Source organism: Homo sapiens, chromosome 1, assembly GCF_000001405.40.
Source record: "Homo sapiens chromosome 1, GRCh38.p14 Primary Assembly".
Taxonomy (NCBI): Eukaryota; Metazoa; Chordata; class Mammalia; order Primates; family Hominidae; genus Homo; species Homo sapiens.
The window spans coordinates 156,694,720-157,216,946 of record NC_000001.11 but is presented as its reverse complement, the minus strand read 5'-3'; the positions used below and the strand labels follow the sequence as shown (position 1 = coordinate 157,216,946).

At 48.5% G+C, this 522,227-nt stretch overlaps 14 protein-coding genes, 2 long non-coding RNA genes, 1 other non-coding gene and 4 pseudogenes across 124 annotated transcripts, besides 72 other annotated features; 13 read left to right on the top strand and 8 right to left on the bottom strand.

The window, feature by feature from the left end:
* Positions 22,931-23,163: a silencer, noted in NCBI's record as "fragment chr1:157163574-157163806 (GRCh37/hg19 assembly coordinates)". NCBI's record gives its function as "represses an EF-1alpha promoter that drives an FKBP-Casp9 reporter gene in an ReSE screen in K562 erythroleukemia cells {active_cell/tissue: K562}" and the evidence as "EXISTENCE:reporter gene assay evidence [ECO:0000049][PMID:32094911]".
* LOC107985211 (uncharacterized) lies at positions 25,768-43,456 on the bottom strand. Of its 3 annotated transcripts, none has more exons than XR_007066653.1 (4): positions 43,204-43,456; positions 33,695-34,087; positions 31,534-31,827; positions 25,768-29,986 (listed from the first exon to the last, which is right to left on the bottom strand). It is a non-coding gene; the product is annotated as an uncharacterized LOC107985211 (long non-coding RNA). The 3 variants fall into 3 exon arrangements; XR_001738252.2 differs by lacking the exon at positions 43,204-43,456 and adding an exon at positions 38,704-38,818; XR_001738250.2 differs by lacking the exon at positions 43,204-43,456 and adding an exon at positions 38,704-38,818 and having other exon boundaries at positions 25,768-31,827.
* Positions 34,955-35,114: an enhancer, noted in NCBI's record as "active region_1887". NCBI's record gives its function as "activates an Ori minimal core promoter by ATAC-STARR-seq in GM12878 lymphoblastoid cells {active_cell/tissue: GM12878}" and the evidence as "EXISTENCE:reporter gene assay evidence [ECO:0000049][PMID:35858748]".
* Positions 43,665-44,166: an enhancer, noted in NCBI's record as "H3K4me1 hESC enhancer chr1:157142571-157143072 (GRCh37/hg19 assembly coordinates)". NCBI's record gives its function as "activates a minimal SCP1, AML or CMV promoter by ChIP-STARR-seq in primed H9 embryonic stem cells {active_cell/tissue: H9 hESC(primed)}" and the evidence as "EXISTENCE:reporter gene assay evidence [ECO:0000049][PMID:30033119]".
* Positions 54,335-54,629: a silencer, noted in NCBI's record as "tiled region #527; K562 Repressive non-DNase unmatched - State 21:Repr". NCBI's record gives its function as "represses a minimal TATA promoter and a strong SV40 promoter by Sharpr-MPRA in K562 cells {active_cell/tissue: K562}" and the evidence as "EXISTENCE:reporter gene assay evidence [ECO:0000049][PMID:27701403]".
* Positions 58,982-59,493: an enhancer, noted in NCBI's record as "H3K4me1 hESC enhancer chr1:157127246-157127757 (GRCh37/hg19 assembly coordinates)". NCBI's record gives its function as "activates a minimal SCP1, AML or CMV promoter by ChIP-STARR-seq in primed H9 embryonic stem cells {active_cell/tissue: H9 hESC(primed)}" and the evidence as "EXISTENCE:reporter gene assay evidence [ECO:0000049][PMID:30033119]".
* Positions 62,496-62,790: a silencer, noted in NCBI's record as "tiled region #11922; K562 Repressive DNase matched - State 3:PromF". NCBI's record gives its function as "represses a minimal TATA promoter and a strong SV40 promoter by Sharpr-MPRA in K562 cells {active_cell/tissue: K562}" and the evidence as "EXISTENCE:reporter gene assay evidence [ECO:0000049][PMID:27701403]".
* Positions 77,488-78,093: an enhancer, noted in NCBI's record as "NANOG-H3K27ac-H3K4me1 hESC enhancer chr1:157108646-157109251 (GRCh37/hg19 assembly coordinates)". NCBI's record gives its function as "activates a minimal SCP1, AML or CMV promoter by ChIP-STARR-seq in naive H9 embryonic stem cells {active_cell/tissue: H9 hESC(naive)}" and the evidence as "EXISTENCE:reporter gene assay evidence [ECO:0000049][PMID:30033119]".
* Positions 77,488-78,394: a biological region, named in NCBI's record as "NANOG-H3K27ac-H3K4me1 hESC enhancer GRCh37_chr1:157108646-157109251".
* Positions 78,025-78,394: a silencer, noted in NCBI's record as "silent region_1445". NCBI's record gives its function as "represses an Ori minimal core promoter by ATAC-STARR-seq in GM12878 lymphoblastoid cells {active_cell/tissue: GM12878}" and the evidence as "EXISTENCE:reporter gene assay evidence [ECO:0000049][PMID:35858748]".
* Positions 78,445-78,780: a silencer, noted in NCBI's record as "fragment chr1:157107959-157108294 (GRCh37/hg19 assembly coordinates)". NCBI's record gives its function as "represses an EF-1alpha promoter that drives an FKBP-Casp9 reporter gene in an ReSE screen in phorbol 12-myristate 13-acetate-treated (for megakaryocytic differentiation) K562 erythroleukemia cells {active_cell/tissue: K562(+PMA)}" and the evidence as "EXISTENCE:reporter gene assay evidence [ECO:0000049][PMID:32094911]".
* Positions 78,445-78,814: a biological region, named in NCBI's record as "ReSE screen-validated silencer GRCh37_chr1:157107959-157108294".
* Positions 78,552-95,756, top strand: ETV3 (ETS variant transcription factor 3). Of its 3 annotated transcripts, none has more exons than XM_006711210.3 (5): positions 78,552-78,631; positions 80,585-80,640; positions 81,239-81,476; positions 82,720-82,835; positions 90,968-95,756. In XM_006711210.3, exons 2-5 carry the CDS (start codon positions 80,595-80,597, stop codon positions 92,104-92,106), a joined length of 1,539 nt encoding a protein of 512 aa, XP_006711273.1. In that variant the 5' UTR covers positions 78,552-78,631; positions 80,585-80,594; the 3' UTR covers positions 92,107-95,756. The 3 variants fall into 3 exon arrangements, with proteins under 3 accessions (XP_006711273.1, NP_001138784.1, NP_005231.1); NM_001145312.3 differs by having other exon boundaries at positions 80,582-80,640; NM_005240.3 differs by lacking the exon at positions 90,968-95,756 and having other exon boundaries at positions 80,582-80,640; positions 82,720-83,802.
* Positions 78,625-78,814: a silencer, noted in NCBI's record as "silent region_1444". NCBI's record gives its function as "represses an Ori minimal core promoter by ATAC-STARR-seq in GM12878 lymphoblastoid cells {active_cell/tissue: GM12878}" and the evidence as "EXISTENCE:reporter gene assay evidence [ECO:0000049][PMID:35858748]".
* Positions 88,276-88,585, bottom strand: CYCSP52 (CYCS pseudogene 52; annotated as a pseudogene). The gene has a single exon (NR_001560.1). The product of NR_001560.1 is annotated as a CYCS pseudogene 52 (transcript).
* Positions 102,558-103,183: an enhancer, noted in NCBI's record as "H3K27ac-H3K4me1 hESC enhancer chr1:157083556-157084181 (GRCh37/hg19 assembly coordinates)". NCBI's record gives its function as "activates a minimal SCP1, AML or CMV promoter by ChIP-STARR-seq in naive H9 embryonic stem cells {active_cell/tissue: H9 hESC(naive)}" and the evidence as "EXISTENCE:reporter gene assay evidence [ECO:0000049][PMID:30033119]".
* Positions 103,184-103,808: an enhancer, noted in NCBI's record as "H3K27ac-H3K4me1 hESC enhancer chr1:157082931-157083555 (GRCh37/hg19 assembly coordinates)". NCBI's record gives its function as "activates a minimal SCP1, AML or CMV promoter by ChIP-STARR-seq in naive H9 embryonic stem cells {active_cell/tissue: H9 hESC(naive)}" and the evidence as "EXISTENCE:reporter gene assay evidence [ECO:0000049][PMID:30033119]".
* Positions 110,263-110,482: an enhancer, noted in NCBI's record as "active region_1886". NCBI's record gives its function as "activates an Ori minimal core promoter by ATAC-STARR-seq in GM12878 lymphoblastoid cells {active_cell/tissue: GM12878}" and the evidence as "EXISTENCE:reporter gene assay evidence [ECO:0000049][PMID:35858748]".
* Positions 110,677-111,638: an enhancer, noted in NCBI's record as "H3K4me1 hESC enhancer chr1:157075101-157076062 (GRCh37/hg19 assembly coordinates)". NCBI's record gives its function as "activates a minimal SCP1, AML or CMV promoter by ChIP-STARR-seq in primed H9 embryonic stem cells {active_cell/tissue: H9 hESC(primed)}" and the evidence as "EXISTENCE:reporter gene assay evidence [ECO:0000049][PMID:30033119]".
* Positions 117,139-124,904, top strand: ETV3L (ETS variant transcription factor 3 like). The gene is made up of 5 exons (NM_001004341.2): positions 117,139-117,481; positions 117,569-117,806; positions 118,052-118,241; positions 118,959-119,079; positions 123,820-124,904. Exons 1-5 carry the CDS (start codon positions 117,424-117,426, stop codon positions 124,296-124,298), a joined length of 1,086 nt encoding a protein of 361 aa, NP_001004341.1. The 5' UTR covers positions 117,139-117,423; the 3' UTR covers positions 124,299-124,904.
* Positions 126,927-127,448: an enhancer, noted in NCBI's record as "H3K27ac-H3K4me1 hESC enhancer chr1:157059291-157059812 (GRCh37/hg19 assembly coordinates)". NCBI's record gives its function as "activates a minimal SCP1, AML or CMV promoter by ChIP-STARR-seq in naive H9 embryonic stem cells {active_cell/tissue: H9 hESC(naive)}" and the evidence as "EXISTENCE:reporter gene assay evidence [ECO:0000049][PMID:30033119]".
* Positions 141,798-142,428: an enhancer, noted in NCBI's record as "H3K4me1 hESC enhancer chr1:157044311-157044941 (GRCh37/hg19 assembly coordinates)". NCBI's record gives its function as "activates a minimal SCP1, AML or CMV promoter by ChIP-STARR-seq in primed H9 embryonic stem cells {active_cell/tissue: H9 hESC(primed)}" and the evidence as "EXISTENCE:reporter gene assay evidence [ECO:0000049][PMID:30033119]".
* KRT8P45 (keratin 8 pseudogene 45) lies at positions 142,049-143,766 on the bottom strand (annotated as a pseudogene).
* Positions 149,719-149,919: a silencer, noted in NCBI's record as "peak427 fragment used in MPRA reporter construct". NCBI's record gives its function as "represses an SCP1 promoter by STARR-seq MPRAs in K562 erythroleukemia cells {active_cell/tissue: K562}" and the evidence as "EXISTENCE:reporter gene assay evidence [ECO:0000049][PMID:32103011]".
* On the top strand, positions 156,143-158,237 carry SMU1P1 (SMU1 pseudogene 1; annotated as a pseudogene).
* A 7,026-nt stretch (positions 158,238-165,263) lies between these two features.
* Positions 165,264-166,847, top strand: LOC102724222 (uncharacterized). The gene is made up of 3 exons (XR_426851.4): positions 165,264-165,306; positions 165,666-165,797; positions 166,689-166,847. It is a non-coding gene; the product is annotated as an uncharacterized LOC102724222 (long non-coding RNA).
* Positions 166,848-170,043: 3,196 nt separating this feature from the next.
* Positions 170,044-282,107, top strand: ARHGEF11 (Rho guanine nucleotide exchange factor 11). Of its 26 annotated transcripts, none has more exons than XM_006711660.5 (43): positions 171,205-172,648; positions 229,205-229,237; positions 230,434-230,448; positions 230,774-230,865; positions 232,510-232,608; positions 236,461-236,510; positions 237,661-237,718; positions 238,565-238,743; positions 239,893-239,964; positions 245,131-245,250; positions 246,904-246,949; positions 247,589-247,665; positions 248,823-248,960; positions 253,353-253,427; positions 253,643-253,744; positions 255,172-255,270; positions 256,487-256,529; positions 257,805-257,901; positions 258,083-258,205; positions 259,132-259,155; positions 260,383-260,527; positions 261,148-261,244; positions 262,026-262,055; positions 265,248-265,374; positions 268,449-268,628; positions 268,719-268,766; positions 268,991-269,178; positions 269,497-269,643; positions 269,932-270,011; positions 270,160-270,285; positions 270,785-270,902; positions 271,750-271,928; positions 272,514-272,589; positions 272,845-273,012; positions 274,167-274,257; positions 274,958-275,083; positions 275,514-275,575; positions 276,522-276,740; positions 277,037-277,399; positions 278,434-278,529; positions 279,451-279,698; positions 279,942-280,131; positions 280,889-282,107. In XM_006711660.5, exons 1-43 carry the CDS (start codon positions 172,617-172,619, stop codon positions 280,945-280,947), a joined length of 4,737 nt encoding a protein of 1,578 aa, XP_006711723.1. In that variant the 5' UTR covers positions 171,205-172,616; the 3' UTR covers positions 280,948-282,107. The 26 variants fall into 26 exon arrangements, with proteins under 26 accessions (NP_001364347.1, XP_047291257.1, XP_047291250.1 ...); XM_006711659.4 differs by having other exon boundaries at positions 261,145-261,244; XM_017002920.3 differs by lacking the exon at positions 229,205-229,237 and having other exon boundaries at positions 261,145-261,244.
* Positions 170,995-171,294: a silencer, noted in NCBI's record as "silent region_1443". NCBI's record gives its function as "represses an Ori minimal core promoter by ATAC-STARR-seq in GM12878 lymphoblastoid cells {active_cell/tissue: GM12878}" and the evidence as "EXISTENCE:reporter gene assay evidence [ECO:0000049][PMID:35858748]".
* Positions 224,566-225,066: an enhancer, noted in NCBI's record as "H3K4me1 hESC enhancer chr1:156961673-156962173 (GRCh37/hg19 assembly coordinates)". NCBI's record gives its function as "activates a minimal SCP1, AML or CMV promoter by ChIP-STARR-seq in primed H9 embryonic stem cells {active_cell/tissue: H9 hESC(primed)}" and the evidence as "EXISTENCE:reporter gene assay evidence [ECO:0000049][PMID:30033119]".
* RN7SL612P (RNA, 7SL, cytoplasmic 612, pseudogene) lies at positions 230,898-231,192 on the top strand (annotated as a pseudogene).
* Positions 235,197-235,389: a silencer, noted in NCBI's record as "fragment chr1:156951350-156951542 (GRCh37/hg19 assembly coordinates)". NCBI's record gives its function as "represses an EF-1alpha promoter that drives an FKBP-Casp9 reporter gene in an ReSE screen in phorbol 12-myristate 13-acetate-treated (for megakaryocytic differentiation) K562 erythroleukemia cells {active_cell/tissue: K562(+PMA)}" and the evidence as "EXISTENCE:reporter gene assay evidence [ECO:0000049][PMID:32094911]".
* Positions 257,377-257,446: a silencer, noted in NCBI's record as "silent region_1442". NCBI's record gives its function as "represses an Ori minimal core promoter by ATAC-STARR-seq in GM12878 lymphoblastoid cells {active_cell/tissue: GM12878}" and the evidence as "EXISTENCE:reporter gene assay evidence [ECO:0000049][PMID:35858748]".
* On the bottom strand, positions 275,874-296,315 carry LRRC71 (leucine rich repeat containing 71). 17 transcript variants are annotated; one of them, XM_047447397.1, is made up of 16 exons: positions 295,984-296,315; positions 295,258-295,523; positions 292,849-292,998; positions 292,395-292,523; positions 292,229-292,304; positions 291,932-292,009; positions 289,677-289,745; positions 289,292-289,451; positions 289,131-289,214; positions 288,943-289,032; positions 287,518-287,667; positions 287,218-287,311; positions 286,330-286,418; positions 284,920-285,034; positions 284,402-284,523; positions 283,853-284,094 (listed from the first exon to the last, which is right to left on the bottom strand). In XM_047447397.1, the coding sequence occupies exons 2-16, from the start codon at positions 295,334-295,336 to the stop codon at positions 283,978-283,980; spliced, it is 1,602 nt and encodes a 533-aa protein (XP_047303353.1). In that variant the 5' UTR covers positions 295,337-295,523; positions 295,984-296,315; the 3' UTR covers positions 283,853-283,977. The 17 variants fall into 17 exon arrangements, 16 of the variants coding, with proteins under 16 accessions (XP_016855948.1, XP_047303353.1, XP_006711248.1 ...); XM_006711185.4 differs by having other exon boundaries at positions 295,258-295,345; XM_005244926.4 differs by lacking the exon at positions 295,258-295,523.
* Positions 280,703-280,816, top strand: MIR765 (microRNA 765). Its single transcript, NR_030527.1, has one exon. It is a non-coding gene; the product is annotated as a microRNA 765 (primary transcript).
* Positions 288,967-289,026: a silencer, noted in NCBI's record as "silent region_1441". NCBI's record gives its function as "represses an Ori minimal core promoter by ATAC-STARR-seq in GM12878 lymphoblastoid cells {active_cell/tissue: GM12878}" and the evidence as "EXISTENCE:reporter gene assay evidence [ECO:0000049][PMID:35858748]".
* A 4,202-nt stretch (positions 296,316-300,517) lies between the features above and the next one.
* On the bottom strand, positions 300,518-323,229 carry PEAR1 (platelet endothelial aggregation receptor 1). Of its 15 annotated transcripts, XM_047419737.1 has the most exons (25): positions 323,110-323,229; positions 314,662-314,759; positions 312,920-313,090; positions 312,095-312,199; positions 311,949-312,003; positions 311,523-311,623; positions 310,579-310,671; positions 310,067-310,310; positions 309,217-309,337; positions 308,896-309,032; positions 308,607-308,819; positions 308,118-308,292; positions 307,911-308,031; positions 307,033-307,196; positions 306,839-306,941; positions 306,567-306,713; positions 306,204-306,329; positions 304,572-304,700; positions 304,325-304,453; positions 303,965-304,177; positions 303,665-303,753; positions 303,424-303,556; positions 303,187-303,255; positions 302,847-303,095; positions 300,518-302,300 (listed from the first exon to the last, which is right to left on the bottom strand). In XM_047419737.1, the coding sequence occupies exons 5-25, from the start codon at positions 311,960-311,962 to the stop codon at positions 302,149-302,151; spliced, it is 2,922 nt and encodes a 973-aa protein (XP_047275693.1). In that variant the 5' UTR covers positions 311,963-312,003; positions 312,095-312,199; positions 312,920-313,090; positions 314,662-314,759; positions 323,110-323,229; the 3' UTR covers positions 300,518-302,148. The 15 variants fall into 15 exon arrangements, with proteins under 15 accessions (XP_047275693.1, NP_001340612.1, XP_005245198.1 ...); NM_001353683.2 differs by having other exon boundaries at positions 311,949-312,199; XM_005245141.4 differs by lacking the exon at positions 311,949-312,003.
* Positions 319,779-320,978: an enhancer, noted in NCBI's record as "CDK7 strongly-dependent group 2 enhancer chr1:156865761-156866960 (GRCh37/hg19 assembly coordinates)". NCBI's record gives its function as "activates an origin of replication core promoter dependent on BRD2, BRD4, P300/CBP, MED14 and CDK7 cofactors, with strong dependence on CDK7, by STARR-seq in HCT116 cells {active_cell/tissue: HCT116}" and the evidence as "EXISTENCE:reporter gene assay evidence [ECO:0000049][PMID:35650434]".
* Positions 323,422-323,926: an enhancer, noted in NCBI's record as "H3K4me1 hESC enhancer chr1:156862813-156863317 (GRCh37/hg19 assembly coordinates)". NCBI's record gives its function as "activates a minimal SCP1, AML or CMV promoter by ChIP-STARR-seq in naive H9 embryonic stem cells {active_cell/tissue: H9 hESC(naive)}" and the evidence as "EXISTENCE:reporter gene assay evidence [ECO:0000049][PMID:30033119]".
* Positions 335,097-401,197, bottom strand: NTRK1 (neurotrophic receptor tyrosine kinase 1). Of its 3 annotated transcripts, none has more exons than NM_001007792.1 (17): positions 401,109-401,197; positions 374,754-374,866; positions 352,519-352,593; positions 352,148-352,219; positions 349,969-350,037; positions 348,698-348,843; positions 348,300-348,442; positions 345,192-345,324; positions 342,988-343,314; positions 342,321-342,376; positions 341,939-342,041; positions 341,281-341,427; positions 340,737-340,867; positions 340,375-340,547; positions 337,585-337,825; positions 336,790-336,948; positions 335,097-335,490 (listed from the first exon to the last, which is right to left on the bottom strand). In NM_001007792.1, the coding sequence occupies exons 1-17, from the start codon at positions 401,115-401,117 to the stop codon at positions 335,305-335,307; spliced, it is 2,283 nt and encodes a 760-aa protein (NP_001007793.1). In that variant the 5' UTR covers positions 401,118-401,197; the 3' UTR covers positions 335,097-335,304. The 3 variants fall into 3 exon arrangements, with proteins under 3 accessions (NP_001007793.1, NP_002520.2, NP_001012331.1); NM_002529.4 differs by lacking the exons at positions 374,754-374,866; positions 401,109-401,197 and adding exons at positions 342,547-342,564; positions 355,801-356,082; NM_001012331.2 differs by lacking the exons at positions 374,754-374,866; positions 401,109-401,197 and adding an exon at positions 355,801-356,082.
* Positions 341,005-341,902: an enhancer, noted in NCBI's record as "H3K4me1 hESC enhancer chr1:156844837-156845734 (GRCh37/hg19 assembly coordinates)". NCBI's record gives its function as "activates a minimal SCP1, AML or CMV promoter by ChIP-STARR-seq in primed H9 embryonic stem cells {active_cell/tissue: H9 hESC(primed)}" and the evidence as "EXISTENCE:reporter gene assay evidence [ECO:0000049][PMID:30033119]".
* Positions 349,501-350,158: an enhancer, noted in NCBI's record as "H3K4me1 hESC enhancer chr1:156836581-156837238 (GRCh37/hg19 assembly coordinates)". NCBI's record gives its function as "activates a minimal SCP1, AML or CMV promoter by ChIP-STARR-seq in naive H9 embryonic stem cells {active_cell/tissue: H9 hESC(naive)}" and the evidence as "EXISTENCE:reporter gene assay evidence [ECO:0000049][PMID:30033119]".
* Positions 355,241-355,784: an enhancer, noted in NCBI's record as "H3K4me1 hESC enhancer chr1:156830955-156831498 (GRCh37/hg19 assembly coordinates)". NCBI's record gives its function as "activates a minimal SCP1, AML or CMV promoter by ChIP-STARR-seq in naive H9 embryonic stem cells {active_cell/tissue: H9 hESC(naive)}" and the evidence as "EXISTENCE:reporter gene assay evidence [ECO:0000049][PMID:30033119]".
* Positions 355,967-356,016: a silencer, noted in NCBI's record as "silent region_1440". NCBI's record gives its function as "represses an Ori minimal core promoter by ATAC-STARR-seq in GM12878 lymphoblastoid cells {active_cell/tissue: GM12878}" and the evidence as "EXISTENCE:reporter gene assay evidence [ECO:0000049][PMID:35858748]".
* Positions 356,037-356,106: a silencer, noted in NCBI's record as "silent region_1439". NCBI's record gives its function as "represses an Ori minimal core promoter by ATAC-STARR-seq in GM12878 lymphoblastoid cells {active_cell/tissue: GM12878}" and the evidence as "EXISTENCE:reporter gene assay evidence [ECO:0000049][PMID:35858748]".
* Positions 356,397-356,466: an enhancer, noted in NCBI's record as "active region_1885". NCBI's record gives its function as "activates an Ori minimal core promoter by ATAC-STARR-seq in GM12878 lymphoblastoid cells {active_cell/tissue: GM12878}" and the evidence as "EXISTENCE:reporter gene assay evidence [ECO:0000049][PMID:35858748]".
* On the top strand, positions 357,830-376,884 carry INSRR (insulin receptor related receptor). The gene is made up of 22 exons (NM_014215.3): positions 357,830-358,410; positions 362,644-363,195; positions 364,756-365,059; positions 365,159-365,301; positions 365,513-365,657; positions 367,487-367,701; positions 367,900-368,026; positions 370,190-370,428; positions 370,828-370,995; positions 371,133-371,328; positions 371,534-371,575; positions 371,651-371,871; positions 372,104-372,240; positions 372,323-372,485; positions 372,667-372,772; positions 373,468-373,520; positions 373,714-373,943; positions 374,439-374,549; positions 374,676-374,835; positions 375,153-375,282; positions 375,419-375,553; positions 375,843-376,884. The coding sequence occupies exons 1-22, from the start codon at positions 358,326-358,328 to the stop codon at positions 376,072-376,074; spliced, it is 3,894 nt and encodes a 1,297-aa protein (NP_055030.1). The 5' UTR covers positions 357,830-358,325; the 3' UTR covers positions 376,075-376,884.
* Positions 368,716-369,010: a silencer, noted in NCBI's record as "tiled region #5756; K562 Repressive DNase matched - State 18:Pol2". NCBI's record gives its function as "represses a minimal TATA promoter and a strong SV40 promoter by Sharpr-MPRA in K562 cells {active_cell/tissue: K562}" and the evidence as "EXISTENCE:reporter gene assay evidence [ECO:0000049][PMID:27701403]".
* Positions 371,855-372,490: an enhancer, noted in NCBI's record as "H3K27ac-H3K4me1 hESC enhancer chr1:156814249-156814884 (GRCh37/hg19 assembly coordinates)". NCBI's record gives its function as "activates a minimal SCP1, AML or CMV promoter by ChIP-STARR-seq in naive H9 embryonic stem cells {active_cell/tissue: H9 hESC(naive)}" and the evidence as "EXISTENCE:reporter gene assay evidence [ECO:0000049][PMID:30033119]".
* Positions 374,245-374,924: an enhancer, noted in NCBI's record as "H3K4me1 hESC enhancer chr1:156811815-156812494 (GRCh37/hg19 assembly coordinates)". NCBI's record gives its function as "activates a minimal SCP1, AML or CMV promoter by ChIP-STARR-seq in primed H9 embryonic stem cells {active_cell/tissue: H9 hESC(primed)}" and the evidence as "EXISTENCE:reporter gene assay evidence [ECO:0000049][PMID:30033119]".
* Positions 374,925-375,606: an enhancer, noted in NCBI's record as "H3K4me1 hESC enhancer chr1:156811133-156811814 (GRCh37/hg19 assembly coordinates)". NCBI's record gives its function as "activates a minimal SCP1, AML or CMV promoter by ChIP-STARR-seq in primed H9 embryonic stem cells {active_cell/tissue: H9 hESC(primed)}" and the evidence as "EXISTENCE:reporter gene assay evidence [ECO:0000049][PMID:30033119]".
* Positions 377,679-378,179: an enhancer, noted in NCBI's record as "H3K4me1 hESC enhancer chr1:156808560-156809060 (GRCh37/hg19 assembly coordinates)". NCBI's record gives its function as "activates a minimal SCP1, AML or CMV promoter by ChIP-STARR-seq in naive H9 embryonic stem cells {active_cell/tissue: H9 hESC(naive)}" and the evidence as "EXISTENCE:reporter gene assay evidence [ECO:0000049][PMID:30033119]".
* Positions 380,363-380,452: an enhancer, noted in NCBI's record as "active region_1884". NCBI's record gives its function as "activates an Ori minimal core promoter by ATAC-STARR-seq in GM12878 lymphoblastoid cells {active_cell/tissue: GM12878}" and the evidence as "EXISTENCE:reporter gene assay evidence [ECO:0000049][PMID:35858748]".
* Positions 380,673-380,832: an enhancer, noted in NCBI's record as "active region_1883". NCBI's record gives its function as "activates an Ori minimal core promoter by ATAC-STARR-seq in GM12878 lymphoblastoid cells {active_cell/tissue: GM12878}" and the evidence as "EXISTENCE:reporter gene assay evidence [ECO:0000049][PMID:35858748]".
* Positions 380,873-380,942: an enhancer, noted in NCBI's record as "active region_1882". NCBI's record gives its function as "activates an Ori minimal core promoter by ATAC-STARR-seq in GM12878 lymphoblastoid cells {active_cell/tissue: GM12878}" and the evidence as "EXISTENCE:reporter gene assay evidence [ECO:0000049][PMID:35858748]".
* On the top strand, positions 400,099-410,704 carry SH2D2A (SH2 domain containing 2A). 12 transcript variants are annotated; one of them, XM_047433655.1, is made up of 9 exons: positions 400,099-400,272; positions 400,884-400,941; positions 401,738-401,910; positions 402,653-402,742; positions 402,931-403,099; positions 407,140-407,286; positions 407,457-407,744; positions 409,602-409,772; positions 410,374-410,704. In XM_047433655.1, exons 1-8 carry the CDS (start codon positions 400,262-400,264, stop codon positions 409,767-409,769), a joined length of 1,104 nt encoding a protein of 367 aa, XP_047289611.1. In that variant the 5' UTR covers positions 400,099-400,261; the 3' UTR covers positions 409,770-409,772; positions 410,374-410,704. The 12 variants fall into 12 exon arrangements, with proteins under 12 accessions (XP_047289611.1, XP_016858255.1, NP_001154914.1 ...); XM_017002766.2 differs by having other exon boundaries at positions 402,623-402,742; NM_001161442.2 differs by having other exon boundaries at positions 401,726-401,910.
* Positions 402,635-402,734: a silencer, noted in NCBI's record as "silent region_1438". NCBI's record gives its function as "represses an Ori minimal core promoter by ATAC-STARR-seq in GM12878 lymphoblastoid cells {active_cell/tissue: GM12878}" and the evidence as "EXISTENCE:reporter gene assay evidence [ECO:0000049][PMID:35858748]".
* Positions 403,017-403,563: an enhancer, noted in NCBI's record as "H3K27ac-H3K4me1 hESC enhancer chr1:156783176-156783722 (GRCh37/hg19 assembly coordinates)". NCBI's record gives its function as "activates a minimal SCP1, AML or CMV promoter by ChIP-STARR-seq in primed H9 embryonic stem cells {active_cell/tissue: H9 hESC(primed)}" and the evidence as "EXISTENCE:reporter gene assay evidence [ECO:0000049][PMID:30033119]".
* Positions 407,451-407,952: an enhancer, noted in NCBI's record as "H3K4me1 hESC enhancer chr1:156778787-156779288 (GRCh37/hg19 assembly coordinates)". NCBI's record gives its function as "activates a minimal SCP1, AML or CMV promoter by ChIP-STARR-seq in primed H9 embryonic stem cells {active_cell/tissue: H9 hESC(primed)}" and the evidence as "EXISTENCE:reporter gene assay evidence [ECO:0000049][PMID:30033119]".
* Positions 411,971-412,472: an enhancer, noted in NCBI's record as "H3K4me1 hESC enhancer chr1:156774267-156774768 (GRCh37/hg19 assembly coordinates)". NCBI's record gives its function as "activates a minimal SCP1, AML or CMV promoter by ChIP-STARR-seq in naive H9 embryonic stem cells {active_cell/tissue: H9 hESC(naive)}" and the evidence as "EXISTENCE:reporter gene assay evidence [ECO:0000049][PMID:30033119]".
* On the bottom strand, positions 416,132-449,412 carry PRCC (proline rich mitotic checkpoint control factor). Its single transcript, NM_005973.5, has 7 exons — positions 448,708-449,412; positions 434,618-434,665; positions 429,773-430,339; positions 425,155-425,250; positions 422,139-422,282; positions 419,606-419,671; positions 416,132-416,573 (listed from the first exon to the last, which is right to left on the bottom strand). Exons 1-7 carry the CDS (start codon positions 449,173-449,175, stop codon positions 416,487-416,489), a joined length of 1,476 nt encoding a protein of 491 aa, NP_005964.3. The 5' UTR covers positions 449,176-449,412; the 3' UTR covers positions 416,132-416,486.
* Positions 422,096-422,390: an enhancer, noted in NCBI's record as "tiled region #3718; HepG2 Activating DNase matched - State 14:Gen5', and K562 Activating non-DNase unmatched - State 15:Elon". NCBI's record gives its function as "activates a minimal TATA promoter and a strong SV40 promoter by Sharpr-MPRA in HepG2 and K562 cells {active_cell/tissue: HepG2 | K562}" and the evidence as "EXISTENCE:reporter gene assay evidence [ECO:0000049][PMID:27701403]".
* Positions 449,046-449,645: an enhancer, noted in NCBI's record as "active region_1881". NCBI's record gives its function as "activates an Ori minimal core promoter by ATAC-STARR-seq in GM12878 lymphoblastoid cells {active_cell/tissue: GM12878}" and the evidence as "EXISTENCE:reporter gene assay evidence [ECO:0000049][PMID:35858748]".
* Positions 449,046-450,025: a biological region, named in NCBI's record as "OCT4-NANOG-H3K27ac hESC enhancer GRCh37_chr1:156736727-156737352".
* Positions 449,387-450,012: an enhancer, noted in NCBI's record as "OCT4-NANOG-H3K27ac hESC enhancer chr1:156736727-156737352 (GRCh37/hg19 assembly coordinates)". NCBI's record gives its function as "activates a minimal SCP1, AML or CMV promoter by ChIP-STARR-seq in primed H9 embryonic stem cells {active_cell/tissue: H9 hESC(primed)}" and the evidence as "EXISTENCE:reporter gene assay evidence [ECO:0000049][PMID:30033119]".
* HDGF (heparin binding growth factor) lies at positions 449,581-474,840 on the top strand. 13 transcript variants are annotated; one of them, XM_047418832.1, is made up of 8 exons: positions 449,581-449,608; positions 457,728-457,964; positions 461,283-461,410; positions 471,574-471,650; positions 471,801-471,939; positions 472,599-472,784; positions 473,069-473,295; positions 473,492-474,840. In XM_047418832.1, the coding sequence occupies exons 4-8, from the start codon at positions 471,583-471,585 to the stop codon at positions 473,496-473,498; spliced, it is 627 nt and encodes a 208-aa protein (XP_047274788.1). In that variant the 5' UTR covers positions 449,581-449,608; positions 457,728-457,964; positions 461,283-461,410; positions 471,574-471,582; the 3' UTR covers positions 473,499-474,840.
* Positions 449,746-449,935: an enhancer, noted in NCBI's record as "active region_1880". NCBI's record gives its function as "activates an Ori minimal core promoter by ATAC-STARR-seq in GM12878 lymphoblastoid cells {active_cell/tissue: GM12878}" and the evidence as "EXISTENCE:reporter gene assay evidence [ECO:0000049][PMID:35858748]".
* Positions 449,976-450,025: an enhancer, noted in NCBI's record as "active region_1879". NCBI's record gives its function as "activates an Ori minimal core promoter by ATAC-STARR-seq in GM12878 lymphoblastoid cells {active_cell/tissue: GM12878}" and the evidence as "EXISTENCE:reporter gene assay evidence [ECO:0000049][PMID:35858748]".
* Positions 450,013-450,639: an enhancer, noted in NCBI's record as "H3K27ac hESC enhancer chr1:156736100-156736726 (GRCh37/hg19 assembly coordinates)". NCBI's record gives its function as "activates a minimal SCP1, AML or CMV promoter by ChIP-STARR-seq in primed H9 embryonic stem cells {active_cell/tissue: H9 hESC(primed)}" and the evidence as "EXISTENCE:reporter gene assay evidence [ECO:0000049][PMID:30033119]".
* Positions 456,016-456,548: an enhancer, noted in NCBI's record as "H3K27ac-H3K4me1 hESC enhancer chr1:156730191-156730723 (GRCh37/hg19 assembly coordinates)". NCBI's record gives its function as "activates a minimal SCP1, AML or CMV promoter by ChIP-STARR-seq in naive H9 embryonic stem cells {active_cell/tissue: H9 hESC(naive)}" and the evidence as "EXISTENCE:reporter gene assay evidence [ECO:0000049][PMID:30033119]".
* Positions 456,096-456,390: a silencer, noted in NCBI's record as "tiled region #4951; K562 Repressive DNase matched - State 8:EnhW". NCBI's record gives its function as "represses a minimal TATA promoter and a strong SV40 promoter by Sharpr-MPRA in K562 cells {active_cell/tissue: K562}" and the evidence as "EXISTENCE:reporter gene assay evidence [ECO:0000049][PMID:27701403]".
* Positions 456,549-457,082: an enhancer, noted in NCBI's record as "H3K27ac-H3K4me1 hESC enhancer chr1:156729657-156730190 (GRCh37/hg19 assembly coordinates)". NCBI's record gives its function as "activates a minimal SCP1, AML or CMV promoter by ChIP-STARR-seq in naive H9 embryonic stem cells {active_cell/tissue: H9 hESC(naive)}" and the evidence as "EXISTENCE:reporter gene assay evidence [ECO:0000049][PMID:30033119]".
* Positions 464,798-465,237: a silencer, noted in NCBI's record as "silent region_1437". NCBI's record gives its function as "represses an Ori minimal core promoter by ATAC-STARR-seq in GM12878 lymphoblastoid cells {active_cell/tissue: GM12878}" and the evidence as "EXISTENCE:reporter gene assay evidence [ECO:0000049][PMID:35858748]".
* Positions 464,798-465,671: a biological region, named in NCBI's record as "H3K27ac hESC enhancer GRCh37_chr1:156721068-156721842".
* Positions 464,897-465,671: an enhancer, noted in NCBI's record as "H3K27ac hESC enhancer chr1:156721068-156721842 (GRCh37/hg19 assembly coordinates)". NCBI's record gives its function as "activates a minimal SCP1, AML or CMV promoter by ChIP-STARR-seq in naive H9 embryonic stem cells {active_cell/tissue: H9 hESC(naive)}" and the evidence as "EXISTENCE:reporter gene assay evidence [ECO:0000049][PMID:30033119]".
* Positions 465,348-465,417: a silencer, noted in NCBI's record as "silent region_1436". NCBI's record gives its function as "represses an Ori minimal core promoter by ATAC-STARR-seq in GM12878 lymphoblastoid cells {active_cell/tissue: GM12878}" and the evidence as "EXISTENCE:reporter gene assay evidence [ECO:0000049][PMID:35858748]".
* Positions 465,598-465,657: a silencer, noted in NCBI's record as "silent region_1435". NCBI's record gives its function as "represses an Ori minimal core promoter by ATAC-STARR-seq in GM12878 lymphoblastoid cells {active_cell/tissue: GM12878}" and the evidence as "EXISTENCE:reporter gene assay evidence [ECO:0000049][PMID:35858748]".
* Positions 467,596-468,292: an enhancer, noted in NCBI's record as "H3K27ac-H3K4me1 hESC enhancer chr1:156718447-156719143 (GRCh37/hg19 assembly coordinates)". NCBI's record gives its function as "activates a minimal SCP1, AML or CMV promoter by ChIP-STARR-seq in naive H9 embryonic stem cells {active_cell/tissue: H9 hESC(naive)}" and the evidence as "EXISTENCE:reporter gene assay evidence [ECO:0000049][PMID:30033119]".
* Positions 468,293-468,990: an enhancer, noted in NCBI's record as "H3K27ac-H3K4me1 hESC enhancer chr1:156717749-156718446 (GRCh37/hg19 assembly coordinates)". NCBI's record gives its function as "activates a minimal SCP1, AML or CMV promoter by ChIP-STARR-seq in naive H9 embryonic stem cells {active_cell/tissue: H9 hESC(naive)}" and the evidence as "EXISTENCE:reporter gene assay evidence [ECO:0000049][PMID:30033119]".
* Positions 468,991-469,688: an enhancer, noted in NCBI's record as "NANOG-H3K27ac-H3K4me1 hESC enhancer chr1:156717051-156717748 (GRCh37/hg19 assembly coordinates)". NCBI's record gives its function as "activates a minimal SCP1, AML or CMV promoter by ChIP-STARR-seq in naive and primed H9 embryonic stem cells {active_cell/tissue: H9 hESC(naive and primed)}" and the evidence as "EXISTENCE:reporter gene assay evidence [ECO:0000049][PMID:30033119]".
* Positions 469,954-470,023: an enhancer, noted in NCBI's record as "active region_1878". NCBI's record gives its function as "activates an Ori minimal core promoter by ATAC-STARR-seq in GM12878 lymphoblastoid cells {active_cell/tissue: GM12878}" and the evidence as "EXISTENCE:reporter gene assay evidence [ECO:0000049][PMID:35858748]".
* Positions 470,044-470,243: an enhancer, noted in NCBI's record as "active region_1877". NCBI's record gives its function as "activates an Ori minimal core promoter by ATAC-STARR-seq in GM12878 lymphoblastoid cells {active_cell/tissue: GM12878}" and the evidence as "EXISTENCE:reporter gene assay evidence [ECO:0000049][PMID:35858748]".
* MRPL24 (mitochondrial ribosomal protein L24) lies at positions 474,231-479,644 on the top strand. Of its 4 annotated transcripts, none has more exons than XM_011509982.3 (6): positions 474,231-475,767; positions 478,183-478,425; positions 478,509-478,604; positions 478,813-478,916; positions 479,171-479,301; positions 479,413-479,644. In XM_011509982.3, the coding sequence occupies exons 2-6, from the start codon at positions 478,243-478,245 to the stop codon at positions 479,547-479,549; spliced, it is 651 nt and encodes a 216-aa protein (XP_011508284.1). In that variant the 5' UTR covers positions 474,231-475,767; positions 478,183-478,242; the 3' UTR covers positions 479,550-479,644. The 4 variants fall into 4 exon arrangements, with proteins under 4 accessions (XP_011508284.1, NP_078816.2, NP_663781.1 ...); NM_024540.4 differs by lacking the exon at positions 474,231-475,767 and adding an exon at positions 475,859-475,894; NM_145729.3 differs by lacking the exon at positions 474,231-475,767 and adding an exon at positions 475,859-475,935.
* Positions 474,751-475,728: an enhancer, noted in NCBI's record as "NANOG-H3K27ac hESC enhancer chr1:156711011-156711988 (GRCh37/hg19 assembly coordinates)". NCBI's record gives its function as "activates a minimal SCP1, AML or CMV promoter by ChIP-STARR-seq in naive H9 embryonic stem cells {active_cell/tissue: H9 hESC(naive)}" and the evidence as "EXISTENCE:reporter gene assay evidence [ECO:0000049][PMID:30033119]".
* Positions 474,751-476,224: a biological region, named in NCBI's record as "NANOG-H3K27ac hESC enhancer GRCh37_chr1:156711011-156711988".
* Positions 475,485-476,224: an enhancer, noted in NCBI's record as "active region_1876". NCBI's record gives its function as "activates an Ori minimal core promoter by ATAC-STARR-seq in GM12878 lymphoblastoid cells {active_cell/tissue: GM12878}" and the evidence as "EXISTENCE:reporter gene assay evidence [ECO:0000049][PMID:35858748]".
* Positions 479,645-479,986: 342 nt separating the features above from the next.
* Positions 479,987-488,478, bottom strand: METTL25B (methyltransferase like 25B). 14 transcript variants are annotated; one of them, XM_005245234.6, is made up of 8 exons: positions 487,732-488,478; positions 484,832-484,956; positions 484,474-484,666; positions 483,900-483,962; positions 483,427-483,570; positions 482,454-482,938; positions 481,038-481,222; positions 479,987-480,328 (listed from the first exon to the last, which is right to left on the bottom strand). In XM_005245234.6, the coding sequence occupies exons 1-8, from the start codon at positions 487,840-487,842 to the stop codon at positions 480,303-480,305; spliced, it is 1,332 nt and encodes a 443-aa protein (XP_005245291.1). In that variant the 5' UTR covers positions 487,843-488,478; the 3' UTR covers positions 479,987-480,302. The 14 variants fall into 14 exon arrangements, with proteins under 14 accessions (XP_005245291.1, NP_057081.3, XP_024303189.1 ...); NM_015997.4 differs by having other exon boundaries at positions 479,987-480,315; XM_024447421.2 differs by having other exon boundaries at positions 482,895-482,938.
* ISG20L2 (interferon stimulated exonuclease gene 20 like 2) lies at positions 488,181-495,056 on the top strand. 6 transcript variants are annotated; one of them, NM_001370151.1, is made up of 4 exons: positions 488,181-488,532; positions 489,139-490,041; positions 492,599-492,799; positions 493,485-495,056. In NM_001370151.1, exons 2-4 carry the CDS (start codon positions 489,295-489,297, stop codon positions 493,596-493,598), a joined length of 1,062 nt encoding a protein of 353 aa, NP_001357080.1. In that variant the 5' UTR covers positions 488,181-488,532; positions 489,139-489,294; the 3' UTR covers positions 493,599-495,056.
* Positions 488,266-488,485: a silencer, noted in NCBI's record as "silent region_1434". NCBI's record gives its function as "represses an Ori minimal core promoter by ATAC-STARR-seq in GM12878 lymphoblastoid cells {active_cell/tissue: GM12878}" and the evidence as "EXISTENCE:reporter gene assay evidence [ECO:0000049][PMID:35858748]".
* Positions 503,339-503,854: an enhancer, noted in NCBI's record as "H3K4me1 hESC enhancer chr1:156682885-156683400 (GRCh37/hg19 assembly coordinates)". NCBI's record gives its function as "activates a minimal SCP1, AML or CMV promoter by ChIP-STARR-seq in naive H9 embryonic stem cells {active_cell/tissue: H9 hESC(naive)}" and the evidence as "EXISTENCE:reporter gene assay evidence [ECO:0000049][PMID:30033119]".
* Positions 508,188-508,864: an enhancer, noted in NCBI's record as "NANOG-H3K27ac-H3K4me1 hESC enhancer chr1:156677875-156678551 (GRCh37/hg19 assembly coordinates)". NCBI's record gives its function as "activates a minimal SCP1, AML or CMV promoter by ChIP-STARR-seq in naive H9 embryonic stem cells {active_cell/tissue: H9 hESC(naive)}" and the evidence as "EXISTENCE:reporter gene assay evidence [ECO:0000049][PMID:30033119]".
* Positions 509,543-510,219: an enhancer, noted in NCBI's record as "H3K27ac-H3K4me1 hESC enhancer chr1:156676520-156677196 (GRCh37/hg19 assembly coordinates)". NCBI's record gives its function as "activates a minimal SCP1, AML or CMV promoter by ChIP-STARR-seq in naive and primed H9 embryonic stem cells {active_cell/tissue: H9 hESC(naive and primed)}" and the evidence as "EXISTENCE:reporter gene assay evidence [ECO:0000049][PMID:30033119]".
* On the top strand, positions 511,163-517,341 carry CRABP2 (cellular retinoic acid binding protein 2). Of its 2 annotated transcripts, NM_001199723.2 has the most exons (5): positions 511,163-511,238; positions 511,401-511,570; positions 515,895-516,073; positions 516,289-516,405; positions 516,871-517,341. In NM_001199723.2, exons 2-5 carry the CDS (start codon positions 511,501-511,503, stop codon positions 516,919-516,921), a joined length of 417 nt encoding a protein of 138 aa, NP_001186652.1. In that variant the 5' UTR covers positions 511,163-511,238; positions 511,401-511,500; the 3' UTR covers positions 516,922-517,341. The 2 variants fall into 2 exon arrangements, with proteins under 2 accessions (NP_001186652.1, NP_001869.1); NM_001878.4 differs by lacking the exon at positions 511,163-511,238 and having other exon boundaries at positions 511,364-511,570.
* Positions 511,809-512,310: an enhancer, noted in NCBI's record as "H3K4me1 hESC enhancer chr1:156674429-156674930 (GRCh37/hg19 assembly coordinates)". NCBI's record gives its function as "activates a minimal SCP1, AML or CMV promoter by ChIP-STARR-seq in naive H9 embryonic stem cells {active_cell/tissue: H9 hESC(naive)}" and the evidence as "EXISTENCE:reporter gene assay evidence [ECO:0000049][PMID:30033119]".
* Positions 517,342-522,227: the final 4,886 nt, after the last annotated feature.

The following is a 522,227-nucleotide window of genomic DNA, read 5'->3' as shown; positions in this document are numbered from 1 at the left end:
TGTATCAAGTTTATTGCTGTTGTACATATGGTCTTGTTCCCACATACATAAAGTCTACCATTTTAATCATTTTTCACTTCATCCACTTGAATTTCTGATTAAATAACCATATTATCCATAAATAATTACAATTTTTGCTCTTTCTTTCTGATTTTCATTCCTCATTTCTTTCTCTTATGTAATTACATTGGTTAATAACCCCAAAACCATGCTAAATAATAATGATGATAAAATATACCTTTGTTTTGTTCCTACCTTTAATACAAATACTTCCACTGTCTCCCTACTGAGCATGATGTTGGTTTGGGGTTAAGGCATATATATTTTACCATGTTAAGAAAGTATGGAGGGAACAGCTAAGATGTCTGAATAGAAACAGCTGGGCTCTGTGGCTTCCATGGAGAAGGATGAAAATAACGAGTGAATTCTGCATTTTCAGTTGAGGTATCAAAGTTCTCTCATTGGGACTGACTAGGTGTTTGGTGTGACCCATGGAGAGCAAGGAAAACAGGGTGGAGTGAGGGCCATCCAGGAGCTGATGGGGCAAAGGGAGCTCCCTTTCCCAGACAAGGGAGGCAATGAGGGATTGTGCTATTCTTTCCTGAAAACCAAGCTTTTCCCACGGATCCCTTTAACTCACAGATCAGGAGGTCCCCTCGTGAGCCCATGGCACCAGGGCCTTGGGTCCCAAGCACAGAGCTGTGTAGACTCATGGCAGCTACTCAGGTGGGTGGCCACATGAGCAGGCACTGAGACACAGATGTATACTCTGGCTCTGGAAACTCCAGTGAAGTAGGAGATCCATCCACTGCTGTGGGAAGGGGTCTAAAGCCAGGGAGCCAAGCGACCTCACTCCCATGAAACCCCACAAGCTAAAACCCACTGGCTTGAAATTACTGCAGCAGGCTGGAGACCACCTAAAAAGACCAGGTTCCCAGTGGGAGGGATGGCTCCCATCACTAAGGCTCCAGTCAGCCATTTTCCCCTGCCACCGGTGCAAGTGAGACTGGGTGGTTTGAACTGGGAGCAATTCCCCACGGTGCAGCACAGCAACTGGGTCAGCTCCTGGCCAGACTACTTCTTTAGGAAGGACCCTAATCCACTTCTCCTCACTGGGCAGGGCTTCCGTGTGGGAGTTTCTGCATCCCCAGCCAGGGGTTTATGAACACAACTGTGATATCCCTGAGAGGAGCCCCTAGAAGGAATGGCTGTGGTATAACGGATCAGTGGTCTTAGTCTTTTCTGCCTGCTGGCTCTGGAGAGTCAGGGCAGCCTGGATGAGGGGGATTCCTCCCAGTGCAGCACACCCACTCCACCAAGGGGCAGTCAGACTGCTTATTTAAGTGAGTCTCTGATCCTACTCCTACTGACTGGGTGAGACCTCCCAACAGGATTCTCCAGACACCTCACACAGGAGCACTCCAGCCGGCATCAGTTCTGTGCCCCTCTGTAACACAGAGGAAGGAGCAGGCAGCCATCTTTGTTAGTCTGCAGGCTCTTCTGGTGATACCTCCATAGGTGGGAGGGACCCAGGTGAATAGCGTCTGAACTAGACCCCCAGCAAACTGCAGCAGCCCTACAGAAGAGGGGCCTGACTGCTAAAAGAAAAATAAACAGAAAGCAACAGCAATAACAACATCAACAAAAAAGACCCCACAAAAACCCCTTCCAAAGGTTAGCAGCCTCAAAGATCAAAGGTAGATAAACCCATGAAGATGAGAAAAGAATCAATGCAATAATACTGAAATTTTAAAAAGCCAGAGTGTCTCTTCTCCTCCAAATGATCACAACACATCTCCAGCAAGGGCACAGAACAGGGCTGAGGATGAGATGGATGAATTGACAGAAGTAGGTTTTAGAAGATGGATAGTAATGAACTTCTGAGCTAAAGAAGTATGTTCTAATTCATTGCAAAGAAACTAAGAACCATGATAAAACACTACAGGAGCTGTTAACCAGAATAACCAGTTTAGAGAGGAACATAAATGGCCTGATAGAGCTGAAAAACACAACACAAGAAATTCACCATGCAAACACAAGTATCAATAGCCAAATACACCATGCAGAAGAAAGGATATCAGAGCTTGAAGATTGTCTTACTGAAATAAGGCAGGCAGACAAAATTAGAGAAAAAAGAATGAAAAGGAATGAACAGAATCTCTGAGAACTATGGGATTATGTTAAAAAATCAAACCTACATCTGATAGGGATACTTGACAGAGAAGTAGAGAATGGAACCAAGTTGGAAAACACATTTTAGGATATCATCCAGGAGAACTGTCCCAACCTAGCAAGACAGGCCAACATTCAAATTCAGAAAATTCAGAGAACCCCAGTAAGATACTCCACAAGAAGATCAACTCCAAGAAACATAATCATCAGATTCTCCAAGGTCGAAATGAAGGAAAAAATGTTAAGGGCAGCCAGAGAGAAAGGCCAGGCCACTTATAAAAGGAAGCCCATCAGACTAACAGCAAACCTCTCAGTGGAAACTCTACAAGCCAGAAGAGATTGGGGACCAATATTCAATATTCTTTAAAAAAAAAAAAAAGAATTTTCAACCTAGAATTTCATATCAAGCTAAACTAAGTTTCATAAGTGAAGGAGAAATAAAATCTTTTTCAGACAAGCAAATGCTGAGAGAATTCATCACCACTAGACCTGCCTTGCAAGAGCTCCTGAAGGAAGCACTAAATTTGGAAAGGAAAAACCATTACCAGCCACTACAAAAACACACTGAAGTACACAGACCAGTGACACTATGAAGCAACCACATAAACTAGCCTGCAAAATAACCAGCTAGCATCATGATGACAGGATCAAATTCACACATAACATTATCAACTTTAAATGTAAATGGGCTAAATGCCCCAATTAAAAGACCACAAATGGCAATCAGGATAAAGAGTAACGATCCATCAGTGTGCTGTATTCAAGAGACTAATTCCACATGCAAAGACACACATAGACTCAAAATGAAAGGGTGGAGGAAAATTTACCAAGCAAATGAAAAACGAAAAAAAGCAGGGGTTGCAATCCTAGTTTCTGAAAAAAATGGACATTAAACCAAGAAAGATCAAAAAAAGACAAAGAAGAGCATTACATAATGGTAAAGGGGTTAATTCAACAAGAAGAGCTAACTATCCTAAATATATATTCACCCAATAAAGGAGCACCCAGATTCATAAAACAAGTTCTTAGAGACCTACAAAGAGACTTAGACTCCCACACAATAATAGTAAGAGATTTTAACACCCCACTGTCAATATTAGACAGATCATCAAGACAGAAAATTAGCAAAGATATTCAGGAATTGAACTCAGCTCTGGATCAAGTAGACCTGATAGATATCTACAGAACTCTCCACCCCAAAACAACAAAATATGCATTCTTCTCAGTGCCACATGGCACTTACTCTAAAACTGATCACATAATTGGACGTAAATCACTAATCAGCTAATGCAAAGGAAATGAAATCATAACAGACAGTCTCTCGGACCACAGCACAATCAAATTAGAACTCAAATTTAAGAAACTCACTCAAAACCACACAACTACATGGAAATTGAGCAACCTGCTCCTGGATGACTCCTGTATAAATAATGAAATTAAGGCAGGGATCAAGAAGTTCTTTGAAACCAATGAGAACAAAGAGACAATGTATCAGAATCTCTGGGATGCAGCTAAAGCAGAGTTAAGAGGGAAATTTATAGCACTAAATGCCCACATCAAAAAGCTAGGAAGAGCTCAAGTTGACACGTTAACATCACAACTAAAAGAACTAGATAACTAAAAGCAAACAAACCCCAAAGCTAGCAGGAGATTAGAAACAACCAAGCTTAGAACAGAACTGAAGGAGATAGAGACACAAAAAACCCTTCAAAAAAATCAATGAATCCAGGAGCTGTTTTTTTGAAAAAATTAATAAAATAGATATACAGCTAGCTAGATGAATAAAAAAGAGAGAAGAATCAAATAGACACAATAAAAAATGATAAAGAGAATATCACCACTGACCCCGCAGAAATACAATCAACCATCAGAGAATACTATAAACATCTGTATGTAAATAAACCAGAAAACCTAGAAGAAATGGATAAATTCCTGAATGCATACACCCTCCCAAGACTAAAATAGAAAGAAGTTGAATCCCTGAGTAGACGAATAACAATTTCTGAAATTGAGGCAGTAATAAATAGCCTACCAACCAAAAAAAAACCCGGGACCAGATGGATTTATAGCTGAATTCTACCAGAAATACAAAGAGAAGCTGATACCCTTTCTTCTGAAACTATTCCAAACAATTGAAAAGGAGGGCCTCCTCCCTAACTCATTCTATGAGGCCAGCATCATCCTGATACCAAAATCTGGCAGAGATACAACAAAAAAGAAAACTTCAGGCCAATATCCCTGATGAACATGGGTGCAAAAATTCTCAATAAAATACTGGCAAACCGAATCCAGCAGCAAGTCAAAAAGCTTATTTACCACGATCAAGTTGGCTTCATCCCTGGGATGCAAGGCTGGTTCAGCATATGCAAATCAATAAATATTATTCATCACATAAACATATCTAAAGACAAGAACCACAAGACTATCTCAATAGATGCAGAAAAGGCTGTTGATACAATTCAACATCACTTTATGTTAAAAACTCTCAATAAACTAGGTATTAAAGGAACATACATCAAAATAATAAGAGCCATTTATGACAAACCCACAACCAATATCATACTAAATGGGCAAAACCTGGAAGCCTTCCCTTTTTAAAAGGGAATGCACAAGACAAGGATGCTCTCTCTCACCACTCCTATTCAACATAGTATTGGATGTTCTGGCCAGGGCAATCAGGCAAGAGAAAGAAATAAAGTGTATTCAAATAGGAAGAGAGAAAGTCAAATTGTCTTTGTTTGCAGGTGACATGATCCTATATCTAGAAAACCCCATTGTCTCAACCCAAAAGCTTCTTAAGCTGATAAGCAACTTCAGCAAAGTCTCAGGATACAAATCAATGTCCAAAAGTCACAAGCATTCCTATACACCAACAACAGGTAAGCAGAGAGCCAAATCATAAGTGAACTCCCATTAACAATTGGTACAAAAAGAATAAAATACCTAGGAATACAGCTAACAAGGGAGGTGAACGACCTCCTCAAGGAGAACTACAAACCACTGCTCAAGGAAATCGAGGCTGACACAAACAAATGGAAAAACATTCCATGCTCATAGATAGGAAGAATCAATATCATGAAAATGGCCATACTGCCCAAAGTAATTTATCAATTAAATGCTATTCCCATTAAACTATCATTGACATTCTTTACAGAACTAGAAGAAACAATTTTAAAATTTACATGGAGCCAAAAAAGGCTCATATAACCAAGACAATTCTAAGCAAAAAGAACAAAACTGGAGGCATCACACTACCAGACTTCAAACTATACTACAAGGCTGCAATAACCAAAACAGCATGGTACTGGTACAAAAACCGACACGTAGACAAATGCAACAGAATAGAGAACTGATAAATAAGACCACATATCTACAACCATCTAATCTTTGACAAATCTGACAAAAACAAGCAATGGGGAAAGGATTCCCTATTTAATAAATGGTGCTGGGAGAACTGGCTACGTTCTGCAGAAAATTGAAACCTGTTGGGGAATGGTGTAGGGGGAGGAAGAACATTAGCAAAAATAGCTAATGCATGCTGGGCTTAATACCTAGGTGATGGATGGGTTGATAGATACAGCAAACCACCATGGCACACATTTACCTATGACACTAACCTGCATGTCCACACGTACCCTGGAACTTAAAAAAGAAAGTATGTAACTATTCTAATTTTATCAAAAGTCTTATCAAAAACAAAATGTCATATGTTATCCTCTCCCTTTCTGCATTTGCAAATGTATCATATTTTTTTCTTTTTGTGTATTAATAATACATTAATTTCCTATTATTGAACATTTCCTACATTATTGGGATACACCTCAGTTGATGTATTATTCCTTTAATGTGCTATTGTTGGATAATATTTTTATTTGTGAATTTTGCATCATTACTTGTAAATGGCATTCTCCTGTAGTTTTTATGCTTTACTTTGTCAGTTGGGTATTTGTGTTTTGTTTGTTAAGGATTTATTTATTAAGGATTTATTTTTTCCTTACTTCTTGTAATAATTCAATAAAAATTTACTATAGTAAAAATCGTTCTTTTAAAGAGTTTTTATTACTGTGTTGATTTTAATTATTTTTATTAAAATGTTACTTAAAGATCTACAAACATAACACTGTATAAATGTCTTGTGCCTATAGGTTTTATATTATAAACCAAAAAAATGTATGTAATATAAATAAAAACAAAACAATAAAACAAGGAAGCAATGATTATTTAAACTAATATTCAAACCTACAAATGTAAGGTAATGTGATGAGTGTTTTTGTTCTGCTAAAACTAAGTAATTGATTTGAGATTAAGATGAAAAATGGGCTTCACATCAGGTTCTATAACTTTTTAAAAAAAACCTTTAATACAAAGAATGGTAATTCACATACATCTATTGTACAACACTTGATTAATTTAAAGCCTTTGTTTACCAGTTCAAGACAGTTAACCTTATTCTTAACCAAAAGGCTGCCAGGTAACAACTAATAGATCTGTAAAATTGTTTTTTTTTAACCTGAAAAAAATTAACCTTTCAGCATTATTGAAATCTCCAATCAATGCATATTATCTACTTATTAGTAGAATCATAGAACAAAAAAGTTATTCCCTAGGTGTTTGCTACCATAGTGAGTATTTACTGAGTTACTGCTATCAACTATTGCAAGTGGTTACCACAAAAATAGAATCCCATACCTCTGCTTGAAAGTCAGATATGTTCCTCACAGCTATGGAGCAGGGACTTTTGGATTTGACATGCCTTTTTCAGAGGTGCTGTAGGACAGAAGTGGGCCAATTTGCCAGGCACCAAGTCAGAAAATGATCAAGTCATCAAAATTATCAAAGCTATCCATTTACCCAAAAATCCTGTCTTTTAACTATGAATAAAGCTTAAAGAAATTCTTATTGTACAGAATAGTTTAAACAGCTTTTAAAGATTTCTGTGTCATTCCAGTTGACAGGTTTCCATTGTTTCTTCCTAAGAGCACCTTAAGCACTTTGATTTTTCTCTACCCAGCTCCCTGCTAAGAGAAAGAAAGACAAGTCAGTTCATAAGAAGCTAGAGTTGCTGATTCCTGAAAGCGGGGGACTGAGGGGCAGAGGGAGGAGGAGACCAACAGGGAGGAGGTGGGGTGAATGACAGCCAGAGAAGAAGTCTGAAGCCAGAACATTTTCTTCCCAAAGGTCTTATAACGTATCTGATTCAAATCATTCTAAACTTTATCAATTATTGATAGAAATAAATATTTTATAAATTTAGCAAATTGGTCATTCAGTGATTTGCTCATTCATGAAATGGATTCTCTGGTAAACTGTCTTTCAGCAAATTGGTTTTAGATGAATTGACCTTTGGGCAAATTGATGTGAGCCTTACAGCTTAATGGATGAGAAATTTGGCTTTGAGGCCAAGCTGTCTGTGTTACAATCCTAACTCCACTTTCTGGCTGTGCAGACTCTTGAACAGGCACTTAGCCTCCTAGTGCCTCAGTGTCTTTATCTATGAAAATGGAAGTAACTAGAATGCCTTCCAGCATAGTGTTGTTGAACAAGACAATGAGTTAATACACTGACAGTACTTAGACTGGTGCTGGCATTTGCAAGCACTCAAAGCAGCCCTGAGTAAACTTTTTCTTACAAACTTTTGTAAGAAATAGGTGGGCCGGACTAGTGTCACATGCCCACCTCATCCCTGATACCAGGTATCTCTTCTTGACACCTGAACCAGTAAGGGTTCTATCAGTAAGAAGGAGAATGCCACTGGGGGAAGAAATTGATGGTATTGATTACTATATTTTCTCCTCTCCATATTTTTATCTCTTTTTTGGGGACACTAGTTACCCATATATTTGATCTCCCTCATCAGTCCATAGTGTTAAAAGCAACAGAAAATGGACTAAGATACCCTTCTTCCTCTTATCAGGATGTTGCTCTTAACATAATACCTGAAACTAGGTAATTTGTAGAGAAGAGAAATTTATCTTCTTACAGTTATGGAGGCTTGGAAGTCCAAGGTCAAGGGGGCACACTGGGTGAGAGCTTTCTTGCTGGTGGGGATCTTGTGTCGTGCCCTGAGGTGGCACAGGCTATCACATGCCGAATCTTGGGGCAGCAGCATCACTTGGCGAAGGATTTGCTATGAGGGTAAAGACAAGAAGGACATCCAGCTATGAAGCTGGGAGGGTGCTGGGGCTTTAGATACCCTAGGAAGGAAGGGGAGCCTTAGTCTAAGGGGCCTGAGTGTGAGCTACTAGTGTACTTACTCAGGTCTCTCTTCCTCATATAAAGCCATCAGTTCCACTCCCATGATCATCCATTAATCCATTAACCCATCATAAAAGAAAACTTTAGACAAATTACATTTAACAGAATTTAACTGAGCAAAGAACCATTGACAATTAGATAGTCCCCAGAACCAGAATAGGTTCAGAGCTGCTCGGGGGCTGCCAGATGATCGGATAATATTTATGGACCAAAAAAGGAAAGTGATAGACAGGGAGGTACAGAAACAGCTGGATTGTTTAAGCCGTAACCTATCATGTTCAAAAAAGCAGCTTAATGCCTACTTGTATGAACACAGTTTGAGGAGTTGACCGTCTGTGATTGGCCAAAACTCTGTGATTGGTACAAGAGTAGGTTATAGTTTGTTTACACAGCCAGCTAGGTTACATTTCACCATGTGTGGAGAAACCTTTCAGCCGAACCTATAATATGTAAGGAGAAAGCTTTAGGCTAAACTTACTTTAATACCCCTTAATCCACTGATCCATGAAAGAACTAATCCATTCATGAGGGCAGAGTTCTTATGACCCAATCACCTATTAAGGGTTCCACCTTTTAATACTGCCACATTGGGGATTAAGTTTCAACACATGAAATTTGTGGGACAGTTAAAACCAAAGCAGAGGGTGGAGAGAAAATCTGGCCCCACGCTGCCCTCAGACTTCTGCCTCTGAATGTGGCTGTGTGAGAATGTGGTGCTTTGAACTGTGAGAACCATCTCAGAGCAGAGGTTAATGGAAGCCAGAGGCTGACCAGGGCCCTGGATCCCTGAGTGCTGATCCAAACCCAGCCATAGCTCAAGTGATTTGGCCTCAGCCTCCAGAGTAGCTGAGACTACAGGCGCACACCACCATGCCCAGCTAATTTTTATTTAATTTAATTTATTTATTTATTTATTTATTTATTTAGTAGAGACAAGGTCTCACTATGTTGCCCAGACTGGCCTCAAATTCCTAATCTTAAGTAATTCTCCTGCCATGGCCTCCTAAAGTGCTGGAATTGCAGGTATGAGCCACTGCACCCGGCCTGTTTTCTTACTTGTAATATCTTTTCTATATGTGTGGTTATGTCCCAATTCTCATTCCTAATGTCGTTTGCTTATGATTTTGATTTTTTAGTCAGATGTATCAATATTTTTTCTTTTCATTAGTCTTTTTTAAGAAATCAACTTTTCATTTTGCTGATTGAATACTTCTTTTTTATTATTATCTATGTGTATATGTGAGGAATATGTTTGACTCTTTTTTCCCCACAAGAAGTCGAGAGAGAGCATCTGCTGGCGTTGGCTGAGCTGCTCAGCCCTGTGGTCAGGGACGCAAGCTCTCTCCATCTTGCTGCTCTACCGTCCTGGGCACACCTACGCTTATCCTCATGCTTGTGGCCTCGGAGTCCCAAGATGGCCATTCCCCTTACTTCATTGGTCAGAACTCCAACTTCAAGAAAGACTGAGAAACTGAGGATTTAACCTTCCAGACTCCACCATAGATAAATACAAGGACAGAGCGAGGACTGGACATGAGTGTGGAGAGAGCTACCTAGCAGATGGGTCACCTGGTTATTAATGTCTGTTTTTACTTGTATTACAGCCTCCTCTATAGTTTACTTAGGTCTATCCAACATAGTAAAATAATTCACCATAGTAGTAGTGGATTTGGTCATTTATCATTGTATTTCCAGTAGCTTTTTTGTTTGTTTGTCTCTGTTTTGTTTTGCTTTGTGACATTTATATTAAATACATTTCCAAACCATGTTGTTAGGTACATATTAAGCTCAACTATTTCTTTTTGGCCCACTTAATGTTTTTTTAATCCCAAATTTTGTTTAGTCTGTAGTGACTAGTGCCACACTTACAATCTTTGCTGACATTTTTCTAGTCTATCATTTTCTATCTCTTTCTTTTGAATCATTCTTTGTCATCAGATAATGCATATGGCACACACTGGGTTTATCTAATCTGCAAGTCTTGGCCTTTTAGTAGGGAAATATAATGCATTCAAATGTATTTCCATTTCTTTTTTTTAATTATTATTAATTATACTTTAAGTTTTAGGGTACATGTGCACAATGTGCAGGTTTGTTACATATGTACACATGTGCCATGTTGGTGTGCTGCACCCATTAACTCATCATTTAGCATTAAGTATATCTCCTAATGCTATCCCTCCCCCCTCCCCCCACCCCACAACAGTCCCCAATGTGTTATGTTCCCCTTCCTGTGTCCATGTGTTCTCATTGTTCAATTCCCACCTATGAGTGAGAACATGCGGTGTTTGGTTTCTTTTCCTTTCGATAGTTTGCTGAGAATGATGGTTTCCAGCTTCATCCATGTCCCTACAAAGGACATGAACTCATCATTTTTTATGGCTGCATAGTATTCCATGGTGTATATATGTCACATTTTCTTAATCCAGTCTATCATTGTTGGACATTTGGGTTGGTTCCAAGTCTTTGCTATTGTGAATAGTGCCGCAATAAACATACATGTGCATGTGTCTTTATAGCAGCACAATTTATAATCCTTTGGGTAATGTAGTTCAATGTTTCACGTGTGGACCTACTCCTGGCATCTTATTTAATGTTTTCTATTTAATATACTTAATTTTTTCTTGCCTTTTGTTATATTAATAGAGTTTTCTTCTATCTAAACTTCTCCAGCAGTTTAGAAGTTATACAATCTTATACTTTTATCCTACTAGTTAACTAAACTTAAATTTTTACTTTAGCATTTAAAGATAATCAGTTTTTTTCTTTCTCTGAACAAAACAAGAACTTTGACATGTTTTCAGACTGTGTTTTCAACCCATCCATATTGTGGTCACTGCATATATAGATATAGCTATAGGTAGATATATAGATATAGATAATCATATATATTAATTATCTGTATTGAACCATGAGTTTCACTTATTTCTTTGATCATTGCTATATCTCGTTTCTTCCTTGTTCTTGAATTCATTAAAATTTTTTTCCCTGAACATCTTTGAGTTTCCTTTAGACAGGTGATTAACTTTGTAATTATTAGTATGTTTTAAAGTGTCTTTGTTTTACCCTTTTAGTCTAACGCTTGCTAGGAGGGGTATGCATTCTAGGTTCAAATCTCCCACAGAGGTCGTGGAAAATCTCTGAGCAGGGAAATTTGAATAGCCAAGGAGGCATGGGAGGTGTGATGAGGGGCCAGGGCAGCCTGGGGAAAGTCCAGGAAGTGATGCTCACCTTGCTCCTTAGAGTAGATGAGTGGTGAGGTGCTCCGGGTTCCCTCTCTGAGTGGGAAGGGCCTCAACCATCTGCCCCTGGGCTAAGAGTCAGAACCCCTGGGCCAGGAGGATTGGTTCCTTCCCCAGGCCTATGTTCAGAGAATGGGCAGCCTCACATTGCTGCTTCACATAGGTGAGAGTGGGTGAGATACTCAGGTGAGCCTCCAATCCTGAAGCTCCATTTCTCTTTTTCCTTTCTTGCCCCAGAACCCATACCTAATCCTCAAATTCTGATTAATTCATCATCCAATACATCAGGTTGATACAATATCAGCCTGGAGTGTGGGACTCCAGGGGCCACAGAGAACCTAACTGTGACCTGGCTGAGCAAGGTCCTCCCAAGGAAGCTGGAGCAGAGAGGGACACTGGTGCCAGCCCCCAACTCCAGGAAGCTAAACATGAGCCTTCCTCTGACCCAGCTGAATGGTCACCTCACCTGTATAGTGAGCAACCCTGCAGACCAGAATGCAAACTTTGAACTAGAAAGCATCTGTCCTTAGAGAGGTGTGATCTCCCAGGAAGAGTGATGGAAATGGGATGGCAGAGAATGGGGTAGAGGCAAGACTGGGAAGACTCAGGAAAGTAATGGAACTGAGGAGCACTAAGGCTATTCATGTGGTGCAATCAGAAGGTCCCCACCTCAGTGAACAACCATATCCTTGTTACAGTCTTCAAACCTGCAAGTCCAGAAGTTGGGCCAATATTTGGAGATGGCCACATTGTCCGAGACATAAATGTGGGACTGGCACTTGGACACCCTGTTTCCAGCATCAAGGAGCCTGGGAGGCTGGATTGCTCATCAAAATCCAAGAAGGGGAGGAGGACTTGAGGAGTGAGGCCTGATAAACCCTCAGGACACCCCCCAGCCCTGGAGTGCTTGTCTCCCCAGACACAGATTCCCTCCCTGGATGGGCTGGACATGCATGGCCCATGCAGGCTGATGGATGTCTATTGTTTTTTTCTGCATGCCAGACATCCCCTTTCTGCAGATGATTACCACCTCTGAGTACATAATCCACGGTCAGCTTCCTATGAGAAGGATGAACACCTGTGGTCACTACTGCCATTTATCATGCTTCCCTGTGAGCCTAAGGGCTCACCCATAGAAGAGACTATACAGGGTGGGTTAGGGAGAGGGAGCTTTTACAAAGGAGCTGCATCCTCAGGCCCTGGTTTCATAAAATATCAACCTTCTTCCCTTCCCAGGACTACACAGCAGGAACACCTGGTTTGAAAAAGGAGTTATAGTCACCAATCTGCACATGAATGTTCCACAGTGCTCTCCTGAGCTCCTCCTGCTCACTTGGGGGCTGTCTTCTGAACAGTCTCTACTTCATCATTTCTTTAGTCACTCCCCCACTCAGCACTCAACCCACATATTTGCACTGAGTGCCTACCATGTGCTGGGGATGGCAGCAGGGGAGTGAAAAATAAAACAAGCCCCTGCCCTCAAGGAACTTACAGTACAGAAGAGCCTGACTGGCTCCTTTGCATAATTCTTAGAAGCTGACCAAGCCCACAACTCAACCCCACCAGAATTGTAGAATGACATGGAGAAGAGAAGCTGCCATGCACAGAGCCCCATGCTGGCTCCAGCAGTCCACACTGTGTATGAAAAGATCTGGACAAGCCCAGAGCTCCGGGGTATGCCTAGACCGTGAAGACACTGGGGCAATGAGGGGACTTGGTAAGATCTTCCCCATGCCACCCTTTACCCTAGGGTCCTCAGATATCCTTCCTTAATGTGGAGCTGAGACCAGAGCCCCAGGTCTTCCCGTCTCATCCCACGAAGACAACAAGGCAGCATGACCTGCTCCCACAGCTTCCCCCACAGGTATAAATAGTGACTCATTCAGACATCAAAGTATGAAAGGTGAACCCTTCAGTGATCAGCCAGACTTCTGACCTCTGACCTGTGACCCACTTAATCCCTGTTAGGGAACACCCATGGTCAGGCAGAACCTATATCCGGATGGTCAAGGAATAGAGATAATTTCCCAGGGTCCTGGAGGTCCTGAGAAAAATAAGCCTTGGATGGAGGACTTTTAGGAAGTCGCAGCCCAGCCCAACACACTACCGAAGAATAGAGAGGTATGGCCCTTGACTATGGGAAAGCATGAGGTCTGCAGATACAAGATTAAGGGTCAGCTGCAGTGTGGAGGTGAGTGGTGGAAAGGGAAGGAAACCTTTCTTGAGCTCCACAACCTACCAGGCTTAATTCTAAGCACATGCATGTGTCTCTCATCCTTCCTCAAGCTCCTTAAAAATAATATAGTACATGTATGTTGTTTTAGTTTTTAAATAACAACATGAAGGTGAGACTGGTTGGCAGCTAATGAGCAGACCAGAGAGGCCCGGAATCTCAGAGAGAGATGGAAGAGGTGGCTTGGAAAGATAGTGCCAGACTCTGGACCAACCACATCGGAATCTCTGGGGTGGTGCCCAGGGAACAGTTTTCCTTTAAGGACCCAGGGGAGCCCAGTGTGCTCAATGCACAGCTAAGTTTGAGAATCACTGACTTAGAATACACAAATAGGGGTGCAGCAGGGATTGGAGCTGTCCGCCCAGAGGAACCCGCAGGGATTCTGAGCTCAGAGAGGCCAGGTGGGATGCAGGGTTGGGTGAGAAGTGGGGCTGAGACAGGGAGCTTTGTGGGAGGTCCATGTATGATGTAGTAAACCCCCACCCACCACCAGCTCCAGACACCGACCTTCCAGAAGTCAGGCATTTCCTCCTCAGACACAAACAACGGAGAGCTCTTTAAACACAAAAAGGAAAAAATCCCTGAATATACAGTGGAGAGAACTCGGGCAGCTGGTGTGGGTAATGGAGACTCAGGAAAGCCCCCCTCATTGTTTAAATTTTTTTTCTTTTTAATTACTATGAGTACACAATAAGTGTATATATTTATGAGATACATGTGATATTTTGATACAGGCATACAATGTGTAATAATTACATTCGTGTAATTGGGGCATCCATCTCTTCTACACTGTTGGTGGAAATGTCAATTAGTACAGCCACTATGGAGAACAGTATGCAGATTCCTCAGAAAAATGAAAAGCAGAACTACCATATGATCCAACAATCCCACTTCTGGGTACATACCCAGATGATATGAAATCAGTATGTTGAGAGATATCTGCAATTCCCATGTTTGCGGCAGCGCTATTCACAATAGCCAGGATTTAGAATCAACACTTCATTCTGACATTTAGAGGATCCCCAGCATAATCGCCAGCTCCCTGCCCTGCCCCCTAAAGTGGAGCCTGACAGAACAACCTGGCTCTATTTAGATATAAGAGGATGACGAAAGATCACCAGACAGGTGAGAAAAACTGGCAGAGTCAGGAACAATTCCACTTCCAGAGCTGAGTAGAAGGGGTGTGGGGGTAATGAGATTGAGCTAAGTGCCTCCTGGAATAGCAGGAAGGCATTGGATGATATTCCAGATTGAAAACTCCAGAAACAGCCTTAAAAGTATTACCTAGAAACAGAGCAGTAATCATAGAAAAACTGAAGGCAGAAATAATAACAGAAGCAGTTGCCTCTGGGGAGAGAAACTGGGACCAGCAGGAGACTGAGAATTTTCAGTATGTTTTTAAAAACCACATACATGTATGACTTTGTGTGTGTGTGTGTGTGTGTGTGTGTATGTATACATACATATATATATGATTACATATGTACATATTTAAAAAGAAGAAATCAGACTGTAAGGCAGCACTTGTCAAATTTGAATGTGTATACAATTCACTTGGCAATTTTCTAAAAACTGCAATTCTGATTTAGTCATTCGGAGGGGGGCTAAGATTCTGCATTTACTATAAGGTCCTGGATGACGCCAATGCAGTTGGTGTGAGGACCACACTCTGAGTAGCAAGGCTGTAAATGTTGCTAAATGCCAGGCTGAGACATCTAGAATACATTCTGTGGATAACTGGAAATCGCTTACTTTGTTTGAACAGGGGTGAGGCAGGATCAGAGGATGCTTTAGGTGGCTTGTTCAGTGCAGCCTGGCTTTTTGGGAGATGCTTGAGCCATAGGATCAGACAGGAGACACTGTAACAATCCAGGCAAGAGATGAGGGACTAAGTGAGGGCAGCAATGGAGGTAGAGGTGAGGGGATAGAGAATGAGATGTTGCTGCAGCAGGATCACCCGGCAGAGGATTGGTTATGAGGGTAAAGGCAAGAAGGACATTCAGCTATCAAGATGAGAGGGTGCTCAGCCTTTAACAATTCTAGGGAGAAAGGGCATGGTTAGTCTAAGGGGCCTGGGTGTGAGGTGCCTTTGAGACCACCAATGGTTGGAAACGCAGCGCAAGAGTTCAAAAGGGTGGAAATAAGTGGGGAAGTGACCCAAAGGCAGGAAATATTCATCATTAACAAACAAACACTGAAGAACGTCCCCTGCTGGGAGCACACCCAGGGCCTGCGTCTGTCATGGGCTTCAGCTGTGGGGTTACACTGAGTCTATTTGGGCCACCTCTTTCCTCCCCTACCCCATGCTCTCTGTCTCCATTCTCCAGACCTAACACGACATTTCCAAGCCCGTGGCCTGAGGTTGACCAGAAGAGCCAGAACAATTCTGGCCCCTCAAGAGAAGGGCTCCAGAACGTTGGAACAGACCCCATTCTCAAGGAGGTGGTGACCTTCCTCTGTGGCCAGGGCTCAGAGCTGCACCTTACATACACCAACCACCACAAGGGATCAGGATGAGGCCGAGCAGCAGAGGAGACGGGAACACTCCATCGGGTAACCTTCATCTCAACTCAACAATACTGACTGAGCAGAGGTAAAATACTCCACATATGCACAGTCTCAGGAGACTCACAGAGGACCCATGGATGGATCACACTTCATTGAACTTTTTAGGTCTTTTGCTTGTAGGGTTTTTTTAAAAATTGTAATATGATCTGCTAGTATGTCTTATTTATTTCATATAATATCAAAAGACAAAGCCTCACTGTTTTGTATGAGACAATTGGAGACCGTCTCTATTTTGCGAAGGTGGGTAGCCTGAGACTATTCTGATGGGGAGGGGATCTCAAAGGTGGGTGATGGAAGGTCGTCCTGTACTCAGGTCACTGAACTGGGCCCCTGTGCCCATGGCAATGAGACAGGAGCTTTCCCTGAACTAAGTTCCACGGGGTGAGGCTGGGAGGAGTCTGACCCATGGACACATTGGGGCACATCACCTGTGAGGGGCAAACTAAGTTCCACGGGGTGAGGCTGGGAGGAGTCTGACCCATGGACACATTGGGGCACATCACCTGTGAGGGGCACATGGGCATCATTATGATCACCTTCTCATTTTACAGATGAGGAAACTGAGGTTCCAAAGAGATGAACTGGTAAACCCAAGGTGTAGAAAGTGAGTAACTGGCAGAGCCAGGCCAGGGACCAGGTCCCTGGCCTCCCAAACCAATGGTCTTTCCAAATTCAAGTCCCCTCTCAGTGAAGTGAGTCTCCCACACTAGGACAGCTTCAGACCTTGAGGAGCCACACCAAGGGAGAGGGAGGCCAGGCCTGTCCCAGGCAGCATCTCACCTCCCTCACACCACCCCCAGGCAGAGGAACCAAGGCCTGTGGCTGCATCTCTGGAGCCTCTGGGCCCCAAGGCGGCTCTGGACCCACTGCAGTCACCTCCCTCTGCACTCTGTGAGTCACAAACAGGCCTGCACTGCCTCGTGTCCAGCCCAGCCCTGCACACATGCTGGTCTGAGAAGCCTCAGCTGTTCTCGCAGCCTGAGAAATAAGGCTCAGGCCTGTGCTAAGGCCCAGCTCCCAGCCAGGGCTCCTGCCTGGCCTCAGTGTGTCAGTGACATTCACACCAAACCACAGCAGACAGGCGCCTTTCCACAGGCCTTCCTTTATTATGACAGTTCCCTCTGGGTTCTTGGTTCCCAGCATCTCTCTTCTGTCCTGCAGGGAAGGATAGACCACATCATCCAACACAACCTCCAAATCACCAGGCACAGGCCACAGCTGCTCCACCCCGCAAGGAAACCTGTGGTCTCTGCGATCTCACCTGCGGCCCCCTGAATGTGCCGATAGACTTTTGAGGGCCCTCTCAATAGGGCACAGAGGAGAGGGAGAGCCCAGCAGGAGCCATTCATTAGGAAAACAACTCCCCATTTATGGGGATCAGCCCCATCCCTTACAGACCTCAGAAGGACACCAGTCAGCCTCCAGCCTGCCCACCTGCACCCATTCCCTGAGTAAGACCCTTCCCTGCCATCCCCTGTCAAATTGCTGCCCCTTCCACATGCAGCTCAGGTAGCCCTGGGGAGCCAGCCCTGACCTGTCCCAGGTGAATTAGGTGCTCTGGGTTCTCCCAGCACTCTTAGCAAGTCGTCAATCATCTGTGATGTAACCAGGTACTCTGGTTCTGCCCACCCCCTGCTGATGCAAGACCAGGCCCCATGAAGAGGTGAGGCGGGGAGGCCCTCACTCTCAGTATATTAGTCAGCTCAGCTCTGGCTGCCATGGCAAAGAACACACACCGGGAAGCTTAAACAACATAAATTTATTTTCTCACACTTCTGGAAGCTAGAAGAACAAGGTTAAGGTGCTGGCAGTGTGGGTTCCTCTGAGGCCTCTCTCTTTGGCTAGCATACAGCTGTCTTCCCCCTGCATCTTAACCTAGTCTTCATGTGTACCTGCCTAATCTCCCAATCTCCTGTTCTTATAAGGACACCAGGTGTATTGGATTAGAACCCACCCATTTGACTTCAGTTTACCTTCCTCATGTCTTTAAAGGCCCCATCTCAAATACAGTCACATTCAGAGGTACTGGGGGTTAGAATTTCCATCCCCAGTTGAATTCTGCAGGGACACAGTTCAGCCCGAAACCCTGAGACTCATGCTGGCGCAGAGCAGGCATCTGAGAGTGGGGGTCGTGCTGCCCCACCCCAGTCCCAACCCTGCCTGTAAACATCCTGGGGGCATCAGGAATATGCAGGCACAAGACAAGCAGCTTCCAGCTAAGCTACAGGTGACAGCCCCACTGCTTGCCAAGAAACACATATTTACTGAGCACACCTGAGCCTGGCACTGGAAGAGACTTTCCTTCCTGCCCAGTCACCATCTGCTGCTGTCACTGAGCCCCTAGGTGGCTTCACAGACAGCACAATCTTAGCCATCTTGCTTTCCAGGGGAAGCACGTCAGATGCAGGTTGAACTTCTCAAATGCAGTTATTTGCCCTCGGCAACAAAAAATGAAAGAGAGGGAAAAAATATCCATTTAAATGTGCAGCAATTCTACTCAGATCCCAAAGTAAGTATGATATGGGAGCCGCAAATCCATGGGCGCCCCTGGTCCATCTCTCTGGGCTCACCTGCCTCTCAGGTGTGTGCCTCCTGCTACCTGGTGGGCAGTGGTCAGCAGGTAGCAGTTTAACCACTGGCTCTGCAGGAGGAAAAAGCCCTGGTTTCTAGTGTTTCCAATTTCCATGGTGTAAATATTCCCACTCTGTCTAATTTCAAACTACCAACATCATGACTGTGAACATAGGGTTGGGAGGAGATGCACAAAACCAGCTCACAAGTCAGCTTGCAGCCCCTCAACACCAGCCAACCATTTCATCGGGAAGAAAACACAGCCTCTTCCCAAGCAGAAGGAGAAACTTGCTGAGGGATGGAATGTTGGTCTCCAGTAGAGCAGCACTCTAGGGGATCCACACAGCAGATTGTAACTGTAATTGATTTCCACCTCAGAACCCAATTCTTCCCATCAATCACCAAAGCTAAGGCTTGGTTACTCCTCACCCAGCCTCCTCCTTCACTGCTAGGCTGTCCCAGCCTAAAACTCACGTGGGGTCCCCACTGTCCACTTCCCCACAAGACTGTGTAGTCTGAGGGCACAGAAAGGCTTTTCCTTTGGGAGCCCAGCATGCTTGGAGACAGGACTTGGAATCCAACTGGACGTTGATTCCATTCCTGCTTCTACCGCTAAGCTCTATCATCCAGCAGATCCTCAATGGCCTCATCTGGAAAATGAGATAATACCTCCTCTGCAGGGTTGCTGGGAGGACTAAATAGATAGAAGAAAGCCCCACACACAGCACAACACACAACAGGGCAACTCCGACTCCCTCCCCTCCCCTCCCCTATTCTTCCCCGGAGAAACAGGGCTGAGCCATAGTCGGGCAATGTCGCCACTTAGTGGCTGTGCTCAGAATTGCCCAAAAGACCAACAGTTTCCGGATTTGAGAAAAACCGGGAAAGCACTTAGGGAAGAGGTGTTGGGTTTCTGGTGAGAATCAAGTCCATGTTTTCTGAGAGGCCACTCACTATTATAAAGAAAGATTGGACACTGGCCTCTGAAATCCCACGTTTAGGTCCCAGCTTTGCCTAATATTAGCTGTTTAACCCTAACCAAGTTACGTAACTTCTCTAAATCTCAGTTTCCTCATATGTAAAATGGGAAAAATAACATCTACCTTATTAGATAAACACTCAGTGTTTTTTGCCTTTTATTGCTCTTGACCCCTCCTCCAGCCCCCTCTCCCTATCTTGATAAATATCACTGTCACAGGATCTTTGGGGTTTTGCTTTTTCTGTGGGGTGTTGCTTTTTCTGGCTGGAAACCTCTGTGGTCAGTGGCGCCTTTGTCTGAGGCCTTGTCTTGCATCCAGGAAGAATGAGGTATGCAGACAAGTGGAGGGTGAGCAATAGGAAGAGGAGCTTTATTAAGTGTTAGAACAGCACAGACCTCAGAGACCAGCAGTGGGTAGCTCTTCTCTGTAGGCAGGTCATCCGGACAAGTGCTCACCTCTCAGCAGAGGGTAGCTCCTGGTCTGCAGTTGGTCCTCCCAATCTACAGCTCTCAGCAAAGAGGAGGCTCTGCAAAGAGTAGCTGGTCATCTAGTTGTCTCTCCATCCTCGCCTCTCCATCCTCTCCTCTACTCTGGCTGAGCCCTGAGCTATTATGGGGCTCAGAGGGAAGGAAGTGCATGCCAGTTGGCCCATGGAGAGCCATGGGAAGCCCAGACAAGGCACCACTAGTCCCCACTCTGGTCAGTGGGACTGGAAACCCAGCTGCCAGCCTTCAGGCCTTCCCTGTCCTGAAAGTGGGGCCTCACCCACACCTGCCTCTTCCTGCCTAGGAGCCTGTCTACCTCCTGCAGCCACCCATGGCACCTAGGCCACTGGTGCCAAGGAGGCCTCAGGCCAATGCCTAGCTGCCCATCTCAGCCTCCCTCCCCTGCTCCTTGGCACCCAAAGTCTGGGGGTATGAAGGCAGCAGGGGGTCAGGGCATCAGCACTGCCCTAGCATACACCCTGTGGAGCTGCAACAACCCCCAAGCTCACCCTAACCCGGCTCCAAGATCAGAGCGGTGCCAGGAAGTGGGAGAGGACAGGCTAGAGAGGAGAGCACCATGATGCCCAGGCCCACAGCCACAACCTGGGCTGCTGCAGCTGGCCTGGGGAGCTCCCACCCTGCAGATTCCGGAGGGGCAGGGCTCCCACCTGTCCCTGGCTCTGCAGAGTGCAGCAACCCCCTACCCCCACCCCAGTGCCCCTTCTCTGCCTTTCCCCACAGCTGAGGCAGTCTAGGTGCAGGTGGCACAGTGGCCCAGACCAACCCCGCACAAATGAATCCCACGCTGGCCAGTCCCGCGAGTCCCGGCTGCGCCTTTGGCCAGGTGTTCCTGGGCTCCCAGGTCACCGCAGGGAGCCAGATCGAGGCAGCAGCCGAGGCTCCCGGCCTGGGAGCTGGTCCTGCCCCGGCTTGCGAAAGTGGGGATGGCACAGTCAGCTGCCTTGGGGACATGGGGCACAGGCGACCCACTGCCGTCACCGCTGCTCCCGCAGCCGCTCCTGCTGCGCTGTGCAGCCTGGGGCGGGGCTCAGGCCTTCGCCAGGCCTGGGCTGACATGCAGGGCAGGGGTGACATCGCCGCAAGTTCCCACTGCGGCCCCAGCGCTCAGGGTGACCTGGGGCTCCCCTTCGTCCAGCTTGAGACCCTGCCAGGGGGGTGCTTTCGGGAGCGGACTGCGGGCCCGGGAACCGGCGGCCGGGAGCACCTAGCTCGGCGGTCACCCAGACGCAGGGTGGATCCTGGAGACGCAACCTCAGGTGCCCTGACGAGCTGAATCTCCAGCTCAGGAGGCGCAGGAACCTGGCGCCGTCAGCAGGGTGGGCGAGGCTGGCCAGGTCCGGGAAGTGGGCACCCTTCCCGCTTTCAGCCCCGGGCCCCTTTAGTGCGGCCACCGCCGGGCGATTGGTGCCTGCCGGTACTCTGTGCACAAGTGCGGCACAGCCCTGGGCCCAGCTCCGCCTCGGGGTCCCTCCGTGCCCAACTGTGCAGTTCCCCCGCCGGCGGGTGGCTTGACCCCGCCCGGCCCAGCCGCAGCAGCTCCCAGGGGCGGGCTCCAGGGCGGCAGGCCCCGGGGACCCTTCGCCTGGGCGTCCGCACCCGAGGACCCACGGCCCGCGCCCGCACCCCACCGCAGCGGGGGCCCTGGCAGAGGCCGCTTCGGACCGCCCGCCGCTGCCATCATCCCCTTACTGGTTCCTGACGCCCTCAGTAGTTACGCCTGGGACGGGACCACATCTTCTCAATCCTATTTTCAGAAGCACTGACAAATTCCCCTAAAATCACCCTGAGAGATATTCTCGAAATCCTCAGTACTTCGAGTCTAAAAACAGAAAACATTTTATTATATTCATTATTGCATATATACACAATATAATACATTGTATATTATATAACATATATAATACTCTTATTATGTTATATAACAGTATATATATACTGTTATTATACAATATATTTAACAGTATGTAACACATAATGTTATATAATGTTAAAATAAAAGACACCCCTGTCTGGGGACAGGCACCTAACCAGCAACCCAGACACCCCATTCCCATTAACAAAGTCTCTTCCCAACCACAAGGGCTCTTGGTGGACACAGACTCCGAGATGGTCAGGGTGAGGGACTGTTTCTCCCACATTCAGGAACATCCCGAGGCTCCGTGACCCCGGCTAGAAACATCTCCCTTGTGGGCAGATGCCTGTGACCCTGCCCCGAGGACACGGGCGCCCACCAACCTCGCTTCCGCGCTGACCAGCACCTTCCAAGTATCAAGCCCTCCCTAGATGAGCCTTAGTCAGCTGGTCTGAGAGAGCCGGGTCTTTAGAACTGCACAGAATTGGGTCTGAATCTCATTTTCCACTATATTACCTGAGTAACCCTGGACAGATTGCTGAACTTGCCTGAGCCTGTGAGCTTATCACAATGGGGCACAAGCACTCACTTCAGGGAGTGTCTGCGTTGAGTAAGTGAGGCCCTGTGCGTGCCCAGTGAGGTCCCCGGCAGATGTTCAGCCAATGCTCCTATTTCATTCTGAACCCGGCATCTAGGAGATCCTTGCTTTATGAAGGTGCTGACTTTACCACCAGACCAGGGTCCAGGGCGCCCCCTCGTGGCTCTGCATTTCCAATTTTTCTTTCGAAATAAAACTGTCCTTGGGGAAAGGAGAGTCCTGAGGAGAGATACCCACGAATTCCTCAGCCAACTCACTTCTACGTTTTAAAATATGAGCCACTGAAACCCATTTACAATAAAGAAAAATGTAAATATAGTTTTAACACTCTTGCCCCCCACCGCACAAACACAGTGATTCTTCACCTACCAGAAAGAAATACCATTAAACATGTGCAAATGGATAAGCAGAGTAAATTATACACTTGAGGACCAAATCTCTCACAAAACAAGAAAGGCAATTAATTCACACATGCAGTAGAATAAACCATGGGGTAACTGAATGTTTGCCCCAGGGTCGCAGTCTCTGGGATGGAGTTCAAGTGCACAGCATGATGCCAAGTACCTCACCAATCAAAATAGCCATCAGAGATAAGACCAGGTTAATAATGAGGCAGAGGCCCCTCCCTCCTGGCTGGGATTTCTTTAGAGAGTGCAGCCCTGTTCTTGCCAGGACCCTCACTTGAGGGGGCCAGCTCCATTGAGGAGTAGATGCTTTCTCTTCCACTGGCCTTCAGAGTTGGTGGGACCCCGCAAATGATGTTGGCTACTATTGCCAAACTCCTCAAAACCTCCCTATACAGGAGATGGAAGAACCTCTCCCATACAGAGGTAGCTGTCCCCTGGGCTGAACACTTCCATCTATGGAGACCCTGACCTGGAGGGAGAGCTGGCCTCTGCCTATCCCACCCATGTAAACACTCTGCTCTCTGTCCACCTCTTCTTTCCCCTGGACCTTCTGCCCAGGGAATGTGCAGAGGAAAAGAGGGCAGTCCACTGTCCCCATTCTCTGTAGGGTGGGCAGATCCAGGAGGACCTGTTTATCAGAATCTAAGCAATAGAGCAGCATCCTCACCCCAATTATCTACTGCTAATTGCTCTGCCTATATTTGGGTGTTCCTGTATTTGGGCTTAAATTAGTTTTGACCCATCTCCTAAAGCAATCACCACCAAAAGCCAAAATCTACTCTTCTAACATAATATGTGTAGGTGTCCAATAGACCTTGTGGCCTCAGATCTGCTATAGCTGTTTCCTGGGCAGGTGCTCCCTGGCATATTTCAGGCAAATGACATTTATTAAACACTTACTATGTGCCAGGGGCTGAGGCTACACACTTGATATGCATCTCATGAATCCTCAAACAACTCTATCAGGTAGGCATGATCAGTATATCCACTTTACAGATGAGAAAGTGAGGCTTAGAGAAGCAAAGTGACTTATCCAAGCTTCCAGGCAGACGAATAACAGAAAGGATTCAAATCCAAATCAATCTGGCCCCAAAGCACTTGTTCTTGTCCTACACTTGCAGTACAATCTGGATTGTTTTTATCAACAGACCTTTACAATAACGTCTGTGCTAGGACAACTATTACTGAGCTTGTCTGGTAGCAAACAACAAACTCTTCCTATGTTTTCCTTGCCGAATACTTCAACTTGCTCATATTTTGGGGGCCCAGATGACATTTCCTTTAGCAGACTTATTTTAACTACCTTCATTCCCTTCTAAAGATGTTTGTGATGAATTTCTGACCTATCTGTGACCTTGAAGTCTGTTCATATCCAACAAAGGAGGCAAATGATAAGATTTTATGGACTTAGGTGGAATCTTGCCTGTAGATGGGAAATCACTCTCTGCGTTCCTAATGCTTGAAAACAAGGACCCTCTTGCCCAGATCTTGGTTTCTAAAGCAATTCCGCAGTAAACCAAACTAGAGCTCCTGGGAGAAATGGCTGCTTCTAGAACTGAAGCAGGAAATATACAAGATGGGCCTGGAGCATCTTGGAGAGTCCAAGTAAGAAAGTCCTCAAAAAAAAAGGCACACAGTGATGAGGCTGTGTCAAAAGAACACGGCACCAAATGGCCAAACTGGAACAATCTGAGCTACAAAATAAATATAGTGGCTTTGGATTATAGCCCGAAGCATAAAATACATATCAATGACTTTATACTGATACAAATAAATGATTGATTGAATAAAGAAAGAAATAAAGAAATTAAAAAAGGGGAATGATTGATTGAATAAATAAATGGGAAACAAGTAAATGGAGAAAAAATCTTCTGTGCAGAAAATTCCAAGTAATGTGTGAAGACATTCCACTCTCAAGGAGGTAAAGTTTAACTCCCTACTCTTTAAGTCTGGGCTGCACACGGTGACTTCTTTTCAAAGAGAACAGTGTGGAAGAGGGGAAAAACGAGTCACTTTACAATGGATGAAACTCAGCAAGCTTTACCTTTGTCAAGATAGTTGAGGTCAGCATCAATAGTAATGTCACGATGACAGCATGCACCCTCAAATGATGCGATGAAAATGGCACTTTACCTCTGTCATCCTCCTCCCCAAAACCTAAATTCCAAGTCTCATCATGAGAGAAACATCAGGCAAATCCCAATTGAGGAACATTCTTCAAAACACCTGACCAGTACCCCTCACGAATGTCAGCGAAAACAAGGAAAGTCTGAGTAGCTGTCACAGCCCAGAGGAGCCTAAAGAGGTATGTAGGGTGGGATCTGGGAACAGAAAAGGACATCGCGTAAAAACTAAGGACGTCTGAAGAAAGTATGGACTTGAGTTCATAAGAATGTATCCATATCGGTTTATTAATTGTAACAGATGTTAATAGCATAAGATGTTGATAAAAGGTGAAACTAGGTGTGGAGTCTGTGGGACTCTCGGTACTATCTGCCCAATGTTTCTGTAAATGAAAAACTTTTATAAAATATAAAGGTTATCTTATTTAAAGTGCTGCCACTCCTGAGCCCATGTTCTTTCTTGTTACCACAGCTCCTGTCAGATACTCAGGCATGTCCAGACATCATTTCCACAGAGGCCGGCCAGGTCTGTGTGTGAGGCTTCTCCCCTCTCTTACCCAGGAATGTTAGGTCCCAAACAAAAACCCTGTTCCCACTGCTGACTCTACGAAAGCAGAACTGAAAACTGATTGGGCTCTGTTCGGAGTCCCCGTTCATGGGGGCTGACTCCACATCCATTCCTGAGATAGTCACTGAGCACGGCCTGTGTTCCAAGCACAGCGCTACGTACTGGGGACTCAGATGAGTGCAGCGTGCGTGCTCCTGTCCATGCCATGTGCAGTCGAGTGGAGGAGAGGCATTAAACAAGGAAATGCCAAAATTTCTATCTATCATGAGAAATACAGAGAGGGGAAAGTGCAGATACTGGCAGAGGAGGAGGCATAAGGATCAGGGACGCCTTCTCTGAGGAAGGAGAATGATGCTGAATCCACAGAATTCGCTGGCCATTGGGAGGTCCCCATGCGTTCCCCCAGCTGACTCCAGCGGGCTGCTCTCGGGCATCACCCTGCTGGACCCTCAGCAAGCTCGGGCACAATGCATCACTCCATTCCTCAAGAAAAACTCTCTTTACTTGGCTCCCTGGATGCCAGACTCACCTGACTTTCCTCCTGTGTCACTGATTGCTCCTTCTCAGTCTTGTCTTCACACCCTCTAACCATTCCAGCACCCGGTCCCTGCTCTCATGACTCCCCTGCCTACGCTCACCTTCCCCCCGAGCCCACACTCATATGCCCAAATGCCTGCACAGTTCCCCTGGAGGCCTTGGTGCATCTCAAAGTCTCACTCCAACCTGCTCCTTCCCCAGCACTCCCCACCACGGTAAACAGCACCATCATCCCCCCAGCACTCAGGCCACAATCCTTGGGGTCGCCCTGGACTCCTTGTCCTCTCATACTCCACATCCAACCCGACAGCAAATCCTGTTGACTCTCCAAAATGTGTCATGAATTAGCCCACCTCTCACCACTTCCACTCTAGGCCAAGCTACCAGTGTCTCATCCTGGATTCCTGCTGGGCCTCCTCAGCTGCCTCCCTGGCTCCAGCCTGGATGCCAAGCAGTGGGTTCAACACACGCCAAAAGTGTGGGCCTTTAAATCAATGTCACACTATCCTCCTCTGCTGCTCACAATCCTCTGTCAACACCCCCGTCCCACTGACAATAAAATCCATGTCCTTGGCCGGGCACAGAGGAGGCTCACGCCTGTAATCCCAGCACTTTGGGAGGTGGAGACAGGCAGATCACGAGATCAGGAGTTCGAGACCAGCCTGGCCAACATGGTGAAACCCCGTCTCAACTAAAAATACAAAAATTAGCCAGGCGCAGTGGCGCGCACCTGTAGTCCCAGGTACTAGGGAGGCTGAGGCAGGAGAATTGCTTGAACCCAGGAGGCAGAGGTTGCAGTGAACTAAGATTGTGCCACTGCACCCCACCCTGGGTGACAGGGGGAGGCTCCATCTGGAAAAAAAAAAAAAATCCATGCCCTTACCTTGGCTTTCCAGGACCAACAAGATATGACCCCAGGCCTCTCTCCCACCTCAGCTCTCCCGGTTCCCAGACCCCACCACAGTCAGGCCCAGGCCACTCTCCCACCTCAGCTATCTCAGTTCCCTAACCCTAACACAGGAAGGCCCAGGCCACTCTCCCACCTCAGTTCAAGGTCCCCTTCATCACTGACTCCAGCCACGGGGGCCTTGTGACTGCTTCTGCAGCACTTCAGCCCAGCCTTAGCTGAAGGCATCTGCACATGCCCTTTCCTCTGCCTGGAAGGCTCTTCCTGCTCACTGAAATCGTTCTTACACTCGACTCAGGCCTAAAATGCTCCCTCTCCAAAGAGGCTTTCCCTGAGCATCCACAGAAAAGAGCTGCCCTCCTGCTTCCCTCCGCTTGCTTCATCTCCACCCACTGGCCACCACCTGACCTTCTCTCTCTACTTGGGCATTTGTTCATTTCCAGTGTCCTCCTGAAATGCAAGCTCTATGAGAGCTGGGTATTTGTCTCGTTCACTTCTGTATCCCTAGCAGCAAGAACAATAGTAAGCTCCCAATAGCAGGCTTCAGTTTGGGGATTGCCTAGCAGTTGAAAGCATGGATGCTGGAGCCGGACTACCTGGCTTCTAATCCCAACTGTGCCACCTCCTAGATTCAGAACGCTGCACAAATTACCAAGAGATGTTTCAATTTCCTCATCTGTAAAATGGAGATAATTATAATATATGATAGAGATGGTGACATGTTAAATTAGTAATTGGATGTAAGGCACCTTAGAATGGTGTCTGGCCTACAATAAAAATGCTAAATAATTTTAGCTGTTTGTAGAATTGTAGACTATAAATACTATTGATTTAAACCAAAAATGTCACATATCTATATTAGTTGGATGGAGGATAAAGGAGGGAAGACATGTGAGAGAGGAAAATCCTCACTTATCATAATGAAAAGTCAATAGTTAGTGCCTAAAATTGAACTGAAGATAATAACATCAGCACATTATTGAGAAACTTGGACGTAAAGGCTATAGTTGAAAGTGACTCTCATTGAAGAGCCAGTCTAGATGTGGAGAAGGAAGGGCAAGGGATTGCTGTTTTGCACCATTTTTCCTTTTTAAAAATGTACAACTACTGCACAATACAAATAAAATAAGGAAAGAAAAGCTGCTTCATAGGTACAATTAAAAAAACTATATACCTTTTGTGGCAAGTATGTGGTCTTATTGCACCCTAATTCCAAAGTGGAGGTACAGGGAAAGGTTTTCCAGAAAGGGCTATCATGGGGGAAAGGTACAGGGTGGGTGTAGGCTCCTGGGCATGGGCTGAGGAAGGAAATTTCCCGAGCCCTGAGCTGCAGCCTGAGGACTTGCCTGCTGCTGAAGATTGAATCTGGAAGGTAAGGATAAAGCAGTCAAGGCCCCAAGAAGGAACCAGGGCACCTGGGGCTCCAGACATTGGTGGGAATAAAAACAACGACAACAGCAACAGCTTGATGGAGAATGGGAACACAACTGCCCAAACTTCACAAATGTACTTGGGGCTCCGCCATGCCTAAAGCTGAGTGTCAGACATCAACCAATGCTCTCTGACAAGTCAGGCACTGATTTAACTGATTTGCTTTTCCTCCTGAAACTTTGTTGCTTTCCTATAGGAAATCCCGCCCTTGCCCTCATCCTGAGAGATGGCCTTTTCTGGAGCTGCTTTCCCTCCCAGATGTGTATAAAGAATGAATCGCTTTGTTTTACATGAATTTGTTCTCATTTGTTCATGGCAACTGGAAAGGTATATGGTGTCTGCATGGGGTGGAATAGAGTTTGGTCTTTACCCCATGTCACAGTCAGCAGAAAAGATGAGGTGCATCCACAGAGATGGGGATTAATTAGCTAAATGGAATTAAGCTACAAAATTGTCTTAATTGTTTCCTTTGACTTCACAGTGACTGAGCATTGTAAAAGATTCAAATAACATAAAATATTACATTATATATATAAACTAAAAAGAAGCAAACCTTGAGGAATTCCTCACCTCTGAGTGAGCCACTGTTGGTAATCTGTCATGTAGTATAGATTTTATTCTGTGCTTATCTTTCTATCTACCTATCTATACACTTTTACAAAAATTAAATCATACCATGCATTGCTGTTCAGTTTTTTCCAGTAACAAATATCTTGGACATGTTAACTCGATGCTATATCTAGGGTTATTCATATAGCTAAACAATGACATTCTTTCAGGAGAAAGAGAACCCAGATTCTAGTGGGGGAGGGGAGATATCTGGGCCTCGATGGAGAAATGCAACCTGCCTATTCCTGTCTCCTCCCGCTCCTCCTCCTCCTTCTGCTCCTCTTCCTCTTCTTCCTCTTCATCTTTCTTCTTCTTCTTCTTCCCACATTTCTTCCAGAGGTATAGCCCAGCTCCCAGGATCAACAGCACAAATGCAATGACTCCAAGAATATCTCGCGAAGGAGAGCCGTGTCCAGTCTACATGAACCTGTTCTCCCAGACAGAGAGTGAAAAAGGCTAAGGCAGGAAATAACTTGACATAACCATTGCCAAGAGGAGACAGAGGGAGAAAGCAGGTGGAGCAGTGGGAAGGAGCCTGGTGCAGAAGCTGCAGAGGGAGGAGCATGACAAGTCCATTCATTCAACTGGTTAAGAGCTGTTGCTTGGTGCCAGGAATGCTGAGATGCACAAGACGATGTCCACAGCAGCCCAGCACACAGGAGGGAAGACAGAAAATACCAACTGCCAGACAGAGGGATCGCAGCTGCAATAGAGGTTTACACCTTGTACAAGGTCATCAGGGAGGGCCTCCCAGAGGAGGTGCTGGCTAAACTGAGGCTTGAAGCGGGAGTAAGAGTTTCTCAGATATTCAGGGTGGGGCATTCCAGGAAGAAGGAGCACCACACTTAGGAAATTACTGTGTCAAAACACCAGCCCTGGGAGTTGCCAGCACCCCATTGCAGCAGGAGAGGAACAGGGCAGGGAGGAACCATGGCAAGGAGAGTCAGAGGGGGCAGGAGTCTGTGCCCAGAGGGCCTTGTTGTCACGCTAAGTACTGAACACTCCAGGATGGAGGACAGGGGAGGAGGTAACGGGTGGTTTAAAGGGATGCTGACACATCAGAGCTCTCCGGCAGCTCCTGGAGGAAAGGTTAGAGAAGATGTGACTGCACCAGGGTACCAAGTCATTCATTCATCCAATGAACACTGATTGTGAGCAAACTTTGCCAGAAGCTGTACTTGGCACAGGGATTCAAAGGAGAACATGATGGTGGCCTCTGCCTGAGGGCATTGCCATCTACAGAGCAAAGACATAACCCCACCACTACTACTCTGTGTGGGGTGCCATGGACGCTCCCTAAAGGATTGCTGCCTAAGTTCAGGACTGGATACATAACTGAAAAGGCCCTATGCAGAATGAAAATAGGAAGCCCTTGTTCAAACTTATTAACAGAACTTTAAACCAAACATGGGGCCTTTACATGGTCTTCACCCCATGAAGCAGAAGTGAAGGACACAGGACTTGGGATGGCTGATACAGAAAATCCAGCATGTGCAGAAGCCCAGAAGCTTGCAATGGCAGGATACATTCAGAGAACTATAGCAAGCAGTTTGGTGTGAAGAGAGCAGATGAGGCTAGCAACGTGGACAGAGGTGCATCTAAGCTCTGAATCATACGGAGAGTGGCTGGAATCAGGTTCCCACAGATGACACAGACAATGGCACAAGCTGTCCTGCTTTTCTCAAAGCCCACTCTGGATGCCCAGTGGAGGATGGATGGAGTGGGAGAGCTCCCGGAAGGCTGCTGCCTTTACCAATAAGGACATGGTGGGGTTGTGGGGAGGAGGGCATCGGTGGGAGAGATGGTTAAGGGCAGAAGCAAGGTGGATGTGACTCCCACACTGCTGTGTGTGGTGAGCAGGTGGAAGGTGGTGCTAATGCACATGGTGGAGAATAGAGCCCAGAACCATTAAACCCCAGTACTGCCTGAGCTCAGGAAGCCCCTCCTATCTTGCAGGCTACACTCACCACTCACCTTGACACAGGCTTCCCCAAGGTAAGGTTACATCTTTCTGATCTACCTAGTTGCTGACCACACAGGTGAGATTGCTGTTCCGCTGGCTCAGGGGCAGGTCCACAGCCAGGATCCAGGGGTTAGGGGCTGGTCCTCGTGTTTCTCTGTGCTCCAGCTCTCTGAGGAGGTCCTTGCTCTCCCAAGTCACATTCAGGTCCTCTGTGGCTCCTGGAGCCCTACAATCCAGGGTGATGTTACACAAGCCTGGTATGATAGACAGTGACTTGGCCAGGATCTCAGGATGAGGCACAGGCTCTGGGGAAGAAAGAGACAGAAGAAAGACACCTCACATTTGTGGAGAACATTGCACATCACACTTTCTTATCATTTTCTCATTAAAGCCATGGCATGCTCCCTATAGGAAAAGTGGGTGTGGGTGTATTCTACAGATAAAACACAATTTGCTCAAGGCCAAATACTGAGCAAATGACAAGGGAAGCCACTGAGTTCAGCTCCATGTTGGTTTCCTAGATTGAATAGGTCTTAAAACTGTCCCAAAGAAAATAGAAGCTGGACTCAACCCTCCCAGAGCCTTTTTTTTTTTTTAAATTAGGGTCTTTCCAGGAAAGAAAAAGTCTGGGATATAAGGGCTTATTCTGGCCCAGGTTCCTTCACCTGCATCCCCAGCTGAGGCCAAGCTGGGGACCGCACAACCCTTGAGGGACAGGACATCAGGTCAGCTCTGGGAGGCCAGAGAAAGGCCCATGCTCCCAAAAGTGGACGTGTCTATGGAGGATGCAGTGGTCACGAATAGAAACAATGACTCTGAATGTGGTTAGAAAGTGCCACTGGATCTGGGAGCCGTGGCTCACGCCCGTAATCCCAGCACTTTGGGAGGCCATGGCAGGCGGATTGCTTGAGCTTAGGAGTTTGAAACCAGCCTGGACAACATGGTGAAACCCCGTCTCTAGAAAAAATACAAAAATGAGCCAGGTGTGGTGGCGGTCTCCTGGAATCCCAGCTACTTGTGGGGGCAGAGGTGGTATGATCGCTTGAGCCAGAAAGTTGAAGCTGCAGTGAGCTGTATTTATGCCACTGTGCTCCAGCCTTCCAGCCTGGGTGACAAAGTAAGGCCCTGTCTCAAAACCAACAACAACAACAACAAAAGAACATGCTACTGAACCTGTGGTGCAGACAGAAGAGAGGAATATGATTCACAGGCCAGCCTGAGAAATCACATGGGACCTAAAGCTGCAAAAGCCACTCTCTCCATGGCAGGATATTCCCCCATGCAGAGAGGAACTTTAGGGAAAGAAAGAGTTGGCTAAACTAGTTTCCTAAGAAGTGTCGCAGTGTAAACTTTCTCCTACGCCTACGGAGGCTTTGAGAGCCAGATTTGTGGTGGCTCATGTGACTGAGGCTGGCCCTGGGCTGGGGCTGAGTGAGAGGGGAGGACTTCATTCACAGGGATTCCCAACTGTGGTAGGCAGAACAGTGGCCTCCAAAATGTTTAGGACCAATCCTGGTAACCTGGGAATAAGTTAGCTGCAAGGCAAGGGGAATTAAGTTCCCAGATGGAATTAAGGTTGCTAATCAGCTGACCTTAAAATAGGGAGATGATTCTGAATTCCCAAACACTAACATCAGTGTTCTATTAGGAAATACAGGAAGATGGCCATGAGCCATGGGACGCCAGCAGCCACTAGCAGGTGAAAAACGCAAGAAAATGGCTTCTCCCCGGAGCCCTGAGAAAGAACACAGCCCTGCCACCACCTTCATTTTAGCTCATGGATACTTGTGTCACATCTCTAGCCTACAGCACAGTGAGATAATAAGTTTGTGTTGCCTTCAGCCAATAATTTTTGGTAGTTTGTTACATTAGCGATAAAAAACTACTATACAAATTAATGTTAATCGTATATAGGATGATTAATGTTATTGGAAAAATTGCTATTTTCCTGAATTTCCATTTCCTGTCCCAAAACACTGAAGAGATTTTCTTCCTGCTGTGAATCTCAGCTCTGCTCTGTATCTCTGGGGACCTCATGTGCCTTATTTTAGTGGAGAAAATGGAGTCTGAAGACTGGTGTCTGAATGGAACCCTGCATGGGGCCTATGTGACACTCTAGGGACAAAAAAAGCAGGTAAGCCAGAGGATGGGGGAGGGAGGGGTGTCACTCACCATAGACAGTGAGGTAGAAAACCTGGCCAGATAATTGTCCCCCAGTTAAATGGATCATGGCCATGTACTGCCCACTGTCTTCAGGGGCCAGGTTCTCAATCCTCAGAGACAACACGCTAGGCACATGGACCCTCTGCTTGAACTTTTCCTCAAGGCCGACCCAGGTTGGAGAGTCGGCCCCCCTGTGGACTCACAGCACCTGTGTATGATTTGACAGAGTACCCAAAGTCCATACAACCTCCTCCAGCTCGGCGTCTACATCTACTCTGAGCTTCTCAATCACATTCAACAACACAGAACCTCCTCGGATCCCCTTCAGACAAATGTGAGCTCCAGAATCCTTCACTGCAGGGCCATGTGCTCCAGAAGTGTTGGCTGTTGTGCTGCAGACACCTAGGGCATGGAAACAGGAAACATGAGTATTTCCTCAGCAAGAACAAATGAGAGAACCACAGAACTTTCTATTTTAGTAAAATTTATCCAATATACTCCCTTGATTTTAGGAATAAAGCTAGTACAACAAGTCTGAAGCAATTCTGAGAGCAAGTCCTGGTTCTTGTGGAGTGTAATGTCTAAGTATTTTGTACAATTTTGGTATAAAAATGGACACTAAACATCAGTGTTCTGGCCAGATGTGGTGGCTCAGGCCTGTAATCCCCGCACTTTAAGAGGCTGAGGCAGGTGGATCGCCTGAGGTCAGGAGTTCAAGACCAGGCTGGCCAACATGGTAAAACCGAAACCCTGTCTTTACTAAAAATACAAAAATTAGCCAGGCATGGTGGTGTGCGCCTGTGATCCCAGCTACTCAGCAGGCTGAGGCAGGAGAATCGCTTGAACCCAGGAGGCAGAGGTTGCAGTGAGCCAAGATCATGCCACTGTACTCCAGCATGGGCAACAAGCAAGACTCCATCTCAAAAATAATAATAATAATAATAAAGTGTTCTATTTAATCTGAAGCTCAAAGAAACAGCCATTTTTTCCACCTGGATAAATGTGGGCATTCATTAGACTTGCTGGGAGATAACACTCCAGTCTCCTGTATGGCACTTTCCTAACAGATTTTCAGGAATAATTCTGGCCAAAACAGTGTTTGTCTTACTTCTTGCAGCATTGCCTGGAACCAGTGAAATAGAAATTAGTGTTTTCTGCTGAGCAGACAGAAACTGAAAAGGTCTGGCTGAGGATTGTATTAGTGGCTTCTAAATGCCACAGCTGCAGCAGGCCTTCCTGAGTGAGGGCTGACCCCGAAGACCCCTCTCAGGAGCAGAGGCAGAGAAAGCAGAGGGTCACGTGGAGGGGACTGAGAGAGGAGGAGTCCCTTCCTCCCTTGAGGGCTGAGGAAGTGGCCACAGGGACACCCAGGGCCTTCTCTCTGAAGAAGCCTGAAATAGGCTCACTGGCTGTCAGTGCCCGTCAGGCCACAGGATAGGACAGGACAGGATGGGGAGACAGAGCAGAGACCTTGATAGAGCCACAGGAGTCACCAAATCCCAGAACCTCACTGCTGAGAGGGGACTCAAGGATGATCTGTCCAAGCTCCTGCTTTTATTACAGAGTAGGCACTCTCTATGGGGTAGACCTGTCCTGAGTCACACAGGGCAGAGCCACACCTGGAGCCCAATTTCCTCCCCCAGCCCAGGGCCTCCCCTGCAGGACGCTGCCCATGAGCTCTTCCATCCTCACCTGCCCTCCCCGGAGCTCAGCTGCACTGTCGTCTGAGCCCACCAGGCCCTGAGCAGCTGCCGGGGTCTCCACCCCAACTGCCCTCTCCTGAAAAGGGGAAGCAGCTACTTTCAGTGGCTGAGCAGAGCAGGGACTTCTGGCTAGCAGAGGGTTAAACAGGCAGCCTGGACAGACCCCACTTCCTGGACGAGGGAACTGGGAACCAGAAAGAGAGGAGGCTCAGCCCTCAGGCTGCCAGGGAGGATCTGCCCCAGAAGGTGGATGATGAGCATAGCAGGGAGGAAGATGAAGATTCAGAGAGGGAAGGAAGGCAGCAGGAGCTCTCTGATCTACAGAGATGCTAATCCTGAAGAAGAAAAAACAAGCCAGGGAGCAGGTGGTCATTTACAAGGTGGAGTTAAACATTCATTTAAACTGTATAAAATTTTAAATCCTGTCATCAGCATAAAAGATTGTTCATTTTTATCCAGGCATGGTAGTGCACACCTGTAGTCCTAGCTACTTGGGGGGCTGAGGCTGGAGGATCACTTGAGCCCAGGAGGTCGAGGCTGCAGTGAGCCAAGATCACACCATTGCACTCCAGCCTGGGAGACAAAGTAAGACCCTGTCTCAAAAAAGAAAAAAAAAAAAATATATATATATATATATATAGTCCATTTGTCTGACATAGCTCCCATCACCACACTCACAAACCAACAATTCATGTTTGATGCCCAAACTGCGCTTCTTGGTACCATCTCCATTGTCTCATGTCTCTGTCTGGAGCCCCTAATGCAAAGACCCTTTCTCCTCCAACTCCCTGCTGGCAGACACTGGGTGGGCATTCAGTAAATCTTGTTATTGTTATGGTCAGGGGCTCCCCAGAAGTCAAGGACCACCCTCACCTGCAACTGCCTCTGTCTCTGGGAAATTATATGTGAGCTGAGCCACCCTCAGGCTCCCTCCTTCCCTTCCACACTTCCCCATCCAAACACATGTTCAGGAAGGGTGTTAGAGTTTAAGAATGATGAGGACAAATTCCTCATTTCCACTACATCATCACTGCTTCATCCCCATCTTCCTCCCTGGGTCAAGGGTGAACTGGAACAAGGACTATCCAGAAACCAAAGGAAAAATGCATCCAATTATGGAGCTTCGGGATTCTTGCAAGGACGCAGAGCAATTTCACAATGATGTTCCTTCTGCGGACAGCCTCTGACCAAATTCCACAGCAAGAGGTCTTGTCTCATTCAGTACCACACCACTGGGACAACCAATTTCATTCTTTCCCAGTAATTTCCTGAGAGAATCACTTTCTTTGTCTGGACACGGATCTCCTACCCCTAAAATGAGAAATTCTAAGTCCTTTCCTTCTTTCTCTCCCTCCCTTCCTTCCTTCCATTCTTTCTTTATTTTTCTTTGTATCTTCAGAAATCTTCCAACCCCCATGCCTACAAGGAAAACTCTATACAACTGAACATATTTCCAGGTAAATAACATTGTAGAAGTGGAGAACGCCTACATTTTGCTGACTACAGAAGGTTACCTATGTAAAGAGGACGTAGCCCTATTTCTAAGCCCATTGTTTTTTCAAGACATCCTGTTTTACAAATGCTCTCTAATCTGCTCAATTTCATATAATTCCCTGCAAGTTCAAGTATTGGCTGGAATATTAAAACAAAAAAAATTATAACCATAAAACTTCCACAAAAATTCATCTTTACTATGTCTTATTTTGTCATTAATTTTGACCTAATTTCATTGTATATACAAACATATAATCTTAAATAGAGTCATGAATGTGATATACAGCCTAGACTAGGACAGTCTTTCTTTCAGTTTCCTTTTTTGCTTAATTCCCTGTGTTCTCTGCTTTTTCTCCCTCCATTTTTCCTGCCCAAATTCATGCTCTGTTGTAGCCCATGTTAGCAATCTACTGATTCCTTCCACATTGCCAATATAGTCTTAAAAACATGTGACTGTAAAGATGTAAACCCTTAAATTTTGGAAGCTGCTTTTCCTTTTATAAAGTAAGGATTTCATTGTGTTTCATTTCCTGAACTTGCTGCTAGGATTCCATACCTCATACTTCAAAAAAATTTAAAACTCCTTCCAGGAAACTGAACTATTTCTTTTTGTAAGCCTCCATAATATTCCATGGTACAGATACTCCTCAGTTTGGTCAATCATTCATGAATTGATGGGCACCTCCTCTTTTTTCCAGGGTTTTTCCCTACAACAGTGCTGTGATAAACATGGTTTCACCTGCGGCCTCCAGGACCTGAGCAGCATTTCAGGGTGGAGGGAAAGGCAACTCTCAGGGACAATAAAGGGATCCTCCTGTGGTATTCATTTTAGGCAAAGATAAATGCTGGTTAATATTTTAAATGAAAACTATTTGGCCAGGCGCAGTGGCTCACATCTGTAATCTCAGTACTTTGGGAGGCTGAGGCAGGCGGATCACGAGGTCAGGAGATCGAGACCATCCTGGCCAACATGGTGAAACCCCGTCTCTACTGTAGCTGGGTGTGGTGGCGGGCACCTGTAGTCCCAGTTACTCAGGAGGCTAAGGCAGGAGAATCTCTTGAACCCAGGAGGCAGAGGTTACAGTGAGCCAAGATCACACCACTGCACTCTAGCCTGGTGAGAGAGCGAGACTCCATCTCAAAAAAAAAAAAAAAAAAAAAAAAAAAAAGAAAAGAAAACTATTGCAAATTACACAAACAATTTTAAGATAAACCTGAGACCTCCAAGTGTCCTCTCCTTTGTGATGACCTGTGAGCCCCAAGCCCAGGCAGGGGAGTTCATATTCACTCTCCTTTTTCAACGGAGAAGCCCAGGACAGAGGAGCTTCTTCCAGTTCAGACAGCAGGGTTCTAGTTCTGCCCCTCCTCCACAGGACAGCTGCAAAGACCGTCAGAGCACCTCTGAGTTCCTGGCTGGGAATGTATTGTTCCCACCCTCTCTTCCCCAGGAGACAGGTAGTTTGTCTGTCTTCATCCCTCTTTCCAGGCAGGTAGTTTGTCTGTCTCCATCCCTCTTTCCAGGCAGTATCAGGCCACCCTCCTACTGCAGCAGAAGCGGCCCCACCTCCCTGGTAAAGGTTCCCTCAATACCACCAAGACTGCCCTAGTTCAGGGTTCCCAGCCTCCTCACCACCAAAAGGACTTTTTGTTATTTCTATCCTGGGGCTCCAACCAAATATGCTGCATTTGTAAATCATAACAGAGTGGTTTTCTCTTTTTGTGGCCCAAAGACAGCGGAACCTGAACAGCCCACCCAGTGGTCAGACCCAGCTAGCCCAGCCCCACCCAACTGCCCTCCCTTCCCAGGAACCCTGCACTCACTGAGGAGGAGATTGATGAATCCCAGGAGCCCTGAGTCCCAGCAGAGGGACTGGCCCCAGAGCAGGGCCCCATGGCAGGCTGCCTGCTGCTTGTTCAGCTGCAGAAGAAACATAGGAAGAAACGAAGGCAAGAGGGAAGGACAAGTTTGAGCACAGGAGCCCTTCCCCACTTTAAGGGTGGGGCTAGCAAGTTACTACTGGGGAGACAGCCACCAGTCTAGAGAAAGCCATTCAGCTCTTTCATCCCCTCCCAGTCCCTACAGTACCACACACACTCAATAAGTAATTGCAGAAGAAATGAAAGTACAACCTCACTCTGTGATGTTCCTGGCAGTTTGTTAGACTGTCCCGTCCCTGCGGGCACAGCCAGCTTGGTGTTCCCTCCCACACCCTCCCCTGATGCTTCCCTGGGTTCACAGCTCTGCCCCAGGTGGCCCTGGTGACCAGTGTCAGCCTATGGTCAGGCACAGAAGTCACCCTCTTACAGCAAGGCTGGGCTATGCCACTCCTGAGTTCAGTGGCTTTCCTTTGTCACTGCCTTATTTAGTAAATTAAATTTCTTCTTTTTTATTTTTTTGAGACAGGGTCTCACTTTGTCACCCAGACTGGAGTGCAGCGGTGCAACCTTGTCTCACTGCAGCCTCAACCTCCTGGGCCCATCGATCCTCCCGCCTCAGCCCCGCCAAGTAACTGAGGCACCACCACTCCCAGCTAATTTCTGTAGAGATGGGGTTTTGCCATGTGGCCCAGGCTGGTCTTGAACTCCTGAGCTCAAGCAATCCACCTTTCTTGGCCTTCCAAAGTGCTGGAATCACAGGCATGAGCCACCGTGCCCAGCCAGATTTCTGTTTAGATTTTCCAAAAACTTCAACTGTCAGTTGCCTAAGTAAGAAGCTATGGGCAAAAGAACAAAGTTCTCGTGGATAGTGTAAACTCCCCACATCCCCATTGCAAATCCTGGCATTTACCTTTTGCTGGTGGCCATATGGTTTCTCAGTTCCCACTAGTGCTAGTCACCTTTCTATACACTCAGGGTAAGGACAGACCCCCACAGAAGCTGACAGTCTACAGAAAGCCATTCAGCCATGGCTGGATTGAACCATGACTTCCCCTGTAAGTTCCTCCCAGCCCTGCTCCTGCAGGACAGAGAGCTGCATACTCCCTCTGCCACAGCCTCAGCTGCCTTAAACTCTCCACCTCCTGCTGAGCCTCTTCTCTCCAGACCTAGATACACCACAACATCTGTGAGTTCCCCCTTCCGTTACCCTGGGGGAGCAGTATCATTTTCCTAACCCCAAGGCACCGCCTCCTTTTCCCCACCTGGTCTTCCCCGATGGCTGCACAGGCAGAACACCCCGAAGGCTGGAGCTGCAGGCCTGACCCCATGACCACCTCAAGGTAGGTTTCTGGGTATTAAATCCATTTAATGGATGTGAAACCCAAACCTCAGAGGGCTTATGAACCTGTGAAAGGTCACACAGCTAATCAAGGCACAGGGTCTGGACTCCTGACCACAAGCTCAGGACTCATCGCTGACATCACAGCCACTCTCCCATCCCACTGTGTGTCCCCAAGCACGTCACCTTGAGTGCACTCTGTGCTCTCACCCAGAACTGCTCCACAGATTCCCAGGAGAGAAGATATTCAAGACTGGTTTGATTCTCACTCCCCTACCTGGTAATGGGGAAGTTACTGCAAAAGGCAGTCCACAAGTTCTAGAGTTAGAATATCCTTCCTATGTGGAATCAAAATCTGGGCAGCTCATCTGCGCTCACCCTCAGGATCTCAGCGTGACGGGAACCAAGCCTGGCCGGGCTGCTCCCTCAGAGAACTAATTAGAGGAAGGGTCACTGAGTCACCCAGCCCAGAGGGCATCACAGGCAGGAGGGTGGTCCTGTGTCAGGACTCAGGCTGTGGAAGGAGGCAGACATGAAAGTGACAGCAAAGAGGGGAAGCCTGTCTATGGCCAATGAGATCTGATGCCTCCCTGAGATAGACCCAGAGCTGCAGTGAAGTCAATGACCAAGCACCTTCTTGGATCCACTGGGTTTTTTCTTGGAAACCAGGGCAGAACAGAGCCAAGACAGCAGGTGTGGGTGCAGGTGTGAAGGGTTAGACTGGGACGGAAAGAAAGTGGGGGACTATGAGACAGTAAAGTTGGACATTTTCAGAAGCATAGGGAGGCTTCATTGTGTCAAGCCCTGGCCAGGGATCAAACCAAGCTCAGGCAGATCTCTGAGGGCAAGCTGGCACATTCCCTTTATAAACAGGCTCATCCAACACCCATTATGCCCCTGACCTAGGATGCCTTCCTGTACTGCAGGAGATGAAAAGCTCAAAACTACATTTTTCAGACACATTTCAGCTGAGGTCCCACAGGTCATTTCACATACACAGAACTTTTACTGAGACTGAGTTACATGGGGGTGGAGGCAAGGTGCAGGCCATGTTTTGGGCAAGGAAGGCTGGCAGCAATGGCATGGTCACAACCAGCAGCTCCTGACCTCACTCTGTTGCCCAGGCTGGAGTGCAATGATGCAATCTCAGCTCACTGTAACCTCTGCCACCCGGGTTCAAGCAATTCTCCTGCCTCAGTCTCCCAAGTAGCTGGGATTACAGGTGCCCACCAGCAGGCCCAGCTAATTTTTGTATTTTTAGTAGAGACGGGGTTTCACCATGTTAGTCAGGCTAGTCTTGAACTCCTGACTTCAGGTGACCCATCTGCCTCAGCATCCCAAGGTGCTGGGATAATGGGCATGAGCCATCACGCCTAGCCCTGACCTTGCAGTTTTCTTTCTGTCCACGGCACAGGCGGCAGCTCTCTCCACAGCCCAATTCTGCATTGTGGCTCTGGACACCATTTCTGGAATCTCTGGCATGAGTTTGTTTCTTTCATTCTACCAAAAAATCATGGAACTAAAATGTATGTTTTCATAATACATTTTCTCCTAAAGAAAAAAGCTAAAGAGGATGCTGTCGTCTGCCACTAAAAGATGTAATGGAAAACGGAATATGAAATTCTCTATCTGACCTGTGTTGGTATGAAGGCCATAAGGAACTAATATATCTTATGTAATTTATTTACTATAACAAAAAAGAGAAAATGTCAAAAGCCTCACCATTCTTTGTGAGACAATTGGAAACTACCTTCACCTCATGAAGCTGAGCAGCCAGAGAAAAATATTCTGGGGGTCAGGAGCCCCCAAAGGCAGCTGATGAGAGGTCCTATGCTCAGGTCACTGAACTGGGCCCCTGTGTCCGTGGCAATGAGACAGGTGCCTGCCCTGAACTAAGTTCCATGGGGTAAGAATGGGGAGAGTCTGACCCATGGTCACATTGGGGCATGTCACCTGTGAGGGGCACATGGGTATCATTATGATCACTTTCTCATTTTACAGATGAGGAAACTGAGGTTGCAAAGAGATGAGCTGGTAAACCCAAGGTGTGGAAAGTGAGTAACTGGCCAGAGCCAGGCCTCGGACCAGGTCCCTGGCCTCCCAAACCAATGGTCTTTCCAAATTCAAGTCCCCTCTCAGTGAAGTGAGTCTGCCACACTAGGATGACTTCAGACCTTGAGGAGCCACACCAAGGGAGAGGGAGGCCAGGCCTGTCCCAGGCGGCATCTCACCTCCCTCATACCACCCCCAGGAAGAGGAACCAAGGCCTGTGGCTCCATATCCAGAGCCTCTGGGCCCCAAGGCAGCCCTGGACCAACCACAGCCACCTCCGTCTACACTCTGCCAGTCACAAACAGGCCTGCACTGCCTCACGCCCAGCACAGCCCTGCACACATGCTGGCCTGAAAAGCCTCGGTGGTCTCACTGGGGACCCTCATACTCTAAGGTGGAGGTGGCCAGCCCTGCCCTCCTCCCTCGGGGCTCATGGTCTCATTTCACAAGGTGTTTTCATCCTAGTCTTCGCCACCTCAATCATGCCAACTACGTTACCTTTTGAACCTGGGAAAGGCCCCACTGATGGAGAGACAGCTTGGGCCTATGGTAGGGCCAGCTCCCGCCCAACGTCAGTGTGTTGGTGACATTCGCACTCCAACCACAGCAGACAGGTGCCTTTCTGCAGGACTTCCTTTATCTCAAGAGTTCCTTCTCAGTTCTTGGTTTCCAGAATCTCTCTTTCATCCAGCAGAGGAGGAGGACAGGCCACATCACCCAGTCCAACCTCCAAACCCACCAGGGACTCAGGTCACAGCTGCTCCACCCCCCAGGGAAGCCTGTGGTCTCTGCAGATCCCAACTGCAACCCCAGAACGTGCCCACAGACCTTTGAGCCCCCTCTCGATGGGGCACAGAGGAAAGGGAGAGCCCAGCAGGAGCTGTTCACTGGGAAAACAACTCCTCATTTACAGGGGTTAGCCCCATTCCTTATGGACCACAGAAGGATGCCCCGTCAGCCTCCAGTCTGCCCACCTGCACCCAGTGCCTGAGTAAGAGCCTTCCCTGCCATCCCCTATCAAACGTCTGCTGCCCCTTCCACATGCAGCTCACCTGGCCCTGGGGAGCCGTCCCCGACCTGCCCCAGGTGAATTAGGTGCTCTGGGCTCTCCCAGCACTCTTAGCTGTTGTCCATGAAGACCCTGAGGGTGTCATGTATGCTCTGGAACAAGACAAGCAGCTTCCATCTAGGCTACAGGCGGCAGCCTGCTCTGATTGTCATGCAGCACATATTTACTGAGCACACCTGAGCCTGGCACTGGAGGAGACTTCCCTTCCTGTCCAGTCACCACCTGCTGCTGTCACTGAGCCCCTAGGTGGTTTCAAAGAGAGCACAGCCTCACTCAGCACCTCCCCTTCTGACAGACATCTCAGCCCACAAGGGGCCCACGTTCTGTGGTAAAATGAAGGAGAGCTCCTCTCCCTTAAATGTTCTCAGGCAGCCCTGAGCAGTCAGGTGTGTGCTATTGTTCCATAGCTGACACAGCAGCCCACCCTGGCTGTGTGGTGCCCACCTCCTTAGGAGCCTGCAGGGCTCCAGCTCAGGGCTGGGCCCCAAGACACACTCCAGCATCAGCCATCTTGCTTGCCAGAGGAGGCGCATCAAATGCAGGTTGAACTTCTCAAATGCAGTTATTTGCCCTCAGCAAAAAAATATGAGAGGCGGGAAAATATCCATTTAAATGTGCAGCAATTCTACTCAGATCCCAAAGTAAGTATGACATGGGAGCCGCAAATCCATGGTGCCCCTGGTCCATCTCTCTGCTCTCGCCTGCCTCTCAGATGTGCACCTTCTGCTGCCTGGTGGGCAGCAGTGAGCAGGTAGCAGTTTAACCACTGGCTCCACAGGAGGAAAAAGCCCTGGTTTCTAGTAATTGCTAATTTCCATGGTGTAAATATTCCCACTCTGTCTAATTACAACCACCAACATCATGACTATGAACACAGATTTGGGAGGAGATGCACAAAACCAGCTCACAAGCCGGCTCCAGCTGGCTCCAGCACACACTGTCTGTGAGTGGATCTAATAATTAAATATGCAGGACACATTTTTCATATAGCATGGCCCCTCAACACCAGCCAACCATTTCATCGGGAAGAAAACACAGCCTCTTCCCAAGCAGAAGGAGAAACTTGCTGAGGGATGGAATGTTGGTCTCCAGTAGAGCAGCACTCTAGGGGATCCACACAGCAGATTGTAACTGTAATTGATTTCCACCTCAGAACCCAATTCTTCCCATCAATCACCAAAGCTAAGGCTTGGTTACTCCTCACCCAGCCTCCTCCTTCACTGCTGGGCTGTCCCAGCCTAAAACTCACGTGGGGTCCCCACTGTCCACTTCCCCACAAGACTGTGTAGTCTGAGGGCACAGAAAGGCTTTTCCTTTGGGAGCCCAGCATGCTTGGAGACAGGACTTGGAATCCAACTGGACGTTGATTCCATTCCTGCTTCTACCGCTAAGCTCTGTCATCCAGCAGATCCTCAATGGCCTCATCTGGAAAATGAGATAATACCTCCTCTGCAGGGTTGCTGGGAGGACTAAATAGATAGAAGAAAGCCCCACACACAGCACAACACACAACAGGGCAACTCCGACTCCCTCCCCTCCCCTCCCCTATTCTTCCCCGGAGAAACAGGGCTGAGCCATAGTCGGGCAATGTCGCCACTTAGTGGCTGTGCTCAGAATTGCCCAAAAGACCAACAGTTCCTGGATTTGAGGAAAACAGGGAAAGCACTTAGGGAAGAGGTGTTGAGTTTCTGAGAAGCCATTTGGCATTATGGAAAGTGACTGGGTACCGGCATCTGGAAAACCAGGTTCAGGTCCCAGCCTTGCCAAATATTAGCTGTTTGATCCTAATCAAATTATGTAACTTCTCTAAGCATCAGTTTCATCATGTGTAAAATGGGGACGATAATTTTAACCTCAGATTAATGCTCGGAAAGCGTTTGTTGCCCTTATCTTGCTCCTGATGCTCTTCCAGCCCTCTCTCCCCATCCTGATAAACATCACCTTCCTGGTTCCTGACCCCCCATTAGCTCCCCAGGGCCACAGCTTCTCATCCCTGTTTTCAGGAGCACTAATTCCCCCAAGACACTACCTCTCAGAGAGAGATTTTCAAAGTCCACCGTCTTATCCTCATTGCTTCAGGCTCAAAAACTTTACATTCTTACAAATTTAATAATTCCTAGTGACACATTCATGGTGACAAAATTAAGTCGAGATTATATACAAAGCAGAATGCCAAGTCTCTCATTTACAATAAAAGTCACCCATCTCTGGGAACAGGTACCAAGCCAGAGAATCAGGACACCCTCTTCCCATTAACAAAGTCTCTTCCCAACCACAAGGGCTGTTGCTGGACACAGACTCCGAGATGGTCACGGTGAGAGACTGTTTGTCCCACATTCAGGAACATCCCGAGACTCCCTAACCCCGGCTTCAAACACCTCCCTGGTTGGCAGATGCCTGTGACCCTCGTCCCGAGGACACGCGCCCACCAGCCTCGCTTCCGCGCTGACCAGCACCTTCCAGGTATCAAGCCCTCCCCACATGGGCCGAAGCCTTAGTCAGCTGGCCTGGGAAAGCCCAGGCTTTAGAACTGCACAGAATTGGGTCTGAATCTCATTTCCCACTTATTACCTTAGTGACCCTGGACAGATTGCTGAACTTGCCTGAGCCTGTGAGCTCATCACAATGGGGCACAAGCACCCACTTCAGGGAGTGTCTGCGTTGAGTAAGTGAGGCCCTGTGCGTGCCCAGTGAGGTGCCCGGCAGATGTTCAGCCAATGATCCTATTTCATTCCAAACCCCGCATCTAGGAGATCCTTCCTCCTTTGTGAAGGTGCTGGATTTACCACCAGGCCAGAGTCCAGGGCGCCCCCTCGTGGCTCTGCGTTTACCAAATTTTATTTCAGAATAAAATTATTGGCCGGCTCGTTGGCTCACACCTGTAATTCCAGCACTTTAGGAGGCAGAGGCGGGAGGACTGCTTGAGGCCAGGAGTTCAAGACCAGCCTGGGCAACAGAGCAAGACCCTGTCCTTCCTAAAATTTTTAAATTAAAAAAAAAAACCTCTCCTTGAGGATAGGAGACACCTGAGGAGAGATACCCCCACTAATTCCTCAGCCATCTCACTTTTGTATTTTAAAATAGGAGCCACTAAAATCCATTTACAATGAAAGAAAAATGTAAATGTATATCTATAAGGCATTTTTCCCTCCGTAAACACAGTAGATTCTTCACTCATCAGAATGAAATGTCATTAAACCTAAGCAAATGGATAAGCAGAGTAAATTATACATTTCTATCTAAAAGACTGGAACAAACAGGTCCATTTATCAGAATCTAAGCAATAAAGCAGCATCCCCACCCCAATCTAGGAAAAATATCTACTGCTAATTGCTCTGCCTGGGTGTTCCTGTATTTGGGCTTAAATTAGTTTTGAGCCATCTCCTAAAGCAGTCTCTACAAAAAGCCAAAATCTGTTCTTCTAACATAATATGTGCAGGTGTCCAACAGGCCTTATGGGCCTCAGACATCTGCTTAGGTGTTTCCTGGCCTAGGGGCCCCCGGCCATATATCAGACAGTTGACATTTATTAAGCACTTACTATGTGCCAGGGGCTGAGGCTACACACTTGATATGCATCTCATGAATCCTCAAACAACTCTATTATTTCTTTTCTTCTTTTTTCTTTTACAAACCCTTGTGTCAAGGGCTGAGTTTCAATAGATCACAGCAAGGGAGCTGCTCTGCTATGTACAAAACCCCAAACATTATGATCATTATGTCTACTTCACAGGTGAGAAAGTGAGGCTTAGAGAAGCAGTGATTTGTCCAACATCCTAGACAGATAAATAACAGTAAGGATTCAAACCTAGGTCACTCTGGCCCCAAAGCGCTTGTTCTTGTCCTACACTCCCAATACAATCTTGATTGCTTTTCTCAACGCACCTTTACAATAACATCTGCACTAGGACAACTATTACTGAGCTTGTCCAGTAGCAAACAACAGACTCTATGTTTTCTTTGCTGAATTCATTAACTTTTTCATATTTTGGGAGGACCAAATAACATTTCCTTCAGTGGCTTTTACTTCAGCCACTCTCATTCCCTTCTAAAGATGTTTGTGATGAATTTCTGACCCATCTGTGCCCTTAAAGTCTGCTCATGTCCAACAAAGCAGGCAAATGATAAGACCTTATGGACTTAGGTGGCATCTGTGTCTGTAGATGGAAAATCCCCCTCTCCACTCCTACTGCTCGAAACCAAGCACACTTTGTGTCTAGATCTTGGTTTCTAAAGCCAATCCCTGCAAAAAGAACTAGACCTTTTTGGAGAAATGGCTGATTGTTGATTCTGGGACTGAAACAAAATATACAATGTGAGCTCAGAGCGTCCTGTAGTGCCAGAACCAGAACGTAAGGAAGTGCTGAACAACAACAAAAAGACACGACAGGAGCCTGCTACAGAGCAGCCAATGGCCACAATGGGAAACTATTTGAGCCACAAAATAAAGTAGTATTGATTAATAACCCAAAATATAAAATAAATATCAATGAGTTCCTATGATATCAATGCATAATTGAATGAATCAATAATTGGACGAGAAGAAAGAATCTCCTGTGGAGAATAATTCCAAACCTTATGAAGATACTCCACCCTTAAGAAGGCGACACCTAACTCTCACTCCTGCAGTGTGGGCTCCATGGAATGACTTTTTCCAAGGCATACAATATGTAAAGGAAGGGGAAAGGGTAAATTGACAGTGGATGAACCTGCCAAACACGATCTTTGACAGGTGATCAACATCAACATAAGATTAAGTCCTGTTGATAGTATGTACTGTGATAAAACGTGATGAAAATGGTGTTTCTTCTGTGGTCTTCCTCCCAAAAACCAAGACCCAAAATCCAAGTCTCATCATGAGAGAAACATCAGGCAAATCCCAATTGAGGAACATTCTTCAAAACACACGACCAGTACCCCTCACGAAAGTCAGCGAAAACAAGGAAAGTCTGAGTAGCTGTCACAGCCCAGAGGAGCCTACAGAGATGTGTAGGGTGGGATCTGGGAACAGAAAAGGACATCGCGTAAAAACTAAGGATGTCTGAAGAAAGTATGGACTTGAGTTCATAAGAATGTATCCATATCGGTTCATTAATTGTAACAGATGTTAATAGCATAAGATGTTGATAAAAGGTGAAACTAGGTGTGGAGTCTGTGGGACTCTCGGTACTATCTGCCTAATTTTTCTGTAATGTAAAACTTTTATAAAATATAAAGTTTATTTTATTTAAAGTGCTGCCACTCCTAGGCCCATGTTCCTTCTTATTACCACAGTTCGTGACAGATACTCAGGCATGTCCAGACATCATTTCCACAGAGGCCGGCCAGGTCTGTGTGTGAGGCTTCTCCCCTCTCTTACCCAGGAGCTCTCGTTCCAAATAAAACCCTGTTCCCACTGCTGACTTACAAAAGCAGAACTGAAAATTGATCGGGCTCTGTTTGGAGTCTCGGTTCACAGGGGCTGACTCCACATCCATTCCTCAGATACTCACTGAGCACAGCCTCTGTGCCAGGCACAGCCAGGGGACCAGGATGAGCGCGGCGTGAGTGCTCCTGCCTACACCATGTGCAGTCAAGTGTGGGAGAGGTGTTAAACAGGGAAACGGGCAAGGGCCAAGGAAGTTCTCTGGGCCGTCTTTCCTAAGGGCCCTAATTCCATCCATGAGGCTCTGCCCTCATGACCTAATCACCTCCCAAAGTTGCCTCCAAAAGCCATCTCATCAGGGATTAGGTTTCAACCTATGAAAGAAGGGAGGATACAAACACTCGGTCTACAGCAATTAGCAAACTTTCAGTTCTCTTATATATTAAATGGCCATTTGTATTTCTTGAGTCTTCAGTCTTTCCCCATTGTTCTAGGGCGCTGTTAATCTTTTCCTTATTCATTTGTAAGAGCTTTGGTATATTAGAAATTAGCTGTCTGCCCTATGTGTTCAGAACACTCTTTTCTTTGTTTATTCCTTCCTCATCCCCCCATCAGGGGCTTTGAATGGCTCTAGCAAGCCGACTTTGAGTTTAGGGTGGGCCAGGTGATGACGATGTGTGGGAAGGACATGCATCAGGTGGCACAGTGCCTCGTCTTAAGCATCTGCTTCTCCCCAGGGACTAGCAGGACCCTGTCACTTTTGTGGTGCTCAGCTGTATGGGGAACTGTATAGGGAAGCCACATTTTGCAGGAAGACAGCAAGAAGTGGTCAGGGAATCTGTTCAGTGAGTCGGGGGGCTGTTGGCCCACAAGACAGGCACATGTCACAGCTTCAAGAGGAGGAGGCTCCTATGAAGTATCTTGCCCTGGAATGTGCAGCATTGTCTGCACAGCTGCTGGGAGCCTCCAATTACTGTGCCACTGAGGCCAGCTTCAGGCCTTTCCCAATTGAAGGTCCCCCTGAACACTTAACGACCAGACGGCAGCAGCAGGCCTACCTGCTGGGCAGCCCACAGGGTGGGATGGTCTGTTCAGATAGAAGCCAGTGCTCTTTATAAAGAACTGAGGCTTGTCCCAAAGGCAAGAATGGCTGCACTGAGATGCTAATAGGCAAAGGGGAGGCCATGGGTCCCATCTAACCCAGAAACAAAATAAACTGTGGCAAGCAAGTGCTTCTGGGACCCCAGTCCATGGAAGTCATGATGGGAGACATACCACAGCACAGCAAAGAGGTGGAAAGAGCCCTGTTTGGCTGCTTTGTTTTGTTTGGCCTTAAAAAAGGACAAGACCTCTCACACCAGCTCCCTTAGAAGCCCCCAAGCTGCAGCCAAGCTCCTGCAGTACCAGGCCTGCCCACACACTTTGAAGATTCCTGGGGTTTCAGTTCCAACTGTGGCTCTCACCTTTTTATTTTCTGGAGGGCAATTCTTCCAGAATATGTTTTAGGGAATTTGAAGAGTTATTGCCAAGCGGGGTTTCAATGATGCTAATCAATTTCCTGGTCGTCTGCTCCATGCCACTGTCTGCTGGCATCATGCCAGAGGAAAGAACCTCAGCTCTAATGACTCGAAAAATATTGCCACTAGCCTGCAGGAATCGGTGGTTAAAGCGGAATCTGGGCAACATCAGAGGCCTCTGTGTAGCAGACCTGGAGTCCCCTAATGCTAAATCCACACCAGTTAGCAGGTGTATCTCATGAGGTTGGATGTGTTCCATGGCCTTGTCTGGTCAAGGTAATCACACCTTCCAGGAGATTTCTTTCAAATGTAATTTCTCAGAGTGATAGAGATGATGCTGACCGGTATCCCCACCTATACGCATTTGTCATAGTCTAACACCCCAGAAGAACAACATGAGACGCTTTGAAATGAAAGCAGTTTATGAAGTCCATCTTGAAGGGCCACTTAAAAGGTATCTGACACTTTTTCTGTGAATAAAACCATTTCTGGTGGGAAAAAGCCCTGGTCCCCTTCATATCTGTGGTACCTGGGGTCGACTGCAGCTTCTCTGGATCCAGGCAGGCAAATATTTTTACAATCAAAATCTCTATGTATATATTGAAGGCTGCTGCTTATAGGAAAGAGTATGGTAGGGGATGCAGGGTGTGTGGGAGGAACAGAGGTAGAGGATGAGGATGGGGGGATGGAGAGGCCTCAAGGAAGTTGTCTTCTCTCCACACAGGTCTCTCTTGATTTGCTCTAAACCTCACCCAGGCTGAACACACCTGAGAACGGTGAGCAGGTCCACCCCACAGGCACGCTCCTGCTAGCAATGCCCACCTGAGCCAGGCTGAGGCCAAAGGGCATGAAACCCAGTGTCCACCCACAGTGTCTGCTCTGGATCCAGTTACTTTGTCTTTCATTTTGTGGAAGCATTTTGCAACTTTAGGTTATAAATCTTTCATTAATCTTAACAGACCTTTGTAGGTGGTAATGGAATAGAACTTTTTTTAAAAATTTAAAGAATAAAAAAAATTTAATGGACTTGCTAGCACAGTTTTAGATTTACAGAAAAATTGTGAAGTTTCTCAATTAATATATTATTATGGTACATTCATCAGAATTAATGAACCAATATTGATACATTACTCTTAACTAAAGCCCATACTTTACCCAGATGTCCTTAGTTTTAATCTAATGTCCTGTTTCTGTTCTAGGATCCCGTTCAGGATGCCATATTACATTTAGTCTCTTGAGGCTCCCTTAGCGGTGACAGTTTCTCAGACTTTCCTGGTTTTTGAGTTTTTGATCACCTTGACAGTTTTGAGGAGTACTGGTCAGGTCTTTCGGAAAATGTCCCTCAGTTGGGATTTGTCCGATGTTTCTCTCATGATTGGACTATGGTATGGGTTTTTTAAAGACAACAGAGATGTAGTGCCATTTTATCACATAATGTCAAGGGTACACACTAGATTTGATAAAACGCAGCCATTTCTATTAATTGTAGAAAAAAAAAAGAGAGAGAGAGAGAGGTTATCCTTGAGGAGAGGGGCCATGGGAAACAAGAGGGAAGGGAAACTTTTATTGCAGCAAGTGAACATGTGTCTGATTTTTTTTTTTTTTTTTTTAGACAGGGTCTCGCTCTGCCGCCCAAGCTGGAGTGTAGTAGCTCAGTCTCGCTCACTGCAGCCTCGACTTCTCAGGTTCAAGAGATCCTCCCACCTCAGCCCCTTAAGTAGCTGGGACCACAGGTGTGCACCGCTATGCCTGGCTAATTTTTTTGTATTTTTGTAGAAACAGGGTTTCACCATGTTGCCCAGGCTGGTCTCAAACTCCTGAGTTCAAGCAATCCACCTGCCTCGGCCTCCCAAATTACTAGGATTACAGGCGTGAGCCAACATGCCTGGACCATGTCTGAATTTTATAATCATATGTGTATTACATGATTTTTGTCATCAGGAGTTATCAGCCAGAGATACTTGGCACAATTTGTTTTCTTTGTGTCATTAATTTTTTGAGATTTAAACTAATAAATGTTAGATTATTTTTTAAATGGCTATTCTTTGTTGAGGCTTGTTCGGGTCCATCCTGTTACTAACCTCCTTGGGCTTGGAAGAGATCTGAGGAACAGAGAGATTAGCTGACTTACCCAAGGTCATACAGCCAGCTAGGGGAAGCCAAGATTCTAACCCCAGCAGGCAGCCGCCAGGCAAAAAGTCCGTCCAGGTTCAAAAGTGCCGCACCTCCGCCACTTCAGGCTGAGAGGCAGGGACGGCCATGCCCACTTTACAGAAAAGAACACCAGCTCCGAGGGGTGCGGAAGTGAGGGTGGAAACGGTGCCGGAGACAAAACTAAGGGAGCCGGCTTTGCTGTTGGCTTGGGCATCCTTTCTCAGTCCTTCAAAGCAGGCCCCGCATCCAGGGACTGAAAATCCTCCCCAGGGCTGGACGTTTTCCTCCCAGACCCAGGAAAACACCTGTCTTGCATCCTCCCTCCCCTAGGCAATCGGCCCCCACTTCCCAGAGTCGGTCTCGGGGCTGAGGGTGAGCAAGGTTGCCCCCTTCTCCTCTTTGAGGCTGTTTTACCTCAACAACTCAAATCTAAGGCACAGACCCCCTCAAGGGTACCCCACTCCCCGCACCAGTGCTAATCCACCCAATCCCAGCCCAAAATAATTCTCACCCAGCCGAATCTCAGACGTGAACCTCGGGAGCACCACCCTAATCCTGAGCCTAGACCCCTCCTACATCGGGATCCCACCGTGATTCTCACCTGAACCCATTCCGCCCTGGAAATTGGCTCCTGATCACTGAATTCGGGGTCACATGTTTACACGGGGACGGCTGCCTCAGCCTTCCACCTGCCACCCGCTCCCAGTTTATCTGGCCCTAACCGCTCCTATCTGCCCTGTGGTCACTCTAAAGAGAAAGGGAAAGACTCCACCACCCCTCAGCACTGCTGCAACCCCTGCCCAAACCTCCCTCAAAGCCACCTCCAATCCTGCTCCTGGCAGCACCTGCGCACTAGTGCCACCTCGTGGCTGAAGACCAAACTGCCGCTAGGAATTTCCTGCAAGGAGGCCTTCTGCCATCAGGTCAGCAAAGGACCAACGTGTGATGAGCGCCTACTCTGTGCCAGCACCGCTCGGATGCAAAGACCGAGATGCAGAGTCATTGCCCTTGAAAAGACCCCGGGGGCTAGTGGGAACGTGGAAGCAGAAATGTCAGTGCCAGGTGTGAGTGCTACAGTACAGAGGCCCTTAAGAAGCATTTTCTTTTGTCAGGGAGTGACAGCAGCCCATGTGAAAACCGAAATAATAAAGCAGGAAGGCATCTTGGAGGAGGAGAGCAGGATCACCTGCAGGGGGCAGGTGCAGCCCACAGGTCACCAGGAGGGGAAGGGGCTGCAGGAATGGGAAGGAATGTAGCTCAGGGGCCCTGAGGTCCAGGTTTCTGCCCCAGTGGAGGCTAAGGCACAGGTAAACTGGAGGGGCCGATCCCACGGGTGTGGGTGAACACTCCTGAGTCTGCACCTGAGTGTCCTGAGGGCTGCTAGAGGCTGGCCAAAGCAACAGCCTTGGAATTATTCTAAAAAGAAAAAGAGCAGGCCGGAAGCGGTGGCTCATGCCTGTAATCCCAACACTTTGGGAGGCTGAGGTGGGTGTATTACCTGAGGTCAGGAGTTTGAGACCAGCCTGGCCAACATGGTGAAACCCCGTCTCTACTAAAAATAGAAAAATTAGCAGGGCATGGTGGCACATGCCTGTAATCCCAGCTACTCCAGAGGCTGAGGCAAGAGAATTGCTTGAGCCCGGGATCAGAGGTTGAAATGAGCCGAGATCGCACCACTGCACTTTAGCCTGGCCAAGAGAGTGAGACTCTGTCTCAAGAAATCAAAAAAAAGAAAAAGAGCAGAATGAGCTTCTCATACATTAAAAATTTCCCAGTAGCATAACAGTCTGGCAGGGGAAGGCCAAAAGGGAACTGGGTGAGCCCATGGCCTGAGGTTGTCCCCAGATCCACCTTCACAATGATGGGGGTCTCAGCACAGGAGATGGAAGTAAACAGGATTGAGGAGGGGAGAACTGACTCCCACCACCACCCCCTTCCATTTTGCATGATTCAGTGTCCAGAGGGTTGCTGTGGGTCTGGGAGGGCTGCTGGGCCCCATGGCAGGCACTAGGAGGCTGATGTTTGGCAGCAGGAGCCGATGGCAAGGGTGAGAGCAGAATGCAGTAGCAGCAGGTTTCTGGTAGAGCATCCATTCTGAAACCCAAAAATAAAACTCTAAGCCCCCAACCAACTGATGGATTCCCGTCTCAGCCAAGGGCATTCCGAAGTAAACCTGAAAATCTAGTTCAGGCCATGATGGGAAGAGGTGGGGTTAGACATGCTTCATTATACCCTCCTCCCTTTGGAATTCAGGCACAGCTGACCAGCATTAACATTCAAACAGAGATCTTAAGACTAACAAAACAGATTCTGCGTAGCATAAGACACCAAATTCCAACCTGACTCTAGTATAGCATCATGTGACAGATAGCAGGCCTTGAAAGAAACTGAAATATTTTACCCCAAAATATATTTCTTTGACATATTTTGAAATGGCCCTGTAATGCTGTCTCTTGTGGGGAAAATTCCCATTCTGTAGAGAGTCCTCTGCCCTCTCGACGTCTTTTCCCTGATCCAGGAGCAAATTAACTAAGAGTCTGGCGCCTTTTTAGGTTTGATAAGAGCTCTGATGCGTACTCCATGGAGGCTTCATCTGCATGATAAAACCTTGGTCTCCACAATCCCTTGTCTTAATCCAGACATTCCTTTCTATTGATTCTAGGTCTTTAAATAATAACTCTTTCAACCAATTGCCAATCAGAAAATCTTTGACTCTACCTATGACCTGGAAGCCCCCGCTTCAAGTTGTCCCATCTTTCTGGACAGAACCAGTATACATCTTACACATATTGATCAATGTCTTATGTCTTCCTAAAACATGTAAAACAAAGTTGTAGCCCAACCACCTTGGGCACTGGTCTCAGGATCTCCTGGGGCTGTGTCACAGGCCACAGTCCTCATACATGACTCAGAACAAATCTCTTCCAATATTTTGCACAGTTTGATTCTTTTCATTGACAACTCAGAGCAAGATGAAGCCAGGAAAGAGGGGCATGGAGAAGAGAGGTGCACCCCGACGCAGGGAGGCACAGCCATAGCCAAGCATACTGGGATTAAGGCCAGCCAGGATCCAGGGATGGGGAGAGAAGCCCAGTGTCACAGGTCAGATCTGCAGGACGAAAATACAAAAGAGCACAGAACTAACACCCCCACTCTCACCACGACTTTGGACACCATCGGGCTAGGGGCAGGGACTGTAGCCTCCATAGGAAACGAAGTCCCTGAGGCCAAGGACAATCATTTCAACTTTGTGTCTTAGGTTCCTACTGGCCCTTCAGGTAGCAGGTGCCAAGTAAACATTTGCAGGGGGTGATACGACACAGCACGCAAAGGCTTTAAGGGTGGAAGCCTGTAGAATTGAGACAATTCTCCTCTGGAAACCAAGCTCACCAGAGGGTGACACAGCCCCTCAAACAGGGAGAATTCTTCCCACAGGGCATCGCTGCAGACAAGGGGCTGAGTATACTTTTCTCTCAGAAAGAATTCCAGGTTCCAGTATGTCTTCAGAGGCTTCTGCCTGCTTGGAACTCTGCTCCCGGCCTTCTGACCACCCAGGTCCCAGAGGTCCCGACCTCTGTTGGGCTCTCACAGAGAAGGTTCCTCCCGCCACTCCAACCTAAGCTTGTCAGCACCTTCCCTGGCACCTGCCCCAACACATGGAGACCAAGAACCTGGTGCAGGCTCAGGACTGGGGACAGGGACTGCAGGCCGTGTGTCCTGATGTTTCCCTCAAACCCGAGTGCACAGACTAATCCACAGATGTAGCAAACATGTTTGCCCATCTCCAGCACTCCTAGGGAGCCAGGAGCAGAACTGGGCACAAATGGCTCTGGAGCTCAATCTGGGGTTCATGGACACACTCAACTGGTATTAGGGCTTCTTCCATCTCCTGGGAGAGTCTGCACCCACAGACAATTTTCCATGAGATAATCAGCTCTATTTCCCAGGCCCAAACACTTACAAATGCCCCCAGGTCCCTTGTGCTGGGCAGCTGGTTCTCCCAGACGTCTACCTTATTAGTTGCTGACACTGAACCCGAACTCTTGGAGTCAGTGACCTGTCTGTCCCTTTGCCGGGTAGTTGCCATCCTAAACATGACTGGATTTCTCCAATGGACAAATAGTCAGTGATATGTATAGATAATTCACAAAATTGAAATACAGCTAGTTAAACTTTTGAGAAAATGTTCTAGCTTACCAGTAGTCATAGAAATACAATTTACATTTGATGCAACATTGTCAATAATGTGTGTCAAGAACTGTAAGAATATGCATATGATGTGCCTCAGTTACCCTCACTGCAAATAAATCCTAAGGAAGAAAACAAAAATACTGGAAATGCAAGGCTCAAAAGTTATCCATCGCTTTTTTTTTTTTTTTTTTTTTTTTTTTGAGACAGTCTCGCTCTGTCCCCCAGGCTGGAGTGCAGTGGCGCGATCTCGGCTCACTGCAAGCTCCACATCCTGGGTTCACGCCATTCTCCTGCCTCAGCCTCCCAACTAGCTGGGACTACAGGCCCCCGCCACCACGCCCGGCTAATTTTGTGTATTTTTAATAGAGACGGGGTTTCACCATGTTAGCCAGGATGGTATCGATCTCCTGACCTCATGATCCACCCGCCTCGGCCTCCCAAAGTGCTGGGATTACAGGCATGAGCCACCGAGCCCGGCCCATTGTATTTTTAAAAGACCTTTTTAAATGTGAAAAATAACACACAGAAAAGGCTTAACACACTTACAGGGTACTCTCACCGTTGGCCCTGTAAGAAAGGTGAGCAACCTGGGAACAGGGTCCCTCCTCTGGAACCCAGCCCACTGTCTGTGCGTCCAGCAAATCCCCAAGGCCCAGCCAAGCCTTTCCATGGCATGATGACAGGAGCAGGGTCACAATCCTCTTCTCTTCTTACCAACCTCTCTTGGTAAGTCTCCCCAGTAAAGCCTGTTCCTTAGTCCATATGAATTTTCAGGAATTCTTCCTGAACCTGAGACACAACAGGGGTGTTCACAAAAAGACCCATCTTGCAAAATGGCACAAGACACAGAAAATGAGCATCGGAGACAAAAGGTGATTTTTTTTAAAAGGCAGAGCATGAAAGAGAGAGGGGATTAATGCACCAAGGCTGTTTCTCAGGCCCCCAGTCTTGCCCATCATTGCCCCTGCCCAAGCCAGGCAGCTTCCATGCCTCTCATCCCTACATCTCCCATCCCTGGACAGCTCACCTGGGCTCATCTTCTTTCCAAAATTTAAAAAAAAAAAAAAAAAGGCCTGAGTATTCATCTTCCTGTGAAGTACATATTAAACAGTTTCCATTTGTTTGTACAGACAGACGGACTGAAATTTGAAGCAGCCATTGTCTCTGCTACAAAGGGCCTCTGCAGAATGAGGGGTGGGAGGCACAGGAGCAGGCACAGCCTGGGTTGGCTTTTTCTTGTCCCTGAAAGCAAATCATGAGGAGCCCTCGCAGGAGTGGCTGAGCTGTGTACACAGGGGAGGGGATGAAACACTGACTGGAGCCCTGTCCTCAGCAGCCTGGGAAGAGAGGATTGGGATACCAGGTTGGGGGCAAGAAGTGGTGGAAGCAGGAAGGGAAGCCAGTCAGTACTGGGTACGGGAGCGGGAGGAGCCTGCTCCAGGGATGGAGATGGGCCCTTCTCCATAGGGGAGAGGAAAGAATGAAACATGTAGTAAGTGCCCACCACTTACTGGGCACTGTGTTAGGGGCTTATACACATGATCACTAATAATCCCTGTGACTCGGCGATTCAACCCCTAACTTCACTAGCAGAATGCACCTGCATCCCAGGACTTGTGGAAAAGGCTCCCATAACGTTGAGTGAAAGAAACTGGAGACAAAAGAACACAAACACTTGATTTCACATATGTGTGAATCCCAAACACATGCAAAGCCAAATCATCGTGTTCATGATGTGTGCCAAAGGGGTCAAACTCTAAACAAAAACAAGCAGAAGTTCTCTCAGGGCGTAGGCAGGGAGGCCTTGTGATTGGCAAGAGACACAGAGTGCCTCGAGGGGCCGGTGGTATCCATCTTGTGAGGTAGTGGTGCTTATGTTGGGCATTTGCTTTGTGAGAATTCATTAAGCTTTACACTTGTTTTATTATGTACTTTTCTGTCTGTTATTTTTCACATTTAAAAAGGCCTTTTAAAAGTGCCTTGTGTTTCCAATATTTTTGTTTTCTTCCTTAGGATTTATTCACAGTGAGGGTAACTGAGGCACATCATATGCATATTCTTACAGTTCTTGATACACATTATTGACAGTGTTGCATCAAATGTAATTTGTATTTCCATGACTACTGGTAAGTTAGAACATTTTCTCAAAAGTTTAACTAGCTGTATTTCAACTTTGTGAATTATCTATACATATCATTGACTATTTGTCCATTGGAGAAATCCAGTCATGTGTACGACGGCAACTGCTCAGCACTTTTGAAAGGACAGAAGGATCCACAGAGAGGAAGATACTAAAGACACTCAGAGGTCAGTGCTAACAGAGGTATCAGCAAGGCCCCCTTCTGGAGTGTGAGAGGCAATGAGCTGGTGTCCCTTCCCTCTCTGCAGCCACAGAACTGCGTGGGTCCTGCATCCACTGAAGCCGCTCAAGGAGTGGGCCCTGGGGAAGCAGAGTGAGCAGACCTCACACATGCCTGGAAGGAGCAGCTCCAGGAGGCAGCAAACCAAGGTGGAAAAAGAGCAACTGGGACCCAGCAGGGGGATGGGAAAAGCACACCGAGGGGTGTAGACAGTACCCGCAGGCAGGGTTGGGAAAGGGGCACTCCATCTGGGCCAGGAAGGAGTTTTGGAGATGGGGATGTGGGAGTTGCAGGGGGCCGCTGAAAGAACCATGAACAAATAGGAACTGTGTGGGATGGGGAAAACATCGGGCATGTTTGAGACTAGTCTGGAGACACTGGAAGAAACCACGACGGTTTTGAATGCCATGCTCGGGAGTTAAGCCTCATCTTGTAAGTCAGCATTTCCCAAAGTATCTGATGAGTCAGAATACTAATTTAGCAGGAGCTCAGCTTAAAAAGAAAAAGAAAAGAAAGGAAGGAATTTGGAAATGCAGAACCCTATGGACATACATATTGCAAAACACCATATTAAAGAATTTAAGCTGATTTTCCTACTGGACTAGAGACTATGAATATTTCAGAAGGGATCTGGTCTGTATCACTTTCCAAATTTATCTGACCTTTCCTCTCTCCTCCTTTCTCAAGAAGTATCTCTCAGAATTGATGGTCCATGGATCAGGCTGAGAATGTCTCGGTAAACTGGGTGCCAGTCTGTTGATACAGCAAAGGACGGAAGCCAGCTATATTCTGCTCTCCTCTACACGCCCTCACCTTCTTCTCACTTGCCCTACCTCAGCAGCAATGTGGTCACTTCCAATCAAACCCTATTTTTGTCACAGTAGCACAATCATACCTACATGCTAACTATGAGCTATTAGGGTGGGCCTGTCTGTCTCCAGCCCAGATCCTCTTCAGTGATATACTCATTCCCTCCACATATAATTAATGAGCTCCTACTATGTGTCAGCCACTGTCCCAGGTGCCTAAAGTATATCTATAAAGGAAGCCTACAAAACTCCCTGCCCTGATCATCCTATTAGAAGGAGAAAAGAACTTCACTGTAATCATAATAAATAAGGAAGGTGGGCATGGTGGCTCACACCTGTAATCCCAGCACTTCAGGAGGCAGAGGCAGGAGGATTGCTTGAGCCCAGGTGTTTGAGACCAGCCTGGGCAACATAGCAAGACCTCATATCTAAACAAATTAACAAATAAGGAAATGATGCAGTATGTTAGAATGTGACAAGGGCTCTGGAAAAGGTACATGGTGGTGAGGTTCTGGACCTGGAGCCAGGGGTGGCTTCAATTTTACATCAAATGGTCAGAACAGGCTGCATGAAGATGGAGAGTAGGGAAAAAACTGGAAGGAAGTAAACGAGGGCCAAGCAGGCATCTGAGGACTAGCTTCCCAGGCAGAGAAATCAGCCTATGTAAAGGCTCTCCGGTAGGACATGCTGGTGTGTTCCAGGAACAGGAGGCCAGTGTGGCTGAAGCAGATGTGAGCACAGGCAAGGCGGAAGGAAATTCCCATACCAGAGAGGTAATTTAAACCATCAGCTCCTTCCTGACCTAGAACCTCCAGATGCCAGAGCCAGAAGGGCCTTGGAGATGGCATGATAACCTACCACTCGCTGGACAGATAAGAAAATGAGATGGACAGGGTGGAGGAACTTCCCCCAAGGGGCACCAGAATAGAAAAGGACTCCTGGACAGTCCTTCTTAAATCCAGCTCTTGCTAAAGCGGATATTGCCTGGACTCTGTGCAGGGCTGTGCTCCTTCTTCCTCTGGACTCTACTAATACCACCCCCAAGTGGTAAGGGGAAAGACAGCCCCCGTGACCCCAACAGCCAGCCTCGGCGACCCAGCTTGCGGTGGCTGTCGCTACAATACTTTCCACCAGGGGGCGCTGGCCCCTTGCACAGCTTCTCCCTCCCCAGAAACTCCCGGTCCTCGGCTCTGGAGTGCTTGCGGCCCCCACCGGACTCGGACCCTGACTCCAGCCCAGTCAGTGTTTCCCACCCGTGCTTACCCCCTTTTGCCTCAGTTTCTCTCTCTTCCCTCTGCCCTGAGTATGGGGCGGGAGAGCCCAGCCCCCAAGAAGAGCCCTGAAAAAGAGACCCCAGCCTGGGTCTGAGGACAGAGGAAGGACAGGGGACGGGAAAGGTGGCCCGGGGGCAGGGTGGGCGGGGTGTGGAATGTGCAGAGTCACCAGTGTTGTCTGCCCGTCCTCCCTGGAGGCTGGCTCTTGCTGGTTCCCTGTTGTGTTGGCTGCTGAGGGGTCCCCAGGGGCCCATTTGGAGCCTGTGAAGAGGACAACCAGGGGTAAGGGCAGAGGAGAGACAGCGCGGAGATAGAGGAGCTCGTGTTGACTGTGAAGCCTTTGCTGGGCCAGAGCCCCTGGAAAAGGAGGCAGTTCCTCCACCACCCCATTCATAGAATTTATCACTTTCCCCCAGCAACGGCCCCAGGGAAGGGGAAACTGAGGCACCAGTGAAGACCAGCCTCCAGCCCCCCGCCTTTCCAGCCCCTGTATGTCTCGAAATGAGACCACGGGTGCATTGTGCCCCAAACCCACTCTTCTCTGGAGCCACAGCTGGGGTTCCCCAGAGGGCTGGAGAGGGTGGTGCTGCTGCAGGCCCCTTATCAGCCCTGAGGATGCAGACACTGTGAAGCCAGCCACGCCCACCTGCACACATGCCCAGCTCAGGAGAGGGAGACAGTCCCAAGAGCCCCCGCCCCACCATTCAACATGGTTCAGGGACAGGAAAAGCCAGGCCTGGGGGAAGTGGGCAGGGGCCTTGGCACGGCAGCTCCTTCACCACACTGCCCTCCAGCTCTCACCCTCCCCCGCCCCTCGTTTCCCTGCCCCTGACCTGCTCTCCAGGCCCAGAGACCTAAACCCCGAATCCTGATAAGTAGAGGTCAGTGGGAGTCCCCAGCTGACCAGGGAAACCAGCTCCGCCCCTGAACTTTGGTCTTGTCAGGAGCTGGACAGAGGCCAAGAGTAAGGTTTCCCCTCTCCAAGTCAGACTTCCTTCTGGCTGTAGGCTGGGGAAATCCCAGAAGCTGAGCTGCCCTGCCCCAAGGACAGGGCTGCCCAGGCCAGGGCAGGAGTGCTGCTGTGCCCTCCTGCAGGCAGAGGTGGGTAGGGGTGGAGGGCAGGCCTGAGGGGCGTCAAGGGAAGAGCTGGGGCTGTGGCCACCAAAGAGGAGGAGCTGGGAGGTGAGGGAGGGGGCTGGGGGATACCAGGGGATGAGACTGAGGAGCCAGAAACCCAAGAGAGCATTCACCCCCTCCATTCTTCCTGAGTATCAGGGTTTTATCCCTATCAGTCAGCTCAGGGGAGAGGGTGAGGGCTGGGGGCAAAGCAGAGGGAGAGGGGTGGTGGGAGACAGGGAAGACTGCTGATTTGTCTGTCAGGAACAGAGTGGGCCCTGCCAGCCCAGAAGGAAGGGACCCTGATGGGGCCGAGGTGAAGGAGGAGACAGGTGGCCAGGCCCACTGTCCCCACACACAGCTGGGAGGTGGCAGTGCTCTCCTCCCACAGCCTGAGGGCGTGGGAAGGAGGGAAATGGATGAACAAGGGACTGGGAGTGTGAGGTGTCCACATGGCACGGAGATAAGAAGGCAGCTGAGCTATGGAGCCATCCTGGGCATTAGAATGGTTATTCTTGTCCTCGTTTCCCTAGAGATCTCATCACAGGCCCCTCGCAGCAGCTGTGACTACTCCTCTTCCAGCACTCCTGCTGATGGATTAGGGGACCATGCCCAGAATCCCAGCCAAGGGCAGGAAGCCCCATCTTCCCTGCAGTGAGCAAACCCCACCCTCATTCTCATCCCTTCCTGTGCTGCTAATGCTCCCTTCCTGGCCAAAGCCAAGCCTCCTTCTCTTCCTCCTCCAAGAAGTTCCCCGAGACTGACCCTCTCCACAACTCACTCCAGGGCTCCTCATCCTCACCACCATAACCAAATACTCTTTGTGTTCTGGGCGTTGATAGGTTGCTGTGTAAGTGTTCTAAGCACTATGGTTTCCTGGGTGTGGCTCAGGTCTCTCCCATTAGGAGCAACTCCAGGGCAGGGACCTGAATGTCAGGTCACAAGCCAGCACACAGGCCAGGGTGGGGAACTGCCAGCTGGATGTTTACAGTACAGAATCCTGATTACATGGCCCTCATCTCTCCATCAAAACCTGTCTGGATCTGAACTTTGCATGACCCCTCCCCCCACTTTCTTCTCAAACCCAGGCCATCTGCTTCTCCCAGCTTCCCATTCTCTGCCAACAGTTCTACCATCTTCCTGTCACCCAGACTTGAAACCTTGCAGACATCTTTGACTCTTTCCTCTGACACATCAGATACAGGGTCATATCAAGCCCTGCCTTTGCCGGGGCTCTGACCCCAATCACCTCATTTCATTTCAAGTCAACAAACATTTCCAAGCCCCTTCCAGGGGCTGGCTGATGTCAGGTGCTGGTACACAAAAGATGAGTAAGACACCAGCCTTGCCCCGGAGGGACTCATCTGAGCGTAAGTCAGGCCATAATAAGCGCTATTCTAGAAACACAGAGGGCTCTGGCAACCAGAGGGATGGATTTCAATTTGAAGGCTGAGGAAGGAAGGCTGGATTGTTTCTGTTTCTCCTTTGTGGAAGGAATGGAGCTGTGGCTCTATGGGGACTGGCTGGGTGGCCTTGGACAAGTTCCTCAACCTCTGAGCCTTTGTTTCCTCAACAACAATATGGGAATGATAAAAAACTTTTTAAAAAATCCTTGCTGCATTTGGGGGGGATTGGCTGTCATAATATCTAACATTTATTAGCTTTCATTATGTACCAATGCCTGTCCTAAGTGTTTTGTATGTATAGTGTCATTTAATCCTTTCAACAACCCCCACAGTGGAGGTGACATTATCATCCTTATTTTCAGATGAAGAAACTGAGGTTCAGAGAGGTCAAATACATTGCCCAAGCTAGCTCACCTAGTAAGGATTGGAGCCAGGATTTAATGCAAGATAGTTGTTTTATAATCTGATCCTACTCACCGGTGGAATTTTATCTGCAAAATAACTGTAAATAGCTAACTTTTCTTAGCATACTTTGTGCCTGGCTCTATGTTGATTGCTTTACTTGCATTTAATCCTTAGAACAACCCTGAATGGCAAATACTATTATATTGTGAGGAAATTGAGGATCAGAAAGGTTAAGTAACGTGAAAGTTTGGGCAGCTAGTTCTCTGCAGAGCCAGACTTAAACCTGAGTCTGACTCCAGAGTTCTTTCTTTTGCCCAGCATCCACCCTCAGCTCAGCCCATCTAGTCACCTCCCAGACCCATGCAATCACCCTGTGTTCTGCCTTCTTGCTTTGTTAACACTCCCACCCACTCTACACACCACCTCTGAACTGTCCCATCCCCCTTTCCAATTCCTACCCACTGCTCAAGACCCAGCTGAAATACCACCTTCTCACAAAGCGCTGCCTGCATGCTGTTCAAGCCAGCCCTAGCTTCTCTTCCTTCAGACAGCACTCAGCAAGTGACATATATTTTGGTGCTTGGTCATATTTAATTGACAGTGTAATTAAATATTATTTGGCTTTGTCTTCTAATTATTTAATGTTTAGAAATCTCGTGTCCCCAATCAGAGTGCAAAAATTCTTTGAGGGCAAGAACCTTGACTTTCCCTTTACTTATTTTGCCTCCTCCTCTCAACATTTAGAGTGCTAGCACTCAGTCACCTTAGATAAATTAGAGACTTAAAGGGCATTGCAGAGCCAGGAATTCCCAGATTATTAATCATGCTCATATCTTATTATATGGAGGCATATCTATACAATATATTACCCCGAATGCAGCATAAATGTGAGCTGAAGGCAGCTCCCTGCTGGGCTTCTGGGACTGAGGGTCCTTTGAAGACAGATCAGCCAAAGGGCTGCTGTGCCCACCCCTCCCCACTGGCAGTACCCATTCCTTGGCCTTCCTTCCTTCCTATCCTCCGTATAGGAGAGTGCTGAGAGATTTACTAGAAGGAAGGAGAGGGGAGCCAGTAGTGGGGCTGGGGCATAAGGGGCTGCTGACAGCACTGAGCCAAGTGTGTCTGACCCTCCCGCGTCTCCAGTGACCTACACAATCAGGCCCAGCCTCATGTGCTAGCAACCCATACAGTCATACAAGGTCCTGCACTCAGACCTGTGCTTACTGTCTTCATCTTGAAATTCTTAATAATTTTTGAAAAAAGGACCCCAGACTTTTATTTTGCACTAGGCCCCACACATTACGTAACTGGCCCTGCATACATCCACAAAGCCAAAGCCCACATAGATTACAGTGAAAACACAGCCTAATGTTGAACAGCCTGGGCTCCTTCCTGGCTCTGCCACTTATGATTGATGAGGGATTCGTGGGGCAAGTTACCAAATCTCTCAACCTGCTCCCAGCTCTGCCTCAGTCTCACCGAGTCTTCATCTATAAAGTGCAGGCCCCCTTTTAGTGCTTCCAGGAGGGCCAAAAGAGAAATGTAGGGAAAGAGCTTCATGCAGTGGCTAGCACTCCACAGATGGTGGCTACTATGAGTGCTACAGTGATCACTGCTGAGACAGGAGATACAGATGGGAGTTAGGAATGTAAATGGAACTGGGAAGAGCTAGAGGCTTAGTCTTGAGACCAAAGGACTCTTACTGGAGGTCCAGAGATCCACAGAAAGAAACAGGCCCAAAGAGTGCAGGCCTCCCTTCATTATTAATCACTCTTTCCCTCCCTCTAATTTCCTAATCATACCTCTCCTGCCTCCTCAGCGAGGGCCTGTGTTCTATCTCAGGCAATTTTCTTATCATGTCTTGAACATGAACATTGCTTGTCTCTGCTTCTGAAACTTTGCACAAAGCATTTCCTCCTAGAATATCCTTCCTTACTCTTCCTTCCCAGCTCATGCCTATCACCTCCTCTGCGAGACCACCTTTGGCTAGTACCTTCTCTACCCCATCTCTCCTTGATTCTGGAGCAGCATTATACTGCAGTTGCTCGGATCCTGCTTAGAGGGAGCAGATGCCATATCTCCATCTAGAAGGTAAATGCCTGAGGCCAGACAACTGAACCCTTTGAAATTCTGCCCGCCACATCAGTACGCCTCTCTCCGAAGCATGAGCTGTGTCCAAGCCCGCCTCTCCATGTTTAGTTTCCATCTTCATCAAAGATAATGGAACACGCCTGCCCTTTCTCACCTTCTCAAAATGACAGAAGGTTACCACTCTGAGAAGAAGGTTGAACTTCTGAGAATTGGAGTTCCAGAGAACTGCAAGATAATCACTATTTATAAGCACTTCTGTCTTTGGCAACATGGGTGAAGGAAACACCACAATGCAATAGAAAAATCCCTCAGAAAAAGAGCCAGGAGAGCCGGCATCTGAATTCCAGCTCCTGAGCAAGGAACTTCTCCAAATTCAGTTTTTCTGAGTTTGGTTCTGAGTTTTGAGGATAGTGCCTACCCACCCCAGGCTGTGTGTATGGCTGGCCCCTCCAAGATACCTGGGGCAGAGATTTTATTTTTTTTCCACTTATGATTGAAGGAAAATGGAACTCTGGTTCTAAGCAAAACTGTCAATTTCTGGAAACTGTTCTGCAGTCCTCTTTCCAATTCTTTTATCCCACATCCCTTCTACCCTCTTCCATTATTCAGTGGGAGGAGGCCCCCCAAATGTTTTCCTAAATTTTTTCATTTAAACCTGAAATAATTTGAATGGTAGAGTCCATTCTTACAGGAGTGAGGTAAGTTTTAGTCAATTGCCTTTCCCAGGTCAATTGAACATTGGGCCTTTCATTAGTAACAATGATGTGATTGATTGTACTCCTCATTCCAATAGTTATCTCTGAAAATATTTTGATGGAGATCATGGGGAGCCCTTTTTATCCCCGAAGTTCCCTTGTACCCACTCAAAAAACTGTAAATAAACCTTACTTTGTCATTTTGTTCTGTTATCTATAGCTACATAATAAACTACCCCAAAATTTAGCTGCCTAAAACAGGAATCAGTTTATTGTAAATTATGATTTTGTAGGTCAGGAATTTGAACAAGGCTCAGTGGGTGATTCTTCTGCTCCATGAGGTATTGACTGGACTAACACAGTGGCATTCAGCTGGTGGCTCAGCTGGGCTGCACAGCCCAAGATGGCTTTGCTTATATGTCTTCCACCTTGCCTAAAGTGGCGAGAGGCTGGACTCAGCTGGGTACTTTCCCCTTTCCATGTAGTCTCAGGGTCTGTGTATGTGCTTTCTCTAGTAGGGAAATCAAACTTCTTAGCAGCTAAAGAGAATTAAAAGAGAGCAAGGTGGGAGCTGTAAATCCTCTTAAAGTCTAGGCTCAGAACTCATACAATGTCACTTCTGCTGTATTCTACTGGCCAAAGCAGTCAGAGGCCAGCCAAAATTCAGGAGAAGGGGATATAGATCCCACCTCTTAAGGGAGGCATGTCAAAGAATTTATGCTATCTTTAACCTACCACACAAGGTAACTTGATGGGGACTCAGAAGGAAAGATGTATGAGAGAGAAAGGAGGATACCTGGGGTAATGAAGACTAGAGTTTCTTGATGTAATGGTTGAAATTTCAGACTTGGCTGAGGTCACTAAAGAAGGTAGTGAACACCTCAGTCTCCCAAGGTATCTCTCCTTTCCACATCCCAGACCTAACTTGGCCTGGTCAGAACCCAGAAATTACCCTCAATGGATAATCCAAAATCTAGCCTGTTGTCTAGAACCCACTCTACCCAAACACCTAACCCTCTTCTGAGATCCTCTTCTCTCCATCTCCAAACAACTTCCATCTTCTCCTTTTGTCTGAAGGAATCCAGATCCTTCCCCCGTAAGCCTTACTATCTCCCATGACTGGTGTCTCTAACCAATATGGTCACCTTCCATTTAAGGGGCACTTACTTTGTACCAGGGTCTGTGCTAAGTGCTTTATATGCGTTATTACATTGACTCCTTGCCAGAAAGTATTACTTTTATTTTACAGAAGAGGAAACTAGTACCCAGAGAGATATGCAACACATCAAAGCTCAAGTGGTCCAATTCAAAAGTCCAAGCTTTAAGCACGATGCTATACATCTTCTCATGTAATTATCTACTATGATTTAAATGAACTACTCATGTTCTTATGCCTGGGCCTTATATCCTAGGCTCCCACAAACAGTGTTGGGGGGCTGAAAGCCCCTCAAAATGCTGTCAAGGACTTCTTTAGATTGCAGGGGAAGGGAGGAGGAAACTCAGGGACCCTAAATCCTTAAAAGAGGGAACGCAAGAAATCTCTGTTGAAAACTTATGGTCAAGATTTTTGTCTTAATTTATGGCATGGTGTGTGGGTGGTGGTGAGGATAGATCTGTCCATGATATCATAGAAAGCTGGTTACAGAGAGATAAAAGAGATAATTCAACAGGAAGGATTAAAACTGAATAGTTCATTTGGCAGTATAAAAGCACCATAGTTACACCCGCTTAACTGTAAGTTAAGCTCTGACAACCTCAATTCTGTGGAATGCAGCACCAAATCCGGAAGTGAAAAAGGCCTTTAAGCACCAAAAATAACTGACACGAATTGAACCAAAGCCAGGTCCTTAGGCCTCCACACGGAGCCTTACTGGGTTACACTGGAAAAAATATTTAAGAAGTTTGACCTCTGGCTTCCCAGCCCACGGCCCTTGAAGAGCAAGGTGAGGTGTGAGTGAAAGGCCTTCTAGAGAAGGAAGCATTTTGAGAACAAAGAGACAGCAAACAACCTCAAAGATTTGCTTTAGGAGCAAAGGACAATAGGACTCAAAAGTAGACAAGCATTGCGTTATATGCCACTTCATCTTAGAAAAAGTATTCTAACATCTCATTGTATGGTGCCTGGTGCTCTAGCAAGCCCTTTCCCACACAGTAAAACAGGCAGCCAAGGAAGAAACAAATACTCAGAGAGGCTTAGTGACTTTTTCATGACCGTACAGATTAGCGAGTGGCAAAGCTGGGAATAAACCCAGACTGCATGATGTCTAACCCAAGCTCCTTTCCTCTACACCATGATTTTGCCCTTTCCTCTACACCATCATGCCTCCCTTTTTCATAACGATGACCATGAGTCATCAAGAAAAGGTTAGTTTACGTCTAGTAAACTCTGTGGAAGAAAACAAGGAAGTGGATAGTACATTATTGTAAAGTATTCATTAAAAATTATAAAAATAGTGTGGCATTCAGGATAAAGTTCAGCTTTCTGTTCTCAGCTACATTATAAATTATTGTCCTTTACCTTTTACACCTAATTGCCATACAGCACAATAATATTGATATGCAACATCTTCAAAAAATGCCTTGTGAATTTTCTAATATCAGTCACTCCCCTCTCTATTCTACTGCCTTGATTCTGTTCCCTCCTCTCTCTCCTGAATGCTCATAGAAGTTCTGGTTAGAATCCTGCCTCCAATTTTGACCCCTTAAATTTATCTTCCATTCACATAATTCTGACCAAGCCGATAGGGAAAAAGTCACAGCTTCTTAGCAGCAACTGAGGCCTCACTCCACTATCCAGCTCCTGCCAACCTTTGCAGCCTCATTTCTTGACACTTTTGGCTCCACACTTGAACTCCTACAGCACCCAAAGGCTTGTAACTAAGTTTCTGTCACATATCTGGTGTTCTCTGCTCTTGTTATTTTCCCCTCCACCTGAAATGCCCTTTGTGCAGTTCTTTATTTGATTAATTGCTGAACATCTTTAAAGACCCAAGCTTAATTGTCATCTAGACACCTCTTCTTGGTGTCCCTGCAATACCACAATGTCTCTATCCTTGCTTGTATCAATTGGGACGCTTGTGGTTGTGAGTAACAGAACTCCCACACCTAAAGTAACTAAAACAATAGGGACTTATTGTCTCTTCACAAGAAGTCTGAAAGTAGATGAGTCCAGGGTTGGCTTAGTGATATCTGGGTTCTAAGTCAGCACCTCTGCAATTCTCTCAGCCCTTCTGCAGGATGGCTGCAGCCACTCCAAACTTGACAACATTTAAAACCAGGAAAGGTATATTTGCTTGCTAAAGCTGCCATAACAAAGTACCATAGAGTGGGTAACTTAAGTAATAGCAATTTTATTTCCTCACAGTACTGGAAGCTAGAAGTCCAAGATCAAAGTGTTGGCAGGATTGGCTCCTTTGGACGCCTCTCTCCTTGGCTTATAGATGGCCTCTTCTCACTGTGTCCTGACATGGTCTTCCCTCTGTTGAATGTCCATATTCTAATGTCCTCTTCCTATAAGAATACCAGTCATACTGGATTAGGGTCCACCCTAATGGCCTTATTTTAACCTCTTTACCTCTTTAAAATACCTTATTTCCAAATACAGTCACATTCTGAGGTCCTGGGAGTTAGGACTTGAACATATGAATTCTAAGAGAATATGATTCAGCCCATAACAGAAGGAGATTCAGGGATAGGAGTTCCTCTCCGTTTTCAGGTGAAAAATCTTTGCTAAAATCCTTCCAGTAGACTGACCAGGATTTGGTAACCTGCCCTTTTCCTGGTTACAAGGAAAGATAGGAAAGCATTCTCACTTTTATAACGGGAAGAGGGCTCTGGAAGCCAGAAAGGGTTGGGAGTGACTACTGGGTAGGTTACCAAACTGTTGCACTCTGCTCCCACATTGAGTCATAGTTGTCTGCTTATGGGTCTACCTCTCCCATTAGCTCTTTGAAGCGGAGACCAGTGTTTCAATCATCTGTGTACCCCCAGCAAAGCACTGTGCCTGGTTCATAGTAGGTGTTCAACCAGTATCTGTTAAAGGAATGCACAGATAGAATTTAATGAACTAGATGAACCTGTTTGTGTTATATTTGATTACACTAAACTCGGTCCATATGTTTACTCTGTTCATATGTTTGGCTTGCATAACATATGAACACCTTTAATATTTAACTTTATTTAAAGCTATGGTTCACACCTTAAATGATTGCAGGGAGTATTGCTAATAGAACTGTTATTACAATAAGAAGAGACCAAATTCTGTAAGCTTTGTCTCCCCAAAATCTGGCATGATGAATGGCACACAGTAGCTGCTGTATGAATTTTTCTGGAATGAATAAATAATGGATGAATTAATAATTAAAATGTTTTTTAAATGCTTTGAAAAATATAATTATACAAATCTAAGCAGTTATTGCATTTTCTAGAAAAACATCATTCAGAACTGGGCAGCCCTTCTGTTCTGTTGGTACTAGCAAAGGTGGTATGTCAGCGAGTATTTATATCACCAAGCCATTTCTATTCTAACAAAGAATAATTTTGGCTGGACACAGCGGCTCACACCTATAATCCCAACACTTTAGGATGCCGAGGAGGGGGGACTGTTTGAGCCCAGAAGTTTAAGACTAGCCTGAACAACATAGTGAGATCTCATTTCTACAAAAAAAAAAAAAGAAATATATATATATATATCTCCAGGTGTAGTTGTAGTGGTGCATGCCTGTAGTCCCAACTACTCAGAAGGCTGAGGTCGGAAGATGGCTTAAGCCCAGAATGTCGAGGCTGCAGTGAGCTGAGATCATGCTACTGAACTCCAGCCTGGGCAACAGAGTGGGACCTTGTCTCAAAAAAAAAAAAGAATGATCTTAGTGAACTTGGCCAATAGGCCCATATTGCTCTGTTAACACTGACAGCAATTTCAACTGAGAAATAAAGATACATGAGTAACTATAAGATTGAACTGTCTGAAAAGGTATTTGATTTCAGTTCTGTGGAATTGCAGGAAGCAAATCACAAATCCACACAAAGCACTGCTGGATTCTAGTATGAGTCACATTTGCTCCATGAAACCCCACATATCTGACCTTCCATGTTCTACAGAATAGGGAAGAACCAAGCACCTAACTAATGAGTGTCACTGGTTGTGAGGGCAAGTAAATGAGTTGGTTGTTCCCCAAATTCTGGCTACCCTCCTAATGTTAGAGATTCTCATGATTTGCATTGAATTCCCACTTTTCTCTTCGCATCAAGTTGAGAGGACTCAGGCAGATAATGTGAGAATTACATGGAGTAAATGAGAAGCAGGGGAGGCAAAAAAATCAGAGTTACCACAAGTAACTGGGTTCCCAGCAGCAGTGTATTTTGGCACCGTAAGACAAACTGTGTAACTGAGAGTTGAGTCTTCTCTGGCCTTATTTCAGACCCAAGGGTCCCATGCCTCCCACACACAGTTCAAGTAATGAGGCTCAATTAAAACACTCAGGTTCAATGTGTGTTTCAGGGCTTCAGGGGCAGTCTCAGGGCAAAATATTTTCCACATGGAACTTAAGAGAAACTAGTGCCGTTCTGGACCAGACTGGCATGCAGGGGCAGGAGAAGACTTGGTCTGCAACCAACATCTGCATAATGAGAAGCTGGACAAGATGGCACTTGTGTGTGTTTGTGCTTCTGCAGGGCCTGTTCTCTGTGCCCCAGGTGCTTTCCTAAGTGCCAGGGGAAGGAGGTGCATGCTAGGGTGTTTTCCTCACAAGTTTTGAGTTTTTCTTCTTTCCTTAAAGTATTGGCAGCCCAAATTTTTGCTATGAAATCAAGACCTGTTGCTATCATGATGGTGAGTTTTTAAAACTTGTGCCAATGAACCCGGTCCTCACACATTATTGCAAGCACATTAGCCAAGCCCATTACAATAATCTATTGTTGAGAGAAATATATCCTGGCAATACATGTATCTAGGAGTTCCGCCTTCTGAATTGATGCCAAAATATGATAGATTCCCAGTTCCTTATGATTTCCAACTACTGTACATGAACTCCCACTCCCCTCTCCCCACTGCCAACATAATGACTAGCTTACTTTGATGTTCTCTGCTTTCCACAGTGGCTTTAACTCTCTGCCAGAGTTTCATGCACTAAGCACTCTGCTATTTGGAATCTCATTACCTGCAACACTAGTGACTGGCATCCCACAGATCAAAGGCACAATAATTCATGAGACACTGCACCATCCTGCAGTGACTTCTGAAACATTCTGAAAATATTTGATTGCGTTTGGGATAATTTAACACTGGTGTTTTAATGTATTCCACAGAAGTTGTTTTCATGCTTGCTCCAAGTAGTCTGTCAAATTATACAATAATACATGCTAATAAATTAAGATGATATAGACAGGCTGGAATGAATAACAGAGAAAACTTACAAAATAAAATTGACAGGAATTAATGTAATTGATGTAAAGTCTTGCATTTAGGTTTAAAATCTACTTAGCAGAAGAGACCTGGGTTAACAGTCCTCATAAGAAAGCCATGAGGAGTTTGACTATCAACTCAGCAGTGTACTATGATCTCTGAAACAGTCAATCCTATCCAAGGCCATCTTAAAAAAAAAAAAAAAAGCCCAGATTAAGGAGGGAAGAGTTTCACTCTCTACTTTGCTAGTCAGACCAGGTCTGTGGAGGATTGTGTTTGGCTATGGAAGCCACATTAGAAGAGGAAAGGAACTAAGGATGAGGATGTTTCTTCTGGCAACTCTGGCATAATACCTGTCTTCAAACAGTTGATGGGTTGTCACTTGGAAGAAACATTAAATTTAATTACATTAAATTTAATCACAGCACCACATCAGGAGTCATGTGTAGAGTCCACGGAACACATTTCAGCTCCATATAAGAAAGAACTTTCTACAGATTAGGGTGATCTAAGCATTGAACTTGGCTGAAATCCAAGAGAGGCAAAAGAAGACTTCTGGGCCATGCTAATTTTGATTATTTGCCTGACTGGTAGGTACTGAACTGTTTTATTATTTTCCTTCAACTGATCCATATACATTTTTATATACTCTTTGTAGATATATTTTATGATGAAAAACATTGACTAGTTTGCTGGGCAAAGTCATGACATCATCATTAGGCTTCAAGGAAAGGCTGGTGGCAACTGCATAAGAGGATGAGATAGATGACTTCTGACATTCGCTCCACCTCTAAGATTCTACAAGTCCATAAATACATGAGTAATTATTAAAGCAAAGTTATTCTAAGATATTCTTAAAGTAACAGTCTTAATTAACTTGATTTGAAGCCTCACTCCATTACTTGCATTTGTTAGACTATGATCCCTATGTCTCTAGTACAGTGATTATCATTTTTATTCGTCACTATATAATGATAGGCACAGCCTCTGCCCTCTTAGGATGACAAATGATATGGACAGTCATAAAGAAAACACAATGAGAGCCGGATATGAATAGTGAATAAATACAAAAGAAAGCAAAAAGGTTTATGTGGTAAACAGGTCAAGGTTGCTGGTATTATAAGTGTGGGGAACAAATGCCAGGCCTTGGAAAACACACCCTAGATAGGTTAAGACCAGAAGAAGCTAGCTCTCTGCTCCAACTAACTTAGCAGGGTTCCTGGAATAAGCAAGCCTTCAGAAATATATAGATTCTGGCAGTCACATTTGGTCAGGGGAATCTTTCTCCTGGGCTGCCAGTGGGAAGGCAGGGGTGGGGGTGGCGGGGTCAGCAAAATAGCTTAAATGGTCATTTCCTCATGTTAATCCTGTCTCCCATTCTGTTCCTTCGTGATCTCTCACTACCCTCTCCTTTGCACTGATTTGAGAGAGGGGAACCAACACCTGAAAAAGGGAAATGAGAGGAAGGGGTATTTGTGGACTGTGATGGACGTGGAATTGGGGAGAGTCCTTGAGTCCCCAAGTCACTGCTAAGTAAACAGTCAGACTCTCTGCTCCTTCTGGTTGAGCTGTAACTTTGGGCAAAGTTACTTCTGCTTTGGACTCATTTAACCTTTAGTCTGGGGATCCCCAATCATGTTACTGACATTAATTCCTCTATCCTCACAACAACCTTGAGTTGATGGGAAAAATAAACCAAAACACAAGATCTTATGAGCTACTGGAGTCCACTGTGGTAAAATGCAAATAATAAAGTTTTCTTTCTTATAAGAATTTATCTTCACTTTACTGAAGGGGAAACTGAGTCACAAAGGGTGAGAATAAATCAATTTCATATTTGCCATTCACTCTTTTATTTCATCAATAATGTTTTAATGTTATACTATTTTTCCTTCTGGAAATCCTTATTATGGTCATTCTCTGGATGGGGAAACTGAAGCACAGAGTAATTACAATGTATCGCCTCAAGCTAGGCCTCATAAAATAGTGCCTAGATAAGAAACTCTTCCAGAACCTAAATTCTAAAAAAGAATTTTGTCCTGAGAATTAGATTCCTACCCAAATCTAAAACATTAAATCCCCACTCAAAGCTTGCGAAATGAGGTGAAAATTGCTGTAAAGTTTGAATTGTTGGTATTAAAGAACAGTGCGAGGTCTGGGATGGCAGCAAGCGTAATCAACATCCTTGAGCTTTGTAAAGGGTTTCAGAGTTTACAAGTGCTCCACAGCTGCTATTCATTTATGTCCTTATCAGGGACATCAATAGCGTCCCCTTTTAGAGATGAGAAGGCTGGACCTCAGAGGTCAGTGGCTTGTCAGAGAACAGAGTTAGCAAAGGACAGAACTAGGACTGAAACTCAGGTCTTCTGAATCCAAGTTTAGTGAAAACAAACTGGGGGAAAGAGGTCACCAGCCTTTTACTGGGAGACTTAGTGGAGACTGAGGGAGGAGACAGAAGCTCATCAGCATCAGCCCATCAGCATACATGATAGCAGAGAAGGAAATTATCATCATGAGACATCTCAAATGATGACAGGGAACTGCTCTGGGCAGTGTGAGGACCTACTGACTGTGGCTGTAACCCCTGAGGGCCTGCAATCTAAGACAAACCCACTAGGAAGAACAAATACTTCTGTGACATACAGATGGTAGAATAAGACAGTCATCTACTACAAGAGTAGAGAGGAAAGCATTCACATCATATACATGTCCAGGTTAGTTTAGGGTGTGGAGCATATAAATGAAAATGGGGTCAATAAAGAAGCACAAGCCAGGGAAGAAATGCACACGCTCACACACAACAATCCAGAAAGGGTTTTTCCGAAGAAAAATACTTTTAGAAATTATTTCCTTTCTCTTTTTTTAATTTAAGAAGCAGTGAAATGGCTGTGCTGTGGTGACAGTGGAATTGAGAGCATTAGATTTAGAACAGAAACTTATTCTAGACATATGGAACAATTGTAAAGATGGGCGGGAAGGGGGTAGGAAGGTAATGTCAGTGGACAAAGACAGCTTTGAGCAAGTGGAAATTCAAGAGAGATTACAACCTGTCTTGACTTTTATGCTAAGTGTCTTAAGTGTTTCCACCCCCACGCTTTTCAGAAAGCTCATGCTCTCCCTATTTCAGGAACATGAAAAATCTCCACGTTTTGAAAACCTGTTTGCAGCAGATGGAGAAGGCAGCAGTGCCATGGTGAAGGAAATGGTGGATAGGGGCATTGGGTATGCTGCGCCATTAGTCCCTGGCCATCCTAATGTCCCCAGATCCTACCACCACAAGAGAGGATCCCAGCCACAACTCATTTATTCAGACCCACTAATTATTAGGTAATCTCCAGTTGCCTTCATCAAACCCAAATTCACCTCTAGAGTTTCAGGCCAGTGATTAGACTCTTAATGTAAAAACTTAATGTTGAGTTCTGCTGGAATATAAACATTTCTCAATATATCAATTTAGACTCCAGCCAGGTAGAGAGACTTGTTTATCTCTGTTGATTGTGTTTACTCAAGACATCCTTTGTGACGTTAATTAGAGAAGCAGCAGCAGAGAACCCTAGGAGTCTGGCTTGAGTAAAAATATGCAGAAAGAGTCCCTATACTCTGACTCCTGGCCCTTTGTAGAGCACAGGCTCCTTGGAGTCAACCATGCTGGCTCTAACCATGACCATTTGAGCTATGAGCCAAAGATGAGCAATTTCAGACTTTCAGAAGAAACTACTCATTCCCGATCACCCTGGTTTCTGAGTTGTAACAATTACTAAGATTTGCATGGGTGGTATGAGAAATTGAGGATTCTCATAAGAATGATTCTTATGATTATTATCTTTGCCAACATTTTTCATCTGCCATATTTAAAATATACCATTCTCTGTTCTAACCACTCTACATGTATTAACACATCTAATAACAATCACATCAGTAGATACTGTAGGTATTATGTTCACATAGATGAGGAACTGACACAGAGAAGTTAAGTCACTTAACTAAGGTCACAAAGCTAGTAGATGAAGGCACAAGGACTTAATTTCCGTTTAGCCGAACCCCAATATTTTAAAGGAATGTTCTAGCAAACATCTGATATCTACATGTAAGTTGCCGTTCTAGGTACCATGCACAAGATGCAAAGAATATATAGACAGTTCCTACAAAGAGCTAGTGGACTAGTTGCAGGTATCGGTAACCCTCTCTATGGTGTTTAAGTTCTGCTCCTTATTTTGTTCACCTACAGAGTAGGAAGTTCTAACTAGAAAAGACACAACAATGTTATCTTTTTTAAAAAACAGGTAAGGTAATTTTAGGCCAGAGGGAGCCAATTTACTAATTAATTTATCAAGAGCTACACAGTGACTAGTAGCACATTCAAAACTGGAAGCAATTTTTGTAACAACTAATATCTCCAAGTCCCATGTGGCAGAGACGGTGCAAAGGTCTTACTAGAGCAGAGGTACAAAGTTTTGATCCATTTGATCAAAATTGATCTTCAATTCTCCTTCAATCCCATCTCTCTTCTTCACCTCCCCCACGCTCGTATTTATTCTAAATTCTTTAACCTTTACTGATCCTCACTACTCCCTTTCTTCTGCCTCTGGAGTGAAACTATGCCTGGACACCACTCAGATTTACAGGGGTGGGACTGCAGATAAAGCTGAACTGCTTGAGATTCTTTATCCTTAATGAGCCTCTAAAGGAAGAAAAAATCATGCTTTGGACAGACAAATTGCCCGAGCAGGAACAAAAGGTAAAACCAAAAGGGGACACGCGTTTTAATGACTTAGGGAGAGGACTTGCAAGCTGCTTAGACTGGGACGAATTAAGACTAAATGCAGTGGGGTGGGAACTAGCGGGGAAGCGGTCATGCCCCCCAGTCTTCCCAGGGAGGAAATGCCAAAGCGACGTGCTTCAGAGAAAGCTTTGCGGTTTCTTTCATACGTATATGAAAGGGCCCTTTCTTAAAGGGTAGGGAAATTGCGTCTGAAGTCTGCGGGTCCCGTCTTCCCATTGTGAGGGATCCCCACTCTGGGAGGTCGCAGGGCCCATTTCTGGAGAAAGACGGGCCGCCTCTCTGTTGTGTGGGAGAGACTGTTTCCCGGCGCCTGGGCCTTCCTGTGGGGTCTGCGAGGTCCCCTCCCCCGGGAGGTGGGACCCCGGGGCAGCGCCTCGCCCCGCAAAGTCCGTTCTGCCTCACGGCGCAGGACTGGCGGGGGAAGCGTATAGCAGCTCAGCACCCCCTCGCGCCGCGTCACCCCTCGGCGTCTGGAGGACCCTGGCCCAGCAGCGGACCGGGCCGGCCGCCCGCCACGAGCGTGCGTAACGTGCCCCCGCAGCGTGACGCACGGGCCGTGCCGGGGCGGATGCGCGGGATGCGGGCCGGGAGGAGCGCGCAGGGGGAGGAGTGCGGGCGGAAGTCGGCGTCTGCTGAAAGGAGAAAGGAAAGGGAGACGCTGCTGGGTGCGGCGAGGTGAGGCTGGGAACCGGCGGGAGGGCGCCTCCTCCTCCCCCGCCCTCTCTGCTGAGGATGGAAGTGACGAAAGCAGCCGAGGAGGTCACTTCCTGCTGGGGTGGATGAGGAGGAGCCGGAGACGCCGCGGAGGAGACCGGACCGAAGACGGACCGTGCCGGGAAGAGGTGAGTCCCGGCCTCGCCTCGGCCGCCGGGGTGTCTGGGTTGGATCCGGGACCCTGGCGGGGACGGCGTCCCTGGAATCGGGGCCGGCCGCCAGGCCGCGTACCCACCCAGCTGGGCCTCACCCAGTGCGGGGGGCGGGGGAGGGTGGGATCCCGTGTCTGTCTGAGGGGCGACAGGGACCCAGGGCAGCGTTCATGCGGTGGCCCCGCGCAGCCCTGAGGCCACGGTTAAGGGAAGCCCGGCCCGGGAGGTGAATGGCAAGGAGGTTCTGGGGGCTGTGGAAGCCAGGACCCGGAGCTGCTGCGGGAAACCCGCAGCGCCAGACTGTGCATGCCTCACTCTTCGGGGAGTGGTCGCGATCAGAGGAAGGGCAGGGGTCCTGTGGTTTGCAGAGTTGAGACGAGTGGCCCTACTTGGATGGAAGTGTCCTTGCAGTGAATATGCGAAAGGCGTGCAGAGGCGCCCCAGGGCTCCTGGGAAAGGGACTTTTATGGGGAAAATTGGAGAGCTGGAGTGTCAAGAGAGGGTTTCCTTGTCAGGTTATCGTTGCAACGGGATTTGGACCCCAGGGTCGTGATGGTTGGAGGGAGTTCTGTGGCAGGGTAAAAGGCCTCGCGATCTGACAGCGCATCCTAGGAGTTAAGAGTCCAGGGCAGCTTCCTGGAGCAGTGGGGAAATTCGTGTTTTTCCTCCCTCATTGTCACTAAGGTGGAAGAGGAAGCTCCTGCCTCAGCCCCGGTGCCTCGTTATTATGTATCTCGTGTGTGTGTGAGAGTGTGTGTGTGTGTGTGTGTGTGTGTGTGTGTTTTTCCTTGTCTGCTCCTTCCTTTGGGGTGTTTATCTTGTCCTCGGCCGCTAGTAGTTTTGTAGACTGACACTTGCTGGTCTCCTTAATGTGTTTGGTGAGAAAAAATATTCAAAAGATCTAGAGAAATCCTAGGTTAGGTGAAATTTCCAAGATAAGGAATTTGTCCCTACGCGGGGGCCACTTAGGCATTCTCTCCAGATGCCTGCTAATGTGGATGCTGAGGGCCTGTCATCCACCCTGGGGAACAGCGAGGGTAGATCTGCCCTCCCTCCATGTCCCTCTGGCAGTTTCACCCCTCCCTCCTTTTTGCTAAGTGATTAACACAAAGCTCCTTGCTGGGAGGAACAGGAAATTTATTGAGGAACTGTAAATCTGGATGGAATGAATTCAAATCGCAGCAAGACTCCTTCCACTCACTGGCCAGAAGGGCTTCAGAAATGCCTGCTTTTCACCCCTTCCTGTTAAATGGAGAAAATGTATAATTTTTCTCAAAAAATTTTTGAGAGTTTGTGTGTGTTTTTTGAATAGAGTAAATGTACATATGGTGTGTTTACTTCCTGTATCCCAGGGTATTTTTCAAGGGGGAGGGAGCAGTTTGTGGCTGGGAAGAATCTTCCTTCTATCTCACATAATTCAGTAAAATAAATCAAAATCAGATGTTCATTCTTGAGTGGGAATCAGATGGATTTGGGATTTTTTCATCCTTTAAACTGGTACATCTTGGTGAACTCAGGCTTGTGTATCTTGGCATGTGGGCTTGTCTAGTAATAGAAGACAAACTGTTTGACTTGTTTTGGCTGCGTTTTTGGACCCATTTCACTGTACCTTCCTTTTTTATTTTTATTTTTTTACATTTGAAGGGTTGGTCAGGAGGAGGAAAACAAATATTAAAGACAGTGTTTACACTTTGTGGTTTAAAGTCAGGTGAGAGATAATTATGGCTTTTGAAGCTGATGACCTGAGGCCCATCATTTGATAACTTGGGGAGTAGCAGTTTGGAGGTGACATGTTTGAAAGAAAGAGAGTTGCATACGGAAAGAAGAACAGGGGAAAGGAAGTTTGGGGAGAGACTGCCAGAAAACTTTTGAGAGGATACTAAATAAATAGCATCTTAAAGTAATTGTGTGGCTTGTGTCTCTCAGCAGGCGGGTGAAAATGAAAGCCGGCTGTAGCATCGTGGAAAAGCCAGAAGGAGGTGGAGGTGAGCAGAAGTTAATCATCTCTGATGTACCTGGAAGCTTCCCTCAGTGGTTCCTGTCCTCTCCACTTGAGCTCTGTTCACAAATGTCAGACCATGACTGACACTCTCTTGGCTAGGTGGATACTGGCAGGACAGTTGTAGGCTTGTTTCCTATGGATGTATATTTAACATGTCTGGTCACCACACCCATATCCTAAGCTTTAGAGTCTCTTTGCTGTCAGAGACACAGTTCCAACCTTAGGGAAAAGGAGTTTTCAGCTGTATTTTCCTGAAACATTAGTTTATCTTTCCTGTTTGTTCCCTTTAGCACTTTTATGTCCTCACAGAAAGTAGGTGTATTTAGTAATGTATGAAAAGGTCAGCTTAGGACATCTGGTTGCTGCTGCCCAACTCTTATCAGATTTAATGATTGCCACAAGGATAGGTGACTTCTCTGTGCTTTCCTCTCCCCATTGTGGTTAGGCCCAGCTGACTGAGAGTACTTACAGCATGTTTGCAAAGCACTCTAGATTCTGAGCAGTGGAATGTGCAGTTGGGGTTGCTGGTATGTATGTACCTACCTCTTAACTAGCTTAATCTTGACCTTCTCACATGAAAGGGTATCAGTTTCCTGACTGGGCCTACAAAACAGAGTCATCCCCAGGCTCCCGGCAGATCCAGCTGTGGCACTTCATCCTGGAGCTGCTGCAGAAGGAAGAGTTCCGCCATGTCATCGCCTGGCAGCAGGGAGAGTACGGGGAATTTGTCATCAAGGATCCAGATGAGGTGGCCCGCCTCTGGGGCCGCAGGAAATGCAAACCACAGATGAATTATGACAAGCTGAGCCGGGCCCTCAGGTAAGGAAAAGGATTCCCAAATCTGTGTTAACAGATTGGAAGGAGACTAAGCTGTTTGGTGAATGCTAGATAAAAAGGGTATCAGGTAATAAAAGACTACACTATCTTAGTGAATAATGTGTCACTTTAAAGTGGGAGTAGAAGAGCTGTTGAATGTGAGTAGCATAGGCACAGGAGGAGAAAAGGCATATCTTTGGTTATACGTAGGAGGGGATTCCAATGTGGCTGGCACTGGATCCTGACAGACAGCTGATTCTGCTCTGTAGTGGGCGAGAGTATATGGTGAAACATGGATTGGAGTTCATTTATAATCCAAAGGATTAGTTTAGACTTCTCTATTAGAATCTGTTAGAATTTCTTTCTTTGGGCTTCCCTGAAAGAAACTTAGAAAAGGATGAAGCAAGTCACGGGAGGAAGATTCAGTGATACTGACCTATCTATTCCGGAACTGTGTCTGTGAGCTCAGGTTGTCCATAGCCTGCTGCAATATGTCTAAAGATTGATCACTATAAGTTTTCTCAGGTTCTTTTTTCCCCTTGTCGGTCTTACATTTCATAGTCCTTTAGCCCTCAAGGGGCTAGAAGGCAGTTTATGACCTCTGCTACTGCATAGATGTAAGACTAAAGGTTCCAGATAATTGAAGTTCTCCTGACCTGAAATGTAAACTCTGTACAGTGGCTTTGCTGTATTCTTTCACATCCCTTTGAGTCTTTGAAGGTGAGGCGGGCCACACTAGCTGCTGTTTTCCAGATCAGGGCATGCCATTGTTTGACCTGCCACCATAAAACAGTTGTACATTCCTTTGTCTGTCTTTTGAGCTTAGGCCTCCAGACTAACCACATCAGGTCTCCCTAGTGATTTGTCTGCCCCCACCTGGGCAAGACCAAAAAGAAAAACTAAGCAGTTAGTGACATGCAGTGCAACCGGACGGAAATGGACTGTAGAATCGAAATTGTAGAGAGATGGAGAAGAAAATGTTTGGGGCTAGGATAAGTGTTCAGAATCTTAAAGTGAAGTTGTCTTTGTAAACCTCTAGGCAAAAACGAGCTGAGTTGAAAATTGAGTAAGAAAATTAAGCTGTTAGGTCTCCTAGATCTACCTGGAGGGCCAGGCTGCGAAAGATTGGTAGTGATTTTTGTAAGTAATACTCAGAGCAAGAATTGTTGGTCTCAGTGGCTACCTAAGTGTATTGAAAGCTGTCAGTAGCTACAAGACGAATGGACATGTATTCCTGTTTTTACAGATACTATTACAACAAGAGGATCCTTCATAAAACAAAAGGGAAAAGATTTACCTATAAATTTAACTTCAACAAGCTGGTGATGCCCAACTACCCATTCATCAACATTCGGTCAAGTGGTAAGATACAAACTCTTTTGGTAGGGAATTAATTTTGAATTGAAAAGAATTTTTAAAAATCCAAATCTAAGACATGGCATGTTTAGGAAGATTTTAGAAACACTAAAATAATGTGATCCTTTGGATTGCCTCAATGTTCTTACTCAAGTCATCTCACTTATAAGGAGAGTTATAGGCTATTCAGTATCAAGATAGATTTCTTTGGTTTATTTGGTTGGTTCCCTTTTCTGCATATTGTTTGTAATCTCCTAGATACTATTACGCTATCTTGTTTGGGAATGATGTTTCATAGGTTTGTGATGATCTTTACGTTCAGGACTCAGTTTTAACACCCAGCCCAGTGGTTCTTTCATAGATGGGAACCTGTTTCTACAAACACTTCCGATTTTCTGTGAAACTACCAAGCTCTCCCTTATCAAGTGAATATCATCAAAACCACAGCATCCTTGATCAGAGAAGGGGGAGGTTCACATGTTTGCAGTGAAAAGCAGTGTCTTTGATCTGCAACAGCAAATCCTCAGAGAAAAAGATTCTGGGGTTACTTGACCTTCTCTCCTGTTAAGTGCAGTAGGGCTTCCCCTCTTGACTTTCCTGGTTATAGCTTTCCATCACAGCTCCCCACATTCTCTCTTGATGTTGAAAGCAGTCTCTCAAAAGACTTTGTTGTTGTGTGGTTTTTTGTTTGTGATTTTTTTCCTTATGCAAATCATACTCCTGCCCAAGAAAATACAGTAGTTCCCCTTATCTGAGCAGTATATGTTCTAAGACCCCTAGTAGATTCGCAAACCACAGATAGTACCAAACTCCATTCATATATATGATGTTTTTTCTTCCCTTAACCCCACTCATATGTATCTGTGATAACGTTTAATTTATAAATTAGGCACAGTAAGAGATTAATGACAATAATAAAATAGAAAAATTATAACAATATGCTGTAATAAACTTAATGTGGTCTTTCTCAAAATATCTTTGTGTACTGTACAGACCTATTTTCAGACCTTTGTGGGTAACTAAAACAGTGGAAAGCAAAACCTCAGATAAGAAAGGACTACTGTAGATTGTATTTAACTGTTTTCTGACCAGTCCATCAGTAAGTACTCTGTCATTGTGGCCTTGTATGCTAAGGCAAAGAATGCTGATCATGCAGTAATACAACTTCTCAGAAAAGCTGGAAGAAACCTGAAAAATTAGTGGGGGTGTGGTTGAGAGAACATAATGTTGAGATCCATTGCAGATATGTAATTACTACACAACAAGTTAGGGCAGTTTTAGCTTGACTCTGCTATCATTACAGTTTCATCTCAACTTCTGTAACCACTCCCTCCTGTCCCTGGGGCATGCATTTAAAAAAAAAAAAAAAAGTGGTATTGGAATGCATCTCTCTAATTACAACCTGTTTTCTTTCCTTGTGCCTGAGGGAGAGGCGTTAGGAAATCAGACCTGTACTCGCCACTCAAATCTTGCTTCCTCTGTTTCTCACTCTTGCCCCTTCCTTGTATGCCTAGAGGAATTGGGAATCTAGATGTATATACCAACAATTTTAAAGAATTTGTTGGTTTTCATACCCCTTCACCCCACTCCCAAAAAAATGTTTCATTCGTCTTGTTCTTCTGTCTTTGACCCATTTTTATCTATTGAAAATCCAGAACTTCAGCCACTTGGACAACCTAGAATGGGGCATTCATAAGCCCTGGGAAGTAATGTGGTTTTCCAGGGCAAGGAAACCTGGATCCTCACTCTGTGAAGAATCTGATCTAGAAACCTAACAATAGTGGCCCAGCACACCTGTTCTGCCCGAAGGCGATTGAACCAACATTGATCTTTAACCCAAGCTCAAGATCCTAATCAAAAAGCCACAAGGGGCCGGGCCAGGTGGCTCATGCCTATAATCCCAACACTTTGGGAGGCCAAGGCCGGCAGATCACTTGAGGTCAGGAGTTCAAGACCAGCCTGGCCAACATGGGGAAACCCCCATGTCTACTAAAAGTACAGGTGGCAGTCACCTGTAGTCCTAGCTACTCAGGAGGCCAAGGCAGGAGAATCACTTGAACCTGGGAGGCAGAGGTCGCAGTGAGCTGAGATCATGCCACTACACTCCAGCCTGGGCGACAGCGAGACTCAGTCTCAATAAAGCACAAGGAAAGCAAAACTGTGTACATTTCTTTTAGTACATCTATCTCTACTACCTGGTTGCTCACATCCTAGGTATAGACAACTGCAAAGAACTGGTGTCATTAGTTTTTAAAGAACTTTTGACCAGAGAGGCCAAATGTTGTTTAAGGTAACTTTATGATAACAAAGGAATGTAACATTTATTGAACATCTGCTTTATGGAGGTACTTTTGCTTAGTAGTTTTGTGAATTACGTTATTCAACTTTTCAGCCCAGTGAAGTGAATGTCTTGATATCCACATTTTACAAATGATAAAATTAGGAAAACGACAGCAAAGTTAAAGACTGATCAGGGTAGGTTGAATAGTTATCTATTGAACAGTTTCTAGGGAAACAATTCCTGAGAGATCGAGCTGTTGAAGTCTAGCCCTTATTTAATAGATCATACATTCCTCCTCTAGGTTGTGATTCATTTGTTCAACAGATAATGGGAGTTCTTTACCTCACGGAACTTACAGTTTAGCAGGAGAGATAAGATATGCCGGGTTTAATACAATGTGAAATGTGATAAGTACTCTAAATAGAGCTGTGTGGATTTAGATCCTGGAGGCCATTGAGATCATGTCCACAAGGTGGGTTGAGACAGTTGGGGTATTCTGGTCTGTGTATTTTATCATGAAAAGCATCCTGTATAACACATTATTAAAATATTTTCTTATATTTGCATAAGAAACATTGGAAAGATACAGAAGATACTGTCAGGATGGGGCAGGACAGACCAGTTCAGGGATGGACTTGATACCGCTCAGTCTATGCCTCTCTACTCCCACCAACCCCAGTTTTTTAATTTTTATTTGGGAAAACTCGAAACCTACAGGAATACTGGAAGAAGGACAGTAAACACCCATATATCCTTTATCTAGATTCACTAATGGTTAATATTGTAGCCACATTTGCTTTATCTCTTTCTATTTATATATACTTTTTAAATCTTTTGAGATTAAGTTGCAGACATCATGACATTTCGTCCCTGTGTACTTCAGCTTGTATTTCCCAGGAACAAGGACATTCTCCTCCATAACCACAATAACATTACCACACCCAGGATGTTTAACATTGATATAATTCTGTTATCTAATACATAGTCCGTATTCGAATGACAGTTGTCTTTTTAGGGTTTAAATTTTGTACCATGATTAATAAAAAAATTATTTAACAATGACATGCAATTTGCTATGCTTGGTACTATTCTAAGGGCTTTACAAATATTAACTGTTAATCGTCATAACAATAGGCCCTGTGCTGACCTATTTTACAGGTAAGGAAACTGAGGCACAGAGAGGCAAGCTGTCCAGAGGCACATAACTAGTAAGTGGTAGGACCAAGATTGGAACCTAGGCAAGGACCTTATGAATTCCATTTTGCCAGAGGGGGTCAAAGATTCCAGTGTGCTACTTGTACTAGGCTACAAGGTGGAAGCTGCCAGAACTGAGATTCAGACCCAGTTTTTTCAACCCCAGTACTTGAATTTCATGGTGACTTCATGGAGGTGGACTTCTAAAGCAATGGTATTCAAACTTTCTTTTTTAGCAGCAAACTTTTTTTCTAAGCAAAATCTTAGGTTTGATATCTCAACATATAAAAGTAGGGCTACTTCAGTTAATCAGAGATAAGGGTTCCAGAATGCTAGAAGCAATGCTTCCCAGTATTGCTTCTAGTCTCACCTCCCATTACTCCACCTAAATACATCAGGAAAATACTGCTTATTATGTCTCCTTTACAGTATACCTTAACGTATGTAAAGACTGAGATATCCTCCAGTTTATTTTTCTTTTTTAATAAAAAACTAGATTTTGGGCCGGCACAGTGGCTCACGCCTGTAATCCCAGCACTTTGGGAGGCGGAGGTGGGCGGATCACGAGGTCAGGTGTTCAAGACCAGCCTGACCAATATGGTGAAACCCTGTCTCTACTAAAAATACAAAAATCAGCCAGTCATGGTGGTGCGCACCTGTAGTCCCAGCTACTTGAGAGGCTGAGGCAGAAGAATTGCTTGAACCTGGGAGGCGGAGGTTGCAGTGAGCTGAGATGGTGCCACTGCACTCCAGCCTGGGCGACAGCAAGATTCTGTCTCCAAAAAAAAAACAAAACAAAACTAGATTTAACCAAGCATTTCTAAGTTGCTTAGGAGACAAGACCTTTCCCTGCACATTATACTTCCTTCTTCTGAATACATAGAAGTGGCTTTTTGCTTTTGAGTAGATGTACTCTTAATTGAAAGTCAAGATCCAAAAGAATCAAAAAGGGTAGAATTGTAGCCACTGTAATAAGCTAGTAGAAGAATACATTTGGCCTGGGACCCTCTTGGCTCTACTCAAATCATTTGCAAGGTCATCCATCTGTTCTTCCTAATTTTAAAATTAAATCAGTGGCTTTATTTTTTTTCCAGTCTGTGATTTTGTTTTTAATTATCTTAAGTCTTATAATCATGCATAATTTTTAAATTTGTTTATATTTCCTCTACTTAATTCCTTTTAAATTGGCAAAAGCACCATTTCCAATCACAAATACACAGCAGTTCTACAGTGTTATGTTTCTGAATGGCTGTTTAGAGGCAATCCCAAATTATAACTTAGTCTGAATTAGATGGTAAAGAATTCAAGAGTGAAGTTTAACTTGCTACTATTTTTAAAGCATCTGATCCTATAGATCACCTATAAAATGTGAGAAGTGTTAAATCTTTATTTGATATTACACATAAACCCACTAAAATGCCTTTCAATAAGTAAAAGAAATCACTTTAGATACAGATTTCTAATTAAATTGGCTATTATTGTTAAAACCAAAAATATAAAGTAGACATTGCTGCCTTATCTTCAGCCCTTGCCTTTAAGAGGCAAATGAACATAAAACACTGGTGAATCTTGCTTGGTTCTAAGACAGTGAAGGACTTTCCCCAGTATTTAAATATATTCACATAACTAGTTATGTAAATCTAAATATAAAACCATTCTCCATTAAGTTTTAAGATGGCATTCATCATCTTTGTGAAAAGTTGAACATTACTAATGAAGTCCAGTCATATATTTAGAAGGGGTAAACAGTGATAGATAGCATTTACTAAATCGGAATTACCGTTAAAATTCCAAAAGCCAAACATATTCATCTAATCTCAAGTCAGTCTTAATTAAATCAGGACTGCCCAACAAAAATCTGTCAGTCATTCATGATCTGGATTCTGGTTTATGAGATCTGTTAAATTATGGTACACATAAAAAAGTCATGAGGCATTTCTGTTTTGCAATAAATAAGGCAGTGTCCAATTATTATCCATTAGTAGCTTTTTTGAGATAATCTATCAAGTCTGCCCTTTTCTGCCTTAATGTCGGCAAAGATCATTTTTGTTCCAAGGATGTACTTCTTGGGATTCTCCAAATACTCCATCGGTATCCTCTCCCCAGGTAATGCCTTTGTTCTTATTGGCATCTGTGTAAGAGAATCCAGTGGCCTGACCTGTCTTCCACCCAAAGAGACATGGAGATTAGGCCCAGTCTCGTGCTTGCCTCCCTTTTCCACAGTGTGGCACTGGGCACACTTCTGAACACAAATCTTCTTGCCTTTCTCAATATCACCCGTATTTAATTCTCTCTTTCATCACTGGCAATATGAAGGTTCCTGCTCGGAAGCCAGACGTCCTGCTCTCTAAATCAGTGGCTTAAAAAAAAAAAAGTCCTGCAGAACAGTTTTCTGTGGAACATTAGTTTGGGAAATGAGGCTCTGGCATAGTGTTACTCAGTCCCATGCACCCAGAAAGCTACAGTCTTACGAATACCAGCAGACTCCAGAGTCTGCTAGACCAAGAGGAGAAGGCACCAGCTGATTGGGAGCAATTCATAACCATCCCATATCTGTGTACCTTTTTTGTTTCCACTCCTAGATCACTATACTTAAAATTTTGTTTTTTTCTATTTTTTTCTTCTCCTTTGTTCTTTCTTCACCTTTGCCTGAGAACCCTGCTGACATTATTATAGAAACTGCTGACACCTCCGAGGAACCCACAGGTCCCTGAGACTTCAGATGGCATACCTTTTTCATGTCTTATCAGGAGGATCACTGGGGAAGTTGAGAACTGTGAGCCACTAAAGTTGATGGGCTGGGCGCAGTGGCTCACACCTGTAATCCCAGCACTTTGGGAGGCTGAAGCAAGTTTATCGTTTGAGGCCAGGAGTTCGAGATCAGCCTGGCCAACATGGTGAAACCCAGTCTCTACTAAAAATAACAAAAATTAGCCGGGCATGGTAGCACACACCTGTAATCCCAGCTACTCCAGAAGCTGAGGCACAAGAATCACTTGAACCCAGGAGGTGGAGGTTGCATTGAGCCAAGATGGTGCCACTGCACTCCAGCCTGGGCAACAGAGTGAAACCCTGTCTCAAAAAAAAAAAAAAAAAAAAAGTTGACATAAGTAGCACAGTGTATGTTATCACTTAGAGCTTTACATTTTAGTAAGCAAACTTGGAAGAAGGAATAGTAGGTCCTGGATTTTCTCCCAGCCTCCTTAATGTTTGAAAGCAGGTTGGAGATGGAGATCATTCAGTAGAATTTGTTAGAGGAATATAGATTTGGAGAGATTGAAAAATATTTGAATCTCTGTGAAGCAGTGATTGTATATCAGGAATGATAAAACACTTGGTAATAAGAACTTAACAAATGTGTAGCCTTTTTAAAAATTAAACTGTTTTTACTAAAACATGGTCAGTGTATGTGAGGTATAGGGTCTTTGAGTTTTATCTTTGAGTTTTTAATGCATTACTTTCCATGCATGTCATTTCCAGTTTTGTTGATTTGTTTTTTGGTTTGGTTTGTTTGCTTTTTATATGCGGCGAAGCGGTGCATCCAGGAATGGGGCCTTGGCCCAAGCAGAGCTTCTCTGGAGGTGCAGTCAGCCAGGGCAGCTATGCCCCTCCCCACAGTCAGCCAGGGCAGCTCTGCCCCTCCCCACAGTCAGCCAGGGCAGCTCTGTCCCTCCCCACAGTCAGCCAGGGCAGCTCTGTCCCTCCCCACAGTCAGCCAGGGCAGCTCTGCCCCTCCCCACAGTCAGCCAGGGCAGCTCTGTCCCTCCCCACAGTCAGCCAGGGCAGCTCTTCCCCTCCCTACAGTCAGCCAGGGCAGCTCTGTCCCTCCCTACAGTCAGCCAGGGCAGCTCTGTCCCTCCGCACAGTCAGCCAGGGCAGCTCTGCCCCTCCGCACAGTCAGCCAGGGCAGCTCTGCCCCTCCGCACAGTCAGCCAGAGCAGCTCTGCCCCTCCCTACAGTCAGCCAGGGCAGCTCTGTCCCTCCCCATATCCCATCTCGAAATATATCTGTATTCCAACAAGGAAAAATGGGATAGCATGTGGGTAGTCTAGGCAGTGAGTAAACATCAGATGTCCTCTTGTAGCAACTATCTATATGTTGTTATTATTTTCTATCTTAAATGTTCTCGAATGTTTATATTTCAGTAAACCTCTACCTCGTCACACACACACACGAATATATATATATGGCCAAAATTATGGAAATAAGACTATTTGCAGAGCTAAAAATTGAAACAGGTAATATATACACAATATTTAGAGTTGCAGAGGAGAAGGCTCTTGTACCCATTCATTCATTCCACTTAATATTTATTGTGTACAGGAAGTACACAACCGTTAAGCCCTGAACTGTGAGGTGTACAGTTGTGAACAATAGGAAGTCCCTGCCATGTGGAATTTAGGTTGTAGAATATGGATAAGCAATTACAATGTTTTTGACAGTAAGGAGTACTGTGAAGACAGTGAAGAGCCTAGAGAAGGATGACAAGTTGAGTAGAAGCAGCTGAGCAGTAGTTACTAGGAAGTTGGAGAACTGTGGGATTCAGTCCAGTTGGAATGATTGTTTCCTGTTACTACTAAATATTTTGCACTTAGTTAGCATAAGTGATGATAATGAATGAGCAGTCCTCTGATGCAGGCTTTTGTATTTTCCACCATCACAGGTGTGGTTCCTCAGAGTGCACCACCAGTGCCAACAGCCTCTTCCCGGTTCCATTTCCCACCTCTGGACACCCATTCTCCAACCAATGATGTGCAGCCGGGACGGTTCTCTGCTAGCTCCCTAACTGCTTCTGGCCAGGAGTCCAGTAATGGTACTGATAGAAAGACTGAGCTTTCAGAGCTGGAGGATGGCTCAGCTGCTGACTGGCGCCGGGGTGTGGATCCCGTGTCCTCCAGGAATGCCATTGGTGGAGGAGGGATTGGCCATCAGAAACGCAAGCCTGACATAATGCTTCCTCTGTTTGCTAGGCCAGGGATGTACCCTGACCCCCACAGTCCCTTCGCTGTCTCTCCAATCCCTGGCCGCGGAGGTGTCCTTAATGTCCCCATTTCACCAGCCCTCTCCCTGACTCCCACCATCTTCTCCTATAGCCCATCACCAGGCCTGAGCCCTTTCACCAGCAGCAGCTGCTTCTCCTTCAACCCTGAGGAAATGAAACACTACCTTCATTCTCAAGCTTGTTCTGTGTTCAACTACCATCTGAGTCCTCGGACTTTTCCCCGTTACCCAGGGCTCATGGTTCCACCACTGCAGTGCCAAATGCATCCTGAGGAGTCAACTCAGTTCTCCATCAAGCTGCAGCCCCCACCAGTTGGGCGGAAGAACCGGGAGAGGGTTGAGAGCAGCGAGGAGTCAGCACCAGTCACCACGCCCACCATGGCTTCTATTCCCCCAAGAATCAAGGTGGAACCTGCCTCTGAAAAGGATCCTGAGAGCCTCAGGCAGTCGGCACGAGAGAAGGAGGAGCACACTCAAGAAGAGGGCACTGTGCCAAGCAGGACCATTGAAGAGGAAAAAGGCACCATCTTTGCCCGTCCTGCTGCACCACCCATCTGGCCCTCTGTGCCCATTAGCACCCCAAGTGGAGAACCTCTGGAGGTGACTGAAGACAGTGAGGATAGGCCTGGCAAAGAGCCCAGTGCACCTGAGAAGAAAGAAGATGCACTGATGCCCCCCAAGCTTCGGTTGAAGCGGCGCTGGAATGATGACCCTGAAGCCCGAGAGCTGAGCAAGAGTGGCAAGTTTCTCTGGAATGGGTCAGGACCCCAGGGCTTGGCAACAGCAGCTGCTGATGCTTAGAACTGGAAGTGGATTAGGAGCTGTTTATACTATAATCAAATACATACATGTATTTATGTAGCAAGATTTCAGGGTGGGGGGGAGGGAGTTAAACTGGTTTGATCATTCTAGGGGCATAGACTTGTATTTTTATGTTTTGGGGATGGGATGGGGTTATCTTCTGTTGTAAATTAGGTGGGATATGAACACACTTATTTTCCTGGTGAGTAGGACACAGGGAGGGTATTGAACTCAAAGGAGAAGGAGCCTCTATTTCCTGTTGAGGCTTATACTTTCTGACAAGGAAACTCCCAAAGGGCCAAGATACTTTTTGGTCCCATGATAGTCAGGTTCCAGACTTCTTTCTTTTCTATTGTATTTGTATGTGGAAAGCCATTAATGAATTTATTTTACTCCAAGAGATACACATAAAAGGGAAAAGGGCATGGTTGGGAGGTTGAGCAGTAAGAGACCATTAATACTAAGTATTTTGCCTGAAATGCTTCTTTATAATTATTTCAGGGAAGGAATAAGATAATCTCAGACTTACTGGGGTGGGGCTTGGGGAATGTTTGGATGTTGCTCTTTTTCTTCTTCCTTCTTTTTTTTTTTTTTTTTTTTTTGGTTGGTGTTGTTTGGCATTTTTTTCTTTTCCTTTTTAAAGAAAATGTTTTCAGGAAACATGAACAAACATACTGCCAATTATAGTGGGGCTGGGAAGGCACAGGAGCTGGCGACCTCTCAGCTGCATAGTTGGGACGGCAAACCCTGCTGTGAGCTTCTCAGACTTTTCACCTACTTCACCTATTAAGAAGCCATGAGGAGTTGTAAACTCTTGTTCAGGGAAGAAAAGAGGGCAGGAGGAAGTAACCCAATGCCTTTAAATACAAAACAGATGAAAAACAAAATACTCATTTTTCCTTTTCTATTGTGGGTTTGGGGAGCCAAACCAAGTGTGACTGTGAGCACGTTCACTGAGAGGCATGACAACATTATTGAAGAGGTCTTTCCATTATGTCTGGTTCTCTTATTTTCTTAAGTCAAGCCTTAACTATGAACATACTTTAAGATGATACGGGTCTGTCACCATAAACCTGTAAAAGGGCATCGACAGCTTTTCAGATAATCCAGGAATGTTGAGACATGGCTAAGTTTCTAGCTGATACTTAGTCATTCCCTCTTGATATTGTTGGGATGGGTAGCCAAAAGGCAGGCTTGTGGGAGTTAAGAGCCAATGATACCTGGAAACATGGGAGGTAGCTGGGGGTACAAGTGGATGTTGAGACTGAAGGAAGAGGTGGAAAGAAGACACAGAAGGCACCCAGATGCCAAAAGGCCTGGCATGAATGAGAGTTGGCATCTGTCCTGTTGTGGTGTTCCCATTCTTGCCATACCCATTTGCCCAGATTGTTCTGATTCTCATGTTCAATTGACTATCCCACATGAGACTACAGTTTATAGGCAGTGAGGAATTGTTTCTTCCTGGGAAATGTCCTTCCAGCAACTTCAGAGGAATGGGAAAGTGTTAATCTTACGTGAAGCAAAGGAGCCTGGACTAGGGGCAGAGAGAAAGAAGCAGCAGCCCACCTTCTTTGTGTTTGCACATGTGCCTATGTCGTGTACATTGGTACCTGACTGTGGCTCAGATCTGCGTCGCAGCAGCGAGAGAAGAAATCACTCCATATCCGATGAGAGGAAGGGTGGCACAGAGATGGTGTCTACAATTAGAGACATTTCTGACTCCACCTTAGCCTAAGCAAACTTTATATACTGAGTAACATTTGAAGGTTGTCTTTTAATGGTGGGGGGTGTTTTTTCCTTTTTAAACTACAGTGCTTGCACAAGAGAGGGAGGGACTCAGAAAAGGTTAGGGCAGGTGAGGGAGACAGTAGATGGCCTGGGATGACTTGAGTCCATCATACTATTGCTTGGCAGGTGTCCTCCCCCATGTTTGATTCAAATTCCATGAGTGACCTACCTTTCCCCAGGAATGGGACTGAGAGGGTAGTCTCCAGCAACTCAGTCTGCACAGGGCTCCCCGTTCAGGCTGCCTTTGGTGGTTGTGCTTTTGTAAGTTTCTTTCTCTGCACTTCGACTTACCTCTGAATCAGAAAGCAAGCCCAGCAGGTGAATGAGGGATGTCTGCTTGGCATTGCCCAATCTAACCAGGGAGGCTGGCTGGCCACCCACTGTCCGCTAGAGGGGAGAGCTAGCAGGTGTTGGTATGAACTCAGGAATAGAAACACGAGGCCTTTTTAAATACGAGGGAGAAGAATCCATGATGCATACCTGTAACCCCCTAGAACCCAAGTGCCAGAATTCCTAGATGCTGCTTCTGTTTGAACAAAATGTCACTGCTTTTACACTTGAAAAAAACACACTCGAAAAATGTTCAACTCCATGAAAAATATTTTTTGGCTTTAAGAAATTGTTTGGTGTTTAACTGTTTCCTTTGATTGCCATTCCACCAGTAAATTGTTGGTTGATTTGCACTGCACTCTGGGGTTGGGGTTGGGAGGGGAGGGTCCTTATACAGAGCCGAACCTGGGGTTGCTCAGGAAGTGGGCCAGGGAATGTGGAAGTCGTTGACATTGCCTGGGCCAAAAGAGTGGGAGATAGTTTTTCTCCCCTCAGCCCACTCCTGGTAGCACCTGTCGCCAGCCTGGTACAAAGCCAGGCCTTTTTCTTCTGTGAGCATCTCATCACTGTCCAGCAGCAGGTGGAAAAAGGGGGACAACAACCAGACCTATTTTTTCTCCCCCATTTTTTCCAAATTTTGCTGTGCCAAATGTTTAAAATTTTATAAATATGAATCTATTGAAATTTCCTTAATCAAGAGCTTCTTCGTGTAAAGTTTGCTTTTTTAGCTATAGAAAAAGAAAACAGTAAATATCTCTTAATGGCATCCAGCCTTGCTGAGCTCACCTTTTTTCCTGAAGAATGGGTAGGAGTGAAATATTTAATGTAAACATTTCACCAAGTCCCTTTACCCTAATTTTGAAGCTGCATTAAACCCAACTCACTAACACAGGGAATGATTGCACCCTAGTCCTCTGTGGGCCAAGAAACTTTCAGAAGCATTAAAAAAATAGTTGAAGTATATCACTTCTCACCAAGTGGGTAGAGTCAGTTGGCTGTTTGTCCCTTGTTTTTTATTTATTCCATAATTATGTTTGTGCTTTTTGTTTTGTAAACAGTAATGGAACGTACATTTTTATTTTGTTTAGAAGACAACTTTGATTCAATCTTTCAAGAACTGTTCCATTCTTGGTTTCTTCTTAGGGGGATAAAAAGTTACCAGTTAATTTGTTTTGAGATATTTAAGCATTCTTTGAGTTATAGAATTGTGATGCAGGGATTTGTGAATGAGACATTTACATGTGAAAGGTGACTTCACTAGTTACCTGCTTGAGCAGAGTAAAGTGTGTATATGTACATAAAATGTAAGTAATCTTAACTCCATTGTGCAGTGCCTTTTAGATGTTCCGCTTTCTATAAAGTCTTCAAATTTTTGCATATATATTATATATATATGATGTAATGTTATAGAAATATATGTATAATATACATATTTTTTCCAGGGGTATCTGATAGCTCTGTATTTTGTTATGGAAGTTGAAAGAAAAAAGTATTTTACCTCAGAAATTAAATAAAAAAATACTTTTAAGTAATGTTTGCTGAGAGTTGGTTTTGTTGTTCATCATACACTGTGCTGGGGTGGTCATGCCAGAGAATTTGCCAAGTCCGTCCTCGCTCCCCCACCCTCATGCATTGTTATTCCTATTGTACAGGTACCAACATAGTAAGGAAATAGGTCTCTTAACAGTTCTGGAGATTTTCCATTTTCTTGAGTGAATGGCTGCTACCAGTTAAAACTAACTGAAGCCAGAGACGCAAGTTAGGTGGAAATTTCTATCTCAAGATTATTGTGAAGATTCTTTAAGAGTACATGTCAAAGCCAGACACAAAAGACCACACATTGCGTGATTCCTTTTACATGAAGTGTCCAGAATAGGCAAATCTGTAGCGACTGAACACAGATTAGTGGTTACCAGGGAAAAGTGGGGAGTAACCATTAGCAGGTCAGATTACCTTTTTAGGGTGATGAAAATGTTCAGGACTTAGTAGTGGTAGTTGGACAACTATTTGAATATAACAAAAACTACTGAATGACAACCACTCTGAAAGGGTGAATTTTATGGCATGTAAATTATATCTCAGTAAAGGTGGTTTCACTGGGTGTTTTGGTGTTTTAAGTACAAAACACTTTTTTAAGGGCAAACCAGTACTAAGGAAACAGTATTTCCCAGTAGATGACAAGAATCCAGAGGGGTAGGAGGGGATAATGGTGGAGTACTGAATATCATAACACACTTTCAGAAAAATGGAGCCAGACAGTAATCTCATTTCACCCGTGGGAGATAGGCAAAGTGACTTTCTGGAGGTCCCAATATGCCAGGTGTTCAATTTGGCCTCTATTAAAGGGCGCTGTGAGTAGGGAATTGAGTGGTGAGGGACGTCGCTGAAGAGGCCGACTGGGATGGATTATGAAGGGTTGCATTTTATTCTAGCAATGGCCATCCCTGGTATTTCACAAAATAGCGGGCTGAGCCAGGGAGGACCATCGAAGGACACCGCCCTGAGAAACTGTGACTACCTTGTCAGTATCTCTGCTCAAAAAGACAACTCATTTAGGTAAGAAAAAGGAAAAGTAACGGGCTGACTGGTCGACGTCCTGAAGTAACCAAGTCAAGAAAATGGGTATGGGCTTGGATGAGACCCTCCAGCTGGGAGAGCCTCCTGCTTCTCTCCCCTCCTCATTGCTGAAAGCAAAAGGAGGCCCGTTTTAGGAATGAACTTGCACATAGTTTTGAGACCAGAATCCCAGACATCTGGTTCTGCCAGCCTAAGTTGGCCACTCAGTGCTTAGAATTGGATGGTGATTATTTGAATTCTGAGCAAAGAAGGAAAAGAGTGACAGCATGTGGAAAAGAAGTAAGGAAAGAGATGAGGCCTGGAGGATGAGGACAAAGGGGAAAGGTAAGCCTCAGAGCCCTTCATGGTGAGTTAGGGAATAACCAACTCACCATGATTTTCCTGTTACAGTCTTTAGCAGCTCGGCAGGCCCTTCATAACCTGGCCCCTGATTTCCCTTCCAGCCTCATCCTTCACCACACACCCATGCAGACACACTCTCTCCCACACTACACAAAGCCTAAGCTGTGCCCAGAACAGCCAGTGCGAATATAGCAGTTGTCCTGTGCCAGGACCCACTTGTATCAACTCATGTAAGCCTCATGACAACCCTTTGAGGTAGGAGCTGTGTTTATTGCCATTTTATTGTGGGAACACTGAGTATCAGAGGAGCTAACTGGCTTGCCCAGAATTCTTGCCCCAGTTCCTGTGCTCTAACCACTCTGCTGCAAGGCCTCTCTGCCATGCTGACAAACTGCCCATCGGCTCTGTCCCTTCTGCCTGGAACACCCTTCTTTCCCCCACTTCACCAGTTACATCTTACCATGCGGCATTCAACTCAGATGCCATCACCTCCACGGCCTTTCCTGGAAGGTCAGGGGGCACTCCTGCGTGTCCTGTCACAGCCCTCACCACACTGTGTTGTCATTGCCTGCTTGTCTGGCTTTTCACAGAACAGTCAAGAAGCCCCAGGCCAGCGCAGCGTTCAATTCAACGGCCTTTCTCCAGTGCCTAGCACACTGCTTGGAGCCCGAGGATGCTTGATAAATGTTTAACAAGTGAATAACAAGAGACATACGAAGGAGGTGTGACTGTTGGAATAGAAGATGCAGGTTTGGAATAAGGATGGGCAAAGGGATGAGGGGAGAGTGACATGGGTATAGTGTCAAGCTCCCAGCCCCAGTATAGGGGCCACCTGCCCAAGGAGCTGTGCCTTGAGGCCCCTGTTCGATCACAGCCTTCTTCCACCCTCCTGGCCCCTGGGTCTACCATGGCTCCCCGCCTCTCCTCTATCTTCAGTCTCTCTCCTCCCGTCTATCTGCAACTGTACTCCCTCCCACCTTCCTTCAACCCTGCCTCCCCTCAGGATACACACAGGATATATTTGTGGGGTATTGATCTACTCAAGCAGAATGTGCAAGAGAAAAATGAACTGAAATTATAGGGAACCCTCCACTAAGGGTGCTCCCCTGGCCTCCCAGTTTCCAAGACACCTATAATCCTGAAGAGCCCCACCTGGGCTTTCCCTTCCTGCCCCCTCCCTAGGATTCAGGCAGACTCATTAATTCCAACTTCACTCACCCACCTCTTGTTCCCACCCTCAAAAAAAAGAAAAAGAAAGAGGATGAGCAGGAGGACAGCAGGAAACCCCAAGGAGGCCTGCTGTTTCCCACGTGTCCCTGTGCCTCTCCTCTCCCGGGATGGCTGTGCTGCCTCCCTGGAGAACAGAGAGGCTCTAGAACTGGCTCGAATCCCATAGTCCCACCCCTGCCACTTACTGCCTGTGAGGCCTCAGGTGGGCTATAGAACCTCTCCGTGCCTCAGTTTCCCTATGTTTTAGGGCTGTTTCAAGGATTAAATGATGCACATAAAGCATTTAGTGAAGTGACCACAATGTTTAAGTGAGGTCCCATCCCATCATCATGGTTATTTTACCCTCCTGCGGCTTTGTGCCTTCACATTGGCTTTTTTTGGTACCACCATCCCTGTCTGACAGATGAGACAAGTGAGGCCCGGAGCAGGTGGCTTATCCTAATGATTCAAACCGAGGTCTCCTGACTCCAGATCACATACTTTCCCCATTGCCTTGTATCTCTGAGGCGAGGGTGAAGACAGTTCTAAGCAGCGTCTAAGAATCAGACATGCAGAATAGGAAGAGGAGGGGGAAGGCCCAACCTTAAGTGTTTCTCCAGGTGTCAGGCCACGTGTCCCAGCCTGGAGTGTTGAGACCCTGGCAAGAACACAGCAGGAGGGGGAACAAGCACCTGTGAGCAGGCCCAGGGGAGGGGCCCTTCAGCTCTGGCCAAACAGGCTCCAGGGGGACTGAAAAAGGAAGGAGAAAGCCTTCCCAGAATGCAGGTCAGCCCACCTGACTCCCCCATGACTGACAGTGGAGGCTGGGCCCGGGTTGATACAGAGGTGGGGAGGAATTGGGGATGAGGGGGTCCCCCTCACTGTCTCCAGACCCCTGGCTCTAGTATCTGGGATCTGGTCTAGAGACAATGGGGAGTGGGCCATAAGCCCTGCAGAGGCAGCCAAAACAGGAAGTGAAAGTCTGGGACCCAGCAGCAGCAGGCCTTTCTAGCTTGTCTCAGTTCTATCAGGTTGTCGACTCCATCCCACCTTCAGCCCAAAGCCTGGTCTAGGAGACAGTCCAAGCCTTACAACCTGGGTCCCAAAGAGCTAAGGGCCAGTGAGGGGGGAAGCCACTGGCCTCTCACCTGGAGTCCTGCAGGGTATCACCAGGGAGAGGAGGATGGAAGGACCCCTCTCTCCAGGGGGCAGAGGTCAGCACCAGATTCTGGCTGCAGGGGAGGGACCCTCTGTTACAGAGAGTCATTAAGCCTGCCTTCTGTTTTTTCCCAGGTTCCCTCAAAGAGCAGCACAAACAGATGATGGCAGGGAGGGCGGTCAATCTAGTGAGTGTTCTGGAATTTAAGTGTCTTCTTTGCATCACTTTTGCCCCCTCCGTAACTAACTGGAAGGAAGTGAAGGGGAAACTGAGGTATGTAGGCATCAATCTATCTTCAGAATAAAACAGGTATTGGAAAGTTTGTTTTTATTCTCCCACTTGTAGCCCAGCTGGAAAAAGTCTTCATCTGCACATGTTGAAAAATGTTGCCTCTCTGCTAACCAACTCCTCCTACCCTCATGAACATCTATATGTTCTTGTCACTTAACTTGTGTTAACTAACTTGATCCACAAAATCACCTTCTGTGGAGAGTACTATTATTATGCCCATTTTCCAGATGAGGAAAACAAAGGTCAATGAGGTTAAGTGAATTGCCCAAGATCAACACAGGTAGTGAGCAACCCAGCCAGGACTCACCCAGTGTCTCTGACTCCAAAGTTCATGTCTTTTCTCAAATACCTCTCTGCCTCTCAGTGGTGATACAGACAGCTGGAAGTGGGGGTTGGGGAATGAGCTGCTTTAAAGAGGCCCTTGATTTATCTAAGGAACTTTGTGGAATCATTGCCGGTTTGAGCTCCCCTGGAACAACCTCAACGCCCAGAGACAGAGACCCATACATATGTTCAGGCAGTCATTCATTACATGAAACAAACATTTGCTGAAGGGCTGCTGGATGCCAGGCTGTGGCTGGGAGACATAGGAGGTCCCTGCTCCCTGGGGCCAAGCAAGCCAATATAATGAACTGAAATACAAGGCAGACTGCGGCCAGGTGACGATAGTCGTTCATTCATTCATCCAACGTTTCCGAGTGCCTGCTGGATGCCAGGCCCAGTTCTGTACTCATAAAGTCAAATCAACACACTCCTGACCAGCCAGGAGCTTCCAGTCTAGCAGCGACAGAGGACAGGAGTAAATCGGGGCTGTGATTCTACTCCAGCAGTGACAGAGGACAGGAGTAAATCGGGGGCTATGATCCTATTTCGTGCTCTTTCCACATGACAAAGCCTTGCTTTTCATCTCCGAGCAAGCTGTCACTTTTCTGGTTGCCAAAGAATTTTTGGTACTCACTTCGGCCAGCAGGAACTCAGGTGTTCCCACAATATTGGGGAAGTTGTCCTTCTACCCCAGTCCCCTTCTGAAAAAGCCGCAGCCCCAAGATCCCCTTCTAAACACCAGCAGTCCCCAGATGGACAAGTGCCCTTCACTGTGGGGACTGTCGCCTTTGCATCAGCAGGAACCAGGGGCCTCCTCCCAGCTCCCCGCCCCCACAGCCCAGCTCAGCCCATGCCTAGAATGTCATCAATGCTTCATAAATGGTGTGATAGGTTGTATTACCAATAACAGGGTGAAATAAGAGGTGCATCTGTCTCTCCAGTCAGGTCTGGCTGATAGGGGAAGACTTGGTCCCTGCAAACCTAGTTCTTTTCCTGGTGTAGGGAGTGAGATCACCTCCCAACACCTTTGCCCAGGACACAGTTGTGGGCAGCTGGCTCTCCAGCTGGCTTGAGCTGCAGGCCCAGTGTGTGTGTTGGGGGATGGAGTGGCAGGGGTCATCAATTCAGTGGGGCTGTTGAGAGAGTAGGATCAGTTTGGGAAGGAAGAAGAGGGACGTGAGTGAGGGGAGTTGAGGCGGCAGTTGAGTAGGGGTGGCAGTCTGAGCACAGGTTGGGGGCTGGGAGGAGCAGGGGGGACCTTGGGGGATGGGAGTGCAGAGGCTGAGGTGGAAGGCAGATCTAGAGATGAATTCCCAAAGGAGGGGGATGGAGCAAGTGGAGGAGGGACAGCAGCCGGGGTGGGCAGGGGAGCAGGGCTGAGAGCAGGGAGCACCCACCCCCCAGCCTCCTGCCCATGGTATTGATCTGCTAGATTACTCAATTTCACCCGTATTGATCAGGTAATTGCTTTATCTCGGTTCTCATTTGAGCTCTGCATTCTCCTGGCTTCCCCTTCTCTCTCTCTTGTTTTTTCCTATCAATGTGACACAGGGCTCCTTAACTCAGAATATATATAAAGTTTGGTTAGCCTGCCCTGGGTTGGTGTTGGGGGAAGGGGAAAAGGGTGGGAGGGAGGGAGAGACCTGCCTCCCCTCTGAGCCCCTGAGTTATTCTCTTCCAAGAAATCCTTCCTGGCTCCAGACAGTGGAAATGTCTGCCCATCCCAGCTTCTCAGAGGTCCGGAAAAGAACAAGGGAAATAGAATCCAGGGGTGACCCCAAACCCGAGAGGCCTAGAGCCTCTTCTCACCGTGCCCCAATCCTGCGCCCCAGCTCCCATGCCTGGCTGTTGGCCAGCCCTCACGAAGCGTGAAGAGCATCCATCCCTCTTGCTGCTCTTTCGGGGCCCCTGGAACTAAGCACCATGCCTGTTGGGTTCTGCCTGTCTGCAGCCCTGGGCATGTGTCCTTCCCACCCAGCTCCCTCACTCTCCCATCCCTTACCATTCTCCAAGAGCCCCCAACCCCTAGTGCTCAGGCCACACACCTGGCCTCCACCTGGAGGAAGGAGGACTAGGGAAGGGGACTCAGCCCCTCCTCCAGGCACCCCCCCAATCCAAAGAAGGAGATGCAGTTCCTCCAGGAAGCTCGTCATCTGAGAAGCAATAGCTCCTGTCTCCCTGAAGCCCCCAGACTGAGGGAAGAGACAAGACCCCATCTGAGGACCAGCCAAGAGCACTACACAAAAGATAAAAGGGGAGGGCTCCAAGGGAGAGTCAACAGTGTGGGATCCTGGACAAGATTCAGTTCTCTCACCGTCTTCCAGAACGCAGCCCTGGACCAGCTCACAGACCAGCGGCACAGAGAGGCAGAGAGTGAGTGCATACTGAAATTGTCATTCTCAAAGGATACCACACTGAGACCAGGGCAGCCAGTGCCCCAGCCCAGGTGAAGCTCTTGAAGGCCAAGGGGACAGGCCCACGTGGAGCCACGTTCCTCCTTCTAGCACACACTCTGGGTCTCTGGCACCCTCCAATTCCCTGTCCAAATGACGGGAGCCCCATCCAGGAGTGCTCGAGCCTCTGCCCTAGGCACATCCTCCTGAGCGGGAGCAGTGTTGTTTCCACTCCCGCACAGACGCCTGCAAATGTCAGGAGCAGGCCAGGCCGCACAGATTTTTAGTACTGGAGCTCTGTCTTCAAAACTTCTACTGAGAACTCAGTTTATAAAACAGATGTTTAAAACCTTGTGTGACCTCCAAAGTTTAAATCTTCATGGCTATGACAACCCCTCAAACTCCTCAAAGGCTCCAAAGGGCAGTGGCAGGGCAATTTGAAAGACGCTGCCTTGAGACAAAACAGCAAGGGACAGCAGAGGCTGGAGGCCCCTCCGCTGGAGCCAGCTTGTGTCTGACTTTCCAGAGGCTTCTGCAGGAATGAGAGTTGCAGGTGCTCACCTGTGAGGCCCAGTGCAGGAGACCCCAGGGAAGACAGGAGCAGGAAGGATTAGAGGGATGTGGCTGAGAGAAGGCACAGCCAGAGAACTAAAAGGGCCCCTTTGTCATTCACTCCCGGAGAAGAGGATGACTAAAGCACTCAGGAGCAGGGGCAAAGCTATGAGTTTAGTCAAGACACATTTCCTGAGGGGCCATTATGTGCCAGGCACTGAGATGGGATTGGGAATTCCATGGTAAACATGACGGAGAAGGCTCCAACCCTCCTGTTGGAGTTCAGAGACTCTGGGAGACCATAAACAAGCTCTCCCTCCCCAAAGCCTCTTGACCTCCAGGCCCATCACCCAGGGCCATCCAGGGCCCAGTCTGTCGTCTTTGAGGAAGGTGGCCCACCAAGCAGAGAGAGGGAAGGACACAAAGCCAGACACCCTCACACTGTGCACTGAGGGAGTCCCATCTCTGAGCCGTGCTCTCATCCCCATCCAGTGAGGAGACAGAGAGAGCAGCGTGGGGTGTGCAAGAGGGTGGGAGCCCCACAGGTGCTCTGTCTGGGTGCACCCCACCAGCCACAGGCAGGCAGGCATAAGCCGTGAGCAGCCACACGCAGGCAAGCACCCTGTCTGCTGCTGTGCCCTGCAGAGCCCAGCACGACTTCCCTCTGGAGTTTTGCAGGGCGGGGGACAGCCCATCTCTTTTCCTTCCTGTGTTAGTTTCCAGAGTTCCCCTCTGTGCCCTGGGGAAGTTCCCCCTTTGATCTAACTATCATTCCTCCTGCTGCTCTCACAGCCTTTTTTTTCCTCGTTCCTCCTCCATTCAAATATCTCAACCTTTCCATCTACTCCTTCGACTCTCCTCACCCTACTAGTCTGCCATCCTTCCTTCCCTGATACCCGCACTGCCATTCACTTTGGCCTTCTCACGTCTATGCCTGGAAGGAGGGGGAACAATTGCCCTGTTTTTCTGGGACTGTTCCAGTTTTAGCACTGAAAGTACTGCATCTGGGAAACTGTCAGTCCCAGGCAAAGCAGGACAGCGGAGCACCCCACCTGGAAGGTAGGACATTGTCTGAGGTCCAGCTCAAGGGGCCAGGTTGGGGCAGGGTTTTGGTGCCAGTACTGAGAGGCCAGCAGCATTTTCCCACAAGTACAGGGGACAAAGACAGTCACAACCCCCACCACACACACAGAGAGAGACACCCCCACACAGTCTCTGAAACAAAGCACAGCCCACGCACCCAGAGCAGACACCCCCAGAAACATGGGCTCACACACTCAGATTCACACACAGCAAGCCCAGGTTCACATACCCACCTTCTCAGAGATAGGTGTGCATGGACACAGGCACACACAGCCCACCAACACACACTGGAAACACAAAAACTGACACAAACACCTACGCACAAAAATACGTGGTTACAGAGACAGCCAGCCACAGAACACACAAATCCTGAGACACACAGACGCACACCTGCTAACAGAGACAGAAAGACACGCATTCAGACTCCCACACGGAGGCACACATGGAGAGACGTCTTTCTATAGACCCAGGAGTACAAAGAAGCCTTCACCTGCACCCACAGGGTGAGCTGATCAACAAATTCCAGAGCTTTTCCCTGTTCTGCCTTGGAAATAGCCCCAGGGTTTGGGAGGTGGCCCTAGCTCCTCCTTACCCCTAGAAAGAAGGAAGAACTGGGCCTGGGACTCACAGGGCCAGGTAGCAAGAACCCCCACCCTGCCCGGTGCCAGGGCTGGGGACCGTTCTGAGCACAGCCTCTCTGGAGTTCGGGTCGGGGGTGGGAAGCTCTCACTCCCTCTCGCGGGGTTGGGCTTTGGGGGGTGGAGAAGTGTGAGTGAAATGGGTTTATTACTGGGAGTCTGTTGCCTCGATTGGTATCGATCCCCACATGTCACCTTCCATTGCCGCTAATGGGACATGAAGAGTCTCCACCGACACCGCAGCCACCGGCTCCGCACACTCACACACCGCCTCCTCCCCTGCCCTCCCCCAGCCCTTGCATCCCTCCGGATGCAGCATTCCAGGGCTGCCTCAGCCAGGCCTCCTCCTGCCCTCTCTGGTCCCTCTCCTCTTCCCTCAGCCTCATCACTTCTTCTAATCTTCCCCCTTTCCTTCTTCTTTGTCTCCTTAAATCAGATTTCTTCCTCCTTCCCAGTGCTTACCTGGCACCTCCTTTCCTGTCCCCTTTCTGGCCACCTGGGGCCTTGTCCCTCCCTGCAGGAGCGCCCCTGTTCCCTCCCCTCCCTCTGAGTTCAGTCTCAGTCACCACTTTGGCCCCTGCCTTTGGCCTCTGCCCCTCTAATGGGGGTGCATTGGGCCCCATCAGCATGGCAGAGAATGAGCCCTCTTTCTCCAACAGCCGGCAAGGAGTGCTTATGAGTGGGTATTCTTCTTCCGACACGATTGGACTGGCCAGACAGACCTTCCTGGAATCAGCCAGGCCCCCTGAACTTTACTCCACTGGCTGCCATGACCCCAGGCCAGATCCCTGGCTGAAGGGCAAGGAGCCAGTGGAGGAGAAGGGATGAGCCTGTTTTCCTGGCTTCTTCCTATTCCTCAGGAAGGCAATGGCACCATCTTGTCATCTCCACCCCTCCACCCTGTGCAGCTCCTTGAGAAACACTCCCCAAGGTCTGATCCCATCCCTGTGTCCTCTGGTGCTGCCCATTTTAATGTCAGATGGTTACAAAGGCTCAGCGAGGCCTGAGAGAACCCACTCGGGGTGGTGAGGTCTTGATACAAAGTCAATAGACTCTGAATTTAGTCACTTGTGCTGGTTGTTACTCAAGTATGAAAAAAGCGTCACTAACTAGAACAGGAAAAGTCTACTTGAAGCTCAAATAGCATATCCTTTGGCTTCCTCCTATGAGAGGACCCTTCCCGCCTGAGTTCGTGCCATTAATCTCTAGGGGCTGGGAGGAGAGCTGAGGAGAGGAGCTGTTCCCATTCCCTCCCTGGCCTCCCTCAGCCCAAGTGGATGCTGACAGACACCCAGAGCCAGCTCTAAGCACCAAAGCAAGAAGGGCTGCCTCCTGCCAGGTTCCTGTCCCCAGACAGAGACAGCTCCACCCCCATCCATTTGGCCTAACCCCACTATTGTTCACCCTGTCAGGGAGTTTAGGGAGCTGGACAGTTAATGGAAATGAAGATGGGGGCTCATGCCTGTAATTCCAGCACTTTGGGAGGCCAAGGCAGGCAGATCACTTCAGCTCAGGAGTTTGAGACCAGCCTGGGCAGCATGGTAAAACCCATCTCTACCAAAAATACAAAAATTAGCTGGGCATGGTGGTGTATGCCTGTAGTCCCAGCTACTTGGGACGCTGAGATAGGAGGATCACTTAAGCCCAGGAGGCGAACGTAGCAGTGAGCTGAGATTGCACCACTGCACTCCAGCCTGGGTAACAGAGTGAGACCCCACCTCAAAAAAATAAAATAAAATGTGTCGAGGCTGCCTATTGTGAGTCCAGGCAATTGGGCTGGCTAGAGCGTGGGGTGCTGATTGAAGCATGAGGTACTTTTTGGTTTATTCACTTCCCAGTCATGACAGAGCAGCCCCCATATCCAGGCACTGTGCTACACACTAGGATGCACGCAGAAAGCTTCATAATCTAGAACGGTCTTTGTTGGGTCAGGAGATCCTCCACCCACGGCCATTTGCCATTTCCTCCACCCACTGCTAGGGAGCTAAGCCATCTGCTTATATTTAGAGGATGAAGCAGAGGAGGCTTAGCTTGCCATTCTAGCAGCCAAGGTCTGAGCCAAGCGCCTAGCGTCCATGCCCAGCCTAGTCTACAAAGGCCAACCACTGAAGTGTGAGTTGGACAGAAAGTAGGGAGCAGGCAGGAAGAACTGTCTTTATCCAGCTCTAGAAGATGAGAGGAAGCAGGTAGGGACAGTGGAAGGAGCAGCAGAAGAGTGAAAACCCCACTCAGAAGCAGCTCCTGAGGCCGGGGGTGGTGGCGCACACCTGTAATCTTAGCTACTTGGAGGGCTGAAGGCAGGGGGATCACTTGAGGCCAGAAGTTTGAGACCCCATCTCTACAAAAAAAAAAAAAAAAGGACTTGAAGATAGCCTTATGAGAGACTTTGCTGGGAGCTGGGATGGTCGCAGGAAGTGGGACCCCCACAATAGTTTGGAGCCTCCTTGTCTGGAGGTCTCTCAGATATTACCCCCTAGAAAAGCCTATAGAGGCAAGAGGAGGTCCAAATGATCCCGGGAGTCCAGTGCCTGGGTCTAGGCTCCTGTTCCCCCACTTCAGTTCTGCTCTGACCCCCTCTTTGGCAGGGCCTTCCTGAAGAGGAGGGGCAGAGCCATTCTTCCTAATGGAGTCCTCCTTGGCCTTGGCATCTTCTGCAGCTAACTCAAATGATCCTGAAACTCTTCAGTGAAGAAGAGAGGATGGGGTGGAGGTGAGCAAGGGGCAGGATAAGCTTTCCAGATGAGGAAGTACCAATGACACCTACGAGAAATGCCCAGGTTACCGCATCTTGGCTCTAACTTCAGTCTTTCTTGCCACAGATCTCTGTCCTTTATGGAGATCAAGTCTGTCTCGTCCTTGCTAATATCACCCCCACCCACCCATCCAACTCCATGGAACAGTGTTCTGTGCCATTCCTCCCTGTAGCCCCTTTCCTCTTTGCCCTAGTGGGCCTGGAGCCCAGTCCTTCCTGGCTCTCCCTGACCAGGACCCTCTCTCCATGGCCCCCAGCTCCTGTCTCCTCCGTCAGTCAGCCTCTCTCTCACCTTTCCATCATGTTAGCTTCGGTTGATTTAGCCAGAAAACAACCCCCAGAATTTAATTCCATGGCCCTCCAGTCCCATCTCGATCAGCTCAGGGTTGGGAGGGTCTGTGTAACGAGGAGAGTGGAGGGTAGGGGGAAACTTGGTATCTCAGAGTCAGGGGAAAAAAAAAGAAAATCATATTGATTCCCCCAATGACATCCATCAATCTTCTCCCCGATGGTGAGTGGGGAGATTGGAGACAGGGCCGACAGGCTCCAGGGTCACTTGATCCCCAGGACTTTAACGACAGAGGCCCTGGTCTTCAGTATCGTCCCTCCTCCAGCTTCCCTGGAAAAGCCTTTCCTGAGGTCAGTTACCCACGTCCTCCATCCCCTCCCAGAACATTCTGGATTCCTACCCCTTCTCTTGTTTGTAATATTTCCTTAGCAGGCTCTCTGATGACCCCGTCATCACTTTCTCCTGCCTGGTTTATCCCTTAGTTGGAAGTTCTTCCTGCTGTCTAACTTCAAGTCACATTAATTTTTTTAAAAAAGGAAAAAATCATTTTCTACAACTCTAAGAGGAAACAGACATAATCGCTGCTTTAAAATCCTTAGGGAAAAGAGATTAGGTAAATGATTAGTATCATTTTACTGGAGACTACGAAGAAAAGTTACAAATTGCAAAGATCCAGCACTACCATGGTGAGCAGAGCATGGTCTGGGGCTCAGAGGAGAAAACAAGGAGTGAGATGGTGTTAAGAATCAGAGATTGGGAAGGGTGTTTCTTCTGCAGATCTGGACTCCATCTCCACAGAAGTCTGCATAAAAGAAGGGCTGACAAAGTAGGAAGGGTGGACAGCAGAAGGCCTTCCCAATAGGTCAGCGTCCCTTTTCCTGGCGTTAAAGAAGGGGTAGCCCTCTCCCTAGTCTCCCGGTGGGTCAGATGTTTTAGGTCTGATCTTCCCCAGAGGCAGGCTCTGGATGCAAAGGACCCAGTGAGAGATACTCCCTCCCACCTCACCCCCAAAGAGGTGGGGGTGCAAGGGAAGGGGCTCAAGGCCGTGGTGTTGCTAGCCCCCGAAGGGTTAATGCTATTGTCTGAAAACCACATCGGCTCCCCTGGGAGCTTGGAGATCCCGCTCTCATTTTAAGTAACCCTAACGCGTGTGATGAGCGAGGAGGGGGTCGTTGCTGGGCGAGGAGAGCGCCAGAGGGAGCCAGTCGGAGGAGCACGGGGACCTGGCTGCTGATCCAAGGTAAGGGACTCCGATGGCAGGTCTGCAGCTGGGGCCAGCCGGCAGGGACGAGCCCTTCTCTGTCCACCACCTCAATGGTGGAGCCGATCGTGGGGCAATTAGGAAGGGGAGACATAAAGAGAGCTAGGCACCGGGTGGAGAGGGGAACCCAAGGGTCACACTGAAGCTGCGTGGGAGGTGGCAGGGCTCTTCCATCTAGGTATGGGACAGCCACAGAGCCAGGTGTTGGGCACTTAGGCCAGAGAGAACCCTGGCACCTGCAGAAGGACATCATAATGACAGCAGGTCCAGCCTACCAATAGGCTCTCCTCCCCCAAGATGGGGCACAGCTGGGGTCAGCTATTGGCAGATACAACTCTTGGGATGAATGGATCAAGTTGGATCCTGGGGCTGACCGAATGCTGGCCTCAGCTATCTCCCTGCCCCAGGGTTCTGTGTCTCAGGGAGCTCTCTGCTGTCATCCCTGTGGCTGAGGTTGAAGATCAGTGGGTGAGGATTGACAATCAGCTGGTGGCTACTACTGGGCAGAGGGAGGCAGGTGAGGGTGTGGACCTCATAGCATGAGGACGGGAAGGAGCAGGGGTGGGCAGAGGGCCACCAGGATTGTGCTCCCACCTGATCCGGGCTGGGGTGTTCTGAATTGAAACCTCTGATGGGATGAGAGGATTCTGCCCCACTCCTACCTCCCTCCCTTCCTCAGACTCTTGGGATCCTTTTCAAGGAACTAGAAGAAGCCTAAAGTCTGAGAACGTGAAGTCTCCTGCTTATCACGAGAGCCCCTGTGATGGTGAGGGCAGATCCAGGCTTGTGAGGCTGGAGAGACACAGAGATGATGCTCCCGTGGCAGAGAGAAGTCCTGCTCGTCTCACCAACTCCTTCCCAGTGGAGACAAGAGGAGAAGGGCTGGGGAGAGTGGTGCTGCTGTCTCGCCACCTCCGAGCCCCTTTCTGGTCCTGCCCAAGGGCAGTGGGGCTCCAGTGGGCACAGGGACCAGGGTGCATGGATGCAGCCTTCAATGAGGCTTTGGGCTTAGTGGAAGTTGAAGGTTCTTGTTAAGATTGGGGTTGGGGTTGAGGCTGGAAGTGGACATGAGGGTTGAGGGTTGGGGATTGAGTCAGAAGGTATCAGAGGCCCCCAGCTGGGGAGAATGGCCTCAGATGCCTGCTTCTCACGCTGCTGTCCTGGTCCCAGTTACTCAGCCCCATGCTGGCCCTGCCAGCTCATCCAGCTCAGCTGTTTGCTAGGAGCTTTCACTTCCTCTGCCTCTGACCTGCTCCTCTGCCACGTCATCGCCTGCTGGAGGGGATTTCTTGTCTCTGTGTTGGGGGGACAAAGGGAAGGATCAGGGGGTGTCCAGGCAGGGGGCTCCCCCAGGCACAGCTGATGGGAATGAGGTTGCCACTAGGGGAAGGTCGAGGGGCGCAGGGGGGATCTGAGGAGGAAGTAGGGGAGTGGGGTGGTGGTGCTATAAGGGCAGGGCAGGGAAGCTGGGAGGCCTGTGGTCAGTTTCCTTCTCCAAAGCATGGATGAGAGATGGGGGGCAAGAGAGGAAAGACAGACAAGGAAACAGAAAGCAACAACAGGAGACAGTGACAGAGACAGCAAAACAGAGAGCACCAGGCTGGGAAAGAAGTGTTGAGACAGGCAACACTCCAGAGGAGGGAAATGGGCATTCCAAGGGGCAGGATAGGTAGGGCAACAAAGAGAGGCCATAGGATCGGCAGACACAGGAAGTAAAGGCAGAAATGGAGAGACCAAGAGAAACTGGCAGAGGAGAGGACAGGGGAGAAGAGAGACAGGAGTGGAAAAATACATGGCAAAATCAATAATGGTGGGGAAGAAAGGCCAAGAGAAGGTTGCTGGGTGGGAAGTGGAAAGAAGGAAAAAGAATTAAAGTGGGAGGGAAGAGGAGAGAACAGTGAAGGAGCAAATGAGGTGAAGAAAGATAAACCGGTCAAACAGAGAGAAGTGGAGACCGGCCGGGGCCTGACAGGCAGAGGGATGGGTGCGGAGCTGGAAGCTGGTCTCCAGACACCCTCGTCCCTTCCCGAGCCCCTGGGTCCCTGAAGGTGTGTCAGGGGATGACCTTCCCCCGACCTTCAGCTGCCCATCGTGACAGGTCTGAGGGGCAGGGGATGGGAGTGTCTGGGTTTGGATTTCTGCTCCACGGAGTTACACAAAACTTTTAAATCCCACGGCCCCCAGGGACCCAAGAGACAAGAGTTGGAGGCATCTGCAAGGGACAGGGGGACTAAGAGGAGGGGCTGGGCAGAGATCTGAGGCTGTATGAGGGGACTGGGCAGTGACAGCAGTCGAGAGGGAGCCTGGAGGGGCGTTGAGGACTGAGGAAAGAGAAGGAGAAGCAGGACTGCTGCTGGACCCCACTCGGGGAGGCTCTCCCAGCTGTGGAGATAGAAGGAAGAGCTGAGGCTGCAGGAGGGAGACAGGGTTCGTCTGGCTGATTCCCAGCACCCAGCATCAAAAAGGGGTCCTCTCTATTGCCTGGGCAGGGAGAGAAAAGATGCCCTTGGGGTCACTGCCAGCATATCCCTTGGTCAGGGGAGAAGGAAAGAGAAGTTAAGGGGACATGAAGGAAGGGTATCTAGCCCTCTCCTTCCCCCAAATTCTCCAAGGAAAAAGGCGACTGGCTTTGACCCTCCCAGGCCCCCAGCCCCTCTTGCTCTCCTACCTAAGCAGCTTTAACTAATAGCATTAAAGCAGGTCTCAGGACTAACCACTCTCCACTTGGGGCTGAGATCAAGAGGAGAGACCAGAAGCTTCTAATCAGATTGGGGATTTGGTGTAGGGGTGGGGGATGCAGTTTGTTCAGGGCTGACGAGCACAAAATACCCCCTGGAGGTCACCAACGCAATGTCTCCAAGGGGTTTCTCCCTGCACTGTCGCTCCTCTAAGCTGGTTTCTCCACTCTGATCTTTCCATCCCCTGGGCCATATTCTGGACCTCACCTGTGTCCACAGCTTTTGATTTCTGCATCACTCTTTCTCTTTCTGATACTCTCTGATTCACTCTCTTTCTTGCTGACTCACATGGCCCATCTCTTCCCGCTGCCTTTGTATTTACACACAGTCCCATTTTCCCACTGAATCAATCAAGCAGTCACTGAAAACACTTGGTTTGTCCAATCAATCTGATTATGCAGTCAATCCACTTCAGCCCCTTAAAAGGCCCCAACAACAAAGGGACTTTTGATGCAACTTTCCACTTTGTATACATGCGGCATTGGTCTTGAACACTCTGACTTTTTTTTTTTTTTTTTTTAAGATTCTGTAGGTTCTTGTCTTTCTCATCCTTTCTGTATTGCTCTCTGCCCATTTGGCTGGCTGTCCTCTGGCTTTCTGGGGACTCTGTGGATAATTTTTCCAGCAAAGAGCCCACATGGAGGGTTTAGACTAGAAGTGCTTCCTTCAGGGCCCAGGGCCTCCCATCAGCCTCACCTCTCTGCTCTGAAGTTTCATCCTCAACTTTTCTGCCCTGATTGACTGATTACAGCTTGGAGCCTGAAGTCAGACAGACCTGTTCCCATCCAGCTCCACCACTTGGCCAGGATATTATGCAAGTCTCTTAATCTTGAGCCTCAATTTCCTTAGCATACAAAACAGATAATGCCCATCTCGAAGGGTTATTGTGAAGAGTCAATGAAGTAACATAGGAAAACATGTTAAACCCCATACTGGGAGCATGATAGGGGCTCAATTCATATTAACTAAAATCTTCAAAAGGTGACCTGTGCTTTGGACATTTCCTTTGGCTCCAAGCCCTAGCTTAAGGCTTACTCTCTACTGTTATCTTCAGCATCTGTATTGCTTTTATTAAGTAATGACCTAAAACATACATGTGTTGTAATGAACATTTACACTGGCCAAGGGGGTTAATCATATTATTAGTAATCAGAATGATGGTGTGATGACAATACTAATTGCTGGCTGCTACAACCCTTCAAGAAACACAAAGTGCTTAAGAGAAGCCACTTTGATCATTTGAGATTGGGTTATGATCCTTTTTGATTTATGGTTTTCAATACTCATTCTCCTCTAAGATCTTGCCATAGGGGGTCTTGGGGAATCAGTGGCTGTGCAGAACCCATGGTTAGAGCTTCCCCAAGCTTTGTGTGTCTAGCCCACAGCACAAGAGGGGAGGAGTGGGAGCCTGGAAGATAGGGGCGGGGTGGGGACGGAATGGGACTACCTCCCCCAGCCTTGGGAGCATCACCACCAGAGCATGGATTAAAGTGAAGCGCATGGAGTTAAGGTTAAGTGCCAAGAACAGCTCTTGGACATGAAGGCAGAACTGAGACCTGGTGTTTTCTGAGTGTTCCCCAGTCAGCTCCGAGGCTCATGTAGAAAAGGAAGGATGGAGGGAAGGCGTTTGGCAGGACTTGTCAGCAGCAAGGATTTCCACACCCAGAGCTGGCAAGCTCCTCAGAGACTTAAGGATCCACCAGGGACTCTCACAGACACGGGAGAGGCTGGGGAGGAGACTGCTGGCATCAGGAAGCTTGGAGACTTGACCTTGCCTACTCATGCCACTTTGGTTTTGTATTTTGAGGCTTTTTTTCTTTTGGGGGAGTCGGGGAGGGGGTGTTGGGAGCCTACCTAGATGGCCGAACACTATAAATCTTGACTCAAGGTCTTGCTTTCCCCTCTTTTATTTAAGAGCTGTATGGCCTTAGGGAAGTTATGCAACCCCTCTGCTACCTCCTGTGAGGTTTCAGTATATGTCTATTTCAATCGCTTAAAGTAGTGCAGAGCACACTGAGTGTCTGGTCAGTGGTGGGGTTTATTATTCTCTTCTTGCCAGATCCTAAATCTACCCTAAGGTTTCATTCACATCCTTCAGACCAGAAAACACCATCAGACTCAGCAGGTGCCAGGGGGAGCCATAGGAAATTCTATCAGCTTCCTCCAGAGAACAGTCGTACCTTGGAATCTCTCAAAACTCACCTCTGCACCCTGCCCCATTTCCCAGCCCATTTTCCTAAGGTGAAGCAGAAGAGATCCTAATCAGATTGAGGTTTGACTGAGGAGGAATTTCCAAGTAGACAGGGAAGGAAAGGAGGTTGGAAGAGGAGTGGGGGCATCTGCTTCAGGGGAGGAAAGGGGAGAAGACTCCAGAATGTCAGCTGCCAGTTTAGAGACAGAGGGATGAGTAGGATAACCTATTCATGCAGATTCCAGGTGAGCTTGGATCTACTCACTGCCCTATTCACCTTAATTTCCAGAGACACTCTCAGTTCAGGCCACAATGTGTGCCTCCAAGCTCCCACCCCTAACTGCCTGTCTGTCAGTTTACATCCCTGGCACTGAGCATTCCCTGGGAAACGGAGAGCGAGAGACCAGATGATTTGGTGCCAGGAGTGGGAGGTGCCAGGATTCTTACAACCTGAAGTGTCTAGGGTTCCCTGACTTTCTGATATCCACAGCCTCTTTTTGCTGCATCCCATGGGTTCTATGGGTTCTCACTGCTCAAAGTATGGTCTGCAGACCAGCAGCAGCAGCATCACCTAGGAGCTTGTTAGAAGTGCAGAGTCAGCTGGGCGCGGTGGCTCACGCCTGTAATCCCAGCACTTTGGGAGGCCGAGGCAGGTGGATCACGAGGTCAGGAGATCGAGACCATCCTGGCTAACACAGTGAAACCCCATCTCTACTAAAAATACAAAAAATTAGCCGGGTGTGGTGGCGGGTGCCTGTAGTCCCAGCTACTCGGGATGCTGAGGCAGGAGAATGGCGTGAACCCGGGAGGCGGAGCTTGCAGTGAGCTGAGATTGCACCACTGCACTCCCGCCTGGGCAAAAGAGCAAGACTCTGTCTCAAAAAAAAAAAAAAAAAAAAAAAAGAAGTGCAGAGTCTTGGTTGGGCACGGTGGCTCACGCCTGTAATCCCAGTATTTTGGGAGGCCAAGGCGGGTGGATCACTTAAGGTCAGGAGTTTGAGACCAGCCTGGCCAACATAATGAAACCCCATTCCTACTAAAAATACAAAAATTAGCCAGTCGTGGTGATGGGTGCCTGTAGTCCTAGCTACTTGGGAGGCTGAGGTGGGAGAATTGCCTGTACCTGGAGGTTGCAGTGAGCTGAGATCATGCCACTGCACTGCAGCCTGGGTGACAGAGTGAGACTCTGTCTCAAAAAATAAATAAATAAATAAATAAATAATAGAAGTACAGAGTCTTAGGTCCCCCAAATCCCACTGAATCAGAATCCGTATTTTAAAGAGACCTTCAGATCATTCCTATTCGCATTAGAGTCTGAAAATCACCAACATAGATTTTTTTTTTTTTTAAGTCTTAAGGCAACTCAGTATATGAGAAAGTGCTATGGATTAGGAGTCAGGGGGCAGGGCAGCTAACTCACCACCTGTCTTTGGTCAAGTCATTTTCCCTGTCTGAGCCTCCTCTGGAAAGTGAGGAAGCAACTCCAGACAAATCCTCACATGCCCTCCAGACAAATCCTCACACGCCCTCCAGACCTCACAGCCTAATAAGTTCTCACTGAGACTACTGCACACTAACTCCACCAGAGATGGAGAGCCAGGCCCGGGTCACGTAACCCTGTTCACAGGCAGTCCTAAGCGCCCAGGAACCTCCCAATGCCCTGGCCCACCAGGAGCAGTTCCCATGTGCTGCATCCCCAAGGCAGCCTCTCCCAGTCCCTTTGCATATTGTTTCATCTTCCATTAGTTATAGTGGAAACCAGCCTTTTGCACCATCCAGAAGGCTTTCTGTTCCATCCAGAAGGCTTTAGAGCTTAGATATTTTGTTCTCTTTTCCTATATCAGGCAAGTCTATCTCACTAGGGCTCATTCCATAAACTCCCCACCCTTCTCAGCGGAGAACCACAAGATTCCCGGTTCCTGTCCATGGTTCACCAATTCAACAAATATCTATAAAGCACCTTTGAGTACGATGTCCTGTGCTACGATGGGATCTGGGGAGCCAGCAGAGGAGAACAAGACAGCTAGGGTTGCTGATCTCGGAGCTGACACTCTGAGCGGGATACAGATGTTCAACAAAGAAGACACTATCTATAAGTCCATTACCATTCATTCATTCGATCAGCAATCATTTATTGAACACCTATTTTGCGCCAGGCCCTTGGGACTGGCAAAAAAAAGCCCATAAAAATTCCTGCTCGTCTGGGCACGGTGGCTCACACCTGTAATCCTAGCACTTTGGGAGGCGGAGGCAGGCGGATCACCTGAGGTCAGGAGTTTGAGACCAACCTAGCCAACAGGGCGAAACCCTGTCTCTACTAAAAATACAAAAATACGCTGGGCATGGTGGTGGGCACATGTAATCCCATCTACTCAGGAGGCTGAGGCAGAAGAATCGCTTGAACCTGGGAGGCAGAGGTTGCAGTGGGCCGAGATCTCACCACTATACTCCAGCCTGGGTGACAGAGCGAGACTCCATCTCAAAAAAACAAACAAACAAACAAAAAAACCAAATTCCTGCTCTTCTCAAATGTCAAATTGTTTGAAATACAGTAAAGGCGGCCAGGTGCAGTGGCTCACACTTGTAATCCCAGCACTTTGGGAGGCCGAGGTGGGCGGATCACGAGGTCAGGAGTTCGAGACCAGCCTGGCCAACATGGTGAAACCCCATCTCTACTAAAAATAAAAAATAAAAAAAATTAGCTGGGCGTGATGGCATGCACCTGTAATCCCAGCTACTCGGGAGGCTGAGGCAGGAGAATTGCTTGAATCTAGGAGGCGGAGGTTGCAGTGAGCCGAGATCACCCCATTGCACTCCAGCCTGGGCGACAGGGTGAGACTCTGTCTCAAAAAAAATAAAAAAAGAAAGAAAGAAAGAAAAAAAAGAAATACTGTAAAGGCACAGGTATGTGTATATGCCACCTCCTTCCCACTCAAGATTTAGAATGAGCCCATGATTAATTACATTTCCTTTTGTCTTCTCTTGGGAAAAACTCCAATCCTGTTAAGCCCTAAGAAGAGATCTCATTCTCTGTCTAAATCCCCCAGCAGGGGCAGGATATAGGACCCTTTGCACTTCTCTCCATCTATATAAGTAGCTCAGCCGGAAGCCCTGAGTCCGAGTCAGCCCTGGGCAGCGGGGAGGTCCCCAGAGGGGGCTGGGCCCTGTCTGGGTATGGGGAAGCTTGCTGCCTCTGGTTCCCTTTTCTCCCCTTCACTGGCAACCTCTTGTCCCTTCCCTTTTCTCTCTTTCTTTCCTGACCCTCTCCCTTCCTTCCTTCTTTCCCTCCATTTTTCCTTCCTCTTTCACTGTCCTCCCCTCTGCCTCCTTCCTTCCCTTCCTCTTAAGTGGTGACCATTTCCCCAAGGCCCAGACACAGCCCATCTCGCCGGAGTGGACCATGCACTGCAGCTGCTTGGCTGAGGGCATCCCAGCCAACCCCGGCAACTGGATCTCAGGTGAGCCTCTTGGCCGGGCCTACCCCCTGCTCCAACGGTGGCCTAGGGCAGGGCCTCCAGAGCCCTCACTCTCCCCTCTCCACCCAGGGTTGGCCTTCCCTGATTGGGCCTACAAAGCCGAGTCGTCCCCAGGCTCCCGGCAGATCCAGCTGTGGCACTTCATCCTGGAGCTGCTGCAGAAGGAAGAGTTCCGCCATGTCATCGCCTGGCAGCAGGGAGAGTACGGGGAATTTGTCATCAAGGATCCAGATGAGGTGGCCCGCCTCTGGGGCCGCAGGAAATGCAAACCACAGATGAATTATGACAAGCTGAGCCGGGCCCTCAGGTGAGAGGAGGCGGCTGACATGGCCAAAGAGGGGGGATTTCAAGGAAAAGGGCCGTGGTTTCTGGTACCCCTGCTGACTCCCACCCCTCCAAGGCTTGGGAAGTGTCCTGGCCTGTGGTGAGCAGCCTAGTGGTTCTCGGGGAACAGCTTAGGGTCAGCCCGGCTAGGGAGGAGAATGTGACTGGGTCCCTGACTCTATTCTCTGACTGCTGGGCCAACTCTATTCTCAACTTCGAATTCTCCAGATATTACTACAATAAGAGGATCCTGCATAAGACCAAAGGCAAAAGGTTCACATACAAGTTCAACTTCAGCAAGCTCATCGTAGTCAACTATCCTTTGTGGGAAGTGCGGGCGCCGCCATCCCCCCACTTGCTGCTGGGGGCCCCTGCCCTGTGTCGGCCAGCGCTGGTGCCCGTGGGTGTGCAGAGTGAGGTAAGAGCGGAGGTGGCCCCTGTCTCAGGGCTCCACCAGGTCCTACCCCTCTGCCCAGGAGGCTCCCCACCCTCCTCTTTGCCTCTGGGGCCCATCAGCCTCCAGTTTTCTTCTCCTCCTGCATCCTAGACCCTGAGTGCCCCAGAGGCAGGGGTATTAACAATCCAGGTGGTACAGGACCCACCTGTGAGAAAGGGTGGCTCCTTCTGTCCTAGTCGCCACTCCTTTAGGGGTGGATCAGAGGGAAGGGCCCAGGGCATCTGAGACTGTAGGCAGCCGTGGCAGTGGGCTTTTAACAATGGGTATGAGAGGCCAGGCGTGGTGGCTCACACCTGTAATCCCAGCACTTTGGGAGGACGAGGTGGACGGATCATTTGAGGTCAGGAGTTCGAGACCAGCCTGGACAACGTGGCAAAACCCCATCTCCAATAAAAATATAAAAGTAGCTGGGCATGGTGGCACATGTCTGTAATCCCAGCTACTAGGGAGGCTGAGGCAGGAGAATCGCTTGAACCCAGGAGGCAGAGGTTGCAGTGAGCCAGGATGGCGCCACTGCACTCCAGCCTGGGTGACAGAGCAAGACTCCAACTCAAAAAAAAAAAAATCGGTATGAGAGTATTTCATTGTTTTAGCAACTGGCTAACAGTACCAGATTGTACTGGAGGATACATGCCAAGGAGAGCCCATCACACCTCGCACCTACTTCTCACCCCTCAGCTCCTGCACAGCATGCTATTTGCCCATCAGGCCATGGTGGAGCAGCTGACAGGACAGCAGACCCCCCGAGGGCCACCAGAGACCTCTGGGGATAAGAAGGGGAGCAGCAGCAGCGTCTACCGTGAGTGCTCAAGGCTGGGAGGGCCCAGGGGGATCTTAGCCAGAGGAGGGAGGGCCCTCCTGGCTGAGTACATGGCTGAGGGGGCATGAGACAAGGGATACTATGTAACTCATTCATTCATTCGACCAACATTTATTGAACACCAGCTATTTACTAAGTGCGGGGGTTCAGAGATGAAAGGCTCAAGAGGCTCAGAACCTAGTGGGGAGCAGAGATGGGATTACTGCCAGCGACTGCTGCTGGCATTCAGGTAAGCACTAGGTGCTGTGCATTCAGGCCCAGAGAAGGAACTGGGGCTTCCCAGAGGACACAACACTGGGGCAGGTGAAGGAGGTGGGAAAAGATGCCTAAGCAGAGGGAATAGCATTTATTTATTCTTTTTTTTTTTTTTTTTTTTGAGACGGAGTCTCAGTGTTGCCCAGGCTGGAACACAGTGGCAGGATCTCAGCTCACTGCAGCCTCTGCCTCCCAGGTTCAAGTGATTCTCATGCCTCAGCCTCCTGAGTAGCTGGGACTACAGACATGCACCACCACGCCCAGCTAATTTTTGTATTTTTAGTAAAGACGGGGTTTCACCATGTTGGCCAGGCTGGTCTCAAACTCCTGACCTCAGGTGATCCACCCGCCTCAGCCTCCCAAACTGCTGGGATTACAGGTGTGAGACACCACACCCAGTCAGAAATAGCATTTATAAAGCAAAAAGCTGTGAACAAGTGTAGCAAATCTGGAGAACAGCTGGTAGTTTGCTGTTGGAGAGCAAGTCTTGCGATGCGGTGGGAACAAGCAGGACGGATGAGAGACAGGGCTGGCAAGGCAAACAGGTGTCAGGCCACAGAGGCCGCACAAGCCATGCTAAGGGAGCAGGACTTTCTCCTGTGGGCAGGAGGGACTGGGAGGGAGATCCATGGTCAGACTTTCATTTTATTTTACTTTCTTTTATTATTTTTTGAGATGGCGTTTTGCTCTTGCTGCCCAGGCTGGAGTGCAATGGCACAATCTCGGCTCACTGCAACCTCCGTCTCCTGGGTTCAAGCGATTCTCATGCCTCAGCCTCCCAAGTAACTGGGATTACAGGCATGCGCCACCACCTTGGCTAATTTTGTATTTTTAGTAGAGACCAGGTTTCTCCATGTTGGTCAGGCTGGTCTTGAACTCCTGACCTCAGGTGATCCGCCTGCCTCGGCCTTCCAAAGTGCTGGGATTACAGGCGTGAGCCACCGCGCCCTGCCAGACTTTCATTTTATAAAGATGACTGTGTGTGTGTAGAGTTTGGGTTGGAGGAAGCATAAGACTGGAGTTGGGAGGCTTTTGAAGATAATCTAGGCAGGAGATGATGGGGCGGTAACCAAGACAACGGCCATGGGATGAAGAAGGAGGCTCAGCTGGAGAGAGATTGGGAAGATAGGGTTCATTCACTCATTCACTCACTCATTCATTTCTTCTTTCAACAGATGCTTAATGACCTCCTGTTTAATTTGCCAGGCACTGTCCTAGGGGCTAGGAAGCCAATGTGAGCAACACTGCCTTTATGGGACTTATAGGCAAGGGGGGTGCAGATATTCAACTAATGATCGATAAGTGATTATAACTGTGCTAACTGCTGCAGAGGAGAAGTGCAGGGTGCCGAGGGCATCAGGGAAGACTTCCTTGACAAAGTGACACTTGAGATGACACCCAAAGTATACGTGAGTGTCAGCTTAGCTCAGAGGGAGTAGGGAGAGCATGGCGAGCGAGAGAATAGTGTGTGCAATGGCCCTGGAACAGAGGGCGAGCGAGAGAATAGTGCATGCAATGGCCCTGGAACAGAGAGACTGGGAGAAGGCCAGTGCAGAAACACATGGCCAATGAGTGGGAGAAGAGGTGGAAATGGAGGCAGACATCAGCTCTTACAGAGGCTGTGAGCTGGGAACTGACAGTATCAGATTTTCTGTGAAAAAGATCACAGAGACACTTGGCCAAACCAAGGCTCTTGTGCAGAGGTCAAAGAATTGCCCCTCTACTCCAGCCAATTTCATGGAAGAAGGATCCATGGCCTTCACCCCACCCCTGAGCTGCTGGGGGCCCAAGCTCTGCACCCCTGGGAGTGCAGCTGAGGCCATGGGTGTGGGGTGCTCCAGGGCCTGCTGGGACTCGCTGGGCCTGGTCTGGCAGCCTGGAGCTAAATAGCACCTGAACAGTCCTCCCTGTTTCTCCACCCCCACCCACCCCGTCCCAGCTCTGGGAATGCCTTGGGCAGAGAGCTTCTCTCTTTAGGAAACTATAAGGGAAAGAAAAAAGTGTTCCCTCTCCAGGTGGATAGTGGTAGAAAAAAAAAAAGAAAGAAAGAAAGAAAGAAAAAAGTGTTCCCTCCCAAGCCCCACTTGGAGTGGGCTATTTTGCACCTCCCTCCCCTCTGCAGGCAAACACACATGCCCTGCCTATGCTTTGGCCCTAAGGGATGCTAAGCAGGTATAGGTCACCAGAAGATTGGAAGCAGCCACATGCCCCACTTCTAGATTGAGATTCCAGAAGCCTGTGCCAGCCCCTCACCTCCACCCCTCACTCAGAGCATTTGGTGCCAAGAAAGGAAGCTGCTTCCGGGAGTGCCAGGTCTATTGAGCCGGAGGCAGGGAGCTGCAGGGCCAGTGCTGGGAAAGGTTGGGAACCTGTTGGAGAATGAGAGGAGGACTCTTAGAAATAAAAATATCTCTTCCACATGCCCTCAGGAGCCCCGAGGGACACAGCCTTCCCGTGCAACAGCAGTCTCCACCTCATCTAAGGACCCAAGGAAAAGGACAATGACCCAGAGAGAGGGTGTTCTGATAGGGGCCTCCACACTTGTTCTTTAGAGGATCACTGTCACTGTTTTCTCCCTACATAGATCTGACTTCAGAAATATTCTTCTTATCAAATACACTGGACATATTAAGTAATAACTAATTTGTTTTTCCAGGTTTTTTTTTTTTTTTTTTTTTGAGACAGAGTTTCACTTTTGTTGCCCAGGCTGGAGTGCAATGGTGTGATCTTGGCTCACTGCAACCTCCGCCTCCCGGGTTCAAGCAGTTCTCCTGTCTCAGCCTCTCAAGTAGCTGGGATTACAGGTGCGTGCCACCACGCCCGGCTAATTTTTGTATTTTTAGTAGAGACGGGGTTTCATCACATTGGTCAGGCTGGTCTCGAACTCCTGATCTTAGGTGATCCGCTCGCCTCGGCCTCCCAAAGTGCTGGGATTACAAGCGTGAGCCACCACACCTGGCCTGTTTTTCCAGTTTTTATTCACTACAGCCCAACCAATGTGACTAAGTTGGGTTGATGCTTGTTCTTTTAGTTAAATGATGTGGTCTTGCTAAGAAAAATGTGGAATTGCAGTTAGGCTTTTCGAAATACAGAAAGTGATGTGAAGTTCTATATAGTCATCTCCAAGGCCCCCAGCTGGGAGGCCCTATTGTAGGGCCCTGGCAGGGTTGGAGAGGGAAAGAGGCAGGATTAGAAGGAGCAGGAAGAAGGAAGCCTTTTTGGAGGTGGAAAGTTATGGACCAGAGTGAGACAGAGAAGAAGGAGGCTGGGGCTCCCCATACCTGCCCTGGGCCTCCCGTCATGCACTCTGCAGGGCCTCTTCTTACCCATGACACAGCTTAATCCAAGCTAGGAGAGGGGATTTTATGGATGAAGAAACAGAGGACTGCAAATTTAAATGACAAGGCCAAGGCCACACAACCAGTTCTTTGCCCGGCTAGACTGGAGGCCCTTGCTGCAGGGGCAGGGAGTGAAGAATGGATCCATTGAGATATAGCAGAGAATATCCTTCCCTTATTCACTGGACACATTTTTCTTGAGCACTGATTATGTCCAGACTGGGTAGATTCGAGGGAAAATAAAACAACTACAGCCCCTGCCCCCAAAGAGTTGGGCTCACAGACATTAAATAAAAAGCACACAAATGACTACATGACCCTAACTCAGCCGAGTGCCCTTGGAGGAGAGGTTCATGGAGGGATGAGAGCAGGCAGCAGGCACTCTCGCCTAGGCTAGGAGTCTCAGAAGTCTTCTCCAAAGAGTGATATTTATGATGAGGCCTAAAGAAAAGCAGAAAAGGAGCTGTGCGCGGTGGCTCATGCTTGTAATCCCAGCACTTTGGGACGCCAAGGCAGGTGGATCACCTGAGGTCAGGAGTTCGAGACCAGCCTGACCAATATGGTGAAACCCTGTCTCTACAAAAAAATACAAAAATTAGCCGGATGTGGTGGCATGCACATGTAGTCTCAGCTACTCGAGAGGCTGAGACAGGAAAATTGCTTAAACCCGGGAGGCGGAGATTGCAGTGAGCCAAGATCACGCCACTGCACTCCAGCCTGGGCTACAGAGCAAGACTCTGTTTAAAAAAAAAAAGAAAAGAAAAAAAAGAAAAAAGAAAAGAAAAGCATAAAAGGAAGGGCAAGCCTGGCAACATGGCGAGACTCAATCTATACAAAAAACACAAAAATTAGCCAGGCATGGTGGCACACGCACCTGTAGTCCCAGCTACTCAGCAAGCTGAGGTGGGAGGATCGTTTGAACCCAGGTGGGGTTCAAGCCTACACTGCAGCCTGGGTGACAGAGAGAGACTCTCTCTCAAAAAAATAAGACAGAAAGAAAAGGAAGGGCAGTGGGGCGAGGAAGAGACTTCCAAGCAAGAAACAAGAAGGGCTGGGAAATGGGAGGAGCAAGGAGCATCTGCGAGAGGTTGGGCTCCCTTGACCCTTTCTCTCTTTCTTTCTCTAGGACTTGGCTCTGCCCCAGGCCCCTGCCGGCTGGGCCTTTGCTGCCATTTGGGGAGCGTCCAAGGCGAGCTGCCTGGTGTTGCCTCCTTCACTCCTCCCCTCCCGCCCCCTCTGCCCTCCAACTGGACCTGTCTCTCGGGGCCCTTCTTGCCTCCTCTCCCGTCAGAGCAGCAGCTCCCAGGGGCTTTTAAGCCAGACATCCTGCTCCCAGGACCTAGGAGCCTCCCAGGGGCCTGGCATTTTCCAGGGCTTCCTCTCTTGGCAGGGCTGGGACAGGGTGCGGGTGAGAGGCTTTGGCTCTTGTCCCTCAGGCCCGAGGGGCTGGAAGTAAAGCCTGCTCCCATGATGGAGGCAAAGGGAGGCCTGGATCCCAGGGAGGTCTTCTGCCCAGAGACCCGCAGACTCAAAACTGGGGAGGAAAGCCTTACTTCCCCCAATCTGGAGAACCTCAAAGCAGTGTGGCCCTTGGATCCTCCTTAACTAGAGAGGAAGGTGGGAAGTTGGGGAGGAGTCCTCCAAAGTCCATCTCTCCTCTTGCCCACCGCCTCTGGGTTAGCCCCTTCCCCTGGCTGGACATGGGCTGAAATTGCAGGATTTGAAGGGGTGGAGTTGGACCCAAGGTGGGGAGCATTGCAGGGAAGGTGTGAATGTGGAAATGGGAAAAACCAAGACAGGGTGCCCCTCCTCTTTCACCATATTGCTAAGCAGACTAAGGGGACATTCCTAATCTCAACTTTTCTTCAGGGAGACGAGAATAAAGTTTCTATAATTTCCATCCTGCCCACATAAGGGGGAAAATTAAGGGTCTAGCCTGGGGAGAGGACAGGGGTGGTTGTGTTCCCTGAGTCTTGTCTGGGGCCCATCTCCCCATTCCAGGCTAAGGTCTCCAGTCCCTTTCTCACCCCTCCATGCAACTTCTCTCCCATCCCTCTGATTTCTGAGACCCTGGAAACCCCTGTCCCATGCAGGCACTTCCTCCTCTCTCCATTTCCCCAGGACCCAGGCAAGTGGGGTGGGGAGACACTGGCCTTCTCTGCTCTGTAATACTCCACTGTGACCATGAATAAAATGCCCTTGCAAACTGTCCTCTGGCTGACCACCCCCCCCTGCAGTGGACCCCCATCCTCCCACTGTGCTCCTCCTGCGTTCTGGACTGGTGTGATGGGAAAAGGCCCGAACAGGAGTTTGGAGGAGGACCTGAGGCCTGGAGTGGAGCTACACATCCCACCAGCCAGTCTCTTCCCTCCTGCCAGCATCTCCTCTCAGACAGAAAGGCTGGAAGGAAGCCAGGGCATGAGGAGCTTCCTGGGCACAGTGGGAAACCCGCCTCAAGGGAGGAACTTCAGACTACAGCAGGGGTCCTTAAAGAACGGCCCTCAGATCCCTGTGGACCACCTTGGAGCAGAAGGGTTGGGTGAGGAGGAGGAGGAGGATGCTGTCAGGGGCCCCTTTTCCTCTACACCCCAGGCCCTAAGAATGCCAAGCAGAGCAGCAGTGAGGCATCAGGTGCCTGGAAAGTAGGGGACATGTGACAGAGAGGGTCTTTTGCCCAAACAAGGACATGCCAACAGAGAGGGGTGCCCCAGGAGCCATGACTGTTGATCCCATCACCCTACTGTCTCTAGGCTGCCAATTACAAGCCTAGGATTTGTCCCCACTCCCTTTCTATGACATGGAGCATGGACTCGTGTGGCACAGAGGGCCCCTTTACTCAATGTTTGTCCCTGTTCCTCAGCCCCAGGAGTTGGTGCATCCTTCTCAAGGACGCCCTGAGCACGTGCTTCTGCAGCCTCTCAGCCCTTCTTAGTGGCATATGCATGGCCACAGGGCCACACATGGAACTGGGAAAGGAGAGACCCAGAGTGGGGCAGGATGGGCCCTCGCTCCTCAGGAAGGTGGTGATGGACACAGCACACAGGTCCTGGGTTTCCAAGCTGGATCTAGGCCAGGAGAAAGGATCTATGAGAGTTCTTCATCTCAGTCTCCCTCCTTCATGTCAGATGCCAAGAAAGTGGGGACCACAGAGTTTCTCTCCTGAGAGTTCCCAGCGCTACAATGAAAACTGCTTCTCACTTGCCCCCAAAGCCACAGGCCCATCCCTGGCCCTGCAGGAAGGACGAGCTCCCAGGGGCTTTCCCATCACCCTGCCCAGTTTTGGGAGACAAAGAGCTAGTGTTGTCTGCTCCAGCATAAGGAACTGGATGGTTTTGTCATGGGGTTTGGGCCCTGTTCAGAGAGACCAGCTCCTGGGACAGAATTGTTCTCCTTCATGGGGATCTTCACATGCCCCTCTGCCAGACCCCACTGCCTCTTCAGTGCTTTGTGGTATCTGTGACCCTCACGTCTCAGGCAATGGGAAATGCCTCGAGGTCACTCTTCTAAAATTTCTCTTTGGAGTAGGTGAAACTGGGAGACTAAAAGCTCAGCCCCGGAGGACTTACATTTCCAGATGGTGCACTCTGCGTCTAGGCAATAGATTCGAGTGGAGCAGACTTTTTCAACCTTGGCACTGTTGATATTTTCGGCTGCATAATTCTTTGTTGTGGGCGGCTGTCCTGTGCATTCCTGGGCGTTTAGCAGCATCTGGGGCCCCTACTCAGTAGATTCCAGGAGCACCCTCCCCCACCCGGTTAGGACAACCAGACTGTCTCCAGACATTGGTAAATGTCTCCTGGGGAGAGGGGAGAAACTGCTCCCAGTGGAGAACCACTTAAGTAGAGAAAGGCTTCAGCAAATCCAGATGTTCTGGCAAAGATGGGAACCAGGTTCCTCGGACTCAGAAGACTGTTGGTCTCCACAAGGCAAGAGTGCCCTCTGGTGGCCAGAGTCAGTACCGGCGGTCGAGAGGAGCTCAGAGCCCCGGCCTAGGCTGGGTGCAGAGCCCACAGCCGACTCTGAGGTGAAGGGGTGATGCCCACCTTGGAATCCTCTGAGAGGAGGAAGAGAGTTGCAGAATAAAAGCATTTTGTGAGAACCTTCCCATTTCAAACCCCCTTAGCAAATCATGGACTATCCACCAAAGGCGTATAGGTCTAACGTAGCAACACACTCTGCAGCCTGTTTGTTTCTGGTGCAACCAGGTGACAGCACATCCTCTGGCCATCTGTGACTGTGACTGTCAGCCTCATCTGGGGATAGAATGCTGTGGATGCTCAGTCTTCTTCCAGGACAGTGGACACCGGGCCGAGACACAGCAGAGTCAGCTCACCTGCCAGCCCTGCTCCTGGGCACTCGGCTCCACCGTACCAAAGGCACGTGCAGATACACACCTGGGCCTCGGGAGTTTCAGGGAGTCAGGCTCCCGGGCTGCACTGTTAGGAATCAGAAGGGACCTTTGAGAGCATCAAGTTCAAGTCCCGTAACTTCACAGGCCCAGAGAGAAGAAGGTACTTGTTCAAAACCAAACAAGAGAAGAATCAAATGTAGAACATACATTTCCTAATTATCACTTAATGTTCTTTCCATTTCACCATGACCACTCAATTACAGAATTGAAAATCCCTTAGAAATGAGTATATATGTGAAGAGAAAAGTTTTAAAATTTATTCCTGAGTGATTATTTATTTATTCGTTTGTTTATTTTGAGACACGATCTCACTTTGTCTCGCAAGTTGGACTGCAGTGGCATGATCTCGGCTCACTGCAACCTCCATCTCCTGCGTTCAAGTGATTCTACCACCTCAACCTCCCAAGTAGCTAGGATTACAGGCGTGGGCCACCATGCCAGGCTAATTTTTGTATTTTTACAAATACAAAATTTGTCTCAAACTCCTGACCTCAGGGGATCTGCCCACCTTGGCCTCCCAAAGTGCTGAGATTACAGGCGTGAGCCACCGTGCCCGGCCCGCCTTGGAGATTTAAAAACAAAAACAAAAGCAAAGTATTTGCTGTCCTGAGTTGTTGGTGAGAGTGAGGACAATCCCCGTCCTCCCCCTTTCATTCCCTAATGAAGACCCTGACCCAGGGGGAAGAAAAAAATTCAAGCACCATATAAATATTTTATACATAAGATTTCAGTGCTCCACATCTTGTCCCACGGGAAAGTCTTCAGGGGCCATAACATGCATGGAGCTGTCATCTGCTATAACAACGCCTTCTTCTGGAATACCTCGTGAATGACCTGCCTGAGGCAATCCTGATTGTGCCCAAATAGACATGGATAATACTATACATGCTGCTCCATAACACAATATTTCATGGATGTCTTCCCAATTAAATATATAAAAATAAACAGTCATGCATTGCTTAATGACAGGGATACATTCTGAAAAAATGCATTGTTAGGCAATCTTTGAACAAACATCATAGGGTATATTTACCCAAACCTAGATGGTACAGGCTTCCACACACCTAGGCTGCACATGGCCTATTGCTCCTAGGCTACAAACCTTACAGCATGTTACTAAATACCATAGGCAGTTGTAATACAATGATAAGTACTTGTGTATCTAAACACAGAAAAGATACAGTAAAAATACAGCACAAGAGGTAGAAAATGGTACACCTGTAGAGCACATTTTGCCATGAATGGAGCTTGGAGGACTGGCAGTTGCTCTGGATAGGTCGGTGAGTGAGTGTTGAATGAATATGAAGCCTGAAGATATTACTGTACACTGTATAAACACTATACACTTAGGCTACACTCAATTGATTTAAAAGATTTTTTTCTGCAATAATAAACTAACCTTAGCTTACTGTAACCTTTTTACTTTTTATTTTATTTTATTTATTTTATTCATCTATTATTTTTATTTTTATTTTTTTTTTTTGGAGACAGAGTCTTGCTCTGTGGCCCAGACTGGAGTGTAGTGGCACGATCTCGGCTCACTGCAACCTCCGCCTCCCCGGTTCAAGCCATTCCCGTGCCTCCCAAGTAGCTGGGATTACAGGAGCATGCCACCATGCCTGGCTAATTTTTTGTATTTTTAGTAGAGACAGTGTTTTGCCATGTTGACCAGGCTGTTCTTAAACTCCTGACCTCAGGTGATCTGCCTACCTTGGCCTCCCAAACTTTTTTACTTTAAAAGCTTTAATTTTTTTTTTAACCTTTAGACTCTTTTGTGGTAACACTTAGTTTAAGACACAAATACACTGCACAGATGTACCAAAATATTTTTTCTTTATATCCTTATATGTAAGGATATTATCTCTATTCTATAAGCTTTTTTGTATTTAACAACATTTTTAAATTTATTACTTTTTAAACTTTTTTGTTAAAAGCTAAGACACAAGCGCACACATTAAGACACAAGCACATGGGCTGGGCGCAGTGGCTCACACCTATAATCCCAGCACTTTGGGAGGCCAAGGCAGGCGGATCACAAGGTCAGGAGATCGAGACTATCCTGGCTAACATGGTGAAACCCATCTCTCCTAAAAAATACAAAAAAATTAGCCAGGCGTGGTGGTGAGAGCCTGTAGTCCCAGCTACTCGGGAGGCTGAGGCAGGAGAATGGCATGAACCTGGGAGGCGGAGCTTGCAGTGAGCGGAGATAGTGCCACCGCACTCCAGCCTGGGCGACAGAGAGAGACTCCATCTCAAAAAAAAAAAAAAAAAAAGACACAAGCATGTGGCCTGAGTGGTAGCTCATGCCTATAATCCCAGCACCTTGGGAGGCCAAGGTGGGAGGATCACTTGAGCCCACGACTTCCAAACCAGCATGGGCAACACAGGGAGACCTCTTCTCTATAAAAAATTTAAAAAAAAAATTAGCTGGGCCTGGTGGCATATGCCTGTGGTCCCAGCTACTCAGAAGGCTGAGGTTGGAGAATAGCTTGGGCCTGGGAGTCAAGGCTTCAGTAAGTTGTGATCGCTACTACACTCTAGCCTGTGTGACAGAGTGAGACTCTGTCTCAAAAACCAAACCAACCAAACAAACAAAGACACAGACACACACAAGTGCAGGCCTACACACAGGGTCAGGATCGTCAGTGTCACTGTCTCCCACCTCCACATCTTGTCCCACGGGAAAGTCTTCAGGGGCAATAACATGCAAGGGGCTGTTCATCTGCTATGAGAACAACACCTTCTGGAAAACCTCCGGAAGGACTTGCCTGAGGCTGTTTTACAGTTAATTTTTTTGAATAAGTGGAACGAGAACACTGAAATAATGATTTAAACGTGTAGTACAGTAAATACATAAGCCAATAACATAGCCATTTATTATCATTATCAAGTATTAGGTACTGCACACAATTGTATGTGCTATACTTTTATATGACTGGCAGTGCCATAGGTTTGTTTACACCAGCATCACCACAAACACATGAAAAATGTGGTGCACTATAACATTACAACAGCTACAATGTCATTAGGTGATAGGAATTTTTCAGCTCCATTATAATCTTATGGGACCACGCTGTTATGCGGCACATGACTGTATATACAGTTCAACAAACATTGATTAAATGCCTACTGTGTGCCAAACACTGCACTGCCAGGTGCTGAGAAGCAGAGTACCTGCCTTAAGACACTTTCATCTGTGCTGTGTCACACAGGTAGCCTGACAGAAGTCAGTACGTTGCACAGAAAGCAATCGAGCTTGCAGGTGGATGGGGGTGGGGAGGAGTAGGGGAGCAGCCAGGAGGGGCAGCTCTGCAGGAGTTGTTTAGAAATCAACCTTTTTTTTTTTTTTTTTACTGAGATGGAATCTCACTCTGTCACCCAGGCTGGAGTGGCGCAATCTTGGCTCACTGCAACCTCCGCCTCCCAGGTTCAAGCGATTCCCATGCCTCAGCCTCTCAGGTAGCTGGGATTACAGGAGCCCACCACTACGCCTGGCTAATTTTTTTTTCTTTGTATTTTTAGTAGAGATGGGGTTTCACCATGTTGGCCAGGCTGGTCTCAAACTCCTAACCTCAAGTGATCTGCCCACCTCCCGCCTCCCAAAGTGCTGGGATTACAGATGTGAGCCACCACGTCTGGCCCTGAAATCAACGTACTTTAAAATGCCTAAAAATAAATCTTAAGAAGCCATCTGTAATTCCCCAATGGAGAAAGCCAGGTGATATGTGCTTATAAAGTTATCATAACACATATACAATTCTGTGGTCACTTTTTTCCATCTAATTATTTAATAAACACTTCACCAGTTATTTGCAGCTAATGTTGATCATCTTAACCATAGCAAATATCCTGTCATGTTGATTCACATATATTTAGCCACTACCCTTTTGGTGATCTTTTAGGTTGTTTCTTGTTATTTGCTTTACAGATAAAAATGGCTTTGAAACTTTTGTCTGTGGTTATAATCTTTTTTTTTCTTTCCTTATATTAATTCCTTAAGATAAATTCTCAGGAGTGAAATTACTGGGTCAAAAATTATGACATTTTCCCAGCTACTCTGGAGGCTGAAGTGGGAGGATCGCTTGAGCCTGGGAATTGAAGCTGCAATAAGCCATGACTGCACCACTGCGCTCCAGCCTGAGTGACAGAACGTGACCCCATCACAAAAAAAAAAAAAAAATTACGACATTGTAATGGCTTTGGATACATATTGCCCAACTATCCTCCAAAAGATTACCACAGTTTTAAGAAATCACATTTAGGCCGGGCACAGTGACTCATGCCTATAATAGCAACACTTTGGGAGGCCAAGGTGGGAGGATCACTTGAGCCCAGTAGTTCAAGACTAGCCTGGGTAACATAGTAATACCCCATTTCTACAAAAAAATAAAATAAAATAAAATAAAATAAAAAATTAGCCAGGGGTGGTGGTGTATGTCTGTACTCCCAGATCCTGCAGTGAGCCATGATCATGCCACTGCACTCCAGCCTGGGTGACAGAGCAAGACCTTGTTTCAAAAAATAAAAGTTACATTTATACACCATTTGCTATAAGCCATGCTGTCCTAAGTGCTTTGCATACATTAGCTCAATCAATACTCATAACAGCTTTGCACTATTTTAATCCCTTTTTTTTTTTTTTAGTTTTTTTTTTGGTAGGAATGGGATCTCAGTATGTTGCCCAGGCTGGTCTCAAATTCCTGGCCTCAAGAGACCCTCCTGCCCCAGCCTCCCAAAGTGTTGGGATTACAGATAAGAGCCACCACACTCGGCCTTTAATCTCATTTTACAGATGAGGACATTAAGGTCTAAACAGGTAAAATAACTTGCTCAAGGCCACATTCCTGGCAAGCAGCAGAGCCAGGGTTCAGACCTAAGCAGTCTGGCTCCACAGTCTGTGCTCAAGTGCCGGCCTCTGATGCCAACAGCAAAAGACAAGTCCTCTTGGAACCTCAGCAGCTGTGGCCTTTCTCTACCCTCTGGCCACTTTTACCAATAAGAGTACGGTTATGTCATCACTGTCCTCTTTGGTATGTCTTCAAATAGCTGGTGAGGGCAACCGAACGTTTTTCTGCTCATTTGCTACTTATAATTTGGCCTCTCCTGTTTTAAAATTAGGAACAAGGACCACCTCACTAACACAATATTGAAAAGATATTTTGGCCGGGCGCGGTGGCTCACGCCTGTAATCCCAGCACTTTGGGAGGCCGAGGCGGGTGGATCACGAGGTCAGGAGATTGAGACCATCCTGGCTAACACGGTGAAACCCCACCTCTACTAAAAATACAAAAAATTAGCCGGGCGTGGTGGCAGGCGCCTGTAGTCCCAGCTACTTGGGAGGCTGAGGCAGGAGAATGGCGTGAACCCGGGAGGCAGAGCTTGCAGTGAGCCGAGATTGCGCCACTGCACTCCAGCCTGGGTGACAGAGAAAGACTCCGTCTCAAAAAAAAAAAAAGAAAAAGAAAAGATATTTTAAATTAATATGACTGCCAGGTGAGGATGGAGGGAGGAAATAGGGATGGGTGAAGAAAGAGGAAGCAAAAAGGGGACAGAGTTCTTCAGAAGATTTTGAGGAAAAGGGGAAAGAAAATATTCCAATCACCAGGCTAGCCATCAATTACTTCATTTAGCATTGAAAAAATAAATGACTTTTATAGAACTCCCCTCTGGCTACTTGGGCTGAAAGCTGTAATTTCATTTGAAATTGTAATGCTGTAGCTAATTACTGACTGTTCGTAATTATTTCATTGTTTTATCCCAAACATTTCGGAGGCTCAGACCAGGCAGGGCAACCACAGGGGAAAACTGAGTGACCACCACCATAAATACCTGGAGGGTTCAGCCAGAAGAAAGCAAGCAACAGGTGAGACTGGGTCTTTGGGCATCCTAATGCCATGAGACCCACGCAGCTCAGATACCATGGACCACTGCCAGGACTTAGCAATGGAGCCAGGGATATCGTCCAGTCCATCCATTTATTTTTTAGTTGCAGGTTCAAAGGCCCCTGAGGAGAGTTGTTCCAGGTCATCAGGAAAAGTAAAACCTATGTATGAACCCCTGAGTGTCAATCACACTCACTTTTCCTACCATCAACTTGCTGTGAACTGATGGAGAAAATCTCCCAACTGCAAGACTTGTTGCTACCATAAACCCCTCCCTCTCCAACCTCATCTGGCCCTCACAAGCCTTTTGCTAGTCCTGGGTCAGCTCTCAGCATCTGTTCTAAATCTTCCCCCACCCACATCCCACTCCCTTCATCTCCAAAGTCTACTGCAATTCCTTGGCCAGGCGCAGTGCCTCACACCTCTAATCCCAGCAGTTTGGAAGCCTGAGGCAGGTGGATCACCGGAGGTCAGGAATTCAAGACCACACTGAACAACATGGTGAAACCCCGTCTCTACTAAAAAATACAAAAATTAGCTGGGCATGGGGGCAGATGCCTGCAATCCCAGCTACTTGGGAGGCTGAGGCAGGAGAATGGCTTGCAACCTGGGAGGTGGAGGTTGCAGTGAGCCAAGATAGCGCCATTGCACTCCAGCGTAGGCGACAGAGCAAAACTCCGTCTCAAAAAAACAAACAAAACAAAACAAATAAAAAAACAAAGTCTACTGTACTTCCTACTAGGGCTTCCTTTCCTTCCGCCAGTCCTTACTTCTAGTCTCAAGAATGGGTTGTTCCTGACCCAGTGATGTAACCCCTCCACCTGTACCAAACAAGGAAAGTCAAGCAGGTGTTAGCTCTTGTGCCAACTCCAGTTAATTGACTGGGACGCAACTAGGAAGCACATGGTCAAGAAGGATTCCAAGGTTGTGCTGGGGGCTTAGGAAGGAGAGTGGTGCCGTGTTTTTTTCCATGACTTTCATAGTACTAAATCCAGTGACCACATTTTTGTCCTTATCTTATTTTGTCCTCTGGTTGTGACATCATGGACAGCCCTTTGTTCCATTAGCTGCCAATATCCATCCCTTCCCAATTCTCTCTTTCCTAAGACTGTTGCTTTTCAAACTCATTTCTGGGCATTCCTCTGTATCCTCGACTTTGGGGTTCTCCAGAACACTGGTCCACAGCTCTGTGTATTTTACACATCCTTCCTAGAGAGTTTCCATCTGGGCTTCTCTCTGTGCCTTAACCACCACCTAAATGCTGACTGCTCCTAGATCTGTATGACTAGCCCTGACCTCTGGCTCAAGCTTCAAGGTCATGGGTCCAAATGCCCACTGAGCATTGCTGCCTGGATGTCCCATAGGCATCTCAAACTTAGCATGTCCAAAATGGAACTCTTTGTCTCAACACCTGGTGCTGCCTTCCGCTCTCCTTTTCTTTCTGTTCCTTGCTTTAGTTAATGACACCACAATACATCCAATTATACCAAAGCAGGAACCAGGGTGTCAGCCCATGCTGTCTTTTCCCCCACCGCCTATACCCAGTAGGTTGCCAGATCCGATCAGTTTCACCTTCTAAACATTTCCGAAATCTGCTTTCTCCTGGACAACTCTACACTGACTTAGTTTAGGCCCTACAGATAGTCTAATCTTGTCCCTTTCCAATCCATACTCCATATTGATCATTTAACTTAAAACTCTTCAATGGCTCCCCTGAAAGGAAAAAAAAAAATCTCTCTATCCCCCTAGTGATGATAATTTATATGTACTATAATGTCATTTAAAAAGATATAGACATAAAACTAGGTATAAATATATATTTATGGCACATAAAACTATAAAAGCAATGGCAATTTACCAATTAAATAGAAACAAAACTATAAAGCCAATACATTTTAAAATAAAAACATTAATGTATTGTGACAGATGATGTTTGCTGAAACTAATTGCTGCACAAAATGCGATCGTGGAATGGAGAGTTCCAGCTCAGGGTCTCTGGAGTTTGGCACGCTGTGCAATGACTCACTTCTCCCACCACTTTTCTCTATTGGAACTTCTGCTCACCCTTTGTTCATTCAGCCTGCTGGGAGGACATTTGGCCTCCTCCAGGCTCAAACGCATCATTTACATATTAAGTCCTCCTCTGTTCTTTTCTAATTAGCTGAGACAATTAAAGCAGCACTACTTGGTGCCAGCTCATCACAAACACAAAGACGAATGCAGACACTGAAATCATTTGGCAATACAGGTTATAAAGTGCCACCCAGATGATCCAAACCATGATTATCTCATTTGTTTTTTATATTATCATTAAAAGTAAGACACAAAAGTTAACATTTTCCTAGAAAGTCCATGGACTTCAGATGAGACCTAAAGAGCCAGGCCCAAGCTCCCTACAACATGGAATCCAGGAGCTCATCACTGGACCCCACGCACTCACAGACACACTTCTGCAGCCACTTCCCAACACCCGCTTGGCACCCTGGTGGTACCAAATCGCTTGTGTTTCTGTGCTTTGGATGTCTGCTCATCCCTCCGACTGACAGGCCATGCCTGCCGTCTTCTTAGGCTAACTCCTCCTAATCCTTTAGGAGTTTGCTCAGAAGCTCATCTTTTTTTTTTTTTTTTAGACGGAGTCTTGCTCTGTCGCCCAGGCTGGAGTGCAGTGGCGCGATCTCGGCTCACTGCAAGCTCCGCCTCCCGGGTTCACACCATCCTCCTGCCTCAGCTTCCTGAGTAGCTGGGACTACAGGCACCCGCCAACACGCCCAGCTAATTTTTTTGTTTTTGTACTTTTTTTTAGTACAGACGGGGTTTCACCATGTTAGCCAGGATGGTCTCGATCTCCTGACCTCATGATCCGCCCACCTCTGCCTCCCAAAGTGCTGGGATTACAGCGTGAGCCACCACACCCGGCCTAAATATTTCCCGGCCCAGAAGCTCATCTTGACACCACAGGCAGGGTCAACTGCCTTTCCTCTGTGCCTAGCTTTATCATAGCACTGACTGCATCGTGTGCAAATTACCCTGGAATGTAAGCTGCCCCAGGGCAGGGACGAGGCCCTATCAAGCTCTAGATAGGGCCTAGATAGGGTCTGGCATATGGCAACACGCAACAAGGGCTGCTGAACTAAAATCCAGGCTCCATGCTGTACTGGAGAGAAACTCTGACGGTGGCTGGGCTGTAGAACTTGCTTTGATGACCGTCTGTGATCTTAGACATGTCATTTCATCACCTCGAGCCCCAGCTGCCCCAACTATGAAACAGAGATGATACAGATATACTGGTACAGGTGCAAAATCACAAGGAAATTTGATGCAGCATGATTTCAAAAGAAAAATATCGGAAGCGCCTAAATGTCCACCTTTGGTGTGCTGATTAAACAAATAATGGTACATCCATACAACGGAACACTATGCACTGTCAAAAAGAAAGCAGAAGCTTATTATGTACTGATGTGGAATTACCTCTCAAGTTTGTCTTAAAAGAAAAAAGTGGGAGCAGAAGAGTATATGTGGGATTTTACTATTTGTTTAAGAAGGGGGAAAATACATATATAGATTTGTGTTGACTTGATTAGGTACTAAAATGCTTGAAAAGGACCGGGCACGGTGGCTCACGGCTGTAATATCAGCACTTTGGGAGGCCAAGGTGGGTGGATCACTTGAGGTCAGAAGTTCGAGACCAGCCCGGCCAACATAGTGAAACCCCATCTCTACTAAAAATAAAAAAATTAAAAAATTAGCCAGGTGTGGTGGTGCACGCCTGTACTCTCAGCTACTTGGGAAGCTGAGGCAGGAGAATCACTTGAACCCAGGAGGCAGAGGCTGCAGTGAACTGAGATCATGCCACTGTACTCCAGCCTAGGTGACAGAGCAAGACTCCACCTCAAAAATACATACATACATAAATAAATACATAAATAAATAAAATGTTTGAAAAGATAAACAAGAACAATAGAGGTTACCTATTGGGGAGAAGAAAATGGATGATAGAGGACAGAAGAGAAGTAGATTTTTCACTGCATATATTTTATACTTACGATTTTAAAACTACAATACCATATTACTTACATAAAATTTAAAAATTTTAAAGTAAATATTTCCTGCCCACCATTATTACCTCACAAGATCAAGTAGGAAGATCAAGTAAACATTGTAGGCAGGGCATGGGGGCTCACGCCTGTAATCTCAGCACTTTAGGAGGCCAAGATGGGCAGATCACTTGAGGTCAGGAGTTCAAGACCAACCTGGCCAACATGTTGAAACCCCATCTCTACTAAAAATACAAAAATTAGCCAGGCATGGTGGCGTGTACCTGTAATCCCAGCTATTCGAGAGGCTGAGGTGGGAGAAATGCTTCAACCCGGGAGGCAGAGGTTGCAGTGAGCCGAGATCACGCCATTGCACTCCAGCCTGGGCAACAAAGCAACACTGTCTGAAAAAAAAAAAAAAAAGTAAATATTGTAAAAGCATGTACTGTTGTTGGAAGGTGTAAGCAAGAATGACATTTTGTGGTGAAGCTACTGTGTTATACCTGTACTAATAATTATAATGACAAAGATACCTTCCCTTCTCCATCCGCATCTTTCTCCAACACACACCCTCCAGGGGAGCATCAAGCTTCACTATCATTTTACAGAATAAAGGAGACTGAAAGAAGGGAAGTGACAGCTATGTTGACACATGATCTCACACCTGCTTCTAACACAGAGAGTCCCACACATGAACCTTCCCCTAAAGGGCCTTATAATAGCACCCTCTTCAACAAGATCCTGCCTACTTCCTATCCTCCCTTTCCATGCCCCATGCCTACCTTCTCAGGGACCCCCACACAACCAGGGGCTCTGCCACAGATTCTCAAACATCTCCCTTCAATTCCACACATCATTTTCTCATTAGTCTAGTATGCACACTGGGTCTGCTGACCTTTCCTCATCCACCTTGGCATCCTCACAGAAACCTCAAGGCTGCAAAATCCAAATAGCAGCCCAATGGCAGGCTCCACACAGAGATAGCGGGTGCTGACTCTGAGAACTCGAAACAAACCCTGTCATCAGGATGATGGCCTTCTTACTTCTCATCTCTCTTCCTCTTTGTCAAATGTTTCAAAGAAACCAGAACTGGAGGGGACGAATGCTAAGGTTTGCTTCTGGAGAGCAGCCAGGTAATGTGTGCTAACACCCCAGGGATATCTGTAGAAAGGGTCTTCTATATTAAGGAATTCTGCATTCAGTCCTACTCAGTTCAAGGCATGGCTGAAAAGACCCTAATGAAATGATTAAACATATGGACTTTAATGTCACGTATTTATTTATTTATTTTTATTTTTATTTATTTATTTTTTGAGTTGGAGTCTCGCTTTGTCGCCCAGGCTGGAGTGCAATGGCGCAATCTCGGCTCACTGCAACCTCCGCCTCCTGCAAGCAATTCTCCTGCCTTAACCTCCCAAGTAGCTGGGATTACAAGCGCCCACCACCACACCTGGCTAACTTTTGTATTTTTAGTAGAGACAGGGTTTCACCATGTTGGGTAGGCTGGTCTCGAACTCCTGACCTCAGATGATCCACCTGCCTCAGCCTCCCAAAGTGCTGGAATTACAGGCGTGAACCACCGCACCCAGCCAATGTCATGCATTTATTAATTCAACAAGTATTTATGGGGTGTCTACTCAATCCTAGTCACTCTACTAGATAATGGCATGCTGGACCCTGATCTCCCAAAACAGAAATTTTTAAATCCTGATTTAAGGCATTTACCAATTACCATGGTGTAAATACTCCCACCACAGTCAATATCAGTGAATGTAGAACTGGGAAGAGATGTATACAATCGGCCCTTGTGATCCAGTACAAGCTGGCTTTGGCAAACCACTGGACAATGAACAAAATACACATAGACTCTATATTCATGAAATTAAGTATAATAACTAACATTTACTGAGTGTCTACTATATGTCAGATAATATTGTAAGAACTTTATAGATATAAACCATGTAATTATCACAAAACCCCTGGAAGGTATTGTTATCTAACAACAAAAAAACTAAACACATAATCTCAAATTGTGATAAGTGATATGAAGCAAACAAAAAGAGTTGGGGGAGAACACAAAATTGAAATGTTTGCTGATTTTCATGGTGTAAATACTCCCACCATGACCAATTTCAAGCTACCAATGTGACTTCAATTGGTTTGCCAAATTCCACAAAATTTACCATATTGCTCTCATTAGCCAATATGAGCCAGTACAAGCCAGCTCCAACATACTGCTTGGATAGAAGAAGGAGGAGGAAGGGAGAGTGAATTTGGAATGATCACAGGTCTCTCTGGGAGATGGAATTTAAGCAGAGACATGAAAGATGACAAGGAGATAATCTTGTGCAGAACCAGGGAACACCCAGAAAGAGAGGCATGAAATGAGGTTAGAGAGAAAGGCTAGGGCCAGATCATGCAGTGTCCCTTTGACTGTGGGCAGAAGATTGAAATTTATTCCAAATGCATAGAGAGACCTGGGTTTAAATTTCAGTTCCACCGCTTACTATGTGTGTGATTATGGGAAAGTTCTTTAACTTCTTCAAGACTGTTTTCCTCATGGGTGAAATAGGTTTAATACCTGAAATCTATTCTCACTGTGTTATCATAACTAATACATGAGATGTGTATATAATGCCTGCCCAATACTGCAGCTATTATTATTACTAACCCACAATACATAATGCCCATTCGTGTGAGAAAGAGAGAACTAGGGGTAAATGTCTGAGAGCCTGGGAAAATTTGATCCATATGAGGTTGCTCTAGGGTCTCAAACTCAAAGGCCTACAGGGTCAGGCATATCATACCCAATGGAACATGAAAGAGACTAAGGCAAACAGAGAACATGCTATGTTCCAAAGGGAGCAGTTATTACAAAATCCAACAGGTTGTAGTCATCTGTAACATGAACCCCATGTTGACCAGTCTTCCAATTATTGGGATTTTTATATGAAATCTCCCCATTTGCAAATGTTGACCCTAATTCCAATTTAAAACACTGTTTAGACCAAACCAAACAAGCCTACAGACCACTCATTTGTGACCCCTGCTTTATACCTTTCAATGGGCTCTTTCTCTAACCCAAGAGGAATTGGACTAGCCAAGGAATGCCTTTGGCTGGCTCAGACGGGGGACACACAAGTGAAGTTAGGCTGTAAGAGTGACCTTCAGGATGAAAAGGGCAACTCAACTTCGAAGGCAGTGGCCAAGCAAAAGAAATGATTCCGTATATCCTACAACTCCTAGATGCTCATAAGCTCGGAAATCACTTTCTGATAATACATTAGTTTCAATCCACCATCTTGTTTTTTTATGTTTCTTTTTTCTTCTTTTGAATTTTTAACAAATTGTTTCATTTCTTTTTTTGTCCTCTACTAATTTAGAAATTATATACACAGTTTCTGTCTTATAATGGGTTGACCTCAAAATTACGACTTGCATTCTTAACTTGCCCAATGTTGTTGTCTAATGTTAAGTACCTTTACTGCTCCCTCCCAGACAGTATAAGAATCCTAAATATTTTCAGGTTTTAATTTTATTTTTATTTTTATTTTTTATAGAGATGGGGATCTCGCTTTTTTGCCCAGGCTGGTCTTGAACTCCTGGGCTCAAGTGATCTTCCCACCTCAGCCTCCCAAAGTGCTGGGATTACAGGTGTGAGCCACCCTGCCTGGTTGGGAACCCTAAATATTTTAATTACACATCCCCTGGTCTCCACTGCCAAACCTCACTTTTGTGGTTTTTCCATTTTTGTCTGGCTGGAAAGATGACTCTTAGGGCCACCTTGGAAGCAGTGTGCTGAAAATGGAGAGTATTTGCCTGCCCTGGTACCTGAATAAATAAGCAGGGAAGGGCTGCGTGCATGCTATGTGTTTACCCACTCTGCACTGTTAGGTGATTAAGGAATACATTTATGGTGGTTAAGGCACTGATATTTGGGGATTTGCTTGTTACAACACATAACATTATCCTATTTAATATAGATATTTTCAGACGGGCACGGTGGCTCACGCCTGTAATCCCAACACTTTGGGAGGCAGAGGTGGGCGGATCACAAGGTCAGGAGATCAAGACCAGCCTGGCCAATATGGTGAAACTCCATCTCTACTAAAAATACAAAACTTAGCTGGGCATGGTGGTGGGCACCTGTAGTCCCAGCTACTCAGGAGGCTGAGGCAGGAGAATCACTTGAACTCGGGAGGCGGAGGTTGCAGTGACCCGAGATGAAGCCACTGCACTCCAGCCTGGGCAACAGGGCGAGACTCCGTCTCAAGAAAAAAAAAAAAAAAAGAAAGTAATTTGTCCTTTTTCTCTAATCGTTTTTTAAAAAAATTTCTGTGGTTCTTTCAATATGTGTCTTTACAGATAAGGAAGAATTCTTTATTTGTAACATAACCACAATATTGTTATCATACAAAATATTAACTGTAATTCCTTAAATCACCAAATATCCCATGTACGAAATTCTAATTGTCTCACAAATGTCATTTGCTTTTTAAAAACAACGTGTTTGTTTAAACCAGTATTTATAAGGTGCACACATTATGATCAGATTATATCTTTTTAATCCTTTTATCTATAGGTTCACCCTCCATATTGCTCACTCTCCCTCTCTCTTTCTGTGTGTGTGTGATTTTTACACACATATGTATATGTATATACATACACACATGTATATAAAAATATAAATATAATTTTTTTCTGGCAGTTCATTTGTTAAAGAAAGCTGATTGTCTTACAGAGACCCCATAGTCTGCATTTTGATGATTACAGTTTAATGGTATCCTTTTAGTAAGATAACTTCATAGATAGTGTTGTGTAGAGTGTATAGTAGTCTCTCTATGCTAATTTATGGTCAATCCATTAGTTCACTGGAAGTTATATAATATTGATATCCCAATTACATCATATATTGATTTATTAGATAGAATACACCTATAAGGATAAATTCCCCTTCATCTTTTTTTTTTTTTTTTTTTTGACAGAGCTAGCTGAGGTTTTATTTTAGACCAAAAAAAAAAAAAAAAGCAATTGAATTGTTTTGTAGCTGGAGGCATGGGCAAGGGGGGTCCCCAGGTAGTAAACTCCCCCACAGGTGGGCTGAGGGCCAGGGCTGAGCCTCAGGTGGGTCTCCTGTTCCCAGTGCTACCCTGCATAGTGGCCTCCCTCCCAGGCTCTGGGGCAGCGCAGAAGGGGCAGGCTGGGAGGGGCTGCCTCAGCTGTTCACTTGGGCAGGAGTCGGAGGACTCGGACACCAGCTTCCTATCACGTGTCTCGATCTTCTTCACAACCACGGCCCTCGAGGAGCTGGTGCGGCTGAAGGAGCTGGAGCCCGCGCCAGAGCCAAAGCTGGAGCCCAGGCCATAGCTGAGGCTGGGGCTTGTGAGGCCCCCATAGGCCGAGCTCAGACCACCTGCATAGCCGCTGGTGGTCTTCGTGTGAATACTCATGTTCTGCATCCCAGACTCCAGCCGGCTCTCCTCGCCCTCCAGTAGCTTCCTGTAGGTGGCGATCTCGACGTCTAGGACCAGCTTGACGTTCATCAGCTGCTGGTACTCACGCAGCTGCCGCAACATGTCCTGCTTGGCCCGCTGCAGGGCGGCCTCCAGCTCGGACAACTTGGCGTTGGCATACTTAATAGTCAGCTCTCCGCGCTGCTGTGCATCTGCAATGGCGGCCTCCAGGGAAGCCCTCTGGCCTTTGGGGCCCTCAATCTCAGCCTGGAGCCGGCTGATGTTCCGGTTTATCTAGGAGATCTCAGTCTTTGTGCGCCACAGGTCATCCCCGTGCTTCCCAGCCAGGCTCTTGCAGCTCCTCATTCTTGATCTGGTACATGCTCTCAGCCTCAGCCTGGCTGCGGCTGGCGGTCCTCGTACTGTGCCTTGACCTCAGCAATGACGCTGTCCATGTCCAGGGAGTGGCTGTTGTCCATGGACAGCACCACAGATGTGTCTGAGATCTGGGACTGCAGCTCCCGGATCTCCTCTTCATACAGCTGCCTGAGGAAGCTGATCTCTTCAGTAAGCCCTTCCAGGCGAGACTCCAGCTCTACCTTGTTCATGTAAGCTTCATCCACATCCTTCTTGGTGAGCACAAATTCATTCTCCATCTCTGTACGCTTATTGATCTCATCCTCATACTTGTTCTTGAAGTCCTCCACCAGCCCCTGCATGTTGCCAAGCTCCGCCTCCAGCTTCAGCTTCTCCTGGCCCAGAATCTCCAGCTGCTGCCTAAGGTTGTTGATGTAGCTCTCGAACTTGTCCATGTTGCTCCGAGCCGTCTTCTGCTGCTGCAGGAGGCTCCACTTGGTCTCCGGCATCTTGTTCTGCTGCTCCAGGAACCGTACCTTGTCTATGAAGGAGGCAAACTTGTTGTTGAGGGTCTTGATCGGCTCCTTCTCCTGGGTGCACACGGCCTGGATGTTGGGGTCCACCTCCAGGACAAGGGGGCTCAGCAGGTTCTGGTTGACCATGACTGCGGTGATGCCTCCCATGCCGCTGGCCCCACCATAACCGCCACCCAGGCCACCCCGAAAGCTGCTGCTGCCCACTTGGGAGAAGCTCAAGGAGCTGATGCAGGCACTGGGCCCACTCGAGTAGGAGTGGCTGCTGAAGGCCCGGGGACCAGAGGTGGACAACTTGTAGGACTTCTGGGTCACCCTGATGGACATGGTGAAGGCAGGAGTGGAGGCAGGCGGGCCAAACCAGGCGGATATCCTAGAAGGAGCGGAGAAGCTGCTTCTTGGTCCCCTTCATCTTTTATTAGTTACCCAGTAGTGCAGTTTATATAGGAAAGACAGAATACATATATGATTATTTCCTGTATTTACCAGTTTTCAAAAAAAAAAAAATTAAACTGGTTCCCTAGCATCCTCCAAGTAACCAATTTACTTTGCTTTATTGCCGTTGTTTTTGTCATTAGGAATTCATAGATTTGAACATATTTGTTGTTTTGATCTACACCTAAGGGTGTAGCCCTTTGAGATTCTGGTTTAAAATGGACGTGTCTTATCAGAGCCTCACCTTTGGCAGGTCTTGGGTTTTTATTTTTGTCACCTTAGCCCCACGTCATCACCAAAAATACAGCTTAGTTTGGAAGATTGGAAATGGCTCTCAGGGCAAATACAACTTTGAGTGAAGGGCATGTCTCACTAGATTTTCATCTTCTCCTAGATGTTGGCCTATTAATTCCTATCTTAATTGCTTTTTATGTTTTCTAAATATTTAATTCAGTTTTATGACTATTCTCAGTAGGAAGATTGTTCTGAATTCTTTAGTCTCCATTACTATAAGAATTTACTTCCTTATGTGGTATATATACACCATGGAGTACTACTCAGCCATAAAAAGAACAAAATAATGTCTTTTACAGTAACTTGTATGGAGCTGAAGGCCACTATTCAAAATGAAGTTACTCAGAAATGGAAAATCAAATACTGCATGTTCTCACTTACAAATGGGAGCTAAGCTATGGGTACACAAGGGCATTCAGAGTGGTATCATGGACACTGGAGACTCAGAAGTGGGGGACAAGCAAAGGGTACAATGGGTACAATGTATAATACTCAGCTGACAGGTGCACTGAAATCTCAAACTTCATCACTATACAATTCACCCATGTAACCAAAACTTCTTATACCCCAAAAGCTATTGAAATAAAAAAAAAAAAGACTTTAAAGAATTCACTGTCTTGAAGATGCCTTTCCTGACCCAATCCTAACTCCTCAAAATCATCTGTGAGACTCTCGATAATCTAACCTCAGTAGACCTCCTCTTCCACTGCCTTCCCATTAAACTATATGTTTGAATTCTACAAATATTTTTCTTCCCTACCACTCTTTTTATCCCAGACTTCCTAGCCTTTGCACAGGCAGATTCCTCTGCCAAGAATGCCTTAAATTCCCCAAAATAATGATTAAGCCCTAACTATTTTTTAAAGACTCAACCTAATTATCACTTTTCCCATGCTCCCCAAATATTATATTCATTCCTCCATTTTATCAATATAAAAGGTTATGTCACAAAAGCCATGGCAGGGTTTAAGGGCTGTGATCAATGGTGTCAAGTGTCTCAAAAGAGTCCAGTGGTCACCAAAATATATCCACTGGACCTGACAGAATGGCAGCCACTGGAGACTGCTGCCCGGGCAGTTCAGAAATACAGTGGGGAAGAAATCCAGACTGAAACATGCTGAAGAAAAATGAGCAGTGGAGGTAAAAATGTAGATTATTCTTTCAAGGAGCTTGGTTGTGAAGAGGCGCCAGAGGTTAGGTAGGTTTCATGTTTTGTAAATGGAAAAGATGCATAAATATGTCAGAGGAAAAAGACAGTAGAAAGGGAGAAGATAAAGATACAGGAGACAAAATGACAATTTATAGCACAAGTTCTCACTGAGACTTGAGGACAAAAGTAAGGTGGAGAGGTTTACAGAGAACCTTAGGGGTGGGGGTGAGCTTTAAATATGAGTTATAACTTCATCTTTTTTATTTTCATAAAACAAATAAGAAGACTTGTGGAGGGGAACACTTGAAGCAAGGGGTGAAAGTTTATAGTAGTTGCTATGGGGGAAAGGGGAGGAGTTGATACCTCTCAGAAACACACAGGATCACAGGGAATCAAGCAGAGGGAAGAGATCATGAATTTGTACTGGTATAAAATTCCGTGGTTGGGTAACTGACTGTCCAGCAGTCCTCGCCAACACAGATACAGGGTCGGAAAAGGAGGACAGATGTACTGCTCTGGGGTTGAAGTTTATAAAGGAACAATGGGTTTGGGGGTATTAATAAGAGAAGTGATGGATCATAGGTATAGACCGATAGACTGGAGAAATTGGAGGAGTGAAGGGAATGTTGATTTTAGTGAGAGAGAACAGATGCAGAGAGAGATAAGTGTTGATAGGGAAGGAAGTCATAGCCAGGGATATTGGGCTTGAAGAATCAGTTGATAACAAACTCCATGATACGGCATAAGAGTAAGTGGATGACATAGAGTAAAAGTAAAAGAAATTGAACACTAGACAAAGGACAAAAAAGCTTGAACATTGAACAGCCATTAACACTGATCCTGAAAGCCATCCAAGATGATGGCAGGATCCACAAGATATAGGAGAACTGAGTCAGGTGCCAGAATTTTAGATGTGACCAAATCCCTATATGTCAATTTTCTATATAACAAATAGGAGCAGAGGGTCATGTTGCTAGACTAAAAGAGTCTCAAAGAGGATGGAAGAATTATGGTCATGGCTTTGGGCTTCCATTTTCTTTTCTGGAAAAAAAGGCGAGATTAAATTAGGTCATCTCTGAGCAATCTTAGAGCTCTAAAATCTACGAGCTCCCATCTAGACGATGACAGCCTGGAGGGTGCTCCCCATTTTCTAGCAGGGCACTCCCTACATCTGCTGCTCACACTCTGTTGGGGTTCCCATGTGTCAATGCTCAGCTTTTCAGTCACTCCTCAGCCATGTCCCTGTGTTTCCTGGGCTCATGGGCTGGCCTTCACCCTCTAAACCCCATGGACCCTGATTTATGTGCTCCTTGTCGTCTGTGCTAGCCTGGCCTACCTAGCTTGGTGTATCTACTTAGCAACAGGAAGCTCTCTTTATTCACTGTCCATCTTTTTACCCAAGCCTCAATATCCACCATTTACTCAGCTCTGCTCAGATACCTAGTTCTTGGCAGACCTCTTTCTGTTTCCTACCACTGACACCATGATGTAGGCCTATAGTTAACATGAATTAGGAAAGCCTTGGGCTGCCAAGGATCTCTTCCTCTCCTGTCCATAAAAGCCAAGACTGACTCAGATTGATTAGAGCTTCCCCTTCATCCAATGTCGTTTTTACATGAGTCCACTCCATTTAATTTTTCTTCCTCAATCTTCATTATTCCACCACACATACTCATTTTAGGACTTCCAATTTCAACCTCACCCTTCACCCTATCCAGCAGCACAGCTTCTCGCCTCCCACTTCTATCCCTAATGCTAACCCACTTCTCAAAAAGGCAGTCTCTCCCACTGTTGGAATCATTGTGATCTTGGTTGAGAATCTCTAATCTCTCCAGTCTGACTGCTGTGTGTTCTCCAGCTGCGAGGATTAGTGAGGCATCAGAATAGGTTGGCACACATGCTGGGCTATCCCTGCAGCTGTTGTGCTTTTTCAAAAACCACCAAGCAGGGAGCCCAGCCTGCCAGCAAAGAGCTACAGGCTATAGTGGCTTCTTGCAACTTTCCTCTGAAAACACAGTGGGAAAGGTCACTATGGGTGCAAGTCCTTGGACAGGACTCCATAAAAGCCTCCTGTGAAACTCATCCAAGTACATGAAAAAGTGGTAGTCAGAATATCTGGGCCCTTATCCATCCCACTTTACGTATTGCTGCTGGAATGAAGTAGTCTTTACCTTTTCCCATCTCCACCAGATAATCCTACTGGCTCCCTGCTGTCCTCTCTTAAAATTAAAATAATTTAGGGCCAGGCGCGGTGGCTCACGCCTGTAATCCCAGCACTTTGGGAGGCCGAGGCAGGTGGATCACGAGGTCAGGAGTTTGAGACCAGCCTGGCCAACATAGTGAAAACCCGTCTCTACTAAAACTACAAAAATTAGCCAGGCATGGTGGCGCCCTCCTGTAGTCCCAGCTACTCAGGAGGCTGATGCAGGAGAATCACTTGAACCTGGGAGGCAGAGGTTGCAGTGAGCCAAGATTGTGCCACTATGCTCCAGCCTAGGCAACAGAGCGAGACTCCATCACAAAAAAAATAAATAAATAAAAATAAAAAATAAAATAATTTAAAAATTGGATGTTTTTATTATTGGACTAATACAGGTTATTGCAGAAAACCTGGAGGAAAACAAATGGAGAAGTGTAAAGAAGACTATATAAATCTCTTGTCATTCCATCACCCAGAAATAATATTGTTATTATGTTGGCATGTTGCCTAACAATCTTTTTTTTTTTTTTTTTTTCCGAGACGGAGTCTTGCTTGGTTGCCCAGGCTGGAGTGCAGTGGTGCGATCTCGGTTCACTGCAAGCTCTGCCTCCCAGGTTCACGCCATTCTCCTGCCTCAGCCTCCCAAGTAGCTGGGACTACAGGCGTGAGCCACTGTGCCCGGCCACAGTCTTATGTGTATGTGTGGGGGGTGTGTGTGGGGGTGTAAGAATATGTTTGTGTTCCTGGTTTTGTTTTACAAAATTGGCATACCTGATAATATTCCAGAATACAGTTAGGCTGTAATTCAATTATTTTATATTATCAAAAATTTTTCCAATTTTGTATTAGTATAAGTAATGATGCTGCAATAAACATCCTTGAGGAATTATTGAAGCAAAAGATACATCCACTGTAAGGCTCTTTATTCATGCTGCCAAATTGTCCCCCAAAGAGTAAAAATCAGTTTCTACTTTATTCAATGAGAGTTTCTATTTCATGGAACACTTCTTGCCCACATTAGATAGTTTTACTTTTCTAATGCTTTGAAAATTTGGTACTGATTGGTAAATGACATCTTATTTGAATATGTACCCCTTATGAAAGAGGTTGCTCATTTTTTGTTTGTTTGTTTACTGGGTTGGTTTGTTTTTTTAGAGACAGAGTTTCTGTGCCAGTCTGGAGTGCAGTGGTATGATCATGGCTATGGAGTAGCTGGACTACAGGTGTGTGCCATCACACCTGGGTAATTTTTTCATTTCTTTTGTAGAGATGGGGACTCATTATGTTCTCAGGCTGGTCTTGAACCCCTGGGCTCAAGCATTCCTCCAGCCTTGGCCTCTCAAAGTGCTGGGATTACAAGTGTGAGCCACCACTCCCGGCCCTGTTGTACATTTTTTCCCATGCTGATTGGTCCATTCAATCTCAACAAAAATTAGCCCAGTCTCCAAACTTTATTCCACTGTGCTCATCCTCCTTTACCAACCTCATTTCTCATGACCTCCCACCAATCTGTATCCAACAATAGCCAAGCTTGTCTCATTACACAATGCTTGCACTCTTCATTTATGCAAATAGCCAACTTTAATAATCACCTGCTATGTGTCAGGCATTGTACAAGCACTTTACAAGTATTAACTCATTTAGTCTTTACACCAGCTCTATAGGCAAGGTATTATTGTTATTATTAACTACTTTTAAAATGTGGATACAGGCACAGATAAATTAGTTAACGTTTCCAAGATCACACGGCTTGAATCTTGAACCCTGGAGGATCTAAGAATCAAATCCAGACAGAGGGCTCAAGAGCTGATCATTAGACTAAAAAGCCTCCCTCCTAAAAGGGTAACATGAACAGCCTTCCTTTAAAAATTTCACCAATGCGAAAATTTTTCAGATTTTAAGTATAGGAGTAGGGTTAAAGTTTGAAAATAAAGGGCAAGCAGAATTTTTCTTTTTAGCCCAGATAGAGTAGTAGGAACTGGATTCGGTTGTTTCAGTTGAAAACAACTGAAACAACTAAAAAAAATAGACAAAATATATGAAACAATTGTTCTCAAGACATTGGATACCAGGAAATGAAGGACAGCGACTCCTGAGAAGTGGAAAACAAATGCAGGGAGCCCTACATTGCTCCAGCTTACTTCCTGGACAAAGTTTCCAGGCCAAGGCACAGGAAGGGGGAACTCAAGTGGAGTCCTGTGGTATTCCCCGAGTTGAGGAGTCAAAATTAAGAGTCCAGGAGGGCAAGGTGGCTGGAGTTCACAGGCCAGAGTATCAAAAAGGAAACTGCTGCATAGAGAGGACTCCAGAGATCTGCACAGGGCCGGTTTCTTTTGAGTACTCAGCTGAATTTAGATCAATGAATGTACGTGAGGAAATTTCCTCAGAGTGAGGAAAAAACTTCCTGAAAGGATTAGAAAGAATAATGCTTGGCCAGGCACAGTGGCTCACACCTGCAATCCCTGTACTTTGGGAGGCCGAGGCAGGTGGATCACTTGAGGTTAGGAGTTCAAGACCAGTCTGGCCAACATAGTGAAAACTCGTCTCTACTAAAAATATAAAAATTAGCCCAGCTTGGTGGTGCATGTTTGTAATCCCAGCTACTCAGGAAGCTGAGGCATGAGAATTCCTTGAACCTGGGAGGTGGAGGTTGTAGTGAGCTGAGATCGTGCCATTGCACTTCAGCCTGGGCGATAAAGCAAGACTCCAACTCAAAAAAAAAAGAAAAAAAAGAAAAAGAAAGAATAACCCTTGACACTCACACAGGGCCAGCAATAGTGTCTGTTCCCACCAGCCAGAGTGAAAGATCTCTTAATTCACAAGGTAAGGCAGAGTACACAGAAAGGTCTAGCCTCAATAATGAGGGGGAAAAAATCAACCTTAGAATAAATGTAGTCCTGGTTTTACCTCACAAAGTTTAAAAGAACAATCTGAAGGGTTCAGACTGTTTCTAAGAAACTTTACTGCATTCTACAGCAAAATTCAAGAATATATATAAGAAATCAAAAATATCTAGCACCCAACAAAGTACAACTCACAATGCCTATTATCCAGTAAAAAATTGCCAGGCATGAACAAGACAGGGATGCCCTCTCTCACCATTCCTATTCAACATAGTGTTGGAAGTTCTGGCCAGGGCAATCAGGCAAGAGAAAGAAATAAAGGGTATTCAATTAGGAAAGGAAGAAGTCAAATTGTCCCTGTTTGCAGATGACATGACTGTGTATTTAGAAAACCCCATCATCTCAGCCCAAAATCTCCTTAAGCTGATAAGCAACTTCAGCAAAGTCTCAGGATACAAAATCAATGTGCAAAAATCACAAGCATTCTTATACACCATTAACAGACAAACAGACAGGCAAATCATGAGTGAACTCCCATTCACAATTGCTACAAAGAGAATAAAATACATAGGAATCCAACTTACAAGGGATATAAAGGACCTCTTCAAGGAGAATTACAAACCACTGCTCAAGGAAATAAAAGAGGACACAAACAAATGGAATAACATTCCATGCTCATGGATAGGAAGAATCAGTATCATAAAAATGGCCATACTGTCCAAAGTAATTTATAGATTCAATGCCATCCCCATTAAGCTACAAATAACTTTCTTCACAGAATTGGAAAAAAAACTACTTTAACGTTCATATGGAACAAAAAAAGAGCCTGCATTGCCAAGACAATCCTAAGCAAAAAGAACAAAGCTGGAGGCATCACACTACCTGACTTCAAACTATACTACAAGGCTACAGTAACCAAAACATCATGGTAGTGGTAGCAAAACAGATATATAGACCAATGGAAAAGCAAGAGGTCTCAGAAATAACACCACACATCTAACCATCCGATCTTTGACAAACCTGACAAAAACAAGAAATGGGGAAAGGATTTCCTATTTAATAAATGGTGCTGGGAAAACTGGCTAGCCATATGTAGAAAGCTGAAACTGGATACCTTCCTTACACTTTATACAAAAATTAATTCAAGATGGATTAAAGACTTAAATGTTAGACCTAAAACCATAAAAACCCTAGACGAAAACCTAGGCAATACCATTCAGGACATAGGCACGGGCAAGGACTTCATGACTAAAACACCAAAAGCAATGGCAACAAAAGCCAAAATAGACAAATGGGATCTTATTAAACTAAAGAGCTTCTGCACAGCAAAAGAAACTACTATCAGAGTGAACAGGCAACCTACAGAATGGGAGAAAATTTTTGCAATCTACCCATCTGACAAAGGGCTAATATCCAGAATCTACAAAGAACTCAAACAAATTTACAAGAAAAAAAACAACCCCATCAAAAAGTGAGCAAAGGATATGAACAGACACTTCTCAAAAGAAGACATCTATGCAGCCAACAGACACATGAAAAAATGCTTATCATCACTGGTCATCAGAGAAATGCAAATCAAAACCACAATGAGATACCATCTCACGCCAGCTAGAATGGCAATCATTAAAAAGTCAGGAAATAACTTTGTCGGAGAGGATGTGGAGAAATAGGAACACTTTTACACTGTTGGTGGGAGTGTAAATTAGTTCAACCACTGTGGAAGACAGTGTGGCAATTCTTCAAGGATCTAGAACTAGAATTACCATTTGACCCCACAATCCCATTACTGGGGATTATATACCCAAAGGATTATAAATCATGCTACTATAAAGACACATGCACGCATATGTTTATTGTGGCACTATTCACAATAGCAAAGACTTGGAACCAACCCAATGCCCATCAATGATAGACTGGATAAATAAAATGTGGCACATATACACCATGGAAAACTATGCGGCCATAAAAAAGGATGAGTTCACGTCCTTTGCAGGGACATGGATGAAGCTGGAAACCATCATTCTCAGCAAACTATCACAAGGACAGAAAACCAAACACCGCATGTTCTCACTCATAGGTGGGAATTGAACGATGAGATCACTTGGACACAGGGCAGGGAACATCACACACCAGGGCCTGTCGGGGGTTGGGGGGCTGGGGGAGGGATAGCATTAGGAGAAATGCCTAATGTAAATGATGAATTATGGATGCAGCAAACTAACATGGCACATGTATGCCTACGGATCAAACCTGCACATTGTGCACATGTACCCTAGAACTTAAAGTATAAAAAAGAAATCCAAAATTAAATAACATAATCCATCACATCAGCTGGCTAATGAAGAAAAATTACATGATCATATTAATAGATGCAGAAAAAGCATTTGACAAAATCCAACATCTATTAAGGATAAAACTCTCAGTTAGCTAGGAATAGAGAGAAATTTCCTCAATTTGAGAAAGAATATCCATGAAAAAAAAATGCCAGGCATGCAAAGGAAATTATTGCCTACAATAGGAAAAATATCAGTCAACTGAAACTGATCCAGAAATGATACATGAGATAGAATTAGTACCCACAAAGAATTATTTTAACTGTATTACACACATTCAAGAAGCTAAAGGAAAGACTGAGCATATTAAGCATAGACATACAAAAAAATGTAAAAAGAACCTAATTGAAGTTCTTGTTATGAAAACTCTAATGTTTTAAATGAAAAATACACTGGATATGATTAATAGCAAATTAGACATAGCAGAAGAAAAGATTAATGGATTTATAGAATAGCAATAGTAACTATCCAAAATGAAGCATAAAGAGAAAAAAAGACTGAAAAAAAAAAGAGATTCAGTGAGCTGTGAGACACTTCAAGTGTCCTATTACACAGAAATTAGTTTCCAAAGGAGAGGAATGAGATGAGGGAAACAGACAAAAATATCTGAAGAAATAACAAAAATTTACCAAATTTCATGAAAACTATAACCCACAGATCCAAGAAGCTCAATGAACCCGCAAGTAAAGAAACTACATTAAGAACATCATAATCCAATTGTTTAAAACAATAGATAAAAAGAAGATTTTGAAGGAAGCCAGAGGAAAAAATACACATTACATACAGAAGAATAAAGATAGGGTATAAAGATGATTTCTCATTATTTAAAAAAAAAATGCATGTTAGAAGATGGCGGAGCAACATCTTTTAACTATTAGAAGAAAATAAACTGTCAACTTAGAAACCTTTAACTCTACATGTCCTTCAAAAATAAAGACAGGACCAGCCTGACCAACATGGTGAAACCCTGTCTCCACTAAAAAAAACACACAAAAAAATTAGCCGGGCATGTTGGTGTGCACCTGTAGTCCCAGCTACACAGCAGGCTGAGGCAGGAGAATCCTGAACCCAGGAGGCAGAGGCTGCAGTGAGCCGCGATTGCACCACTGCACTCCAGCCTGGGTGGCAGGCCAAGACTCCGTCTCAATAATACATAAATAAATAAATACATAAATAAAAAAGACAGGCCAGGCACGATGGCTCATGCCTGTAATCCCAGCATCTTGGGAGGCTGAAGTGGGAGGATCAATTGAGCCCAGGAGTTCAAGACCAGCCTAGGCAATATGGCAAGGCTCCATCTCTACAAGAAATAAAGACAATTAGCCAGGCATGGTGCATGCCTCTTGTCTCAGCTGCTCAGGAAGCTGAGGTGGGAGGATTGTTTGAGCTTAGGAGGTCGAGGCTACAGTGAGCCGTGATTGTACCGCTGCAGTCAGCCTGGGTAATAGAGTAAGACCCTGTCTAGAAAATAAATAAATAAAATAAAACATTTTCAGGCATACGAAAGTTGAAAGAATTTATCATCAGCAGACACTACACAATAAGAGATGTTAAAGGAAGTATTTCAGGCAGAAGGAATGATACCAGATGAAAATCTGGATTTATACAAAAAAATGAAGAGCACCAGAAATAGTCAGTATGTGGGTAAATACAAAGATTTCTATATTAATTATTTAAATCTCTTTAAAAGGCAATTGACTGTTTAAAACAAAAAGAATAACAATGTAATGTAGAATTTGCAACAAATGTAGAAGTAAAATATATGTTAACAATAGCACAAAAGCTGGGAGGAGAGAAATAGAAGGGTATTGTTACGGGTTATTATATTATATGCAAAGTAGAATAATACCACTTGATAGTAGTAAAGAAAAATTAATGCGTACTATAATAGCACAACAAAAAGTTATAGCTAATAAGTCAATAAGAGAGATTAAAATAAATCATTAAAAATATAACCATATATCTTAAGAAACTAGAAAAAAAAGAGCAAACTAAGCCCAATGTTAGCAGAAGGTAAGAAATAATAAGAGTAGAGTGAACATAAATAAAAAAGAAAATAACAGAAAATGGAGAGAGTCAATGAAACCAAAACTTGGTTCTTTGAAAAGATCAACAAATTAACAAACCTTTAGCTAGGTTGACAGAAAAAAAGAAGACTCAAAATACTAAAATCAGAAATAAAAGTTAGGACATTACTACCAATTTTACGGAAGTAAAAAGGATTATAAAAGAATACTATGAACAATTGTATGTCAACCAACTGGAGAGCCATGCTGAAATGAACAGACTTCTAGAAACACACAAATTACCCTAACTCGAAAAGAAATAGAAAATCTAAATAGACCTGTAAGTCATATGGATATCAAACCAGTCATAAAAAACCTCCTGCTATGGACTAACTTATGTCCCACCAAATTCATATGTTGAAGCTCTAACCTCAGTATGATGATATTTGGACATGGGGACCTTTGGGAGGTTCAGATGAGGTCATGAGGATCAGGCCCTCATGATGGGATTAGTGTCCCTATTGGAAGAGATTTGAGAGCTTTCTCTAGTTTTTTTCTCCACCAGGTAAGAATACAGTGAGAAGGCGGCTATCTGCAATCCAGGAAGAAAGTCCTCACCAGAACCCAACAGTGCTGGTACCCTGATCTTGGACTTCCCAACCTCCAGAACTGTGAAAAACAAATGTCTGTTGTTTCTGTCACCCTGTCTGTAGTATTTTGTTATGGCAGCCCAAGCAGACTAATACACTTTCCAACAAAGAAAAGCCCCAGGACCAGATAACTTCACTAATAAATTCTACCAAATATTTAAGGAGGAATTAGTATAAATTTTTCTCTAACTCTTCCCCAAAATTGAAGAGGCAGGAATACTTCCTAACTCATTCAATGAGGCCAGCATTACCCTGATACCAAAGCCAGATAGGGAAACCACAAGAAAATTACAGACCAATATCCCTTATACAGACGCAAAAATTCTCAACAAAATACTAGCAAACTGAATTCAGCAGCATATTAAAAGGATTATACACCATGACCAAGTGGGATTTATTCTCAGAATGCAAGGATGGTTCAACATACAAAGATCAATCAATGTAAAATACCTCACTAATAGAATTAATTTTAAAAACCATGATCATCTCAATTGATGCAGAAAAAGCATTTGACAAAATCTCACATCCTTTCATGATAAAAACACTCAATAAACCAAAAATAGAAGGAAACTTTCTCAGCATGATCAAGACCATATATGAAAGATCCATACTCACTGGTGAAAGACTGGAAGCTTTCCCCTAAGGTCAGGAATGAGACAGATTCTTCCACTTTCATCACTTCTATTCAAAATAGTCCTGTAAGTTCTAACCTGAGCAATTACGCAAAAAAAAAAAAAAAAAAAAAAAGCCATCCAAATTGGAAAGGAAGGAGTAAAATTATTTCTATTAGCAGATGATATGGCATTATATGTAGAAAACCTTAAAGAATACATACACAGAAATAGTTAGAATGAATAAACAAATTCAGGGGAGAACTGGGGCCTGCTCCCAGAGAGATACAGCTACGTTGATCAAAACTGAATCTTCGGATGTGATCCACCTTATCATGCAGTACTTGAAGGAGAACGGTTTACATCGGGCATTAGCCACCTTGCAGGAGGAGACTACTGTGTCTCTGAATGCTGTGGACAGCATTGAGAGTTTTGTGGCTGACATTAACAGTGGCCATTGGGATACTGTGTTGCAGGCTATACAGTCTCTGAAATTGCCAGACAAAACCCTCATTGACCTCTATGAACAGATTGTTCTGGAATTGATAGAGCTCCGTGAATTGGGTGCTGCCAAGTCACTATTGAGACAGACTGATCCCATGATCATGTTAAAACAAACATAGCCAGAGCAATATATTCATCTGGAGAACCTTTTGGCCAGGTCTTACTTTGATCCTCGTGAGGCATACCCAGATGGAAGTAGCAAAGAAAAGAGAAGAGCAGCAATTGCCCAGGCCTTAGCTGGTGAAGTCAGCGTGGTGCCTCCATCTCGTCTCATGGCACTGCTGGGACAGGCACTGAAGTGGCAGCAGCATCAGGGATTGCTTCCTCCTGGTATGACCATAGATTTGTTTTGAGGCAAAGCAGCTGTCAAAGATGTGGAAGAAGAAAAGTTTCCTACACAACTGAGCAGGCATATTAAGTTTGGTCAGAAATCACAAGTGGAGTGTGCTCGATTTTCTCCAGATGGTCACTATTTGGTCACTGGGTCTGTTGATGGACTCACTGAAGTATGGAACTTTACTACTGGAAAAATCAGAAAGGATCTTAAGTACCAGGCCCAGGATAACTTTATGATGATGGATGATGCTGTCCTCTGCATGTGTTTCAGCAGAGATACAGAAATGTTAGCAACTGGGGCCCAAGATGGAAAAATCAAGGTATGGAAGATTCAGAGTAGACAATATTTAAGGAGATATGAGAGGGCACACAGTAAGGGTGTCACGTGTCTAAGCTTTTCTAAGGATAGCAGTCAGATCCTTAGTGCTTCTTTTGACCAGACAATTAGAATTCATGGTTTAAAATCTGGGAAAACCCTGAAGGAATTTTGTAGCCATTCCTCCTTTGTTAACAAAGCAACATTTACACAAGATGGACATTATATTATTAGTGCATCCTCTGATGGCACTGTAAAGATCTGGAATATGAAGACCACAGAATGTTCAGATACCTTTAAATCCCTGGGCAGCACTGCAGGGACAGATATTACCGTCAACAGTGTGATTCTACTTCCTAAAAATCCTGAGCACTTTGTGGTGTGCAACAGATCAAACACAGTGGTCATCATGAACATGCAGGGGCAGATTGTCAGAAACTTCAGTTCTGGTAAAAGAGAAGGTGGGGACTTTTCTGTGCCCTCTCTCCCCGTGGTGAATGGATCTACTGTGTAGGGGAGGACTTTGTGCTCTACTGTTTCAGTACAGCCACTGGCAAACTGGAAAGAACTTTGACAGTGCACGAGAAGGATGTGATTGGTATTGCACATCACCCTCATCAGAACCTGATTGCTACCTACAGTGAAGATGGACTCCTAAAGCTCTGGAAACCATAATTCAACTTTTCTTTTTAAATCAGCTTGAAAGCACGTACTTAAATGAAGGCATATTCATGTAATGTGCTTTTTTTTTTTTTGCCAGCTTTTCTAAGCAAATAGATTGTCTGAATTAGTCACAAGGATAATTTTGTGAAAATTCATGTTTAAGTAGCAAGTACCCTTCCTTTTCTTATATATTTTTAAGGTATTAGTTTATCTTCTTCTAACTGGGGCAGTCACTTAATGTTTTCATTAATCTTCTACCTGGAGAGTGAAATACTGATATTTCTAGAAAAAAATTTTACTCCTTTGATTATTTGAAATGCTGATTAAAATGTCCCTCCCATAGTAAAATTTATAAATAAGGAAATATATCATATTCAGTAGCTGTGTTCTGTTCCATCTTTTTTTTTTTTTTCTTTTTTTGAGATGGAGTTTTGCTTATTGCCCAGGCTGGAGTGTAGTGGCACAATCCTCGTTCACTGCAACCTCCGCCTCCCGGGTTCAAGCGATTCTCCTGCCTCAGCCTCCCGAGTAGCTGGGACTACAGGTGTGCAACACCACACCTGGCTAATTTTTTTGTATTTTTAGTAGAGATGGGGTTTCACCATGTTGGCCAGGCTGGTCTCAAACTCCTGACATCAAATGATCCACCCGCCTTGGCCTCCCAAAGTGCTGGGATCACAGGCGTAAGCCACCGTGCCCGGCCCATCTTTTTTTTTCTCTCTTTTTTTTTAAGATGTTAATAAACTTTATACCTTTCTGGGAAAAAAAATTCAGCAAAGTTGCAGGACATAAACACACAAAAGTCAGTTGTATTTATACACACTAGTAGTGAAGAATTTCAAAATAAAATTAAGAAAACTATTCTATTTTTCAGAGAATCAAAAAGAATAAAATACTTAGGAGTGAATTTAATCTAGGAGGTAAAAGACTTATACACTAAAAACTACAAAACATTGCTGAGGGAAATTAAGGATGACCTAGACAAATGGAAAGACATCCCATGTCTATGGGTTAGAAGACAATATTGTTAAGGTGCCAATACTACCCAAAGCAATCTACAGAATCAATGCAGTCCCTATCAAAATCTCAAGGGAGTTTGTTTGTTTCAGGGTTTTTGGTGGAAATAGAAAAACTTATCATAAAATTATTTGGAATTTCAAGGGATCCCAAATAGCCAAAACAATCTCAAAAAAGAACAAAGATGACTCAAACTCCTCAATTTCAAAACTTACTACAAAGCAACAGTAGTACTGGCATATAGACATATAGACCAATAGAATAGAATAGAGACCCAAGAAATAAACCCTCATATATATGTTCAATTGATGTTTGACAAGCATATCAAGACCATTCAATGAGGAAAGGCAATCTTTTAAACAAATAGGACTGGGAAAAATAGATATTCACATGCAAAAGAAAGAAGTTGGACTAAATCTCACAACTTTTCATGATAAAACCCTTACCTTACACCATATATAAAAATTAGATAAAATGAATCAAAAAACTAAGTTTAAGAGGCAAAACTATAAAACTTGTAGGAGAAAACAGACAGGAATATCTTCATGACTTTGGATTTGGCAATGGTTTCTTAGATATGATAATAAAAGCACAGGCAATGAAAGAAAACATAGATAAATTGGGCTTAATCAAAATTAGACACCTCAATGCATCAAATGACACTCACAAGTGAAAAGCCAACACACAGAATGGGAGGCAACATTTGAAAATCATATATCTGACGGAATTATATCCAGAATAAATAAAGAACAACTCATCAACAACAAAACAATCCAATTCAAAAATGGGCAAAGTTTCTCCAGAGAAGATATACAAATGGCCAGTGAGCACATGAAAAGATATTCAACATCATTTGTCATAAGGGAAATGCAAATCAAAACCACAATGAGATACCACTTCACACTCAAAACAAGGGAAAACAAGTGTCCTTGGCAAGGATGTGGAAAAATTTGCACCCTTGTGTGTGGATAGTGGGACTGTACAATGGTACAGCCACTGTGGAAAGCAGTTTGGTAGTGTCTCAAAAAGTTAAACATAACTGGGCACGGTGGCCCCCACTTGTAATCCCAGCACATTGGGAAGCTGAGGTGAGAAGGTCACTTGAGCCTAGGAATTCGAGACCAGCCTGGGCAACATAGTGAGACCCCATCTCTAAAAAAAAATTTAAAAATTAGCCGAACATGGTGGCACACACCTGTAGTCCCAGCTACTTGGGAGACTGATGTGGGAGGATTGCTTGAGCCCAGGTCAAGGCTGCAGTAGGCTACGTAATGTCACTGCACTCCAGCCTGGGTGACAAAGTGAGACCCTGTCTCAAAAAAAAAAAAAAAAAGTTAAACATAGAACTACCATACAATCCACCATATAATCCAGCAATTCTCCTCCTAGGTATGCATCCAAGAAAACTGAAAACAGAGACAACCATGTACTTGCACAAAAGCCAAAATGTGGAAACAACTCAAGTGCCCATCAACAGATGAATGGATAAACAAAATGTGGAATAATTAATATACACATGGTGAAATATTATTCAGTTATACAAAGTAATGAAATTCTGATATGTGCTACAACATGGATAAAACTTGAAAATATTATGCTAAGTGAAATAAACCAGATACAAAAGGACAAATATTATATGATTCCATCTCTATATGAGATGTTTAGAATTGGCAAATTCATAGCAACAGAAAGTAGATTAGAGGTACCAGGGGCTACAAGAAAGGGGAAATGGGGAATTATTGCTTAATGGGTACAGACTTTCTGTTTGGGAAAATGAAAAAAGTTCTGGAAAAAGATAGCATAATGATTACACAATATTGTGAATATGCTTAATGCCACTGAATTGCACATTTAAAAACGGTTAAAATTATAAATCTGTTTTATATATAGATATATATGTTATATATATAAATATATGTTTTATATATATAACATATATAACATATATTTTACCACAGTAAAATACACTCAATCCAAAAGAAGGAAGAAAAAATGGAAGAAAGAACAGATGGACAAAGAGAAATATAATAGCAAAATGGTAGATTGAAACCCAAACCAAAACAATAATCACACTGACTGTAAATATACTAAACAACTCAATTAGAAGGCAGAGATTGTCAGACTGGGGGCGTGGAGAAAGCAAGACATGACTATGTGCTGCCTACTAAAAACCCACTGTATTAGTCCATTTTCACACTGCTATAAAGAACTACCTGAGACTAGGTAATTTATAAAGAAAAGTTTAATTGAGTCGCGGTTTCTCAGGCTTAACAAAAAGCATGACTAGGAGGCCTTAGGAAACTTACAGTCATAGCAGAAGGCAAAGGGGAAGCAAGCATGTCTTACCATGGTGGAGCAGGAGAGAGAGAGACAGCGAGGGAGGAACTGCCACACACTTTTAAACCATCAGATCTCATGAGAACTCACTCACTATCATGAGAACAGCAAGGGGGAAATCAGCTCCCAAGATTCAGTCACCTCTCACCAGGCCCCTCGCCCAACATGTGGGGATTACAATTCAAGATGAGATTTGGGTTTGGGTGGGAACACAGAGCCAAACCATATCGTCCACTTTATGAATAGTTCCCTTGCATCAGAAGAGAAAAAAGAAATAAATAAACCCACTTTAAATGTAAAGACACATATTAGTTACAAGTAAGAGTGGAAAAAGATATACTATGCTAACTCTAATTTTAAGAAAGTTGGAGTGGGGCCAGGTGTGGTGGCTCATGCCTGTAATCCCAGCACTTTGGGAGGCTGAGGTAGGCAGATCACTTGAGGTCAGGAGTTTGAGACCAGCCTAGGCAACATGGTGAAACCCCATCTCTACTAAAAAATACAAATATTAGCCAGGTGTGGTGGTGCATGCCTGTAATCCCAGTTAGTTGGGAGGCTGAGGCAGAAGAATCGCTTGAACCTAGGAGGCAGCGGTTGCAGGGAGCCAAGATCACACCACTGCATTCCAGCCTGGGCAACAGAGGGAGACTCCATCTCAAAAAAATTAATGGCCAGGAGTGGTTGCTCATATCTGTAATCCCAGCACTTTGGGAGGCAAGGCAGGCGGATCACCTGAGGTCAGGAGTTTGAGACCAGTCTGGCCAACATGGTGAAACCCCGTCTCTACTAAAAATACAAAAATTAGCCAAGTGTGGTGACACAGGCCTGTAATCCCAGCTACTCGGGAGGCTGAGGCAGGAGAATTGCTTGAACCCGGGAGGCAGAGGTTGCAGTGGGCCGGTATCACGCCACTGTACTCCAGCCTGGGCGACAGAGCAAGACTCCACCCCAAAAATAAATAAATAAATAAACAAATAAATAAATAAAGTTGGAGTGACTTTATTAATATCAGAGAGTACATTTCAGAGCAAAGAATATTATCAGGGTTAAGGAGAGTCATTTCATAATGATATAGGAGTCAATTCATGAAGAAGATGTAATAATCCTAACCATGTAGGCACCTATTAACATAGCTCAAAAATACATGCAACAAAAATGGATAGAACTGAAAGAATAGACAAATCCATAATTATAGTTAAATAGCTCATTCTCTCTCTCTCTCTCTCTCTCTCTGTGTTTCTCTCTCTGTCTCTCTCTCTCTCTCTCTCTCTCTCTCACCCTCTAATTCATCAAACAAATAGAGAGAAAATCAGTAAGGCCATAAAGGCTTGAACACCACTACTAACCAAACTGTCCTAACATTTATTAGAGCACTCCACCCAACAGTACAAGAATGCATGGAATATTTACCAAGATAGACCAGATTCACTGCCATAAAACAAGTCTCAATAAATTTAAAAGGATTCAAGTCATACAAAGTATGTTCTCTAACCACAATATAATTAACTTAGCAATTAATAACAGAAAAATACCTGGAAAAGTCCCCAAATATTTAAAAACTAAGTAATTCACTTCTAAATAATCCATGGGGTCTTTTTTTTATCTTTCTTTCTTTTTTCTTTTCTTAAAATAGAGACAGAGTCTTGTTATGTTGGCCAGGTCGTTCTTGAACTCCTAGCCTCAAGCAATCCTCCTGCCTTGGCCTCCCAAAGTGCTAGGATTACAGATGTAAGCCACTGCACCTGGCCCATGAGTTTAAACTGAATGAAAATGAACACAGAACATAGCAAAATTTGTGGGATGTAGGTAAGACAGTACTTACAGAGATATTTTTAATGTAAAAGTGTCTATATTAGAAAAAAAACTCAAATCAATAACCTCAGCTTTAACCTTAAGAAACTAGGGGGAAAAAAGCAAAATGAAATCCAAAGTAAGCAGAAGAAGGGAAAAAATAAATGCCAGTGCAGAAATTAATGAAACAGAAAAAATTAGGGAAAAAATCAATGAAACCAAAAGGTACTTGAGAAGATCAATACAATTTATAAAACTGTAGTCAGACTAGGGAAAAAATTACAAATATCAGGAATAAAGGAAGAGATCAGATTTTATACATATTAACAACATAGTAAAGGAATATTATAAACAGCTGTATACTGAGATATTCAACAACTTAGATGAAATGGACAAATTCTTTGCAAGACTGAATCTATCAAAGCTCTCTCAAGACAAAATAGATAACACAAACAGACTTATTTCGTATATCTATTATATTCTTATATCTATTAAGAAGATTGAAATTTTAGTTAAAACTTTCCTATGTAAAGGAAACTCCAGATCCAAATGGTTTCACTGGGGTATTCTACGAAACATATAAAGAAGGAATAATGCCAATTCCACACAAAGCCTTCTAGAACATGGAAGAAGAGATAATTCTTCCCAACTCATTCTATGAGGCCAGCATTATTCTGAAACTAGACAAAAACATTATAAGAAAAGAAAAGCAGCTGGGCATGGTGGCTCACACCTGTAATCCCAACACTTTGGGAGGCCGAGGTTGGTGGATCACCTGAGGTCAGGAGTTCGAGACCAGACTAGCCAACATGGTGAAACCCCATCTCTACTAAAAATACAAAAATTAGCCAGGCATGGTTGCACGCACCTGTAATCTCAGCTACTTGGGAGGCTGGGGCAGGAGAATTGCTTGAACCCAGGAGGCGGAGGTTGCAGTGAACTGAGATCACACCCCTGCACTCCAGCCTGGGCAACAAAAGCAAGACTCCATCTCAAAAAAAAAAAGAAAAGAAAAGAAAAGCTACAGACCAGTATCTATCATGAGTATCATGAGCACATATGCAAAATCTTTAACAAATTTTTAGCAAATCAAATCCGACAATGTATAATAAGATTAATACATCATGACCAGGTAGAATTTATCCCAAAAATTCAAGCCTGGTTCAACACTGAAAATTCACCATATCAACAGGCTAAAGAAGAAAAACCACATAATCATGTCAACTAACGCAGAACAAAGAATTTGATAAAATACATCTATTCTTTTTTTAGAAAAAACAAATGTTATTGTGTATATTTGAGGTTTATAACATGATGTTATGGGATACATATTGAGAGTAAAATGATTACTATAGTGAAGGAAGTTACCATATTAATCATCTCACGTATTTTCTTTGTATGACAAGAGTAGCTAAAATCTACTTATTTAACAAAATTTCCTAATATAATACAATTTCAACTATAGTCCTCATGTTGTACATTAAAACACAACTATTCTTTGAAAGCTCCCAGCACACTAGGAACAGGAGAGAACTTCCACAACCTGATAGAAAGAATCTAAGAAAAACCTACAGATAATATCATATTTAATTGTGAAAAAACAATTGCTTTCCCCCTAAGATGAGAAACAAGGCAGGGATGTCTTATCTTAGTAGTTCTATTAACATTGCATTAGATGTTCTAGCTAGTGCAATAAGACAAGAAAAAGAAAAAGAAATAAAGGGAGTGCAGATTAGAAAGAAAGGAATAAAACTGTTATTATTCTCAGATAACATAACCATCTACTCAGAAAATTTGATGGAATTTACAAAATACCCACTAGAACTAATAAATAGGTTTACAAGATTGCAAGATACAGATCAATATACAAAAATAACTGTGTTTCTATGTACCAGTAGTAAGTAATCAGAAATTGAAATGTGAAAGATGCCATTCAGCAATAAATAAAAGCAACAACACAGATGAATCTGAAAATAATTATGCTGAGTACAAGTCATTAAAAAAGATACATACTATATGATTTCATTTATATAAAATTCTAGAAGATGGAAGCTAATCTATAGAAACAAAAAGTATATCCGTGATTGCCTGGGGACCAGAATAGGGAAGGGTGTCCAGTGGGAAGGGTTGGGAAGAAATAATCAGAAAGAAGCAACAGTAAACTCTTCAGCATAATGTTCACTATCTTGATTGTGCTGACAGTTTCATGTGTGTGTGTGTCAAAACTCACCAAATTATACGTTTTAAATATGTGTAATTTATTGCATGTCAATAAATTTCTTTTAACTTTTAAAAGGATATTTTTCAGTTTTGTTTGTTCGTTTTGTTTTTGAGACAGGGTCTCACTGTGTCACTCAGGTGGGAGTGCAGTGCCATGATCATAGCCCACTGCTGCCTTGATCTCCTGAGCTTAAGCGATCCTCCCGGCCTCAGCCTCCAGAGTAGCTGGAACTACAGGTATGCACCATCACACTCAGCTAATCTTTTTGATTTTTAGTGGAGATGAGGTCTTTCTATGTAGCCCAGGCTGGTCTCAAACTCCGGAACTCAAGCAATCCTCCTGTCTTGACCTCACAATATTTTTCAGTTTTAAAAGCAGGATTTGGGCGGTTTTTTATTATCTTCCCCTTGGCATCTCACCTTTTTTGTTTCTCACATTTGATCCTGGGAACTTTGTCTTATTTGGAAGAAACACACACACACAACACATCCAACTTCCCAAAATATTAGCCTTCAGTCTAAAATTGGTTCTCTTTCACACATTTTTTTCTTTACAATTTATCTTGGCACCTTCTCTGTTATTCAATTTGTCTCAGCTACTTGGAGTATGATGGGAGAGCCTGGTTTCTAAGGTAACCACAGACAGGAAGGTAGCAAGCTGGGGACGCTGAAGGGCACACCTGGAAGGTGACCCTGCAAACAATGCAGACCTCTCACTGTGAGTAAAGGTGAGAAGCTCCTTCTCCAATAAATTCCCTGAGATCCTCAAGAGAGATGAGGGCCAAATCTCTGGGGGAAAAAACTCAAGGGACATTGAGAGGGAAGGCAAAGAACTAAGAGAAAAATTGCTGGTCCACTGCCCCATGGGAAAAAGAAGTCTCTGGGGGGTTGAGGAGATAAACCAATGGACTCTGCTTCTAGCTCCACCCTCCCCAGTTTCTCCTCAAAAAGCTCTGCACCTCTCCCATCTTTCTGAGAAGGTTCTGCCAAATTCATTGTTCTTTGGTTTTATCACTTTCCCCCCGGGGCCTGGCATGGTGCCTGTGACAAGGAGACAGCACAGGTAATAAAAGGAAAGCCAACCACAGACCCTGGAGCCAGACTGCCTGGGTTCCAGCTCTCTGACTCTGGGCAAGTTATTCTCCCTCTCTGGGCCTCTGTTTCCCCATCTGAAAATAAGGTTGATATTATAATAGTACCTACTTCAAAAGGTTGCTGAGAAAATCGAGTAGTTAATTCTTGTAGTTTGCTTGGAACAGTATTTACATAGCAAGCACTATATATGTTTTGGGTATGATTATTACCTGATATTAAAATTTTATTGGGAATTCAACAGGTTAAATGAACATAATATTCTGAGTGACAATGAAATGACATCTGTAACAGAGATTTTAGGACTGGTTGTTCTGGCTACCCAGAAGTATTCTAGAGAAATCAAAATCAGCTAATGAAAAAACCACAGAATTTTCTCACCCTTAGGAGTAAGCAGTATCTTAATTAAGCCTCTCACATCATCTTCCCAACTGATAAAGGTTTAAGAGGAGTGAAAGATCGTCAATGAAACAATGGCACTATGTCTCCAGTGGTGATTTTAATTTGCCAGGTCTGTCCCTTAACAGCACCCTAGAAGGAGAATGACAGTAACCTGGAGTTCATCTCTTTAAAAGAAACACCAGTCAGGGATGGAGATGTCTGCTCATGGATGAGAAGTTGCTTCTCTAGAATTCACATCGTGAACCATTCAAGGTTTTTCATCACTGCTCTCCGTCAGCTATTCAATCAAGCATTGAGTTTCTAGAATCTCTCCCAGAAATAAAAGCTGACCATACCCACCTACCCACCTTTTTCTTTGCTTCTCACTACTTAAAGATAATCAGGTATGAATTCTAGCCTCAATCTATCAATTAATGGGATTTCATGCAGATCACCTAAAACTTCTCTGTGCCATAGTTTCCTTAACCTTAATGTAAAGACATAACAACTAGTGCCCTACCTATTCCCCAGGATGTTGGGCAGAGAAAAGGATTCATCTATTGATAGAGTTCTGTGGGAAAAAAGTTCAAAGGACTATGTTCATTTAAGGCAGAGGTGTCTAATCTTTTGGCTTCCCTGGGCCACACTGGAAGAAGAATTGTCTTGGGCCACAAGTAAAATACACTAACACTAACGATAGCTAATGAGCTTTTAAAAAATCTCATAATGTTTTAAGAAAGTTTATGAATTTGTGTTGGGCTGCATTCCAAGTTGTCCTCGGCCACATGTGGCCTGCAGGCCCCAGGTTGGACAAGGTTGTTTTAAGGTAACGCTCCCTAAGATTTATCCTGATTTTCCTGCCCAGCACTCTATAGCTTACAGAGCCCAGGCTTGTTCATATTAAATCCTTACAAACTGCAGATGGCAGTTCACAAAGTTATCTAGTTCTCCGGACTCCTAGTCTAGTCTAGCTCTTTCCATTGATCACCAGCTGCCTCCAGATTCCTACAACCCAGTCTGTCTAGGACACAATCTAATCTATTTTGTTTTTTAACCTGAGACTTGCAGTTTACTTAAATGGCCAACTAACTTCAGGGAACTCTATCTTACTAAAGCCACCCTCATAATCTTCAAAGTGGAGTGTTCAAGGAGATGCTTGAGGAAAATACTTAAGAATGCACTCATGGCCGAGGCGGGTGGATCACGAGGTCAGGAGATCGAGACCATCATGGCTAACACAGTGAAACCCCATCTCTACTAAAAATACAAAAAATTAGCCGGGCGTGGTGGCGGGCGCCTGTAGTCCCAGCTACTCGGGAGGCTGAGGCAAGAGAATGGTGTGAACCTGGGAGGCGGAGCTTGCAGTGAGCCAAGATTGTGCCACTGCACTCCAGTCTCGGCGACAGAGCGAGACTCCGTCTCAAAAAAAAAAAAAAAAAAAAAAAAAGAATGCACTCATAATAGTATTTAATTATAGCAAAAATAATTAGGTTTTACTAACACTAATGACATGGCATTCTCACTCAGTCACTATGTCAGAAGTCATCTGTCACACACAGTATATGAGGAGGTTCCAAGAACCAGAGGTAACATCACCATTGACGTTCATTTTCTTCATGATGTACGCCACCCACCAGACAAAAACAAGCCTGTTAACTGCTACAAACTTTACAATTCTTTGTAATGACAGAGAATGACCATGAAAATCTTTGCTGTGCAGATTAACAATCTCCTGGGGAAAGCCTAAAATGAAATACTGAACATGGAGGAGATGCACAGTTTTATTTCAGTGTTCTATGATGAGAAATGGCTGTCAAGAGTATGCTACCTAGCACTTACTTGCAAAAACAAAAACAAACAACAAAAACACCGCTTAATCTGTCCCTTCAAGCTGTCCCTTCAAGGTTAAGATGACAGTCTATCTACGAGCGAGGAAGTCACTGCTTTTCTAAAGAAACACATACTTTAGGAAAAAGTATTTTGAAGACGGATGACTGGAAATGGTTCCAATATTGTGATTTTTTTAATTACCAAAAACAATGGTTTCACCTATCAAAACCTTTGCACACTGAAAAATTAGGAAACAGAATTTGAAAACCTATTTTTTAAAGTTAAATGAAATTTCTTAATGGCTGGAACCCATTTGTTAAGAATATAAAAATGTAACACCTTCCAATCATTCAAGAAGGATTGACTTAAGATATAAATTTACTAGTTGAATTTCAATTAGAAGTCTTTGCATTGTTGATGAATGGGATTGGAAAATAAGTATCATGATTTAATAAATGCAATCAAGGGCATACTTCTTCTGTTTGAATCTACCTATCTTTGGCAAGCATCTTTTCCAGTTATGACAGCAATTAACTTTCACCAAAAAGCATGATTTAAAAAATGTTCATTTTTAAATTTCAACCTTTTAATATTTCTACACTAGGCAATGTTGTATAAGATATGTAATAAAATATATGTAAATACTTGCTTTAAAAATATTACATATATTAAGAACACATTATCATTATTATTATCATTTTGAGATGGAGTTTCACTCGTCACCCAGGCTGGTGTGCAGTGGCGCAATCTTGGCTGATTGCAACCTCTGCCTCCCGGGTTCAAGCGATTCTCCTGCCTCAACCTCCGGAGTAGCTAGGATTACAGGCGCTCCCCACCATACCCAGCTAATTTTTTGTATTTTTAGTAGAGACGGGGTTTCACCATGTTGGCCAGGCTGGTCTCGAACTTCTGACTTGAGGTGATCCACTCGCCTCGGTCTCCCAAAGTGCTGGGATTACAGGCGTGAGCCACCGCACCTGGCCAAGAAAACATTATTTTAAAATGTGTGGCAACCAGTGGTCTGTCACCACAGAGCAGTGTCCACATTTGAGAGCATCATTTTTGCGGGTAGTATGGGAAAGAAAGACACAATTAAGTCAGCAACAATCTAGACTGTGCTTCAAATGCTGGGCAGATCACCTGTTTTGGGGAGTTCTGGCCTAGGGGTTGGTGGAGACAGGGTGAAGGAAGCAGGTTCTTTTATTTGCCAACCTATACCTGATATACATTAAAGGGAAAGTTCCTGGTTCATAGTAGGTCTTCAACTGATGCTTATTCGTTTCTTTTTCCTCTTGCAATTTGCATATCTACCACTTCTAACACTGGTGAGGTCACTCCAGAGCTCACGAATGTGTATAGATAATTTACATATACATATCCACCCCCTCCCAGAACAATCCAGGTAGTGTGAAAGGAGAGAACTTATGCAAACACCCCACTGCCTGCAGAGTATTTTACAATGGCATTTACCTAGGCAAGAAGGCAAAGTCCACTCCCCAATCCTAGTGAGAGTTTTTTTATTTTAATAATTTTTTAAAAAAAATTTTATTATTATTAGTTTTTTGAGACGGAGTCTCGCTCTGTTGCCCAGACTGGAGTGCAGTGGCGCAATCTCGGCTCACTGCAAGCTCCGCCTCCCGGGTTCAAGCGATTCTCGTGCCCTAGCCTACCGAGTAGCTGGGATTACAGGCACGCGCCACCACGTACGGCTAGTTTTGTATTTTTAGTAGAGGGGGGGGGTTTCACCATGTTGGCCCAGGATGGTCTCGAACTCCTGACCTCAGGCCCCGCCTCGGCCTTAATGATTTTTAATCATAACGCTCGGCACCTTCTGACAAATGTCACGTTACTTGTAAAGATTTAGAAACTGTGATTCTATGAGAGGGGGTTATGAAAATAGAATTGCTCTGGAAAGGCTCTTCCATAGAGTTCAAAGACACTTCACACAGCCTGCTATTAAGATGCCCAACCCAACCCGAGAGGAAACAGCGAAGGGTCTTCCCCCTAAGTCGGTGGTATTAGAAGTGGGAAGGACCACAGAAACGGGAGGAAACAGTTAAAAGAACTGACACCACGAAGGAGGCCGCAACAAATGTTTGAAAAATAAGATCAGAAGAGAGGTGGAGAGAGGGTGAGCCGCAGCTGCGGGCGCCGGGGTAATGCCGGTGGACGCAAAGAGGTAAACCTGCACCCGTGGGCAGGGGCACGGGGCGCGGGCACGGTGGCTGGGCGGGCAGGGGGTAGGAAACAAAGGTCGGCTCCCGAGCAGAAGTCAATAAAAGGGGGAAAAGCAGCCGAGGAAAAGCGGCGAAAAGGCGGCAGGGGTGGCGGTGGCGGTGGCGGCGGCGGGGACGGCGCGCGGTGCCTGGCGGGGTCAGGGCCGGGGTCGCCCGCGGGCCGGGCCGGGGATCCGGCTGAGATGGGAACCCGCTAGGCCGCGCCGAGGGGCAGGGCCGGCGACTGAGGGGCCGCAGAGGGGACCGGCCGAGGAGCGACGGCAAAGGGTTGTGGGGGGCAGGGCGCGCAGGGAGGCCGGGACAGGGGCGGGCCGGTCGGCGGGAGTCGCGGCCGCGGGAACCGAGGCAGGGAAAGGCGGTCAGCTTCCCGCCCCCGCCCCCGGCCGCCGCGGCGTGAGGGGAAAGGCCGGCGGGCGGCGGGCAGCGCAGCGAGGAGGAGGAGCCTGCGGCCCCGCCCCGCGGGAGCGAGGGAAGGAGAAAGGCTCGCAGGGAAGGAGGGAGGGAAGGGGGGCGGCCGGCCGGGCCTGCGCCCGAGCGAGCGGCGAACCGAGGGGGAAGGGGCCCGGAAGGAGGCGAGCGCGGCCGCGACGCCGGCAGTCGGACGCCCGCTCGTGCCGGCCTGCCGCAGCCGCCGCAGCCTTCCCTGTGCGCCGAGCCTGGCGTCCCGAGCGGCCGCGAAGGCCGGAACACGGCGGTCGGGCGCGGGGCGAGCGGCGCCGGGAGCCCGAGGCCCGGCCGGGCGTCCTGCGCGAGGCACTGCGGGCTCCTGCCTGCGAGATTAGGCGAGGGGCGGAAAGGGAGGCAAGGAGAGGCCGAGAGGAGACAGGCGATCGGATTTTCCAGGAGTCTGGTGTGGAAGAAAAACCCACCTCGAACTCAAATCCACAATAATAATCCGAACGAATAATAAGGGAGCCGTCTTTCTGGCCGGGCGAGAGAGAGGGAGAGAGAAGGGGGAACGGGAGGAAGCGAAATCTCCGTTTCATGGAGGCTGAGGCAAGAGAAAATTTCGGAGCCTGGATGTGGAGGAGCCCAACAGCAGAACTAACTCAGGAAATTGTCTTTCAGAAAAAGGCCGAACGTAGGCTGGGTCTGAGAATCAGGCTGGGGTAGGTGGAGGAACCTGCAAGTTTAAAGGAAAAAGAAAAGGAGAGAATATTTTCAGAGATTATCTCTGGTTTGTTATCATTACTACCATCTTAAAGGTAAAAAGCATTGCATTTCAGGTGTTCTTTGATTTTTATTTTATTTTTTTTTTTGGTGCAATTGGCTCATTTAAGAATTTCAAAACATTTAATGTAAAAGCTTTTTTTTTTTTAAGGAAGTCCATAAATTTTGGTTCCCAGGGTTGCACTGGACTTGGAAGGAGTGCTGTTGTGTACATACTATTGTATGGTTTTATTTATTATTTTACTGTACAAATCAGCCGAAAGAATTTTTCCAAGTGCCATTTCGGATTTATTAATCCTTTTTTTTTTCCTTTCCTCAAAGATATTTGCTGTTGTCATATTAAGCATTGGAGACTAGAAAATTACTTTCCCCCTTTGAGCTAGAGGGTCTCTTGCCAACAGAAGGACAGCTGAGAAAGCTGGATTTAAAGGATGGTTTTATCTGTACTTTGCAGTTAACAGTGATATTTTGAAGGCACATTTTTCTGTGATTCATTTTTTTTTGGCCATAGTGCTAACCTTGAAGAGATTCGTGGCTGGGTTTTTGGTTTCTGAGAAGGTCGTAGTTTTTCCTCTTTTCCTTTTTTTTTCTTTTTTCTTTTCTTTTCTTTTTTTTTAAAGCGGGGGAGGGGAAGAGGGGCTGAGAAAGGAAATCATGTTCACTGGTAGAAGTAGAGTGGAGCATCAGTTACCAGGGTCCTGAGAGCTGGAGGAGAAAGGATTCTATCTTCAAGTTGGGAGGCCCTCCTCTCACCTTGCTCAAAAATTGCAAGCGATTCAATCCTGATCAAGACACCAAAGCTACAGGATTCTGGAACCGTGGAGACACCGAGAAACCATGAGTGTAAGGTTACCCCAGAGTATAGACAGGTAGGTTTGCTAATAATTTGATTTTTCAACATTGACTAAAGGAAAGACTGGGAGGGGTGGTGTTGCATTTTAATAAATGGTTGAAAATAGGGGTCTGGGTGGGCTATGGGAATTGGTGGGCTAGGAGCATTAGTCTCTGGGGACTGTCAGCCTATGTGGTTATGTGCAAAAACATAGCTCTTGATTCAGCGTCTTTTGAATATAAGCAATAAACAGTGAAGCCAGGAGAGGGAAAGGAGGAGGATGTGCTTCCAGTGGCTTTTGACTTTTGCCAGGGTAGAGGCTGAATTTGAGTCCACCCAACTTGCTAGTCTCAGGTGGGGGCAAGCCAGTCTTGTGAGCTCCTAGGGTTGCACTAGGGGGACTGGCTTTAGGTGTTGGAGCTGCTGGGAGAAGGGCCCTGGCAGAGGCGTGGGCCTCCACCAGGCTGGTTGGTATGGAATGGTGGGGCTTGGTGACGGGGTGGATCCCATTTCTAGAAATGAAGAGGATGTTCTTGGCCTGAATGATGGGACAGAAACATCCTTTGCACCCATGCAAGTCTGGATTTTTACCAGTAGCTGACATGGTCCCAAAATGCATAGATCACATTAGAATTTCCTCTCCTCCAAGCTTAGAGTTTGAATTGAGACCTGCCAACCGGCTGATGCTCTAGGTTTAATCTTCCAAGCTGTTCTTAATAAGCTTGACTCTGCAAAATGGGCCTTCCCTCTGCCTGGAGCCAGAAGAAATTGTTTTGGGCTCGTAGGCCTGCTGGGCAGCAGCACTGGCCCTCAGAGTCTGAACACATGACACCCCTTGCCCCAAGAGTCTGCCCAGCCACCTCTATCACTGGTAATGTTACTGTGTGGTTGCAATTCTTACCTCCAAATGATTGGTACAACTTTGTAAGGTGTCTGCCTTTTCCTTCCCTCCCCTACCCCTCCTCAACGCTTCTCCCCATGAGAACCTTGCTGTGGGGGGTGTGTTTTGTGGGCACTGCACACATCCTAACTGGATAGATGGGTGGTTGAAGGACTGAACAAGCAAATGAAAGGACTGGGCCTGGAAAAAAATATTATTGGAGAGATAGGGAAGAATATTTGCAAGGGAGCAATTGTTCCCTCCATGCCCAGTCCACCTTCGGTTATCCATGCTAATAATAATTTCCTTTTGGTTGTGGAATGTGGCCTAAAATGCATATAATCTCTCTCTCTCAAGCACTAATCTCTGTATTGCCTCAGAGTCCCATTTAGATTAGTTCAGCAGTCCCTAGATGGGAACTGACTTGGCAGTGGAGAAGAGGAGGCAGACAGCCACAAAGGATGTACGGCCAGTTCAGACCTCCTTCCTCCTTTCTGTTGGCCTCTCTGCAGTTTGACCCTTGGAAAGGGAGAACTGAGGTGTGTCAAGGTGAGGAATTGGAATGGTTTACATGGCTGCCCTTCTTCCCTTTTCATCCTCTTGGAGTTTGAGAATTAGTGCACTTGCCTTTTTAAGATTTGGATGGTGAACTCTTTCTGGTAAATGCAAGGATTTGAGAAGATGGGAACCCAAGTTTTGGGGGCGTGCAAGAAGGAGGAGGCGGTGAGCCTTCCTGGGTTGATGTGAGACACTCCTGGGGGTTTGGATATCCTCATAGATAAAAATCTCAGGATTTGCCCAGCACATTACAGTTTCCTAAGTGCTTTCGTAGAACATATCTCATTTGAATCTCACAGTGGTTCTGTGTGAGGTAGACAGAAGCATCAGAGGTTATTATTCATGTTTCACAGAAGGGGAAACTGAGGCTCAGAGAGGCTACCTGGCTTGCCCAGTGCCATCTTGCCTGGCTAGTGGCAGAATCTGGACTCAAAGACTCAAACACAGGTCTTCTGAGTCTGAATCTGTAGCTCTTTCATTGCCCCATCATGTCTAACTAGGCTTCTGTACTGGTCCTGTAGAATGTGTGGGGCACCGTTTTCTCCTTTCTCTTTGGTAGTAGGGTAAAGTGCCCGTCAGCAGTCAAGGTCTTCCCTTCTACTTTTCTGTCTTGGGGCTCCTACCTTGGGGGTTCAGTCTTGGGGCTCATACCTGTAAGTCCTATAGTTAAAGCACTATTTTCTCTTGTAAGATAGTGCAGCTTTGCAGGGTAAGGGTATTCCTCACCTCCACCCTGCCTGATTCTCTTCCCCATTAAGAGTGGTAGGACTCAGATCCCCTTCAGACATCCCCAGCTAGCTGCACTGAATCTTACTCCCTTAACTGTAGGCTTATTCAATTGTAACTTTGGGCAACATCAGCCTCAAGACTCTATGGATTTTAAATAATTTACAGATTTAAATCACACTGAAAGGAATAATACGCTGCGGATTATGGAGTCTAGTATTCTTTCAGTTTATCAGTTTGCTGTGTAGAGAGCCTAGTGTAAGGTGCTATAGGAGAGTTTTAGAAAATTAAGGTGTACAGTACTTGCTCACAGAGAGAGCATGCAACTGGGGGACTGGGAAACACGTAAGACTCTTGAAGACCACATAAAGCAACACCAGACTGTAAGCCCCTCACAAGCAGGGACAGTTTGGTTTGCCTGTATGAAATCCTGTGTGCCTAGCTTAGTGTCTTGCATGAGGTGAGTACTCAAGAAATGTTTGACAAATGAATGTTAGAGTGAATGAACAGATCAGCAAGTACAAATTATTTCATTGCGGGTTGTTTCAACATTCACGTGTTAATTTCAAATGTAGTCAAATAAGGTCAATTAGAGAAGGTTTCCTAGGTAATGTGTATTTTCTAGAAAATAAATGACATAATAAAGGACTATGTATTTGGAAAGAGATTGTAGCTGAGAGTAAGAAAATTTTGGAATATTTACTTGGCAGTCTTTCATCTCCTGTAGCACCCTGTTCAAGAGTGACTCCTGGGTCCATAGAAAGCATAAAGTATTTGCAACTATTCTTTATCTTTCAGTGTTAATCAGTTGTTACTGAAAGATGGGCTAAAGTGTAGCTGTTCATGTCCCTTTCAGTTTTTGTCCATGGGCAACTTACTGCCCATTAATATATATTCCTTTCAAGAGTTTCTAAAAATGTGTTTGCTATTGCAAACAGAGATAATGATACTAAATTATTTTTACAGGAGTGGTCATGAGTTTTGCTAAGCCATCTATATCTGTTAGCCTGGTTCCCCCATGGCAAATGTTTTTGAGATGGACAGGAGGGTTAGGGGTTTGCATCCATGAAACATCTTTCCTCTGCCCAAAGTTAGTTCATGTGAGGATCAAACCAAAGTACTTTAAGCCAAGAGTTTGTGGTTTGAGTCCTGGCTTTCCCCTTAACTATGTGACCTTGGGGAAGTCACATGCCTCCTCTGGCTTCCTCATGTAAAGCAGTAGTAGTTCATTTCTATAAAGTACAATCCAGTTCTCAAACATTTTTATATGGTGTGTCATTTGAGGATTATAATGTTTGTTTCATCTCTCTCACAAGCCTATTGAAAGGAGCAAATCAAACGAGATAATGTATTTCAAATTGTTTTCTAAACTGTAAACTCTATATAAATTATAGATGGTAAATTCACAGATTTGATTTAGCTTCGTGCACAACTTTCTGAGCTAAGTATCCCAAAACAAAACAAGGTGACTGAAATCTTTATATCATTTTGAAGAATTTAAGCAGAGTGAACTGGCTTTATTGTTGTAGAAGTGCATGGGGTCAGGAGGAAGGAGTATTTTTCCAATAGATAGGGTACTAGAAGAATGTGAGAAGAGAAGGGTTACTGAATCTCCTTCCCAGGAACTCTGATGAATGAGAGAGACTTCATCTACCTTGGCTCACCTTAAATGTCTGTTAGTGATGGGGATAGAAAGGATTTGTTCTGTGATCTCCAGCCATTCCTTGTCTTAAAAGCGTATGACTTTCCTAATTCAAAATAAATCTAGACCCAGCAACTGTTCTCTGTCAGGGGTCTCTTCGCACCTTGGCTTCTGGTCTTTATTGACTCCTGGGACCAAGAAGTCCCCAGACATTTAGCTGAGTTTCTACCTAGATTAGAAGGTTGGCCTCCCAGAATGGAGACAGGGATCCAGAGCTACGTATGATAAGTCCCGGAAATGCTGAGTCTTTTCCAAAATGTACCCTTGTTCCCATCTAGGGGTGTGAGATGAGAGACACAATGGATTTGCAGCTGAAACATTTGGCAATTAATCACCATTATGAGAAGGAGCAGACTAAGCTTAACTTCAGATACTCAAAAACATTTCTGAAAGAGTGCCCTTTTATTAATGTATTTGTTTAGCTTTTTTAATAGACAAGAAATAAGAAAAATTAAATGACAATACGAGTTCATCAAAAATAAAAAGATTTTGTGAACAGCACATAGCTAATCTCCTAGTTAGTATAAAGGTAAAGGAGTTCTGGAAGCTCACAGCCTCTGTGGAATGGAGTTTAGAAACTCTAGTTTGTATAGTGTTTCTTGCTGCTTTAATGTTCTGATAATCTGATGTTTGTGAAAAGGCTTTGTTAACTGTTGAGTTCTATAAACGTAAGAGGAGTTATTTTAATCTATATTGACTGAATCTGTTTCACCTCTTCATAGTAGCATTGCCTTTAAAAATTCATTTTTATTGGTTTATTATTTTTTAAGCTTAACTCAAAGATATATCACGTGGCTTGGAAACTCTTTTTGCTGTGGATTGTGGTGTTCCTTCTTTTGTCAATCACTATATTGATAAAAGACCCAAGCATACACCTGCTAGTGGCATGCAAGATCACTCCTTTGCCCCATGGGGTAAACCGTACTGAAGAAGTTGCTGATCCTGGTCTCAAAAAGAAAAAAGTATAACTTCATAAAAAGTCATGTTAGATCTTTTGTGAAAGGAGGTTTGGAGTTCTGAGGAAAGAACACAACATCTGAGTTAGTAGACGTGGATGATGGAGCCAGCTTTGTTAGCAGCTGGGTGAATGACCTTGCAAAGGTGCTTACCTGCCCTCGACCTCAGTTTGCTTATTTGGAAAAATGAGGGAATTAGGCTAGCCAGCCTCTAAGATTTGATTCCTTTTAGCTATTACGTTCTTTCAGCCTCTGAAACCAGAATGCTTTGTGTCCTTTCAGTGGGCCAAATGGTTTTTCAGAAATCATTGTCTGGCTTTCCTGAAAATCAGTGAAAATGAAAGCTTGAAAAGAACAGAGAACAAAGCTGCCTGATCAAATGGGAGAGAAGATGGAAGTACAGGGACATGGAAACATGGGGAGGAACTGAGAAATCCATGGCCCCTAATAGAATTGGAATAGGATTTGGAAGGTGGTTTTGTTTTTTGTTTTTTGGGACAGGGTCTCACTCTGTCGCCCAGGCTGGAGTGCAGTGGCATGATCATGGCTCACTGCAGCCTTGACCTCCCCAGGCTCAGGTGGTCCTCCCACTTCAGCCTCCTGAGTAGCTGGCATTACAGGCATGTGCCACCACACCTGGCTAATTTTTGTAGATATGAGGTTCACCATGTTGCCCAGAGTGGTCTCAAACTCCTGAACTCAAGCAATCTGCCCACCTCGGCCTCCCAAAGTCCCAGGATTATGGGTGCAAGCCACCACGCCAGGCCTGGAAGGTGTTCTTAAGGTCTGGAAGAATACCCCAATTTATTGTACTAAAACAATTGGACAGATTTCAGGAAAAAATCACAAAAATCTGGCAGGACTTCAAGGGATCCTCTTGCCCTTTACTCTGGACTCCAAATAGGGTGTCTCTTAACCTAGTAAAGACAGGTTGAAGGCCTCTCCCATTTTCAGTGATCTCTGGAGGATGGTTCCATTAGTTCAACAATTAGAAATCCCTTTGGATACGAAACTTCCTCTGCCACAATTTAAAACCATTTTATTGTCTTTCTATTGTGATTTCAGCGTAGGCCTTAAAGTCACTAGTATCCCTCTATTACCATTGTTGACTTCCTTAAGATTTTCCTCCTCATTTTAAAGAATAGCAAACTAAGACATGAATATGTGAGAAAGGGGCTTTGAAAAGTTAGAGTGAAGTAATTTCAGAGTCTTGCTTTCCAGACCCTGCTCCTTTCCAGTATTTGGGAGCAGCCACTACAAAGTGGTGTGATGGGATCTGTAGTCATCAGTCACAGCCTGGCCTCAAATCATGTAGGGAACCAATCTAGCAGCCCTCCTGGTGATGACCTGTGATCTGTGGCGCTTGACGGTTGGTTGGACTTGAAATATTTATCAGATGGCTCAGTGCAGTTCTCAGTGTTCTGAGAGATAGTACAGGAGAACATAGAGCTTACATTCTTTTTTTTTTTTTTTTTTTTTTTTTTGAGACAGTCTTGCTCTGTCACCCAGGCTGGAGTGCAGTGGCGTGATCTCGGCTCACTGCAACCTCCACCTCCTGGGTTCAAGCGATTCTCTGCCTCAGCCTCCCAAGTAGTTGGGATTACAGACACCTGCCACCACACCCGGTATACTTTTTGTATTTTTAGTAGAGACGGGGGTTTCACCATGTTGGCCAGACTGGTCTCGAACTCCTGACCTCAAGTAAACCGCCCACTTCAGCCTCCCAAAGTGCTGGGATTACAGGCATGAGCCACCGTGCATGGCCTCAAGCCTAAATGCTTGTTGGGAAATGTTATTAACAAAGCAACACAAAATAAAAAGATGGTACATAATTGCTGAATCGTTATGTACACCAAAAGGTACATTTAGAGAAGAGTGCAAGGTTGGTGCTAATAAGAATAGTCAAAGGCAGAGTAGTTAGGAATTATTCAGGTCGAAGAAAGAGAAGAGGCCATTTCAGACTAGAGGAGCAACACGAGCAAGGTTCTGTCTGGGGTGGCACCAACATGGTGTGGTCTCCAAGTGTTAAGATTATTGTAGAGCAGAGAGAAATTAGATTGATAAGATGGGTAGGGTAGGGAGAATGAAGGGATTCAGACTTTATGTGGTAGTAGAAAGGGAGCCGGGGAAGGTTTATGTATTATATGGTGATAAACATAGTGTTTAAAGAGAGAATTCTGATATTAATATATAGAGCAGAAGAGAGCTTGGGGTTAGGAAGCCTAGGAGTTTTTGTAGCAATCTTAGGAAAAGATAACGAGCTTCTGAATCAGAACGGTTATGGTGGGGACAAAGAGGAGTGGCAGGATTCCCAAGACGTTTTGGTAGCAGAATTAACCAGTATTTTAAGACTGAATCAAATTTATTTATTTATTTATTTATTTTGAGACAGAGTTTTGCTCTTGTTACGCAGGCTACAGTGCCATGGCACGATCTTGGCTCACTGCAACCCCTGCCTCCCAGGTTCAAGCAATTCTCATGCCTCAGCCTCCTGAGTAGCTGGGATTACAGGTGCCTGATCCCATGCCTGGCTAAGTTTTTATATTTTTTAGTAGAGACGGGGTTTCACCATGTTGGCCTGGCTAGTCTCAAACTCCTGATCTCAGGTGATCCGCCCGCCTCCACCTCCCACAGTGCTGGGATTACAGGTGTAAGCCACCGTGCACTGCCCTGAATCAAATTTTATTCCCAAATTTATGAGACTGGTGGACTAGGAGAAGGGTAGTGCTATTGATAGACTAGGATCTTCAGTAGAAGTCATTTTGTCTGCCATTGATACCTAGCAATTTACTGAATACAGTGGATACTTAACCTTCCTTAGACCCTTAGGTTAGGCCATTTCTACCAAATAGTTTTAGAGCTCTTCAATACAGCTTTTTAAGAGAAGCAGGAGGCTGGGCGTGGTGGCTCACGCCTGTAATCCCAGCACTTTGGGAGGCCGAGGTGGGTGGATTACCTGAGGTGAGGCGTTTGAGACCAGCCTGGCCAACATGGTGAAACCCCGTCTCTACTAAAGATACAAAAATTAGCCTGATGTGTTGGTGCACGCCTGTAGTCCCAGCTACTTGGGAGGCTGAAGCAGGAGAATCACTTGAACCCGGGAGACAGAGGTTGCAGGGAGCTGAGATCGCACCCCTGCACTCCAGCCTGGGTGACAGAGCAAGACTCTGCCTCAAAAAAACAAACAAAAAACAAACAAAAAAAAGTGAGTAGTCAGTTCTGGGAGATCCCTTAGGAAGTTGGGTCATGGTTTGAGGAGATTAGCATGTATTTGATGGATCCTGATTAATCAGCCATATATATATATGTATATATATTCATATATGTATTCATATATGTATTCATATATATATTCATATATGTATTCATATATTCATATATATATTTTCATATATATATTCATATATATTCATATATGTATTTTCATATATATATTCATATAGATTCATATATATATTCCTATATAGATTCATATATATATTCCTATATATAGATTCATATATATATTCCTATATATAGATTCATATATATATATTCCTATATATAGATTCATATATATATATTCCTATATATAGATTCATATATATATATTCCTATATATAGATTCATATATATATATTCCTATATATATTCCTATATATATTCCTATATATATTCCTAAATATATACATATATATATTCCATATATATATTCCTATATATATATTCCTGTATATATATTCCTATATATATATATTCCTGTATATATATATATTCCCACATAGCCACCCAAACTCTGGGGCTGGAGGGCCATCTATGTGGAAATCATTCTAGTTGACTAATGTAGAGAATATAGGACTTTAAGTGAGCCCCAGCTGAGTGACTAACTAGCTATGTGATCAGGATAATTTGTACCAGCCTGACCAACATGGAGAAACCCCGTCTCTACTAAAAATACAAAATTAGCCGCACGTGGTGGTGCATTCCTGTAATCCCAGCTACTCGGGAGGCTGAGGCAGGAGAATGGCTTGAACCCAGGAGGCAGAGGTTGCGGTGAGCCGAGATTGCGCCATTGCTCTCCAGCCTGGGCAACAAGAGCGAAACTCCATCTCAAAAAAGAAAAAAAAAAAAAAGCATTTTGTGAATTCCATGGTGCCAAACATACGGTGAGTGTTGTTAGGGCATTTGGTTTGGCAGGGACCCCAGATTGTCCTAAACTCTCCTCAGCTGCCACTAGAATACCCATGCTTGAATTACCCTCAGTCCTGTGCTGATTCTCAACTAAGGACAGACAGGCATGGCTGTGGGACCATAGTGAACAAACACAGGACAGTAGTTAAAAATGAGGGGCCTAAGCGCTCATCCCAAAGCAGATCCTTTGCTAGAAACCCACAATGTCTTTCCTTCCTAGCCCAAGCTCCCCAGCTTGGGATTCATGACTTCTTTCTTCAGTTTAGCCCACATCTCAATAATCGTAGGTCTCATTACTGTACCCTGTCGCCCTGCTTCGGGTAGACCAGCCTCATTCCTGGGCCCACATCCCTCTTTGCACACCTTTATATCAGTGTTCTCTGTCTTCTCCCAACTCCATTACTCTTATTTCCTTCAAGGAAGTCTTTGCTGGTTAATATCACCAAACCCTACACCTTTATATTATTCAGCATTCCTTTTGCACATACATACAGCAATTCAACTTTATCTTATTTGCTTGTATAAAATAATTTGTGTAAAAGTTCTAGCAGAATATCTAGCACGTGGTAGACTGTTATGTTGGTTCTTTTATATGGTTCTTGTGTTTTATCCTGTTCCTAAGGGTTCAAGAGCAGTGTCTCCTCATTGTTCTGGGTTGTCTTCTTTGGCCCAGCTTAGTTCTCTTTAGACACGGTATACTCCCTATGTGCTCTTTCCTGACTCGAACACAGCTCATTCTTGACACTGCTGATTCATTCCATGCCTAACCAAGGGATTTTAAGAAAGCAAGCTCTAAACACTCCTGCCAGGAACTAAGACCAAAATTCCTCTCGTTCTCATTGGGTGCTAGGTCTTTGGTACTTGGTATTTCTTGCAGGGACAGAGCAGCCTTGTTGGGGTTGCCTGCCTTCAGCCTCTCAGAGTTCTGGGGATTTCCCCATGGCGGCTTGATTTCCGGGCTGCCTTTCCCTGCAGGAGTCTGATGGGCACAAGGCCTACCCTGCCATTGTCCCGCCTGCCCCAGGCTGGCCCCATTCATTTCCCAGAGCAGGGCCTTCAGAAACTTCCCCCCAAGAGACTGCTGCTGCAGAGAAAGGCCACTGTTGTTCTGGGGGGAGGTGGCTGGAGAGAGTGTAGTAAATAGCTATGTGAATGGGACCTTGTGTGCAGCTAGAACCACAGACCCTCTTCCCTTCAGAGCCCCAGGGAGAGGGGAAAAATACCACTAGGATTTCAGTGTCTTCACAGGAACAGGGTTTCAGGTTTGGGAAACATTCATGCCATCCCTCAAATAAGAAGCTTGGTCTGTTTAACAAATCTTCACTTATCGTAGTGCTAGGCATCAAGGATTCAACCAGAATATGCTGCATACCTTGCCCTTAAGGAGCTTATGGTTTTGTGGAGGGAGACAGAAGTAAGTATGATAGCACCCAAACTTACTCCTGTGATAACAGTTGAAGCACTGGGAGAGACACCTAAAGAAGGTTTCCTGGTGGAGGAAAGGACCTTTACATTGAGGCCAAAAAATAAAAGCTAGGCTGGAGTAAGGGAAAGTCTAGGCAGAGGGAACAGCAGGTACAGAAGCCTCAAGCAAGAAAGAGCATGGTGGTGTGAGAATTGCAAGTGGCTGTGATCTGTAGTGAGACCATAGAACCATTAATTAAATGAAACTGGAGAAAAGGAAAATGAGTAGGAGCCAAGGCCTGAGGACCGTGTAATGCTCTTAGAGGTTTTGGACTTGATCCTGAGGGCAGTGGAAGATCATTGTGAGATTTTAAATAGAGGGTGACATGATCAGATATGCTTTCACAAAAGCAAGATCACCATGGCTACAGTGCAGACATGGGATTAAACAAGTGAAAGGGTGGAGAGAGGGAAGATGGGTTAGGAGACCTTTGTAGTAACCTTGACAAGAGATGAATGTGGTCTCTGCTACGGAAGTGACTTCAGAGAGGGAGAAAAATGAGAGATCAGAGGTTACGAAGTTGATTATATGGGGGTATGCGGAGGCATGAAGGAGAGTGTGGGGCAAGGATGATACCCTTACCCTTCTCTTGGGCTACTGCATAGTACTATTCAATAAAAAAAAAGGAACTCTGGAGGAAGAACATAAGATGGTTGAGGGAGAGAGGAGGAGAGGAGTCAGCATCCCTTTGGACATGTTGTGTTTGAAGTGCCTGTGGGAGATCCAAGGAAAGATGTTCAGCAGACAACTGGAGCTTGGGCTGGAGGTCAGGAGGGGATAGAGAATCACATTAGCAGGTCATCAACACCTAGACGGAGCAGCAGAAGCATAAGACTGTCCAGGGGCAGGGTGTAGAGAGAGCAAAGGGCTGTGCACAGAACCCTGAGAGGCATACATTTAAAAGGGAGGTGAAGGAAGATGAGAGGCATACATTTAAAAGGGAGGTGCAGAAGAGACTGGCAGGGAGTGACAGAAGCAACCAGGGCAGTGAGGAACCTCCAAAGTAAAGAGAGGGAGTGATTAACAATGTCAAGTTCTCCTAAGAGGTCATGGACGAAAAGGACAGAGAAATGCCTGGACTTAGTAACTGGGAGGATGTTCATGGCCTCCGTGCGTGGTTTCTGGGCAGTAGCAAGGGAAGGAGCCAGTTTCTAGTGGGTCCAAGTGAGAATAGGAGGTGAAGAAATGGTGATGGACATAGTCTAGTCAATTCTTTCATGAAGTTTCATCAGAAAGGAAAAAAAAAATGTCGCTCCTGGTCCTGTCAGGTAGGACTTTAATTTTTTCAAGGTAGGGATGTATTGCCCTAGGTCAGAGGTTCTCAATCTTTAGAATCCTTTAGAATCAGCTGGAGAGCTTGTTAAAATACAGGTCTGTGGGCCCCACCCAAAACGTTCTGACTCAGTGTGTTTGAGCTGAGTTTGGGGCCTGAGGATCTGCATTGTTACAACTTCCCAGATGATGCCAATACTGGCATTCTGTGCTTCCAGAGCCACTGCCTTATGACATCTGTGCTCTTAACGAACTCTTTTTATGTTCTCAGAACAGAACTTTTGTTCACTGTCTATTTCAAAACTTGTCAGTGGCTCTACTCTGCTGGGAATTGCTTCGGTGGCTGGTGAATACCTTGGAGCAGACTGGTCACTTTGTAAGCTTAACGTAAGCTCCCCATCTGGGAAACCTTGCTTACCCCATTTCTGTCTACCTCTGACATAGGTGCAAATAAATCCTGTCTACTAGAGATCTTTAAGGATGGTGGGCTTACAGGATTTTTTGTAATTTCAAAATTAAAGCCCAGAAGAGTCATACATAAGAGAAATGTCAAAGCTTATAGTAAATGTCAAAATCAAATATATATAATTTCAATAATTCAGTTTTGGATTAAGTGAGAGAATAAATTTCCTAAAATGGTTTCTCAAACTGATCCCAGGTTCTGAATTTTCCAGTGGTAAGGATCCTTGGAATGTCATTGTTGCCTCTTAGAATGTTGTTAGAGCTCTTAACACGTGGTTACTGCACTCAAAGAGCTTAGGGCTCCAGAACATGCTTCCACAGAGTGATCGGTTGTTCTACCCTTGCAGGAGTCCACACCACCACTATGGCTTCTCTGCTCAAGGGGTGGGAGTAGGGATCCCATGCAGTTCTGGGGTTCTGTTCTAGGGCCTTTGCCACTCCCCTTGAAATTGGGTTCAGGGACCACACTACTGTGGTTTCTGAGAGCCCCCTGACCTTCGAGCCTCTTCCTCCTCTCCTGCTTTTCTTTTTGCCCTGTGCATTAGTGGGCCGTTTCTCATCATCTCCAGGTTCTCCAGACCAATGGCTCTGAGTCTGAGATGCAGATGTGGGTCCGAGGATAGTGGTAGGTACATGACATGGCCTGGCAATTCTTGTGCCATAGGGTTTCCTAAATAACACTTCAGGCCTTAGGATCATTTAATTAAGTAATGGGAAACCCAGAAGAAATCCTAGTTCTCTTAGCTCAGCCTAGTTCAGGGCTAATAGCTACACTTCTGCTGGAACTCATGCCTGGAGACACATCCTTTTACTAATCCTGAACTTGAGGCCTGGCAGGTTGAGAAAGAACTGGGCAAGATACGGGGGGAGAGACCACTCCCTTGTTAAGATCCTCCTTCCCATTTGTTGGTGTGGCCTATGGGAATTTTAAAATTCATTCAGCACATTTACTGAATACATATTAAATGTTAGGCAGCATTCCGGGCACTGGGGATACACTGGAACTTTCACTCTGCTGGAGCAAGAGAGACAACAAGCAAGTGTTTAAAATTATTATTATTGTGATCCATCATATAAATGAATTTTATAAGACCTGGGTTCATAACTGCTGTGGGAGAGGCAGGAGGAAAGATGTGACAGGATTAAAGGAGGGATTAGAGTCAAGAAGAGAAGTCAGTTTTTAAAGTGGGCCAGGGCGGGGGCGGGGGCATAATTCATGGCAAGAGAAGAATGGAAGCTTGAGGACCCAGATAAGAGTGCAGTGATGATGAGGCTTCTTGGTATTTCTGCACTACAAGATGTATTTGGCAAAGTGTCTTGTCCATTATCTCATTGAGGTGGTCCAGGGCAAGGATTTTCATTCCCATTTTATAGATAGGGAAGCATGCTCAGGGAGGCTTTAGTAACTTGCTTAAGGTCCAGAAACTAAGAAGTAATGGAGTTGGGATTTTTTTTTTTATTCTGTGCCTACTGAGCCCTAACCTAGTGCTGTTCCTCTTTTCCTATACCCCTGTCAAGGCTTGGTGGTAAAAATGTGTAATTCTTAAGGGAGCCAGACATCAGATTTGCCTGACAGTAGTGAAAGACAGTGAAATTTGCCTGACTAGGAAAGAGATAGGTAAATCAGGAGTCAAGTCCCCCAAGTTTTTCTGTCTCTTCCCAATACAATTTCCTTGTCCATGGCCCCTTTAGGACCTGAGGTTTGCATTCACTGTCTAAGAAGAGGATAAGTCCCTCTTCTTTGCCTCCTCATTGGTTAATGGTGGGGAGAGTGGCACGCTGGGGCTGGTAATGTTTCAGTGAGGCTGGGAAAGATGCAATCTCCTCAAAAGTGGCTCAGCACTCTGCCACTTAGCAGTGCAGCATCTTTTAAGCTACTCAGGGGCCCTATCTTTGTGTACACTATGGTGCCTGGGACTGTGTAGTAAATGGATGCTCGGTAAAGTTTTATTGAAAAACAGGTACAATTTTTTTAGTTAACAGCTTTATTGAGATATACAATACCATAAAATCTACTGCTTTAGAGTGTACAGTTCAGTGATTTTTAGTATATTCACAGAGTTGTGCAACCATCATCACTGTCTAATTTTAGGACATTTTAATCACCCCCAAAGAAACCTTGGCCCATTAGCAGTCACTCCCCATTGCCCCCTTCCCCTAACCCCTGAAAACCACTAATCTACTTTTTTCTCTATGGTTTTGCCTATTCTGGACATTTCATGTAGATGTAATAACACAATATGTGGTTTGTTGTGTCTGGCTTCCTTCACTTAGCATGATATTTTAAAGATTTAACCATGTTTTAGTGTGTATAAGTACTTCATTCTTTTTATGGTTGAATAATATTCCACTGTATGGATAGACTACTTTTTGTTTATCCATTTATCAGTTCATGGACATTTAGGTTTTTTCCACTTTTTGGCTATTGTGGATAATACTGCTATTAACATTTGTGTGCAGGTTTTTGTGTGGACATATGTGTTCATTTCTCTTGGGTGTATACCTAGGAGGGGAATTGCTGATCATATGGGAACTCTGGGGAACTGCCAAACTGCCTTCCAAAGTGGTTGCACAGCCGGGCACAGTGGCTCACGCCTGTAATCCCAGTGCTTTGGGAGGCCGAGGCAGGTGCATCACCTGAGGTCAGGAGTTCAAGACCAGCCTAACCAACATGGTGAAACCCCATCTCTACTAAAAATACAAAAATTAGCTGGGCATGGTGGTAGGTGCCTGTAGTCCCAGCTACTCAGGAGGCTGAGAGGCAGGAGAATTGCTTGAACTCAGGAGCTGGAGGTTGTAGTGAGCTGAGATTGCGCCATTGTACTCTAGCCTGGGCAACAGAGCAAGACTCTGTCTCAAAAACAACAACAACAACAACAACAAAAACCACCAAAGTGGTTGCACCATTTTACATTTCCACCAGCAATCTGTGAGGGCCCAGTTTTTTCATATCTTTCTTTTTTTTTTTTTTTTTTTTGAGACAGGGTCTCACTTCAGTTGCCTAGGCTGGAGTGCAATGGCACAATCTTGACTTACTGCTGCCTTGACCTCCCCAGCTCAGGTGACCATCCCACCTTAGCCTCCTGAGTAGCCAGGACTACAGGTGCATGCCACCACGCCTGGCTAGTTTTTTGTATTTTTGGTAGAGATGGGGTTTTACCATTTTACCCAGCTGGTCTCGAACTCCTGGACTCAAGCACTCCACCCACTGCAGCCTGCCAAAGTGCTGGGATTACAGGCATGAGCCACCACGCCCAGCCAGTTTCTCCATATCTTTACCAACACTTTCTTTTTGATTATAGCTAGGATTGTGGGTGTGAAGTGGTATCTCACGGTGGTTTGATTTGCATTTCCTTAATGCTTAAAGATGCCAAGCATCTTTTTATGTTGATTATTTGCATATTTTCTTTGGAGAAATGTTTACTCAAATCCTTTGCCCATTTAAAAATTGGGGTTATTTGTGCTTTTATTGTTGAGGAATGAATAGAATTTTAAGCTAAGTCATTTAACCTCTCTTGGCCTCAGTTTTATCAATTGTAAAGTGGGAAAGTTGGATTTGATCTCTGAGATCGATTCAAATATAGTATTATTTGATCTTTGGTAATTTGGTCACTCTTTTAGGGCTCTACTCGCCATCATGTTGCAGTCCAGTCTGGTAATTAGGGGTATGACTTTTATGTTGAATCAACCTAGGTTTCCTGTTACTTAACCTTTCTACGCCTGTTTTTCCCTTTGGAACATGAGAAAAAAAGTATTTCTTTCATGAGGTTCCTCTGAAGATTAAATAAAAATAATGCATGTGAAGTGCTTAGCAAAATACCTGATGTAGTTAAGAATTCAATAAATGTCAGCTATTATTATTATATCATTACTTCATGTCTTATAGTCTCCAATTAACAAGCCAGCTCCCCATCCCCTGGATGTGACTTGCTTGTCCTGATCTTGGAGCCTTTGCACAGATCAGTATTGTTCAGTTTATCCATTGCTCCCAAACAGGGGCTTAACGTAATTCTAATCATTTATTTTGCTCAGAATTCTGGCGGTTGATTGGGCTGAGCCAAGCAGTTGTTTTCACATGAGGTCTCTCATGCAGCTGTAGTCATATAGGGATAGGGCTGGGCTTCCAGAGACTTCTTCACTCTGGCACCTTTGTTGGAAGGGCTCAAACAGCTGGGGCTTGAAACAGCTAGAGCTCTTCAGGGATCTCTCTTTCTCTTTCCCACCACCCTTTCTCTGGAATCTCTAGATTATCTTTCTACATGGCGACCTCAGAGTAGCTGACTTCTTAAAAGGAAGATGAAGGCTCTCAGAGCAAGCATCGCAAGACATTTGCAGAGGTGATGTCTTGATGAGCTAGCCTTGGGGGTCTGTTAGTTGAGGCAGTCACAAAGGCCAACCCAGGATCAGGGGAGAAGACATAGACTCTACCTCCTGATGGGCAGTGGCAAGGCTGTGAAAGAGCATCAGGGATGGGAACTACTGTTGCAGTTACTTTTGGAAAATTCATTTGCCACAATTATTTAACTCCTTTATTGTTAATTTTTGTCCCTCCTCTCCTTCAAATACCAGTTCAAAACTAACTTACTAGTGAGGTCTTACCTTATTAACTCTCCTTGATGTGGGTTTCTTCTTTCTCCTATAGCTCTCACCATGTAGGTCCCTTTTGATTTTTATATGACATCCAATTATCTTTTCTTGTGCCTCTGTATCTGTCAATACTCCCACAGTACCCACAACCAGACAGCACTCTTTTTTTTGTGTGTGAGACAGGGTCTCACTCTGTCACCCAGACTGGAGTGCAGTGGCGTGATCTTGATCTTGGCTCACTGCAGCCTGGATTTCCTGGGTTCAAGTTATCCTCCCACATCCTGAGTAGCTGGGACTACAGGCATGTGCCACCGCACTCGGCTAATTTTTGTATGTTTTGTAGAGACAGGGTTTTGCCAAGTTGCCCAGGCTGGTCTCAAGTGATCCTAGGCTCAAGCGATCCTCCTGCCTTGGCCTCCTAAAGTGCTGGGATTACAGGTGTGAGCCACTGCAGCCAGCCTAGACAGTACTCTTTAAGTAATGTTGACCAGCTACCTGAAAGAGTTTACTAAAAATCTCCAATTAGGGTTTTTCCAATAACTTTAATCAGCTAGTGATCAAATGTTGACTGGTTCTCTCGGCATTAAAAATTCTCACACTTTTTCAGACTGACCCCCAACTCTGGTCCATGCTGCACTTTAGGGAAGGCCAAGTTCTCCACCCGTTTGTTTTCTCACATGTTATCACATCTAGGCATAAAGATTGATAGACACTGATAGACAGTGGGTCAGGATAGATCCATAATAACAGTTAGCATTTGTTCAGCACTTTACTGATTTTGGAAAGTGCTTTAACAACAGGGATTCTGAAACATAGCTGTTACAGTTATTATTCTCCTTAATAGTGAGAAAGCTGAGGCTCACGGGAGTTGGTACTTGAAATCACATAGCATTGAACCTATGCTCTGACCCTAAATCCTGGACTTCCTCCCCTTGCTTGAGGAAGGCCTCTGGCTTGGCCCCACTGGATCTCGGAAATTGCCTTCTACCTTCTAGTCTTTGTTGAGGGTACTGAACTTTGATGAAATCTCTTCTACAGTTCTAGCCCTACCTTCTCTATTATAATCATCTGGGTGATCTGGGACTCAGAGCTTTGTTTTCCTCACATGGTCTTGCCTCTGCTTCTTTGATTATTTACCCTGGAGATTGTGTTGCTTGGGCGCCCTATGAGCTTGGTTACTTTGAAAAAATGCACTCCCATTAGGGGAAATTGTGTGTGTGTTCTAGGAGGATGGTCTGAGAAATAGTGCTTAATAAAATAGGAAGCACAGAATGGGCAAAAGGACAGGAAGGTAGCTACAGAAGGTAGAGAAAAGAATCTCCCAAAGTGGTAACTTTGAAGTTCTCTTTTCTTCAGTTGAGGAGAGAACAGGCAGATGCAAAACTGATGCTGTCTCTGCCTCTGACTCTGCTGGTATCTGCCGCTGACTGCAGAATGATACTTACGTCATCAGGGACTCTTCACTGAGAATTGGCTTCATTTTATTTTCTGTCTTGATGATCAAATATTTGGTGAATGTAGTTAGGGTGCTGTTGCAAGAACCAGGACATAAACCAGGCAAAGGATAAGAATCCACTTAATACAATAATCCTTGCAGTACCAAGCATTATACAGTGTTTTTATTCTTCAAAGCAGTTTCCATCTATTGTTATACCTACCCTCATCACAGACTTGTAAGGAAGAACCTGGGCATGAAGAAGGAGCCATCTCCCTCCAAGTGACTTAGTTTCCCTTTTCTCCTCTCCTTCCTTCTGCCTGGGTTCCCATAGGACACACTTTTTTGACAGATCTTTCCAGCTTTTGAAATTGCCCCCTTCTGATATAACTTAGCTCCTTGATCTATCCTCCCTTGAATAGAGTGCCTTCCCTCCCTGGTAGTAATTAACAGGGGAGCCCGCTCATCTGTGTGGCTGCCCAGACTGTCATCATCAATCTCACGGAGAGCCCTTTATATGAAAGCTACAAGATTAGAAAATAAATTGGCTAGGGCAGAAAGATTACCAACTCAGGCTAGGAACCCGCATGTTCAGGAAGATGTGGTGGGGAGGGGTGCTGAGGAGGGAAGAATGAGGTAACTAGCTGGCAGCACAGATCCTCCTGGAATCCAAGGTCCTTTTTCCCTCTCTACCAGATTTATGCCCTGTCTCATTTCAGCTACCATTGTCTCAGTCAGCATCTACACCTACTTTGTATTGTGTGCTTATTTATCTTCGACATGCATCGGGGAAGATAATGGAGACAAGTAGTACTTGCCTTTAGGGAACCTCAGGCCTGTTGGAAAGGCACCTGCAAAAGACCTAAGAACCTGGAAGCAGCAGAGTACATCACTTGAAAGGAAGAGTAAAGGCACCACAGCCCACAGCAGGAGTGCTTACTGTCTGTACCATCAGTTTGGTAGAGATAACAAATCTCCCCTTCTCTCTGATTTTACTTGCAAGTCTTATTTGGCAATTAATTGACTTCAGCAAGAGATGTTCATTGATCCTAAGTTGATGTGCCTGCACTGTGCTAGACAGAGGTTGTGGGGATTTAATTTATAAGAATATACTTAACATGAGGTATGTGTTCAAAAAATAGGAAAGTAATAGTCATTCCAGGTGCCAGAGGAGTGACATATCTAACACACATTTTAAAAGGTTTTCCCTGGTATTGTGAATACACAAGGGGTTCAAGAGAAAACATGAGAGAACTATTAAGCTATTACAGTAGTCTAGTCAAGAGATGATGGGCATAATTATGGAGTTAAAAATCTGTTGTTTTGACTATGGCATAGATACAAACTTCTTTAACTGTGGAAAAAGATAGGTTTCTGTTTTTTTTTTTTGCCTTTCACCCATTCATTTTATCTTTAATACGGCTTTTGGTCAGAGATGAAAAGGAGATTATTATAAATGGACCCTCAAGTCAAGAGATAAATACATTAAAAGATATTTACATAGCATAGCAGGCTGGGCACCACCTATACCTGCAGACAAGTTTTTTGAGGTTAGCGAGTTGGCTGATTTAATTGCTACTTCATCTAACCTTCATGACTTCACAATCCATAGCCATTTATTTTGTATCATAATAATCCCTTGTGTATGTGCAGCACTTGGAGTTTTATAGTTTGAGAATTTTCATGTATATTCTTCTTTTATAACAGCTTTTTGAGATATAATTCATATGCCATGAGATTCACCTAAGGTCGTGCACCCATTATCACTGTCTATAATTCCAGAAATTTTCATCACCCCAAAAATAAACCTCAAGCCCATTAGCAGTCACTTCTCATTCCCGCTCCCTACAGTCCCACCAGGCAACCACTAGTCTACCTTATCTCTATGGATTTGCCTATTTGGGACATTTCATATAAACGGAATTATACAAAATGTGGTCATTTGTATCTGGCTTCTTTCACTTAGCACGATACTTTAAAGGTTCATTGTGGTGTAGCATGTATCAATACTTCATTTTTTTATGCCAATTAATATCCTGTTATGTGGATATACCGCCTTCTATTTATCTGTTCATCAGTTGATGGACACTTGTTTCTACTTTTTGGCTATTATGAATAATGCTGCTATGAACATTTGTGTATAAGTTTTATGTGGGCATATGTTTTTATTTCTCTTGGTTGTATATGTAGGAGGGGAGTTGCTGGATCATATGTTAGCTCTGTGTTTAGCATGTTAAGGAACTACCAAACTTTTCCAAAGTGGTTGTACCATTTTACATTCCCACCAGCAATCTGTGAGGGTTCTAGTTTCTCCACATCCTCTCCAGCAGTTGTTATTATCTTTTTTTTTTTTTTTTGAGATGGAGTCTCGCTCTGTTGCCCAGGCTGGAGTGCAATGGCACAATCTTGGCTCACTGCAACCTCCCCCTCCCTGTTTCAAATGATTCTTCAGCCTCAGCTTCCCAAGTAGCTGGTATTACAGGCGCATGCCACTGCGTCTGGCTAATTTTTGTATTTTTAGTAGAGATGGGGTTTCACCATGTTGGCCAGGCTGATCTCAAACTCCTGACCTCAGCTGATCTGCCCGCCTTGGCCTCCCAAAGTGTTGAGATTACAGGCGTGAGCCACCGTGCCTGGCCTATTATCTGTCATTTTATTATAGCTGGACAGTGGGCATAAAGTAGTATCTCATGGTTTTGATTTGCATTTCCTTAATGACTAATGATGTTGAGCATCTTTTTATGTGCTTATTGGTCATTTGTATATCTTGGTTAGAGAAATATCTGTTCACGTCCTTTGCCCATTTTTTATTTAAGTTATTCGTCCCTTTATTGTTGAGTTTTAAGAGTTCTTTATAGATTCTGTATACTAGACCCTTGTCAGAGACATATGATTGGCAAATAATTTCTCCCATCTCATGGATTGTCTTTCCACTTTTATTGATAGTGTCTTTTGACACACAAGACGTTTTAATTTTAATTATGTCTAATTTCTTTTGTTGCTATGCTTTTGGTGTCATGTCTGATAAACCATTGCCTACCTCAAAAGTCACGAAGATTTACTCTCATGTTTCTTCTAAGAGTTTCATAGTTTAACTCATATAGTCTATGGTCCATTTTGAGTTAATTTTTATGTATGGTATGAGGTAGGGGTCCAACTTCGTACTTTTGCTTATGGATTTCTGATTGTCCCAGCCCCATTTGTTGAAAAAACTATTCTTTCTCCATTTAATTGTCTTGGCACCTTTGTTAAAAATCAGTGGACCCATAAATGTGATGGCCTATTTCTGGTTTCTCAGTTCCATTCCATTGATCTCTGTCATTATGCCAGTACTACACTGAAGCTTGGTAATAGGTTTTGAAATCAGAAAGTGTGAGTTCTCCAACTTTGAGTTTTTTTCAAGACTATTATGGCCGTTCTGGGTCACTTATATTTCCATATGAATTTTAGGATCAGCTTGTCAATTTCTATTAAAAAATCAACAGAGATTTTGATAGGGATTGCATCAAATCTGTAGATAACTTTGTGGAGTAGTATCATCTTAACAATTTTAAACCTTCCAACCCATAAACATGGATGTCTTTCTATTTATTTAGGTCTTTACTTTTTTAAATGATGGTTTTTAGTTTTCAGTGTACAAGTCTTGCACTTCTTTTCTCAAATTTATTCCTAGGTATTGTATTCTCTTTAATGCTATTGTGAATGGAATTGTTATTTTTAATTTCATTCAGATTTTTTATTGCTAATGTATAGAAATACAATTGAATTCTGTATCTTGATCTTGCATCCTGCAACCTTGCTGACTTTGTTTTTATTGTAATAGGTTTTGTTGTGGATTCCCTATATTTTCTCTATGCAAGATCATTCCATGTATAGAGATAAGTTTTTCTTCTTCCTTTCCCACGTGGATGGCTATTTCTTTTTCTTGTCTAATTTCCCTAGCTAGACTCAGCACATTGTTGCACAGAAGTAGTGAAAGTGGCCATCCTCAGTTTATTCCTGATCTTAGGGAGAAAGCATTCAGTTTTTCACCATTAAGTATGATAGCTTTGGCTTTTTTATAGATGATGTTCATCAGGTAGAGGATTTCTATTTCTAGTTTGCTGAATTTTTTTATTGTAAAAGGGTGTTGGATTTTGTCAGACGCTCTTTTTACATCTATTGAGATGATCATGGTTTTGTTCTTCAATCTCTTAATATAGTATGTTACACAAATTGAGATTCATATGTTAAACCAACCTTGCATTCCTGGGATAAATCCCACTTGGTCATGGTAAAGAATCCTTTATCCATATTGCTGGATTCAATTTGCTGATATTTTGATGAGGATTTTTGCAAATAGAGTCTTATTGGATCCTTGAAACAACCCTATGTGATTAGGGTCCATATGAAGAAACTGAGGCATAAGTTGTTTGCCTGTGACCACATAGTGTCAAACTGGAACAGGAATGCAAGACTTTTGAATTTAGTCTAACTTTTTTTCCACTGCTTTATTTGGCCTCTCGTTTAGCATCTATAACCCACAGTTGATTCCATTTATTTAAACGATTTCCTTTTATGAAACACCATCATTACTGTCTTGGACTGAAAACTTCCAGAGGGTGGTCTTGTTAATGCTCTCATTACATGACCACCTAATCAGGACTTAATATTGGATCCATTTGAGGTGATAATGAAATTTACATCCTTGATGGTTATTATTTTGATTTTAAATATATCCTTGTCATTGTCTCTTTTTTGATTCAGGAGCATTACAGGGCAAGGACATGCCTGTGATTCTGCTTTCTTTTTTGGTGTTCAGCATTTGCCATCCTCAAATACTTGACACATACTTGATAAAGGCTTTAGGATTGGAAGGATGCATGTCTATAGTGCCCACCTGAAAGCATCTAAGGACAGGTTCTGTTGGCCAAGGATCCACTTGGCCTGAAATCTCTGTGTTCTTCTCTTCAGCCTGTACTGTGTACCCCATCACATCACTCTCTTTCCCATCTTCCTACAGAGCAACTGGCATGTCAGAGACTGTAATTGCTGAGAATTTACTGACAGAATCTCAACATTAAATCTTTTGCTTTCTCCACCTTTTCTGATGTGTGCACAGGCTATTACACATTTCACATTTAGATATCCAGAAAAGCTCTTTGGGGCAGCTTGGAAGAGTGGGTGGGGAGCACATGGACAGACATTTACCTGGAAGTATATAACATTTTGCTGGCTTTTGAATTCAAATGAATGCTTTTAAATTCTCAATGCCTACATTTAATGCAGTTGCTTTATCGATATCAGCATTGTAATTTATCCTTGCTGTGAACTCCTTAGCTCTTGCTCTAGTATAAAATAGGAAAAAAATGACCATTCATTTTAATGTTAGTCAAAGCCCAACATCCCTAAGAATATATCTGCTGCAAAACAAAACCCCGTATTATATTACAAAGGCAAATGAAAGTGTGCTTTGTAAAAATTATCTGTCTTTGCTGATTATTTGTGTTGCTTCTCCATTAATATGTGTGTTTGGAACTTGCCTATGCATTAATTGATTAAATAATCATATGTATGTACAAACAGATAAAATGCAAGACTGTATGTACATATTGTGATTTTCTTCCATTTTAAATTCAAAGACCATAGCCTCATTTTAGGATCTAGCAGCACTATGACCTGGACAATAAACAGAATGTTTTGGGACAGCCTTATATTACCACTAAAAAGAGCGAGTACCTGCATCTCTATAATTGAGTAAGGGAATGTTTAGTTTCTAATATGGACCCAGAATAATTTTTTTTCTTAATGCTGTTTTTTCTTTTAATCACTTTATTAAGGTATATTTGATGTACAATAAATGTGCACACTTACAGTATATAATTTGATGTGTTTTGACATACATGTACATCTGTGACACTATCCCCACAATCAAGATAAAAAACATACCCATCACCTCCAAAAGTTTCCTCATGTTCCTTTGTAATCCGTCTCTCTCTTCTTCTTTTTTTTTTTTTTCTGAGACAGAGTCTCGCACTGTCGCCCAGGCTGGAGTGCAGTGGCGTGATCTTGGCTCACTGCAAGCTCCGTCTCCCAGGTTCACGCTATTCTGCCTCAGCCTCCCGAGTAGCTGGGACTACAGGCGCCCGCCACCACACCTGGCTAATTTTTTTGTATTTTTAGTAGAGATGGGGTTTCACCATGTTAGCCAGGATGGTCTCGATCTCCTGACCTTGTGATCTGCCTGCCTTGGCCTCCCAAAGTGCATCTCTCTTCTTTTCTCCCCTCTCCCTTCCCTAGGCAACTACTTGCCTCCTTTCTCTCACAGTAGATCAGTTCACATTTTCTATAATTCTATGTAAATGTAATCATACACTATATGCTCATTTCTTGTCTTTTTTCAACCAACACAATTATTTTGCAGTGGATCTATATTGGTGTGTCTATCAATAGTGTGTTCCTTTTCATTGCTGAGTAGTATTCCATTTTATGAGTAATTTGTGTATCTGTTCACCTGTTCATGGACATCTGGGCTGCTACAAATAAAGCTGCTGTGAACATTCATGTACAGGTCTTTGTGCAGACATGTTTACATTTTTCTTCTCTAAATCCTAGAAGAATGGCTGGGTCATATGATAAATGTGTGTTTAATGTCATAAGAAATTTCCAAATTGTTTCTCAAAGTGGTTTTATAATTTCACATTCCCACTGGCAGTGTATCCTATTCCCAGTTGTTCTATATCCTGGTCAACACTTGGTAAGTTCAGTCTTTTTAATTTTAACCATGTTAGTACATACATAGTAACATCTTATTGTGGTTCTAATTTGCATTTCCCTGATGACTAATAATAATTTTATGTGTCATTTTGTCATGTATATGCCTTTTTTTGTTGAAGTATTTGTTTGGGTCTTTTATCCATTTTCAGTGTCTTTTAAAACTTGTTTAAATTTGCATACAGTAAAATGCTTTGTCTTTTGAGGAACAAAAGTTCTTAATTTTGATGAAATCCAATATATAAGGTTTTTCTTTTATAGTTTGTACTCTTTGTATTTAATGAATAAATCTTTGCCAATTTCATAGCCACTAAGATTTTCCTCCTCTGTTTTCTTCTAGACATTTTATGGTTTTAGCTCTTACATTTAAATCTGTGATTTATTCTTCGTTACTTTTTGTGTAGTGTGTGAGAGAAGAGTTGAGGTTAATTTATTACTGTTTTTTGCATATGAGGTCCAGTTGTTCTGGCACCATTACTTGAAAATCATATTCTTTCCTCATTGAATTGTGTTGGCATCTTTGCTGAAAATCCATTGATCGTATATGTGTGGTCCAGACTCTACTGTGTTCCACTGATCTATATCAAAAACACACTGATTTGATTATTGTAGCTTTACAATATGTTTTAAAATCAGTTAATCAAGTCTTCCAATGTTGTTCTTCTGTTTCCAGAATTGTTTTAGTATTCTAGGTCTTTTTCATTTCTTTTTTTTTTTTTTCTTTTTGAGACAGAGTCTTGCTCTGTCAGCAGGCTGGAGTGCAGTGGCACGATCTCGGCTCACTGCAACCTCCGCCTCCCAGGTTCACGCCATTCTCCTGCCTCAGCCTCCCAAGTAACTGGGACTACAGGCGCCCGACACCACGCCCAGCTAATTTTTTTTGTATTTTTAGTAGAGACGGGGTTTCACCATGTTAGCCAGGATGGTCTCAATCTCCTGACCGCATGATCCGCCCACCTTGACCTCCCAAAGTGCTGGGATTACAGGCATGAGCCACCGCGCCCGGCTGGTCTTTTTCATTTCTATATAGATTTTGGAATCAATTTGTCAGTTTCTGTAAAAGTGCCTTCTGAGATTATGATTGGGATTGTGCAGAAACCATAGATCAGTTCAGAGAGAATTGGCATTTTAACAACATTCAGTTTGTCAGTCTATAAATACCATGTATTTCTTCTTTTATTTAGGTCATTAAGTTCTCTCAGCAATGTTTTGTAGTTTTTAGTGTCAAGTCTTATACATTTCTTATCAAATTTATCCCTATTTCATATTTTTGAGGCTATTTTAACTGGTAGTATTTAATTATCAATTTTCATTTATTTTTGTTGGTATGTATAAACATACTTGATTTTTATATATAGATTTCATATCCTGAAACCTTGCTAAATTTACCTATTCTCTCATAGCTTTTTTGTTAATTCTCTAGGATTTTAGAATCAGCTTGCTTGATTCTAAGTCATGTTGTCTGGAAATATGACAGTTTTACCTCTTCATTCCAATCTGTATGTTTTATGAGTTTTGGAGAATATCAGGATTTTAGAACTTCTTGGTAGACCTTTGGAGCAGATGTTAGATTCTCTCTTACCAGAAATTCTTTAAAAATCAAAACAAAAGAAATTATTAAATCCTCTTCTCCGTTTCTTTTTTTTTTTTTTTTTTTTTTTTTGAGACGGAGTCTCACTCTGTTGCCCAGGCTGGAGCACAGTGGCGCGGTCTTGGCTCACTGCAACCTCCACCTCCTGGGTTCAAGTGATTCTCCTGCCTGAGCCTCCCAAGTAGCTGGGATTACAGGTGCGTGCCACCACGTCCGGCTAATTTTTTGTATTTTTAGTAGAGACAAGGTTTCACCATGTTAGCCAGGATGATCTCGATCTCCTGACCTCGTGATCCACCTGCCTCGACCTCCCAAAGGGCTGGGTTTGCAGGCATGAGCCACTGCGCCCGGCCTTCTCCATTTCTTTATTAATTCAGTGAACATTTAGTACCCACTGTATCAGACACTAGTGATTCATGGAAGAGACGGACATACAAACAAATAATTATAATTTAACAAGTAAGTGTAATAAGTGCCATGGTAGTTATGATACAGAGTGTGCTGGGAATTTAGAGGCAGGACCATTCAGAATCTGGGCAGTGAGATGATCTCTGCAGACCCTGCTGTTCTGGAAGGGTATGACTGCCTGAGGAATACTTGGAGGTCATTGATAAGAAAGTATTTAAACTGAGCTATCTGGGGAAGTTCCACCTCTTCGCCATCCTGATTGTCCATATTTGCTTTATTATTATGGGGAGCCTGAAAGGAATACATCTTTATCAATAGTTCTTCTCCTTCCTATTTTCTTTTTTAAATCTTAATGGTATGGCAGCAGCCTTAGCTTCTAGCCTTAAATCTCACTAGTCTGGATGTCGTGGGGTGTGCCTGTAGTCCCAGCTACTTGGGGGCTGAGGTGGGAGGATCGCTTGAGCCCAGGAGGTGGAGACTGCAGTGAGCTGAGATTGTGCTACTGCACTCCAGCCTGGATGACAAAGCAAGATTCTCTCTCAAAATAAATAAATAAATAAATAAATAAATAATAAAAACTCTATTATGGAAAATTTCAAACAAGAGTAGGATGAGATAAGGAACAACAGTTATCAACTCATGCCAATTTCATTTTGTCTACACTCCTACATACCCTTCATCAGATTATGAAGCAAATCACAGACATTTTATCTGTAAATTTTTCAGTATGTATCTCTAAAAGATGAAAACGCTTAAAAATACAGTCACAATACTGTTACCACACACACAAAATGAACAGACGCCAAACAACCTAACAACAGAGAAAAATAATTTTAAAAACAGGAATATTAGGCTGGGCACCGTGGCTCACGCCTGTAATCCCAGCACTTCAGGAGGCCGAGGCAGGTGGATCACTTGAGGCCAAGAGTTTGAGACCAGCCTAGCCAACATGGTGAAACCCTGTCTCTACTAAAAATACAAAAATTAGCTGGGTGTGGTGGCAGGTGTCTATAATCCCAGCTACTCGGGAGGCTGAGGCAGGAGAATCGCTTAAATCTGAGAGGCGGAGGTTGCAGTGAGCCAAGATCGTGCCACTGCAGACAGAGCAATAGTCTGTCTCAAAAAAAATAAAAAGATAAAATAAATAAAAACAGTAATATTAGAAGTAGCTCCCTTTTGTTGCTCGCTGACCATGTGCCAGGCCTGTAATGGGTGCTATGGGTGCCTCATTCAGTCCTCACAATAGACACCTGGGGGTTTAGGTCTTATTTGTGATTGGCTGGGTAGTCTGACTCCTGGCAAGCGTTTTTCCTACTGTTCTTTTGTTGTTTCATTACGGATTAAAATCTTAGAGATATCCACACACTCCTGGTTTATTTTTAAGACTGCAGTAGTCATCACATCACTCTTCCAATCCCCATATTGTGAAAAGGTATCTCTCCCCCTCCTCAGTTGAGAATTCCCAGAGGGCAGGGACCATAATAGCAAAGTGACTGGCACCTGGTGGAAATTCAGTAAATGTTTTTGATTGGGTGAATGAGTGTATCTGGCTCCCCCTGGGAGACATGCTCGTTGGGCCAGGTCGCCAAGAGTCCCATGGCTGACCTTCCATCCCAGTGCTTCCTCCTCCAGTGGAAAGAGGCACTAATCCACACATGCCTGTGCTGCATGCAGTAAGGCCCTTCAGGATATTGTGACCATTAGCAGACACACACTGCGCATTACTGAGGACCTAGAGTGTAATTATGGCAGTAGACCTTCAGGCTGCAAAGATGGATAAGACAATCCCTGCCTCAAGTAGCTCAAAGACCATTAAATAGATGACCACAGTGCAAGATGAATGCAGTGATGGCGATGTGCCCTGTGAGTTAGGAGCAGGGTAAAGATAACCCAGCCAGGGGAGGAGAGTGGGGTTGCTTGTTTGTTTGATAAATACTCATATAGTACTTATGTACCAGGCACTGTTCTAAGAACTTTGCACATAATAATTCCTTTAATCCTCATAACAGCCTGTGAGCGTCCCCATTTCATAGCTGCGTATAATGAGACAGAGCATTAAGCACCTTACCCAAATCACACAGCTGGTAAGTAGTAGAACTAGGATTCAGATCTAGGCAGTGTGGCCCTAGGTTCTGTCCTCTTAACCACTATATCAAGCAGTCTCTGAAATTCCTGAAGTAGAGGGGAAAATGAGAAGCATAGACAATTTGTATCAAATTGTCCAGGATGTATTGTTTAACTGGCTATGTGGTCAGAGAAAAGGAAGAGTCAAGATTGATTGCCAGAATTCCTACCTGGGGCTTGAGAGAATACGAGAGGAGGACAGAGGTGTGGTGCATGGAGATGAGTTTGTCAGTGTGTTGAGTTTGAGCATCTGTTGGCTGTGTTGTCCCCTAGAGAGTTCCATATGGAGCCTGAAATCTAAAAGAGACTGAAGGCTGAAGACAAGAATGAGAGTCCGCATTGTTACAAAAGTTGGTTAAAAGGAGAGTACGCACTGTCTCCTAAGAAGGAAGGGTAGGATAAAGTAGCAAGTCTGAAAGCAAGAGGAATCAACATTGTTGCATGCAGAGAGAGGTCCAGTGAGATGAGATCTGGAAAAGAAAATGCTCTGAACTTCTCAGTTGAGGGGCTGTTGGTAATCTTACTGAAAACAATCTCATCAGAGTTCTAGAGGCAGAAGCCAGATTGCAGTGGATTGAGGGGTAAGTGGGAGGTGAGAAACTGGAGACAGTCGATGTAGACGACTCTTCCCAGGAGTCTGGATGAGAAGTGGAGAAAAGAGATTGGTTGATTGGTAATAGCTAGAGGGGATTGTTGGGTCAAGGAAATATTTTTTCCTTTAAGAGAGAATTGGATCACTTTAGCCCAGGAGTTTGAGGCTGCGGTAAGCTACAGTGGCACCACTACACTCCAGCCTGGACAACAGAGCAAGACCCTGTCTCAAAAAGAGGAGAAAAAAAAAGAGAGAGAGAGAATTGAATAAATTTCTGGGCTGAGGAGAAAGAGCCAATACAATTAGATCTTGAAGATTTAGGAGAGGCATGAGTGAGATTTGAGCTTGAACTAGAGGGAAAAGGCTAAGATGAGTGTGAGGAGCTTGTAGGTAGAGGTAGGAAATTGAAGAAGAACAGTGCTTAAAGGCTCCAGTTATTTTTATGTGGTAAGAGGCAATACAATCTAATGATAGGGAGAGGGTGGGCTTTAAATATGGAGGCTGAGGAGAGCTGTAAAGTTTTAGCGTTGTGGTGGAAAAGGTCATGGAAACACTAATAAAACCGTGATTGGAGGCACCAAAGGCCTCAGCAAGGCTGGAGACCTTGAATCTGCATGTTAGATCACACAGCAGTGTGATTTTTCCCTAGCTGAGTGCAGCTAACAAAGTAGAAGTAAAGCCCGAAAATGGGAGCTTTTCTCCAGAGCTAGTTTGTTGGACAAATTTGATGGGAGGACTGGGGATACAAAGGAATCAGGACTGCTGCCGTAGGTGATCAGCTATGGAATTCAGGCGAAAAGGAAGAGAAGCTGAGAGGACGTTGATACCTGGGAGGAAAATACCAGGGTCTGGTGATGTCACCAAGAAGAGCAAATGTGGTGAGACCAAATGTATGAGAGGAAACTGGAGCCTGTGTTTTTGAAGGTGGAAGTATTGTGAGCAATGTCAAGATTCAAAATGTAGTTCTGGGTGTGAGTAGTGGAGGTGGGGATGGGAGTGAAAGTCATGAAAATTAAGGGAAGAAAAGGAACTCAAAGTGGGTTGAAGGAGAGACACCCATAAATGGAGATTTGCTATACAGAATGAAAGGTGTTGTAATAGAGGGAGGGAGAATACCAAGTAAAGTAGGGGCCAAAAGGAAGGTGTGAGCAGCCATGCTGGGGGAGAGGTAGGGAAATGCTTCACCAAGAAGCATTAATGTTTGAGGAATTCATAGGGGCTTGAGGAATAAGCAGGAGTTTTTGCCAGGCATCCAAGGAGTAGGCATGGTGAGACATGGCTGTGCTACATACAGCAGCACAGGGAAAACCTAAACTGCCTTTGAAAGAAACCCACCCACCGGAGAAGGTTCTTGGTGTGTGTGTGTGTGTGTGTGTGTGTGTGTGTGTGTGAGTGATAGTGGGGAGTTATGAGCAGTTGGGGACAGACCCAAGTACATGATGGAAGGGAAATGGAATTCAGCCCTGCAAGTAAACCAGATTTCTATACAATAGAGCAATAGTGGCTAGAGGTCTGGCAGAGGTAGTCAGTTGTAGGCATCCAGGACTAGACAGCAGAGCAAAAGATGAGGAGTCCACCTGAATATTAGCCTGTCAACTTCATATACCTCCTCTTCCACATCACTGCCCTGTCAACGCCCCCTAAAAAGTACCCTTATCTAAAGACCTGCAACGACTTTGCACCAGACAAGGAAGGGAAATCTGGCTTGTGCCCTATTTTAGTTTTCTCCCTGAGACCTAGCTATAATGTTTCTTCATGTACATTAGACAGTAAATTTTGTTGAATGAATGGCCAAGAAATGATGAGGATGGCGGTGATGATGATTGCAACTAAAACTTATATAGCATCTACTACACACCAAGCACTGTTCTAAATGTTTTTCAATACTCAACAGCAATGCTGTGAAGTAGGTACTCTTTTTATCCAGAGTCAACACAGATGATTTAGCAAAAATACTGAACTAATACCTAGACAGAGAAACTACTTACTTTGGATATATGGGCAACAGTTACCCATTCAGAGTAGACAGTAAGGAAAGTAGTGTCTTCTGAGAATCTCTTATGAGAGTACTAGGAAGGACGTTTTCTTCATATCTGTAAAACCAGAAAAGCATGGAAGTGAAGGGCTGGTTCTTTGTTCATTTTGTTTGTGTTATCGTTTTTTTGAAATATATTGCACATATCATAAAATTCATCCATTTAAATTATATGGTTAAGTGATTTTTAGTATAGTCACAGTTGTGCCATTATCACATCCTAGTTTTAGAATTTTTCAGTATCCCAAATGGAAACCCTATGCTCTTCCCTTTCCTGCTCCCCACTCCTTCATCCCTGCCCCAGTTAGCCATTAATCTACTCTCTGTCTCTATGAATTTGCCTATTCTGAATATTTCACATACATGGATTCATATAACATGAAGTCTTTGTAACTGGCGTCTTTCACTTAGCATAATGCTTTCACGGTTCATCCATGTTGTAGCATGTATCAGGATTTCGTTCTTTTTTTAATTGCCAGTTAATATGTTATTGTGTGGATATGCCATCTTTTGTTTATCTGTTAATCAGTTGATGGACATTTGGGTAGTTTTCTACTTTTTGGCTTTTGTAAATACTGCTACTATGAACCTTCATGTACAAGTTTTTGTGTGAACACTTTTCACTTCTCTTGGGTATATACCTAGGAGTGGAATTGCTGGGTCATATAGCATATGTGTGTTTAACATTTTGAAGAACTGTGAAACTATTTTCCAAAGTGGCTGCCCTATTTTACATTCCCACCAGCAATGTATTAAGCTTCTCATTTCTCCACATCCTCACCAACACTTGTTATTTTCCATTACTTTTGTTCTAGTCATCCTAGTAGATGTAAAATGGTATCTCATTGTTGTTTTGATTTGCATTTCCTTAATAACTAATGATATTGAGCCTCTTCCATATGCATATAGGCCATTTGTATGTCTTCTTTGGAGAAGTATCTTTTCAGATCTTTGCCCATTTTTTAATTGTGTTGTCTTTTTATTGTTGATTTGTAAGAGTTCTTTATATATTCTGGTTACAAGTCCCTTATCAGATATGTGGTTTGCAAATATTTTCTCCCATCCTCTGGGCTGTCTTTTCACTTTCTTGATGGCATCCTTTGAAGCACAAAGGTTTTTTATTTTGATGAAGTCCAGTTTTTATATATTTTTTCTTTTTTTGCGTATGCTTTTGGTGTCATATCTAGAAAACCACTGCCTAACTCAAGGTCACAAAGATTTATTCCTATGTTTTCTTCTAAGAGTTTTACAGTTAGGTCAGTGATCCATTTTGAGTTAATTCTTGAGTTAATTCTTGTATATGATGTGAGGCAGGGGTCTAGCTTCATTATTTTGCATGTGGATATCCAGTTGTCTTAGCACCATTTATTGAAAAGTCTATTACCTCTCCACTGAATTGTCCTGGCACTGTTGTCAAAATGAATTGACCCTAAATGTGAGAGTTTATTTCTGGATGTTCTGTTTTATTGATCTATGTCTATCCTTATGCCAGTCGCATACTGACTTGCTTACTGTAGCTTTCTGGTAGATCTTGAAATCAGGAATTATGAGTCCACCAACTTGATTCTTTCTCAGGATTGTTTTAGCTATTCATTTTCATATGAATTTTAGGGTCAACTTCTCAATTTCAAAAAAAATTGAGATTTTAATAGGGATTTCATTTAATCTGTGGATCAATTTGTGGAATGTTGCCATCTTAACTATCTTAAATCTTCCACTCTGTAAACATGGATGTCTTTTCATTTAATTGTTTTCCGTGATATTTTATAGTTTTTAGTATACAGGTCTTGCACTTATTTTGTTAAATTTATTCCTAGATATTTTATTCTTTTTGCCGCTATTAATATGGGATTGTTTTCTTAATTTCATTTTTGTATTGTTCACTGCTAGTGTATAGAAATACAATTTTTCAGTCCAAGTATGGTGGCTCATGCCTATAATCCCAGCACTTTGGGAGGCTGAGATGGGAGGATCGCTTGAGGCCAGGAGTTTGAGACTGGCCTGGGTAATGTAGCAAGACCCATCTCTACAAAAAATTTAAAAATAAAAATTAGCCAGGCTAATTATCTACTTGGGAGGCTGAGGTGGGAAGATCCCTTGAGCCCAGGAGTTTGAAGCTGTAGTGGGCTACGATCACACAACTGCACTACAGCCTGGGTGACAGAGCAAGACCCTGTCTCTTAAAGAAAAAAAGAAATGCAATTTTTCATATGCTGATCTTATATCCTGCAGCTTAGTTCTAATTTTTTTGTGTGGGCTCCTTAGGATTTTCTGTATGCAAGATCACATCATCTGTGAAAAGAGAGAGTTTTACTTTTTCCTTTTCCATCTGGATACCTTTTATTTCTTTTTCTTGCCTAATTGCCCTGGCCAGAACTCCCTAGTTCAACATTGAATGGAAGTGGCTAGAGCAGACATTCTTGTGTTTTTAAAATTTATTTTATTTTTTATAGAGATGGGATCTCGCTGTGTTGCCCAGGCTGGTCTCAAACTCCTAGGCTCAAGCAGTCCTCCCTCCTTGGCCTCCCTAAGTTTTGAGGTTACAGGCATGAGCCATCACACCCAGCCCAGATATTCTTGTCTTGTTGCTGACCTTAGGGGCAAGTCTTTCCCTGTTGAGTATGATGTTAGCTGTGGGGTTTTCATCTGTTTTTGAGGGAAGGGTGAGATTGAATTTGATAGGTGCTCCAGGCAGCAGGTTCATGTTGAGAAGAAAGCAAGAGAGGTTCAGATTGAGATTCAGCTGATGCATATTGAATCGAGTGTGTGAGGAGAATGAGAGCCTTTTTACATTGGAATGAAGTGGCAAATAATAAGATTACAGGTCCTGGATATCTTAGTGTCTTTCAGCGTTTCCAGCCAGGTAGACTGGCTTTACCCTCCATAGAAGTTTTCCAGCTAGCTTAGACTAGCTCATGAATCTGTGTTAGTAAGGAGTCCTGTGTTTAGATCAAATTATGGTTCAGAGTCAGGTTTAGAATCCAGGAGAAATAAAAGATAAGTATGCATCCCTTGTGGGTACCCTTTAAGAGCCTAGCTCAGTACCACCAACCTTAGGATAGCTCTCCTTGATGAGTTCCATTTTCTGATGACTATGTTTATTACTCAGTACATTCTGTGTACAGTTGGCACTTTGTGGATTTGGACTTAACTTCTCTTATTTGTACATTGCACAAACTTAAGTCTGTTTTGCCTGTGTCTCCTAACTCCTCAAGATTGTATGTTTCCTAAGGACAAGAACCATGCCTGCACCTTAATATATGCCTCAAATGTCAAAGCATTTCTCTGTACCAGTAAATAGTTGTTAACTGTTGATAAGGGTAAATATGGTCATAAATACAAAGATCTCTGAGTCATTTGGGAAGCATATTAAGTATAAGTCCATTTTATACTGGATAAGCAGACTTTTCATAGAGGTGAAGATCCCCTAAAAGTCATGATTTTAAGATGTGACACAGAGACACTTGGGTTTTTAAAAATGTGCAGAGACATTCATACTAAACTGCCCCCTAGGATTTATTTAGTTTCATTCTTAATTATCTACAGGTGATATACTGGGCAGTCTGACTTTTTACTTCCCATGGACCTTATCAGCATCTCTGCTAACCCCTACTCCTGAGTGCAATCTTGTAGTTCAACAATAGCTAGGAGGAAAAGCCTTTGAAAACAAATCCATGCCTTGCCTTTTGTTTCTTTCCCCACCTTGTGAAGGAATGAAGTAGGACTTAGGAGAACAGCTCCCTTTGGATCCCTCTCAAAGGTGATACCATTGGCTCCCAGCTTAGAGTAAGAAGCTCTGAGAAGTTGAATGAAGGGTGAGATAGAGATGCTGAACCCATTCTTCCAGCTTCTTCTAGTGTTGTTATTTCCAGAATGGCCAACACCCCTACATTGATACATAAACACATTCCAAGGCCTTGTGTAATACAAAGTTCACCGTCCTCCTGGAATAGGAGCCCTGGGTTCTAGTTCTCACTCTGCCACTGGGGGAAAATCCAATTAAAGTCTGGTTTAGTCAGCTTGGGTCACCATAGACTGGGTGGCTTAAACAGCAGACATTTATTTCTGGTAGTTTCTGGAGGCTACAAATCTAAGAGCAAGGTGCCAGCATGGTCACATTCTGGTGAGGGCCCTCTTCCTGGCTTGTAGACGGCTGCCTTCTCACCGTGTGCTCACATAGCCTTTCGTGTGTGTGTGTGTGTGTGTGTGTGTGCGTGCGTGCAAGCTTCCTGATGTCTCTTCTTAGAAGGACACCAACCCCATCATGAGAGCCCTACTCTCATGACTTAGCCTAACCCTAATTACCCTCCAAAGGCCCCATCTCCAAATGCCATCACATTGGAGGGTAGAGCTTCAACATAGGGATTTTGGGGGACACAAACATTCAGTCCATAACAAAGGCTGTAGTCCTTAGTTTCCTTGTCTGTGAAATGAGAGTGTTGAGATTCTTTCTAGCCTTTATCATTTATAATTCTGTGAGATGTAGATTTGCATTATTTTCGAGTTTGAGTTATATGAAATGTTTCCCTCTACATTTTCTTGGGCAACTGAGAACTGAATAGGGCTAGGTTTAAATAGAGTTAGGCAGTTAGGCTTATTCTTTTATTTAATAAGCATTTTTGGAGCATCTACGGTGTTCCAGGAACTGAACTGTTTGTAAACATTGGAGCTGTAACAGAGAACAAAAGAGACAAAAAAAAAAAAAACAAAAAAAAAAAAACCTTTGCCTTCTTGGAGCTTACATTACATTCTAAACAAATTAAATAAGAAAGTTATTTGTTAGATATTACTGTGTATTAGATAATATGGTTACAGAGACAGAACAGGAAGTATCAGGAATGTGGGATTGCAATTTTAGATAAGGCGGTCAGAGAAAAGATCACCTTAGGTGGTATTTGTGTCAAGAAGGGAGAGAGAATGTTTAATTCTGTGTGGCCAGATTGGAAACTGAGACCCTGCTAGGGAAAGCACCTTAACCAAAAATCGTACGGTAGCCTTGTTCTTCCTCCCAGATGCTGACAACTCACTTCTGTGTGCACATACTCCTCCCCCCGCCGCACAACCCCATCATTCTGTTTTGTGCCAGACACTCTACACTAATTAATGATTTCACAGCCCTTTTATAAATCTCAGCCTAAGGACTGTAATAAGAAGTTCCATTGAACACCCCTGCTGCCAGTACTGCCTGAGTCTGGGAAGTCTGGCTGGCTTAGAATCTGTACCAACCCCTAAGACGATCTGATGTTTAAATACTGTGATGCCCTTTCTCCCCTTTTCAATGCTTCTTACTCTCTTTTGCTGGTTTCTCTTTCCTTTTTCCACATCTTTCCATATAACCATCTATCCCCAGCCATTTTATTCTCTCATTCTCTTGCTCTTCCCTTTCTTTTGTAACTTCCACATTTCCTCCTACTTCTTTGTTTTTGTTTTTTCATCTCATGTCTGTATTTATTCTATCTCTAACTCTCCTGTTTTTTCTCCTCCTTTCCATCCTGTCATTCCCTTGTACCCTGAAATGTATGTGGAGAACAGGTGTGACACAGGTGAGGAGTTCTCTTCATTTACCCAGTCAGTCATGTCCTGGTACCTCTGCCGCCTCCCCCTAACTCTGTGCTGCCTGAGCATGCAGAACCCTTGAGGGGAGAGATTCTGACACAAGTCAGTTAGAAAGGGCTACCAACCTTAGCCAGCCTGGCCCTGCAGGAGCCACCCCTCACTAGGCCTGTGGCACAGAGCTCATGCTGCTGTTCTCAGGGTGCTTCACTGGGGCCCTTCATCTTCTGGCTCAGGCTCCTGGCACATTACACTTAGTGTATTATGGGGGTGGCATCACATACCAGTCAAATCGTTAAAGGTTCAGTGTGATCCAGGGAAGGAGGTGCCAGCAGATGGTGAAACTTTTCTCAGTCTCTGCCTTTCTGACCTGAGCCCTATCCAATTGTCTGGAAAGCCAGATCTGCCTGACTTCCCATGCTGTTACCAAGAACCAAAGTATTGAGCCCCAGGCCAGAGCTGTCTTCTGCACCAGAGGGCACACAGGATCAGAGAGCAATTCTCTTCTTGTCCTCAGAACCCTTTTTTTCTAAGCCCAGGAAAGAGAGAAACTAGATTCTACCCATTTCTACCCTATGATTAGGTGCTTTTGGTGGAATACATCCTAGGTCTCTCACTCCCTCTCACAGTCCCGCTCTGTCTTCAAATCAGAGTCAACTTCAGGATTGGAAGGAATCTTGGCAGTCATCTAATTAAACTGGCCCTCCGATTCTTAGCCCATATGATTGTGTGATTCCATCTTGGATAGCTCCACTTTCTCTTTGGCTATCTAGTCTTTTAAATTTGTGATGTGTGGGCCAGGTGCAGTAGCTCATGTCTATAATCCTAGTGCTTTGGGAGTCTAAGGCAGGAGGATCCCTTGAAGGGCCAGGAAGTTCAAGACCAGGCTGGGCAGCATAGCAAGACCCTATCTCTACCAAAAAAAAAAATAGATTTGTGATGTCCTGGCTGCCATCAATTGTCAACTGATTTGCCACACAAGTGGATTGAAGAATGCTGTGTGTAGAAACCTATATTTTACAGTGAATGTTTTATGTGTATGTACATATACGCACATGCCCATGCAAAAACATGTTTTTCATCCAACTGGCCAGCAGAGGAGAATGCAAAATTTCAAAAATGGGAGATATACTCTTTTCTTTCAAGGAGTTTGCAGCTTAGTTGGGGAAACCAGAGATGTAGAAGTATATTGATCTAAGAATACCTAGAAAAGGGTGTCAAAACAAGTGCCCTTTAATATAGAAATCAGGTCTCTTTAGAATGAACTCCAGGGAAAGTTCATATTTTTGGTCATACTGAATGTGTGAAATATAACTTGAAATAAATGGTTTGAATGGGTTTGTGTTGACTTTTTCACTTTGATTTTGTTGTAAGAGACTAAGTAGCAGTACAAGAATAAATTTGTGAGGATTGAAGTTAGGAGAGGCTAAATCAAGGAAAGCTTCATGGGATTAATGCGTTTTAAGTAAGGTTTTGATAGAATTGGGTGAGTACCAGAACTGTTTGGGGGCATTTCTCAGTCTGCTCTGTCAACCAGAATTCTGGGGGTTCTGAATGGCCTTGAGAAACTGCCCTGACAACCTTCAGTTCTGACCTCTGAGCTGTCGCTGTTCAAAAGACCTTTAGGATGTTGAAGTCCACTTCCTATTTGAGATGCCCCTCCATCCATCTTTTGCACTATCCAACATTAGCTTCACCTCCTGAAAGTCCCTAGAGGTGATTCCAGGGAACCCAGACCCTCTGAAGGCGGTCAACATTATGGGGGTTGGGGGGATGCAGCCAGCCCTGAGACCACTGGGAGCTATAAGGGACAGCATTCTCTTTTTAATGGTGGGTATAAGGCAGTCATCAAACCAAGCTGAGCAAATCCACTGCCCAAGCAACGGGCAGTAACACAGGAAGGAAGAAGGGAAGTACTATACAAAGTGTGAGTGTGCTGGAGTTTGAAATAATGGGAACATCAGCCCTACATTTCAGAATAGAAGAGCAGCATATTTAGAAACGAAGGCAAGGCCTGGCATTCCTTCCTGTTAGCCAAGATTAGAAGGAGCTGTGAGAGGGGTAGATTTTCTGCAGGACCTCTCTATGATCTTGGGAGTAAGAGTTAGAGTCCTAGATTCCTTTGGCCTTCTGGATGTCATCATTTCCACATCCTGTCTCCAGCCAAGGCTCTCCCTTTCTGGAGAGATTGAAGTTGTTGTTTCCTATTTCACAGGATTCCTTTTATTTTTACGTTTGGGGGGTCTCACCCAGGGAATTCCTTCCTGATGTCATCTTTGTGGGATGTAAAGGAGGGAATGAGGGGAGGGGCCCCAAGAATGTTTCTCTTTCTGTGAAAGTTTTTTTCAGCTCTTACTGCCATTCAACATTACTTGTATCCATGAGATGGCTTCTTTCCTCCCTCACCCCACCCGTCTTCAGTTTCCTGGAAATGGAATGGGGGCTGGAAGAGAGAAAGGATGGAAATTCCCATTGCATCTCTCTCGGCTATGCAGTGGTTCAGATGGGGTTTTGGTGAGGGGGGTTGGGAGAAGTAGAAAGATGGAGTCAGCCCTGGAGGGAGAGGCCAGGAGACTGCTGAGCTGATGGTATGGGCCTAATTACTCCCTGCCTTGAGCTTGCCTGTAATTGTGGTTTCTGAGAGCCAGCACGTCCTGGAAATCTGCTGGTACAGCAGAGATTTGGGGTTTCCGCCTGGGATGGAGTTGAATTTTCCACTTGGAGCAACTTGCCCAGCCCCCATTTTTGGTTGGGGAGCAGAGTGAATCCTTAAAGCTCAAAAGGAGCGATTAGGATAGTGGTAGGAATATAAGGCCTTCCTTTGGAACTGAACGAGAGGTTGTATGCTCTGAAATGCTAGACATTTTTGAAAAGTTCAGAGAGGCGGCAGATAGCAGGACCTGGTAAAGAGTTGTATGGTTAAAGTTAGAATGTCAACTGTGTCCCAAACCTAGGACAAGTGATTTAATCTTTTTAGACATTAGTTTCTCCATCAGTGATTTGATTTGAATATGTGTCTTTTCTAACAAGGATGTCCCTTAAGTCATAGGTAGAGAAACGCTAGATGAATACAAGGGAGCAACTTAAGCCCCCCTTTTCCCATGGTGGTGATAAAAATAATAGCTAACATATTTTAAGCACTTAATGTGTGCCCTGTGCTAAACGCTTTAATGAATTCTACCATTTAATCTCTTAACAATCCCGTGTAATAGTTACTTCTGCTATAGCTAAGGGAACGTGGGGTTAAGAGGTTAAATATGTTACCTGAGGTCATGGCCCCAGTGAGTGTCAGCATCAGGATTCTAAAGCCTGTGCATTTGGCCAGCAGACGTATAAATAGTTGTCTGCACTGCATTTTACTCGCTTGTGTCAGGAAACACTCAGAGCCAGGCTGGCTTAGTGAGGCTGGCTGTTGGATTTGGCATCAGAGAATCTGAGTTCAAGTCCTAGCTCTGGCTCTCACCAACCCTGGGACCTCAGGCAAGTCCTTTATCTTCTCTGAACCTGTTTTCCATTCATGAAACATATTTTCATAGTTGTTCTGAGGGTTAAGTGAGATACTATCTGGCACAACACCTGCTACTCAGCAGATGCTTAGTGTATGTTAGCAGAATCTGAATTTGAATGAGGGGAATTCGAATAAGTGGCATAGTATAGACTCAAGCAGCCCTAGTCCCTGCCCTCCTGAATTTGTGATCTGAGGTTTTAGAACACTGGCATAAGTTAAGGATGTATCTATGGCAAAGTCAAATGGATGGTGAGGACTCTCTCTAGACAGAGTGCAAAGCATTAGCAGAGTAAAGGCTCTGAAGTTAAAATGCTTGGGTTCATATCCCAGCTTCATCTCACTTGCTGGATGCATGAAATCAAGCAAGTGGCTCAGCCTTTCTGTAGCCCATTTTCTTATCTGTAAAATGGCAACATTAATAGTGCCAACTCATGAGGTTGTTGTGAGGATTAAATGTAATACATAAGAATGGCTAATATGAATAATCAACAATCAATCAATAAGGAATTCTTACTGAGTGCCAGGCCCTGGCCTGAGCATTTTTTGCATGTTTTAAATAATTTAGTCCTAACACTCTCATGAAATAGAATCCTAACATTCTTATGAATTCTCTCTATTATTATCCCCATTTTATGGATGAGTAGTCTGAGGCAAGAGATTAAGTAACTTGCCTAAAGTCACACAGCTAATAAATGTCAGGGCCAGCATTTACATCTGGGAGGGGAACTCAGGAGCCTACATTCTTGTCTCAGTAAGTGCTTTAAGAATTTGCTAGCTCTTATTATTATTATCATCATGAGTTCCCATTTATCAATCAGTCACAAGAATTTACTAAGAGTATATGCTTAGCACTGTGTTAGTTATTGCAGGCTTTATCAACAAAATATATGTGACAGGATTTCTGCTTGTGAGGAGTTTATCATCTAGTTGGAGTGAGATATGAACAATATGGATGAAATGATTTGATAACAAGTGCCAAATAGCATAGTATGGACTCAAAATGCAGTAGAAATGGACTTAGTTACTGAAAGGATCATTGGGTAAGTTGGACTAGTTAGGAAAGTTTACTAGAGACAGTACTACTTGAATTCAGCCTTAGAAAAGTGGGCTGAAGGGCAAGGTTGGGCTGTTTGGAGCACTAGAGTTTGGGAGGATTTAGAATTTCAAGGTTGGTCATTCAGCATTCAACAAATTTCTGTTGAGTGTATCTTATGTGCCTCACTCGATGGAGAATGAGATCCAAACTGATTGCTCAGTCGCTGTTGTTTCTCTCCTGGCCAATCCAGGTTCATTTCCTGGAGATTGTGTTTTGTGGACTAGCAGTTTCCCAGTTGAAATGCTAGTATTGCCCTGTTCGAGGTGGTCCATTATTGATGTAATAAAGCCTCATTATCATGTGATTTGTGCCTGGATAGAATCATTATATGTGTCTAGGTCCTGGAAAGGAACTGCAGGGACCACATGGTTCATTCATCTCTTCCTCTCTCCCATCATTTCACCGCCCCGCTTCCCAATCCCATACATGCACATGCAACCACACTTTTTGCTTAGGAGAAATATAAGGCCTAGAACTAAGACCATAATCCAAATATTCAAACCTTTAGGATACTTTATTTAAACTGTGCTGCGTGAATTGTGAGTCAAATTAAGTGCTGTAGGACAAATGCCTACCATTTTTGTAAACCTACAGAGGGAATTATAAGCCCATATCCCAGTGCCAATAATTTTTGTCTTCCTAACACCCGTTTCACTGTTGTGCAAGCCCCTCAGTATCAAAGATGTAATTCAGTAGAAAGAGTGTAAGAGACAGCAACACTTGCTGGAAGTGGTAGGAGCCACTGCTCTAAAAACCACTTTTCCTCCCACAGAATGGTCTGGGATCTCCCCCAGTGGAGAGGGCACCCTCCATTTGTGTGATCTAGATCTGCAAAGTGCCTGCATAGCCAGAGCCAATGGGCATTCTTTTGGTTTGTGGCCTGCCTATTGCACCTCCTATCAGGCAGCTACATGTTGAGTTTGTTGCTTGGGGTTGTCTTTGTCATAAACACAGTGGCTAATGTTCTAGTGGTCCAAGGCCCATTAGTCAATGTGAGGGAATGGAGTAAACAACAGAGAGATCCAGAGTGGATCCTGGGTGATGAAACTGTGGCGAGAGCTGCAGGGATCTGGCTACTGGAAAACTTGACTCTGATTTTCTCTTGGCTGGCCTTCTGTCAGCATCCTAGCCAACTATGTATATCAAGTATACTTTGTAGAGCTCAGTCTATGGGTTGAGAGACCCATTTTAGGTTGTTGGAGACTTGGTGCTAAAGAAACAAAAAAATAGAAGATGTAAGTCTCTCCTTCAGAACAGGTATTTTATTAAACAGATCACACGGTAGAATACGTGAGTTTCTTTTAAAAGCAGTACACAGGCAGGGATCTGTGATGATAGCATAAGTCAGATGCTTAAGGGCCAGGAGATGTAAAGAATAGAAGTGTCATCATTCGAGAGTTCATTGAGGAAGGCTTCCTCAAGGAGGGGAGCTTCCGCACAGGTTTTCGAAGGGTAGAACAGGAATTTCCAGGGGGACCTGGAATAACCTCCCCTGTCTGCACGCCCTTCTTTCTTCTACTTCTGGCAGGGCTTCCTGAAGTCACCAGCCAGGAATGTGGAGGGTATGGACTCAGCCTGTGAAGCTCTGGCCCGCCTCCCACTTCTGCCCCCCATTACAGCTGGGAGCTTAGGTTGCCATGACTCAGTTTGCATCTACCTGCAGTTACCTCAGCTGAAGAACAGGTTGCCTACAGCCTGCCCAAGGAAGGGGATTGCAAAGACAAGCAGACCTCATACCATCAACTCCCATTACTTCCACAAGTTACCCATTTGATGGTTTAACCTCAGTGGTTTTAAAGTAGAACACTAACTTTCCTCTGCCACCCAGTACTTTCCTATCGATGTTGGTATGAACTCAGGGAAAGGGAGCTAATTTAAAATCCACCTTAAGAAAGTAAATTAGAAAGGTGAATCTTCTGGGCCAAATGACACACTTTTAAAAAGCAAAATGAAGACTTCTTGGATTGGCCATTATCCTGGGTACCTGTTTCATGGTTGGTCCTTTATTTGTGCCAATAATCAAAAGTCGACTCAAGTAACAACTCCGTTTATACAAGGTATAAAGTATGCCTTCTTTGAAGAAAATCCAGTCTTTTGAGAATTTATATTTAAGGTATTATCACTTTCATGATGATTTACTTCAGAACATATTTACTTATCTTTTCAGGAAAACATTAGGTAAAACAAGATATGCCTGTAGGGCCGGGCACGGTGGATCATACCTATAATCCAAGCACTTTGGGAGGCCGAGGCAGGTGGCTCACTTGAGGTCAGGAGTTTGAGACCAGCCTGGCCCACATGGCAAAACGCCATCTTTACTAAAACTACAAAAATTAGCCTGGCATGTTGACACACGCTCTAATTCCAGCTGCTCAGGAGACTGAGGTACAAGAATCACTTGAACCTGGGAGGCGAAGGTTGCAGTGAGCTGAGATCGCACCACTGCACTCCAGCCTGTGTGATAGAGTGTGACTGTCTCAAAAAAATTTTAAAAAGATACTCTTGTAGAGTGGTTTTAGGATGACAAGTAATTTAATTATCACAGTGCCCTGCAAAAAGTACAAGGCTTGGTCTTCCCATCTTACTGTTAAGAAAGCTGAGACTGAGAAGTGGTGTGGCTTGCCCAGTGCCACACAGTGGCTACGATGTGGTGAGGAGGAAACCTCATTCCACAGATGGAGGCCTTTCCCTTCGGCCCTGGCAAGTCCCTGTGACAGATGCTTGTTCTTTATCTTGTAGGTTCTAGGTTCTGCTCATCTCCTTTGCCCTTTGTTGAAAACCAGGAAACTCAAATGAAAATATACTTTTTCATCTTGTGGATATCACCAATGCAGACACAGAATTGCTTCTAGATCATGGTTGGTGATGGTGTCTGTTGTTTCTTTTCCAGTTGAAATGAATTTGGCTGTGGCCTGCCCTCCCTTTATTCTTTAGAGAGAATCTTTCCTTTCCAGGCTAGGGATGTAGTTCTGCCTGGGTGCAAGACCTGATACGCTGAAGAAGAATTATAAGGGACAAAGAATCAAGCAGAATTAAGAAAGGACGTGAGATGACCTAGCTCAGCTCCCTCGTCGTGGGGATGATAGGGCCAAGGCACAGGGAGAGGAAGCTGGGACTTTGGTATCAGACACACTTGAACTTGTGTCCTGGCTCTACTATTTAATAGCTGTATGGCCTGGGGCGACTTATGTAACTTAGCTGAACCTCATTTTCCTTATCCGTAAAGGAAAATAACACTGTTATCTCACCAGGTTGTCAGGATTAAATGAATGCCTGTAACACATGTTTATTATATGTAATTTTCTTCTCCCTTTTCAAGGATATATAAAAAGATAAGGGCAGAGTGGGTCTAGAACCCAGATGTCTAGGCTGCCAGCTGTCAGTCCTGTCCTCTTGTCAGAAGGGCCCGCCCCCTCCCTCCTGCTGGGGCAGCCTCCATGATTTCCCTTCCTGTGGCTTTGCTCTCCACCCCTGACTTCTACTCCTAATAATCAGATCTTGGATCTTCCTGAAAGTTGCTTTATGTTGTCTGGAGTTGCACAGCTAGTAAATGGCAGAATTAGCACCAATATCTAGGTCTCCTGGCTTCCTCTTGATGTCTTGAGATGCTATTCTTTTCATTGAACATAAGTTTGATGGAGGACTCCGTGACAAAAGCAAATAAATATAGGCTAAACATAATATTCGGCAGTAGATCATCTAGGAGATCTTAGGAGATCTGTAAAATGGTTGCATCTATATTAGATAACTCAAGACTTGATTTTGTGTTTCAAGGCAGGATGTGCTTGCTTTGGCAGTAGCTTACTAATTGTGTCTGACTTAGGGCTTCAGCAAAGAATAGCACCCATTTTTAAAGTACTGCAGAGTGCCAGCCATTGTACTAGATACTGTACTTACATTACACCAATTCTTAAAACAGCCTGATAGGATAGGTGGCTAGTATTCCCATTTTGTAGATGAGAAAACTGAGGTTCGCAGAAAATAGTTTGCTCTCAGTCCCATAGATGGCCAGAGGCAGAGCCAGGCCTGTTCTAACTCCACACTTCACCACACTGCTCCTCAATATCAATGTAAATTCCTGGGCATAGCTTCGGCATTGAGCTTTTTCTGAGAAATATGTGACAAATTGGATAAGTCCGATGTGAGCTTGTGCCAATACCTATGCTGATAGAGCCTGCAAGGCTGATGGGGTGTTGGGTTCTGAGTGGAGAAAAGGGTGCACAGCCTAGGGCAGTGCTGGATTGTTCTACTAAGGGGTGAAGATGGTGCCCTCAGAGCCGGGCTCTGCTTCGTTTCTGGGAGACAGTTGTGCCTCTTTACTCTAGGACTCACAGTCCAGCGAACAAGGAGAGAGGTCGACAATGTGGAAGGTGCTTTTGCAGAAATATATACCAGGTGCTGTGGGAGACAGAAGTTCCTGGAGGGTTGACTGGGCAGGCTTCTAGTTTTCTCTGACTGTTCTGAAGGGCAAGGAGGTCTCACCACTGGAGAGAAGGTGGAAGTGTGGTGCAGCTGTGGCCAAAGGAGGCCAGACCAGTGCTGTCCAATAGAAAGATAGTGCAAACCACATGTAATTTAACATTTTCTAGTAGCCATAGTAAAAAAAAAAATAATACAGGTGAAATTATTTTTAATGATATATTTCATTTAACCCAATATATTCAAAATACTCTAATATAAAAAGTTATTGAGATATTTTACATTCTTTTTTTTTTCACTAAAACTTTAAATCTGATGTGCATTTTATACAGTGTATTTCAATTTGAGCCAGCCACATTTCTGGTGCTCTTAGCCACATGTGACCTGGGGTTCCTGTTAAGACAGTGCAGGGCTAGAGGGTACTCCCAGTGTCAGCTCCTAGTAACCCACTCTCAGCAGTCTGTCCCTCACCTGTGCTTTCTAGTGCATTCCACGCATCGCTGTCTTTCAGGTGCACATCTGCTCTGCCGCAGCTGGTGTCTGGGCCTCCAGCCTTTCCTCCTCCAGGCCACTCTAGTCACTGCAGTCAGACTTATCTTTTTAAAGGCTAAACCTGATCCTATTACTTCTTCGAGAAAGCCTTCAACAGCTCCCCCATCTGTAAATAATCAAATCTATAATCCTTAGATACCGTTTAAGGCCCTCCATAACCTGTCTTTTTCCCTCCATCATACTCCCTAGCAATGATATGTTACTTTAGTATTTGCAGAACCTTTTGACATACTTTATCCCACTTAATTCTCACAGCAGCTGTGTGAGATAGGTAGGGCAGGGCAGGTGAATTATAAGGCTCAGAGAGTTTAAGAGAGGTTCCTGGCTGGGCATGGTGTCTCACACTTGTAATCCCAGCACTTTGAGAGGCTGAGGCGGGAGGATTGCTTGAGCCTAGGAGTTCAAGACCAGCCTTGGCAACAAAGGGAGACCCCATCTCTACAAAAAAAAAAATTTTTTTTAACTAGCCAGATATAGTGGTGCAGACCTGTAATCCCAGCTACTTGAGAGGCTGAGGCGGAAGGATCAGATAAGACCAGGAACTGGAGGTTTCAGTGAACTATTATCATACCACTGCACTCCAGCCTGAGTGACAGAGCAAGACTTTGTCTCAAAAAAAAAAAAAAAAAAAATAGAGAGAGAGGTTCCTAAGCTCAGCCAGCTAGTAAGTGGCAGAATCAGGATGGAGACCCTTGTCTTTTTTTTTTTTTTTTTTTTTTGAGACAGAGTCTCGCTCTGTCGCCCAGGATGGAGTGCAGTGGCGTGATCTCGGCTCACTGCAAGCTCCGCCCCCCGGGTTCACGCCATTCTCCTGCCTCAGCCTCCCGAGTAGCTGGGACTACAGGCGCCCGCTACCACGCCCGGCTAATTTTTTGTATTTTTAGTAGAGACGGGGTTTCACCGTGTTAGCCAGGATGGTCTCAATCTCCTGACCTCGTGATCCGCCCGCCTCTTTTTAATTTTATCTCTTGTTACACTCCTTGTTGTGAGATCCATCCCCTTTTCTCCCATATTGCATTGACAGCCTCCCCAGAGTCCCTGTGTCCTCCCTCTGCCTTCTGCTGCTTCCTCCCCTAGAATGTCCTTCCACAGCATAGCTACCTGTCAGAATTCTCCCCTTCCTCCAAGGCTCTGGTTAAAGTCCACCTCCTCTCTGATTTCTTCTTTGTCCATCCCCTCCCCAAATCTAGTTTGTAACTACCAACACACTTTAACATGCAGTTTCTTATTTAGTTGATGCTTCACTGTCTTATTTGCAGAATTCAGTTGTAGCAATCTGGGGCATTGAAGAATTTAGGAGCTTAAATAGTTCTTACAGGGTCACCAGTGGTACTCTCCGCCTAAGTCCATAGAGAGGCTAACACCCTTCTAGTTTATTAGTCTTTGTTAAACCTATGAAATTATGAATTTAATCCTAATTTATATGCATTGTGGAGGTCACTCAAAAATGTTTCTCTCAACAGCTGTGATAAGTATAGGCTTATTTTGATGTCTAAAGATCTGTTACCTGTATCTGATTTCATCTTCCAACACATATTTATTGAATATCTACTATGTCCTGTGTTCTGGACAAGTATGCATGAGAACAACATACACGAAGTTTATCATTAAATGGGAAAAGAGCAGACATTTTAAAAAGCACCCAAACCGGCCGGGCACAGTGGCACATGCCTGTAATCCCAGCACGTTGGGAGGCTGAGGCTGAGGATCCCTTGTGCCCAGGAGTTTGAGACCAGCCTGGGCAAGATAGTCAGAGCTCATCTCTATTTAAAAAAAAAAAAAAAAAACAAGCTGGGCAGCTACTCAGGGAGCTTAGGTGGGAGGATTGCTTGAGCTCGAACCCAGGAAGTCGAGGCTGCAGTGAGCCGTGATTGCATCACTGCACTCCAGCCTGGGCAACAGAGTGAGACCCTGTCTCAAAAAAAAAAAAAAGAAGAAGAAAAGGCACCCAAACAATAGTGTAGTTACTATTGAGTTAGGCACATTACAAAGGTAAATTTCAGGGAAACTCAACACATTAAGTGTCAGAGAAGGCCTCTCTGAGAAAGGGACACTTAAGCTGAACGCTGAGGAATGAGTGTGGGTTCCCCAGGCCAAGGTGGGGAGAGAAAGCCCCTGAGGTTGAAATACAGTGAGTGAGAGGGAGGGTGACCAGATACACAGCTTGAGAATAGGCATGAGCCCTCACCCAAGGACCTGCTAGCCATGTGCAGGATTTGGAACTTCATGCAAGGACAGTGGGAAACCACGGAAGGGTGTATATCCTCTAATTTCTCTCTTTAAAAGATCACTCTGTGTGTAAGAATGGGTAGGGGCTAGAGTAGACATGGGGAGGCCAGTTCTTCTAGGTGAGAGATGATGGTCTCTTAAATGAGCGTGGTGGCAGAGAGGGGGAGAAGAGAAGTAGGTGGATTTCAGAAATGTTAGGAGGTCATATCAGTAGGACTTGTCAATTGATTGGATTTGCAGAGAGATGTCAAAGATAATCTCAGATTTCTGGCGTGAGCAAGTGCACGGCAGTGTTTTACTGAGGAGGAAACATTTGATCAGGAGCAGGGCTGGGGAGATTGATTGCAGTTTGACTGTTGTAGCTTTGAGGTGTCAGTGAAGGTGATTTGGTCCTCGCAATTACCCTTTGAGAAAGGTAGTATTACCTACATTTGTTATTGGGAAACTAAGGTTTGAAGAGGTTGGATGACTTGCCTAAGACTACATAGCCAAGAAAGGGCTGAGCCTGAGCTTGTGCCAGTATTTTGACTCCTAAAGCTGTGCTTTTAAAACCATACCACATGTCCTGTGTGCTGAATATTCGATGTGGAACCAAGCTAACCAACCTTCTCAACACACGAGTTCTCTGCCTCCCTTCTCCACACACACCTGTCTGCCAAGTTGTCTGCTCTGATAGTCAAACAAATCCTAAAATCTCTTTTTGTCTAAGACCTTCATGAAAGTAGAAAGGTGAGGTTTACTGGCCCTGCCCTACCTAGAATTTGAACACCCTGGGGGTATTTTTCACTCACTCTTTCTAGTTCTGTTCCCCTCACACCTGACATTTTTCAAGCATAGCTCACCTACTGTACACCTGAAAAAAAAAAAAAACACACAATAAAACCATTTGCAGAGGGCTTTACACTTTCAAAGCACTTAATAAATATTATCTTTTTTGCCCTCACATCAGCCCTGGAAGAAAGAAAGGACGTATATGGGTCCTTCAGCTAACATTTTTGGAGCGACCCTCACTATGCACCAGGCACTGTGCTGGAACTCAGCTGGTGATACAAGGATGAATAAGACATGGTCCCTGTTCTCAGGGGCTTAAAGTCTAAAAGAGATGACAGACTAACAGATGATATCAATATGTGTTCATTTTGCAGATAAGAAAGATGATAGACTGATGATAGACTCATAAATTAAGGGACTTGTTTCAAGAGTTTCTCCAAGTTACGGTCCTCTGAATAAGGAATGGCTTGGGCTGCTTGTTGAAATAGATTCCACACCACAGACCTGCTGAATTGGATCCCTAAGGGTGGGGCCTCAAGTGATTCGTATGCTGCTGGATAGCTAGAAAGTGATCCAACTGAGGAGTGAACCTTCTCTGGTGCACTGCCAGAGACCATTTGTCTATTCTCTAGTTTAAGAGATGAGGGAACTGATGCTTATAGATCAGCAGCGGTTGTCTGCAAACAGCCGTCTTTCCTCATAGCCCTTACTGTAGGGATGTGCAGGTCTAGGACGGTGTGTTTGCCAGCCTCAGACCAGAGGGAAAATTCTACCCGGAGGCAGAATCCATAGAAAGTTAGGGTGCCAGGAGCCTGCTGAAAACTCCACCCTGGGAGATAAGGGAAACCAACCAGTAAGACCAGGTCAGAGTTCAGTAAGTATGGACTTTATCTGGAGCTAAGGTCCTGGTAGGGTGTCTCTTGTCTCTTTCCTGGTTTACTGCTCTTGTCTTTAGGGAAGGGCCCAGGAATATTACTTTGCCCCAGACTCAGGAAAACCTAGCTCAGCCTGTGTATAGTGTGCTTTTTTTATCTTTCTCTATCCATCTATTTTATGTATGTGTATTATGTATTTATATACATATATAGCATATGTGTATTATATATATCTTTAATCATGTCATATATGTATATATTATATGTGTGTGGGCACATGTGATGTATATATGTGTATATGTCTGGAATGTGTGTGTATGTATGTAAAAGAGAAAATAAAGACCAAACAAATCTACATGTGGCATATACAGGTCATATAATTTTTTATTTAGGAGCACAGACCTTGAAGTCACACCAACTCTATGCACATCTTAACTTCATTTATTTAACCTCTCTGTTCACACACTGGAAAATGGGGATGTACTACCTGTTTCACCAGACTTTTGTGAGTATTGAATTAGATAAGGTTATATCAAGTGCTTAGCACAGCACGTGGTAAGTAGTAAGAACTTTATCATTATTACCACAGAACGTGGATGTTCTAGGCCTTGTCCTCATTTACACATTTGTGATGGGGTAGGCGTAAGGGTGAGTAGACCAGGAACCTCCCATTGACAGATGGAAAGGACGTGATGTTATTTGCTTCTCTTTGTTTCTTTAAACTCCAGAAGCCAGTCCTGTTTGGCCACCTTAAGTTCGAACTCGTATACTTTGTAGGGGTCTGAGTGAAGCAGTGGGCAGTGTAAGCTGTGGGCAGTGGTGACTGGGAAAGGTAAGACATGCCCATCTGGAGAGGGCTGCCACCACTCATTTTCAGCTGATTGTCTCTATGTGAGACCGTAAGCTCGAGGATGCCAGAACTTCTGACTGACCTTTCAAGAGAAGTCAGAAATCTGTATTTTATTGCTTAGCAACTAACTTTTAAAATATATATATATATACACACACACACATATATATACACATTCACACACAGACACACCGCAGACCAACAAAAAGGATATGTGGGCTCTCTGGAAGGTCACCAAGCATCTCCTTGCTTTGTCGCCCACCCTGTGGGCTGGGGTGAGGAGCATGTGGATGCATAGTTAGAAGGCACCTGCTCTGTGCCTTGTGCTGCACTCAGGCATACCGGGAAGTCCACACTGCAACCTCTGCCCTCCAGCAAATAGGCAGGACTGACGCACCAGGCCACAGGGAGCCTTGGAGGAGGGGAGAATGTGTGCGCCAATGCGGGCTGCATTGTAAAGAAGAGGAAGAGTTCTGCGAGTTACTCTACAGATATTGTAAGTGAAAAAAGCAAAGTGCAAAAAGGGGATGATACTACCTGTTGTGTAAGGAAGAAAGGAAAATAAGAATATGTATAGGTATTTATTTAGTTTTACAAGAAGAAACACAGCAAGGAAACCAAAAACAAATGAAAATGATTACTTGGGGAATGGGGAGAAAGAATAGGTACACTTCTGAATATACTTTTAAAATTTCATTTTGATTTTTCAACCATGTAAATGTTTGATATATTCAAAAAATGAAATAAGCTTGGCCGGGCGCGGTGGCTCACGCCTGTAATCCCAGCACTTTGGGAGGCCGAGGCGGGCGGATCACGAGGTCAGGAGATCGAGACCATCCCGGCTAAAACGGTGAAACCCCGTCTCTACTAAAAATACAAAAAATTAGCCGGGCGTAGTGGCGGGCGCCTGTAGTCCCAGCTACTTGGGAGGCTGAGGCAGGAGAATGGCGTGAACCCGGGAGGCGGAGCTTGCAGTGAGCCGAGATCCCGCCACTGCACTCCAGCCTGGGCGACAGAGCGAGACTCCGTCTCAAAAAAAAAAAAAAAAAAAAAAAATAAGCTTGAAAAAAAGAAAACCCTAAAATTCAGTACAAATATAAAAAGAAACATAAATATATCTCAAATTGATAACATAAAAACAGATTAAGACCAAGGACAGTGGCTCACGCCTGTAATCCCAGTGCTTTGGGAGGCCGAGGCAGGTGGATCACTTGAGCCCAGGAGTTCTAGACCAGCCTGGGCAACATGGCAAAACCCCATCTCTATAAAAAATACGAAAATTAGCCAGGCGTGGTGGTGTGTGCCTGTAATCCCAGCTACTTGGGAGGCTAAGGCAGGAGGATCACTTGAACCCAGGAGGCAGAGGTTGCAGTGAGCTGTAATTGTGCCACTGCACTCTAGTCTGGGCGACGGAGTGAAACCCTGTCTCAAAAAACTAAACAAAACAAACAAAAAACCCAGTGGATTAACCCAGAAATTTTCACACACATTACTGATGATACTGGGATACAGTCTGAGGACAAAACAAAACTGCAAGAAAATCTTGAACTTCATAGGTTTGTTGTTACTAGTGATACTGATGTAGTAACTCCAGGAACTATCTTTTCTGCATATTGAATAGAGCAGTGAGTAAATATATTGGTATTGTTTAGGAACGGGGTTCTCAATATGAGAAAAGGAAGACAAAATGTGGAATGGGGAAGATGAAGAACCCTGTTGTGTTGAGTTCAAATTGGAGATACCAGTGTGAACTCAAAAATTTATAATAAATTTTTCTAACTCTGTCCATTAAAAGGGCCTGGAACGAGGGACAGCTCAGCAGCAATGAGTACCTAGCAGTCAGATCTTGTTTGTAAATGCATTTCCTGCTAAAAGGAACAGGGCTCCTTGGAGAAATGTTTAATTCCAGGTCTGGCATAGGGGAAGTACAAGGTGAGCATGGAGTATCTTTTTGTGCCAGAAAGCAAGGACATGATCAAAGACAGATGGTGACATGTTAAAAGGACACAGGAGCTGGCTTTCAGAAGCTCCCACTGGTCAAATTGGAACATTTTAAACTTTTTTTTTAAAGGGTAATAGACTATAATATATTATTACTTTGCGGGGGAAACAGGATCTGTGAGTTCATAGCACTACTCCAGAAAAGGGATGAGATGACATTCTTTATAAAAGCTTACTGGCTAATATATGTTGAAGGAATGATAGAATTAGCAAATTGCCATTTTGCAGGCACCAGTGCAATAAGCGCTTTAGGCAAGAATCATCTATGGATAGTAAAACTATTGGATGAGAGATTGTTGGAAAACAGAGTATCTATGCAGTCTCAAAATATCATCCCACAGATTTCTCATTAATTCAAATGAGAAAATAGATTTTTACCATTGAAAAAATCTCAGGAATACCACTTTACCTGAGTAATCAAACCTACCGTCACCAAAATGGGGCAAGCTATCCAACATCACTTATATAATAGTCTCTTAAAAATGTTTAACATGAATCTAACTGTGAGGAGGCATCAGATGAATCCAGATTGTAGGACATTCAACAAGATTACTGGCCTAGACTCTGCAAAATGTCAGTGTTATGAGAGACAAGACCAAGAAAAGTAGGGAGAGTTCTAGATCAAATTAATCTGAGAGACAGGACGTAAGTATAATTCGAGATCTTTGATTGGCTCCTGAACTGAGGCAATTGGGGAATAGCTACAAAGAACTTAATAAGACAGTTGGGGAAATTTGAATGTGTACTGTATATTAGATAATATTGTATCAGACTCATTGGGTGTGCTGATGGCATTGTGGTTATACAGAAGAATTTCAATGCTCTTAGGGGATATAGGCTAAAATAGGGGTAAAGTGTCATGATGTCTACAATTTTCAAGTGAGAAAAAATGTATAAACATAGATAAAGCAAATGTTACAAATGTTAGTTGCTGAATCTAAATGAAGGGCATGTAGATATTCACCATGCTACTTCTTCAATGTTAATGTAGTTTGACCTTTTTCAAAATAAAATGTTGGGGTAAATGAAATGTGTGCTGCAGTGGTCAGGGATTGCTTTGTGGAGTCAATGCCATTTGATCAGGACCTTGAAAAAGTAGTAGGAGATGGACAGAGATGACAAGGGATGGCAACCATCAAGTCAGAGGTGGGAATGAGTATAGCATCGCTTAGGATCCAGTAGAGGTAGGTAGTAGGCAAGTAATCAGAGACGAATTTGAAAAGACGTTTGGGTCCACAGGATGAAAGTCCTTTAATACCAAGTTATTGGAGGCACATCTGATTGTGTAGATAATAAGGAGAGAAATGATAAGTTCTTGATGAGAGGGCCTGAGGGAGTAGTATTTGAGTAAGTTAGTCTGTGGTGGTGGAGTGCTGGATGGACTGGAGAGTGGAAAAGAGGTTTTTTTCAGTAATCCAGGCATGAGGCACTAGACATGTGGCTTCAAGGGATGAGTGTCAATGATTATGTAAAGAAAGGAGCGAGTCTGGGAAACGATTATAAAGAACCTAAAGGTTTCTTTGACTGGCAGTAGGGGATAACTGAGAAGTTGGGTCAGAAAATCTGTCTCAGTGGTGCCATTTAGAGTACAAATTTGGGGGGAAATTCTCCACTCCTCAGGGCCGCCTCCATACCCCCAGGTTTAGGCTGAGCAGAATCTGAGCTCTGCTGCCAAATTTTGATGAGAATGTCCTCAGGAAAAGGGAGGGGCCACCATTAAAATCTTTTCTATCTATGACAGCCTCCATTTCAGGCCAAACTACCCTCCTCTCTCCTTTCCTTGTTTCTCAGATTTTTAACCTTCCAAGGTCTTCCTCCCAAATATGTGCTCAGACTCACAACCCAGCTGACACAATAGTCTGTCCATTGATTCTATCCACCAGGCCTGCCTTCCATAGGCATTTCTTCCTCCTTCAGTTCAATGGTAGTTTTCTCTCCTTTAAGCTCTCAGAAAAAAAAATTTTTTTTGCATCTGTTGCAAGTATACTTACGTTGCCATCTCCTTGTCCCCCACATACCTGCCCTAGCCTCTGATTTTATTTTAGAGAAACTTTTGGTTACTGCTGAAATGGTCTTTGTCCATGCCCCTAACAATTGTTGACAGCAGGGACATGGACCTTTTGGTTCATTTGCCTTTGATTATGTGGAACTGCTCATGCCTCAGCTCAAATGCAAACCAAATCAGGTTCTCAGGTTCAGATGCACCTTCTAGGCTTTAATATGGGCATAGGAAACCAGCTTCCTGGTGGGGTCAAGAACAAGGCAAGAAGGCCCGAGGTGTCCCAAGATAAGATGGGCTTTCTCTTTAGGTAGGAAGGAGGAGGAGTTCAAGCCCAGCGTGGATAGCCCTGTGCAGTCATAGAGAATAAAGTAGGCAGAACATGTAGGAGGAAGGAACAGTATAGGCAGAGACAGAAGCCAGAAACCATAGCAAGTGAAAGGAGGACAGTAAAGAGCAGGGACCAAGAATAGGACTGAGCCCCTCCCTATTGCGTCAGGCACTGGGGACACAGCAGCAAGACCCTCTCTGCTTTCATGGACCTTCCAACCTTGCCTGTCTGTACGGCTTTACAGACAAGTGAACAGCGCATTTTCAGTTGGGTATTTGAGCTGCAGGAAGGACAGATACTGGGAGCTGTGGAAAACATCAAAGGGCACTTCCCCGGGCATCAGGCATTATACTTCCTGTTAGATGCTGTGGCGAATGGCCTAGCTGAGGCCAGATGACTGTTCTCCCAAGTACAGTGGGGAGGTTCTAAAAGGTTTTAAGCAGCAAAATGACATGGGTAAATTTGGATGTTAGAAAGCTGATGGCTGTTAGTAAGCTCACCTTGTGGCCAGGTGCCTCCCCTGGGTCACTCTTGGCTCTGTTGTGGTTTTTCTTCGAACCAACCATCCCTAGTGTCTTGTCTGGTTTATGTCGTGTTTTGTTTTTCTTTCTCTTTCTTCCTCCTGTCCTGCGTTGCTCTCTCCTGGGCCCACGCTCTCTTCTTCCTTGATGTCCTTCTCTCTCTGATCCAAAGATCAGCCAGTAAAAAGCAGTCTCACCTGTCCAGGTAAGAGGGGTGCCATTGTGAGGGGGAACGAAGACCCACTCCTTTATATTTATAAGTTACTTGTACCCTCACATGGTTTCAAACATTAAAAGTACCAAAGAATATAATAAAAGCCTGCATTTCCATTCCTGTGCCCCAGCCACCCAGTTTCCCTCCTCAGAGACAACTGTGTTATATGTTTCTTTTGTATTCTTCCAGAGATATTTTAGATATTTTTGGATATGTAAATAAATATTTAAACATATATAAACACATAATTTTATTCTCTCCTTTACTCACTTTTTTAAACTGTCCAAATAATTCTATATTTTGTTTATTTCACTCAGTAACATATCATGGAGATATTCTGTATCATGTATAAAGAGCCTCTTCATTCTTTCTTATGACTGAGTTCTGTGTCATTGTATTACTGTAATTTATTTAACCAGTCACTCATTGTGAACATTTAGATTATTTCCAGTGCTTTGCCATCACACACAGTGCTTCCATGAGTAGCCTTCTACTTAGTCTTTTGCTATAGGTAGGATAGGAATTGCCCCTTTCTGAGGGGCAGCAACTATTGATTCAGGAACTTGCAACTTGTACACTTTTCCAAAAAGGAGTGCCACAGCAGTTATTGAAATTTCTTCTATTCCTGTGAGGGTCCTAGTTGAAGAGGAGATGAAGCAGTGAATCCTTTGGTTTGGTGATGTGTACCACTTGAAGGTTTGGGGTCTTTAGTAGTTTCTAATTAGGCGAGGTGCCTCAGGCTGGCTGAGGGACTGGAGCTGAATATGGGGTTGGAATACTACCGCCAAACAGACCAGATTCCTGTCCTCCCATGGTACCCAAAGGATAAATGGAATTTTCAAAGGCTTGGGCCGTTCCTCTACTGTCTTTTCTAGAAAGTGTGCAAGTTGCCAGTTACCCAGCGGGCTTATACTCATGCCCATTTACCCTCCTGGAGATCACTGTTATGGAGAGGTGGAACTTTGAGGGACAAAGAGATGAAGCTAAATGGGGAGCTTGTCTCTGCTGCCACCACTACAGCCACATGTTGTGCTCATGCAGACCTCTGTATGTGTTTGACCCACCTCGTCCTTCCCTCCAGTCTCCCCTTCCTTTGCAAATCATTGCCTAAAACTAACTGGCTGTTTGTTTTTTCCCTGTCTTTTTCTTGCATTCATTTTCTCTGCTGCTCCGTTCTGTTCCATCAGCCCCATTGCAGCCTGGTAAGACCCAACAAGCATGTACACGTGTGCACATCCCCTTCTTGCTATTGTCTCTTTGTCGCCTAACTCCAGGAAGGGTTATTTCCCTTCACACCTTGCTGGGTATTAAAGAGATCATGCTTGCCCTGCCAGCCCAGGATTCCAGATAGGTGGTGTTACCAGTGGTGTACACATGGCTAATGTCCTACCAGATTGGGTTACAGGGCGGGTAGGTTGGTCTCTCATTATCCAAGACTCAGGGCCCCTTTTGACAGAGCCTCCATCTACTACAAGGCTGATCCCCCCTGCTGAGCTCATTGACATGCTTTCCTTACTCCTTCTCCAGGTTAAGTAGCCTGTCTTCTCTGGGAGATTCTGCACCAGAGCGCAAGTCCCCTTCCCACCATCGCCAGCCTTCGGATGCCTCTGAGACAACAGGTAACCTCCTTGGGCATTAACATACAAAAACAGCCAGGCATGGTGGCACATGCCTGTATTCCCAGCTACTTGGGAGGCCAATGGGAGGATCGCTTGAGCCGAAGAGCTCTGGTCTGTAGTGTGCTATGCCAGTCAGGTGTCTGTACTAAGTTCAGCATCAATATGATGACCTCCCAGGAGCAGGGAACTACCAGGTTGCCGAAGGAGAGGTGAACTGACCCAGGTCAGAAATGGAGCAGGTCAGAACACCCATGCTTATCAGTAGTGGGATCACACCTATGAATAACCACTGTACTCCAGCCCGGGCAACATAGTGATACTCCATCTCTTTTTAAAAAAAAAAAAAAAAAAGGCACATGGCTGGGCGTGGTGGCTTATGCCTGTAATCCCAGCATTTTGGGAGGCCAAGGCAGGCAGATCACTTGAGGTCAGGAGTTTGAGACCAGCCTGGCCAACATGGTGAAACCCCGTCTCTACTAAAAACACAAAAATTAGCCAGGTGTGGTGGTGCGTGCCTGTAGTCCCAGCTACTCAGGAGGCTGAGGCAGGAGAATTGCTTGAACCCAGAAGGCAGAGGTTGCAGTGAGTCGAGATCGCGCCATTGCACTCCAGCCTGGGTGACAGAGCAAGACTCTGTCTCAAAAGAAAACCCACATGGACACAGAGATGTACACTCATACAGACAGATCTGTATACTCCAAATGTAAAGCAACTTAGTGTTTATGTTAAGCACATGATGTATACTAGGCATTGTGTTAATGGGTTTTATATAAATTGCCTCCGTACATCAACATAGAAACTAGGTTTTATTATCTTTATTTTGCAAATGAGGGAGCTGAGGCACAGAGAGGTTAAGAAATATGTCCAAGTTCGCAAGCTTACTGGGGACTTGAAACCAGTTCTGTTTTAACTCTAGAACCCACGCTTTAATCATTGCAGGATGCAATCACACATACTCATACACATGTACGATGTCTAGTATACACTCACAGGAATGGAGACATTTGGTAGTGATAACCTCTGTTTCTTTTTGTTTTTTAATTCTGTATTTTTTTAAAGGATACATGACAAGAAGAAAACCCTTTTATTTCAGAAATAAAAGGGTTTTCTTCTTGTCATGTGTCCTTCCCTAGATTTGGCAAGAGACCACTCCTAAGTCACCCTGCATGAGTTATCCAGCTCTATAAAAAGAATCAACAAGCATTGGTATACCACTTGCTGCATTCATTGGATGTCACTTAACATGTAACTTCTAGGCTCACTTGGGCTTCAATCCTGGGAGGCTCCTTATTGGTAATATTAGTCTTCAGGAGGATGGCTAGACCTGGTCCTACCCCTTCTTTGACCAGTCTCACCCGGGCACACCAAAAGGGACAGACATGTTTGTGAGAGACAAGCATTTTAGCACCTCAGAGAAGGGTAGTTTCTTATTTGGAATACAAAGTTAAGTTATAGGTTTTGCCAACCACCAAGGGAGGCGTGTCATTGCAATAGTGTTTAGACAGGAATAGTCTAGGGAATTTGTTTAGTGTGAAAAGGCTTCTTGAAGAAGAAAGGCACTGGGGCTTCCCTGGGTTGGTCTTGGCATGTGTACACTAACCTCCCAGTGACACTGCGTACTCAACCTTTCTCTCCGCCTTCCAGGTCTCGTTCAACGCTGTGTCATTATCCAAAAGGACCAGCATGGCTTCGGCTTCACAGTCAGTGGGGATCGCATTGTTCTGGTGCAGTCTGTGCGGCCTGGTGAGTGCTGCATCCCTCCTGCCCACGGTGGACAGTTCTTGCAAAGCCACCATGTATGTGACAGTGCCATTCTACCTGTGCTTTCCTGTGGGGCATGAATGAATTACTCTAGAACTGGTTCTCCATGGGTGCGTGGGGAAGCCTCTTCAATGCTAAGCCCCCAGGCAGAATTTCTAGAGATTGCACCTCATGCTCGCTTCCCTAGCTGGAAAGTGAAAAACCAGCAGAATAGCTGTCAGGTCATCATCAGGCAGATGTCTGATTGCCATCGAAGGGAGCCCCTCATACTGGGTCACAAGATTCCATGGAGGAATCAAAGGCCCCCTTTCTTCATATTTACCTCCACATTACCTGGCTAAGTGCACAGATGGTCACTTTCTACAGAGGTTTATAACCTGAGACAGGCACAATGGTCCAAATGATTACAGAGCACATTTGCTGATACAATTAACATTAAATAATAAATTACCAACAGATGAATGATATATGTTGGATGTGATGTCAGGGGAAATGGTGTTTGGAAGTTTGAGTAGTTTGTGATTTGAGGCATAGTCATTTTCCTTGTGATCATTTGGGAAGCCCTCTTAAAAGAAACAGGATTTTAGAAGTAGTTTGAAAGATGGAAATGAAAAGCAAATCAGCAGGATAGGAATTTGGTGGGAAGGAAGTGAAGAGTGGGTGGGCATCATAGCCAAATCCATCAAGTTACCAATTGTGTATAGAAGGGGTGTGAACAGTCAAAACTCTAGCATATGCCAGGTAGTGGAACCACTGTTGGTGGTCCAGGCTGAGGAAGACAATCAAAAAGGCGATGGGTGGCCAGCTGTGGTGGCTCACGCCTGTAATCTCAGCACTATGGGAGGCCGAGGCTCGCGGATCACGAGGTCAGGAGATCGAGACCATCCTGGCTAACATGGTGAAACCCTGTCTCTACTAAAAATACAAAGAAATTAGCCAGGCGTGGTGGCAGGCGCCTGTAGTCCCAGCTACTCGGGAGGCTGAGGCAGGAGAATGGCATGAACCCGTGGCCGGAGCTTGCGGTGAGCCAAGATCGTGCCACTGCACTTCAGCCTGGGTGACTGAGCGAGACTCCGTCTCAAAAACAAAAAACAAAAAACAAAAAAAAAAGAAAGGCAGTGGGTGTGGGAGAGTCCTTAAAGGGTAAAGAAGTGTCCCTAAAAGGAGTGAACTTCAGTGCAGTAAGTAGCATTGGGCTGGTGACATGGAGCATCCTAGGCTTGGCTTAAACAAGAGCACAAGGAAGGGATTGGGAGCAGGTTTCCTGATAGTGCAGAGCAGGAGGGAAAATATACTTGCATTGATTTTGGAGGAAGATATGAGATATGTTCACAGGAAAGGTGAAAAGAGAATTTCAAATGTATGACCAAAATGAGTATGTGGATCATATAAGGATATAAATAAGTATGGCTTCTTATATTTGGGAGTAAACTTATATCAGTGGGAGGTTTGTTTTGCATATCCTGGGGTGAAGCTCTAAAAAGATAGTTTTATTATTTGCTTCTCTTATTTCTCAGGGTTCCTGGACTAGGGTGAGACAGAGTTAGTGGAACTGCCAGTAACTTGTACTTTTCCTCTGCTGGTCTATCTGGTACAGAAAATGTGTATGGGATCCCCTCCAGTGAAGTCAAGGTTCAGCTCTCCTTTACCTTCTTCCTTCTCTTAGGCTGAGCAGAGTCAGACCCAGAGAAGAAAGAAGGAAAAGATGGCTTACAGGGAGAATATGAGTTCTAGAGTCTGTGTGTGTGAGAGTTGTGTGTGTGTGCATGCATGCATCCCTGTGTGCATGTGTGTGTTGGGGAGGAGAGTAAAAGAGACTTCATTTGGATTGGCATTGAAGTCACAAGAGTAACAAAGCAGCGGTTATCTTTTCCAGATACATATTAGGTTTCTTTAATTCACTGTCAAAGTATAGTCTGTGTTCTGCCTGTATTAGAATCACCTAAGCCCAAGATGATTGAAATCCTTTTTCTTGGGGCTGACCTCGGAAGCACTGAATTGCTTTCTGGCAAGAGGTCCAAGAAATACACTTTTTAAAAATTCCCACAGTGATTCTCAGGCTTGCTGAAGTCTGAGAATTTCTGCTCAAGTTCCTTAACTCTGAAGAGTTTAGTTTAAAAAAAAAAAACACTAAGTTATTAGAAGTCACCTCACGTGTTTCATACATTCAGGCAAGATAGTTCTGTTGTCTTTAACGTTAGTTTCTAAATGAACGTATAAGAGGGAATTTCAAGCTATTTGCAAGTACTCTTCCATAAATAGCACACTTTAGCTGAGGGTAGTCTTGAGTCCCAGTATTGAAAAGCCAAATTGGAATGTAGTCATCACTGAATTTTTCTTTTTAGAGTAGAAACATTTAGATGGGCTTTGTGGGAGTTTTGTTTTGATCAGAGGAATGCAACTTAAAGATTTAATGATCACGTTGGGGCAAATGTACAATATGTAATTTTTATGCTTCTCATTAACTTGTTTTGGCTTTAGTGTTTTTTGTGCTTCCTGGATGTAAATTAAACTAGGAATATAAGTCATTTAAAACTATCTTGTGAGGCTGGGCGAGGTGACACATGCCTATAATCCCAGCACTTTGGGAGGCAAAGCCAGGAGGATTGCCTGAGCTCAGGAGTTCCAAGACCAGCCTGGGCAATATGGTGAAACCCTGTCTCTACAAAAAATACAAAAATTAGCATGTGTTGGCACATGCCTGTAGTCCCAGCTACTTCGGAGGCCGAGATGGGAGGACCACTTGAGCCCAAGATGTTGAGGCTGCGGTGAGCCAAAATCGCACCGCTGCACTCCAGCCTGGGTGACAGAGTGAGACACAGTCTCAAAACAAACAAACAAACCATATTGTGGTCAAAACCACTGTAGCCTCCAGTTGAATGACAAGTTGCAAAAGTCAAGAGCATGTTCTTTTGAGCACCTCACAGTCAGTCACCATCAGAAGCTCTTAATTTGGTCCATTTTAAAGGGAGAAACTGGGCTGAGTATGGAGGCTCACGCCTATAATCCCAGCATTTTGGGAAGCCAAGGCAGGAGGATCACTTGAGCCCAGGAGTTCAAGACCAGCCTGGGCAACACAGTGAGACCTCATCTCTACAAAAAAAAAAATTTTTTTTTTTTAATTAGCCAGGCATGGTGGCATGCACCTGTAGTTCCATAGCTACTTGGGAGGGTTGAGTTGGGAGGATCACTTGAACCCAGAAGATCCAGTCTGTAGTGAGCTGAGATCACGCCTCTGCACTCCAGCTTGGGCTACAGGGCAAGGCTGTCTATAAAAAAAAAGGAGGGGAGAAACTGTAAATGGCTTAAAACAGTTTTTTTAAAAGAAAGAAAACAGTTGTCTTTAATGATGTGAATACCGAGAATATCTTTATGAACCTCTCAGGACTTAGGAAACTCTTGTTTTAATCCTTTTCTCTGAATTTCTCTTAATTATTATTTTAACAATTATGTTTCATACAGTAAACTCATTTCCCCCCCCCCCCCCGGAATATAACTGATTTGACCTTGGAACATATCCAGATACACTCGAATGAAGCACACGTGCTCTTCCCAGAGCCTGGCCCTGCCTCGCTCCTGCCTTGGCCTGGCTATCAGAAGTCTGGCATCTTATTTAGGTGAAAGGAAGAGCAGGAGATGGGACCTTATATAGTTCACTCTAGCTTAAAAGTAGTTGTGTCACTGGAGTAGAATAGGAAGTACACCCAGAATTTGAGATACTTAACACAGAGAAATAAGAGGAAATTTCAGAGGAGAGGTGATCTGACAGGGACCTTCGTGTAGCTTCAGTGGAAGAGGTTGTTGGGCACTGCTGACCAGGCCTTCTCCTTACAGGAGGTGCAGCCATGAAGGCCGGTGTGAAAGAGGGCGACCGGATCATCAAAGTGAGTGACCCCAACACACACTCCCACTCCCAGCAGTGGAAATAGATGTGCAGGGCACTCCTGGCCTTGGCCCATCCTGCACACTTTCATCTTGATACCAACTGCCAGGCAGCCACTGAGTTAGGAGTGGTACCATACGAGGGAGCACAGTGGTATAGCATGAGAGAGAGTGAGGAGGAGGATAGCTGTGTTCTACATTTTAGGCCTTTCTTGACTCTAAAGCAACCAAGCTTCTAGAACAAGTTTTATTATTCTTATTTCACAAATGACCAAAATAAGATTAAGAGGGAGGGTTAGTAACTAGTGAAGGATCCAAGACTTCAATTCTCAGGTTGATATTCTTTCCTCCATATAATGCCAACCTGGGGTCTTTGCCCATTCTGAACTACTATAACCTGCCCTGGTCGTTCAGACCTTTCTTCGACAGAATGGTGTTCAAGACTAGCCTGGGCAACATAGTGGGGTGCATTAAGGAAATCCTAGATGCAGAGACTTCTTAGTCCTCTGTAATGAGGAAGCACACTGGGTCAGTGGACATTCACATGTGTGTGAAGCAAATGGTTAGAAAAGTGTATACCAAAAATAAGTGAATGAATGAACAAATTAAGGAATGAAGACACAGGTCTTGTCCTTGAAAACTCATAGGCTAGCTGGAGAGACAGAACAAATAGCAGATACAAACAGAACAAATTCATAGTGTGACTTGAGTAAACAAGTGACCAGAGGAGGCTAAAGAGCATTGGAAAATGGCTTCCTAAAAACATGGCATTTTGGGCCAGGCGCAGTGGCTCACGCCTGTAATCCCAGCCCTTTGGGAGGCCAAGACGGGCGGATCACAAGGTCAGGAGATCGAGACCATCCTGGCTAACACAGTGAAACCCCATCTCTCCTAAAAATACAAAAAATTAGCTGGGCGTGGTGGCTGGCGCCTGTAGTCCCAGCTACTCAGGAGGCTGAGGCAGGAGAATGGCATGAACCCAGGAGGTGGAGCTTGCAGTGAGCCGAGATGGGCCACTGCACTCCAGCCTGGGTGACAGAGCAAGACTCCATCTCAAAAAAAAAAAAAAAAAAAAAAGTGGCATTTTGAACTTACAGAAGGATCCCCTAGCTGTTCATTACCATTACTCAATACTGTTTGTCCCTCCAACAGGTCAACGGCACCATGGTGACCAATAGCTCACACCTGGAAGTGGTAAAGCTGATCAAATGTGAGTTGGAGAGAGGTGACAACTAAAGTAGGGAAGCAGATGATCCGAGAGGGAGGAAAGGAGGGAGGAAAGGTCAGGCCTGGCATTCCAGGAGGTTTCCTTTGTAGATATGTGAGGCAGCTAAAGTCACATCTTTAATCGTAACATGGAGTGATCCACTTAAGTGGCCACAATTCCCTATTACTTCAAGTGGAGACAGTACTAGGCTCTCATGAGACATCTTCATTTTTACCCACACTCATCTTTGCCACACCTATTTAGACCATATCCTACTGAGACCAGGTCTCCCTCAAATACCTTTCAATTCCCTCTGCCATTCATGGACATTCTTCCTCATTTGTTTTCTGTTTGGCAGGGAAAAGCAACAATAATCTGTTTATAGCCAGGAAGGCCCAACAATTGAGTCTGCACAAATATTCAAATAGAAACAACAAATGTTGAAGAAAGAATTGAAGAATGTGGGAAGTTTGGGGAGAGCAGAGGGCTAGAATCTGAGTGCCTGGTCTGTGCCATGTGGGCAGTATGCTCAGAGTGTGACACTGGCTACTTACTTTAGTGAGATAAAGGGGGAAACAAGAGGCTGCTGAGGCAGCCTGTGGGGCGTGTTCCCAGATATTTATGAGTGGAATTCTAGTTGAGGTCTCTGCATGAAGGAAGGGCAGGAAGTAGTACTTGGGCATGAAGGCAGGGATTAGAGAATGGGTGGGGCATTAAAAGTGAGGAGAACTTAATCTACAGAATAATGAGTTTAATGACAGGACAAGGGAGAACAGCCCCCTCCTGTATAGCTGGACTGTCTCTCCAGAACAGCACTCCTGGAACAAGTCTCTCTCTGTTTCCCTCTAGCTGGCGCCTATGTCGCACTCACCCTCCTGGGCTCTTCACCTTCATCCATGGGCATCTCTGGGCTCCAGCAGGACCCATCCCCAGCAGGAGCTCCCCGAATCACGTCAGTGATCCCCTCACCACCACCTCCTCCACCTCTACCACCTCCACAACGCATCACAGGACCCAAACCTCTGCAGGTAATAATCCTCCTGGCTTTCTTTCCTCACCCTAATGTCCTGTTGAAAAGCTCCGCATTGGGGAGGAAAGCAAGTTAAATCCAGTGGGGCTGTGGTAAACAGAGACAAGCCAAAAGACATATGAAAGACCATTGAAAGAGTTGAACAAAAATGAAGGCTGCACAATAACAGTTGTTCCATGCCTTAGTGTCCTCCTTCCATGCAAATGCATATGAGGTTTTATCACACAGCAACATTGTGTGTTTCCTAAATGTGTAGAAGACTCTAAGGATGCTGTCTAAAAGTGCTCCTCATCAGAGAGAGAGTGTACACTTCAGGCAGGGGCAGAATGCATCTGTTTAAGACCATTGCCAGTCAGTGTTAACCAGGGTTTGGAATAAAGTCAAGGAGTGGGGGAAAGGCTTCCTAGAGAAAAAAGCCTGCTTTGAGGTGCAAAATATAGAGCCCACTCAGTAGAGGGAGGGACCAGAAAAGGACAAAAACAAGTAGAGGCTAGGCGCAGTGGCTCACACCTGTAATTCCAACACTTTGTGGGGCTAAGGTGGGAGGATCACTTGAGCTCAGGAGTTCGAGACCAGCCTGGGCAACATGGCAAAACCCTGTCTCTACCAAAAATACAAAAAATTAGCCAGACATGGTGGCATGCACCTGTGGTCCCAGGTACTCAGGAGGCTGAGGCAGGAGGGTTGTTTGAGCCCAGGAGGTGGAGGTTGCAGTGAGCCATGATCGTGCCAATGCACTCCAGCCTGGGTGACAGAGTGAGACCCCATCTCAAAGAAAAAACAAAACAAAAAAACAAGTAGAAAGAGAACTCTAGAAGCAAGAAACACCTATGTGAAGAGTTAAAAGAGGACAAGATGCAGACAAGTATAGGGAACAGGACTTTTCAGTTGGAATGAAGACTGAGCCCACAAGTCCTGGGAGACTTTAGAGAGCAACTTGATACCAAAGGTGATTACAGCCAAATTGAGGCATAAACTCAAAATAAGATTTTGTGTTTACTGCATTCCGGCAAGGTACTGAATAAAACATACTTATGATCCAGGCTCTATTCTCATAGCTGTCCTTGCCCAGGAACCAGCAGATAGAAGAGAGCTAAGCTGTTGAGTTAGTCCCTAACTCTTATATTGCCATATTTTCCATGTCTAGGATCCCGAAGTTCAAAAACATGCCACCCAGATCCTCAGGAATATGCTGAGGCAGGAAGAAAAAGAATTACAGGTAAGGTCACTGCCAAGGGTAGACTGGCCATTGCCTGAGTGAAATAATACTTTATCAGAGCAGCCTGCCAATGTACACAACTTAATTTACAGGCAATATCCTATCACAGTAAAACCTCAAAAAATAAAACTTCCGGACCACTAAAGAATTGTCATTGGCCAGTAGAATTTGTTAAAGCAGAATTTCACCAATAAAGTGAATAGGATTCTCCATGTGTAATAGATTAGGATAGTGAATATGTACACAAAAAAAAGTCAACAGAGTTTATCTGGGACATTTCCAAGGAAGGGAAGGAAAAGAGGGAAGAAAGGGATGGGTAGGTGAGTGCTGGGCCAGACTGAAAGAGGTGGGGAGCACTTGGGTGAAGGATGAAGAGAGTTTACAGGCCTAGGAAGTGATGTGCACAGAGAACAGTAAGAAGATTAATTTACTGGAGTGGAATAACCAGATTCCTATTATAGCCATCCATGTAAGTGCCACCATATATAAAACACTGTTTTAGTTTCTAGGCTATATAGAAATAAAAAAGATTAGATGGTTCCTCCCCTCAACATGTTTAAAATCTAATGGAGGAAATTCAAATTACAGTAGGAGGGAGAGTGGGAGGAACAAAGAGCTTACAATAAGAGAACAAAGAAGAGAAAAATTAATTAATAATGGGAAATATGGGGAAGCACTTCACAGAGAGGATAGTATTTCAGCTGGGCCTTGAAGAGTGGTACTTTAGTAGGCAAAAGAGATGAGGGAGGGAATGCCAGTGAAAAGACAGCATAGGTCAAAGGCACAAAGATATGAAAATACAAGTATTTATTTCACAAGCACTGAGTCCTTGCTATATGCTAGATACCGTGTGTGTGTGTTGGAGCAGTAGATGGGGGTAATGTTAGGGGTGGGTGTTGGAATGGTTACAAAGATAAACCTCTCCTTTAATGAGTTAGTGATTCCATAGGATATGGATGAATGAATGAAGATATACTATATTATGATAAGTGCTAACATTTATATATTGGCAAATGTCAGAGTAATCAAGACAGTATAATACTGGTTCAAGGATAGACCTGTAGATGAATGGAATAGAATTCACATGCCAGAAATTAACCCATACATCTATGGTCAATTGATTTTCAACAAAGGTACCAAGACAATTCAATGGAGAAAGAATAGTATTTTCAACAAATGGTGCTAGGACAACTGGATATCTACATACAGATACTTAATTTGGACCCTTACCTCATACAGTAAACAAAATTTAACTCAAAGTGGACAAAGACTTAAATGTAAGAGCCAAAACTATTTTTAAAAACTGTAAAACTCCTAGAAAAAATTTTAGGTGGGAGTAAATCTTCATGACCTTGGATTGGGCAGTGGTTTCTTAGATATGACACCAAAAGCATAACCTCCCCCCAAAAAAATAGTTGGATTTCATCAAAATTTAAAGCTTGTATATGTCAAAGGATTCTATCAAGAAAGTAAAGACAACCCATAGAAGAAATGGGGAAAAATATTTACAATTCAAGTATCTGATAAGGATCTAATGCCAGAATATATAAAGGACTCTTAAAAGCTCAGCAATAAAAAGACAACCCAATTTAAAAACTTGCAAAGGATTTGAATAGACAGTCTCTAAAGAAGACAGACATACAAATGGCCAATAAGCATGGGAAGATGCCCAGCATTGTTATTCACAGGAAGATGCTAATCAAAATGACAATGACCTACCACTTCTCACCTATTAGGATGGCTATAACCAAAATAATGGAAAATAACAAGCGTTGTGAGATGTGGAGAAATCTAAACAATACTTGTTTATGTTTTGTCTGCATATTCACTGTGCTAATCTATTCCGCCATTGATGGTGGGAGTGTAAAATAGTGCAAGCACTCTGGAAAACAGTTTGACAGTACTTCAGAACATGAAACACAGCAATACTATATGACCCAGCAGTTCCACTCCCAGGTATATATCCAAGAGAATTGAGAACATAGGTTCACACAAAAACTTGTACATGAACATTCATACCAGCATTATTAATAATAGCCAGAAAGTAGAAACAACCCAAATGTTCTTCCGCTGATGAATAGATAAGCAAAATATAGTCTGTTCATACAATGGGATTTTACTCAGCCATAAAAAAGAAAGAAGTACTAATAAATGCTACAACATGGAAGAACCCTGAAAACACTATGCCAGGTGAGAGAAGCCAGACACAAAAATCTACAGGTCGTATTATTCCACTTACATGGAGTGTCCGAAATATGCAGATTCATGAACAGAAAGTAGATCAGTGGTTGCCAGAGGGTTGAAGGAAGGGGAAATTGGGAGTGACTGCTTACAGGTACCAGCTTTCTTTTTGGAGTTACGGAAATGTTCTGGAATTAGGTAGTAGGGGTGGCTGCACAACTCCGTGAATATACTAGAGACCACTTAGTTGTACACTTTAAAATGGTGACGTTTATGTCATATGAATTACAGCTCTATAGCAATTTAAAAAAATTTTAATGCTCTTAAAGTCCAAAACAAAGCATAATTATTTATGCAATAATCAGAAGGCTTCGTGAGGTGATGCTTGAGTTGGATTCAGTCTGCTGTTAATAGAACGTTGAAAATGTCAGTGGGACCAGGAGTGGTAGCTCATGCCTGTAATCCCAGCACTTTGGGAAGCCAAAGTGGGAAGATTACTTGAGCCTACGAGTTCAACACCAGCCTGGGCAGCATAGTGAGACCATGTCTCTAAAAAAGTTTTAAAAATTAGCCAGGCATAATGGTGCATGCCTGCAGTCCTAGCTACTTAGGAGGCTGAGGTAGGAGGACCGCTTAAGCCCAGGGGTTTGAGGCTGCAAAGCTATAATCGCACCACTGCACTCCAGCCTGAGTGACAGAGCAAGACCCTGTCTCAAAAAAAAAAAGAAAAAGAAAAAGAAAAAATGCAGTGAGTCTTGTGACTGGAAGGTGTTATTGGCCATGAATACCATGAGGAGCTTGGAATTTGTTTTGAAGTCTGTGGGAATTAATCAAAGAACTTTGAGTGGGGGACTGATGACATTTTCAAACCAGTGTTCTTTGGAGAAGTGTGTTAAATGTAAGGAAACCATCGAGGAGGCTATTGCAGTAGATAAGCAATAATGACAGATTTAACAAGAACAGCAGGAGTAAGAGCAAAAAGGAGAGGATAGCAATGGGAGACTTGTCAGAGGGCCAATCAGTAGAACTTATCCATTGGTGAAGGAGAAGAAAGAATAAAAGATGGCTCCAAGTTTGTGTGTCTGGGTAGATCAGGTGATACCAGTGACAGAGTGAGATAGAGGAGAGGAGCAGAGCTTAGGGGAAGGAAATGAAGGTCAGCTTTGGGTATACTAGTGTAAGGTGCCCATGAGACATTCAGATAAAAACCAGCCACCAGGCATATGGAGATAACAGGGCTGAACTTAGGAGAAAAGCCTGGGTTGAAACAGAGATTCGGATATCCTCAGTATGAAGGTGATAGTTGAAACTGGGGACTGGATGACCGAAAGAGATCACCCAGAACACCAGTACAGAGAGGAGAGAGCTGAGGATGGAATTTTGGGACATAGGTGCTTCTACAGCACATGGCACCAACCTCTAATAATCACACCACTTGCTATTACATTTGATTTTTGAAAGAGTAGCCTGCGCAGTAATGGGAGGAAACTAGATTGTATATGTTGATGAGCAACTAGAAACAAAGAAGTGCAGGGCCCTAGTTGTAGACTAATGTTTTGAAACATTTGGCTGTGGGCTGGGCATGGTGGCTCATGCCTATAGTCCCAGCACTTGGGGAGGCCAAAGTAGAGGATCACTTGAGGCCAAGAGTTCAAGACCCCTGGGCAACATAGCAAGCCCCTGTGTCTATTTAAATAAATAAATAAAATAAAATCAGAAAACCACAGGCTCATATCCCTTTACAAAAAAAGAAAAAAAAGTGGCTGTGAAAAGAAGGGGAAACAAATGGGGCAGTGGCTTGAAGAATCATCAGAAATGATTGAAAGACTTTTGTTGGGGTGGTTTGTTTTTGTTTTAAATCAGGAAACTCGAACATTTTGTAGGATGGAGAGAAGGAGCCATTGGAAAAAGGAGACTTTGAAGATATGTGAACAGTGCCCAAGAAGAGCCCAAAGCAGTCAGAGGGTTAACTTTTTGAAAGATTTAGACATAGTTTTTCTTCTGAGCCAGGAGAAAAAGATGACTGAAGATGTTTTGAAATGGAGTACAGTTGGGAAGGTTTTTACCAGATGGTATTATCTGCCAAGGCTAGAGAAGGGTTGGGGTTTGATGGGCATGGAGAAGATGAAATATTAAGTATGGGGAATTTGTAAAATGGTTGTCAGGTAGTAGTGAAGCCCCAGATGAGCCTAGATAATATGTGAACCCAATGTCTTTATTTACCAACAAGCTTTATGGAGCATCTCCTTTTGTAATGAAATGTTAATAGCTGCCATGTATTCAGGTATCTGACTTTGCGCTAGACATTCTGCTAAGCACTTCATATACATAATCTCACTCCACTATTACACCCGTCCCATGAGGCGGGTATTGTCATCTCCATTTTATCAATGAGGATGTATTCAAGCTTGCCCAAGTCTATACAGCTAGTAAGTGGAGGTGCCAGAAGTCAAAGCCAGGTGTCCCTAACTGTGAAGCCCTGAGGAGTGCTAGATAAGTGGCTAGGATGGTACCTGCTCTCCAGGAGCTTCCTGAGGATGGGACTGGCACAGGCATTGGCTGTTGTAGTCGACACTGCTTCCTCTCATTTCTTGTGGTTCCATTGTGTGTAGGTTCCCTCTTAAGCACTTTTTTATGTTCTGGTCTGGACAATCAAATATTTCATACTTGAGTGGTAGCTGAAGAAGGCCTCATTTGGGATGTGGGACTTAAGGCAGACCTTGAAGAATGGCTCAGATTAGGACAGGCCTTTGTGTTTGTCTTCTTTCTGTGGTTGTCTCCTGTGTTCTTTTTCTCATCACTTACATCTTTTTCTGATCCTGAATGATGTTGAAATACCGTGCATCTACTTGGAGGCAGAGACCTCTTCTCTCTCATCTTTGTTTTGGGATAACTGCCTATTCTCCCCACTGGTGAGTCATCCATTCTCTATTAACCACCCCTCTGCCTTTTCCCCTCCCCCTTCTCCTCCTCACCCATCCCTAGCGTATCTGTGAGGTCTATAGCCGGAACCCCGCCAGCCTACTGGAAGAGCAGATCGAAGGTGCCCGGCGGCGAGTCACTCAGTTACAGCTGAAGATCCAGCAGGAGACTGGTGGCTCAGTGGTGAGTGATGTAGGCACAGCTCTAGTAAGGGCACATGCAGTAGAACTGGGGGTAGAGTGAGGGAAAAAGCAAGGACAGAAGGCTTCTTGGGTTATGCCAGGACCTCAAGGCTGAACTAGTAAGTGTTTAGTATTTTACAAAGAAACCAAGGTCAGCACCAAAGAGGCTGAGCATTGTAGTGACACTTGGGATACCATAAAAAGAAAAAGCCTATTTCTTGCCCTCCAACAACATAGGCAATGGAAAGAAAGAAATATGAAATAAACAGATTGTCAGTGTTAGTCTCTGAATTATTCTTCCCTTCTGGGTAGTTCTTCATAGTGGATGTATGTACATTTCTATACTGGTTTTACCCAGTATTTCATCTGGTACCCTTTCCCACCACCTATACTCAAGTAATGAGTCTTCTCAAAGAAATACAAGTACTTTTTAAAGTCAGACTACATAAAAGACCCCCAGTCTGTTGAGATGGATCTGTATCAGCAGATAACCACACTTTATGGAAAACTCCAGAGAGTAGATGATTCTTTATCTATTCTCTTCAGGGACTTTGCTATTAGTGTCTTACTGCTCTCCATCAGGCCTTAATTCTTGGGGTAAATAAGAAGTAACTCTCCAGAAACTTTAAGGTCTCCAAGAATAACATTTGACAAAGCCAATAGGAATTAATTAAAGATGATCTACTTTTGCTTTTAGGATATCCAGATCAAAAAAGTTTGGGAAACATAGGCAAATACATTTAAACTGCTTCATTTTCTGAAGGACTTCTCATATTACATGGCTGATAGGTAGGAGCTCAGGTTGTGGACTTAGACCATCTGGATTCAAATCCAGCATCACTTCTCATCAGCTTAAAGACTCTTGGGCAAGTTAATTAATCCATAGGAGCCTTAACTTCCTCATTTATAAAATGGAGATCACAGTGTTGTCAGAGTTAAAGCATGCCTTTGACAGAGGGGCTGTACATGTTTGCTGCTGCCACTGCACTGTTGATTGTGCTATGAGGTGATGAGTCTGAGAAACTAAGCTTGGAATCTGAAGGTCTGAGCGCCAACCCTGGCCTTAGGGTTGACCTGCTGTGTATCTTGGGCAAGTTACTTAAGATCTCTGAGCTTCTGTTTCCTCATTGATAACATGAGAGTAACATGCCTAAGCCAGAGCCATTGAAAGATTAAATGTGACATAGAAAAGTGCTTTGTAAACAGCAAAGCACTATCAACATCGCTTCCTTCACATCCCACTAGCTCAGTCAGTCTCAGGCCAATGCCTGTCCATCCTCCTCAAAGATCTCCAAAGGTAAACCTTTTATATCTTCCCTCGGTCACCTGCTTGAGTCTTTTTTTATACTTCTTGATGGTTAAGAAGTTCTTTCTTGTATCCAAATAAGGCAATAGATGCTTTGAGGTCCAGGGTGATTGGATAAAGCTAGCTTTTAGAATTTCAGTAATGGTAAAGCTCCCTTTCCACCATTAGGGGTCATTGTCATCCTCAAACTGTACAAATGAAGCAATATCTCTTCTAGCTGGGCATTTTTGAGGCAATGAAGCGGAAGAGGCCACTAATTGTAAGCAAATAAGGCACTGATTGGTGAAAGAAAACCGTAGGGGGAGAGGCTCACAGAATTTGCCCACCCTGTGGGCCTTTCTGTTTCAGGACATACTTCCACTATATGGTGACACCAGCCAGAGACCATCAGAAGGTAAGTCCCCCATCACCCCTTTTTTCTCTGGCATATCTCTAGTCCAGGTTTCTTACCTGTTTACCCTCCCCATGGGGCAGATTCCAGGAAAGAAAATATATAGTGCCTGCCCTCTGAGAAATGAAATAATGGGAGAAAGCAGTACAAATACACAGGGAAGCTGGATACAACTTAGGCAGTAGAATAGAGTGTATAGCCAATAGCCGGGATAGATAAGGGCTAGTAAGATACCAGAATGAGTATGGTCCAGACAGCAGCTTGCCTGACAGCTCCTGGCACTAAGGAATTCAGCAAATATTTGTTGTAAGAAGAAATGGGTGGTGACCAGAAGAGGGTTGGGAAGGAGTTGAGGAGCAAAACTAGTTGTGAGAGAGAGTTATGGAGTCTTATTTCAGGAGGTGACATGGCCTGTGCCCAGGTGCATAGACAGGTGAAAGCTAGATGTGATGAGAGCAGAGGGGAGGTGTGCCGGGAAGTGTCCGAGTCTAGAGGTCATGGGATGAGAGAGCTGAAGGGAAACTGGTGAAAGAAAAGGTGGCAGCTCCCTCTTCCTGCCCTGCACACAGGTGCCCAGAATAAAGGCTCTCTTTCCCCTAGGCCACAGCTCCTTCTGTGTTATAGAAACTATTTTCTTCTCAGGCCGGCTCTCTCTGGATTCCCAGGAGGGGGACAGTGGCTTGGACTCTGGGACAGAACGCTTTCCTTCCCTCAGTGAGGTGAGTCCCAGCAGGGCAAGGCCCATTCAGAACGTGCATTCGGGGTCCCTTCCCTTGACCCAAGTTCTGCTGCCTACCAGCTGCACTGAGGCCTCTGTGTGCCTCTTCCATCGTTCTAGTTCCAAGGATATAATCACTGTGCTCTGGGTTCCAAAGCAGAAATTTCAGATGCATCCAACATGCAAGATTATCAAATCTGGCTTTCATTTTATCATTGTCAACTCTGTTATATAAAGAGTAGGGTGGAGAGGGCGGCCATGGCATTAACTGTGGCAAGCCTTTGAGAGTGAGGGAGCAGAGACGAAATAATCTAAAACAGTGACTTGACCAAAAACATATTTCCACCTGTCCAGGAATAACATCGTCTTAGATTAATACAGTGAACCCAACCTATTCAGAAGTGGTAGTCTTTTTTTGCTGTGGATCTTTTTCTTCCCAAATAGCTTGTCTTTTCTGGAATGACTAAAAGAATTTCAGGTTTTGACCTCAAAGGTTATCTCTTCCAGGTGTTCTCAGTTTGCACATGTAAACTATGAACGGCAATACAAAAGTAAGAATGAATGGAAGAAGTAGTAATGAAGTTAGCAAAATATTTGCTTAGCCAGAGTAATTAAATATGTGAATATGTGGTTGAAAAGATGTTAAAAACCTAATTTTAGATCACAATTGGAATTTTATTTTCTTACTGCCCTGTCCATGGGAAAATGGTGAAATATATGTGAAAGGATCGGTATGTGGGAAAGTCACCAAGAAAGTGGAGTGGGACAGGGATCCTAAAGAATCTACAGTTGACATTATCTGGAAGGCCACAGAGTTGGTGATGAAGAGTGTGTGCTGTGAGTTGAGGCTGCCTGGGTTAAGTCCAGGATACACCTCATGACTAGCTCTCTGACTTAGCAAGTCTCATAACCTCTTGGAGTCTCAGTTTCTTTGTGTGAAAATGGGACGAATAATAGTATCTACCTCAAAGGGCTACTGTGTGAATCGAATGAGATAATGTGTAATGAAGGGCTTAGTATAATACCAGGCACAGAGCAAGTACTGCACTTCTCTTAGCTGATGTTATAAGTATGGTTATCACCACCAACACCAAATGAGCTGAGCCTTGAGGGTCTTCCGGACAAGGTTCCTTCTCACAGAATTCTTTGTTTCTCTAGTCATTGATGAATCGGAACTCGGTACTGTCAGACCCTGGGCTAGACAGTCCTCGAACCTCCCCTGTGATCATGGCCAGGGTGGCCCAGCACCACAGGCGGCAGGGCTCGGATGCAGCAGTCCCCTCAACCGGTGACCAGGTGAGTGATCTGGAGCCACCCTGCAGTTTTCCTTTTCTCAGAAGTGAGATTTGGAGGCATGGGTGTTACCAGTACATCGTCTTGGATCATCAGACTAAACCCCTGCTTCAGCAACCCAAACTTTGAGACAGTCACTTACATAGAGAGCAAATAGTAAAGAAAGAGAACATGGCATAAATAGAGATATGAAAGTAAGGCTGGCTCCATTTCTATGTGGAGAGTGGGTGAATGCATCTGTAGGGAGTAACAGCTAAGGAGCGGATAGCTGGTCTTTCTGTCTATACAGAATAGGAAATAGGTTTAGGCAGTGTTTCTCCAGGATACTAATTTTCAGTTTCCCCGTTCCTTAGCAAAATCCTTTTCTCAAACAAAATCTTATTACTTGGAACCGTAACATAGAAAAGAAAAAAAAAAAACTCAGCTCCCCTAGGACCTTTACTGATCAACCTCCCCCTGCCCTCAAGGGCACTTCCATGGAGCCCTAAGGTTCTGCAAAACCTGATTTGAAAGGCCCTGCTCTCAAGGGTGGAGCTAGATCCAGGAGAGACTTCAGGAAGATGGGTTTTGACTTAATGCAAACAGCTTGCAAAGAAGCTGGGCTGTCTGGCAATGGAATGGACTTGAGAGCCAGAGAATTGCCTGTTGTTTTTCAGACACCGTTAACCGTGTCTAACAACGTTCAGACGTTGTTAGACATCTAAATATTCAACGTTCTACCTGTATAATGTTACTTAATATTTTTCTTTAAGCCAAGTTTAAGTTCTTTAAACTTAAATTCATCTCAAGGAAATCTGTCATTACCTTAAATTAAAACCAGCATCATGATACACTGTAAATGTAGAGTAAATGTAACACTAAATATAAGTTTAGAACCAAGTTTGTTAAATTCTACCTAGAAAGATATAAGACAGTGTAGAAGAAAGCTGCCATTTATATTAAAAAGAGGAAAAGGAGCCTCTTTCTTAAGACATCTCTGGATGAATGTTTAAGAAACTGATGGTTATTGCCTCTGATGAGGGGAATTAGTTGGCTTGAGGACGAAGTGGATGGAAGACTTTTTATTATCTTTACCCCTTTGTGTCCTTTTAATTTTAAACTACGTGATGTAACTTGCTCAAAAAGTAGAGATAAAATTTAAAACAACCCGAAAAATAAACTCTAGATCAATTCTATTGCTTGTCAAAGGCTTTAATTAAGCTTGAGGGCAATTCTGCCTTGGTTAAAGGTATTAAAGCTATGCAGGCACCAGGCTGAAATTTTTCCTGGGTTAATCAAAAGGATGGAATGAGAACTGAAAAGAAACTAACTTTCTTACAATATGAGCCAGTATTATTTAATGCCATGTCCAGATAGCACCTAAAATCATTTTGACCCTCAACAAAAATCATCTCACTTAAAATCCTTATAGTTCCACTTCCCATGCTGGAAAACACTGGTGTCAGGAGTTAAACAGGTGGTATTTTCAAACTGTGGGTTGTCATCTTTTGGGGAGTCATAGTTTCAGTATTGAAGGTCATGAGCAGCATCTGTTTTAATGAAGTAGAATCTAATAGCATGGAAAAGAAAATAACAGAATTCATCACATGTAATAAAAGTATTTTGTGAAACTTCTGTTTTAATTACATATGTGTGTGCTGAGTTGCAGTGAAAGCATATTTATTAGAAGTCATGGTCAACAGAAAGTTTGAAAGCTACTTTCTGGAGTTCTTTTGACTCTGGGAGCCTGTTAATCACTGAGTCCAGGAGGAGGTCTTCAGAAGATGGGGTCTCTAAAGTAATTTGGATAATGAGGGAGAAATGGTACAAGGAAGAAAACAGAGCAAACGATAATCCTACTCACTGAGCTCTCTTTGGTGGTGTTGTGATTTTAGTAAACTTGTCCTCTCACCTTGGAGTTCAGGGTTCCAAGCAGCATCTTTTTTCTCTTAGAGCATTTATCCCTCTGCTGTTACTTCCCTATGTGGCTTACCTCAACTTTATATGCTTTATCTCTGTAGGCACCTGGCACATAGTAGCCACCTTCATAATGTGTAGTGAATGAATGACTGAATGGGAGTAATCAAAATTGTCTTCTGAGTGGCATCTTAGGGGAGGACTTATCCAGGACACAGAGCTCTTAAGTTTCTTGAAGCTGAAGTTTCACAGTGTGATCTGTAGAAGAGAGGATCATGGCCTAAGTGAACATACTTTTTTATAAATCTAGAGTTATGCAGGCATCAAAAGAAAATTCTAATCAAGAGCTACTGTGCAAAAGAAGAATACATGTGACCAAGCCTCTCTGAACCTATTCTGGTTGGGCTGCCAAATTCACAAAAAATAGAATTTAAAAAAGATGACAACATATGATACTCTAGTGTTACCCATTGTATAAAGTTTGGTTATTCTTACAATGTGGAGGGGAAAGGTGGGGAAAAGGATCGGACAGGTATTAAAATGCCTAGTGTACCAGCTGCTGTGCCAGATCTTTACCAAAAAATCTCAAGTAATTCTCACAATCAGGAAAAAAGTTGGCCATTAGAATCTTCGTGTGGTCTAAGGGAATGTTCAAGGGCTAGCCTTGTTACTGGCAGGGTCAGAACTAGAATTTAGTTCTCCTGGTCCCCAACACGGAGCTCTTTCCTATCCTAGCCGCTCTTTCATTGCCCTCTCTATACCCCTATCTTTGTAGAACTAAAGGACCAAGTTCAGTTTGCTAAGGGGTTCAGGCGTCTATCCTGTTCTAGGAAAGGCTTTCCTTCAGGTGGCTCATAGAAGCAGGTGTGGGGTCAATAGTGTTGGAGCCCTTGTTTTCCTTCTGAAATTTTTTCATCTTCTGAAAACTAAGTTGGTATTTTCAAGTGTTAAGAGCAAATAGAGTATAATTTCCAGTTTCTTAGTAGTAATAAATGTTAATAACAGCATAGGAAGAAAACCTATACTTTCCATAAAACTGTCAGCAGCAGGGAAATGGATGCATAAGGAACTCTCACTTTCTGTTATGTCATTCTATAACATTTGATCTTTTTAATAATAAGCATATTCTACTTTTGTAATCAGAAAGAATATGTATTTCTAAAGACTTTAAAAAAAATCCTCCCCGTAAACAAGCAAAAGCTTAGTGCTTTTCAGGTTTCACCAGAGAGCTCAGTAGAGCCAGAAGTGCTCACCCACCACCTTCTGGGGCTCTCAGACCCCAAGAGGGTCAGAGAGTAGGGTGTTTCGGAGAGGAGGATACTCAGGATGTGTCTGGGAAATACAAATACAGCACATCAGGCCTGATTCTGCAGCTTTGAGCACACCAGTCAGTCTGTCTGGGCCTCACTTTTTTCAATTATAAATGAGTGTTAGACTCTAGTGTCTGAGATACCTTCTGGGCCGCTCATGTTCTGTGACTCAGTCATTCTGGGCATAGAGACCATAAATATCCAGGAAAACAAAAAAGGGGTGAGGAGCATCAGAGAGGAACTGTCAGGAAAAGCCCCTTAAGAAAGTGGGTTAGGAGGGTATCATAGGTCTGGGTTAAAATAGGCACATTTAAGCTGAGTGGGTTCCAGAAGCAGAGACCTTGTTGGGGAATCACTGGAAATGAAAAATATCAAATTGAGTGAGAAATACAGTTAGTAGAAAAGCTTTGAAAGCTCAAGGAACCTTTAGGAGAAAAATTTGTTCAGTGAAGCATCTGAGAAGTTTATGCAATATGAAGTCTTATCATACCTAATCCATGGCATGTCCATTAAGATTAGGTTTTTATTTAAATTAGCGTAAGGGGGAAAGAAAGGAAAGCCAGACTAAGAAATTTGGATTTTAGACAGGTAATGGGGATCTAACACAGATTCTTGAGCGGGCAAACAAAATAATGCAAATGGTGTTAGAGAAAGATCAGCCGCATCTCCATTTGTTCAGAGAGGCAGAGATCTACTAGTAGGCTCTCCGATCATTATTTAGCCACCAGTACTTACTAGGCACAGAATAACTGTTCAGTAGCACTGTGGTAGACACTAGGTTTGGAGGATGTGTGTTTGGGGTAGGGGTGGCTGTTTACTCTATTAAGTAAAACAGCCCCCAACCCAGCAGTCCAGCAGGAGCTGTTGGCTCTTATTTTGTTGACTGACAGTCCCACCCCAGATCTTTTGCAAACAGGAAGAGAGCATTTTCTCCTACTTCCCATCTTCATATGTCATGTGACCAGGCTGCTCTGAATCTGCCCTGCCCCACCCAGAAGCAGTTGACTTCCTGCAAGTGGAAATCATTTCATCTGTGCTCTGATTTTGGGGGCGGGAGTGAGATGCCAACGTTCACCAGACCCGGGTGGCTTTGTGAGTGCTGTGCTGCAACTAAACAAACTTCACTGAGGTGGTTGAATCCTCTGTCCTCTATAACCTCTCATCTCTGCAATTTGACTCTCTCCCCCAGGGTGTAGATCAAAGCCCAAAGCCTTTAATTATTGGCCCAGAGGAAGACTATGACCCGGGTTATTTCAACAACGAGGTAACGGTTTCCTAGTTTTCTCCTTTCATCATTTTTTTTTGTCATACAAGCTGCTCTTGACTAGAAGCAGTTTGACTAGCATCAGCTGTGAAGGGAACTTGAGGCGGGGAGCCTCCTGTTATGAACCCAGGACGGGGAATCACATGGGAGCTAAGCTGGAACCCGCTGTGCTGCTGTGCCCGGCTTCCCACCATGCTCATCCTTCTGCCTTCCAGAGCGACATCATATTCCAGGATCTGGAGAAACTGAAGTCTCGGCCAGCTCACCTGGGGGTTTTTCTACGTTACATCTTCTCTCAGGCGGACCCCAGTCCACTGGTAAGTCAGAATCATCTGTCTTGATTGAGTGCCTGCTGGTACTGGGCAGAGAGGACCTCTAGCCTCTGTTTCTGCTCCCTGGCTGTTACAAGTCAGATCCATGGGCACAGTCAGGCATTTCAAGGACAGACAAAATAGCCAAGAAGATGAAACCTATGGAGAGGGGATTTTTCACTGTATGACACAGCTAACTAACTACATCAGCTGCCTAGGGAGGAGCAAGAGAGCAAGGCCAGGAAAACTCATTCTTGATCAGTTCAGGAAGTCGTCTTGGAGAAGTTGCTCTTCCTAGAGTTTTTTTTTTTTTTTTTTTTTTTTTTTTTTGAGACGGAGTCTCGCACTGTCGCCGAGGCTGGAGTGCAGTGGCGCGATCTCAGCTCACTGCAAGCTCCGCCTCCCAGGTTCACGCTGTTCTCCTGCCTCAGCCCCCCGAGTAGCTGGGACTACAGGCGCCCGTCACCATGCCCGGCTAATTTTTTTGTATTTTTAGTAGAGACGGGGTTTCACCGTATTAGCCAGGATGGTCTCGATCTCCTGACCTCATGATCCACCCACCTCAGCCTCCCAAAGTGCTGAGATTACAGGCATGAGCCACCACGCCCGGCCTCTTCCTTCGTTTTTTAAACGAAGGTAGATACAGACCGACTAGGGAGTTGAGAGAGTGGCCCTGTGAGAAAACTTGCAGATGGCAAGGCTTAAAGGGTCTTCCGTGTGAAGGTGATGACAAGAAGGAATGTGAAGGGATGGAGACCAAAGTGCCGGGGAAAGTGCTCAGAGCCAGCAACCTTCCCAGTTTCCTTATTCTGCTCAACTGCTTAGAACGGGAGGGCAGATGGAGTAGAGGAGTTGCGGTTGTATTCTTCAGAATAAACTTCTCACCTGGGGCATGGGCTGCTGTTTTGTCTTTCTGGGGATACCATCAGAAGCCAGAATGAACAGCCATCCACAGGTATTCATTGAACACCTGTGTGCATGTCCAAGTGCCAGAAGCATTCCTGAATAAAGACAGGGCACACCACAAAGAGAAATAAAACATGAACCCTTAGGAAACAAGACGTAAACCAGCACAAGACACAAGTGAAATAGCACGTGTGGAGAGGATACAGAGTTGAGGAGTGATCAGTGTTGAAGATGTGCCCGTGGGAAAGGGGGTGGGGATTATTTTACCACAGGTTTCTGAAATACTCTGACCCCAGCTTTCTCAACTGTTCTGAACTGGAGAATTCTTTGTTGTGGTAGACTGTTCTGTGCCTTTGGGGAAATATGGCTGCATCACTGGGCTGTACCCACTAGATGCCAGTAGCACCGCACTTGCCCAGTAGTTGTAACAACTAAAAATGTCTCCAGACATGGCCAAACGTCCCCTAGGGGGCAAAATCACTGCTGGGGGAGAACCACTGCTCTAACCCAGTTCTCTCTCCTCCTAGCTTTTTTACCTGTGTGCAGAAGTTTATCAGCAGGCAAGCCCCAAGGATTCCCGAAGCTTGGGGAAAGACATCTGGAATATTTTCCTGGAGAAAAATGCGGTAAGGCAGTCATAGATTGGATTATAATTTTATCATATTCTTTGAACTACTCAGAGGCAGGGAAAATTAAGCAAAACATCCAGGCCAAACAGAGACAGGTTCTTAAAGAGAAATCTAGGCTGAGAGATTAATATTCCTGGATTCTGTTCCTAGCGCCACTCTCAAAAAATCTCACAGTACCTCTGTTGTTCCACATATAGAATACACATTGCCTGTCTCTGGAATGTTTGGAGGAAGAGATTGTACCAAATTCTCCCTATTCTCCCCTCATTCAGTGCCCTGGTTCCCCCCAACCCTCCCTGCCTTGCCCATCCCTAGGCCGAAGAAACAGAGGTCTAGAGACATCAGATGACCTAGATCCGTGAGGCAAGAGGAGAACCCAGGTTTCTGAAGCTCAGTCTGAGTTGCTATTACTGCCCAAAGGCAGGAGTCAGAGATGGGAGGCCCCAGAGTGTCTGGGATAGACAGCACGCTGTGCATTGGGACAGAGTTCCCGGGGTATGTCAGGGATCCCGCTGGCAAGAGCATTTCTGCCTGCAAAGGGCAATCGCCATCCCAGACTTTCTAATCTGATCAACTAGACTAATTCCAAGGTGACTTTATTCTTTTGGCAGTAAGCTAGTAGGGTTAATGAGGTTGGAGAAAATTGGTTTTTCTTAAGAGTTTTATATTTGCCCTCTTAAATGGGTCTTGAGTAGGGAGGTTAGAGCTGCCAGTTGTTCTCTGTTGGTTGTTATGGAACCTTTCCAGTATCCAGGTGTCAGGGACTTGTGTAGCAAAAGCCAGAACACCATGCTAACTGCAAGGCTGGGTGACACAAGGCTAGCTTTCCCATGGGAGTGAGCGGGAGGGAAAGTCCACCAAATAGCCTAATGAAGGCTTTTCCTTTTCCCTTGCTGCTAAGTCAGCACAGGTCCACTTTTTGGACAACATGCCATCCCATGCGCTCTAATGGCCTGGAAATAAGAGTGAAAAAAACTGCCTGTGCCGCCCTCAGAATATAGTACCAGCTTGCTCTGTAGCCTCAGACTCCATTTCCCAAAAACCCTAGCCTAGAATTCAGGTGTGCAGTTGGAGAGTGATGAGAAGGATGGTAGGCAGATGTAGGCGAAAAGGCAAGAAGTTCATGTGGCCAAGCCCTCCTCGCCTTGCACACTGCTCATCTCCCTGGAGTGTGCAGACCTGACTGCTTCTGCTCCACACTTCTGTTTTTTAGCCTCTGAGAGTGAAGATCCCTGAGATGCTACAGGCTGAAATTGGTAAGTTGGCTCATTGGTCGGTAAGTCTCTTCTTGGTAGCTTTCTTGTCCTGAGCTCTCAGGAGGCTCCAGAGGACAGAAGGGACATAGTCCCTGTCCTTGGGCAACCGTCCTGTAATAGAGGAAAAGACCCATGGGATGATTGCTCCAGAACACTGCACAGTAGCTTACGGACAGGTGCAAATGGGACAGACCCTGCCTAGGCGCTCACTCTGCCGGGGGGAGCTTGTCATGGGAAGACATTGGACTTGGAGTTAGGAGACCTGGGTTCATGTCTGCCAGCCTTCTACATGACCTCTCTGGGCCTCCGTTGGCTTATCTGAACAAAGAGGAAACAGACTTGATTAGGGATTCCTCAGCCAGGTTGATTGTCAAGAATCCCTTGGGGAACTCAAAAAATACAGAAACTAGGGCCTCGCTCCATCCTCCCTGCAGAGTTGGAATCTCCAGAGTGGTTTTTCTTATTGTTTTTTTTGGGGGGGGGGGAGGGGGGGTTATTTTTGTTTTTATAAGTTCCCTAACTAATACTGACAGCAGCGAGTCCAGAGTGAGGACCAGGCAGGCTAGATGGTGCCCGTCTCCCTTCTCCTTCTAATCATGAGTAGAAGAATTAAGGAGAGGCAGTCTAAGGTGATGTCAGCCTGAGAAGCTAATCACTGGCAGCTTTTTAGAGGACAGGAATTGGAAGCTGCATTTAGAAAGAGATGATTTACGGGCACATGTGACGGGGAGGAAAGCCCAGGCATAGGGTAAACAGAGCTTGCTCAAAAGCAGAGTGAGAATGAAACACAGCTCCCAAGGACTTAGCCTAGCCTGGGTGGAGCTAGATGCAGGGACTAGAGGAGAGACATCTTTCAGTTTCTACTGGGGAGCTCAGGTTTCATGGAGTGTGAAGTGCTTGCCTTTTTTAGCCTTGTGAGCTGCTTCTGGAGCAGTAGAGGGGAACAAGCCTCTCAGAGGTCTGCACTTGGATGTCAGAGAATGGTACTTAGACATATCCAATGAGAGGGACTTTAATACTTCTCTTAATGGAGCACAGAACATCCAGAAAATATTTTTGTCCTTGCCTTGGACTTTAGATATCAGCATCCAGTCCTGAATTCAGGAATGACCTGAGAGGTCCAGGCCTCCTCTCCTTTTAGACTAACAGGGCAGAAAGCCAGCCCTTCCTCCCAGTGTCATAGGGAGCTGAAATGCCTTGAGATGCTCAGCAGAAGGGATCCCCCTCCACCCCCAGTACCCCATCCACTCTGCTTTCTCTGATCTCCCACTACAGACTCGCGCCTGCGGAACAGCGAAGATGCCCGTGGTGTTCTCTGTGAAGCTCAAGAGGCAGCCATGCCTGAGATCCAAGAGCAGATCCACGACTACAGGTTGGCCCAGGAGCTGACCTCCCACCTCTCTCCTCGTTCACCTCCGCCTCTTGGCCCTGGCTCCTTCCCTCTGGGACGTGCACATATCTCTTGTTATATGTGTTTGTCTTGTTCTTTCTGGATGTCCATCTGTTGAGTATTTGTGTATATTTCTTTCTTTCCCTGTGTTTATCTGGCTTAGAACGAAGCGCACACTGGGGCTGGGCAGCCTGTATGGTGAAAATGACCTGCTGGACCTGGATGGGGACCCTCTCCGAGAGCGCCAAGTGGCTGAGAAGCAGCTGGCTGCCCTTGGAGATATTTTGTGAGTCTTTCAGCTTCCTCCCACCCCACTGAACATCCTAAGCAGGTTGACATATTTTGTGGGTCTGTTCTTTCAACCTCTCCCCCTCTTCCACTTCTTGCCTGATTCTCCTGCCCCTGAAAGATGGGGAGTCCTGCACTCCTGCTGCATTGGTCAGGCTGAGGGCTGCAGGTGTTCAAGGGTGTGGCAGAGCCTGGAGCTCCTGATAGTCATTTGGTGGTTATGACAGACCACGGGCCCCAGGAATGTGGTAAGCTTTCTGCTTTCCCCTGCTGGCCCTCCTCCTGACCTCTCTCCCTTCCTGCCTCTAAGATCTTATCTGTCACAGAGAGTGAGGCCAGTGATGTGTGTGCCCAGTGGATAAAGTTCCTTCAGGAGGCAGCTAGAACTGGCTTAGGGGAAATTGAACCATCTTTTACTAATCCACATCAGAAAACTGAACTAGTGCAATATACTAAGGTGCTTCTGGCACAGCCGCTTTTGTTATGTTTTTCTAGCGCCATTTTCGAAAGTGTCATAGGCACCTGTGATGCAAGCCCCAGTATCACAGACTTTATGGGGACACTTCAGGCTTAGAAGCAATTTTTTGCCCTACTACTGCTTCTCACTAAGTAGTTATGTGACCTTGGTTAAGCCATTCCATACAAGTCAGATCCATAGGCACAGCCAGGCACTTTAAGGACAGGGTAAAAATAGCAAAGAAGATGAAACCTATGCAGTCTCTGCTAAGGCTGATATTTCAACTCGGCAAATATTTATGGAGTTCCTGCTATGTACCAAATACTTGTGCATCAGACGTACTTCTCTCCTTTTCCCCCACTAACCCTCCTTTCATCTAGGAAAAACTTACCCTCCTCCTAGCCTCTAACCAGGTGACCAGCCTCTGTCTTTGCAGTCTGAGTCATCTGTTCTTTCTTCCATTCCAGGTCCAAGTATGAGGAAGACAGGAGGTAAGCAAGTCTATGATGTGGATTTGCAGCTTTCAAGGTGGAAGGAGTGGGGTTGAGCTACTATGCTTTCCATTTCTGACAATCACAGGGGAGTCCCTCATGTTGTACAACCATGAAGGACCGTGGTTCCTGAAAGTCTAGCACTCAGGTGTCTGTATGACCATAACATAGGGGTGATGAGGCCCACGCCCCTGATGCTCAGGGATCACTGCCTGGGGATGTGGGTCTGCTCCTCAGTGGGAAGACACCAAGCTGCCATCGCTTCTCACAGTCCCATACCTGGTGGCAGCTTCTCTACCCAGATGAGCCCTTTGTCTCTCTTCTCACGTCTTTCCCTTAAACTACCTCAAGTAGTAACAGTAATCGTGGAATCAGCCTGTTAGTGACATCTGCAGAGGGGAGCTGGGGTGCAGCATAGTTCCTTTCTTGGCACATGTTAGAATTTTTTTTTTTGCAGCCTATATATTTATCTCATTGTTTTTCATTAGCCAAGGTTAAAATGAGTCTGCATTCCCTGAGCATACACATTAATAAGGGAGAGAAAATGGGGTTAGGAGTCTGTTTAAGAGGGAAATACAGACAGAGCTGAAGCCTTGCTGCATTGAATGCATAGAGTGGGTCATCATCCATCCAGCAAATTGTGGGTACAAGGACATTTTTAAACAGAGCTCTGGACATTTTCATTTGTGGCAGTTGGAAGCCACCTGACAGCTCCTTTTCCATCTCTTTTTCTCTGTACTGGGGTGGGAGGATGGTGAAGGCAGTGTACCTTGGCAGAGGCTGCTTGGCATTTCTCCTTTCCCCTGGCCTCCCCACCCCTGCACATATGCCTGAGAGTATCAGCTGCAGACCTCAGCCAGTCCTCCACATCTGCCTATGGCTTGACCAGGCAGGAAATTATTTACTTACATTTTAGGGAATTGGCATGTTCTTCCACTGACCATCATCTGCTCATGGGGAAGAGTTCTGCTTAGGGAAAGAATAAGACTTCTCCTGGGAAAAGTCTTATTCTTGGTTACCTGTGGGCTCACTGTGTGGAGAAGGTCACAGCCCAGACTTTTAGCCAGCTTCTGCCTGCTGTCCCATTTAATTATTCTAGACTTTTCTTTGAATACTTTCACCTGTAACTACCCCTTCCCCACTCCACTGCGTGGTGGTGAAGAGATTGTTTGGCACAGGGAAGATAACTTGAGCTCTCTGATTCAGGACACTGTTCCTCTTTTACAGCGCCCCCATGGACTTCGCCCTCAATACCTACATGAGCCATGCTGGGATCCGTCTTCGAGAGGCACGACCTTCCAACACAGCTGAAAAGGCCCAGTCTGCTCCTGACAAGGACAAGTGGCTACCGTTCTTCCCTAAGACCAAGAAGGTGAGGGCCGGGCATGGTGGCTCATGCCTGTAATCCTAGTACTTTGGAATGCCAAGGCGGGTGATTGCCTGAGCTCAGGAGTTCGAGACCAGCCTGGGCAACATGGTGAAACCCCATCTCTATTAAAATACAAAAATTAGTCCAGCATAGTGGTGCATGCCTATAACCCCAGCTAATCGGGAGGCTGAGGCACGAGTATTGCTTGAACCCGGGAATTGGAGGTTGCAGTGAGCCAAGATCATACCACTGCACTCCAGCCTGGGCAACAGAGTGAGACTCTGTCTGAAAAAAAATAAAAAGAAGGTAACAGAGCTGTCCTGGAAAATATCTCCTCTTGATGCAGTTCTCTGTGCTGAGGTAGGTCAGGAAAGCCGTTTTGCAGGTCTCTGGCTACATCCCTCCACCTGGATGTGGAGTCAGTGAGGACCCCCAGACTAGAGCAGCTCTCAGTCTCTTCCAAACCCAGGCCAGAGGCGAACATGCTTGTTAGGGTACCAGCAAGAGTCAGCTCTCCAGTTACTTGCTGAGGGCCAGCCTTGGGGGACAGTGGCAGAATTGATTAGCAGCCACGCCTGGGTATCAGGACCTCCTGCAAACACCAGTGTCTCCTGTCTCAGCAGAGCAGCAATTCCAAGAAAGAAAAGGATGCCTTGGAGGACAAGAAGCGAAACCCTATCCTCAAATACATTGGGAAGCCCAAAAGCTCTTCTCAAAGCAGTGAGTATTTGGGGAGCAACAGCCTTGGGCATTCCTTGGGCAGGGACCTCAGCCCTTTCATGTACCAGTATGTTGGCAGAGGGCCTTCCTGTGTTTCTGGGAGCCACAGGCCCAAACTCAGACCACAGCCACTTTCTCCCCTTGCCAAATCCAGTGCAGGATCTCTGAGGTTCAGGTGAATGTTTCCGAGCCAGGGAAGCCGTGCCGGTCCCTGGGTCTTAGTCTAGGAACCCAGAGCAGTTCTAGCTACCAAACGACCACGTGAGAAACATTTCCCCTCGGCAAGGATCGCCCTGTGGACAGAAAATGCCCCCTTCACCTTCATCCAAGGGTCTATAATTGGTCCTAGCACACAAGACTACAGTAGTATAGATGCGGGCGGGGGATGGTTGAGTCACTATTAAAGTAGAACTAGTCAGGTTGGGGGCAAGTTTGGGACCCAGAGATTCCCCTAATGCCATCAGTAACCCAAAACTCAACTGATCCTATCATTGATCTCTTCCCAGCGTGTGTCATTTGTCTGGAAATTGTTGCTGGCCCCTCCCAGTCAGTACCTTAAGCCCCCCAATATCAATGGGAATCTGTGAAGGGCAGTGGGGTGGGCTGGCCTCCCTTTCTGAAATTGCTGCATTGCAGGAAACGGAAAGAGATTCTTCTAGATCAGCCTTGATTTTCGCCACTACCTTTTAATTTTTTGGCTTGATGTAATTTTTATTTTGATTCTTAAAACATTGATTGACTTTTCATGGTTTACTTTTGTTTTTGTTTGTTTTTCTTTTAGCATTTCATATTCCCTTGTCCCCTGTGGAAGGTAAAAGGACCATTTTATTTGGGTTTGTCTTTGCATTAGCATTGAGTTTCCATCTCCCAAATCTTGTCTTTTCTGTTTCTTTCTCATCATCTCCCATCCTGTTCCTCCTCCCTCCCTTTCTTTCTTCTCTCCATTTCTCTTATGCGTTGCTCATTGTTGCTAAAGCTGCTGTGTGCTGCAAACCCTGTGGGGGATTGGGGAGGGCACCACCCTCATGCCAGGTACGAGACCTTGTCTCCTAACTCAGAGTTCCAGGGGGCAAGGCCCCTTCTCCTGCAGGGACAGCTCCTTCTGGTAGTTCTGGCCAAGACTAGACTTCTGGTTCCTCTGGCAGTTTTTCCATAGCCTGAGGCCTTTTCTCTATAATTCAGTCACATCTCCAAGGATGAGGGTCCAAAAATCCAGAGTTCTGTATAAGTGAGGGGAACCCTCACACATTGAAGGGTCTTACAGTGAAGCAGAAGTGCCTCAGATTTTTTTTTTTTTTTTTTTTTTTTTTTTTTTTTTTTTTGGAGACACAGTTTCACTCTGTGGCCCAGGCTGGACTGCAGTGGTGTGATCTTGCCTCACTACAAACTCCGCCTCCCAGGTTCAAGGGATTCTCGTGCCTCAGCCTCCCGAGTAGCTAGGACTACAGCCATGTGCCACTACACCCAGCTAATTTTTGTATTTTTAGTAGAGATGGGGTTTCACCATATTGGCCAGGCTGGTCTCGAACTCCTGACCTCGGGCGATCCGCCCGCCTTGGCCTCCGAGAGTGCTGGGATTATAGGCATGAGCCACTGCGCCCGGTCAGTGCCTCAGATTTTTGTTTTCAGTTAAAATAATTAAAATGTCAGTTTTGAAGGTGATTTTATTTTTTATGTAAAGTATGGGTCTCCAACAGTTTTTCTCTTGGATATTTTTGTTCTTATCATCTACTTAAGCCCTTCAGTATAGCACCTCCATCTCTTTTGACGTTTGACTGCCAGCACTGTATAACCACAGCAGTGAAAAAAGAATGACCCTAAATGTATTTTAGAGGACCTAGTATCTTCCAGAATCCATGTATTTAAAACATTAATGTGATACACATTAACCCACAAGAAGCTTAGAGCCTACAGTGAATTGTCACAGAATTGAGCAAGTTCATTTCCTGTTAATAAGGTCCATATGCGTGCAACTGATTAACACTTTCTAGGTTCTACAATAAATATATATAGAGAGAGAGAGAGAGACAGCAATGGGATGCAACCTGGAAACTATTCTGTTACTGCAATTTATTTTATGTAAAAGTGACAATTAAAAATATTATCTTCCAAATTAGTTTAAAAGTTACTAAATTCCTAGACTGTATGCCATTTTAAGCAGTAAAAATAAGGAATTAATGTAAAAAAGTTTATAAAACAAGGGGAAAAAAAAGAATGGCCTTGAAATCCAGTCCTCAGGTTTTTTTGTTTTTGTTTTTGTGTTTTGAGACAGGGTTTCGCCCTGTTGCCCAGGCTGGAGTGCAGTGGTCTAGTCATAGCTTACTACAGCCTTGAACTCCTGGCTCAAACAGTCCTCCCACCTCAGCCTTCCAAGTAGCTGGGGCCACAGACATATATCACCACACCTGGCTAATTTATTTTTTGTAGAGAGAGGGTCTCACTATATGCCCAGCCTGGTCTCAAACTGCTGGGCTCAAGTGATCCTCCTGCCTTGGCCTCCAAAAATGCTGAGATTGTAAGCATGAGGCATTGTGTGCCTCGCCACTTTGCTCTTTTTAAAAATGCATTTCCTTCTACCTGTTTCTCCCCTGTTACTCTGGGTCATTCAGTTATACCAGATCTCAGGGCTACGCCTGTATTTTGCCACAGCTAAGGTATAACTCTATCTAGAACATTAATTGTGCATTTTCCAAGTGGCCCATGGGAAAGGGAAGAGTGGACTCAGCCTGCCGGCTTTCAGTTATAGGATGTTCCCAGGCTCCCACATCATCACCCAGCCAGGGCGGCTCAGGGCTGCGGCTGCCCAGCTGGCCCTGGCATCTGCATGGCTTCAAGGCCCAGATGCACGTTCAGGCTGGGACAGGCAGATCTGCTCTTAATCTCCAAAGTGAGAGTGATGGTAATAGCCCTACTCCTGTCATGTGCACCCACAGCTACTTACACAGTTTTAGAAAAATATTCCCTAGCCACTTGCCTAAAGGCTGTCAAGTTGTAAACTGTGAAGACAGCAGCTAAATTTTTTTCTGTTCTCTCTGACTTAGAAGTTTTCTTATGAAAGTCAGATTTTGAGACAGATTTGTAAGTTTGTATATGTAGATGTCAGAATCTCTGAAGTAGGATCAGGGCCCAGACCCTGGGCTGTTGATATTGCCTCCCCATTTCCCCTTGTCCTTTCCGCTGGTCTCAGGCAGCCAGCATTTCTAGCCCACCCCTGTTCTAATATGGATGGGCTCAGAACTGAGCTAGTTGACTTGAAGGTGAATTCCTTATCTCTCTTCCCTCCTGCTGAGAGCCACAGAACTCTGGGTCTGAGTTCTCCAGGGGCTGTAGTTGGCATTACCTGTGCCTTTTCACTCTACCATCTGCCCTCTCTGTCTGAACAGGAACAGCTCTCTTCTGTCTTAGCTTTGAAAGGGGGCTGGAATTTGAATGCCAGTGAAGTCTCTCCTCTGTTCCTCCTAGGTCACCTCTTACGGTACTAAAGAGTCTGATTCTGTAGTGATGAAGGCCAGAGAAGGGCAGAAAGGACAGGAAGGAGAGGCAGAGAAAAACAAATAAAGAACTCTAAAATTCATTTAAATTTGAGAAATGTCTGATATATTTTGGCAACATGGCCAAATTACATGTAGATGTGCTTTGGTCTTCCTGGCTGTTTTTTAACCTGTATGTGGCTTTTAGGAAAAACCTAATCATGACTTTCAAGCAGAAGCGTTATTATAATAATGTGAGAGCCAAAAGAATGCTTATGGAAAATATACTTCCAAACCCTCTCATTTTGCGCATGAGGAAAGAATCAACCCAGAAAGGTAGTGTGACTGCCCAGGGCCACACAGCATATTCATAGAAGAGCCAGGACCAGAACACATCTCCTGACTCTTGGTCCAGTGCTGTTCTCATCCACGCTTGCTCATTGCTCTGTCTTCTGGGATCTGGGGAAGTCCAAGCCTGAGAAGCCATCCCTGAACAGCAAGCCTAGTGTCCTTCATTTTCTTTTTGCTTCTAGTCAAACCAGGCAATGTGAGGAACATCATTCAGCACTTTGAGAACAACCAGCAGTATGATGCCCCAGAACCTGGGACACAACGACTCTCGACCGGAAGCTTTCCTGAGGACCTGCTGGAGAGTGACAGGTAGCACTGGCTGGATGGGACTCGCCAGCTGCTCGAAGAGTGGGTCATGGGCAGGGCTGATGCTAGGGTTTAATTCCAGCTACTTGACCCCTCTCCACTAGCTTCTAAGGCTCCCTTTACAGAACTTCCTCCCCACCCCCAGTATCTTCAGGAGACACATTGTGTGCCAGTGAACAGGCCAGTGGAAGAGCAAGCAGATCCCCGACTTCCAGCCCAAGAACTACACACTTTTCAAATTCCCTTTGGATTTATCACCTGACTACTCAGTAGCCTTCATCCAAGATCGAGCTAGGTGATAAAAAGCAGCTAATCAGGAAACCCTAAGTGACAAGGATAAGGAAGACTATAGTGGGGGCAAGAGGGAGTCCTGGGGAAAAAAGACCCAGGCAGGCAAAAGAAAGTGGTTTCCTGTCTGTATGTGAAGAAGAGAGCCAGAGATGAGGTTCTGCTGGGTACTTTAAAGACAAATGATGTAACTATAGGCATCAGATGTCCACCTCAGCAAAGAGAGGCAAAGTGGATTGATTACAAATGGACTGTTTTTCCCTTTTCAAGAAGAAAAAGGGGAATTGAGACTGGCATCTCTCATATTCTTCTTTGGTCAGGTTCTAACTAGAGTCCCCATCTGGTATGAAAACTTGTTCTTGGACTTACTTGCTCTTGATTGTGGCATGACAGCAGTCAAGTCATGTCTAAAATTCTATAGCCAACACTTAAAAACCAACACCACCCTTAAAGGTGACTTAAACAGGTAGAGTAATATGGTCTTGTGTGGGGGGAAATAATGCTTGTGTACAGTCAAGCCTCAGAGCCACTGAGCTGGAGTATAGGCAGGCATGAAAGCAAGTCAGTATGCAGCAGCGTGGATATTCAAGCCATTTTGCCTTCGTTTGTTTGTTTGTTTGTTTTGGGGATTTTTTTTTCTTTTTTAAAGAGACAGGATCTTTCTCTGTCACCCAGGCTGGATTGCAGTGGTGCAATCATAGCTCACTGCAGCCTCAAACTCCTGGGTTCAAGGGATCCTCCCACCTCAGCCTCCTGAGTAACTAGGGATACAGGCATGCACCACTGCACCTGGCTAATTGATTTTTATTTTTATTTTTTTGAGACAGTCTCACTATGTTGCCCAGCTTGGTCTCGAACTCCCAACCACAGCAATCTTCCTGCCTCAGCCTCCCAAAGTGCTAGGATTATAGGCATGAGCCACTGCACCTGGCCTATTTTGCCTTTGAAATAACTAATTATCAAACCATAAGCCAACCTTTCCTGCTTGAATGCAGGTTACTCCTTTCTGTTTATATGAAGCCTTTTTTCAGCTTAACACGTGTTAAAAGATTTTGCTGCCATGAGAATTGACAGATTTACAGGAGACAAAGGTTAGATTTGTACTGGGGGAAGGTTGAGTTCTAACATTAATGGGTAAGTTAAATACGCAAATTATGTGATTCCTGTGGAAGCACATGATGTCGTAGATATATCAAATATTTTAAGATTATAAGACATCAACATTTTGAGAAAATATTTGAGACCATTTACAAAGTTGCATTCTTGGCATTGCTAGGTAAATTTGCCCTAAGACACTTGCTAGGATCCTAAAGCTACTCTAAGCAGAAGCCTTTGGGTTTGATGATTATCAACTCATTGGCAATCTCAGAAGAAATAGTATTAGCAATATGGTGGGTCAGAGATTGTTGTAGATACTCAACAGGTATAAGATGCCCCAGTTCTAGAAGGCAATACCCTAGGAATTTGGGGGCAAAGACAGATGATATGCCTCACTTCTTGGTGAGGAGCATTACTTACTTCTGGGTGCTTGAAGGAAGGTGCTTAGCTCTGCAGCCCCAGTAACTCCACTGGGTGTTTGTTGTGGTGGTACAGTGACCCATTAGGACACTGAAAAGTGTTCCGAGTTAGTCTGGGTTGGGATTGTTCTAACACAATTCTGGAGGGTGAATTCAATAAGGGATCAGTGGGCAGTATGTTTTCTAACCCTGCAGACAAAACCCTCAGGACCCTAGGAGATGAGCTCCATTTTGGATCATCTGGCAGTTTGGGCACAATGAATGGAGACCGAGACATTTAGCTCCTCATTGCAGCAACCTGCTGTGCTATTAAGAGCTCTGCAGACATTTCCAGGCCTCCTGTGGTCCTAGAAGCAGAGCAGGATGTAGATTACTAATAATATCAGAAAACCAGCCCAACAGGGCCACAGCATGGAGGTGGGGTGACCATCCTGGGGCAGCTAGGGGTCAGAGGTGCCAGCTGTCTTGGGCTGATGCACTGCAGGACTCGACACCGCAACACCCAGTCATCAGCATCTCATCAAACCCCAGAGACACTCAGTAGCCAAGCACGGCAGGCCAAGGAGCGGGTCCTGCCTATCAGTAAAAAGGCCCCTTTAAGCACAAGCCTGTCTGCTCTTGAGAGGAAATGGAATCTTAGGAACAGTATTGTTAAGATAAGAATGGAACTCATCCACATCACAACTGGAAGGCTAAGAATCCAGCAGCAGATAGAACTTTCTGACAGGCAGTGTGGAAAATCCTAAAATGAGCTGTGAATATAGTGACTCCACTTTCCTCTTAAGACCTCTTAAAAGAGGTTCGCCTCAGGCAGAGTTAAAGGTGGGAGCTGACCCGTTCCAAAGCAGAGGCAACGTGAACTGGCCACTAGGGGCAGGGAGCTGGGACCTTGTGTTCCCTGTTGAGGGACGATGATGTCTACCACCTTCTTGACAGAAGCATGGTGTCTCAGGCCTCTGGACACACTACAACTCAGAGTCTGTTAGCCCCAGATTTCATCTTCCTGTTAGGATCCCTTCCTAATAGCTCCAGAGGAAGATGACTGTCCATCCATCAGGCTAGGCTGGGGAGAGAGGAGGAGTTTGTAGAGCAGCAAAAATAGTCTGTCATTGAGAAGCTTCCACTGCCATCCAGCTGCTTTGGCCATGTTCAGGAGGAGAACCTGTGGCACGGAGGCATCTTTGAGATGGAGCCACAGGTAAGAGTTAGCCAGGATGTAAGCATGGCCCACTGACTTCCCAAGTCCCAAAGTCTTTTGTCCCTTCCCCCCAGTTCACGCTCAGAGATTCGCCTGGGCCGCTCTGAAAGCCTCAAGGGCCGGGAAGAGATGAAACGGTCTCGAAAGGCAGAGAACGTGCCCCGCTCTCGCAGTGATGTTGACATGGATGCTGCTGCGGAGGCTACTCGCCTGCACCAGTCAGCCTCGTCCTCTACCTCCAGCCTCTCCACCAGGTGGGCAGGGCTACAACGGCTGCACCCATGGACATCTCAGGGGTGGCGGCAAGGATAGAGGGTTGCTGAGAGTTGACATTCCCTCCACAGGTCTCTTGAGAACCCAACCCCTCCATTCACTCCCAAAATGGGCCGCAGGTAAGTGATGGGCACGGTGGTGCCTCTGTTTGGTGTCTCTGTGTCCCATCCACACCCAGCTGCTCCTCTCACCTGCAAGGGGCTGGTTGGGTGGCTGTCTCCTCTTCTGGGCCCACTGGTTTCCCATGTGCATGGGGCAAGCAGGTCGGGCAGGAGAGGGAGGGCCAAACCCTCTGTGTGAGTTCTTCCTCCTAAATGAAGCTGAGCTGCCTGTTTTCCCCCAGGAGCATTGAGTCCCCCAGTTTGGGGTTCTGCACAGATACCCTCCTTCCCCACCTCCTAGAGGATGATCTGGGCCAGCTGTCTGACCTGGAGCCAGAGCCAGATGCCCAAAATTGGCAGCATACAGTGGGCAAGGATGTGGTGGCTGGGCTAACCCAGCGGGAGATTGACCGGCAAGAGGTCATCAATGGTGAGAACGTGCTCCACTGCCCCCAGCTCCGCTCACACGTGTGGGAATAGGTCCAGAATGCCTAAGACACAAGGGTGGGAAAGAGGTAAATAGGGTGGGGGGCCCCTGTGTGCTGGAGCAGGTCCACATTGCCTGTTGCTATAAGGTTCCCCTCAGTTCTGGCCCTTGGAGTAAGAGAAAAGTTGCTGTATGATCTGAAACTGGCACTTCAGTTCCCCCAAAAATAGAGTGGTGTGGGAACCAGGTCAGGGACTCTAGATACTTGCTGATCCGTTTTCTCCCTGGCTTTCTACCCTCCTTGTCACAACCACCGCTCAGAGCTGTTTGTGACTGAAGCTTCCCACCTGCGCACACTCCGGGTCCTGGACCTGATCTTCTACCAGCGAATGAAGAAGGAGAACCTGATGCCCCGGGAGGAGCTGGCCCGGCTCTTCCCGAACCTGCCTGAACTCATAGAGATTCACAGTAAGGAGCCTGTGCCCCTCCAGACTCCTCTTCTGCTGCCCTTCAGCTTCCTGTTCCACTTTGGCCCCACTGCCAGGACCTCCCTGAGTAGGTAACCTCCCACCAATCCCTGGTGAGAAAAAGATCTGTGGACAGCCTGAAACCAGCACTGGAGTTCACCCCGAAAGTACAATGGTTTCCAGACCCTTCCCATGGCACTGCTGTCAGAGATTCACTTCTCTCTGTCAGAAAGGTTCTGGCAGTTGAGCTCAACCCCAGGCATTTCTATTTGTTCTCTTCCTGCCCCAGATTCCTGGTGTGAAGCCATGAAGAAGCTCCGGGAGGAAGGCCCCATCATCAAAGAGATCAGTGACCTCATGCTGGCCCGGGTATGGCTCCAAACTTCTCCCTCTTGGCAAGGAGGAGATTGGGGGAGGCAGGGTCTCATTACCCAAGGCCAGAGAATTTGGCAAAGGCAGGGGTCTGGTCCCAGGCAGGGGTTTGATGCCTGGCCCCGTGTCCATTCTGCCTCTTCAGTTTGATGGCCCTGCCCGAGAGGAACTCCAGCAAGTGGCTGCACAGTTCTGTTCCTATCAGTCAATAGCCCTAGAGCTAATCAAGACCAAGCAACGCAAGGAGAGTCGATTCCAGCTCTTCATGCAGGTGCGTCCTTGGCCATGCCTTGGCCTTCCTTCATCTCCATCAAGGTCACCAAGGATCTCCTGAACTTCTCTCCTTCTGGCCACATCATCCCTGTCTACAGCAACTCCCTCTACCCTTCGACACACGCTCCTCAAAAGCACTGACTCACTCTAGACAAAGAGACTTCTGTTTGTTGGAAAGAATCCTGGATTAGCAGTCAGAGGCCTGGCTCACCCACCAGCACCTGTGTGTCCTGAGATGGATCTCAGTTTCCTTGTCTATAGAATGGCAGCAATATGCCTGCCCTTCTGTTTTGACCATATCCCTTTGGATTGGTGTCTCCCTGCCACCACACACCCTTCTCTACATCTTTAAGGAAGAAGCTTCCACTGCCATTTCTGAGTGATCCATCTGGCGTTAGGACCTGTTTGTCATGTTCACACCCATCTTGGCCCTGAGCCCATAAGCCAGCTCCCAGCCACGCTGACATCTCCTCCCTTCTGTGTCTCCTGCTGTCTAGGAGGCTGAGAGCCACCCTCAGTGTCGGCGGCTGCAGCTGAGAGACCTCATCATCTCTGAGATGCAGCGGCTCACCAAGTACCCGCTGCTGCTGGAGAGCATCATCAAGCACACAGAGGGTAGCACCTGGGGAGGGGCTGGCATCACAGGCAGTGGGCCTCGTGCCAGACCCTCATTCTGACACTGCTTTGTGACCTTAGCAAGTCACTGTGCCTTGTGGTCTTTGGTGTCTTCGTCCTTTTTCTGTTGTGGGGTGTTTCAGAGAAGAAAATGATTGTAAATGTCCTTTGGAAAATATAAGGTGTTTAATAGTGGGAGGAGTAGGGGCCACCATCGAAGGCCACCTGTGTGGGCCTTTGTGCAAATCCAAGGAAAGCATCCGGTGCCCAACACAGGCTGGCACTCAAGGGCACCTGGGTCCCTCTGGTTGCATGGGGCTGGATTTTATCCCCATTCATGCCCCCTGCAGTGCACAAAAGACACAGCCTATGTGGTTACACTAGAGGGGCAGGGGACCAGACTGAACAAGAGGGTCTAGCCTCAGGTTATCACTCTCCCTGGGATCCTGGGCATCTTTCACTACCCCCAAATTTCAGACATTGGAGTCAGGACAGAGAGGTGTTAGGAACCCCAATCTGATTTGAACAGGCTTTCTAGAGGCATAATTGTGGCCATTTACCACAGTCTCTGTCCCTTGCATCTGTAGAGCTGGTTGTAGTAGAGGCAGGGATTCCCAGGAGCTATCAGCGTCTTCAAAGCAGTGATCTGTCTGAGACCTGAAGATGCTCAGTAAAAGTTACCCTTACCACTTGGGGTCCTCATGTGAGGCAAGGGTGGCTCCCCTCCACCCACGCCTGCTGGTTTGAAGCAAGCCAGCTGCCATGGATGAATAGGCAGATAACAGCTGGCGCCATGTTGGACTTCTCAGGCAGGAGCCCCAACCATCTCTTCTGTCCATTTTGGTAGGTGGCACCTCTGAGCATGAGAAGCTGTGCCGGGCCCGGGACCAGTGCCGGGAGATTCTCAAGTATGTGAATGAAGCGGTAAAACAAACAGAGAACCGCCACCGTTTAGAGGGCTACCAGAAACGCCTGGATGCCACCGCCCTGGAGAGGGCCAGCAACCCCCTGGCAGCAGAGTTCAAGGTAGGAGGCAGAGGCTGCAGCAGTCAACCCCTCACACTTTGTGGGTACCCTTAGGAGCAGAACACTGGTCAGGGCTTGGAGAGTCTTAGAGGTAGGAGACAGAGACCAGATAGGGTGGCACAATGGAGCCCCAGAAGACACACACCCTGCTATTGTCACCCTGTCCCTAGATGGACAAGGCAGGCCGCCCCACCTAAGAAAGACTAGATGTTGGAACTCAGCCTGAGAGAGCAGGGGATGGGGTAGAACTGGAGGTAAGGTGGAGATCTTCTGGGAGGGAATAGAGCTGGAGGCATGGGCAGGAAAAGCAGTATGTGATCTTCTTGGGACTGTAGCTGGCACGTGGTAGGGGCAGGTGGGAGACCCAAGTCAGAGCCATTGGTATATCCCCCTGCTGCCACATGGCACATGACTTCACAGTTACCTTTTTGCTTGTCTTCATCCCGCACAAGAGAGTAAGGGCAAGGACTTTTTCTTATTTACCAATTCCCAGCACCTTAACACAATGTCTGGCACACAGTAGGCTCTCAAACACTTGAATGAATGAATGAATGAATGAATGAATGAATGGTGTCTCCTTAACAGAGCCTGGATCTTACAACCAGAAAAATGATCCATGAGGGACCCCTGACCTGGAGGATCAGCAAGGATAAGACCTTGGGTATGTGCCAGGGGACTGGGACTGAGCAGGAACCTGTAGTGGGTGGGCCTCCCTGGGCTCTTCTGTCTTTCCCAAGCATGGAAACATGACTGGAGGTGATAGCTCAGGACATGGGAAGGGAATAATCAGAGAGAGAAATGGGGTCACCAGACTCCCAGGACTTCCTAGAGCCTCCAAGAGCCTGTGGCCCTGCATTGTGCTCATGAGGGATGAGTAGGCACCAGGGAACACCTTCCCATGACCATACCCCTCCAGACCTCCACGTGCTGCTGCTGGAGGACCTCCTAGTGCTGCTACAGAAACAGGATGAGAAGCTATTGCTGAAGTGCCACAGCAAGACTGCTGTGGGCTCCTCAGACAGCAAGCAGACCTTCAGCCCCGTGCTCAAGCTCAATGCTGTGCTCATCCGCTCTGTGGCCACAGGTACCTGGGGAGATGGTCCAGGCTGGCCTGGGGCTCAGGGACCATGTCCAGCAAGTGCTGGGTGAGGCAGGGCCAGTCTGGAGCCTTTACAGGACCTACCTGTCCACCTGTGTTCCTTTCCTCCTGTCCTGACCCAGCCTAAGTGGTAGGACTGGCCCAAAGTGGGGTAGGATGAGGGTTAGGATGGGGACCAAGAGGAAGACAGACAACCTGGCACAGGGGTGGTCAGCAGTCCCCAAGCACAGTGCTGGATGGGATGTGCACACCCAGGATGGGTGAGAGTGTCTGAGCAGGATTGGGAAGAATGGGATTAGGCAGAATGAGTAGGACAAGCCTTTCTGCTACAGAGTGACTTGGGCAGAGCTTGGTTACAGAAGATGTTAGTACCCACGGTACAGAGCTGGGTCCAGTGGACAGGGACATTTCAATGAGAAGTGTAGTGTGTGTGAGAAAGGGCTCTGGAGCAAAATTCTCTGGATTCACTTTCTTCGTCTGTAAGATAGGAGTGATACCTACCCTACCTCTTGTGGGCATCAAAAGGGATGACGGGTATGAAAAAGTTTTATAAACCCTTGACCAGGCACTGTGGCTCATGCCTGTAATCCCAGCCCTTTGGGAGGCCGAGGCACTCAGATCACTTGAGGTCAGGAGTTCAAGACCAGCCTGGCCAACATGGTGAAACCCTATCTCTACTAAAAATACAAAAATTAGCCAGGCATGTTGGCAGGCACCTGTAATTCCAGTTACTCGGGAGGCTGAGGCAGGAGAATCACTTGAACCCGGGAGGCGCAGGTTGCAGTGAGCCAAGATGGCACCACTACATTCTAGCCTGGGTGACAGAGCAAGAATCCGTTTCAAAAAAAAAAAAAGTTTTATAACTCCTAAGCACCATACACCTATCAGCCATCACTGTTATTAGAGCAGGAGAGGAATGGGGGTGGCTGTGGAAGATGACATTAGGGGTCCTGGAATTTCCTCTGTCCCTTATGTAAGTGGGTTCCAAGTGGTCCTGAAGATCCACATCTGTCTCGTGCTGCACTCTCCATCTGCGTTGAGGGTCAGGGCTTTGAGTCCCACTCTGTCACCCTGGCCCAGGCTGCAGTCACACCTGCCATCCCTAGTACAGACCCTTCTACCTTCCTTTCCTCACACAGATAAACGGGCCTTCTTCATCATCTGCACCTCCAAGCTGGGCCCACCCCAGATCTATGAGCTGGTTGCATTGACGTCATCAGACAAGAACACGTGAGAATTGATTGAGGGGTTACCCGTAACTGTGGTCCCTTTCGGACCAGGGTGGTGTTTATGAGGACAGTGGGTAGCAAGGCCAGGTTTGGGCCCCAAAGCAGTCCCTGGACAAGGGGTTGGGAAGGAAGTGGGAGGTAGGACAGAAGTAGAGAAGCTGGGAGGGGTCATCACCCCCGACCTGGTCACCAGGCCCGCTTCTGGGAGAATGAGCTTCTGGCAGTCTTCCAGCCGCTGCTGCTGCTTCTTTCCTTCCTGCCCTACTCCCTTCACCATTAGGCAGATTAGATTCATGCATCCTTCTCAGGCATTTGCCTCCCACCCAGCCCATGTTCTTTGACAGCAGCTGCCAGAGGTGGCATGGTACAGTGGAAGGAGACAGGTTGAGTCAGACTGTTTCCCAACTCCAGGGTTTTCATCTGTAAAATGTGGCTAATGCTACCTGTTAGAGGATTACTTTAGAGGGAAAACATAGAATGCTTTGCACAGAGTGTAACAGAGGGTTGGTGTCCAGGATTTGGTAGCTGCAAGTAATATAACCGCAAGGGAGCAGCCAGGGAGGACTGTACAGGGAGGTGGGCACCTGCCAGGCAGAGGGTTCTTAGGGCCTGGAAGCCCTGTTCCAGTGGGCTCAGTACGGGGTGGTGCGTGCTGCTATCTTGCTCTCACTACAGTCCTCTCTGTTCCTGCCGAGCAACAGATGGATGGAGCTCTTAGAAGAGGCCGTGCGGAATGCCACCAGGCACCCCGGAGCTGCCCCAATGCCCGTCCATCCTCCACCCCCAGGTCCCCGGGAGCCAGCCCAGCAGGGCCCCACACCCAGCAGGTGCAGTGCTTAGCCCTCCAGACCCTGCACTCTCTCCACTCCAAACCTCCTGTTTCCTGCTGCTTTTAAGCCCTTCGCCCCCGTGGGTAGACAGCCACAACAGGGAAATGCTAGCAGGGAGCAGACAGCTCCAAGTGCTGGCAGATGGAGGAACATGCCCCCTGTCCCTGCTTCTTGTCCCTGTCTGCTCCCCCACAGCCTGCCACCTGGCTATAATAGAGCTGAGCCTGAAGAAGGGTGAGGGGGATGTAGAGCAAGGGACCAGAGAAGCTCAGCTAGCAGCCCCCCTCCTCTCTGGGTTGCCAAGCAGACCAGCCAGGTGAAGAGGCCCACACCGTCCTTCTCGGATCCTACTCCATTGCCCATTCTAATGCATGAGTCCAGGGTGGAATCTCATGGGATCTCATCCTGTGTTGGTTTCCTTCCTCAGGGTAGAACTGGATGACTCAGACGTGTTCCATGGTGAACCTGAACCTGAGGAGCTGCCTGGAGGTAAGGGCCCTGAACTGTCCTGTGGGAGCCAGCCCAGGCCTTTTTCTGTAGGCACAGGTTGGGTGTGAGTATGGGGGCGATGGGAGAGTCCATCAGGGCCCGGGGTGTGAGGTTTTGATAAAGAGTAGAGAAGAAACAGGGCGGGAGGAAGAGTCTGGAAGAGGAAGGAGAGCAGACTGAACAGACTTAAGAAAGGGTGAACTCGCTCACCTGACCAGAAATTCCCACCCAGCCTCTCTGGGTGACGGCATCAGCTGTGGAAGAAGACGAGCAGTCTGGCGGGATCCACGGGCCCTGCATCCTCCAGCCAGGGGTTACTGTTGGGGAGGGAGATACATGCTGCAACAATGAGAATGGAAAACATGGCGGGGCTGGGGAGCTCAAAGGGCTTAAGATGCAGTTACTGTGATGGGATTGGTAGAGGGGACAGCATTCTCATTGAGAGCTTGCGTGAGAAATAACCTGGGGTCTTGGGTTTCAGGAGAAATCTCGGGTTTCCTGGCTGGGTCCCTGTTGTTTCCTTCTGCTTAGAATGCTTTTCCTCCTAACGCCACACCTCCTTCACGTCTTCATTCCAGTGTCCTCTTGGCCCAATCTGTTTAATACTGTAGCCAGCACTGTCCAGCCCCTAGCCCCATGCCCTGTTGTTGTTTTCTTCTTTCCGGTGGAAGTTACTGCCTTCTAACAAACTACATAATTGACTGAAGTGTCTTATTTTTGTATGTCCCTCCCCTAGAATGTAAGCTCAACATAGGCAGGGATCTTTTTGTTTTGCTTACTGTTGTATGCCAAGAGCCTGGGACAGTGCTGGCCATGGGAAGTTCTCAGTAAACAACTGTAGAATAAGTCAGTGTTCCCAGCCCCTTGGCTCCAAAGCTGCCCATAGGCTCTCCCATACGTGCCCTCTCCCTTTCCCTGCCTTACAATCTTCTCTCATCCGAAACAGGCACTGGGTCCCAGCAGAGGGTCCAAGGGAAGCACCAGGTCCTGCTAGAGGACCCTGAGCAGGAGGGCAGTGCAGAGGAAGAGGAACTGGGTGTCCTGCCTTGCCCTTCCACATCCCTGGATGGAGAGAACAGGGGCATCAGGACAAGGAACCCCATCCACTTGGCCTTCCCAGGCCCTCTGTTCATGGAAGGGCTCGCTGACTCCGCTCTGGAAGATGGTGAGTGCTTCAAGGCCCTGCCGTCAGCCCCTGGTCCCCAGTCGCACACCCAGTGTGAACTGGCAGGCGCCTGCACCCTCCACCTTCCCGAAGGCTCTTCCTGGTGTGCTTGAGGAGAGATGGATGCGGAGACAGATGTCATTCCCCACCCAACCCCCACCAGCTAGTTGGCCAGAGCCCTCCAGCTTCACCTGTGCCTGAGGTCACCACCTTGGGGTCAGTGGGGCAGTACAACGATCCTTCTGGCGTGGTGTGCAGTCCCATGCTGGGAAGACATCACCCTGTTTCCCCTCCAGTGGAGAACCTGCGACATCTGATCCTGTGGAGCCTGCTGCCAGGTCACACCATGGAAACTCAGGCTGCCCAGGAGCCCGAGGACGACCTGACACCCACACCTTCTGTCATCAGCGTCACCTCTCACCCCTGGGACCCAGGCTCCCCAGGGCAAGCACCCCCTGGGGGTGAAGGGGACAACACCCAGCTTGCAGGGCTGGAGGGGGAACGGCCAGAGCAGGAAGACATGGGTCTCTGTTCTCTGGAACACCTACCCCCAAGGACCAGAAATTCTGGGATATGGGAGTCTCCAGAACTGGACAGGAATCTGGCTGAAGATGCTTCAAGCACAGAGGCAGCAGGAGGTTACAAAGTTGTGAGAAAAGGTAAAATAAATGGGAGTGTCCAGTGGGGAGACAAGCACCCTTGCTAGGTGAGATAAGTCTTCCGAACAGCTGCTTCCTTCCCTATACTCCCCCTGGGTACCGTGTGAGCAGAGACCTACGCTGGGTCCTGGAAGAAGGAGACAACGCCGATATCAGGCAGGCTTTGGAGTTGGACATTCGAGATTCAGAGCTTAGCTCTGCCACTTAATATCTGTGTGGCTTTAGACAAAATTCTGAATCATCTCTGAACTTTGTTTTATAGCACATAAGGACATTTCTTTCTGCCTGGCACAAACCAACTACCAGTACCAGTCTCTGTTAGTGCTCCTCACTGATCTCCTGTTCCCAGGGAAAAGAGCCACTCTTCTCAGGAGCCTCAGGCCGGGAAAGACAGGGCAGGTGCATGCAGCCCCTCACGCCAGGCAACAGCTCCAAGGGCAGTAGAGGTGGCAGCTGGGACTGGAAGGGGTGGAGGACAAAGCTGGGAAGACATTTGGCGAGTGAGGGATGTGGGGAGTGAACAAGGTGGCAGGGAGGGCACCCCGGGTTGGGAAACACCATGGACGGCCTTGAGACAAGAAAAGCCAAGACAAGCTCACAGGGAGGCCAATAGATGAGCCCAGGGAGGAAGGTCCCCACCCCGGGAAGAGTGGGCTGGTCTGAGAGGGTGGCAAGAAAAGTAGAACAAAGCCTGGGGCACACATGGGATGGGGTTCCACGCTAGTGGGCCTGCCCTCCCCTGGGATTCCACTCTGCCTCCCTTCCAGCAGCATTTTTCATTCCATCTGCCCAAGGGCCACCTGTCTCCTGGGTTTCTGGGAACTGACCTTCCTTCTCTGTCTCTCGGTGAATTGGTGGAAAGTTCTCTGCACTGCCTGGGATGTCATCGTGTATGATCTTGTGTTCACCTTGTTCTTCCCATTTTCTCCTCCCCCTGTCCCCACCTCCTGCCCTCTCTCCTTCCTGTTCTCTCTCCCTTCCCTTTCCTTGTGTTTTGGTCTCTCCTCTTCCTGGTGGTGGTGGTGTCGGTGCAGCTGAGGTGGCAGGCAGCAAGGTTGTCCCTGCACTACCAGAGAGTGGCCAGTCAGAGCCTGGGCCACCTGAAGTGGAAGGCGGAACAAAGGCTACGGGTAATAACTTTCTCCTTGGAGCTAAAGACAGGCCAAGACTGGAGTGTGGAACCTGTGAGGGCAGAGTCGGACCCCTGCCCATGGTCACACACACACCCACAAGCTCCCTCAGCTGCCTGGAATGGGGAGGAGGAAGATCTGGCTCTAAAGACGGGGAGATCTGGTTCTAAAGGCTGGCTGTCCATCCAGCCTTAAGAAGCCACCTGTCCAGGCTCCTGTTCAGAATGGCAGGGATAAATGCCTGTGTGCAATTGTGGGAGGGGCAGGGAAGCCTGGCCTGGGGGTGGGGACCTAGTGTCCTTCACCTGATATGCAAGCAGCCACTTCCCCACCTCAGCCGCCGCTCCAGTGTCACTGTGGAAATCGGCTGAAAGAGCCTCCCAGATTCCGCGGTGGTTCTCTGTGCTTCCTGCCTGTCAGGAACCCTCCACGTCCTTCCTCCAGCTCTCTCTGACACCCCTTGGTTGGGTCAAGGGACCTCCAGAGGATCGTGGCATGGATGGAAGAGGGGCAGGGCAGGGCTGTAGTTCATCCAGAGCTGGAGTCAGGCAGGGCAAGAGGGCTGCTGCCTGCTCCTTTCAGAAGAGCCTGAAACCAGCTCACAATCTGTTTACTCAAGGAGGGGGAGCCACTCCAATTTCCCCAAATGAAACACTGCAGCTCTGCCACTTCTCCCTTGAGTTCATCGCTCAGCATCTCCCCCAGCTTGGGGCCAGACTGAGCAAGTGTCATCTAGAAGGTCTCGGGAGCAGGGCTTTTAGGGGGCTGGCAGACAGTGAGCAAGGCCCACGTTCTCTGAGTTTGTCTGGAGAGGACTGCCTGGCCTGCTCTGTCAGGTGGCTGGGGAATCCCACAGGAACGGGAGGATAGCTTCGACTTCTCTGTTTGCCTCCTGATCTCATTCTCTTACTGTGGGGACAGGGAACTGCTTTTATGTCAGCATGCCATCAGGACCCCCGGACTCAAGCACCGACCACTCAGAGGCACCCATGAGCCCCCCTCAGCCTGACAGCCTCCCTGCAGGGCAGACAGAGCCTCAGCCTCAGCTGCAGGGAGGCAACGATGATCCAAGACGCCCCAGCCGCTCTCCTCCAAGCCTGGCCCTCAGGGACGTGGGCATGATCTTCCATACCATTGAGCAGCTCACTCTCAAGCTCAACAGGCTCAAGGTGAGGGAAGCAGGGCTTGGGTCCCTGCAGGCCTTCAGTCCATCACCCCAAAACCATTCCCCATGAGTGAGATGTGTGTCTTCGCGGGAGCCCTAGATCCTGTCCTGGCCCAGGGATCTTCCCCCAGCCCGCCCAGCCACCCTTAAATCACACCCTCCTCCCCAAGGCCCAGCACAGACCCCTTCCCCAGGGGCCTTAGGAATAGAAGGACTCGAGCAGACATTCCCCCGCCGACTCTTCCAGGATATGGAGCTGGCCCACAGAGAGCTGCTCAAGTCCCTTGGGGGAGAGTCATCTGGTGGCACCACGCCTGTGGGCAGTTTCCACACAGAAGCAGCTAGATGGACAGATGGCTCCCTCTCACCTCCCGCTAAGGAGCCCCTAGCTTCTGACTCCAGGAACAGCCATGAACTGGGGCCCTGCCCTGAGGATGGTGAGTGAAGCCAGGTCCCTCTCGGTTCCTACCATTGGGGGAGAAGTCTGCCAACTCGTGAGGACACATCACTAAGCAGTGAGAGATGGTGGTTCTGAGAGTGGTTTCCCCTTGAGTGAAACGAGTTCATTCTCTCAGCTTCAGAGAGGGATCTTTTTAGGGAAGTCCCACAGAAGCTCCCTGGCAAAATGGGGAGCTTAGCACTGAGCCCTCTTTTTCCTTGTGCTATGGAGGTAACAAACCAGGAGGAGCCTGTTCTCACCTCTAAGACTTGTTCTTTTTTTAATTTTATATATATATATATATATATATATATATTTTTTTTTTTTTTTTTTCTATTTATTTGAGACAAGGGCTGGCCTGGCTATGTTGCCCAGGCTGGTCTCAAACTCCTGGGCCGAAGTGATCCACCCACCTCAGCCTCCAAAGCAGCTGGGATTGCAGGTGCACACCATGGTGTCGGCCTAAGACTCGTGCTGATTAAATGATTCAGAACCACACTGGGTGGGCCAGGGACACAGCTATGTCATAACTCAGGAAGACAAGGCACATACCTACCTGACCTAAGGGCTTTAGGCGCTGATGAAAGTGGAGTTCAGTAGACAGCCCTTTTCAAGCCCTACGAGAAACTGGGGTTTCTGGAGGAGAAGGAAGGTGATGAAGGATCTGTTCTCGTGAGCCTGAACTTTCTAGACAAAACATGTGGAAGCGGTCACCTCAGGCTGGCCAGTTCCTCACCTTCATCCTCCTCCCACAGGCTCTGACGCCCCCCTGGAAGACAGCACAGCAGACGCAGCCGCGTCACCAGGACCATAACCGTACAAACCACCAAATCCTCTGCGTCCCCACTCCTCCTTCAGGGACTGGCCTGAGACCGGGGCACAGGGTAGGGGGGATCCCAACACTCCTCCCTGTGGAGGAGGCAGTTAGGGAAACTAGGATCCAGCCAAGGCCCGGGGGGAGACCCGCATGTTGCTTGGTCTGCTCAAGTCGGAGTCAGGTTTCAGTGTCTTTTCCCTCCCTTAGCCCAACCCTCCAAGGCCTCATGTCTCCTAAGCATGCTGACTGCATCCGAAAGGCCCCCACTCACCATGGTCTGCCCTCACCCCACATATGTGTGTACACGCGCACGCCTGTATGTGCGCTGCCCTCAGACATGCAAGTGAAAGGAGGAGGCTTCTGTGTAAATGCACTTTCTTCCTCCCCTCTTTCTCCATAAGACCCCAGGCAGAGGTGGGTGCCTCCCCTCCCCTCTTTGTCACTTTGGTTTCCTATAAATATGTATGTATCGTATGTGCATCTTTGCTATTGTAAATAACTTTGACCTTTTTTGTTCCTGTTCCTGAAGTGCTGGAGGCAGTTATGGAAGGAGCTGCTTAGGGAAGAGGGGTTTCACTTGTATCTCCTTAGTTAACAACCCAGTTCCAGGATCGAGCCTAAAGCGGGAGCCAGGCCTGAGTGTTCCTGTCCCTGTGAGTGGGAAGGTCTTCTGGCTCCCCATCCCACCTGGCTCCAGAGCCTGCCCTCCACAGCTTGCTGCCAAGCTACTCCCTCCCTCCCTGGACTTCTCATCTTCACAAGATGGGGATCATGGGGGTTTCTTACCCCACCTATGTCCCCCTCTTCCCCACCCTGTCCCTGTAGAAAACCAGTGAAGCAGGTACGGAGCTGAGGACTGGGCCCCAGGAGGTGGGGACAGGGGTCTGAATGCCGAGTCCCTGAATTCACCCAGGACCATCCAAGGGGCCACCGCAGCATTGGCCCCATCACCACGTCCTCACCCAACTCTCCCTGATGAATAGAATATACACACTGTGCTAGGTGTATATATACATATATATATATATAAATATATATATAATATATAAAATATAGATATGGAAATGACTGTTCTGCTGTTAAGATAATGTATACTCTTTTATTTTCTTCCTTTCATGGTTAAGATTTTTTTTTTAAGAAAAGTTAAATATCCTTCAGTGGTGGTGTGTGTGTTTCTTGGAATCGCTGTGATAAAAGGTACGGTGTTTGTTCCCTGTAAGACTGGTTAGGATTGGATAGTGGGAACCAGAGGGAGCCCTCTCACCCCCAGACCCAGATCTTGCCTGTTCCCTCCCAGAGCTTCAGCTGTGCACTCACTGAACTAGGGACTGGGCAAACTTAAGTTGTACAACCCCCATGGAGAAAACATGACAAGACACTGAACTCAGTTACACACACACAGATATATATATAGATACATATATATACACACATATATAGATATACACACACACACACATATATATACACATATATGTGTATATAAAGGAGCAGTGGACCCAGAGTCAAGAGGTCTCATGAGCTGCCCTCAATGAGCTTGAAGACTTTAAAAGCCAAATCTAAGTGGGAGGGTTGCCTCAGGCCTGGCCAGTTCATCACTGTCATCATCCATCCACATCCTCCCACAGACGCAGCCACATCACCAAGACTGTAACCATTCACCTCTGTCTCCTGGCATTCAGTGTTGGATTAAAGTGACAAATTCTGTCTCTTCCAGCCCAACCCTGACTCCTCTACCTCTCACAATCCTCAGCTGTGTCCTCATTAGGGTACAGTCTATTTGGGCATCAGAATTGATACAGGAGTCATTAGTGATGAAGGGTGGGATAAAGATATGGGCTGAAAGGGTCACTGAAGCTCTGGAGGACATGGCAAGTTTCCCTGCAGAAGCTGGGGTGACCATCATCCAGCACCTCAATGTGTTCAGTGTTGGGAATTCAAAGAAATGATAGGTTTTCCCTGGTGAAGCTGGCTCCACAGCCAGCTGCAGAGACAGAGCTGGGACAGTCAGACTAGGAGGGCTCCAGGCACTCAGAGGCAGGAGACAGGCCTAGGTGCCACTGAGCCACACAAAGTAAGACAGCAGGACAAGGGAATTCTAGGTAGGCAGAGGCAGTGGGATGAGGGAAGTAGGACTAGAGAATGTGGAACAGGTTGAATCTGCTTAGAAGTGAGGAAGAAAGGCTGGTCTTTGCTGATCTGCGCCATCTTGGACACTGCTGTATAGGTTTACAGGTAGGCTCCCCGAAGCCAGTCCTGTGCTCTCTGGGCACTGGCAGGTGACCTCAATGGAGGCAGCACTGAAGGGTAAAGGTTTGGGGACCCTGACTCAGCTCAGGAACCTCTGGTTTCAGATTGCTGACTTCTGCAGGCAGGTTATTAGGGTTCATGTTCAATGCTTAGCCTTTGCTATGTAGATGTTGAGCGTTTAGCACCCTCTCCAAAGTGGCCTGCCAAGCCTTTGTTCATTTTCTTAAGCTGAACCCTTACCTCTCCTCCAAAGCAGTCAAACACCTGGGCCAGCCAGACGGGGAAGCAGAAGGGAGCGGGCATGGAGCCTGTGCTTAATTCCTCTGCTTCACCTACTCCTGCTCCCACTCCCTCCCAAGCTTATGTGTGTCAGTTACTAATCCCTATCCCAAATCCTTCTGAATGCAAACCCTGGCATAATGCATGTCCCCTAGGGAACACGGTGGGGGAATGGCTATTGCCTGAGCAAGGAAGAACTAGCCCCCAGGAGGCAGAACGGCAATGCCCCTGGCTAACTGAGGCCAGAGGAGCTGAGATCATCCCCAGCGGAACTGTAATTCAGACCACTTTTCTGCCATTCCTGGCATGTAACATGGACAGACGCAAAATCTAAATGTTCCAAGTAGTTCTGGAAGAAAGTTTTCAGACGACCTCAAGGAAAAGTATAGCAACAGACTTTGTTATTGGTCTGAGATCTCCCCCAGGGAGGTCACCCCACACAGGGACAGGAGGTGCTTCTGTAGCCCCGAGTCTTAGAGGCAAGCAGGTGGGAGGGGGCTAGGGGAAGAATGCCATGGCCTCATCCTCCCTGAGTTTGGCCTTGATGGGATCCCTTGGCAACATCAGCTCCTGGATTATGGCGTACGCAGGACATTGTGGGGCGAAGCAATTTTTCTGAAAAGAAAAGGAAGGCTGACATCTGACAAGAGGAATGAAGATTAGTCCTCTGGCAGAAAAAAAAAAATGGTCCTGGGGCAGGGTGGGTTAGGGGCTGGGGGACATGCAGAAAAAGCAGAGTGATTAATACTGCTGATTTTCCAGCAAGAGGAATGGAGGTTATGTTGTGATTATTAAAAAGAAGCAGAGAAACTACAGACCTTCCTTGGAAATGGGGAGACAGAAGCTGCCTGCAGCAGCTGTCTAGTATGACAGCTGATAGGGGCAACGTCTGCTTCAGCAGGAGAGAGTGAAAGGGACTCACAGCCAGGGACAGCCACAGCAGCCCCACTGGACCCTTGGATGCACTCTTGGCCTTGGAGAACTGCATCTGATACTGCACCGTGGCGAGGAAGCCCTCCAGCCCCACCTCTGTGATGCGGTTCCCTGGTGGAAGTTACAGACAGGTGGCCTCTTAGCACCACAGGCCTCATTGGCACCTGACACACCAGACATCCCCAGCATCCCAGTTCCTCCAGCTCCCCACTCCAGACTCACTGGCCCAGGCACACCTTTCCCTGACCTAGCCCTTCACTCAGCTCTTACTCACACACTCCCCATCTCTCTAACTCCTCTCATTACTCCAATCGCCTGTCCTCAGCCTCCTCCCAGACTCAGCACTTCCTCTGGCCCCTCCAGCCCTGTGCCAGAGAGCCTTGGGGGACATGTAGCCCAAAGATGGGAGGACCAGCTCTGCTCCATAGAGTCGGGGTAAACACCCTCAGGCAGGACAGGGCCCGGGTAGCCTCATGACAGGAGGACAGGGGAGGTTGGCAGACATACGGATGAGGTTGAGGTGCAAAAGGACCTTGTTCCCAGGCATGAAAACTTTCCCATCTCGGTGCTCCACAGGCTCCAGGAGAGGGTTGACCACCTCAGTAGCCTCAACAACCAGCTGCTAAAGCAGAATACTAATTGCAGCAGACAGCAGGGGAGCTGGTCAACAGGCCATTCATTCATTCATTCATTCAACATACATGTTTTGACTGCCGGCTATAGTCCAGGCTTTGTCCCAAGTGCTGGGGATACAAAAATAAATAAGCCCATACCCTCAAGAAGCTCCTTTGTGTGGAGGAGCCAGAAAGTGAAAGTAACGTGGTCTGGAGTGAGCGCTGACAGAGGCAAGCTCAGAGCACTGTGGGAGCACGGAAAAGGCCAGGCCAGGAAGGGCCTCCTGTGAACGCACATGATATTGTCAGATGAAGACGGGAAAGGTGTTCTAGGCAAAGAAAGCAGGTGCAAAGGCTCTGGAAGCGTGAAACAGTATGTCGCATTCAGATTTTACTAAGTGTTTCCCAACACCTAGAGCAATGAGGAGAATGGATTGGAGGGAAGTAACAATGACGGCATGATGAAAAGAAATTGCAGTAGTCCTAGTACAATCAGCAGCCTGATCAAGACAGAGGCAGAGATGAAAAATGGAAACTGAAAGGCAACCCCAATCTCTTCCTCCCTCTGAACGTCCTCTTTTGTAAGATTTTGTCTTGAGTGCCAGAGAAGACTCCTGAAAGGAGAGGGGCCCTTCCCTGCCTAGGGTGTGCAGGGAGTCTTCCAATGGAAGAGAAAAATAAAGAGAGGCGGATGCTCAGGCAGCTGACAGAACGGAGGGATGAGGGACCATAAGAGCACTGAAGGCAGCCCAGGAAGATTTCCAATGCAAGCAGCAAGTTGGTCCAGGTTGTAAGGGGGCAGAGAAGATCCAGGGGCAAAAGAGAGAGGGTCTGAAGAAGGACCCATGCACAGGGTAGCGTGGGGCAGTGCCATGACCATAAAAATGCCCTGCCTTCCTCAGGGAGCTGCTGAGAGGGGCAAAAAAGAAGACGCATTGTTCCTATGCAACAGTCCAAGCAAGTGATGGAGGTGGTGATGAGGAACTGAGGGCCTCTGTGCCTCTGGGCCTCTGGGGAAGTAGCCTGGCTGAGTTGAGACAGCAGATCCAAAGTGTGGGCTACTAATAGACAAGGAAAAATAGAAGGGGTCTGCTCTTGTTATTCCCACAGAAGCCCAAGGTGAGATGGGAGGGGGTTTCAGGTGAGGTTGGGACAGGAGTGGAGGACAAATTTGAAGGCAAATGGCTGCTGCCACAGCATGGGGCTGGAGACCACATTCCAGGAGGGGCTGGGGTGAGACGTCTCAGGCAAGCCTGGAATCCCAGGGGTGTGCCCCCTGCCTCCACTCCTCCTGGCAACTTACCTCGGACTCCAGGAGGATGCTGCGCTTCTCTCTGCTCCCGATCTTGATCCCTTTTGCCCTGCTTGGCTTCTGTTCAGGGATGGTTACCTCTGGGGCCAGAAGAGGAGCCAGAATGCACAGTGCACACTTCTGATACCACCCAGGCTCCCTCCCCAGAGAAAACAGGCTGTGAGGCAAAGAGACCCCCCAACTTTGGGTTTGGGTGCAATAGAAATGGCTGGAGGGGGCTGGGCGCTGTAGCTCACACCTGTAATCCCAGCACTTTGGGAGGCCGAAGCAGGAGGATCTCCTGAGGTCAGGAGTTCGCAACCAGCCTGGCCAACATGGTGAAGCCCCATCTCTACTAAAAATACAAAAATTAGCTGGGCGTGGTGGCACGCACCTGTAATCCCAGCTACTGGGTAAGCTGGGGCAGGAGAACTGCTTGAACCCAGGAGACAGAGGTTGCAGTGAGCCAAGATTGCACCTCTGCACTCCAGCCTGGGCAACAGAGTGAGAATCCATCAAAAAAAAAAAAAGAGAGAGAAAGAAAGAAAGAAAAGAAAGAAAGAAAGAAAAAGAAAGAAAGAAAGAGAAAGAAAGAAAAAGAAAAGAAAAGAAAAAAGAAATGGCTGGAGGGGGCCCCAGCTAGGTGTATGGGTTCTTTGAAGACAGGGCCACAGAGCTCCAGCTCCAACAAAGGGAATGAGGACAGCAGTGGGTCAGGATGTCTGGGCTGGATGCGGCTCTCCACATCATCCCACTGTGAGAAGGAAATCAAGCCCAGAGGGGCATGGCGAGATGAGCTCCAGGCAGGCGCACCCAGGCCCAGAACAGCTTCCTGCACCCGGCCCGGCACTCTTCCCTCCTCCACACAGGAAGATGCCACCCAGGGGCACCCGCACTTACTCCCCTTGCCTGCCTTTGTGGCATCTTCCTTCTTAGGGGTTCCTTGTGTGGGTGACTGCCCAGACCCCAACTTCTCCTCTTTCTTGGCCAATTCCTGTGGAGAATGTGAGAAGAGAGGGGCAAGTCCCACCTCCGGAGGGGATGGGCAGTGGTGAGGGAAGGAGCCCAGGTTAGGACCCGGGGCCTTAGGGGGAACTTCAAAGGCCCATGTGGCCTTCTTCCCTCCACCACCTCTGTACATGATGGAAGCCCCCTCCCCTGTCCGTCCAGCACCCAGGATCTGTCCCATTGCACACCTACCCATGATTTCTCCTTTTTCTTGCCCAGGCCCTTAGGGGTTTTCATTGTCTGCGTCTTGTCTGTCTTGTCCACCAATGCACTATTGCTGATCCCTACCATCTGACTCTTCTCACGGTCCGTTTTGGAGTCCCCGTGTCGAGAGGAGGAGGGCTGTGCTCACAAATGGGAGGGAAGGGGGGAAGAAGCCAGAGCCCCTTCCTCAATGGGGGCATGAAAGGTAGCTATACCCATACTTGGGGAGCAGTCGAGCTGACAGCACCCTCCCACCCACCTCCCTGCCTAAATGCTAAAATAATTTGTATAGGACTCCTCTGGGGTGAGATGCTTTCGGGAAGAAATAGCAGAGGGACCTGGGTGGGGTGAGATGAAGGGTGAGGCAGGGTCTCAGACTTATATTGAGGGGGAAAAAATAACAGCTTTTATTGAGCTAAGTGCCAGGTGCTATTTTAACTGCATTGCAGGAATTGAGTCTTTAAATCCTCTCGACAGTCATGAAATAGGTACAACTATCCCCACTTACAGATGAGGAAACTAAGGCAAGGAGAAGTTAAGTAACACAGGCCAGGTGCAGTGGCTCACGCCTGTAATCCCAATACTTTAGGAGGCCGAGGTGGGCGGATCATTTGAGACCAGGAGTTCGAGACCAGCCTGGTCAACATAGCGAAACCCCATCTTACTAAAAAATACAAAAATTAGCTGGGCATGGTGGCACATACCTGAAATCTCAGCTACTCAGGAGGCTGAGGCAGAAAAATCGCTTGAACCCAGGAGGCAGAGACTGCAGTGAACCGAGATCACACCACTGCTCTCCAGCCCAGGTAACAGAGCCAGACTCCATCTCCCAAAAAAAAAAAAAAAAAAAAAAAGTAAGAAGAAGAAAGAAGAAAGGAAGAAGAAGAAGAAGAGGAAGAGGAAGAGGAGGAGGAGGAGGAAGAAGAGGAGGAGGAGGAAGAGGAAGAAGAGAAGAAGGAGAAGAAGAGGAGGAGGAAGAGGAAGAAGAAGAGGAGGAGGAGGAATAAGAGGAAGAAGAAGAAGAAGAAGAAGAAGAAGAAGAAGAAGAAGAAGAGGAAGAAGAAGAGAAAGAAAGAAGAAAGAAAAAAGAAAGAAGAAGAAGAAGTTGTTTAGTAACATGCCCAAGGTTACAAGCTGGGATATGGATGAGCCGGATTTCAGGTCCAGGTGGTCTCAATCTAGTGTCCTATCTCTGAACCAGTACACTCTACTGCCCATAGTGTGGTTCTGCAATTAGAGCCCCCCCAGCAGGGGCTTGGCAAAAGTCTGTGCAGAAATCGGAGGGAAAGACAGTCAGGACAGAGGGTGGAGATTAAACTGGATGGCCAGTTTGCTGAAAAGCAGCGGACTTGGGGAGTGGGCTCGAGGGTCAGAGGGGCTCTCGGCTGGTCCTGGGGCCTGGTAGCTCCTCACCGATCGCGAGCGCTCCTGTGTCCCTTTTTCCAGCAGGAGGCGTCGGCGCTCCACCACTTCGGTGTGTGTCAGCTCGAAGGCGCGCAGGACCTGAAGGAGGCGGGCGCTCAGCGGTCGGACGCCTGGGTAGTCAGGGTCGGCTCCCTCGGCCCGCCCACGCCCCTGCCCCACCTGATCGGCACACCCACCTCAGCCAGCTTCAGGGCGCCCTTGTCCTGGATGCGGTTGTGGGCCAGGGACAGCCAGAGCAGGGAACGGTTCAGCCGGAGGCCCTAAGAGGCGGGCAGGGACGCGTGAGCCGCCCAAGCCGCCCCTGCTCCCAGCAGGTCCCTCCCCGCCGTGCACTCACGTCCGCGATGTAGCCTGCGCCCTCGTCACCGATGTGGTTGAAACCCAGGTTGAGCGAGACGAGGGTCCGGTTGCAGCTGTGCAGCGTGGACAGCGCCTGGCCCAGGAGTTGCGCCCCGCGGTCGTCGATGTTATTGTTCCGCAGAGACAAGTGCGCAATCCTGGGGCAGCCGGAGGGAGAATGTGGGTCGCTGGAAAAGGTACAGGGCGTCCGCCGGAATATGGGAGACTTGAGCGCTTGAGGGGGCGGTCTGGTCTGAGGATGTAGGGGCAGAAATCGAGGGCCCTTGCCGAGATGGTAGGGGGACAAGGAAGGGCGGGGACTAAAAATGGCTTGGAATTTCGAGACAGGCCCAGAGAAAGGGGGTGAGGGCAGGGAGTCTCACGTGCTGTCCAAGGCCATGAGCTTGTGATAGGACTGCTCCGGCAGTGGGTTCCCCTCCAGAGACACCTTCCTGAGGGCAGGGGAGATCTGAGAACCAGAAGGTACCACTGAGGCCAGGTAAGGGAAGGGAACAGAGAGGAAGTGTGCGTCTCTGGGAAGCAGCTAGGAAGTAGAGTCAAAGGATTGCCCCCCCAATATAGGAAATATATGTGACAATTCCCCAGACTAAAAATTCACAGATGTGCCCATTGTGAAGGGACTGCTCCCCAAAGTTGGTGACCCATGGTAGGGTAGCCCCTAAGATGGCCTTCAGTGGTCCCCACCTCCTGGAACTCATGCCCCTGTGTCATTCCTTCCCCTTGAGTGTGGACTTCACATTAGAAGTGACTCACTTCTGGCCAGGCACAGTGGCTCACGCCTGTAATCCCAGCACTTTTTGAGGCCAAGGCGGGCAGATTGCCTGAGCTCAGGAGTTCGAGACCAGCCTGGGCAACAGGGTGAAACCCCGTCTTTACTAAAAATACAAAAAATTAGCGGGACATGGTGGCGTGCACCTGTAATCCCAGCTACTTGGGAGGCTGAGGCAGAAGAATCACTTGAATCCAGGAGGCGGAGGTTGCAGTGAGCCAAGATTGTGCCACTGCACTCTAGTCTGGGCGACATAGCAAGACTCTGTCTCCAAAAAAAAAAGAAGAGGTGGGGGGTGGGGTGGAGGGAAATAAGTGACTCACTTCTAATGAACAGAACATGGCAGAAGAGATGGGACAGCACCTCCAGGTTTAGGCTACAAAGGCGGTGGCTTCCGTCTTGAGTGCTCTCTGGCACTCTCTCAGCTGGCCAGCTGCCATGTGGTAAGGACACTCAGGCAGCCTGTGGAGAGGCCCAGGCAGCCACATAAGTGAGCCTGGAGGCAGATTCTCCACCACAGTTGATCCTTGAGGTAAGTGCAGCCACAGTCAGCAGCTGTACCGCAACCTCAAACCCTGAGCCAGAGCACTCAGCTAGCCCACCCCCAGGTCATCTCACAGCAGCTATGAGATCATAAATGTATGTCCTTTTAAGCCACTGAATCTTGGGGTTAATTTGTCACACAGCAAGAGATAACTACAACATGAGCCTCCACATGGCAGTTGCTTCTCTAACAGTGCTGTAAGAATGGAGGTCCTTTTCTAAGTCACAGCAAAAACTGAACTAATGGCTAGAAATGACGCTATGTAAAAATTTGCTCCCATGATTTCTTATTTTGTTCAACCTTTCAGCCTGCCTCGTCTGTCACATAAACTTGATTATTCAGTTTAAATTTGTTTATGTTGCTATGATTTACTTTTACACATTATTTACAGATGAATTCATATAGTTGTTTTCTGCTAGCTAATTCCCATGATGGAAGGAAATATGTTTCATGGTGTTTTACACAGAGTGCTGGGGACCCCCAGCTGAAGAAGACACAGTCCCTGCCCTCAAGGAGCATCCATGCCATCTACAGGAGGAAGACAGGCAAGCCACTGCATGGAGGGGTACCCCCCCGCCACCATGAAGCAAGAAGAGGCAGGGTGCTGTGGGAGCCTAGAGAAGGGGCAGGGCCAAATCAGCCTTGCCCCTTACACTCCCAACCACACCTGTAGTTACCCTGCCCCATGCCTTGCTCCTGCTCCTTCCCATACAAGTACACCCTTTCCCAATTCCCTCTCTGGCCTGCTCCTAGGCCTCCTTCAGCTCAGTACCACCTCCTCCAGGCAGTCTTCCAGGTCTTCCTGCCTCACATCCATAAAGTGGGTGGCACTTCTCTCTGCCCACTCCCTCCTCTGATGAACCAGTCCTCCATCACCAGTCTCCACATTGCCCTGCAGTATTTATTCTTGTGTCCTTTTCTCTCCCTCCCTGGACTGCGAGTTCCTGGAGGATAAGAACTGTTTCTTACCAGCCCCCAGTACAGGGCCAGAGCCCCAGGCAGCCAGGAAGGAGAGCGAGAACCTCTGGGGAGGGAGTGGAGGGTAATGAGACTAATGCAGGGGAGACAGGTTGAGCCCCTGAAGATCAGGCTCTTTGGGTGCTGGTGTGGGCAGAAAAGCGGACCTGGCTTCTTGTCTAATGGAGGTATCATGATCCAACAGACATTGCCTGCTTCTGCTTCCACAGGGATGCCAGGCAGGCCCACAGGAGCTGGGACCTGCCACTTCCATCCCCACACTGCTCCCCTCTGACCACCCGCCCAGCCAGGCTTCCCAGGCACAGGGGGCCTCCCAGTCTGCTGACCTGAGCGTGGATGAACAGAGAGGCAGGAGCTCGATGAAGGTGGTCAGGGTCTTATCGGTCAGCCCCACCTTCCACAAGCTGTCGTGGGCGGGAAGTGCAGAAACACAGAGCTAGAGCGCCCCCTCCTACTGGAAAACCCTCCCCACACCGTTCTCCCAGCGGTGCCCTTCCTCATCCCCCACCCCCGACCTCCCCACCGTCGCCAGGGTCTCCCATGCCCCTTGGTTCTCTCTCCCAAGCCACCAGGAGCCCCAACTCCCACTCTGGTCCCCCGCCCATCCCCTCAGTGCCTCTCACTTGATGGCCTGTAGCTGGGTAAGCGGGGGCAGACATTTAGAGAAGACACCCAGAATCCGTTCCTCAACCTTCCAACCTGCGGGCCAAGAGGAGGCAGGTGCCTCAGACCTGGGAGGCTCCAGGGGAGCGGGAGGGAGCTGGGGCGGGTGGGGGGAGCGGGGCTCACCGCGGATGTAGATTTCCTTCACTGACTTGCTGTCCTCCTGCTCCAGCTCCACCTGGATGGTGGGCCGGAAGAACACGTATTTGCTCTCCAGGCTATTGAGGCTGCAGGACCCCGACAGCCGCGGATCGTCTGGAAGGCAGAGGTGAGGAGGGAGGGGAACAGCCACCTCCAGGGCCCCACGCCGGGCCGGCCCACGGGTGCCCGGGTGGGATTGGAGGACACCGCCAGAGGGGAGGCGCCGGCCTGCGGACTCTGCCTCTCCGGCCACTCGCGCCTCTGCTGGGTTGGAAAGGAAGACGGGAGACTCCCCCACCTCCCCACCGGCCTCGTCGAATACCGCCGACTCACACACACACACCGCCCCGCGTCCCTCCATTTGGCCCGGCGTGGGAAGGGAGGCTGAGGATGGACTAGGCGGCCCTGGCAGGCACCGGGGAGCTCCACTGTCACTCACCTAAGGTGGCCTTTTCCGACAAAGAGGCGGAGGGGACGAAGGGCGGGTGGGGGCGGGGCCGGTTGACAACTTTGGGGAAGTCCGTGTAGCCCCACCGCGTGCAGAGCTCGGCGAAGTCGGTCTCGAGGACCCCGGAGCACTGGTACTCCTCTGCGGGGGCAGGCAGGGGCGTGAGAGAAGGGGCCACGCCCACCCCCGCATCCCCAAGCTCTCCCGCGCGGGCGGAGGGGCCCTCCTCAGACGGATATTTTTGCAGCCATTCAACTTGCAAACGCTTGGAAGTACGGACGCTGAAAACACTTGATAGGAAACGGGGAAAGCAAGAGCTCGGAGAAAGGGGACTAACGGGCGTGCGTGCACGGTAGACAACGGGGTCCCCTCTTCTGTGTGCTGGCTTCCCCACCCCCAGGTCAAAGCGACTGCCACCCCTGCTCTCCACTCCCAGCCCGGGCTTCCGCCTTTCCCAGGTGTCCCCAGCCCAGCCTCCTCCTCACAAGTCCTCCTTCCCTGCTGGAACTGCTCAGGGTCCCTGGGAGAAAGCGCAGGCCCGATGTGAGTTCCTTTCCACTCCCACTCCTTCCCTACACATACACCCAAGAGCAGCAGAACGATACTTTTATTTAACATTTCCCCTGTCCAGTGTGTTTATATGGCACTTCCTAGTGTCCAGTGCTGTTTGAAATGCTTTAGAAATATTAACTCATTTCTGAGTTATATTAATTCACACGCGCCCACCACATCCCAACCTGAGGGCTGTGCTATGCAAACTTGAGACTCTGAGTCTTCAAGGGACACTTGCTCTTTCTGGCTCCCCACCATAGGCATCCCAGGAAGAAGTGGCTCCTAGAGATAGGATGGGAGTCCCTGCCAAGTGCCGGACAGCCTGGAGCTCCACAGAACAGCACGCTGGCCACAGGGGCAGGTGCTGCAGGAGCTGTGCCAGGAGGGACACCTGCAGCTCAGCAGTAGGGAGCCTGCCTGAGGGAGTGGAGGAGCTGGCAGGATGCAGAGAGGCTCGAGGGTTCATGGGGAAAGGCATGAGAGGCATTTTCCTCCTGTGTCTGGCCATCAGTGGTAACCCAGGCACAGCCAAATGGGCGAAGCAGGTAAGAGAAGGCATAGGGAGGTTGCAGTGACCCCCTGGTCTGGCTGGCTCCTGCACACCTCCCTGCCCTCCCAAACTTCCCTCTGCTGGGAGAGCCCCTCATGCTTCCTTGCTTCACTCATACCTCCCTTCTCAAGAACAGAGATTCTCAAGTTTTAACATCTTAAAAATCACCTGGAGAGCCTGCTAAAACAATTTCCTGGGCCCTATCCTACAGAAATTCTGATTCTGTAGCCCAGGTGAGAGCCCTGATTTTGCATTTTTAGCAACTTCCCAGATGATGCTGAAGTTGCTGGTCCAAGGACAACACCTTGAGAAGCCCTGCTCTAAAAGAGCGCTGCCCTGTAGTACTTCATGCCTGGATGGAAATGGGCTCTCTGCACTTTAGCAGATAGTTACCTGTCACACAGCACAGCTCTTTTCCCCTTCCACACCCCTTTCTTATGCTCACTAATGATCTCACCTCGTAGCTTCTTCAGAAATAAAAGCCATTAGATAGGATTTCCTCTAAATCCCTACACCTTCCTATATCAGCCATCACTCTCTACCGGACACGAGCCCACATCTGCCCCTGCCACAGCACACAGTTGGTGTCTGCTAAGGCCACCATGACCTCCATGTTGTCCTATCCAGGTGCCTGTGCAGGCATCACTCCCATTCTCTCCTACCTCTCTGCTGGCTGCTCAGGTTTCCCTGCCATCCTCTACAACCTGTAAGGCTGGATCCTGAGCCCTCTCCTCTTCTCTAATTATACTCCCTGCCTCCTTGAGGGGTCTCTTTCATTGCCAGGACTTAATTATGCCAGAACATCAGCAGCTCCCAAAGTCACAACTTCACCCAAAGTCACAACTCCACCCCTAACCTCTCAGGCACTGCTGACCCATGTGTCCAGCTGTCCAGCTGGCATCACCCCTTAGAGCTCCTCCCTTACATGCACCTCCTTTGGCCTTTCCCATCTCCATGAATGGCACTTCCTCCCACCCAGTGCCCAGTCCAGAAGCCTCAGAATCTTTCTTGCTCTGTCACTCACTCCCTACCCTGTCCAGTCCTTCGCCAACTCTTATTACTTCTACCTCAAAAGTGTTTCTCTGAGGAGCCTAACTCAACCAAGCCTCACCATTCTCACTGCCCTATCCCAACTCCCACTGTCCCCAGACTAGGCTGTTGAAATAGTCCGGTAACTCATCTGTTTGCCTCCTTCCACCCTGTATTCTATACAGCAGCCATGTCTGTGTGTGTGTGTGTGTGTGTGTGTGTGTGTGTGTGTGTGTGTGTGTGTGTTTTGAATGTAACTGGCTTCGTACCTGTAGGGGATTGTATACTGTCTTGTCTTCCCTTCCAGAAGATGTTGTTTCTCCAGCTCCTATAATTCCTTCTCCCCATCCACCAGCACTGACAAAGAGATAGTACCTGGCTAATGCTGGATGATCAGATCTTTTTCCCAAGTTGTTTTACTTCGATTCCAGAGACAGCAAGTTCTTGTCCCCGTGATGACGAAGCTGGCAGATTTGTATCAAGAAGACTTCGGATACATTTCCCCTTCATGCTTAGTTTGATTGGGGTTCTATCACTTGCAACAAAAAGGGCCATACCTCTACTTATACCATTCTACTCATTTTCTTTTCCCAGAGGATGTAAACCCCATGGGGGCAGGACTGTGTCCACCTCGTTCTCCTCCGTGACATATCTGGCCTCATGGCTGGCATTTGGAAAGTAATTGTTGAATCAATGAATGAACATCTGTAAACTCTGTTCAAAGGCACCTCCTGGCAACACCCCTGATGCCCTCACCCCCTGGGCCTTCCTCTCTTCTATATCTTATCACATCTTATTGGTATTTGTCACCATCCCAAACCAGAGTGTGGGTTCTTTAAGATCAAGTTCAATTGAAACATCTATCAAGCCGAGATTCAGGAACTCAACGTAGGTATGTATGAGTTCAGCCATAACCTTGGAGCAGTGAGTAGCTAGTGGGAACCCGGGAAGACGCAGCCTGGAAGCCCGATCCCCAAACCCCGGCGCCAGCGTACCAGGGCTTTTGGGCTCCTCCTCCCCCACGGGAGGCAGAACGGTCGCTGGCTTCTCTTTGGCCGCGCGCTCTCCCTTTTTGGTCACCGCGCCAGAAGACTTCTGGGTCCCCGGACGCGGGGCCCTGGGTGAGGCCCCCGGCGCGCTCTGCTCGCTCGACATGCTGGTGTTGTCCGCAGCGTCTCTGGGACCTTCGTCGGGGCAGGAAGGTAAGAACGCACTCTACGGGGCTCAGTCTGGGGGTGGCTGAATCAGGGGATCTCTGTTCCGCGTCCAGGGACCGGATCCGACCCGTCCGCGGTGGCGTAGCCTACGCGTCCCTCTCCAAGACAACCGCGCGAGGCGGGCGGGCCCGAGGGAAAGGGGCAACCGCAGAGAGCACGCGGGGCCGACAGGGGGCGCCGCAGGGCAGAGCAAGGCGAGGGGAGAGCCCACGAGGGCGGGTGGCGGAGCCAGAACCCGAGGGGCGGGCCAGGCCCGGCGGAGCAGGCAGGGCGAGGCCGGCCAGAGATCGCAGGAGCTGATGGGTCCCAGAGGGCCAGGGCTGGCCGAGCCTGTGCTAAGAGAGAAGGGCTAGGGTGACCTAGGACCTGAGCGGAGCCATGGCGAAGGAAACGAGTGGATCTTAGGACGGGAGCGGGGACAGGGATAGGGCGAGGGCGGGCAATCCAAAGTCATCCTGGAACTGGGCCTGGGGGATCGGGGCGGAGCCTGGGGGAGTGGGGTAGTGGGCGGTCGGAGGATACTAGGGAGAATCCAGGTGGGGGCAGGTCCACTCTCCAGAGTCCACCCCGCTGTCCAGTAAGGAGAGAGCACCTGGTGAAAGGCGTCTAGAGAAACCCATCTAGTTGGTGTGGTGCTAGGTTTATATTCTCGACCTCCATCTGTTTAGCCTCCTGGAGGTCTCTGGGGACTCAGTTAATCCTCTAACGAGTTAATAAGGTGAATCACACTCCTTACAAACCTGGGATTCAAAGTCATCACCTGACTCCTACTCTAGACCCTGATGGTTCTGCCCTGGTGGGCCCCATTTGAGTAAAGGCATACCCCCAAAATTCTAAGGGTTGGGTTCCAGACTACTGCAATAAAGCTAATATGGCATTAAAGTGAGTCACACCGCTTTTGTTTTTCTCAGTGCCTGTAAAATTACGTTTACACTATACTGTAGTCTGTTAAGTGTGCAATAGCATTATGTCTAGAAATGCATATAACTTTTTTTTTTTTTTTTTTGAGACGGAGTCTCACTCTGTCGCCCAGGCTGGAGTGCGGTGGTATGATCTCAGCTTACTGCAACCTCTGCTTCCCAGGTTCGAGCGATTCTCCTGCCTCAGCCTCCTTAGTAGCTGGGATTACAGACGCACACCACCATGTCTGGCTAATTTTTGTATTTTTAGTAGAGACGAAGTTTCACCATGTTTGCCAGTCTAGTCTTGAACTCCTGACCTCAAGTGATCCTCTCACCTCGGCCTCCCAAAGTGCTGGGATTACAGGCATGAGCCACAGCGCCCAGCCCAATGCACATACCTTAATTTTAAAAATACTTTATTGCTAAAAATGTTACTATCATCTGAGCCTTTAGTGAGTCATAATCTTTTCACTGGTGCAGCGCCTTGCTTTGAGGTTGATGGCGGCTGACTGATCAGGGTGGTGGTTGCTGAAGGTTGCGGTGCCTGTAGCAATTTCTTAAAATAAGACAACAGTGAAGTTTGCCACATCGATTGACATCCTTTGACAAAAGATTTCTCAATAGCATGCAATGCTGTTTGATAGCATTTAACCCACTGTAGAACTTTTTTTCAAAATTGGAGTCAATTCTTCAAATCCTGCCACTGCTTTATCAACCAAGTTTATGGAATATTCTAAATCATTTCTTGTCATTTCAACAATGCTTACAGCGTCTTCACCAAGAGTAGATTCCATCTCATGAAACTGCTTTCTTTGCTCATCCATAAGCAACTCCTCATCCATTCAACTTTTATCATGAATTGCAGCAATTCAGTTTCATCTTCAGGCTCCACTTCTAATTCTAGTTCTCTTGCTATTTCTACCACATCTGCAGTTACTTCCTCCACTGAAGTCTTGAGCCCCTCCAAGTCATCCATGAGGGTTGGAGTCAACTTCTTCCAAACTCCTGTTAGCATGAATATTTTGACCTCCTCCCATCATGAATCACAAATGTTCTTAATGGCATTTAGAATGGTGAATCTTATCCAGGTTTTCAATTGAATTTGCCCAAATCCATCAGAGGAATCACTATGTATGGCAACTCATGCTTTACAAAATGTATTTCTTAAATAATCAGACTTGAAAGTCGAAATTACTCCTCAATCCACAGGCTGCAGAATGGATACTGTATTAGCAACCATGCAAACAACATTAATCTCCTTGTACATCTCCAGGTGCATTGTCAAGGAGCAATAATATTTTTAAAGGAATACTTTTTTCTGAGCAGTAGATCTCAATAGTGGGCTTAAAATATTCAGTAAACCATGCTGTAAACAGATGTGCTATCATCCAGACTTTGTTCCTTTTCCAGAGCACAGGGACACAGGCAGGGTAAAATTAGCATTCTTTTCTATTTATTTATCTATTTTGAGACAGATTCGTGCTTTGTCACCCAGGCTGGAGTGCAGTGGCACGATCTTGGCTCACTGTAACCTCCGCCTTCCAGGTTCAAGCAGTTCTCCTGCCTCAGCCTCTCCAGTAGCTGGGACTACAGGTGCGCGCCACCACACTTGGCTAATTTTTTTTGTATTTTTAGTGGAGATGGGGTTTCACCATGTTGGCCAGGCTGGTTTCGAACTCCTGACCTCAAGTGATCCTCCCCACTCAGCCTCCCAAAGTGCTGGGATTATAGGCGTAAGCCACCATGCCCGGCCTTTTTTTTTTTTTTCTTTTTAGAGACAGGATCTTGCTCTGTCGCCAAGGCTGGAGTCCAGTGATGATGATCATAGCTCACTACAGCCTTCTTCTTTTTTTTTTTTTTTTTGAGTCAGAGTTTCACACTTTCGCCCAGGCTGGAGTGCAGTGGCGCAATCTTGGCTCACTGCAAGCTCCTCCTCCTGGGTTCAATTGATTCTTCTGCCTCAGCCTCCCAGGTAGCTGGGACTACAGGCACCCGCCACCACACCCGGCTAATTTTTTGTACTTTTAGTACAGACAGGGTTTCACCGTGTTGGCCAGGATGGTCTCAATCTCCTGACCTCGTGATCTGCCCACCTTGGCCTCCCAAAGTGCTGGGATTACAGGCATGAGCCACCGCACCTGGCCTCACTACAGCCTTCTAACTGCTGGCCTTAAGCGAAACTCCCACCTCAGCCTCTCAAGTAGCTATGACTACAGGCATGTGCCACCACGCCACACTAAATAATCAACATAATTCTTAAGGGCCTGAGGATTTTTGGAATGGTAAATGAGCATTAGCTTCAACTTAAAGTTACCAACTATATTAGCCCCTAACACCTGTCCTTTGAAGCTCTGAAGCCAGACATTGACTTCTCTCTAGCTGTGAAAGTCCTAGATTGGCATCTTCCTCTAATATAGGCTGTTTTGTCTACATTGAAAATCTGTTGTTTAGAGGAGCCACCTTCATCGTTGTCTTAGCTATATCTTCTGGATAACTTACTGCAGCTTCTACATCAGCACTGGCTGTTTCATCTTGCACTTTTATGTTATGGAGATGGCTTCTTAAACTTCTTTCATTAAACTTCACGAACCAACCTCTGCTGGCTTCTAAATTTTCTGTAGCTTCATCACCTCTCTCAGCCTTCATAAAACTGAAGAGAGTTAGGGTCTTGCTGCAGATTAGGCTTTGGCTTTTAAGGAAATATTGTGGCTGATTTGATCTATCCAGACCACTAAAAGTTTCTTCATATCAGCAACAAGGCTGTTTCACTTTTTTTTTTTTTAATGGAGTCTTGCTCTATCACCCAGGCTGGAGTGCAATGGCATGATCTCCGCTCATGGCAAACTCCGCCTCCCGGGTTCAAACGATTCTCCTGCCTCAGCCTCCTGAGTAGGTGAGATTACATGTGCGCGCCACCACACCTGGCTAATTTTTTGTATTTTTAGTAGAGACAGGGTTTCACCATGTTGGCCAGGCTGGTCTCAAACTCCTGACCTCATGATCCACCTGCCTTGGCCTTCCAAAGTGCTGGGATTACAGGCGTGACCCACCGCACCCGGCCAGCTGTTTCACTTTCTTATTATTCATGTTTTCACTGGAGTAACACTTATAATTTCCTTCAAGAACTTTTCCTTTGCATCCACAACTTGGCTATTTAGTGCAAAAGGCCTAGCTTTCAGCCTGTCTTGGCTTTCAACATGCCTTCCCCACTAAGTTTAATCATTTCTAGCTTCTGATTTTAAGTGAGAGATGTGTGACTATTCCTTTCACTTCAACACTTAGAGGCCCCTGTAGGGTTATTAATTGGCCTCATTTCAATATTGTTGTGTCTCAGGGAATAGGGAGGCCCTAAGAGAGGGAAAGACTTGGGGGAACGGCTGGTCGGTGGAGCAGTCAGAACACACACAACGTTTGCTGATTAAGTTTACCGTGTTATATGGGTGCGGTTCATGGCGCCCCGAAACAATTACAATAATATATCAAAGATCACTGATCACAGATCACTATAACACATATAATAACAATGAAAATGCTTGAAATATTGCAAGCAATTACCAAAATGCAATGTAGAGACCCAAAATGGGCACATGCTATTGGAAAAATGGTGCCAACAGATTTGCTTAAAGCAGTGTTGACACAAATCTTCAATTTCTCTGCTTTGCTTTTCTTAACCTATTGCTGTCACATATATGTCCCAAAACCTTCAATTTCTTTAAAAATTCTGCTACCTGTGAAGTGCAATAAATCAAGGCATGCCTGTATACTCTCTCCTGTTATCCTTTCTCCAGCCTCTGCACCCCCCTCAGCCTCAGCCCCTCTGCACCCCTGCCCCTGGCACCTTCCCACACCTGAGCTCTGCGTTGTTACCCTGGGGAAATGCCACCCTTTAGGGAAGTCTCCAACTTATTCAGTCTGTAACTGTCAGAGCATACAGATGGCTCATCTATCTTAGCAGTTACTGCATGTCACTGGTACTTAATTCAGTCAGCCACTCAGCCTTTTGGGGAGCATTTGTTGAGTGCCTACTCTGTGCCAAGGGAGAGCTAATATTGAGCATAAGCACAGGATTCTTGCCTTCAGGGAGCTTACAGTCTAGTGGGGGAGGCAGAGATTAATCAAATAATCACATAAAGAAAGAACACATTAAAGAAGTGCCTGGCACCCTGTAGGCCTTCTGCAGGTACCTGGTGAGTGAACACAGCTGCAATCAGGGCTGTGAAAGATGTACGGAGGGTGGGCACTTCCCTGAGGAGGAGGTGTAAAGGAAAAGCAGGGGTGAACAGGCGAGTGGGGGAGGAAGGGCACTCCAGGTGTGCAGGTCCCTGTGCCAGAAAGAAGAGTGGCCTACAGGAGGACCTAGAGGCCGGTGTGACTGGCGTGCAGTGACAGGAACACAGTTCAAGGTGAGGCTGGAGAGACAGATGGGCCAGGCAAAGCAGGGCCTTTAAGGCCTTCAAAAGTTTTGATACTGGCAGAAGAGCAAAGAGGCACCTATGAAGGCTTTCAGGTAGGGAGTAACTAACCAGCCTGTATTTTGAAATTATGAGCCATGCATTGGAAGGTTCACTGAATCAATGGAGGAGGCCAGTTAGGAGGCTATTGCTAGAGTTAATTGGGTTGGTTCCATCTCCCTACTAAATGGTAAGTGCCCTAGGACAGAACCTGTGCCTGGTACCCTTCTAAAATCACAGAAACACACACACGCACAGAGCCCAGGCTGAGCATGCACAGAAAAGGTACCCCACACGCATGTCTGAAATCAGAGTTACCCAGCAACTTCCAACCCACCAGTTTATGTACACAGGGCCCTGGAGGCCTTGGGAGCAGTGGGTTGGGAAAGGGAGCCAGGCATCCTGCTGATCAGCGTCTCCCATGGTAGAACCCAGGAACAAGGCTCCCATCACTTGCTCTGTTAAGCGTTGTTCATGTTCACAGCCTGCCGGTCCACTCCCTGCTCCTGGCAGGGGTACACTAGGCTCTGTCCCCAGCCTTGAGCAGCAACAGCCAGGTGTGCTGGCCTCTGCCATACCATCCTGGCTCCTCAACGGTCCTGGCGTCGAAGTGGAGGTGATGGGGGATGCCGTACTGGAGGCAAGTCATAATGTCCAGGGATGTGGCTGTTCTTGGGTGAGTCATAGTGGCCGGGGGGTAGGCCCGGAGGCAGAGGGGGCTGGGAGCCCACAGAGTCTCGGTCTGGAAACATGAGGACAAGATAAGAGGGAGTGGCTCCTCCCACCACTCTCCCCACTCCCTCCACTCCCACTGCACTCCTCTCCTCTTCAGCCTCTTCAAGGCAAAGAGAAGCAGATGGGGCCTGGATACATACACCAGTTTACTATCAGCTGGCCGTGCGGCTCCAAGCAAAACTCTCTTAGCTTCTCAGCTGCCAATGGAGAAAGCCACCTCAGCCCGCCCACCTCCCAGGATATGAGGAGACTTTATCACCTGCCTGGCTCCCTACTTTTCTGGGTACCAACTCCACCACTCTGATGCTGTACGACCCCACTTCTATCCTGAGCTCTGCGAAGAAGGTACACCATACTGTTCTCCAGATGAGGACACAGGCTCTGAGAGGCCACGTCGCCTCCCCGTCATGCCTGATTTGAGCCCGAAGCTGACCCCAAAGGCCTCACTCTTGATGCCACATCATGCCTTCTCTTCTCCCTCTGTTCCTTCTGTTTTTCTGCCTCCCTTGTCCCAGTTCTCTGCTGCTCCTGCCAGTGGAGAGGGAGGGCTCACCATGGATCAGGGGGCTGGGCTGCTCGTAGGTGCCACTGTCTCTCTGTGGCTGGGGTTGCCGCCGCCTCTGGCTGTCCCAGAACTGAGGAGGCTGCCTGGGGGGAGATCCTGAGGGAGGGCCTTTCATCTCCATGTAGCTGCTCTCCCGGGGGCCCCCTGGCAAGCTGGGCAGGTCCCGGATGGTGGCATATGGGTTCTCACTGCTCAGGGAAGCCACACTGGCCCCGAGCTCCTCTTCAGAGATGAGCCCTAAGGATAGAGGAAAGAAGTCAGGCCGCATGGAGGCACTGGTTCCTCAGCCCCAGCTCAGCCACCTCCCTTGTTGCCCCTGTGCCCATACCTTTATTGTAGAATGGGCCTGGGCCATTGCTGTAGCTATAGCTGTAGCTTCGGTCCAGGCGGCTGCTCCCTGAGGAGGAGGAGGCAACTGGTAATCAGCCCTCTGTCCCCTCCCCCGGCTCACACTTCCTCTAGAAATGGGGCCCAGAGCCCCCGTCTCCAGACACACACACTCAGACGCGGCATCTGGGCTGCACACATCCACCCGCGCCAGAGACCCTGGCCTCCCGGCACCTACCCCTGTCCAGAGGCCCTGGAGGGGGCTCCCGGCGGTGCTTCCAGTCAGCAGGCAGGGTGGTGTGGTTATCATGCCCTTGGGCCCCACCTGGCCGCTCAGGGTTCTGCAGGCTGGCAAAGAGCGGGCCTGGAACCTAAGAGGGGACAGTGCAGGAGGGAGAGCAAGAGGCAAGGACAGGGCTTTCCAGAGAAGCTGGTCTGTGCGCTTCCCTCCACAGTGCACCCCCTCCCCCGGCACTGACCTTGTTAGGGGGTGGGGGGTTTGGGGAGCACTGCGACAGGGTGTGGTAGCTGGGGTTGGAGTAGTAGTGACTGTAGCTCGGAGGGACATCTGCATGACAGACACAAGCACAGGGTGAGCTCAGCGATGGGCAGGAGTCCAAGAGAGCTGTTTTGTCCCCGGAGATCAGTACTTTGGCCTCCCTGACCTCCCTTCCTCCCTCCTCCCCACTCCTCATCTTCCCTTTGGGTCATGCCCAGCATCCACTCTTGTGCCTATGAGCCAGCCACTCATCTGTGCCCCAGGCCCTGTGCCAGCTCACCTGGCATGACATACTCGGAGCCGTCCAGGCGCCCGCTGCTGTAAGCCACAGCCAGGTGGTGGTGCTCCTTGCCTTTTTGCCAGTGCCGATAGCCAATGAACAGTGCCACCAGGGCTACCACAAGGGACCCCAGCACTGCAATGCCAATCACTGCACCCAGCGAGTTATACGCTACTGGAGTGGTCGGCATCACAGTAAAGGGCTCCTGGATTCCTGTGTGGAATGGGGTGCTCACTCAGAATGGCATCTTGGCTCTGCTGCATGGGAGAGGTGCTCAGGAGGGAAGTAGGGACTGTATGAGGGGCCTAGGTCCCAGTTCCCTGGGGACAATGGGTGGGAAGGAGAGGGCAAAGAACTCACCAATCCTGCAAGGTGCACCACTGTGCCCTGGGGGACATACACAGGCCCCAGTCTCTGGGTGGCACTTTTCTCCAGGACCACACTGGCATGGCTGGGAGCAGTTAGCACCAAATGTCCCCAGAGGGCAGCCTGGGGAGACAGCCAAGGAGGCAGGCCGGCATCAGAGCCGCCAGGAAACTCTAGTCTCCTTTTTTTGGGTAAGGGTTAAGTTGGAGGCAGGGGCCTGGAGTTCCCCTTCTGTTGGTACCTTCTAAGCAGTGGTGTCCAGTCCAGCCTAGGGGGCAGATACAGCTCCCATCCTGGGGATGGCAGGTCCCACCATGGTGACATTGGCAGGTCTGGGCACAGTTTTCTCCCCAGTGTCCTGGAGGGCATGCTACGGGAGACATGGGGCCTGTCTGGTGGGGCAGGTACAGCTTTTCCTGGATGAACTCTCAGCCCCCAGCATCACTGAAGCCTTTAGCTCAGCTTTGGTCTCCCTGGGCACACCAAAGCTTTGAACAGTATCTGCAACCAATGACTCACAAATGATTATTTCCAGCCCCATCTCTCCCCCAAACTCCAGACCCACGTGTCCAACTACCTACTCAACATCTGCACTTGACTATCTAATAGCCACTTCAAAATAGTGTATTCAGTGCCACACAACCAAAGGCTTCCAAGCTACCCCGGATGGATTTTTGTTTTGTTTTTAACATAAGAGAGAAGTAAACATCTGTCCTGTTTAAGGCATTATTTTTGTGTGTCTAACACTAGCAATAATCTAATAGTAGTTGTAACCAGAGTCTATGGAAAAACTCTTCACCAAGATGACTTCCTTCTTTACCCCGCCTGCTGGTAAGCTGAAATTCAGTCTTCTTCATAACAGCCTGTTTCCTCTTTCCAAACTCGTTTTACTTGGCTTTTTTGGACTAATCTTTTCAATGATCTTAATATATTTTTGTGGGGGAAAGGCTCATAAAATAAAGAAATACATGTATTTATTAATATATAAATAAAAATAAACTGAAAAATGCAAAAGAAAAAAAGGGCTGGGCGCAGTGGCTCACACCTGTAATCCCAGCACTTTGGGAAGCCAAGATCACCTGAGGCGGATGGATCACCTGAGGTCAGGAGTTCGAGACCAGCCTGGCCAATATGATGAAACCCCAGGGGTCTCTACTAAACATACAAAAATTAGCCTGCTGTGGTGGTGTGTGCCTGTAATCCCAGCTACTGGGGAGGCTGAGGCAAAAGAATTAACTAAACCAGAGGCAGAGGTTGCAGGGAGCTGAGATCATGCCACTGCACTCTAGCCTGGGCAACAGAGTGAGATTCCGTGTCAAAAAAAAAAAAAAGAAAGAAAGAGAGAGGGAGGGAGAGAAAAGAAGAAAGAAAGAAGAAAGAAAAGAAAGAAAGAAAGGAAAGAAAGAAAGAAAGAAAAGAAAGAAAGAAAGAAGAAAGAAAAGAAAGGAAAGAAAGAAAGAAAAAGAAAGAAAGAAAAGAAAGAAAGGAAAGAAAGAAAGAAGAAAGAAAAGAAAGAAAGAAAGGAAAGAAAGAAAGAAAGAAAGAAAGAAAGAAAGAAAGAAAGAAAGAAAGAAAGAAAAAGAAATCAAGAGAAAATGTCCCAAGCTAAGCCTATGATTTCCCCTGCTCCCATAAAAATACTGTTCTTCCCAGGCTTCCCATGCAGAAGGGCAGGAATTTTTCCCCCTGACCTGTTCACTGCTGCATCCTTAGCACCTAGAACAGTACCCAGCATGTAGGTGGTGCCCAGTAAATATTTACTCAAGGTGGGCCCAGAGGCTTTTATACCCAGGAGCTGGGGGACAGAGACCTCCCGTCCTCAGCACCCCCTCTCAGCATGCACGTATGCTCAGACACACAAGCTACCACATACGCTGGGAGCAGTCGGGGCCTGTCCAGCCAGCCAGGCAGTAGCAGGTCCCGTTCGAGGGGTGGCAGAAGGAGTGGTTAGCGCACTTGCAGGGCACACAGCGTTTGCCATAGCGGCCAGGCTGACAGGCTGGGGGAAAGGGGTACATGGTGATTGGGGGCAGAGGCCAATCCTCAATCAGCCCTTACCCCACCGTCTCCCTCCCACCTTCCCACTGCAGTAACTAGTCTGAAGACGGGTCAGAGGAAGAGACCGGGGGTAAGGTGGGAGAGGTGGGCGGCGGGCGCGGGGGGAGGGGTGCTCTGGCAGCTGACACTACACTGCCCCCTGCTGGTGGCAGGTGGAAGGGGCAGTAGGGAGCCTCACATCTCTGGCAGGAGGGGCCCCGGAATCCGGGTGCACACACGCAGTTGCCATTCTCAGGGAGACAGGTGCCCCCATTCTTGCAGGTGCAGGTGTTGCTACAGTTGACTCCCCATAAGCCCTCAGGGCAGGACAGGTGGCAGCGGGCACCTGTGGGAGACAGCAGTCGGGTGTGCCTGGCTGGGCCCCCTTCAGTTCCAGGGGGCTCTTCTGGACACATTTCCTATGGATGCATCCCCCAATCCACAGTAGGCCTGGGGCCCCAGAATGCTCACCCATCCAGCCAGCCTGGCACTGACAGCGTCCATGAACAGGGTCACAGCCATCAGAGTGGTCACAGTCACAGCGACTGGCACAACCTTCTCCAAACTGCCCCTTCTTGGAGAAGGAGTGGGGAGCAGGTAGGCCAGTCAGCTGGGGGACGCCATGCCCTCCCCACCCCCAGGCAGACAGGCTGTCCAGCACTCACCGGACAGGGCAGCTGGCAGTGGGCCCCATGCCACCCAGGGGTGCAGGTACAGGCTCCAGTTTGGGGGCTGCAGACTGCCTCATGGGCACACTGGCAGCTGGCATTGCAACTGAAGCCCCAGGTTCCGGGTGGGCAGGGCACAGAGCAGTTACCACGCTGCCAACCTGGAGGAGGGGCCTGGTAGGTAGGTATGGGGACCCATTTCCCTTCCTGAGCAAGCACACAGTGGGAGCTGGCTGGGCCAGATTCTATGCTATGAGCTGGGGTGGGTGGGGGGTGTTCACGGCACCATACAGGAGAAAAGCTTATGAGTTATTTGATGCGGAGCAGAAGGCTAACTGCCTTCCAGTGAGGTACCACCCCATTCTGGGTCTGGGGTGCCTTCTGCAAAATAAAGGGGATGGCACTAAACCCAAATGTTTACAGGGGCCCCATCAGGTAACTAAATGACTTATACAGAGGATGTGCCAGACAACAGGGAGTAGTGGGGACTGAAGATGGGAGACTTGTTAGCCAAACAAAGCACAACTGTATCCGAGTCCAGCCTAAAGGTTGCCAATGTGTCACTCTGGCAGATGTGAGGCCCTTCCCAGCATGGTAATTGTGTTTCCGTATGACTGAGGGTGAGGGACGTTCGCCAGTGAGGTGGCTTTTGGCCTCAGCCTTTAAGGACAGGTAGGATCTTTGTGGTTGAAGAAAAGCAAAGTGGATATTCCAGGAAGAAAGTAGCCTGGATACTTTCCCTGTGTCCAGCTGCTGCCCCTCCACCCTTACCCTGCAGCCGCTCCCCTGCCCTTGGCCCACCCATACTCTTGGACTCTCCCTTCTTCCCTTGGCCATCCCCCAAGTCTTCTCTCTGGGAAACTCCACCCTATTACCTTCCTTGCAGACGCACTCGCCGTCGATGGGTGAGCAGGCGATGGCATTTTCACATGAGCAGCGTGCAGAACAGTTGACACCGTAGGTGTCAGGAGGACAAAGACTAGCACAGTGAGGGCCCTGAAAGAGGGTGAGCGGGTGAGAGGGGCGGCCCATTCCTTGGCCTCTCCACCTGCCTCGCTTCCTTGCAGCCGGGCGCGCCTCACCGTGTAACCCGGCGCGCACTGACAGAGGCCGCTGGTAGCCTGGCAGACGCCACCGTGCAGGCAGAGACAGTGCTCCTGGCACCCTGGCCCATGCGTGTCCTGCGGGCAGCTCTCGTTGCAGTGGAGGCCCGCCCAGCCCGGCAGGCAGGAGCACTCCCCGTTCATCGGGTGGCAGCTGGGGGCAGAGGCGGGGGCGTGGCGCGGTCTGAGCTGGGCAGGGGCAGGGCAGCTTCCCGACCCCTCCGCGTGGTCAGTGGGATTCGCACATCGCTGGGGTAAGGGGGTCACTAGGGAGGCTCCGCGCTATTCTGAAAACTGGGTTGGGGCAAGTAGCGGTACCCCAGGCCCCTCCCGGCCCCTGAGGTCCCTCCCTTTCCCCTTCTGTGACACCTGTCCCCCTTGGATATGGCCCTGGCTCTGTGGTGACTTCGGCCAGGAAGACCTCCCCATTGGCCTCCTGATCCTTTGACCACATGTCCCGCGGCCCACCTGAGGCTGTGCTCCCGGTCGCAGGTGCAGGGGGCCTGGCAGCTGAGACCGTAGAAGCCGTCGGGGCAGAGGCGATCCGTGCAGCGGTCCCCAGTGAAGCCGTGTTCGCACAGACATGCGCCGTTGGCCGGGAAGCAACGGGCGTCCGGGGCGCAGTCGCACGTCTCAGCACAGTCCTGCCCAAAGCGGCCCACCGGGCACTCCTCCCGGCACCTGGGCACCTAGCTGAGTGAGCCTGGCGGCGCCCCACCTCCTCCCTCCCGTCTCCCGCCCGCCCCACGCCACTCACCGATCCCCAGTGTAACCCGGAGCGCAGCGGCACTGCCCAGTGAATCGGTCACAGAGGCCGCCGTTGTGGCAGCGACATTCCTGGGAGCAGTTGGGTCCGTGAAAGCCCTCTGGGCAGGGCAGGGAGCAGATGGTGCCCTGTGGGGATAAGAGGTCAACAGGGCCCCAGGCACCCAGCCTCCTCCCCAAGGCCACAGGACCCCTTGACACCCCCATAACCACAGAGCTCACCCCCCTCACTCACCTTGGAGCCCTGCTTAGCACCACCCACAGAATTCTCCCCAGACCCACACCCCATGCCCACAGGCCCCACCCTCCATACCATCCAGCCAGGGGGGCAGCTGCAGGAGCCCTGTGGGGTTTGGAAGACACCTCCATTTTGGCAAGAATGGGTGCTGGGGCAGAAGAAGCCAGAAGTGCCCTGGGAACAGGACACGTCACAGCTGCAGGACAGAGTGGGTGGAGTCAATGTGCAAACAAGCAATAACTGCTTCCTCTCTTGCCTCCAAGGACTGCCCCCACAACCCCCACCTCAGGACTTAGTGATTCACACTTGCTCTTTCCTGCTGGGGACTGTCGAGTCAGAAAGCAAAGGTTTCCAGGACTGGAAATGGCAGGGACACCCTGGCACCGGCAGGTGGGGGTGAGCAAAGAGCCACGGGTGGCATGTCTGCCTCTCGGGCGCCCCCACCTCCTCACCTTGGCTTGGTCTGTTCACTCTCGGGGAACATCTGTGCTACTGTAGTAGGCTCAACTCCACGAGCGCCTCCACAAAGCGTGATCTTGATTTCCACCTAGGTCTACCTTCTCCCTCCCGGGACTCCCCAGCTCCCCCTGCACCCTGCCTTGCAACAGGGTTCTCTGGGTCCTTGTCCCAGCCTCACTTTGCAGCATGCCTTCACACACGTGCTACCTCATGTTATCTTCACAGCCACCCTGCCATGTAGACAATACTATTCCCGTTTTACAGACAGGAAACAAGCCCACAACGAGTCAATGATTTGCTCAAGGTCACTCCACTCGTGAGGAATAGGATCCACTGGGACCAGGATCTTGGCCTCCACATCATCCCCACACTTGGGGCCCTGTCTGAGTCACCTCATTTCCCCACATAGATCTGTGTGGCCTTGTGTCTGCGATCTTGTTAAAGTGTCGTTCCCCCCATTACATACCTGGGCCCAGTTCTCTCTGCGGGGCAGAAGCAGGCTCCAGTCTGGGGATCGCAGGGTGCCCCATGGCACTGGCAGCGGAACTGGCAGGCAGGGCCATAGTAGCCAGGGGTACAGGGCTGAAGGCAGTTCGGGGGCTGCAGACCAGAAGGGCAAGAACATACCCCACTCTTGGGATCACACGAGCTGTTGTTGCCGCAGCTGCAGGGCTTGTCACACTGTGGCCCCCACATTCCTGGGGCACACTCTGTGGGATAAGGAGGCGGGAAGGGGGTCACCAGGGGTCTAGTCCATCCCCAGCCTCCCCGTCTCTGTCTCCCAGCCTCTGTCTCCCAGCCCCCACAGGCCCACCCTGTCTTCCACATCTCCAGAAAAGGCAGATGGCAGCAATGGGGCTCTGGCGGGTAATCGCCCTGGGGTCCTAAGCCCCTGTGCCCTGGTAGGGAGGGTGTACCTGAGGGTCCTGTGGCCCTGAAGGCACAAGAGGCCACTCCCTGGGGTCAGTAGCCACTCACCACTGGAACAGTCGTCGCCCCGCCAGCCTGGCACACATTGGCACTGATTGGGTGCCACACAACGGCCATGGACACACTCCTGGGCACAGAGCGCTGGGACAGAGATGGGTGTGGTGAGATGTGTCCACCCCTGCCCCTACCCAGCTTTTATCCTGCAAAGCCTAACCCCACCTTCCTCCAAAACCAGGGACCTGAAGTTCTCCAAGCCCCAATTCTGCCTCTAAGATAAAGACTGAGGGGCAGCAACTCAGGGGGAGAACTTAGCAAGATGCCAGTGTTCTGGGTTCCCCTGTTCCTTTTTGTGAAATTGTCTGAGCACCTTGTTGGGAAAATGCTTTGGGGGAGATCCTCAAAAGGGGACTGAACATGGACACTGTCCAGAGAGAGGGCAGGTGGCGGTCGGGGTTCTCTGGAGAGCAGTGTTTGCAGAGGCTCGTGATGGGCAGTGGCTGAGGGAAGTGGGAGGAAGAGGAAGACAGGCTCCAGTCATTACAGGGTGCTGGGAGGGGGGTGCAGTGGGCAGGAGAGACTGGATAGTGACAAGTCAGAGACCAATAGCAACAGAGAGTCAGGGAGAGGAAGAGACAGAGGCAGACCCAGACACCAAGTCCTGAGACACACAGTGACAGAGAGACAGAGACAGCCCAAAGACAGAACAAGAGCTCTAGGGCAGACAGCGATGCAGAGACACTGTTGAGGGACATGGAGAGATGGGGTGGGAGACACATGGGGCCGGCTGGAGACAGGGGTGTGAAGTGGTGATGGAGAGGGAAGTGCTGATCCCCATCCTGGGGACAAGGCCAGGGAGAGGAGAGGAGGGGGGAACCCAAAAGGGCAGAGGAGTAACCCCATTCTAGCGGGGGCCGGGAGGGACTCAGAAGAGTAGGCTAAGCTCCCCGCATTCCATTGCCCCACCCCGCTCCCTAACCCAACCCTGGACTCACGGACACAGAACCCCCTGCTCTCATAGAAGCCATGGCAGCACTGCAGGCGCTGGCGGTGGTCCGTCTTCACCACCTGACGGTACACGGTCCGGTATACAACCCTGCGGAGGCCAGGAAGGCGGCCCTCAGCCCTCCCTGCTGTCCGCACTCACCACAGTGTGGCCAGGGGGAGGCCAGGGAAGGGGCACCACTCAACACTCTGGGCTGAGGGCGCATAGAAAGCGCATTCCCTGTTTGAGGTTGCAGTGCACTACGATCTCGCCACTGCACTCCAGCCTGGGTGACAGAGCGAGACCTTGTCTATTAAAAAAAGAAAGAGCATTCCCTTCTTGCCCCCCCCCCAACCCCACAGGCATATACTGTAACATGCATGCGTACCCTAAACACACATACACGCATTCACATATACATCCCATACACACGTACCCGACACAGACCATGCAGAATGAATCCCTAGAAGCCAGGAGTTTCCTCTGAGTTTCTGAGAAGTGAACAGGTACAGAGGGCCAGGGGCCAGGCTGAGGCAGCGACTCAGGTAGCCCATCCACCCATGGAGGATGAGGAGCACTCACGTGGGCTGGGGGCAAGTATGGGGGCCCTCCCAGGGCCGCTCGCAGGGCTCTGAGGGGAGCAGGCTGAAGGGGCGGGAGTGGGACTCCTTGGTGGTGGTAGTGAAGCTGCAAGACAGGGAACAGGGTCAGGGCCGAGGGCAGGAGGAGGCCTGAGCGGCCACAACGGGAAAATGGCCATGAGGGCTTGGCCACAGTGGGGAATCCACAGCCCAACGCTGGGGCTGCTCTCGTAGCCTAGGATGGGACCCCCATCCTGTCCCACCTCTCAAGTCTGGAGGCTTCTCCCAGAACTGGAAGGTTCCTGGGATACCCTCCATCAGAGCGCCCTTCCCACTCTATTGGACCGGAGCCTTCCATTTTTCTCTCCCTGCCCTCTCCTCCCTGTATGGAAAGGGTGAGTGAGAACTGACTCCTGGGCCCAGCTGGCGGCGATGGGCTGAAGTATTTCCGGCTATATTCTGCCCTGGGTCTTTTCTCCCCGCCCTGTTTCCTTTGCTCCCCCTGGGCCAGCCCCTCTGCTTGCTCCACAACGAATGGCTCCCACTCTGCGCTCTGTTCCAAAGTTGGCCTCCCACAGGAACTAAGGGACGGGGAAAGAGAAAGGATGGTTCAGAGACTGAGACAAGGTCAGAAATGGGGCTGGAGTCAAAGGCAACCCATAGAGAGGAGTAGAGAGAGCAGAAACAGAGAAATAGGCGGGAGGGGAGAGACTAGAGAGAAGGAAGGAGATTAAGGAAGGACCAAGAAAAGGACCCCAGTAGGGACAATAGGGACAATCGGGAGCTAGGGCTTGGTGCCCTCAAGGTGCAGCAGGGGCCCTCTCACCTTTCCCAGAAGCTGCAGGTATTGGGATCACTGGGGTTGAGAGTTCCAGCCAGCCGCAGGCCCACAGCCAGGAGAAGGAGGGGACACAGAGGCGGTGACATTGCAGAGGCCTGCAGCAAGACCGGCGCAGAGTGGGCAGTGGCGCTGCAGCCAGCAGCCTGGAGGACCTGTCTGCAGAGATCTGAGCCGTGGGCATGCAGAAGAGACCAGACTGCGGCCCCGTGTCCTCTGGCCCCTTGCTCTGAGCTCCAGCTCCCCTACACCTCACTCCTGAACTGCAGTCACTTCCACGCCTCCGGTCTTTGCTCATAGTTTGCTTAGACACCCTCACGTCTCATTCTTCACCTGGAGTTCCCATCTTTCAAGGTCTAGTTCAGGTGCCACCCCTTCCCTCCTCCACTTCCTGATGCTCATTGGCAGATGATCCCACTCATTCCTTCTGGGGGTCCCAGTATCATTCACCCCCACCCCACTGTTCCAGTGCCTGCTCCCTGACCATGACCTCCAGAGGCAGGGACCCAGTGCGTTTCATCTCTGAATCCCCAGCCCCCAGCCCAGGCCCTACCCAGGGCACTTTGATATTTGTACCAAGGTGTGAGACTGGAACCAGTGAGGGGAAGTGATGAGGGACTCAGCCTTGGGCTCAGTCAGAGGAAGAACTTTCCAACAGTCAGAGCGGCTCAGGAATAGAATCGGCTACCTCAGGTGGTGAGTTCCCTGTCACTGGACATATGCAGGCAGAAGCCAAAACCAGCCTGATGAAACGCTGTCAGGGGTTTCCTGCTCTATATGGTGGGAGTGGGGCTGGGTCCAGGTGACCTCCCAACCAGTGGTGTGCTGGAACCACCTCATACGGGCCCAGAGAGCCAATTGTATGCATCTCTTCCTAGCAACATGTTCAGTGATGTCACGTGAGTAGCTTGAAATCAGGCATGGGGGGTTATTGACACCAGAGAAACTAGCAAACACTAAAACCCAAGGCCAGTCTCCCTCCCAGAGTCAGTTGTGACACCTTAGCCAGCACACCACAACACCCAACTCTAGGTGCCATCACCTGAAGAGGTCACCAACCTGGCCTTGCATTTAAGGAAAAGCTCCCGCCTCCCTCAGACTGCCCTGTCAGCCATTCGGAAATGGGGTCCTCTCCATCCCCACCACCCCTGGCTCCCAGCACTTCAGACGGCTCTGCTGCCTCAGCTCCTGAGCTCAGGAGAGGATGAGTTACCGCAGTGCCCATCCCCGCAGCCGGCTTCAGGGTCTGCATTCCGTGTTCCCAAAACTTGCTCTGGCTCCCTGCTCTACGCCTCCCCGAGGCGCCCACATCTGCTTATAATTTTTCTGAGACGAGAGAAAGGTCGCGGTTGCTGGCCCCTTACCCCCCTGAGTATCTCTGGAATGTTGCTGCCTGGCCCTACCCCACACCCCACACCCACACACTCCCAGGGTCCCCAAAGCCACTCTCAGCCCCAAGAAGGGCAGCCGCTCCTTCCCTCCAGGTCTAGGCTCCTAAATTAACCCCATCTCAGCCGCCCATGTTCCTCCTTCACCTTTAACCCTCCAGCAGCCAAATCTCCAGCCTTTCATCCAGGATGCTGGCCCACCTATCCTCCCAGTGCCAGCGTCTACCCACCCCTCCAGTGCAGCCCAGCCGCATGCCCCATCACACTTCCCGCAGGGCGAATCTCAGCCTCTAGCCTCCTCTGTGCTTCCTCCTATCCATCCTCAGTCCCCAAGTAACTCACCAGGTGGGGCCTGCCCACAGCTCAGCCCTGGGGCCTGGGACCTGGGGCCTGGGGGCCAGGGAATGTCCTGGGGGATCCCAGCGTTCAGGATATGAAGCCTGAAAACAGGAAACAGAGCCTGGCTAGGAAGGGGGACAGCAGGGAGCGTGACGGGGGTGGCTCCATCCTCCCACCATCCTGAACGCAGTGGGTAGCATACGGGAGGGCCATGACCAGAAGCCTCTTTCTGGCAGCTTGTCTCCAGAGCTGACACTGTGGCCCCCTCTGAAGGGGAGAGGCCACAGTCAGGAGTGCCCTAGAGACACTCCCCAGAGTCTGTCCCAGAGCTCCACCCCCACATCACCCAGACACATCCCCACTCCCAAATAGAGTCATCCCTTCTCCCAATGTCCCCAAACCATCCCCTCCCACCCTGCCCTGCTCCAGCCATCTTCCCAGGCCCAATGCCCACTCCAGGGATCGCTCTGCCTAGCCCCAGCTAACCTTCTCTCCACCTCTCCCTCAGTGTGGTTGGCAGCCAGGGCCCTGGTCAGGACCCCGAGCCCTCCATATGCCTCTGCCTCATCTCTCGGTCTCCACACTCCCCTCTTCCCTGACCCTCAGCTCTGGCCCTGGCGTGGGGCCCCTGTGCTCCAACTGCAGCTCAGTCTGTCTGAAGCCAGGCTCATCACCCTTGTCCCTGGGTGAGCCTCATCTCCTGAGACACACAAGGACTCCCCAGCCATCCTTCTGCCCTGGATCTGTTCACAGAGCCTATGGCGTGGTGGCATGGACAAAACTTGTTGCAGGAAGGAGTCGAGTTAAGGCCCAGGGAGGAAGTGCCATATAGGTTGAGCTGTTGTTGGGCCGAGAAAAGGTCCTTCCTCCCATTCCTGTCAGCCCCTACCCACCCAAGTCCTGTCCCTGTCACCTCCTCCCAGCCAACTTCTAGAGGACACGGTTCACCTGGGGGACTTTGAGATGGACTGAAGGACTGAGGAGCATGAGGAGGAGCTGACTCTCATCCCCACCCACTTCTGGCTGGCTGGGAGGTTAGCTGGCTGGAAGGGTGGGTAGGTTCTGTTTTCCCAAAGGTCCTCAGGGTAGGGCCAGAGTGCGGAGGAGGCATCAGCTGGTCAGCCCAGGGGCTGGAAGCCAGGGTGGGGTCAGGGGAGATCAGTGGGTGGCCCCGGGAGGGGACAGATGAGATGGGGGTCCTGGCAGGAAGAGGAAGGTTTTGGCTTGACCATCCTTTGCCTCTGAGAAGGGAACACAGGCCAGACCAGGAGCCCAGAGCCCCAGCCTGGCCTCCAGGCTAGTTCCCATCTAAGCCTTTGTCCCTGAGGGGCAGGGCACCTGAGCCTGGCCCATGCTCCCCCAACCCCTTCCAGCCACAGCAGCAATGGGCCCATTGCATATACCCAAGAGATTGCATATACCCCTCAAGGGGGTGAAATGAGACCACTCCTGGACCCCTGCTCTGCCCTGGGGGCCCACAGTGCACTCACTGAGGGGGACCCTGGAGCACCCCTGCTGCAGGCTTGCTTCTTCTCATGCAGAGGCCCCCTCCTGTTCCCCTACTCAACCTTCACCCTCCAAGCCTCTGGTTTGAGGGACTCAAACACCTTCCCTCCCGAGAATCATAAGGTGACCCCACGTATCGTTCACTGAGCTGCGACAGGCAGGGTGTTGAGAGATTTACGTGGATCATCACATTTAAAGTTTACATTAACCCCTTGTAGTAGGTGTTATGGCCCACTTCAGAGATGAGGAAGCAGGCACAGAGAGGGTAAGAAACCTGACCAGGACCGCACAGCCAGGAGTGTCAGAGCTGGGATCCAAATCCAGGCTGCTGGCAGAGGACTCCCCATGATTCTACTCTTTCCCAAGTCCAGATGGGAAGCCCAGGGGCTCTGTATCTTCTTTTTAAAAGTCTCTCTTATGGGGTGGGGGAGCTGCCAGGGGATTGGACAGGAGAAGGGGATGGGGGTGGGGGCTGCCACAAGAACATGATCAGAAGCGTGGGAACTGAGATGTGTTTACAGTCAAGAATGAGCTGACACTTCTCTCTCCTCCACCTCGAGATGCAAATCGGCTGGGCTCCTGGCCAGGCCCTGAGATCCCAGTCCCGCCTGCGCAGCCCAGCATCCCTGCCCTCTCAGCCTCCGAGCCCACACAGAAGACCAGATCACCCTCCCTGGGCTTCCCTAAACTCCAGCTCAGCTGGTTCCCTCTGGTGGGGAGCCCCCCTACCCTCACTGTGCCCCAACCCCTCCTAGGAGGAAGGAATTGAGTGTGGGCTCTAGGGGAGCAGGGGTGGGGGGGATTAGAGTTCCTGGTGGACAAGAGGATCCATTTCTATAGAAAGCAGAGAGTAAGGGTGACGGAAGTGAGACAGCAGAAGGGACTTCCCCACGGGCTCCCTTCCAGCTTCTCTGGGAAGTCATGTAGCATAGGATAACCCCTCACCTCTGCACCCCCAACCCCTGCCCAAGTTCAAGCCTGGGTGTGAATCCCAGCCTGCAGTTCCCTCACCTAGAAAATGGGGATAAGATTAGTGCTTCCTTTGTAGGGTCGCTGTGCAGACTAAATGAGTTGATCTAGATAAAGCAGTTAGACCCAGTACCTAATATGCTCAGTTAACATTAGCTGTCTCCATGATAGCATTCTCAGTCCCACTCCTCCTCTTGCACCCAATGTGGCCCCCATCCGCCCTCCCCTTGGCGCCTTTGGGTATTAATTCCAGGAAAAACCTTCTTGTTTTTTCTGAAGAACCCCCAGGATGATCCGGGAATGGGAATGGGGCCGCAAATGCTGACAGAGAGAAAGGAAGTGGGGGCAGGAGGGGGCCAGGCTCCCCCGAGAACCTGATCCCCCAAAACGATGGGCTGCCCGCCAGGTGCATCTTCAAGCCAGATGCGGTTGACAAGGCAGAATGCCTAAATTCTGCTTCCCCCAGCCCTGGGCCTAAGCACCAACCCTAGTTCCTTGCTCGGTCCGACTGCCCCCTCCTCTCTTCTCCATCTCCCTCTCTCTCTCATCACTTCCTATCCTGGAGTACAAAGCTTCTAGTCCTATCTCTGTCTTACAAGCTGTGTAACCTGAGTTATAATACATAACTTGAGTCCTCTGATCCTCCATCTCCTCATCTGTAAAATGGGAGACTAGCACTCCCCGCCATCTCTCAGGGCCCTGCAAAGGTTGGAACTGCTGGTTCCAGTGACCATTCTGGAACAGAACCTCAGACCTCAGACCTCAGACTAGAGCCTGCTCCGTGGATGTGTGTTGATGCAAAAACAGAATCCTCCAAGCTCCAGGGTTTCTGCCTCTTCCTTTTGGACTTTTGTCTTGTTCTTCATCAGAAACTCTGCTATCTGCCTTTCCCCATCCCCTTCCTTCATCAGCTTCTTGGTCTCTGTCTTCCTGCCTCTCTTTTTCCGTTCCTATACTAAGGCTGCCATGTACAGTTGCACGGTGTATTTACTGCATAACAGCATCCACTTTCAAGGACAGAGTGGAAGCTGAACTCCAGCTACAATCCACTCACTAAAGCCATGCGTCTTAGCTTGGTGCTAAGGTTGTCTTGCCCTGTATCTCTCTTGTCTTTCTGTCTGTCTCCCTGTCTCTGTGTCTGTTTCTCTGTGGCCTTTTCTAACCTATCTTTGCCATGGAGACAGGATCACTTAGTCCTTCCCACCCAGCAGTGAGATCGCAGTCCAAAGACTTCTCCCCTCCCTCCCTACACAGGGAGCTCCCCCAGCAGCCTGCTGCACTCCACAGGCTACCCAGTACACCCATGTACACGCTTGCACACTGAAGCACAGAGCACTGCCTATATCCAGCGGGGCCAGGCCCTCGGCACGCCAGGCATGTCTGCCGGATGGAGAAACAGGAAGCCTGCGTATGCGGCCAGAGTGCGCCAGAGGCTGGGCGGGAAAGGGGCAGGGGTGAGGGGCTGGACTTGTGTTCTCTGTGGCTCAGGAAACAGAAGCTAGAGGGTCCTAGGTCCGACCTGTTTACTCATCAGGAAATGGGGCAGCTGCAGGGATCCTGATTCACACATCTATCGCACCCCTCCCAGAGGGTGTTGCCAGTGCCAGTCCCAACCCTCGCCGCCACCCTGGAAGGTGCTGGTGATTGTCATCCCCATTTGGTAGGCAGCACAGTGGAGGGTCTCAGGTAAAATGCCTTGCCAAGGGCTGTCTGGCTGCCAGGGGCAAGAGCAGGATTCAAATCTGCTTCAAAGGACAAAGCAGTGTGGGGAGGTAAACCCTGGGTGACATAGACTAGGGAGCAGTGCCCCCTCAGGCCCACCCTGCTCATCGCCACCCCGAGATTACCTTCAGAAAGTGCTCTGGCCACTGCCCCCTCTCCCACTCTGTGGCTGCCTACACCCCAAGAAAGAACCCCCAGGGGGCCAGCCCCTACAAGGGGGTCCAGCTTCATTACCTCTACCCCTGCGCTCCCATCACACTGGACAGCCGCTGACCCCACATGCCTCTCACCACACCGCCACCATGGCTCAGGCCACCCCTGAAATGCCCAGGTTCTACACAGCCTCAAGGCCAGCCGCTTCCAAGAAGCCCCTCAGTGGCTCCAGGCTCACGCCCTCCTCCCTGCTCTCCAGGCCTTCCTGCAGGCTCTCAGGAACACACAGTCACCACAGACCCGCGTGGCCTCAAGGAGGCCGGGGGTTGCTCTTCCCCCTGAATGCCCTGAGGCTGGCTCCCAGCTGGACATGCACCTGTCCCTGGAGGCTCCACACCTCCCCAAACCCCAGCCAAAGTCCTGGCACCAGTGTACCTCCTCTGGAAGCAAGCGGAACTCACCCAGGCCAACCCAGGGGTTCACAGCCCCCGACGTACTCCAAGTCTGCTGGGCTGATTAGGCTGATGGATACCCTATCTGTGATTGCTGGTTTGTGAGTCTGGTTTCCCCACCAGGTTGGACTCCCTCAAATCTTATTCCTCTCCAAGGCTCTGTGAGCGGGTCTGGGTGCCCCCTGGGTGTTTCCTCGCGGCTCCCATCCTATGAGTCATTATGCTTTTATTAAAGTCAGTCTGCCTCACTGGACTGGAGCTCCCCAGGGACAGGGCACTTCTCTGCCTTCCTCACCACTTTAACCCCAGGACTGGCCAGCACTTACACCCAGGATGCCCGGCACCCAACAGGCAATAACTAAACATTTGTGTGGAGTGGATGGACTGATACACCCTGAAATCTTTCTGACTCCAGTGCTCCTTGACTTTCCCAGGAATGGGAGAGAGGGAGAGATGCTCAGAAGCTGTGGCTTCTCCCCGTACTCCAGACAGTAGAGCTGGGCCCTTGTCTCGGGGCCCTCAAGACACAATGAGGTGCGTGTTTGATGAGATGATGGAAAGTGGAATGCAGAAAGAACTTTTCAACGTTACAAAGCAAAAGGCGGCTCCAGACTTGCCCTCCTGACCTCCAGCAGGAATTCCTCAGGGCCGGCCTCCAAGTTCCTATGGGATGAGTGCACAACAGCTCCAGGCCCTGAGTCACCTGGAGGTGGAGGGGCATGCCCACACCGCCTGAGCCCTCATCCTGTGCCTCCCCATCCAGGGCCAACACCCCCTCACTGTCCACTGCACACATCTCCCGCTACACAGAGGGACTGGGCCCCAGGTGCCAATTCATGGGGGTAGGACGGAGGGCAAAAGTGGGAGGGCATGAGCACCCACCAGCAGTGAGCGGGCTACGCCCCAGGGCCCACTCACCTGCAGGGATCCTGATTCACACATCAATCGCAACCCCTCCCGCAGGCTGTCGCCAGTGCCAGTCCCAACCCTCGCCGCCACCCTGGAAGGTGCTGGTGATTGTCATCCCCATTTGGTAGGCAGCACAGTGGAGGGTCTCAGGTAAAATGCCTTGCCAAGGGCTGTCTGGCTGCCAGGGGCAAGAGCAGGATTCAAATCTGCTTCAAAGCACAAAGCAGTGTGGGGAGGTAACCCCTGGGTTACCTCCCAGGTACTGGGATACTAATTACTGCGCCTCGTTAAATGTGTGCTGTGGCTAGATCCTGTCTTTTAGTTCTCCCAGCAAGCCTATAAAGTAAGTGCTATTATGCCTCCCATTTTATGAAGAAATATCCCAGAAAAGTTCAGTGATTTGTCCTAGGCCACACAGGCAACTGAAGCCGGAGCAGGGATTTGGGCCAGGTCTATGTCATTCCAAAGCCTGTGCTGCTTTCTTTTTGTTTTGTTTTGAGACAGGGCTTCGCTGTGTGCCCAGGCTGGAATGCAGTGGCGTGATCATGGCTCACTGCAGCCTCAACCTCCTGGGCTCAAGTGATCCTCCCACCTCAGCCTCTTGAGTAGATGGGCCCATGGGCGGGCACCACCATGCCAAGCTAATTAAAAAAAAAAATTGTAGGGATGCAATCTCATTATGTTGACCAGGCCGGTCTTGAACTCCTGGCCTCCAGAGATCCTCATACCTTGGCCTCCCAAAATGCTGGGATTACCGGCGTGAGCCACCTCGCCTGGTGTTTCCAGTGTGCTGCCTTCTAACCTCACAGTTTCTCTTTGGTCTTCTGACTTTCTCCTCCTCTCCCTCTGTCTCCGCCTCCTTTTTGTTCTATCCCTAGGTCTCTGCTCTATTTTTCTAGGCCTGCTTTTCTCCCTCCGGGCATTTTGTTGTAATGAGTCTGTGCCTCTGCTGTGTCTCTGCATCTGTCAGCCTCTGTTTCCGTATTTATATCTGTCTCTATCTCTGTCTTTGTGTTTCTCTCTCTCCTTCCCTGTCTTCTCTGCCTCTTCCTTCTGGCTTCTCCCCTGTAGGTTAGATGACAGAAGCCAAGATCCTCCCCAAAGCTAGGATGGCACCCCAGGGTCCCCCATGAGTCCTGGGAGGCCTCTTTCTCAAGGCTCCCAAGGCTCCTCAGAGGAGAGGCTTGGGGAATGCCGTGGTGGAGGCTCCACCTGGCCTCAGCCTCCTCCCCAGCAGTGTGTGTCGGGTGCGGGGAGGCACACAGCAGCCCCATGACCTTCTATCTCTCTCCAGGTTTCCGACTGGTGGATGAGGCTGCCTGGAGCGTGAGTTTCCTCTTCTGGGAGAGTCTGATAGGAGATGTTGAGGGGGGACAGAGGGTGGAGGAACAGATGCCAACTCTCAGCTTCATCCTCCAGTGGAGAGAGAGGAAGGCAGAGAAGTGAGTCTGGCCAACCCAGCTCCTAGAGATGGCAGCCCCACCTGCAGTGGGGAACATGGTGGGTGGGCCTTCGGAGGCCTCAAGAGTGGGAGAGGCCACACAGCAGGGAGGAGACACAGGAGATAGGAGGGCTGCGCCCACACCCTGGCTTATGACTGGCTCACAAGCACACACAACAGGCCCTATACCATGAGCTGGTTTTGAGTGGGGTTCAGAGATGAGCTCCCCCGTCTCCAACCGTCCCCCTAGCACAAGGCCAGCTTAGGCCAGGGTTGAGAGCTGACACCCGGCCCAATCCTGCCCGAGCTGAGCCCTGGCTGAGCCTGGGAACCTCAGGCCAGCACAAGCTGTTCCTGTCCCCGGGGACTAGGGTCACAGCCCAGCCCCAGGAGAGGCCACTCATAACAGGCCAGAACAGGGGAGTGGAGAGCAGCTACTGGAGGCTGGAGACGGGGGTGGGGGTGAAGGGTTGCCTTGCTGGGGCCTGGGCTCCTGGACCCCCCACACACCCACCTGGCCCTTAGCACAACTTCAGATCATCAGCCTGCCAAGTTTTCTGAGGATCCAGTTGCCCGGGACCTCAAGCTGAACCCCCAGTCCTCATAACTGGCAAAGATGTGAGAGCCAGGGACCTGCAAACCTGGGTCCTTCCCCTACATCCTCCCTCAAACATTCCTGCCGCTGGACAGAGAGATGACACTGATAATCTGTTTATCTAGCGTCATTCAAAGCAGGAGACACGTTTTTGCTCACTTAAGCCTCACAACCCATGAGGTAGGCCCTATATTATTCTCCTTTAGAAATGAGAAACTGAGGCACAGAGGTCAGGCCTCTTGACCAAGACCCCACAGACAGTAAGCTGCAGAGTGGAGGGTGGCACTTAGGCAGTCTTGGCTCCAGTGTCGATGCTCTTGTGGCTACACTTCCCTTGCAAGCCAAGGACAGCACCCAGTCTTCTCTTCCCAGCCCTGGGAGGGGGCAGTGAGCCAGGCTGCCCCTGACTCACAAAGTCCGGGGACCAGGGGCTTAGGGAACAACCTCGCTAGCATTTCATCTCATTTACATGTTCATTACGGAAGGGAACCCCCAACCCATCCTCTCTGGCCCCCTCCACTGTCCCCTTCCCCTCCTTCACGTCTCTCTCCATCAGTCCCTCTTTTCTACACTCCTGGGTCTGGGGCCTCAGACTCCAGTCGAGGAGGGGGACCTCAGGGACCGCAAGCCCTTTCCCCGGGGCAGGGTGGTCTCCGGGGCCGCACCACCGGGCCTCCCCTGCCAGGGGGCGCGCAGTCACTCACCTGCCTTGGGGCCCCGTCTCCCCTGCGGCCTGGGGTAGGAACCGCCGGGGTCTGCGAGGAGGAGGACTGGACAGCCGAGGACGGGGCGAGGGTCCCCACTTCGAGCCCCAGCCTGACTGCGGGAGCGGCGGGGAGGCGGGACGCTGCTGATCGCAGGGCCGGGAGGGGCGCCGAGGGGCGGGGGGCAGGAAGGGGGTGGGAACTCGGGCCCTCGCCAAGGCAGGAAGTTTTGACAAGGAAACAGGAGCCGGGGGAGGGGAGATCCAGGCGCCCGGGAGGGAAAACTGTATTCTGGGTGGGATCACAGAGGCCGACTCTGCGCGGCCTGGGCCAGGAGCAGAGGGGGATAAGAAGGGGATGAGGAGGGGAGGTCAGCGCAGGGGCCCAGGGCCCCAGTCCCTCCCTAGCTTCCCCTCGTTGTGCGGCCTGGGTTACTTACCCTCTCGTGCCTCAGCTTTCCTATCTGCAAAGTGGGGTTGTGGGAAGGAATCAATGAGATCGCCTACGTCGGGCACTGTCCAGTGCTGCCCAGCAACCGTGATCTTATTAAGACCCCTCCCGGGCACCGCATCCCACTAGTCTCGGAGAGGCTGACAGGGCGAGGCCCCCCTCTCCTCCTGCCGCCCCTAATCGCACTGCGGAAGGCCGGGCGCGGTGGCTCATGCCTATAATCCCAGCACTTTGGAAGGCCGAGGCCGGCCGATCGTGGAGCCCAGAGTTTGGAGACCAGCCTGGCCAACATGGCGAAATCCTGTCTCTACTAAAAATACAAAAATTAGGGCCGGGCGCCGTGGCTCAGGCCTGTAATCCCAGCACTTTGGGAGGCCAAGGAGGGCGGATCATTTGAGGTCAGGAGTTAGAGACCAGCCTGGCCAACACGGTGAAACTCCGTCTCTACGAAGAGTACAAAAAAAATTGCCGGGCGTGGTGGTGGGCGCCTGTAATCCCAGCTACTGGGGGAGGCTGAGGCAGGAGAATCGCTTGAACCCAGGAGACGAAGGTGGCAGTGAGCCGAGATCGTGCCACTGCACTCCAGCTTGGGCGACAGAGCACAGCTCCGTCAAAAAAAAAAAAAAAAAAAAAACGCGCCAGGTGTAGTGGCGCGCACCTGTGGTCTCGGTTTACTGGGGAGGCTGAAGAGGAAGGATCGCTTGAGCCTAGGAGGTCGAGACTGCAGTGAGCCAAGATCCTGCCACTCCACTCCAGCCTGGGCGACAGAGCGAGACCCTATCTTAAAAAAAAGAAAGAAAAAAAAAAGAAAAGAAAAAAGTCACACCGCGGGAGGGTGTGACCCTGGGAAGCATTCTCCGCCTCTGCCCGCCCCGCCTCCGGCCCACACCCACCAGCGCGTAAGCAACTCCTGAGCCCACCGAGTCCGGTGCGAGCGCCACCTCGCGGCTAGCATCCGCTTCCCAGAGCCCCACAGCCGGGGGACCAGACCTGGGAGCCCTTCCCCGCCTGATAGCAATGAACATTAGCTTTCCCCGCCTGATAGCAATGAACATTAGCTTTCGCCGTGGTCAGCCCTTCAGGCGTATTGCCTCATTGAATCCTTCACTCGAGATTGGTTTCATCATTATGTCCTTTTACATATGGCGAAACCGACGTCCTGAGCGGCTTAGGACACTAATTAGTGGCAGAAGCACTATTTGGTTTGGTTTTGAGACGGAGTCTTGCTCTGTCTCCCACGCACGATCTCAGTTCACTGCAACCTCTGCCTCCCGGGTTCAAGCGATTCTCCCGCCTCAGCCTCCTGAGTAGCTGGGATTACAGGCGCGCGCCCACACGTCAGGCTAATTTTTGTATTTTTAGTAGAGATGGGGTTTCACCATCTTGTCCAGGCTGGTCTCGACTTCCTGGGCTCAGGCGATCCGCCTGCCTCGGCCTCCCAAAGTGTTGGGATTACAGACCTGAGCCACGGCGCCCCGCCTACAAGCAAGATTTGAACCGAGGTCTGTGGTGCGTCCAATTCCAGGGCTCACACTCCACCTCCTCACACAGAGAGCCACAGAGTAAGCTTAGGTGAGGAGAGCAAAGCAGTATCATCCCTCCTGGGAGACTTTTAAAACTCAACTGTATTGAGGTATAATTGACATACAATAAAAAATGTACCTACTTAGAGCATACAATTTGGTGAGCTTTGTTTTTTAGACTTTTTTAAATTGGGGTAAAATATACATACTATGAAATGTATCATTCGAAACATTTTCAAGTGTACAGTTCAGTGGCATTAAGTACATCACTTGCGTGGAAGCATCGGTGTTATTCATCTCCTTTTCCGATGAAAAGGTCAGAACTTTTTCAGCATCCCAAACTGCAACTCTGTACCCATTAAACAGTAACTTCCATTCCTCCTGCCCCCAGCCCCTGGTAACCACTACTCCACTTTCTGTCTCTATAAATTTGTCTGTTTTAGATACCTCAAGTAAGTGAAATCATGAATACTTGTACTTTTGTGTCCGGCTTATTGCACTTAGCATAACACTAGCTCGATGAGTTTTTTGTATGTGTGTGCATCTGTTTAACCACCATCCCAATAAAAAAAAAAGTTTTTAAATTTCCATCTCCTCCAAAGTTTGCCTGCTCCCCTTTGCAGATAATGTCTCCAAATTCCATTTTCACTCCCCACCCCAAACCCTGTGAAATCTCTGATCTGTTAGGCCGGGCGTGGTGGCTCATGCCAGTAATCCCAGCGCTTTGGGAGGCCGAGGCAGGCAGAGGTCGGGAGTTCAAGACCAGTCTGGCCAACATGGTGAAACCCTGTCTCTACCGAAAATACAAAAATTAGCCGGGCATGGTGGCGGGTGCCTGTAATCTCAGCTACTCAGGAGGCTGAGGCAGGAGGATCACTTGAACCTGGGAGGTGAAGGTTGCAGTGAGCCGAGATCGCACTATTGCACTCCAGCCTGGGCGACAGAGTGAGACTCTGTCTCAAAAAAAAAAAAAAAAAAAAGAAAAGAAAGAAAGAAATCCCCCATGTGCTTTCTGTCACTGTAGGTTTATTTGTTCTAGAATTTCCATATAAATGGAACTGCACAATATGTGCTTGCTTTCCTTTAGCTTCTTTCACTTACCACAGAGCTTTTGAAAAGTCCACTCCTTCTCACCATGAGTAGAATTCCACTGTATGGACCAACCTTGTCTTATCCCCACCCCAGCTGATGGGCCCTTGGTCTTTTCTGGTTTGGGACTATTATGAGTGAAACTACTATGGATATTCTTGTACAAGTCTCATGTGGATATATATGTTTTCATTTCTCTTGATTGCTACTTAGGAATGGGATTGCTGGGTCATAACAGTTACAAATCATGTACGTATTCAGTTTCAGATTGTCTAAAATGTATAACTGAGAATACTTTTGTCTGGGAAACTTTGATGTCAGAGACAAGCAAGAGATGTTTAATTGGTGTTTTAAGGGATGAGAGGTGTGTGTGGGTGGGCGACTGGATGGTGCTGTTGGCTTTGGGGAAGAAAAGGAAGAATGAAAGGTTCAAGGAGGCTTTTTAGGACTTCAGTGTCACCAAGAGGCTCCAGCAGAGGGCAGCAGAAACCATAGGACAGCTCAAGGGCCGGCGGCCAAAGACCATGGAGTTGCAGACTATCAGAGGCCAGAGGGACCTTGAAAGTCACCTGATCCAGCACTTTCAAGGAGCAGAGTGGGAGACTGAGGCCTGAAAAGGAAGAGGTGCAGGCGCTCTTCCCTTCCTTTGCCTGGCCCACTTGTTCTCATCCTTCCACACTCAGGCATGAAATGTTTAACACACACATGTCTCTCTCCCTAGGATTCTGAGTTCTTCAAGGACTGAGGCCAGGTCAAAATCATCTTTATGCTCCCAGGGCCTGGCACAAAGTAAGTGCTCAATAAAGTACCACCTTGTGCAATGCTCTTCCAGCTCCCTGCCCCCCAGCTCTGCCTGCTGGGCCCAGCCCTACGTATAGCTAAAAGGATGGACGTCCCCTGAGGCCTGCCAGGAAGGCAGATGCAGGCTCGAGGTTCTCATTCATTCAGCTGTTCAATAGGCACCATTTTGTGTCTGCCTAGTACCCAGGACACAGGAAATGACATTGATGATGACCATGATGATGATAATAGCAACTACTAACTTTGGGGTGGGGGATGCTGGTGCGCCAGCCTCCTACTGATTTAACTTACCTCCTCTTCCTAACTTACTCCTACGGATTACCAGGTACTATTTTAAACCTTTATTTAATAACTTATTTTAGCAATAAATAAGAGTTTCCTGCCCTCAAAGAGCTCACATGTGAATTGGGGAAAGAGTCAATTATTCATTGAATAAAGATTTATTGAGCACCTACTATATGCAGACATTGGGGCTACAGCTATGAACAAAATAGATAAGATTTTCTGCCTAAATATAGAAAGTGGAAAAAAAATGAAGCTAACATTCTGTTAGTGGTAGTGGGGAAGGGATGGTAAAGACGCTAAATCAGGAAAATCATGACACATTAGATGATTAAAAGAACTATCATTTTAAAATAGAGAAATAAAACAGGGAAGAGAATAGGGAGTGCTGGGGGTGCAATTCTTGGAAAGGTGGTTACAGAAGATGTCATTGAAAAGGTAACCTCCAGGTAAAGGAGATGAAGGCAGGAGCCATGGAGATTTCTGGGGGAAGAGCAAGAAACAGCAAGTACAAATGCGCCAGAGTGTGTGCTGTATTGAGAGAATAGCAATAGTAGCTCTGTTTGGAGCGTGGAGCCAAGTGAGTGATGGGGAGCATGGTGGCAGACATTGAAGACAGAAGCATAATGGGGGTCGAATCCTTCAGGCCCTCCTAGGCTGCGATAAGGCGATTTGATTTTGCTTTGCGTGAGATGGAAGCCATTAGAGGATTTCAAGCAGAAGAGAGACATGATCCAACTCAGATTTTAAGAGAATGATTGCTGTTTTGAGAATAGGCTGTGGGGAGCAACAGTGGAAATGGGGAGACCAGTGAAGGGGCCGCAGCACTAATCCGGGTGAGCAGCCTGGTGGCTAGGCCAGTGGAGGTGCTGAGGAGTGGGCGCAGCACATCGCAAGGGCTCACAGAGGGCAGCTGGGATTAGAGTGGGGGTGCCTCTTCCCTCCGGAGTGGGAAGGAGGTTGTGAGGAGTCCTAGGCTCCTGGAAGGGGCCGGAGAGGGTTCCCTGAGGCTGCGGCTGAGGGTGAGCAGGAGGCTGGTCTCAACTCCTGCACACACTCACCCCAGCAGGCCAAATGTTGGCACACACCGTGCATGCCACTCCATGTCTCACCCACAGTCCTGCAGGGATGCTGTAGCCAGAACACACAGACAGGGGGAGGGAGTGGCCTCTGTGCCCACACATGGCACCGGTGGGTGGCTGGCCTGGGTAGGGGCTGCAAGGAGCAGTGAGGTTGTCTCAGGGGAGTCCCACAGGGATAGCACATTCTTGCCGCTCTCCTTTCCTCTCCACCAAGCTTGTCATAAATGCCTGGCAATGGTGCTGATGACAGCGGTGGACCTGGCCCACTCACAGGGGCCATGCCCATCTGATCCCCTCCCTCACCCTCCTGGGTCTTAGTGTGTGTGTGTGTGTGTGTGTGTGTGTGTGTGTAGGGGGTGGTCCATAAAATACAAGCCAGGACCCCCTAGCTGCCCACCTTCCAGCCTGGCCTCCCCCTCCATCTCAGGCTCTCAGGTCCCTGCCCCTGTGTGGTCCCTGGTCTGAATCTGCCTACAGGGTCCCAATCCGTACTCTCCTCTCCCCCTCCCAGCTCTGCCTTTGGCCTGCCCACCAGCCTGCCTGGCACTCAAACTCCCATCCCTCACTACCACCCCCCACTGTAGCTGTAATCACAGCTCAGCTCAGACCTCCCCCTCCTGTGAATAATTGGGGCTGATTTAGGGGCTATCAGGGGAGAGAGGGGGGGCTAATGGAGTTCGTGGGGGGCCGCCTTGGTGATGAGGGAAAGGTTGAGAGGCAATTAGCAGGGCTGACAGCCTCAGGAATCACCTAATGTGCCTGCCCGCAGGAAGGGCTGGTGAGGGGTTTGTGGGGAGGGGGCGGCTTGGACTTGGATTTGAGGAGGGATCCGCCCCTCCCTCAGCAGGAGGTTGAAGGACACAGCAGGAGGGACCTCCAGAAAAAAAAAATGAGGGCAAGGGGCAAGAGCAAGAGGGCTGGATGTGGTGGGGGTACTGGGGAGGGAGGGAGGCTGATGGGATGAGGCAGAAGCTCCTGGTCCCCCATCACCCCCAACACACACACAGCGCCCCAGCTGAATCCTATCCCTCGCTGGGGACCAGCTCCTGATTAATACCAACATTAGCCTTGAGCACTCACCCCTCCTGGCCTCCTTGTCATTAATTACCTCCTCTCCCAGCCCAGCAGAGGGGACGCCAGCTCCTCCAGAGGAAAGAGCCAGAGCTTCTGACCCCCCTTGGCCAGAGAAGCCTCCTCTACTCCTTCCTCCCTGCTTCCAAAGAAAAAGGGAGGAAGAGAGGAAGAACAGAAGTGGAAGGAAGGAAGGAAGGAAGGAAGGGAGGGAGGGAGGGAGGGAGGGAGGGAGGGAGGGAGGGAGGAAGGAAGCGAGGGAGGGAGGGAAGAAAGAAGGGAGAGGGGAGGGAGTTGTGCCTTTCGCCTTTCAGTTCCCAGACCCTGCTGCTCTCCCCTCAGGGTCTTTCTACAGTCTAAGCTCCGTCTCCAGTCAGCCAGGAGCTGGAAACTTCTGGCTGGAAACACCCATAGGGGGACCTCCCTGGAGGGGTTGGACAGCCAGATCCCTGAGCCCTGTCCCCAGCCTACATCCCTTCTGATTTCAGATTAGGAGCACGAATTTGCACAGACCCATGCAGAGAGCTGAGTTTACACAGACCTTCTCACAAGGACTGTCACACACAAACACAAACCCAGATATACTGGGACCAGAATCACCCTGGGTGGGAAGGGGTGACATGCTCCACTGTGAGGTACCCTTCACCATCACACATGAAATCACATCAAGAACATCCCATTCAAAGGAGCACCAGACAGCTGCCTGGAGAGGGCAGGGAAGGTGTTTCAGAGCATCCAAGTGCTGGAGGAGCAGGCAGGAGGGTGGGGTTGGTGGGCCAGCCTGTGTACATGAGCCTGGGGGGAGGGAGTCCTTCCTCGCTCTTGGGCAGCCCTCGTGGACCTCTCTAACTCAATTGGGAAAGCTCTCCCTTTCTCTCTCTCTCCCTCTCTCGCTCACTTTCTCTCTCTTTCTGTCTTTCTGTGTGTCACACACACACACACACACACACACTCAACCTTAAAGTAAAGTGTAGTGAACTGAAATCAAGCCCATTCCAGTCTGCTCCTTGCCCAGGTTGCCAAGCCCTGACTCCCCTCTCAGCCCTGCCTCACTCCTGCCTCCCAGGCCACTCGCCTCCCAAACTGTGTCTCTGCCTATCTTCCTTTCAGCAGACATGGGTAGCCCAGTGCCCACTCCAGGATATGGGTAAAGGGATTTGTGAGAGTTTTCTGAGCCCCTCCCAACACCCCCGTGAGCCCCATTATAAGACCAAGTGAGCCTGGAGACCTGGCGATCGATATTCCTCAAAGATGAAGACGCTAATAACTTTATCCCCTCTTGTCCTCCAACTCTCGCCTACATTAGCTCTGACCACAGGCCCCAGGCAGCTGGGACCTGCCGTGGGCGGGCCTGGAGCTGTGTAACCCCTTCAGATCCAGGTGGGAAGCACGAGGGTAGACTGTAGGAAGGACTTCCTGGCACTCAGGAACAGGAGGCCACAGGGATAAGGGATACAAAGCCTTTAAGGCATGTTTCGCACTCCAGGTCCATACTCTTGGAGACCTGTCTCAGGGTCTACGAGGATTTGTGTCCTCAGAAACACCCTTCAAGGGTACAAAGTTCCCTGTCCAATCCCGGAGGGCTGCCCAGAGGCGGTGAGCTGAGAGAGAAATTCTCACTAGGGAAAATCAGGGAGTAGGAGAAGAGTAAACGAGGGACACGGGGCAGGGGAGGCTGGAGGCTCTTCCTACATCAGGGCCTTCTGGATCAGCGCAGGGACCTGGAGCCCACAGGGTGTCAGAGGGAGGGAGAAGGCCCTTCCTCACCTCACACTCTCTGCAGCCTGGCAAGTCCCCTGCAGCTAGAGGGAGTGGTTGGGATCAGGGAATAAGAGCTTCTCTTCTGCAAGCACTATCCCTTCAAAACATACAACCTGCCTCACCTCCACATACCAGGGCTAGGGCCTCGGCTGGCAGGATAGAGAGGAGGAGGAAGGATAGGGAGGGAAAGAAGGAGGGGGAGAGAGTGTTTTTACATAGCAGCTACTAAGGCCAGGCCCTACAGGGAGAGCTCTCCACATGGGACTTGTTTAAACCTCATAACAATCCTGTGAGGTTATTGCTATTATTATCCTCATTTTGCAGAGGAGGAGACTAAAGTACAGAAAGGTTGAGTAACTTGCCCAATGTCACACAGCTGGTAAGTGGCACAACCAGATTCCAGAATCTAGAGGCTTAAGCACCAGGAAACATAGCCCTTTAAGAAGAGGAATGGGGCCCAGTTCAGTAGGCGGTGGGCTCAAGAGCCTCTCGTCCCCAGGGCTGGACTAGAAGCAGGGCTCATGAAAAGCGCATGGCCTCTGAGGCTCTGCTTCTGTGGCTCTTGGGTTCTGTCCTGTATCTCAGGCTCTCTGCCTTCTTCTCTGTTCCCTGCACATGCAGGGCTGAGTCTCTGCATGGATCTGGGTTGCCTCTCCTCTCTGCCCCTCCTTGCCCCGCCGTGTGGGCTCCTCCTGCAGCTCTGGCCTGTCTTGTCTGTCTTTCCTGCCTCCAGATCTCCATCCTGCCCACCACTCCAGAGCCACTGCTGCTCAAACTTTCCATCTTAGCACGGGAGTCCATCCGCGCTGGGGTGGGAGACAGAGAGAGACAGTCTGGGAGGGTACTGTTGCTTAGAGCAATGGGGCCACCTCACTCCCCAGCATCCCAGGGGTGCCTGAGTCGCCTGGCAGTTCAGTAAGCAGCGGGCTGAAAGTCTGGATTCCTGGGTCCTGGCTCCTACCAGAAGAATCCCCCTCCCCTACCCCTGCTGGGCAGCTTGTCCAACGCTGCTTCAGGAATTTGGCAAGACAGGCTCTCTCCAGCTCGTACTTAGAAAGGCCAGGGCCTCTGTCGTCTGGAATTCTCTCTAGGTTCTGTCTTTGGCCTGGGGATGCAAGGGGCCACAGGCTGGGTCACTCTCCACCAAGGCTGTCCTAGCACTCTGCCTGTCCTTTTCCTGGAAACCTGGACAGATGCTCTGCTCTCCTGTCAGGAAGCCAGCCCCTGTGGGAGCAGGGCAGGAAGGAGGCAGAGGCTCCTTAGGAAGGCTGAGAGCATTGAGGGTGGCTTGCACCCCTTCGTTCTTTAGAGACCCCATCCCAGTGCTGGAGGCCCCTGGGGAGCCCCACTGGTCTCCGCACCACTGAGTCTTTCCTTCTAGAGTAAATGCGGAGGAGCTGGCAGAGGCTTGCTTAGACGGGAGAGTTCCAGCTTCTTTCTTCAGTGCTGGGTGTTCCTGAGGTGCCCACGACCCTTTCTGAGCCCCTGTCTTTTAACCAAGACAGCCCTCTCTGAAAAGGAAGGGGCCTGGGCCAGGTTGGGGGGAACCCAAATGTCCGATCTTTACAGCTTCAGGTTGTTGTCCTGGTCCCAGCCCCCCACGGGGTCCTTGGGGCCCCATTCCATCGATCCCCCAGCAGCTATCCATCTCAGCTGGTGCTCAGCCCCTGGGGTATGTCAGGGCGGGGGCAGCTAATGGACTTGGCACAGCCAGGAGGTAATTAACAGGGAGGGGGCAAGGGCCACAGCGAGGTGGAGGGGGGCACTGTTAATGACAGCGGAATCCAGTGATTGGGGAGGGGGCTCTGTGTCTGTGTATGTGTGTGCATATGTGTGCATGTGTCTGTGTTTGCACATGTGTGTCTAGGCCGTGTGGGGGTAGGCCAGGTTCCCTGTTGATGTGCACACCTATCTGTATATCAGTGAAGGGGAGGGAATGGGGTGCTTTCAGGGGAGGGAAATATGGATGCAAGCCCCCTCCTCACCAGTCAAGACAAAGCCCAGGTCCAGATCACCTGAAGGGATTGGAGTGCCAGGCTCCAGCTCCCGCTCCCAGATCAATGAAAGATATTCAGTTCCTTCTCCCATGCTCTCCCGGAATCTCCCTTCCCTGTCCAAGCCTTATTCCCAGAATCCCTCACCTCACCTGCCCAGCTTTTCCAGCAATACTTCTGGTTATGGTTTAAGAGCCTCTGATGTCCCCACATCTGAGGCCTGATAACCTTGAAAATGGTTCACATGCCCTGGCAGCTCCCTCGTGCTACCTGACCTCCAAACCAGCTCTTTAGTGATGCCCCTATCCTGCTCTTTATGGGGCAAACCTCAGGTCCCCTCCTGTCTCTACCCACAGAGCCTCCACGTCTGGGTGTCCCATCCTCTCCTAGCCCCTGCAGAGAGGCTCAAAGGGCACAGGTGAGGGGGTGAGTGAGGTAGAAAGCCCCCTGGGGAGTCCATGATGTCCTCCCAGACTTCCTCTGATTGAGCCACTGCCGTACCTGTGTCTGTTTGCAGCGCTGGTCTCACCCTCTCTCTCCATGTGTGTCCGGCTATGTCTGTGTGTCTGTCTCCATCTTTCTCTCTATCTGCATGTCTCAGTCTTTATATCTCCCTCTGCAGTCTCTCTCTATGTCACTATGTCTGTATGTCCTGTCCCTGTCTCTCTCTCTGCACTGTCTCTCCCTCTGCATCTGTCCCTGGGCTCACCTGTTGGATCTGATCCCCCAACTCTGCATCCCTCACCATGTTCCCAAGCCCTTTCCTCCCGATGGCTCCATCTGCTTTAAGTGCCCTCCCTCATAGGGGTGATGCGGCACCAGCCCCACCCATACCCGGCAGGAGAGGAAGGCCTGTGAACTTGGCCCTTAGGGACCAACCACACACACACACCCCAATTCCCCCATCGATCAGCCTGCAGCCCTGGGTCAGTCCTCCATTAGCACTAACCAGCCTGGACAAGAGGCAGACACACCACAGGGCTAGGCCTAGGGGCGATAAGACACAGATTGAATCATGGGAGTGGGGGTGGGGTGGGACTGGCACCCAGGGACATGAGACAGCCATGTGATTAGCCCTGAGGAGCCATGGGAAGCTTGCATTATTGCAGGAACTGGACAGGTGATTGGAAGTGATAGGGCTGAGGGTGGCGGGGAAGCTGCTCCTCCCTGGCTCTGGGTGGAATGCAAGCCTTTGGGTTAGGGAAGGTGAAGACAGGGCCCAGGTGCCCTGACATGATGGGGCCCAGTCTCAGTGCTGCTGACAGAGCCTCAGACCACTCAGTTAAGGCCAGTCATGTTCCAAGGGACAGAGGACAGGGGAGACCTCACCTACTCCCTTGGACAGAATGGGACAGGGAGATGGCTTTGTCCTTAGGAAATAGCCTCTTTACACAGTACCTGGCCTCCAGATGCTAATCAAAGCACCTAGAGCTAAGAAGAGTAACAGAGGGGCAGGAACAAGGGGTCCTGCCTCCATCAATCCTTAGTCCAGCTCCGTCCCTTTCCTGCCCCCCATCACCCCACACACACACACACATGTTTCTCTCTCATCTGCTGCTGCGTGCTTGCTCTGTCCCGGACACACCAATACAAGGAAGACACCCCATCAACGCTCCCATCCTACCAGTACATCTAACTTCCACCCCTTCCACTATAGCCCAGCCTTCCTGAACATGAACTACAAAGATTGACAGTTAGGCTCTCAAGGTCTAGGAAGTTTGACCAGAGGCTGCCTTACCAGCAGGTGAGCCAGGTGACCATGGGAATGGGATCCAAACTATAGTCAAAGGTGAGAGTGACAGGTCCATGGAGTAGGGGTAGGCAGCTGAGGGGAACCTGAGTGGGGGAAGATCCCAGAGAGCTGTCCCCCTACCTGAATCCCAATGCCTCCCTCCTGGAACGACGTCATCCCAATAACTGGCAAGAGACACAGCCAAGGGATAATAAATATAATTGCTATGACGGGACCTTGCCTAGAGAAGCAGGAACATCCTCTACTCCCAGCCCCCACCTGTCCCTTCCCACATGCTGAGGGTGAATTAGATACTTTGAGATCACCCTGGGGCTGCTGGGAGCTATGGGGGATGCTGAGGGCAGGCCCCAGTATTCCGGCTAACCACTCCCAGCCCCTGGGCCGGCCCCCTAGCCCAGGACATCCAGGTAGACAGGAGGTGCCTGGGCCAGGGCTTGCAGCCGGGCGTGCACATCCTTGATGCTGTGGCGTTGCTGGGGCTCCCGCTGCCAGCAGCCCCGCATGATGGCGTAGACCTCTGGTGGGCAGGCACGTGGCCGCTCCAACTCACGTCCCTGCGTGATGCAGTCGATTGCCTGGGGCCACCGGAGAGACAGAGGAGAAAGCCCACTAGGCTGGGGGCAAGAGAGTGAGGCCAGTCCCAGTGCCCTCACTGAGGCTCCCAAGGCAGCTCACACTACTCGTCTGGGCTTCTTAGCTGCTAATAACCCGAATGGACACAGTCAACCCCAGGATTCATTTCTGCTCTGACACTGAGAAGTGAGAAGGATTAAGGCTCGACTATGGGAAGCTTGGGCTGGGGTAGGATTGCTTCCAGAAAACTGGGATCAGATCCTAAGAAGACTTGCCAGGTGGGTTGAGGAAGGCGAGGGGCTGAGGTATTTATCAATCCATCAGCTTAGTGTTGGGGGCTGAAAGGAGGAGGAGAAGGGCCCTCTGACTCTCAGCTCCAGAGAGAGAAAAGAAAATAGAGCAGAACTGCAGTTAAAGGGCGTGAAAAATAGCTGGCTTTCATTTTAAAGAAGAGGGCAATCCTTACTTCTCCCTTCTAGGGATACCACTCTGTGGGACTGACTAGCTCTCCCAAAAAGAAACTGCAGCAAGAAAGATCAAAGTTAGACTCTAGGAAGAACTGCTAAAGCAGCCAAGGAATCCAAAGGAGAAAGGGTGGCAGGGAGTGATTGGAGAAGGGGCCTGGAGCCTCTTTTCCCCTTCTTCCCCCCTCCCTATTAGAGGACTTGGGTTATGGGCGGCACTAATTCCATTTCTTCTCTCAGTGCTTGAGAAAATTAAAATCTATAACCCTCTCCCCCACCCCACCAGCCTCCGGGGAGCAGACTGCATTAGGAGGAGAAATGGAAACTGACAGCTGCGAGCCAAGCAGGGGGTGGGGGCAGCTGCTCTGGGAGACAGAACACCTGGGGCCTGCTCTGGCTGTGGCCAGCTAGGAGGGCAGGGGGAGGGGGTAGGACTGTCCTTCTGACAGTCTAACCTCCAGCCGTCCTGCTGCAGTGTTGGGCCTTCTTGTGCTGGGTTCCTCTTCCCGTGCTGGTCCCTTCCACTCTGATAATTCCTGCTTAGGTCTATAAAATGCAGCTAGGGATGGGGGTCTGGGCTCCTTGTACAAAGCACTTTGAGGTTCCCCCAGGGGCCAACTGGGCCTGGGCTTAGGACAGTAGGTGAAGGCAAGAATAAGGGAGGAAGAGAAGAAAAGGGCCACAGTGGAGGGGACACAGTGTGGGCACGGCGCTGGAAAGGGCCCCCCAACAGGCTGTGGCAGAGGGGCAGAAGGGGAACCGAGTTCCCTGAAAAAGGAACCTGAAGGGGCATGGGACGGGGAGGCCAGCAAGGGGTGACCATGGGCCGGGGCTGACCTCCGTGTTGGAGAGCTGGTACCAGGGCTGCTTGCCGTAGGTGAAGATCTCCCAGAGCACCACGCCGAAGCTCCACACGTCGCTCTCGGTGGTGAACTTACGGTACAGGATGCTCTCGGGCGGCATCCAGCGAATGGGCAGCATGGTGCGGCCTCCCACCTGCCACGGGCGGACACTGCATCAATTCCAGGGGCGCCTGGGACAGCCCGTCAAGGCACAGCCTACCCCAGCCCCATCATTAAAAATAAATACACAAGCTCGGTGGTTCACGCCTGTAATCCCAGCACTTTGGGAGGCCGAGGTGGGCAATCACGAGGTCAGGAGATCGAGACCATCCTGGCCAACATGGTGAAACCCCATCTCTACTAAAAATACAAAAATTAGTTGGGCGTGATGGCGTGTGGCCTGTAATCCCAGCTACTCGGGAGGCTGAAGCAGGAGAATCGCTTGAACCAGGGAGTCAGAGGTTGCAGTGAGCCGAGATCGTGCCACTGCACTCCAGCCTAGCAACAGAGTGAGACGCCGTCTCAAAAAAATAAATTAAATAAATAAATAAACAAACAGTGGTGGCTCTCAGGTCTAAGAGGCAAAAACCGAAGGTGCTGTTTCCATCTGGGATAGCGAAGGAGACAGAGCCCCCTCCACCAGGAGCCGAGGAGGTAGGTTGAAAACCAGAGCCAGTGAATCTCAGACCCATGCAGCCATCCTAGCAAGGGCAGGCTCTCAGTGGTCTTGGGATCCAGGGTGTCTACAGTTTGGATGCAGGGGAAGGCGTTGGGGACAAAGGACCCTTACACGGTAATAGTCGGTGCTGTAGATATCCCTGCTCATGCCAAAATCACCAATCTTGACCACCAGTCCCTGGCCCACTAGACAGTTGCGTGTGGCCAGGTCCCGGTGCACAAAATGCAGACCCGCCAGGTACACCATCCCCGCAGCGACCTGGCTAGCCACGGCCAGCAGCTGCCCCAGACCCAGGGGGCCTGGAGCCACATCCTCCCCACCAGCCAGCAGCTTGGCATCAGGTCCATGGGATCTGTGAACAAGAAAAGGAGAGGGGATAGGCTGGGAGGATAGAACTCCCAGGAGCCTGAGGAAGGCGATCCCCAGCAGCCGCGTGTGATGGGAGAGGAGACTGGGGACCTGGAAGTGGAGGATTGAGAGAACAGTAGAGGCAGCTGTCCAGAGGGGTGGGATGGAGGAGCGGAACAGGTGTGCCCACCTCCAGGGCTCCCACCAGAGACAGCCCATGGTTCCCACATCCATGCCTTCCTCTCTGGCAGCTCCTTGAACTCCAGATGCCCACTGGCCCCTACATCCCTTGCCATAGGCATGTCAGACTCAGCCCTTGCCAATTGGAGCTCGGTGTCTTTCCCCAAGCCTGCCCCTGCCTCAGGGAAGGGACCCTTCCCACCCAGGCAGACCCTGAAACCAGGGAGTCCTTGATTGTCCTGTCTCTCTCCCCTCTGCCCTCAGTGTCCAGCCATTCCTACGGGGTCTTCCTTCCTTTCGAAGGTGTCCAGGATGCCCGCCTTCTCCCCAGAGCGAGCACTCGGGTCAGTCCTAGTCACTCATCCATATTCCCCAATGTTCCTTCTCCTGAACCTTTGCCTGAACTGATCACTTTGCCAAAAATGCCCTTTCCTACTAGCCAATCTTCTCCTCATTTGTTTAGTTGAGGCATTTGTTAAACATTTCCAGTGTGCCAAGCACTGGGGCTACAGTGCAGAGTATGATGCAGATAAGCAGGTCATGGCAGTGCAGTGTGAGGGGCACCTGGCAGGCACCACGGGTGGGAATGGAAAAAGCCAGGGAAGGCTTCCTAGAGGAAGGGACACCTAAATTGAGACTCAAGTCCTGAAGCCATTCGAAGGGAGCTGAGGCAGGGAGGGGTAGAGTTTGTGTGTCTGTCTCCATCTTTCTATGGAGGGAGGGAGGCCCAATGCCCCAGGCAGAGGGAACTGGAAGTACAAAGGCCTGGAGGGGAGAAGGAACAGATGGTCCCTCCTAGGGGAAGTCTTCCAGACTCATCTCTGAGCATTAATGATTCCCTCCATTGATTCCCCCAGTGTTCCATCCAGCAGTTAGAGCCTCGTCTCCCACAGCCTGGGCCCCAGATGCTGGTATCTCCCTAGCCTGTGTCCCCAAGACCAGCACTGAGCCTATGCCATGTCTGGGAGCAAAGAGATAGGCTCCTCCCTGGCCTTCTTGGGCTCCTCTGTGCCTATCCTCCTCCACACTCAACCTTGGGTCTGGCCTCGCCTCCTGCTCCACACCCTGCATGGGCTCCCTCCTGGTCCACAGGATAAGCCCAAGACTCAGGGGTCTCTCCTAGCTGAGTCCTGCAGCCTGACTGCATGAATGACCCATCACTCCCAAAGGGATGTTTGGGGACCAGATCATGACCATCAACTGGACAACCATACAGCGCTTGCTCATCCAGAACCACAGCCCCCACACTGTCCCTCTTACTGGTGAGGAAAGTGAGGTCAGAGAGGAAAGCTACTTGGCAAAGAAGGCTCAGCTCATAAGTGGCAGCTGATTCCAAACCCTGCTCTTCTCCCTGCCTTGCAAACACTGCCCCATCCTCCCGGGGGTGATCTCATCAGAGAAGGACTAGACCGAGGGAACATGTGACCATCACATCAGGGGCTGAGAGTAGGGGCTCTGCCTGGGGCCACATCACCCCTGGGCCATTCACTACCTGTGTGCCCTTGGGCAAGTCACTGAACCTCTCTAAGCCTTATCTGTGAAACAGGCACATTTCTCGAAGTTATTAAAATTATCAGCACAAATAGATAAATGTATCAGAGTTGTTCTGTCCGAAGCCAAAGAAATGAATTTTTTGTAACTTGCTTCAAGTGTAAATTGCAATATATGCTTGGAGGCCATAAAAAATAAATACATATTTATATTACTATACAAGATATATATGTACCAGCACATAGAACCATAATAAGAACAAATTGTAGAGCCAGGTGCAATGGTGTGCACCTGTAGTCCCAGCTACTGGGGAGGCTAAGGCGGGAGAATTGCTTGAGCCCAGGAATTTGAGGCTGCAGTGAGCTATTATTGCAACACCGTTGCACTCCAGCCTAGGCAACAGAGCAAGACCCCAACTCTAAAACAATAACAGTAATAAATACATGTTAAAAAATAAAAAATAATAAATTATAAAGTATATAACATAGCACCTGGAACATAGAAGGTGCCTGATAAATGTTCATTACTGTCGTTGTTACTGTCGTTATCTAAACTGCTACCCTTACAGGCCTGGCCTTTGTGTGCCACACACAAATGCACATACACCCTCTGCAAAGCCCACCCACCCCAAAGTTTTAGCTCACGGCCTTTGCCATCGCAACCTCCCTGACTACTGACACTTGTCCTTTGCAAGAGTCACCCCTATGTTCACACATCTGCCTCCTCTACCATCTCAGAGCTCCCTGGGGACGGGAATGTGCCTTCCTGATCTTTCTTGGTGTCTCCCCTTGGTTTGAAAGACAAGCAGGGATGTCTATAGGGAAGGGAAGACGGGGCCCAGAGCCAGGGGCCGGGGCCAGCGCTGAGGCCAGGTGCTGGTACCGGAGGAAGCGGTTGAGGTCCCCGTGCCGCATATACTCAAAGACCATGAGCAGGGGGCGGCCCTCGGTGCAGACGCCGAAGAAGCGCACGATGTGCTGGTGCTGCAGCATGGTGAGCAGCTCAGCCTCACGCTGGAAGTCCTGCCGAGCACTCTCGGACGCCTCCTTCAGTGCCTGGATGGAAGCGGCAGGGACAGGACTGAGTTGGGGGCCGAGCCCTCACTGCTGTTCACCCAGGGCAGCCCGCCCACCCCGGTATCCAGCCATGTCAGCCCTCTGCATCTCCCCCCACTCTGTCCTGATGTGATGGAGCTCCTGGGGGTGGGACCCAGGCCAGCAGTACCCCCCGGGGCAGGGTCTCACCTTGACAGCCACCAGCATCTTGTCCTGCTCAGGCAGGAGGTTGTGGCACTCAGCAAGGAAGACCTTCCCAAAGGCGCCCTCCCCCAGCTCCCACTTGAGCACGATGTCCCGGCGCTTGATGTGGTGAACACCTGAGGGGGCTTGCAGGGTCAGACGGTAGCCCCAGTCTTGGGAGGGCTGGGGTTGTAGCGGGGACTGTCTTGGCAGGGCTGTGTGCTGCACAAGGCTGCCCAGACGAGGGACTGCATGGGGGCTAAAATTCAACCTGCACCCCTTCAGCAAGCCCCATGTCATAGTGTGGGGCTGCACCTGCCCCGAGAGGACATGGTTTGGGCTAGCTGTGACTCTGGGCAGGGGATGCAGCTAAGAGCCAGGCTGGACTCAGCCTGAGAAGAATATGACAGGGCCTATGGCTGGAATAGGGCTGGGGAGGGGTGGGAGAAAGGGAGGGATCGTTCAGGCCTAGGGGCTTCTACACACACACACACACACACACACACACACACACACTCGTCCCTGCCCTTGACCCAGCATAGCCCCTCACAGGCATCACTGAAGTATTGTGGGTTCTCGATGATGTGGCCTTGGAGCCCAGAGCCTTTGCCCTCGGTGGGGGACAGGGAGCTGCCACCCAATGTCATGAAATGCAGGGACATGGCCAGCCCATCCTCTGGAGCCAGCACAGCCGGGCCTAGAGAGGAGACACAGCCGCATGGAGGGGTTTGCCCACACCTTGGCCCTGCCCACCCTTGCCTGCAGGATGCCTGGTCACCCCCACCTTGTAACTTGCAGGGGAGAGACTGAGAAGCTAGGGAGCGAGACAGCAGGCAGGGGGAAGGGGGCACCACCGCCTCTCCCTGTGCTGGCTCCTGTCCCACCCCTGGCCCCATGGGCACCAAAGAACTCCCCCTCCACCCCCACAGAGCCCAGACCTCCCAGACCCACTTAATGCTTGACTACAATCCAGCCACCAATTAGCAGCTGCCGCCTCTGAAACTACCCCAGCACCAGCCCGACACACGCTCCCACACACACTCACACTCACAAGCCTCACAGCCAGGCCTTCATTTATACCCCAAACACACTCACACGCCCTGGAACTCCCATGTGCACAGCCCCCCAGAGACAGAGTCAGGAAGAGCCAGTAGGAAACAAAGCCAGGAGAACAGACAGACAGACAGCCCTCTGCAGCCCCGACTCACGGTTGATCCCAAACTTGTTTCTCCGTCCACATTTGTTGAGCACAAGGAGCAGCGTAGAAAGGAAGAGGCAGGCAAAGACGGCCAGGCCCACAGCCACCGAGACCTGGTGGGGGACAGGGGTAGTTAGATCCAGGGGCTCCTCCTGTACTCTCAGAGCCTCCTGTAGTAAGCCATTTTTTCATCCTGCATGGGAGCCCGGAGCCAGGTCTCCAGACCTGCCTCATCCTCCCCTGGGGACCCCTGCAGTGGCTGTGCGGGTGGCCGTCAGAGCTCAGGCCAGATGGTAGTGATCTCCCTGCTCTGACCAGAAATGACATGCAGATGAGCCTCTACCCAGCCTCCCGGTCCCAAAGTCTGCACAAGCTTCTACTTCCTATCTCACCCCAAAAGGTGTTTCGTCCTTCTTCTCCACCGGGTCTCCAGATGTGCTGTTAGTGTCTGTAGGGACACAGGGCAGGAGGGGTGAGCCTTGACACACACTGTAGCCTCCAGTAACCCCCCAACCCTGGCCCCAGCTGGTCTCTCAGGGATCAGTTCAGCTGTACCCTCTGCCCCAGCCTCAGCTCCAGAGACCAGGCAGAACCTGCCCTCCACCTTGGGCTACTCACCCACCGGCGAGAAGGAGACTGCAGCAGGAGGGAGGAGAGAAAGCAGTCAGAGGGAGGAGAGAAAGCAGTCAGAGGGAGGAGGAAAGCAGTGAGTCCCCTGCCTACTCTGGGACTCATTCCTTCATGGGACGAGGGGGGATGGAGGTGGGCTGCTGGGCCTCAAGGAAGAAGATGCATGTGACCCTTTTCCAGCTGGGCCAGGATGCCCTGCTGCATGGCTGTCTCCTCAGCCAGCCGACAAGGACGGAATAGCTCAGGAGTTCAGGAGTCCTGGCTTGGGGAGAGGGTAAGGAGGCCAGAACAGCGGGACACCAGGACTCCAGACTCCTTTCTGTCCCGAACCAGGCACTCCAATTTCTGGGGTCAGGGCTATAGCAGGAAGTTGGCTGTAACCCAGGAGGAGCCCAGGAGTGGGGGCAGGGTTCAGGATGGCCCTCGCACCAGGGATGGGGTCCTCGGGGTTGAACTCGAAAGGGTTGTCCATGAAGGCAGCCATGATGGAGGCGGAGGCCTGGCCGAAGGGGTTGGCAGCCAGCAGCGTGTAGTTGCCGTTGTTGACGTGGGTGGGCTGGTTGAGGCGCAGACACCCGTGCCGCACGGTCTCATTGGCTGCCGGCTCCAGGAACTCAGTGAAGATGAAGCTGGTCTCATTGAGCACGGAGCCATTGAAGAGCCAGCGCAGAGACGGTGCCGGCTGCCCATCCACAGAGAAGGGGATGCACCAGTGGTGCATCTCCACCGCCGTGTGCAGCTGCACACTGGCCGGGACTGTGGGCCAGAAAGAGCAACAGCAGGAGGTCAGGGCGCAGCTGGAGGGAGCCTGGCACACACCCGACAAGTCCACGGGCAAAGCGAGTAGAACCCGAAATCAAAGGGCAGGCCTGGGAGAAACAGGTCAGCAGGCCCTGGGAAATTCACCAAGGAGAGATGTTTTGAAGAAAGTTGACAATACATTTTAAATAAATCAGGCAGCAGGCATATAAAATTTAGAGGCTTAAAGAACATAAGTGGTGGGCCATAAATAAGTCACAGCCCCACAGGAGTGGGGTATCAGCTTATGACAATTAAACATGGAGTCTTTGGGATAAGGAATCTAGAAGAAGTCAGTGTAACCAAGCTGAAGAAGATGGGTCAGGGGCCCTAACAATCAAACCAGCCAAAAATATATACAGTTAAATTTTTGGGGAAAAGCCAGGCACAGTGACTTGCTCCTGTAATCCCAGCTACTCAGGGGGCTGAGGTGGGAGGATCGCTTGAGGCCAGGAGTTCAAGGCTGCAGTGAGTTATGATCCCAAAGCATTCCAGCCTGGGCAACAGGCTGAGACCCCATCTCTTCAAACACACACACACACACACACACACACACACACACACACACACACTCTTTTTGAAAAAAGATATGCGTTTGAAATAGACCCAATCTGGGCCAGGCGCGGTGGCTCACGCCTGTAATTCCAATACTTTGGGAGGCCGAGGCGGGCGGATCACGAGGTCAGGAGATCGAGACCATCCTGGCTAACACGGTGAAACCCCGTCTCCACTAAAAAAATACAAAAAATTAGCTGGGCGTGGTGGAGGGCGCCTGTAGTCCCAGATACTCAGGAGGCTGAAGCAGGAGAATGACGTGAACCTGGGAGGCGGAGCTTGAAGTGAGCCGAGAGCGCGCCACTGCACTCCAGCCTGGGTGACAGAGCGAGACTCCATCTCAAAAAAAAAAAAAAGAAATAGACCCAATCTGGTAAAAGTAAAAGCCCCTCAATGATAGAAAAAAAGTGTATGTATGCATAAATATATGTATATATATATATAATATAGCATTCATACATAGGAATACTATTTAGCAATGAATTGCATGAGCTACATATAGCAACTCCCATTAACATGAATGAATCTTATAAATATAATGTTGAATGAAAGAAACCAGATACAAAATAATACACGCAGTATGATTCCATTTATATAATGTACAAGAACAGGCAAAACTAAATGATACCGATAGGAAAGCATATTTGAGAAAAATTATTTTTAAAAGCAAGGAAATGGTTATCCTGACAAAAGTCAACATGAGATGGGAGAGTGGGATGGGATTGCGAACAGGGAGAGGTGTTGGGTGGTGGGGGATCTTCCGTGATGCTGGTAAGAGTAATTATTGTTTAAAATATATATATTTTTTGCACATTTCTATGTATATTTCACAATAAAAGAAGAAAACTGATGTAAAGTAGAATATTTAAGATAATTTGTTGGCTGATCTAGAGAAATTAGGCAGCGAGCGTAAAGAGGAACTCAGGAGGAGAATTTCCTCTTTTGAAACTAGGATGCGGGGAGAAGGACCCGATGAGGGACGGGCATGAAAAAATACTTCGGAGCAGTGGGAACAGCCGGGCATCTGGCGTTGAGGGCCTCAGGTAGCAAGGCTCGGGCAGGGGGCCAGAAAGAAATCCATCTCCATCCCTCTGGCCTTGACAAGACCCCAGGACTTCCCCCAAAGGATCAGGTTTTCATGGGAATCTGGAAACAGCTGGGAGGGAGCAGCTGTGGAGACACACATCCCACCCTTTCTTCCAGCCCCCCACCCTACATCCTCTTTTGAGGGAAGAAGAGATGAGTAGGGGGTGGGTGCCGGAGCTGCCACTGAGACTCACAGGAGACGTTGACCTGAACAGAGACCTCTGCCCGGCCCACATCGTTCTCTGCCCAGCACGTCACGTTCTTCCTGTTGAGGTCACTGGTGACATTGGCCAGGGTCAGCCCCAGGGATGGCAGACCCCCAGATTTCTAGATCAGGAAAGAGAGGGGGGAATAAGAAGGAGCTTTAGCCAGCTTGGGGCTGGGGCTGAAGTCTTTGGAGAGCCCCTCTGGCTCCAGATGGAAAGGAGAGGAGGGCTGGGAGGGAAGAGAAGGGAGAGAGGGGTGGGAGAGAATGTAGCAGATAATGGCCTTCCTCCTTTAGGTTTGTTCGTTGACTATCTCCTGGATCACATTTTTTTTTTATTTTATGTTTTATTTTTGTAGCGACGGGGTCTTACTGTCCTGCCCAGGCTGGTCTTGAACAGGGCCTCAAGCAATCCTCTCACCTCGGCCTCCCAAAGTATTGGGATTACAGGCGTGAGCCACTGCGCCCAGCCTGGATCACGTATTTAATTATCTGAAAAATCTAAAATCTAACCAGTAGCCTCAAAATAGGCACAAAATATCCCAAACTGAAACTAAAACCAGCCATCTGAGCAGCTAAACAGATGTCACGCATCCCAAGTACCAAATTTGTACACAGCTCGTTGGAGACCCCACTAGGACCTCACTGCCTATTCATTCCTGTTTTACACACAGTTCTAACAAACTGAGTCTCAGCCCAAGGAAGATCAGAAACAAAGAGATGGTGCAAATAGCACAGCAGCAGTTAGAAACAACAGCAGCGGCATCGCCTCCTGCAGCAGATGAGGACCATGGGTGAGGTTAGACAGGCAAAGTGACTTGATTCTGAATCATCGTCAGGATTGAATCAGATCAAGTTTCTCTTCCTAGGAAACCGTGGATTTGTCATGTGTAAGTTACATGATCTTACGACAATTCTTCATCTTGCTGAACTGTGGGTTTTTTGTTTGTTTTGTAAGCTGAAGAGGTGGACAAATTATCTTCTGACATTTTAGAAAGTGATTTTCACAAAATGAAAATAATGAAGTGGTGGATAAATCTCATTTATCCGAAAACTTTATAAATGTGGAATCCTCTGACCACATGCCAGAGGAGGTATGGTTTCCCCAGGCTTCCATTGGAATATGTGAGTTCAAAGGTTCCAGTAGAGTTTCCAGCCTTTTGTGCAAGCTCTGGGTTCCAGCCACTTCGAGGGGAAGCCCTGCCCTGCCCTCTGCTTCCCTTGGCTGTCCCATCCCCTCCAACTACTGTGGGGCCAATAACTCTTCCCCTTGAGCTGGTCTGCCACCCCTTATCCTCCTAACTGAGGGAGAGCAGCCTCTCTTCTCCTCCATTTAACCCATTTAGGGTGCAATTTTTTTTAAGAGATAGGGTCTTGCTTTGTTGCCCAGGCTGGTCTCAAACTGCTGGTCTCAAGTGATTATCCCTCCTTGGCCTCCCAAAGTGCTGGGATTACAGGTATGGGCCACTGTGCCCAGTAGGGAGTGACTTTTGTATAGGTAGTTTCTAGAAAACACAGATGGTAGCAAACATGTAAGTCTCCCAAAGAGAAAGCAAATCCTGGAATCACCCCAAACAGAGTTGATCTAAGGTCTCTCCATGCAGGGGTATGGCCTCTGCCTGGTCCCCTTTCTTTTACTCACTCTAGGCAGCTTTGCTCTCTGGAGCAGGGAGGAACTGCTCAGTGGCTAGTTGTCCCTCCACCATGTCTGAAGCCCCCTGCTCAGCGCCCCAGTGGCATCTCCCTCAACATGGTTCCAGGGGCCTCCAGCAATTCTGGGGTGGACTCTCCCACCAAAGTGAAGGCTCCCCAAATAAACACCATGCTCCCAGCCCCCCAGGCACACATTCCTGGTCCCTGCATATCCACTCCTCCTGCCCAGGTGGAGCCAGCTTTTTGGGTGGGCACAGCCCATTGTCAGCTGCCGTTGACCTCGTCAACAAGGCCGACTGAGTTACCTGTGGCTACTCTCATCGGCCCATCGCCAGCCTAAGGACAAAGGGTAAGGCCTGGGAAGATGTCCAAAGGCATGTATGGATAACAGAGATAGAGGCCAGAGAACGCCCAGGGGCAGGCAGGACATCAGAAGGCCATCATGTCCACCTTCTCAGCTTACAGATAAGAAAACCAAAGTGCAGGCAGATTAAGGGATTTTTCTGAAAGTCATTCCCAGAATTAATTAGTGAGAGAGCTGGAGCCAGACCTATGCCTCCCTTACTAATACGTTCATCACATGCCCAAGAGGATGCTGCTTCCAGAATCTCCAGAAAAAAGACCACGATACCCCCGAGAACTCATCCCGGATGCAGTACAACTGATATTGTGCCTCCTCCCTGGGTTCCAGTTTCCTTATATAGAAAAGTGATCTGCCGGGCACAGTGGCTCACACCTGTAATCCCAGCACTTTGGGAGGCCGAGGTGGGTGGATCACGAGGTCAGGAGTTTGAGACCAGCGTGGCCAACGTAGTGAAACCCTGTCTCTACTAAAAATACAAAAATTAGCTGGGCATGGTGGCGCGTGCCTGTACTCCCAGCTACTCGGGAGGCTGAGGCAGGAGAATCGCAGAATCGCTTGAACCCGAGAGGCGGAGGTTGCGGTGAGTCAAGATCGCGCCACTGCACTCCAGCCTGGGCAACAGAGCGAAACTCCATAAAAGGAAGGAAGGAAGGAAGGAAGGAAGGAAGGAAGGAAGGAAGGAAGGAAGGAAGGAAGGAAGGAAGGAAGGGAGAGAGAAAAGTGATGTACGGGAGGGATGGTCTGTTGGGTTCCTCTCAGCTCCAACATGTAAGGTTTCTGTGACCCTCTCCCTTGCAGCCAACACCATGTTCCCAGAAAGGGGTTCTAAGTCCTGGGGCTTCAAGTATAGCCTGGGGTCCCTGCTGGGTCAGTGCCCACCCTGAGGGTGTGTGCGTGCCCTGGGCTGCCCCAGAGCATAGGCCTGAGCCCTGTGGGTCTAAACCATCTCTGTCCGTCCCTCAACCTCAGTGTGCTCCTTATTCGTTGTCTCTTTCCTCCACAGTGTGTCTCTCTTTCCCCATCTTTGTCCCCTGTGCTCTGCCTGGACCTCTTGGGGGCTGCCAGCGAAGGTCTTCTCACCATCACCGTGGCTGACTGCTCCAGCTCTGTGAGGATCCAGCCGGCCTGCTCCAGGCCCCGCCCCTCCACCTGGCACCGCAGCAGCACGTCGTCCCCCACATCCACCGAGGCATTGGGCACCTGGACCTTCAGCGTGGGCACACCTGGCCACCCAGGACGCCCGAGGGCCAAGGGGTGTTAGAGCTGGGAGTGGCCCCAGAACTCTACTGCGGGGCTGCTCCTTCCCCCACCCTCCTCAATGACCTGGAGCCCAGGCGATGTCACCCCAGGCAGTTTCCCCCAGCCTTTGCCAGTGCCCATTCCCCAGGCCTTTTCAGTGCTTGCTCAGTGCCCTCTCCCTCAGGCAGGTAGGTCTCTTCCCCAGCCCCCTTACACCACCTCCCTCACCCGGCACCTACCACAGCTGGCATTGGGCATGTGGGCCAGGGGCCCTTGCCCATGACACTGCAGCTTCTGTTCAGGCACTCCGCCCAGTCCCTCCTCCTCCCAGCGCTGTAGCCAGCGCAGGGCACAAGAACAGTGCAGAGGGTTCCCCGACAGGACCCTGGGGGGCATGGGGGACACCAACAGAGTCAAGGAAAGGGCCTGAGGGATCACAGGGGATAAGAGGGAGCAGTTAGGCAGCAGGGAGGACCGTCTACAGGTGAAAGGGAGGACACAGAGGTCTTTCTCTCTGACTCCAGTAACAGGATGTTATTCAAAGAAATAGGCCATTGGGAGGCCGAGGCGGGCGGATCACAAGGTCAGAAGATCGAGACCATCCTGGCTAACACAGTGAAACCCCGTCTCTACTAAAAATGCAAAAACTTAGCCAGGCATGGTGGCGGGCACCTGTAGTCCCACCTACTCAGGAGGCTGAGGCAGGAGAATGGCGTGAACCCAGGAGGCGGAGCTTGCAGTGAGCCGAGATGAGATTGTGCCACTGCACTCCAGCCTGGGTGACAGAGCGAGACTCCGTCTCATAAAAAAAAAAAAAGAAAAGAAAAGAAAAGAAAGAAAGAAAAGAAAAGAAATAAGCCAGGCGCTGTGACTCACACCTGTTATCCCGGCACTTTGGGAGGCCGAGGCGGAGGATGGCTTGAGCCCAGGAGTTCAAGATCAGCCTGGGCAACATGGCAAAACCCCAACTCTACAAAAAGAAAAAATAACGTAAAAATGAAAGAAATCTAATGCAGAAAGTGGAAGACAAGACAGCTGACGTCTGAGGGATGCATGGGGCTCCCTCACCCCAGGCTCCCCAGGATGAGAAACCAGGCAAGGGCTCTCAGCATGGTGACAAGGAGGGAAGGGCACAGCCCCCCAGAGTGACCCAGAGGCTTTAAGTGCCCACCAGGTACACATGGACCCCTGCTGCCCCACTCACCCCTGTGCAGGGTGCCCTGGGAATGTGGGCAGATGTGCCTTGGACACACAGTGGGCCTGTAATCTGCTCAGCCAGGCCCAGCACACACACAGTCATCCAGGCCAGCTCCTCAGGGCAGTAGCCCCCTTAACGGGTAGTCCTGCAGCCCCTGCTTTGATGGGGGTTTCACTGGCATGCACATAGTCCCCAAAGAGACCCCCCAGCAGTGTCACACAGACACAGTGACCCAATGTCATCCAACAGACCCAAGTGCACACAGGCACACACACACTTGGTGCTCTTGCCCCTGGAAGCGCCCCCACTCACAGTTCCTGTAAGGAGAGGCCCTGCACAGTTTTCCAGGAGAGAGACTCCAGAGCGTTGAAGGAGAGATTCCTGCGGGCGTGGAGACACAGCAAGACAGACCCCTTGAGTGACCCGACCTCACTCTGACCAGAATGAGGGAGGGGAGGAGCCAAGAAAGAAGTTGACATCTGGCTCCCCCGCCCCGGCCTAGGCAACCAGAACCAGCCCTGGAAGGCAGTGTGTGTAGATGGTGGGGTGGGGGGTGGGGGGACTTTCTGAGTCCCACTCCTTTCCCTGGGACAACAAGGGTTAACCCCACTTAACCCCCTCTCCAGACCCCAGGGAGGGGGATCTGAGGGAACAGCCGCTCCTCCCTCCCCCACTGCTTTGGCCCCAGCTGGCAAAGTGCTGAGGCCACAGCTGGGGGAAGGGGTCCATCTGTGCTCCCCTCCCTACAGAGCCCAGGACGGGGCCAGAGGAAGAGGGGGAGGGTTGAGGCTGCCACTCCCTTGCCCCTACCTGACCACAAGGAACTCCACGCACTTCCTCAGCTCCCCTCCTCCTCCTCCTTCCGGGCCCTCCTCAGGGACTAAAAGGTCAGGCAGGAAAGGACCCACACCCCCACACCCCCAGCCCCCTCGTTGTATGGATGGAAAAAGTGAGCCCAGCAGGGGCCCGGCTCCAGGCCACACAGGAAAATGATGTAGGAGCCCCAGTGCCCTGTGCCCTGTGCCAGGCTGCCGCTGCTGGGACCCTCTGCCTCTGAGGGGCCTATCCTGACCCCTCTTCTTTCCTAGCCAACCTAGAATTTGTGGTGGCTGGGTGGGAGAAGTACCACCACATAGGGACCAAAGACACAACCCACTCTAGAGCCAGCTAGAGCAGGTGTAAGTTCTATCCTGCCACTTACAGCTGTGTGACCTCAGTCCAGAAACTCAACCTCTCTGATTCTCAGAATTCTCATCTATGAAATGGGGACAAGAACACTCTCTCTCTCACCAGGTTGATTGTGAAGATTCATTGACATAAGTATCGTGAAGTGTCATTGAGCACGTTTTTAACTGAAGCCCCGGTGCATAGACGGTGATATGACATCACTTTATTTTGCTTTGTTAAATTGCTGGACACAGCAGAGTTTAGAGGACCCTGCATAACTCCATGAGTGTCAGCCCCACCATCCTTCCCATCTCTCTGCCTGCTCATATTGGGGGACAGGGGAGCTGAACTCCTGCCCTCAGAAGGCCAGGGAGGGGCTGCCAGGGACTCTGATAGTCTCTCCTGCCCATCCCATGACCCTCTCTGTCCTACAGCAGGGGTCCCCAATTCCCAGGCCACAGATGGGTAATAGTGCCACTATTCTCCAGCCTGAGCAACAGAGGGAGACCCTGACTCTTAAAAAATAAATTAAAGAAAAAGAGAAGCACAGCAAGGAAGAGGGGCTATAAACAGGGCAAATATGTGGTCTCTTAGGAACCGGGCCACACAGCAGGAGGTGAGCAGCGGTGAGTGAGCATTACCGCCTGAGCTCCGCCTCCTGTCATATCAATGGCAGCATTAGATTCTGTGAACTACTGCGCACGTGAGGGATCTAGGTTGTGTGCTCCTTTTGAGAATCTAACTAATGCCTCATAATCTGAGGTGGAACAGTTTCGTCCTGAAATCATCCTCTCCTCCCGCACCATCCGTGGTAAAATTGTCTTCCATGAAACCAGTCTCTGGTGCCAAAAAAGTTGGGGTCCACTGCTCTACAGGAGGGATAGTTATGACTCCCAGGAATGAGGAGGGTGACAAGTGGCAGACCTAACACCCCAGCTCCCAGGATGTCCTAGGGGCCAAGTCAATGAGTCCCTGGGAAATGGAGTCCCAGCCAGAACCCAGGAGTCCTGCTCCTGCCGCTTGCTCCCTTTGCACTGGTGTGTATCTGAGCCCTGGGAAGAAAGATAGGGCAGGCACCTATGAGAAGTGTCCTTGCAGCATGGACCATGGAAGTGAGATGGCAAGGAGGACCTCTAGCTGTCAGGGGCGAGAGCATGCCATCCCTGAGGGAGATGGGAGGAAGCCCCAGGAGAATGGTGAGGTGACTTCCCTGACCAGGCTTGGGCCCTCCTCGCAATCATTCCCCGGGGACAGCCAAGCCCATTAGCAGCCCAAGTCTGGGTGTCCTCCCCAACTCCCACTGCCCAGCACTGGCCACACTCACAGGCGACTGAGCCGAGGAGTGAAATGGAAGGCATCTGGCGCCACGAAACGGAGACCACTCTTCACGATGGTGCTGGGGAGGGGTGCAGGAGGATCAGTCCCCAGGTCTCAGCTACTCTGGGCCCCTGGCCCTCCCTGCCCATCCCAGCCTCCCAGTCCCCTGTGCTGAACCCCTACCCCTCCTCAGGCCCCTCATTGTTTCCTCAACTACTCTAGACCCCTCAAAGCCCTGAGCTTCCTGACTTCTCCCAGTCCCTCAGTGCTCAGCCTCTCAGGTCCTCCCAGGCCCTCGGATGCTTGAGCCCTCCCTGACCTTCTGGTCTCCCCCAGGCCCATGCTGAGCTCCACACCCACAGTCCCCGTTTCCCTCACAGGTTTCTCAGCTCCCCCAGGCCCCTCAGATCACGGAGCTCCAGATGCTGCAGATGCTGCTGGTTCTCGATGTAGCTGTGGGGAGAGCGGATGGGAGTCACAGGGCTCAGGCCCACACTTGAGTTCCCATGCCCACCCACTTACTCCCTCACAATACACATGCACATGCCACATGCACACGCATATGCACCTGTTCAGACCTGCATACACACTTACACAGGCGTGCACACACAAATGCATACATGTGCACAGAGACGCACCTCAAGTCACACATGCACATGTGTGTGCATGAACACACAAGCGCACATACATATGGATCCCCACACCCTCACACATATGCACATTCTCACATACCTCTTGCACACATGCACACACCTAGGTATGCACATGCGCACACACAGAGGCATAAGCATCTGCACAGATGACGCCATGCACCTGCACATGTGCCTGCAGGAACACGCTCACCCATGGACACACAGAAACAAAGCTCACGTCCATCTCTCACGTGCACACACACAAGTCCATTCTCAGATTGGTGTTCTCCTTTTATATCAGGCATCCCTGGCACACACTCATCAGTGGGAGGTTGTACTGAAACACTTGCTACCACAAAAGGCCAAGGCTTATCCCTGCCACTGCCCCACCCAGCACAGACGAAGCCTGTGCTCATGCAAATGTGTGTTCCCAAACGTGCCCGCCCAAGGGCCACTGCCTGGTCTCACCTGTACTACACACACACACAGACATACACACACACACACACACACAAACATCTCTGCACCCCCATAGCCTCTGGCCCCTCTTCACACCCAAGCAGCAACCCCTACTCCACCGAAACCTCCCCTACCATCTTTTCAGCAGATCAAGCAAGAGTCTTACAGGCTATCAGTTAGGGACCCCAAGGAGGGACCCAGGAAAGAGGAGAGGAGCAATGAGAGGAGGCAGTCAGAGTGTCGAGGAGGGGAGAAGAGGCACAGACTGGCTGACTTACACAGCAAGAGAGAGAGAGAGAGAGACAGAAAGATGGAAAGGCTCAACGAGGAGGGTGGGGGCAGACGGGCAGAAAAACAAAGAGAGAGTGAAACAGAGACACTGAAAGAGAAACTGACAGGAAGAGGTCAGAGAGATAGTGACAGGCAAGAAGGAAGACAGATAAGGGGAGGGAGACAGACAGATAAGGACAGAGAGCTACAGAAAGCGAGATAGACAAGAAAGAAAGAAGAATGAGTAGGCATTCGGGGCTAGGGGACAGCTGACGCCCTGGGGCCTGCCTAGCTGCTGGATCCGACATACCAGGGAGTTCCTGAGAACTCGGCTGCCCTGTAGTGACATGTTAGTGTGCCCCCCCCACCCCAACAATACACATGCCAGGGGCCCCTGACTCACTGACGGTTCTCAGAACTCTCCCCCTCTACCCTCTAACTTTCCCTAACTTATAGGAACCAGGACCAGCCTAAGTGACCCCTCCCTTCCTCCTTTCCTCCCTTCCCAGCCTTGGCCCCACCAGGACAGCCAGGATCAGGTCCTAAGTTTCCCTGTGGACTTAGTAGAGGCCTATAAAGTAACCTCCACTGACTCCGAGGGAGGCCAAGTCCCTATTCTACCCACCCCCCAGCCCCTGCCCAGAGGGTTTCAAGCTGTAGGGACCCAGGGAGGGGGTGAGAATGCAGTGGGCTGGCAGGGTGTGTGGGAGCTGTCAGGCCAGCGTGCTCAAAGCTGCCTCAAAGCTGCCTCATTCGTTTGGATTCATAATCAATCTGTCTATTCGAGTCCATTATCTCCTCGTTAGCTCTGCGGGTGAGTGAGGAGGGAGGGGGCTGTGCAGGCAGTGGGGAGGGGGATGTCAGGCTGCAGCCCCACCCAGGGGGACATCTCAGCTCACCACCCTACATGCTTGCTAGTCCCCAGTTCTGGCCTGTCCACTCCCCCTACCACTCCCATCCCTACCCTGCTGGACCCACTTGGGGCTTGGAAAGAGTTGGGAAACACGAGCCCTGATGGGGAGCACTCAGGAGTCTGGACCCCAATCTGAAGGCCCAGGGTGATGAGAGAACTGGACTAGGACTGGCAACCTGTCTCTCATGCCCCCTCCCATCATGCAGAGACCTAGGCCTAGACCAAGACAAGGCCATCTCCTCTACTCCTGGTCTCCCTAGAGCTATTAGAGAGAGAGATTGAGTGCCTTCCCGTTAATTACCATGAGATACCCAAGGAACTCAGTGCCAATTACTGCAAGCTGCTCAAGTAACTTCCAGACAGTGATGATCCTCACCTCGGATACCTTCCAGCCCATCACAGCACAAGGCCAAGGTTCCTTGTCCACCCTCGAAACCCCAGGCCACAGGAGGAGGATTTTCTAGCAGTTCTCCCCTCTTCTAGATGTCTTGCTGGCCATGATAGCCATATGTAATATTCAAGTATTTTCCAGCCATCACCATATGATGCCTGAGTACCTCCAGGCCAGTCATTACCGCATACTCCCATAGGTTTCACCAGCTGCTAAAAAGTACTTGAGTATTTTGTAACCAATTCCTGCAGAATGTCAGAGTCCTGCAGAATGCTGAAGATTCCTCCCAGCTTCGTGTACCAAAGGGAGGAGGGTCTCTCAGCAAGGGCCCTGACTCCCCGCCCCAGGTAGAGAGACAAGGTTGGAGAGGGAGATGGGAGTGGGGAGAGAAAATCCAGGAGGGGGTCCCATTTCCCAGATCCAAATCAACGGGTTCTGGGGGAAGGAATGGTAAAAATGGAAAGAGGAGAGCTCAACCACTCAGCTCCTCACCGCCTCCCACCAATGCCAGCCAGCTCAATCCCCAATTCCAGAAGAAAAGCTAGGGTTGCCTCCTCATAACAAGAAAGTGGGCGGGGGCTGGCTTGCCCCTAGAAAAGGAAAAAGGCAGTAAGGGTGACAAACTGGGGACTTCTCTGCTGGTAACCATCCTTCTCTGTAGGACAGAGCAGGGGCTTCTGGCTGAGCTCCAGAAAGCGCCTTCTAGACGGCTAGGCTCTCTCAGACCTGGTCCACGGAGATTTCCCCCTTCGATCTCCCTGAAGCCGGCGGCCCAGCTGCCCTGAACACTAGGGGACATCCAGGCACTGACCATAAAGCTTGCTAGGGCAGCGGCGGCTGCGGAGGAACGCCCGGGCAGCGCCGAAGGCTGCGTGGTGCCAGCCTTCCGCCGTGCTCGTCCTGCCTGACCAGCAAACAAGCAGCGAGTCCGCGCCCTCGGGGCACTGCAATGCCTGCCTGTCCCCGCGCCCCCCCACCGCCCGCCGGACACTCACAGCTCAGTCAGGTTCTCTGCGCCGGGCAGGTGGTGGAGGCTATCCAGGGCCCCATCCCGGGTGCATCGCAGTCCCGAGGAGCCGTGGGGGCAGCAGGCATCGGGGCAGGGTGCGGCGCCCGCAGATGCCAGTATCAGCCAAGCCAGCAGGCTGCCCGGCCCCGCAGCCCAGCTGTGCCAGCCAAGCTGCCCGCGCCGTCCGCCTCGCAGCATCGCGGCGGCGCCCGCCTCGCTCAGGCGGGGCAGCCGTCTGTGCGCTCCCAGCTGCAGCTGCCAGGCCTCCCCCGACATGTGCGCTGGGCGGTGTTAAAGACCCAGCCGCCAGGAAAGGGCGGAGCCAGCGGCCCCCGCCCGGCCCCGCCTTGCCCCTCTTCTCCACCCGCTTCCTACTCTCTGACGCCCCCCCCTCTGCCCCCTCCCCTGTTAGGGGCCCCCAGCGTCAGCCTTCTCCCCGAGGATCCGCCTCAGCTCCGGCAGACGCTGAGGGGCCGCAGCAGAACGCCTCGGAGGTGTCTGCTGAGGCCGGAGGTGGGAAGCTGATACGTTATTTCTCTCAGCTTAAAGCAGCTGCATTTTTACATTTGGGGAGGAGGGAAGATGACTGCGTTGAGGAAAGGTTGCTGTCCAGGTCATCCTAGCCAGCCCCAGGCTCAGCGCTCCATCCTCGCGGCGCGCGTGCCTAGGGGAGTGAGCATGTCACTTGGAGTAAGTTAGGTAGAACATTCTCCGAACTCTAGGAAGAAAACGAAAAGGACTACCAAAGGATCAATCGCAGAACCTGGGGAGGAAGACACAGACGGGGCAGAGAAAGGGAAGGGGTCGCCTAATCCGGCCGAAGGGAGTCCGGAGAGCCAAGACCGCGCCTCCAAGAGAAGCCACAGGGTGGCGCGAGAAGCCCGCGCGCAAAGGCGCGAGCTCCCCGCCCGCGCTGGGTGCCTGGGGGTGCGATCTGCAGCCCCCAGTGAGCAACGCCTCAGGTCTCAGCTTCAGTCCCTGACCCCGGCCAGCCAGCGCCGGCCCCGGGGCAGGATAGGGCAAGGCAGGGCAGGGCTGACATCGATCGCCTCCCTGACAAGAGCATCGATTTATTCGTGAAGAAATTAATAGATCTTCTCTTAGCTCCTCGGACGCAGGAGCCGCCCGCGGGTGGAGCTGAGGACCGCGCACCTTGGAGGCCGAGCACCTGGAAAGCCCCGGGATCCCCAGCACCCAGGGCAGCAGAAGGCTGGTCCCAACCCCTCCCACCGCGCAAGCCTCCGTGGCTGCACTAACCCATCCGTCTCAAGCTGGGGAGAGCGAAGGGAAGAGGGGTGTCTCTTGGCGGGGAGACAGGCAAGGCCCCAGGGAGCGGGGGAAGGACGACCTCCTAGAGGCTCACGGTTCTCTCCGCCAAGGCCCCAGCACGGATGGCCCCCCAAGTCCCCGAGACAGGGACACACAGACCGACCGAGCAGCCTGAGCTCAAGAAGGTGACCAGACGGAGGCAGAGCCCTACACAGTGATCGCCTTCTTCCTCGGGATCTTGGTCAGAACCAAGGGACTAGGCGGTGACGGAGCCTGGCGCTAAGGGGTCTCCAAAGAGGACAAGGAGGCCTCCTAGGAGGCTGAGAGGGGCTCCCAGAGGCCAAGGGCTGTCCACGTTCTCCCGGGTCGAGGCTGCCAGAAGTTACCCCGCAGATGTCAAGGCACCGGGAAGCAGAATCTAGACACAGCGCTCCCCAGAAGCCCGGGCGCGCTGGCTGCCCCTCCGGCGGTGCAGCCCCACTTGGAAGAAGCCTGTGGTGGGGACAAAGGGTTGGCGGGAGCCGCTGCAGCCGCAGCGGGATTTGAGGAAGCTCAGTTCTTGGCCCACCCTCCCCCCGTATTTTGGCCTTATTTCCCCAACAGACCTGTCCTCCCCTCAGTTGTCAGGCTAAATATTTTGACTTGGCGGGAGGGGTGGAGAGAACGGAAAGGTCCCTGCGAACCAATCTGTTTAGGCGGGGGGCGGGGAGGGCGGGAGCTGGGCGCGGCCCCTGCGTGCCGGCCCTGGGAAGGACCGCAGCCAGCACTGTCAGCTGGCGCTGGGGGGCCGCGCGCCCGGAGGGATCCAGGGAGACTCTCCCTGCGGAGTCCCACGCGCCCCGGGACCCCCGCTGCCCTCCTTGGGAGCGGTCCCCAGCCTGCTGCTCCGCCCTCAGGGTTGGCTGGCCTCTCGGCCTGCCTTTTGCTCAGAACCCTGTGTCATTTTCTCCCTCTGGAGGCCCGAGACTCTCCCTGTCACTGTCTGCATCTCTGTCCCCATCTCTCAATCTCATGCTGAGTCTCTCTGTCTCCAACTGCCTGTCACTGTCTTTGTGTCTCTGTGACTCTCATTTCTTTTTTTCTGTCTCCTGCTGTCTCTGTGTGGGATTCCTTGTCTCTCTGCCCCTGCCCTCCCTCTCCTATCTGAACCCTGGTCTCTGTGTCCCTTAGGGCTTATCACACCGTTCTCCCCAGAGTCACCGGGAGGAGAGCCGGGACTGGACACAAGCCAGGGCTGGGACAATGGCAGTGCCTAGTCTGTGGCCCTGGGGAGCATGCCTGCCTGTGATCTTCCTCTCCTTGGGATTTGGCCTGGATACAGTAGAGGGTGAGTCCCCAGAACTGGCTCCCAGACCCCTACCTCCCTCCCAGCCAGCTGGGAGGCCAAAAAACTGAGCTTGCAGCCACAGCACCTCCACTTACTCTGCACTGGAACATGGGGGTTGGGGTTAGCGCTCAGGAGAACTGCCCAGCAGGAAAAGCAGTTAGTTCCCCACATAAAGGTGTTTTTCCCTCAGCTCCCTCAGAGATGAGAAGAGCTTCAAAACGTGGACAAGTAGATATCTTCCGTCCCTACTAGTGAAACTGTGATCCCAGTGAAGCTTGCCTGAAAACCCAAATGAGGCCGTGAGAGTGTTAGAAGTCATCTCTAGGGCCACTGAATGGGAAGAGGCAGGGGTGGGATAGGTAGCTGAGAACCAGGCACCATTAAGTAATGGAGGCAATGTTGCCGACAGGAAACTGCAGCTCTGAGAACTAAGGGTAAAGCTAGACTGGGTCCTGAGCTCCTGCCTCCAGGGCCCTGTCCTGTGTCCCCCCTCTTAGGGCCCAATCCCTACAGGGAGGAAGGCTGGTTTTGGGGGAAGACTGCTCTTCCTCAACACCCCAGGGCCTGTCCCCCAGGCTAGATACTGCCCATCAGTACGTTTTAGAGAGGAGGGGTGGGGGGACTATATAGACTAAATGACCCTCATGGAGGTGCTGGGGGATTGGTGGAAAGAGGAAAAAGAGCTGAGGGTGGAAGCTTCAAAAAGGGAAGGATTAGGAGGTATCCCCTTCCCCAGTCCCACCATTCCCCTCCAAACTGAAGCAGCTCAGGAATCCAGACTCTGTGCTTGCCCGAGAGGTCCTATGATGCCCCTCAGACTGGGGGCTCCCAGGGGCAGGGGAGTCTCCTCTTCCCATGGAGATGGGAGAGTGATGCAATGGGCTGGGTAGGAGGTCCCCTAAAGGGTGCTAGTCACAGATCCTCTGTCTGTAAGGCATAGCACCACTCCCCCGACCACCGAACCCCCTCCTCTTCTGCACAGCAGATGCCAGCTGGGAGTGTGGTTGTCAGGACAGGAGCACATCCTTGGAGGGGCTAGTATTTGCTCAGGGGACCCAGATGTTCTGTTCCCAGTGCAGCTCTGCACAGAGCCAGGTCCTGAGGGAAGGCAGGGGTTAAACTGTGAAGGTTTTAGATTTGTTTTTCCAAATGACTCCCATCAGGGGAGCCCTGGAGAGGCAGGGGCATGATGGGAAGTGGGCGCCTGAGAGAACCCCTATCTGCCTCGCAGAGCCTGATTGGCTTTTGCCTGGAAGGGATAGAAGTGTTTTCTCATTCTCTCTCCCTCTTTTTTGTGTGTGTATCTGCGTGGGCTCAGACATACACACACACACACACACACACACACACACACACACACACACACACACACATACACAGCTGCTGGGCAGAGCCAAGCTCAGGACCATTAATGACAACAGGGAGAAGATGTGAAGTAACCCCCAGGGAGCCAGCCTTGCCTGCCCACCTCTCTTAACAAACTATCAGGAATGGGGCCTGGATAGCGTGGCATGTGGCATGTGGTGTTTGTGATAACACCGGAGGGCTCGGTGGGAAGGGAAGTAGAGGCTGGAGACGTTAGCAGGAGCTGAATGTCAGGCTGAAACATTCAGACTTGAATCTTCTGCAGTGGGGAGCCACGGAAGGTCCTCTTGGGAGCAAGAGAGTCCAGGGAGAGAAAGGGAAGTGGGGCTTGGGCCCTAGTGAAGAAGCGAGACACACCCAGGTCCCCAAGGAAGGAGTGAACTTGGGATCCAGACATCCATTGTCCATGGTTCCTGAGTGCCCAGTGGTTCCAGCCCTGGACTGGGCACAACTGGGGGAAAGCAGAGCTGACTAACAAGGGTCCCACCCTCCTTGGAGGGGGTGACAGAGATGTATACAACAATTTTGGAGCCATGCCCCCAGGTAATGTGATGTGGGCGCTGGACTAAGTGTAGCTGAGCCTAAAGGGGAAGTGATTAACTCCAGGCCAGAGGGTCAGGGAAGAAAGGTCTGACCCGAGAGGCTGAAGGACCCTTCTGAGGCTGGATGCATTAGTAAGGAATGGTTTATCTACACCCTACAATGTCAGGCTGAGGAACTGAAACTTGAATCTTTAGCAATGGAATGTCCTTTCAAGAGTAATCAAATTAATTCAGGGAACAGGCATCTAACTCCCTTAAGACTGGGAGAGACATGGGACCTGCAAAGCTCAGATCACTTCTTCGCAGTCACAGAATTCACTCATTCATTCATTCATCAAATATTTATTGAGTGCCAACTTTGTGCCAGGAGCTATTGGTATAGCCACTAGGGTACAACATGAATTATACAAATATCCCTGCCCTTATGGAGCTTACAATAAACAAAATATATCTATTTCTATAAATAAATATCTATGTTAATATATAAATTATATTTTAGCCAGTGTTAAAAATAAATATATGGCCACGCATGATAGCTGATACCTGTAATCCCATCACTTTGGGAGGCCGAGGCAGAGGGATTACTTGAAGAGGCCAGGAGTTCAAGTATGCAGCAAACTATGATCCTCCCACTACACTCTAGCCTGGGCAACAGAGTGAGACCATGTCTCAAAATATTATACACATACAAACACACACACACACACACACGCACATTAGTCAGTGTTAAGAATTATAGAGAAAAATAAAGCAGAAGGGGGAGTAGAAAGTGTCACAATTTTATTTATTTTATTATAATTATTTTTAGACAGGGTCTCACTCTGTCGCCCAGGCTGGAGTGCAGTGGCGTGATCACGGCTCACTGCAGCCTTGACCTTCTGGGCTCAAGCGATCCTCCCACCTCAACCTCCTGAGTAGCTGAGACTATAGGTGTGCACCACCATGCCTGGCTAATTTTTGTATATTTTTTTTAGAGGTGGGGTTTTGCCATGTTGCCCAGGCTGGTCTCGAATTCCTAGGCTCAAGCAATCTTCCCACCTCGGCCTCCCAAAGTGCTGGAATTACAGATGTGAGCCACTGCACCCAGCCAGTGAAAATAGAAGTCAATTTTAACTAGGATGTTCAGGCCGGGCGTGGTGGTTCACGCCTGTAATCCCAGCACTTTGGGAGGCCAAGGTGGGTGGATCAATTGAGGTCAGGAGTTGGAGACCAGCCTGGCCACCATGGTAAAACCTTGCCTCTACTAAAAATGCAAAAAATTAGCTGGGTATGGCGGCGGGCACCTGTAATCCCAGCTACTCGGGAGGCTGAGGCAGGAGAATCACTTGAACTCAGGAGATGGAGGCTGCAGTGAGCTGAGATTGTGCCACTGCACTCTAGCCTGGGCGACAGAGTGAGACTCCATATCAAATAAATAAATAGATAGATAGATAGATAGATAGATAGATAGATAAAATTGGATGGTCAGAGAAGGCCTCATTGAGAAGGGGACATTTGGCCAGACTTAAGGAGGTGGGCAAGCCATGTAGAGGGAAGAGGATTCTGGCCAGAAGGAACAGAAGGACAAAGACCCCAAGGCAGAAGCTTTGCTGGCTTGTTATAGTAGTAAAGCTCCTGTTACATATAAGGAAAAGCAAAGAAGTCAATGTGGCTGAAGATGATAAAAAGGATGAAATCAGAGAGGCTACAAGGGCTCAAACTGTGCAGGGCCCTGTAGGCTGTAGTAAGATCAAGAGAGATGGAAGTCACGGGGGGTTATAAGCAGAGGAGAAACGTGATCCATCTGTGTTTTGAGATCACTCTGGCTGCAGAGTGGAGAATGGCCCATAGAGGGACAAGGGTGGAACTGGGGAGACAGTTTGGGAGGCTATGACTGTCAATCCAGGGGAAGATGATGGTGGAAGCTGTGAAGGTGTTGACAAGCAGTTCAGATCCTGGACATATTTTAAAGATAAACCCACAGGACGTACAAGGTGAAAAAGAAAGGTGTTAAGGGTGACTGCAAGAATGAAGTCGCTGGGAGTCGCTTGCAGTCGTTGGGAGCCTGACTGCAAGAATGAAGTCGCTATTAACCAAGAAGGGGAGATGGGCTTGGGAGAGAGGATCAGGAGTTCATTTTTGCCTGTGTGGCTCATCTGGTAGAGACCCTGCAGGCTGCAGGTGAGCCCTCCGGGGCCCAGGAAGGAGGCCACCCCACACCCAGAGCAGAGCCCGGCTCCTCACTCATTGTCCTACTGCCAGTGTGGCTCCCCTCCAAAGCTGCCAGGGCTGGATGGGGAATTTGGCCTGGGCTGTACTCAATGCTGCGTGCCGTGTATGCCCACAGTGTGCCCCAGCCTGGATATTCGCTCAGAGGTGGCAGAGCTTCGTCAGCTGGAGAACTGCAGCGTGGTGGAGGGCCACCTGCAGATCCTGCTCATGTTCACAGCCACCGGGGAGGACTTCCGCGGCCTCAGCTTCCCTCGCCTCACCCAGGTCACCGACTACCTGCTGCTCTTCCGTGTCTACGGACTGGAGAGCCTGCGCGACCTCTTCCCCAACCTAGCAGTCATCCGCGGGACGCGCCTCTTCCTGGGCTATGCACTGGTCATCTTTGAGATGCCACATCTGCGTGACGTGGCACTGCCTGCACTTGGGGCCGTGCTGCGTGGGGCTGTGCGTGTGGAGAAGAACCAGGAGCTCTGCCACCTCTCCACCATTGACTGGGGACTGCTGCAGCCAGCACCTGGCGCCAACCACATCGTGGGCAACAAGCTGGGCGAGGAGTGTGCTGACGTGTGCCCTGGTGTGCTGGGTGCTGCTGGTGAGCCCTGTGCCAAGACCACCTTCAGCGGGCACACTGACTACAGATGCTGGACCTCCAGCCACTGCCAGAGAGGTGGGCACTGGCACAGAACATGAATGTAGGGAAGGGAGAGAGCAGGGTCACATGGGGCTGGGTGGCCACAGGATGGTGTGGGTCAGTACTTTCAGCTGCCACTGTTTTTTAATCCTCACTCATCCTATGAGGCAGGTAAGGAAACTAAGGCTCAGAAAAGTTACGTAACCAATGTGGCATAAGACAGCTAAGGGGTAGGCCCAAGGCGGCATCATGGAATAGGTGAAGGACAGGTTCAAGGTGGGCATGGGGGGAAAAGAATAGGCATGAACAGAGAGTAGGCAGCGCAAGAAGCAGTGTGGGGCAGTGGCTAAGTCCAAAGCCAGAGGACCTGGGTTCAAGTCTCAGCTCTACCACTTACTGGCTATGTTCACTTAGCCTCTCTGTGCCACAGTTTCCTCAGCTGTAAAATGATCATTGGGTGTCATGAGGAATGAGTTACTCTACAAAGTGTCAGAGCAGGGCCTGGGTCATGGTAGCAGTTCTATGTTCCTAATCAGAGTGGCCACAGCACAGTGATCCAGGGTCAGCTGGCAATACTGTAATGGGAGGTTGAGGTTGGGGGTGAGCAGGAGAAGAAAGGAGATGATCAATGAAGAACTGAACAGGTGAGAGCAAAGATGTAAGGTGGGACCTTTAGGATGATGCAAGGAGAGGAAAAAAGCAGTAGAGAAAGGAGAAAGGAGGAAAGAAAAGGGATGGCTGGTGCAGGAGTAAGCAAAACGTTATAGGAAAGGAAAAGAAAACCTTTCAGAGGTGGGGAGCAGATCTGGGGTCCCCCAACCTGGTGGTCTTTTCCACTCAGCTCCTGGAGGTCAGCTCCTCTCACCCCCAGCGCCTCAGCAGCAGGGCGGGCGGGAGAGTAACAAGATCCCTGCTGTATCGGCTGCACCCCACCTCCCTGATGCCTCCCTGTTGGCTGTAAACACAGCTGCTGCGCATCCTCTCATGTACAGTGTCAACACGACCTGGCTGACCCCTACCCCACAGATCGCTCCCATAGCCAGCCAGCTACCACTGTGCAGTTTCTAGGCGATTGGGCCTCCAGCTCCAAACCCTCCCACTGCTGCTTGGAGCCACCTCCTGCCCAGGGCAGGGAGCTGAGGTGGGGGCGGTATGGGCAGGAGCATGGGTAAAACGACAGATGTCGGCCCCTCCCTGCACACACTCCCAGGCCCCTGGGCCTAGCTGCTCAGGAGAGGCTGGCCCGCTCACCCTGGCACCATGCCCAGCCATGATCTGGGCACCAGGCCTAGATAGGATAGACAGGACAGCAGGCTGGAGAGCAACAACCCTGATGGACAAGGTCACTGCTCTGTCCTGAGCTCTGACACCCCCGACTAGGCACTGTGGGAGGTGGGGAGCCACAGACGGCCACAGTCCTTGTCCTCAAGAATCCCATCGGAGGGGAACAGAGTCGGCAACCAGTGTCATCTGAATGGGAGGGACCTGGGTGCAGATTGAGTGTCATCCCAAGAGAAACAGGGTGGGGCCAGCATTGGAAGGACAGCCAGGACTGAGGGGGCATGGCCAACGTCTAACACACCACTCTCCCCACAGTGTGCCCCTGCCCCCATGGGATGGCTTGCACAGCGAGGGGCGAGTGCTGCCACACCGAATGCCTGGGGGGCTGCAGCCAGCCAGAAGACCCTCGTGCCTGTGTAGCTTGCCGCCACCTCTACTTCCAGGGTGCCTGCCTGTGGGCCTGCCCGCCAGGCACCTACCAGTATGAGTCCTGGCGCTGTGTCACAGCTGAGCGCTGTGCCAGCCTGCACTCTGTGCCCGGCCGTGCCTCCACCTTCGGCATACACCAGGGCAGTTGCCTGGCCCAGTGCCCTTCTGGCTTCACCCGTAATAGCAGCAGGTGAGTGTAGGGAGGGTGGGGGGCACCCTGGGAGCAGTGAGGAGGCCTGAGGAGGCCCAAACTGGTCCAAGGCTCAGGACATCTGCTTGCTCCTGCTAGCATATTCTGCCACAAGTGCGAGGGGCTGTGCCCTAAAGAGTGCAAGGTAGGCACCAAGACCATCGACTCCATCCAGGCGGCACAGGATCTTGTGGGCTGCACGCATGTGGAGGGAAGCCTCATCCTCAACCTTCGCCAGGGCTGTCAGTACCTACTTTGGGGCCACACCCCTCCTCCTGGTCATACCCTTCCTCCCAGACACAACCCTTACAATGACCCAACTCAGCACAATTTTCCATCATCCTGGGTCCCAGTCCTGAGGGCCCACCTTCCCGGGGCCCCCATTCAGCCCCCTTGCCCCACAGACCCATCACCTTCCTTGCTCCTACTCCAGCCCTGTCTTCCCATCCCTAGACAACCTGGAGCCACAGCTGCAGCACAGCCTGGGGCTGGTAGAAACCATTACTGGCTTCCTCAAAATCAAGCACTCCTTTGCCCTCGTGTCCCTGGGCTTTTTCAAGAACCTCAAACTAATCCGGGGAGACGCCATGGTGGATGGGTAAGGGTTAGGCCTCTGACCAGCTCCTTCTATTACACTCCTTCCTCCAACACTCCCAGAACAGTGGTGAAGAGAATGGGCTCTGGAACCAATTTTGCTACTCACTAGGCGTGTGACTCTAAGTAGGTTAACTTCTCTGGTCTTCAGTTTTCTCATCTGTAAAATAGGGCTAATATAACATTACTTACTTCTCAGGACTGTTTTGAATATTACTCAAGTTGTTATGTGTAAAGCACATAAAACAATGCCTGGAACACAGTATATACAATATAAATTACAGTCACATATAACTCTATAACAGTTGGCTATAATTGTCATCATCTGGTCCTGTCAGCTGCAGAGCAAGACTGCCTGGGTTTGAAACCCATTCCTATCATCTGCCAGTCAAGGCCTACCTATAATGTAGCCAGCATTTTTTAAAATAAAAAGAATGAGCCAGGCACGGTGGCTCACACCTGTAATCCCTGCACTTTGGGAGGCTGAGGCGGGTGGATCACTTGAGGTCAGGAATTCAAGACCAGCCTGGCCAACGTGGTGAAACCCCATCTTTACTAAAAATACAAAAAAAGTAGATGGGCATGGTGGCACGTGCCTTTAATCCCAGCTACTTGGGAGGCTGAGGCAGGAGAATTGTTTGAACCCAGAAGGTAGAGATTACAGTGAGCCGAAATCGTGCCACTGCACTCCAGCCTAGGGCCTGAGTTACAGAGAGGGACTCCATCTCAAAAAAAAAAAAAAAAAAAAAAAAAAAAAAAGAATGTTTTAAATTACCATCCAGGTCGGGCACGGTGGCTCCTGCCTGTAATCTCTGCACTTTGGGAGGGCAAGGCAGGAGGATCACCATGCGGTCAGGAGTTCAAGACCAGCCTGGCCAACATGGAGAAAACCCATCTCTACTAAAAATACAAAAATTAGCCAGGTGTGGTGGTGGGCACCTGTAGTCCCAGCTACTCAGGAGGCTGAGGCAGGAGAATCACTTGAACCTGGGAGACAGGGGTTACACTGAGCTGAGATCGTGCCACTACACTGCAGCCTGGGTGACAGAGGGAGACTCCAGCTCAAAACATACATAAATAAATAACCAACCAGGCCAGATGCGGTGGCTCGTGCCTGTAATCCTAGCACTTTGGCAAGCCGAGGTGGGAGGATCACTTGAACCTAGGAGTTAGAGACCAGCCTGGGCAACATGGTGAAACTCTGTCTCTATAAAAAATACAAAATTAGCTGACCGTGGTGGTGCATGCCTGTAGTCTCAGCTACTCAAGAGACTGAGGTGGGAGGATCACCTGAGCCCGGGAGGTCAAGGCGGCAGTGGGCCACAATTGTGCCACTGCACTCTGGCCTGGATGACAGAGTGAGGAAAAAAAAAAAAAGTTACCATCTAGTCATCTAGTCTAGTGGCTCTCTGTGGCTTCTCATGTCTCCAGACACATTGCATGTACACCGAGAGTGTCCACACCTCAGCTGGAAAGGAATGGCCCAGGCTGAGTACTACTCCTCCTGGTGTCTCCAAAGCCTCCAGAGTCTGGCACATAGCAGGTGCTCAGTTCAAAGAGAGTCGAGGGAAGGATGGGGGCAGGGAAGCTGAGGACCCCATTTCACTGATGAGGAAAACCAAAAGATGGGGTGACTTGGCAGACATCATACTCCTGGTCAGTGGCACAGAGTGGGTATGCACGAATGCCCCCGGTGTGCTGGTGTGAGCCAGCCACTGAGTGCCCCTCTCCCCGGGCCCAGCAAAACCCTTCCAGGAGGAACCCATAAGCCATCCCCTTTCCCACCCCCTGCCCCCACCTCCCCGCAGAGCAAGGTCCCCTGGCCTCCCCCAGGAACTACACTCTCTACGTGCTGGACAACCAGAACCTACAACAGCTAGGGTCCTGGGTGGCCGCGGGGCTCACCATTCCCGTGGGCAAGATCTACTTCGCCTTCAACCCGCGCCTCTGCTTGGAACACATCTACCGACTGGAGGAGGTGACAGGCACGCGAGGTCGGCAGAACAAGGCTGAGATCAACCCCCGCACCAACGGAGACCGCGCCGCCTGTGAGACCCCAACCCCAGTGCCGGTGGACACGCGGCCACACACTAGACACGCACACCCGGGGGAGGGAGAAAGCTCGAGGGGGACACTCTGAGAAGTTCTCCTCAGAGGTCTCACTGGGAATGGGATGCCGCGGGGTCAGGGTGGGCGCTCAAGCAGCTGGCAGGCGCGGTTGCGAGCAGGCCCCTCGCCCCACCCAGGCCAGACTCGCACCCTGCGCTTCGTGTCCAACGTGACGGAGGCAGACCGCATCCTGCTACGCTGGGAGCGCTATGAGCCACTGGAGGCCCGCGACCTGCTCAGCTTCATCGTGTACTACAAGGAGTCGTGAGTGCCGGGGGCGGGGCCGGAGCGGGGGCGGGACCGGACGAGGCCAATTTCTTCGGGACCACAGGCAGGTGAGGGCGGAGCTCAGCGAGGCTATGAAGACCCAGGAAGCCAGGACCCGCAAGTTGTACTCCGTGGTAGGGCCCAGGTCTGGCTCTCTTCCCTCACCTTCTTCATGCCTTCATGCCTCGGTTTCCCCTCACCAAGTGAAATGGAGAAGACAGGGCTTCTGAGAGCCCAGGAGAGCCATCCTGCTGGGAAGGCTTGGATCATTAAACTTCACTTCATTATGCTAATGTTCTACACTGACCACACGCTCCTGCCCCAGCAGCGGTTTGGGGAGCGCCCACTAATTTGGCCAGTTTTATGAGCAGCTCTGCCAGCATTTCATTTAAGCCTTAGGAAGGGAGGGAGCAGGGGCCGCCAGGGACCACAGCTGCTCTTTTCTTTGGAGAGAGTCAACTGACCCTAACAATGAGGATAGTGGTTAGACCACAGGAAAGACTTCTCCAAAAACACGGTTAGGAATCAAAAGGAGATATCCTTAGAGGAGGGAAGTGGATTTCAGATGCAGGCTGGGAAGGCAGGAGTAAGGAGTTCATGCTCTCTCTCTCTGGTAGATATTATAGAAGATGGAGGCCACCTGGCTTAGAAGCATTTCCTGTGAATTAAAATGGAGAGGACTTAGCTGACCACTGGCTCAGGGTCTGGCTTGGGAGGAGAAAGGAAGGAAGTCAGTTGTAGGAGACCCACTCAAATGGCCGAGACCCTCCTAGGTCTCAGTGGTAGGTGAAGGTCTCCAGCGTGGGCAGCTGGAGAGTTTGTTAAATACAGATTCCTGGGCCTCGCCCCCCACTGATTCTGATTCAGTTAATCCTGAGCAGGGCCCAAGAATTCACATGTCTAATAAGCTCCTAGGAGATGCTGAAGCTGCTGGTTTGTGGACTGCACTCTAAGGAGCCCTGGCATGACTACAGTGTGAATCTCCCCCAGCTCCCCGGCTTGTGCACTTCACAATCTGCACAACTATACACAGCTGTCTCTGGGCTCAAAGAGCAGAGAACCTTGGGAACCCTTCAACAAGCTTCCCTAACATCACTGCCCTGCAGCGTGGCTGCAGCTATGCTCCCTCAGAGACACACACTGCAGATCCTGCCCAATCCTGACTCCAAACAGACCCAGACCTGCTCAGTGTGTCATGCCTCACAGGACACCTGCTCCCATGACACCCACTATGAGCCCCCACCCCCCCAACCTGCTCCTGGACTATCCTGCTTATAGGTCCCAACAAAGGCAGGCACTTCCCGCTGGGCCACAAGTTCCCCCACTGCCACCCAATTTGACCTCCCTCAAGTTTTGTCCCTGGCTCAGCATGAATTCCATCATCCCCTTCCCAGTCCAAAGAAACAAATTATCATGAACATCAATGTGATGTTCCATTGTCTCCCATGGTCTGTTCTGCTATCTCCCATGGGGGGCCCACTGTCATCTCCCCCAGGGAGCCCTCTTCTACCCCTAAAGCCAGTGATGCTTCCCCAAGCCCTGCCCCGAAACTGGCCTTCAGGCAGCCAGCACTAGTTGCCTCTGGCCCCTTAATTTCCCTGTGGCAGTGGGTCTTGGCCTTTTAGGGTCATGGACATGTTTGAGAAGCTGTTGAAGCTAGGAACACTCTCTCTAGAAAAACACACATGCACAAAACTTTGCTATAGTTTGGGAGGCTCATAAACCTCCAAAGTCAATTCAAGGGCCTAAGTGAAGACACTGGGAAGGGAGCAGTCTCCTGTTCCTCGTTCCAGGCAATTAGACTTAGGGGAATTAGGATAACCTTATTGCTTGCTGTTTCTAGGAGAGGGGACTCTTTCACACACACTTTCTTGTTTTATTTATTCAATGCAAGATTTTTTCAATATTCATTGAAACTAGAACTTGATATTCCCTGCTAAGGATGAGGAGCTATATCATTACAAATTTCACTGACACAGATATCACAGTCCCTCCCCTCCTCCGCCCCCCCTTGCCAAGGTCTAACAGGTGGCTGGAGTCATGGCTTTGCCCTCATGCATACTGGAAGGACAATGACAGTCCTGGGGTGATTCAGAGCGGGGGTGCCAGAACTTGAGGGTGGGGTTGAATGACCCCTCAGCTCTGGGGATGGGTGTTCAGCCCATTCCAGAACGCCACAGAGCACGTGGGTCCAGATGCTTGTGGAACCCAGAGCTGGAACCTGCTGGATGTGGAGCTGCCCCTAAGCCGCACCCAGGAGCCAGGGGTGACCCTAGCCTCCCTCAAGCCTTGGACACAGTACGCAGTGTTTGTGCGGGCCATCACGCTAACCACTGAGGAGGACAGCCCTCATCAAGGAGCCCAGAGTCCCATCGTCTACCTCCGAACGCTGCCTGCAGGTAGGCATTTGGAGGGTGCAAGAGTCAGTCAGACGCCTGCATCCATGAGAACAGGGGAGCACAGGCACCAGAAATAGAGAAGCCGGGGCACTGAACACCTGGCCCACAGAGGCTGGAAGGCCAGATGCTTGAGTCCTAGAAAGAAGGGGGAGCATTTGCCTAGGTCCTTGCGGGGCTGGGATTGGGACAGTCCGGGGTCAATAGCTGAGGGAACTGAAGGGCCTATGGCAGAGAAGGGGAGGACAGAAACAAAACACTGAGTTCTAGGAAGCCAGGGGTGAGGATCACCTATTCTTTGGGAGAACAAGGCTGTTGGACCCCAGAAAGGAGGGCTCATTACTAGATAGTATTCAGGAGGAAGACCCACACCCCTGAGTTGCATCCTTCTCGCACTCCTAGCTCCCACGGTGCCCCAAGACGTCATCTCCACGTCCAACTCCTCCTCCCACCTCCTGGTGCGCTGGAAGCCACCGACCCAGCGCAATGGGAACCTCACCTACTACCTGGTGCTGTGGCAGCGGCTGGCAGAGGACGGCGACCTCTACCTCAATGACTACTGCCACCGCGGTGCGCAGGGACGACGCGCAGGCCGGCCGCGGGGCGGGTGGGGAAGGGGAGATGGAGGCGCAGGGCCCCGGCAGGTGGGGGGGATCAGAGGCGGGTAGACCGCCTGTCTTACTAGTGTCTTCCCGCTGCGGCGCCAGGCTTGCGGCTGCCCACCAGCAACAACGATCCGCGCTTCGACGGCGAAGACGGGGATCCTGAGGCCGAGATGGAGTCCGACTGCTGCCCTTGCCAGCACCCACCTCCTGGTCAGGTTCTGCCCCCGCTGGAGGCGCAAGAGGCCTCGTTCCAGAAGAAGTTTGAAAACTTTCTACACAACGCGATCACCATCCCCATGTGCGAAGAGCGCGCGCGGCCTGGGAGGGTCTGATGAGTGGGGCCTGTGAGGGGCGGGTCTTGCGGGAGGGGTGGGGTTTGTGGGTGGGGCCTTGCTTGTGTGGGCGGGTCCCGGGTTGTGGGTGCTTTTGGAGGCGGTACGCGCTGCAGAGGGCACAGGGGTGCATCCGGACAGGCCTGATAGGGCTACTCCTGGCCTCCCCAGATCCCCTTGGAAGGTGACGTCCATCAACAAGAGCCCCCAAAGGTGAGCAGGACTAGGGCAGGTGCTGAGGGGCGTGGCTTTGGGGGCTGGGCCTTGGCTCTGACTCGCTCTCCCCAGGGACTCAGGGCGGCACCGCCGGGCAGCTGGGCCCCTCCGGCTGGGGGGCAACAGCTCGGATTTCGAGATCCAGGAGGACAAGGTGCCCCGTGAGCGAGCGGTGCTGAGCGGCCTGCGCCACTTCACGGAATACCGGATCGACATCCATGCCTGCAACCACGCGGCGCACACCGTGGGCTGCAGCGCCGCCACCTTCGTCTTTGCGCGCACCATGCCCCACAGTAGGTGATCCACACACACACCTTCTACCCCCATCACCGACCCCAAGGACCCTGTGCAAAGGTTTGGGGTTTGACTTCTCGCTAACCCCAGAGCCTCGCTTTGCTTGCCCCTCTCAGTTCCCATAATCCCAAAGCTTTCCCCACCTCCCAGCTCAGCCCAGTTTAGCTTGGGTTTGAACATAAGGTGAGATGAACCACTTTTGGCCCGGCTGCTGGATGCCCCTTCCCGCAGGAGAGGCTGATGGTATTCCAGGAAAGGTGGCCTGGGAGGCCTCCAGCAAGAACAGTGTCCTTCTGCGCTGGCTCGAGCCACCAGACCCCAACGGACTCATCCTCAAGTACGAAATCAAGTACCGCCGCTTGGGAGAGGTAGGTGCCCGTGGGACCCCCGTCCCAGCCCCGTTTTGTGCCTACATCGCCTTCCCAGCCAGCTGTTCTGCGTTACTCTCAGGAGGCCACAGTGCTGTGTGTGTCCCGTCTTCGATATGCGAAGTTTGGGGGAGTCCACCTGGCCCTGCTGCCCCCTGGAAACTACTCTGCCAGGGTTAGGGCAACCTCACTGGCTGGCAATGGCTCTTGGACAGACAGTGTTGCCTTCTACATCCTTGGCCCAGGTATACACAGCCTCTGTCACAGACCTGTATCACCGAACAGCCCTACCTGGTCCCCAGCCCACCACAGGCCCCTCCCCCGCATCCCTCCCCATCCTCACCTCCCAGCATGGAAAGAGAAGCATGACCTTCCCTCTGACTTCTACATCTTTGACTCTACCCTCTGCTGCCCTCTGACTGCCAGAGGAGGAGGATGCTGGGGGGCTGCATGTCCTCCTCACTGCCACCCCTGTGGGGCTCACGCTGCTCATCGTTCTTGCTGCCCTTGGTTTCTTCTACGGCAAGAAGAGGTGATGATAAGTCCCACCGGTCCCCACCCCCTTTTCTCCCTGAGCCCTCATCATAAAGTCTGTCAAAGGGAGGTAGATGAGACAGTAGAAAGACAGGTCTTCCATACAGGCAGTAACTCTTCCCCTGCGGTGGCACAGAGGAAACATACCTCTCAGTTAGGGTGACCAACTCATCCCGGTTAGCCTGGGACTTTCCTGGTTTTATCAGTAAAAGTTGCACATCCTAGGAAACCTCTCAGTCCAGCCACACTGGGATTGTTGGTCACCACACTCTCACACCACCTGTCAGGTGTGAGAGTTTGTGCACCCAAGCTGAAAAATAATAGAGCTGTCCCTTATTAGGAGAAGAAGCAGGAGGCCTGGGGATGTGTTCCAGAATGCCTGATGTCAGATCCTTCCAGGGCTGACTGCAAGAGGAAAATGGGGCTGGACCTCGATCAGCTTGGCTATAGGGACTAGCTGACAGGGCGGAAGCCCCTTTACTCCTGTGTCCTCCCTATTCCCTGTTAGATCCCAGGAATAGGGCCAAGGCCAACTTGGAGGGTACTTAGGGATCCCCAGGAGTCACCCTGACCAAGGCTGGGGGTGTGGTCAGTAACTTCCCTCCTCCTTGAAATGTCCTTCTTCCTTCTTCTGATGTTGCTCATTCCTTCCTGAGAACCCTTCCAGCCTGACCCCCTCACCTCCCGTTGCAGAAACAGAACCCTGTATGCTTCTGTGAATCCAGAGTACTTCAGCGCCTCTGATAGTAGGTCTGGGAGTGGGTGGACAGGTGGTGTGGGAAAGGGAGACAGGAGAGGAGCAGAGACAGACTTCCAGAAGACCTTCTTGCAGAAGATAGCCTTGGGACAAGAGCCCTTCAGAAGAGGAGAAGAGAAGTTGGGGGGTGAGGTGTGGCAGAGAGCAGCATCCTCGCTTTGTGACCCTCCACCTCCTTGCAGTGTATGTCCCTGATGAATGGGAGGTGCCTCGGGAGCAGATCTCGATAATCCGGGAACTGGGCCAGGGCTCTTTTGGGATGGTATATGAGGGGCTGGCACGAGGACTTGAGGCTGGAGAGGAGTCCACACCCGTGGCCCTGAAGACGGTGAATGAGCTGGCCAGCCCACGGGAATGCATTGAGTTCCTCAAGGAAGCTTCTGTCATGAAAGCCTTCAAGTGTCACCATGTGGTAAGGGAGAGCCAAGGGCATTGTCAGGGTCATAATTAGTGTAAAGGTCATGTGGTAAGAAAGAAAGGGTCAGAGATGAGGTTAGGGCACCATTAAGGTCAAGATTGGGACCATGGTTAGGATCCTAATTGGGGTAAAGGTCATGGTTAGGGTTAGAGTCAAACAGGGTCATAGTAGGGCCACTGTAGAGTCATGGCTAGGGCTGAGATCAGTCATGATTGGGGCTCAATATTGGGTGTCCAGATCATTATTAGAGTCCTGATTGGGCTCAAGGCCAAAGTTGGACCAAGTTCGTGACTGTGATGATCATCAGATATGATGAAGGTCATGGGTTAGGGTCAGGGTCATTGTTAGGTCAGGAGTCAGGTTATAGTCATGGTTGGGGTTAGGGTCAGGTTTGGTGTCTGAGTCAGACTGTGGTCATAGCAGATCAGAATTTTGGCCAAATGGGTCAAGGGGAACTAGGGGGTCTGCTAGGCCCTTTGTCTGTCCCAGGTGCGTCTCCTGGGTGTGGTATCTCAGGGCCAGCCAACTCTGGTCATCATGGAGTTAATGACCCGTGGGGACCTCAAGAGCCATCTTCGATCTTTGCGGCCTGAGGCAGAGGTAGGGACCAGGAAGACCCTGGGGAGTGAAAGAAGGGTTGGGCACAGTGTGGGAGGTGGGGGCCAGTTCTGGACAGGAGACCAGCCTCTGGGTTCCTTCCTCACCAGCCCCCAATCTTGGCTCTAGAACAACCCTGGGCTCCCACAGCCAGCATTGGGGGAAATGATCCAAATGGCTGGTGAGATTGCAGACGGCATGGCCTACCTTGCTGCCAACAAGTTTGTGCACCGAGATCTAGCAGCCCGCAACTGCATGGTGTCCCAGGACTTCACCGTCAAGATCGGGGGTACAGAGGGTGCCAGGCAGATGAGGGCGGCCTGAAAAGTAGAGAGACTCCCTTAAGCTAGGCATCAGGAGACCCACAGCCCTGGTCCTGACAGCCTGTGAGACCCTTGGCAAGTCACCCCCACCCTGTATCTTAGTCTCTTGTCCAAGGGCAGAGGGGTTTGGATGGGATGAGTTCTGAGGTCCATTGAGCCCCTACTTTCCAGGGTTCTTGGTGACTCTGGAGGATGAGAAGATTGGGAGAGGTATCCCAGGGGCAGGAGCTAGTGCGTGGCTCTTATGCCCCACACCTCCTCCACCCTCACCCTCACTTTCCAGACTTCGGGATGACTCGGGACGTGTATGAGACAGACTATTACCGCAAGGGTGGGAAGGGGCTGCTGCCCGTGCGCTGGATGGCCCCCGAGTCCCTCAAAGATGGGATCTTCACCACCCACTCGGATGTCTGGTGGGGCCGAGCTGGAGCACAGGGCTCCAGGGATGTGGAGGCGGGATCTGGGGAGGGGCCTGGAACACCCCCATCCCTTGGAATGCACTGAGTAGCACGAAGGGTGCTGGGCTCAGGAGCTCCTGCATGCCCCCAGGTCCTTTGGCGTGGTACTCTGGGAGATTGTGACCCTGGCAGAACAACCCTACCAGGGCCTGTCCAATGAGCAGGTGCTGAAGTTCGTCATGGATGGCGGGGTCCTGGAGGAGCTGGAGGGCTGTCCCCTTCAGCTGTGAGTCACCTCCCCTGCCCCTTCCTCATTGTTGATCTACCTACAACCCTCCCCCACCCGGCCCCATGATTCTGGCTCACCTCCTCTGATGCTTTGACATCCACTGACCCTCAGCTATGAGCGCCACCCCCCTATCCCAAACCCCCAAGACTCCCATTTAATCCCTTCTCACCCTCCCAGGCATAATGGCCCACGATCCCCACTCCCACCAACTGACCCTCAGTGCAGGAGGCTGAGAGCGTGGCAGGGGCTCCCGGATGCCTCTGACCCTGCTCCCCACACCCACCAGGCAGGAGCTGATGAGCCGCTGCTGGCAGCCGAACCCACGCCTGCGCCCATCTTTCACACACATTCTGGACAGCATACAGGAGGAGCTGCGGCCCTCCTTCCGCCTCCTCTCCTTCTACTACAGCCCGGAATGCCGGGGGGCCCGGGGCTCCCTGCCTACCACCGATGCAGAGCCTGACTCCTCACCCACTCCAAGAGACTGCAGCCCTCAAAATGGGGGTCCAGGGCACTGAGGGGCACCTCATTCCCTGGCTGGCCTCCCATGGGGAGACAGGAAGGGACCCGACCTCTGTGGCTGAGACGCCTGAATGTTCACCCCCACCCCAACTCAGGGCAAGGGATGGCCGAGGGTGGGGCAGAGAACAGGAGCAGGGAAGGCTGTGGGGGTGGGCAGAGGGGTCTCACCATAGGAGTTTCTCAGACTCTGAGTCCCTCGGGGGAGAGCAAGCAGGGTCAAAGCCAGAGGAGTAGAGATCAGGTCAGGGAGAGATGTCCTGCCCTCAGAGGTAGGGACCCCACTCAGACTAGGAAGAGGGGGCCCGCCCACCCTAGAGGCCCTGCCCCTCAGTTTGGGGTCTCCTCTGGACAGGTAGGGCCAGCGACATGTTTGAAATCAGATGAGCAATCAGAAGCAGGCCTGGGGCGCTCTCCATGCATGTATGGGAGGGGGGTGGGGCTCCACATGACTGCCTTGCTTGCCACTGGTTTCACCTCCTCCCCTCAGCTCCACTGACCAGGTGGCATGGGGAGAACCCAGGGGCCTGGGGAGTGGTTCCCAGCCTGCCCGCCCTCACCTCCTCCTCTCCTTTTGCCCTGCCCAGGGCTCCCCAAGCTTGGTGCTCCTTCCTCCTTTTCTCCAGGGGCATCCCTTGGAGTACAGTCACCCTTTCTTCAGTCCCTCCCCTCAATGATTAGCCCTGGATGCTTAAGGCTTTCAGAGCCTCATCTTCCTCCCTCCCCTCACCCTCACCCAGCCCCGCCCCCACCCCTGCCTCTCATGGGAAGACTGGAGAAGGCACAATAAATGCTGAGGCCTGTTTGTACCCTGGTCCCAGGCAGCCCATTATCTCTCCATCTACATGGTGTTAACACTGGATGAACTTCCTTTCTCCCTCCTCTGGGACTCGAGGTGGTGACCCTAAGGCAGAGACACGGGATAAATACACTGCTGTCAAACACCACCTCCATGAGGACCCGAGCAGCCAGGGTTGCCATGGCAGTGAGGCAGGACAATCTTGCTATTATCTCCTGCTCAGGACCAGAAGTGGTTGAGCCCGGCAGGGAACCTTTGTGTCTAGCCTCCAAGCAGAACCAACCAGTCCCGGACACCTCATCTTAATTTCACCCCTTGTTATGTTCGTTATATCGGTCCACTGGGTAGGTATTTTCTGGAGTGTCATAGGACAGACTTTAAGTGGGCAGACATGGGGCAAGGGAGAGGCCCTGATGACATCACCTGTTCATGCCAGATGCCCCCACCCAAGCCAGGGAACACACAGCAGAGCAGGGTCTGTGTGTCTGGCACCCTGTGGTTATCCTGGGAGGCCAGAATCTCAGTGTTCATCGCACGTGTAGAGACACCATTGAGGCATGTGGATGTTGCACAGGAGAGCCAGCTCCCAGGCTTTTCTGCCAGTGCCATGAGGGCATTTGAAAGGGAAGGGTTGCAAAAGAATGACTTCAAACCTTGACGAAGGGGGTGGCAGCGGGAGGGGCTGCCCAAGGCTCAGAACTCTTTAGCTTCCTGCCCCCAGGGGCTTGGGGCATAGCTGCCATGCCACACACATGCCACACACTCTGGGTCTGGCGAGATGAGACTTTCTGTGCACCCTTGCTCACGCCCGCCAGCAGTTGTCCTGCAAACCACAGCTCCCTCACACCAGAGTGGAGTGGGCACGAGTCTGCGTGAGGCCGTCTCTATGACAACAACTACCCTGTTATCCCCACAGGGCCAGGGTGGGCAGCAAGGACCACCTGTGTGGAGCCCCACCCCTCCCCTGCCCTGCATTGGTGACTGAAGCAACAGTGACCCCTAATGGTTACCAGCAGAACCGCAGCTAAGGGAAAAAGTTGGGGAGTTTGGGCTTCCCTGCCTTCTGTTGCTGGGTCTCTGAGAGGCCTCCAGGAGGGTGAAAGGGTAGAGAGACTCCACGCAAGCCCTGGCTCTGAGACCTGCACACTCACACAGAGCACACAGGCATGCCTGCATTTGCACACGCCTGCAGGGCAGCAGTGGGGTCAACCCCTCTCCCCACTACCTATGCCCCCTAACCCTCACAGTGCCGATTGTCTGGATGTGGAAGAGCTTAAGGAAGGGATTGGAAGTCGAAGAAAAGAGGGCTTCAGAAATATGCCATCGCGGCTGCACCTGCAAAGATGGGCAGGTGGTGTCTGGCCCAGAAGTACTTCTGGGGGAAGAATGTAGGGATGCTAGGAAATAAGCTCTATTGCTGTCCAAGTCCTAGAAAAGAAGTGGATTTAACTAGGTAGCAAGATAGATGGAGGTTGGACTTCAGGAGGGACTTCCCAATGCTACAGGGAAGCTTTGGAGAGGGAAAATATGTCTCCTGAGAGACAGTTGCAGACAGACAACAGGTTGACCTGGAGAAGGAAGGATGAACACCTACCACAGAGGCAGAACAGTAAATGCAGCGACTGAAATACAGAAACACCCGTCTTGGTCCCCCTCCTCTTCCCCAGATTCAGACAGAACTCCAGAAAAAAAAAAAAGCCTGTAGCTGGCTGGGAGAAGACAGGTGAGCATAAAAGAAGGGAATGTTTACCATCCATCCCTCAAAACTGTCCCTGTGGCCTTGTGGCAGGTCTTCCACCCGAGAATGGGTGCTGGGGACTATGGATCTCATACCCTACCCCCTCTAAGCTCAGGAACAACTGATGCATCTTTGTGGGGGCTGGGAGAACAGGTTGGAGTTCTCTGGGGAGAGAGGCCCAGAGGCCTGGGGGAGGAGGTGGAAATGGTCCGAAGTCAAGTGAGCTGTGCCACTAAGCCAGGCCTCGGTGGCAGCAGGATGAGGTTCCTCTTCCTCTAGGCTCACAGTTATTCTTCCTCTAGGCTCTGGCTACGGAGCAGAGAGTGGTTCCTGGCTGTCACCAAGTAGGAAGAAGAATGGGGTACAAGGACATGAGAGCTCAGCTTCCGACACCTGCTCATACCAACGTGTTTTATCCCGCCCCATAATACCAAGCTCCAAGTCCCAGGGAGCTTGGATGGAAGAGTACCAGGTCTTAGATGTCCAACCAAGGGGCAGTCCTGGAGTAGACACTTTGGACCTTGCCCTTGGCCCAGTGTGGACGCACTGTGGAAGCTCCTCCCCTGGTCCATGAGCTGTTTGGCATCTTCTCGCACTTTCTGTTGAGGGCTAAGAACAAGGGGGATGTTAGTATGTGACCACCAACCCACAGTGAAGGTCTTCCTGCTTCCAGCCAGAGGCTCCCATGCATAACTCCTCAGGCCAACACCACCTGCTCCCAGGGTTAGGACTGAAGTTTTGGTCTCCTCCAAGCCCTGTGAGGTCGATTGACAAAGTACTGACACTCCCTGTCCACCCCCTTTCTTTGCACAGGAGGCAGAGAGCTTGAACCACCTGGCTCATCTCCTGGTCATCCACCATGAAATTGAGCCCCTCTGGGTTACTCGGCCAAGGGCCCACTAGTAAGTGATCACTAGGGTGGCACCATCCACTGCTGGAGAGAGTGGGGAATGTAGCATCCTCTTGAATGTGTGCCAAATAAGGAATCCAGGTGGGCGGAGCTGGGGATGGGTTTAGAGCAGATGATACTTGGTGAGCCCCTGGACCCTGGATGCAAAGCTGAAGTGAAGGGTGCTTGGGGAGCCCTGGGCATATAGTGCAGAAGGTACCTGGTGAGTCCCTGGTACACAGTTGGAGCACAAGGTGCTTGGCGAGCTCCAGATGCACGGTCAGATGGGAAGGGCACTTGGTGAGATAGGAGCTGGAGATCAATTCCTCAGCTGCAGCTGATGCCTGGCTGAGGCAAGGCTCTTTAAAGGGGCCACATGGCTCAGAGTTCTGATGTCCTTGCTGTTGAAAAGTGGCCTGATGGGCCATGGGTTAAGTGTTCAGAGTGGGTGTGGCGAGGGGTGGGGTGACCACTGGGCGTGGATATCTGGATTTCCCTAACTCTGAAATATCTGCCCTTTTCCAAAGCCAGGAGATCTAGACTCCTGCCCAGGATCTTGGCTAATTGCATAGCTTGTCCAGCTCCAGCTTAGATATGCTCCTCATTCAGCCCTGTGAAATATGCTCCTCATTCAGCCCTGTGAAATATGCTCCTCATTCAGTCCTGTGAAATATGCTCCTCATTCAGTCCTGTGAAATATGCTCCTCATTCAGCCCTGTGAAGGCAGCACATCTGAATGGTTTGGCCTCCCCGACTTAGCAGGCCCAGAGTTGCAGGCAGAGTCCAGCCTCTCCTCACCTTCAGCACTCCCACCATGAAAGAGGAGGGAGGAGGGAGGGGCATAAGGGAGGCACTCACAGGGTGAAGATAGGACTGAAGTTCCAGGACCAAAAAGTGAGGCTGGTTCAAGGACAGAGGGCATTCCTTCTTGCCTCTCTCCCTACCCTGTCCTTCCACACAGAGGGAGGTAGCTGTCAATCACCAAGGCCTCTAGATGTCAGAGGGAGGACAAGAAAGAATGGGGATGCCAGGTAGGTCATGAGGAGAGAAAGAAATAGAGCAGGGTGTGGAAGAGAGAGGCAGCGGTAGGGAGACAGCAACTCAGAAACGTCCCTATGCACAGCTGTGGAAGCTCTGAGGACACCCCGGGACTTTTTACCCAGCCCTGTCCCTTTGATGTCTGTGGGTGTGGCCCCCAACTCTCCCCACTTGTGAACAACAGGGGGACTTTCTGCTCAGTCATTTCTGGAGATGAGACGGGTCCCATCCTGAGGGCCCACTCTGGCTCCCAGCCTCCCAGGTGTGTCATCCTGTGTCTTAAGCAGAACTGGACAGGAGGAGGGGGGCTGACAGACACGCAGGAGGAGAAAGGGGAGGACAGATGAAGCAGAGAAGACAAGGGTGGCAGCCAGGAGGAAATTCTGAGACTATGAAAAGGGAGTCTCAAGAAAATGAGACAAAAAGGACAGAAGTTGTCAGCAGGTTCAGACAAGAAACGGAGAGGGAGAAGGGGCCTGGCTAGCAACCCTCCCTAGATGGCGGCAACTTCTGGGGCATGGGAGGCACAGGTGTGAAGGAGGCAGGGGTACCTCTTTTGGAAGCAGAATTTCCTAGGGGAGAGACCTTAATGCTGGAAGGCCAAGAGCTGAAATAAGATAATGGATGCCCAGTGCTTTGTAAGCTATAAAGCACTATACAAATTATTGTCGTTGTTATCTGGTTGTGATATCATTTACAAAGATACTGCAGAAGTACATTTAGTGACATGGAAAGATGGCCAGGATGAACTATGGAGTGAAAAGAGCAGGTTACAGATAATATAAATGATGCCATTTTTTACATTTCCATGTACAAATTCAGAAAAAATATCTGGAAGCATAAATATGCATCTGGGTGATGAGTTGTGGATGATTTATATCTTCTTTTTGCTTATCTGTATTTTCTCTTTGTGATTTTTAAAGAACATACATTATTCATGCAGGGAAAAACAAGCAGTTTGCTTTTAAAAGAACGAGGCTTCCTGCCCAGAGGTCTGGGCTCAGGATGAGTGCACAGAGCCTTATAGGCGCCCTGCTCTGTCCCCTCGCTACCTGGGTGTGTATCGCGGGCTCTGTCACATACATACTCTCCAAGGACATTTTTTTCCTCCATGTTTTAGGCTGGGACAAAGTCCATTTTATTGAATTCAGGATTGGCAGCATGTTTTTGTAGCCCTACCGTGTCTTCCATCCCAGGAGACATAAAACAGGTGGGAAGTAGAGAAAAGCAGACACTTCTCAGAGATTCCTAGCAACCCTAGGCTTACCCCAAGGGAGGCCAATAGCTCTCTGTTTACAGGATTTTGGGGCTATAAAAAGTGAGGGCACCTTCCCCTCCCAACCCTGTGTGGTCGGCCTCTGCCTATAGTGGCTCAAACTCCCAAGTCTGGGTTCCCACACCCTCCCATTTCTCACACATTCCATGCCCATCACCTAGACGTGTCTCCTTTTTCCATTCCTTCCCTCATTCTCTGCTCACCCTTTCCTCCCAGTCGAAGTGTGGACCATCACACCCCTTGAGGCCTTCCCCAAATTCTTCCTCACTGGGCTCCCACTCTCCTTTCTTTCCCAGCCTGAAAATACAACCCCCCGTCTCCCCGGCCCATTCCTGAATCTCCTCCCCCAGAGCCACTCCTCCCCACCTACCCAGAATAGTTTTTGTTCTGTTTCTTTTTTTTTCTTCTTGAAACAGGGTCTCTATCACCCAGGCTGGAATGCTGTCAGAATAACATTTAACATAAGTAACTCTTTATAGTGGCAAAGAGTTTTCTATTTCCAAATTAGATGTTTTAAAATCTACTTTAGAGAGGGCAGCATCAATGATCTGAGAAGCAAAATGACTCGCCTAAGATCACACAGCCAGTTACTGGAGGTCCAGCCCACATCCACCACCCCACTCTGCCTCGAAGACTGAGAATACAGCTGCATTTTCCTCTCTTGGCCTTCGGTCTCTGTCTATAGTTCTAAATTGCATCTTCCCTGTCCCCAGGCTGTGGCATTTAAGCCTTCTACTTCTAGCTGCAACCTGCCTTTCCAGCATCATGATATGCCCCAGCCTAATACAAAGCCCATGTTTCAATCAGTCTAGACTCTTCCCTATCTGCCAGCTTGTACTGTGTCACCCACCACCAAGCCTGGGACTTGCATCTTCTGAGACTGGCCTTCACATCTGTCCCCATTCCCTCCTCTGCATCCTTGGTCTCTGTGGCTTCCCCGTGATGCCCTTTCTGATCTCTATACCACCCACAGGGCATTTAATACCTACTACCATACACAGCTATGGTGTGAGTGTTAGGCGTCCCCTTAGGAAAACAGAAACCACTCTAGGTATTTCCACAGAGAGATAATTGAATATAAGGGATTGACTTTACTGGTGTGAAAGGGTTGAGAAGCAAAAAGAGAACACTAAGTAACACAGAGATATCTGCAGGAAGAAGCTAACTCCCCTAGGCTGGGGGAACAAAGAGGCGAGTTGAGGTTGTGAGAATCTAAAAATGCAAGAAAGGGACCCTATAGAGGTGGAGTCCCTCAGAGGAGGAGGTGGTGCTGCCCAGCTGGTACCCCAGCAACACTGAAAGGAAACAAACAGAAAGAAGTGAGTCCTCCCCTGTCTCCCTGCAGCACCTGCTACTGGCAGAACCTAACAGAACGGGCAAAGGAGTCTGGGAAGTGTGGTTGGCAGAGTTTCAGCCCCAGCCTCACAGAGCAGAGTATAGAAGGGAGGGTTTAGAGCCAAGAAACAAGCAAATGACCAGCATCATGGTAGTTATTATTTTTCTTATACCTAAAATATATTGAGCACCTACCACATGTCTACACTTGACATACACCTTTTTTTTGTTTATTTTTTGAGACGGAGTCTCGCTCTTATCGCCCAGGCTGGAGTGCAGTGGTGCGATTTCAGCTCACTGCAACCTCCACCTCCCAGGGTCAAGCAATTCTCCTGCCTCAGCCTCCCGAGTAGCTGGGATTATAGGGGTATGCCACCATGCCCAGCTAATTTTGGTATTTTTAGTAGAGATGGGGTTTCACCATGTTGGACAGACTGGTCTCGAACTCCTGACCTCAGGTGATCTGCCCGCCTCGGCCTCCCAAAGTGCTGGGATTACAGGCATGAGCCACCACGCCCAGCCTTGACATACACTTTAACACAAAAAACAATCTGGTAAGCTCACACTATTGCTGACATTTTACAGATGAGGAAAGTGAGCCTTACAGAAGTCAAATAACTTGCTCAAAGTCCCACAACTAATAAATGGCGGAGCTGGGATTCAAAGTCAGATCTGTACACCTATTTTCCACTATATCATGCTGCCTACTTGGTGTACCACTCTGGGCCAAGAGGGCTTTGGAGATGGGTGGGCATAAGTCCTTATGAGCAGGATGGTGTCTGTATGGCCCCAGCACCAAAATGTGTTTAGCAAGAAGCGATGTGCTGAATACCCACTCATAGTAGGTCCTGCAGTGGGTGAAGAAGTCACAAAGATGGGCAATAACAAGCCCCTGCCCTGAGGGGCATGCTGTCTGCTGGGAGAGAAGACATGTAGACAAACAATTGCAGTACACCATGGCAAACCCTCATGCAGCTGTGTAAGAACCAAATGCTACAAGAGCACCATAAATGAAGGAATGAGGATGATGAAACTCGGATCTCGATGCTTCCCTGCTGAAAATCCTTCAATGGCTCCCCAGTGCCAATGAGGTAAGCACAAAGCTCGCAGGCAGGCCTATCTCTAGGCTTCATCTCTCGAGCCTCCTGCCCCTTCACACCCATACCATCCTCCAGAGGGCTTTGCAGCTCTAAGCCTGCATGCCCTCATTCACTTTGCTCCTGCGACTCAGCATCCTCCACTCTCCTCCACCTCTCCCTTCCCATATATCTTGAGAATCACCTACTCCCCTTTAAATCAGCTCTTTCAACTGCTGCCTCCTCTCTGAAGCCCTTACTGATTTCTCTTCCCCTTGCAATCTCATCCTAGGCAGAATAGACCACTCCTTCTTATACCCCTTCTCCCAAATCCTTGCTTCAGAGTTAAACTCTGAATGACCTGGATTGTTTGCCTATGTATCTTTCTTGCCCTCATGTCTCATTTGTCTTTGTATCCCTTGAAACCATAACAAACTCCAGCACATTCTAGGCTTCAAATAGATGCTTGATGAATTAATGACAACAAACCAACTAGGGGCAGAGAGTACAGAAGGGAAAGAAAATACTACCTTGAGAGCCAGACCTGAACTGAATCTTGGTTCAACATACTTAACTAAAACTAGTTAAGTTTCATTTGCTCCAGCAAAGTTATTGGTAATTTACTTCTCCAATCCTCAGGTGAAGTCGCCCGTCAAATGGAAAATCCACCATGTACCTCAGGACACATGATCCCTGAGCCAAAGCATCAGCTGGACCAGCTGCCTCTTCCCTCAGGTGGTCAGGGATGATGCTGGGACATGTGAGGACCTCAGTCCCTGGGGCTACACTAGGAAGTCTGGAGGCCTGACTGCCATGACTCCTCCTCAGCCACCAAGTCTATACTCAGCCACGATGGAGGAGGGAAGAGGGAAACCCTTCAATCTCCCATCCCTTCTAGCCCTCTAGTTCCAGCACTCAGAGTCTATGAGATCCTCAATTCCCTCTAACATCTTTCTGCCCTAACCCTCACATCCTCTAGTTCCTGTGATACCTTCAGCTTCATGGGTCCCTCAGAACATCTGGAGCCTCCTTGGGTTCTCTAGGGTATCTCTTGGCATCCTTGAGACCACCAGGATACCAAGCAGTTTCCCTCCCTGATGACTTCCAAGCAGTCCTGGAACTTGGCTCTCAAGTAGCCAAGCACTATCTCTGCCAGTCTCTCCAGATTCCCAGGCTCTCTCATTCTCTTCACCATCCCTGTCCACCCCCTCCAAGCACTGCCAGCTCTGACCCAGCACCATCTGGACACATGGTCACCTGACACAGAACTACAGCTGCTGCGGGGCTCCATCCCCTGCCCTCCTGTCACCACTGCCCCAGCAGGTTCATTGCAATTCAGTCTAACATCAAATTCAGCCTCAGGAAACTTCTGGCAGCAAAGTACACACAGCAGGAGCGAGAAGTAGAGAAGTGGGAAGGGCAAGCTGATCTGACCCAGCGTGCTCCTGCCACAGCTCCAAATGACCATCCCGCCTCCACATCCTTGCCCAAGCCCTTCCCTATGCTCAGGACACTCTCTCCACCCATGACTTCTTAACGGGATTCTACTTAGCTCTCAAGGCCCAGCCCAGATGCCCCCAGACTGCACTCTCTTGAGTTTCCTCCCCTCCTCTCTAGGACGTAAGCCCCTTGAGGAGAGAGGATGACATTTGGGAGCCCTTTCAGGGCCCAGCAGCATGCAGGGTTGAAGGGAGAGATAAAGCCAGAGGGTAGACCTGAGGTCTGACCCTCAGCCCTAGTCAGCAAGAACAAGAAGGTTGCTAAATGCTCCCTTCAGGATTCTGGGGGCTGGTAGAAAAGAAGGTAAGAAAATACCCAAGCCTCTGATGGCTGGCACATCCATTTGCTGATAGAATCCCAGAACCTTGCTGGGCGTGGTGGCCCACGTCTATAATCCCAGCACTTTGGGAGGCCGAGGTGGCCGGATCACCTGAGGTCAGGAGTTCGAGACCAGCCTGGCCAACATGGCAAAACCCCATCTCTACTAAAAGTACAAAAATTGGCCAGACGTGGTGGTTCATGCCTGTAATCCCAGCTACTCAGGAGGTTGAGGCAAGAGAATCACTTGAACTGGAGGCGGAGGTTGCAGTGAGCAGAGATCACGCCACTTCACTCCAGCCTGGGTAACAGAGCGAGACTCTGTCTCAAAAAAAAAAAAAAAAAAAAAAAAGAATCCCACAACCTCTCTTCTAGAAAGGTGTTCTTCCCCCGTTTACCAGACAGCAACTGAAGCTTGGAGAGATCAAGAAACTTGCCCAGGTTCACCTGGGCACAAGGGTGGAGGAGGGGTGAAGATATAATAAGAGAGGCTATTTCCCAGCTACCTCTATCCCAGTGAAATGTCGAGGCACACCAGAGATTCCTGGCAGTCTCGTAACCTGGGCTGCATGTAGACAGCACTGTCATGGAGGGCTCAGCTGTTCCAAAGTCCAAGACAGCCCCCTCTGTTTGACAGAGCTGCTGGCCTGGGCCCAGGCTTCCACACACAGAGTAACTGATTCCATTTTTAAGGTGAAAACACTTCTATTGCAGTGATCACAATGTGTATCAAAGTGGTAAGCACGGTTTCCAGAAGTGGGCTGTGCAAAGCAGCGTTCAGGCCTTGCAGAGCGGAGCCACAGACGGGCTGTGCTGAGACTGCCCCACTGCGTGGAGAGCAATGCTTAGACAGCGGGCTTGGGAGAGAATGGCAATCAGGTGATTGAATGCTAACAATCAGACTCACTGCTCTCCTTGTTTGGCCCTTTTCAAATAGAAAAAGACAACTGGGCCAAGCGTAGTGGCTCATGCCTGTAATCCCAGCACTTTGGGAGGCCAAGGCTGGAGGATCACCTGAGGTCAGGAGTTCAAGACCAGCCTGGCCAACGTGGTGAAACCCCCATCTCTACTAAAAATACAAAATTCGCCGGATGCGGTGGCAGGCACCTGTAATCCCAGCTACTCAGGAGGCTGAGGTAGGAGAATCCCTTAGAACCCAGGAGGCGGAGGTTGCGTGAGCCGAGATCGTGCCACTGCACTCCAGCCTGGGTGACAGAGCAAGACTCTGTCTCAAAAAAAAAGAAAAAAGAAAAAGACAACTGGTTTGAGTCTGGGGGGTGGATACTTGAGCGCGAGCAGTCCTCCTCCTTATAGTGTCATCCTACCCAGAGCTGGGCCCAACGAGAGACAGTCTATCCCCAAGGGCCTCCCTGTCAAAAAGGCAGGATCCTGAGGGTGGCCAGGACTCTGGAACTCTCTGCAGAACCTGGGCTGGGGAGGCAGACTTCTGGGCTGGAGGGACCTGTGCAGACACTCCACAGCCCTCCCCACTGCCTTTTTAGTTCCTCCCCATCTTCAGTCCTGCTCTGCCCCACCCCAGAACTGAAAAGGGGGGATGAGGGATACGGGGAGCCTTGTTCTGTGGCTGTGCTGTGTGCTCTAGGTGGTGGCACCCACTGTCCCCTGTTGAGACACTCTCCCTAGACCTTGAATGGCTGGCTCCTTCTCACCTGTCACCTCATGGAGAGGCCTTCCAAAAGCGTCACCTACTCTACATCTAACACCCTACACTGTCATCCTCATACCTCCTATTCACTCCTATCGTGAGCTGAAATCACTTTTCCTATTTGTTCATAAATTTATTTCTCTCTCCCCCGCCAGAATAAAGGCTCCCAGAGAGCAAGGCTGCGCACATCTTGTTTGCTGCTATGTCCCCAGGGCCTGGCACTGCCAGCTACATCAAAGGAGGGCTCCACTCTGTTGAATGAGCTTCCTGGATGGACTTCCACTTTTTATTGCTCCTCTAAGGGTATAATAAATAGAACAATGATAATAATTCCGGCCTGACAGCAGCAGCCTTTTACAGTTGACAAAGCAATGCACTGAGTCACTGGTCATTTCCTACGTACAATGACTTAGTCTGGGTTATTCCCATTTTACGTATGGGGAAAATGAGGCTCAGAGGGCTTCCGGGATTTGCCACAAGCCACACAGCCTTTCTGGTGGTGGAGCAGAGACTCAAAAAGACCCTGACCCCCACCACTCTCCTTCCATTGCTTCACAGTCACCCGTATACTGAAGGGTAAACCACAGCTCCTTCTTCCTCATCATCCTCGTCCACGCGGGTGCCTGTGGCAAACACAGGCGTGTGAGTGAAGAATCATCTGCCACACACAGAGGCCGACCCGCGACTGCGCGTGAGGAGAAGCATGGAGACAGCCTGGGAGGCAGCCCAGCAGGGAGCGTGGAAGAGGAGTCAGCACGAGCTGCCTCTCCCTGGAAGGGCTGTTATCCTCTAAACCTTCCTTTTCTTCCTTTCTTTGCTTTTTTTTTCCTCAAAATGTCAATACATAGTTACTCAGCATCTCCTGCATGCCAGCATTTTACCAGGCACTGAGAATTCAACATAAATAAGACACGGTTACCACCTCAGAGTGGAAACAAATGAAGAAAATAAACTCGAAACCTATCACTTCTGCCATTGATTTATTGTCTATTCAAGTAAATCAGCTGATCTTTGAGCCTTCTATAATATATTAAAAACCAAGCAAATGATCTAATTTATCAATATCAGTAATAATATTACAATTGCAAATGGCCTTATAATTTTCAAACATTGGATATATTATAGGCTGGATGTGGTGGCTCATGCCTGGAATCCCAACACTTTGGGAGCCTGAGGCAGGAGGATTGCTTCAGCCCAGGAGTTTGAGACCAGCCTGGGCAACATAGTGAGACCCCCATTTCTAAAAATAAAAAAAAGGATATATTAATATACTATATAACATTTTGTGAAATAAGTTTTTTTCATACCTTCATAAGAACAAGGGATGATTTTACCAGGCCTGGCTCATTATAAATTCATACACTAATTCTATAATAAAGCCTGATTTAGAAACAGCCAGACACATGGCAGACCCACGGAAGAAAAGTAGCTGTTGAAGTCAGGGCCAGAAGCTGACCATTTCAGGTTCATAGTCTCTCACTTCTATTTCACTTCTTTTGTTACCTAATTTTTCAATTAGCAGTAAGAGGCACTAATATGCAGCCAGGCAGAGTGGCTCGTGCCTTTAATCCCAGCATTTTGGAAGACTGAAGCAGGAGGATCAACTGAGCCCAGGAGTTCAAGACCAGCCTGGGAAACATAGGGAGACTCATCTCTACAAAAAAATTTAAAAATAGGCCAGGTGCAGTGGTTCACACGTGTAATCTCAGCATTTGGGGAGGCCGAGGTGTATGGATCACCTGAGGTCAAGAGTTCGAGACTAGGCTTGCCAACATGGTGAAACCCCGTCTCTACTAAAAATACAAAATTAGCCAGGCATGGTGGCGCACGCCTGTAATCCCAGCTACTTGGGAGGCTGAGGCAAAAGAATCCCTTAGAACCTGGGAGGTGGAGGTTACAGTGAGCCAAGATAGCACCACTGCACTCCAGCCTGGGTGACAGAGTGAGACTCTGTCTCAAAAAAAAATAAAAAAATAAAAAAATAAAAATTAATTGGGTGTGGTGGCATGCACCTGTGGTCCCGGCTATTTGGGAAGCTGAAGTGGAGGATTGCTTGCACCTGGGGGTTCAAGGCTACAGTGAAATGTGATTGTGCCACTGTACTCCAGCCTGAGTGACAGAGAGAGATCCTGTCTCAAAAAAATAAAGAAATAAAGAAAAAGTTAATATGCAATGATTATTTCTTTTCCCCCAGAAGTGAGCTCCAAAACAAGGAGCTGAGTTTTTATTTACTTTTGCATGTTTGGTGAACTGTAGGCATAGAATCCGTGTTTACTAAATAGATACAGGAAGAGTAACTATAAAGTAATGCTTTGGCTCTACAAATGCCTAAAACTGTTCAGAGAAAAGGCATTATGTGAAATCTAAGATATCCCACTGCTCCTTTCAGTAGTGTTGTGGGAGTATGTTATGATTGCTCATGATGTTGGCAAAGCACATTCTGCTGAAAGAAAAACTACTTGCAAAAAGATACTATGATTCTGCAAATGAGTCCATGTTTTGGGTTTAAAAGGCTGCAAAGCATACATTCCTGCAAGGATAGGGTTTGGGCTGGTGGTTAGAAAAACATCCTGGATTCTGGTTTCTTAAAGCTTGAAACTGAACTGGATGTGGTGGTGTGTGCCTCTAGCCTCAACTACTTAGAGATCAGCCGGGCACAGTGGCTCATGCCTGTAATCCCAGCACTTTGGGAGGCCGAGGCGGGCGGATCACGAGGTCAGGAGATCAAGACCAAGGTGAAACCCTGTCTCTACTAAAAAATACAAAAAATTAGCCGGGCACAGTGGTGGACACCTGTAGTCCCAGCTACTCGGGAGGCTGAGGCAGGAGAATGGCGTGAACCCGGGAGGCAGAGCTTGCAGTGAGCCGAGATCACGCCACTGCACTCCAGCCTGGGTGACAGAGCCAGACTCCATCTCAGAAAAAAAAAAAAAAAAAAAAAAAGAGCTCAAGTCTAGCCTGGACAACGTAGCAAAACCCCAGCTCTTAAAACAACAAACCAAAAAAAGTTTGAAAAGGGTCTTCTCAGGGCAATTCCATACAGAGCTCTTTTGCTCTAGTAATAGTTTGAGGCTTTGGAAAGTCCTGCTCCTTTTCCTTTCTCCTCAGGTGTCTTTAACATGAACTCATTCTGTGGAAAAGCAGTTGGCAGTGCCCACCCATCTGTGGGGGGCTGCGTCCTTAACTCTTTGGCAGCTATACTGGCTAGTGATTGAGATCCCAAAATCTGAAACCAGACCATCTGGTTCTAATCCCCACTTCCTTTCTGTGTGGCCCTGGGCAAGTCATTTAACCTCCCCAAGTCTCAGACTCCCTGTCTGTAAAGTGGGGAGAATAATAATAGCACCCACTTCATGGGCCGGTTATAAGGGCAGGTGAGTTCAGACCGGTAAAGCACTTAGCACAGTGTTTGCTCATGGCAAGCTGGACATGACGGCATATCTCTCTCCACCCCCATGGCCTACAAGTTCCAAATTGGAAGCCCCAGGTTCAGATTAATGTTCTTATTGTGTGACAGAAGCTAAGTCTCTTGACTATGATCTCAGTTTTCTCACTTGTAAAATGGCACCAGGTAATCCTCAAATAAGGCAAGGCTAGGCCTTGGCAGTTATTTGTCACATAATAACTGAATATACAAGGTAATGATGGGGCCATTGTTAAGGTTTGGACACAAAGGGCAGGATGGTAAAACCTAAAACTCATCAGTTTTGTTCCCTGAAAGCAGACAGTAGGAATAAAAAAGTGAATAACTCTATCTGTATGATCCACCGTGCATATTATTCTTGCTATATTGGACACAGATCTCCTCGGATTCCCTTGATCACCATATTCTTTCCAAAAGCCCCATCCTAGAGCTTGCTATAAAGGACAAGATGTTGCACCCTGCACTTCCTAGCACTAAGAAAAAGGCAAGGCATTTATTTGGCCTCTTTGGATTTTGGAGGCAAGATATGCTGCACTTGAGAATCTCGTTCAACCTAGTTATTGGGTGACCCAGAATTCAAGCAGCCAATTCAAGTGAGTCCCAGGATAAGAGAGGTCCCTACTGGGCCAGGTGCAGTGGCTCATGCCTGTAATCCCACCACTTTGGGAGGCTGAGGCGGGCGGATCACCTGAGGTCGGGAGTTTGAGACCAGCCTGACCAACATGGCAAAACCCCGTCTCTACTAAAAATACAAAATTAGCCGGGCGTGGTGGCGCATGCCTGTAATCCCAGCTACTTGGGAGGCTGAGGCAGGAGAATCGCTTGAACCTGGGAGGCGGAGGTTGCAGTGAGCTGAGAGGCGCCATTGTACTCCAGCCTGGGTGACAAGAGAGAAACTCTGTCTCAAAAAAAAGAAAGGAAGGTCCCTACCGCCGTTCAGGCTGTGGCACAAGCTGCTCTGCCTCCTGGGCCGTGTAACCCAGCATGTCCAGTGGTGTTGGAATCACCATGGTGGATAAAGGATGGAGTCTTTGGTGAGCTCCTAGGGAGAACTGCAGCACACACCCTAGGGTTCCAGAACAACCCTGCCATGTCATCTCTGACAAACATGTCATGCTCTTTCTGACAAAGAATTACACTCTGAAAAATAGTTTTAGTATGCTCTTGAGCCCTAGCAGAGACTAAGTGCCTGACCAATGGGCACCAAGTGACCATTCAGCCTGAGATGGCCATCCTAAGCTGAATGATGGGTCATAAGGTTGGACGTCCAAGGCAGTAATCCATTAGGTGATGGGAGGGATACATTCAAACCAGGCGCAAGCTGGTTCAGAACACATAAGTAAATTGCATGAGCAGGTGGTGGCCCAGACTCCCAAATCACCTGCCTCTATTTTACTGCTTCTTCAATCCACATGTATGTCCTCTGGGCAGGGGTGGGTAGAGGGTCCATATAACCAACTGATAAATGTGCCAGGATGATATGCTGGTGCTAACAGCACTGTGGCTCCACTCGGGAGGTGTCTGAAGGACAACAGTAAAGGAGAACCCTGCCAGGGATCAGAGCTGCAAGCATATAGCTGGTCACTTTGCACTCCCCACTTTGCACATGGGGAGCGATAGTCCAGGGTAAGAATATACACTGACTACAGGGAAGTGGCACCTGGCCTGGCCAGCTGGGCAGGGCTCCGAAAGGAATAAAATGAAAAGACTGGAGAAAAGAAAGTCCAAGAAAGACATTGGGTATGGCAGGGCCAGGACTAGGGAGCATTTGCACAATCCTAAGGATGAGTGCCTCCCTAGGAACCTACTTGCCTCATCCAGGCCCAGCACTGGCAGATGGGCCTATGGAAGTGTGCACACAGGGTGCAGATCTTTGGGACGCAAATTATGCCCACCAAAGAGCATCTATCACTGGGGAGGCAGTGAACAACCCACTGGGCAGGATAATTCATCCCGTAGATGTTAGCCAGCCTTTCCTTTCCGCCACCTGTATGCCCAGTGCTGGCACAATGGCCTGATCAACATAGTGGACTTGGTGGCTTTTCATGGGCTCAAGATCATGGACACCTTCTCACTGAGGTGCAGAGCTACAGCCAAGCGCCAAACTTGCTTGCAACACATTGATACTGAGCCCTATACCTGGTACTATTCCTTAGCAGGGAGAGAAAACATCCAGCCATATGGTAACAGGTTGATGACATCAGACCCCTTCCTCTTTTGAGGGAGCAGTGATGTGTCCTCACCAGAATGATTACAAACTCCAGCAGCACCCTCCATGTGCTTACAGAATGCCTGATCTCTCAGCATGGTATCCCACATCACAGTGCCTCAGACCAAGGAACCCATTTCACAGCAAAGAGGCACAACAACAGGCTCGCGATCACAGGGTGGACTGGTCCTGCCCCATCACCCATAATTAGTCATCTTGGTGGAATGATGGCGTGGCCTGTTGAAGGCTCAGGAAGGCACCATCTGGGGAAAACCCCTTTGTGGAGTTGGAGCCTTCTCCTCCAGGATGGAGCTTGAAACTGAACTGGATGTGGTGGTGTGCGCACAATATTGTACTGTGTCCACTCTGATCAGAATACACAGATCTGGATATCAAGGACTGGAATCAGAAATGGCTCCTCTCACTATTACATCCAGCAACTTATTTGTGAATGCATGCTTCCCTTGACCATCATCTTGGGATCCTCCAGGCTAGAGGTCCTAGTTAACAGACGTAGAAGAATTGTACCAGATGACACAGTAAGAATTCCATTCAACTGGTAGCAGCAACTTCCACCTATTCACTTTGAGATCCTCATGCAGTGGACCAACAGGCAAAGGAAGGAAGTTCCTATACTGGCTGGGATCATCAATTATGGTTACCATGAGGAGCTAAAGTAGCTGCCACACCATGAGTCAGGGAGGAGAATGTCTTGTACCCAGGGACTCTCTGGGACATCTCTGAATAGTTTCATGTGTCTAGTGATGACTGTTAATGGGCTGCTACCACAACCAACAAGGACAGGGCAACTAGGGATCTACACCTTTTAGCAACGAAGGTCTGGATCACCCTACCAGGAAAACAACTCAAACTAGATGAAGGGCTAACTGAAGGTGGAGAATCTGGAATGGAGGAGGGAAATGACGAATATCAATTAGAGCCTCTGGACTAGCTACAAGTAAGAAGGCTATAGCTTTTTTTTTTTTTTTTTTTTCTAATCTTTTAGCCTCGGTCTTTGAGAAAAATACTTTTTTTTTCCTTAGTGATGGGCTCTTGCTCTGTCATCCAGACTGGAGTGCAGTGGTGGGATCACAGCTCACTGCAGCCTCCAACCACTGGGCTCAAGCGATTTTTCCACCTCAGCCTCTCAAGTAGCTGGGACTACAAGTAGCACACCACCATATCTGGCTCTTTTTTTCTTTATTTTTTGTAGAGACAAGGTCTTGCTTTATTACCCAGGCTGTTCTCCAACTCCTGGCTTCAATCGAGAGAAAAACACTCTTGACTACCATCTTGAAGGGGACCCTGTGACTGGCAGGATCTGTAGCTCCCTTCTTAAGGAATAAGTAAGAAACTAGGAATGTCACCGTTTGCACAGAACAAGCTGAAGCCCAAATTATCATCTGGGAGCTGAACATAATGAGAGGGCACAGGGGGTGGACCGTGTTGGACACAAATTGTGTATGTTTCCTTAGATTCTTTTAATTGACTCTTTATTTCCAAAAGGGCTGCCTGCCTCCCAAACCACCACTGCCTCTATCAGAGCCCTTTTTTGTGGCCAGAGCTGCCTGACGTCAAAGCTGTAGTCCTAGGAATGCATGGTCTTCACACCCACATGTTGAGGCTGTCTCTCTGAGTCACCCCTCTATTTCTGATTAAAATCAAACATCACACATGGGCCATGGCATCTGGCTTCCCAAGTAGACATCAAGGTCCAGAGGATGAAACCTCTATGTCGGTTCCTATAGGATAACCTTATCCAGTGGGAAGTGGGAAGCACCAGGGAGTTGGGCAGATAAATCGCTCCTCCTTTCTCCCTTCTGTGGATTACTCCAACGTGTGATTTCACCTTGCACCCTGTCTGAAGAAAGTCCTCCTTGCCAAGTGAAATGCTTACCAAGCAACTGGCCACTGCACTTTGCAGCTCATTTTGAAGTAGCCAATGCAGTAACATTGTTTGCGTCTGTTTTTTGCTGCACTTCTCCTTTCCTCACCACTCTGAGCTTGGTCCCTCTTCTAGAAACACCTTTCCCCACCTTCTTCAATCCTACTCATCCTCTACAACTCAGCTTAATCTCATGTCTTCTGACATCTCAACCCCCTACACATACACACACACACACACACACACACACACACACACACACACAGGCTAAATTAGGGGGCCTCTGAGGGGGGTTCCCGTAGCACCAGCCTACACCACTAACTCACTACAAGCTTTAGTAAGTATCTGTTAGGAAAATGCTGCCAAAGCAATCAGACAAGGGAAAGAAATAAAGGGCATCCAAATTGGAAATCAAACTGGATGTCAAACTATTGCTGTTTGCCAATAATATGCTGGTACACCTAGAAAACCCTAAAGACTCAACCATAAAGATCCTAGATCTGATACATTCAGTAAAGTCTTAGGATACAAAATCCGTGTACACAAGTCAGTAATGCTGCTGTACACCAACAACGACCAACCTAAGAATCAAATCAATAACTCAATCCCTTTTACAACAGCTGCAAAAACAAACAAACAAACAAACAAAAAACTTAGGAATATATTTAACCAAGAAGGTTAAAGATCTCTACCAGGAAAACTACAAGGAACTCTACAAAGAAAACTCTATAAGGAACTCTACAAAGAAAACACTGCTGAAAGAAATCAGAGATGACACAAACAAATGGAAACACAGTCCATCCTCATGGATGGTAAGAATCAATATTGTGAAAATGACCATACTGCCCAAAGCAATCTACAGATTCAATGCAATTTCCAACAAAATACCTTCATCATTCTTCACAGAACTATAAAAAACAATCCTAAAATTCACATGGAACCAAAAAAGAGCCCATATAGCCAAAGCAATACTATGCAAAAAGAACAAATCTGGAGGCATCACATTATCCAACTTCGAATTAAACTACAAGGCTATAGTTATCAAAACTGCATGGTACTGGTATAAAAATAGGCATGTAGACCAATGGAACAGAATAGAGAACCCAGAAATAAAGCCAAATACATACAGCCAATTGATCTTTGACAAAGCATACAAAAACATACATTGGGGGGGCTGGATGTGGTGGCTCACGCCTGTAATCTCAGCACTTTGGGAGGCCAAGGCAGGCAGATGGCTTGAGCCCAGGAGTTCGAGACCAGCCTGGGCAACATGGCAAAACCCCATCTCTACAAAAAGTACAAAAATTAGCCATGTGTGGTGGCGCATGCCTGTAGTCCCAACTACTTGGGAGACTAAGGTGAGAAGATCACTTGAGCCCGGGAGGTTGAGGCTGCAGTGAGCCGAGATCGTGCCACTGCATTACAGCCTTGGTGACAGAGTGAGACCCTGTTTCAAAAAATAAACAAATAAATAGATTGGGGAAGGACACCCTATTCAATAAATGGTGCTGAGTAAACTGGCAAGCCACATGTAGAAGAATGAAACTGGTTCCCCATCTCTCTCCTTATACAAAAATCAACTCAAGATGTATTAAAGACTTAAATCTCAGGGCTGAAACCATAAAAATTCTAGAAGATAACATCCAAAAAACTCTTCTGGACATTGGCTTAGGCAAAGAATTCATGACTAAGACCCCAAAAGCAAATGCAACAAGAACAAAAATAAATAGATGGGGAACTAATTAAACTAAAAAGCTTCTGCATAGCAAAAAAAAGTAATCAGCAGAGTAAACAGACAATCCACAGAGTGGGAGAAAACATTCTCAAGCTGTGCATCCAACAACACCCAGTGCCCAGAATCTCAAGGAACTCAAACAAATCAGGAAGAAAAAAACAAATAGGCCAGGCATGATGGCTCATGCCTGTAATCCCAGCAATTTGGGAGGTCAAAGCGGGTGGATCACCTGAGGTCAGGAGTTCCAGACCAGCCTGACCAACATGGAGAAACCCCATCTCTACTAAAAATACAAAATTAGCCAGGCATGGTGGCGCATGCCTGTAATCCCAGCTACTCAGGAAGCTGAGGCAGGAGAATCTGTTGAACCTGAGAGGCGGAGGTGCAGTGAGCCGAGATTATGCCATTGCACTCCAGCATGGGCAACAAGAGCGAAACTCCATCTAAAAAAATAATAAAAATAAAAATAAAAATAAAAAAATAATAATCCCATCAAAAAGTGAGCAAAGGACATGAATAGACATTTCTCAAAAGAAAGTATACAAACAGCCAACAAACATATGAAAAAATGCTCAACACCACAATCATCAGGGAAATGCAAATTAAAATCACAATGAGATACCACCTTATTTCTGCAAGAATGGCCATAATTAAAAAGTCAAAAAACAATAGATGTGGTGAGGTGCGGTGGCTTATGCCTGTGATCCCAGCACTTTGGGAGCCTGAGGCAGGGGGATCACCTGAGGTCAGGAGTTCGAGACCAGCCTGGCCAACATGGTGAAACCCCATTATTTTCTACTAAAAATACAAAAATTAGCCAGGCATGGTTGGTGCTCACCTGTAGTCCCAGCTACAAGGGAGGTTGAGGCAGGAGAATCACTTGAACCTGGGAGGCAGAGGTTGCAGTGAGCCGAGATAGCGCCATTGCACTCCAGCCTGGGTGACAGAGTGAGACTTCATCTCAAACACGGACACACACACACACACAGACACACAAATAGATGTTGGCATGGATGTGGTGAAAAGGGAACAGTTTTACATTGCTAGTGGGAATGTAAATTAGTAAAACCACTATGAAAAACAGTATGGAGATTCCTTAAAAAAACAAAAGTAGAAATACCATTATTTCCAGCAATCCCACTACTGGGTGTCTATTCAAAGGAAAAGAAGTCATTCTATTAAAAAGACACATGCACACGCATGTTTATAGCAGCACAGTTTGCAATTGCAAAGATATGAAACCAACCTAAGTGCCCATCAACCAATGAGTGGATAAAGAAAATGTGGTATATCTGCATCATGGAATACTACTCAGCCAAAAAAAGAACGAAATAATGTCTTTTGCAGTATCTTGGTTGGAGCTGGAGGCCATTATTCTAAGTGGAGTAACTCAGGAATGGAAAATCAAATATCGTATGTTCTCACTTATTAGTGGGAGCTAAGCTATGAGGACACAAAGGCATGAGAGTGATATAAGGGAATTTGGGGACTTGGGGGGAAGGTTGGGTGAGGAATAAAAGGTTACATATTGGGGACAGTGTACACTGCTTGGGTGCCAGGTGCATTAAAATCTCAGAAATCACCACTAGGTAACTTATCCATGTAGCCAAAACCCAACCGTACCCCAAAAATTATTAAAAATTTAGAGCATGTTTTTAAAAGCAAAAAAACAGTACACAATTTTTTAAAAAACAGTAAGTCTTGGCAAGTCCATCTCCCCCATCTGACATCTTGAAACAAAGTTTTTTTTTTCCTCTCTGGGTTCTCAGTACCAAGAACAGTGCATAGCACATAGTCATGAACCTTTGGCCTAAATCACAGTGAAATTAGTGAAAGGAAGTCTACCTTCTAGTCCCAGCACTCACACCAACTTCTCAGACACTGAAAGACCCTGGCCAAGGCACTCCTCTGAGCTTCTGGTAAATGGGGATAATGTTCCTGTCCCCTTCTTAGTTTGTGAAGATAAATTCAGAGAGAAATGGGATTGGTCCTTTGGTATGGTGGGAAGTCTAAGCACATTGAAAGTTTAAGACATTAACACTGGCCAGTGCAGTGGCTCACGCCTGTAATCCCAACACTTTGGGAGGCCGAGGTGGGTGGATCACTTGACGCCAGGAGTTCAAGACCAGCCTGGCCAACACGGTGAAACCCTGTCTCTACTAAAAATACAAAAATTAGCCAGGCATGGTGGTACAAGCCTGTAATCCCAGCTACTCGGGAGGCTGAGGCACAAGAATCCCTTGAACCTGGGAGGCGGAAGTTGCAGTGAGCTGAGATTGTGCCACTGCAGTCCAGCCTGGGTGACAGAGCTAGACTCTGTCTCAAAAAAAAAAAAAAAAAAGATGTCAACACTGATGTTATTAATGACAACTGCTGATAGTGTTGATACTAATGATGACCTGCTTAGCTGGAGGAATTCTCTTTCCTTCCTCCAATATTGCCTGGTTTTGCCCTAACTCAGCTCCATTATCTGCTGAATGATGGAAGCCAGGCCCCCTCCTCTCTAACCCCTTGTCTTATAGATTTCTTTATTATTATTACTATTATTATTATTATTTTAAAAATAGTGATGGGCTCTCACTATGTTACCCAGGGCTGATCATGAACTCCTGGGCTCAAGCGATTCTCTCGCCTGAGCCTCCCAAAGTACTGGGATTACAAGCATGAGCCACCATGCCCAGACTCATAGATTTCACATGTCCTCAAAAAGTCCTTCCAGAAGTCTGACCCACATCCTTCCTGTTGCAGCCCTGCCCCCTCCCTTCCTCATGTCTCCTCAAAGCATGATCCATAAGCACCTTGTGTGGCTTATCCTTGAGGTTGACATCCCCATTCCCACTGCTCAGAACAGGCCAAGAGGCAGAGTGGGAGATTTTCCAGAGAGAAAGAAATAGAAGCCAAGAGAGATGAGAGAGAGAGAGAGAGAGAGAGAGAGAAAGGGAAGTTCTAGTTTGGGGTGAGGGGGCAGAGAAAGAATCTGGAGGGATGAAGGTCAGGCAGCAGTAAGGGCTTCCTAACACCTAAACACAGAGTGACACAGATACCCCCCACCGCTATACCACCGCTATCTACAGCTGCGTGGCTTCCGGGGGTGGGACAATCGTCTTAAGGCTTTCCATGACGTGAGTCCTCGCCAGAACTAAGGCTGTGGGTAAGGCGACATTTCCTGCCCCCGGGGCCAGGGTGAGAGGAGAGATGATGAGTTGCTGAGTGTGCACACCTTTCCGGAACACATACACACACCCTGCTCTGGGATCCCTTGTGAGGCTGCCCTCATGGAGTTCCCCCTGGCCCAGATATGTCCCCAAGGTAAGTGTGAAGTTGAAGGATATGGGTGGGAGGGGGCACAAAGACCCCCATCCCCCTGCCCTCCCTCCTGGGCTTGAGCTCCCACTTCAGGGATGAGGGGCCCCACCCTAAGCCAGAGCTGGCAAAGCTGATTGGCAGGGTGACCACAACCCTGCCTGGGGCTCCATGCCCACTCATCCCTGAGGATAAAGGTGACAGGGTTTGTTGAGGGCTTCTCAGAGAGGAGAGAGGAGGGAGCAGGAGGATGAAGGGAGAAGGAGGCAGAAGATCCTGGACCAGAAGAAGGGCCTGCCCTGAAGTGATCTGCCTCCCTGACCATCCGAAGGCCAGCCTGACTCCCAGCCTCTCCTTCTAGGCACCTGGTGTCCCTCACAACCTCCTCTGGCAGCATTAGCCCCCCATGCCGCCTTGGCTACTTAACCTCATGCCTGAGAAACTCCCCTGCTGCCCTTCTGCGTTTTTCCTGTCGTTAAGACTGTCCCAGCCCTCCAGATCCCCTGAGCCTGGGAGGAGGGGTGGGAGGCAGAGACAGACATAGTTCCTCTCTGAGAAACCCCGGCAGCCCTCTTTGTGCTCACAGGGAGTCACGAAGCCCCCATCCCAACCTTCAGCACCTTCCAGATCACAGACATGACCCGCAGGAGCTGCCAGAACCTGGGCTACACTGCGGTGAGTGGAAACCTGGGGCGGCAGCGTGGTGCAGCTCCCTCATCTCTCCCACCCTCCCATGGGGAAGGACTTGCAGATGGACAAAGGCCACTCCAAGAGAAGGCAGGAATGATCCGGGTCTGCCAACGGGCTGGGGCACAGAGAGAGAGAACGAAAATGAGGAGTACCTCCTTCATGCGCCGAGTTGCCCACTCACTCCCTTACTGCTCCTAGGCCCTCTGGAAGCTCAGGCTGAGTCCGCAGATGACCAGGGTGCAGTGCATTGAGTCCCAGAAGCAGGCATCTGCACTCTGTGTCAGTGACCATTTGCCCAGTGCATTCCACATTCCCGTCTCAGTCCTTCTCTCCTGCCCAGTCAATAATTTTCCCTGCGAACTAGGTCAGTCCCTCATATTATGAAGTAAGCCCTCCCTCATTCTGGCCTCTAGGGTGACTTCCTGCATCATGTTTCTTCATCCTCCAGGCCAGGGAATGACTCTGTCCATCTGGAAGGCTGTGCTGCCTTTCCCGCCCCTCCTAGAGCACAGTGTGACAGCTCACTGCTGCTGGATTAAAAGCCCTCAGGACCCAGAGGGCAAAGGAAGGAGAGTCTCTGGAAGCCAGAACAGCTGGAGCTGAAGAAGGGATTTAAGTTAGACTTTAGGAAGGACTTTCTGGGCAATTGTACCCTAAAATAGACAGGAGAGGCTGGGTATGAGGAAAAGAAGGTGGCAGGTGGATCAAAGTCAGGAGAAGGCCCACTCATCATGCTGCTTCCCCCTCCTTGAACTCTTCCCTGATCCAGGCATCTCCCCAGGCCCCGGAGGCTGCCTCCAACACAGGGAATGCTGAGAGGGCAGAGGAGGTGCCTGGAGAAGGAAGCCTGTTCCTGCAGGCCGAGACCCGGGCTTGGTTCCAGAAGACCCAGGCCCACTGGCTCCTGCAGCACGGGGCAGCCCCTGCCTGGTTCCATGGCTTCATCACCCGGAGGTGAGTCATGGAGGAGGAAATTGGCCCAGACAGGGGCAGGGCAAGTCCTGGGTCTGGGTCCTGCCACCTGCCAGGAATAGATGAAGGCTCCCACTTCTACCAGTCTGGAGTAGATGGAGGCGCCCACTCCAGGCTCCCACTCCCAGAGTTTTCCTAGCCTTTCACTGAGGCATCTCTCCAGGGGAGATCATTGGAGAGGCTCCAGTCCAGCCCTCTGTGTACCTCAGCTTCCCCTCTCTAGGCCCCATTATCCTCCTGTCCCTAAGGCCTCGAATGCTGGTATTTTCCACCTCTCTCTCCCTCCAGGCTTACTCCATCTTTATCTCCCAGCCCTCTCTTCTTCCACCCTTGCAGAATCTCCCTCCTCCATTTCTCAGCCTCATTTCTCCCTAACTCTTTGTTCACCTCCTCAGTTCAGCTTTGACTTCTGAAATCTGGAAGTCCAACTACTTTCCCATCCCTGTAGCTGCAGTAGCAGCCCCTGCAGGCTGCCCTTTCAGGATGAGGCCAGGGGAGGATGCGGGGGTCTCCTGAATGGGACCCCTGGCCCCTGTCCACGCCTAATCCCTGCAGCGGGAGAGCAGCGCCCACGTGCTCTCTCTCCCCATCTCCGCCCTAGCCTTTCTCTAGCCGCTCCAGCATGCTTGCTTGGGGGTAGGGGTTCCTCGTGAGAGCCGGGGAGACAGAGGCGAGGCTGGAAGTGTCAGAGCAGGGTTCGGCCCCCTCTCTCCGTCACCCACAGGGAGGCAGAGAGGCTGCTGGAGCCCAAGCCTCAGGGGTGCTACTTGGTGCGGTTCAGCGAGAGCGCGGTGACCTTCGTGCTGACTTACAGGTGAGGGGCGAGGCCCCGCGCCGGGCGACACAAGGCGGGGCTCGGGAGGGGCGGGGCTTGGGTCTGATCCCGTGAGGAGCCGGGCTCTTAGCTCATTCCCCGGGCTGCTGAAGGTGGGGATCACGCCTCTCGCTGGTGACCCTGGCCGAGGAGCGGGAGATAGTCTGATCCCTAACGGCGCCCTCCAGGAGCCGGACTTGCTGCCGCCACTTCCTGCTGGCCCAGCTCAGGGACGGGCGCCACGTGGTGCTGGGCGAGGACAGCGCCCACGCGCGGCTGCAGGACCTGCTGCTGCACTACACCGCGCACCCGCTCAGCCCCTACGGGGAGACGCTCACCGAGCCCCTCGCCCGACAGGTACGCGCCCCAGACCCTGACCAGAGAGCCCAGGGTCTCGGGCCAGCGCCCCTCCCGCTCAGAGCCCAGGCGCAGGACGCGGCACCAGGCACTTTCTCATCCCGAAACACCACTCGGGCATGCCTCCCTTACCCAGGCATCTTCATCTTCATGGGAGGGTGGCAGGCCCTTCGAGAAATATGAGTGCTGGGGGACCGTCCTTAAGAGACCAGCCCAGCCACACGGAGTCAGAGGGGCAAGGAGAGGCCAGGGGCACACAGAGTCATTTGGGGTTTTGTTTTTTGTTTTCTTTTGCTTTGTTTTAGACAGAGTCTCGCTCTGTCGCGCAGGCTGGAGTGCAGTGGCGCGATCTTCTCTCCCTGCAAACTCCACCTCCCGGGTTCAAGTGATTCTCCTGCCTCAGCCTCCTGAGTCAGCTTCCCCCCTCTAGGCCCCATTATCCTCCTATCCCTAAGGCCTCGAATGCTGGTATTTTCCACCTGGTATTTTCAGCTTTGACTTCTGAAATCTGGAAGTCCAACTACTTACTTTCCCATCCCTGTTGCTGCAGTAGCAGCCCCTGCAGGCTGCCCTTCCAGGATGAGGCCAGGGGAGGATGCGGGGGTCTCCTGAATGGGACCCCTGAGTAGCTGGGATTACAGGCGTGAGCCACTGCGCCCAGCCTAGTCATTTGTTTTTTAATGTAAGAGATACTTACGGAGTACTTAGGGCCTACCAACTGCTGGCAGGCCCTGAGAACAGACCCATGAACAAGACAGACAGATGGATCTCAAACTCACAAAGCCTACTTTCCAGCAGCAAAAACAGACAAGTAATAGAAATCCAGGGTGGAGACTGTGATTCAAGAAGAAATACAGGGTACCATTTAGCCTAGCAGGCAGCGGTGCACAAGTTCAGGCAGTGCTGAGGGACCACTGTGTGCCACGCAACTTTCTGCGCACTGGAAAAACAGGAGTGAATGTAAATGACCTGAATATCTCTGCCTTCAAGAGCTTCCATTCTAGAAGGAGGAGACAGACGAGTGAGTAATATGGATAACAAGCAAAGAAGACAGAGTCTGTCTAGTAATGATGAGTACACACTGACAAGAAAACCAAAGAGCTCCACCAGCAGCTCCACCTTCCAAGCAGACCCAGCCTCCACCCTCCTCATGCCTCCTGGAGGCACCTGCCTCTGCTACACTGGCCCAGGCTGCCATCATTTCATGTGAAATATTGTTGAAGAGTGACAGGATTGGGGCTGTTCTACACAGGGTGTCAGGGAAGGCCACTCGGGTAAGCGGACATCTGAATAGAGGCCTGTATGAAATAGGAGAAGAGCCATGCAGACAACTGGAGGAAAAGCATTCTCGGCAGCAGGCACAGCAGGTGCAAAGGCCCTGAGGCAGGAGGAGACTTGGTGTGTCTGAGGAATGATGGGAGCAGAGAGGAAGTTAGCATGGGTGGATCCGGTGACTGAGGGATAGAGAGGTAGGAGATGAGATCAGAGGGGTGAGGGAGGGGGGCCCTGTAGACTCTTGTATGCATTTGAAGTTTTATTCTGAGCGAGACGAGGTGGCACTGGAGACTTACAAGCTGAGGGGTGACATGGCCTGGCAAGTTTCGGGAGGAGCAATATTTCACATGAAATGATGGCAGCCTGGGTCAGGGTAGCAGAGGTGGGTGCCTCCAGGAGGCATGAGGAGGGTGGAAGTCTCCTCAGAAGGTGGAGCTGCTGGGTTTTTGTGGGATTGGATGAGGAGTGTGAAAAGATGGACTTGTCATTGACTGAGTTGAGAAAAGTTCTAGGAGGAACACATCCAGGCAGGAGGCAGGTGATCAGGAGTTCTGTTTTCTACACGTGCAGTTCAGCATGGAGATGTCAAGTAGGCAGCTGGAATTCAGAGTCTGGGGACTGGGACAAAGGGATGGGCTGCAGACAAATATTGAGAGTCACCAGCACTTAGATGGACTCTAAAACCTTTAGGAGGGGAGAAATCTCACTCGGAAGTCAGTGTAGGTGGGAAGGAAATGAAGCCCAGGTCTCCAGCATTTAGAGTTTGCAGAAATGAGGGGGAACTGACAAAGAAAACAGAGCAGAGCGCTCAGAAAGAGGAGAAAAGCCAGAAGAGTGTGATGCTCTGGAAGCCAAGCGAAGAAAGTGAGTGAAGGCGGGTGAGGGCAGAGGGTGGAATTGATACTAGGTTTGACAGAGAGGAGGTCATTGGTGACCTAGACAAGAAGAGTTTCACAGAACTTGATTTGGGTCAGTTAAAACAAGTGGGGACAGTGCCTGTGGTCACTGCCTTTTCTGTGAGGAACAGGCAGAGACCTGAGATTCACAGGGCGTAGGGAAGTCTGGGGGTGAGGAGGAGCCAGCCTGACCTGAGAAGCCTGAAGGCAGAGCTGTAGAAGTCTGAGATCACACAGAGTCTTGTCACTCAAGCTCTCAGGAGTCTGACTTATTCTGGGGCAATGGGCTGCCACCCAAGGATTGCTAGGGGAGTTTCTGTAAGATTGCTCTGCTCGAAGACTGGAGAGTGGATTGGAAGGGCAAGACGATGCAGGGGGAGGAGTCAGGAGGCCTGAACTAGGGTGCTGGCCATGTGCATGGAGAAAAGTACTCAGATGTGAACGATATTTAGACAGTGGAAGGAGCAGGACTTGTGTTTGATTTCATGTCAAGAGGGAGGAGGTGGAGGCATCAAGGATGACTCCTAAGGTGCTGTTTCGGCAGCAGGGTGGAGGTGCTACTTTTTATTCCGGAAGGAGATGCTGAGAGAGGAGGGGGTTAGGGCAGGAAAAAGAATTCTTTGATTTCCACAGTATATCTGCAGTACACCTCCCGATGGAGACATGCACTTGGTGGATTGCAGGAGCACAAGAAAAGCCCTGTGACCTTAGCCTACAGTGGCAGCAGGCATGGGGACAGCATTCATGGACCAAGGGCTAACACGGAGCTAAAAGCAGACCCTCTGTGAGACGGAACCATCCCACATGGGGCTCCTCTCTCCTGAGGTGGTCTCTGCCCTTAAAAATGTTAGCTTATGGCCGGGCGCAGTGGCTCACACCTGTAATCCCAGCACTTTGGGAGGCCAAAGTGGCGGATCACCTGAGATCAGGATTTCGAGACCAGCCTGGCCAACGTGGCAAAACTCCATCTCTACTAAAAAATACAAACATTAGCTGGGTGTGGTGGTGGGCGCCTGTAATCTTAGCTACTTGGGAGGCTGAGGCAGGAGAATGTCTTGAACCCAGGAGGCGGAGGTTGCAGTGAGCCGAGATTGCGCCACTGCACTCCAGCCTGGATGACAGAATGAGACTTGGTCTCAAAAAAAAAAAAATAGCTTATATTTCCATAAAGTAACCGGCAGTACAGAAATAAACACAAGCACAGCTGTCATGGAGATTGGTCCCCATGTCAATAATTTTTCAGTTAAAGACGTGTAAAGCCATGTTGCATTTTCAGAACCACAGGCACAAATGGAATCTGGCCTGGCCCTGTGTTCCAGAAGAAATTAAGTTTAATGCAGCCAAGTGTGGTGGCTTACGCCTGTAATCCTAAGACGCAAGAAGGCTGAGGTGGGAGGATCACTTGAACCCAAGAGTTCAAGACCAAGCCTGGGCAACATAGTGAGACCTCATCTCTACAAGAAATGAAAACACAATTAGCCGGTGTGGTGGCACATGCCTGTAGTCCCAGCTACTTGGGAGGCTGAGGCAAGAGGATAGCTTGAGCCCAGGAGGTCAAGGCTGCAGTGAGCTGAGACTGCACCACCACACTTCAGCCTGGGCAACAGAGTGAGACTCTATCTTAAAAAAGAAAAACTTTAATGCTAGATATGGCCTGTGACCAGAGCTTACCACTGCCTCCATCCAACCCTGGGTCTCCCTGCCGTCACCACCCCCTCTTCCTCATCCAGGGAACCCAGCCCAGGCCAAATTTCTGTGCTCCTCCCCCTTCCCCCATCCTCCACTTAGACTGGATTATTTTGTCCTCCTGATCACCTCCCCCACCCCAACGCTCCACCGAGTGCCTCAGACCTCCTTCTTTCCCAGCAGACTCCTGAGCCTGCAGGACTTTCCCTGAGGACCGAAGAATCAAACTTTGGAAGCAAAAGCCAGGACCCAAACCCCCAGTACAGCCCAATCATCAAACAGGGGCAAGCCCCAGTCCCGATGCAGAAAGAGGGGGCCGGGGAGAAGGAGGTATTGGGCTGCAGGGGCTGAGGGAGTGGGAGGACAGGCCTGCGAGGGGGTGCAGGCAGCGGGGAGGAGGAGGGGCCTAGCGGGGGCAGAGGCTCAGGCTGGGAGTTAGGCTGGGGCTTTAACCCTGCCTCCCTCACCCCACTCCTCCCTGGCCTCACCTTCTCTCCCAGCCCTCCCAGCTGCTCAGGCCCAAGCCTCCCATCCCCGCCAAACCTCAGCTGCCCCCAGAAGTCTACACAATCCCTGTTCCACGACACCGCCCGGCCCCACGCCCCAAGCCCTCCAATCCTATCTACAATGAGCCTGATGAACCCATAGCTTTCTATGCCATGGGCCGGGGCAGCCCTGGGGAAGCCCCCAGCAACATCTATGTGGAAGTGGAAGATGAGGGCCTACCCGCCACCCTTGGGCACCCTGTCCTACGGAAGAGCTGGTCCAGGCCTGTCCCAGGAGGCCAGGTAAATGGGTATGCAGGGAAAGGTAGGTGCAAGAAGGTCTCCCTGCAGGTAGATGGGGGAAGGTGAAGAAGGTGTTCAGAGTGGATGCCTGGGGCAGGGTAAGGGGCAGAGGTGTGAGGTGATGTGGGAAGAACAGAATGATCCAGGCACCAGCCTCCCTTCTCCAGGCCCAGAGGCTGCCCCCTCTTCTCCCCAGAGTCGCTCAGACCTCATCTTTGTCAAGCCCCCATGCCCTCCTATCTCACACAGAAAACAGAGGCCCCCAGGCAGGGTGCCCCTCCACCTCCCACATCGAGGCTTTTTTGATCTGCGTCCATCTTGTCCTGCAGGCCCTCTTCAGACGCACCTGGGGCTGACCCCACCCCGTGCCTCTCTGGCTCTCTCCCTTGGCCTTCACGGCCCTGCTGTCCTGGAGAAAAAGAGCACTTGGGTTCCCTTATGTCATCTCAGTGAGCTCAGGGGAGGGGGACCCTGCTCTCCCAGCCTGCTTCTGTGTACTCCCTGTCTCCCTCTTCCTTCTCCCCAGCCCTAAGTCTTCTTGCCTACCCTTCAAGTCAGTACCTCATGCCATGGGTTAGCCCCAGCAGCCATCCCACCCTCTCCCTCGGCCTCTGCGGCCCTCCCAAAGCCCTTCCCCAGCCTCCCTCCTCAGACCCTTCCCCATCCTCCCTCCTTGCTGGTGCCCCAGGCTCCCTGCTCAGCCTGAGCCTGCTCGCGCTCACCCACACCCCTGCCAACGTCTGCTGTCCTAGAGCTAACGTCACCTGTCCATATCTCCGTCCAAACTTTTTTCCAAGCTTCTGGTCAGTTCCCCCCAGCATCCCTGAGCCCCTCAAACTCAACACGGCCAACAGCGCTCTCACCCTTGCCCTCCAAACAGCTCGGTCCCATGTTCACTGTCCTGATTGCTAACTCTCCAGCTACCCAGCTAGCCAAGCCAGAATCCCAGGGCTCCCTCAGCACAGCTCCCTCTTTACTCCCCCAGTAAGCCACTCATTCCTGCTGGATCTCTTCCTAAGTATATTTTTCCTTCCCCCAGCTCCAGCCCCCATCATTGGGGTCTGGCTTTGTCACCCAGGCTGGAGTGCAGTGGCACAATCATAGCTCACTGCAAACTTGAACTCCTGGGTGCAAGTGATCCTCCCACCTCAGCTGAGATTACAGGCTCGAGCCACCTCACCTGGCTCCCAAGAGCTTCTTAACTGGTTTCCTAACCACCATTCTTGCCACTTCTGATCCACTCTGCACCAAAGAGCCAGAATGGTCTTGCTGAAGCAGCTGCCTGGCCCATGAAGCACTCTAGACTTGGGTTGGGTGGGGGGTCTCACCTCCTTAGCCTTACCACCAGCCACTCCCATTCTCCTAGAATGATTCACATTTCTCTAAACTCACCAAGTGGTTTCAAGCCTCCTGGGGTTTGCACCCGCCAGTATCTCTGCCTATAGCAACTTCCTGCAACCTCATCCTCCCGCTGCCTGGCAACTTTCTAATCATCCTTCAAGACCAGCTTTCCCTTCTCAGAGGCCACCCCCTGTGCCTTACACACACCTGCCATGCCACTGATCACCTGAGACATCCATCTCCTCCCATCTCCTTCTCTCTGTCCCTTCCCTAGTTTAGAGTGTGAGTTCCCTGAAGGGAGGGGCTGGGACTTACCCATCTGTTTCCAAAGCACCCAGCCCAGTGCCTGGCACAGAGCAGGTGCTCAGGAGATGTTTGTTGAATTAATGAATGAGAGGAGTTTAGATACCCTCTCTGGAAGCCAAAGTCTGTTCAGATCAGATGTCTTGAGACTGCAAGTACACCTAGGAGGCAGAGGGTAGAGGGTGTGACCTAGAACTGTCCTTCTCTCTGCAGAATACAGGTGGCTCCCAGCTGCATTCTGAGAACTCTGTGATTGGGCAAGGCCCTCCCCTGCCCCACCAGCCCCCACCCGCCTGGAGACACACCCTCCCCCACAATCTTTCTAGACAGGTGCTTCAGGACAGAGGACAGGCATGGCTTCCCCTTGGGCCTCCTCAGTAGGCGGTAAGTCTGAGCTTGGTGAGGATAACTTGGAGCATCAGGTCCAGAGACCTTCACACACACCTGGCACACTTCTCAAGAAATGTGGATGGAATAAACCATAGGTGTTCAAAGCTGGAAAGGAGCTCAGCCATCATCTATTGCAAGGATGGCAAAGAGGTGTCATCTTGCATGCCAACTCCAATCCATTGGTCGTGGCTGCCTAGAGTGCTGCATTGGAAAGGATGTTAAGGTCATATCTGAACTCAGCAGAAAAAAAGCACATGATTGATTAGTGATGTCTGCCACGGGTAAGAGCGGGAGGATGAGCAGCATTACATTTGTCCTTAGTGATCAAATTCAGCTCCCTCACTATGCGGAGAAGAAAACATAGCCTGAGAGGGACAGTGACTTGGCCAAGGTCAAGGACTAGAACCAGGCTTCCTGATTCCCTGTTTAGTGCTTTGTTCCTTACCACACATCCACAAACTCAAGTCCATAGGAAACATCAGAGATTTCCTCAAACAGGAAGTCTGGCCACTTTCCAGAGTTCTACTGCATGGAGGCCTGGGTGCTTCATTGGTCCCCTCCTGTGGATCCTGGCTTAACTCTGTCCCCCTGACAGGTCTGGCCTGACCCCCAACAAAGAAGCCTGGAGGTCAGAGAAGCAAATGCGGAGCCTGCTCCCTCCTAAGAAGATCCCAAGAATCCAATGGCTCAGTCCTTGGTGATCTAAGACAGCAAAGAAGTGTGCAAGGAGGGCCCTGTTAGCTCCCACTGTCCTGGTTTCTCCTCCTGGAGTCTAATTTCCTTGGCCCTCTGAGCCTTTTGAGTCTGGGCCCTGGTCCAATGCTGCTGTTGTCTGAGGAATGGTTTGGTGAGAACAGATGTTAGAACTTGTTTGTTGATTCTTGTCTGGCTAATAAATCATCACCAACTGCCTTCTCCTACAGGGATTCAAGTCCTCCAGGCTCCTTCTGTTTCTGTCTCTGACTTTCTCTCTCTCATACTGTGGAAGGCAAGGAGTTGAACTGCCACTGCAGTGAGGGTGGAGGGGCTTGAGGATTGACAGACACCAAGGCCAGGAATACAGACCTCTGCAAACTATTCCTTCTTTAGCTGGGATGGGTTGAGTAGGCAGCCAGGGACATAGGGGTGGCTATACCACCTGAGGCATAAAGAAAGAGGGGCAGAGAGGTGAGCAGTTGAGGGACAGCCCCTTCACCTCCTCTGCAACCGCCCTGCCAAGTACAGGACTCGGGAGGAGGAAGATGTGTGTGTGAGCCCCTTAGAGGACAGGAATCCCCTCGGAACTGGCTCCAGGCCTCTCATCTTCCCAGCCTCTTGGGCTTAGGCCCTTTGCCTCAATCAGGACCCCATTCTCTCCCCTATCCCTCTTGCTTCCCCATTCTCTGCCCAGACCCACTTCAGAGCCAGCCTCCTGTTCCTGTGCAAAGCTCTACACTCTGGGGCTCTGGCATATGCCCTGGGTCTTACTTTTGTCTCAGACTGGGGACTTTTTTTTTTTTTTTAGACAGGGTCTTGCCCTGTCGCCCAGGCTGGACTATAGTGGCACGATCATAGCTCAGTGCAGCCTTAGCCTCCCAAGTTGCTGGGACTACAGGTGCCCACCACCAAGCCCAGCTAATTAAAATAAAAAATTTTTTTTTGGCTGGGTGTGGTAGCTCACGCCTGCAATCCCAGCACTTTGGGAGGCCGAGGTGGGCAGATCACCTGAGGTCAGGAGTTTGAGAACAGCCTGGCCAATTTGGTGAAACCCCATCCATCTCTACTAAAAATACAAAAGTCAGCCGGGCATGGTGGCACATACCTGTAATCCCAGCTACTCGGGAGGCTGAGGCAGGAGAATTGCGTGAACCTGGGAGGCGGAGGTTGCAGGGAGCCAAGATCGCACCACTGTACTCCAGCCTGGGCGACAGAGCAAGACTCCGTCTTGGGGGAAAAAAATTATAGAGACAGGGTCTCACTGTGTTGCCAGAGCTGGTCTCAAACCCGTGGCCTCAAGCTATATTCCTGTCACAGCCTCCCCAAGTGCTGGGATTACAGGTGTGAGCCACCATGCCCAGCCAGACAGGGGGCTTTCTAAGGCAGGGCTGTGTCTGCCCCTGGATTATCCTCAGGGCTCAGAGCAGAGACGACCCCTCCAGAGCTGCCCAGGCCTGGGGACTCCTGTGGTCCCATCTGTGCAGCCTGTTCTTTTCACACTCATTCCTACAAGAGGCTAGTCCAGGCAATCAGCGCCAGTCAGGGCCCCTGTACCTACCTGAGGCACGAGAATCTTCCAGACCCTTTCCTTAAGCCACAGTCCCTAGGCCTGGGCACTGCCACCACCATACCACCCCCAGCCTGGCCCAGGCGCCAGCTCCAGTGACTGGCCAATTCCCCTCTTTCCACTCCAGTGCTAATCAGCTTAAGGAGAAATATGGTTGCTGAGTCAACAGAGTTGGAGTTCCACTTCCCTTTGTTTAGACCTCAGATCTAAATGTCCTCCTGAGCAAGAGGAGAGGTGGGGAGGGAGGCAGAGGGGCAGGGAGGGAGGAGCAGATGGCTTTGCTGAAATCAGAGAGGAGGCTCAAAGTGCCAGAAAGGTCTCAGATTAGACGCAGGGAGTCAGTTACCTCGTGGCTGATTCCTTGGGGCAGGGGAGGAGGCAGAAAAGAGTGGCATATTTATTGTACAGCAAGAGACAGAAATTAGAAAGTCAGAAAATAGATTTCTCCAGACTTTGGGGTGTAACAGAATGGGCAGGTGTGGGGAAGGGACCAGAAATGCCCAGTGACCCACTTGATGTTTCTGGAGGAGAAAGCCTGGAGCAGAACAGGGGCAGGAGCAAAGCCAGGGGCAGAGCAGGACCTAGGGACCCTCTTCTTCCTTCTGTGGCTCCACAGAGCATGGGGTGGACACACCAAAGGGGTGGTGGAGCTCAGATGAAGCTATGGCGTCAAGAGCCCTGGGTCTGTTATGACCCTGTGCTAACTAGTTGTGCAACCTTCAGCAGGGGAACCCTTTTTCTGTGACACTGGTCCCTCCATTCCTTATGCATGGAGATAATGCCTCATTTGCGCACAGGGTCTCATTGCACACAAATGAGACCGTGCAAGTGAAGGGCTTTGAAAAGCAATACTGCTGGGGCTAGAAGGGACTTCAGAGACCCTTGATGACAGAGTATTTGGCTCAACTAAAGAGGAAACTGAGGTCTAGAGAGGGGAGGTGACAGGGAGCCAAAGGCAGTCAGGCCCAGGGACCAGATCTTGTCATCCCAACCCAGTGTTCCTCTTAATACCCCAGGGCCCCTCCTAGGCTAAAGGATAAGGTCCCAGTCTTGCTGAGGGCCACAGCTGCAGGCCCAGCCCTGAAGACCAAGGTGGTGGAACCTCCCTCCCCATGACGAGGGGCACCCCTGCACAATCCTGCTGACTTTACTCCAAGGTGAGGCCTGGGGCTGCGGTGAGACCTCAGGAGGGAGAAGTTGAGTAACTTGTACAGTAAAAGCGAACTGGGGCGATCATGCTGAGCGAGACTCCACATGCCAGGAGGGGGAGGGCATTTCTCACCGACAGTCTTCCCATGGTCATTCCATCCCTCCTCCTGCCTCCTCCAGGCAGAGCCTCTCTGGCTGAGCCCACTCTTAGATCTGTGAAAGGGCAGCCTCTCACCCTGTCACAGCACATGGAAGACCTTGCTGTGAGCAGAGAGAACTGCTCCCACTATAGGGTCCAGCTTTGTCCTCCAGCCCCTGCCCCTTCAGCTCCACGCCTTACCCTGATGGCTCTTTCCTGCTCCAGCCTCCCCTGAGCTGCCCCTTTCATCCTATCTGCCCCCTCAACTAATGCAGCACAGTCTCAGTAAGGTGATCTGTAACTCTGGCTCAGGGGCTTCTCAGGGAGACTGAAGAGTAACATCACATCCCATGAACCCACTCAGGGAGGGGCGGGGCTGGTCATCACTGAGTCCTCACTTGAAAGAAAGCTGAACTTAGGCCGGTTGTGCTGGGCACGGTGGCTCACGCCTATAATCCCAACACTTTGGGAGGCCGAGGCAGGTGGGTCACCTGAGGTCAGGAATTCGAGACCAGCCTGGCCAACATGGTGAAACTAAAAATACAAAAAAATTAGCCGAGCATGGTGGCAGGCACCTGTGATCCCAGCTACTCAGGAGAATCGCTTGAACCCGGAAGGTGGAGGTTGCAGTAAGCCGAGATCACACCACTGCACTCCAGCCTGGGCGACAGAGCGAGACTCCATCTCAAAAAAAAAAAAGAAAAAAGAAAAAGAAAGCTGAACCTAGAGGGAAAGGGGTAAAAAGGGGCAGACAGGAGCACGCAGCCCAGAGTATTCCAACATCCTTGCCACTTCCCCCAGGCCCCACTGAACTTTAACCACTCCTCCATACATTGGAGCTTCTTGGACAGTGAGCTCAGCACCCCGGCTAGAGTGGAGATGTGGCTGGGCCCCTCCGAAGGGGCCAGCAGCGTTGCAGAGGCACTGAAACACCCTCATTACGACAACCGTATCATCTCTGTGAGGGTTCTAAGTCTGATCCTCGTAGACCTCAGCTTCTTCAGCTCCACTGTTCTGGTCAATGTGACACTGCACATCCAGCTTTGCCCCGGCCCCACCAACATCTTCCAGGGCTAATTGGATCCATTTCTGACCAAGGCCTTCACACCTTTCTCCTTCTGCCCCTTGGCTGTTGCTGCCATGCTAATTTTAACCAAGTTATCACTCTTATTTCTCCCTCATTACTGTCTCTGTCTTCTGTTCATCAGAACTTGAGGCTACCACCTCCAGGAAGCCCTCCCAAATAAAGTCTATCCGTTTTCTAATTGTTGGTTATTTCTCAGTGACCAGGAAATTCCAACCACCAAATACAATGCCATCTTTGGTAGGACTAAAAAGTGGCTTTAAAAAAAATGTGGCCTAAGACTCTTGAGTGAACTGAAGGAGGTGGGAGGCAAGAGGACCCTTAGAGATATCTAGCCCAATTCTGTCCATTTCCAGAAGATCTGGGAGTCTCCCTCTCACCATCTTCTGCCTCCCAGCCCAGAGCACTTCCAGCTACAACATGACACAGCCCCTAAAATGAGAAAGTTGAATTACTGAATCCCAGGAGTGTGGCGACTCGTATGGGCCGGGCTGCATCTGTAGCATATTGGATATAAGAAAGGAAGCACTGGACTCATTGGAACCTAAGATTTTAGGCCCTGCTGAGCACACCTCACCACCTGTGACGCCCCAGAGGGGCAGATCTCAGCCCTGACCCCCACTGCCTCTGTGAATACTGGGAGCATGGTAGGGTTGAAGCTCCTTGCTGAAGTCTTGGCTGGATGCATGGATCTGGACAACTACAGCCTGAGTGTCCCTGTGGGATGCAGGAGCCCTGTCTGGCTCCAGCCCGAAGTAGGTCAGATTTCAGATAAGCGGGTGGTTTTCCTGTAAGTGATGAAACCCTCTCTGTACTTAATGAGAAACAGACTCCTCAACTTACCCCAGCACACAAAACCAGAAGCTTGGTGAGGTTCCTAAATTCTGCCTCTTCCTTCCCACCCCCAGGTCCCCACCACATACCTCAAATGCCCCTATGGCCTTAGCCTCCCCTCTCTGTCACCAGGACTGCCAAACACTAATTCTTCCCAGTGTTTTCCTGCAACAGTACACTCAAGCATCTATTTCTGGTCAACAGCTCCTCCACCTGACATCTAATGCTCTCTGCAGGAGTTTCCTCAACGCTACTTTCCTGCAGGAAACCACAGCAGCTAAGCCCTACTGGAATCCTAGTACCCTTAGCCATATTTTTCAGTGGTGGTTTGCAGTATGATTTGCACACTGTTTTTGGAATCATCCCATCCGTCTTGCCACTTCTGGGCGTCACAGTGCCTTACAGATAATTGGAGTCTACAGACCCTGTACCTCCTTTCTTCAATGAAGGCTAGGGCTCTGGAAGTCTCCAAGGGTATCTCTCTAGCACCCAAGTTCAATGTGAAGCTTCCAAACTGATCCAGACCAGTGACTACCAGCGTCAATCTGAATCATCTTCAGGGACAGGGATTTTGCCACTTTACCTCCTGCTGGATAGGATTTTTATGCCTGACACTATTTTGTACTACAGAAAAAACCTCCTGACTTCACCCAGTCTCCAGAGGTACCTGAGATTAGCAATACATATTTGGGATCACAGGCCTCTCTGAAAATCATCCTGCCTCATATAAAGTTGTGCATACCATTTCTAGGGTTTCCAATGGCCACAAACCCAGCTAGATGGTGGATAGAGAGGAAAAATAGCAAAGCAATCAGGCAGCTCAAGATCATTTGGAAGGTGCTTTACACAAGGTAAACACAAATCCAGGGACAGGGCAGGCAATGTTTGTCAGACTGAATGTTTTATTTCAACAGACATCCCTGGTTTAAAAAAAAAAAAGTGGTGGTGGGGAGGGTTCAACATTTTATCACACCTGACAGAGAGCAAAACTCCCACCCCAGAACTCAGAGCCCCTTCGGAGGCATCACACAAGTCTTTGCTAGCTCCAGGACAGAAAGGAGCTGAATTTTCTAACTTGTTAAGAAAAATCTATCAAATATGTTCATTCTCGCAGAGGCGAGGGCTGGGTCCTTGGGGAAAGAGATCCTGGGCTTAGAGCAGCTGGGGTCCCAGAGGTGAAGCTGGGGGCCAGGCCAGCTGGGCTGGCAGGAGATCCTGGGAGCAATCAGTTCCAGAGCCCTAGAATCCATATTTGGCTTGGGTCTGACGGCGGCTGAGCTTGTTCTCTGACCAGGTGTTCTTCAGTTCCAGCTCCCGCTCCTTGGCCTGTGGCAAGGAAGAAGGGTAGGGGAGGGTCAAACTGGAATTCTGAGAAACGCTGTCCTCTTGCCTCTGTGAGCTTCCCAATTTAAAATCTTTCTCCTATCAAAACGATTATGGGGGAACTGCAAACCCCTTGAAAGACTTATCAAAGTAAAAGGGAAAGGCCCCAAGAAAGCAAAGAAAAATCATTTCTTTGGACAGTTATCAAGGTTTAAGCAAAATAAAGACTCAAGAATCCTGGTGCTTCCTCTAGTAGAATTAAAACTCAAAAGGTGAAATAGGAAATGGGCAAATGAAAACTAGAATTTAGCATCTAAAAGGAAGAAAATCAGCTCTCTTAGAGAGGAAGACAATCAGCTCTCTTAGACACCCAGCCGGCAGAGTAGGAGAGGACAGTCTCAAAGGCTCCTCTGGACCAGTCAAAACAGAACACCAACAAACAATTGCTTAGCCTGGAGATACAGTTTTGCAGTTGTGTTGAATACAGTGTGTGGTACCTTAGAAATTCAAAGGATTTTAAAGTAATGACTGAAGCTGTGAAAAACTGAGAGGTACAAGAATGACTTCTTTCTTCTGATCTCAACAACTCCTGGCTCTATACCACATTCTGGAATGTAGAAGTACCACCCTAGAAAGGGGATTCTCAAGACCCTCCAAAAGTTATCTGATGCCTGCTCATCTCCTTTGGAATTTGGGGTGGGGGTTAAGAGATTGAGTTTAAATAATATCCTACTCTCAAATCCTTTCCCTACAAACCACAAGACAGGGAAAGAGTACAAAGGAGTTCCTGAAAGGAAGGTGAAAATATGACAAAAACAATGAAAGCAAGATTTGCCATGAAATCACCAACCAGAATGTACACTTCCCAGGAAAGGGGCCAGGAAAGGGTCTTATTCATGTCTGTATCTTTGACACCATTTAGTTCAATAAGTCTTAAAAAGATATTTAATGACTAAATACAGTTGACCCTTAACATGAGTTTGAGCTGCACAGGTCCACTCATACATGGGTTTTTTTCTAATAAATATTTAATATATTAGAACTTTTTTGGAAATTCGTGACAACTTGAAAACACAAACTGTGTAACTTAGAAATACTAAAAAAACTAAGAAAAAGGTATGTTGTGAATGCATAAAATATATGTAGGTACTAGTCTATTTTTATCATTACTACCATAAAATATACACAAATCTATAGAAAGTTAAAATTTATCAAAATGTACACACACAAATACAGATCATACATGGTGCCATTTGTAGTCAAGAGAAACATCAACAAAAAGATACAGCATTAAATCTTAACTGCATAAAATTCACTGTAGTACACACTGTACTGTCATAATTTCACAGCCACCTCTTATTGCTATTGCAGTGAGCTCAAGTATTGTACCTGCTTAAAACACCACGTAATGCTAATCATTTCCACGGGAGCTGCTTGTCTCTCTAGTATGTTGCATATCACAGTAAAATGTGCTCTCTCAGTTCTCGTGTTTTTCATTGCGTACAATGTCATAAATCTTTTTTTTTTTTTTTTTTTGAGATGGAGTCTCACCCAGGCTGGAGTGCAGTGGCGCGATCTCAGCTCACTGCAACCTCCACCTCCCGGGTTCAAGCGATTCTCCTGCCTCAGCCTCCTGAGTAGCTGGAATTACAGGCACCACGCCTGGCTAATTTTTTGTATTTTTAGTAGAGACAGGGTTTCACCATGTTGGTCAGGCTGGTCTCGAATTCCTGACCTCGTGATCCGCCCGCCTCAGCCTCCGAAAGTGCTGGGATTACAGGCGTGAGTCACCATACCCAGCCCATAAATCTTAACACCATAAGACCCATACGAAGTGCTGCTAGTCATGCTGAAGTGCTCCCAAGCAGCAGAGAAAAGTCATGACATTACAAGAAAAAGCTGACTTGTTTGGTACGTTCCGTAGACTGGGGTCTGCAGCTGCAGTTGCCTGCCACTTCAAGATAAATGAATCTAGCATAAGGACCACTGTGAAAAAAGAAAAGGAATTGTGCCACTGCACTCCAGCCTGGCAACAGAGCGAGACTCTGTCTCAAAAAAAAGGAAATTTGTGAAGTTGTTGCTATCGCTGCAGCTATGCCAGCAGGTGTGACAACCCAGCACATTTTGCAAAATACAAAATATGTGTTATCGGTAAGGATTCTGGTCAACAGTAGGCAATTAGTAGTTAGCTGTTAGGGGAATCGAAAATTATACACATAGCCTGGGCTACACAGGAAGATCCTATCTCTACAAAAAAATTGTTAAATTAGCTGGGTGTGATGGCACACACCTGTGGTCCCAGCTACTTAGGAGACTGAGGTAGGAGGATCATTTGAGCCCAGGAGACGGCAGCTGCAGTAAGCCATGATTGTACCACTGCACTCCAGCCTGGGTGACAGAGTAAGACCCCTGTCTCCAAAAAGGGAAAAAAAAAATGTTATACGCAGATTTTTGACTGTTTAGGGTGCTGGCATCCCTAACCCTCTGTGTTGGTCAAGGGTCAACTGTATTTGAAAGCTGCCCAGTCATATTAAATAAATACCAAGACATATTCCAGTTTCAAAAGACATTTTTGGATTACCTGTAATTCTGAATTATTTGTGTTGATGTTCCCTGCCACAGAAGTGAAGAATATAAAACCAACCTCTTCATCAGGTGGATGTTTGGCTAAGTTGGTGAATCAACTTTTTTTTTAAGTTTTTTAAATTACTAGAGAAACCTGCTATTTAAAAGAACCCTATGATAAACCATTTCACTCTCCTCTTACATTATGTTTTGGATATCTGGATTTTCACTTAAGAGTTTTATTCTAAGCACCTGCACCTGAATCTTATCTGCATTGAGACTGAAGTAGAGCAGGATAATTCTGAAGGATGTATCCCCTCCTAGTGGCCGCTCTGAGAATAGGAGAGGATGCCTGCTAAAAGATGGGCTGCTAAAAGATAAGCATCTGGGCTTCTAACTCGTATCTCAGCCTTCAAATTCCCAGATTTACAGAGATCCTGCCTGAGCCAGAGCCCTCAGCTGTCTCTCACCTGATGAATAAGATATGTGATCTGGTGTTTCCGCCGCTGCTGGCCTGTTGGCTGCTCACCTTTCTTCTGCAAGAGAAGAAAACATATTCATTAATCCACAGGATGAAAGCAGAAGTTTCTCATGTGCCCAGATGGTGTGGTGTTAGGGGCTGAGAAGCCAATTCCACAGCCCAAATCCTGGGGGAGAAAAGTTGGAGCTGTTTTTACCTCTATATACTACAAAGCCTTTATTTTTATTAAAGCCATTATACAAAAAACCCAGCTCAGAACACTTGCCTGAAATAGCCTGCTAATATCCCCCACTAGACTGGAAATGCTTTGAGGTCAGGACTGTCTTCTGCGTCTTTGGTAATCCCACCCCACCCCTAGCACCCAGCATGGGGTTCTGTCTGCTGTGGACATCTGAGACCAGTTTAACTGCGTGCAGTCAGTCTGAAACAGTTTGTGGGCCAGGGCACAGGTGACCTTCTGCCCCCCTGCCAGGCCCTCCCACAATCCCTGTGCCCATCTCCCTTCAAACTCTCTTCATCTCTGTCCCCCTCTCCCCAGTCAAGCCAGATGTCTAGCCTGTCTCCCACCTACTGCTTATCAAGCTCGCTCCCATCAATCACCTCTGGCTAAAACCCCTGCCTTCCCCATTCTAGTAAGTGCCAGCAGCTTCCCTGGAATTAGAAATTTCACAATCACTCTACCTCTCCCCAGTCTTCCAGCCTCCGCCCGTAACTGCACTGAACCCGTAACCAAACTTCGATGCAAATGATTTACTGTCAAAGTCTATATTGGTCTGGGCTTTCATTCTGCGGTTTTTCTGTCCTCTGCCAGAGTTGTCTCAGACTAGAAGCTTCCTAATCATCTCCACCCAACTCCCAAAACTCCTCTCTAGAGTCTCCTCAGCACTTATGTCATCAATCTGTACTGTAATCATTTACACTCAAGTGTCCTTAAATCTCTTCTTCCCAACTATGCTGTCAACTCCTCAAGGACAAGGACCATATCTTTTTCTCCTTTTAACAAAATCTAGTTCAATATAATGAGACGGTGGCAAGAAAACTTGGAGATAGGAAAATAGCAAATACTAATTGCTTGCTGCTATTTAATGTCATTTAATGTGACAGTTAAAGATGACACACATAAAACATCCAGCTCCATTCCTGGCCCACGGTGAGCATTAACAACAGTAGCTATTACTATGTGACTATGCTTCTCGACCCACAGTTGGTAGAGCATGCTCTCCTAAGTGGTTTTTCCAGTAAACAGTGATGGATCTATGCTGATCTAACCACAGTCCTTTGCTCTGTCCTGTATGACCGCCAGCATTCAGTTAAAACAAACGGCTGGGGCTTGTGTGGCCATCTGTGGCCATAGAACAAAGCAAAGCAAATGGGGGGAGGAAAAGGGAACAAAATCCTCGACCTTGGTCTCGCTGGTGCTGGGCTCAAGTCCAGGGTTTTCCCACATTTCCCCTCCGGTGGCAGGCTCATAAATGTCCACATTTGCTGTTCTCAGCTACTAGGTGAAGAAATGTTCATCATACTGACTGAAGAAAACTAGGACAGAGAAGGCAGGAGTGTGGTGTGGGAAATGTGATGAATAAAAGCACTGGAAAGACTACAGCTGGCTACCATCAATAATGAAGAGAACACAGAAGAGTTGCATGCTCAGAATCTAGGGACTCCAGGATTTCTGAGGTGCTGTTGTGCCCACACCTCAAAAATGTGCTGAGCCAGGTCCCAGCTTGAAACAATGAACTAACCGGGGCCGGGTATAGTGGCTCATGCCTGTAATCCCAGCACTTTGGCAGGCCAAGGCCAGGGTAGGTGGATCACTCGAGGCCAGGAGTTCGAGACCAGCCCGGACAATATAGTGAAACTCCAACTCTACAAAAAAATACAAAAATTAGATTGGTATGGTGGCATGCACCTGTAGTCCCAGCAACTGAGGTGTGAGGATCACTTGAGCCTGGGAGGCAGAGGTTGCAATAAGCTGTGACTGAGCCAGTGCATGCCAGCCTGGGCAACAGAGTGAGACTCTGAAAAAAAAAAAAAAAAAAAAAAAACACCAGAAAATGAAAACAATTGGAAGGAAGGAAGGAGGAAAGGAGGAAAGGAGGGAGGGAGGGAAGGAAAGGAAGAAGATAGTATTTTAAAAGAATAAAAATTAAAACAAAAAAAGCAAAAAACTTTAAATCAAAAAAAGGAAAGAAGGATCTGACTGTACGGCAAGAGTAGAGCAGCTGTGGATTCTGTGCAGCCTGAGAAGAAGCCACAACCACAGGCTGGGAGGCCTCACCAACTACTCGATCTCAGCAACCAGACCCCCCATCCAGCTGCAGAGCTGTTAAAGTCCTGCAAAGTTCTAGAGGGCAGGAGCTGTATCTGTGAGGTTTAGTGCATACTCCAGTACCATGGGCAAAATGTGTTTGCTAAAGGTGCTGTGACAATAACAATGGGGTGTGGGGTCAAGACGGGGAGTAAGACAAGATTTTGCTTTGCAGCTTCCCAAGCTGACCACTCAATAGACGTTTCCCACTTACTTTGCTGAATGACTTCATGGTTTTCTCTTCTGTCAATGACTTAGTCATCCATTGCTGGGCCCCACTGAGCTGGTCATCACCTTTGATCTCCACAAAGTTGATTTCTTCTCTCCCTCGGTTCCTCTTGCCCTGCAGCCGCTTAAACTGGAAAAGAAAAAAATGCAGGAGTCAGGAATCTGGGCAAGGGTGTCAGCAGATGCCACTAAAGAGCCAGAGTTTATGGAATGATTTTGTGACTCACCAATCCCAAGGCACCCTCAGTTCTCTACGTCCTTTCACCCTGCCATCTACCAAACTCCCTTGATGCCAGATGAAAGGCTACTTCTACTCAGAACGTCTCCTGAACCCAGGAAAAGGGAAGCTAAGAGGTATCTCCAAACATGAATGAGAGCAGAGAACCAGTGATATGAATTTGTATTCAAACGGTATCTGCCTACCACTATGCAATATATCCATGTAACAAACTGGCACATGTACCCCCAAATCAATTTTATTTTAATGGTATCTGCCTAAAAGGACTGCATACAATTTTAGAATTAAGAATTCAGAGTAGGCCAGGCACAGTGGCTCACATCTGTAATCCCAGCACTTTGGGAGGCCGAGGTGGGCGGATCACCTGAGGTCGGGAGTTCAATACCAGCCTGACCAACATGGAGAAACCTCACCTCTACTAAAAATACAAAATCAGCTGGGTGTGGTGGTGCATACTTGTAATCCCAGCTACTTGGGAGGCTGAGTCAGGAGAATCGCTTGAAACCAGGAGGCAGAGGTTGCAGAGAGCCGAGATCGCACCATTGCACTCCAGCCTGGGCGGGAAGAGTGAAACTCTGTCTCCAAAAAAAAAAAAAAAAAAAGAAAGAAAGAAAAAAAGAATATAGAGCAGGCCAAGCAGGGTGACTCACATCTATAATACCAGCATTTTGGGAGGCAAGGTGGAAGGATCACTTGAGCCCAGAAGTTTGAGACAAGCCTGGGCAATAAAGTGAGACCCCATCTCTATAAAAAAATTAAAAAATTAGCCGGGTGTGGTGGTGAGTGCCTGTGGTCCCTGGGAAACACAGCAAGACCTCGCCTCTAAAAAAATAAAATTCCAAGCCCCCAGAAAACACAGAACTCCAGGATTTCTCCTTTAAAAATCAGTTGTTTGTCCATCTCTGTTCCTTCTAATTGTTCGGTATCACCGAATCAACAGACCCCACACCAGAGTGGACATTAGAGACAAAGAATGTGGGGCTGCGTAGAAAAGGAGTCTCTCACACACACAGAGTCTTAGCTTTACTTCAAAAGCTTTTAAGGTAAAGAAAAAAAAAAAAAAGCCCAGTAAACTTTCTAGGACACTGCTACGCCTTCCTCTTCCTAAAAAAGCAAAATGCAAATCACACAAGTCATCCAGAGGTGTGCCTCAAAGCAAATGTGGGGTGAAGAAGGAATAGAATTTTAAAACTTAGAAGCTTCAGTGAGACCCAGTCCTGATCTCAACATTAGTGAGGCCTTCTATACTCACTCTACCTAGAAGAAACTGACTTTTGCCACTAACTGGGTTCTCAGCTGTCTCCTAGGCTTAGTTGGTTCCCAAAGAAACCAACTATCAAACCTGCCAAGAAGGATATCCATAGGGGAGTGGATGAACACAGTATCAAGCACAGGCAGAAGTATGCAAAGGGATGGACACCTTTCTGGGAAAAGGTAAGCAGAGAAGAATTATTTTTTATAAGAACCTCCATGGTGAGGTAGCACCCCCTATTTCTGCAGATCCCTCCTAATAGGCTGTGACTTCCCTGCAGATAGAACAGTACTTTATATCCTGAATAAGGGCCTGAAAGTCACAGGACATTGTGCTTTCACCTTTCCTTTTGCTGAAGCTTAGGAAAGCTCAGCAGCAGTGAGAGACCATTATGTGAAACACAACGGTATTTAACATAGCTGCTTGGTGCCTCCCTAAATCCATTCTCCTCTTCTTTAGTGTGAAAGAATCCAAAATTTTTGCTAGGCATATTACCACACAACTAATAAAACATTACATTTCCTAGACCCCCTTACAACTAGATATGGCCGGCTAGATGCAGTGGCTCACGCCTGTAATCCCAGCACTTTGGGAGGCTGAGACGGGCTGATCACTTGAGGCCAGGAGTTCGAGACTAGCCTGGGCCAATGTGGTGAAACCCCGTCTCTACTAAAAATACAAAAATTAGCTGGACATGGTGGCACATGCCTGTAATCCCAGCTACTCCTACTCAGGAGGCTGAGGCACAAGAATCACTTGAGCCTGGGAGGCAGAGGTTGCAGTGAGCTGAGATCGTGCCACCATACTCCAGCCTGGGCGACAAAGCAAGACTCTGCTCAAAACAAACAAACAAAAAACAAAAAAAACACAAACAACTAGATACGGCCATATGAGCAGATTCTAGTCAGTGAGATCAAAGTGGACGTGCTCTTAGGAACTTTCAGGAAGTCTCCTAGAAAGCGAGGGGAAGTGTTCCTCCTCTTTCTTTCTCTACCCTGCTGCATCTCCAATGCCAATGTGATGGCTGTAGCTTTAACTATCATGGACCATAAGAATAAAGGCCACAGCCTAGGGATGGCAAAGCGATGATCAGAAAGAGACTGAAGCCAGGCATGGTAAATCATACCTGTAATCCCACCACTTTGGGAGACCAAGGCAGAAGGAATGCTTGAGCCCAGGAGTTCAAGTGCAGCCTGGACAACAAGCAAGACCCCGTCTCTACCAAAAAAAAAAAAAAAAAAAAAAAAAAAAGAAGGGGACTAGATCCCTGACTCTGTGGAGCTTCCAAAGCACCCCTGGCCTGCCTACCCATATCCTTCTTCCATGAAGAAAAAAACTAACTTCCTTTATATAAGCCACTATTATTTAGAGTTTCTCCATTACATGTTGCCAACCTAATCCTGATACAGTTTTGTCTTTTGTGTGTGTGTGTTTTTTTAATTTCCTTTGGCTTCAGATTTGAAATGTGGTGCCCAGCGGTCAAAGATGGTCACTTGTGCTTTCTTAACTTACTGCTTCGTCATCGATGAAGGAGGCATCTGGGGCAATTTCCTGGGGGGGGACCAGGGCCGGGTCCTGTGCAGGATAGTAGCCACCACTGTAATAATCCTGCAGCCAAACAGGAAAGAAAAACACACCAACTGAGGGCACAGTTGGAGAGGGGAAGGTAAGGTCTGTCCAGAAACAGAAAATTGTCATCAAAGAGGCAATGGTGAGATAGCTATACTACAGCTTCCTCAAACAGACCAGTTAAAGGCATAGATCCCAAGGACCGACCTACAACTCAAGAACAGTCCCTACAGCTTTTCTCATCTACACTATCCAGACAGATGGATATTTTTTAGGAAAGGGTAACAAGAAACAAAGACAGTCTCTCCTGCTTCAATCTATACCTTGCTCCCTCAGCTACTTCCTAAGAGAGACTCTCACCTCTTACCTCTACCATGCCCTCAGCCCTGCTCCTCCTGCTCATAAGACCCCAATGAGCTACGATGCGAGCAGGGACGAGAAGGTATACGTCATGCCATTCCTGCTCCTCATTCTAGTTTGGTCCTGTGGATACAGGGAAACAGTCTAAACCGGGTGGGGAGGTTATAGATCTCTGATTTAAAATAACCACTATTAGGATACAATGAAACTTACAAAGCTGGGAACAAAGCAGGTTCGTTTACCAGATTTTGAGTTCAGGAATCTCATGATTCCCCTTAGAGGCGAGTGGCCCAGATGTTGCTGCAGACCCTAGAGGAAGAGGAGGGTGAAGGCAAGGGCAAGGCCTCTGCTTGGTGAAGTCAGGCAGCCACAGGGCCAATAAACTGTTTCCTCCTTGCCTATACTTTTTCCTAATTCTTCCACTTCGTCTTAAACTCCAAGAAATGCCCTTCTAAGAACATTTGTTTTATGATGAGCTAAATGAAAATAGGTTTAATATTCACTACATAAAATAATATATAAAAATCCAGAGCAATTAGAGTATGGATTTTTTTTATAATGGTATTCACAATAAGATACATTTAAATTTCAGAGTCCCCTAGTGTATTTAAAGTGCTTTAATTTACATAGATTATCTCAGTGGTGTTTATAACTGCATATAGAATTCCAATTTGTTATTCAATTTAAATAGCATCTTTTTTATTTTCCTGCTAAAGAGGTAAAAACACTATCTTTCTCCATCCTTCTTTTTTTGAGATGGAGTTTCGCTCTTGTTGCCCAGGCTGGAGTGCAATGGCGCCATCTTGGCTCACTGCAACCTCGCCTCCTGGGTTCAAGCGATTCTCCTGTCTCAGCCTTCCACGTAGCTGGGATTACAGGCGCATGCCAGCACGCTCAGCTAATTTTTGTATTTTTAGTAGAGATGGAGTTTCATCATATTGGTCAGGCTGGTCTTGAACTCCTGACCTCAGGTGATCCGCCTGCCTTGGCCTCCCAAAGTGCTGGGATTGCAGGCGTGAGCCACCACGCCCAGCCTATCTTCCTCCATCCTTCTAAGAACAACCTTAAGGGCAGATATACTATCTCTGCTCAGCCTATAGGAAACAACAAGGCTTAACAGCAAAGATTTAGCAAACAAAATTGTTTTCAAAGTATTTGGTCAGAACAGGTTCTCCACAAAGCCCTCTCTCTTCACTCATGCCCAGATTGAAAACAATAATGCTGACCATTCAGAGAATCACAGTGGTTGAAGGGACTTAAGTCTTCCAACCATCCCAGGCCAGCAGTTTTTAAACTTGCTGAAGCTGCCCAGTCATGGGGCCAGCCAGCTGCCTCTGTTCAACTCCACCACTGGTGCCAGGTCCCCCAACTCCTGCTCCTAGGAGCCCTCTACATCTTGAGAAGCTCTGACTGCTAGGAATTCTCTCTTAAACCTACGTACAACCTGGCATTCTATACTTTTACTCTCTGGGGCCATACACATCAAATCTAAATATCTCTTCCAAACAACAGGTGAATACAACGTGAATAAAAAGTTACAATCAGCATTTATTGAACATTTACTATTTTCCAGGAACCACCACGCTAAACTAATGTAATTATTTTAGCAACGCTTTGAGTTGCTCTGATATCCCATTTTACACCTGAAGAATCTGAGACTGAGAGAGCCAGTTAAGTAACTTGCCCAAACTCAGCTTGAGATTCAAACCTCAAACCACCCTCAGGATTCTCTTTATTTATTATTAATTTTTTTATTCTCTTTATTCTTACTTTACACTCAACCCTCCAGATTCCCTTCTTTCCTCCTTGGCCCCAACTCTCCCTTCCTGTTTTTCTCAATACTCCTCACCTCTAGAAACTCTTCTTAAACTAACTGCTATCTAGACATCTATGCCATAGATTCCCTTATCCTCATCATCCACATTTCAGGAAGCTATCTTGTAATTCTAAGATTAGATACCAGTCCTCTTCCACCTTCCCTTCATACCTCTCACCAGCTCCGACATCAGATTTTGTTTTCAACATAGGGGAAGTGCTCCAGGACACTGGTCTAGGAAAAATTTTACAGCTAAGACCTCAAAAGCACAGGCAATAAAACCAAAAGTTGGCGGGGTACGGTGGCTCACGCCTGTAATCCCATCACTTTGGGAGTCCAAGGCAGGCAGATCACCTGAGATCAGGAGTTCCAGACCAGCCTGACCAACATGGTGAAACCCAGTCTCTACTAAAAATACAAAAATTAGCCAGGCATGGTGGCGGGCACATATAATCCCAGTTACTCGAGAGGCTGAGGCGGGAGAATCGCTTGAACCTGGGAGGTGGAGGTTGCAGTGAGCCGGGATTGCACCACTGCACTACAGCCTGGGTGACAGAGCAAGACTCCATCTCAAAAATAAAAAAATAAAAAATAGGCAGGGCGCGGTAGCTCACCTCTGTAACCCCAGCACTTTGGGAGGCCCAGGTGGGCAGATCATTTGAGGTCAGGAGTTCGAGACCAGCCTGACCAACATGGAGAAACCCTGTTTCTACTAAAAATACAAAAAGAAATTAGCGGGTCATGGTGGCGCATGCCTGTAATCCAAACTACTAGGGAGGCTGAGGGAGGATAATCGCTTGAACCTGGGAGGCAGAGTTGCGGCGAGCTGAGATCGCACCATTGCACTCCAGCCTGGGCGACAGAGCGAGACTCCATCTCAAAAAAAAAAAAAAAAAAAAAGATGCTGGCAAGGTTGTGGAGAAACGAGAACACTTATACACTGCGGATGGGAATGTAAATTAGTTCAGCCACCGTGGAAAGTAGTTTGGAGATTTCTCAAAGAACTTAAAACAGAGCTACCATTCAACCCAGCAATCCCATTACTGGGTATATACCCAAAGGAATATAAATTACTCTACTGTAAAGACACATGCACACATGTTCATCACAGCACTGTTTGCAATAGCAAAGACACAGAATCAACTACATGCCCGTCAACAGTGGACTGAATAAAGAAAATGTGGTACATATATACCATGGAATACTACACAGCCATAAAAAAAAGAACAAAATCATGTCCTTTGCAGCAGCATGGATGGAGCTGGAAGCCATTAAGCAAATTAACATAGAAACAGAAAACCAAATACCACGTTTTCACTTATAAATAGGAACTAAACACTGAGTATACATGGACACAAGGAAGGGAACAATAGACACCAGGGCCTACTTTAGTGTGGAAGGTAAGGATCAAAAACTACCTATTACAGCCAAGTGTGGTGGCTCACACTATAATTCCATCACTTTAGGAGGCTGCAACGGGCAGATCCCTTAAGGCCAGAAGTTTGAGACCACCCTGGCCAACACAGTGAAACCCCGTCTCTACTAAAAATACAAAAATTAAATTAGCGGGCATGGTGGAATGTGCCTGTAGTCCCAGCTATTTGGGAGGCTGAGGTGGGAGAGTTGCTTGAACCTGGGAGGCGGAGGTTGCAGTGAGTCAAGATCGTGCCACTGCACTCCAGCCTGGGCAACAGAGCAAGACTCCGTCTCAAAAAATATAAAATACAAATACAAAAATTAGCTGGGCATGTTAGGGTGGCACACATCTGTAGTCCCAGCTACTCGGGAGGCTGAGGCAGGAGAATCACTTGAACTCGGGAGGCAGAGGTTGCAGCTGAGCCAAGATTGTGCCACTGCACTCCAGCCTGGGCAACAGAGTGAGATTCCTTCTCCAAAAAAAAAAAAAAAAGGCCAAAAACCTACCTATCAGGTACTATGCTCATCACCTGGGGTGACAAAATAATCTGTACACCAAACCCGTGACATGCAATTTACCCATGTAACAAACCTGTACATGTACCTCCTGAACCTAAAATAAAGGTTAGGAAGAAAAAAAAACAGATATATATATATATATATATATATATATATATATATATATATATATATCAATCACAAATATGTACAAATATTATGGATCAATAAAAAATAAATAGATTGTTTTCAGAATAAAGATGTCATTTATGTGGTTCACCCTGTCACACTTTAAGACTTGGGCAATTTAGATTAATATGGTTCAGAATAAAGGTATGTTCTGTGGCCTAATAAATAGAGAAGGTTAATTTAGCCAAAGTGACACCACAGAGGCTGTATCACTAGCTCAAAGCTCTCCTTGACCACCATGTTCCAACATTCCCTCGCCTGCCCTCTGTGCCTCCTACCCACCTGATAATAAGCACCAGCGGCATTGGCATCGCCATATGTGGAAAACTGATTGTAGCTGTAGTCGTCCCCAGGCTTAGGCATCCAAGGGGCCCCACTTGAACCTGCTGCCATCTTGAATTCAAGGGGGGCATTGGCTGCATCGTCCTGGAAAGCCGGCTCTGGTTCCGTGCCTGGAGGCAGCTCTTCAGGGACAGTGGGGATGGGGTAAGGGTATGGCTCAACTCCAGGTGGCTCAGCCTTTTCAGGGAGGGAGAAAAAGTTTTCGGGGGCTACTTCCTCATCACTGTCGTCTTCTTCCTGCGTGATCTGCTTTGTCACCTGCAGGGCAGCACTCTTGGCAGCAGCCTTGATAGCAGAGGGCGACGGAGTGGTGGTTGTGGTGCCCACAACAGGGGCAAGAGAGGAAGTCTTGGTCTTAGAAGCCAGTCTGGAGGGCTTAGTATCAGGGGAGCCATCCGAGGGTTTGCGGGAGAAGGCATGGGGCAGGAGCAACCTGTTAGTCTCTTTCACAGTCAGGTTTTTAGGTTGGGGAAGCAAGGCAGACAAACCAGTCCCCTCACTGGATCCCTGGTGAGCCCAGGTGTGGGATAGGAGGAAAGAAAGATGACAAGTGAGATTTTATGTACTAGCAACACCAAAAACAACAGTTACAGATAAGTTCTCTAGCCTAAAATCTTACCAGCCCTTGTTTCTTCCTTACCTCCGTCCACTCAGACCACCTAATCTGGGCTTGACTCCTGCTACTTCAGGCCTTTCTGCGGGCTGCTTCTCCCAAGGTGAGGTATCATTCCTCTTCTCTTCCATCCCAACCCAGCTCCACTGCCCTCTTCCACAGAGCGAGCCTTCCTCAACTCTGTGTCTTCAACAAATACGATGCTCTTAACCTCACATCGTCCTTCCTCCCCAAAAGCCCAGGTCTCTCCAGCTCATCACTCAACCTCTCTCCGTGTCCTGAAGGGACCTCTTAACACAAGAACCCTCTCCTTCCTTTGGAATGCTACCCAAAATCAAGAACAAGGTTCTGTCTAAAAGAAACATTCATACTGTTGCAAAAGTCCCTTCCCGGCTGGGCAGTGGTGGCTCACGCCTGTAATCCCAGCACTTTGGGAGACCAAGGTGGGCGGATCATGAGGTCAGGAGTTTGAGACCAGCCTGACCAACATACTGAAGGCCCGTCTCTATTAAAAATACAAAAATTAGCCAGGCATGGTGGTGGGTGCCTGTAATCTCAGCTACTTGGGAGGCTGAGGCAGAAGAATCGCTTGAACCCAGGAAGCGGAGGTTGCAGTGAGCCGAGATCATGCCACTGTACTCCAGCTTGGGTGACAGAGTGAGACCCCTTCTCAAAAAAAAAAAAAAGTCCCTTCCCCTGACCAAGGGAGAAAGCTAACCCTGAGCGAGACCCCTCAGCAGCGCTAATGACGCCTAGGAAAGAGTGGAGGCCCAGCACGTTCAACAAGGAAGCAGTGAGTCCAGAGACTGCAAGGGGCCTGACACAGCTTTTTCCAACCCTTTAAATTGCTCTCCTTGTCACCATCCCCAAAGCAAAGGAAACAGGATTTCCTTTCTCTTTTTTTTCCCCCCCTTAGATAGGAACCTGAAGCCTCAGCTTGGGTGGGGCAGCTCCCTTAGGACTTAAGTGCTAAGGGTATTTTTTTTTTTTGGTCGGAGTCTCGCTCTATCACCCAGGATGGAGTGCAGTGACATGATCTTGGCTCACTGCAACCTCCGCCTCCCAGGTTCAAGCAATTCTCTGCCTCAGCCTCCCGAGTAGCTGGGATTATAGGTGCTCACCACCACGCATGCCTGGCTAATTTTTGTATTTTTAGTAGAGACGGGGTTTTACCATCTTGGCCAGGCTGGTCTTCAACACCTGACCTTATGATCCACCCACCTCGGCCTCCCAAAGTGCTGGGATTACAGGCATGAGCCACAGCGCCCGGCCTAAGGGTATTTTTTACTTAAGACCATAGAATTCTACATTAGCTGACTGAAAGGGTTTTTATAAGATCATCTTCAGTTCTTTTCAGACTTACTCAGCTTGCAAATTTCCCTAATCTAAGACATTACTGCTTTTTACAAAAATATGTAATTTTAGTATCTTTAGTGCCATCATACATACAGAGGTAGTTTTGTCAGCCAGAAATGAGTGTATATATATATATGCTGTATTTTTTTAATCTGAAGAAAGTCCCCTACCCTACCCAAGGAAAGCCCTATAGATGTGGCATATTAGCTTGTTAATGCCAGAGTCAAGCATTTAACTTTTGATCTGTAAGCTCACTGGCCCAGCCCATCCAGAGTTCCTATTACCCAAAAGAATCTCTCAGATTCTGCTTTCTCTATGCTAAAAGGCCCGTTTGGCCTAACTGTAGAGCTAAGGGAAATGCCAATTGGAAAAGGAGAATGGAATAAGGTCACTGTGTCACTGTCTTAGAGTACTAGTGTACTCCAGCCTTCTCAGCCAAGAAATGCCCAGAGTAAATAAGACATTTGAGTCAAGCCACACAGAACTGCTCATGTGGAGACTGGGCTCTTCTTGCTGTGTGTGTGTTCACAGATTTGGTCCAGCCTGGAAGCGCCCAGAGGCTCCGGTTCATAGGAACCACACTGAGGTACAGGGCGGAGCACACCCTCAGGCTACCTTGAAGTGTCTGACTTGTCACATATCTGGGGTCATGGCTACAACATTTTGCAGTCCTAAGTCCCCACTCTGCCTTAAGAGCTCAGAATTCCTCTATCTACTCATTTCTTCCTACCACCTGGAAGATTGTTCTTTACAGTCTTCAGTCTTACAGTGGGGGCGCCTTCTGAGCCAGTCTACCTCCTCCAGGAAGCTATCCTGGTAACAGGACTGCCTTTGCTCAGTCTCAGCACGCCAACATCTTGCATGACTCCTTTTTCATCTACTATAAATACAAACACCAGGGCCGGGCGCGGTGGCTCACGCCTATAATTTCAGTACTTTGGGAGGCCGAGATGGGCAGATCACGAGGTCAGGAGATCGAGACCATCCTGGCTAACACGGTGAAACCCCATCTCTACTAAAAATACAAAAAAATTAGCCGGGTGTGGTGGCGGGTGCCTGTAGTCCCAGCTACTCTGGAGGCTGAGGCAGGAGAATGGCGTGAACCCAGGAGGCGGAGCTTGCAGTGAGCCAAGATCGCACCACTGCACTCCAGCCTGGGCGGTAGAGCGAGACTCCGTCCCCCCCAAAAAAAAAAAAATTAAATAAATAAATACAAACATCAGCCTTGCCAGTTATCTTTCTAACTTCCACACAACTACGTCCTTCTAAAACTGCTCAGAGGTGGAAGCAACTTTAACTGAGTCAGGAGAAGGCCACTTGAATCACAAGACAGCCACTATTTTATTTTTTTATTTTTTATTTTATTTTATTTTATTTTTATGTATTTTTTTATGTTTTTTTTGACTGAGTCTTCCTCTGTTGCCAAGGCTGGAGTGCAGTGGCACGATCTCAGCTCACCGCAATTTCCACCTCACGGGTTCAAGCGATTCTCCTGCCTCAGCCTCCCGAGTAGCTGGGACTATAGGCACCTGTCACCACGCCTGGCTAATTTTCGTATTTTTAGTAGAGACAGGGTTTCACCATGTTGGCCAGGCTGGTCTCAAACTCCTGACTTCAGGTGATCTGCCCGCCTGGGCCTCCCAGTGTTGGGATTACAGGCATGAGCCACCGTGCCAGGCAAGACAGCCACTTTATAAAAGCAGGACCACTTCTGCTTTTCCCTGAGACATATGATCAACATGAGGTTAGAATGTATAAATCACCAAGTGTGGAAGGAATGGGAAGAAACTTCTGGGGGCCAGGATAATGGTACTGAGATGAGGGGAAACAGAAGCAAACAGCAGGGAAATCATCTACTAGCACTGTCTTGTTGAGGACTTCTGGTTTCAATTACAAGGAGCTGAGTGCAGCAGTTAAGAGCTTGGACTCAACAGTCAGACTGGCCAGGCGCGGTGGCTCACACCTGTAATCCCAGCACTTTGGAGAGGCCGAGGTGGGCGGATCACCTGAGGTCGGGAGTTTGAGACCAGCCTGACCAACATGGAGAAACCCCATCTCTACTTAAAATACAAAATTAGCCGGGTGTGGTGGCGCATGCCTGTAAACCCAGCTACTCGGAAGGCTAAGGCAGGAGAATCACTTGAACTGGGAGGAGGAGGATGCGGTGAGCCAAGATTGCACCATTGCACTCCAGCCTGGGCAACAAGAGCGAAACTCCATCTCAAAAAAAAAATATATATATTGTCTGATTGCCTGAGTCTGAATCCCAGCTCTGCCCACACTAGTTGTCTGATCTTGGGCAAGTTCCTCAGTTTCCTCATATGTAAAACAGGGATGATAACACTATGGCTTAGGCACTATCATGAGGATGAAATCAATTAAATGCTAGTAAAGCACTTAGAACAGTGCCTGGTACACAGTAAGTGCTATTTAAGTGCTTATTTTCCAGGTTAAAAATGAGACAGGAAGAAGACAGACAATTTTAACATCATTTTGACTAATCCACTTATTCTACCCTCCCTAAATAATCCTTTTACACTATACGTAATGAACTGAATTGAGTTACAATTCATCTCCCTACCACTGCCTGTCTTCCAGGAAAGGTAATACCAGCATGTTAAAGCCAGGAATAGAGTGGAGAGGGTAGAGATGCACAAGGTCTGAAGTTCTAAAGAAAAACAAAGCCGAACCTAAATAGTCCTCAAATATCTGTGTTTGCTCTAAGCCTAATCTGAAAACTGCTGGATACTGTAAGTCCTGTCTTTGAGGAAATAATACAGGAAGAGAAAAAAAATGGTTTATATCACAATGCTTACCTGAAGGATAGTTTTCTTCTTTGTGGGTTCATCTTCCTCAGAATCTGACTAAGAGAAAAAGAAATGAAGTAAGGCCTCACTGTTTTAGGACAGTAAAGGAAACACATTAAATATAGCACATATGAAGGGTTGGACAACAGTGGCCATCTTGTCTGTGCCCCACCTCTGTACAGAGGTACACTCACCCCAGGCCCAGTCAAACAACACAGCTCCCTTCCTGATCTCAAACAGCTTCAGAGAAATCAGGGTATGCCTTGGCCTCCCTTGATTACTCAATTCCCCTGCCCTCTCAGACCTGTTGCACAGCCTTTTTGGCATCAATTTCTTTTCTGTTAAATTAAGACTATTTCCTCCCATTTGGTCCTTGGTGGAAAGAAAAAGCTATACCCATTCTTCTTCCTATAATTCTGTCCACTAGAAGATGAATGGGAATTGGCCCACAACCTCACCCAATCTCAGCTTCACTTTTAAAACCACTTATATAGACTACATAACCACAAGGCTGGGGAACTCCAGTGGGATTGAGTGGTGTGTTAACTACTCTTCTATGAGGCATTAAAGGTCAAAGCCATTGGAGAAATCTATTCCTTCTCCAAGTATGATCTATTGTCTGACACAGTTGTTCATGTCCAGGAAGAAAGCAGGCAAATGATGACCATGAGGATCTGGGGCAAGACAGGAGGTCATCTGTGTTATCCTTCTGACTCATCAGGATTGCTTCTAAGACAAGCTCTCATGCTGAAAAATAGCTAAACTTTTAGCTCTATCTCAGTTCCTTGGCACCTTCAAGTCAAGGAGAGCCGCAAGGCATATGAATAGCAAGCTTTAACATTTTTATTTCAAAAAATTATTCCCCCAGCCATGAACCTTAAAGCTTTCCATTTGTTCCCAGGGCCTTGGTTTGGATATCTGCAAATAAAAAGGCAATTAGGCAAAATCTCAGATCCCATTCATCTCCAAGATTCTGTGAGAACTCAAATCCTCTGCTGTTCTATACTCGCTCTCATATCTCACAAGTTCCTTTTTGAATTTATCTCTTCCAAGTATCTTTCAATCATAATTACCTATTATATTCAAGACACTGTGCTAAGTACTGTACACAGCATTTCCTAACCAGTGTCCCAGGCAGGGCTTGGCCAGCTAGAGTCCTAGACCACTAGTCTCAGTCTGGACCATTTCCCGCAGTGTGCTTCAAAGATTCCGTGTGTGTGCCATGATATGAAAAAAGTACCTGCCCTCAAAGAACTTACAATCCAGTAAAAAGAATAAGTACCCAAATCACTGTAATAAAAGGTAGTATAAGGCCGGGCGCAGTGGCTCACACCTGTAACTCAGTACTTTGAGAGGCCAAGACAGGCAGATCACCTGAGGTCAGGAGTTTGAGACCATCCTGGCCAGCATGGTGAAACCTTATCTCTACTAAAAATATAAAAATTAGCTGGGCATGGTAGTGGGCGCCTGTAATCCCCAGCTACTCGGGAGGCTGAGGCAGGAAAAATGCTTGAACCGCGGAAGCAGAGGTTGCAGTGAGCCAAGATCTTGCAATCCAGTCTGGGTGACAGAGCAAGACTCTGTCTCAAAAAATAAAATAAAATAAAAATAAAAGGCAGTATAAGATAAGAGCACCAAGTGTGGTTCAGACATCCCCTCAATTAGTACTACCATTACGGAAAACCATATAGAGGTGCCTTAAAAAAACTAAAAATATAAATTTAGTCAGGCGTGGTGGTACATGCCTGTAGTCCCAGCTACTCGGAAGGCTGAGGTGGGTCACCTGAGCCTAGGAGGTCAAGGCTGCAGCAAGCCGTGATCATGTCACTGCATTCCACCCTGGGCGACAGAGTAAGACCTTGTCTCAAATACTAAAAATAAATAAAAATAATAAAATTTAAAATAAAAATAAATCTTAAAATTAAAAAAAAAATTTAAAATAAATTTAAAAAAAATTAACAATAGAATTTACCATATGACAGTGTGGCGCAGTGGCTCACGCCTGTAATCCCAGCACTTTGGGAGGCCAAGGCGGGAGGATTACTTGAGCCCAGGAGTTTGAGACCAGCCCAGACAACATGGTAAAACCCCGTCTCTACTAAAAATACAAAAGATTAGCCGGGTGTGGTGGCACATGCCTGTAATCCCAGCTACTCGGGAGGCTGAGGCAGGAGAATCGCTTGAAATCTGGGAGGCAGAGGTTGCAGTGAGCCAAGATCACGCCACTGCACTCCAGCACAGGCGACAGAGTGAAACTCCATCTCAAAATAAATAAATAAATAAAAATACAAAAGTTAGCCAGGCGTGGTGGTGCGCACTTCTCGGGAGGCTGAGGTACAAGAATTGCTTGAATCCAGGAGGCGGAGGTTGCAGTGAGCTGAGATTGTGCCACTGTACTCCAGCCTGGGTAACAGAGCAGACTCTGTCTCAAAAAAAAAAAAATAGACCAGGCATGGTGGCTCACACCTGTAATCCTGGCACTTTGGGAGCACTTCCTAGCACTCCAAAATTGGAGAATCACTTGAGGCCAGGAGTTCAAGACCAGCCTGGTCAACATAGTGAGACCCCCCCACCTCTAATATTTAAAAAAAAGAAGATGAAATAGAAAATAAAAGAGGAACCTCACTCAGAAATTTTTTACAAAACAGAAATAAATAAAAATTTAAAATAGGCCCAGTCCGGTGGCTTACACCTGTCATTCCAGCACTTTGGGAGGCCAAGGAAGACAGGTCACTTGAGGTCAGGAGTTCGAGACCAGCCTGGCCAATATGGTGAAACCTCGTCTCTACGAAAAATACAAAAAGCTGGGCATGATGGCGGGCACCTTTGCCTGTAGTCCCAGTTACTCAGGAGGCTGAGGCAGGAGAATTGCTTGAACCTAGGAGGCGGAGGTTACAGTGAGCGCCGAGCTTGCGCCACTACACTCCAGCCTGGGTGATAGAGCGAGACTTGGTCTCAGTAATGATAATAATAATAATTAAAATAATACAAATTTTAAAATTTTTTAAATTAAAAATTAGCTGGGCATGGTGGTGGCACACCTGCAGTCCTAACTACTAGGGAGGCTGAGATGAGAGGATCGCTTGAGCCTGGGAGGTGGAAGTTACAGTGAGCCAAAATCATGCCACTGCACTCCAGCCTGGGTGACAGAGTAAGACCCTATCTCAGGAGAAAAAAAGAAAAAAAAAAAAAAAAAAAAAAAAAAAAAAATATATATATATATATATATATATATTACCCGGCCGGGCGCGGTGGCTCATGCCTGTAATCCCAGCACTTTGGGAGGCTGAGGCGGGGGAACACCTGAGGTCAGGAGTTTGAGACCAGCCTGACCAATATGATGAAAGCCCGTCTCTACTAAAAATATAAAAATTAGCCAGGCATGGTGGCAGGCGCCTATAATCCCAGCTACTCGGGAGGCTAAGGTAGGAGAATCGCTTGAACCCAGGAGGAAGAGGTTGTAGTGAGCCGAGATTGCGCCATTGCACTCCAGCCTGGGCAACAAGAGCAAAACTCCATCTAAAAAAAAATTGCCATATGACAGCCTGGGCAATATGGTGAAACTCTGTCTCCACAAAAAATACAAAAATTAGCTGAGTGTGGTGGCGCACGCCTGTAGTCCCAGATACTCAGGGGGCTGAGGTGGAAGGATCACTTAAACCCAAGAAGTCGAGGTTGCAGTGAGCTGTGATTATGCCACTGCACTCCAGCCTGGGCAACAGAGTGAGACCCTGCCACAAAAAAAAAAAAAAAAAAAGAATTACTATATGATCCAGTAATTCCACTTCTCTAGGTGTTTACCCAAAAGATTTGAAATCAGTTTGCCAAAGAGGTATCTGCACTCCCATGTTCACTGTAGCATTATTCACAGTAGCCAAGTTATGGAAGCAACCTAAGTGTCCATCAACAGATGAATGGATAAAGAAAACGTGGTATTTATACACAATGGAACAATATTCAGCCTTAAAAAAGGAAATTCTGTCATTTGCAGCAGCATGGATAGAACTGGAGAACGTTATGCTAAGAGAAATAAGCCAAGCAGACAAAGTAGACAAATAGCACACGTTCTCACTTACATGTAGAATCTAAAAGAAAGTACTTCATAGAAGCAGAGAGTACAATGGTGGTTACCACTGAGGAGACGATGGTAAAAGGGCACAAAATCTCAGACAGGAAGAATACGTCTGAGGGTTTTTTTTGAGATCTATTGCACAGCATGGTGAATATAGTTAATAATAGTGTATTATACATTTCAAAATTGCTGAGAGTGAATTTCAAATGTTCTCACCACAAAAAAAATAAGCATTTGAAGTGATAGCTATGTTAGTTTGATTTAATTATTCTACAGTATTCATAAATCTTAACATCATCTTGTATCCTATAGATACAATGATAAATGTCAACTTACAATAAAAATGTTGAATCCCCTTAAAGAACCTCCTGTTTGTATTTGTGCTTCCTTTCATGTAAGTCCTTCCCCTTGTCACTCCCACCCCTCCCATATCACTGCCACCTCTCATTCTGTTATCAATCTGCATTCTCTACTTCCTGACTCGAAACTCCTGAGAAGTCTCTCTGATGACTCTCACCTTGCTCCTTTTCACTAGGTGTCCCTACATCACTCATTTGCTTAGGATGGCATCATATTAACTCAGGTTCATTTGTGCCTACTCTGTAAACATTACATTTTTCACATATATTCTTGCCTTTACTCTGACAGCAAAGAGTATTTCTTATAGTTGAATACTTCCTCCCAGTAGTCAGTACACAATGAATTTAATTACTAACTGCTGCCAAATATGTTTTTTTTTTTTAACCCGTAAGGGAAATCCATCTTAGTATCTAAATGTGGGGGATAAAGGAAAAGGGTGGCAAAGGAAAGGACAACCATCCACCAAGTGCTTCCTATGTATCAGGCAATTTACTCATTTTTCATTTAATTCTTATAATAACACTTCAAAGTAGGCATTATTATTATCTCAACTTTATGGTGAAGAAAGTAAGGCTCAGAGAGATAAAATAGGATGGGGCAGAACCAGGATCAGAACCAGTTCCAGTGCCCGTGCTTTTGCGGGAACACCAAACTGAGCTGTCTGCTGTCCAGGTCTGAGATTCACACTCACTAGATCCCACACGACACAGCTGAGAGAGCATGAAGCACAAAATCAGAAGCACTGGTTTGAGTCTCAGCTCTGCCCCTCACTGGCTAAGGGATCCCGCTATTTAACTTCCCCAAGCCTAAGGTGCAAATAGTACTTACCCATGTCACAACCACAGGAGCTACTGCCAGTGAAAATGATACAAACTAAAATTCTAAACAAAGTTCAAAAATTATTATTTTCTCTGGTTTGCCAAGATATCAAACTCACCCAAGAAAAGACTTAAGCACCTGGCACCTAAGCATTTTCTACCTTTTCTTTCTGTTCTAAACTAACTCTCATTGCTCCTTACAGACTCCTCACCATCTCTCGTCTTTTGACCATGAAGACTTATCTCCTTTCTGGCAGACCACACAGAACAACCTCACTATGGGGTATATAAGGTTTTCATGGATTCCCCAAATACGTTTAAACTTTGACATCATAGGCAACAGGTCCAATGGCAATAATCTGAAATAAACAAATTTTACCCAAATTTAAGATGATTACATTTATAAAACTATACAAGCATATTCTTATTTTTCAGATCCTTTGAAAAACAAAAAGTGGCTACTGTAAGACTGTAATAGGCAAACTGCTCCACAGCTAATAGAATTGAAGGCCAGATCCACTGTGGAAAGAAAATTCAATTTCTCTGTAAATGTCACAAATTGTTTCCATTATACTGACAACCTGAGTTTATAGTTTAAAAGCACACACACAAAAAAAAAACCTCTATAAAGACTTCGGAACAGTCTATTATTTCTAGATTTAGAGGATTGCTATGGCTACTCACAATCATTCTTCTCTTTGAACATCTTTTTCCCTTGAGACATGGTCTTGCTCTGTTGTGCCCAGGCTGGAGTAGAGTGGCGCAATTACAGCTCACTGTAACCTCAAACTCCTGGGCTCAAGCAATCTTCCTGCCTCAGCCTCCCAGGTAGCTGGGACTACAGGCACTTGCCCACCATGCTCAGTTATTTTATTTTTAAAATTTTTTTGTAGAGATAAAAGGCAGGGTCTCACTCTGTTGCGCAGGCTGATCTCAAATTCCTGTCCTCAAGCAATCCACCTGCCTTGGCCTCCCAAAGTGTTGGGATTGCAGGCATGAGCCACTGCACACCCAGCCCGAACATCTTATATAAAACTTCTACCGACCCCTATTATGAATCATCTCATGACACACCATAAATGACAGACTCCCTGAAACAGAACACTAAAATGACAACTTCAAAAATGAGGCAAGGCGGGGATGGCCAGGCACAGTGGTTCACCCCTATAATCCCAGCATTTGGGGAGGCCCAGATGGGAGGACTGCTTGAGCCCAGGAGTTTTGAGACAAGTCTGGGCACTGTAGAGAGACCTCATCTCTACCAAAAAATTTTAAAAATTAGCCGGGTGCGGTGGCTCACGCCTGTGATCCCAGCACTTTGGGAGGCCGAGGTGGGCAGATCACAAGATCAGGAGTTCGAGACCAGCCTGGCCAATATGGTGAAACCCCATCTCTACTAAAAATACAAAAATTAGCCGGGGGTGGTGGCGGGTGCCGGTAGTCCCAGCTACTCGGGAGGCTGAGGCAGGAGAATCACTTGAACCCGGGAGGCGGCGGTTGCAGTGAGCTGAGATTGCACCACTGCACTCCAGCCTGGGCGACAGAGCGAGACTCTGTCTCAAAAAAAAAAAAAAAATTTTAAATCGGCCATGTGCCTGTAATCCCAGCTACTCAGAAGGCTGAGGTAGGAGGATTGCTTGAGCCAAGGAGGCCAAGGCTGAAGTAAGCTAAGATTGTGCCACTACACTCCAGGCTGGGCAACAGAGCAGGACCCTGTCTCCAAAAAAAAAAAACAAAAGAAAGAAAAATGAGGCAGGAGGATCACTTGAGCCCAGGGGTCTGAGGCCAGCCCAGATAACATAGTAAGACCCCCATCTCCACACAAAAACAATTTTTTTTTTGAGATGGAGCCTCCCTCTGCAGCCCAGGCTGGAGTGCAGTGGCGCAATCTCGGCTCACTGCAAGCTCCACCTCCCGGGTTCACACCATTCTCCTGCCTCAGCCTCCCGAGTAGCTGGGACTACAGGCACCCGCCACCACGCTTGGCTAATTTTTTGTATTTTTAGTAGAGATGGGGTTTCACCGTGTTAGCCAGGATGCTCTCGATCTCCTGACCTCGTGATCCGCCCACCTCAGCCTCCCAAAGTGCTGGGATTACAGGCATGAGCCACTGCACCCGGCCTTTTTTTTTTTTTTTTGAGACAGAGTCTTGCTCTGTCACCCAGGCTGGAGGGCAGTGGCACGATCTTGGCTCACTGCAACCTCTGCCTTCCGGGTTCAAGCAATTCTCTGCCTCAGCTTCCCAAGTAGCTGGGATTACAGGTATGCGCCACCACGCCCAGCTAATTTTTATATTTTTAGTAGAGATGGGGTTTCACCATCTTGGCCAGGCTGGTCTTGAACTATTGACCTCGTGATCCACCAGCCTCGGCCTCCCAAAGTGCGGGGTTTACAGGCGTGAGCCACCATGCCCAGCAAAAAAATTGTTTAAAAACATAGCCAGGTACAGTGGCACATTACTGTAGTCCCAGCTACTGCGGAGACTGAGGCAGCAGGGTTGCTTGAGCCCAGGAGGTAGAGGCTGCAGTAAGCCATAATCGAGACACAACATTCCAGCCTGGGCAACAGACTGAGACCCTGTTTCATTGAAAAAAAAAGAAAAAAGAAAAGAAAAAGGGCTGGGCACAGTGGCTCATGCCTGTAATCCCAGCACTTTGGGAGCCCGAGACGGGCGGATCACGAGGTCAGGGGTTCGAGACCAGCCTGACCAATATGGTGAAACCCCGTCTCTACTAAAGATACAAAAATTAGCTGGGTGTAGTGGCGGGCGCCTTAATCCCAGCTACTCAGGAGGCTGAGGCAGGAGAATTGCTTGAACCCGGGAGGCGGAGGTTGCAGTGAGCCAAGATTGAGCCACTGCACTCCAGCCTGGGCAACACAGAGAGACTCTGTCTCAAAAAAAAAAAAAAAAAAAAAAAAAAAAAAAAAAAAGGTGACTCAAAAAAAGAAAGAAACTCCGCACCCATTAAACAGTAACTCTTTATCCCCACCTCCCCCCAGCCCCTGGTAACTGCTATTCCACTTTCCATCTCTATGAATTTGACTTTTCTAGATACCTCATATAAGCGCAACTATAAAATATTTGTCCTTTTGTGACTGGCTTACTTTACTTAGCATAATGTCTTCAAGGTCTATCCATGTTGTAGCACGTATCGGAATTTCATTCCTTTTTCAGGTTGAATAATATCCTAACGTGTGCACATACCACATTTTACCTATTCATTTGTGGATGAACACTTGGGTTGTTGCCACCTTTGGCTACTGGGAGTATTGCTACTATGAACACTGGTGTACAAGTATCTGTTTGAATCTCCACTTTTGATTCTTTTCACCTAGAAGTGAAATTGGTGGATCATCATTCTGTTTGTTTAACCTTTTGAGGAACTGCCAAACTGTTTTCCTCAAGAGTATATTAAATGGAGGTTGTGGAGTCAACTTCTAGAGAGTGCTAAAGACCAGCAAATGGCCATCTGAGTGGGTCTGTGCCATTAGATCAAGAAAGAAGGACAATGCTAGAAACACCGGAGCATCCAGGGCTGAGAGTGTCCCGGGCCACAATAGGCACACATTGGTTTTGAGGCACAAACTGTTGAGTCTGTTAATAAGAAAGTATTGTATTTCTTCTTGGCCTCACGAGAACCTGAGCCTCAATGGCCACCACTGTCCTCTCTGTTCCAGCTGCCAAGAGTGACAAGACACACATACCCCGAGACTGCTGAGCAAGAACGGAAACAGACATTTTCCATTAAGCTAGGTCCAGTGGGATCTGCTAATCTATCAGAGCCTCATTCCCCACGGCGGCCTCTCTCTTATCTTCCCAGGCTCTGGCTCTGAGACACTCCCTCTCCAAAAAGCAATCACTAGCTTCCAGGACTAAAAGCCAAGGAGGAAATAAGAACCCAAGAACAGACGCCCCCTAAGCACCACACCCCGGGGCTCCAAACCCTAATCATTACTACTGTTATCCCCATTTGCTACATTCATCAACCCTTTTTCACTCTTAAGTCTCAAGTACCTGCTGCTAGGATACCGTTTTCACTCCCATTTTTGCACTCCTCATTTGTATTGCTTTCTGCTTTCTGGCTGCCCCAGGCTCTTCCATGTTTTCCATAGACACCCCGATAAACACAACAAATCTCATCCAGGTTCAAATACAATTGCAGCTACTCACAAACTGTGTTTTCAGGCAAATCACTTCTGTTCTCTAAACTCCTGTTTTCTTCTTTATAAACTAAAGTAAGTGCCCAGCACAGTTCAGACATTAAGCAGGTGCCCCACACAGATAAGCACACTCTCCCTTCCCTTTAGCTAGGGCTAAAACTTAGCTAAATCCACTGCAGGCAATTCTTATTTGGTTACTAGAAGTGACAAAAATTAGTGAAATCTGTCTCAGAGCTTCAAATTTTCTACTATCTTGGTAAACAATCTGAAAGTGGTGGTAAATACTAATCCAGATAACCCTGAAATTTCTGTGTGCTTTGGAATACACTTTATAAATGATAGAAAACTCTTCCAGCAGACTTATTCTTCTGATTTTGGTTTCTCATATGCTAGGAGAAGTCTGCCTCCCCTGAGCCTATGAAATCAACCAGTGTAGCTTGGGTCACAGCAAGAAGGGAAAAAGAAAGGACGATTATCCATTCTATGGATCATTCCTAATTCCCCACAAAAATCAAAAGCTGACTGAATTTAATTTTGGAATACGCCTGGAGGGAGAATTTGGTACTACGCTGACTGCAGATGATTGGATAATATGACCCAAATCAAATCAACCAAATTCTCACTCCAGGAAAACCAGAATTGAGACTACCATCATAGTTCAATCTGGACTGATCTCTAAAAGGAAAGAAATCAAAACCAAGGTGTGGGTGGCCATCCTTCACCTACAACAAAGGTTAAGAAGCCAATCCGCAGAGAAATAATGAATCAAGGCCAGAAGCAGTGGCTCACGCCTGTAATCCCAGCACTTTGGGAGGCTGAGGCAGGCAGATCAGTTGAGCCCAGGAGTTTGAGACCAGCCTTGGCAACATGGTGAAACCCCATCTCTACTAAAAATACAAAAATTGACCAGTCCCATAATCTGGTCTCAAAACAAATAAATAAATAAATATATTAAAATTTAAAAATAAAACAAATTTTTTAAAAAATGAATCAGATGTGCAAAGAACAGCTGTGTAGAGATCCCCAACAGATCTCAGGTTCCTGATGCAGGTCCCTTCTGAGGTACCACAGTATATTTATGATGCATTACCATTTAAGGCTAGGCGTGGTGGCTCACATCTGTAATCCCAGTACTTTGAGAGGCCAAGGCAGGAGGGCTGCTTGAGCTCAAGAGTTCAAGACCAGCCTGGGCAATGTAGCGAGACAACGTCTCTATTTATTTAAAAAAGAAGAAAAAAAAAAAACATTTAAACTAGCTTGAGTTGGCTTCTAACACTTGCAACAAATGAAATCTAACTAACCCCCAATCTGCTCTGCCTCCCGTATTCCCTCAATAAATGGCAACACCACCCCCCAGCTGCCTGAGGCAAATGCAGTGGGGGTCAATCTTGAATCCTCTCCTTAGTGTAACATCTAATCAATCCTCCAGTCTTATCACTTCCCCCTCCTAAATATACCTCGATGCTCCAGTTCTCTCCATCCCCTAGTTCATCATCCAGGCCACCAGCCTCTCACATTCTGCCAGTCTTGCTCCCTCCAAGGTTCTCACCACTCTGTGATCAGAGAATTCTTGCCTTTAAGGGGTCTTCACAACCCCAAAATGAGGTAGAAAGACCCTAGCATGGCATCCAAGGCCCATTATCTGGCCTGAGCCTCTCTCTCTCTAGCCCCATTCTCTCAGCACTCCCCACCCTCTCAAATGCTCCAGCCACTGTGCTTTACTCACCTGAGGTTCCCTGAAAGCACTGTCCCTCTCTGTCCTCCAAGCTTTTATACATTGTTTCCTCTGCTGTGCTGCTCCCATACTACCCTTTCTTCAGCCTTATCTCTGCTTAGACATCTCCCCCCAGAGGGCTCCCCAACCTCCCAAGACTGGACTAATGCCCACTAGGTATACTCCAATGGCACCAGCTTATCACGGTCCTTCTCTGCCTTGTCCTAAAATCTATTTCCTTCTGTGTTTTCTCCAGTAGATCATAAGCTCCTTTCGGGCTGGGGCTATCATGTTCACTACTGTACATTCTTAGCTCCAGGTACAAAGAAAGAGCTCAATATCAATTGAACGAAATGGTTGAGAGTTAATTACTTCTAATTACTTCTACTTCAGCACCAAACTCTAAAGGGAAATTATTTACTTAAGGAAACCTAATTCATTCTTTCAAATGCGTACTAAGAGCCTAAGTGTAAGACATAGAGCTCAGAACTGGAGGGGCTTACATCTGGAGGGGGCACAGCTCTTTTAAAGACAATGGTTGGCTGGCGTGGTGGCTCACACCTGTAATCCCGGCACTTTGGGAGGCCAAGGTGGTCAGATCACCTGAGGTCAGGAGTTGAAGACCTGCCTGACCAACATGGAGAAACCCCAGTCTCTACCAAAAATACAAAATTAGCTGGGCGTGGTGGCACATGCCTGTAATCCCAGCTACTCGGGAGGCTGATGCAGGAGAATCGCTTGAACCCTGGAGGCGGAGGTTGCGGTGAGCTGAGATTGTGCCATTGCACTCCAGCCTGGGCAACAGGAGCGAAACTACATCTCAAAAGATAAATAAAGACAAAGGTTACCCTCACCTGACCATCTTGAACATTCTTAGGCTACCTTTCTGCAGGAATTATGTGTTCCGAGAACCAAAAGACCAACTTGAACAGAACAAAAATGGGAAACTCAACCAGCAAGGGCTAGGACTTTAATTAGCCATGTTACTGTTCACCTCAGAAATTTAGTGAATGCTTACAAAGGAGGGAGTGTTAGTCTTCAGAGTTTTCTGCCACCTCAGCCAACCCAAATGGCAGATTCTACGGCCTCTCCCAACTTTCTATAATGCTACCTTCACAGAGCTAGAAATGAGCTTTCCATGTCCATGTAGACTGTTTTTATTTGTCTCATTCAGGGATCTTTCCTTGTTCCAGGTTAAATCAAAGCCAAAGTAAGTTTCCATGGAGCAATAAAAGGCTTTTTTTTTTTGGATCCTAGACTTAGGATGAGAGACTCTCAGGTGTGAAAGAAGGGGGAAATAAAATGGAAGAAAGTGGCCGGGTGCTGCGGCTCACGCCTGTAATCCCAGCACTTTGGGAGGCTGAGGCGGGTGGATCACGAGGTCAGGAGATCGAGACCATCCTGGCTAACATGGTGAAACCCCGTCTCTACTAAAAACACAAAAAAATTAGCCAGGCGTGGCGGCGGGCGCCTGTAGTCCCAGCTACTCGAGAGGCTGAGGCAGGAGAATGGCGTGAACCCGGGAGGCGGAGCTTGCAGTGAGCAGAGATCGTGCCACTGCACTGCAGCCTGGGCTACAGAGGGAGACTCCGTCTCAAAAAAAATAAAAATAAAAAAAATTTAAAAAAAAAAGGAAGAAAGTTTCAAACAAGATTGGGAGGGAAACTCTGGAAACTCCTTCCATGAAAAATCCATATTGGAGTTCTTTCACTCACAAAATATCCATGGGAGTATTCAGTATGTGCCAGGCACTGTTTTAAGTACTAGGGTTATAGCAGTGAATTTTTTTTTTAATCCCTGCCTTCATGGAGTTTATATACTAGTGGGAGGACAGATGATGTTAAGTGCAATGGAGAAAAATAAAACAAAGAGCAATGGGGAGGAGGAGGTGATAGGAGGTTGCAATTTAAATACATAGTAGGCTAGGGAAGTCCTCACCGAAAACAGGCCTTTTAGGCCAAGTGAGGTGAGGGAGAGAACATTAGGATATCTGAGAGAAGAAATTTAAGGAACAGCAAGTTCAACGAATGGAAATGGCTCCTAGGCAGAGCTGGGAGTCTGAAGAAAAGCAAGGGCAATAAATTTCTCTCCGGTAAGTAATTCTAAGCAGTTCCTGCTCCAAGGCTTAATCTCTCCTTTATCTCCAAAGCCCTCACTCCAGGAGCCTTGTATTTTTCCACTGTCACATATAGAAACAGGTAAGACTCGCTGCCTCTTCTAGAAACAGTACCCAAGCATCCTAACTCACCTAGCTTTGACCATAGCTAAATGATGAATATGAGGCACAGATCTGAGGTTCAGAGAGACTGAACCTTAATCTTAATCTTCACTCTGCCCTGTTACCAGGTAAAATCGTGCATGCTGGACACCTGTTTCTCATCTGTAAAACAATAGTATGTTACCTCCCAGAGCTCTGTAATAATTGAAAGAAAGGACCAATGAACGGCAAATGATCTGCACTAAACAAATATTCGATTTCTCCTCTAACTCCCCTCAAAAATAGAAACCAAGATTGCTATCATTTTCCTCCAGGCCTGATGCTTTTGAGTTCAGAGGCAAGGAAAAGATTTGTCCCAGATGTTCGGCAAAGGTTCAGGAGCCCTGTCTCCTGTCATTCTTCAGGTGCCAGATTTCATCCTGTTCTCAGTAGGAGGAAAGGGGAAAAAGCCGGACTGAAGTGAAGATGCAAAGAAGGGGGAGCGGATCCAAGTGTCCCTAGGCCTGTCAGTACCAGGTGATGATGACATGTGGCCTTCTGCAGGCAAGCCCAGCTTCAGGAAACCCACATGGGCAAACACCCAAACTCCCCCAAGTTGACCAACTTCAGCTCAATTAATCGCATTATAAGAGGATTCCAGTGGCCTTGAATCCACGGATGCGTTTGTAGGAAGGAGTTCTGAAATCTCCACATGTCCCTCCTACAGCCGACTCAAACCCGATGGACAGTTTGGGGGTGCCTTCCCCGGATACTCACATCTCCCTTATGCAACTCCGGCGCCGCGATCTTCACGGGCTCTTTCCTCTTCTTTGGCTTGGGAAGCCCCAGCGGGGGACCGGCACCGCCAATTGGAGGGGGCAGATTGAGGCCAGGGCCTCGGGGCGAGGGCAACCCCAATCCCAGTCCCTCCCCAACTCCCGCCGCTTCAGCCGGGCTCACGCCTGGAGGTGGGGGGAAGCCTCCCAGGCCGAAGGGCAAGGGGGGAGGAGGCTGAAGCCTGGGGTCTCCGGTGGGTGGGGGAAGCAACAGCGGCGGGGGAAAGGCTGGCGCCAGCATCTGAGGGGGCGGAGGCAGCAAGGCCGGACCCTTGGGCGCAGGGAGAGAAGCGAACAAGCCCCCTAAAGCGGGCCCAGATGTAGGAGCCACCGCCTCCTCTTCCTCCGGCTCGGGCTCAGCCTCATCCGGCTCGCTCTCATCGCTGCTGGCGTAAGCAACCAGCGACATGGCGCCTCCCGCGTTTCGGGCGCCCTTGCCGGCAGATGAGGCCTACTTGAGACCGGGGATGCCCGGAGGCCTAGTAGGCCCCGCCACCTGGCGGGGCGGGGAACCGAAAAGTCCGCCTGCTCCGTACTCTAGGGCTAGCCCCGGCAGAAACTCATGGCTACGGCTGATTTCCACCGAACAAGGCGTACCTCTTCACTTAAGCTCCTAGTCCCGGGCAACTACACACAGCTAATGGCCGCCGAGTCACTCCGCCTCCTCCTTGCCTCACCAATACAGGAACTACAACTTCCAGAGAACACTTTGGACACAGCCCGGTTCTTTGCCGCAGGGATCTCAGCGCAAGGCACGGCGGGAGTTGGAGTCCGAGGAAGGATTTAGGGGCGAGCAAAGGGAGACAGGAGAGAAACCCGCCTCTGACGCAGGGACACCTGGGGTGAGTAGTTTTTTTCGTCGCCTAACAATTCCGAGGTGACTACAAGCCCCACCGGTCACCACGGCAGTCACTGAGACGGACAGGAGAGCATTTCGGTACTTGAAGTTCCCTAGGGTAGCCCCTTGGCCACTAAGATTTCTGGGAGATATGATGCTCTTAGAAACTGCAAGTGATGTCGGGAACGAAAGGGAGTCTGGGAAGCTGGCGGATTGAGGAAAATTGCTTAAAGGCAAAGTGATCTGTAAATGAACTGGTGAAGCTTCCCAGTCGGCTGGGACTGGGAATTAGAATAAAACATCCCAAAAAGAGCAAGGGCCCAAGGGACCCGTACGAAATTGGGCTGCAAGCCAGAAAGAAGCGAGGCTGCAGGTCTAATAATAAGCATCTAAGAGTTGAAATAAATGTGACGTAAAAGGGAGGAGGTGATCTCCCTCACCAGGATCGGGGTGCACATCCAGGAACACACCTTACCCTGGAGCCTGGGGCCTGGCCTCCCTCTGCAGCAACCAGTGAGACAAAGATGGGCAAGGCTCTGACAATCCGGGCCAGGTACTTGAGGTTAATCCCTTCTCAGCTCAGTGGGGTAAAGGGCGACCGTTCTGAGGAATCACTTGAGTCCGTCCTACCTGGCTGTGCCTCCCACCTATCCATTTGCAGATGTCCTTTACATTCCTTTACGTCTGTGAGTGCTGCTTCTTATGGCTTTGTATGTGACTTTCTTACATCTGTCTCTGTAAGTGCCCTTCCTTTCCATCCATGTTTATAGGAGTCCTTGTCCAGCCCATTTATGTCTGCTTGTGATGATCTGCTGTGCGCCAGTCCTTCCCTGTCCGCTTGTGATTTTGTATCCTTTTCTTGTTTACCCATCTCTGCCCCCTTCCTGTCTGCCTGTGACTGAGTGCCCTCTACTTGTCTGCCCTGTATGTGTGTGTCCTTTACATGCTAATTCATCTCTGTGTGGGCACCACCTCCCTGTTCCCAGATTGCAGAAAATTCTGTTGAGCGAAGCCAGAGAAAAGGCTGTTGAGGTTTTGGGAGGAGGCTGAAGAGAAAATTGGAAAGGTTGATGAGGAGGGACAATGATGACCACAATGCAGAGAGACAGTGAAAGGCCCAAGCTTGAATCCTCTATCAGACGAGCCTGATATGGGGCACCTCCTCCCCAACCTCTCCACCCTTCAGAGACAAACTCCATGCTGCCTTCTCCATGAAGGCTCCTTAGAGCAATCTGTGCTCAAACTTTAATGTGCATAAGCATCACTAGGAAAGCTTCTGAAAAATATAAATTCCTGAAATCTAGCCTAAGAGATTCCTATTCAATAGATGTGGGTTGGGCCTGGAAGCCTGGATCTGTAAGAAACTACTCAGTTAGTTGCAAACCAGGCACTGAGGACCACATTGAGAAACTAGACCATCAAGTCCTACCTCACAGCTAGTATGCCTTGCACAATGTTGATTTCTAAAATCTGCTTTCAAATCTAGGTTCCCCAACGTACTCTCTGGTGACTGTGCGGTCACTTCTCTTCTCTGAGTCTCACTTTCCTCCTTTGAAAAATGGATAAAGTAGGCCGGGTGTGGTGGCTCACGCTTGTAATCCCAGCACTTTGAGAGGCAGAGGCTGGTGAATCACGAGGTCAGGAGTTTGAGACCAGCCTGGCCAAGATGGTGAAACCCCGTCTCTACTAAAAATACAAAAATTAGCATGGTGTGGTGGCGGGCGCCTGTAAGCTCAGCTACTCGTGAGGCTGAGGCAGGAGAATCGTTTGAACCCGGGAGGCAGAGGTTGCAGTAAGCCGAGATCACGCCACTGCATTCCAGCCCAGGCAAGTGTGCAAGACTCCATCTCAAAAAAAAAAAAAAAAAAAAGAAAGAAAGAAAGAAGGAAAGAAGGAAAGAAAGGAAAGAAAGAAAGAGAAAGAAAGAAAGAAAGAAAAATGGATAAAGAAGGTCGGGTGCGGTGGCTCACGCCTATAATCCAAGCATTTTGGGAGGCCGAGGCGGGCAGATCACCTGAGATTGGGACTTCGAGACCAGCCTGACCAACATGGAGAAACCCCGTCTCTACTAAAAATATAAAAATTAGCCGGGTGCGGTGGCGGGCGCCTGTAATCCCAGCTACTCAGGGGGCTGAGGCAGGAGAATCGCTTGAACCCGGGAGGCGGAGGTTGTGGTGAGCCAAGATCACGCCATTGCACTCCAGCCTGGGCAACAAGAGTGAAACTCCGTCTCAAAAAAAAAAAAAAGGGCGGGGGGGGCGCGGATAAAGTATTACAGAGCCCTGTCCTACTTCTGTGAGAAATGCCTGATACTAACACACAGTGAAATGCCTTAGAACTAAGAGAAATGATTGTCCTTGTTGTTTGTCAACACATCTTGCCAGCTTGCAGAGAAGCCCCTAAAGGACAGGGACCTGTCTCAAATGTTTTCTTTCTTCTTCTTTTTTTTTTTTTTTGGAGATAGAGTCTTGTACTGTCGCCCATGCTGGAGTGCAGTGGCGCAAATTTGGCTCACCGCAACCTCCACCTCCCAGCTTCAAGTGATTCTTGTGCCTCAGCCTCCCGAGTAGCTGGGATTACAGGTGTGCACCGCCATGCCCAGCTAATTTTTGTATTTTTTAGTAGAGACGGGGTTTCACCATGTTGGCCAGACTGTGTTTAACAAATGTTTTCTAAGCGAGGATCCCCTTACTGTGAAAATTAATGATTCACCTTATTGGGTATAAATCCTCAAAAAGTGTTTTCAAGCAAGAAATTGATAATAGAAACTTCATGAAAGTGAAGGAAAGGGGATTTATTTCTCATTATGTACCCTTTTATACCTGTAGAAATTTGTAACTGGGCAAGGCCAGGCGCAGTGGCTCACGCCTGTAATCCCAGCACTTTGGGAGGCTGAGGCGGGCGGATCCCCTGAGGTCAGGAGTTCCAGACCAGCCTGCCCAACATGGAGAAACCCTGTCTCTACTAAAAATACAAAAAGCAGCTACTCAGGAGGCTGAGGCAGGAGAATCGCTTGAACCCGGGAGGTGGAGGTTTCAGTGAGCAGAGATCATGCCACTGCACTCCAGCCTGGGTGACAAGAGCAAAACTCCATCTCAAAAGAAAAGAAAAAAAAAGAAATTTTTAACTATGTACGGTGGCTCACGCCTGTAATCCCAGCACTTAAGGAGGCCAAGGTAGGAGAAGCCCTTGAGTCTAAGAGTTGGAGACCAGGCGTGGTGAAACCTTGTCTCTACAAAAACAAACAAACAAACAAACAAAAACAGAAAAAAAGCCGGGCATGGGCATGGTGGCACACACCTGTAGTCCCACCTCATTGGGAAGGGCTGAAAGAGGAGGATCGCTTGAGCCTGCGAGGTTGAGGCTGCAGTGAGCTGAGATCGCACCACTGCACTCCAGCCTGGGTGACAGAGCATGACCCTGTCTCAGTAAAAATTTTAAAGAATAGAAATTTAGGCCAGGCGCGGTAGCTCATGCCTGTAATCCTAACACTTTGGGAGGCCAAGGCAGGTGGATTGCCTGAGCTCAGGAGTTCGAGACCAGCCTGGGCAACACGGTGAAACCCCGTCTCTACTAAAAATACAAAAAAGTTAGCTGGGCGTGGTGGCGTGCACCTGTAGTCCCAGCTACTCGGGAGGCTAAGGCAGGAGAATTGCTTGAATGCGGGAGGCAGAGGCTGCAGTCAGCCAAGATCGCGCCACTGCACTCCAGCCTGGGCAACAGAGCAAGACTCCGTCTCAAAAAAAAAAAAAAAGAAATTTGTAACTGGTACATCTATGAGCCTTTCGAAAGTAATCATAATAAAAGTTTTCCAGTAAAACAGAATGAGGGCCGGACATGGTGGCTCACACCTCTAATCCCAGCACTTTGGGAGGCTGAGGCGGGTGGATCCCAAGGTCAAGAGATCGAGGCCAGCCTGGCCAACATGATGAAACCCTGTCTCTACTAAAAATACAAAAATTAGCTGGGCGCGGTGGCACACACCTGTAGTCCCAGCTACTCAGGAGGCTTCTGAAGCAGGAGAATCACTTGAATGCAGGAGGCAGAGGTTGCAGTGAGCTGAGATCGCGCCACTGCAGTCCAGCCTGGCAACAGAGAGAGACTCCATCTCAAACAAAAAAAAAAAAGAGAGAGAATGAAATGATTAAACATATTTGTTTCCCTCCTAAAACCCTACTGAAACATCAGTAAAGAGATTTTTTTGTAAAGGCATTAAAGATCATTTTGAAAAAACTTAAACCCACAATGATGGAGAGTTCGGAAGAGAAGACAACACAGTAACAACATTTTGGAAGGTGGAAAAGAGATGCACCATAGGTAATTGGCTGGGCACATCTAAGAGAGCTGAGAACCAAGGTGGCCTTGAGGAATGCTGAGAATCAATGTTTAGAGTCTGATACCAGGGATTCCCCCTACAAACTCCCAACCAGATCACCCTGATGGAAAGTTTTTTTTTGGTTTTTTTTTTTTGAGACGGAGTTTCGCTCTTGTTGCCCAGGCTGGAGTGCAATGGCGCGATCTCGGCTCACCACAACCTCCGCCTCCCGGGTTCAAGCAATTCTCCTGCCTCAGCCTCCCGAGTAGCTGGGATTACAGGCATGTGCCACCACACCTGGCTAATTTTTTGTATTTTTAGTAGAGATGGAGTTTCTCCATGTTGGTCAGGCTGGTCTCGAACTCCTGACCTCAGGTGATCCGACTACCTCAGCCTCCCAAAGTGCTGGGATTACAGGCATGAGCCACCGCGCCTGGCCATGATGTAAAGTTTTTAGTATGACAAGCCCCAACCAGGTACCCAGAGGTACAAAGTGGCTTTTCTAGCCCACTGCTCTTATACATGAGCAGGAACCAAGGGTTAGATATTGAGGAGAGACTCTAATAAGAGTAATAGAGATAAAACAAACAGGCCACTCTGCCCAGCTAAATTTTTTTATTTTTAGTAGAGACAAGGTCTCGCTAAAGAGGCTACCAGCCTCTTGACAAGGCTCATCTTGATCTCCTGAGGTCAAGCAATCCTCCTGTCTCAGCCTCCCAAAGTGCTCGGATTACAGGATTATAGGCATGAGCCACCATGCTCGGCCTGTTTTTTTTTTTTTCCTTATATGAAACTGTTGTTCATGTTGTTTGTTTTCCTATTGTTTATCCTTTTATTGATTTGCAAGAGTTTTTTTCAGTGTCTTGATATAATTTTTTTTTCCCTTAATTCAAGATCTCACTCTGTCATCCAGGCTGGAGTGCAGTGGTGCTATCTGGGCTCACTGCAGCCTCGACCTCCCCAGCTCAAGCAATCCTCCCACCTCAGCCTCAGGAGTAGCTGGGACCTTACAGGCACATTGCCACCACGCCCGGCTAATTTTTGTATTTTTTGTGTTTTTTTTTTAATTAATTAATTTTTTTTTTTTTGAGATGGAGACTGTTGCCAGGCTGGAGTGCAGTGGCGCAATTTCGTCTCACTGCAACCTCCACCTCCCAGGTTCAAGTGATTCTCCTGCCTCAGCCTCCCGAGTAGCTGGGACTATAGGCGCATGCCACCACGCCCGGCTAATTTTTGTATTTTTAGTAGAGACAGGGGTTTCACCATGTTGGCCAGGATGGTCTCGATCTCTTGACCTCAAGATCCGCCCGCCTCAGCCTCCCAAAGTGCTGGGATTACAGGCGTGAGCCACCATGCCCGGCCTTTTTTAATTTATTTATTTTTATGGTTTTTTTTTTGTTTTTTGTTTTGTTTTGTTTTGAGACAGAGTCTCACTCTGTCGCCAAGGCTGGAGTGCAGTGGCACTGTGTCGGCTCACTGCAACCTCTGTCTCCTGGGTTCAAGCAATTCTCCTGCCTCAGCCTCCCAAGTAGCTGGGATTACAGGCGTCCACCACCACGCCGGGCTAGTTTTTATATTTTTAGTAGAGATGGGGTTTTACCATGTTGGCCAGACTGGTCTTGAACTCCTGACCTCAGATGATCCGCTGGCCTCAGCCTCCCAAAGTGCTGGGATTACAGGCGTGAGCTACTGCGCCCGGCCTTATTTTTTATTTTTTGGAGACAGAGTCTCACTTTGTTGCCCAGTCTGGAGTACAGTGGCACAATCTCAGCTCACTGCAACCTCCACCTCCTATGTTCAAGCAATTCTGCCTCAGCCTCTCAAGTAGCTGGGATTACAGGCACGCTCCACCACGCCCAGCTAATTTTTGTATTTTTAGTAGAGACAGGGGTTCACCAAGTTAGCCAGGCTGGTCTCGAACCCGTGACCTCAGCTGATCCCCCCCAACCTCCACTTCCCAATGTGCTGGGATTACAGGCGTGATCCCTGCCTGTATTTTTTTTGTAGAAACATTTTTGCCATGTAGCCCAGGTCTTGAACTCCTGAGCTCAAGCAATCTGCCTGCCTCAGCCGCTCAAAGTGCTGAGATTACAGGCATGCGCCACTGCACCTGGCCTCTTGATATAATCTTATTTTGGTTTCCACGTATACTTTGAATTTCAAAGATACAGAAAAAAAAAAAAAGGCTGGGGGAGAAAAAGCAAGGAGAGGGCAGGGAAGGATAAAATTTGGAGAAAAATAAAAGCTTACAAACTGGAATGATGAAGTCAGAGCAGGATCAGGGTGTGTCAGGGTGACTGACAGGCCCCAGGGCTGAAGAGCCAACAACTCATGGATGAGCCTCTTTATCGTCCTGGCCAGCCACCTGTCATTGTCATCTTCAGTACTCCTCCCATCCCCCAACACTCATCCAGGGCCTGGCACACACCTAACAATGCCCAAGGAATATATGTGAGAGTGAATAAATGAATGACCGGGTAAATGAGTGAAGCCCTGAGCCCATAGGCAATGTGGTGGCAGAAACAGCCTTTCAGTCCCCACCCTGCCATCTGTCCTCTACAGAACCACAGCGTCCGCCAGCCTAGCCAGAGCTGCTGCCCAGCATGTGGGGAGGCTACCTCTACCCTGAGAGGCAGGGCTCAATCTAATTATTAGTCGAGAAAAGAGGACTTGGCCCCCCCTCACCCACACGCCTCCCTGAGTCCTCTCCTCCCCAGGCCTCTGTCCCCAGTGTCTCACCAGCAACATCCTTGCAGGAAAGGGCTGAAGAGTGTGGCCAGGCATGCTCAGAGCCATGGCAAATCTGTTGGCCTGACTCTGGCCCCACATTACATTACTTTAATCTCCAGGGACCAAAGGAATGCAGACACACCTGGGGGCTGTGGCTGTACAGAATGGTGGGCTTCTCATCTAACCTATGGCACTCCTGTCTGTAGGCAGCAAAGTTACTTCCAGTACTGCTTGTCAGCAAACTCCTGCAAACAATACTGCTATGAATGGCCTTTTATCTTTTTCACTTTGCAAAGTGGAAAGAAAAATGGTGAGAGATCCTCACTCCTGAATAAGATGAAATGTGTCCAGTATTATTTACTATTGCATTATTTGTGTTATCAAAAGGAACAACCTAAATGCCCATCAACAGGGGACTGATTAAATAATTTGTAATAGTTCTAGTCCTGGGATGCAAGTAAACTAACAATTTATGACACAGAAACATTGTAAACTATTACCATTAAAATGAATGGGGTGACTGGGCACGGTGGCTCATGCCTGTAATCCCAGCAATTTGGGAGAGTGAGGTGGGCGGATCACAAGGTCAGGAGTTTGAGACCAGCCTGACCAACAAGGTGAAACCCCATCTCTACTAAAAATACAAAAATGAGCCGGGCATGGTGGCGTGCGCCTGTAATTCCAGCTACTCAGGAGGCTGAGACAGGAGAATCACTTGAACCTGGGAGGCGGAGGTTGCAGTGAGCGGAAAACGCGCCACTGCACTCCAGCCTGGGTGACAGAGTGAGACTCCATCTCAAAAAAAAAAAAAAAAAAAAGAATGGGGTATGAGATGGATCTTCATGTACAAATATGGAGTCTCAAAATATATTGCTGAGTAAAAAAGAGCAAAGTGTATACGGTGTGTCACAATTTGTGTAAAGGAAATAGTTATCTCTGCATTTGCTTGAAAATTAGAAAGAATGTTACTGGAAGAATACCCACAATATTTCTGCCTCTAAGGAGAAAACTGGGTTGGAAGGGAGAGGGGTAACATGGAGATGACTTTTTGGTAAATCACTCCTTTTACCTCCTAAAGTTTGCATCATTGGCATGTACTACCTACACAAAACGTTAAACCAGATTTTAAAGATGGTGGTCTGGAACTCATGAAGATCTTCAGGTGCTTTGACCTCTTCCTGCCCTACTAAGGTTGAAGATCTCTCCTTTGAGGTCCAAGGAGCCATTCATTGTCACCATAATTCTTGGAAAGAGCTGAAAAAAGAACCCAGGAATACAACTCCCCAGGAGCCTCCACAGTCCCTTCCCCATGCAGGTACACACGTCACTCAGCCAGGACCGCTGCTGTCCTCTCTCTCCTGGCTTAGCAACTTCAGGCCCTTCCACCTCTGCACTGCTGCCAGATAAAGCTTCTAGAAGTTCACCTCTGCTTCATGTCTTTCTCCTGGACAAATCCTTTTATGGCAATTAAATCTAACTCTAGGGGGTGTCTGACTCAGGCATTTTTGTTGTTGTTGTTGAGATGGGAGTCTTGCTCTGTCGCCCAGGCTGGAGTGCAGTGGCGCGATCTCAGCTCACTGCAACCTCTGCTTCCTGGGTTCAAGTAATTCTCCTGCCTCAGCCTCCTGAGTAGCTGGGATTACAGGCACCCACCACCACACCCGGCTAATTTTTTTTATTTATTTATTTATTTATTTTTTTTTTTGAGACGGAGTCTCGCTCTGTCACCCAGGCTGGAGTGCAGTGGCGCGATCTCAGCTCACTGCAAGCTCCGCCTCCTGGGTTCACGCCATTCTCCTGCCTCAGCCTGCCAAGTAGCTGGGACTACAGGTGCCCGCCACCATGCCCAGTGAATGTTTTTTGTATTTTTAGTACAGATGGAGTTTCACCGTGTTAGCCAGGATGGTCTCGATCTCCTGACCTCATGATCCACCTGCCTCAGCCTCCCAGAGTGCTGGAATTACAGGCGTGAGCCACCGCGCCTGGCCTATTTATTTTTTGAGATGGAGTCTCACTTTGTCGCCCAGGCTGGAGTGCAGTGGCGCAATCTCGGCTCACTGCAACCTCTGCTTCCTGGGTTCAAGTGATTCTCCTTTCTCAGCCTTCTGACTAGCTAGGATTACAGATGTGCGCCACCACGCCCAGCTAATTTTTGAATTTTTAGTAGAGATGGGGTTTCACCATGTTGGTCAGGCTGGTCTCGAACTCCTGACCTCAGATGATCCACCCACCTCAGCCTCCCAAAGTGCTGGGATAACAGGCGTGAGCCACCGCACCCAGCCATATCTTTTCATTCTTCAAGTGACTCCAATGTGCAGCTCCAGTCAACAGCCACTGCCCTGGAACAAAGGTGTCCAATAGAACTTACTGCAGTGATGGAAATGTTCTGTATTTACACCATACTAGCCATATGAGGCCACTGAACACTTGCAATGTGGCCAGTACAACTAAGAAACTGAATATTTAACTGGATTTAATTTTAGTCAAATTGAACTTTTTTTTTTTTTTTTTGAGACAGAGTCTTGCTCCCAGGCTGGAGTGCAGTGTCATGATCTTGGCTCGTTGCAACCTCTGCCTCCCAGGCTCAAGTGATTATCGGGCCTCAGCCTCCGAAGTATCTGGGACTACAGTTGTGCTCAACCACACCCAGCTAATTTTTGTATTTTTAGTAGACGTGGGGTTTCACCATGTTGGCCAGGCTGGTCTTGAACTCCTGGCCTCAAGTGATCCACCCGCTTTGGCTTCCCAAAGTGCTGGGATTACAGGTGTGAGCCACCACACCCGGCCTTTAATTTAAATTTATTTATTTTATTTTATTTATATATATTTTTTGAGACGGAGTCTTGCCCTGTCGCCCAGGCTGGAGTGCAGTGGCGTGATCTCGGCTCACTGCAACCTCCGCCTCCCGGGTTCAAGCGATTCTCCTGCCCCAGCCTCCCGAGTAGCTAGGATTACAGGCATGCGCCTCCATGCCCAGCTAATTTTTGCATTTTTTTTAGTAGAGACGGGGTTTCACCATGTTGGTCAGGCTGGTCTTCAACTTCTGACCTCATGATCGCCTACCTCGGCCTCCCAAAGTGCTGGGATTACAGGCGTGAGCCACCACATCCGGCCTTAATTTAAATTTAAATGTCCACATGTGTTGGCCAGTAGAGACTTAGAGAATAACTCTTATAATTTTCCCTTTTTCAAAAAAACAGAACCAAGCTGGGCACGGTGGCTCATGCCTATAATCCCAGCACTTTGGGAGGCTGAGGGAGGTGGATCACCTGAGGTCAGGAGTTCGAGACCAGCCTGGCCAACATGGCAAAACTCTGTCTCTACTAAAAATACAAAAATTAAATGGGCGTGGTGGCGTACAACTGTAATCCCAGCTACTCAGGAGGCCGTGGTGGGAGAATCACTTAAACCCAGGAGGTGGAGGTTGCAGTGAGCTGAGATTGCGCCACTGCACTCACCTGGGCAACAGAGTGAGACTCTATCTCAAAAAAAAAAAAAAAAAAAGACCACCTTTTTAAAAAAATAACTTTTTAATTGTGTTGTATCTATATACAGAGGAGTTAGAAAACATAGGCATTTTAAAGAAAAATAGCTAATACTACAATACTAACAGCTAATAGCTAACAGATGGTAACTAATAGTACCTACCATGTGCCAGGCACTGCTCCAAGCATTTTACATATATCATATATATTAACTGGTTTATCAACATTCCCCCTTTACAGATAAGAAAACTGAGAAACAGAAAGGTTGAGTAACTTGCTGCAGGTCACACAGTTGGCAAATGGTATAGCTGGGATTCAAACCTAAGTAAGCTGACTCCCAACTCCATCCTAAACACCCTCACCCACTGTGGTATTGCCAGCTTTGTCAGGGCATAATGCCAGTACCTCAGAAGCTTACTGCGAAGGAATCCATTTTTTTCAAACCAAATATTACACAAAATCTAATATAACAATAAATACAGTGATAACCAATTTTATTAAGCACTTATTATGTCCCAGGCTCTGTGCAAAGAACTTTATTTATTTATTTATTTATTTATTGAGACCTAGTCTCACTCTGTCGTCCAGGCTGGAGTGCAGTGGCATGATCTCAGCTCACTGCAATCTCCACCTCCTGGGTTCAGGCGATTCTCCCACCTCAGCCTTCTGAGTAGCTGGGATTACAGGGGCCCGCCACCACACCCAGCTAATTTTTGTATTTTTTAGTAGAGATGGGGTTTCCCCATGTTGGCTAGGCTGGTCTCGAACTCCTGACTTCAAGTGATCTGCCCACCTTGGCCTCCCAAAAAGCTGGGATTACAAGCGTGAGCCACCTCGCCCTGGCCTAAAGAACTTCAGTGCATTCATTCATTCAATCATAATCACAACCCCGTTTTCTGGACATGAAACTGAGGCTCAGGGTAGTTAAGTGTCTTTCCTAAAGTTACACACAAAGTGTCCATGGTGGTGGCAGGACTCAGACTGTTATCTCTACAGCCCATATTCTCAACCACTCTGACTCCACACAGAATGCACAAAGGCAGGGCTGCTCTTTTATTTTGGGTGGCGTGGGTGGAAGTAGGCAATGGAGGCACAGTTGTCAAAGCCACTGGTCTAATCTAACTATTCTTCTCTCTTCCACTTTACAGAGGGTGTAACTTGGGCCAAGAAATCGTGATGTGAGTAGGTCACACAGTGTTGAGGGCCAAAACCCTCGACTCCGTTGGGAGTTAAAGGGGAGGAAGTGGACATTTCCTTTGAACCTAATAATAAGCAGGTGAGGTTTTGTATTCTCATTTTTCACAGTGCAAGAAAATTTTGTTTAGAAATTCTAGTTAAGTCATTTACCCAAAGCCCTAAAGCCAGTAAACAGCAAGTGGGAATCAAACCCAAGTCCCTTGACATGCCAAACCAGCTTCTTTCCACTAGACCACCCCTTCCCCCATTACTGTAAACTCCATCTCTCCGCTGCTGTCAGCTCCTTCTTGATCCGTACAGAAATAAAAGTTTGCCACCATTTTGCCTGACCTCCTCCAGAGACTCGCTTCAGGATCCTAGAGCCAGATCTGCACCCCACAACCTTATCTGCTTTGGGGTCCCAAGTCCCTCAACTTCTGTCCTGACCTCCTTCCCCACATAAATGTAGAAGTGCGCACCAGCATCAACAGAATCATTTCACTGAGACGTTTGTGAATTGGTTTCCACCTGGGCTGGTGGGTTGAGGTCTTGTGAGTCGTGTTGTTTTAGACCCTTACTACTGAAATGATGGTTCTAAGCAGCAGCAACAGCACCTTGGAGCGCATTAGAAATGCACACACTCCGAACCTCCTGAATTAGAATCTACTTTTTGTTTTGTTTTGTTTTTGAGACGGAGGTTCACTCTTGTTGCCCAGGCTGGAGTGCAATGGTGCGATCTCAGCTCACTGCAACCTCCACCTCCTGGGTTCAAGTGATTTTCCTGCCTCAGCCTCCCAAGTAGCTGGGATTACAGGCGCCTGCCACACACCCAGTTAATTTTTATTTTGTATTTTTAGTAGAGACGGGGTTTTACCATGTTGGCCAGGCTGGTCTTGAACTCCTGACCTCAGGTGATCCACCTGCCTCGGCCTCCCGAAGTGCTGGGATTACAGGCGTGAGCCACCATGCCCGGCCTAGAATCTACACTCTTTTAAAAAGGGATTCCCAGGTGATTTGATTGCACGTTAACGTCTGCAAAGCACTAGGTTAGATGTGAATCCCAGGGGAAGCAGGCTTATGCCCGCCTGTGTAACTGACCTTCTGCAGCTCTTGGCTTAGTTGTTAGGGGCAGCTGCGAGTTGGTTGATGACGTTACTGTAAGGAGCACTTGAATATTAAATTGCAACCAACGCCTAGGAGATTACTGCAACAAAAGGAACCCTGGTTGTATTATTGCAACCAGCATCTGCATGGTAGACTGAATGAGAGGCCCAAGAGATTTTGTTGCAACAAGAATTTAGAAGCCCATTTCCACTTCCACGCTGGCTATTATGATGCAACAAAGTGGAGAAATGGGAAGGGCTCTTGCTTTTTACTAAATTGAGTGTACCAAATTGGAAAATAGTTTAAAAGCGTGTTTGTTGGCCGGGCGCGGTTGCTCACGCCTATAATCCCAGCACTTTGGGAGGCCAAGGCAGGTGGATGACAAGGTCAGGAGTTCGAGACCAGCCTGACTAACATGGTGAAACCCCGTCTCTACTAAAAATACAAAAATTAGCCTGGCGTGGTGACGCGTGCCTGTAATCCCAGCTACTCAGGAGGCTGGGGCAGGAGAATCGCTTGATCCTGGGAGGCGGAGGTTGCAGTGAGCCGAGATTGCACCATTGCACTGTAGCCCGGGGAACAGAGCGAGACTCCGTCTCCAAAAAACAAAACAACAATTAAACAAACAAACAAAAAACCATGTTTGTTGCACTGAAACTGTGCATGTTTATAATAACGACCTAGGCCGGACACGGTGGCTCACGCCTGTAACCCCAGCACTTTGGAGGGCCCAAAGTGGGCAGATTACGACATCAGGAGTTCGAAACCAGGCTGACCAACATGGTGAAACCCCGTCTCTACTAAAAATACAAAAATTAGCCGGGCGTGGTGGCACACACCTGTAATCCCAGCTACTCAGGAGGCTGAGGCAGGAGAATCGCTTGAACCCGGGAGGCAGAGGTTGCAGTGAGCCGAGATTGGCCACTGCACTCCAGCCTGGGCAACAGAGCGAGATTCTGTCTCAGATAGATAGATAGAATAAAATATGACCTAGATAGTTAAAGGAAACCTGTTCTGATGCTGGAGACTTATTCTTGAAACATCTTCAAGAACTTGTGACAAGACTCTCTCCTAACAAAAAGATTTAGCCTGATAGAATCTGGACTATTACACTGACTGCATTTCAAAATGGAATGCATTGTAGAGTAAACACCAACTAGAACCTAGTTGCTCTGTTGCAACAAGTTTGAATTTGCTATGGAAACAAATTGACAAGCTTGTGGCTGAGGGCCTGCTTGGCTGTTTTCTTGCAACAGGACCTTCCAGAATGCCCCCCTGTGCCAGCAGCCTGGTGTGCCTCTTATCACAAGGGGAACTATGGTTGAGAGGCCACACTGTTATAAAGGCAAAAATAGTGAAACATATTGCCATGGACATAAGGACAGCCAAGTGTCATGCAGGACTCTGGGAACAACTGCAGGCATCCCCTAGTGACAAGCAGCCATTCTATGCCTCTGTTGTTAGTTACCAGGGCAGTCATGTTATCCCATCTTACAGCAGAGGAAACTGAGGCTTAGAGTTCAGGAGGTTGTCCAAGTTCTCAGGACAGATGAACAGCAGGGTAGGATGTGGGTTTGGAACTTTTGGCTACATCCTGGACTTCCTTGCAGGGAGACTTTGCATATGCTTTGAAATAGGATCAGGAAACGTGGGAAGAAAAACATGCATATGTTTTACCTATTCAAACCTAGCATATTTTGTTGCTAAATTTTAAGGACGTGTATATGCCGTAACATAAGATCCAAATATCTTATTTCTAAGGGAACATAGGTGTCTGGAATGTGGGCAAATACAGTGACAGCAAATCAAAGATGTAATTACAATAAAGTCTTATTTAGCTTAATGGAAGAGACCTGAGTTCAAGTTTTGGTTCTATCACTTCTTAGCATATAACCTAGGCCAAAATGTAGTCTCGCAGAATTTGGCAAAATTCTACTCATTCTTTAATGCCCAGTTCAGTCATCACCTTTGTGAAGCCTTCCCAGACCCCCCTCCCCACCTCCGAAAAGAGGTAGCACCTGGCCCCTCGGTCTTCACAGTTTACTGAAGGGGTTGGGTTTATTGGCATTCTACCGTAACCGACTAGAACTGAGCTCATCTTTGCGGGGTTAGCTAGCCGTTGAGTCCAAGTCTCCTTGGCAAGACAGTAGCTTAGAGAAACGAGATCGAATGCACCCGGAAGGTGGCCAATTTGTGCCTCAACTCCTTGGCCATCTCCTGGCTACCAAACTCAAGCGTTTCCTCCTTAGCAAAGGCGGACGTAGGGCTCAAATCCCCGACGTTTCCAGGGCCACCCCCCATACGGTAAGCACGGCGAGGTCCAGAGAGGACCCCAGTGCGCGGAGCGGCACGGCGCCCACTCCTCTCGCCCTCGGCGCCTAGCACGCTGCCAAGAACCGCGGGTGCCCAGTAAATATTTGTGGATTGAGATGGAGCAGAGGGCAGGCGGAAACCGTGTACAGACGTCCACACTTAACTGCGCTGGGGCCGCGGTGGTGAGCGCTCCGCGGAGTCGGGGGAAGGGCGGGGGCCGCTCCGTCCAGCCGGGCGCCAGCTCCTCCCGGGCGGGCGGGCACCCACCGACCGCGGGCACACAAAGCCTGCTCGGCGTGCTCGGCGATCGGCTCCTTATGCCTGTGCCGCCACGCGCCGTCAGGCGGCTCCGGGTTGGGCGTTGGGCCGTGGCAGGCCCTGGGCGTCAAGAAGCTGCACGCATCAAACCGCCGCGGGAGGGAGCGCGAGGTTGGGGGGCGGGGGGAGGAGGAGGAGTGGGTCCGGGAGGAGGGAGGAGGAGGAGTGGGGACCGGGCGGGGGGTGGAGGAAGAGGCCTCGCGCAGAGGAGGGAGCAATTGAATTTCAAACACAAACAACTGCACGAGCGCGCACCCACCGCGCCGGAGCCTTGCCCCGATCCGCGCCCGCCCCGTCCGTGCGGCGCGCGGGCGGAGACGCCGTGGCCGCGCCGGAGCTCGGGCCGGGGGCCACCATCGAGGCGGGGGCCGCGCGAGGGCCGGAGCGGAGCGGCGCCGCCACCGCCGCACGCGCAAACTTGGGCTCGCGCTTCCCGGCCCGGCGCGGAGCCCGGGGCGCCCGGAGCCCCGCCATGTCGCGATCCAACCGGCAGAAGGAGTACAAATGCGGGGACCTGGTGTTCGCCAAGATGAAGGGCTACCCACACTGGCCGGCCCGGGTGAGCAGCGCGGCCCGCCGCCCCCTAACCCCCTGCGGGCTTGGGTTGCATAACACCGGGAAGGGCACGAGCGCTCCGCGCGGAGCGGGCAGAGGTGGGGGCAGGGGGCTTGTAGGTCTCCGGCTCTTTCTCTGTCGCTTCCAAGCCCACCCGCCGGTTATATAATGGTGGAGGCGGGCGGGGGTGGGGGTAGACACCTGGCGGGCACGGCGTCCGCGCGTAGTGGCGTGTTCACGGCGTGGGGATCCGAGGGCGCCGGTCACTTCCCGGCCCCCAGCTCCGCGTGCTCAGTTCCGCCCCCAGCCCCCATACTCCCAGAGGTTTCGAGCGCGAAGTCTGGCTTTGGGCCAGTCGTGTTATTCCTTCCCCCGACCCCAGGCGCCGCCGCCACCCCCTTTAAGACCCCCTTAGAGACCCCTAGTTTGTTCGTGGATTGTCGCCCCTAATTCAAACTCTTCTCTTCGTGGATAAATGGTTAAGAAGGATCCCAACCCGGAGAGGGCTAGATGGAGGCGGAGTTCGCTTCTAGGAAACTTTGGTTTGGGGCATCTGTAAGAGGTCTAAAGTTGGAAAGGTCGAAGGATCGTTGGGGGCGGCGTAAGGGGATCTACCTGGCTTGGAAATTATCCGTCAGAACCCATCAGCCCTCAGCTCCACAGAAATATTCCTCCATATGCTGCCAACTCAAATTTAGGATTGAGGTGGCAGATTCCCTTGTGGTATTAGGAAGTCCAGTACAGACTGCCTCTTAGTAGGGGTTAGGGGAGCCCAAGTTCCTTCCCCCGCTCAGATGTGAAGATCTTCCGCCAGAACGGCCCAGTCTCTGCCATGTGGTTAATTCAGCCAGCCAGTATGAGCCCCCCCCACAACCCCAGCACCTGGCCAGGTGGGAGGGTGGGGCCCTGCAGCCAAGCCTGGTGTGCTCATCATGTTTCCCCTAAGGACTGAGACAGGTTAAGTAAGGAGGATGGGAGGTTGCCAGTTGCTGGAGGAAAGGAGGGGGGATGCGGGGGCAGTGCATTTGGCAACTTAAAGTTGGTGTAGAGGGGCCTTTGGTTTTGGGCGAGGGCATGACTCAGTATCCTAGAGTGTAGGACTCCTGTAGAGTAAAATCCAAGGGCAGAAGGACTGCATATCTTTGGGGTGCTCTTCTCAGTGTAAGTCTGTGTCTGTCTGGCCCAGGCTTATTCAGGGTATCAGGCCAACTTTGGGGCCACTCAGAAAACTCAGAGACCCTTCCTCGCTCTGTACCCACTCCTCAGGAGTGTGCCTAATCCCACATGCCTTGAGCTCCTGGTTCCGTGAAACTTTCAGATGGATCAAATGAGGACCGGCTTCCGCTATTGGGAGTGAAGTACAAAGAGAAGCGGGACTCTCTGCGTTACAACTCTCCTGTACTTTACCCTGCACCCTTTGACCCAGCTGGCTTCTTGGCCCAGATGCCAAGGCCCTGGTGGGTAGGACAAGAACTGAACCCAGGTCTCTACTGTTCCTACCTCCTGAGGGTGGGACAAAGTCCAGAGGCTGGACTAAGCCCTTGGGGAGTGGGTGTTAGCTGGAATGTGGGTTGCAGGGAACCCCTTCTGCATCCGGTAAGAGAGAAAAGGGGCAGGGACACAGCAGGACCCACACTGGCCCCTGTGAGGAAGACCTCAAGTTTCTGGTGGCCTTTGGAGTAAGGGCAGTCCCTAGGACTAGGGATCCCATCCATTTTCTCTCCACTTTGGGCCTCCAGGACAGAAGGGAAGGACAGGGGAGGCAGCGTTTCTTCCTCTGTTGAGGCCTGGACCTTTTAGATAAAGTTAGAACTGGGGTAGGGAGATCAGCCTGGATCTCAAAGAGGTGGGGCCCCACACTTTGCCTGTCTCTGGCTCTTGATTGTGATACTTGCAGGGATGGCTACACCCAAGGCTGTTACCTCCCAGACACAGTCCCCTTGTACTCCAAAAGAACAGACCTCGAGTCTCCTCACCATTCCTTGGACCGTGTCTTAGTCCCTAGAGAGGCAGAGCCTGAGGGGCCCTTCCTGAGATGGATGAGAAGTAAGAGGGAACCTCACTGACTCGTCCATCTCATAGGAAACCCAAATCTTCAGCCATAAAGAAGGCCCGTGTGTGGATTTTCCTTCCTCAGTCCCTGCTGCTGGGGAGGGTGGGTGATTCTGGGTGAAACTAGAAGGTCCCAGTGCTTGAGAGAGAGCCCAGCCAGAGGGGCCACGTGATAGGCAGGACCTGCCTGGAAGGATGGTGTGACTCCATCTTAACCTTCTCCTTTCCCTCTTCCGCCTGCCTAACTTCCTGGGGGATCTCCAAGTTCTTAACAATTAACCTCCAAGACTTCAGGGATTTTCCCCCCTGATCCCTTTCTGCTTTTGCTGCTTCCTGTTTCACAATCCCAGAAAACCTGGGCAGCCAGGACCTCACCCGTCTTTCCTCCCGGTGCCCCTTCCCCCTGTACCTTCTCTTTTCTGCCTCTTGGGCTTGCCACACTTTCCTGGCCCCAACTGTCTCCTGCCCCAGATTTTCCGGTTCCTGGGTCAGGTTAGGCCTCAGCCCTGGGTGTGGTGGTCAGAACCCTGGCTGGTAGCCAGTGTGTGCTTAGCCTTCCCTGCTGCCTTCCTAAGTGCTGGGTCTGTTTTTAGTCTGAGGCTGGGGGAGAGGTGTTCAGTTCTCTTTCCCCACTCTACCTGAAAACTTCGGATTACTCTTTGGACCTCAGAGGGTGTCTGTGGCTTGGGAGGCTGGTGTTTCATGTGCTCAGGCCTGTCTGATGGAATCGGGCAAATGCAAGGCCTAAGAATAAGTAACTTGCCTGGATCTGGAATGGTTAAGAGGTAGCCGAGTTCCCCTATTGCTGGCTAGTGGAGGGGGTACCGTGGGGTCCCCAGCACTATTTGGCCCCACCCTGACCCAGTTAGCCTTGACTCACTTGTTTTGAGTCACAGCCTGGATACAAAGGCACCACCTGGAAGACAGATGTCTGTATTGGGGTACAGGGCTGCCCTGAGACCTCATAACCTCTACATCTAGGAAGAACTGCCCTCCACTTCCAAATGTAAGAAAGGACATTTTCTTTGTAGCTTGAGGGATAGAGGTGTCACTGTAGAAGGGATTTCTCCTCTTTTGGGTGAAGGGTTAGAAATTCCATCAAGTGAGAAGAGCACACCTCCCCTGGCCCTTCCCCACAAGTGCCTATACTCTAGGTGAGGGAGCCAGGTGGGATGATGCTTTGGGGGGAGATGCCTATCTGCTCAGGCCCCTGTCTTCCTCTCTCTTCCCTCTAGACCCATCCTTTATGTAGCTAGAAGTCAGCAGGGCTGGCATATCTGGTGTGCCTCATGCTATTTTTAATCCCATTCGTTCTTTTGTTTCTCCCCCACTGCTGGGGCTGGGCAGCTGGTGGCCTCCTGGGTCCCCTGCCACACCATTCAGCTATCTGCCTCTGAGTGTGCTTTCCATGGGAAGCTGGGGTGGCACGAGACGGTGGCCAGGTAGCCACTTTGCAGTCTGTGCTTCTGCAAAGAACCTCATTTCTCCTTATTTCTGAACTTTCACCCACACACACCCTCTTATGAAGCCTCAGTTTCTCCTCTTCCATCACGCATTTACTGTGGGCATCTTAATGCCCTGGCTCAGGTGTGGGCACTGAAAATACAGAGCTCTAAGTCCCAGCCTTAGACCCTTCAGTCCCCACCCCCACCCCTGGTTCTGGGTGCACACAGATCCACAGAAGAAAGGCCTAGGAAAGGCGTTTGCTATTATTGTCCTATGCCTGTCTCCTGGGATCTCTAACCCCTGGGGGCGCTCGTTTTGTTTTTTGCTTCCCCCTGTTAAGAGGAGGATGGGAGCTAGCTGGTAACAGGACCCAGGCGTCCTGGCTGAGGACCGACTCCTCTGTCCCTGCTCCAGGTCTGGCTTCCTGAGAAGGACGCCCCCTTTCGCCCCGTACCCCCTGCAGCGGTAATCCAGCCCTAGCTGTGGTTTCCAGCACAGCCGGGGACCCAGGTGCCAGACTGCAGGCTTGGGGGTGGGGTGTGTTAGTGTCCCTTCCTCCCCAATCCGGAGAGAAGGCGGCGGGGCGGGGGGGGGGGGGCGGGGGGGAGGGGGGAGGGGCGGTCACATTCCTGGTTGCTGAGTGGCCCCGGGGGCGGGGTTGCGTTGTCATGGCGATGGGGATCGTGTTTGTAGGGGGAACTGCGTGCCTTTCCACCCCCTGCTCTCACACCCAGCGTCTCCTGGTTGTGGGAAGGGCCCAGTTTGTGCTGGGCCTTCCTGGGGGGGAAGGGCTGGACCTCTGTCCCCAGAGGCCACGGGGCAAGCGGGGAGGTGCCCAAAAGCCTGAAGATTCCAAGTCTGGAGCAAGATGCCCCTCAGATTCATGCCCAGGGCCCCACCCCTTCTCCTGGGTGTGTCTCAGCGCATTCCCATCCACCCTGTCTCCCCAGGCCCCCAGTTGGGCCCTCTGTCCCTGTCTCTGTGTGTTAATCACTGCCTTGGCCTTTCTGTCTCTCCTGTTTGCGCCTGGGGCCCCAGTCATCATGGCCACCTGGCCTCTGTCCGGCGGGAAGCCTGGCTGCTGGGGCTGCTGCAAGTGCTGCTGGGAGTTGTAGTCCCCACCCGCCCCACCTTCCCCCACGACCCACCCCTGGCTCAGCTTGGCCTGGGCTTCCAGGCCTGATCTGGGAGAGGCTGGCGAGGCCACTGCCTCTGGATTCCCTGACCTCAGATTTCTGCACCTCTCACCTTCACCACAGCGCTTCTCACCACGGGGACACGTGGGGCGGGGGATTTAGTCAGGTGACCTGAGACCTGGCCCTCAACAACTTGCTATGTTATTTTGGGCAAATCACTTGTTTTCTGGGCTCAGTTTCCTCATCTGTAAAATGAGAGTTTGACTATGTGCCTTTCAGAGTTCCCTAGAAGCCTTTTGGCGGGCGTTGGATAGGCAGCCCTTTGACCTCACCCCTCCACTTCAGCCAGAGCAGCTTCCTTTTAGCTGTTTGGTAAATTCATTCAGTAAATAATTATATACCTACTGTATGCTAAGCACCGTGCTGCAGATAAAAGCAGAGCTGGTCTCTGACCTTGGGGCTGGTCTAGTCCAGATAGTGCACATAGATGTTAAATAATAATGTGAATCAGTGTAAAATTAGAACTGGGAAAGCACTGTAAAGGGGAAGTCTTAGGAAAGAGTTTTACCTAGGGAGTCGGCCAGGCCAGGAGTGATAGGGAAGCTTTCTGGAGGAAGTAATGGCGGAGCTGAGGCTATAAGGATGATCAGGAGTGAGTGAGTATTAGAGACTGCAAGAACCATGGTCAGAGCAGAAAAGACAGTGTACTGGGAGAGGCTGATGAAAGCAAAGACGTGTAGGATGTACCACATGCCAAGTTATGGTCATTTCATCCTCACAGCCCTATAGCTTTAGTACTATGACTGTCTCCCTTTTACAGATGAGGAAACTGAGGCAGAGAGATGTTCAGTAAGTTGCACAAAGTCATACAAGTGGGGGCAGAGTTGGGATTCAGATCTTGCCATTGTGCAGAAGGGGTGAACAGGTGGGTTCTAGAGTCCTTAAAAGGTATTGAAGGGTTTTGAAGCAAGGGGACGAAATCCTTGGACCAACATTCCCAAAGGCCCACTCTGGCTGCATTGTGGAGAATAGATTGTGGAGAATGGAGAAGGTGATGGCAAAGTCAGGGGGCTTTGTGGCCAGACATGTTGGGAGGCAGAATGGGTGCTGTCTGGCTGGTGACGGAGAGGGAAGGATTCCTGGGTTTCTGTTGGGCTTTCATGTCTGACTTCATTTGAATAAAGTGTCACTGCTAAAAATGGCCCAAAAGCCATCTTGCTGACTATCCTGGGTCCCTCTCAGTCTGATTTTATATAAATGTGCCTTGGAGGTCAGCACCCCTGCCTCAGGCTCAAAACCTCAGGACTCTAGCTAACCTCACCCCCTCATCTCACCCCAGATTGACGAGATGCCTGAGGCTGCCGTGAAATCAACAGCCAACAAATACCAAGTCTTTTTTTTCGGGACCCACGAGACGTGAGTGGAGGCCAAAGGGGTATAGGTCGGGAGGGCCCCGGGAGGACTACTCTGGGGAAGGTGAGGTGGTGTTGGTGCCCCTTTCATGCCGGGCTGTGCAGCTCAGGGGCAGTGAGGGGCTTGAGAGCACAGTCTCCCATCTCTCACCAGGGCATTCCTGGGCCCCAAAGACCTCTTCCCTTACGAGGAATCCAAGGAGAAGTTTGGCAAGCCCAACAAGAGGAAAGGGTTCAGCGAGGGGCTGTGGGAGATCGAGAACAACCCTACTGTCAAGGCTTCCGGCTATCAGGTGAGCCACCGCCTGCCCCAGAGACCCCCTGGAAAGCAGATGTGGCTGTGGGCTCTGGCAGCCCCCGGCCCACAGATGATGCTTAGTCTTCAGAAACTCCAGGGCTTTCAGGGTAGGAGCTAATCAGGGTGGTGGGAAGGGGGCTTCCTGCAAGAAGGGATAGGGTTGGGCTGTGTGGTGTAGTTGTGGTTAGGGACAACTGTGAGACAGCAGTCTGGGGGGCAAGAACAGGATGGAGGCGGTAAGTGGGGACAGGCCTTTGTTGGGCCTAGTGTGAGTATAGGACACAGCCTTAACTCTTTCCACAAAGGCTTCCAGGAGGAGGTGCTTGTGAGCCGGGCAGGACGAGGCGGGAGGGTGGGGGGCGGGGGTTGGCGGGGAAAGGGTCCTAGCTCCCTTTGGGAGAAGTTGACCCGAGGTTTTGCCTCCTGCTCCAGCCCTCCCCCCTCCTGCACAGAGCCCTGCCTGCCCGGCCAGTGGGTTTACCCCGGGGCTAATCCGACAGAGGTGGGTCTCAAATCACTCGTGAGACTGGGCACCTGGGTGGGGGTGGGGGAGAGGCGGGAAAAGGAAGGAGTGAGTGGCTGAGGGAGGGTCTGGGGAGGGGGCCCAGCATGGCAGCGACTGGTGCCACTCAGCCTGTGCTGTCTCTGCTGCAGTCCTCCCAGAAAAAGAGCTGTGTGGAAGAGCCTGAACCAGAGCCCGAAGCTGCAGAGGGTGACGGTGATAAGAAGGGGAATGCAGAGGGCAGCAGCGACGAGGAAGGGAAGCTGGTCATTGATGAGCCAGCCAAGGAGAAGAACGAGAAAGGAGCGTTGAAGAGGAGAGCAGGGGACTTGCTGGAGGTAACTGCTGCCTGCCCAGGGCCTGGGCCCCCCTCAACATTCCCCATGGGGTATCCCACAGGAGCAGGGCTTTGCCTCAGGGGTGCCCAGTCTGAGAGGTCGATCCAGCCCCTAGTCTTGGGGAGTCCCCAGCTGACCAGATGGGACACAGAAGGCATTTCAGCTAGTAGGGTTGGGGAAGGACTGTGGGTGTCAGCCTGGGAAGGAGCCCCGGAGGAGAGGAGTGGGTGGCTGGTGGCCTCCCTCTCCAGCCTCAGCCCACTTCCTCTGTTGATCCTGCCTAGGACTCTCCTAAACGTCCCAAGGAGGCAGAAAACCCTGAAGGAGAGGAGAAGGAGGCAGCCACCTTGGAGGTTGAGAGGCCCCTTCCTATGGAGGTGGAAAAGAATAGCACCCCCTCTGAGCCCGGCTCTGGCCGGGGGCCTCCCCAAGAGGAAGAAGAGGAGGAGGATGAAGAGGAAGAGGCTACCAAGGAAGATGCTGAGGCCCCAGGCATCAGAGATCATGAGAGGTGAGTGAGCCCCCTGACCCCTTGGCAGCTGGACTAGGGGGGACCGGCCACTCTCGGAGAAGAGGATGAAAAGGGCCTGCAGTGGTCAGCCTCTCGGGAGGCAGGGTGGGCTCTCCTAGGAGACCGGCACTGGCTGGGGCAAGGCCAGGCCAAGGCCACACCATTAACCCTTCTCCCCTCCAACCCTCCCTCACAGCCTGTAGCCACCAATGTTTCAAGAGGAGCCCCCACCCTGTTCCTGCTGCTGTCTGGGTGCTACTGGGGAAACTGGCCATGGCCTGCAAACTGGGAACCCCTTTCCCACCCCAACCTGCTCTCCTCTTCTACTCACTTTTCCCACTCCAAGCCCAGCCCATGGAGATTGACCTGGATGGGGCAGGCCACCTGGCTCTCACCTCTAGGTCCCCATACTCCTATGATCTGAGTCAGAGCCATGTCTTCTCCCTGGAATGAGTTGAGGCCACTGTGTTCCTTCCGCTTGGAGCTATTTTCCAGGCTTCTGCTGGGGCCTGGGACAACTGCTCCCACCTCCTGACACCCTTCTCCCACTCTCCTAGGCATTCTGGACCTCTGGGTTGGGATCAGGGGTAGGAATGGAAAGGATGGAGCATCAACAGCAGGGTGGGCTTGTGGGGCCTGGGAGGGGCAATCCTCAAATGCGGGGTGGGGGCAGCACAGGAGGGCGGCCTCCTTCTGAGCTCCTGTCCCCTGCTACACCTATTATCCCAGCTGCCTAGATTCAGGGAAAGTGGGACAGCTTGTAGGGGAGGGGCTCCTTTCCATAAATCCTTGATGATTGACAACACCCATTTTTCCTTTTGCCGACCCCAAGAGTTTTGGGAGTTGTAGTTAATCATCAAGAGAATTTGGGGCTTCCAAGTTGTTCGGGCCAAGGACCTGAGACCTGAAGGGTTGACTTTACCCATTTGGGTGGGAGTGTTGAGCATCTGTCCCCCTTTAGATCTCTGAAGCCACAAATAGGATGCTTGGGAAGACTCCTAGCTGTCCTTTTTCCTCTCCACACAGTGCTCAAGGCCAGCTTATAGTCATATATATCACCCAGACATAAAGGAAAAGACACATTTTTTAGGAAATGTTTTTAATAAAAGAAAATTACAAAAAAAAATTTTAAAGACCCCTAACCCTTTGTGTGCTCTCCATTCTGCTCCTTCCCCATCGTTGCCCCCATTTCTGAGGTGCACTGGGAGGCTCCCCTTCTATTTGGGGCTTGATGACTTTCTTTTTGTAGCTGGGGCTTTGATGTTCCTTCCAGTGTCATTTCTCATCCACATACCCTGACCTGGCCCCCTCAGTGTTGTCACCAGATCTGATTTGTAACCCACTGAGAGGACAGAGAGAAATAAGTGCCCTCTCCCACCCTCTTCCTACTGGTCTCTCTATGCCTCTCTACAGTCTCGTCTCTTTTACCCTGGCCCCTCTCCCTTGGGCTCTGATGAAAAATTGCTGACTGTAGCTTTGGAAGTTTAGCTCTGAGAACCGTAGATGATTTCAGTTCTAGGAAAATAAAACCCGTTGATTACTATATTGGATTCTGACTGATTCTTTGGGGGTGTATTGGTTAACTGAAGACAGAAAGTGGGGTAATGGAATGCAAATGATTTCCAGGTCATCTCAGATTTAGGTAGAGGGTGTCAACCTCCTCCATTTTTAGGCATTTGGAAATCCAAACTTCTTGTGGGCAGAGTCGTAGAATAAACCACACCATTCATTCTACTCCTGCCCAGCCACTGTTTAACGCACCTGGGAAAGTTTTTTTTAAAAAAGGGTTTGCACAAGAAGTGGGGTGTGGGAGGATGCGAGTATCGGCCACAGCCCAAGATGGCCATGAAGTGGGAGTTTGGAGGCTGGTTGTATAAACAATTTGACCCCAAAGTGCAAGTCAAATAATAGGATAACCCTTTCTCCTTGCTAATGCTAGGGGTACCTGCCACCCTTAGCTGGTGATGGGGTGGTAGGGGGAGGGGGTTGGTAGGGTGAAATTCCGCCAGTACTCCCTGAGTTAAGTGGAATGACTGGTTTAGATCATTTCTGTTTCCTTCCAGATCTGACATTTTGTAACTAGATCGGCTACTAGCATTGGAAGGGCCCACGTTTCATCCCTTCCTCTAGAAAGCCTACCGGCAGTTTTTGAATCTGCCCTGCCCCCACTCCAGCAGAGAAGGACAGGGAGAGCATTGGCGGTAGCCCTGTCTGGAAAGGGCGGCCCTTTGCCTTGAACAGGAAGCCACAACCACCTAGAAAATGGAGCCTTCTTCTCTAGAAACTACAATTCCCAGCGGCCTCCACGCAGAGCATGCGCGGGAATGTGCCAGGCGGGCCAGCCGAACCAGCTTGCCTTTCGATTCCCGACATGCTTCATGGTGTGTTCCGGTTTCCTTGATTTCCTACCCCCGCCAAACTTCCTGTTTCCAGCTTTCTAGCGGCGGACTACAACTCCCAGCATGCTGAGAGGTAAGATTCGTGGTTGAGCTTCCGTTTTACACTTGGACTACAACTCCCAGAAAGTCGACGGGCGTGGCGGGGGAGGGGACGCTGAGGGCCCATGTGCTGAAAATCCGAAGTGCCGCGGAAAGTGGAGGTGAGGGCCGCCCGCCCTAGAGGTGCCCGTCCGAGAGGCAGGTGCGGGAAGAGCCTATCCTTTTCCCTGGCCATGGCTCAGTCGCCTCCCCAGGGTTTATTTGCACCGGAAGTTTGGAGCGGGTGGGTGCTGAAGACAGCTAGGCCTTGGCGATGTCTGGGATGAGGCTGGTGGGGGAAGCCTTTGGAGCCGTGACCTGAGAGGGCAGACCTTCGACCCCACTACATTGCACTGCGCCTTCAGAACATGCAGGGAAAACCCCACTGCGGGACGCTCACCAGCAGCATCTCCAGATTGTGAAGGGAAAGAAGGGAAGGATCTCGGGGGCATGCAAGCTGCTCTGGGCTGGGGTGGTTCAGACCTGGATTGACTGAGGTGAAGGGGCTCCTTGCAGCAATCACACAGAAGGCTCGGGTCTTAAGATTGGCCCTGCTCCTAGTCAAGCTGTATGAACCAGGGTAGTCACTCCGGCTTTCAGGGCCTTGATTTCCTTGTCTGTAAAAGGGACTTTACGATGCATCTGGCAACCTCACCTTCCTCACTGGGCAATGTGAAGACCAAATGCCGGCAATGAAATTCCCAGCATTAGGTTTGTCATATAGTAGTCCTCTCTAAGCATTTGTTGAATACTCACAGGAACACTTAGGCCAGTCAGCATTAATTGAAAATAACAGGTGGGGTTTTTTTTTGTTTGTTTTTGTTTCTTTTTCCGAAAATAACATCAGGCCTTTATACTGAGAAGTATAAAGAAGAAAAATGAGCCAGTATCTCACTGTTCAGATAAACCGTTAATACATATTTTTAAATGCACATGGTTAGAAAATGCAAACGTTACGGGAAGGAACAAAATGGAATTAACAGACCTCCCAAACAGTTCCTCTCCCCTTAAACAAGTACTTTGGTTTCTTGTTTCCTTTCCATAAATATAACTGTGCTGGAATATATATTTGTATATTTACCCCACAGGGATAATAATACATTATTTTGCACCTTGCTTTGTTAAAATATTTAAAATAATTTAAATGACACCCACAACCCTGTAAATGTTTATGGATGATGAAACTGAAATTCAAAAGTTAAATTGCTGGATGGGCGTGGTGGCTCACACCTGTAATCCCAGTACTCTGGGAGGCCAAGGCAGATGGATCACCTGAGGTCAGGAGTTCGAGACCAGCCTGGCCAACATGGTGAAACCCTGTCTCTACTAAAAATACAAAAAAAAAATTAGCGGGTCATGGTGGCACATGCCTGTAATCCTAGCTATTCAGGAGGCTGAGGCAGGAGAATCGCTTGAACCCAAGACGCAGAGGTCGTGGTGAGCTGAGATCATGCCACTGCACTCCAGCCTGGGCGACAGAACAAGACTCCGTCTCAGAAAAAAAAAAAAAAAAAAGTTAAGTTGCCTAGCGTCATACAGTAAGATGATGGTGGAGCAGGGAGTAGAACCCAGGTGGTCTGACTTCCTTGTCCAGGGCTCTTTATGCCATTGTAGTATCTTTATTTGTCTTTGAAGTTAGGGTTCATTTTTATCTATAAAATGAGGTTAATCATGACTTCTTCATTTGGTTGTCCTTAGGCATAAATGAGATACAGGAAAGCACTTAGCATGGCACGTGGTAAGTTGCAAGTATTCAGTTAACTGAAGCACTTACCATTTATGCCTTCAGTTCATTCACCACCTCATTAATTGAGAATCGAGTGGTTTAGAGAACATACTTAGTTGGGAAATTTAGGACTCAGTAATTCTAGAGTCTGGCCCTGGGTCCTTTTCCTTTAGAAAAGGAGCTATCTTAGGGAGGAGTGGTTATTTCCTATCTGAGGATAGGAATTCTAAGTGGGATAGGGACATTTTAACCCCAGTTTTTATTTCTGCTACCTATTTGTTCATTTCACTGATTTACAACTGCCTACCTTTTGGCCGTATGCCAGCGTTCCATCCTCTGTTTTCTTCCTATCCTGCTGTTCATACATTGATTTAATAAGTATTTGTTAAGCACCTACTAGGGGCCAAGCTCTGGATTCAAGAGTGAGATAGATAACATGGCCCTTGTCCTTAATGAATTTTTTGGACTTTGAAGTCAGATATATGTGGGTTTGAATACTGATTCTCCAATGTAGTAGCTTTGTAATCATAAGCAAGTTACTTGACCTTTCTATTTTCTCATCTATAAAGATGATAACCTCTTGTGAGGATTCAATGTGATGAGGTCCATTGAGCAATAGAGTAAGTGCTTTAAAAAATGTTCCTTCCCTTGCCTCTTTGTTCCCGTTTCTATCCATCTGCCCAGAGCTGACAAGGAAGGTTTCGAGCGTTTTGCTGGCAAAGGGATTTCTTACAACCTCCAGGCATGCGTCTTTCTGCCCTGCTGGCCTTGGCATCCAAGGTCACTCTGCCCCCCCATTACCGCTATGGGATGAGCCCCCCAGGCTCTGTTGCAGACAAGAGGAAGAACCCCCCATGGATCAGGCGGCGCCCAGTGGTTGTGGAACCCATCTCTGATGAAGACTGGTATCTGTTCTGTGGGGACACGGTGAGAGCCTCATACAGGGGGTAGAGTGATGGGGAACCTCCTGGGCAAGGATCCCCCTCCCTAACCTTCGTATCTTCCCACAGGTGGAGATCCTAGAAGGCAAGGATGCCGGGAAGCAGGGCAAAGTGGTTCAAGTTATCCGGCAGCGAAACTGGGTGGTCGTGGGAGGGCTGAACACAGTAAGTTGAGAGAGGGGATGGGGATGCTCAGGAAGCCTGTCTCATCTGTCCCTCTCCATTCAGAGCAGCACAGGGTGGCAGGAGACTGGCTGAGGGGATGGCGGCATTACTGAACCTTCTACTTTTCAACTTGGGCTGAATGCGCCGAGTAGCAAGGGCAAACCCCTTTCACACCCCGTGCTTTCTGACACTCCCCTCTCTTGGACAGCATTACCGCTACATTGGCAAGACCATGGATTACCGGGGAACCATGATCCCTAGTGAAGCCCCCTTGCTCCACCGCCAGGTCAAACTTGTGGATCCTATGGACAGGCAAGCAACGGGGCTCTGGGCAGAGGGTTTCTCACCCTCTGGGTCCAAAAAGTGCTGTCCAATGGGAATGGTGGGTTGGATGCTCTGGAAATTAAGAGGGACCATCTCATGGACATGATTCCCTGCGGGTAACCCCAACACAGAGGTGGAGAAACGCGGTGGTAACCCTTGTGTTTTGAACCACTGACTCTTTTGGGTTGGAGGGTGGCAGGAAGCCTGGCTCGTAGGCCAGGCTCACCTCTTCTATCCACCAGGAAACCCACTGAGATCGAGTGGAGATTTACTGAAGCAGGAGAGCGGGTACGAGTCTCCACACGATCAGGGAGAATTATCCCTAAACCCGAATTTCCCAGAGCTGATGGCATCGTCCCTGAAACGTGGATTGGTGAGAGTGAGGGGCAGGAAGGTCAGGGGTGGGTGCTAGGAGTGAGAGTAGGGGACATTAATGAAAGTTGGCAAGCCCTCCCACCCATCTAAGTTTCCTCTGGCTTAACAGATGGCCCCAAAGACACATCAGTGGAAGATGCTTTAGAAAGAACCTATGTGCCCTGTCTAAAGACACTGCAGGAGGAGGTGATGGAGGCCATGGGGATCAAGGAGACCCGGAAATACAAGAAGGTCTATTGGTATTGAGCCTGGGGCAGAGCAGCTCCTCCCCAACTTCTGTCCCAGCCTTGAAGGCTGAGGCACTTCTTTTTCAGATGCCAATAAAGAGCACTTTATGAGTCCTCCTGTGTACAGCTGCTGTGTGGTAGAATGGCACCCCTAATCCCAGCACACTCTCAGGGACTGAAGGGAAGAAGCTTCTTTCCTGAGTTTATGACAGAACCTGGATGGAAGTTAGCTGGCCTTAAGGCGGCCCTCCCAAGGGGCAGGGCCTGCAGATTCTGAGTTGGAGGCCAAAGAGGGGGAGAGAAGTCCCCTTCATGGAAATCTGTGAGTAACAGAAGCCATCACCTACCCCACCTGCTAGGGAGGCCAGTGGGGAGTGGCGTCTGAGTCCTAACTGTAGCACCCTTGCAGCAGTGCCACAGGAAGGGTGCGCATCTCCTTTTATCTACCTACAGAAATGGGAAGGAAACAGATATCCAATTTTTAATTAATTAAAACTTTACAATGTATTACATAATCCATGGAAGGAGAGAAAGGGGATGAAACTGAAGGAACCAGGACTCTGGAGGATGCAGGATGCTGTTTCTCTGGATGAGATGTACTCTGCCACTGTGCTCTCTGGGCACTTTCAGATGATGGGGTCTGAGATGTTTCCTCAGGCTGCATCAGCTGTCTTCAGTCTCCAGAACAGAAAGAGCCTGACCCAGGGGCATCTTGGTGGCCACCAGAACCAGGTTTCTGGGAGAGAGTTCAGGACTGAAGATGGGCAGGAGCTCAGCATGGAAACCTGGGAGAAAGGGCTTAATCATAAGGGGAAGAATGAACCAAACTCACTCAGCCTCTTCTGCCCAGGCCTGTAGGCATAGTCCCTTTTCCCCATGGGGGAGGATCCAGCGGGGCTAAGGAGACCCCGTTCTCCATAAGGAACACGGGTTCCCAAGGCACTGACTTGGGAGGCAGTCCTCTTGCATTGTAGGTTCTCGATGCCTGGGAAGCTTGCTTAACATGCACCTTAGAGAGGTTCACCAGAGGCTGATTTGGTAGGAATCTTAATATTTTTTTTGAGATGGAGTCTCTGTTGCCCAGGCTGGAGTGCAGTGGTGCAGTCTCGGCTCACTGCAACCTCCGCCTCCTGGGTTCAAGCAATTCTTTTGCCTCAACCACCCAAATAGCTGAGACTACAGGTGTGCGCCACCATACCCGGCTACTTTTTGTATTTTTACTAGAGATGGGGTTTCACCATCGCTGGTCTTGAACTCCTGACCTCAAGTGATCTACCCACCCTGGCCTCCTAAAGTGCTGGGATTATAGGCATGAGCCACCGCACCCAGCCTGGATTCTTAATTTTTTAACAAATCCCCTACTCCCAATCCCCTACTCAAAGGTGGGGTCCAAGGATCACAACAGTGATTAGCTAGGCCCAGAAGATGTTGGGGCTGGGACTTGGAGAAGGAGCCCCAGAACCCCAGTCACTATAGTCCTTGGGTCCCTGCTGTAGGCCACCCTCACCCTGTTCCTGAAGGTACAGCAGCCGGTCCAGTAGAATAAGCGTCTCCACCAGTGGGGCAAGCAGTAGAGCCAGGCTGAAGAAGGCCACCACACGGTTCTCCTGGGCCACGTGGGCCTGAAGGGCAGCCAGATTCAGTGGCAGCTGGGGATCTAGCCCCACTCGCTGTAGCCCCCGCTGCACATATCTGTGGGATCAGTCACATTCAGCACTCAGTTTGGTTTTAAGAACTGTCACCTCTCACTTAAACTTTGCTTGTTCCTAATTCAGTTCCAACTTTGCTTTATTTTCTACCCCAATATGCGTTTTCATGAACATATGTGCATATATATATATATATATATATTTTTTTTTTTTTTTTTTTTTTTTTTTTTTTTACAGACAGGGTCTCTCTACGTAGCCCAGGCTGGTCTCTAACTCCCAGCCTCAAGCAATCCTCCTGCCTTGGCCTCCCAAAGAGCTGGGATTATACACATGAGCCACCACACCTGGCCATGTATTTTTGAATGTTTCTCTGGCTGTGAGCTGTCTGTCTAATAGTAAATTGATTTAAACATTTTCAGCCAGTTCTGTCCAACTATTTAGCCATACTTTTAGCATTTAAAAAACTTTTTTTTTTTTTGGAGACAGAGTCTTGCTCTGTCGCCCAGGCTAGAGTACAGTGGCGCGATCTCAGTTCACTGCAACCTCTGCCTCCCGGGTTCAAACGATTTTCCTGCCTCAGCCTCCGGAGTAGCTGGGATTACAGGCGCATGCCTCCACGCCTGGCTAATTTTTGTATTTTTAGTAGGGACGGGGTTTCGCCATGTTGGCCAGGCTAGTCTCGAACTCCTGACCTCAGGTGATCGGCCCGTATCAGCCTCCCAAAGTGCTGGGATTACAGGCATGAGCCACCGCGCCTGGCCAAAACTTCATGTTTCTTTGTTAGTCTCCTGATAAAAGAGGGACAACTCTCTTAAAGAAATTTTGAGAAGGTACCCTGATCAGAGAACTCCAAATCATTCCTCTGGGTATACTTAGATTTTCTTTAGGCTATGCTGAAAGTGAGGGTAGAAGATCTCCGTTAGAAATCTCCCCTCCAGGCCGGGTGCGGTGGCTCACGCCTGTAATCCCAGCACTTTGGGAGGCCGAGGTGGGCGGACCACCAGGTCAGGAGATTGAGACCATCCTGGCTAACATGGTGAAACCCCATCTCTACTAAAAATACAAAAAATTAGCCGGGTGTAGTGGCGGGCACCTGTAGTCCCAGCTACTCAGGAGGCTGAGGCATGAGAATGGCATGAACCCAGGAGACAGAGCTTGCAGTGAGCCGAGATCGCTCCACTGCACTCCAGCCTGGGCAACAGAGCCAGACTCCATCTCAAAAAAAAAAAAAGAAATCTCCTCTCCACTGCCCCCCACCCGTCCCCCAACCTCACTCTTCAATCTTGAGCTCGTGGACCCTGGGGATACCCTGCACGCCTGGCCGACGGAGCTCGGGCCGGGCCCGTCGGATGACTGTCTCCAGTGCTGCACGGTAGCAGTGAGTTCGAAGGCCAGGGCCAGCTTTCTGTAGCCGCTCAGCATATTCCTCCAGGGCATGGCAGGCCCCCTCCCGAAGCCGGTAGGGCAGTTCATAGCCAGGCAGCCCAGCCACCCACTGACTCAGTGGGTAGCCGCCAGGGTCACTCAGCTTCATGTAGCAGCAGCCCACTGAGGCCAGGGCCACCACCTCAGGACAGCAGGAGAAGTGTCTCAGCAAGGCAACACTCAGATCCCCACAGGCGTGGAGGCCTGTGAGCAGCAAGCGGGCCCTGCCCTGACACGGGTTCTCCAGTGGAAGCAGAAGCTCCTCACACAGGGCTGTGGGGTCTACCCACCTAACCACGTGGTGTGGGGAGTGACGAGGGCTGGTTTGGACCACCTGTGGAAGCAGGAAAGGACAAAGGCAGATGGGAAGTCTGTTTGCTGTCCCCAGGCCACCTCAGGCCACAGGAAGGGATCTGTCCTCCATGTTATTCCCCAAGGAGGAATGTGGGAGATAAGGTGGGTGCGGGAGGGGCTGGACCACAAGTCAGGAGAGGGGGAAAAGTCCTGGACCTATCATTCACCATGTACATCTTTTCATCTGAGACCCAGTTTTCTTATTTGTAACAAGTCTAAAACCTGACTGGCCACTTCACAGGTAGTGAGAAGTATACATTGGTGTGGAAAGCACTTTGTAAATAGAAAGTAACTTTGAGATACAGGGAGGCACTGGGGAAAGGGCAACCTTGGGAAAGAGGTAATAGAAATTAGGGACCACACCAGTTCAAGCTGAGAAACTTGAAAGATGTAATCCAGCCTCTGTGCTCAATTCCAGCCAAGCAGCCCCTGCTCCTGCAGTCCAGGTCGCAGGAAGGGTTGGCCTACCTGCGGGTTCCTCTTCTCCTCTTTCTCCAGAGCCTGCAGAAGCTCCTGGTCCAGGCGCTGGGCTCTCTCCACCAGTCTCTGATCCCCTTCGATGCTCTTCACCATCAACCCCAGGCCAAGAGCCATGAAGCGGGAGAGATGGCCCTGGAGTCACGAGGAGGATGGAAACAGCCCTGTTCAGTGCCCTATCCACTATCACCCTCCCCATGGGTAACCTGGACACCTGGGTCCCAGGCCCCACAGAAGGCTTAAATTTTACCCTACAGAACTTATTAACATCAGTGTGGCTTAAGTTGGTATATAACTCCCCCATTGTTAAATCTGACTGGCTTAAAAAAAATTATGCAAAGAGAAAAAAAAAATTCCACGCTTCTTGACACCTGCCTCGCTGGGCCTGTGGCCCGATAACCTGCCTTCCAGGTGTTCTATGTCCCCATGACTCAAAAAAACAGTACATCAAGACTCTGGCTCACCTGGCCTGAGCCCACGTCTACAACCTGGGTGCAGCCTGTGAAATCACTCAGCTTCTTCACCAACTGAAAAAGGAGGAAACAAAGGTCTCCTAGCCACTGGTTATTGACTCCTGGGGCAAACACCCATACTGAGAGTGGAAGAGACAAAGATGACAGAGAAAGATGGACAGAGGGTGCCCTGGATGTGAAGACAGATTTGGAAAGAAAGATATAAGGGTGAGGGTGGAAGCAAGGAGAGTGGACCTGACCCCAGGTTCAGGCCCACTCTCCTTGCCTCACAGGTCAGTGATTCAATCTCCCCCACAGAACAAGAACCCTGCGTGAAGCCATGAGCAGATTGTGGAGATTTGGGAACAGGAATGAGACAGTGATTCAGACCTAGCTGCCAACCAACCCCACAAAAGAATGAAAAAGAACCCCAGCATCAAAATATGATTAGTTATGTCTGTTGAGGTAAAGGAATGTCTAGGGCCTCTGGCCTTGCATGTGAGGTAAAGGGCACACATATTTGTAAGCCAGGCTTAAGGAGTCCCTGGGCTCCCAGACACCACCCATGCTCCAGCCATCTCCTCACCTCTCCCAGCCTCCGGATCTCATGCTGCTTCTTGGGCCTGACATGTTTCCGGAATGGAGCTGTTAGTCGGGAGCTCTGGCTGGGGTTCTCCAGGAATTCTGAGGGGGTCTGAAAGCCAGGCATCCGGGTAAAGGCCAGGGCACACGCCGTGGACTTCAGGGCCAGCAGGGTGAGTGGCCACACTGACCTGTACCTGAGATAGTCCAGCCGAGGCCTCCAGTGAATAGTCCCATCACATCTGAGTGCAGCAGTTTACAACCCGAGGCCCAGGAAGACCTTATGAGACTCTCTGAGCAATATGCTCACTGCAGGGCTTAAAGCCTTGAGTTCCCCAGCACAGGGACCTTCTAGCCCATACCTGACGACCTCCCCTTCCCCAGGCATCCCCAGCAGCATTGTGGCCAGCTGTGGTGGTTTCAGTCCATCCAATGCTTCCTGCCATGAGCAAGGGAGTGTGTCCCATAGGTTGTCTGTGAAAAATTCCTACAGAAGAAGGGGAGAAGCCATCAGCAAGCTACTACCACTCCCATTCTTTCCCACACCACTCTCAACTACACACCTCATTGCCTGCCTCTTCCCAGCACTGCTGCCACATAGGGCCACTGCCTGTAACTGGCAGGTACCTCCTGCTAAGCCGAGTCAGTTCTCTGAAGCCTGCTCCAGCCTCCCCGACTCTGGTGGCTTAACTCTGTTTCCCTGGAGTCCAGATTGCATTCTGGACACACTTCTTTTAGCAATTTCTGCACTTATTTGTGTCTGTTTTCTCTATTAAATTGAATTTCTTAAGGGGAGGGATGGGATGGTATCTTCACATCTGCATCCCTAACACTTACCAGAGTGACTGACACACAGTATTAGTACATTACCACTTAGTAACCTGCATTATATGTGCCAGACACTGGTGTCTTTTTATTCATTCGTCCACCACAAATTCTGGGGCTGTGTTTCGGTTATACATCAAGCTCTATTGTAGGCTCAGGGAATACAACAGTGAACCTGAGACAAGATTCTGGCTCCTGCAGAGTTTACATTAAAAAAAATAATAACTTTGGCCGGGCATGGTGGCTCACGCCTGTAATCCCAGCACTTTGGGAGACCAAGGCGGGCAGATCACCTGAGATCAGGAGTTCGAGACCAGCCTGGCCAATATGGTGAAACCCCGTCTCGACTAAAATTACAAAAATTTGCCAGGCATGTTGGCACACGCCTGTAATCCCAGCTACCCAGTAGGCTGAGGCAGGAGAATCACTGGAACCCTGGAGGCAGAGGCTGCAGTGAGCCTAGATTGTGCCACTGCACTCCAGCCTGGGCAGCAGAGCAAAACTCCCTCTCAAAAAAAACAAACCAAAACAAAACTTCAGACAACATCATATGTCATATAGACAAAACACTAATGAAACAGTAATGTAATGGAGAGTTTGGGCAAGGACTACTTTAGATAGGATGATGAGGGAAGACCTGTCTGAGGTGACATTTGAGCTGAGACTTGAATGATGAATAGGTGCTAGGCATGTAAAGAAAATACAGGTAATAGCAAACACTTATTTAACACCTTCTCGGCCAGGTACTGCTGTAAACATTTGACATGTATTAATGCATTTGATCCTTTAAACAACACTTTGAGGTAGGTATTATTTTTTATCCCCCATTTTACAGATGTAGAAACAGGCACAGCACTTAAGTAACTTGCCCACGTCCAAAAGCTAGCAAATAGCTGAGCTGGGATTATTTATTTATTTTTAGAGATGGAGTCTCACTCTGCCACCTAGGCTGGAGTGCAGTGGCGCGATCTCAGCTCACTGCAACCTCCGCCTCCCTGGTTCTAGCAATTCTCCTGCCTCAGCCTCCCTAGTAGCTGGGACTACAGGTGTGTGCTGCCAAGCCTAGCTATTTTTTTATTTTATTTTATTTTAGTAGAGACGGGGTTTCACCGTGTTGCCCAGGCTGGTCTCAAACTCCTGAGCTCAGGCAATCCACCCACCTCGGCCTCCCAGAGTGCTAGGATTACAGGTGTGAGCCATCGTACCCGGCCTGAGCTGGGATTTGAAACCAATTTTACTCTAGAGTCCTTGTTCTTAACCATTCTGCGATTGCCTTTCTGTGGCGGAAGAGCAGTGAGTGCAAAGGTCCAGATGCCTGCCATATTGGCAGAACAGAAATCAGGCCAGCAGAGGTATAGCACAGTGAAATGTGTGAGAGAATAAAATGGGATAGAGTTCAAGAGACAGTAGGAGCCAGAATATGGGTTTTATAGGTAATAGTAAGGAGTTAGGATTTCATAAAAGTATCTAGGAAGCAAGGGATTGTCGTGATCAGATTTACATTTGAATGCTATCAATCTAGCTGCTCAGTGAAGAATTGGTAATGGCAGGGCAGAGGTAAGCACACAGCAAGATCGGTTAGGAAGTAGTTCAGAAGAGAGGTGATGGTGGCTTGGCCTAGGGTGGCAGCAACGGAGGTGGGGACAAATGGATGAATTTGGGATCTATTCCGAAGGCAGAGCCAAGAGGACTTGTTGAAGAACTGGATTGTGGATCAATGAAGGACAGCACTGAATCAATGATGGCCTCTGGGTTTGTGGTCTAAACAATTCAGTGGATGGTGGTGCCATTTACACATTCTCTCATTTATTCTTCACAATAATCCTTCAGACTGGGATCCATTGTATAGCTGAGGAAACCCGGACTAGGACAAGTTGGGGGTTAGGGAGGCCTAAGGTTAACATCATAGGGGAGGCAGGATTCTAGACTAAGCCTTTTTGATTCCAGAGCCAGGACTGTCTACTATACCACAAAACCACGAATTTATTCAAAGCTTGGATGAATAACGTGTGTTCTTGGAACACCTGACATGCTCCAAGAAGAGTTCAACATAGTTGCAGCATGGTTCCAATGTCCACGCATTTTATTACCTTGGATCTGGGAAGATTACAAAAACAATCTAGGTAGGTACTAGAAATATTATTTATGCAGTGAGCCGAGATCGTGCCACTGCACTCCAGCCTGGGGGACAGAGCGAGACTCCGTCTCAAAAAAAAAAAGAAAAAAAAAAAGAAAAAGAAAAAAAAAGAAATATTATTTATGTCAGCTGAAAAAAAAGGAGGGATCACTCCAGTTTTAACCCCTTCTTGTACAGAAAAAGACTGAAACTCATAGAAGGAAAGAGATCAGAGGCTAATTCTCCAGATTCTCTCCCTGACGTGGGCACCTAGCCAACCACACGACCAGAGACATCCCACCCACGCCCCTGTGGCCTCACGATGATGTAGGCATCCAAGATGGAACGGTAGAGTGCCAGGACACGGGTGAGGTTAACAGCTAGCTGCTTCCTCCCCTCATGAGAGAGGCCTCGGGCGGAGATGCCCGGCATCCCGGGGTCCAGCAGGGAGCGCGGGGAGCGAGAACGCAGTGAACAGGGATCCAGGGTCAGTACTACGCGGGTCCAGGACCCGGACGGGGCTCAACTCTGCAGGCAGAACAGGAAGAGTTTTGGGTCCAGTCTCCGACGCTGCCTTTCCGGGATCCGATGCTGGAGTGGAAGATTTGAGGCGCCCCCCAGACGTCACAGGTCGCGACGTTTCACAGTGAGAAGGTGTCAGCGTCAGAGACACGTAGGGCGGGGTAACAGTGCAGTGACGCCACAAAAGCGTGCCGCTGAGCTCAGCTCACAACGAGGCGGGCCAAGTTCCAGTTCCCGCCCCTTGCCGTACACTCCTCTCCTCTTACGGAAGTGAAGCCGGAGGTGTCCGGCGGGCTGCAGTTCCGGTTTATCGCGGCCTTCCCACACCTTCGCGTTGTACCACCACGGGGCTAGAGGGGCCGGGGAGCGCATCCCGCCCCCGCCCCCACCCACGCCGCCCCCTCCTCCGCCGCCACTGCCGCTCCTCACACACTCGGAATCACTGGCCTCACTACCTGGGGTCGGGGCGGTGCGGGTGTGCGCGCGCCGACCTCTGGCGCGTTCTAACCCGCGCGCCTGCCTTCCCGGGCTTCGTCGGCGCGCACCGATTTCCGCATCCGGCTCCGGACGCTTCCGGTCTTAGCTGGACCCGTCTGGGAGGTAGGTTTGTGAGCGTGAGAGATCGATCTGTACCGCGGGGATCCGAAGTATGCTTATCCAGGTGGGCTGCCTCAAGCCTCGATCCCACCCCCGCGCTGGTAGATGGTGTCAAGGTCCTTGCGTGGGAGAAGGACTTGGGTGAGATGCATGCGGAGATTGCCCCCAATTCCGGCCTGGAGCCAAGGGAAAGGGATGCCTGGATTTGTGTCTCTATTGGTGGTCCACGCTGCGGATGCCTGGGTAGCCCAGAGGTTATCTACGCCATACTTCTCACTGTTTTTGAGCATACCTAGATGTTCCTTTCCTAGGCGGAGTATAGATCGCACGTGTTCTAGCCTCTTAGACTCAGAGGGTTCGAGCTCTATAAGCCCCTCCACTCCCTTCATTTTACAAATGAGACTCAAACCTAGAGCGCGGTAATGACCTTACTAAGACCAAATGGCTGGTGAATTGGGCTTCACTAGAATCCAGGCTTGCTGGCTAACACCAATGCTCCCTCCATCATTTCATGTTATGTTTTCATTTCCCCTCTGTCTGAGAGATTGCTCTGATGTCTTTCCTTCCATAAGTCCTACGGAGATCGAGCTTACCTCATTTTTCTCCCAGGCCTAGGAGCTCAATTACCAGGATCACTTTCTTCCCCAGGGTGTACTACAGACCTCCACATGTTGGACAGTAGGATTCAGCAGAGAATGAGTCCCACATCCTCTTTTCATCCATAAGCCACTCTTCCCAACTACTCTTCCGCCTTCCATTGTCCCTATGTCTACTTTACTGCTCAATCTGGATTTTGGGGAACCTCCTCCCAAAAAGGCATTAGAAGGAAATGCCAAGCACCGAAATTTTGTCAAGAAGCGGAGGCTCTTAGAACGGAGAGGCTTTCTGAGTAAAAAGAACCAACCCCCTAGCAAGGCGCCTAAGTTGCACTCTGAACCTTCAAAGAAAGGGGAAACTCCTACGGTCGATGGCACTTGGAAGACCCCTTCCTTCCCAAAAAAGAAGACAGCTGCTTCCAGCAATGGGTCAGGACAGCCCCTGGACAAGAAAGCTGCAGTGTCTTGGTTGACCCCTGCCCCTTCAAAAAAGGCTGATTCTGTTGCTGCTAAAGTAGATTTGCTGGGGGAGTTCCAGAGTGCCCTTCCAAAGATCAATAGCCACCCAACCCGCTCTCAGAAGAAGAGCTCCCAGAAGAAATCCTCTAAAAAGAACCATCCTCAGAAGAATGCCCCACAGAACTCCACCCAAGCTCATTCAGAGAATAAATGCTCCGGAGCATCCCAGAAGTTGCCACGGAAGATGGTGGCAATTGACTGTGAGATGGTGGGCACAGGACCAAAGGGGCATGTTAGTTCCTTGGCTCGATGTAGCATTGTCAACTACAACGGAGATGTGCTTTATGACGAGTACATTCTTCCCCCCTGCCACATTGTGGACTACCGAACCAGGTGGAGTGGTATCCGGAAGCAGCACATGGTGAATGCCACACCCTTCAAGATTGCTCGAGGCCAGGTAAGAAGCATGGGGCTTGATGGTGGCAGGGAGGTGGATGGAGAGAGGTCTAAATCATTTTTCAGCAAAGGATATCACTATGGGAAGACACCAACGTTTGTGGAGGGAGGGAGGAGAATCTATCAGTTGTTGAAGAAGGCCCCCTGTCGGTGGAAGAAGCAGTGAAAGTCAGGAAGGTACAATTAGCTGGTGTCACAAACTTCATTGGTCAAGATCTATTTTAGCCGGGCGCAGTGGCACTTGCCTATAATCCCAGCACTTTGGGAGGCTGAGGCGGGAGAATCGCTCAAGCCCAGGAACTCAAGCCCTGTCTGGGCAACATAGCGGAACTCATCTACAAAAAAGTTAGCCAAGTGTGGTACATGCCTGTAGTCCCAGCTACTCAGGAGGTCGAGGCTGCAGTGAGCTGAGATCACACCACTGCCACTGCACTCCAGCCTGAGCGACAGAGTGAGATCCTGTCTCAAAAAAACAAACAAAAAAACTATTTTAGGTTCTAAATTGGGTCTGGGGAACTGGGAATCTGCATAGAAAAATAACAGCAAGTGATGAAACTAGACAGAGCTGCAGACACCAGTGTCAGGAGAAAGGGCTTGATTTGGAAAAACCTTGCGAGTTGGAGCCTAAGCTTGAGAGAGGAAAGGTGGAGAGCTCGTCCCAAGCAAAAAGTAGCCTGGGGCAAGTGCGGAAAGTGGTGGTGGTAAGAGAGGGCAGAAAGTTGACAGGAGGAGCTGGGGTATATATTGTCCAACTGGAACAGGTAACCAGTGAACGGCATAAACGGCACAGGGCCGGCACTTCGGGTTGTCATCTCACTCCTAGCCCTGTGCTGGCCATGGAGCGCAAGGCATGAACGGAAAGGAGAGTGAGCTGGGAGGGGTGAAAGAGGAAGTGAAGGGAGAGCAAGAGACCTGCTGGTCTCAGGAGGCCGCCAGAGGGCGCCCTTGGTCCACGTCTTTGCAGTTTCAGGTCCACACTCTGCCCTCTCTGGACACGCTGTTCCCATAATGCCTTATATGCGGTCAGTTGGAGGAGGTTCGTTAGAGGTGAGGTGACTGACTATTTTAGAAAAGACGGAAAGAAGAGTTAAACATCTTGTGCACAAAGGGGCGCAGCCAAGCAAAGGCATAGGAGAGGCAGAAGATGGGACGGGTCTGAGACAGCAAATCTGCCCAGCTTTGATGAGGGCTATATGTCGAGGTTAATAAGAAGTGAAGGTGGTGGTGGACAGTAAGTAGGTGAAGTCAGGAGTAACGAAATATCTAGTTCACGGGACTACGTCTGGTTTTCATCATAAAGCACTTCCCCAGTGCCAAGCTGGGGTTATGAGACTAAGGTATGTCCAGATGAGCCTAGCCCCTTCAGAGGGGGTCCCTTTGGGAGGCTATGCAGGACTGTCACTTTTGTTGAAAACCTGTTTGGAACCTCATTTGGGAATGGCCTTCAGAGCCTGTGGTGTGTTCTTCGGTTGTCCTCATTGGTAGCATGTCCTCCTACTTCAAGAGCCTGAAATGGCTAGGTGTGGTGACATGTGTCTGTAATCCCAGCTACTCAGGAGTTTGAGGTGAGAGCATTGCTTGAGCCCAGGAGTTTGAGGCCAGCCAACCTGGGAAAAATAGCAAGACCTCATCTCTTTTAAAAAATAAGTTACCTGAAGGCCAGGTGTGGTGGCTCACACCTGTAATCCCAGCACTTTGGGAGCCTGAAGCGGGCAGATCACAAGATCAGGAGTTCAAGACCAGCCTGGCCCATATGGTGAAACTCCGTCTCTACTAAAAATACAAAACTTAGCCAGGCATGGTGGCAGGTGCCAGTAGTCCCAGCTACTTGGGAGGCTGAGGCAGGAGAAACGCTTGAACCCGGGAGGCGGAGGTTGTAGTGAGCCAAGATCGCGCCAGTACACTCCAGCCTGGGCAACAGAGCAAGACTCCATCTCAAAAAAAAAAAACAGTTTCCTGAAATATTGAGAAGTTATTTTTATTTTACTTGGTTCCAAAACTAGTGTGAATAAGGTTGCTTCTGCAACTTTAGTTTATATGTGATTCTTAATTTTTTACGGTTTGTAGACTCTGAGAATTTGATGAAAGCCACAGATTCTCTTCCTCTAGTACCCATACACATCTAATTGCATGTAATTTTGGGCTTTTGTTAGCCTCCCTGGAGCCCGGGTCCCAGCCATGTGTCTAAGGCCAACATAATGGTAATAGTTAAAGGACTTCATGTAGCAAGCCAGAACTGAACTAAATACATGGACATCTCAAACATGAGTGTCATTTAGGACTGAAGGCAAATTAATGTCATGGGGTGGAGATCAATAAGAAGGTAAGGAGCCACTGGCAGTATGAGTCCAAACAGGGTATACCATGGAAATCACCTGTGGAAGAGGAAGGTGGATTCCAGAAGAAAGAAAACTTGTGGGAGTGAGCATTTCAAGGATGGAGAGGTAGGCAGTTGGTGAAAGAATCCAGAAGGGATTGATGGTCATGTTGGGCTTTCAGAATGCAGGGGTTCCACTTCAGTCTTCCTTCTCACCACTCTCTTCCCACACTTCTTCCAGATCTTGAAGATACTCACAGGGAAGATAGTGGTGGGGCATGCCATCCACAACGACTTCAAAGCCCTTCAGTACTTTCACCCCAAGTCCCTCACCCGTGACACCTCCCATATCCCCCCCCTCAACCGGAAGGCTGACTGCCCGGAGAATGCCACCATGTCTCTGAAGCATCTCACCAAGAAGCTGCTAAACCGGGATATCCAGGTAGCATCTCCCCACATCCCCCGCCCCCATCTTGGACATGGCTCTCGTTGATGCCCCTAGCCAGACTCTGATCTCAGAAGTCCTGTGGTTGTAGAGATCCAGGTGGGCTGCTGTGATGGGAAGAGCTCCATCTGTACACAGGATAATAATTCCTGTTGTCTACCTCATAGAATGTTTCAAAGTGTGCTTTGGAAAAGGGAAAAAGTCCTAAGTAGATATAAAACCCTAACTAAGGAAGAAAGCAGGTAGCAGTGGTGGTCCAAGAGACCGTGTAGTGGATGCAAGGACCGCTCGTATTTTACACGCTATATTTCAGCAAAGGGTGGCCCATCTGGCAGGAAGATGGGGACATATGTCACATATAGAGCAGTTAAGGAACTAGGGAAAGTGGAAGACTCAGAAGACCTGTCTTTGACCTGGTATGTTCTATCTCTACAGAACCTAATATGGCTTATACATACTGCCACAGAAAGGACTGAGGTAGACAGTGGCAAAGACTTCCTAGGAGTTGAACCCCTGAAATTACATAAGGAGTAGGACCCCACCAGAATTCTGTCTTTGTAGGCTGCTGACTGCAGAAGAAACTGTGTAGCGGAGGCAGGGGGAAGAGGAGTACAGAGAGTACACTGGGAAGGAAGAAACGGTTTCTTTTCTCTTCATGCTCTTGTCTTCCTTGCTTGCTCAGGTTGGGAAGAGCGGACATTCCTCTGTGGAAGATGCCCAGGCCACCATGGAGCTATATAAGTTGGTTGAAGTCGAGTGGGAAGAGCACCTAGCCCGGAATCCCCCTACAGACTAGTGGCAGTGGGGACGCTGGTGATATGAGGAGGCAGAGGCAGCACCCAGGAGAAACAGGGCAGTGGACCAATGGACAGCTCCACCAGCTCCACATCTTTGGAAGCTAGATTTGGGGAGAGAGAAGCTCTACCCCAGACTTAATACCCATTGAAATTTCACCTCAGGTGTTGTGTCCTGTGTCTGGTTAAGTGTCCCATGGAAGGGGAAAGCCTTCACGTCAGAACCCAACCCTATACCTTTTACTTCTTAAATGGTGCTAACCACAGGTGTCCCAGGGTGCTCTGTGCCAGTTAAGATTTTTAACTTTCAAGGGGCAGGGCATACTGGGAAATGTAGTTTCCCAAACTGCCTTATCACTTGGGTGGACATATGTCTCCTTTTATGCCTTTTGGTCTTGAGTAATTAACAGCATCCTCTTCCACGCTCAGAAGTGTTCTGGTTGGGGCCAGGCATGGTGGCTCACACCTGTAGTCCCAACACTTAGGGAGGCCGAGGCGGGCGGATCACCTGAGATCAGGAGTTCAAGACCAGCCTGGCCAACATGGCGAATTCCCGTTCTCTACTAAAAATACAAAAAATGTGTGGGGTGTGGTGGCAGGAGCCTGTAATCCTAGCTACTCAGGAGGCTGAGGCAGGAGAATCGCTTGAGCCCAGGAGGCGGAGATTGCAGTGAGCCGAGATCGTGTCACTGCACTCCAGCCTGGGTGACAAGAGTGAGACTCCGTCTCCAAAAAAAAAAAAAAAGAATTTATTAACCTGGTTGGTTAATAAATTGTGTGGTCCCTGCCGGGCGTGGTGGCTCACGCCTGTAATCCCAGCACTTTGGGAGGCCGAGACGGGCAGATCACGAGGTCAGGAGATCGAGACCATCCTGGCTAACACGGTGAAACCCCGTCTCTACTAAAAATACAAAAAATTAGCCAGGCGTGGTGGCGGGCACCTGTAGTTCCAGCTACTTGGGAGGCTGAGGCAGGAGAATGGCGTGAACCCAGGAGGCGGAGCTTGCAGTGAGCCGAGATTGTGCCACTGCACTCCAGCCTGGGCCACGGCCACAGAGCGAGACTCTGTCTCAAAAAAAAAAAAAAATTAAAATTGTGTGGTCCCTTTCCATGTCACAGAGTCTGCTTTTGGCTCAGAGTCTGTATCTAGCCTGTGTCAGGATATTGCCTGTTCTTCCCACCTTGACTTCCAGAGCAGCCATCGCTGGTGAGCTTTAGTTCTCCTTAGGGTTCCAAGGCATTAGAAGTAAGAGTGTAGCTTGGAAACCAACTTCTGTGATTTAGGAAAGCTGTCTCTTTCCTAAGGTAATAGGGGGTTTATTTCATTTAGGCCCCAGTTGGTAGGTTTTAAAATAATTTATAAAGTGTTTTAATAATTTGGTTGTCTTTTTTACCTTGCTAAACCAAGCCTCTAAAAACTCAAATTATTCCCTTGATAAATTTTTATAATGGAAAAGCAATTATGTACAGTTTCTTCTTTATGTTAAATAGCTCTATCACAAAGTATTGTGGAGCTGTAGTTTTCTTAGGGGATTTCCAGGTTCACTGGATGACACTAACTGGGGCCCTTCCTGGAAGTCATAGAACTGACCAAGCCTTTGTGCGTAACCCACGTGACACATATGGTTCCTTGTCCTCATCCCTACCACACATCAGAGCTGAGCATGGCAGCTCACGCCTGTAATCCCAGCTACCCGGGAGGCTAAGGCATGATGATTCCTTGAGCCCAGGAATTTAAATCCAGCCCAGGCAAAATAGACCCCATCTCAATTTTAAAAAAAAGGAATGAGCACACCTAAAATGACACCCCAAGCCATGCAACTCCCCCTGACACACACAGGGTATGTGACCAGGAGAGTGAGATAGAGAGAGTGGGCATGAAGGAGGGGCAGAGCAGGGGAGAAAGGGTGCTTGGTGATGACAGCCTGGTCCTGCTGCCAGCTTTTGGTGGTACACACCCCATCTTGGGAAAGAGTCACCAGTCTGACCTTGTGTCCAGGATCATTATCTGCACTTTCTTGAGAGAATGCAGACTCCATGTCTACACAAGGACTTTTGCATTCTTGAGTGGCTGGTCTGGTTCCAGGGGCCAGAGTCACGGTCACAGCTGCCTATAGAAGTGAATTTCGTGCAGCCAGACCAGACCCAGACATGGTCTTGTTGAGGCCTGCACTGTGGGGTCTGTTGCACAGGCAGCCATTGTGCTCTGAGCAAATTGGTTCCTGTGGGGCCCAACATATTTAATGTCCATGACTTCACAAAGGGGTGCCAGGTATCCTTGCACAGCAAGAACTAAGAATAGTGCAAGGAGGCCGCAACAGAAACTGGTAAGAATACACACATGCAAGCGATTCTTAACTACATTGTAATCAGTAAATGAAGATAACGACAATATTCTCATTAGGGTACTTACTGGCTGAAACAAAACTAACTTTGTCAGGCCGGTGCAGTGGCTCACACCCGTAATCCCAGCACTTTGGGGAGGCTGAGGCAGGAGGATGGCTTGAGCCCAGGAGTTTGAGACCAGCCTGGGCAACATAGTGAAACCCCATCGCTACCAAAAAAAAAAAAAAAAAAAACCCTGGCTTTGTATGTGTCTTGGTAAAGTAGCAACTGGCTTTTATGATCCCCCTACCCCCACACCCTGTGTCTAAAAGGGCACATGACTGCTACAGCCTCAAAACAAAAGTACTTGATCTCAGTCCAATGTTGAAAAGAGCTCATTCTGCCTGGCACGGTGGCTCACGCCTGTAATGCCAGCACTTTGGGAGGCCGAGGTGGGTGGATCATGAGGTCAGGAGATTGAGACCATCCTGGCTAACACGGTGAAACCCCATCTCTACTAAAAAAATACAAAAAATTAGCCAGGCGTCGTGGTGGGCGCCTGTATTCCCAGCTACTCGGGAGGCTGAGGCAGGAGAATGGCGTGAACCCGCGAGGCGGAGCTTGCAGTGAGCCGAGATCGCACCGCTGCACTCCAGCCTGGGCGACAGAGCGAGACTCCGTCTCAAAAAAAAAAAAAAAAAGAGAAAAGAGCTCATTCTTACTTTTGCTCACCAAGAAAAACCTGGGAGACGAGAAGACCTTGCAGGCAATTCCTTAACTGTTTACCCTCATCACACTTCCTTGTCAGAGCCCAGCTTACCTAGCAAGGGTGCCTGGGAATCCCCTGTACTTCAATCCCCTTCCTGTTCTGTCTCTGTCCTGACTTCATCCAGTTGATAGTGGACAAACCCTATTGTAGATTGCTGCCTGAACCCCAGTCAGCAAGTCCTGTTTTGGCTTAAATCTAAGGTCTTGTTGGATGTGATGGCTCACGCCCGTAATCCCAACACAGAGACTAAGACAGATCACTTGAGGTCAGGAGTTCGAGACCAGCCTGGGCAACATGAAACCCCATCTCTACTAAAAATACAAAAATACAAAAAAATCCCCAGCACATGGGGCACATGCCTATATTCCCAGCTACTTGGGATGCTGAGGCAGGAGGATAGCTTGAACCCGGGAGGCAGAGGTTGCAGTCAGCCAAGATTGTGCCACTGAACTCCACTCCAGCCTGGGCGACAGAGTGAGGACTCCGTCTCAAAAAAAAAAAAAAAAAAATCTGAGGTCTTTCAGAGTGGAGCAAATGCATGACAACATGTAAGCTTTTGCTAGTAATATTCTTTTCATGGCATAATGAAGTTTTCTTATACTAAAAGACCCTCTGCTACAAGTGAGACTAGGAAAAGACAAGAGTGTAAGAACATATCCTGCTGAACATACTTGTGATAGTCTAAAACTTCACTTAACAAAGTAGTTCTCAAACGGGGAAGGGAGCATGTATTTTGAGATTTTAGGCTTCAGCACTACTCATCTCTCTGCCCTTAAGAACCAGTGCTTGGCCAGGCACGGTGGCTCATGCCTGTAATCCCAGCACTTTGGGAGGCCGAGGTGGGTGGATCATGAGGTCAGGAGTTCGAGACCAGCCTGGCCAATGTAGTGAAACACCGTCTTTACTAGAAATACAAAAATTAGTTGAGCATGGTGGCACACGCCCATAGTTCCAGCTACTCAGGAGGCTGAGGCAGGAAAATCGCTTGAACCCAGGAGGCGGAAGCTGCGGTGAGCCAAGATCAAGCCACTACACTGCAGCCTGGGCAACAGAGCCAGACTCCATCTCAAAAAAAAAAAAAAAAAAAGGGCTGGGCACCGTGGCTCACGCCTGTAATCCTAGCACTTTGGGAGGCCAAGGCCAGCGGGTCACGAGGTCAGGTGTTCGAGACCAGCCTGGCCAGCATGTTGAAACCCTGTCTCTACTAAAAATACAAAAATTAGCCAGGCATGGTGGCACCTGCCTGTAATCCCAGCTACTCAGGAGGCTGAGGCAGGAGAATCCCCTGAATCCAGGAGGCGGAGGTTGCAGCGAGCTGAGATCATGCCACTGCACTCCAGCCTGGGCAACAGAGCAAGACTCCGTCTCAAAAAAAAAAAAAAGTTATCTAGGGAAGGCTCCAAGGAGGAATCATTTGATTACTAGTTTAATAGATAATTACAGTGGACAATAGGAAAGATCAACAGTACTGTAATTACGAACTTGCCCCAAGGCACATTAGTCCAAGTTCAAGTTTAGAGAGACAAATACCTAAGAATGTGATATGCCAGGTACCTCTATGAATATCCTGAATCCACAGTCTGGGTGTAATGTAGGTCACAAAGCACTTTCACCAAAGAGATGACAGCTTAAAGAAGTTACTTTGCATTGATAATGGGTTCCAAACTTGATTTTGCTACTTACTAAATTTGTGACATAAGTAAGTCACTTGATCTTAATGGTTCTAGTGCCAAAATCCTGGGATTTTTTTCTAACCTTGATATTTAACTGATGGTTGCCATCATCAGTAATAATAATAGGCTGGGCGCGGTGGCTCACGCCTGTAATCCCAGCACTTTGGGAGGCCGAGGCAGGCGGATCACGAGGTCAGGAGATCAAGACCATCCTGGCTAACACGGTGAAACCCCGTCTCTACTAAAAATACAAAAAATTACCCAGGCATGGTGGCGGGCGCCTGTTGTCCTAGCTACTCGGGAGGCTGAGGCAGGAGAATGGCGTGAACCCGGGAGGTGGAGCTTGCAGTGAGCCGAGATTGCGCCACTGCACTCCAGCCTGGGCGACAGAGCCAGACTCCGTCTCAAAAAAAAAAAATAATAATAATAATAATAATGGCAGCCATTTATTGAGTGCTTCTCTGTGCCAGCCACTGTGCTGACCCCTTTAGACGCAATATCTTGGCCCAGTGCGGTGGCTCACACGTGTAATCCCAGCACTTTGAGAGGCCAAGACAGGTGGATGGTTGAGGCCAGGAGTTCAAGACCAGCCTGACCAACATGGAGAAACCCATCTCTACTAAAAATACAAAAAAATTAGCCAGATGTGGTGATGCATGCCTGTAATCCCAGCTACTTGAGAGGCTGAAACACGAGAATCACTTGAATGCGGAGGCGGAGGCTGCAGTGAGCCGAGATCATGCCACTGCACTCCAGCCTGGGCGAGAGAGCAAGACTGTCTCAAAAAAAATAAATAAATGAAAAGATGCGTTATCTCAGTCTCTGTAAAGTAGGTGGTATTAATTTAACAATTGAGGAAACAGGTTGACAAAAGATAAGAAATCTTTCCCAGGCCAAATAGCTGGAGGTTGGCGATGCTGGCACTCCGACTTCCCAAGTCTGCCAATCTGAAGTCTCTGCTCTTAACCACTGCCCTGCTCTTCTGTTAACACATGCAAATGGCATCTGGTGAGACTTGGAATCTTTCCACTGAAATATTTATTAAGCACCTGCTGTGTGTTAGGCATTGTGCTAGGCACTAGGGAAACGGGCATTGTTTTTGCCCCTGAGTTGCTTACAGCAACCTGAAGAAGAGAAACCAGTAAACTATTTTCAGTGCACTGTGCCAAGTGCCATCCCAAGTCATTGAAGGATTTCGAGCAGGGCAGTGATCTGATCAGATCTGTGGTTTTTTTGGAAGATGATGCTGGCAACCAAAAGGAAGCTGGATTGAAGAAGGCCTGGGAGATGAATTCTGTTGGGATCATTTGTATAAGCAATGATGGAGGCCTCAATCAATAAAGCGGGAGGATGCATCTGAGCATCACTGAGGAGGTAGAATCAGTAAAATAGAGAACAAGGCAAGAGATAAAAAGTTGACTTGAGCCGAGCATGGTGGCTCACGGTCTCCCAGCACTTTGGGAGACCGAGGCGGGTGGATCACCTGAGATCGGGAGTTCGAAACTAGCCTGACCAACATGAAGAAACCCCATCCCTCTCTCTTTTTTTTTTTTTTTTTTTTTTTGAGACAGAGTCTCGCTCTGTCGCCCAGGCTGGAGTGCAGTGGCGCGATATCGGCTCACTGCAAACTCCGCCTCCCAGGTTCACGCCACTGTCCTGCCTCAGCCTCCCGAGTAGCTGGGACTACAGGTGCCCACCACCACGCCCGGCTAATTTTTTGTATTTTTAGTAGAGACGGGGTTCCACCGTATTAGCCAGGATGGTCTTGATCTTCTGACCTCGTGATCCGCCTGCCTCGGCCTCCCAAAGCGCTGGGATTACAGGCATGAGCCACCACGCCCAGCCTAGAAACCCCATCTCTACTGAAAATACAAAATTAGTCGGGCATGATGGCACACGCCTGTAATCTCAGCTACCCAGGAGGCTGAGGCAGGATAATCGCTTGAATCCGGGAGGCGGAGGATGCAGTGAGTTGAGATCACATCATTGCACTCCAGCCTGGGCAACAAGAGCACAACTCCGTTTCAAAAAAAAAAAAAAAAAAAAAAAAAAAAAGGTTGACTTGATATTTCTGAATGAGGTTGAGTAGACAGTAGTGGTGCCACTCACCAACATAGAGAATATGCTGGAGAGAACTGCAGGTTTTGAAGATGTGTTGGATATTCTATTGGGTTGACTTTGAGCTGTCTGAAGATATCCAGTTAGCAGCCGGATAACTAGACTGGAGCTTAGCATAGCAAAGAGATCTGGGGCTAGAAACTAAGGCTCAAAGACAACAGGGTAGCAGGGGGATGGAAGACTTGGATTGGGAGGAGGCCTTCCAGGAAAGGTATATAAAGAAGACCAGCAGGTTGGCCTGGTGCAGTAGCTTACACCTGTAATCCCAGCACTTTGGGAGGATGAGGCGGGCAGATCACTTGAAGTCAAGAGTTGAAGACCAGCCTGGCTAACATGGTGAAGCTCTGTCTCCACTAAAAACACAAATAAGCTGGGCATGGTGGTGCACACCTGTAATCCCAGCTATTCAGGAGGCTGAGGCAGAAGGATCATTTGAACCCGGGGGGCAGAGGTTGCAGTGAGCTGAGATGGCACCACTGAACTCCAGCCTGGGTGACAGAATGAGACTCCATCCATCTCAAAAAAGAAGAAGAAGAAGGAGAAGGAGAAGAGAAGAAGAGGAAGAAGAAGGGCAGAAGGTCAAAATCAGAGTTTTGGGGAACACCTGGACTTACAAGCTTCTGGAGGTAGAGAGGCCTAAGAGAGAGCTACAAGACAGGTAAGAGGACAATCAAGAAAGAGACTTTCCAGGAAGGAGATCAGACTTCATGGAGAAGTCAGTAAGGTAAGGTAAGAACGAACAAAGGGGTCTGTTGTAGCCCTTCCTCTGCACAATGTCTGGGGTGGGAGTTGGGAAGGTAACAAAAAGCTCAATTGCAGTGGGTTGGAGGATAAACTGGAAGTGGGGAAGGAGAGAAGTGGGTGTGGACTGCTCTTTCTTGGTTCTGGAGGGAGCAGGTGACGGTCGCTATAGGAGCAGAGGCCTGAAGATACTGAGGGATAGAGCCAGTGGATCATAATGTGGCTGGGCAAGGGGCAGGTGAATGAATGCTACAGTAGATCGTGAAAGTGCAGACAGGAGGGATCCCAAGCTTAGCCTTGGCCAGCAGTAAGGACACCTTATCTTCTGGGAAAGAAAGGAAAGAGGAAAGGGTAAGGGCAGATAAATATGTTTCTGAGTGGTGGTGGAATAAAGTGATTATCACCTAGAGACCTTGACCTCATTCAGTTGGAGGCAGAGTGGTCTGCTGAGTGAGGGGAAAGCCAATGGGTCATGAACTTGAAAAGAATAAAGACAGCTTGGAGAGGGCTTCAAGAAGAACAGGAGAGTGAGCTGACCAAGAACTTAAGGAAGGGCTGCCGAACAATGTTGAGTTCCTGATTTGTCAGAAACTGAATTTGCAGGGGCACTGCAAGCTGGTTGTGATTTTTTTTTTCTTTTAAAAAAAGGATCACTTAGCAGCCCAAATGTAGAAAGGGAGAGTTTACATGGTTGGGCTGTGTAGGCTACAATGGAAGGACGGGATGTGGGTCCAGAGGCCAGTGTCAAACAGGATGGAGACAAAGTAGTTGGCATCCATGTTGAGTAAGCATTGAAGGTGCATTGGTGGCTGCAGGATTAGAAGCAGAGAAAGATTGGGAGCTGAGCTAGACATGCAGTGACCTGAGCTGCGCAGATGCAGCAAAGGAGGAGAAGACACAATGAGCACATGGCATGAGCCTTAAAGAATTTGGGGGAGGCCGGGCGTGGTGGCTCACACCTGTAATCCCAGCACTTTGGGAGGCTGAGGCGGGCGGATCATGAGGTCAGGAGTTCGAGACCAGCCTGACCAACATGGTGAAACCCCCGTCTCTACTAAAAATACAAAAATTAGCCAGGTGTGGTGGCGTGCGCCTGTAATCCCAGCCACTCGGGAGGCTGAGGCAGGAGAATCACTTGTACCTGGGAGGTAGAGGTTGCAGTGAGCCAAGATCATGCCATTGCACTCCAGTCTGGGCGACAAGAGTGAGACTCCGTCTCGAAAAAAAAAAAATGAATTTGGGGGAGGTGGCTGGGCCTGATGGCTCCTGCCTGTAATCCCAGAACTTTGGGAGGCTGAGGCGGGTGGATCGCCTGAGGTTGGGAGTTCGAGACCAGCCTGGCCAACACGGCAAAACCCCGTATCTATTAAAAATACAAAAATTAGCTGGGCATGGTGGCGCACTCCTGTGATCTCAGCTACTCGGGAAGCTGAGGCAGGAGATTCACCTGACCACAGGAGGTGGAGGTTGCAGCGAGCCAAGATCACACCGCTGCACTCCAGCCTGGGTGACAGAGTAAGACTCCATCTCAAAAAAAAAAAAAAAAAAAAAAAAAAAAAGAATTTGGGGGAGGGGATTTCTAAGAGGACAACCAAGGCATAGGAAGAATTGAGAAGACTAAAGAGTTCTGAGCTCTCCTAGCCAGAGATAATTGCCTCAGCCAGGGCTGTGTCACTCTCCTTTTTATTTATTTATTTATTTTTGATACAGAGTCTCGCTCTGTCGCCCAGGCTGGAGTGCAATGACGTGATCTCGGCTCACTGCAACCTCAGCCTCCCAGGTTCAAGTGATTCTCCTGCCTCAGCCTCCCAAATAGCTGGGATTACAGGCATCCGCTACCACGCCTAGCTAATTTTTGCATTTTTAGTAGAGACAGGGTTTCACCATGTTGGCCAGGCTGGTCTCAAACTCCCGACCTCAGGTGATCTGCCTGCCCCAGCTTCCCAAAGTGCTAGGATTACAGGCGGCAGCTACCACACAATGGCCATTTTTTTTTTTTTTTTTTTTTTGTGACAGAGTTTCGCTCTTGTTGCCCAGGCTGGAGTGCAATGGCACAAAATCTCGGCTCACTGCAACCTCCACTTCCCAGGTTCAAGCGATTCTCCTCCCTCAGCCTCCTGAGTAGCTGGGGTTACAGGCACACATCATCACGTTCAGCTAATTTTTGTATTTTTAGTAGAGACGGGGTTTCACCATGTTGGCCAGCTGGGTCTTGAACTCCTGACCTAGTGATTCATCCGCCTCAGCCCCCAAAGTGCTGGGATTACAGGCGTGAGTCACCGCACCTAGGCGGCCTCTCCATTTCATTTTTATTTTATTTTAGGTACTTATTTATTTATTTTGAGACAGAGTCTTACTCTGTCACCTAGGCTGGAGTGCAGTGGCGTCACCTCGGCTCACTGCAACCTCCACCTCCTGGGATCAAGCAATTCTCTTGCCTCCACCTCCCAAGTAGCTGGGATTACAGGCATGTGCCACCATGCCCAGTTAATTTTGTATTTTTTAGTAGAGACAGGGTTTTTCCATGTTGGTCAGGCTGGTCTCGAACTCCCGACCTCAGATGATCCACCCCCTTCGGCCTCCCAAAGTGCTGGGATTACATGGTAAGCCACCGCGCCCAGCCTCTATGCTTTCTTTCAAAGGGTACATACAATGCATAGGATTTGGAGAGGTGGGGAAGTGTGGAGAGAGAAGGTGTTTTTAAGAATTTGGCATGGAAGGACAAGCACACCTTAATCCTCTTCCAGGCTCAACCAAATTCCATTCTGAAGTGTTTAAAAGCAAAGCTTTGGAATCAGACACACCCAGGACACCATATGGAAACTCTTGCACAGTGCTGGGCCCAGAGTAAGTGCCACTCATTTCCCAGGCCCACGCCTGTGACCCTGACCCTGCCTGCCAGAGCTCATAGCTGCACCAGAAATGTAAATCATCAATCATCTGGTTCCCCGAGGCCAGAGGCAGCTTCCTTAAAAGTCAGGTCCTTTACTCCCTTGCACCCTGTGGAATCTTGCTTGGTCGCTTCTTTGGAAAGATTTCATGAAAGGGATCCAAACCATAACTGAAGGAGGAAGAAGGCAACTGACTGTCCCTGCCCTGGGAGCTGGGGAGGGAGAGGGAACCCACACCAGGGCCGATAGGGAGGTAGAGGCAGACAATCCAGCCAGCACTGCTAGACCCAGGGCTGTGGCTGGCTCTCCCAGCTGGGCGGGCAGAATGGGTAGTTCTTGGGGAGGTTTCCTGAATTGTAGGAGGGTGGAGTTCAGGTGAGAACGATGGGGCCAGGACTGGGGCAAGGGCAGAGTATTCTGGTGGCTTCCTCAGCCACATGTGCACATGCATGCGCTCTCTCTCTCTCTCTCTCCACTCTACCGCAGGGACTGCCTCTTCCCAGCTTTGGAATCAATTCCCTGGGACTCCTGGGAGACCAGCACCTGACGGTCAGATAGCTTATGAGGAGATTTGGCCCACAGAGACCATAAGTGCCCTCAAGCAACAAGAAAGGTGCACCCAGTGAGTGTCCTGGATCTGGCGGGCTCCCTCTCTAGGATAGTTACTATGGGCTCAGTGGGAAGACTGATCCACCAAATAGCCAGATCAGGCCAGGTGCAGTGGCTCATGTCTGCCTGTAATGTCAACGGTTTGAGAGGCCGAGGTGGGAGGATTGCTTGAGGCCAGGAGTTTGAGACCAGCTTGGGCAACGTAGCGAGACCCCATCTCTATAAAAAAAACAAAATTTTTAAGTTAGCTGGACATGGTGGTGCATGCCTGTAGTCCCAACTACTCAGGAGGCTAAGGTGGGAGGATCACTTGAGCCCAGGAGTTTGAGGCTGCAGTGAGCTACAATTGTGCCACTGCATTCCAGCCTGGGCAACAGAGTGAGACTGTCTCAAACAAACAAACAAACAAATACCCAGATCATCTGGAAACCTGGAAACCTGGCACTGACAGTCCCTTAGCTCTGGGATTTAGGGCGCTGAGACTGTGGCAGGAGTTTGGCAGCTGTGAAATTCAGGAGCTGCTGGCTCCTTTGATCCCCCAGGGATGTGTCCCTGTGGATCCTCAAGTTCCAAAGCACCCACTTGGATGCCTAGCTCCAGGTTGTTAGAGGAATCACAGGCAGGGAGAGGTTGGGGGCTTCCTGAGACGGGTTTGCATTCTCAGCCTGGCTCACTCTGAAATTCACAGGCCTTAGCTCAGTGCCCTTTGGGAATCCGGGCAGGCTGGGGGGCCCTGGAGGATGGGATGGGGTAGGAGTACTGGGCAGGGGGAGGTGGGAGACTGTTCAGTCTCTCTTTGACAGCTAACATTTTCCAGAGCTGGCGCCTGCAGGGGAAAGGAAATCAGAGCTTCCCACCTCACACATCTTTTTCCCATTTTGTTCATGCTGCCCAGAGAAAACCATTAGGACTAGGTCAGTCTGGGGCCTCCCCCGCCCGCCCATCTCTCAGCCCTGCTATAAGGAGGGGTGGGGGTGGGGGGTCATTGGAAGGACAAGGCCCTAGCCTGGCTAAGAGGCCAGACTCTGAACTCTTGTATCCCTTCTTAATTCCCTGCCAGTTCAAGAGGGGAGGGTGGGGGTGGGGACCAGGAATCTGGGCTCCTGGGGCCCTCCTTTATTCTGCTCAAATCCCCCAACACCTCTGACTATCTCCCGGGAGTCTGACTCACTGGCCCCAAGGAAAGGGCCTGCCCGGCCGTCAGTCCTGGGTCTGGTCTGCAGCAGGAAGGGCCCAGGGGATGGGGAAGCTGGTCCTTATTTCTCAACTTCTGGGACCCCAGCCTCCTCCCTGGAACTCCTAAGAGAGCTGGTTTCCACAGGTCCCTAGGAAGCAGGCTGGGGGATAGACTGCTGGGTCCCACTGTCTGGAGACAAGAGCTGCATTTGGAGACTTGAGAGGAGGGAAATGGGAGCCGCAAGGAGCCTTGGAGAGGAGTTCTGCGCAAGCTAGCTGACCCCCTTCCTGAAGCTGAGCCATTAGCCCCTCCTACCCTGCCTCCTAGGGACAGTGAGTCCAAAATCCTCTTTCTGTCCCCACCTAGAACCTCAAAACCCAGACCTGCACCCCTCTCAGTCTCCTCTTCTCCAGGACCTTGCCTTTCTCCTCTCCTCTTGCCTCTTTCCTCTTCAATCCCAGAATCCAGTTATCTGGCCTAGTGACCACCCTGCCTGCAGCACACTCCCCACCCAACCTTTTCCTTCTTCCTCCAGAAACTCCAGATCATCTCAGTGCCAGGGGGTGGGGGGAAGGTGAAGGTGCCCAGACCCTGGATCTTCTATTTCCCATCCTCAGAGGGTGGGAGAGGAGGCATCTGAGACGTAGCCTGTGTTCCCCAGGTCTAGTGCCCTGGACCACAGTGGCAGGGTTGGAGGCTGCATGCTGGTTGTGCACCTTGTCTAGGGCTGGCCACTTCTCCTAGGTGCCACGTGAACGCATGTGTTCAGCTTGCCAAACTTGCCATGGCTACACCTTTGGCCTCCTGCCCTGGGCTGCCAGGGGTTAAGAAGCCAGTGCAGGGTGAAGGGTGGGAGTGGTGGAGGGGTCCAGCCCTAAAAACTGGATCTTAAAAGTCAAGAGGAGTTTAACTGTAGGTCAAGTCATGGCGTAGACTGACTTCTCCATCCAGGGAACTGAAACCCAGTCTGGACAAGTCCTCAACCAGTGCATCCCCACCTCCTCCCTCTCCCTTCCCGCGGCTCAGCAGCCCAGCCCAGCCCTGAGGAAAGCGTTGGCAGCTGGAGCTGGGAATGAGGTGGCAGAGCCAAGAACAACAGAGGCACCGCCTTGGCGCTGTGCAGATCCTCCCTGGTCTGCCTATAATGCCTCTTGTCACAGTCAGAGGCACCGCCTGGCCACCTGGATGCTGCGCAGACCCTCTCCTTATCTGACTGTAATCCTGGTCAGCCCCCTCCTCCCAGTCTGTGGTCCTGACCCTACTGGGCCACATCTGCCTCTCTTTGCTAGGCCTCAGGGCTAGCCCTGGAGGTTACTGTCATCCCCTGCCTTTGGGTCCAGCTGCCCCTTTACCCAGGTCACTCAGGATTCTCTACCCTAATCATCCCTAGTTTTCACGATCTCTCTCCTGCATGCAAATGTTTCTGGGAAATGAGTTGCCTCCTTTCTAGATTTCTGACCCTTCTCCCTGCTTGCACTTCAGTTTGCTGGGAACTTTTTTCAGGCCTAACTCCTATTTATCCTGCTGTGAGGACAATTTCATTTGGGGCAAATCAGAGCCTGGCCTTCTCAGACTTGAAAAGGGCTGGGCCCCTGAACCCAGAGAGAAAAGAAAGCAGCACTCTTCTCTGTACCAAGGATCAGGCCAGACTGGGGGGCAACCTGCCTGAGTCTGTGCTCTGTGCTAAGTGGAATCCTGAAGGCTCAGGGTGGCCAGGAGACAGAACTCTCTTGCCCCAGCTGCTCCCAGCCCCTCTCTTCTACTCTCAGACTTCCCTGCATTCCGTAGAAGTCCTGAATTCATTGCTGCCCCTATGCGGAGTAGCAGAGATCCAGGTGTCTAGCCCCACCTGGGTTTAATTTCTACATGCGTTCCAGCCAACAAACTCTCTGACCCAGCAGATACAATAACACTGCCCAGGGTGAGGTTCTTCTCCAAATGCTGAATTTGGCCAGAGAATCTCCATGGTCCCGGTTAGGGGTGAGGGTGGGGGCTTAATCACTCTCCCACACTTCCCATCCCCAGTCAACCTTTCCCTCTCCAGCGGCTGGGCTGGGTGGTCACTCCTTCTCCCTGCTAGCCTCAAGAAGTAATGGAAAGGGGAGGGGGTTCTCCTCTCCCCAAGTCCTAGACGCCTCAGTTATATACACATCTACACCCACTCACACTCTTCACCATCCAGGAGCCCTCTCCTGCCCATCTCTATTCCTTCAGGTGTAAGACCAGCCACCTTCCTTTTAGCCACACCACCATGGAACAAAGTCCCAGAATGTTGCTCTCCTAAGTCTCTCGAGCTTGTTTCCTCCTCACTCCACCCCTACCTATCCCACCTCTGCCCCCCCAGCTTTTCTCATCAACTTTGCACCCTCCCCTCACTGAGTCTCCAGATTCCTGGGGGGGCCCCAAGAGGGTTATGACCAAAGCTCCTGCAAAGGGTCACCCTGGGCAGATCTGTAGCAGATTAGGTCATAATTAAAAGGCCAGAGGCACTGGGAAATTCCTTCTCCTTATTGATCCCAGCGGGAAATTAAAGCCAGTTGTTTGTGACTGAGTGGCTGATGAAGGCTGCAGCTCCTCCCCATTGCCTGGTTCCAGGGTCCTAGCCCCTGCTCCTTGCCTCTAGGCATCTCCATCCTCCTTGGTTAGTCCCCTTCCCCAGGCCCCTCCACTCTCTCATCTCCTACCCCTCCACCTCCCCGAGTCCCCTTCCCTAGCATCTTCCCTAAGAACCCTCCGTGCCTGCTGCTCCCTGGGGTAACAGGGCTGCTAGAGGCTGAGACCTCGGCCTCAGCTATTCAGCACCCTGCTTAGACCCCCTACCCACCTCCCTCAGCCAGGGTTAGGGTGCTGGGGCTGGAGCTGGAGCTCAGGCCCAGAGCTGCCAAACCGCAAATGCTCACATCTGGAAAGAATTCCTCTCCCAGCCCGACTTCCCTTTGTCTTACTTCTGTCTCTTTGGAAATCATGGCCAGTTGGCTGGTGGAGGGAGTGGGGAAGTGAGGAGAGGGGAGTGGGCCCAGGTCTCCCTGCCCCCACCCCAGGGAGCCCCACTGCCTGGCTCCAGCCTCCCCAGCAGCCTCAGCCAAGCCATCCAGCCTGTGCTCCCCTGCTCTAGCATCGAGGGGCCAATCACCCCCTCCTATGACTGTCCCTGCATCCTGGTGACCATCTTTTGGGTGAGGTTTTAACATCTTTAGTCACTCACAAGGCTAGGGGGGAGAGTGCACTGATCCTTTTGTCGTGCAGGAGGAGGGATGCTTATTGAGCAGGAGGCTGGGCGCTTCCAGCTGGGGGCTCAAGAGGGCTGGTGGCATGGAGATGGACGAAATGACCTGGGTGGGGGAGGCAGGGGGCAGTGAAGGGAAGGAGGGGCAGCAGGAATCTGGTTTCCACCATGTTCCCTCCTCTAGCCTCTCCTCATCCCTTTGGCCAGGAGCCTGATTTCACTGTCAGAGCCTAATCCCCCTCCTTTACCTACAGCATTGCTGAGCAGGGAGGATGGGGGAGGAGCTGGGGCTGTGCCTGCAACCCCAGGCCCTAAGCACTTCCCAGGGAACCCCCCACCCCGCCCCACCCCGCTTCCTTCCACCATCTCTGCTTTTGTCTGTCCTTCCTCAGAGAGCTCCTTGACCTGCTGCCCTCTTCCTTGCAGAAGCCCAGGCCTCCCAAACACCCCCAAGTAAGCTCTCCCACACAAAACCTGGACCCCTAAACCCAGGCTGAAGTATTCAAATCTCAGTTTGTTGGCTATTGCGGGCGGGGCCCCATAGAGAAGTCCTATGCAGTGGAATCTCCATCCCTCCTGCTGCCCAGTCAGCCCAGCTGCTTTATTTTCTCACCCACCCATTTCTGCAGATTTCCCTCTCTGCAACCCGGAGGCCCGACCCCCCAGTACATTCTCCAGCCTTCAGTTCTTAATGCTGAGGTCACTCTGGCCCCTCTCCTTTGGTCATCTTCCTCCAGACTCTTCCCCAGCTCCCACCAAAGCTCCCAACTCCCTAGATCGCCCCTAGGTTCTAAACATAAGGGCTCAGAGATCTGAGAGCGACTGCCTGCTCCACCCTTGGCCACGCTGGCGAGGAGGGGCCAGGGCAGGGACCCAGGGCTGGGACCAGATGTAGGGTTTTTCTTTCCGCCTCAGAAGGAGCTGGGAGGGAGAGTCTGGGGAGGGTGGGGGATGGGATGCGGCGGGGCCACGTGCATCGGTTCGCTCAGGGCCACCGGGCCGAAGGCCCCCCCGCGTTGGACAGGCCGGGACGGTTCCTTTGGCTCCAATCACTGCATCCCGCCAGGCTTCGCTCCTCTGCGGTTTCCGGCCTCGGGTCCCAGGCCTGTCCCCGAGGCTCCCCGCCTGACCTCCGTTTCTGTTTCTCCGTCTCCCTGCCATCTCCACTGGGGTCTCGCCCACTCCCACTCGGGTCTCTGCAGGAAGCCGTGCCCTCCTCCCACCCTCTTTGATCTCCCGTTTCAAAGCCGCTCTCCAAGGGAGGGGAGGTCGCTCCTTCCGCCCGTTTTACAGCTCAGGATGGTGACACCTGAGACCCTGCTCCGCCTTCTCCCCCGGCACCCATCCTCCCGCCTATCTAGGTGGTGGCGCAGCTCGCCAGGGCTCCGCGCCTCTGTCCCCGCCTCCCTCCCTTCCCCCTACTGAGACCCCCTCGGGGTCTCGGGAGTGAAGCGACAGAGAAAGCGTTTTAATAAAGACCTTGCGTCAAGTGATTGGCTGTGACCTCTGCCCTCCCAGCCTCGCGCCCTGGGCTCCTGCTTAACCCTTCAATGTCCGCCCAGCGCATTAAGGGGAGCGAGTCGCCTGGCGACTACTTCCAGAGTCCCCAGGCATTACGTGAGCCCGAAGCAGGGTGGAGGGGTGGGGGGACCGTGCCGCCCCCGCCCAGCCTCTCCGAGTTGTTCCAGCAGGGGGCGCCGTTGCCTCACTTAGATCCCTAACCCCCGGAACCCCGCAGCTCCCAAGCCCCTCTCTGAGTACGGAGTGGTCCCACTGGATCCAGTTCAGGGTTCAATGGAGCTAGGGCCAGCTACGGCTCAAGATCTGGGGTCCGCCTGCGGGTGGGGTCGCCAGGTGTCCGGCACCAAGGAGTTGAATGCACCGAGTCAGGTTGGGGATGGGTGGGGAACAGGCGAGACGTGAGGAACTCGGGTGGGGGACAGCCATACACGAGCCCTGAGCATCTGCGCCCGCAGCTAGCTCCCCCCGCCTCTGCGGAGAGCGCGATTCAAGTGCTGGCTTTGCGTCCGCTTCCCCATCCACTTACTAGCGCAGGAGAAGGCTATCTCGGTCCCCAGAGAAGCCTGGACCCACACGCGGGCTAGATCCAGAGGTTGGTGGCGGGGGCGCAGGGCCCCCCAGGTGGGGGGGGGCGGAGCGGGAGGCGGGGCCACTTCAATCCTGGGCAGGGGCGGTTCCGTACAGGGTATAAAAGCTGTCCGCGCGGGAGCCCAGGCCAGCTTTGGGGTTGTCCCTGGACTTGTCTTGGTTCCAGAACCTGACGACCCGGCGACGGCGACGTCTCTTTTGACTAAAAGACAGTGTCCAGTGCTCCAGCCTAGGAGTCTACGGGGACCGCCTCCCGCGCCGCCACCATGCCCAACTTCTCTGGCAACTGGAAAATCATCCGATCGGAAAACTTCGAGGAATTGCTCAAAGTGCTGGGTAAGGAAATGTTCGAGGGCCCAGGTGGGGCAAGGGGGGGCTCTGGAGTCCTCGAAGTTGGGGATGAGAAAGACAGCGGGACCACAATCAGGGCGTGAGACACTGGGTGCCTGCATCCCCGAAAAACGTGCCAGGCGTCCGGGTCCCGGGGCTCTGGGCACGACGCCTAAATCCCGCTTTCTCCTGCGGGGGCCCACCGGTGCCAACACTGCGGTGACTCACGGCCTGTGAATCACGTAGAAACCAGAAGCGCGAGGTTGGCCTCTGGGGGAAGGGGAGGCTGGCCTCAGCGGCCGGACTCGGCGGGCCGAGGCACCTGGCTCTCTGCAGTTCAGAAGCTGCGGGCTGGTGGAGCCACGAACCCTGCATCCAGACTGGGAGCCCGGTTCCCTACCCTGCCCAGCCGCTCGGAGACATTCCAATCTCCTTCCCGGTGCCCCCCTCGGTAACCCAATCCCCAGGGCAGGCTCATTACCCCTCGGCGCCCAGCTCTGCCTGCGAGGTGATCTGCTGCCCCAGCGCCCCCTGAGCCCCACTTTCCTCCCCCTCTGCACTTTCCACTCTGCTCTCCCCACCCCCCATCTGTGAGACAAGTATTTTCATACAGCGAGCAGCTCCAGAGTTCTAAAATCGCTAGGGATAATTATCACTTTCTTGGATTTCAACAAATGGTTTCGTGTGAAACCCCAATCCCACATTTCCAAAAATCTAGGTTCCCACCTACCTCCCCCGACCATAGATCGGCTGCAGCCCAATTGGGTGTGTTGGTCAAAGGTGGGGAAAACTAAGTCAATCCAGACTGCCTTTCCCACTTTTCCAGCCCACCTTCTGTGTGCCCTCTGGGCCAACTGGGCTAGACATCTGGGGCAGGGGAGAGTGCCAGGACCTGGTGACTGGGAGAGGACTCTGGGGGAGAGATGGACGTTAGTTAAGGACCCCAGCCACTGGGAGCGTAAGGGCAGGCCTGCTGCCTTCAATTCCTGCACTCAACAGAGAGACGGTAGTTCGGCTGGGTTGGGCGAGAGGGGAGGGAGGGAAGGCACCCCTCTCCCTGGACTATAGGAGTGAGTCTGGATCTAAGACAGGTCTGGAATGCTGCAGAGAGAGCAGGGATCTCCATCAGTCCTTGCCGTTAGTTCTTCCTGCGATCTAACCACAATACTTCTTGGAGTCATATCAGTCTTTCTTGCTCTGTCCTTGCTAAACTTAAAGACAAAAAGAAATTTTCTCTTTGGAAAGCCTAGATGCCACTCCCTCCTCATCTTCTCTGGATTCTGGCCCCTGTCCTCAGTGGATGAGGTGGTGGTCTGGTACACCCCCAGGCCCCAGCTGAAGAGTAAGATTCAAGGCCCCAATCCTGCTGTCTGTCTTCAGTCTGTTTGTCCTCCCTGCAGGGTCTCTCTGAGCCACGTGCCCTCCTCAGGCCCTGCAGGGGGCAGATTAAAAACAGATCCATTAGACAAACACAGTCCTGAGCCAGCTAAGGCCGGCTAAGCTGGGCCCTCAGCTCCACAGGCACCAGGGGCTCGCTGAAAGGATGTCTCCTCTGAACCCAGCCTTGCCTCTGCAGGAACTTCGGTCCTGGCACACCCCTCTTAGCTCTAGTCAAGGGTCCATCTCAATAAGACTTGGGGACCTGTCATTTCTTCCTAGACACAAGAGTTCAGCAGCCAACAATGGGGGTCCTGGGCTCCCCAGGGGCAAGGCTTCCTCTCTCCCTCTCTCTTCTGTTTGCAGTAGGGTAGGTATGCTTTGGCACTGAGGGGAAAGAGGATTTGTTTCTCTAGGAACCCAGGTCTGGAGGAGGTCCAGGGAGTTGGCCAGATCAGGGGCAGGGAAATCCTGCTACCTGGCAGAGGGCCCTTTCACCCCCGCCTAGTGCATCCCTGGCTCTACTCCAGGACAGGGCGGCAGATCAGGCCAGGTGAGGTGGGTGTGTGGAGCTTAGACCTGGAGCCCATCCAGAGAGGCCCCCTGCTCTGCACGTCTTCCTTTCAGAGGGGTGCTGTCTCCTATCTCCCCCACTTCGGTTAATAACTGGGGAGCAGAGAGAAGGGGTCCAATCTGGGCTGGGATATGGAGGTGCACAGAGAGTCTGAATCCACGAGGCTGAATGAGATAGCCGGACCCTGTGAGGGGAGTGGGGGGTCCTGAAGAAGGGGATACATCACACAGAGCGGGGAGGGCAGTCTCCTTTTCTATTCCTTCTTCTCACAGCAGAGGGGGTTCCCTTGAGGGGACAGGGGTATGGGAGTCTTCCAGAAGGGCAGATGAGTACGGTGCCTAATGCAGAGAGCTTTGAGCCCCAGCTTTTTGCTTTCCTTTTTTTTTTTTTTTTTTTTTTTAGTGGTAGGGTCTCACTGTGTTGCCCAATCTAGTCTCAAACTTCTGGGCTTAAGCAGTCCTGCTGCCTCGGCCTCCCAAAGTGCTGGGATTACAGGCATGAGCCATGGCACCTGACCCTTTGCCTTCCTTTTATCAGTAAAAATAATACCAACAATCATAGCTATTGTTTCCTGAAAACTTAAGCATATGCCTGGCACTGTGTGTGCTAAGTCCTAAACACATACCATCCCAATTGGCTTTTTTTTTTTTTTTTTTTTTGAGACAGAGTTTTGCTCTTGTTGCCCAGGCTGGAGTGCAATGGCACAATCTTGGCTCACCACAACCTCCGTCTCCTGGATTCAAGTGATTCTCCCGCCTCAGCCTCCCGAGCAGCTGGGAGTAGAGGCATGTGCCACCATGCCTGGCTAATTTTTTATTTTAAGTGGAGATGAGGTTTCTCCACGTTGGTCAGGCTGGTCTCAAACTCCCAACCTCAGATGATCCACCCACCTCGGCCTCCTAAAGTGCTGGGATTACAGGCATGGGCCACTGCGCCAGGTCGTTTTTGTTTGTTTGTTTGTTTTTTGTTTTTTTTGAGATGGAGTCTCGCCTTGTCGCCCAGGCTGGAATGCAGTGGTGTGATCTTGGCTCACTGCAACCTCCGCCTCCCGGATTCAAGTGATTCTCCTACCCCAGCCTCAGCGTCCCAAGTAGCTGGGATTACAGGTGCGCGCCACTATGCCCAGCTAATTTTTGTATTTTTAGTAGAGATGGGGTTTCACTATGCTGGTCAGGCTGGTCTTGAACTCTTGACCTCGTGATCCGCCCGCCTCGGCCTCCCAAAGTGCTGGGATTACAGGCGTGAGCCACTGCGCCCAGACTTTTGTTTTGTTTTGTTTTTGAGACAGGGTCTCTCTCTGTCACCCAGGCTGGAGTGCAGTGGTATGATCTCGGTTCATTACAACCTCCGCCTCCCGGGTTCAAGCAATTCAGCAATTCTCCTGCCTCAGCCTCCTGAGTAGCTGGGATTACAGGTGTGAGCAACTGCGTCCAGCCCTGGCTTTTTTTTTTTTTTGGTAGAGTCGGGGTTTCAGCATGTTGCCCAGGCTGGTATCGAACTCCTGAGCTCAAACAATCCACCTGCCTTGGCCTTGTAAAGTGCTGGGATTATAGGTGTGAGCCACTATACCCAACCTTGATTGGCTTTTGAAGAAGCTGTTATTTCCATTTTACAATTGAGGAATCTAAGGCTCAGGGTGGTTAAGCCATTTGCTCAGGGTCACCCAGCCTGTAAGGGGGCTGAGCCAGGAGGAAATCACAGCCTCCTGGACCTTACTCCAGAGCCTCTGTCTTCCCAGGCTGCTGACCATTCTGTAGAGGGAAGCAGCTGCCCCTGCTCTCTTTCATTGCTGTGGGGCAGAAATTGGGCAAATGAAGACCTATCTAGCACTAGATACGGTGGGTAGATAGGGCAAAAAGGGAAATGGCTCCTACTTCCCAGGACATGAGTGATGGGGTCTGGCCTGTGCTTGGCCAGGGGTACAGTCCCAGTGACTCTGATGAGCTGTCAACAGGGTAGACAAAAGGCCAAAAGTGAAGTAAACAGAGACAACCGGAGCCAGTAGCAGGATGTTTGTTGGGTAGGGGGCTGGGGAGAAGCTGCCCCTGGGCATTCTGGGACTGAAGAGCTGAGACGTGGGGAGCCTGATCCAGACCTGCTGACTCAACAAGGTGGGGCCACAGCTAGGAACAGGACTCCCAGGGGCAGGCCACTGCCTCTCTCCCTCTCCTCCCTAAACCCCCTCATCTTTCAGGGCTGCACCGCCTACCGTCTCCTTCAAGGCACTTTCTTAGACACCCAGGCACCAGGCAGATGCACCCCCCAACACACCCACCCCAAGCAAGTCACAAATCAGCCTGCTCCAACTGTCTTATGGGGAGGGTGTGAGAGAGGTGCCCAAAGGCCCCTAAAAGGTGAGCCTCTCCTCTCTCCCCACAGGGGTGAATGTGATGCTGAGGAAGATTGCTGTGGCTGCAGCGTCCAAGCCAGCAGTGGAGATCAAACAGGAGGGAGACACTTTCTACATCAAAACCTCCACCACCGTGCGCACCACAGAGATTAACTTCAAGGTTGGGGAGGAGTTTGAGGAGCAGACTGTGGATGGGAGGCCCTGTAAGGTGAGTGCCAGAAGGGGCTCCAGGGTCATGGCGTCATTGCCCTGCCTCTCAACCTGCCATTTTCCAGGCTAGCAGTTAACTCCTAGCTTCTCTCTGTCCCAGTAGGGAAAATCCCTAGGTGGTGGTGGGGGCTAGAAAGGGGCTCTCTCCCTTATCCCTCTCACTGCATTGCCCCTGCTATGGGCCCAGCTCACTTGGCCACCTGTCTCTTGCAGAGCCTGGTGAAATGGGAGAGTGAGAATAAAATGGTCTGTGAGCAGAAGCTCCTGAAGGGAGAGGGCCCCAAGACCTCGTGGACCAGAGAACTGACCAACGATGGGGAACTGATCCTGGTAAGTCCTGCCTCCTCCCCACTAATAGCAAACCCAGTGCTACCTTCCAAGATTCTCTGGGAGACCCCAGGGTGCAGGAGACTCAAGAACAACCATGGCTGGACTCCGCACCCTGCTGATGGGACTGCTTGAACAGAACTAAGGTGTCCCTATCCCATACAGTGCCCTGTGTGAATTAGAAATGGTGTTCCTTTTATGCAAGCAAAGGGCATGTACTGAGGGATCCCAGCAGTTCTTCAGGGAGATCTTCCTGGCTTGAGGAGGAGGACGGGCCCCAGGGGCTCTATTGCTATCCTCCCTCCATTGATGCCTGGGCATTCTGGGACCAGCTCCTGCCTGTTGGTCTTGAGCCAAGAAGCAGGTTTGGACCTGGAGGCCAAGCAGAGTACCTCCATTCAACCCTCCTCTCCAAAGCCACAGGACCCCAGGGGCCTCTCAGGCTAACAACTACTTCTGTCCTTCCAGACCATGACGGCGGATGACGTTGTGTGCACCAGGGTCTACGTCCGAGAGTGAGTGGCCACAGGTAGAACCGCGGCCGAAGCCCACCACTGGCCATGCTCACCGCCCTGCTTCACTGCCCCCTCCGTCCCACCCCCTCCTTCTAGGATAGCGCTCCCCTTACCCCAGTCACTTCTGGGGGTCACTGGGATGCCTCTTGCAGGGTCTTGCTTTCTTTGACCTCTTCTCTCCTCCCCTACACCAACAAAGAGGAATGGCTGCAAGAGCCCAGATCACCCATTCCGGGTTCACTCCCCGCCTCCCCAAGTCAGCAGTCCTAGCCCCAAACCAGCCCAGAGCAGGGTCTCTCTAAAGGGGACTTGAGGGCCTGAGCAGGAAAGACTGGCCCTCTAGCTTCTACCCTTTGTCCCTGTAGCCTATACAGTTTAGAATATTTATTTGTTAATTTTATTAAAATGCTTTAAAAAAATAAAACCTGTCTCTGGCTCATTGGGCAGGTAGATAAGTCACCTGAGTTCAACCTTGCCTCTGAAATGTAGTATGGGAAAGACTTGTGTTTCTGCAGCATGGAACTGAGTTATACAACAGGAGAGGACAGTCCTTCCAGTCACCGTTCTAACCACCACCCCTTCGTTTGCTGCTGAATCCACAAGCCTCACCTCCACATTCCCTTCTCCAAGGTCCTTCCTTGGTGTCCTGCTCTGGCTTCCAAGGTCACAAGGGCCTCCTCCTCCTGACCTCTCAGCTGGGGCACTGGGCTCTGAGGAGCTGACTCCCACCTTCTCCCATGTTTTCCATCATGGTGACAGTTTCCTCCTCCTCCTCCAGCTGTTGCTTCCCTCTCCTCCAGCTTCAGCCCATGGGTGACCCCAGGCCTGGCCTTGGCCTCCCACATGGTTCCAGATGAGCTCAACGGCACCCACAAGCTGGCCTTGCAGCTGCCTGGGCCTCTGGGTGAGAGGTCTCATCCTGCCTGTCAGCCCTTTGTGTCTGAGACAAGCCATCTCTGCTACCATCCTTCCTCCCTGCCTCAATCTCCCACATGCCCTTCTGCCTCTGGCTTCTAAATCTTCCAGGTCCCTTGGATCCTCCTCCAACCCTCTCCCTGAGCCTCCACACTCAGGTCTACACCAGGTCTGAAACTCCTGGGCTCAAGCGATCCTCCTGCCTCAGCCTCTCAAAATGCTGGGATTTCAGGTGCAAGCCACTGTACTCAGCCAGTTATTTTGTGTTTTTAAAACACAAAATAATGTAATTTAATGGCTTACGTACTAGGAAGCTCCAGCTGGGTCTGGCTTCAGGTATGGCTGGATCCAGAATTTCAGTGACGGTCATCAACCTCTCCCTGTCCACACATCCTGCTCATCTGTTTCTTTCTTTCTTTGTTCTTTTTTTTTTTTTTGAAATGGAGTCTCATTCTGTCACCCAGGCTGGAGTGCAATGGTGCAATCTCGGCTCACTGCAACCCCCGTCTCCCAGGATCAAGTGATTCTGTGATTCTCCTGCCTCAGCCTCCCAAGTAGCTGGGGTTACAGGCACGAACCACCACACCCAACTAATTTTTGTATTTTTAGTAAAGACAAGGTTTCGCCATGTTGGCAAGGCTGGTCTTGAACTCCTGACCTCAGGTGATCCACCCACCTCGGCCTCCCAAAGTGCTGGGATTACAGGCGTGAGCCACCGTGCCCGGCCTCATCTGTTTCTTTTGTGCATCAGCCACATTCAATCCTGTCACATAGTTTTCTCCAAGTCATGGGAAATTGCCTTCAGATGCCCTAAGCTTACAGTTACGGTTTGAGATCCAAAAAAAAAGAGAGACCCAGGGTCCCTATCTTCAACATTCCAAGACTCAACTCTGTTCTGCTTTGGTCACATGACCATCCCTTGGACTAGGTGCTGTTGGCACAGGTGGGGCACTGTGACAATCCCTCAATCCTAAGACATGGGAAGGGACAGTTTTCCAATGAAGAGGGTCACCATGAGTCTCAGGTTTCTAATCCATATCTAGCAATTATAAATAATACCTCACTGGGTTGTTACAAGAGTTAAGTAAAATAAGTCACATTCAGCACATAGCACTTAGCCACAGGAAGCCCTCAGAGAGTGATGGTCCTGTCTCTGACCCACCCCCTACACTTCTGCCAGGGGATTCTTCTAAAACAAAACTTTCATCATGTCAGTGCCCTGTTTAAAAAACAACAAAATAAAAACTCACCTTAGCTGCAGCCCTTCCTTTTGCCCAGAATAAAATCCAAAGCAGTACTGGAGGCTCTTTAAGCCATGGCCCCTCCCCTTACCACATGTGCTCCTCTGAGAAGGACCCACTGTATGGTTTGCCATCCTCTCTGTCCATTGGCGCCCAGCGCTTCTCCAACGCTTAGCTCCTTGTGTAGCCCTAAGTGGCCTCTCCCTTCATCAGCGCTGACAGTCAGTGGTCACGCTTCATAGCCTATAAGCCTCCTCTCCCTGCAAGACCAGGGTGCCCCGGGGCCAGGGCCTCCCACTTCTGCCCCATGAAAAGCCACACACTACGGCTGAGGGCAGAGGGCCAAGGTCGGGGAGTAGGGAGACAGTGTCCAGAGCCCTTGGGCTCTGAGTGCGGGATTGGAGAGGTGAGGGGCTTTTTCATGTACTCATCTAATATTGTTTCCTGAAAGCCTCCTAGGAGCTGGGCACCCTGCTAGGTACTAGGAACACGGAAATGAATCAAACAGACAAGCTCTCCACCCTCATGGGACCTGTAGGGGAAAACAGACCTTTAGTGGGGAAAGATAATTTAAAAATAAGTGTACCAATACATACATAATTGCAAATTGTGGTAAGGGCTATAAGGAAAAGGGGGACGAGGGAGAGAATAATAAAGCAGGCCTCAGGTAGACCGGGCATGGGCAGAGGAGGTGCGTAGAGGAGTAAAAGCAGAGGGGAAGGTGCTCTGGGCAGTGGAAACCACAGGCTAAAAGCCTGGAGGCAGCCAAGCATCGGAGGCTTGACCGGAGTGCAGGGAGGCTGGAGGGGTGGCCAGCGCCCGGTCTTGCAAATCCTGAACTCCACGCCAAGTAGTTATTTATTCTAAGAGCAATGAGAAGCCATCAAAGGATTTTTGAAGGGGGTAGCATTGCCTGTGTGTTTTTAGGAGTTCTCTCTGGCACCAAGGTGGAGAGGGACTAGAGAAATGGGTGAAGGAAAAGCCAGCAGGAGGCTGGCGAAGTGTACAGGCAGAGGATGGAGAGAGTCAGGCGCAGGGCACAGTGATGTGTAGAGGGGAGGTGAAAGGATGAGAGAAAGAGAGGTGTGGAGAATGGTTCTGCGGCTTCTGGTTTTGGTCACTGAGTGGCTGGCGGGGCTGTTTTCAGAAATGGAAAAATGAAGCCTGCTGGACTGGCTGCTGAGAGTCTTTCTGGATGCCTGCTTTTTGTTTGTTTGTTTGTGTTTGTTTTTAGATAGAGTCTCCCAGGCTAGGCACTCACAGCTGTAATCCCAGAACTTTGGGAGGCCAAGACAGGAGGATCACTTGAGGTCAGGATTTCGAGACTAGCCTGGACAACATGGTGAAACCTCTCTACTAAAAATATGAAAAAAAGGCCAGGCACGGTGGCTCACGCCTGTAATCCCAGACCTTGGGAGGCCAAGGTGGGTGGATCACGAGGTCCGGAGATCGAGACCATCCTGGTTAACACAGTGAAGCTCCGTCTCTACTAAAACTACAAAAAATGAGCCGGGCGTGGTGGCGGGCGCCTGTAGTCCCAGCTACTCAGGAGGCTGAGGCAGGAGAATGGCGTGAACCCAGGAGGTGGAGGTTGCAGTGAGCCGAGCTCACGCCATTGCACTCCAGCCTGGGTGACAGAGCGAGACTCTGTCTCAAAAGAAAAAAAAAAATTAGCTGGGTGTGGTGGCATGCGCCTGTAATCCCAGCTACTTGGAGGCTGAGGCAGGAGAATCGCTTGAACCCAGGAGGCGGAGGTTGCAGTGAGCCGAGATCACGCCATTGCACTCCAGCCTGGGAGACGGAGTGAGACTCCACCTAAAAAAAAAAAAAAAAGTGGGCTGGGCATGGTGGCCCACGCCTGTAATCTCAGCACTTTGGGAGGCTGAGGCGGGGGGATCACCTGAGGTCAGGAGTTGGAGACCAGCCTGGCCAACATGGCAAAACCCTGTCTCTACTAAAAACAAAAAAAAAATGCTGGGCACGGTGGCTCACACCTGGAACCCCAGCACTTTGGGAGGCCGAGGCAGGCGGATCAAGAGGTCAGGGGTTCGAGACCAGCCTGGCCAACATAGTGAAACCCTGTCTCTACTAAAAATATAAAGATTAGGTGGGCATGGTGGCGCGTGCCTGTAGTCCCAGCTACTTGGGAGGCTGAAGCAGGAGAGTCGCTTGAACCTGGGAGGCGGAGCTTGCAGTGAGCCAAGATGGCACCACTGCACCCCAGCCTGGGCAACAGAGCGGGACTCCATCTCAAAAAAATAAAAAAATAAAAAATAAGCTGGGCGTGGTGGCGCATGCCTATAGTCCCAGCTACTCAGGAGGCTGAGGTAGGAGAATCGCTTGAACCTGGGAGGTGGAGGTGGAGGTTGCAGTGAGCCGAGATCGCGCCACTGCACTGCAGCTGGGAGACAGAACGAGACTCCATCTCTTTTTTTTTTTTTTTTTTTTTTTTTTTTTGAGATGGAGTCTCGCTCTGTCCCCCAGGCCGGAGTGCAGTGGCGTGATCTCGGCTCACTGCAAGCTCCGCCTCCCGGGTTCACGCCATTCTCCTGCCTTAGCCTCCCGAGTAGCTGGGACTACAGGCGCATGCCACCACGCCCGGCTAATTTTTTGTATTTTTAGTAGAGACGGGGTTTCACCATGTTAGCCAGGATGGTCTTGATCTCCTGACCTCGTGATTCACCCGCCTCGGCCTCCCAAAGTCTTGGGATTACAGGCGTGAGCCACTGCGCCCGGCGGAGACTCCATCTCAAAAAAAAAAAAAAAGTTAGATAGAGTCTCCCTCTGTCACCCAGACCGGAGTGCAGTGGCGCTTTCTGGGCTCACTGCAACCTCCGCCTCCCGGGTTCAAGCGATTCTCCTGCCTCAGCCTCCTGAGTAGCTGGGAATATAAGCGTGCGCCACCATGCCCAGTTAATTTTTGTATTTTTAGTAGAGACGGGGGTTTTGCCATGTTGGCCAGGCTGGTAAATTCCTGGCCTCAAGCTATCTGCCCGCCTTCGCCTCCCAAAGTGCTGGGATTACAGGCGTAAGCCACTGTGCCCCAGCCTGTTTGTTTGTTTCCTCTCCTCCTTTCTGCATCACCGCCTCCCATCTCACCTCCTTCCAGATTCCTTGCTCCATCTCATTCCCATCCAGGTCACCCAGCTCCCCC

Coding starts and splice junctions, on each gene's coding strand:
- ETV3 (XM_006711210.3), top strand. CDS start 80,595: ATGAAAGCCGGCTGTAGCATCGTGGAAAAGCCAGAAGGAGGTGGAG. Junction 80,641..81,238: donor AAAGCCAGAAGGAGGTGGAG/GTGAGCAGAAGT, acceptor CTCACATGAAAG/GGTATCAGTTTCCTGACTGG. Junction 81,477..82,719: donor AAGCTGAGCCGGGCCCTCAG/GTAAGGAAAAGG, acceptor CTGTTTTTACAG/ATACTATTACAACAAGAGGA.
- ETV3L (NM_001004341.2), top strand. CDS start 117,424: ATGCACTGCAGCTGCTTGGCTGAGGGCATCCCAGCCAACCCCGGCAAC. Junction 117,807..118,051: donor AAGCTGAGCCGGGCCCTCAG/GTGAGAGGAGGC, acceptor CGAATTCTCCAG/ATATTACTACAATAAGAGGA. Junction 119,080..123,819: donor GAGCAGCAGCAGCGTCTACC/GTGAGTGCTCAA, acceptor TTCTTTCTCTAG/GACTTGGCTCTGCCCCAGGC.
- ARHGEF11 (XM_006711659.4), top strand. CDS start 172,617: ATGAGTGTAAGGTTACCCCAGAGTATAGACAG. Junction 270,903..271,749: donor CATCATCAAGCACACAGAGG/GTAGCACCTGGG, acceptor CCATTTTGGTAG/GTGGCACCTCTGAGCATGAG. Junction 275,084..275,513: donor CAGGGCCCCACACCCAGCAG/GTGCAGTGCTTA, acceptor TTCCTTCCTCAG/GGTAGAACTGGATGACTCAG.
- LRRC71 (XM_005244926.4), bottom strand. CDS start 296,143: ATGTCGAGCGAGCAGAGCGCGCCGGGGGCCTCACCCAGGGCCCCGCGT. Junction 292,305..292,394: donor GAAGGAAATCTACATCCGCG/GTGAGCCCCGCT, acceptor CTTGGCCCGCAG/GTTGGAAGGTTGAGGAACGG. Junction 287,668..288,942: donor CACAGGAGCGCTCGCGATCG/GTGAGGAGCTAC, acceptor TTGTGAGCACAG/CCCTCCTCCTCTCGACACGG.
- PEAR1 (XM_017001234.3), bottom strand. CDS start 313,229: ATGAGCAAAGACCGGAGGCGTGGAAGTGACTGCAGTTCAGGAGTGAGG. Junction 311,624..311,948: donor TTCTGCATGGTCTGTGTCGG/GTACGTGTGTAT, acceptor TGGCCTCCGCAG/GGTTGTATACCGGACCGTGT. Junction 308,293..308,606: donor GACCGGGAGCACAGCCTCAG/GTGGGCCGCGGG, acceptor CTCTGCCCCCAG/CTGCCACCCGATGAACGGGG.
- NTRK1 (NM_002529.4), bottom strand. CDS start 356,012: ATGCTGCGAGGCGGACGGCGCGGGCAGCTTGGCTGGCACAGCTGGGCT. Junction 340,868..341,280: donor ACAATACTTCAGTGATGCCT/GTGAGGGGCTAT, acceptor AAGCCCCCTCAG/GTGTTCACCACATCAAGCGC. Junction 335,491..336,789: donor ACCAGCTCTCCAACACGGAG/GTCAGCCCCGGC, acceptor CGGTGGCCCCAG/GCAATCGACTGCATCACGCA.
- INSRR (NM_014215.3), top strand. CDS start 358,326: ATGGCAGTGCCTAGTCTGTGGCCCTGGGGAGCATGCCTGCCTGTGATC. Junction 365,658..367,486: donor GGAGACGCCATGGTGGATGG/GTAAGGGTTAGG, acceptor GGCCTCCCCCAG/GAACTACACTCTCTACGTGC. Junction 372,773..373,467: donor TTCTTCTACGGCAAGAAGAG/GTGATGATAAGT, acceptor CTCCCGTTGCAG/AAACAGAACCCTGTATGCTT.
- SH2D2A (XM_017002762.3), top strand. CDS start 400,239: ATGGAGTTCCCCCTGGCCCAGATATGTCCCCAAG. Junction 402,743..402,930: donor ACCTTCGTGCTGACTTACAG/GTGAGGGGCGAG, acceptor GGCGCCCTCCAG/GAGCCGGACTTGCTGCCGCC. Junction 407,745..409,601: donor GGCCTGTCCCAGGAGGCCAG/GTAAATGGGTAT, acceptor TTCTCTCTGCAG/AATACAGGTGGCTCCCAGCT.
- PRCC (NM_005973.5), bottom strand. CDS start 449,175: ATGTCGCTGGTTGCTTACGCCAGCAGCGATGAGAGCGAGCCGGATGAG. Junction 430,340..434,617: donor AGAAGAAAACTATCCTTCAG/GTAAGCATTGTG, acceptor TGGGCTCACCAG/GGATCCAGTGAGGGGACTGG. Junction 422,283..425,154: donor CCTTCATCGATGACGAAGCA/GTAAGTTAAGAA, acceptor TTTCTTTTCCAG/TTTAAGCGGCTGCAGGGCAA.
- HDGF (NM_001319186.2), top strand. CDS start 464,584: ATGCACCCGGAAGGTGGCCAATTTGTGCCTCAACTCCTTGGCCATCTC. Junction 471,940..472,577: donor TCAAGGCTTCCGGCTATCAG/GTGAGCCACCGC, acceptor GGTGCCACTCAG/CCTGTGCTGTCTCTGCTGCA. Junction 472,785..473,068: donor GAGCAGGGGACTTGCTGGAG/GTAACTGCTGCC, acceptor GATCCTGCCTAG/GACTCTCCTAAACGTCCCAA.
- MRPL24 (XM_011509982.3), top strand. CDS start 478,243: ATGCGTCTTTCTGCCCTGCTGGCCTTGGCATCCAAGGTCACTCTGCCC. Junction 478,917..479,170: donor CTTGTGGATCCTATGGACAG/GCAAGCAACGGG, acceptor TCTATCCACCAG/GAAACCCACTGAGATCGAGT. Junction 479,302..479,412: donor CGTCCCTGAAACGTGGATTG/GTGAGAGTGAGG, acceptor CTGGCTTAACAG/ATGGCCCCAAAGACACATCA.
- METTL25B (NM_015997.4), bottom strand. CDS start 487,842: ATGCCGGGCATCTCCGCCCGAGGCCTCTCTCATGAGGGGAGGAAGCAG. Junction 484,667..484,831: donor GGGGAAGGGGAGGTCGTCAG/GTATGGGCTAGA, acceptor GGACTATCTCAG/GTACAGGTCAGTGTGGCCAC. Junction 483,571..483,899: donor TAGACGTGGGCTCAGGCCAG/GTGAGCCAGAGT, acceptor TCGTGACTCCAG/GGCCATCTCTCCCGCTTCAT.
- ISG20L2 (NM_001370151.1), top strand. CDS start 489,295: ATGTCTACTTTACTGCTCAATCTGGATTTTGGGGAACCTCCTCCCAAA. Junction 490,042..492,598: donor TCAAGATTGCTCGAGGCCAG/GTAAGAAGCATG, acceptor CACTTCTTCCAG/ATCTTGAAGATACTCACAGG. Junction 492,800..493,484: donor TGCTAAACCGGGATATCCAG/GTAGCATCTCCC, acceptor TTGCTTGCTCAG/GTTGGGAAGAGCGGACATTC.
- CRABP2 (NM_001199723.2), top strand. CDS start 511,501: ATGCCCAACTTCTCTGGCAACTGGAAAATCATCCGATCGGAAAACTTC. Junction 511,571..515,894: donor GGAATTGCTCAAAGTGCTGG/GTAAGGAAATGT, acceptor CTCTCCCCACAG/GGGTGAATGTGATGCTGAGG. Junction 516,074..516,288: donor TGGATGGGAGGCCCTGTAAG/GTGAGTGCCAGA, acceptor TGTCTCTTGCAG/AGCCTGGTGAAATGGGAGAG.